Consider the following 576,716-nt stretch of genomic DNA (forward strand, 5'->3'; position numbering starts at 1 on the left):
GGTTAATGGCGCTGGCTGCTCTTCCAGAGGTCCTGAGTTCAATTCCCAGCAACCACATGGTGGTTCACAACTATTTGTAATAAGATATGGTGCCCTCTCTGGGCCTGCAGAGATACATGCAGGCAGAACACTATATACATAATTAATAAGTAAATCTTTAGAAAAAAGAAAAAATGTCCTTCTTAATTTTTTTCTTTTGGACAGGGTTTCTCTGTGTAGCCCTGGCTATCCTGGAACTTCCTCTGTAGAGCAGACTGTCCTGGAACTCAGAGATCTACCCGCCTCTGCCTCTGAGTGCTGGGTTTAAAGGCATGACATGCCCAGCTCAAAACTTCACTTTTAGTTTAACAGATGAGTAAATTTTGCAAAGGTCTAGCAGATACAACTATGAGACATTAGGCCACTGCTAACTAACTTGTGTGGTTCATGTAGCTTTCACCCTTACAAATGTTAAAAAATAGAAATAATAATATTTCATAACATTTGAATTTTTTTTGAGACAGGGACTCTTTATGAGCCACCAGACTTGGCTCATTTTTTAAAAAGATGCTTTTTTTTCAAATGTGAAAAATCATTTTTATTCAGCTATAAACACCATTTTCAAGCAAACGATAGTAAAATGATAAAAGGTTACATGTTTGTAAATACACAAATACCCAGTATTCCAAGATTCCTTATTGCCAATACATTATCATGGGTTTTAAAAACAATTCTGGCTAGGTAGTGGTGGCACAGACCTTTAATCTCAGCATTCAGGAGGCAGAGGCGGATATCTGTGAGTTTAAGCCAGCCTGGTCTACAAGAGCTAGTTCCAGGACAGGCTCCAAAGCTACAGAGAAACCCTGTCTCAAACAAAACAAAACACCCCCCCCACCCCATTCTGAAGGCTTTTATATTTAGTTCTTATTTTTCTGAGCGGAAAGAGATGAAGTGACGGTAAAAGACTGTTACCATCGCCAGTCACTGGAAGTGAAGGCAGCCACTGTCCTAACCAATGAGCTCTTTTACTGCCTGAGATTTGGCTGGACGTGAGAGCCACAGTTGCAGACATGGAACTATATGAGGGGATTCTACTGCCTTCCTTTCCCAAGTGCTTTTAGAAACCTGGAAACTTAAAGAATGTTCATCTTGGACACACACAATCTAAATATTACGAAGGGTGTTATTTTGAAAGATATCCACCTGTCCTTTGGTTAGATGATGAGAGACACATCTCTGGGTTTAAAATGTTTTACCTGATTGTTATTGTGGGGCATGCGCACGCAACCCTGCACACTTGGAGGACAGAGGACAACTTTGTGGAGTCTGGATTGAACTCAGGTAGCCATGCTTGCTTGGCAAGTGACTTTATCATATGTGCCATCTTGTTGACCCCTTCCCCTCCGACTTATTTTTTTATTTTTTTTATTTTTTTATTTTTATTTTTCGAGACAGGGTTTCTCCGTAGCTTTTGGTTCCTGTCCTGGAACTAGCTCTTGTAGACCAGGCTGGCCTCGAACTCACAGAGATCCGCCTGCCTCTGCCTCCCGAGTGCTGGGATTAAAGGCGTGCGCCACCACCGCCCGGCCGACTTATTTTTTTAAAGGGAAATGTCAAAAAAAGTAAAAAAAAAATTATAAATACATAATTATACATATAACATAAAAATAAATAAATAGGCAAGTACATGTATTTACTATAAAAAGACCTTTGTTGGAATCTTGAACTACTCTGTATTCATAGAGCATTTATTTATATTATTATTATTAATATTTGGTTTTGTTTCTTTAGAGACAGGGTTACTCTGTGTAACAGCCCAGACTATATTGGAACTCGCTTATGAACAGAGACAGAGAGAGAGAGAGAGAGAGAGAGAGAGAGAGAGAGGGAGGGAGGGAGGGAGAGAGAGGCAAACATATAATCTCAGTATCTTGCAGATGAGGAAACTAAAGTTTACAGAACTTGATTACTTTGACCCAGTTTACAAGCGGCAGTATGAGTTTATGGTTGAGCTGGAATTCCAGTTTCCACATTTTTTTCCCTCTGAACTTCCTCTTCCGCTTCCTGCTTTTCCAGCTTTCACTGGAGGCTTGGGCTCTAACTACCAGGAAACTGTCCTTCACCGTCCTCACTCTCCCCTCCCCACCCCTCCCCTCTCCACCCGGCCGGTCTCTTGCCCCGCCTAGCCCAGGGGTGAAGCCCCGGCCGGAGTTCAGGAAAGACTACATTTCCCAGAGTGCATCGCGGGACAGAGTCCTCCAACCAGAGCGCTCCAGCCGGCGCCATTTCTGTGGAGGGAGTGTTGGTGCGGCCTGGGAACATGGCGCTGTTCCCGGCCTTTGCGGACGTAAGTGAGGCCTCCGGTGGTGGGGCATCCAGGAAAGGTAAGCATCCAAAGAGAGTCGAACCAGACAACCGATGATATTAATGGCAGTTTTTCCGGGCCGGGGTCTTTGGCCGTTGTCTCGGATTTGTTTATCCATTTGTATCCCAGAGTTCTCCGCGGCGCTGCAAAGCCTTCTGGGTCTTGTCCGAAGTGTGGAGCCAAAGGCTCTTTCAGGCACTAAGGTGGTCAAGTTAGGGGAGGGTTAACCAAGACTATGGGGCTTATTATATTTTTGGACCTCATTCTCCTAGAAGCTGCAATGGTACAACCCCATTACACAGAGAAACCCACTTCAAACACTTGTAATTGTGGCTAGTGTAATTTTGGTTTCGTTTCCTAAACTGTAACCCTCAACAAAGTCTGAGACTGTTGGTTGTAGCACTCTTCCTTGTCAGCACAGGACCAAAATGTAGATATGTTCAGAGTGTACACAATGTGTGGACGGATAATGCAACGCGTTGCATGCATGGAGCAGAAACTACACACACAGTGTAAGGTTGAATGCTGCAAATGCCATAGATGAGCCACAGTTAACAACATCATAGAATGGAACGTTCCAAGGTTTTGTAAGCGTTGACTTTGGGATGGGTAGGATTCGGACAGATAAGAGTATTCAGGGACCTTCAAAGGCCTGTGGAAGAGAAGCATAATGCTTATTTAGATAAATGTAAACCCAACTAGCATAATGAAATTAACTGGTGTTTAGGTGCATAAAATATATTTAATACTGAAAGTGTCAGATCTAGTTTGAAGGGCTGCGCGAGGTGGCACACGCCTTTGATCCCAGCGTTTGGGAGGCAGGGGCAGGTGAATTTCTTTGCGTTCAAGGCCTGCTTAGTCTACATAGAGAGTTCCAGGACAGCTGGGATTATATATAGAGACCCTGTCTTAAAGACCAAAAACAACAAGAAAATTAATTGTATTGATACATCATATAGCTACAAGTCACTGTTTAGCTTTTTCAGATTTGTCTCAACTTTTTACAGCTGGTTTGCTTGTGAGGATCCAAAAGAAGTCAGAATCCTCATTGTATTTTTCTAGACAGGGCGTCAGTTTGTAGCCCTGGCTGGCCTGGAACTCACAGAGATCTGCCTCCTTAGCATTGGGATTAAGGGCCAGTGCTACCATGCCGGGCACACTGCATTTTTCTCGTGTAACCCTTAGTTCTCTTTCATTCAAAAACCATGCTCTCCTATTTGCTCAGGTGATTTATTTGTTGAGGAAACTGGTTACTTGTCCTGAGGATGTTTCCCACCAAATCTTCATGTAACATGCTTCTTTATCCCATTTCCTACAAACCAATGATTAGATCTCAAGAAATGAAGAAATTTAGGTATAATTTTTTGTTGAAGATAGCATGTTTGGAGTGCTGCACGGATGATATTAAGTCATTTTAGGAGGATCCAGTCTTTGATTTCAGTGCTATTAAGATTGCCCAGTGAATTCATATGTTCCCAACTCTTATCTCTTGGGAAGTTGCCCACCAATCAAACTTTTAAAGTTTTTTATTGGTCTGCGTGTATATCTGTGTACCATATTTATGCCCAGTGCTCTCAGAGGCCAGCTGAGGGCATCAGCTCCCCTGGACTGAAGTTACAGATGGCCATGTCTCCACGGGGGTGCTGGAAATTAAACCTGGGTCCTCTGAAGAGCAGCCAGTGCTCTTAACCACTGAGCTATCTCTCCAGCTTCTCCATCACACTTTTATCTGATGATTTTGTGGTAATGATGTTTTTATTTTCCTGTGACAGGGACTCTCTGCCGGACCCAGACTAGCCTCCAACTTGTAATCTTCTTAAATGAACAAAAGAAGGAACATAGGTTTTCCTGATTCTAGAACTTGCATTATGAACTGTATTTTTTTTATTGCAGTGCTGGGGGTATTGTAATTTAAACGTTATCTTTGCAGTTGCTGGGCTGCGTCACAGGGTAGGTCAACTCCCAGGAAAGCGTCTACTGTGGCCATCTTGAATGCCATTCTCAGCTCTGTTTGCTGATGCTTTTTGTATAAGTGAGTTTGTGCTCCCAGCTTCTTCACTGAAAAATGGGGGTTCTGAGCAAACGAAGGGCTTGGCTTATTCTTAAAAGAGCAAACATCTTAATATCCTTGCTAATGTATTTGTATCATCCGCCCTAGAAATGCTGTTTGAAAGGTCACCCTGGAGGGGTGGCCACTCACCTCTGGAGGCCACTCAGACAGACTAGAAGCCAGTGCTACTTTGCAGAAATGGATGTTGAACTTGGATATGTTATCCAGTTGCAATTGAAGACCTGTTCTTAAGGCTCAAGCTTATTCATGTCGGTTTGCTCCTCTACCCATGGTGGAACTGAGCGAAGACATTTCCAGTAGTGATGGAGAAGGAGGGTGCCATGGTAAACTCTCCTCAGAGGCATGTCAGTGTTGAGTGCTTGGTGATGGACCCTCACCTTGCTTCTGTCAGGTTGCCCTGAAGGGGTAGGGCCTGAGGGTCCCAGCAGCAGATAGGCAGGAGGCAGGAGTGGCTTCTGTGTGGGATAGTTCCCTCTCTTCCTTTCTTACCTGTGTGTATATGTGAGGTACGGTGCCAGGCAAGTTCTAACCCGAGATTTCTGTGCCGAGGCTTGTGTTTCTTTACATTTCTTCCCCTGCCATCCCTGTTAGAGTGTTGGTGGTGTGAAGGTCTGCCGGATGCTCTGAGAACATCTCTCCTGCACACCATTTGTTCCGTCTTTCCCACTTCCCTTTATGATGAAATCTGATTGCTGTGGAAATGTTCTGATCTCAGTGAGCAACAAGGACTATTTTTACCTAGCTCATGCCAGGAATGGGGCCCAAGGGAAAGGAACCAGTCTCAGAAAGGACACGGAGACAGGAGGAGAAAGAGTGAGTGAGCCGTTGGTTAGCAGTACTAGGTAGGACTTAGAGAGGACTTACTCCCTTCGAGCGCCATTTCCACGTAAATACATCCCTAGAGCCAGCCTGTTGAGATTTGAAAGATGGAAAGGCTGTACGCGCTTGTCCTGGTGTTGACGTACTGTGGACACTTCCATTAGTTTCTCCTCCTTCCTTTTCCCCTGTGCTTTTTAATATTTCCTTTCTTCTTTGGAATCTTCCTGTCCTCATTCCTCTCTTTCCTACAGATATTTGTTGAACACCTGCTGTATGCCAAGTATTTTCTTAGCTGCTGGAAACAAGGCAGTGAGTTAGGCAAAGCCCATCTTCCCAAGCTTGCATGCTGTCTCTTTTCATTACGTGCAGTTCCATGATTCCAGAGTATATAAAGAACCTGTGGAACTCAATACTAAGAGGACCCTATTTAAAAACGGGTAAAGGTTTGAATAGCTGTTTCTTCAGAGACGATCCATGAATGACCCATATGTGAGTGAAGAGGTATGGATGTTATTGTCATAAGGAAAGTGAAGACAAAGCCACAGTGAAACAATCCACCCGCTAGGCTAATGGTAATGGGAAACCAGCAGAAGTGTTGGTTAGATGCCTGGAAATGGGCTCCTTGCGCGCTGCTAATGGGGACCGGATGATGCAGTTATTTGGTAAAATACATAGTCTGGCAGTTCCTCGGAATGCTAACATGGTTTTATGATGTGGTCCAGCAATTGTATAAATATCCACTCAGGAAAAATGAAAGCACTCATGGAGAACTTGTACACATATGCTCTTAGAAGCATGATTGTAATAGCCACAGAAAAGAAATAACTCAAGTGTCTGCCGGCTGATGAATAGACACGAGTGAGCTACATCACCAGATGCCATGTATTTGGCAGTAAAAAGAACGACGTAATGATACACGGCTGTAGTTTGAATGAACCTTGCAAACCAGAAAGTGGAAAAAACCAGTTACAAAATGCCACGTCGCGCGTGAACTTATTCATATGAAACATGTACCACATAGGCAGATCAGTTGAGACAGAAGGTAGATACGTGATGATATAAGGAGGGAGCAAGGGGCATGGGCGGGGGGCAGTGAAGGAACAGGAGATGACACAGACTTTTCTGAGGGTTCTTCTATATGCCATCCGTGCTTTTTTCCTTCCTTCACAGTTAGGATTTAGAAAGCTAGAAGGGACTCTGTAGAGGTATAAATTAGGGAATGTAGGAACAGTTCATAAGAAGTTAGAGGGACACAGAGATGGCTATACTGGTGAAGGCGTCCAGAGTCCAATCTCCTGGCCCTACATGTTGGAAAGAACTGGCTCATAAACAAGCTGATCCTTCTACTAAATAAATAATACAATAAAGATTATTTTAAAGGAAGTGGGGATCTGGAGAGATGGCTCAGTGGTTAGGAGCACTGATTGCTTTCTCAGAAGATCCAGGTTCAATTCCCAGCACCCACATGGCAGCTCACAGTTGTCTATAACTCTAGCTCCAGAGGATTTGACATCCTCACACAGACATACATGCAGGCAAGACGCCAATGCACATAAAATAAATAAATCATTAAAAAAGAAGTTAGAAATTGTAGATAAGCCAGAGTTTTTAAACGTTTAATCATACTACTCAGATGTAATCATTATTAATATTTATACATTTTGGTACTAAAGTTTGACATTTTATGGGCTTTTGTTTGTTTGGTTTTTTTTTCTTTTTCTTTTTTTTTGAGACAGGGTTTCTTTGTAGCTCTGGCTGTTGCTGTTGTGGAACTCACTCTATAGACCAGGCTGGCCTCGGACTCAGAGATCCCACTATTAAAGGTGTGTGCCATCACGCCTGGCCCTTTTATTTTTATTTCCAAAGAATATTGTTGTAAGAAAAGGTTTGCTCTTGACTACACTAGTGTAGAACATGGAGTCTTTCTTGAGTGGTACCTTCTCTCTCCTGCTGGTAAGCGTGTGGACTTTTCCTGTTTTGGAAACAGGATCTTGCCATGTTGCAGAGCGGGGCTGCATGCTGTAGCTCAGGATGGACTTGAGCTCATGGCCCTTGTTTCTGCCTCCCACGTGATAGGTTCCAGGCATGTGCTGCCATGGATGGCTGGCTTTCTAACTTTTAGGAGTTTCCAAATGGAATTTGAGGGCTGGAGAGATGGTGCAGCAGGTTCGATTCCTGGGACTCATGGTGGAAAGCGAGCACTGGCTTTCCGAGACCAGCTGCGTTGACACGTTCAGACCCATTAGACGGTGGGTAGAGTGCATGAGCTCTTGCTATCTTTTAGGCCACGTTGGGTGTGTGGTTTTTGTTTAAGCCACAGCCCAATATTGCAAGAGCGTTTCAATCTTAAATATTTTAGAATGTGTTAAAGCGTGCCCTGTGAAATAAAAGTTTTATGGATTCCACTCTGTTCTGTGGACTGCCCAAGATTCTGGCTGATAATGGCTGTAACTATGGATGCAGTGATAGGATGGGTGGTTTCCTGGTCTAGAAGGCCTCTGGCACTAATGCCATTTATCTTTTCTCTCTCTTGCATGTGCAGAATTAGACTGGCTGAGCAACCCAAGCTTTTGTGTTGGGAATCTAACGTCTCTGAGCCAACGAACTGAAGAGGTCACAGCCCTTGCTGCTGAAGGGTCACCTCTGACAAGGTACTTGTTTAACAGGTGGATTTAGCCTTGTGAACTCCCGAGAAAACCCTGAGATGAAAGAGCTGATAAGAGTTCATCCTTTTGCTCAATGTCCAGGGGACCCGTGACCATCTTCCCTCACTTAACTCCTGTAAGTTCTGTGCCCCACCCCTGCCTTTGTATAGCAGTGACAAAAGTACATGACACAGTTAGTGCCTATAATTAGGCCGTGAGGGAAATGGCATCATTGTGACTCTCCAGTAACTTCATTGACCTCATTAGTGACCTTAAGAATATTGTTAATTTGGGTATTTCTTTAGTTTCATTTTCAACATTTAGATAAAAATAGCTGATATAAGGTAATAGAGGCTAAAGTCTCCTAAGCTCATTTGGGATCTAGATGACACACATCTTCCCTGGCTGTGAAGGAAGGCTTTGTGTATCATTGAACTGAGAAGTGGATGTTCACAGTTACAGACTAGATAGCCTCATTAGCATGGTGAAGACATCATTCATACTCCACATACACAGAAAGCCCCTGGAATGGTGGGTGATGACCAGGATGGAGTTTGTAATTGGTACAGCTCTGAGGAAGAAGAGCTGTTGTCACCTTTACAAAGAAGGACCACAGTTAAACCTTTTTTCCTCTAGGATGTCCACTGGGATAGTAACAATCCCTAGTAATGCTACCAGACAGTTTGCTAGAGGGACTGGTGGGTCACTTTTTCCGTGAAAGCACAGGTGTAGAGTGTTCGGATGGTGTCCTCACCTGTTTTGACTTTGGGTTCCGTCCTGAAGTCTCTAAGGTGAGTTTAACCCAGGAAGGTGTTGTGTAGTGTATGAGCTAGGGGTGAGCGTGTGTCAGCATTTGTGCTTTTATTTTACATTCTTTACTTATGTGTGATTTCCACCTACTTCTCTTTTGAAAGTCATCCCAAAGTTGATTTTTCCAACAGGAGTCCTCTGAGGTCAGAACTCTCCGGTGAGAGTGACACTAGCAGAACAGCCCCCCAGGTTAGCAGAAAAAAGAAGAAAGAGAAAAAGAAAAAGAGGAAACATCAGCACCGCAAGAAAACTAAGAGGATACACGAGCAGTCGAGCAGCGGTGGGTCTGAGTCAGACACAGATTCTGGGAAGGACAGGTCTTCAAGAAGCATCAAGGACAGTCAGAAGGAATCTGAGAAACCCAGGTGGGCGCTGCTTTCAGATACAGTGGTGTTTTAATTGCGATAGTTCTTTATTGATTATTGCCACAGTTAGACATTTGAATGATTCTTTAATCAGTTGATCAAAAGAGAGGCCTACTGTGGAGCAGAGACCAGCCTTGAACTCCTCATCTGACTGTTTCTCTCAAGTGGTGGGATTATTGGCAGGTGCCACCAGACCTGGCTTGATTCTGGGACGTGGCATATGTGCCATGCATTTGTGTACTGCCCGTGGAGTGGTAGGTTCCACCCTTAGAGAGGGGCAGAGAAGTTCTGCGTCCCTCGCCTGGGTGTGTTCAGTCATTCCTGTGTACACACATGTACTACTTCCTTTTTGGTTAAAGTTAACCCAGTTTTTAAATTACGACTTTTGTCCTTTCCTTTTTGTACTTCATGTGTCTCTGGAAGCTCTGTTGATGACTACAGTATTCCCTTCTGTCCGGCCTTTATTTCTCTCCATTCTCTTCTCTGCTTTCTACCTTGAGCAAGGTGTTCAAGTCCTACCTGGAACAGTGTGGGTGCTCAACATCGCTTTCCCTCTGCTTAGGTGAACATCCTGCTCCATCGAGATGGATATTAGGTGGTATGTGAAGGCACTTGGACCAGGTGCTGGCCTGTTTAGATAAAATACCCTAGCCAAGCAACTAAAGGAGGAACAGTTTATTCCTGCTCATAGTCTAGAGTGTAGCCCATGGTGGCAGGGAGGTCACGGCAACAAGAGCTGAGGTCAGGTTGCATCAGAAGGAAGAGGAAGATGCCTGCTGCTGCTCGGCTCTCTTGCTCCCTTTCCTTCGGTCCAGGAAACAGTGCAGTTCAGTTTTCAGGCGAATCTTCCCACCTCAGTGAATCTGGTCAAGAAAATGGCTGCCAGGTATTCCTAGAGGCTACCCAGATCATCTAGATGATTCTGTATAGTTGTCTGACTTGACAGTCAGTGTGAACTATCACACTCCCTGATTTATTACTTATTTAATCTTTTCTTCCTGTGTGTGTGTTTTAAACATTTATTTAACATTATTTTAATTTTATTTTATGTGCATTGGCATCTTGGCATCAGATCTCCTGGAACTGGAGTTACAGACAGGTGTGAACTGCCATGTGGGTGCTGGGAATTGAACCCGGGTCCTCTGGAAGAGCAGCCAATGCTCTCAACCACTGGGCCATCTCTCCAGCCCCTTCCTGTGTGTTTTATAAGAGAGAAATGACAGTTTTTTTCCTCAATGGCACACATTAAGAATGCAATGCCATTGAGATTTTTGCATCTCTTTGGGGATTGTTTACTTTTGTTGTGTACTTGGGAGCCCTGCTGATGTTAGAGAGCCAGGCTTCTTTTTATTTTATGTGTAGGAGTGTTTTGCGCCACCTGTGTGCCTGATACCTGTGGAGGTCAGAAGAGGGTGTTAGATCAGATGGTTGTGAGCTGCCCTGTGGGTGCTGGGAACCAAACCCAGGTCCTGTGCAAGAGCAGCCAGTGCTCTTACCCTTGAGCACTGTCCAGCCCGATTACTTTCTAATAGTCTTTACAATTTAATGTCTTTAGATTGAGCTACTGTGCTGTAGCTTCCAGAAACTTTCATTTCTCTCTCTTTTCTAGAGCTGAGGAAAAGCAGTTTTAACAGATTTCCTAAGACCATGCAGCTACCATGAGAACTTGAAGATGGTTAATTTCAGCCTTTGATGGACCATGTCCAAGAAAGTCTTTACAGCACGTTTGTTGTTGTAGTTGGTAATTTTTGAGACTTGGTTTCATGTAGCCCAGGCTGGCTTGAACTCTTGCTCCCATCTGCTAAGCCGAATCTCACAGGCGTGCACACCACAGCCAGCTTCAGATCCTGATAACATTGCTGTTGTTCTCGTGTGAGAAGGCCAGAGGTGCATACTGGGTTTCCTGTTTGATCGCTGTCCTCGTTATCCTTAGAGAGAGGTCTCGCACCGACCAGCTGGGCTGTCTAACCAGTGAGCTTCAGGGGCTCTCCTGTCTGTGTCCCAGCACTGGGGTTAGAGGAGTGTGCAGCTGTGACCAGTGTTTTTTGTGGGTGCTGGGGACCTGCAATTGGGTTTCATCTGTTTGCAGCAAGCATTTTACTCACTGGGCTATCTACCCATTTCCCTGGTACATTTCTTTTAGGTCATTTTATTGAATAATTTTATTAAGATAAAAGAATGTTCTAATCTAGGCTTTTGTATTCTTACCAACTTCTTTATTTTGGTTCTGGGAAAGCTGAGTTGGAAGAAGTGTTTGTTTCCATACAGTAAGGACTAAGATATTAGTGAGTTGTGAATGACTTTCCATGATGTCAGGAAAGTGGGTTCATGGAGGGTGGCACACCATGTGGGACTCTACTTCAGGGGATCAAGGGACAAATTCCCCAGAGGTGACAACCACTAATTGACCTTTGTTTCCTGACGTGGAGCCAGTGTCTTGTGCACAGCGGAAACCACACCCCTCATCCCTCTTCCAGCTCCAGTCTTCCCTAGGGAGAGACAAGAGCTTACTTCCTCCTCTGGGGCGGCTGTTCCCGCCCTTTGTGTGTCCTCTGTGGTTAACGTTCCTTCTTTTGTATATGTATTTGCTTGTTTCCAACAGGCTTGCCCTCCTTCTGTTGCCCCTTAGGGTTTGGTAGAGAAACCCCACAGCAGGCAGTTGTAATTTCCTTCACTATGTGTTTTAACCCAAGGCTTGGCATTCAACAGTTATTTAGTGAGTAGTTATTTTACGTCCCTAAATTACCGTTCCCTTATATTGCCTGCCTCGAAGGACCTAGGAGTCTCCAGAATCTTTAACTGTGCCTGGGCAGAGCTACAAAAGGTGGTGTTGCACGCCTTTAATTGCAGCACTCGGGAGGCAGAGGAGAGGCAGGTGGATCTCTGAGTTCGAGGCCAGACTGGGCTACAAGAGCTAGTTCCAGGATAGGCTCCAAAAGCTACAGTGAAACCCTGTCTCGAAAAACCAAAAAAATTAAAAAAAACCCTTGTAGCCTTATGAATTTATTTCTGCAGAGGAAAAAGGATGTTAGAGGCCAGAAAACCTTCCTTTCTGCTCTTCACTCCTCAGAGGTACTGCATTCATTTGTGTCAGTTCAAGAGACAATCAGGGTCTTATCTTACTGGGAGCTCTCACCGTTCTGCTCTTTCTGTAGGAGGCCCGGATGTACACAACGCTTAGATGAAGAATCTGAGACCATGCCAGAGCGATACTGGAGATGCAGCAAGTCATGGCATGTCTTAGTTAGGGTTTCTATTGCTGTGAAGAGACATCATGCCCACAGCAGCTCTTATAAAGAAGAGCTTATAGTTTGAGAGGTGTAATTCATTATCGTCATGGAGGGACATGGTGGCATGCAGGCAGACATGGTGCTGGAGAAGGGGCTAAGGGTTTACATCTTGATCTGCGGGCAACAGGAGGTGAACTGGGTGTTGTGGCTGGAGCATATATGGGACCTCAAAGTCCACCCCCACAGCGACACACTTTCTTCCACAAGGCCATACCTCCTAATAGTGTCACTCCCTATGGCCAAGCCTTCAAACACACAAGTCAGTGGGGGCCATTCCTATTAAAACCACCACTTGGCATTTTTAAAAAGTATTCACTTGTAATAAAATGTTCGAAGACTTTTTTTTTCTTAAATATTTATTTATTTATTATGGATATAATATTCTGTTTGCATATATGCCTGCTAGAAGAGGACACCAGACCTCATTACAGATGGTTGTGAGCCACCATGTGGTTGCTGGGAATCGAACTCGGGTCCTTTGGAAGAGCACGCAATGCTCTTAACCGCTGAGCCATCTTTCCAGCCCCCATAAATGACTCTTTTTTTTTTTTTTTTTGGTTTTTTGAGACAGGGTTTCTCTGTGGTTTTGGAGCCTGTCCTGGAACTAGCTCTTGTAGACCAGGCTGGTCTCGAACTCACAGAGATCCGCCTGCCTCTGCCTCCCAAGTGCTGGGATTAAAGGCGTGCGCCACCACCGCCCGCGAAGACTTTTAAAATAAGTTAGGTCAGGTAAGGGAAGTGCACTTTGTTGTAAAGTCTTGTCACCTTTGGCTAAGTGGTTGTGTCTTTTGCCTGAGTGCTCTAAAGTGTCTTAGAGCAGGAATAATTTTTCCCTAAGCCTTGTTTAGGAAATGCATTTGCAGTTGTCATGGTTTGAATGAGAATGGTCTCCACAGGCTTGTATTTCCTTTGTTTCCAGGTAGTGAAATTGTTTGGGAAGGATTAGAAGGTTTGACTTGTGTCACTGGGGGAGGGCTTTGAGTTTCAGAAACCCCACCACGACCAGTTCTCTTTCTCTGCCTCATGGTTGTTTTCTCAAGATGTGAAGTCTCAGCTACTGCCCCAATGCCATGCTCCCTGCCATGAGTCATGGACTCTAGCCTTCAGAAACTCTAAGCCCCCAACAGACTCTTTCTTTCATAAGTTGCCCTGGTCATGGTGTCTTTACAACAATAGGAAAGTATCTAAGACAATAGTTATAGGCATTCAAATATTTGTATACGTTTACTTGTTTATTTCCCAGGACTTTCTGCCTAGGACCAGTAAGCTGGACTTCTTTCTCTTTTTGTATTTTTTGTTTGTTTATTTTTGTTTTAACACAGCATTTTACCAAGTTGCCCAGCAGGCCTAGAGCTTATGATCCTTTTTCCTCAGCCTTATGAGTAGCTTGGACTGTAGAGGCCTGTGCTGCCAGATCTGGCTGAAATGAAATCTTTCAAAGGAATGCCTGTATCTTTGTGGTTGTAGGTGTGGCCTCATTTTTGAGCCCTTCCCATAGAGAAAGCCTCTTCTGCTCATTGCCGGTGTGGTTATGTGTGTACCTGGGTGCGTTTGATGTCATGAGGGTTTGGCAGCTTTAGCCTGCGTATAGTTTTAAATTTCCTCTCCCTTCTTTGTCTGATAGTCAGGGAAGTGATGCTGTTGGTGTTGCTGCTGCTGGACACCGGTCCATTTGGCTGGAAGACATTCAGACTCTGGCAGAAGTATTCATGACAGATAGGAAACCAGATCCTGCCAACTGGGAGTATAAATCTCTTTACCGAGGGGATATAGCAAGGTAAGTATTGTGTCCCTGGTCTGCTTGGTGGGTCTCGGTCTCGGTCTCTCTCTTCTTCTTCCTCCTCTTCTTTTTTCTATTAGAAGTAACATCTTCCTCCTTTGGCTCTTTCAGTACTGTCTGTCTTTCTCTCACGGATTGTTGTGTTTTACCCATTGTCGAGTTGTAAAGGCACATGTCCCTTCTGTATTTTAAAATGAATGCTTTAGCTGGAAGGTCATTTTGGGTTAATTTTATCCCTGGCACATAGCATAGTGCCTGGCCGAGTGGGTGTTCAATAAATGTTTGTTCAGAAATAAATCTAAAAATACCTTATAATAATTAACTTTGGTAGGGTATCCAGGAACTCTTTGGTCTGATCTATGTGCCATATGAGAAAGTGGCAAGATCATTTTTATTTATTTATTCAGGCCCACACACATGCCATTTAACAAATGACATTTGATGGTAATGCCTTTGTCACATTATTTCTAGCAGACACCAGCAGAGAGTCATAAAAGTAGGGGGTGGCATTTTGCTTCAGTAATGGTTAGAACTCTTTCTTGTAATCTGTCAAACATATTTGAAAAAAAAATATGCATTCCTTTAATCCCAGCTACTTGTGAGGCTAAGGCATGATTGTCAGTCTGAGGGGACTGCTGCCCCCAAAGAACAGCAACAGTGAAACAAAATTTGAATGTTTACTGACTCCCTGTAGACAGTTAGGACTTTGTAAGTCTTGGTACATAAAGAACGAAGGTGCCAGTTCCCAGGTCTTAAAGACCCAAGGTATTGACCCTGGGATTTGAACTCTGAGACCTTGGCATCTGTTTGCTGTCTGTTTTGAATACCTTCTAGCCCAGGCTGGGGAGATCTCAGCCTCCAGGGTGTGACTGTGTCTCAGGCTGGGTAGATCTCAGCCTCCAGGGTCTGACTGTGTCTCAGGCTGGGTAGATCTCAGCCTCCAGGGTGTGACTGTGTCTCCTGTGTACTTAGTCTCACTCAACTGAGGAGCCGCCCTGCCAGTGTCCTTCACTCTAATACTTAGGCTGTGCTTGTTTGCTCTTCTTCCTACCCCCTCCCCACCTATCTAGGTTATTTATTTGTGCTGGATTCATTTGAATTAATGTCATTCATTGAAATTCTTAAGTTTGTGTGGGTTCCAGCTTCTGAGGTCAAGGGGAGCCAGTAGGTGATTTGATAAGGATCTTATAGGAAACATACCTTCATTGGGGTAACGTTGCCTTAATTACATACTAAGTTCTACTCAACTCAAGATTCTCAGACAAGTGATGAATGAGATGTACTCTAATGTTGAACAGTATGGAAGTGTTAAATTATGCTTCACCTATACAGTTTGAAGGCAATAAAAACTATATTCTCGAGTCTGATAGATGACTCAGCAGGTAAAGGTCTTTGCCACCAAGTCTGACAACCTGAGTTAGAGGCTCAGGACCCACATGGTGGAAGGAGAGACCCACTTCCCACAAGTTGTCCACTGACCTCCATGGGTCACTGTGGCATGCACCTCCCTGCATATGTAATTAGGGACTGGAAAGATGACTCAGTGGTTAGGTCCTATGTTCAATTCCCGCAACCACATGGTGGCTCACAACCATTTGTAATGGAATCTGATGCCCTCTTCTGGTGTACAGATGTGCTTGCACACAGAACACTCATATATACAACACTTACATAAATAAATATAATTAAAAGTTGTAGTCTTGAAGGGACTGGAGAGTGGTTAAGAGTGCTGGCTGCTTTTCCAGAGGTCCCAGATTCAATTTCCAGCACCCATGAAAGAAAAGGAAAAAAAAAATATTCTTGAAGAGTAATTGTGTTGAAGTGTATGAAAGCAGTGGGGAAGGTTCAGAGCTATATGATAGCTTTTAAAAGGATGTGTACATACAGCCATATCCAGAAGTAGGTATCTCTAAACAGTGGGACTTTATTTTCCTTCACATCTCCATTACTTTGTTATTTATTTTTAGTTTTATTCTATGTGTAAGGGTGTTTTGTGTTCATGTGTATCTGTGCACCATGTGTGTGCAGTGCCCATGGAGGCTAGAAGAAGGTGTCAGATCCTCTGGGACTTGAACTACAGATGATTGTGAGCTATACCATGTGGGTGCTGGGAATCAAACTCAGGTCCTCTGGAAGAGTAGCCAGTGCTCTAAACCGCTGAGCTATGTTCAGTCCTCCTACCCCCCAGTTTGTCCTTTGGAACTGAAGAGTCTGTTCTCTCAGGATCTCGTCATGGCTGCCTGTGGCCATGAGCTTCTAGCTCTGCTGATCAAGTTGTTTTCTGCGTGGAATTCCATGGTAATTCTGCCTTCCTACAAACCTTTTCTTTTGGATAACACTGGGTTTTTCAGTCTAATTACTTTAATACTCAAGATTTGCTATCATGGTGTTCAGACCTTGGCAAGATTTAGGAGAACTCTTGTGTTTGAGAAAATATTTCCCTGAATTGGAATTCCCATCACTGGAGCAGGGATGGAGGGACAAGGCACACAGAAAAGGCAGTTGTTGGCAGTGGAGAAAGCAAAGAGGTGGGAAAGCCCAGGTTGACAAGGTGGTGGCATCTCTCCCCTATCCTTTTCTTTCTACGTGGCATTTTATTTTGCAGAATTTCACATACGTGGCAAAAGTAGGAAGGATTTTATACTAGTATACACCTTCAACATTCTGCCTCTGATACCCGCTCATGCTTGCCTCCTGACCCGCCTGTCCATCAACCCATCTAAGGTTTGGATACATTTCAAAATGAGCCACAGACAGTACACTGTCTCCTAAGTATGCATATTAGTAACTAGACTTCAGTAGCTTTTTAGGGCTTTTCTTTGGTCTAAATTTACGTGCGATTAATCTTTAGTCTTGCATATTGATGAGTACCTACACCTGTGTAACCGTGATCTCTGTGACTCCCACACAGCTCTTCGTGCTCCTCCAGGTAGCTCACACCCCATGGGTGGGTGAGCAGTGTTTGCTGCTGTCATGATTCTCATCTTCTGTTGGTCTTGTCTGTCTAGAATGTTGTAAGTGGGATTACACAGCATGTACGCTCCTGTGCCTGGCTTTTTTCACTCAGCATGGTGTTTCTGAAATCTAGCATGTGGCATTTGTCAGAAGTTTGTCTCATATATTATTCTATTTTATGATGTTACTGCTACTTGTTATGAGTTCTTCTGTTGATGGCACCTGGGTTCTTTCCATTTTTAGCTGCTGAGACTATTTGAGTACAAGTCTTTGTGTAGACATGTGGTTTATTTTCTTTTGGGCAAATACCTTGGAATAGAATTGCCAGGTCACGGGGTGTGTGTATTTAGTTTTTTTTTTTAAAGATTTATTTATTTATTATATATTATCTATACAGTGTTCTGTCTGCATATATGCCTACAGGCCAGAAGAGGGTGCCATATCTTAGTATAGAGGGTTGTGAGCCACCATGTGGTTGCTGGGAATTGAACTCAGGACCTCTGGAACAGCAGGCAGTGCTTTTAACCGCTGAGCCATCTCTCCAGCCCGTGTGTTTATTTTTTTAAGGTACTGCCATACCTTTCCCACCAGCAACAGATGAGAGCTGTGCTCACAGCACTTGATGCTGTCCATCGTGAAAGGTTCAGTCACCTGGGGTGTGTGCTGTACCCCAGCCTGGTTTATTTGGTCATTTCCAGGAGGGCTAGTGATAGTGAGTGTTCCATGCATGTTTTGCCTCTCTGTCTCCTTGTGTGAGATGTCGGTTCACGCTCTTGCCCTGTTTTTAGTTGGGTCATTTGCTGACAGTTGTACACAGGTTTTGTGAGTCTCTGTCTGCGTGTTCTGTAAAAACACTTTAGAGCCCAGCAACCTCTTTTCCTTTAGAGTAGAAAAGAACCAAATGCTATTTCCTTCGGCTCACTTAAAAAGAAAGAATCTTAAACTGTAGGCTGCCCTCCGAAGCCTGAAGCAGGGTATAGCATAGCACTGGGGAGGGGAACAGTTGACCTGACAGACAGGTGCTCCGATTCCTGGTGTTAGGACGCTCATTTAAGAATGGGTGTCCTGCCTTGCCTGTCACATAAGGCTGTGATAAGCAAGTGATATAATGTATGTGACAGACCCTTATAGAGCTTCAGAGAAACATATAGATCTAGAAGGCTTAGTCTTAAATCCTGAGAGGTCTTACCAGCGGGTTGAAGAACAAGGAGAACTCTTCATCTTTTCAAGGTGAATGCATAAGAATTAGGTCTCAGGATGTTCAGCTGTACACAGGGAACAGGCCACACATCTTTTCTCAGCTGCTTGTTTTCTTTCTCTAATCAGGTACAAGAGGAAAGGAGACTCCTGCCTGGGCATTAATCCTAAGAAACAGTGTATATCTTGGGAAGGGACTTCTGCAGTTAAGAAGCATGCACACAAGCACCTGGAGCGCTATTTTACCAAGAAGAGTGTGGGATTAATGCGCACTGAGGGGATTGCTGTGTGTGGTAACACCGAGCCTCCCTCCTCTGAGCCAGTCCCATTTATCCCAGTGAAGGATCCTGCTGATGTGGCTGCTCCTGTTGCAACATGGCTGAATCCTCTGGGGATTTATGATCAGTCAACTACACAGTGGTTACAAGGACAGGGTCCACTAGAGCAAGAACCAAAGCAGCCAGACTCACAGCGGGACAGGGAGAGCGCTGTTCTTAAGGCCAGAGTGGAGGAGTTCAACAGAAAAGTGCGGGAGAATCCTCGGGATACTCAGCTGTGGATGGCCTTTGTAGCTTTCCAGGTAAGTGCCACTGTCCTGGTTCTCTTCCTTTGAAATGGTGATTCTGGTTTGGAGCTGATCCATTTGCTCTGTAGCATCCATTCACCCATGCATGCATGCATGCATCCATCTGGTGGTACTGGGGAATTGAACCCAGGATCTTGCATATGCAAGCATTCTACCATTGACCACCCCCAAGCTCTTTTTTACTTTATTTTGAGCCAAGATCTAAGTTGCCCAGGCTGGCCTTGAACTTGCCATACTCCTGCCTCTGCAAAGTAGTTGGGATTATAGGTCTGCACCACTACACTTGGTCCTGTCCTGTAGTACTTTTTGAACTGCTCTGAAAAAGCCTGGGCCTGGCTTCTTGTTAGTTGTAGCCTTTTGACTTGAGCTTACTCAGAGTTCAGTGAACAAGCCCAATCCTCTGAGGAATACATGCAGCGTAGGGTAGGGATGCTGTGTTATCTGGGAGTGGAGTAAACTGAATAGGTTAGAATCTTTCTTTCTTTCTTTCTTTCTTTCTTTCTTTCTAACAGCCTTGTTTTCACCATGTCTCTTTATTGCTTTATATTTATCGACTTATTTATTTTTAAGGATTTATTTATTTATTTTGTTGACAGTGTTCTGTCTGTATGTCTGCTTCCAGGCCAGAAGAGGGCCCCAGATTTCATTACAGATGGTTGTGAGTCACTTTGGGGTTGCTGGGAATTGAACTCAGGACCTCTGGAAGAACAATCAGTGCTCTTAACCTCTGAGCCATCTCTCCAGCCCCCAGAATGTTTCTTTTTTTAGTGGGGGTTGGGGTGTGGAGTGTGGTTGGAGGGGCTGGGGATGAGCGTAGGGGTGAGTGGCTATAGGGTTGCTGCTGGGATGGCACCCAGGGCCACATAGATGAGCACTCTCACTGATTGGGATCTCAGCCCAGGAATGCAGTTTGGGGAGAAAGGCTGAGGACAAGGCAGCCCTGGAGTGCAGAGCACACAAGTGAGGTCACGGACTGGGAGGACAGGTCTGCTCGGGGTTCCTGACTTAGAGGCTGTGCCCCGTGCCCTAGTGTGCACAGCTGTGCCCCGTGCCCTAGTATGCACAGCTGTGTCCCGTGCCCTAGTATGCACAGCTGTGTCCCGTGCCCTAGTATGCACAGCTGTGTCCCGTGCCCTAGTATGCACAGCTGTGTCCCGTGCCCTAGTATGCACAGCTGTGTCTTGTCATTTGTTTTGTTTTTGAGTAGTTGGTAGATTATGGCTGTTTTATTGGTAAGATTGGTTCTGTCCTGTTCAGTGCCCTGCGCTAGTTATTGATGTATAAAACCATGTTGAGAACGACACGGAGGCTAAAGAGATAGCTCAGTGGTTAAGAGCTCTTGCTGCATAGTTATGAGGACCAGAATTCAGATCCAGTACCCATGTAGCAAGCAAGACATCTGTATATACCTGTTACTCATCTCTAAGGTTGTGTGTGTGTGTGTCCGTCTGTCTGTCTACAGAAAAAGAGGCTTGCTGGAGAGATCCTGCATCAGGAATAAGGCAGAGTGTGATAAAGGAGGACAGCTGACGTCCTCTCTGGTCAACAATTATACACAGGCACATGTACCTACACACAGGCACATATAGTAGTAATGTCTCAAAGCCCAGAATGACAAGGGCAGACAGCTCTGTCTGGAGATATAAAGGTAGAATACAGCAGGTGTCACAGGCACCAAGGAACTGTGTGTTTACTAAAAGGACTTGTCATAAGTAAGTGGTTTATCAATGGAATCTCACTGGTAGCCCAATGTGAAAGCAGGAACTCCCTGGGAGCCCTGAAGGCTGAGCACGGTCGAACTGAGGAGCACATGCGTGTAGTTTGTATTAGTAAGCCGTTGTCCTTGTTGTTTAGGATGAGGTCATGAGGAGCCCTGGCCTGTATGCTCTTGAGGACGGAGAGCAGGAGAAGCACAGGAAGTCTCTGAAGCTCCTCCTGGAGAAGAAGCTGGCCGTGCTAGAGCGGGCCATCGAGAGCAACCCAAGCAGTGTGGACCTGAAGCTCGCCAAGCTGCAGCTGTGTGCGGAGTTCTGGGAGCCCAGCGCGCTGGCCAAGGAGTGGCAGAAGCTCCTCTTTCTGCACCCCAACAACACAGACCTGTGGCAGCGCTACCTCTCCTTTTGCCAGAGTCAGTTTGGCACCTTCTCTGTGTCCAAACTCCACAGTCTGTACGGCAAGTGCTTGAGTACCTTGTCTGCTGTTAAGGATGGTAGCATCTTATCCCACCCGGTACTGCCGGGCACAGAGGAGGCCATGTTTGGTAAGGAGATAAAAAGAAGTGGTTGTGTGGGAGGATTTCGTTTTTGTTTGGCTTTATGCTTATTTTAGAAAGGTCTAAATTATCAGAGCAGATTTTTTTTTTCAAGCATTACCACTCTGGCTATGACAGGGTGGGTAGGTAGGATGCTAGAGCCTGCTCGGCTCACAGGGTGGGTGGTGGGGTGTCCGTCCGGCTCACAGGGTAGGTGGGTAGATGTTAGAGCTAGTGGAGTTAGAAAAAGATGGACTGGACACCTTTTGTATTTCTTCACCAAGTAAACTATTCCAGTCTTAGTTGCTTTGGCTGCCAGTGGTCATATCCGTTGAGACCCCAGTTACAGGGCATCTGGCAGGAAGGGACATGAATCCTTACTACGTACAAGTAAGTGACTGGGATTAAATGTTAATGTTTTTGGTGTGTCCCTTAAGGATCTTGGCAGCCGTGAGGTACAGCAGGCAGCATCTTATGCAGTAGGTGGAGAATGTCACTCTTCAGCTTGGGTTCTGGATTTATCCTTTATTGTGACATTGTGCAGATTCTGATCTGGGACAATGTGCACATTTCTGAACCTGTTTGAGCTTGTTCCTTATCGGGAACAGCAGGATAACATTTGCTTTACAAGACCATTGTGAACACTAAGTGAGATAATGCATGATGTACCTGCATATGACAAGCGCTTATTTCTTTGAAACCCCTGTTAGTAAGAATTAATTATCCTTGACATTTAGAGACACAGATGCATTGCTCTAGAAATAATGGACGTTCCCCACACCGACAGAGAGTCTTGTATTTGGGGCTAGAAGGTACAGTTCCATGCATACATGATCCCCTAGGTCTAATCCATAACACCAAGACTAAATAAATGACATGAAAGTGTCTCATTTGATATTGTTCATGATATGCTTCTATAGCTTAGTGCTACTTAGTAAATGGAATTACACCACCATTAATATGAGCTGAACGTTTCAAATGTGGAGTTGTGGTCTGTTCACTCTCGGTTGAAGAGATGGTGAATGAATGGTGAATAATGCCATCTAGTGATGGACCGAGTTCAGCTCCTTGCCTTCTCACAGAAATGGGTGCCATCCCCGTTTCTCTTGTAATAGTGAATTTGAGTATTGGATAGCTGACATTCAGGCCTACATTTTTAGCTTATTTTAGGATATATAGATGGCTATATTGTTAAAATTTGTGTTTTGTGTAGTTTTGTACAAAAAATAGAAAACGTACACTTTGATTACAGTACTGTTACTAATTTATTTGTTTATTAAAAACATTTAAGCTGGGCATAGTGGTGCACACCTGTAGTCAGCACTGTGGAGGAAGGGACAGGAGGAGCTCTTGAGTTTGGGGCCAGTGTGGTCAATGTAGTGAGTTCGAGGACAGCAAGGGCTACACAGAGAAACCCCGTCTCAAAAACCAAAAAGAAAAAAATTACAATTTTCAGATTTATTTTTTTGTGTGTGTCTGTGTGTATATGCACATGTGCACAGGTACCCGAGGAAAGCAGCATAGGGTGGTAGAGCCATTGGAAGTGCTTTATAGGTGGTTGTGGAAGTCATCTGACATGGGTGCTAGGAACTAAATTCAGGTCCTCTGGAAGAGCTGTCCCTCCAGTCTGTTTGTTCTTTTAAGTCAGGACCCTGAAGATATGGCAGCAGCTTGCAGGTGTTCAGTTGCGTTTTGGAAAATTCCATTTTCTTGCTGCCGTCAACAAAGACCTGTCCCCTTGTGTCTTCGCTTGCAGCACTATTTCTTCAGCAGTGCCACTTTCTGCGGCAGGCCGGCCACTCGGAGAAGGTCATCTCTTTGTTCCAGGCCATGGTTGACTTCACCTTCTTCAAGCCTGACAGTGTAAAAGAGCTGCCTACTAAAGCACAGGTACAGCACACACTGCCTCCCCAGAACTCCAGTGACAGCGCTGGGTCATGCTGGGTAGATCCTGGCCCCTTCCTCCCAGGTACAAGGTCACGGAGAGGGTGGCCGCCTTCCCCAGCAGTCTGTTTAAATGCAGCCTTGTGTCCACGGTTCTTAGCCGTGTGTGGAGCCACGAGTCATTTTCTCTGTCTGGTCTGGGTTGTGTTGCTGCCTCTTCATTGCCTCAAGTCTCCTCTGTACGGTAAATGAGGTCAGACCTGGGCATTCTGTCAGCAGTCCTCATCATGAAGGGGTTCATCTTTGAGGTGACAGGAGACGTTTTTCAGAGTTCACTTCATGTGGTAATGTAACACAGCCTAAGAACTATGCCGCTGTGAAAAACAACCACTTCTGTCTGTCCACTAAAGAAAACTCCATTTTCTGCTTCGGGAAGATGTCTGGGGGCAGATGGAGAGAACATCTGGATTCATGGTAGGCCTTTGGAAGAAGTTTTGAAAACTCAGGTCTCATGTGAACTGCCAGGGAAGACCATTTTTATCATGATGCTACATTTAGACAAACAAAATCAGGTTTAAAGAATTCCACCTGTTAATACTGGTGCAACTGCTATTTAACTAGCCTTCATATGAAGCAAGTTGATGTGCTGCAATGTTTTCATTCCATGCTGTGCTTCAGAAGTGGCTCTGGGGTGCTGTGGTGAGGATCTGAATCCTCCTGTCCTCACCCCTCTGTGATGAGAACAGTTTCTGGTGGAACAACACTGCCCACGCTAGCAGTGTTTCAAGGGCCCCTGCTGTGTTGTGTTAGCGCCCCAAGCCGTGTCTGCAGATGTTAGATCCCAGCAGCACAGTTCCCTAAGCATCTGCATGCAGCTCAGGGAGGCTACCTGTTCAGCAGTGTTACACATCTGCTGTCTCTTGGGAGATGACATCACCGTGACTGTAGCAGCCTAAGATGAAACAGGTAGAGGCTGTAACACCGGTCTGTTTCGGTGGAATAAACCAGCTCGTTATACACACATAGCATACTCTTAAAAAAATCAGCCTTTGTTTGAGTGTGTGGTTTATTTATTTGTTTGTGGCAGTACTAGGAATTGAACCCAGACCTTTACAATTGGTAGACATTGGGTTTTTGTTTGTTTTTAATATCACTGTCTCAAAAGTCAATCTGTAGTCTTCCCAGCCCATTTCCTGAGGGTGACTGGCACTCATTTGCTGTCCGTGGTGGTGTCAGCACACTCACCCTGCCCTGTGACCCTGAAGACATGCCCTGCGGCTGTCAGCCTATGATGTGCTCCCAGAAGCTCGCTTGCCCTCCAAAGGCTCCTTCAGAAAGTTTCCATTAGAGTAGGTTTTGCTGCCATGAAGTCCTGTTGCTGGTCGATAACAAGATCCCTAACAGGACCCGTCCCGCTCAGGGCTCCATTCCTCTGTTCTTGGGGTGATTGCCTGCCTGTAAGTTGCTGTGTATACTGCAGATCCCACGTCCAGAAGACAGCAGGGCCTGGCCTTCAAGTGCAGATGGCCTTGTCCCACAGGTACCTCCCTCCACACACCCATGCCTAAGGCATATACTGAGTTCCTGCTGTGTGCTGAGCTAGAGGTTAGGGTTCAGGATGATAGGAGCTGCCAGTGGTTAGACCATACCAGTGGGAGCCAGAACTGGGAAGCTTTCCTACTCAGCTGCAGACCCTTGTCACCAGACCTTGATGAGCTGTTCACAACCTGATCTTAGAAGTCACATATACCAGGGGTGGAGTAATGGGGTCTTGGAGGCTGCCTGCCAAAATAATTCCTTTTTCTGTTTTGGTGTGTGTATCATGAATTGACTGTAAACATCAGTCGTACGATGTTTTAGGGATCCTACGCTCCCCAGATAGCCAACCACCAGGGCTTATTTGGCCTGATGACTTGAGAGTTTTGCTTGTGGTTGGCCTAACTTCTGTATTTAAACTTAAACAGGTGGAATTCTTTGAACCCTTCTGGGACAGCGGAGAGCCCCGTGTTGGGGAGAAGGGCGCCCGAGGCTGGCGGGCGTGGATGCACCAGCAGGAGCGTGGTGGCTGGGTGCTTGTCAATCCAGGTGAGTGCTTCCAGGAAGTTAGGGGCACACCTTTCTTCTGGGGTAGGTTCCCCTTTATGACTATTTCTCTGTAGAATGTCAGCAGGACTTAACCAGAGCCCATGGACTCCCATCTCAGCGTGCAGCATTCGGGGCCTCTGAGTGTTCTACAGTTGCTGTCACCATTTTGTGTCCCTCCTGCCAGGTCCAGTTTCTCCATCCCACAGCGTCACTTGTTTTCGCTGTTCATTTCTTCCCAAGCATGCGTTGTGGTGTAGGTCAGCCACAGTCTGTGTACCCTTCCCTGAGAAGTCAAGGCTCTTGTGTTGGCTGACGAGTAGGACTGCCCTGAGCACAGACACCGAGGCCTTGTTGCTTGCCTTTGTGTGCATGCATGTGAACCTCAGTTCTCACCTTTCTGCAGCTGTGGTGGGAGCCTGGTAGCTTTATAAGATGCAGCCAAACTCTTGCTGGATGTGACCACTCGGTTTTCCTAAGCCCTTCTTTAATACCACATGTGCAGACTTAGGAAACAAAGTGAAATGCCATTGTTGGATACCCTAAATTAACAAACAGTTTCAAATCAAACTGCAGTTATAAGTCATAATTAAAGGTATAATGCCACTGGCTAAGAATCAGATCAGTTAACCAGTACAGTTATAAATTTTCATTTGTTCAAACTAATTACCTCTAGCTAGCTATTCTTTTTTTTTTTTTTTTTTTTTTTTTTTTTTGGTTTTTCGAGACAGGATTTCTCTGTAACTTTGGTGCCTGTCCTGGAACTAGCTCTTGTAGACCAGGTTGGCCTCGAACTCCCAGAGATCCACCTGCCTCTACCTCCCGAGTGCTGGGATTAAAGGCGTGCGCCACCACCGCCCGGCTAGCTAGCTATTCTTAAAGTGAATTAAAATGGAATGAAATTAAGAATCCAGTGAGTCACATGTAGGTGGTGGCAACATTAGGACAGATCATGGTTTTGTCATCTCAGCAAATTCTTTTGGGCAGTGATATTCTAGAACTTCATTCTCCATTCTTGGTCCCCCCCCCCCCCCCCCCAACGTGAACGCATTAAACACATCACCATCCGTTCTTTATCTACTTGTTTTTCCTGGGACCCTCCCTGCTTCACGGGAGTCCTTGAGCCAGGGAGGCAGCATGGTTGTTCTGTCTGTGTGCCACATGCCCAGTGTAGCTGGAACAGAAGACAGACGGGGGTGATATTGGCTGTACTTTCTGCTCCAGTGAAACAGATGTTTCCTTATCTAGATGAGGATGAGGAGGAGCCAGAAGAGGATGACCAGGAGATAAAAGATAAGACTCTGCCCAGGTGGCAGATCTGGCTTGCTGTTGAACGTTCTCGAGACCAGAGGCACTGGCGGCCCTGGCGTCCAGATAAGACCAAGAAGCAAACAGAAGAAGACTGTGAGGACCCCGAGAGACAGGCATGTACCCTTCACTACAGCAGAAAGCTCTCTGTCTCTGTCTCTGTCTGTTTGTCTGTCTGTCTGTCTGTCTGTCTCTGTCTCTCTCCAGTTATGCCTGGTAGCCAGAAGAGGGCATCAAGTACCCTGGCTTCTTATTCTCCACTATTTCTTTTGAGGCAGGGTCTCTCACTGTTTTGATGCCTGGAATTGATCCAATCTTCACAAGATACCAACTCATTGTTTGGCCTGTGATACAATGTGTGTGTATAGATTGAGACTTTCTCAGTGGATGAGGCTCTCGTGACCCTCTCTTGAGGGGGTGGGTTGCTCTTGCCCACTCCCTGCTTGTCACCTGAGCCTACAGGCTGTCCTGTGGCAGTGCTCAGGCAGTGAGAGCTAGTGGATGCTGAAGAGTGTCAGATGCTGGAGCCTGCAGGCCTCGGTGCTGACAGCGTTTGAGGCCAGGCTCAGAGTAGGGGTGGACCAGAAGCTGAGCAGCCTCTGCTGAAACCTCAGCAGGCCTGGTGCGGGGAGCAGAGAGCTTGGGAGTCCCCAGGCCCCTTTGTTGGTTGAAGCTCTGGGATGTTTAAAGGGAGGAGGATCATTGTTTGGTGTTTGAGGATTTCAGAGAGTTCACAGTTGAGTGGATTTCTGGAGCAGACTGTCTGAGCAACTTCCTGTCATTTTGCATCTTTTCTAAAAAAGCCCAAGGAGGAAAAGCTTTCTGGTCAGTTGGTGGTTCAGCTTGTCGAATCCTGGCCATCCACTTTTATTGTGCTTGGACCTAGTTTCCTCTACCGTGGGCAGGGTAGTGTCCTTGGCTGTGGGTTAAGTAATATATGAAGTCACGTGCAATTAGGCTGCTAATTGCTCTTTACAGTCCTTTGCTTCTGCTGCCCCCCCCCCCTCACCTGTACCTGTGCATTTGTCTCTGAGCAGTGTTCTCTTCTGAAGCAGATTTCTAGAGAGAAACAACAAAGAGTGAGTCTCCCACCCTAAACTCAAAGGTCTCTGTAAGGTTGTCTGCCAGTGCAGCTGCCAAGTTGTTTGCTTCTGAAGTGAACGTGGGTCTGGGTTTTCTGTGAGTCCAGCAGGTTGCTTTGGAAGCTATTGACTTTAGCCCATTGGTCTTTCCCTCCTTCCCAGCACTCCCTGGGTGTGCGCAAGTTCTCATGGCACCTTCAGGCTGCAGCTTGCTGTTGTCCAGCTGCTCACGTTGCCTGGGGAGGCCTCTTGAATTTTGTGTTTTGCAGAAAACTTAGCTGCTCAGGTTGGGTTAGTACTGTCTGAAAAGAGCCGTGAAGCCTGTGTCAGCTCTTGTGTCTCATTGGCTGTGTCTTGTCTTGCTTGCAGGTGCTGTTTGATGACATTGGGCAATCTCTGATCAGACTTTCCAGCCCAGGTCTTCATTTCCAACTCATTGAGGCCTTTCTGCAGTTCTTGGGCGTGCCTTCCGGTTTTCTTCCTCCAGCCTCCTGCCTTTACCTGGCCATGGACGAGAGCAGCGTCTTTGATAGTGAACTTTATGATGAAAAGCCCTTGACTTACTTCAACCCTTCATTTTCGGGCATTAGCTGTGTTGGCTACATGGAGCAGTTGGGCTGTCCTCGCTGGACCAAAGGTCACAGCCGAGAGGGCGAGGATTTTATCCGCAATGTCTTCCACCTTGTGCTGTCTTTGTTCTCAGGCAAGCAGAAGTCTCAACTCTGCCTCTCCTGGTTGCGGTATGAGGTTGCCAAGGTAACTGCAGCTGCCTCCTCCCTCATTTCATGTCAGTGTCTCAGGGGATCACTTCAGATGCATGCCCCTGGCGTCATTGTCAGTGGCTCATGCCGTCACCACAGATGTGAAGGCAGGCAGGCAGGCAGGCAGGCGGGCAGGCAGGAGACAGTCCAGTGCTTGGTCTGATGTTGGCGATTATCCAGGCACTTAATGCTAAGAACCAGCGTCAGCCTAAGCTGGGTTAGGGGATCTGGGGCTCAGCGCAGGAAAATAAGCTGCTTACCCGTGTGCTCTATAGCTGTCGGCCATGCAAGGTGAGGTCCCAGACTCTGCTCTGCCCTCTGCTGGCCAGTATTAATACTGCACTCTCAAGAATAATATGTTCTCAGTTCATTAAAAAAAATACATATGCTTTGGTAATTTCATACATGTATACAATGTATTTAGATCACATTTACAGAGTTCCCCCAGCTCTTCATGGAACCCCCACCCCCTTAATGTTTTAATATATAAGTCCTAAAACTATCTGCAGCTAACATACACCAGGTTGTATGAAAATTGTGTCTTTGAAAAGTTCTATTCACTGGATGACTGAGTCATGAAAAACATGGAAGAGAGATGTGGGGTCCCAGTATATTTCATCATTTTCAGCCCTCAGCGAACTCTTGCCTTGGACAAAAGAGCAATGTGGCCCACCTCTTGGAGATGAATATTTGGAGTGGGTTGGGCCTGTCTGTTGGGAATTCAAGTGAAAACTGGGTTGTGTGCATGCTGGCACCTGTGGCCACGGTAAACCCCAATTTCCTTTCTAGTTCAGAGAGCTGGTGTTAGCCAGATTTGACAGGAAGTGTGGGACTGCTGCCTTGGCAGTGCCCCCTCAGCCTGACGGGACAAAGGAAGTGCTTGGGGGACCTATTGTTGTTCTTTTCTTTTGCTATAGGTCATTTGGTGTCTACACACTAAAAAGAAGCGATTAAAGTCTCAGGGAAAGAACTGCAAAAAACTAGCCAAGAATCTCCTTAAAGAGCCAGAAAACCGCAACAACTTTTGCCTCTGGAAACAGTATGCACACCTGGAGTGGTTGCTTGGCAACATAGAGGATGCCAGAAAAGTGTTTGATACAGCACTCAGCATGGCGGGCAGCAGTGAGCTGAAGGACCGTGAACTCTGTGAACTCAGTCTGCTTTATGCCGAGCTGGAGATGGAACTGTCGCCTGACTCCCGAGGAGCGGCCACAGGCCGAGCTGTCCACGTGTTAACGCGACTGACCGAGAGCAGTCCCTATGGGCCCTACACTGGGCAGGTCATGGCCATTCAGGTTCTGAAAGCCCGAAAAGCTTATGAACGCGCTTTGCAGGACTGTCTGGGACAGACTTGTGCCTCAGACCCAGCTCCTGCAGAGTCCCTGGACTGCCTGGGGAGCTTGGTCAAATGCTTTATGCTTTTCCAGTATTTGACTGTTGGGATCGATGCTGCTGTGCAGATATATGGACAGGTGTTCGCCAAGCTGAAGGACTCTGTTCTCCCGGAAGGCCCTGGCCCGGAGGACAGTGCCAGGTCCCAGAGTTTGAGCAGTGTTCTCGAGGCCGTTACCCTGCTGCATAGCAGTCTGCTGCGATTCCACATGAACAGTAGTGTGTACCCTCTTGTTCCACTCCGAGAGACGCTCTCAGAGGCTCTAAAGCTGTACCCAGGCAACCAGGTTCTCTGGAGGGCATATGTACAGATTCAGAATAAGTCCCACAGTGCTAACAAGACCAGGAGATTCTTGGACGTAGTCACCAGGTCTGCCAAACACTTGGAGCCGTGGCTGTTTGCAATTGAAGCCGAGAAGATGAGGAAAAGACTGGTGGACTCTGTTCAGAGGTAATTATGCAGTCTCTGCTGGGCCTCGCAGGCCTTTAGGGATGGTTTCTGTTCCCAGCCCCTTGCCAGGTCTCAGGCCTGCAGACGCGGACAGGGCACAGGCCCTGCACATCTGCACGCTGCTCTAGATGTTTCCGCTAACAGACTGAAAAATGAGAGAGGCACTTAGGAAGTAACCGCTGGTGATCGTTCCTGCGCCAGGCCTAGACCTGACCCTTGTTTCTGGTGTACTGAGATGTAATAAGAGCACTGTGCTGTCAGCCATGGACTCTAGAGCTTAGACTCGTCACCTGGGTGACTTTGGGTAAGCGCTTTATCTCTTGGACAGTTTCCGCTTCTGTCAGATGAGAATCGTGGAAGAATTGACCTCATGGTCTTCTCAGGTCCAGTGCAGCAAGTGTGTGGCCTGAAGATGGTCCAGTGCTCTGAGCTTGTGGCTGCATTAATTGAGAATGGCTCCATGCTCCGTATGCCATCTTTGACATAGCTACAGGTCGTCCTGGAAACATGTGGATCAGGAGTCATGTTTCTGGAATATGTGCTGCTGCTTCACGTTGGGCATACATGTTAGGATTGCTCTTAAAGATACCTCATTTTGCTTGGGTTTTGTTTATTCCATTGATAGTTTCTTCACTCCCTCTGAGTCTTGTCTACTTTAAATTGAAAGACCTTTTTCTGTCCCCAAGGAGGACTTTGCATTCTGATTACAGGGTGGGTTTGTGTACGATTCCTGGGCAGGCTCAGCATAGTACGGGAACAGCTCTGGCCAGTGCCTGTGCTCCAGTCACACCTGGGGACAGTGCTTCCCTGAGAGACTAATGGATAGGTGGTGCTGACCTTTGTCATTGCTGGTCTGTCTTCCTGCTGTGGTGTTGGGAACAGAATTTGTCTTAGAATGACCTGAGTTCTTTCCTTGCAGGGTAGGTGGTAGAGAGGTCCACGCCACCATCCCAGAGACCGGCCTTACGCATCGGATCAGGAACTTGTTTGAAAATGCAATTCGGAGCGACAAGGGCAGCCAGTGCCCCCTTCTGTGGAGGATGTATTTGAATTTTTTGGTAAGAAAATATTTTTTGACACTCTTGTTTTGTCTGAATTTATGAGCAGAACAGATGCAGCTGTCTGTAGCCCCTGCCTGGAAAGGAGAGCCTGTTGTCACCTCTCACTTTGGCACTGGTTAATCTTTATTGAGCCCTGTTGAGTAGTGTCCTCTCCTTCAACATACCTGGAGAATGGAATTCAGGAGTAATTACTGGGCTTCTGTTTTCTCTGAATTGACTTCTTAAAAATTGCAACTTGGAAAATGTCCAGGGCTTTCATTTTAAAGAAGCTGATATTCTTGCCACTCGATCATAGAATTTGCTGGTCTTTATTTAATTTTGTTATTAAACGATAAGGTTCAGTCAAGAATATGAAGCTCTGAGTGGGACGTGGGGCTCCAGAACACAGGCCCTGGGTTCAGCCTCAGCACCACTGGAGAGGAAGGGGGAGGAAGACTATCTGGCCTAGCTCTTAGAAGTCACGTGGGTGCCTTTCCGAGGGACCCAGAGGACATGTTACCTAGGACAGCTTGGAGCATGCTGGGAAAATGGGCACATTCTTAGGTCGGAGCTATGCCAGTCCTCATCACCAGGGGTCACACCTTTGTCTTCATGAAGTCTTTTGTGTCTAGATGTGTTCCCATGGTATGTGCGTGTGTTCATATGTGTTGCATGTGGAGGCCAAATGTTAGCCGTGGGTGCCATTCCTCAGCTCTATTCACTCAGAGCTTCATATTCTTGACTGAACCTTATCGTTTAATAACAAAATTAAATAAAGACCAGCAAATTCTATGATCGAGTGGCAAGAATATCAGCTTCTTTAAAATGAAAAGCCCTGGACATTTTCCAAGTTGCAATTTTTAAGAAGTTGAAATAGGGTCTTTCACTTGGTTTAGAACTTGTCAGATAGACCAGGCTGGCTGGCCTGAGAGCCCTAGATCCCCGTCTCTGCCGCCCCAGGGCGGTTTAACAAGTCTATGCACCACACTCATTTTCTTTTTGTTTTTTTACACAATGTTCTAGGAATCACTTTACCAGCTGAACTGTGTCCCCAACACTTACAGTACTTCTTTAGAGCCAGAAGCCCAGGTTTATGGCTGACTTCCATGTGGAACAGAGGGTTATATGCAGAAATGGTATTTGTGGTGCGTCCTGATTTGACTGCCTGGCAGCCTGGCGCAGCTAGCAGGAGAATCTGATTTTAGACAGACCTCTCCCTGAGTTGCCTGTCTCTCTCAGTCTTTCCAAGCCAAGGAAGGAGCTTTAGAGTGAGCAGGGGGCACCTGTGCATTCGCCCGTTTCATGTCCCCAGTGTTCAGATGAACACAGGGAAAGGTCAGTTGACAGAATTTTTACTGAGACTGCAACGAGCCAGGTTTGCATGGGTTGTCTACAAAAAGCTGCTGTTGCCTTGAAAGGTCTGGCCCTTAAGGAATCTGTGTCTTTGATGAGGTTGTGTGAAGCAAGGACTGATTAGAGCAGTGGCATGGCCTGGCCGTTCCCGAGCTGGGTAGGCTCCTAGCACTCTGTTAATTAACTACAGGAAAAAGGACAAAAAAGCTCAATTACAAGTTGCGGTTAGCAGGCAGGCCGCCGGAGGGAGGGAGGCTTGTTTGTATACCGGGGCCTCTGGGTGGTGTGTAGACATGCAGTCTGTTAGTTTTCCCCTGCAGAAATATTGAGGACAACAAAGCCTACTGTTGCTTGAATCAGACAGCAGCTAAGTTTTCCTACGTAAGTTGTCAGATGGCAGCCTCAGTTTGAGGGACGTTCCAGCTGTTACTCTGTGCACATCAACACTTTGAGCCATGCTGCTGGTGTTGAGAAAGTGACAGTTTCGTCCATGACTCTGGTTGTGTTCCTACACAGCAGCGAAGGACATCTGAGTAGATAGCCAGTCAGCCATTATGTGACCAGCTGTGGCATTTCTGGGTTGTCCCCATTAGATTCTCTTTACCTTCCATGTAGTTCACTGTTCATCTCTTGTCTGCTCATCTCTTGTCTGCCCATAGGTCTTAGGCCATTTAGAAAGGCCTTCATTTTCAAGGCTGGTGGGAGAGGAAGACTGCATGGCTTTCCTCCTAGCACGAAGGATGAACCCTCCCGAGCCTCAGTCTCTCACCTCAGGAGGTCACACAGGCAGTACTAGAGAGAGGCGGCTCTTACATCTGGGGAGGGCGATTCCAGTTTATATGAGTGGCTTAAAAATGACATGAGCAAACAGATAGTAGTTAGATGCATGTGTTTTGAGGTAAGGGTCAAATTTCGCAAAAGCCTGAGGCTTTGTCTTTTTATTTTTTGAGAGCTGTTGTGTCCACCATCTGAAGGCACACATCAGCTTGGAAGGCATGAAAATGCCAAAGCAGGCGATTATTAAACTCTAGTTAGCTTCTGCAGAAGGTCCTGGCTTGCCTGGTGGTAGCTGTCCCTTGTGGAGAGAAGACCGCGTGTGAGTGCTGGTTCCTGGGCCAGAAGGTGAAGCCTCTGTGTAAGCTCTCCTTCCTCGGCACCAGAAGGACTCAGATACTCAGAGACGGGTAGTGTGCCAAGCCAGGTCCATCTATTTTTTCCCATCCAGAGTTTTTCTAAAGAGAAATTACCAACTGAGAAGTAGACTGAGCAAGGAAATGGGAGATGCACACTTCAAATCAGCCTCCCTAGGATGGGGATTCGGGATATTCACGGGGTAAAGAAACATGCTGCATGGGAAAGGTGATGCATTGTGCAGTGTGCAGTCAGACCTCACCGTTCTCGGGATGCTGTTCTCAATATGCGGAAGTGTGGCCTCCTGATGACCAAGGTCACACTAATAAGACAAATGAAGAGCCATGGCCATATCAAAAATGGCTTTCGAGCCCCTAAACAGTAACTTGGCAACACATCAGATGTGCTGTCTGTAGCTGCACTAGTAGGAGACTGATAACACAGTCAGCTGTGGGACTCACAGAACTGGTGACTTGAAACCAGCTGAAGTGAGAAGCACTGGTGTGGTGACAGGCCAGCTGCAGTTGGTGGCAGGTCATCATTAAAGCTGGGGTCCTGACCTCCCAGGTCTAGGAGATCGTTTGATAGCTGCATGTTGGAGAAGGGCTCTCCCATCCTCAAAAGATGTTTTTGAGCAGTAAAACATCCACATTTACAGTAGTAACCCCTTCCTTTAGTGAACGCCTGCTGCACGATTGTGTTCGCTAGTCAAGGCTGTGGCTTTGGAGCAGCTCCCTTCTTTGTTCACTGTACTTCCTTTGGTTTGCACGGAGGCTGTGAGTGCTCTGGGATGTTCTTGGTCTGCCTGTGGAGACATGGTTTCCTAGGTACAATACTGTGGGGTAACGGGGAGCTCTGGGAAGGCAGGGCTGACCCTAGCATGTTTCTATGAGCGAGGACTCAGTGGACATGAAGAAGGTAGGGTCAGAAGATGCGGGTAGCATCCAGGAGAAACTGTTCTAAGAGGGGCAGGTACATGCGAGGCCACGCCTTAGAGTGTGACATCATGGAAGGCAGGCACTCCTGACTCTGGGTCCTTCCACACCTGATCTGGGAAGGCAGCTTCCTGTGGTAACTTAGGAAGAAAATGCTAGAGAGAGTTCCTACGTGAGGCTAGCCTCCTTGTGCCTGGGCTTACTGGGGTCCAGGATTAGCTGTCCATGACTGAGAAAGTGCAGTAACAACATAATTTTCTTCTTCCAATAAAAGAAAAAAAACAAAGGCTTCCACTTAGTACACACACACACCCCAGTTCCAGGAGATCCAGTAGAGCAGCCCAGGTGAGAGCTGTAGAGAGGCCAACATCAAGCTACCTCTAAGGCAGAGTGGCCTCTAGGCTCTGACAGAAAGTTTTAATAAACAGTGGGCAAATATGCCTTTGAATATTCAGTCATTGTTTTACTTTAGTCTTCTTACTTAGTCCAGGCTGGTTTAGGATTTGTCATCCTCCTGCCTCAGCCTCCCTATGTGGATGTGCCATCATTCTTGTCTTGAAGGCCTTTCAGAGAAATGACATAAGTATTACCCAGGGGTCCTGGTTATTTCTCTCTGAAGGTAATTTTCACAAAATGGCAGATCATTTTCTGTGCTTATGAAGTCATCAGCCTCACCTCATGGACCTGTCTCATCCTAAGCACTGTCACCAACACCTAGACACAAGGCTTCAGAAGTTAGCAGTGTTGAACGATCCAACACAGCTGTGGCCTAGAGCATTCTCTGGCACCTGGGAGCCATCCCACGGGTTGTCAAGATGGTGTCAGCCCACACAGAACAGCTTTGGTATCTGAGGGCAGGTGCAGACTGCACTGTAGCCTCAGCCTCTCTGCCTCTACTACCCACCTTAAACCATCTCTCTCCCTAACTTAGGTTTCCTTAGGAAACAAGGAGAGAAGCAAAGGTGTGTTCTACAAGGCCCTCCAGAGCTGTCCCTGGGCAAAGGTAAGCTTTCAATTTAAACACAGGGCTGTCTTCAGCTTCCCAAGGACCTTCCTGCGGGCCCTGCCCAGAGGTGTTAGGGTGTGGCCTTGCAGGGCAATGCTGTAATCAAGGCTTTTCCTAGTGACACTGTCCTGAGATGGGGCTCCATGGGGTTAGCTGCTTTCCCAACATTCCCCTGCAGTGCCCAGATGCCCATGTCCTACTCAGATGACGAGGTGTTGGGAAACCAAACAGGGTGAACTGTAGTGCTGCCAACCCTGCTAGCCACGCACAGTGAGGGCTTCACTCTGTATCTGCTGCCATTTGTAGTTTCCTCTGGACATGCTGAGCGGGGCAGGGACTGGCTGGGACCCTCCTTTCTTTTGCTCCATGCTTACGGGCAGTGTTGGTCTTTCTCTGCTGCTAGGTGCTGTACATGGATGCCATGGAGTACTTCCCAGATGAGCTGCAGGAGATCCTGGATGTGATGACTGAGAAGGAGCTTCGTGTACGCCTGCCCCTGGAGGAGCTGGAGCTACTGCTGGAGGACTAGAGTCAACCTCCGCAGAAGGGAGCGAGCGAGGACAGTGGGGCCCAGGAGAGCCCCAGCTGTGCAAGGGCTTTCTCCACTGTTTGGGTGGGGTTTGGACTTACTGTTTTACATATTATATATGTGATCAACTATGTACAGATGGAGCCAGGCCAGTGATAAACCTTTTATGGTTGAGATGTGTGCAGCTTCTTATTCCTTCTGCTCAACCGTGTTCAGTCGACACTGACCTGACGCACCGCATGTGTTTATGATCCTGGGTTAGGCCTCTGACCCCACCAGCCACAGGCCTGGCTATTTGACGTTGAGACCTCCTCCTGCTTTCCCTGGGCTGGTAACCATCCAGCACAGTAGATGGTTAAGTGTTTCCTGTCTTGCTCTAGTGACCAGCAACGTTTACAAGGGCCTTTGGGTCTGCCTGGCACTGCTCAGAATTTGCCTTCCATCAGAATCCAGGTGCCCATGTGCTCAGCGGGCAGGGTACCACCACCCTCTGCAGGAAGCTAGAGCAGTCTGAACTATGAAACTATGACCACAGCTGCTTCTAGTTCACCTTTTTTTTTTTTTTTTTTAAAAAAAAAAACTGCGTGGAGAGCTCTGTAGCACAGCCTTTCCAGTGTCTTGGTCTTCCACACTCTCGCCAGGTGGCATCTTCAGTGCTAAATTTTGCTGTGTAGTGTCTCATGGACACCCCATCTCTACACAAATAAACATATCCACTCAGGGCTACCCATGTGCAGGTATCCTTTGGTAGACAGAACTCTTCACCCCCATGATAGCCACACCCTAAACCTGGAACCCATGGTTTAGGTTTTGGAACCCATGGAGGGTTCATCAAGGATGGTGTCAAATGCTTATAATCCAAGCGAAGGCAGAGGATCATTGAGAATTTAATGCCAACCCGGCCAACACAAGTTCAGGTCCAGCCTAGGCTCCAAGTTCTTAACAAAAATAAACAGAAGAATTTCAAATAGCTGGGCAGTGTAAGGTGCAGGCCTTTAATCCTAGCACTCAAGAGGCAGAGGCAGGTGGTTCTCTGAGTTCAAGGCCAGTCTGGTCTGGCTACACAAAGAAACCCTGTTTTGAAAACAAAATTAAGAATACCAAACAAAGTGGGTTATCTGAGCAGGCCCAGTATGGTCTGAAAGTCCAAGGGGATAGCCACAGGAAGATGGAGAGGCCTGGGGTACAGGACTAAGAGGCCTCTACAAGCTGCAAAAGGTCCTCGAGTGACAGCACATGCTGGCCTCTGCCAGCGGCTACAAGGAGCTGAATTCTTGGATCTCAAAGAAACTGGTTCACCGCTTGAGCTTCCAGGAGTGCAGTGGATACCAAGGTTATAGCTGAGTGGTCTTTTGACTGTAAACTGAGATAATTTGTGTAGTTTAAGGCATGGTGGCTTCAGAAAAGGAATATGTCTTCTCTGCACAGGCCACCTGCCACCTGATGGCTTTGAGGAACCGTCTATTAAGAAAGAATATGACGTGCTGAGGTTTCTGAACCTGGAACCAAGGCAGGCACCAATGGGCTAAGATTATTCACTGATTATTTCTTTTAGGGCTCCTCAGCCTCATGGGAACATGTATTGCCCACTGTAGAGCCCTGCAGTCCACAGAGCAAAGCGGTCTCTGAGAACACAGCCACATTAACATAGCCTTTACTAGTCCTGGCACTGGCTTTGGAGACATGAAGTGGGGGGCAGGGCTGTGGTTGCCAATAAGCTTCCCTAGTGCAGGATCCCCCTCTGCTGCAGGGAGCTACAGGTGTGCAGCCAGACAGCTGTGAAGCGTTGCTGATGCGGAAGACACAGCTTCAACCAAGGAAATGCCTCCCCTCCATCAGTCTGGACTACAAGCAAATCTGTTGGACATTTTCTTCCTTCCTTTCTTTTTTTGATTTTTGGAGACAGGGTTTCTCTGCTTAGCTTTGGAGTCTGTCCTGGAACTCACTCTGTAGACCAGGCTGGCCTCAAACTCACAGAGATCCGCCTGCCCCTGCCCCCCAAGTTCTGGGAGGACATTTGTGCCACCACCACCTGACATGGGCATTTTGTTCATAAACAATTTATGTGGGAGGGCCCAGCCCACAATGAGCAGTACCATCCCTAGGCAGGTGGTCCTGGGTCTAGAAGCAAGCAGACTGAGCCAGGGAGCAGCCTCCTCCAGGGCTTGTTTCAGGTCCTGTCTCCAGTTCCTGACTTGCCAGCTGGACTGTAAGCTTGAGATGAAATAAACTCCTGCCCCCACCCCCAGGTTGTTTTGGTCATGGTCTTCGGCACAGCAGTAGAAAGCAAACCAGACAACCCTTTATTGGGAGCAGAGAGCACAACACGATGACCGCACACGGAGACACCTGGTGGGCACCCTGCACAGCATCCTTCAAGACAGGCTGTCTACTAGCAAATTCACTGGGAAATGGATTCCTTGGGCAGCTTCCCATCCTCCTGGGGAGTACGGGGAACTCACTAACTTCCCTGAAGGAACTGTGGGTCACTAGAGATACAGCCCCTCAGGGGTGCCTTCTTGTTTTTTATAAAGAACGTTCTCTTTAGATTTTTTGAAGTCTTCATTTGTAACTTTCATTCTGCGTTCACGCAGGGCCATCAGGCCAGCTTCTGTACAGATTGCCTGAAAGAAAGAAGAGTATGAGTCAGGCATGGTGGGGCATGCAAGGTTAATCCCAGGTCAGTCTGATCTACAGTTCCAGGATAGCCAGGGCTACACAGAGAAACCCTGTCTCAAAAAACCAAACTAAACCAAGCCAAAAAAGAACAGTATGTTCAGCCTGAAACGCTTATTTTTATCTTTTGGAATTCAGAGACATATTTTGAAATAAAGTATAAGACAGACTAAACACAAGTTGCTCATTTGGGAACAGGTTATTTTTTTAAATGTCTCATGCATCATAATTTCTGAAAGAATCCAAGATGTATAAACTGGGGAGATTTTAAGGGAGTCTACTGGCCCAGGGACCTGGGGTTCTGAGCTGTAGCTCAGGTTCTGACAGCTGTTGTGGTTTGGTAAATTCTCGTAGCTTCACTTTCATTAAAGGTACTTCTGGGAGGTGGAGAAAGTGACACACCAAAGGCAGGGAGCAGCGTGTATGTCTATTACAGTTGGAACACAGTCCCATTAGCTATGCTGGTGAACAGTAATCATCCTAATGTGTTTTCTTGCCAAAAAGTCAAACAAGAGCCCTTGTAACGCATGCATTAAGACAATCCCGGGCACCGGGGAGATGGCTCGGGAGTTAAGAGTGCATGCCGTTCTTGCAGAGGACTGAGTTTGGTACCCACTCTGGGCCCATGACTGTCTCTAACTCCAGCTCCCCGTACTTGGATGCCCCTTTGTAGCCTCTGCAGGTACCTATGCTCCTAAGCACATTCCTCCCCCACATAACTAAAAATTTAAAACAACCCCCCCCATTCCTAAACAAGCAAACTAGCAAAGTGAGAATTCCACAATCCTGGCACTGAAAGCTGTTGTGGAAATGGCCATCAGATTATTTACTTTACATGGTTCAACCAAAAAGTGGCTGTGTATGAGGACGGGAAAGGTCAGCCATGTAAATTTAGGTGGTGGGCATGTAGGCATACACATGCCGGTGTCACAACTTTTCTGAATGCTTGAAAAATTTTAAGAAAAGTTCATGTAGTACAATTAAAAAGTATTTTTTAATGAAAAAAAAAAACCCACTAAACTAAGCTATTTACCCTACTTCTGCAGGACCGATGCAAATGCCCTCGGTGTAGGCACTGGCCCAGAAAAGCACCTGTGTGCCTCTTCTACCTGACCAAGGCACCCACAGAGGAGCCCACTCTGCCCCACATTCATTGCTCACAGGCCTTGACAGAACGACTGGGCAGCAGGAAAACCGCTATTAACTCATTTACAACAAAATCAACAGGTAAAATCAAGTAGTCCATCAATACAAGGTGGGAGTAAGAACACAATGTGAGGGACCCTCTGCAGCTCTGGGGTGACCTTTTCCAGCAAGCACTTCCCTGACAGGACTAAAGGAGAAGTCTCACTTAAAAGATCAGGTCACTCAGGCCTGGTACAGTGGGTGGTAAGCTTAATGTTAGTGACTGATCCTTGTGGGTTCACAGGGGCGGGGTCATTTACTTCATGGAGGAATGTATTAAATGGCTTTTAATAAAAAGCTCATCTTCCATTCGGATGCAGTATTAAATCCACAAATGGCTGTGATAGTAAAAGCTAGGCATCCACCCCTAGAGTTTGCAGTCTTTCCTAACAGGCCAATTCCCAGAAGCAAGCCCACCCAGGTACTCACCTTAATGTCGGCCCCAGACAGGTCATCCTTTGCCATGATCAAGTCATCCAAGGTTACGTCATCAGCCAGGGTCATCCTGCTTGTGTGAATCTGAAAGATCCGCTTCTTGGTCTTCTCGTCAGGCAGGGGGAACTCGATCTTCCTGTCAATGCGGCCTGCAGGTACAGAGCTTTCAGCCGCTTCCATCCAGACCCAGACTTGGCTCCCATCAGGCCTCAGCCCACCCCACAGGCGTCAGGCGATGATGTGGGAGTGATACCCCAACATTTACTCCTATGCTTCCTGAACAACTGCATCTGAATTAACCCCACCTGAACCCCCTGATTTGATACCTTCAGGAATAAACACAGGGACATCTCGAATGGCATTAGTGCCCTACCTTAGAAACATTACAAAAGCTAACAGCACACCTGGCTTCCAGGGCCCCCTGAATGTAAAGATAAGCCACGCCTAGTACTCTTTTCTTTAGGGATGAAAGCAAGTGCTTGGGGCGAGAAATTCTGAGTTTGGGAAGGAAAACGCGAACAGTGCAAACCTAGACTGCGAAGGGCCAAGCTGCAGAGCATCCCCCTCCTAGCCAGGATCTCCAGGAGACAGACTTGAACTCGTGTGTGTCCATGTGGAGAGGACAACTTTGGGCACCTATCACTTGTTTTCTGAGATTAGGGGCTCTCACTTGGAGCTTGCCAAAAGTAGCTTGCTAGGCAAGGAGGCTGGCCAGTGAGCCCACTATCTGTCTCCACCTCCCCAGTGTGGGGGTCACAGTTGTAAACCATCTACCTTTATATGTGGTTCTGCAGACCAAATCAGGCCCTCCTGCTGATCGGCAGGCATTTTTCTGATTAGGCCATCTCTCCAATCAAGGAGACGTGTTTTTCGTAAATTATGGTGTACCATGGTATAACACCCCTTACCCCCAAAGCACATTTCAATCACAAACCCATTAATTTTCCACAAGGGGAAAAAAAAAAAACAGCAAAATTTGACCTGGTCTGATAAGTGCTGGATCCAAAGTTTCTATTCGGTTTGTGGCCATGATGACTTTTACATCTCCCCTCGAATCAAATCCATCCAGCTGGTTCAGCAGCTCCAACATTGTTCGCTGAATTTCTCTCTCACCTCCAGAATTTGAATCATATCTTTGGAAAAAAGAGAATTAAAGACCCAGCCATTCTGTTACAAGAACAGGTACAGCGAACATACAGCATGGAACTCAATGTTCTTTTCTTGGCCCGAAGGCCACTCCCTATCACTCTGGCAAAACAGCATCAGCTCCCATGCTTTGGTCAGGACTTGCCTCTAAAGTTTACATCTAACAATGGCCACTGCAATGGATGAGTGGTTAATGCCTTCTAAAAGGGCTGGCGGGAGCCAGCACAGGCCCCTTTCTCCGCTGTTCTGTTCAATGTTGAAAGACTGAGGACAAACATGATCCCGTGAGCAGACACTGATGCTAGATCCTGGTTTTAGACTTAGACGTCACGGCATTTGCCTTTTTAACTCCCTCCCGCCCCCGGGGTGTTTTGATTGCAGCAGCACAGATGAAGACACTTTTCAACTATTACATATCACGTATCTGCACAGCAACTCTGTGCCTCAACTGCCACCATTTTTCCTGTCTCCCTGTTGGCCCAACCTACTAATGGAGGGCAGAGACTACCATCATTACAGCAAGTCCCTGGAATCTGGATGGCACTGGCTCCATCCAAGTGCTACGACACAATGGTTTCCAGACACTGTCTGGGTGGGTGTTTAGGCCCATGGAGGTCAGAGAGCGAAGTATACAGAGGCCATGCACAGCAAGGACTTGCTACACAGGAAGGCCTAGCACTGTTCATCTCAACAGTTCAAGGGCAAGTTTACCTTTTGGTCCCAATGGCATCAATTTCATCAATAAACACAATGGACGGTGCATGTTCTTCAGCAACTCGGAACAGCTCCCGGACGAGCTTGGGCCCGTCGCCTAGGTACTTCTGAATAAGCTCTGAGCCAACCACTCTCAAGAAAGTGGCTGAGGTTTGGTTAGCTACGGCTTTGGCCAGTAACGTTTTACCTATTTTAGAAAAAAGAGTAGAGCAAAAGAGAAAGCCATGTAAGTGCTGCTAAGAACCCTCACCCTAATGGACAGACACACACCCCAGCAGCTGTCTGGTGCTCTGCTCTCCCAATCTAACTCCATACTGGGACTACTTTGAACGCTCCTGAAAGTCATGATAATGTCAGCAAATACCTTTTACTTGGTTATTTTTTTTCACATTTAAACTGTGTGTGTTGTGTGTGTGTGTGGACCACATGTGGAGGGAGGACAGCTTTGCAGAGGCCATCCCTTCTTCCACCTTCACACGGGTTCTGATGACCACACTCAGGCTGCCAGGCTTGTGCAGCAGGAACCTTTATCACCGGGTGTTTCTGTGCCCTACTCGGTTATCTGTACACCACTAAAGCAGTGGCTCGCCATGGGTCACACACTGGCTGTCCTGCATAGCAGATGTTTACATTACAATTCTTAACAGTAGCAAAATTAAAGATATGACGTAGGAACAAAATAGTTTTATGGTTGGGGGTCATCACAACATGAGGAACTGCATTAAGAGTTGCAGCACTAGGAAAGCTGAGAGCCATGGCCCTAAACAATCACGATAATTACCTACAGAAGGAACAGCTCTGCACTAGCAATACAACAGTCTGTTTTTTTCTGAAAGGGAGCTTTTGCCTGGGTCCCTTCTAAGTTGTATATAAATTTTTTAAACACAACCAGACATGGTGGTAAAGGCCTAGAATCTGGCATTTGGGAGGTAGAGGCAGGAGGATTAGAAGTTGAATGTCATCCTGAGCCATACAGTGACTACAAAGCCAGCTTGGCCTTTATGAGGCCCTATGTCAAAATTAATAAACAAATAAACAAACAAAAAAAACTTGACCCATCTAACCCAGTATTAAAGACCAAATAAACTCTGATGAAACCATCAGTGATAAAATACTCTGGGAATCTTAGGCCTGACCCTGGGACACAAAGCAGCTTTCAGCACAGGCCACAGGAAGGCGGTACTGGGGGAGCTTGTGAGTGGCCAAAATACTAGAAGACCAGTCAGTGGAGCCCACAGATGTGAGGTCTGTGGTATGTCTTTCCCAAGGAGGGGGGAGGAGGGCAGGTCCTCCATGGATTTCAAATAGTGCTTCCAGTGTTTCTAGTCCCTGCTATTTTTCTTTCAGGACACACACACACAGACACACACAGACACACACAGACACACACAGACACACACAGACACATACACACACACACGAGTTCTCAACCTTGGTTGACCGTGTACACTGAATCCACTTTGGGAGCTCTAAGCAACGTGGATGCTGGTCCCAGCTCCCAAGACCAGTCACCAGAGTGCTCAGTTCAAGGTTTGTAGAGCTGTTAAGACCATGGCCTTTTGAAAGTGAGTGAGGAGGGCTGGCTGTTGGCTCAGATGCTGAGGCAGAATTGGTACCCTTAAGCTGCTGGACAATGACTGAGGGCCAGGCTTTGTGACATGTGGTGATGATGCTCTCCTTGGTCACGGGGAGAATGGCAGGTGAGAAGTCCTAGGAGAGCAAACAGGACAGTACAGACAGGGTAGGGCCTTTCGAGAGGATGAGATCTTAGTGTCCAGAAGCAGCCAAGGAAACCTGCCAGGTTACAGGGAATCACCAACATCCTCCAACCCCCTCCGGCCTGCCCACTCATGACCACAGTGTCCACATCTCACCATTACATGCTGGTGGGTCAGGGTTCAGCACTGCAGCTGCAGCCCTGCACCAGCTCAATGCTCTGTGGCCCTGGGCTCAACATCAGTCTCTCTGTAGCTACTTTGTCATGAGATGAAGCAGAGTGGTGTCTTGTAGCTTCAGGCTTCTGGGGAAGGGACTTCTCAGTCCCTTGGTAGTTGTTAACAAGGGTCAGTTAGAAATCAACGCCAGTTCTCTCAACAAATGACCACTCTTGCTCTAATGTGCAGAGTAACCAACTGCTAAGTATTGGTCTCCACAGCTTAGGACAACTGACTGCAATGAATTAAATGTGTATGCACGCTTATCATCATCCAACAAATACTTAGTAGTGCTGCATCAGTATACATAGACCTGATCCAAACACCCTGGAATAACTGAGCGCCATCTCCACTGCAGGTCTGATGTTTGGCCATGTTCCAATGTGTGCATGCCTTTGAGGCCGGGACGAGCACGGTCAATCAAGGCTGAGAACTTGTTTATGTTGTGTGTAAGGGGTGGTACTGGTTTGCTAGTCAGAACCTGTGGTATTCTGCATGCTAAGCAGAATGTTCCACCTCTCCCCCCACCCAGCCACAGAGTTAAACTAAGGAACTACGGTGTCGTCTATCTTGCCAGTGCTGCTGGAGATACAGTGATGTGTCTAGTGTCTAGCATGGCATACCTGTTCCTGGCGGACCATAAAGAATGACCCCCTTAGGGGGCTTTATTCCCATCTCCTCATAATACTCAGGATGGGTAAGAGGAAGCTCCACAGATTCCTAAAGAGAAGAAACATTTGGTAAAAATCAAAGTCTAACTGAAGTTATTAGCACGATTTGACATGAAAATATCTTGCTTTCCACGAAAATAAGTAGGGCTCCACTCTTCTGAAAGGAACGCACCTGACTGCCACTTGGGCTAGGCATGCTGAGGACATGCGTCTCATTGAAGGTTTTATTGCCTCCCTTTCTGAGCCATGCTGCTTCCATTTTTCTTTTCCAGAAGTTAGCCTTAAGCATTATTTAAGTCATTCCGGAGCAAAGTTAAGACTGAAGAAAGTTAAAACTCACCCTTTTCGATTAAACTACAGCTAGAACCTGGAAAGACATCCTGACGGCTGTTGCCACCTAGGGTATTACCTTATGTGCTCAGCTCAGCTATTTGAGAGGTCAGCAGTGGACATCTGTGAAGCCCTGACTGACTTCCCTAGGGAAAGCAAGCAGAGAGCTGGCCCACAGTCACGGGATAACCACCTCTCCCCAGGATTATGTCCTAGGTGCCAGTACCTGTGCGAGCCTGTGCAAGTACACACACCTCTATACAACAGCACACGTCAGCACACCTAGAACATCACACCCTCACACAAAACAACACTAAATATGCAAAGTGCTAAAATGCTGCAGGACTATCAGTTTCCTGTGATGTCAGTTCCTAACCATAAAGAACTCATAGATTCACAGCTGGAATGAGTCAATCAAGAAGAACAAATATGCAAAACAACTCCAAAGCATCCTAGACACGACAGCTATAAGAAACCAAGAAGTCTGGAAACCCAGAGCTGGTCCCTGCCATACCTTAATTTCCTGGATTTGGTTGTCCAGGCCCCCAATATCTGCATAGGTCTCCTGGGGGGCCTTTTCCACCTTCATCACTGTGACCAGGGGATCTGTGTCATCCATTAGCACCCCTATCACGGCATGCACCTGCAAAGGATCAAGGCATACCATGTGATCGGGAGGTCCCTTCACCCTGTTTATGACAAGCAGTAGCAGTCACACTATCTTTCTCTCCTGGTGATCTACTTCTGGGACAAAAAGCCAGGTCTAAGAGGAAGAACATACTCTTCTGGGTTTCCTTAAAGACCAGCAACTCACCTTGTGGTTGAGCAGGACTGAACAGCCTGGCTCCAGCAGATCCTTGTCCACAAATGACAGGATGCTGACGTAGTGTTCTGAGCCCACAGATGTGGACACAATGGCGTGATTATCATCAATGATCTCTTCCAAGGTTCCTACAGACATGGGAGTACCCCTGAGATCATCCACTTTCGATCTTTCCTCCTACACAGTAAACCAGGAAGAAAAAGCACATTAGCTCTCAGGGCAGACGATCCGTTTGTCTGCTAGTCACAAAGCAGCAGAGCTTGCTTCTTCATGGATTCGTTCCTGTTCTGTGGATGTGCATCTGTGCGCGCGCACATGGCCCCAGAGGGCTCTGGGTGGTTCTCTAGCCTCTGCTGCCTAGCTTGCTGCAGGGTGCCAGAACTACAGATGCCGCTTCTCCTGGACTTTTGCCTCTTCACAAGGGTAACCTGGTTTCCAGGGTGCACAGTCAGTGCTCTTACCTGCTGTGCCACCTCCCTGGCCCAGAGCCACTGATGTTTTTAAAAGCTAGCCAGTAAGAGGCCTGCCTGTTCAACTACGTGAATCCCGCCTGCTGCCCTCTAAATCGCACTCACGTGGTAAAGAAGACAGTCGTGGAAACTTCTTCACTCACCTCTTGCTTTTCTTCTAACGGTTTCATCTGCTCCTGATTTCTGATGAACTCTTCCTCCATGAGAAGATAGTCTTTTATTCTCTCTAACTTCAGCAGCTTCAGGCGGCACTGAGTGTGAGGTGTTACTGGAATTAAAACATAGGGCTTAATTTAAGGAACCTAAAAATTTACAGCCAAGGTTTACTTTATGCTCATCAGAAAGCCAGTAAGAACCTGAAATGCAGGGCTGGCAGCATGGCTCCGTGGTTAGAGTGCTTGCTGCTAAGCCTGACTCTGTCCCTTAGACTCACAGTGGAAGGACAGAACTGAGTCCTGTCAGCTGTGGTGTGACCTCCACACGCTCACAACTGTGTCTGAGTGTGCATGCATGCACACACACGTACACATACTCTGTGACAAAGGAGCTGAAAAGATGGCTAGCAGTTAGGAGCATTTGCTGCTTTTCCAGAGGACCTGGGCTCAGTTCTGAGTGTCCATATGGCAGCTCACACAGTGCTTGGCACACACACAGTGCACATATACATAGGCACGTAAAATACTCATACACACAAATCTTAAAAAAAGAAAAAAACTCAAACTAATAAAGAGTAAACTTAAGTTCAGACATGACCCAAATTTCGATATTGTAACACTTCATTTTACAGAATGAAAATGTTTCTGGGACTGGTTTTGTAATTTAAACTGTATTTAAATTGTGGGGTACAGTTAATCCCAGTCCCCAGGAAGCTAAGGCAAGGGGATGGTGAACCTAAGGACAGCCTGGACAGCACAACTGGGACCGTGTCTCACAACAGACAGGGCCATTAAAATAAAGGCTGTGGGTAAAGGTACTTGCCGTGAGGCGCAATGACCTCAGTTCCACCCCCAGAAAAGTGACAGGAGAGAACCAACTCCCATAAGTTGTCCTCTGACCTTTACACACACACTGCAGCATGTGCGTGTGCCCCCTGTAAAATAATGAAAATTAACAAAACAACAAATGATTTACATTTTTAATACCGCAGTGGGGCTGGCTATTTAAAGACAATGAATGGAATTTCTCTCTCTCTGTCTCTCTCTCTTTCTTTTTTTTTTTTTGAAAAAGGGTCTCTATGAAGCCCTGGCTGGTCTGGACCTCAGTGACTTATCTGCTTGCCTCTGCCTCCTGAGTGCTGGGATTAAAGGCGTGCGCCACAGTGCACTGTGAATGGGATCTCTTAGCATGAGACAAACTCATATAATATTGCATTTTAAGAAAAAAATAATACTTGTACATCAACGTAGTGGAAGGCTCCACATGAGCTAAGTAGAATGGGGTTAAATAGCCCACACTAATGCTTCAGTCTCCCAAGACTTCCTGCCTCCCCTTTACATTCCGTGCTACATGCAGAGTAGTTCCTGGGAGTTGGGAAGAGAGCAGGGGACAAGGTCCTTACCCAGTGGCAGTTTGCTGGCAGCATCTGGTCCCTTTGTTTTCTTCTTCTTTTTCCCCACTCTAGTTGGGACAGGAGGTTCATATTTCTTTTTCTTGTCCTTGAGTTTTTAGAAGAACAGGAAAGAGAAGCCACATGGAAATCATAAAATGCACATTTATTTCTGTATCATTACAATCTATCTGTAGGGGTAAAAATGTTCCCATCTTTTAGGATATTTAAAATAATTGTCCTTTTTATTAATACTTTTAAAAAAATAAATTATATTATTTTCCCCTTCTCTTTCATCCCTCCAATCCCTGTCACCCCTATACCTTACTGATGGCCTCTTTGATTACTGTGACATGTATGAACACAACCCGCTGACTCTGTAAAATCACTGTCTTTTAAAAAGCAGATCACACATTTCTGCACTCCAAGGTTTAGCTGCACTGAGCAAATGTGATCTCTTTAGAGAGATGGCAGAGACTCAGAAGTTTTCCAGAAGTAGAGAGAGGTCAGCACTGAGTTACTTGCCTCAAGTCTGAGTACGGTGAGGCCCTTCTCACACTCAGGCAATCAATCTACTGTTTTAAACCTTCCACGATGTTCACACTTTAGAAACCATTACCTCAGGCTAATACGCTTCTCAAAAACAGGAAGCAGCTGCTCCATCTGTATTCTGGGTTACTGAAATAACTACCACATCAGTTTGATTTTTAAAGTTTATGGCTCTAGAACTCACTGAGACCTAATGGCAGCTTCCACAGCGTGATCAGATCACGTAAGTATCTTCTTACTTACCTTGTCATCCTTCTTGCCACCCCCAGGACCATGGCCACCACTCTGACTCTGACCCTGTTTAGAAAAAACGAGAAGAAAGCAGAAATTCAGAATACAGTCACTTCATAAGAACACCCTACTGCTACTATGATTCTAAAACACAGCACTCCCATTGTGACACTTGGAAACCCATGTGCCTTGCAGCTCAGGTATGCCCTCAGTGTGGAGAGATTCTGCAAATAACACAACTCTCAGAACCGAGAACCATTCTATGATGTGGCTGTCACTAAGGAGTGGTTAGGGACCACTACTCTGAAGCAGGACATTCTCTAATATAAACTCCATCTCAGACTTCAGGAATGCTGTCACACATACTCCGCAGCCACTTATCTCTCCGGGAGACTTTCAACAGCAACTACCGTGCTCCGGTCACGACAGCCTTGCTCCTACACAAGTTTCTCTTCCCCGCCTGAAAAGCTCTCTCCTGAAGGCGTTACTTAACGTATGAAAAGCTCACTGGGATTTCTGATTTGAAAACTGCTTAACACAGGGAAATGATTCAAACTGAGGTACTTTACATGTCAGTGCACGCGTGGGTGCGTGTGTGCATGCCAGAGCACGCATGTGCATGCCAGAGTACACGTGTGGAAGCCAGAGCACACGTGTGGGAGCCAGAGCATGCATGTGGAAGCCAGAGCACGCGTGTGGGAGCCAGAGCACGCGTGTGGGAGCCAGAGCATGTGTGTGGGAGCCAGAGCACGTGTGTGGGAGCCAGAGCACACGTGTGGGAGCCAGAGCACACAGGTGGAAGCCAGAGCACACATGTGGAAGCCACAGCACACGTGTGGAAGCCAGAGCACACAGGTGGAAGCCAGAGCACACAGGTGGAAGCCACAGCACACGTGTGGAAGCCAGAGCACACGTGTGGAAGCCAGAGCACACGTGTGGAAGCCAGAGCACACAGGTGGAAGCCAGAGCACACGTGTGGAAGCCACAGCACACGTGTGGAAGCCAGAGCACACAGGTGGAAGCCACAGCACACAGGTGGAAGCCAGAGCACACATGTGGAAGCCAGAGCAAACAGGTGGAAGCCACAGCACACGTGTGGAAGCCAGAGAACACAGATGGAAGCCAGAGCACACATGTGGAAGCCAGAGCACACAGGTGGAAGTCAGAGGACTTGTGGGTCCCAGAGATAAAACTCCAGTTGTCAGGCCTGATGTCAAATGCCATCTCATCAGCCCAATGCTGGTGTTTTAAAGATGAGTAACAGCCGGGCGGTGGTGGCGCACACCTTTAATCCCAGCACTCGGGAGGCAGAGGCAGGCGGATCTCTGTGAGTTCGAGGCCAGCCTGGTCTACAAGAGCTAGTTCCAGAACAGGAACCAAAAACTATGGAGAAACCCTGTCTCAAAAAAAAAAAAAAAAAAAAAAGATGAGTAACAATGAAGTTACTGACCAGAGAAGCCATTCAGGCCCCAACCAACCCCAGGCAGGCATCACTAACTAATAAACTGGCAGTTTCATTATCAAGACACAGGGTTACTGAGTAGAATTAATGTCAAACATATCCCACCACACTCAAGGTTCTTAAATCTTTGTGTTTTACTCTGACTGTAGTTAAGGGCTGAAAAGAGACTCTGGAAGACAGTTCTGCTGAAATAGGATGTACAAGTCAGAGCCTTTAACATTTCCTTGCTTTCTAGGGAACTTTGCTCATGACTGGGCAACCAGCGCCTGGGAGGTGTCTATTACGGGCCCAACTTTGTGCTAGCTATTTTTCCTTCATGGCCATTAATTCAACACAATCCCAAGATAGGTCCAAGCCTGAAAGTGTTGTCTGTGGAATCTGAATTCTGGCCCCATCACTACAGACTGTGGCTGTGGTTAAGTCAGGTTTCTCCACTGAGCTTTGGTGTCCTTAAGTGGATGACACTAGCCCCTTCCCCCTACTGCTGAAGATAAATACAGCAAATATGCCCTTAGTACTTCTAGGAATTAAGTTCTAGCGATAGACTACTGGGTCAGGAGTCTAACTGCCACTGTGGCTTCACGGGTGTTGGTCCAAAGCCAACCTGGTTGCATTCCTCACACTTCTCTCTCTCCACCCCACCCCCATTCTCTTCCTGTTCATGCCAAGAGAGAGCTAGTACCCTTGAAAATAATCGGTTTGTTGGGGAATATTATTCTGAGGTATTTTGTTTATGTTGCATTTGTTTAACTCTGTGAAGCTGTGTTACTCTGCCTGTCTAAAACACCTGATGGTCTAATAAAGAGCTGAGTGGCCTTTAGTGAGGCAGGAAAGAGGAACAGGAGGGGCTGGCAGGCAGAGAGGATAAATATGAGGAGAAATTTGGGTGAGAGAGATCTGGGAAAGACAGAGAAAACAGGAGGACTTCAGGGGCCAGCCACCCAGCTACACAGCCAGCCACGGAGTAAGAAGAAAAGAAAAGGTATACAGGAATAGAGAAACATAAAAGTCCCGAGGCGAAAGACAGATGGGGTAATTTAAGTTAAGAAAAGCTGGAAAGCAAACTAACTAAAACAAAACAAAAAAATGCAAGCTAAGGCTGGGCAGACATTCGGAACCAAGAATAAGTGCCCGAGTGTGATTTATTTGGAGGCTGGGTGATGGGCCCCCCAAAAGCCCATAAAAGCAAAACCAACCGGCAGCAATCAGCTAATCTGCCAGTCCTCCTCAAAGCCACGAGTTGCTCTGTAATGTCCTTAGCTCAGCATGCCTAGCCTTTGTCTACCTGGCTACACCTAGCAGTCCCAGGCTCACCTCAAACCTTTCCAGTCCGGCTCCAATGGATGACATTTCCCTCACCTCTGGAACATCTTACATGTCTCTCAGTCTCAAAGAAGAGCTACACCTTTAATAAAGCTCAGCTAAATATGCTTGGCAGAGTTCTAAGCATTCTTGGATTATTATCTCATTTGATTTTAAGAAGATTTCTTAAAAGTGTGTGTTGGTGGGGGGGGGGGGGATCCCCGGCATACCAGAAGATGGTGTTAGATTTCCTGGAGCTGGGGTTACTGGCAGTTGTGAGCATCCTGGCACGGGTTCTGGGGACAGAACCTGGGTCCTCTGGAAGTGCAGCAAGTGCTCTTAACCCCTACCCCATATAAAGAGACTAAGGTCCAGAGAGGTTAAAGGACCTGAACACTGTCACAAAGCTTGTTAGATAGAAAGGCAGAAATCACTCTAGGGTGTTTCTTAACTGCTCTAGAAAAGACAGGACCTGTGTTCCACCAATGGCCATTTGAATGCACTTCAGTTTCCTCACTAAAACGGGGCTGTTTCAAAAAATAAGAACTACGGGAAAATGTCCGTCGCACGTTCAGAATTCTTTTCAGGACCTTTGTGTGTTCTGGCCTTTGCAGCTCAGGCTGACCTCAAGGCTGTCTCAAGTTCTCGGCATCTTCTGATCCTTCTGCCCGGCCCCTGCTTCGCTCAGATATTAGCACGAATTACTCCCCTATTCCCTCAATCTAGGCCTCTGCTCAGATTTCACACCCTCGGGGGTCCTTCGCTGACACCTAACAAAAACAGCCACTTCTCACAACACAGCCCACACCGCTGGCTGGCCTGGCCCTGCCCGATCCTGCTCCCCGACGTGTTTACTGTCTTCCTCCACTAGAATGGAAGCGCCATAGAGGCGGCGACGTTGTCAATCGTGCTCGCCCGTTACCCTCACCGCCTAGACCGGACTCCGGCTCGACAAACCAAACGGGAGAGCGCCGAGTCGTCGGCGGGTTAATTCGACGCTGGTTCCGGGGTTCAGTCAGTGTCACCCGGCGTCGGCCAGGCTGCCCCGCTCGGCTCCCAGAAGGTCCATCCCCGGGATTCCGCGGGGCGCCGTCCGTTCCGCCCGCGTCCACCGGGGAGCACGCAGCGCTCCGCCCCGCCCCACGTCCCTCCGTCCGTCGAGGGGCCCAAGCGTGGGCCCCGTCGTCTCGTCCTCCCGCCTTCGGTGCCCGCGACCACCGGCCGAATCCCTTAGTCACTCACCATCTTTCCCCAGTAGTCCGAGCCGCCACCGCCGGAAGTGTATCCACGAAAAACGACCCCGTCAGAAGCGGAAGTGACTAAGAAAAACTACGGAAACCTATAAGGACCAACTCCCTCGCAGGCGCAGTTGCGCGCGAAGGGCTCGTCCCAGTTTGCTACCGGGATTGGTTAAACGCTTGGGGGCTGAACTTAAAAATAGTTTACTTGAGGGAATTCTAAATAGCTACTGTTGGGCTATTGCCAGTAACTTAAGACGATGATCTTGGTTGTCTTTGGGCAATTTTGAAAATTCAAAAAAAATTATGCAAAAATTATAACCGGAAAGAAGTTTTAGCCCCAAGAACTGGAATGGTAAAGTTGATGTGTGCACAGCATTTAAGTTCTTCTTTAGTTTCTGGAATTTGCTAAATCTCCTGAAAATGCTAAAGTTATCTAAACTTGCGAGATCCGCCGCCTCCCCCCCCCCCCCACACACACACAAGTGATGATGACACTGGCAAATACTGTGTTAAGAATAGCTTTGAGGGGCTGGAGAGAGGGCTCAGCAGTGGTAAGCTGGGGACTCGGGTGGCAGCTGAGAACCCTCTGTAACTCCAGTGCTGTGGGATCTGTCGCCCCCTTCTGGCCTCATTATGCGCTGCAGACACATGGTGCTTGTAATAAATGCAAACACTTATAAATCTTTAAAGACATTAAAAAAAATTATTCATCTATCAGTATTGGGAACGTTTATTATTGATGTATCCATGGTGACATCATGAAAATATCAACTACCCTTTCTACAGAAATTTCCATTAACAGGTACCCAAGACCTTGCCTTGTGTAATTGCAGCCAAAAACAAAAGAGTATGTTCTAGAAGGAAAGTCTCTAAGCCACCAAGAGCATGAGCAGAGAACATTTGGAAAACTGAATTCTAGATCTAAGTCCTAAGAGACCAGGGTGTTTTATAATGAAAATTTTCAGAGAAGAAATACATTCTTCCCCTCCCCTGGCAACATAATGTTTTTAGTAATTGTTTGGGAATTTCATACATGAATCCTGATCCCATTTGGGTCCTATTCCTCCCAGGTCCACCCTCCCATCCTTGTCCCCCCCCCAACACACCTCATCTAATTTGTGTTGCCCGCATACTCACCGGAGCACGGTCAAACTCCCAGTGGCCAGCTCCTTAAAGGACACCGAGTCCTTCCCCACCACTGCCAGAAGCCATCAGCTGCAAAGAGCCACACTTCAGGGTCTTTATCACAGTTGTTAAGGACTCTCTTCCATAGCCTCATGTCTGGACTGGAGAAACTCGTTCTTGACACTGTCCCTGCACTGGCTGCAGAGAAGAAAGCAGGACATTGGGCCTGGAGAGGTGGCTCAAGGGTGAGGAACACCTGCCGTTCTTACGAGGTTAGTCCCAACACTCATAATGGGGTGGCTCACGGCTTCCCGTAACTCCAATTCCAGGGGATCCCATGCCCTCTTTGGACAACGAGGGGACCTGCAAGCATGTCGTACGTAAACTCACACATGCAAAGTAGATAAAAAAAAATTTAAAAAGAGAGTGAGGACACTGAAAATGGACAGAGTCCCAGTGAGACTGGGGAGGGACACCCACCCAGCTTGGGACCCTGGCCAGGTGTTAAGCGTTACTATTAATTGGTGCTATTAGTGTTAATGAAAAGCTCTTTAAGTTCTTAATGTAAGTGTTCCTTATGTTCCTTTTCCTAAAGGAGGAGAGAGTTTGGGGGAGAGAAAAATCTGACTCCCCAGTTAGCAGCCTTTGGACTCTGTCTTGGTGACCTGGCTGCTTTGACCAAAAGGACTGTTAGCCAAAGAGCCAGCATCTTGGGTGTTTTGAATACTCCACAGACACATTGAGAAAACGATACACAGTTACAGTTGATTGCCACGGTTGTTTCAAATGCTTTGTACCTGACTTTTTGCTATTACCTCTATGAACTCCAAATGACACTTCTACCTAGGCCAGTGGGGGCTCATTTTCCCTGATGGGCTGCTGTAAGAGGAACGTTAAAGAGGCAAGGTGATTGGTGCAAGCACGTCTTCATCAGCACACGAGGTGTATTCTGATGATCTAATCTCCTTCTCTGCCTATGCATACCGGCTATTCCAAACTTGTTCATTGAGTTGACTGGTCCACACTCCCCTGTGCTGCTGCCCAGGATGTTGTAACATTAGGCTCAATAAAAGTCTTCCTTTGAGTGGTCTTTTCTTGCCTGCTTTAGTGGTAAAGGAAGGAAGTTAAATGTGCCCTTGAGGGGCTGGAGACAAACTGGTAACCAAAGGAAGAAGCGGTAGAAACAGCAGAGTTGTGGTGAAGGCAAAGGCAGAAACCCCACAATGGCAGCCGCAGCTTAGATTGCGTCATTGACAGCTGAGCAATCGGTAGGTGGCCACGGAATAGTCTGACAACAGCCGGAGCCGGATGAAGAATGACAGGAGCAATGAGACGGCAGGGAGTGGAGAGCTGAGGCTGTGAAAGGCTTGCAGGGACAGTGAAGGGAGCTACAGCTACTACTGGCTGCTAGGGAAATTCCAGAGAGCTGTCACGTGCTCAGGGCCAAAAGTCTCAGAGACCCCAGCTTTAAGAGTGGCTGGTGTTAAGTACTAAGGGACCCTGGTTTCTGAGGTCTACGCCAGAACTGTACTAACATGGGGTGCTGTCAGCTGCTGAGCCCCAGTATGCAGGCTCACTTGGATGTTGCCACGGCAGCTGCAGCCAAAGGCTGTGGGGTTCCTGACGTCCCTGGGACAGGAGAACTATGATGCTGCTGGTAGAGCTAAGGAACTCATTATCCAAGAACTATAGCAGGATCTGAACACTAGAGGACACCACCTGCCGCCGCCGCCACCTGTCTGCTGGGACGCCCAGGGCTGCTACCTACTGCGGAGGACCAAGGGAAGCCAAAGCTGCCAGAGCTAGCAAATATTTAAAGCACTTCTTCTTGTCTATGTGTGATTTCTGTCTAGGTAGAACAAAAGGACCTAATCTGGACACGGGAATAGGTTACTCCACAAAATTACATAAATAATATATATATATAGTATAATAGATACACATATAGTATATACATATATGTCTATATAATTATATAAATAATATGCACACATTATATACATATAGTGTACTCTATATACATATGTGTGTATATACATACATACATACACATACACACATATAACATTTAAGAGGATATGGCCTCGTTAGCACACAGGAAAGAAATGTGGAGACCCCTTGCATCCCCTTACTTTGGTGATTAAAGTTGAAGTCATGAGTTAAAGATGAACTCGGCCAGGGCAATGACATGCACCTATAATCGAATCATAGAGGCCAGAGGATTGTGAGCTGGAGGCCAGTTGGAACCCCACTGAAAAATGGATAAACTAGGACTTTTTTTAAATAGGCAGACAGAGTTCTGTGAGTTGGAGGTCAGCCTGGTCTCCAAGTTTCAGGCTAGCCAGGGCTACATAGGCCTTGTCTCAGAGGGAAATAAGACGGCCAACAGGAAAGGCTAAGGAGCACTGGTCTGTATTGAGTGTGGTGTACAAGACAGGCCATTGCTGAGAGCAAGGCCAGCGCTGCCTGGGATGTCTAGGAATGTAACCATAATGTAACCGACAGGACAGGAGGGGTTGGTCCTAAGAGGCCAGCACACTCAAAGAACAGGCAGGTCATTGACGCTTCAGACTTGCCTTCTGTGGGACATGCACAGGCAGAAGTACCTCAGTCACACAGTGTCCTGCTTGTCTCTGCTGCCTCTTCCCATTCTCGACTTTCCACCTCCACAAGCATCAAGGGCTTTGTTAGCCGGGCGATGGTGGCGCACACCTTTAATCCCAGTACTTGGGAGGCAGAGGCAGGCAGATCTCTGTGAGTTTGAGGCAAGTCTGGTCTACAAAGGACAGCCAAGGCTACACAGAGAAACTGTCTTGAAAATCAAACAAGAGAAGAGCAAGATTTTACTTGTCTGTTATGTAGTAAACTTAACCTTTTTTGTTCTATTTCTTTTTCCTATTTCTTGGATCCTCTTGAGAGAGGTGGTGTGGACACTGATCCAGGCAAGGAGAAGCTGCAAACTTTAGAAGCTCAGATGGAGATGGGGAGAAGGGGAGAGGGTAGGGGTGGGGAGAAGGGGAGAGGGTGAGGGTGGGGAGAAGGGGAGAGGGTGAGGGTGGGGAGAAGGGGCGAGGGTAGGGGTGGGGAGAAGGGGAGAGGGTGAGGCTCACGAATAGTTGCATATGGTGGTTTGAATGAGAATGTCTTGGCTAAAGTCACCACATTGAGACCCAAACCAGAAGAAGCTGTCACTCCCCATGCCTGGGCATCTCAGTGGCCATCTTGTGGCTTCCCTCTGACCCAGGCCAGTGTACCACCTCTTCTGTGAATGTCATAGCTCAGCTCTCTTGGTCTCACCATGACATCCATGCATCAGCCTGTTTGTGAGCATTCCTGATACTCCAGGTTTTCCTGGGGGCAGGTGAGAATACATTAATGAGCAGGCAGAAAATTTTTTTTCCCTAATTGATTTTATAATAAACAAGCAAACAAATAAAATATATAGCATGCCATTTGATAATAAATTCAACAGAGAAAATGAATCAGGATGAAGAATGTATGGCCGTGGTTGGGTGGTCCTGACTTTAAATAGCAGGCGTTGATAGAAACCACTGGAATGTCTTTATCAAGGCTACTTTTTCTTCATCTGGGTCTCAAACCCAGAGCCTCATACATGAGAGAAAAGTGCTCTGCCTCACTTCGAGGCATGAATTGTGTATTTTGGAAAGCTACTCCAAAAGGTTTCAACATTTAACCATGTAGAAATGACTAACAGCGAAAGAAATGGGTGCTCTTGCATGCCTTCAAGCCTCACACAATGCATGCGTGTACTTTAACATCATACATTGTTACATTAATGCCCATAAGTTTTATGTTTTTAATTAAAAAATGTAAAAGTTTAGCCGGGCGGTGGTGGCTCACGCCTTTAATCCCAGCACTTGGGAGGCAGAGGCAGGCGGATCTCTGTGAGTTCGAGACCAGCCTGGTCTACAAGAGGTAGTTCCAGGACAGGCTCCAAAACCACAGAGAAACCCTGTCTCGAAAGACCAAAAAAAAAAAATGTAAAAGTTTGTGTGTGTGTGTGTGTGTTGTGGAATATTACTTTAACTCGTTAAAGATGTGTTACATTTGTTTTCGCTGCGTTTGTTAATGATACAAAGATGAGTTGCTTTGCCTGCCTAAGGCATCTGATTGGTCTAATAAAAACTGAACAATCAATAGCCAGCAGGAGAGGAACAGGCAGGGCTGGCGGGCAGAGAGAATAAGTAGTGGAGGAACCTAGGCTTGAGAGAGAAGAGAATGAGGGGGAAAGAAAGGGAGAAGCCCGAGGCCAGTCAGGCAGCCACCAGCCAGCTAGACACGGAAGAAGTAAGAAAAGTAGGGCTTAGAGAATGAAAGAAAGGTAAAAATCCCCAAGGTGAAATGTAGATGAAGAGAAACAGGGCAGATTAAGTTCTAAGAGCTGGTGGGACAAGCATAAGATAAGGTCGAAATTCATAATTAACATCAAGTCTCTGTGTCTTTATTTGGGAGCTGGTTAGTGGCCTGAAAGAAAGCCTGCTACATGTGTGCGTGTCTGTGGGTGTCCGCAGGTGCGCACATGCCGCAGCATGCATGTGGAAGTCCAAAGATGGCTTTCAGGACTTGGTTCTTGCCTTTCATCTTGTCAAGGCAAGGTCTCTCTTGTTTCTGCCACTGCACAGCATACAGCAGGCTAGCTGGCTGTACATACAGCAGGCTAGCTAGCCTGCACACGTACAGTGGATTCTTCTGTTCCTGTCTCCTATCTCAGTATAATAGGGCTGTGATTGCAGGCACGAGACACAGGGTTTGGAAGAGGTCCCGGGGCAATTTTAGTATTCATGGTGTGTGGATACCGTCAAAATTAATAAAGGTTCGGTTTGAAGAAGAGAAGCCACTTGGAAAAGATAAATAACAATTCATTCACAAGGATGGTGATCATACTGATGGTAAGAAATACAGATAGGTTGGGGGCAGGGTTCTTTTCTTTTCTCCACAGGAAAATATTCATCTTCAAAGAATTGAAGGAACTCTGAATATTTAATTACTGATGGATGGAAACTAGTTACGACCCACTAAGGATCAGCGATAAAACTAAACATATGCTGTAAGTATTAATATATATATATGTCTTATTAAATATTTCTTTATAAATATGTAGAACTGGTTTTGGAGTTGGACTATGGCTCAGTCCCTCTTCAATTCCAAGTGTGTTGATAAGAGATATCTCAGAGTTTCTGTCTCAGGTCAGGAGCCATGAAATGGGACAGAATAAGAATAATTATATACTTGAGCTCTGCTTATTCAGGCAGCAGGGGTTGCGCTCGTTCAGCCGCGGCTGTACTGCTGCAAACTCAACCAAGACAGGCAGGAAGGAGTTAGCATGCTCCAGCCTGAGTAAGTCTCGCAGGCCGGCTGGGTGGGGCGGGTGCGGGGCAGAGCCCGCAAACTGTAGCGCGCTGTGGCCCCAGTCACGTGTGTCCTGCGCTCTGTTGCCTCAGCTGTGCACTAAAAAACTGCGGGGCGCCTGGCAACTGGGCCGGGAGCGCGCTGTGTAGTTAGGACCCAGGCAGAGAGCAGCGAGATAGGGGGATGCAGCTCTCTCAAGCTAAAATTCAAGCCTGCGCCCCGGTCCACACAGGGGCGGAGACAAAGAGCCCGACGTTGGAGAGCCAAAATGTAACGGTGTAAATGAACGGCAGACAGAAATTATAATAAAATAGGAAAAGACTTACAGAACCGAGGTTCCCGCGGAGAACAGGAAAGCAGAAGGGAAGGGGGAGCACACCAGCAATATTTATTAGTAAAAAATATCCTCAGGGGACCCCGCCCTACAAGCAAGGTGATTGGCTGGGGCTTCCCCTACATCGGTGTCTGTTTTGGGTTAAAGAATTTTTATATTTTTATTGCATGCACTCCTTTAAATGTAATTTGGGTAAAATTACCTCAGACGATAATCTGGTATCCTAAGTAAACCCCAGCCTTACTGCTGTCCTTAGGTGTTCTGTGGGGGAATATGTTGTCCTGGTGTCTGACAGGTTCCTGCTGTTCAGATAATTACCAGCAGAGGGCGCGCTGCATCCAAAGACCATCTCAGGGAAACTATGCTTTATAATGAATGCCCTGTGTGCAAGCCTTTAATCCCAGCTGTTGGAAGGGAGACAGGTGGATCTCTGAGTTTGAGGCTAGCCAGGCCTACTAGTTCCAGGTCTAGATAGTTCCAGGCCAGCCAGAACCTCCACAAAGGAAACCCTGTCTCAACAACAACAATAACAACAACAGCAACAAGGGTTTTCTGGAATCTTCTCTGCTCTTGGGCTGCCAGGGGACCCAGGAGCTCTCTCTACTCTGGCCCGCTCTTTCTCCCTGTGGCCCCAAGCCCTTTCATTCAGAGGCCTCATGTGGTGGTTTGAATGGAAATGGCTCCTATAGATTCCTGTCACAAAGAGTGACACTATTAGCAGGTGTGGCCTTGTTGGAGTAGATCCGTCCTTTTTAGAGGAAGTGTGTCACCATGGAGGCGGGGGTTTGAGGTCTTATATGCTCAAGATGTGCCCAGTGTGGTACGTGGTTCACTTCCTGCTGCCTGCAGATCAAGATGTAGCACTCTCAGCTCCTTCTCCGGCAGCATTGTCTGCCTGCACACTGCCATGCGTCTTGCCATGATGGTAATGGACTAAACCTCTGAAACCGTAAGCCAGCCTGAGTAAATGGTTTCCTTTATAAGAGATGTGGTCGTGGTGTCTCTTCACAGCAATGAAACCCTGTTGCATGAATTCTAATTGGCCTTAATAAAAAAACCCAGAGTCAGATATTGGGGTAAATGCTGAAATATAAGAGAAGGGGCCAACCTCTAGAGAGACCTTTTGCCTCTATCAAATCCTCAGACCAAAGTGGACAAGATCCTGTCTCTATGAATCCTCAGACTAAATGGGTTGAACTCCTGTGTCCTCTGTCCTTATCTTTTTTTAAAAAAGATTTATTTATTTATTATGTATACAGCAAAGGAGAGGGCACCAGATCTCATTACAGATGGTTGTGAGTCACCATGTGGTTGCTGGGAATTGAACTCAGGATCTCTGGAAGAGCAGCCAGTGCTCTTAACCTCTGAGCCATCTCTCTAGCCCCCCTCTGTCCTTATATTCCTCTCACTGCCCAGCCATATCCCTTCCTGTCTTCACCCTTCACTTAAAGGTATGGGATCCCAAGTACTGTGATTAAAGGTGTGAGCCACTACTGCCTGGCTCTGTTTCTGTCTTAGACGGATCAATCTTGTGTAGCCCAGGGTGGTCTTGAACTTGTAGAGATCTGTCTGTCTGCCTTTGCTTCCCCAGTGCTGGGATTAAAAGTGTGTGCCATCACTGCCTGGCCTCTGTGGCTAACTAATGGCTTAGCTCTGCACTCTGATCTTCAGGCAAGCCTTATTTGTGAGATCACAAACAAAATATCACCACAGAACTCTAACTAGGACACCTGGTATTTGCCCCTCTTGTGCTCAGACCCTGTATTTTGGCTCTGCTTTCTGGAGTTGGCCCCCTTCCTTACCCTTTAGTCCTGGTCCAGGCTCTTCCTGGCTGGGACCACTAACGCTGAACAGGTCAAACTACCCCAGTTCTGTCATCACTGTATCCCCTCATCCTCATTGTCTCTGGAACCCCCAACTCGGGAATCTGGTGTGGCCTCTCTGTATGCTCATGGAAGGATGGGTATCTTGCTCCGTGTAGATAGTTCTGTGCACCCCAGGGCCTCTAACAGGCTAGGGGACGCATCAGAAGAGACAGTAGATTTCCATTCTCTCCACTCTGTTTGTGAAAATCCTTTATTTTCACACCAGCAGCCCCTTAGGTCCGCTAAAGTAAATTTAAATGTAGAGAAAAAAAGAAATGAAAGAACACAAGCCAGCCCTTGTTCTACCATGCTGAGATCACCGGAGTCAATTTGATGTGTTCCTTGAAGCGTTTTCCTTCCAGTTGTATAATAAACAATTATTGCAGCCCCACTGTATGGTGGCAGAACCCTCCCTCTGTTTTTCTTTTTTGGGACAGACCTCATTACACACCCGGGGTAGCCTTACACGCACAGTCTGACTGCCTCAGTGTAGAGAGACTGACAGGCACGCACTAACATCCGGTTGCCCTCTCTGGTGTGTTTTCTAGGTCAGAAGTCAACGCGTTTTGTGTTGTTTCTCGGTCGCTTTCCACCTTGCTTTTTTGAGACAGAGCTCCTTGACCTCGTAGCTCACTGATTGAGCCGGGCCGGCTGCTGGGAAGCCCCAGGGACCCTCCTGTCCTCAGCTACCCAGCACCGGGGTTACAGGTGCCGCTGCCATGCCTGGATTCTTTTTCGTGGATGCCAGAGTCCAAACCCAGGTCCCCATGCTTGTGCGGGAAGCACTTTACCCACCAACCCATCTCCTCGGCCTGGTTTTCTGCTTCTAACTGAAGTATCATATTACCGTAAATAGCTCCTCCATGCTATCAGCTATATTTTGAAAACCATTTATCGGCAACCCCATCTCACTGTATGAAAAGGGAAAGGAACTTGAAAGTTGTCAGAACCAAAACTGAATCCTTGTGCCATCTTTAACAGGAGGCACCTTAGGCATGGTGGCCTGATAGACAGTCGCCATGGCAAAGGAATCTGCTGGAGCCACAAGCCCGCCTGGAGGCCAGCTCAGCCTCACTCAAGGAATACTTGTGTAAGTGCAGCCGCCCAACACCTGTCTGCCCAGTCTTAGGCAGATGCCCCGTTATAATCCTATGACCAAGGGCCACTGCCTAAAATTGCCTGCTGTAAGATATTTCTCTCCTTTCCACCTTTAAGGCATACCCCCGTGGCAGCCTCTTTCATCCACCAGTGGGTTATTCGGGCATATGTGTTCCATTGCAATGCGTGGGGATTCCTGAAGATGCACCAGTATTCTTTAGAGACTTGCTTTTGGGCTTTAAAAAAGATTGACATTTAATACGTGTGTATCGGAAGCCTCCTTCTTGCCAAGCACTGTTGTAGGCATGGGAGAACCAAGCAACGTCACCACCTTATAGAACAGACCTTCCATCAGTAAGGAAACATTCCACAAAGTTCTATCTCCCTGTTGGGGTGGAGCCTGAGATCCCAAACCTCCGTTTCTTTAGTATTTTGGAATATTCACAACCAGAATCTGTGGATGCTGGCTGGAGATAGGAAGATGGCTGGATCTTGCTGGATAGTAGCCTAGCTCCAGCCAGGTTCAGTGAGAAACCTTGCCTTGGAGGAATCAGGTGGAGAACGAGACAGGCTAGCTAATGTTCTTCTCTCAGCTCTGTACACATACACACAGGTGTGAACACCCTTACACACGTGCTTATACCACACACACACACACACACACACACACACCAAAACACCCCAAAGGAAAGAGAAGGGTACACACAGAAACAGCAAGTAAATAGAAAGTTCTGGATTCTTTGCCCTATCTGCTGTTCCATGAGTGAGACTCAAGGAGAATCACCCTTGGTTACTTGGGTTCCCTTAAGAAAGGGGGTTGGTGTCTTGTTCCCCCGATATAGGTTTCCAGTACAGACCAGTGTGTGCCAGATGGCAGTGTACGAGAGCTGCTGGTGGGAACTCAAGTCAGGGACTCAGAGAGACGGAGAGCCTGCTCCCTGGCTCTCACTGCCCTGACCATATGTGACAATTCACGGTGACGGTGGGAGGAGATGACAGCTGCTGATTTGCTGTACACCTGTCACTTGTCAGGCACAAGTGGAAACCACCCAAAGCAGCTGCTGGAGATTTCTGTGGATCCCAACCAAGAGACTTTGCTGCAGCCCTAGCAGGGAGAGGCCTGAGAGGCTGACCCTGGAGGGAGTGGCTGGTAGGGATCACGAGAGGTCATTCACATGTCATAACGTCAGAGGACAGGCCGCGTGGAGGTCCCCAGTGGACCCTACAGACAGAACCTAATGGAATTTTTGAAGGAGCAGGCACATGGGCCAACTGAAGTCAGTCAAGAGAATGGGGGAACATTTCCCTCCACGACTTGGTTCCTAAGGAAAGGTCACCTATGTAGAGTGTGTGTCGGCAGGAGGGCTGGTCTTGCTCTCAAGACAGTCATGGGTGACCCTCTGAGAACATGACTTCTGCTTCTCCGACGGTCCCTCCGGCATCTATGGCTCCATTAGAACGCTGGGGCTTCAGAGGCTGCAGGGGCGGGGCAAGTGCAGGGGCGGGCCAGGGGCAGGGGCGGGGCAGGTGCAGGGCGGGACAGAGGGAAGGAAAAGGCTCCATCTCCGCCCCGTGGATTCTTGAGCCAGGGCTTGGGTCTGACCGGGGTAGGTATTTTGGTGCAGACTGGACTTCTGAAGCAGTCCCCCAAACATGTGACCATTCTTAGCACTGGAGATGGTCAGAAATCCTGCGAGGGAAAGTGTGTGGCTCAAGGTAGGGTGAAGGAAAGCTGAGGCTGTAGCTCAAAGCCACGTCAGCTTAGAACACTCCCGAACTATACTGAGCCTTGTCCATCACCCGCCCCTCAGTGCCCAAAACCTGTCCCTCAGTGCCCATCCACCCGCCCCTCAGTGCCCATCCACCCGTCCCTCCGTGCCCATCACCCGTCCCTTAGAGTTTATGGAGCATCTATTGGGCAGCCTCCGGACAGAGTGCTGAATGGCTAAGCTCCTGGGAACACATCCTTGTCCCTCAGTATTCCATGCTCTGGCCATGCCCCATGACTGTGCTTTGGTATAGGTGGCTCCTCAGCCTGGAACCTCCGGCTCTTCAGGGCAGGCTCGCTTCTGGGAATCCCTTTCGTTCTGTCAGGACACACTGATATGCTTCAGTCACTGGCTCAGGTGTCACGTCCTCTCAGGTATAGGATCCCTCAGTAAAAACAGCTATTGAAAGTCAGGGGTGGTGTTGCATGCATTAAGTGGAAGCAGGCAGATTTCTGCGCGTTCCAGGCTATCCTAGAGAGTTCTAGGACAGCCAGAGCTACATAGTGAGACCCTATCTCAGAAATGGATGGAATTATTAAGGATGACTCTGACATGGCCTGTGAGACCGTTGGGAGCACCTGGCTCCTACTCGTTGCTCTCAGAGCTTCACTCTGGAGACCCTGTCTTGTCTCTCAGATGCCATGAGGAAGAAATAGGAGAGAGCATATTAAAGGGATCCTGGGTCCGGGTGGCTCGGCACAAAGGTGTCTTAGGGTAGAGTTGTTTCTAGCCACAGCCAGATGGGTCATCATCACTTGACAAAACCTCCGATGAGTACCCTCTACTCCATGAGTACTTGTGGATTAACAGCTCCGGGGAATGATGAAGGTGGTAGTGATGGTGGTGATGATGGTGATGGTGGTGATGGTGGCGATGGTGGTGGTGATGGTGATGGTGGTGATGGTGGCGATGGTGGCGATGGTGGCAATGGTGGTGATGGTGGTGAGGTGGTGTTGATGGCGATGGTGGTGATGATGGTAATGGTGGTGATGATGGTGATGGTGGTGGTGATGGTGATGGTGGTGATGGTGGTGATGGTGGCGATGGTGATGATGGTGATGGTGGTGGTGATGGTGATGGTGGTGATGATGGTGATGGTGGTGGTGATGGTGGTGATGGTGATGGTGGTGATGATGGTGATGGTGGTGATGGTGGTGATGATGGTGATGGTGGTGATGATGGTGATGGTGGTGGTGATGGTGGTGATGGTGATGGTGGTGATGATGGTGATGGTGGTGATGATGGTGACGGTGGTGGTGATGGTGATGGTGGTGATGATGGTGATGGTGGTGGTGATGGTGATGGTGGTGATGATGGTGATGGTGGTGGTGATGGTGATGGTGGTGGTGATGGTGATGGTGGTGATGATGGTGACGGTGGTGGTGATGGTGATGGTGGTGATGATGGTGATGGTGGTGGTGATGGTGATGGTGGTGATGATGGTGATGGTGGTGATGATGGTGATGGTGGTGATGGTGGTGATGGTGGTGATGGTGATGGTGGTGATGATGGTGACGGTGGTGGTGATGGTGGTGATGATGATGATGATGGTGGTGGTGATGGTGGTGATGGTGATGGTGGTGATGATGGTGATGGTGGTGATGATGGTGATGGTGGTGATGGTGGCGATGATAGTGGTGATGATAATGATGGCAATGGTGGTGGTGATGATGGTGATAATGATGTAATCTGTATATGTATATATGCATTACATATCACACAAATCTAAATATTATTATATAGCTATTTATTTTTATTTTATGTGTTTGTCTGTATGAGGGTATTGGATTCCCTGGAACTGGAGTTACAGACAGTGTAAGCTGCTATGTGGGTGCTGGAAATTGAACCCAGGTCCTCTTGAAGAGCAGTTGGTGCTCTTAACCTCTGAGCCATCTCTCCAGCCCATATAATACATATCTAAATATGTAATAATTACCTCTCTATTTGCTTTACTCATAATTCTTGCTTTTTTGTCAAATTTGAGCAACCCTTGTTTCTTGCACCTATTTGGGGATTCCCATTTCCCTGCGTTTATTTGTAATAAATAATAATTTATATTATTATTCTTAAATATTTTTAAACATTTGATATTAATACATTAATATTATATTAATAATAATTAATTATAATAATCAATGTTATGTTAATGGTACTAAATAATTAATTAATATTTAATAAATATATATTTATTAAATAGTGTGTTGACAATTTCATACGTGTATGCAGTGTCTTGTTCATATCTACTGCACAGCATCTCTTCTCCATCCTGGAAACTTACCCCAATGTGTTGCTCTTGCACCATTATGCTCTCTTCATTTTATGAATTAAGCCATTGAGCTCAATTAGCACTTTACTCATGTACATGAGTGTGGGGCCGTTCACTAGAGCAGGGCAGTCTACCATGTGTGTACATGTGTGTCACAGTGCACATATGAAGGTCAGAGGGCAACCTTCTGGAGATGGTCCTCTCCTTCCACCGTGACTCAAGTCCTCAGGCAAATGCTCTCATCTGTTAAGACATCTTGCTGTCCTTTATGTTATAAATTAATTACTAAATTAGCTTACAGTTCAGTGAGTTTCCAAACGGCCTTCCATGTAAATCCTTAACTTTGGTTAGCCTTCTCCCAATCTCTTTCTCCCCCATTTTCTCATTCCCATCCCCACTAAAACCTTTATTATCCCTCTCTACTTTGAAATCACTATATATTTTACTATCCTCATTCCACCTCCTTTAAGGCCTCTTCCCTCCCCTCCTTTCATGGGCCATGTCTAGCTTCTTCACCTGCACAGACCTCTCCTCTTATCATAAGACTTTTCCATTCATGGCTTATGGAGACAGTTGGGGGTCCCATTCTCTTTCTGAGGCTGTGCTCCTTGTCTGTTCCCTGGAACATCTGTGAAGGAAATACAATGTGTTTCCCTGACAATGGGATAAGGCTCCAAAGGCTCTTGAGTACATCCTGGGATAGGAGCTAAGCAGCCACCATCTGAATGGCTCTGCCCTATCCCAACCCAGGCTGGGCTCTGCCTGAGCTTCGCCACACCAGGCCATTAGAAGCACCCACCAGCACATTCCTGTGTTCCCACTGACGGCCTCCAACCCTCGGAAGACATCAGCTGTGTGCTCAGGGAAGTCCTCGCGGGGGTAAGATTAGGTGCGATGTGTAAACAGGAGCGTTCCCCAAATGTCAAAACGTGCCACTCTGGTTGTCTTGGCAAAGACTTCTTGACAGATTAACCTCCCTGGGGAACCCCAGCAAGCAGCAAGTCCCTGCGGTATTTTAACAGCTGAAGCACCAGCTGCCTAACGGATTCCAGGCGGCGGGAATGGAGCCATCTATGGAATGCTGCTGGTGTGGTAGGCACAGGGAAGGCCCAAATTCAGGTGTGTCTGTAGGCTCTCCCTGGGGCAGAACAGTGGTGCCGAGGCCTGGCCCCACCCAAGTCGAGCAAATGCTATCTTCAGCTGAGCCTAGTCTGCCCTAGCCACTCCCCAGCCACAGACCCTTTCGTCAGCTTATTGCTGTTGTTTCCTTTGAGGCTTGAGACTCGTACTATATTCGGTGCTATTACATATTTATATGCAGCGGTACTATGGCAAGAACAAGCAGAAGGGCTGTAGCTCAGTGGGAGAGCCCTTCCCTGGCATGTGCGAGGCTCTGGGTTCAATCCCCAGCACTGCCAGAAAAGAAACAAATAAATAGATACAAACTTCCAGGGATTCCTTTCTTTGTATCCAGTCTTAAAGGGCTCTTAAGTCACTTGGAGTCATAACAAGGCGTGAGTCTCACAGCAGGACAGATGGTCCTTGGGACCCCCATGGGTCCTTACGGAGAGACCGAAGGGCTCGGAGGCTGGTATGTGCCTCTGGGTTTCACCTAGCTGTGGTAACACATTTATTGAGCCTTTATTGTGGGCACAGTACTCTGGTTCAAGAAGTGGAAAACTCAGTCCTGACATTGGGGGAGGATGGTCACTGCTGCCTCGGGGGCCTCTAGTGGTGGTGTGGACAAGAATGGCCTCTGTTTGAGGAATGGGTCCAAGGAGCCAGGCTCCGCGGTGAGCTTTCCACATAATGGTGTTACGGAAAGCCCGCCTGTAGCGGTACAGTTGGAAAAGAGAAAGCAAAAAACAAGGCTCGGAGAGGGTGCTGGGTGGGGAGGTGTAGGGAAGGGGCTCAGTCAGTACAGTGCTAGATATATAGGGAGGAGGACCCAAATCTCATACCCCTGAACCCACACAAACCAGAGCCAAGCTTGGCAGCACACACCTGAAATCCCTGCTGGGGAGGACCCTGAGGCTTGCTGGCTCCAAGCCAGTGAGAGACCCTGTCTCAAAAAATAAGATGGGTAGGGATTGAAGAAGAAACCCAAGCATGACCTCTGACCCTCACATCATGTGCACACACGTGTGCGGATCCTCATGTGCACCATACACCTGCAAATACAGGCAGTGCCCCCCCCCCCCCCAAATGAATGAAAGTCAGAACGTGACCTTATTTGAAAATAGGGGCATTATAGACTTTTTTTGTTCAGCTGGGTAGGTTAATATGGAATTATCATGGGGGCAAAGTGACCCCCTTATCCCAACAGGATGGGCATCTTTAAAAAGGGCTTCCGGTTTTCCAAGCTGAGGGAGACCGTGTTTCTATTGTCAATCACTCTGATGGGGATCATTTGTAAGAGAAGATTTAGGAAACAAAACCAGAGAGGCTAGGTAAGTTGCCCAGGTCACACAGCAAGAAAACAGGTCCCCTGGGATTCCCAAGCAGGTTCTGACCTCATTGCTCTAACTCATCCTTGAGAGATGAGTCGACAGTGAGCGAGCCAGTCGTGTTAGTGTGAGAGCAGGGGAGGAGTCAAAGTGGCGCTGGCCCTATTATCACCGTCGAGGTAATTAATTATCTGTCATTCCTGATATCTCCCTGCTCACTTCCCCGGGGTTGATGTGGAGATCAGAGAGATAATGAACGCCTTGTTCTCTTTCAAGGCCCAGACAACGGCAAATTATATTATCATTAACGGCATCACCAGAGCAATGGAAGAAAGAAAAATACAGCTAACATTTTTTTTTCACACCCTCTGCCGTGTGTTTATCAAAAGCAGTAACAGTTTGTCCTGATTGGGGCAGGGGGAGAAGAGGAAATCAGCCACTGTGATGTCCCTGGGACTGTGGTTAGGAAGAGGAGAGAGTGACCCTGAGCTGTCACTCTTCCTGCGGCCCCTCCTACTGCCGTGTGACTTTTATGGCCCCACCTTACTCCAGCGGGGTCCAGTCTGCACCAGCCGGTCCTCTGCCCTTCAGCGCCATCAGTGCACGTGGTTGTTGCCTTTGAGGGTTGGGGATGTAGCAAGAGTAAACTGTCACAAGTATGTAAGGACTCTCATTGGTATCCAGCTGTGCAGCTGATGCTGCCATCACCTGAAGCCACGACTCAGATGGGACTCAGGATAGTGGTTCCCTTGACTATCCAAAGGGACCTGAAGGAATGGTCACACGAGCGGCATCTCACGACTACGGGACCCTTGGGCCTCTCTGGGTCTGGGTTTCACCTGTAAAACTGGATGTCAACCTGTAGAAGAATGAAAATAGATCCATATCTATCACCATGCACAAAACTCAAGTCCAAATGGATTAAAGACCTCAATATCAGTCTGAACACACTAAACCTGATAGAAGAGAAAGTGGGAAGTACTCTACAACACATGGGCACAGGAGACCACTTCTTACATACAACCCCAGCAGCACAGACATTAAGGACCTCATTGAATAAATGGGACCTCCGGAGACTGAGAAGCTTCTGTAAAGTAAAGGACACTGTCGCTAAGACACAAAGGCAACCCACTAACTGGGAGAAGATCTTCACCAACCCCGCAACTGACAAAGGTCTGATCTCCAAAATATATAAAGAACTCAAGAAACTAGACTGTAAAAGGCTAACCAACCCAATTATAAAATGGGGCATTGAGCTGAACAGAGAATTCTCAACAGAAGAACTTCAAATGGCCAAAAGACACTTAAGGTCATGCTCAACTTCCTTAGCGATCAGGGAAATGCAAATCAAGACAACTTTAAGATACCATCTTACACCTGTCAGAATGGCGAAAATCAAAAACACCAATGATAGCCTTTGTTGGAGAGGTTGTGGAGAAAGGGGTACACTCATCCATTGCTGGTGGGAATGCAAACTTGTGCAACCACTTTGGAAAGCAGTGTGGCGGTTTCTCAGGAAATTTGGGATCAACTTACCCCTGGACCCCGCAATACCACTCTTGGGAATATACCCAAGAGAGGCCTTATCATACAACAAAAGTATATGCTCTACTATGTTCATAGCAGCATTGTTTGTCATAGCCAGAACCTGGAAACAACCTAGATGCCCTTCAATGGAAGAATGGATGAAGAAAGTATGGAATATATACATATTAGAGTATTATTCAGCAGTAAGAAACAAGGACTTCTTGAATTTTGCATACAAATGGATGGAAATAGAAAACACTATCCTGAGTGAGGTAAGCCAGACACAAAAAGAGGAACATGGGATGTACTCACTCATATTTGGTTTCTAACCATAAACCAAGGACATTGAGCCTATAATTAGTGATCCTAGAGAAGCTAAATAAGGAGAACCCAAAGAAAAACATATAGGCATCCTCCTGAATATTAACCTTCAGCAAGCGATGAAAGGAGACAGAGACAGAGACCCACATTGGAGCACAGGACTGAATTCTCAAGGTCCAAATCAGGAGCAGAAGGAGAGAGAGCACGAGCAAGGAACTCAGGACCATGAGGGGTGCACCCACACACTGAGACAATGGGGATGTTCTACTGGGAACTCACCAAGACCAGCTGGCCTGGGTCTGGAAAAGCCTGGGATAAAACCGGACTCTCTGAACATAACGGACAATGAGGACTACTGAGAACTCAAGAACAATGGCACTGGGTTTCTGATCCTACTGCACGTACTGGCTTTGTGGGAGCCTAGGCAGTTTGGATGCTCAACTTACTAGACCTGGATGGAGGTGGGGGGTTCCTTGGACTTCCCACAGGACAGGGAACCCTGATTGCTTTTCGGGCTGGGGGGGGACTTAATTAGGGGAGGGGGAGGGAAATGGGAGGCGGTGGCTGGGAAGAGACAGAAATCTTTAATAAATAAATAAATTAAAAAAAAAAGATGGGAATGAGAATAGGTTCCTTTGGAAGTTCCTTTCAGCCTAGGATGATGACACACCTTGTAATGCCAACATTCAGGTGGTCACGGGAAGATAACGAGGTCCGGGCCAGCCTGACCTGCACAGTGGGACTCTGTCTCAAGAAGCCAACAAGTCTGGTTGCTTTGAGCAGTAAAAGAAGGAACTGTGCAGCTGGGTACCTGGCATACAGGACACAAGAGCAGTGTTGGCCGCTTAGTGAGTGGATGGTTGCAGGCCCTTCGGTGGTTGAACACCAGCGTATAGGCATGGGCACATCTTCTTGGTTTTCAGTATGAAGGCTGAGAGTGAAAGAGGGCTGTTTGCAGATGTACCCAGATATTTGTTCGAGTCTTTACAGTGTCTAGGCTTCTTCTCCACTGCCTACTCTATGAGACAGGAAAAGTTCAACAACAGTTAGTTAAATGCTAGGCAGCATTGCATTAGATTCTCTACTCTGCCACCAGAGAAGGAGAGTGGCTGTAGGGAAGTTACCTAAGCCCTCCTGGCCTCTTTCCTCTCCTGCCAGATGCAGGTAACTCTACCTTCCTCCTGGGATGGTGGTGAGGGTAAATGCTGTAGTGTACGGACACGTGTAGTACTATGTCCCCATCACTAACCAACGGGGCAGACCAAGCCATCGTCTCCTTCATTTTAGTGATGCAAACAACCTCACACACCTGTATGCACCTGCTGGTCCATCTGTGGAAGGAAGAAGGGAAGTGAGCCCCACAGAGATGACGTTAGAATGTTTCTGGCAATGGAGCAGCTCATCGCCTCTCTGTCTTGCTCCCTTGCTTCTTCTCCAAGTGGTTAGCCTGCTGTTGCTATGGCAGCGCACCCCGGTGAGTCTGTTTAGAACAAGGAGAGGGTGATTTCGCTCACAGTCTTGGAGGTCTCAGTCGATGTGACTGGCTGACCTGCTGCTTGGGGGTCTGTGGTGTGGTCACACAGTGCATTATGGAGGAAGCACGGAGTAGAGGAAACTGCTTACGTCATAGTGGCCAGCAAACACTGAGGGGTGGGGTTCCAGTATCTCCTTTAAGAAGATGCCCCCAATGACCTAACTTCCTCCCACTAGGAACCTTTAAAGTCACCTGCCTGACACTAATATGACAGACCAGTTACCAAACCTGAAGAGGTTTTGGGGGACCCCTATGCAAACTGACGCTGTGACTCCTGGCCCTAAAGCTCATACTGAAGCGCAGGAACCTGAGGAAAACTTCGAAATAAAAGGGTGACTCTGTGACTCTGCTCCAGGCTCGGGGCCAAGCAATGTCTCTGCGTTGACAGTCTGCGTCTTATCTTACTCAGGAGGAAGCTGACAGGCCTCCCATGTAGATGTAAGGGGAGAGGTTGCTATGTCAGTGGGTAGGGCTAGGCCACCTCCGGAGGATTTAATGTTACATCTCATTTGGGATGAGAGGATTAGGAAGACAGAGGTGGGGATGGAGATGGAGAGACCAGAATGACTGAGCCAGGAAAAGTATGCACATGGGCCCAGGAAAAGCAGAATTCAGGGCTGATGCGGAGGTCAGACCCCTAGTGGGATTCTGCACCCCAGACCAGTAGAGCTCTTGATGCTGTGTGCTACTGAGACATCTGTTTAGGCTGTAGTAGGGACACTGTAAATTATAAAGTGGCTTTTTGTTAAAGACAATGATAATAATACAGCCAGATTACTGAAGTTTACAAAACCTGCCACCACAGTTATCAATGGGCAGAGACAGGAATCAAAACTTTATATTGTGTTTTATGCAGAGAACTGAGAGTCAGAGAAGACCTTGGATTAACATCTTGAAAACTTGCCTTTTATCTCACCTCCAGCCCAAAGGTTTTGTATGTATATATGGAGAGCATGCAGGGGTAGCAGGATGGGAGGGGTAAGAGGGAGGGCAAAGGTCATCAATTATTTTGGAGCTCAGGGCTCAGACAAGTGTGTGTGTGTGTGTGCAGTATGTGCATATGTGTATGTGTGGTATGTGCACATGTGTATGCATGTTTGCATGTATGTGTTTGTGTATGCATATGGAGGTCCAAGATGACATGGTGAGTCTTCCTCCACCACTCTCCACCTTATTCACGGAGGCAGGGTCTCTCAGTTGGATTCAGAGCCTGTTGATATGGTTAATCTGGCTAGACAGATTACTCAGGGGTGGGGGTAGGTCCTCTGTCACTGCCTTCAGAGCTCTGGAATTGCAGGCAGGCTGTTATGTCCACCTGGCACTTAAGGGAGTTCTAGGGAACATGGACTCCTGCTGTAGAAAAAGTAATAGATAATAAAAATTAGTCATATAAAGATACAGAGAGTCTGGATTATGTATATTATTGTGTTGTCTTTGAATCTTTTAACTGTAAAGGAGCTAAGTAACCAACATATATATTTTAAAGATATCTTGACTTTAGAATTTGGGTCTAAGGATATATTGCTTTGGAAAAAGAGGTTCTTCTTTTGTTTCCACAGAGGATGACAACCTGTGGATTGCTTCTAGACTAATATGGTTTGATGTATCAAGACATCCTGAAAGGTCTCTGTGAACATCCCCCCAAAATTACTTCTCCCCCAAAACAGCAGGATGCAGTTTGGAGAACTACACCTATATTCCCAAATATTGCTTATAAATGTTTATTTACACTTAAAGGGGGATATGCTATAGAGATTTGCATTGGTATGGACCTCAGTTTATTGAAACAACTTTAAGGTCAATTTTGTTATATATGTATTTCTCCTCTTGACTAGGGTATTTTGTTTGTACAGTTCATTTAAAAATGTAATATATAAAATTAAGAAATATAGGTTAATAGAGAGTCATCTATAATATTTAAGTTTGTAGTCATGTTAGTTAGGTTTTCTAGATGTACAGAGATGTATCTCAGATGGATAGGCATTCTTCAACCATTTCAAAGACTACAGAATATGGCATTTAAAATGTTTAAGAACTTAGGACTTTTCATGACAGTGAGACACATCTGCTCCTGGCAGCACCAATCTACTTCAAGAGGATGATGGGCATTGAAGAGCCTCCTTATGGAGTTCATTAACCATTTGGACAAGAAACTGCTCTTGCCTGGACTATTTGGTGGTATGCAGAGTGAACTGGACATTCAGGACCCATAGAGAAATGACTGCTGAACTTGCCTAATGGTGAGATGATCCTTCAGAGTTCCTACTTCATGAAAGATTCTGCTAGACATTCTGCAGGACATAGAAGAAAGTGATTGACAAACTGTTAATATAGGAAGAACTGTCTTTGAAATTTCCTACTTCATGGAAAAGTCTGCCAGAATCTACGGGCCTTTAGACTGAAGACGGATGCCCCAACAGTATAGAAGAACTTTGGGTGACTGTCCAGGCAGCAAGATGTCCCTGTCAATTATAGAGTTTTGGAAGTTGCTTACAATGTACTTCCTGTTTACTTAGGTAATATTATATCCTTCTGGAGTCTTTGATGAAGTTAAAGAATTTATAGTTATAATTATAGTTTTCCTTAGTTATGACAAAAGATAAAGTAGATATAAATATTGTATCTGTAATTCTTACTTGATACCTGTTTTGTTATGTGTAATTTTACTATGTTAAAGTTAAAACCTTCCTTTTCATTTAAACAGAAAAGGGGAGGTGATGTGGGAATTGCCTCTGTATGCTGTGAATACCATTGGTGAATAAAGAAACTGCCTTGGCCTGTTGATAGGGCAAAAGAACAGAGCTAGGTGGGGAAAACTAAACTGAATGCTGGGAGAAGGAAAGCGGAGTTTGAGAGAAGCCATGGAGCTGCCAGAGACAGACACACTGAAACTTTGCTGGTAGGCCATGACCTCGTAGTGATGCACAGATTAATGGAGATGGGTTAAACTAAGATGTAAGAGTTAGCAAATAAGAAGCTAGGGCTAATGGGCCAAGCAGTGATTTAAATAATATGGTTTCTGTGTGATTATTTCAGGGCTGAGCAGCCGGGAACTAACAAGAGGCCTCTAACAAGAGACTCCTGTCTCATTTTTGCACAGCATGTGCTTTAACACCGAACCATCTCCCTAGCTGAAGGTCAGACACTTCATGAATTGCTAAGTTTAGTAAGTGTCCATTGACATCAACTTTATACTCCTCCAGGGGCTTCTTGACTGGGAAAACTTAATGCAGAATAAATAAACCATTAACAGTGTGCATGTTCTAAGCTATTAATATAATGTTCCTGTAGATTTCTTTCTACAATATGGAGTATGAATGTGTCTTTGTAATTCAGAGTAGGAATCGCCTCCATCCATCCTGTCTTTTCCCTTAACAATAGTAGCAACTGCCTTCACGGAGCTGAGCGCTGTTGAGCCCATCTTCTTGCTCTTGTGTAATTCTCACAAAGCTGTGAGAGGTCAGTGTCTCCACGCCCATCTTACAGGTCTGAGGATCTAGAAGCACATTTGATGCAGCAGTGGTCACAGAGTAGGACTTGAACCTGGGCCTCCTGGCACTCAGGGAAGGGTGGCAGATGGGGGTGAGAATGTGGCAGGGTTATCTCCACACACCCTCCGTTTTCCTACCCGCTCTCCCTGGAGGTTCAGGCTGGGCTCCCATCAGTGCAATCTGGCAGGGATGCCAGGCTCCTCAGTAATGGTGGCTGGGGGCTGGCAAGGATTCAGCTGGTCTTGTATTTGAGTTTAGGACCAGTGTGCACATCACCTGCGCCTACTTTTCTCAGTCACTTGCAAGGGCTCCTGCCTGTTTTCTTTCCGCTGCTCTGAGATCTTTCTGTAGGTGGACTTGAGTTACTGTCGTGGCCATGTTCTAGGTCCTCTCTTGTATGTTTATCACAAAAATTAAGCAACGAACATATCCACTCATCCATCAAACTGTTCATTCTTCTGAACAGACATTCCATGTATAATTCCCTTCCTTCCCTCAAAGTACATATCCATGCACCAACACATTCTGTAAGTGTTTATGATGCTTACACTGTGTTAGGGACTCTGCAGAATGCCCACTCTCCCTGGGGCTCCCATTCCAGTGGGGGAGCTGCAATGGAGAGATAAATCCATTACACATAATATCAAGGTCAGTGAGGGCAGAGCCGGTCTGTTCTTCCCCAGCTCCATGCCCCCATTTCCTCTTCCCAGTGTCGGTAACAGCAGTAATAGCTGCCATTTACGATGGCTCGCTCTACGCCGGGCATTTTACCTGCATTAGATTTGTGTATCATAACAGCATATCAGCCCAGCATAACTGGGCTGTCATCATCCCCAAGTCACAACTGTGGAAAGGCTGAGTTAGTAGCCCAGGGTCACATGGCTAGTAAGAAGCCACATGCAGGGCAGGGCCAAGGACTGAGCTGTATGAGGCATCTCATGCAGGGGGATTACTTAGCCTTCTTATGTTGGCACTATAGCCTCACTTCCAAGACTGGAGAAGATGAAGCTCTGATACTAGCTGCCTCTTCCAAGCCCTCCTAGCTGGAAGGGGGAGTACAACTTGCTGCCTTTCTCAAAACCAATCTTCTGGCTGGAAGCTTTTCCCTTGATGGCCCAAGCCCACTGCCCAGAATACTACAAGCAGGTGGCTGTTGGCGGTTTGACTAGTGGGATTAGGTGCAACCGAGAAACCTTGAGACTGTGGCCACAGTCTGCCACCACCATGTGCCTTCTCCTTAACGCTATTTTCTGAAGAGGTTGGGAACCTGGAGACTCCCGTGATCACCCTCTTAATCGAGCCACAGGGCCAGCGTGGGGAGTTCCCAGGGGCACCTGCTCAGCTTAGCGGGAACCAAGTTTCTTCCTTGAAAGGCTTCCATAGCCTTCTCCTTCTCAGCACCGTGAGGATTGGAAGTTCCATTTTGGTGTGTGATGTTATCATCTTCCACTCACCTCCTCTGTGACATACTAGGACCCCAAGGATGAGGATGTCCAAGTTTGTTTATCACTATGTCCTGCCATGTGGCAGAAAGAAATAAGAAAGAGGATGCGTGATCCAGGCTGTGTGCTGCCGTTGGACCCCTCCCCTTGCTTCTGGATGGAGGGAGAATCAGGCTGCTGCTAGTGGTGGAGCACGGATTCTAATTGGTCTTAATAATGAAAACTCAGAGTCAGCTATCAGGGGGTGAAAGGTGAAGGGGCAGAGAAGCAGGGCGGCCAGCCACTGGAGTTCTTACCTCTACCAATGCTCAGACCAAGGGGGCAATCCTGCTTCTACTAATCCTCAAACTGCATGCTCAGACTGCACCTCAGACTGTTGCCTTAGTCTGTCTCCTCCCACCTTGTATTCCTCTCTCCCCCCAGCCATACACTCCAGTCTCCACCTCCTGAGTGCTAGGATTAAAGGTGTGTTATCCCAAGTGCTGGGATCACCTTTGTATGCACTCTGTTTCTCTTTTAGACTGGATCAATTTCGTGTAGCCCAGGGTGGCCTTGAACTTGACAGAGCTTCGTCTGCCTCTGTCTCCTGAGTCCTGGGATTAAAGGTGTGTGCCACCACTGTCTGGCTTCTAGTGGCTTAGCTCTGCACTCTGATCTTCCCATAAGCTTTATTTGTTAAAACACAAAGTATCACTACACAGTGGAATTTGTGACATGGTGGCAATGAGATAGGGGCATGTCCTCTGCTACTCTGAGCCTGATGGAATTTGCATGCTGGGAGTAGGGATTACCCGAGAAGCCACAGACTTCAGAGAGTTGTAATCCAAGTTCTGAAAGTCCAGTGGCGGTTCTAGAAATAGAATATACCCCTGATCCTGTGGTCATGTTCTCTTACCTGGCGTGGTTTGTAGGTGGTCCTGGTCACTGTGACAGGTGATTTAGCTCTGAATCACAGAGTTGCCCACCGTGAACCACAACTGGAAGATGTGGTCATGGGTCTCTAATCTCTCTTTACTCTGATCCTTCCTCCTCCATCATAACCCTCTGATTTCCGATCCTTTCTCTTGGTCAACCCTCTCGTTCCTGCTTTCTGCTGGTAGACTGTGTATTGGACCTCAGACTTCATCTCATTGCAGTTAGTCTGTCCAAACATTCCCCACCCCCTTTCTCATTTCCAAGGACGTTGTAGACAGCTTCCACTTGCAGACAACTTGACCACTCCCTGTAGCTGGCTAGTAACAGGGGCAGAGAGCCATGCTTGCTTAGAGATGGAAACTGGTGACCCTTGGGCTCACGATGGGAGGGGACAGTATTTGGCAGCTGAGTGTTGACGAGACACACACTTAGATGGATCTTCCTCGCAGCTGCCGAGGCAAAGAGATAAGTGGAACCATCACCAGACTCAGGCGGAACGTGACACCTACGTATAGGCGAAGACTGAAGAGGCTGCCTCTGTGACATTTGCTAGAAATGCAGATGAGATCCTCCTTCAGAAGTACTTGGCTGGGGTCCTGGGCTCCAGAGGTGCCGTATAGGAACCCTTGCTGGTCAAGTCTGTTACTCAGGCCTGTAACCTCCTATGGGGAGGCTGAAGTGGGAAGGTTGTGAGTTCAAGGCTTAACTGGGCTATCCAGTCAGTTCCAGGCCAACTGAACAATTTAGAAAGACTCTGTCTTCAAATGAAAATATAAAACAGCTTGGCGGGGGGTACAGGTCAGTGACCCGGAGCTTGCCCTTGGCTCAATCACTAGTAATGCGGAAATAAAAAAAAAAAAACCCAGACTTCGTCTAAGTCATGACTAGAAACATCCCCTGATTGAGGACAAGATGTTCTCCAAAACAGGAGCTGAGCACGCAGGAGATTTGAGTAAGGAAGTGTTGTATGGTGCCAGACTGCGGAGAACCTTCTAGAAATGTGGAAGTATGATTCAAATGCTCTGGGGTGTGTAACGTCGATTTACAGCTACCGTAACTTTTCTCCAGAACCATGACAGGGCCAATGTATCATCCTCTTTCCCAACAAGGGACGGGAGGAGCCTGCACAGCTGCTACTTTTGATTTGTGTGGTCACGTGACGGCGTCCTGCCACAAAGCCGCTCCGGCAAGAACGGCTGACTTTAGCTCACAGTTCCCGGTTACAGTCCATCACGGAGGGGAAAGTCATAGCAGCGGGGAGCTTGAGACAGCTGGTCACCTCACAGCCACAGCCAAGAGTACTGAGAGCATGAACGCACGTATGCTTCGTGCCAGGCCACTTTCCATTTGGAAACTAGAATCCTGAAGAAACAGTCCAATGGGTAAGCCAGTGAGGTGGACCCGGGCCCCATTCCTCCAGGCCACAGTGCTGATTCTGTACTCCTTGGAAGATGGCTACGCCGAGAGGATCTCACTCCTTTCTCTGCAAGGACGCGGGGCTTTTTAAAGGAGAAATTGATCCCAGCTTGTATTGTGCAAAAGAGGACAAGGAGGTGGAGTCTGAGACACCAGAATGTAGTAATTGTTTTTTTTTTCTGTTTGGGAGGGCTACCACCCAACTCCCAAATGAACATACAGAGACTTATTTATGAATGCCCAGTCTTAGCTTGCCTTGTTTCTAGCCAGCTTTTCTTAACTTAAATTATCCCATGTACCTTTCACCTCCGGGCTTTTACCTTTCTCTAGTCAATATACTCCTCTTCCCTTCTTATTCCGTGGCTGACTGTGTGGCTGGTTGGCCCCTTGTGTCCTCCTCTCCTCCTTCTCTTGCTCCCTCTCTTCTCTTTTCTTCTATTTATTCTCTCTGCATACCAGCCCCACCTATCCTCTCTCTCCTGTCTAGCTATTGGCTATTCAGCTCTTTATTAGACCAATCAGGTGTTTTAGACAGGCAAAGTAACACAGCTTCACAGAGCTAAGCAAATGCAACATAAAAGAATGCAATACATCTTTGCATCTAAACAAATATTCTACAGCACAAATGAATGTCACACATTTTAAACTAATATTCCATGATACCAGAAGGCTTGGGGATTTGCTGCCCAGGTCAGCAGCTGAGGACCACTGTGGACACCAAACTGAGCTATCTGTTGAGGGGACACACGGTTTAGCCTTGACTAAGATCTGTACTGTATGCTGTGTGTGAGTGTCTAGGGTCATTTTGTGGCTAGGTGTGATATCTCATCAGTGCAGTTCAAGCTACACACCTTCCTGAAACTCCTACGGTTTACCTTCCCTGGGTGGAGCGTCTCAGTGAAGGCGAGAAAGACACAGGACTTACCTTGGTGTCAGAGCTCAGGGCTCAGCAGAGGAGACAGAGCACTCACTGAAGAGGAAAGCACATGAGTGCTTTGTCCGCTAGACCATCTTGAGGGCCAGTGCTCTGTGGGCAGGGCTCACTGAACTCACAAGAGCTGATGTGCTCACAGTTCCAACTTATTATGGTGAAAGGAATGAGTAAAACCAGTAAACACCAAGGGAGGATATAGGTGAGGTACATACAGGAGATGCCCGATGCCAGCTTTCAGGGTCCTGTCCCAGAGGAGTCCCCATGAGACAATCTGTGCAAAGCTGGCCAGATGGACCTTGGCATTCAGAATTTTACATGCAGGTTGGTGACGGATAAGTTTTTCAGTTACTGTCCCCTTGGGGACTCTGGTGCATGCTGCATGGCCCCAGGCCTTCCCTCCTAGTTGTATTGGCAGCATGAAGTGTCTGGATGGCCCAAGACTCCTGGTACATGTGGACGCTCTTAGTAGGCAGGGCATAGCCAGGGTTTAGAGGCTATCTCCAGGGAGCTGCTTAAAAGCCAGAGCTTTCTTTGGAATGTGTCAGCCCTTCTTATTTTCACACCAGTGCTCACCCAGCCCTGGTGTCTGACTGGATGTGGGTTGCAAAGGGAAGGAGTCCAGAAGGATCATCTGGTGGATTCTGGATGGACTGGGATGGACATAGAGAAGGTGATGTTGAGTGGATGCTTGGCTCATGTAAGTTTACAAATGGTCTACTTTAGTTCCCCCTAAATCATAGGCATACAATTGTTTAAAAATTGTTTAAAATTGAACGATGGGGAGAAAATGACATAAATTTCCCAGTATCCCCCTTCTCTGACTTCTGTCCCGGGGCCATCTTGTTTATGGAATGAGTCAATGGTTATTCCAACATCCTTAAGCTCCCAGAGAGAATTCCAGATAGTATACATAGACTCTGCCCCCTGAAGGTAGCAGAGGCAATTCCTCATTTGTTATGTGTGGTGGGCCTTAAATATTACCAAGGACAGCAGCGTCTAGTTAGTAGGACAGGAGACACTCCATCCACAGTGGTCCTGTCCAAGGAGGGCCTAGAACTGTTGAAAAACATCCCGCCAGGGAAGCATGGACTCTTATAGGTTACCTCTTTCAGGGTAGTGACATCAGCAACCAGGGTGCTTCCTTCAAATGGGTTTTGTTTAATACAGTACTAGAACAGGGCGCTGAATGTAACTCATGGTATACTCCGCGGAGGGAGAAGTGAGGAAGAGAGTCAGGGGGTAGCAACAGAGGGTTTTGAGTGCCGCCCTCCCATCTGTGAAATATTTCAAGGTAAGTCACACCTGTTCTTGTATTTCCAGAACAATTCCAAACAATACATAGACATATTCTCACGCGTAGGAAGCAGCGCTTCGTTCTCCCTCCTGGTGTGTGGGCTGGACATAGTGATGTATTCCAAGGAACACAATATGGAAAGTGAGAAACACATTTCACAGTGGACAAACACAGGGACGCTGTCTTATCCAAGGGTCAAAGTTAACATCAGCTGTGGCGAAGTATATGGGCGTGGTGCCTCTATGGGCTTCTGTCAAACTCGTCGCCTCAACTTAATGACAAGAAAGCCTCAGACCGACCCAAACAAATGTCTTTGTTAGGCGTTCCCTTGCTGTGATAAAACAGTGTGACCAAAAGCAACTTAGAGGAAAGGGATTATTTCAGCTTATGGCTCTCAAGTCACATGAGGGAGTCAGGGCAGGAACTCAAGGCAGGAGCTGAGAGGCAAGAACTGAAGCAGAAGCCATGAAAGAGTGTTGCTTACTGGTTTGCTCCTCATGGCTTGCTCAACTTCCCTCCCTCCCTCCCTCCCTCCCTCCCTCCCTCCCTCCTTCCTTCCTTTCTTCCTTCCTTCTTTCCTTTTCCTTCCTACCTCCCTCTCTTCCTTCCATTCTTTTTTTTTTTTTGAGACAAATTAGCCCTGGCTGTCTTGGAACTCACTCTGTAGACCAAGCTGACCTCAAACTTTCTTGTACAATCTAGGACCACCTGCCCAGGCCTGACACCGTATCAACCACTAATTAAGGAAATGAAACCCAAAAGACCAACAGGGTTGGGGGCATTTTCTCAGTCGAGGTTCCCTCTTCCTAAAATGACTGCAGTTTGCATCAAGTTGATATAAAACCAGCCAGCACACTGAAGGACATTCCACAAGGACACCTGAAAAGCTGTCTTCAAACAGATGAGGCCCAGGAAAGCAAAGAAAGAGCGAGAACCATTACAGAGCAGAGAAGGAGACAGGAAGAAGAGATGCAGTGGGTAGCCAAGGGCAGATGCTGGAGCAGGGGGCAGGGAGGGAGGGAAAGGAAGGAAAGAGGAGGAGGAAAGAAATAGTTTAGAACATACCAACATACCTCTGATTTACAAGCACCAAGGAGAGAGAGAGAGAGAGAGAGAGAGAGAGAGAGAGAGAGAGAGAGGTTTAGTTACTAGCAATGGTTCATTAACAGCTCAGTGTTGCCTCTTTTGGGATGGGGAACTATGAGATGCAAGCACACGAGGAAGTAGGGCAAAGGTCTAAGGAACTCTGTGAAATGTTACAACATCTCTGGAGCTTTTCTGTGAATTTAAAATTATTCCAAAATAAGATAATTGTTTTAAATTTAAAATGCACTTGCTAGGTGACTTTATGGCCTCAGGAAGATTTGCGCTTCCCAAAGGGACTGTTTGGGGTTCCGTGCTTGTTTGGTTTGTTGACTGAACCTGGGCAGCTACTGGCTTCTTCCTAGGCCTTCATTTTTTTCTTTTCTAGTTTCTCCTGTAGTTTGTTCAATTATGGTGGATGATTATATTAAATGGTTAAGTGTGCAGAACTTTGACATCAGCCAGACCTTCCTGTGAGTGACTCTAACTCAAGGGGTTGGTTTTTGTCAAGTATTTTGTCACAGGGAGGAAGACAGAGAGAGAGAGAAATAGAGAGAGAGAGAGAGAGAGAGAGAGAGAGAGAGAGAGAGAGAACCTCTTTGTCTGGAGATCAGGAAACCCAAGCGCTTGAGAGAAGTAAGGAACTACGGAGCTTAAATTACTGAAGAAACTGGATAGTTAGGGTGGGATGTCAAGGTGATAACTCCAAAATAGGCAAGCTATGTGCCTTCCTCAACTGTGGTAAACTGGCAGGCGCAGGCTACTGAGGAGTTGGAATACAGTCAAACAACTGGACCAGAAAGAGACACCAGGCCTCCCTCCCATGAACCTGTCACTGAGCATGGCGAGCTACTTCCTGATGGTGAGATGCCCTCTCCTCTGCCCATCCACTACCATTCCCAGAATTATTTAAAAGAAGCGAACAGAGTGTTCTCTGAGGTGGGGCTTTCAAAATGGAACTGATTGAGGACACTCTGCTCAAACTATCTTTGAGAATCCCTGGGTAAGAGGCGATTTCAGTCGCTAAGAACAATTGCTTCCACACTCCAGCTCAGAGAATCCGTGCTTCAAAGTTTCAACAAGCAGCCGCCTGCCTGACAGGAGCTTCACGTTATATATATATATTGTCAGCACCCACACTGAGCAAGGACCCAGTTAAATAAACAAAATAAGAAGTGTTTGGGATCAAAGACAATAGACAGTTGTAACGTGATGTTCCCGCCCTCAAGAGCTCGATATTCCAGAAGGATCTTCGACTACAATGTATAATGACATTCTCATGGAAAGCAATTTTAAAAGAATTCTTCTCCTCTGTGAAGCTAATTAGAGATGTTTATTGGAGACAAAAGGCGTTAGGCCCTCTTTTTGCTGAAGGGGTTGAATACGAAATGGAAGTGAGCAGAACAGCTATGCTTCTCCACAGAGAGGGAGAACTACCTGTTCTCAGAATAATCCAGGAGGTCATGCAAGTGAGGAGGGAAGGGAAGAGAGGAAGAGAACACACACACATGCCCACATGCCCACACATACATACACACACACACACACACACACACACACACGCACACGCACACGCACACTCTCAAGGAAGACACTTAGGCGTCCATTAAAAGTCATCTTTTAGACCATTCAGACTCAGAGTCAGAGAGGATCACAAGACCCTAGACTGGCCATGCAGTAGAGTCAACAGAGTGTTGCCTCCTTGCTTAGTGTGTAAAGTCCTTGCCTTGTTCCCTGTTATCTCATGAAACAGGATGTGGAGGTACACACCTGTAATGCTAGTTAGTGCTCAGGAGATAGAGACAGGGGGTAGGGAGTTCAAAGTCATCCTCAACGACATCATGAGTTTAAGGTCAGCCTAAGTTACCTGAATCCCTGCTTACCCTCCCCGACTCCCCAGAAAAGGGCCACAGCCACTGCAGGAGATGGACAATATCTTGGAATTCATCTAGATCACTGGTTCTCAACCTTACCGATGTTGCGACCCTTTAATACAGTTCCTCATGTCGTGGTGACCCCTAGCCACAAAGCATTTTTGTTGCTATTTCATAACTGTAATTTTGCTGTTATGAATCATAACGAAGGTATCTGTGTTTCCCAATAGTCTTAGGTGACCCCTGTGAAAGGATTGTTTGACCCGCAAAGGGGTCTCGAGCCAAGGGTTGGAAATTGTTGATTTAGATCCTAATGGGCTAGGAATCCCTTCTTTTTTTTCTTCACTTTTTTATTACTTTATAAATAATACCATTCAAAATTTTCACTTCCTCCCCTCTTCCCACTTCCTTCCAACTCCCCCACTCACCCTCCTCCTCTCCCCCTCCAGTCCTAAGAGAGGGCAGGGTACCCTACCCTGTGGGAAGTCTAAGGCCTTCCCTCCTCCATCCAGGCTTAGGAAGGTATGCATCCAAATAGAATAGGATCCCCAAAAGCCACTACATGCAGTAGAGACTAATCCCAGTGCCATTATCATTGGCTTCTCAGTCTGCCCCAATTGTCAGCCACATTCAGAGGGTCCAGTTTGATCCTATGCTCGTTCAGTCCCAGTCCGGCTAAAATATGAATATGATATGTACTCACTCATTAGTGGATTCTAGCCATAAACAAAGGACATTGAGCCTATAGTTCACGATCCTGGAGAAGCTAAGTAATAAGGTGAACCCAAAGAAAAACATATATAGATCCTCCTGGAAATTGGAAGCAGACAAGATCGCCAGGCAAAAGGTGGGCACATGGGGGTAGGGTTGGGATGGGGGGAAGGGGAGAGGGAGAGAGAAAAGGGAGAAGGGGAGGGTTGGGGAGAGCTTGGGGGAGTGGGATGGTTGAGATGGAGGAAGGGTGGATATGGAAGTAGGGAAGAAAATGTCTTAATTAAGGGAGCCATTTTGGGGTTGTCAAGAGGCTTGGCTCTAGAGGGGTTCCCAGGTGTCCACAGGGATGTCCCCAGCTAGGACCCTGGGCAGTGGAGGAAAGGGTGCCTGAATGAGCCTTGTCCCATAGTCAGACTGATGACTGTCTTGAATATCACCATAGAACCTGCGTCTGGCGACAGATGGAGATAGAGACAGAGACCCTCATCAGAGCATTGATTGAGCTCCCAAGGTCCAGCTGAAGAGCAGAAGGAGGGAGAATATGAGCAAGGAAGTCAGGACCACGAAGGGTTGGTGCACCCACTGAGACAGTGTGCCTGAGCTAATGGGAGCTCACCAAATCCAGCTGGAGAGGGATTGAACGAGTATGGGCTCAAACTAGGAATCCCTTTTTTAAACCCTTCAAAGTCTCCTGCAGTCTTCCAAGGAGTCCCATATTGTGGGATAAGGGCTGAAGGATGTATGTAGTTCTCAAAGACTGGACTCTGTTTTATTCACCTTTTTGTTTCTATTGTCGAGGGCCACACCTTACAAGTGGCAGGTACTTAGTGACTGTTTGCTAAATGACTGGATGATTGGGTGGACACAGCTGCGCGTGGATCTCGCTCTACGCTGCTGGAAAACACTATGAAAGCCCACCAGCAAAACCAGGAATTTTCACTCGCGTCTTCTTTTAGTCTCATTGAGTTAAAGAACTAATTTAAAACACGTTTAAGTGTCTTGTTTTTGGAGCACTGGCTTCGAGACCAGTGGAGAGGGCTGGTCTGGTGGGCACAGTCGCACCTGGGAAGAGACCACTGCAGCATTGTCATAGGATTATAAGGGGACAGGACTTTGGCCACAGCACAGCTAATGCCTTTAATAGCAGAATCAAACTTTACCCTTTTGTGGAGACTGAGTACTCCTATGAGCCGAGATTTTCTTTTTTTTTTTCTTACATAAGAAAGCATTTAATTGGGTCTGGCTTACAGCTTTTGAGGTTTAGTCCATTATCATCATAGTGGGAAGCATGGCAGGAAGTTTGGCAGCATACAGACAGACTTGGTGCTGGAGAGAGAGCTGAGAGTTCTCTATCTGAATCTGCAGGCATCAGGAAGCAAGAAAAACACTGGGGGAGGACCAGGCTTGGGATTTTGGACCCTCCAAGTCTCCTCCCCGCCCCCCCGCCCCAGAGCCACACTTTCTATTAAAAACCCTTCTTAATCCTTTTAAATAATGCCACTCCCTGATGACTAAGCATTCAAATGAACCTATGTGGACCATTCATACCACATACAATGATAGTGTTCTCGAGCCGAGATTTTCTAGTCCTTCGACAGATTATGTTTTTTTTTTTAAATATTTATTTATTATATATACAATATTCTGTCTTGTGTATGTCTGCAGGCCAGAAGAGGGCACCAGACCTCATTACAGATGGTTGTGAGCCACCATGTGGTTGCTGGGAATTGAACTCAGAACCTTTGGAAGAGCAGGCAATGCTCTTAACCACTGAGCCATCTCTCCAGCCCCGACAGATTATGTTTTTATATCAATATCTACATATGTGTTTTGGGCTTTTTGAGACAGGTCTTGCTATGTAGACCAGGCTGACCTTGAACTTGCAGCAATCATCCTGCCTCTGCCACGCACACACTGCTGTGCTTGCTCAGCCATTGTATGATTCAAGGCCTTCAGCCCAGCTGCAGGGGCAACACAATTGCTGTTTTCCACTCTGAGACCTGAGCTTTTTTCTCGTTGCTGTGGTGAGGTACTCTGATAAAATCACCTTAGGGAGAGCTGCAGAGGGGACCCCTACTTCTGAAGACAGGATTTTCAGGTGCAGAAACTGGCCTACCCATATCTGAACCAACTAGAGTCCTTGTGACTGGAGCAGATGGTCAAATTACGTGTCCACTCTTGGGCAGTGTTGGAAATGGATCTGTCTTCAGTAAAGACCAGGCTATGATTCTTGTGCTGTTGGGTACCAGGCCTATGATGGCTGTTCTGGATGGTGTCCTGGTGGAACTGTAAAACTGTACCCATCTTCTCCTGAATGATGTCATTGCAACAAAGACGAGGTTGCCTTCAAAGCCCTGGATGTGACGGTCCACGCCAGGGAGGGAAGGCAAGGAGAGGAAAGACCAGCTGAAAGCGAATGGAAAATTTATTCGATTTTCTGCGCTACAGCACTGGTACACTTTAGTCTATTTTATTTTTAAATATTTCAAAATAGTAGAGAACTTCATAGAAGCAATTAAGACCCAACCATGTGTCTGCAACTCAGAATTAATGAAAATTAGGATCTTAGTGTTTGTTTTTCCCCATTAAAAAATCCCTCTACTAGATCTACAAAAGTGTTCCCCATAAGGAATGAATACTGCAGAGAAATTCAAAAGTTAAAATTACCTCAAATTCTTCAGCTCATTAAAAACATCGTTACTGTTTAGCAAACATAATTTCAAATATCATTTAAAGAGTCTGAATATAGCTTTATAAATAAGTGGGTGAATGAATGGATGCATAGCTGGGGAGACAAAAGCTATTACAAAACAGCATTAATCTATATATGACATTTTAAAACTTTAATTAACTTTAATTTTACTTCAGTTCAACAGGAGAAATAGCTGACAGGAAATAGAAGGCACTGAATTTCGAATTCATGTTTCTTCTCTGAAGAGACAAGATTTCTCAGAAGAGCCTCACGGCGTTAGAGAGTTAAAAGTTCCTCAGAGGCTAGCCACACGTGTGCATGTGGGGGGCACACCTGTGATCCCAGCTGAGGCAGGAGGATTGCTGCAAGTTTGAGGCCAGTCAGGGCTACCTAGCAGAATCCTGTCTCAAACAACAACAAAAACCCAACAGGCAGACAGACATAGCTAGAGATAGGTAGATGAGACAGATGATAGATATATGATAGAGTTTGAGGTTGTTGGTTTCTTAAATTTTTTTTTTTAAACTATGGAGATAACTCAGTATTTGCCTCTTAAGCATGAGGATCGGAGTTCAGATTCCAATCACTCAATTAAGAAGCCATGTCTGGTGGCACCAGCTTGTAATCCTGCCATGGCAAAATGTAAGGATACAGGCAGATTCCTGGAGCTCACTGGCCAGTCGGCCTAGCTAATTTGGTGAAGTTCCAGACCAAGAAGAGACTTTGTCTCAAACAAAAGGTGGAAGACCCCCTGAGGTCATTCTCTGACCACCACACACGCACACATACACGTGCATGTGAGCGCGCGCGCGCACACACACACACACACACACACACACACACACACACACACACACATTTTATTAGATGGTTTCCTGCCATATGCTGACTGACCTCAGGGTTAAAAGATAAGCCCACTGGCATCTTGTGTTTTCTTTCATCCTTTCTCCAAGACTTGAGTTTCCCCAGTATCTTTCATCTTTACATTTCCCATCTATGACGCTCATGTTCCTTCAGGTAACCATATATTCTCACGGTCATCTTAGCATGGGAGTCATTACCCTCAGCCACGCTTGTCCCTGTGACTTCATACCCGGGTCTTTGCTGGCTGGATTCTATAGCAGCAGAAATAGAAGTTCAATTACTTCTATTTCCTGCCAATCACTTCTCCTGTTAAAATGAAGTAAAGTTAAATTTAATACCTGTGTTCCTTGAGGGCTTTCAGAGTGCCAAACTTTTGCTTGCCACCATGTGTGGGTCCTGCTGTGTTTGAGTCTCCTGTTCCTAGGAAGCACTTTTGGTCCTCTGGGGGATGGCAGACATCACCTTAGCACCTCTTGGCATGTGGTGCTGTTGCGAAGCTAGAAGTCCATCCCCTTTCTGGGCAGTTTTGTTTTTCTATATATAAAATATGCCAAGCATTGGGTTCCCTTTCCTGAGCCTTAGTTTTCCCGTGTGTGAACTGTGTGTGTAAGCGGCTGCTCTTGTCAGTATTAAATGAGATCATTATTTAAAGACTTGGCACTGTGCCTGGATCAGAACTAATACTTAATAATTGTTAGCTACTGGTGGTGTTATAATGAGGGCGCTGAAGTTCAAGAATCCACACAGAATTCTTCTGAGCTGGGGCTCCAGAATATCCAGTGACTAGGGCTGGCAAGGGCCTTGGGCAATTAGGGGCAATAAAAAGATTATTAAGGCAAAGCAATTAAAGTGACTAGAGAGAGGGAAGGCATATAAAGAGTCTGAATTAAGGGTAATTAAAGACCTGAAATAAGAGAACTCAAGAAATAAGAACTTTATTTAAGGATAAAATAAAGGTAAATTCTCCAAAATGTCAAAAAGAGTGAAAAATATACTTCATTCTGAATCAAGAACAATAAAAAGGTAGTGTGTGCCAGGCTTGGAAGGCTAGCAGTGTGGGCAAGTGGGTTCTTGTCCCATCCTCACTGACTCCTTCAATCCATGGCATGTGGTCCAGGGTCACTCAGTGTCCACAGGGCTAGAACATTCTTTATGCTTTTGTTTGTTTGTTTGTTTTTTAGTACTAGCCAAGGCCATGCTTTTTGTGAAGAGCCTTCATTTTGGTTAAACAATGTCAGTCATTGAGACTAAAGTAATTTTGGGTCCCAGGATTAAAGTAACTTGCTTTCCTAATTTTTTTTTGTCATTCCCAACATTGCCAAACTCTTTTTATGAGGCTACAATTACCCTGATACCCAAACCACACAAAGACATTACTAAGAAAGAGAATTACAAACCAGTCTCATTCATGAACATTGATGTGAAAATGCTAAATAAAAAACTGGCAAATCGAATCGAAGAACACATCAGAAAAATCATCTACCATGACTAGGTAGGCTTCATCCCAGAGATTCAGGGGTGGTTCAAAATTCAAATATCTGTTAATGTAATCCACCATATAAACAAACTAAAAAAAAAACCCACATGGTCATCTCATTAGATGCTGAAAAAGTCTGTGAACAAAAGACTACATTCCTTCATGATAAAGGTCTTGGAGAGAGTAGGGATACAAGGAACATACCTAAACATAATAAAGTAATATACAGCAAGTCAACAGCAAACTAAATGGAGAGAAACTTAAAGTAATCCCACTGAAATTAGGAACAAGACAAGGTTGTCCACTCTCTCTATATCTATATAATATAGTTCTTGGGGTCCTAGCTAGAGCAATAAGACAACAAAAGGAGATCAAGGAGATACAAATTGGAAAAAAAAGAAGTCAAACTCTCACTATTTTCTGATGATATGATAATTTACATAAGTGACCCCAAAAATTCTATAAGGGAACTTCTACAACTCATAAACACTTTCAGTAATGTAGCAGGATACAAGATTAACTCAAAAAAATAAATCAGTAGCCCTCCTGTACACAGATAATAAATGGGCTGAGAAAGAAATCAGAGAAACATCACCCTTCACAATAGCCAAAAATAACATAAAATATCTTGGAGTAATTCTAACTAAACAAGTGGAAGACTTGCATGACAAGAATGCAAGCTGGCACAGCCCCTTTGAATGTCAATGTGGCAATTTCTCAGAAAATTAGGAAACAACCTTCTTCAAGACCCAGCAATACCACTTTTGGGTATATATCCAAAGGATGCTCAATTGTGCTACAAGGACATGTGCTCAGTTATGTTCATAGCAGCATTGTTTGTCATAGCCAGAACCTGAAAACAACCTAAATGCCTCTCGACCGAAGAATGGATAAAGAAGATGTGGTACATTCACACGATGGAGCATTACACAGTGGACAAAAATGACATCTTAAAATTTGTGGGCAAATGGATGGGTCTAAAAAACATCATTTTGAGTGAGGTAACCAAGACCCAGAAAGACAATTATCATATGTACTTGCTCATAAATGGCCTTTAGACATAAAGCAAAGAAAAACCAGCCTACAATTCACAATTCCAGAGAACCTAGACAGCAATGAGGACCCTAAGAGAGACTTACATGGATCTAATTTGCATGGGAAGTAGAAAAAGACAAGATCTCCTGAGTAAATTGGGAGCATGGAGACCAAGGGAAAGGGTAGAGGGGGAGGGGAGAGGAAGGGAGAGGAGCAGAGAAAATATATAGCTCAATAAAAACAATTAAAAAAAAACATTCTTGCCCTTCACACCTTATTGACACCCCCATAATGGCTGCCATAGAGCTCTCAGTCACCTGACATTCTGTAACTTACCATTTACCTTATTTTCCCAGCTACCTCTGGCAACAGCCAACCTTAGGCCAAAAAGAGAGTTTTTCTTTCTCCGTTTCTCTTTTCTGCTTTATAAACACCCCTGTCTGTAAGCAGCCCATGGACTCCGATCTGATGCCAGAGACCCCCCTCCCCAGGCCTCTTCCAGAATAAAGCCTTCTCCGCCATTGAGTCCTCACCCCCCTCTCTTCCTTTCTGCCAGCCTTGCAGTAAACGTTCTAACTTACTTGCTATGGTTTACCGTTTCCTTGTGAAGTTCATTCTGCTGTGTTTCTTCTTTGACTTTCTGTTTTATTGATTTTGTGTTCTTTTACCAGTTTACTCTGTGAAACAACCCTAATAAACTTTGGTCTATTTCTTCATCATCATTTCTACGTTAGGCTCTTGCCTCTTCTTACCCTGTGTGCCGGGTTCTTGTTTTTATCCCCAGGCTGTGATGTTCTTGTCTGGATGTTCCTCTCCACCTCCCTTATGCGGAGTTTTTTTCTTTGGGAGGATTTCTAGCAAGGAAGCCTTTGATCTGTCTTCCCATCACAATGGAGGTCAATTCCTTTGTTTTTAAGCGTCCGAGTCTGGTTGTGACGATTCTTGTCTACTTGCTATGGCATGAGTACATGTGATGTTCTCAGCCCGCTGTCTGGGACCCAGCTCTCTCTCTTCATTGACGTTTTCTCATGTGTCTCTCGCCAAGATATACCTCACTAGTTGGTTTGAGATGATGCCCTTAATTATCAGCCTGGCATCTTAAAAAGGACCCCATGGCTTATTTGGCATGAAGCTATTTCTTCTTTGCTTGTGTAAGAATAATTGGAAGAATCCTGGATCATTTTGCTTCATCTTGGATCTACGCTTATTCCTGAGGCTCTTGGTTACATACTAGACAGATGTTCAAAAACACTGCTAGGTTAGATGCAAGAGCCAAGATCCTTGGAAGTAGGATCATCTTTCTTCTTCTATCGCCCTGCCTTTGTCTACTGCCAAAAGCTTTTCACTTCCTGTGAACATCATCCCGACCGCAGGCAACCTCTTCCCTGACTGTCGCATGAGACTCTTGACCCCTTCCCTATCACTCTGGTACCTTTTCTGGAGCCTTCCCCCAGCCCTCAGTTATATGATGGCATTGCCCTTCCTGAAGCTGGCACTCACAGGACTTGTTCTGAACCCTCTGAGCAGCTCATATAGGCCGCACGTTGAGTTTCACTGAGTCTCAAGCAGAATTCACTCCCAGGAGGCTGTGGGGACTCAGTGGTGAGTGGCTTAATTGTACATGGAAAGCAGGACGGAGTGGTACCCAAGATCACACTGGTGGAGAGATTCAGGAGACACTCATGGTCCCCTGGGCTGGGGGATGGGGACACCTGAGGGGTTGGTGTCTCAGTGGTGATGCTCCCAGGCAAGCTGGCTGCATGAAGCTGGCTACTATGATGCTCCTGGTGTCTGTGTCAGCTTGTCCCATTAAATCGGGAGGCAGATCCTACGTCTTCTCTTTGTCCCCTCACTGTGTCCCACACAACCTGTGTTCTCAAAGGGTGTGCTTGGTGGGGAGAGGGGTGGGAGTGAGCACGGAGATTCTCTGGCTTCGCTCTAAGCCATTTTGCGCCAGAAGGTCTGGGGAACGCATGAACCCTCGTCTAGGAGGAAGTAACTCTTGGGGCTGGTTGAGAGCACTTGCTGCACAAGCACGAGGACCCGAGTTAGGATTTCCAGCACCCACATGCCTGCAAGCCCAGTTCTGCAGGGTGGCTGCGGTGACAGAGGCAGGAGGGCCACTGGGACTTGCTGGCTGAGAACCTAGCTCCAGGCTCAGTGAGAGACCCTGTCTCAAGTGAATAAGACAGCATGACAGAGGTCACCCCATATCCTTCTCTGGCTTCTGCACTTGTGTAAATAGGAACACTCCACACACTATCCCAGGACTTGTGTGCCTTTGTGTGTGTATGTGTGTGTGTGCACATGGGTGTGCATGCACATGTGCACATGTATATACATAGAACTCTTGGAGCCGGGCATGAAGCATGACAGTGCATACATTTACTCTCAACACTCAGGAGGCTGGGGCAGGAGGCTCATGAGTTCAAGATTAGCCTGGGCCACATAGCAAGACCCTATTACAGGAATAAAACAAAGCAAAACACTCCCAAGAACTGCTGAGCTGGGGGTCCGGCTGCACAGTTAGTGCAGAGGATCAGAAGGTGCCATCGTGAAGTATGTTACTTGGGCATGACCGCTATTTTGAGCTGAAGTCAACTGAGAAACGATAGATGGGGGAAGAGTTGATAATCTTCCCCCTTTCTGTCTGAAAGCAGAACATAAGTGTCCTGTTGTAAATCTACCAAGGAGAGAAGGGACAGTTATTACTGGAGACGACATTGACCGGAATCTACATACACAAGCATTGCTGCAATGACATCAACCATTCCCCTCTACATCAGTCTGTCCTCAGAGAGCATCCAACCCTCGTTCCCCTGTCTTGTCCTCTCCACCGTGTGTTCCCCTCTGCTACATCAGCTCTCAGGCTTAGCGACTTCCTTTAGGCTTTTCTCTTCTCCTCCATGAACACTCCATGTGGGGTAAAAAGTGCTAAGTAAGCTCATATCAGATACCAATGCCACGCTTTCTCTTTTGTCAGTCTCTCTGTGGTCAATTTAATTTGTAGGCCCCAGAGACCGAATAGAAGCAGACAGGAGAAAAAGTTGTTTTTCTTTCTTTAAATGTTTTTTTTTTCATACAGTATATTCGGATTACAGCTTCCTGTCCCCCAGCCCATCTCAAATCCTCCCCACCTCCATACTCACCCAAATCTACACCCCTTCCTTTTCTCTTTCATTAGAATACCAAGAGGCATTATTAATAATAATACAAAAATAAGCTAACACAACAGAACAAAACATACAAACAATGAAAAACATATAGGTGCTGAAATACACACATAGAAAACCCATACAAATAAAATAGGAAGCCCTAACATACAAGCAAAAAGATTTGGAAGGTTAAAAAAAGTGTAGACAAGGCATTTGAGGCAAAAAAAAAATCTGTAAAGCTGCACTGAGTTAGTTCTTGTGTTGGTGATTTACCTCTGGGCCTGGGGCCTGCCCTTAAGTGTGGTTTGCATTCGCAGTGAGCCTCTGTTGGAGAAAATGAACTTTTCCTTTGAGGGTTGACAGTTGGAGGGAGCTCTGGGATAGGGGTGGGGTCTTGTGTCTCATCCCCTCTCAGCACTGGGTTAGACCTGTGCAGCCCCTGGGCATGATATCACAGTCTCTGTGAGCTCACGTGTTTGTCAGTCCTGCCATGTTGGAAGGCCTTGTTTTCTTGGTGTCTTCCATCCCCACTGGCTCTTACAATTTCTTTGGCTCCTATTCCAGAGAGTTCCCTGAGCCCTGATGCCGACATCCCATTCAGAATTGAGTATTCTGAGGTCTCTCCCTCTCCGCACATTGTCTAGTTTTGGGTTTTGTGTTTGTTTTCTTATACTGCAGGAGGAAGCTTCTCTGATCGTGGCTGAGAAAGACACTGATCTATGAGTACGGCAGAATGTCATTAGGATTTATGTGTTGCTTTGTTCCTTTCGCAGAGTAGTAGTTGGTTTTCCCTTAGGTCTATGGTCTATCTAGTTTTAGAATTCTGGTCACCCAGACAGTGTTGGGAATGGGTTTCATCTCATAGAGTGGGCCTTAACTCTAATCATACAGTGCTTGGTTACTCCAGTCAGACAGAGCGTTGGTTACTCCAGTCAGAGAGTGGGTTGGTTACTTCAGTCATACAGTGGTTGGTTACTCCAGTCAGATAGAGCGTTGGTTACTCCAGTCAGAGAGTGGGTTGGTTACTCCAATCAGACGGTTGGTTACTTCAGTCAGGCAGTGGTTGGGTACTCCCTAAACTTTTGCGACACTATTGCACCAGTGTATCTTGCAGGTTGGTCACCATGGTAGACCACAGGGTTTGCAGCTGAGTTGATGTATACCTTTATCCTCTGATAGTATGCAGAGTACCTTCCAATATCATGATCACCAGCTAGTAGGGATGAAGGCTCTAGGTAGTTACCGGCTTGAGTTCTCTTTGTTCAATGAATCATGTTGGTGCTGTCTTCATCAATATGACCTTACCATCAATTTGTAGAGAGCAATCAATAGCTTTGGCAATAGCCTGGGTTATTTGGGGATTCCCATGGGAACCCTTTAACCAACAACCCAATTCAATATAACCCATTCCTGGTCATATCTGGAGGCTTCATTTGGTGATGAGAGATGCCCAGTTGGGAATCTGTCTCCTTCCTTGTTTGTTGACTTCAATTTGGATTTTTTTCATACATGCATATATTTTAAAGAGCTTTACTGTACTAGGTTTCTATATAGCCCCTACAATGACCCTTAGTTTTAGCTGTTTTTCCCTGTATTCTCTTCCTTTCCCACCTCCTCTCTCCTCTTCCCATCTGATACTACTCATCCATAACTCTCTATTCTATTTCTCCTTCCTAGGGAGATCTTTCCCTCCCAACTAGTCCTTTACTCCACACATTACACCTGTAGTAGTCATATGGACTTCCTTATTGAAGACTTAACAGCTAACATCCACATGAGTAAATTCATACCGTAGTTGTTTTTTGGGATCTGAGTTATTTCACTCAGGATGATTTTTTTATAGCTCCAACTATTTACCTGTGAATTTCATGATTTCAGGACTTTAAAAAAAACCATCTGAGTAATATTCCACTGTGTAAATAAATGTACCACATTTTCTTGATCCAGTCAGCTGATAATGGACATCTAAGCTATTTTCAATTTCTGGCTATTATGAATAGATCAGCAATACATGGATGAGCGAGAGTCTCTTTAGTAGGATGTAGAGAGTCCTTTGGTTATACGCCCAAGAATGGTATAGTTGGATGTTGTAGGAGGGCTGTTAGTTCGTTCCCACTGCCCAACCCTGAAGTAACCACTCAGAAACTATATTAATTAAAATGCTTCTTGGCTAATAGCTTAAGTGTATTGCTAGCTAGCTCTTACATCCAGAATTAACCCATTTCCATTATTTTATATTTTACCATGAGGTTCGTGGCCTACTAGCAAGGTTCCAGCTGGTAGCTCACGTCTTTCCCCTCTGGTGGTTACATGGCATCTTGAGACTCTGCCTTCTTTTTCCCAGCATTCAGTTTAGTCCTCCTCTCCCCCACCTAACTCTTCTCTGCCTTATCACAGGCCAAGGCAGCTTCTTTATTCATTAACCAATAAAAGCAATGCATATACAGAAGGACTTCCCACACCATCTGGATCTTGAGGTAGATTTGTTTCCAGCTTCCTGTGGAACTCCCACACTTATATCTACAATGCCTGTATAAGTTTGTACTCCCACCAGCAATGAATGGGGGTTTCCCTTACCCCCACGTCCTTGCCAGCATGAGCTGTCATTTGTTTTATTGATCTTGTCCATTCTGACTGAAATAAGATGAAATCTCAAAGTAGTTTTGATTTGCATTTCTCGGAATGGTTAAGGATGTTGAACATTTTTTTTAAGTGCTTCTCAGCCATTTGTAATTCCTCTTTTGAGAAGTCTATTTAGATCTGTACTCCATTTTTTAATTGGGTTATTTGTTTCCTTGAATTCTTTATATATTTTAGATATTAGTCCTTTATTGAATATGTAGTTGGTAAGCATATTTTTCCATTCTGTAGGTTGCCACTTTGTCTAAATGATGGTGTCCTTTGCCTTACAGATGATTTTCAGTTTCATAAAGTCCTAGTTATTAATAATTGCTCTTAGTGCCTGTGCTAACAGTGTTCTGTTCAGAAAGTCTTGCTGATAAGTTCAAAGCCATTCCTCACTTTCTTTTCTATCAGTCTATCTGACCTTATGCTGAGGTCCTCGATCTATTTGGAGCAGAGTTTTATGCAGGATAATGAATACAGATCTATTTGCCTTCTTTTGCATGCAGCCATTCAGTTTGAACAGCATTTGTTGAAGATTCTGTCTCTCGCCCAACCCAGTGTGTATTTCTGGCTTCTTTATCAAAAATCAGGTGTCTGTAGTATGTGAACTTGTGTCTGGATATTCAATTTAGTTTCATTGATCAATGTGTCTGCTTGTGTGCCAGTGCCATGCTGTTTTCATTACTGTAGCTCTGTAGTACAGTTTGAGGTCAGGGATGATGCTGGTCTAGCAGTTCTTTTATTATTCAAAATTGTTTAAGCTATACTGGGGTTTTTGTGTTTACATACGGAGTTAAACATTTTCCTTTCAATTTCTGTGAAGAATCATACTGAATTTTGATGGGGATTGCACTGAATCTATAGATTACTTTTGATAGAGTGACCAGAAAGCTTTTTTCTTCCCTTGTGGTGAAGCTGCTGTCCAGGTGCCAGGGGCTCGTTTCTTTCTGTCTGGCAGGACTGATGTCCGGAAGCACATTGCATGATGAAATAGGGCTTTTTATTTTCCCGTCCCTACACAGTTTTGTCTTAAAGTCCATTAAATACTGAGAAAGATAAGAAGCGTTGGCTTCTAGTCTGGGTCCCTTAGATCTTTTCCTCCAAGGGTGAACAAAAGACTGTTATTGATCCTTACATGGGCCAGCAGGAGAGAGATAAAACCAAGTTATAACTTTCAAAGAACTTGTGGATTAAAAAACAACAGGGCCCTAAGCTAGCAAAGAAGAATATTCTACCAGAAGTCTGAAACAGAAATGGATAAAGCACAACAAGGCTTGTTGATGAGTGAGCAGGTGGCCCAGGGCACGTAGAGTCAGGGCCCTGGCAGGCCGAAGTGGACCCTGTTACTGGTGGAAGTTGGTAAAGAGGTGAGAGAAAGTTCTAGAAGGCTAAAAGGGGGACTCAGAGACAGTGATACCTTTAGAATTTTGGTGGAGGCTGGTTCTCAGGGCTGGGTGTCATTCCACAGCTGCCTCCCTTCAGGTAGACATTTTCAGCAAGACTTAGACCCTTAGTCCACTTAGAGACAGTGGGATGGTATTGGCCTGTGAGAGGAGGAGTCTGGATTCCAGACCCCAGGGCACTAGCATGGGCCACATCACAGCTCTGTGCCAATGATATAATGGGACCATGTCTGCCTTCTTAACACATGGCTAATAAGGTAGGAATTATTTATTAATTAATTTACATCTCTCTCTCTCTCTCTCTCTCTCTCTCTCTCTCTCTCTGTGCGTGGGTGTGTGTGTTTCTCCCTCTCCCTCTCTTTGTATGGACACTTAGGAACTCTAGGCTAGCTTTAAAATATATACATGAGGCTGGCCTTGAAATCCTGCCCCTCCTGCCCCCAAACAAAACAGAACACTCCCAATAAATCCAAAACAATATCCCACATACAGTAAAAGTACATCCAAAAAAAAGCATCATTTACAAAATTAATTTTTTTTTTTTAACCAGTGGCTTCCCAATTTTAGCCCACCAAGGGCTCGCTGACACTGGAACTTGGAGTTCATTCCTGGAATCTGAGATCTGAGACTTTGCATCTGTAACAAGCCTTGGTCACTGATGCTGCCGCCTCTGGCCTGAGAAACCCGCCCCCCCCACCAGACTTGACTTCAAGCAGGTGGCCCCACCTGCAGAGGACACGAGTGTGAACTTGAGTCTCAGCTGTGAGCTCCAGTCACACCCCAGTCCAGGTGTGCCTGGCTGTGCCAGCTGCAGGAAGCCTTGTTTTGTTTCTCCTTAATTCTTTTACTTTGAGATAATTTTAGACTTATATGCAAGTTGTAAAAATAGCGCAGAGTGTTCCCGTATACTTGTTACCCAACTTCCCCTTATGGGAACGAACACGTTACATAACCACAGAACTCTCATTCAGACGAAGGCTTTAAGCATGGGGCAAAACTATTAACAAGGCCACGCCATTTATTGGACTTCATTCCTCTTCTAGTGTTCCCTTCATACTCCGTGATCCAGCCCAGGACCCTAAACTGCCCTAGTTCCAGGGCCAATACAAATGATATCATTATTCTGTCTCCTCTGCATCCTCCACACAGCTCATCGGTCTCCAGGACGCCGAGCCTGAAGAGTCCCGATCAGTTACCGCACAGGATGCTCTTCAGTATGGCTTCAGCTGATGTTCGCTCGTGGTCAGATGGTGGTGGCGGGTCACTGCGAACACAGGGCTCTGCTCCATGTGCTGTGTCAGATAACACAGATGCAACATGTCCCACAGTGAGGTTAGCTTTGTTCTCTTGAGCAACGTGGTGTCTGCCGGAATGTGCCTCTGTGATCATTTTTTTTCATAACTAACAAATTGTTATCATTTTCTGGAGTTGCTGGAGTTTGAACCTGGTCCTCACATGTGCTAGGTAAGCATTCTCTGATTGAATTATACTTCCGGCCCTAACTACCAAATACTTTAACAGCCACTCCTTGACACTGCAAATACACTATTTTTGCTTAAACTTTTACATCGTTAATTTTAATATTCATTGATGGATCTTGCCTGTGCTTATCATTAATCTTGTGTCTCACACACACACACACACAAACACACACACACAACATATACAAAGTGTAGGAAACAAAGCACAAAGAGAAAGTACAGAAAGAGCCAAAAGGAACACTATGTTCTCAAGAATTAGGGAAAAGACTACAGCACCGTTCTTATTAGGAACCATACAAACCAGAAGACAGCCATGTGGTCGTATCTGAAGGGATAAGTTATTTCCTAACACCTGGCAGCACAGACTTCTGTTGGTCAGGAGCGTTTCCAAAAGCAGGGCCGGAAGGCAAGGAGACGGTGTAGCAGGTAAAGGGCTGTGTGCAAGAGTGACGGCTGGAGTTTGGGTCACCAGCATGCACAGAAGTGCTGGGCAGGAATGTGGCCCACCTGACACCTAGTGCTTAGGAGGTAGAGAAAGGCCATCCTTGGAACAAGCTCACTAGCTGAGCTAACCACATCTGTGAGCTTTGGGTTCAAGTGAGAGACCCAGCTTCCATATATAGGTGGAGAGCAATTAGGACGATGTTAGACATTGACCTCTGGCCTCTATATGTACACACATCCACATGCATGGGAACACACACACTCACACAGACACTCACACACATGTACAGAGAGAGGAGGTGAAGCAAAGACTTTCATCAGACAGAACACAACTGAAAGAATTAATTCATTGCCATCAAAAGGAATGCTACAGAAACTTCCCAACCGTTTTAAAACAAAGCAAGATGGGAGGAGAAACATTTCTGTGTAGAAGAATTGTAGCTGATATCTGTGGGTAGAATTAGAGCAATAGAGAATCACCATCAGAACATGGAAGTAAATAATTTCCAGACATATTCTCAGAGTCCTGTCAACGCAAACCTCGGCTAACTGGCCCATAGAATGTATTTCAGAAAAGGCTAAAGAGAATTTGAAAATAAGGACCTCCTACTCCACAGTATGGTTATGAACGTCAAAATATTGCAAATATGAGTGAGTAAGCTTCAAGATATTAAAACTGTGTGTGTGTGTGTGTGTGTGAGAGAGAGAGAGAGAGAGAGAGAGAGAGAGAGAGAGAGAGAGAGAGAGAGATGCTGTTTCTAAAGCATTGTATTATATCAAATGGTCTGACTAGGTCAGCAGATACTGGAAAGCTCTCTGGACTAGACACAGGGATTTGGGGGTGGCGGCATGGGAGGTGGTAGACTAAGGTAATACCACTGAACAACAGAGGAAGCAGTCAGAGCCTTCCTGATGCTCTGACCCTCTAATACAGTTCCTCATGCTGGGGCAACCACCAGCGCAAAATCATTTTCACTGCTACTTTGTAACTGCAGTTTTGCTACTGCTGTGAATCATAATGTAAACATCTGTGCTTTCTGACGGTCTTAGGCGACCCCTAAGAAAGGGCCATTCGACCCCCAAAGGGGTTTCAACCTACAAGTCGAGAACTGCTGATTTAAATGCTATAGCAAGCAAGGGGTGCCAAGTGCTACAACCCTGCCCAGTCTTTCCTGGAGGAATGTTATATGCCTCCTCTCCTGAAAACAAGCAGGCCACTGCCCACACAGTTCCCGAGGATCCTGACGCCTTCCCCGGCCGGCACCTAATTGGATCCTCCCACCAGCTTGCAGAGGAAGCTAGCCTTCCTGGCATTACCACAGAGATGGGGCTCAGTGCAGTAAGAGGCTGGCTCACCCCCTCTCATACTGGGGTTCCACACCTGGTGTTCTCATAGGCAGAGCTGCTGCTCACACACTGGCCTGACCTCAGAAACAGTACTTTGTTATCTCTGTGTTATTCCAGATGCGGACACCAAGGGTACGGGCAGAGTGTGAGATGACGTTAAGGGCCTTCAGGTGTGGAATTCACGCAGAATCCCAAGGTGAGGGTCACTTCCTTCCCAACTCTCTTCTGGTCCCTTTGGCTTCATCGTGGAACAAGCCTGACGCAGGTGTGCCCTACCATCTCCTGATACGTTGTCTGTTGTCACTTAGAAAATGGGAAACGACAGAGGTTTTTCTTTTGGTGCACGTGTGTTTGTATGTGGGTGAGTGTGGCGTGGAGGTCAGAGGACCACTTGGAGCCAGTGTGGGTCTTGGGGATTGAACGCAGATTGTCAGGCTTGGCAGCAAGCCTTTACCCCCTGAGCCATCTCACTGGCCTTTTGTTTTGGGACAGGGTCTCACGTGGTCTCGGCTGGCCTGGAACTTACTACGTAGCCAAAGATGGCCTTGGGCTCTGGATCCTCTCGCCTCAGCAGGCACCACCGCAGCTACCTAGTCCCCCTTTTTTTTTTTAAACAGAGAAAATCCTTCAGGCTTCGAGCCTTTGCTAGGATACAGGATCTGGATAGAACTAAATAACACAGTCTGAGCTTTCCTTCATTTCCCCTCGTTTCTGGATTTCCTATTTATAGCAAGTGCTTACAGGCTTTCATTTGGTATGACAGTCTCTTTGAAAAACAGAATGAATTATAAGCAGAGTTGATGAGAACGCCAAGGCGACGGAAGCATGGGGTCCTGCCACGGTTCAGGCAAGCCACGTGGAATGACACTCACAAGAGACACAGGCAGGGATGCCGGGTCACATTCCTGGGCCACAGAGAACCCAGGACCCTCTAGACAAAGCCTGAGATCATCATGGTGGGGAGACCCTAAACCCCTGACACAGGATCCTGGGCCACTTGCAATGCCTTCTGGGAATAGCGTTTTTTCTCTTGGCCAAAGGCTTCTAGGGCGGCCTAACTCCTTGAGATCACAGGGTAACAGCCTGAGGGAAGAGTCAAGAAAATGGCCAAGGAGAGTGGAAGGCATTCTGGGTGGGAACAGAGGTGACCAGAGGAGAAAACTGTAAAGAAAACCATGGCTGTTGTCACCTGGAAAAGGTATTGTCCACAAGCTTGCTTCCTTCCTCTGTGTCCCTGCCACTCATCAGGAGCCTCGTGGACTCGCTCCCATGATTACTGGCTAAAATTCTCTTCTCTTCTCTTCTCTTCTCTTCTCTTCTCTTCTCTTCTCTCCTCTCCTCTCCTCTCCTCTCCTCTCCTCTCTTCCCCTCCCCTCTCCTCCCCTCCCCTCCCCTCCCCTCCCCTCCCCTACACTGTTTTTCTAACACTAATTTTCCAATATTCCCATGAGGGAACCCTCAGCCCAGACCCCGCCCCCCCCAAAAAAAAAACCAAAAAAAAAAAAAAAAACCAAGCTCATTCTCTGACACTCAGAGAGGAATTTTAGGAAGCCCAAGTTCAATTTTCATAAGCTTTATCTGACCTAGGCATGGCGGCTCACACCTGTAATCCTGGCATCTGAGAGGCTGCGACAGGAAGATCATTAGTTCACGGCCAGCTGGGACCACATAGAGAGAACCATCTCAACAAATAAGCAAACACAGCTGAAAAGCTTAAGCCGATGTTGGAGCCCATTTACGGGAATCCATGGGTTGTGAAAGAACATTACTGTAAGCATCCTCTTTCAAAGCAGACCCTCTTGGAAGATGAGACGTGGTTACAGTGGGCCTCCTGGTACACTGCCGTGGTTTCTAGGGACCAACGCAGAGAAGCAAAGACCAGCTCTATGCTTACTCTTGTACCACAAATACGGACACCAATAAACTGTTAAGAAGCAGCACCCAGTGGCTGGTGGAACAGAGCTCAGGGGCAGCTTGCTTTCTGGTGACAGCTACCTACCAGGATATTAAAGGGCGATACAGATACAAGCAGGAAGAAAGAGAAAAGGCCTCTCTGTAGTCAGGAAAACAATTCAAAGTTGGGAGGAAGAGGGGCCGAGGGACCCACTTTCATCACCAGGAGCTCCGAGTCCTCCACCCAACTGCAGCAGTTACGCCTGAGGCCCAGATGAGAAGCCATTCCCTGAGTTATCTACTGCTTCCTCTGTAAAGCCAAGGGGGTGAAACAATATGGCGCCCAGGGGTCCGCTCAGCTCCCAGGCTCGGCTCGCCCTTCCCTAGACAGTCCGGTTTTCAACTGTCTTTACTGGTCCACCTAATCGCTTCTGAAAGAGCAATGTGTACCCACTTTAATCTTGCAAAAAAAAAATGACCCCTGAAGCTCTTTACAGGTTCTCTCTTGCATTTATGAAGGTCAGCAACCTCCATTCCCAGGAGGGATACTCTCATGGCCTGAGAAGTTCACCTCACTGGCCTTGGTACAGCCCCAGAAGCCCTGCAATGTGTGAGACAAGAAAGCCACACTTCATTATGTGACCTAGGTTGTTGCTGCTCCAGCCCAGACTCCAAAATGAGGTTCGTATTTCCACTGTCCACAATGATTACCCATGGCCTCTTAGTTAACAAAATGAGAATTTATTAAAATTTCAGTTCTAATAAATAGTCAGTTGCCTCTACAACAGGCTCCAAGCCCTGGTGAGATGACAGTCTGTGTAGCCATTCAAAGAGGACATGTTAACTAAGCTCTGGGCTCTAGTTACACAGGGAGCTGCTCTCCTCCCTTGACTCACTGCTGTCACCCTGCTGCGCCTTAATGTCTCGAAGATGAATTAATTTTCTTATCGCATAAGATCCCAAAGATACATTAGCCAAACAGGAAACAAAACAAACCAAAGAAAACAATAAACCAAAGACTCCCAAACCGAGAAGCGGGTATAAAGAGAAGATTTGATGCTTTTCCCCATCTATGGAACCAACAACAAATATGCTTGGGAGGCCCAGATTGGGGCTGGTGAAGTGGTGAACTCAGCCATTCACAGTTTCATGCTAGAATTTAGGCTCTTCAGGGCTTTGCTTCCCAAGTGACGGCCCATCATGGGGAAATTAAAGCTGGAGGGAAACCCGTCTCCGGCAGACAATTAAAACTCTGGGGGATGGTGAGGACCTCAGCAATATAAAACTTGGAATTCAAGAGTAAAATAAGAGGCAGGCAAGGAGGCTCCAGTTCCTAACCTTGAGAGGTTGCTGTTGCCTGAGGCCAAGATCAGATTTCAAAAGCTGGACTTGAGAAGCGGATAGCAACAGCCAGGGACACAGCTGAGCTCACTGGGGGCGTGACAGTGTCTTGTCCTCCACCTGCCCCTGGGTCTCTTCATCTAGTAGCTACTCCTGGTTCCTACCTATCTCCGCTTGTCTCTGCCAACCTGTTATTCATTACTGCAAAGGCTCCCACACCCCCTGAGAACTCATCATCCCTGGAGGATGAATTGGACGGGTGGGGTCCACCATTGGCCATCTCGGACAACTGCTTCTGCAGGATAGCCAGTGAGACCTTGTTGGTGTCCTTCATGGAGATCATCTCCCCTGAGAGACGTCGCCCATCCGTGTCACTCTCCATCATCCCATCCGTTTCTATGGAGATGTTGCACCTGTTCCGGATGTTGCCGGGCATCACCATATTCCTCCTGGACCGCAGGAGTCCTCTCTGACACTGTGGGAAGTACCCACTATCCAGTTTCCTCAGGATCCAGTTCACAGTCTGTTTGATCAGGATGGAGATGACATTAAACAGGGAGTAGATACAGCAGACACCCATGAGGATGAAGAAGAAGTTGGCGAAGCGGTAGAGTCCCTGGCTCTCGTACTGAGCATTCTGGCTGCTGACCAGGTCCCCAAAGCCAATGGTACTGAAAGCGACAAAACAGAAGTAGAGAGAGTCAAAGTAGCTCCAGCCTTCCATGGTGGCGTACAGAGCCGAGGCTCCACAAGAGATGGCCACGGATGCCAAACATAGGATCAGCATGACATAGTACACAGAGGGCTTCCAGCCAGCCAGGCTGTCGGCTTCACGCTTCTCAGGGGCCTTCATGTTGTCCTGGGTCACTACCCCACGTCTCCGCAGCTGCTGCTGGTGACAGGATCTCATGACGTAGGCAATGACTGTGATCAGCCGCTCGAGGAAGAGGTTGAAGAAGAGGATGGTGCTTGCACATCCAATGAGACCGTAGAAGATCAGAAAGACCTTCCCTCCTATTGTGGCTGGTGTTGTCATCCCAAACCCTGACGAAGACAAAAAGCAGAGGAGACAAGAGTGAGCGAGCGGTTGGCTGAGAGTGGGGTTGGTGGATGGGCTTGCAGGCTGCTGAAGGGCTGGAAAAAATGGTGTTTTAAAATCTCTTAGCCCCAGCCTTTCTCGGAAAGCAGAGAACCCCCATCTCCACTGGAAGGTTGTTGTTCGGCCTAGAGCCGCCTGATTCAGGCCCATATGGTGCTATTGTGCAAGGCAGGAAAAGGCTCCTCTTCTCTGAGTGGATCCTGCCAGGAAAAAAAGGGTTAGAGACGAGGATATGACTAGATTTTAGCCTCCTGCCCTCCTTTTGTTGAATGTCCCTTGTACACGAAGGAACATGAGCAGCCACAATCAACTGACCTTGCTCAGAGATACAAAGACTCCTACAAAAATAAAGGCTTATGCAGACTCAAAAAATTCATACATTTTAATAACAGAACTGGGAAAAAAACAGAGCTCTTGTCTCCCTGGATCTCTGGTTCTGCAAGACAAATGGTATAGTGTGTGTTAAGTAAGGTGGTACAGGGTTAGACTTAGGGTTCCAGGAAGATTACACAGAAGGTCCTTGAAACCAAGGAGGCACTGTACAGGCAGACAGTACATACGAATAGTGATGGCAGTTCCTTTTCTCCTTTCTCTTGTTTGTATGTGCAAGTATGTAATAAGTGTGTGTGTGTGTGTGTGTGTGCACTTGCATGTGTGTTCATATGCATTTGGGGACCCGAAGTTGATGTTGGGTATCTTCCTAAACTGCATCCCACTTGACTTATTAAAGCAGGATCTTCGACAGAAACTGGAGCTCACTGATTGCTGTCAGGTTAGCCGGTCAGCTTGCCCTGGGGATGCCCAGTCTCCCCTCCTGAGTGCTGGGATACAGGCAGTTGCCATGCCTACCCGACCTTTTCATGAACTCTGAGGATCTAAACTCTGGTCCTCATACATTTTCCTTTATTTTCAAGTTCAGCTCTCTCATCGTCCTTTGCTTGTAAATCCCGAAAGCCCGTCACTTTTCTTGTTGCTATGGGTCAACCAGTGGCTGCCTGTCATAGGTTCCCCTGGGAAATGGTTAGATGAGATCTTTGGATGTGTGGGTTTTGGGGGTTATGAGCTCATGGTAATGAAGTCAAGGGACCACTTTTCCAAGGTACCTGATCTATGCATTCATAACTACTCAATTATCCAACTAAAGTCACAGTTCTCAGCATGCTTGGTTCTCAGCTATGTCTAATTGGGAAACTAAAGGCCTCAAGTCAAGATAATGAAAGAAAACATTGAGTTTTGCTTCTAGAAAAATAGGATATAGAGGAATAGATGGGATAAGAGTAAGGAAGAAATGAGGGGCAGGGAAAAATGGAATGGAGATTTTGAGGGCTAGGACCCTTAATGGTGGAGAAAAAAAATCAGAATATCATCTCTCCTTGCTTTAAAAACCCAAGCCCCCTCAGTCACCTTGCAGTGGAGGAGCTTATGTATCTCCATCATGGAAAGAAATGGTTAGGATATTCATTTGTATCCCAAGTTCAGATGAGGTGGTTAGAGCTGTAGAGACTTGAGTTTGAAGAGTTAAGTGCACCGAGTTTAACAAGTAGGTTTCAAACAATGTTGTGTTCTATTCAGTGCAAAAGAACACCACCGAGTCACCAGTGTGTCAGGGAATTAGCTCCCCATGGTTGGAGGAATTTGGCGCTACTCTGATGGCCTCAGTGGAGTCCCTGAACCAGGAGAGCTTGTGACTGCTCCCCGTGGAAGACAGAAAGCAGATGACTGAGCCCATGCAGTATGTGTTCATGTTCCTGTCATGATAGGAGTAGTTTATCATCCCAAATTCCCATGCTGATTTTCACCCACAAAGTGATGGTTTTTGAAGATGAACCTTTGTGAGGTAATTAGCCTATGGGGGTAGGACCTTCTGGGAGGGCATACGAGTCCTTGAAAATGATACCTTGGGGGCTGGAGATGTGACTTAGTTGGTAGGGTGCTTGTCTGATAAGCTAGGCATGGTAACAGGTTCCTGAAATCCAGCATGTAGGAGATGGAGCCAGGAGGGCCAAATATCTTAGATAAACACGGGAGTTCAAAGGCAGCCAGGTCTAGACAACAGCAACCACACAAAAGACAGCCCAGAGAACGTCATCCTTTCTGCCATGTGAGAACACAGCAAAGATTCTATGAGAGACTTGACTTTGAACTTTCAGAACTGTGAGCAATCTATTTCTCTGTTTTAGAAGCCAGCCTGGGGCATTTGTTACAGCACCCAGAATGAATTAAGACAAGCCATCTAAGATGACTCAGACAAGCTCCTTGTGAGTACCTTATGAGAAATAATGTCTATTACTTGCTTATGAGGTCAAGAGACATCTCAATTCTTCCGTTGAAGGGCATCTAGGTTGTTTCCAGGTTCTGGCTATTACAAACAATGCTGCCATGAACATAGTGGAGCATATACTTTTGTTGTATGATAAGGCCTCTCTTGGGTATATTCCCAAGAGTGGTATTGCTGGATCCAGGGGTAGGTTGATCCCGAATTTCCTGAGAAACCGAAACACTGCTTTCCAGAGTGGTTGCACAAGTTTGCATTCCCACCAGCAATGGGTGAGTGTACCCCTTTCTCCACAACCTCTCCAGCAAAGGCTATCATTGGTGTTTTTTATTTTAGCCATTCTGACAGGTGTAAGGTGGTATCTTAAAGTTGTCTTGATTTGCATTTCCCTGAGGGGTGCATCCACACACTAAGACAATGGGGATGTTCTATTGGGATCTCACCAAGGCCAGCTGGCCTAGGGCTGAAAAAGCATGGGATAAATCCGGACTAGCTGAACATAGCGGACAATGAGGAATACTGAGAATTCAAGAACAATTGCAGTGGGTTTTTGATCCTACTGCACGTACTGGCTTTGTGGGAGCCTAGGCAGTTTGGATGCTCACCTTACGAGACCTGGATAGAGGTGGGCAGTCCTTGGGCTTCCCACAGGTCAGGGAACCCTGATTGCTCTTCAAGCAGATGAGGGAGGGGGACTTGATCGGGGGAGGGGGAGGGAAATGGGAAGCGGTTGCGGGGAGGAGGCAGAAATCCTTAATAAATAAATAAATTTAAATAAAAATTAAAAAAAAGAGACATCTCAAAATATGATCCTGCTTACAAGGTCCCAATGACAAACCAGATTATGATCCCACTGAACTTCAACCCAGGGAATCAGAAAGTTGACTGAGCTTACCTAAAGCACACAGGGTGAGGGGTTGCTTACACCAGAGTGGAAAGTCTTCACCCAGCCTGGGTGATGGTCTTCCCATAGCCACATCAATGGAGTCCTCAGTTACCTTCCCCAGCCTGGCCACTGGAGCACCTCCTGAGACTCCAAGGCCATAAGCAACTAGGGCGGAATTGCACACAAGTGGCTGAGAGGAAGTAGCGGCATCTCAGACAAGGTCCACGGATCCACTCCACCTCTCCTTCTCTGGGGAAGTTAGCTGTCACCAAGCTTCATGTGCTGGTCTCCTGCAAGCAGGCACGGTTGATCTAGGGAAAATGGTGACCCTTGACCTCAGAAGAGCCCACATCAAGGCTAGGACAAATGAGCTATTCACAAGAGAAACCATGATGGGACAAGGAGTAAATGCAAGCAGAGTTCTCTCACCATAGGGGATCTGAAGCCTCACTCCAGGCAATGTGACCCCAGCACTTTTGGGAACAGTGCAGTGACACTGAGAAGCTGGGGGGATTGGTTTTCCCCCAATGAACAAGGCTTTTAGCAACTCAGGGACTTGTTCCAAGAATTGAATGTTTCTGGATTCCATCTGTTGATTTGGTTTTAGAGGAGTTCTTAATTAAGGAAGAAATCGTTATGACTTTTGGTCATCTGCTGGGCTTACTAGATCACAGCCATCGCTTCAATTAGTCAAAGTAACAGAAAATGGTAAGAGCGGCAGCACTGTGGACAGCTGAGCACTGAAGGCTTGGGAAATAGCGCTGCGGGTAAAGTGTAGGATCTGAGCTCAACCCCAGAACCCGTGTATTAAAGACCTGGGTGCGGCATGTGACTGTAATCCCAGCACCAGGGAGGAGGACACAGGGGGGTCCCTGAGGCATCCTTGTTGGGCCAGCTGGTCTACCTGGTGATTTCCAGGTCCATTAGAGACCCTGTTCAAAAACCAATAGTGGATAACCCCAAGGAACAACACCCAAGGTTGATTCGTATACACACACACACACACACACACGCGCGCGCACACACACACCACACACTCAGCAAGATGTTGTCATTATGTTCTTGAACTCTTAGCATCCCTGGTTCTTAGTGCAAGGGCCACACAAGGTTAGGCCCATTAACATTCTGTCACAGTGGGGAAAGGCTCACGAGGCCCATCCCTTCCCAAATAAATACAATTAATGGTTGCCGGGGAAGAAGAGACGTTTTCTTTACTGGTATAGCCACTGAGAAGTTGCCCATGCTCCTGTAAGAAACCCTGAATTCAGGGGTCACGCTGCCCTGTCCAGGTTTTACCTACTGGCCTGAGTTGTAGACTGTTTAATTATCTGGAAGAAAGTTTGTCAATGTTTACACTGACCTGAAATAATAAATGTCCATAAATGTTCAAACAAAAGAGTGACGTGCACCGTGAATAAGAGCCCTCAGGGGTCTTCTTGGCAGAGGACAGGCTTCCTGCCTTGCCACCAAGGCCTTCGTCATGCTAGGCTGGCTCCACACATGGCGTCACGGGTTTGCATGGAATAAGTATGTCCCAGGGCCTTTCCAGAGAGCTCTCTCTTGCTGTCACTCCTTGCTGGTGGTCTGTGTCCCCTCGCCCCCCCGCTATTGGTGCTGTCACCACCCTTTGCTGACACTAGACTTCTTACCAGTCCAGTGTGAAAACACTGAATCTTCTGGGCATTTAGTACCAGGGTGGGACTTCTGAGGTAACCAGCTCTGCGTGTTCTCGTCTCTTCAGTGTGTAAACGGCCAGTGTTGAATGACCCAGGCGGTATCCTGTAAGCCAATCTAATAACACATTGCAAGATATATTTATTCTGTCAGTCCGTCTCTCTGGAGAACCCTGACTACTTTGAACAACTTTGCTGAGGGCTCTTCTGCCCTGCAGCCTGTCACGGCAGACGTGATTATTGAGGGAGCAAGGGTAAGAGAGGGAGTGATTGTGTGGCAAGACAGGAAACAGAAGTGAGGATGGTGGCCATCTTGCTGTTTTGTTTGAGACAAGAGTTTCTCAGTGTAGCCTTGGTTGTCCTAGAACTTACTTTGTAGACCACGGTAGCCTTGAACTCAGAGATCTGCCTGCCTCTGCCTCCTGACTGCTGGGATTAAGACTGTGATCTTGTTTTTTTTTTTCTTAAATAGTAATTCTCTCATGAGAACTAACTAGGGTCTCATGAGAAGTAAATTAATTTCTTATGCAGGGCAACATATCCTATGGCTTTCCACTACAAATCTCCGCAGTACTAGGGACCAAGCCTTAACACACAAACCACTGGGGATACAGTCATGTAGAGCACCCTGTCTGCCAATCCACCTTCTACAGTGCAGACGCTCTGCAGGTGCAGATCCATTTCCATGTTGTAGCTATAGGAGGGGGGAAGGACGAAGAGAGAGACACAGACTGAGGTGGACACTGGTCTAAAGGGGGTTTCCGAATGAGTGTCTGCTTGTGGGCTGTACTCTAGGTTAAAGGTGACTTGTTTTAATGCAGGCCCTTCACTCGCCCTACATTTGGGCCTGAGTCCAGTTCCTCACTTAGACGATAAGGACAGCCTTGGGGCTGAAGAATTACTGAGACTTTTCCCTTCCAAAATAGAAAAGCTGGTTGACTTGGCCATGGGGCACTCGGAATCCCATAACTGAAGTTGATCATCGCAGTTGCAGCTACTCTGTGTAGCAGAGAAGAGGGGCTGACTCAAAGATTTTCCTCCTCTGTTCTGTTGGTTCAGAAGTACTGACCCTCTCCAACTCGCTGAGAGGAAGGCCTCTTGACTGTCATTTCAGCTCTTAAGGGTAAAACAGCGTCACGAGGAGGAGGCGCTACGATGACAGATTACATAGGCAGAGCCCTTAGCTGGAGTCAGACACTGTGTTCAGGGGTGGTGGCTGGGTTTCACATGAGAACTCCTTGCCCATCACAGTGAAGAACCCTGACAGGCTGAGTCCTACAACCTGCTCAGAGCCACCGCACTAGTTTGGTGTCACTCTGCACTCCCGTCCCAACCATCTGTAACCTAAGTACATCACGGCACAAATCTCGTTCTGGTCTTCCCTTCGATAAAATGAGGGTGGGGGACCTAGGTGAACTCTAAGACCTGTTGAGTTCAAATGGTTCGCGGTTTGGACCTGGCTCATTCTGTTGATTTGCTCAGCGCAGGAAGATGAGCTCTGGGCATCTGTTGGAGTCTCACCACACCCGCCAGGCAGATTGCTTGTCTACCTGAATACCAACTCTATCCATGACATCTCTCAAGTGAAAAAGGCATTGCAGACCGATTGAACGTGTTCCCCAGGGTCCTCAATGAGCCAGAGGGAAGCAGTGTCTCCCTCATCCCTCAAGCACTAACACCCCACAGTAAGCACTGCGGATGGAGATGTTACATGTCCTTCCTAAGGTTAAAGGTATTTTTGGAATTTGATATTCTTAAGGTTATGACTCCTCTTTATTTTAATAACAGCAAGCCACCTTTGACAAAGGACTGGGAATTCTTTTAATAGAGCAAGCCATTTCCCAGATAACTTCTTGATTTATGGACTAAAGACTTTAGCAGTGAATACAAGTAAGGCTTAAATTATTGCTATTCAAGTATAAAAGCTGATAACTTGGATGTGACAAATTGGGGTTCTCTAAATCAGAGACTCAGGTTACAAAAACTGGCCTCCTGGGAACCAGAACACACTCACTCCCAAGGAGGAATTTAAGATTTCATTTCCTTGAGAGAGACACAGAGACAGGGGATTCTGGTTATGTGTTTCATGCTTTCGCAGACCGTTTTCCTCCTCGCAAACATTTGCTGGGATGACAGCTGACATCGGCTCTGGTGGCAATATATTCCGTCATTATTTCTGCCTCCATCCTCATCTGAAGCGGGGCGGGGGGTGCAGTGGGGGGAGGATCATGTGATTTACTTATCTCAAGGCAGCATCCTGATTCTAGCGCTTCCTAACTTTTAAATCTTGAAAGTACTTCTTAAAAGCAAGTAGATATAATTATGTTCTCTCCTGAACTAAATTGCCCTCCCCCAGACTTGGAAGAAATGGTTCAATTAAATAGAATGTTACCACAGTGCCTGGCACATGAGGGAGGCTGCCTCTTCCTCAACTCCAGGGAGACGATCTGGCCAAGGCGTTGTTCTCTGGGCTGCTGGGTAAAGTCTCTGGAGCTCTGTCCGCCATTTTGAATTTTCTTCTGCACAGCATCATCATGGAAGGGTCCCCTAGACTGGTCCTTGGTACCCGCAAAAATGATCTCTGTTTCTGGATCCAGGATGGTCCTTACCCCACCCTGCTCAGAACCCCATCTTTCCTATCTAGCAGCCTCTTAAATACCTTCAGGGTACCCTCATGTCCTCAGAAACCTAGCTTGAAAGACAAAGACAATGCTACAGAATCTACGGAACCATGAAGCTCTCTGCCCTTCGTGGTTCAGCCTCCATGTGCCATCTTGTAACAAGAGCAAGGGTGGATTAGGGATACTGAGTGACACCATAGGGATGTGAGGTAGAGAATTTTGCACTTATGGAACAGGCATGCATGCATGCAGGACTTCATGAGGAACCTGAGTCCGCAGTTCCTGCGTGATCTCTTTTGCTAGCCTTCATGGAAGCTTAGTCTCCAGCAGTATATACACCCCCAGAGGATGGGCCTAAAACTCAGCTGGCAGCTACTGCAGCAGTGTGGCCACAGACTCTGCTGTTGGGCACACACTGGCTCATGCCATCATTGTGGGCTTCAATGTGGGTGGATACTCTGAGCCTAGCAGACATGGCATTGCCTACCAGAAACCCCAGGGCACTGGTTGGTGCATCCACGGCCTGGTGGTCCTTGGTTTTCAGGAGGACACAGTTCTTAGAGTGTGCCCAGAACCAGGGGGATGTTAAGTTCCTGAGGGGTTTCGATGAACTGTTGAAATAGTGCAGACATGAAAATGAGTTAGTCTAATCAAATTCAAGCAGAAGAAATGGAAAACCGTCACTGAGGACATTTTGACTGCAGAGAAGTTCACAGAGATGATATAAGCAGGGGTTCGACATTTTGACAGGATGTCATCATATATGGATGTGTTGTGCCACTTTAATAGATATTCCAGGACATGTATGACCCTAGGGCCATAGGTTGGACACATCTGGATAGAGTTTGGAGTGAGCATATGATTTGAGGCCTCTTTAGAGAAGTCAGTGTGTGATGTTCTTATTTTGTAAATTATTCAGAAGAACTATTTTCTTTTTTTTTTTTTAACTTGTGGGACAAGGTCTTACTTTATAGTTTTGGCTAGCCTGGAACTCACTAGGTAGACCTTGTTGGCCTTGAACTCACAGAGATTTTCTGCTTTTACCTTTGCCTCCCCAGTGCTGAAATTATAGCTGTGTGCCTTTACACCCAGATAAAGTGTTTTTTTTTTAAAGGATTTGAAACAAATGAATTATCATTACACTGCCGTCCAAATGCTTTTCCACGTTGTGGTAGTTAGAATGTAATTGGCCCCCATGAGCTCATAGGGAGGTATGGCTTTGTTGGAGTAGGTATAACCTTGTTGGAAGAAGTGTGTCACTGTGGAGGCAGGATCTGAGGTCTCATATATGCTCAAGTCACACCCAGGGTCTCAGTTCACTGCCTGTTGCCTGTGGATCAAAGATGTGGGATTCTTCGCTCCTCCTCCAGCCCCATGTCTGTCTGCATGCCTCCCTATTCCACCAGGATGATAATGGACTGAACCTCTGAACTGTAAGCCACCTAATTAAATGTTTTCCTTTAAAACAGTTGCTGTGGTCATGGTGTCTCCCCACAGCAATAGAAACCCTAATCAAGACACACAGTCTTCCTTATTTCCTTCAAACATGAAATTTCCTGTTGCCATTTTATGAGCAAGTGCACTATATGTTCTCGGAATGTGAGGCAGACTCACGTTCACTATGACGGTAGCTCTTGAACCAAAGTTCTTGTCAGAAAAAATTTCTTCCTTTTCCCCTCGCCTTTCCTCATTTTCTCGTTCCCCCTTTTATACCTTTCTCTCCATTTCTTCCCTCCACTTCTTCGAAGGAGCCTTTCGCGGTACACAAGACTCCTCATTTCTTTTAGACGTAACAAAATAAATCACTGCGCTGTACTAAACTGGTCTTCCAGGGAGCTGTGTTCAGGCTTTCTCTTTATAATGTTTAATTTTGGTAATATTAGTTTCAGAAAGTGGTTATAGCTTTCCTTTGCCCAAAGCCACAAGAGAAACTATTTTAATTAAAAAAAAACAAACCCACACTTATTTATTTTGTGTGTGCCTGTGTGCTCACAGGCGCCACAGTGTAGATAGGTAGATCAGAGAACAACTCTCTGGAGTTGTTTCTCTCCTTCGGCCATGGAGGCTCCAGGGATCTCAGTCAGGTCATCAGCCTTGGTGTCTATTGCCAGCCCACGAGAAACCTTTCTAAAAAGTATTATGGTGTTTGTGGTACAATTGGGATCAGCCTACATAACTTAGCTGCCAGAGGGGATGTTCAAAAGTATGATAATGCCGTGGTGTGTTAGTTACTTACAAAGAGAAAAAAGAAAAGGGTGCAGGGAGAGGGGGAGCCAGCACAAAAGAGGTATCTGTTAGGATTTATTTTAATACGAAGGGAACAAACAATGACTTCAGCCACTTCTGTGAACTCTGAGCTGGTAACATAAATGCCAGGGTTTCAAGTGAGTGACTTCAGAAGTCCAAATGTGAACCCTCTGGGGAGGAGAGATGGCACATTGTCATCCACCAAGGAATGGAAGGGATAAAATGCTGGGGGCGGCGGTGGTACCAGCCTCAGATGCAGACAAAGGACCCAGAAGACAATGGCTGAGAGCATCATCTGAGTGCACTGCCGTGGAGGCTCTCTGTAACCGACACAGAGGCATGTTCTTCCGATGACATCATTTCTAATTCTGCTGGCAGAATAGGCTCTACCACATAACTTCACCTAACGTGCCCTCTTCCCCATAAAAACCACTCTCTACCCCCACTTTTCTCCTAGCTGCATCTCGACTGTATCTTCAGCTCGGCAGGTCGCCTGTATTCTTTATCTCCACGCACCTATTCAACACACATTCGCCGCCAAAGGCCAAACCTCGCCTCGCCAGTGAAGATGCGGGCACTCGCTGTGCACGACTGGACTGACCTCTGGATTTCGCCTTTTCTGCCTCTGCATTCCCACTCCATTCCCTGTATTTTCCTTCATGTTTTGTTTCTTCTTTTGTGAGTTGTATATTTTCATCTTTAGTCCATTTCCTATGAAAACATTTATCCTTTTTATTGATTTATAGGAACCCTTCATATGTTAAGAAAGTTTAAGGTCTTCTTTTAAGAATATACTATTTTATTTATTCTTTGAGAATTTCAGACAAGCATTCAATGTATTTGGATCATATCTACCCCCACTCCTCCCAGGTCTACCCTGCCTTCCCATCCCTTTCAACTTAAATCCTGACTTTTATATGCATTGCAAATAATTTTTTCTATGTGTGTTTGCCTTTTATTCTCACATAAATGTTTTGTAGTTAGACAAAAGTTTGATTTCCACATAAAAGAATCAATTTGAGTTTTTGACTTGGAGGTCATGAAAAATCCTTCCTTGCCCTGGGAATATACTTAGGGTTCTAGTATTTTAAAAATATAATATTGGACTGAAGAGATGGCTCAGCGGTTAAGAGCACTGGATGCTCTTGTAGAGGACCCAGGTTCAAGTTCCAGAACTCCATGTCTGCTCACAGCAACCCGAAACTCCAGTTTCAGGGGATCTGATGCTCTCTTTTGGCCTCTGTAGGCATAGCGCTCATGTAGTATACACATGTACAGGCAAGACATTCACTTACAGAAAATAAAATTTAAAAATCTTTAAAAATAATAGAGATGTTAATTTAAAATTTCAGCAGTCTAATGTTTTAAAATAGTTTGCATCATTTTAATTAAAGCTTTTATTTGAGGTAATTGCAGATGGACACGTATCTGTATGAAGTAACAAAGAAGGCATTATTTCCCTTTTACCCAGTTTCCTCCAATGATAATTTTTTTTTTTTTGCAAAATGATAGTGCAATCACACCACTGGGACACTGGCATTATCCCGCCCTCGGTGTCACTCATATGCTCTTTAGTCAGACTTTGTTCTGCACAATTTTGACACAAATGTAGATCCCTCAGCGCCATTTAAAAAAATATTCCATTTTTGGCTAATTTCTTGAGATGTAGCTTTTTATTAAATGCAATTTTAAAAATTTGTTTTTGCATTCCATATTTTGTTTTACTCTTTAGTCTGGGGTTGGTACCCCAAGAATGAACAGTTACTTTTTTTTAATGCCAGTGAAACCCTCTCCTCTACCTCCTTCCCTGCTTCTCCTCCTTCTCCCCTCTTCCCTTTCCTTTGCCCATTTTCTCTATAGAGCTGCTCTTGCTTATTTCATGCTTAGTATTTATGCTAGGCTGTAGAGTCGTTTGGTTTAGTGCCAAAACAGTATCTGGGTTTTGACTGGGGTTGCCTTATATTTAGAGATGCATTTGTGGAGAAATGATATCCTTACCAAATTTGAGTTTTTCCACCAGGAAAATAGTGTCTCCCCTTCTCTCTCCACTTTTAGAACTCTTTGGGAGCCTTAGTGGAATTTTGTAATTTCTCCCTATGGGTTCTTTCCAGATCTTGTCACACTGATTCCTTCTGAAGATGCTGTGGATGGTGGGAGTGCTCTTCCCTGCCTATACATAGGTCTTTTGCTTGGCTATTTAATTACTGTTTTTTTTCTCATCATGGTAAAACATACATACCAGGAATTTTACTGTATTAAGTTTTAACAGTTCACAGTGCTATGAACCGTAGCCACTGTGTGTCTTTGGAACCTGTCCATCAACCCAAACACAACCTTGTACCCATGAATGGCTTGACTAGTAGCCTTGCTTCTGTCCTCACGACTCTGCCTGCTCTAGGAACCCGCCTAAGTGGAGTTATGCAACTTCCATCCTTTGTGTCCAACTGCTCTCCCTGAGCACTCTGCTTCCATGGTTTAGCCTGTTGCAGGAAGTCTCAGAAGCCCACTTCTCATTCTGGCTGAGTGAGAGTCTGCCCTGTGTGGGTTTGGCCCTCTGCTTCTCTACTCGTTCACCAATGGACACTCGGGTTCCCTGCTCCATCATGGTCTCTTTGCTCCTTTTGGTTTTTTGGAGAGCTTACTTCTGTGGATGTGGGCATGCAAATGTCTCCTTGAGTTTTTGTTTCTCATTGTTTTGGGAATATGATAGCAAAGGAATATTTCGTTCGTTTTATAGCCAACTGTTGGTAGCACATAGATGAAAGATGGTCTTAAATTTCTAATTACAAGAATTTTAATATCTGTTTCCAATTAAACAAAAGGAGTTTTTTCTTTTTGAGATAGGGTCCCCTGTAGCATAGACTGTCCTTTGGATTGTAGCTAAGGATGGAATGACCTTGAATTTCTAATCCTCCTGTCTCCACACACTGAGTGCTGGGATTACAGGCTCGCCTCACTGCACCCAGTTTTTATACAGCTCTGGGGAGGCAAGCTCTCTACATACTGAACCACATTCCCAGCCACTCAAGGCTCCTTAGTAAAGCCTTTTCTGTTTCCCTTTGGCTTTGATTGCCCATGCCAGTTATTCACAAACTATTGTCAGTTCCTAGCCTGCGAGAATAACACATCCTAGATGCTGGGACTACCTAGATTCCACTGCTCATGAGAAATCACTTTTCTCTTTGTGCTTTTGAGTCTTCCAGATGAGGTTTTGGTTTCCTTTTCTTTTCTCTTTTCAAAGAATGGCAAAAGGAAGGGTTTGGGAGGGGTGCAGCGGAAAGCCACATTCAACCCTGCAGAAGCTCAGCTTGGGACCACCTGAAGCAGGTGGGTTTATCTGAAGCGCTGCCTATTTCTGTCAATGTCTAGGTATTTAAGTGCCGGGTAATGAACTTAGAATATGTTTCCCTTCTGCTTTTCCCCCAAGAAAGGCCATTTCTCTTTCTAAATTGGGTATTCTTATGTTGCGCTGGACTGGAGCCTGGAGTATGCTTCCTGGACAATATATCTCTGCATTCTTTGTTACCTCCTTAAAAGCAGGGCATGTCCCTCAGCATCAATCCCAACCCCCGCAGATTCCCTGGAGTTTGGGTGGCTGTCTGGATTCATTTATCAGTCCTGTTCCTTACCCCCAAGGACACCCAGATATCATCAGGAGGATGGATAATTTCAACCTGGGCAGTTTGGAACATAATTTTAACCTTAAAATATTTACCTTCGCACATCTTAGTTTTGCCATCTATAAAGCAGGATGAGATTAGCATTCTTCACAGGACAGTAGTAAAGGTTTAATAATCCAGTATAAGTGAAATTCTAGGAGGGGATGAGATCTAAGAGCCAGGCTTTGCATGGATGTGTGCATGCGTGTTGTGTTTCTTTGTTTGTTTCTGTGGTCTTGGGGATGGGACCCAGGGCCTCTTACACACACATGCCAGACAGGAGCTCATCACTGAGCTATGCCCCAGCCTGAGTCAGCTGTGCTGAGGGAAGGTGCCCTGGACAACTGCCTGAGATGTCACACAGTCCTCACCCTGGAACCATGGTGACCTTGGAAACATTTCATATGTAATCACACCCATGCTGTGCCACGTCTAGAAAAGTGGGTGCCAGTTAGCAATAACAGACAGCACGGAAGTAAATGAATGTTGGACCGAACTGGCTGTGTTCACAGTCGGCAGGCTCCGGGGAAGAGAGGAGAATCGTGCCCATTCGGTAGAAAGACCATGGCTCTGCTGCATGGGGGCCCTGGAGAACCCGACACTTACTGAGCGTGGGACCAGTGACCCCCACTGTCCAATAGGAACAGCTCCCCTGCTCTGTGTCACAAAGCCTTCATTGTAGGATCTGCTCAGTGTGTTTGTCTTCCATGCGTGATGTGATAGCATTTCAGATAGGGAGAGCCCCTGACCAAGACCTTGCTCCGTCCTCATCTTCCAGCCCATGGCAAGCAAAAGGCCCACATGGAAAGGAAGGAGACAGGCATAGAAGGAAATTATCTTGTCCTTCCTGCAACCTGCTACCCACCCACTCTTGTCTCACTTGCTGGCTCTCCAGCCCCTCCAGAGAAGCAAACCCTTTAATCCCCCACAGTGTCCCTAGCTGGTACCAAATCCCTAGAGGGCAAAAGCCTGAAGTCATTGAGTATTGCATTTTCCCTACCAGTGTGGGAGGCATGCTTTTCTAGTTGCTGGGAGCCAAGAACAACAAACATTAAAAATGTCTGGCAACCACTCAAAAGCAGGACTGGACCCATCATTCTTTGATGTCCCCGACTCTCTGGCCCAGTGCCTGGCCTGCTGCTGGCCACAGTTTCCAGGTCAAGACTTAACTCAGATCGCACATGCTTCCTTTTGGAAAGATTCACTCACACTTTCTTCTCCATCAAGGACAGAGAATAAAACAAATAATCCCTGTTCTTCCACCTCTTTCTTAAAAGGTATCAGCCTGGAGGGCATGCCAGTCTCCAGGGCCAAACCATGTTAGGGTGACAGAAACCCCCCCAGCCCAGCTTTCATGCCGCTGTCACCCTGAGCCATGGTCACATCTGCTCTGGCTGTGACCACTTCTCTTCTGGTCCAGTCCATCTCAGGCCTGGGCATGGAACCAAACCTCAGGAGCAAGTTCTGCTGGGATAGGCCACCTATGACCACTCACGTTTGGACATTCATAGAAATGAATGCCAACAGATTCTCCTTCGTTATAGTGAGCTTGACTCCAAAGATGAGGTACCTGTAATGTTCTAGAAAAGGCCAGAACACAGGGCTGGGGAGAGTGTTCGGTTGGTAAAGTTCTTGCTGCTCAAGCACGAGAGCCTGACTTTGCTCCCTAGGACCCAACCGATGCGGTGGCGTGCATCTGTAATTCGAGCACTGGGCAGGCGGGATAAGTGGGTCTCTGGATCTTACTACTCTTGCCAAGTCAATGAGCTCCAGGTTCAGTGAAAGACTCTTTCTCAAAGAAATAGTTGGAGAGTAACAGAGGAAGATATATAACAACAACCTCTGGCTTCCACATTCATGCATACTCATGAACACATGCAGACAGACAGACAGTAGGCAAGCAAATATGGCAGGAAAAGGTCAGATTCACTTACTATTTTGGCTAAGTGGGCTATCACAATAGACACTAACACGCAATTGTCAGAGTATACCAAAAATGTGTTCATCACACACATTCTTCCAGATCATATTTTAAATACTCTTGATGATCCAGATGGTAGTTCAGATTCTTGCAACACATCAAAAATCATCAAAATGAGCACACATTATTTTGCAATAGCACTGATGGGAGTGTCTGATTGCATCAAGTTTCTCCCTGCCTGGATCCCAGTGAGTGTATCTGGCCCATCTATTTATACATAGAATAGACTCTGGTTTCGCCATCACACCCAGAATCAAAACATACACGCGAGATGGAGTGGGAGTAAGTATAGCAATGGTTTGGAGACCAAGCATCCCATTGCAAAGATGCCCTTGAGATGCAATGATAGCCAGAGTTTGGAGGATCCAGCTGGAGAAAGGGAAAAGGAAAGGGAGTGTCTGATAAGTGAGGCAGGAGACTGACAGGGTGAAAAGCATGGACCCACATCTTGCCTCTGTTGCCATGTAGAGACTGGCCTTGGACATGGACTTGAACCTCCCCGTGCTTTCACCTCTTCATCTGTAAACTGGGATGACAATAAAAATGCCTACTCCTGAGGATTTCTCAAAGAGGTGAAGGACATATTAGCAATTTCTGCTCTTCTTTCTTTTGGAGCCTCTGCTTGGATTCTCCAGACAGACAGAACCAATGGGGTGCAGATACAGTGGTTTCCTCGATACATGGGGGAATGGTCCTAGGGCTTTCTGCAGACACCCAAGTCTAAAGATGCTTGGGTGGAAGGAGTAGAGGACACTCCGAGTAGGTGAAGTACTGAGTGAATGTGTATTGTTGACATGGAGACAGCCATGACAGAGACCAAGGCCTTGGACCCATGGGAAACTGGCCAAAGCCTTCGTCTTCTGGTCCAAGTGTAAGTGTCCAGAGGATTAGACAGTGTGCACAAAGACTAGCTAGTGCAGCTTCCTTCTTCCAGATGTTCAGACCTGAGACTCTTACCCACAGAGACCTCCTACTGAGACTAGCTAGCCCCTCCCTCTGTGCTGTGCACGATAAACACACTGAGGCTTCCCATCGCTTGTGGGAGTAGGATCAGCTCTGCCAAAGTGCACACACCCCACCTGACCACAGCTTTTCTGTCTGTGTGTCCCTGTGTCTGTCTTTTCTTTATTCCGTTGCTGTCCCTAGAGTCAGGGTTCCAGTCTCAGCACCCAAGTCCCTTATATAAACGGCACAGTATTGGCTTATAACATATAGTTCTCCTATGAACTTTAACTCACCTTTAGATTGTTTATAATACTTGATATATAGATACTATGTAAATAGCTGTAATAGTATATCATTAGGGAACAATGGCAAGAGGAATACATCCAATACAACTATTTGTTTTGGAATATTTTTAATCCACAGTTGGCCAAGTCTGTGGCTGCAGAATCTAGGGATATGGAGGGCCAATTAAACAGACAGATGAGAAGGGATTTAGCAGAAAAGTAAGTGCAATGTGGAACTTGAAAGTCCCAGGACACTGACTGCAAACTTGGGGCCCTGGTGACATGGCATGGCTCAAGTCCCAAGGCTTTCAAACCAGGGGTGTTAACTGTATAATTCTCCATAAAAGGCAACAGGCCTGCACAACTGGAGAGGAGGGGAACAAGGGCGTAAATCCTGGAGTTCACAAACTAGGCAGCTTGGAGTTTGATGTCCTGGGACAGGAAAGCATGCGTCTCAGTTCCAGGGTGAGAAACCATTTCATCTTTCCTCTTCCTTCTCTTCTATCTAGGCTCCTAGCAGTTGGGATGAGGCCCACTGATGCTGAGGATGGATCTTCTCCACTCAGATCACCACTCAACCTGTCCATCTCCTCCAACGTGTCCTCACAGACATACCCATGACTCATCTTTCCCCAGTCCTTTAGGAACTCCCCAATCCAGTTAGAGTGCACCTAAAACCAAGCATCCCAGCTTCCCAAGTGCCTCCCTGAGTTCTTGAATACTTTAGTCCCAGTCTTTGAGCTCTCCAAGTTCACCCCCAGTGACACACTTCCTCCAGGAAAGCCACACCTCCTAAGCCTTCCCAAACAGCACCATCAGCTGGGGACCAAGCACTCACATGCCTGGAATTACAGGGGACATTTCTCTTTCAAACTGTCAGCTGATCAAGGCCTGGAATGTAAAATCCAAAATTATGCTGGGCCATGGTGGCACACGCCTTTAATCCCCGCACTCGGGAGGCAGAGACAGGTAGATCTCTGTGAGTTCGAGGCCAGCCTGGTCTATAGACTGACTTTCAGGAAAGTCAGAGTTTAAAAAAAAAACAAAAAAACAACAACAACAAAAAAAAACCCCTGTCTCAGAAAAAAAAATCTAAACTCAATGAAACTACTAGAAGAAAACATAGGGAAAATACGTTAGGAAATTGGTTTTGTCAAGAATTTTTGGATAAGACTCTCAGCCACTTCAGCCACTTCTCCAGCGCCATGTGTGCTGTTATGCTCCTGCCATGATGATTCTATGATTCTCTGGCAACCTCTGAAACTGTAAGCAAGCCCCCAACTAAATGCTTTCTTGTAAATTGGTGCCCTGGTCATGGTGTCTCTTCACAGCAGATGGAACACTGACTATGACACCAATCCCTGGGAAGCCAAACAAAACGATGAAACGCCTTCTCACCCCAGCTAACATGGTTATCGTCGATAAGACAAAAGAGAACACATTTGGAGAGGATGTGAGAAAGGTGGAGACTCTCATCACCACTGGTGGGCATGTGAACTGCTTTAGCAATTACAGAAGCCAGGGAATGCTCTCAACCAGAAGTCCCACCACTGAGAGTGTATCCAAAGGAAATGGGAGTTGTATGTTACAAAGACATATGCTTTTGCATGAACTGACCTAGAAGTCCATCAACAGATGACTAAGCAGAATAACGTGTAACATATACACAACAAAACAGCATTTAAACCATTCATTCCCAATCTTCCTAGTGACCCTTTAATACCGTTCCTCATATTGTAGTGACCACCTGCCCCCATAAAATTATTTTCATTGCCGCTCCATAACTGTATTTTTGCTACTGATATGAAGCATAATGTAAATATCTGATATGCAGGATATCTAATTTGCAACCCCTGTGAAAGGGTTGTTCAATCCCACAGGGGTCATGACCCCACAGGTTGAGAGCCACTGATTCAGAATGAAATTCTGCCATTGTCTGCAGCAGTGTGGAGCTGGAGAGTGTCCTGTTGAATTTCATAAGATCGGTACACAAAAGACAAAAGCTGCATACTCTCACTTATATGTATGAGCTGGAAAGCTGATCTCATAGAAACAAAAATAGAGTAGTGGTTTCCAGAGCTAGGAAAGGGGATGGAGACGGGGAAGGTAGGAGCGGGAAGGGAGAAGGGTTTTCAGTGTTCCAGAGCACAGCAGAGTAAGTGTGACTGATGGCGACCACCAGCTGTGTATTTTGAAATAACAACTACAGAGGTTTTGGAGTACTATCAGCATGAAGAAATATGAACGTCGGAGATGTCATATATGCCAATGACTCTGATCTGGTCACATCACACACACCACACGCTGAAATGTCACATTGTGCCTTAAGAAGCACGTACGATTGCTATGTGGCAATAAAAGTAAAAGCAGGCGAATGTTAGGAAACACAGGTTTCATTTTCACTTGGTCATCAAAGATGTGGCAATGAAAGCATTTCTATCTGTCAAATCGATGAGGACTTTTCCATTGCCAAATTAGCAATGTGTATTGACAAATAATATATTTCTAGAAAACAATTAGGCAATGTGTTTACACATTGATCAAGCATCTTAAATACAGTCATTCCCTTGATCACTTGGCGTTTGTTCTAGAAAAATGAGAAAGCTAGATAGTGATTTGAAAAATATAAGTAAAAGTCTGGGTGCGGTGGGACATGCATATAAATCGGGAGGGAGAGACAGGAGGATCCCTGGGGCTTTCTGGCCAGCTAGTCTAGCCAAATTGGTAAATTCTGGGTTCAATGAGAGAACCTGTCTCTAAAAACAAGACTGACAGCAACTGAGGAAGACGTTCAATGTCAACCTCTAGCCTCTGCATACATTTGTGCACAATACATATGTGCCCAGCACCAACACGCAACACATACATACACACACACACACACACACACACACACACACACACGGTGACTAAATACACAAGAATATTTTAAACAACTTATGAGCAACAAATTCAATAAGTTGTATAAAGTTTCTTTAAAAGAAGCAAACTAACAAACTTCACCAAGGAAACTGATACCACAGTGTCCTAGTTCTAAGGAAACTGGATTCGTTATTAAAAACCTTATAAGTCAGTCATGGTAGCACACCCCTTTAATTATAGCACTCAGGAGGAAGAGGCAAAAGGATTTCTGTTTGGTAGAGTCCTGCCTGATCTACACAGTGAGTTTCAGGTTAGCCAGGGCTGCCAAAAAATTATCAGAGCCGGGCGGTGGTGGCGCACGCCTTTAATCCCAGCACTCGGGAGGCAGAGGCAGGCGGATCACTGGGAGTTCGAGGTCAGCCTGGTCTACAGAGCTAGTTCTAGGACAGGAACCAAAAGCTACGGAGAAACCCTGTCTCGAAAAATCAAAAAAAAAATTATCAGAAACTCCAAAGCCAAATGGCTTTATTTATGAGTATTACTGAATAGTTTAGGGACTGGTAATAGAAATTCACACAAACTTGCAGAACACTGAAGAAGAAGGAATACTTTTCAGCTCATTCTATGATGTCATCCTTTCTCTGCCATAATAAGAAAACTGTATACCTATTTCTCAGCCCATACGCACAGGTGCTATGTGCGTGCAGGTGCCTGCAGAGACCAGAGTATACGCTTGATTCCCTGAAACTGGAGTTCAGGCAGTTGTGAATCAACATGTGGGTCATGAACCAAACCCAGGTCCCTTGTACCTTGTAAGCAAGTGCTCTTAACTACCACACCATCTCTCCAGCTCCCATCAACATGGTTTTAGCAAATCAAATCCCACAGCATGTAGAAAGGACAATACATCATTATGGAGTAGGGTTTATCCCTGAACTACTCAGTTGATTTAATATTTGAAAAATGAGCTTAATTTACTAGATCAACAGACTGGAAAACAAAACTACATCACTCTCTAGGTGCCAAGAAATTATTTGAGAAGATGTGGCATCTGCTTCATGGTGACAATGGTCAGAAAACTAGAACTATAAAGGCTCATCGCTGGAAAGCAAATATGAGAACTACAACAACTGAAGCTTCCCCATGATTATGAATGAGGATAGACTTTCTGACTCTTTTCTGTACAGCAGTGTTCTAACGGTCCTAGGACTGCAGACACGTCAAAGACACAGACAGCTCTGAAAGGAGAGGGATGTTTTATTCACCAAGAGATACAATTGATGAAAACACACCCCAGCAGCATCCAGAAAACTATTAAGAGCTAGTAGATAAGCTTAGCAAACAGGCAGTATTTGGCTGTGGACAATGAGAAAGTAGACAAAGGGACTGGATGTACAAATTGATAGTCAAGTGTTTGCCTCATATGTCCAAGACCCTGGGTTCCATCCCCAGCACTGTGAAAATAAAATAAACTAAGATCATTTGCAATGCTATAAAAGATATAAAATACTTGGGATAAATTCCCAAAAGGCATGCAAGACCTACACATTGAAAAATTGTATACCATGATCAAATGGAGAGAAATTTAAGATGATCTGAATTTGTGGAGGGCAGAATAATGTTCCTCAATCAGATTTACTATGTTTGTTATGACTTTTATCCTCTTGAGATTAATCTATTGGATTAATAAAATCCTAATTAAAATTCCAGTTGCATTTTTTGATAGCAATTGACAAGCCAGTTTTAGAGTCTTGCTATGCCTGATTTCAATACTTACAATGAGCTGCAAAGAAAACACATTTGCACTTTGTGTAAAAACATTTAGACTTCCTTTGATGATGAAGTGTAAGCTAAATAAACTCTTTCCTCCCCAACTTGCTTTTTGGTCATGGTGTTTCATCATGGCAATAGAAACCCTAACTAAGACGAAGACCCTAACTCAGAAGAGTCTAGAAGCAAATTCTCATGGACGTGGTCAGAGAAGTTTTTTTGATTGTTTTTAGCATAGGTGTCAAAGGGTGGCTATCCCAGCCAGTTTTTCACATCTATAACATAATACCCAAGACAATGTAACTCTGTCAAGAAAAGTTTGATTTTGTTCATCGTTTTGGAGTTCCAAGGACATGGCACTTCCACTGGCTCATCTCCAGTGAGGACATTTGGCCATGCCACATCAAGGTGACTCTCAATGAAAGGACCGCATGTGAAAGAAGAACATATATTTCAGAACCAGAAGTCAAAGAGAGAGGGACCATCGGGACCAGGCTCTTGCTTCTGTAACAGTCATTTCTGAGTAACCAACCGTACTCAATAGAAAATCTCTTATTCTCTCTCTCTCTCTCTCTCTCTCTCTCTCTCTCTCTCTCTCTCTGTGTGTGTGTGTCAGAGGACAACTTGTGGAAGTCAGTGTCTCCTTCCACCATGGATTCTGGGAATCAAGTTCAGCTTGCAAGCTTGTATATGGCAAGCATTTTCACACACCGAGTCATCTTATGGGTTTTCATGAGGAATTATCTTCTGGGGAAAGTGCCCTTCATAGACCTCAAGACCCCCCACTATGTCCCTCTCAACAACACCACCCTGGGAAGCAAGCATGAGCCTTCGAAAACATCCAACATCTAGAATAGATGCAGAACACATCACACTCAAACATGGTGTTTTGGTGAAGGCTTATTTTGAACTGAAGGTCCTTGAAGAGAAGATATGAGAAAAGCTGTCTTCTCTTCCCTTGACTGACTCAAGGGGATACACAGATGTCCACTGGGGATGCACCTCAAGATTCACAGTGGATGTGCAGAATCTGCCTAGTATCAAAGTGCTTTGGGCTCTATTGCCTCTTCTGTATGACCATGCTTGCACTCTAATATAATATAACGGTTATTTGAACATACATGGCAACAACAGAGTCCCTCTGATAACCAAGATGGATAGACACCAAGTGCATATGTAGGTGACATATATAGAACAGATAGACTACAACCCGACATTCATGTTCCCACGGGGTTGGGGTGGATGGTGTGCGATTTCAGCATGCCACATGATTTATTAAAAATATTTTCCATTCCCAATTAAATTACCTTGACTCCAAAGAGGAGTCAGCCCTCCAGCTGGCCCTATAAATTATCCTGACAAGAGGAAAATCCATGGGTGGGGGGAGGAAAACTAATATGAGCATCATGCTTATGTGTGAAGCACTGAGGTATGATCAGAACCTGGGAGCAGGGGAGAAAGAACAAAGGAAAAGGAGTTTAAGTTTCCAGGGTGCCAAATTATGGAACAGAAAAATACTTCACGAGAAAGGGTGAAAGGGGTTAGTACGGTTTATTCTGCGGATCCCTGTGGTGCTGTCTTTGGGCTAATATGGCGTTAATGTTGTCTCCCTTGAATGACTTCTGCCCTTCCTAGCAGAGAGAGGAAAGGGAACACTTACACACTTATACAAACATACAGTACTCTCTCCTTATCCATGGCTTCCTAGAATTTCAGTTTCTAACAGCTAATTAAATCCAAAAATACTGCATGGAAAGTTCTAGAAATAATTTTTCAGTTTTTAATTGTATGACATTTAAAAAAGTCGGGTAGGCAACTAGGCAGCGGTAGCACACACCTTTAATCCCAGCACTCTAGAGGCAGAGGCAGGTGGATCTCTGAATTCAAGGCCAGCCTGGTCTACAGGTGAGTTCCAGGACAGCCAGGGCTACACAGAGAAACCCCGTCTCAAAAATCAAAAGGAACAAAAATCTGGGCAGCCAGTACAAACACGTTATGCTTGCAACGACATAAATGAACCTGAAGATGACTCAGCTGGGTGAATGGAGCCAGTCGGTAAAGCACAGATGTATGGTCTAACCACACATAATTCTAGAAAGTGCAAATGATTCACACTGACCAGAGCAGGTGGGCGGTGACTGTGAGGGGGTAGGAGTGAGTCGGAGTCGCCCAGCTCTTTAGGACAGCTGGGGGAGGGTGGTGACGCCCACTAGTTAGTTAAATTGTTTAGGGAATGAGTTCACGGCCACACACAGGTGCATGTATTCACAGGTTCCGTGGCTGTCCATCTTCCATATGTGTGGTTCGTTGTGTGTTAAGTGTAAAGCTGCAGGGTGTCGCAGGGGGGCTTTCCACCCTCTGGACACACTGCTGAGCCATGAACAATGCCCCTTCCTTATACATGTTGATGGCAGCAAAAGGGCTCCTGGGACTGTGGTCAATTTTGAGACACTTCCTGGAGAAGAGGCAGGGACTGGTAGGGAAAGGTTGGGTGGACTGCTAGCAGAACCTGGCTCTCATGACTTTGCACAGGGGGAGCTCTGATGTCCAGAGGCCTCCTGTCTATGGGGACAGGTAGTGAGTAGTGAGGATACCCTTTGCTCTTTGTTGGTAAGGAACTTCAACAGGTCGGGTTAGGAATGACCTGCCTGATTCTTTCCCCAGAATGAGGGGTGGTGGCCATGTGCTGAAGCAGGTTCAAGTTCCACCAGTACACGATTGTATTAGTCAGGGTCCTCTAGAGGAACGGAACTTATAGAATGAACGCGTATGTATATGTACACACACACACACACACACACACACACACACACACACACACACAAGGGGATTTACTAGAATGGCTTACAGACTGTGTTCCAGCTAGTCCAGCAATGACTGTCTGCCAACAGAAGGCCCAAGAATCCAGTAGTTGTTCAGTCCACAAGGGTGAATGTTTCAGCTGGTCTTCAGTATACGCCGGAATCCTGAAGACATTGGCTCTAATGCTGGTGAAAGAGTGAACTTGCTAGTGAGAGCCAGGGCAGAGAGAGAGAGAGAGAGGGAGAGAGAGAAAGAGAGAGAGAGAGAGAGAGAGAGAGAGAGGTGTCCGTCTCCCAGTCCCTTTATCTAGGCTGCCAGCAGAAGGTGTGGTCCTAGGCACAGGTGGACCTTCCTACCTCAAAATCTGGATTAGAAGTGGGCCTTCCCACTTCAAATGATTAATAATAATTAATAATAATAAACCTCACAGGTATGCCCAGCCCTTTGGGTTTTAGTTAATTCCAGATGTTGTCAAGGTGACACACAAGAATGCCATCACAATGCTATTTTTAAATTGCTATGTTTCACTTAGCTGAAGAATACCAGAGCTTGGCCCAGAGGATCATAAAAGAAATCTTTCCCCCAGGGGAAGGGGGACTTTGATTTATTTCATGGATTGGAACCTAAAACCCACAGAAGTCATTGGTACACTGTCCTTGGCCCCCAAGGCGATAGGATTCATTAGCCAAAGACCCCTCAGAGGTACAAGAGGACCGAGCGGGAACCCTATGGGGTCCCAAGGGAATAACTTCAGGGAGGTGAGACAGCTGTTGTGATGATTGGGGCTGCATAAATGTGGTGACCCGTGTTTGGTCCCCAGGACCCACACAGAAGCTGGGTCCTATGGTGCACACTTGTATCTCAGTGTGGGGGATGACTGAGACTAGCTGGCTGGCCAAGCAGCCCAGCCTCATTGGTCATCTAGATCAACAAGAGAGAGGCTGTCTCAGAAAATGAGATGGTGACTCCTAAGAAAGAATAGCGAAGAGATTTGCCTCTGGTCTCTACATATGCATGCAATCACGAGCTCTCCCTCTCTGCACACACACTAGAACACAGCATTCATGTTCTTAGGGGGAGCGCTCTCCCACCCCCTCTCCTCTCCCCCCACCATATACTAGAACACAGCATTCATGTTTCCCAGGGGTTGGTGTGAATGGTGTGAGATTTTCTTATGTTACTCAGAATGTCATGCAGTTAAAAACCTATGGATTATTTCCATAACTTTCCATGCTCTAGAATTTGGGAGAAGGAATTGGGGTATTCATTCCTCATCTGGAAACCTAAACCCCAGAGAAGCCACTGGCGTACTCTCCTCAGCTCTCATCCAAACTTCTTGCTTCCAGACACACTGCATGGGATTTATTAGCTTCGGGCCGTCCAGGGGTGCCTCAGGCTCTCCTGGGGAGCCCTGGGGACTTTCCAAGGGGGTGACTTTAAAGTGAAGTGGGTTTCAGCTTGTTCTCACCAGGCACAGGTGTGACCCTCTACAGAAGGGGTCTGCCACAGAGGGAAGAGGCCACAACTCACAGCTGTGTTAGAGGACCCGAGGAACTACTTTGTGGTGTGTGTGAATGTGTTCAAGCTCATGATTCCTTACCAGGCCTTCCTGGACCCTAGTGCCATGTGCTATAGTTGCCTGCTTATCTTCATAAATGCCCCAAAGCCAAGGCTTGAGCCCACCCTCCTATCTTACGGGGTAACATCACTGGTCACCCCGAGAACACTTTCTGTGTCCTTGAAATCTCAAATCTTAAAGCGCTCCCACCTGCATGGCCACCCACAGACGAAGATTGGACTATGGCAGAGCCCAAGAAATCTTCTGCTTTTCCCTTTGGCCCCTGCAGGCTGCTTCCTCACAGGGCCCACAGGAAACGACTTTCATACTATGAAAATGATCATCACAGAATAGGAATCAGAACTTGTGCCGATACCGCGTAAAGTCTTCCAATGGCACCACTCCACTACGTAAAACTCCAGTCCCTTGTCACATCTTCCAGGCTTCCATGCTCTGGCTCTTCCTAGCTTCAGTCCTCAGCAGGAAACGGCCCCTAAGCGTAGAGTGTGGAGCAGTGTAGCCTGGGTTTCAGCTCTTACCTGTCAGCCTGGGACCTTTGCCCGAGGCACACACTATATACAACTGTCTGTGGCGTCTCTGCGTCGCCATTTCTGAGTTTCCCACCTTATCCTCAGAGGACGGATTTTCAGCTTCCTTCCCATGAACATCTGTGCTATGACATTTTCACATGCACTCTGGTCACCCGTGGTAAATAAGGAAGGGGGATTTGAAAGTCAAACACATTTTGCTGACACATCACTAGGCAGCGTAAGTGGGCAAAAATGAAATAAAAATATCCCACAGAAAACAAAAGGTTACAATCAATCCCCCTGGAAATACGAAATTGTCACATGGGCTTATATATGCAAAGGAAGCCTGGGGGAATGGACAGAATTTCTTAACAGCAGTTGCTCATAGGAAGTAGGATTTACATCAGGGCCTAACCCTTGATATGCGCCTAAATTGTTTGGCTACTTAAAAGATTTAAAAATTACACTTATTTACTCATCTGGCGTGTGTATGTGTGTGTGTGTGCGTGCGTGCGCGCGCGTGTGTGTGTGTGTGTGTGTGTGTGTGTGTGTAAGGAGCATTCCACTGAGAACTGTGTGGACTTTAGAGACAATTTACAGGAGCTGGTTTTCTCCTTTCACCATGGGAGAGATATAGAACTTGAGAACCCAAGTCATCAGGCTTGGCAGCAAGTGATTTTACTCCCTGAGCCATCTCGCTGGTCCTGTTTAGTTATTTTTACAGTGAGTACCTCCTGTCACTTTTGTAAACACATAATAACAGTAATAATAATAATAGTAATAATAAGCTATCTCCATCCTGGAAAAGGCAGCATGGAATAAAAAGCTGCATAAAAGATCAAATCAATTGTTCCAAATGGCAAGTTCTCGACTCTGCCGTTGATGCCCTGCTGTGGTGCAGGGAAGTCACCCCCAGCGGCTCAGGAAGAGATGCTGTCTGTCAACTATTAATAATCAGCACTGAATGTCGCCCACTCTGTCACTGCCGCTGCTCGGAGGCAGAACCAACCGACTGTTTGCCCTGGGAGCGGAGCCGCTTGCCAGGCTAACGGTGAAACCTACCTCTAATTATTCGAAGCCACAGGCTTTTGAAATGCACGGCCCTGTGTGTAAGCGGCTCATTACCACTGCGCCAAACCACAGAGCAGGAAAATGAATCCTGACGCTTGCGATTGTGATAAACACATGGCTGGGAGTCAATTATACTGTTCACATTTTTACAACTCATTTATTTCCTCCATCTTTCGGAACAACTTCCAAACTAGTGGGTTTTGTTCATCGGTTCCCAGTGTGTCATTTAAAAACAAGAACAGGAATACTGGCAGACAGAAAGCTGTTAAAGGGAAGAAAGAAAAGCTGCAATGCTCAGAGCGGACCTTGTTATCAGATGGTTAAGGAGTCAGGGCCCCAACGGTAGAAGGAAGAGAATCAGGGGCCTCCCAGGCAGGGGAGGAGTGCATGCGGCAGGGGGTGTTTGGCGTGGTTCTTTCTCTCCATCTGAGTCCAAATACACGAAGGAGAAATATGAATCAGAAGACCCCCTAGCCACGTGGGATCTGCAGGGCACTCTCCCTAGACTCTGTCCCCACTGCCTGTGGCACGGTAGGTGACCGTCTCTTTCCTCTTCCATTGTTCAACTTTGCCAGAGATTACACACAAAGGTGCTAGCAGAATGGGACCTCCTGAAACTGAGAAGCTTCTCTAAAGCAAAGGACACTGTCATTAAGACAAAACTGCAGCCTACTGAACGGGAGAAGATCTTCGCCAACCCCACATCAGACAAAGGTCTGATCTCCAAAATATATAAAGAACTCAAGACACTAGATGTTAAAATCCTAAATAACCCAATTTAAAAAAAAATGGTGTACTGAACTAAACAGAGAATTCTCAGCAGAAGAATTTCAAATGGCCAAAAGATACTTAAGGACATGTTCAACTTCTTTAGCTATCAGGGAAAACAACTCTGAGATACCATCTTACACCTGTCAGTATGGCTAAAATCAAAAACACCAATGACAGCCTATGCTGGAAAGGATGTGGAGTAAGGGGAACACTCATCCATTGCTGGTGGGAATGCAAACTTGTGCAACCACTTTGGAAATCAGTGTGGCGGTTTCTCAGAAAATTGGGATCCAGCAATACCAGCAATATACCCAAGAGATGCCCAATCATACTACAAAAGCATTTGTTCAGCTATGTTCATAGCAGCATTATTTGTAATAGCCAGAACCTGAAAACTACCTAGGTGCCCCTCAATAGAAGAATGGATAAAGAAGGTGTGGCACATATACACTTTAGAGTTCTACTCAGCAGTAAAAAGCAATGATATCTTGAGCTTTGCATGCAAATGGATGGAAATAGAAAACACTATCCATCGAAAAACCCAAAAAAAAAAAAAAAAGGAAAGAAAACACTATCCTGAGTGAGGTAACCCAGACCCAAAAAGATGAATATGGTATGTACTCTCTCATTAGTGGATTCCAGCCATAAACAAAGGACATTGAGCCTATAGTTCATGATCCTTGAGAAGCTAAATAATAAGGTGAACCCAAAGAAAAAAAATATATAGCTCCTCCTGAAAATTGGAAACAGAGAAGATTGCCAGGCAAAAGTGGGGAGCATGGGGGTGGGGGGTGGGGTGGGAGGAAGAGGAGAGGGAAACAACAAAACAAAACAAAACAAAGGTGCTGGCAGAAGTCACTTATTGAGAACGAATTAGTGATGGTCTGTCAAGGTTCAAAATGCAAAACCAGTGGAGGGCTTGAGCCACAGTCAGTCAGCTGCTCACTGTGGCGCCATGAGGACCAGAGAGCTCAGTCCCCAGAACCCATGGTATCATTTACTTGTAACCTCAGCTCCGAGGCAGCCCCAGACTGTGGATCCCGGGGTCTCACTGACCAGCCAGCCAGACCCACTTGTTGACTGCCTGAGGACTGACATCTAAGGTTGTCCTGTGGCCTCTACACATGCATGCACACACACACACAAGGCTGGGTCTGAGAGTCCCCTGGAAGGTGGGGGCAGCTAAAGGGAACCCCTTCCCCACCTCACCTTCTGCCATCTTAGCGTACTACCGTGTCTGTCCTGCTGGGACACAGAGTCAGAGGTAATCTGCTGGGCAAGGCTTGAATCAGAGCTGGAGAGCCCACCGAAGGAGGAGCTGTTGATCACATGGGCTGGGTTTATTGGAACAGTCACCCCCAGCACCAATTATTTTATTTTCAGTAAGACCTCAGATAGTTCAGGCTTTGCCAACCTCCTGCTAAACTTAAATCGCAGCAGACACACCCGCCTATCCCTGTTGATACACCCCCAGGGGCGTGGACAGAGAAAATATGGTACGTACGTTCAGCGGAGTTTCATTTAGTGAAAAGCAAAATGTTTTCTTCTGTAGAGAACCGGCTAGAACCGGAGATCGTCATGGGAACTAAGACAGACTCAGAAGGACAACATCACATTTCTTCTTTCATCTGCAGGACCCGGAGTATTAAAAAGCCGCAAAAGCAGGAGGGGAAGTATTGAGGAAGAGGAGGAGGATATCATGGAGGAGAGGAAGGCAGCAAGACCAGGTAATGAGAGGGGCAGATATGCCACAGTACATTTTGTGCCTGTGAGAGAGCATCACAAGAAGCCCGTGATATTTTTAGTTAATGTGCCAAGAAGAAGAATGTAGGGAGAATATGGACAGAGATGTAACAAGTCACCTGTATCTTCCTTTACGTGGGCTTTTGTTCTGCCTTCTCAGAGGTTCCTATCCTGAGTGCTCCCTCCTTACCTGCCCTCAGGGTCTCTCTGGAGACACCCTCCAGGCTGCCTGTCCTCAGACACCCTCCTCCCAGTAGCCACCTTTGCTCAGTGGCCCAGTCCCCATGCAAAGTAACCGACAGGGCAGTGGGTCTGTAAAATACACCAGGGATCACCTGCTGGTTGACTTCCTTCTGCAGCAAAGGAGGCTGAAGCAAACTCGGAGTACACGTGCAAAGTGGACAGACTTCCTGCAGGCTCCTCCCTCCCCTGTCCTCAGCTGCCCATCCTCATCCTGGTCACTTTGTGTGGCCCTTAGGCTAACCTCACCCTTGGATGACAGATACCATTTGTGGGTACCGTCTGAAGATCTAGTCACTGCACAGTTGCCTGGTATTGACACTTTATGCTAGGAATGTGTGCCTTGGTCATGGCATAATGAGGATAAAGCTGGCCTGGGACATGCTCTGGGGACTCTTAGCACCTGTGGATGGGCTCCTTCATGGAGTGGTGAAAATTGGTGCACATTCTTGGACGTTTTGTTTGTATTGCAGTTATCATGAAGACAGGGAGGTGGTGGGTGAACCAACGCTCCCGATGAATTGTTTTAGCTTCTCTCTCTCTCTCTCTCTCTCTCTCTCTCTCTCTCTCTCACACACACACACACACACACACACACACACACACGCACATGTGCAGAGATTCACATTGGGTGTCTTCCTTAATTACCCTTGACTTTATTTTTGAGCTAGGTTCTCTCATTGACCCTGGAACGCATAGACTCTGCCAGATTGGCTGGCTAGAGAGCTGCCTGTCTTTGTCTCCCTGTCACTTGGGGTTACAGGTACCGCCTGCCACACCTGTCTTTTTATAAAAATATTGGAGACCCAGATTTAGGCCTTTGCAGCAAGTGTTTTATTGACTGAGCCATCTCATCTTGACAGCCCCCATGAATATCCCTTTAATGCTGTGTGAAGAAGGCAAAGCCCTTGTGTTCAATCAGGCATCTGAAGTTACACACAGAGTCAAAAGCTTCCTCGGCTTAGGGAAGCCGGTCAGCATGACCCAGTGTTAAACAGTGTTGAATGGTTTGCTCCCACTTTCTCCACACAGAAGCACTTCCCTCCATAGCCACAGCAGGCCACACATCTATGGGTCCGTGGAAATCACCAGCCGTATGGGAGGTAGGTAGAATGTTCTCAAGTTCTGACATGGGGACACAGCCATCAGAGACAAGCAGAGAACAGTGGATGACCCAAGTCTTTGTGTTGGGAAAATCTGAAAAGTCGTTTATGGAACCCCTTTCCTCAGCTCTGGGACTGGGGGAGGCAGTGGTGAGCCTCAGCGACGTTTTGACGTCTTCCCTTTGACTCCCAGGGAGATGAATGCTGACCTCAGCTAAGGGAGTCTGCCATTGTCCAAGGAGATGCCGGCAGGCAGCTCGCTTCCCCTTTTTCTTTTGCCAAGGGGTTATCAGTGCAGGGAGGTTTATTTTTTATTCATAAAACCCACTTTATCCTTATCTTTGTTTCATTTTTGAATGAGTCCCAGTTGTAGGATTTAGCACAGAGTTGCATGTTTTTCATAGAAGACCCCAGTCAGCAGTGTGGAGGTGCCCCCCAAACGAGTCACTGTATCGATCCCTCTGCCGTTTAACCACACACCACATCAGGTTTCTAAAGATGACTTCATGAGGAAGTTTGGGGTCAAGGGTGTATCTTGGCTGTAGAATACTTGCCTGATAAGCGTAAAGTCTTGGATTTGATCCCCAGACCATGAAACAAAAATCAATGCAAGTTGAGGGGCTTCAGCAAGACTCACAGCGGTAACGGCCCCCATGGCATGGTAGCCATGTTCACAGCTCATCTTCCACTCGCCTGCTCCAGTTCAGGAGGGTAGCTCTATCTCGTGTTCTTCCCAGAAGTTTCTGCTTTTATGGTGCTTTCTGCAGCAGTGGGGATGGAACTAGGGCCTTTACATGTGCTAGGTAAGTGCTCTAGCATTATACATGTTCTTTGTCCCCTGTTTTGTTTTTGTTTGTTTGTTTTTGAGATGCGATTTGGCCATGCAGTTTGGGCTGGCTTTGAACTCACAACCCCTGCTTCCATCTCTAGACTACTGGCACAACAGACATCTATAACTTCTCCTTTGGTTTTGGTAGCACTTATTTACAACATTTAATAGGCATTGTTCACATTAGCATGCTTGCTTTAGAAAATGCAGAACGAAGAGGCATGAGCAGCCCAAGTGATGGCAGTTGGGTCTGCCGACACTCTCCCCATTCGTTAGGTGGGAGACAGAGGACAACAGGATAGCATGGGTGTTAGTTGAGAGTGTGAGAAAAGGCCTCAGCTTGGGGGTAAAACTAAGTAGGGCCAGCTGCTCTCAGTTGTGCTACTTTGGCATATTTCTTTTCAGGCTGTACAAGTGTCCCAAACATCATGTCATCTGCTCTGGCTCTTTCTTAAGGAGATGTTTAATCTTTCTTAAAATTCCTGTTGATGTCCAATTTCAGCTGGGTTCTGACAAATCTTCCCCAGGTTATGTCCCATAGTGAGATGAAAAAAACGGGCTGACCGAGGCTTAGGGAGAGTTAAAAATCATTATCTCTATGATAAGAAAATGATGTTTGTGTCTACTGCCTGGACAGGAAATCGCAGGTGTTTTCCCGCAGGCAATAATGAGCTCTCTTGAAACACACCCGTTCTTCCCCAGTCTCCCATTTTATCAAAGGCAGAAGCTTTACCAGACAGTGAGCTGAGGTGAGGAGGGCAGTCTGCAACCACAGCAAAGAGAGCACGGAGCTGTGACCTCATAGAGATTAGACTGGCACCTTGGCTTCATTAGTGGGCACTGCTCGTCAGCCAAGACCATCAACCCAGCTCCGCACACCACTATCCCACATGGGTCAGTTCCCTTGGAGGCTGTGTGTGTGTGTGTGTGTGTGTGTGTGTGCACGCTCGCATGCACGCTCACTCTTGCAAGTATAGATCAGTTCTCCACCAAGCGTAACAGCTATCTTCGTTGTTGGAGCAGTTGTGGCCACTTGCAAGAGCCCCCAAGATCAGGTTTATGGACTGATGACATTTCTTTATAGAAAGAGGAGGTGGGGAAGGCCACTGAACCCTCACCTGAGATTCTGACCGCTCCCTCCCACATCTCCCAGGCATCTATGTTTCTGGTAATGGCATGTGTCCTTGCTGGAGGAAAATGACAGTGTACAGAGACCGTGGGAGGTAGCAACACACAGGGTTACACTGAGCGGCACCGTGCACTGAGGAAAGCCTGACAGTGGGCCTTTTAAGCCCAGGGAAGCTCAGAACGGGGAATATGAAGGTTGTGAGAAAATCAGGGAAACCTGCAGAGGAGGCAGCTTTGAGCTGATTCTCAGAAAGAGCTAAGTTTGTCTCAGGGAAAAGGGAAACAGTTACCCAGTAGTGTGGAGTCCAACCTCAATGTACCTAGTTCATATCCCACCTCAATCGCTTGCTAGTTCTTAAATTTGCGGCAAGTTCCTTGACAGATCTATGCTATTTTGCTTTTGAGAAAAATCTTTTTTTTTTTTGAAAAAAATTTTTTTAGTGGGGTTTAATTCATGTGCCATTAGTGGTCACATTCGGGGTACACAAATTGGTGGCCTCCAGGCTTTCAGGGTTGTGCAAACCATTGCCATAAGCTCCACTGGAGGACACTTTTGTCACCCCTCAAAGTAAGCTCATCCCAAGAGAGAAAAGTGGGAAAATCAGGCAGAGTGGCATACACTTGTTTGTGGAGGAGGGCTTCGAGTTCAAGGCTGCTCTGGGCTATGTAGTTAAAACAGAAAACAGAGAGGAAGAGGGCGGGGCAATGGGGAGATAAATATGATCAAAGTAAATGGTGGTGATGAGAGTAGAGATTGGGAAGGACAAGTCGATGGGGAGGTTCAACCAGGACCGGGATACAGGAAAAGTCACGTGGAAACCTACCGTGTTGTAAGCTGATTTGACAGGAGTTTGAGTAGATGCAGCATGTTGATTGAGCGAGTGACTGACGCTGATTCCAGAAGTCATGGATTATTTAACAAAAATCCCAATATCATGAATGGGCTATCTCCCTAGGAACTGTTTGCCAAGGAGGCATCTTAGGCCCTAACCAACACAGCCCATGGCGCCCACTCCTAGCTGCCCAGTAGAACTATGTATTAAGCCCCCGCTGCTGAAGATACACCTTGTGTATTGGTTGCTAGACACAGAGAAGCTGAGCAAGAGCTGGGCTGAGAGTTTCCTCCCTGCTGGCTAGCTTCCATGGTGCCTGCAGCTGCTAAGCAGGCTGAGGGGGAGAAAACAATGGCCTCGGCCGTCTTATCCAGCTATGGAACCAGTGTGTCACATGACTGGGCTGCCAGGCGAGAACAAGACTTTCTGATAGGATTTGAGGCCCCTTCCACAGGAAAGGACTCCTGCCTGCTACTATAAACCTGGTTGAACCCTTATCTGGGAAGGTAATCGGCCCTAGAGTGTAACCTAAACCTGCTGGTTTGCTAAATGGACATGTCGCACTTGTCAAACTTTCTTCTAGATCTTTATGTTTGTGCCTATGGGTTAGCGCAGTCTTGGCTGGAGAAGCAAAGTTTGGCAGAGCATGGGAGAGGGTTAAAGAGGAGGGGAGAGCAGGAAGGGGAGCAGAGAAAAAGGTATAGCTCAATAAAATCAATAAAAAAAGATAATCCACAAAAAACATAACACATGCACATACACGTGCACGCACGCTCGCGTCACACACACACACACACACACACACACGGAGGCAGCAACAATGAGATGAATGTGAGCAAAGTTCCTCCTATGCTGTATGAAAAGTCATATAACAAACCCCCTACTTTATGCAATGTATATATATTCAAACATAAAGACACTTCATTCCCCGAGGAGTCACCCACTGAGGGCCTGAGCATGTGCCCAGCACTTCACATACTATGATGGAGGAAGGTCATTGGTTAAAAAATAAAGAAACTGCCTTGGCCCATTTTATTGGTTAGAACATAGGTGGGTGGAGTAAACAGAACAGAATGCTGGAAGGAAGAGGAAGTGAGCTCAGAGACGCCATGCTCCCCTCTCCTGGGCAGACGTGATAGCTCTGCTCTCTGAAGCAGACGCGATGGAGCAAGCCGCCAGGTCAGACATGCTGAATCTTTCCCAGTAAGCGCACCTAGTGGTGCTATGCAGATTATTAGAAATGGGTCAGGCAAAATATGAGAATTAGCCCGTAAGAGGCTAGAGCTAGTGGGCCAAGCAGTGTTTAAAAGAATACAGTTTCTGTGTAATTATTTCGGGGCATAAGCTAGCAGGCGGCCGGGATACTGGGGACGCAGCCCCGCCACTCATATCACAACAGAATGGCGCCCAGACATGTGGACAACTGAATCCACTGAAAGCCTGAGAAAGCTTGGGAAAGAGTAAAGCATGTTTTCTTGGTAGCAGCAATCTCTCGGGTCTGCTCTGCTTGCTAGAGGCAAGTAAGCACTCTCATCTAAGAGAGGCTTCCTGATTCAGCTTTAGCTGCAAAACCCTGCAGCTCTTAAGAGGTCCTGCCAGGAAACATGATAGCTCTCCTCTCTGGGGCAGATGCGAGGCCATGCTCTCCTCTCCAGGGCAGACGCAATGAAGCAAGCCGCCAGATCAGACATGCTGAATCTTTCCCGGTAAGTGCACCTTGGGGTGCTACACACATTATTAGAAATGGGCTAGTCCAGGTGAGAGAGTTAGCAGAGAAGAGGCTAGATAGAAATGGGCCAAGCAGTGTTTATATGAATACAGTTTGTGTGTTGTTATTTCGGGTAAAGCTAGCCAGTGGCAGGGAGCAGGGCGGCAGGAATGCAACCTGCAGCTCCCACAACAATACTATGTAAACCTCAATGGCCTCAGGGGTAAGCCAGAGTCATGCAAAACGACAGAGATAAGACAGTAGCAGTTCTTATCCAGGGGTTTTGCTACTGGGATCAGGATTCAGACTCAAGTCCACCTGAGATCCTTTCTGAGCACCCTACTTCACCTCTTCAAGTGTGGAGTAACCGTGCAGTCACCTGCACGGAAATCTGTCTCCTGCTGGAAAGTCTTCGCGTCATTCTGGCAGGAGACAACTCACGCCACGCGCCTCTTACCTGTCACCACAGACCAAATGTCAATCATACCTTCCCCAAGTCTTTGTCATTTCAAACTGAGGGGCTTTTCAAGTGAACAGTGGTATCACATGCTACAGAATCATGGCATCAAGACTGGGCATGTGTTCTTCCATTGAAGGGCATCTAGGTTGTTTCCAGGTTCTGGCTATTACAAATAATACTGCTATGAACATAGTTGAACAAATGCTTTTGTCATATGATAGGGCATCTCTTGGGTATATTCCCAAGAGTGGTATTGCTGGGTCCAGGGGTAGGTTGATCCTGAATTTCCTGAGAAACCGAAACACTGATTTCCACAGTGGTTGCACAAGATTGCATTCCCACCAGCAATGGATGAGGGTACCCCTTCCTCCACAGCCTCTCCAGCAAAGGCTATCCTTGGTGTTTTTGACTTTAGCCATTCTGACAGGTGTAAGATGATATCTCAAAGTTGTTTTGATTTGCATTTCCCTGATTGCTAAGGAAGTTGAGCACGACCTTAAGTGTCTTTTGGCCATTTGAACTTCTTCTGTTGAGAATTCTCTGTTCAGTTCAGTGCCCCATTTTTTAATTGGGTTAATTAGCATTTTAAAGTCTAGTTTCCTGAGTTCTCTATATATTTTGGAGATCAGACCTTTGTCTGTTGCAGGGTTGGTGAAGATCTTCTCCCAGTCAGTAGGTTGCCTTTGTGTCTTAGTGACCATGTCCTTTGCTTTACAGAAGCTTCTCAGTTTTAGTAGGTCCCATTTATTCAATGTTGCCCTTAATGTCTGTGCTTCTGGGGTTATACATAGGAAGCGATCTCCTGTGCCCATCTGTTGTAGGGTATTTCCCACTTTCTCTTCTATCATTTTCAGTGTGTTCGGGCTGATATTGAGGTCTTTAATCCATTTGGACTTGAGTTTTGTGCATGGTGATAGATATGGATCTATTTTCATTCTTCTACAGGTTGACATCCAGTTGTGCCAGCACCGTTTGTTGAAGATGCTTTCTTTCTTCCATTGTATACTTTTAGCTCCTTTATCAAAAATGAGGTGTTCATAGGTTTGTGGGTTAAAATCCGGGTCTTCTATATGATTCCATTGGTCGACTTCTCTGGTTTTTATGCCAGTACCACACTGTTTTCATTACTGTAGCTCTGTAATAGAGTTTGAAGTCAGGGATGGTAATGCCTCCAGAAGATCCTTTATTGTATAGGATTGATTTGGCTATCCTGGGTTTTTTGTTTTTCCATATAAAGTTGATTATTGTCCTCTCCAGATCTGTGAAGAATTTTGATGGGATCTTGATGGGGATTGCATTGAATCTATAAATTGCCTTTGGTAGAATTGCCATTTTTACTATGTTGATCCTCCCAATCCAAGAGCAAGGGAGGTCCATCCATTTTTTGGTATCCTCTTCAATTTCTTTCTTCAATGCCTTAAAGTTCTTGTCAAATAGATCTTTCACTTCCTTGGTTAGATTTACCCCAAGATATTTTATGCTGTTTGTGGCTATCGTGAATGGTGAAGCTTCTCTGATTTCCCTCTCTGCTTCCATATCTTTTGTGTATAAGAGGGCGACTGATTTTTTGGAGTTGATCTGTGACTGAAAAAGCATGGGATAAAACTGGACTCTCTGAACATGGCGAACAATGAGGGCTGATGAGACGCAAAGGACAATGGCACGGGGTTTTGATCCTGCTTAATGTGCTGGCTTTGTGGGAGCATAGCCAGTTTGGATGTTCACCTTCCTAGATATGGACGGAGGGGGGAGGACCTAGGACTTATCACAGAGCAGAAAACCCTGATGGCTCTTTGGACTGGAGAGGGAGGGGGAAAGGAGTGGGGGGAGGGGGAGAAGGGTGGGAGGAGGGGGAGAAGGGTGGGAGGAGGGGGAGAAGGGTGGGAGGAGGGGGAGGGAAATGGGAGGCTGGGAGGAGGTGGAAACTTGCTTTTTTTTTTTCTCCTTTTCTCAATAAAAAAAAAAAAAGACTGGGCATGTGATAGGTGCCAGATACGAATTGACAAAAATGGCTGTGGGTGGCTTCGGCTGTCAGGATCTATTTCATTCTATGACTGCTCGGAATGAGCCTCACGATGAAGCCATCTGCTTTCCCCGATGCTGGCAAGGGACATTCCACAGAAGTTCTATGACTTGCTCTGTTTATTTTCCCTGGGAAACCTGTCAGATCCAAGCCTTTCGTGTGTTAAGGAAACATGCCTAAAATATGTAACTCACTGACATCCATTAAGACAAGACAACCCTGTGTCTGTGTAGGAACCTGTTTCCCGCTGTCTGAGTCATAGTGAGTCTAGAACAGGCAGATGAGCAACACCAGGGCTTGGTCAATGTGTGTGGTTCTGACATTTGAAAATAAAATGTTACAGTTACATAGGAGACAACTGGGTGTCATCATTGTTATTAGTGTCTGTGTGTGTGTTTAAGCCAGAGGCCAGTATCTCATGTCTTCCTGTCTTCCTAGGTCTCCACCTTAATTTTTGGGGCAGAGCCCCTCCCTGAACCTGGAGTTTATGATGTGATAGGCTTTCTGACCACTGAGCTTCAGGGACCTGCCTGTCTGTCCGTCCCCAGTGCTGGGATTGCAAATATGTGCCACCATGCCTGACATTTAGGATAACGTTGGGGTCTGAACTCAGGTCCTTGTGTTCATACAAGAAGTGCTTTTCTGCTCTCTCCTCCAGACCGACAAGATGCCCAAAGGAAAGAAGGCCAAGGGGAGGAAAGTGGCTCCGGCCCCCGCCATCGTGAAGAAGCAAGAAGCTAAGAAGGTGGTAAATCCTTTGTTTGAGAAGAGGCCCAAGAACTTCGGCATTGGGCAGGACATCCAGCCCAAGAGAGATCTCACACGCTTCGTCAAATGGCCCCACTACATTAGGCTGCAGCGGCAGAGGGCCAACCTCTATGAGCAGCTCAAAGTTTCTCCTGCCATTAACCAGTTCACCCAGGCCCTGGACCAGCAAACAGCTACCCAGTTGCTTAAACTTGCCTACAAGTACAGGCCAGAGACCAAGCAGGAGAAGAAGCAAAGGCTGCTGGCCTGTGCTGAGAAGAAAGCTGCTGGGAAAGGGGATGTCCCAACTAAGAGACCACCTGTCCTTCGAGGGGACATCAATACAGTCACCACTTTGGTAGAGAACAAGAAGGCTCAGCTGGTGGTGATTGCCCACGACATAGACCCCATTGAGCTGGTGGTCTTCCTGCCTGCCCTGTGTTGGAAGATGGGGGTCCCCTACTGCATTATCAAGGGAACGGCCAGGCTGGGGCGACTGGTCCATAGGAAGACATGCACCACTGTTGTCTTCACACAGGTTAACTCAGAAGACAAGGGTGCTCTGGCCGAGCTGGTGGAAGCTATTAGGACCAATTACAACGACAGATATGATGAGATCTGCTGCCACTGGGGAGGCAATGTCCTGGGTCCTAAATCTGTGGCTCGAATTGCCAAGCTGGAAAAGGCAAAGGCCAAAGAACTCGCCACTAAACTAGGTTAAAAGTACTGCTGAGTTTTCTGTACGTAAATATAATTACAAACCTTCCAAAAAAGAGGTGCTTTTCTGAGCCATCTCCTCGGCCCTGGACATTATCTTATTACATGAAGCATGTACATCCCTACATCCCAGTTAGTCCACTCCTAGGTATTGATTCTGGGACCGTGGCTCTCAAAAGGCCCTGCTCCAGTAAAACTGCATCACCTGGAACTGTACTAGAAATTCACATCTTTTTTTAAAAAATTTATTTATTTATTAAGGATTTCTGCCTCCTCCCCGCCACTGCCTCCCATTTCCCTCCCCCTCCCCCGATCAAGTCCCCCTCCCTCATCAGCTCGAAGAGCACTCAGGGTTCCCTGACCTGTGAGAAGTCCAAGGACCGCCCACCTCCATCCAGGTCTAGTAAGGTAAGCGTCCAAACTGCCTAGGCTCCCCCAAAGCCAGTACGTGCAGTATGGGAATATACCCAAGAGAGGCCCTATCATAGAAACTCAAATCTTTAGCCTCATCCTATGCCTACAGAATCGGGTATAGAACACTGGGCTCCCTCCTGAGAATTCTGATAGGCGCTCACACTAAAGAGCCATCACACCAGAGCACACTTAAATGTGTGCACCAAGGAGACACTCTCTAAGAATGTTCACTGTAGTGTGAACATCACGAAAAAACCCAATGTTCTGAATTAAGGACAACCCGGCGAACTGTGAAATGTCCAATGACAATACATGACATGGACGCAGGAATAAATGAACACAGCATGGCTTGAACACAGTGTAAATGGATCGTAGAAGCACAGCACTAAGGCTGTGCAAGAAACCGGCCACTGACTAAGTTCAAATGCTTTCTGTGAATGTCAAAGCCCCAAATGAAACAATGCACTACTTACGGTTAGACACAAAAGAATATAGCTTCTTCTCTGCACCTCATGGAACCTTCTCTAAAATTGATCACATACTCGGTAACAAAGCAAACCTCCACAGATCCAAAAGAACTGGAGTAACCCCCTGTGTCTTATCGAACCACCATGGATTAAAGTTAGAATTTAACAACAATACTACTCTCAGAAAGCCTACAAACTCATGGAAATTGAACAGTGAACTATTGAACCACCCCTGGGTCAAGGAAGAAACAAAGCAAGAAATTAAAGACTTCCTAGAAATCAATAAAAATGAATGCACAATGTATCCAAACCTATAGGACACTATGAAAGCAGTGCTAAGAAAAAAGTTCATAGCACTAAGTGCCCACATAAAGAAAATGGAAAAAGCTCACATTAGTGACTTAAAAGCACACCTGAAGGCTCTAGAAAAAAAGAAGCAGACTCACCCAGGAGGCATAGAAGACAGGAAATAATCTAACTGAGGACTGAAATCAACAAAATCGAAACAAAGAAAACAATCCAAAGAATCAATGAAACAAAGAGCTGGTTCTTTAAGAAAATCAACAAGATAGACAAACCCTTATCCAAACTAATCAAAAGGCAGAGAGAGAACATCCAAATTAACAAAATCAGAAATGAAAATGGGGACTTAACAACAGACACTGAGGAAATTCAGAGAATCATTAGGTCATACTACAAAAATCTGTACTCCACAAAATTGGAAAACGTTAAAAAAATGGACAATTTTCTAGATAGATACCATATACCAAAATTAAATCAAGACCAGGTGAACAATTTAAATAGACCTATAACCTGCAAGGAAATAGAAGGTGTCATCAAAAACCTCCTAACCAAAAAAAAAAAAAAAAAAAAAAAAAAAAAAAAGCCCAGGGTCGGATGATTTTAATGCATAATTTTACTAGAATTTCCAAGAAGAACTAATACCTATGCTCCTCCTTAAAGTGTTCTACATAATAGAAACAGAAGAATCATTGCCAAATTCTTTTTATGAGGCTATAGTTACCCTGATACCAAAACCACACAGACTCAACCAAGAAAGAGAATTACAGACCAGTCTCACTCATGAACATGGATGCAAAAATACTCAATAAAATACTGGCAAACCAAATCTGAGAACACATAAAAAAATCATAAAACCATGATCAAGTAGGCTTCAACCCAGAGATGCAGGGCTGGTTCAATATATGAAAATCTATCAATGTAATCCATCATATAAATAAACTGAAAGAAAAACCCATAAAATCATTTTATTAGATGCTGAAAAAGCATTTGACAAAATCCAACACCCCTTCATGATAAAGGTCTTGGAGAGATCAGTGCTTCAAGGAACATATATAAATATAATAAAAGCAATATATAGCAAGCCGACAGCCAACACCAAATTAAATGGAGAGAAACTCAAAGTGATTCCACTAAAATCAGGAACAAGAAAAGGCTGTTCACTATCTCCATATCTCTTCAACATAGCTCTTGAGGTTTTTACTATAGCAATAAGACAACAAAAGGAGATCAAGGGGATTCAAATTGGAAAGGAAGAAGGCAAAATTTCATTATTTGCAGATGATATGATAATATATATGTGACCCCCAAAACTCTACCAGAGAACTCCTAAAGCTGAAAAATACCTTCAGTGATGAGGCAGGATACAAGATCAACTAAAAAAATCAGTAGCCCTCCTATATACAATTAATAAAGAAGCTGAGAGGGAAATCAGAGAAGCATCACCTTTCACAATAGTCACAAATAACATACAATATCTTGGGGTCACATTAACCAAAGCAGTGAAAGACCTATTTGACAAGAACTTTAAGTCTTTGAAGAAAGAAATTGAAGAAGATACCAGAAAATGAAAAGATCTCCCATGCTCTTGGGTAGGTGGAATTAACATAGTAAAAATGGCAATCCTACCAAAAGCAATCTATAGATTCAATGCAATCCCCATCAAAATTCCAACATAATTCTTCACAGACCTTGAAAAAACAATTATCAACTTCATATGGAAAAATAAAAAACCCAGGATAGCCAAAATAATCCTGTACAATAAAGGAACTTCCAGAGGCACCACCATCCCTCCCATCAAGCTCTATTGCAGAGCTACAGTAATGAAAACAGCTTGGTACTGCATAAAAACAGAGAGACTGACCAATGGAATCGAATCGAAGACCCGGATATAAATCCAAACATTTATGAACACCTGATTTTTGACAAAGAAGCTAAAATTATACAATGGAAAAAAGAAAATATCTTCAACAAATGGTGCTGGTATAACTGGATGTCAACATGTAGAAGAATGAAAATAGATCCATATCTATTGCCATGCACAAAACTCAGTTCCAAATGGATAAATCTGACCACATTGAACCTGATAGAAGAGAAAGTGGGAAGTAGCCTTCAATGCAGGGGCACAGGAGACCACTTCCTAAATATAACCCTAGTTGCACAGACACTGAGAGCAACAATAAATAAATGGGACCTCCTGAAACTGAGAAGCTTCTGTAAAGAAAAGGACACAATAAGACAAAAAGGCAGCCTACTGGATGGGAAAAGATATAAAGAACTAAAGAGATTAGACATCAAAATTCTAAATAACCCAATTAAAAATGGGATACAGAACCAAACAGAGAATTCTCAACAGAAGAATCTCAAATGGCCAAAAGATGCTTAAGGAAATGTTCAACATCCTTAGCCATCAGCGAAATACAAATCAAAACAACTCTGAGATACCATCTTACACCTGTCAGAACGGTTAAGATCAAAAACACCAATGATAGTTTATTCTGGAGAGGATGTGGAGTAAGAGAACACTTATCCATTGCTGGTGGGAATGCAAACTTGTACAACCACTTTGGAAATAAGTATGCCTATTTCTCAGAAAATTGGGAATCAACCTATCTCAGGATCCAGCAATACCACTCTTGGTCATATACCCGAAAGATGCTCAATCATATTACAAAGGCATTTTTCAATTATGTTCATAGCAGCATTATTTGAATAGCCAGAACCTGGAAACAACCTAGTTGCCCCTCAATCGAAGAATGGACAAAGAAAATGTGGCTCATTTACACATTAGAGTACTACTCAGCGGTAAAAACAAAAAACAAACAAAACAACAACAACAAAAAAACAATGACATCTTAAATTTTGCAAGCAAATGGATGGAATTTGAAAACACTATCCTGAATGAGGTAACCCAGACTCAAAAAGATGAATATGGTATGCACTTACTCATAAATGGATACTATCTATAAGCAAAGGATATTGAGCCTATAGTTCATGATCCTAGAGAACCTAAGTAATAAGGTTAACCCTAATAAAAACATATATAGATCCACCTGGAAAGTGGAAATAGACAAGATTGTCTGACAAATTGGGAGCATGGGAGTGGGGGAAGAAGGGAGGGTGGAGGGGGAGAAGGAGAGGAGAGGGGAAGAAGGAGAGGAGAGGGGGAGGTGATGGTCAAGATGGAGGGGGGACAGAGATGAGAGCAGGTAAGACATATCTTGATTGAGGGAGCCATTATAGGGTTAGAAAGAAACATGGCTCTAGAGAAATTCCCAGAAATCCACAAGGATGACCCCAGTTAAGACCCTAAGCAATAGAGGAGAGGGGGCCCGATCTTGACTTGCCTTGTAGTCAGACTGATGAATATCTTAAATATCTCCATAGAGACTTCATCCAGCAAGTGATGAAAACAGATGCAGTGACCCACGTCAAAACACTGAACTGAACTCCCAAAGTCAAGTTGAAGAGTGGGAAGAATGAGAATATGAGCAAATAGGTCAAGACAATGATGGGTACACCCACTGAAACAGGCTACCTGAGTTAATGGGAGCTCACCAACTCCAGCCAGACTGGGAAGGAACAAGCATAGGACCAAACCAGTTCCTCTGAGTGTGGTTGACAGTTGCATGGCTGGGGCAGACTGGGGGGGCCACTGGCAGTGGTACCAGAATTTATCCCTACTGCATGTACTGGCTTTTTGGGCTATTCTCTTTGGAGGGATGCCTTGCCCAGCCTAGATGTAGTGGATGGGGGTGGGGTGGGAGGGTATGTGGAGGGAGTGGGAACTTGGGTTGGTGTGTATGATGGGAAAGGATGGTTTGTTTTCTTTTTTAACTAATAAATAAATAAAATAAAAACAAAAAGACCCCCCCCAAAAAAAACATTCATACCTATGCTAGGCACAGTGATTCACACCTTTGATTCCAGCACTCAAGAAGCTAGGATGACTGGTGTTAGAGGCTAGCCTGGGCACTAAGCCATCCATGATTTCATAGTGAGGGCCTGTCTCATGTATATTGGTAAGTCCACCCTCATAAATTAATTCTTCCATCAGCTCAGCTGTGTGTGTTCACGCATGTGCCGGTACATGTTTGCACACCCTAATATTCAGAGATTTCACTTCTGCTACTCGGTTCTGAAGAGAAAATGCTTAATCCTGAAATAGCTTTATTGAGAAGTCCATTACTCATAACACTCTATGTGACAGTGGGGGCCAGCTCCAGTTTCAATGTTCCATCTGGAGAGTGGCAAAGAAATATGGTACACGCCTGTCTGTCACGGACTATGAGGGAGCTGATAATGTGAAAGATATTTGGAGATGGCGCTTCCATTAAAAAAGACACACACATACAGGTTAGAAGTGAAGGAGAGAGCGTGAGCGGGCAGGCTGAAAGGATTCCGATCATGTGATAGCAAAGCAAAGACGTGGGCAGTGAGTCAGTGGATGGAAGTCCCCCTTTCTCCTTTCACTTCTCCGACATTGGTTCTGAAATGAACACACACACACATTTATTATGTGGGGAAATAAAATACAACTAGTGGAAAATAACCAATGACAAACAGCAGAAACCGGGCCGAGGGCTCATTTTGCTGAGGGATCCAGCTTTCCCTCTACAATACATTAAGTGATCAGATGCCATTTAATGTGACCGTGGCATAGTGGCATCCTGCCCCAGGTTTCCTGGTGTGGGTGTGAAACACATCTTTAGGAAACATCGGTGTTAACGGGAGCAAAGGGCAGAAGCTGCCGAGTGTGGCTCCAGCAACTTGTCTCCTTCCCCTTTAACAAAACACTCGTCTTAATTGATTTAACAGAAACTTGGCCATGAAAGCCAATATTTACATAAGCCCACAGCTCTGATAACGGGCATATACCATCTGTATACTTTCCAGCACGCTCCACGCAGAAGTTCTTGCTCTGTAGTGAGCCAGGAGTCTAGGCATGAACTTGTTCTTTCTGCTCTCATTGTCAAGCTAGTGCTTCAAGCCCCGTTGAGAAAGGGCTGCAAAATTCCCACATTCAGTCCAGTAATCTACAGCTAGTGCCATCACCGTCTTCCTCCAACAACTGTAACAGCTTCCAAACCAGAGCTAGCCCGTCAGTAGGTCTCCATCACTGTCACAAAACACCCCAGGTAATCAGCTTATAAAGTCAGACGGTTTATTTCAGAGGTTCCAACCCATGATCAGTTGGCTCCATTGCTTTGGGTGTGTGGAAGCAGCTGGAGGAGCAAAGCCCCTTGCCTGATGGCCAGGGATCAAAAGAAACAGTTTGGAACCCCACAGTCCCCTTAGAGGTCATGCCTCTGAGGAGCCATGAGCCACCAACAGCTTCCGGGAATGAAGCTTTGAACACACAGGCTGTTGGGGGAGAGTCAAGATGCAAGCTTTAGCATTGTCCTTCCTTCCAAATACATCCTCCTCTTCTCATGGGAGGACCTCCCGCAGAAGAAACCAGGCACTTGTCCACTTAGAACAAAGCCTGCATTTCCCGCTCCCTCACAACAAGGGAGGACATGTGGATGGTGGGGGGTCATTTCTGGGTTACCTGGGCTCTCTTCCTCCCATGAAGGTTGTGGCTTCTAATTCTTTAATTAGTACCTCCTTTTAAATTTTGGATGAGCTTCGAGTTAGCACACACGATAATGGATGTAGTGCAACATTTTCACACACACACACACACACACACACACACACACACACACACACACTGCTGCATCCTCCGTCCTGTCTCTTCTCCATTCTCATTGGTTCCCTCATCCCTGAAAGCAGACTCCCTTCTGTTTTCATGTTCTGTGTATGTTTAGATTGTTCAGGAGAGAAAGCCTGCGATTTTTTTTTGTCTTTCTTTTCCCCTATTACCCTATTTTGTTCCCTGTTCCCTCATTCCTTTAAGCCACCTCTTTCCCTTTACAACCCCCTTGTATGTTTATCTTAAATGAATATTATTTGAAAATGGTGAATCCAAATGCATATCTATGGGCTGCAATGTGGTGCATACAGCTATTGTGGAAGGGTTCAACCAAGCCAACAGAGCTGCCCATCACCCCACTTAACATTTTTTGAGGCATACCATCTGAAATCTTACTGTCAGTTATTCTGAATTACATGCCATCACTTGCCACAGTCTCTGTGCATGCATGGCTCTCAAGAGGTTCTTCTTCTGTGGCTGACATTTGTCTCAGAGCAGGGACTCCCCATGTGGCTTCTCGTTTTTGCACTAGCAGGACATGCTTGAGCGTCAGTGGACAAGCCGTTGTATCTGATACTTTGTCTTCTCTAACAAATACAAAAGCAACATATTTTGGAGGGCAGGTAATGATTTGGAGGTTTAGACGCCCCAAACTCAGTTTTCCTGAGCTAAAGTTAAGGGGTCAGCAGGACTGATTCTTTTGGAGGTGCTGAAGAAGGACTCTTGGTCTTTTTGCATCTGTGGCTGGGGTGGTTTGAATGAGTGTGTCTCGTAGGCCCAGGCTGACAGTGCTGTTTGGGAAAGTTTAGGAGGTGTGACTTTGCTGGAGGAAGTGTGTCATGGAGGGTAGGCTTTGAGGTCTCAAAAGTTATGTACCATTTCAGTTTGTGCTCTTTGTTTCCTGCTTATGATTTGAGACGTGAGCTATCAGCTATTCTAGATGTTGGATCCCCCCTCCCACTACTAAATTTCCCTGCCACAATAGACTCATTCTTCTGGAACCCAAGTGCAAATAAACTTTCCTTCTATTAGTTGCCCTGGTCATGGTGTTGATGACGCCACTATTAAAGGAACTAATCTGGCTGCTTTCGTTATATCCCTTGGCTCATGACCCCTGTCTCCATCTTCAAGCTAGCAATGACCCATCTTCAGACCCGCCTCTCTGCTCCTGTCCTGACACCTCACCTCTGACTCTGACTCTTGGCTGATGTTCTTGTGATTGTCCCAGGCCCACAGGATAATCCAGGATTCTCTCCCCATTCCAGGGTCCTTAACTTGATTATTTCTGACAGCACCTTCTATTCCTGTTCACATGTGTTGCAGTTTGAAAGCAATTGACTTCCATTAGGAGCCAATCGGCACTGTTAGGAGGTGTGACTTTGTTGGAGTGGGTATGACTTTGTTAGAGGAAGTGTGTCGCTGTGGGGATGGGCTTTAAGGTTTCTTCTGTTTAGAGTACCATCCAAAATCTCAGTTGACTTCTTGTTGCCTGCAAGATGTAGGACTCTTAGCCACCACCACCCCTATCATGTCTGCCAGCATGCTGCCATGATCCCCGCCATGATGATAATGGACTGAATCTCTGAAACTATAAGCGAGCCACCCAATTCAATGTTTTCTTTGTAAGAGTTGCTGTGATCATGATGCCGCTTCACAGCAATAGAAATCGTCGCTCTGACATGTTTTAAGGACTAGGATGTAGACATATAAGGGGACATTATTCAGGATGTGCGACACTCAGAAGGTACTCAATGAATTGAGTGGCATCGTTAAACAAAGTCACTTTCCACCCTCAGTGGCCCATTTATCTAACAAGCCTTGTTAGGTGGAAAATAGGAATAAAACTTAACCAAAACCTAACTTCAAAAGAGTGGCCAGTTAATAATATATCAAGTAGAAAAGTTGCAAAACTCTTGCAGGGAATGTATTTCCAGTGAAATTTCATTTTTCAAGTAAGTATCCAGATATTCATATGATTTTGATCACTGCTATTGAGTGAGGAATTGCTCAATTAGAAAGAAGTCTTTTAGAAAAAAATAAGCCTTATAAGCATAGAAAAATTTTATGAAACATAAATTTTATCTTATACTTTTCTTCTAGTGTAATTGTACCAACAATAAAAAAGTATAAAGCACGCTGTGGCAGCATGAATTTCTGGAGAGATGGAAGGATATTCAGGCTCAAAAAGAAAATAAGACAATATAAAATTTATGTTAAAGTGTCTGTTCACATATTTTACAAGTGGTTCATAGATACCACATTGCTTTGCTAACAAAATTTTATTGGATTCAATTAAAAGAAAGGTGTTTGTACCTAAAAATCCATTCTACCAATTATTTTCATGCTAAGATTCTGGTTGGCAACTTAAAAAAAGGTATGTGTATGTGTGTGTGGGGGGAGGGGGTGAGTTTTCTAAAATTCATTAAAGAGTTACAAGAACCAAAAGCCTGGCAGTTACTGCTCACAAGTTGTGATGGCCCAGAGCTGCATTGCCGCAGGAGCACAGACCCCGGTGATGAAAAATTCTCTTCGGCCTTTGGACAGGCGCTCCCTCCAAATGGCCACTTCAGCTGCACTGAAAACAAGAAGAGCGACTGCCCAGCTGCCCCGATTTCACTTCTCGCTTGTTTTCTTCCCTCTTCTGCCCAGCCAGAGCAGCTTGTGTGCTGCTAATCAGAGCCATGAGCCTCACAAGGGTGACTGGTGGCAAGAGGAGGAATTTCAATGACACCAAATGCTAAGCCGTGAACAAAGTGCACAGGACTAAATAAAAAGCCTGCCAACTCTGCTGGTGGCACCAGAAAACCAAAGCCATATTTCCCTGGCTCATCTCCAGGCTTTTTTTTATGGAACTACTTTTATGGGCACAAGATAGATTCGATGATTATTCTGAGTGAAAAAAGGGGCTGGAACTCAGACTGAAACTCTTGGCAATGGTCTCTTGGCTATTTCCCTGGGATGACACATGTCCAAATAGCACACACACATCCACGTGAACAACAGCAGACAACTGAATTTAAAAATAGACGAAGGATATGATTAAAAAATTTCCCTCACAGAAGACGCACAGGCAGCCTACAAACGTTTGAGAAGACACGCAAAACCATCAATGACCAGGAAACCATGTTACAACCACAGTAAGGTATCATGCATACCTACTAGGATGGCTATGAATTTTATTTTATTTTATTTTATTTTTGGACATGGAAAGCCTTTATTCTGAACAAATGAAAAGACAGTTTGGATATAATTATCACTACATTTTCTTTTCAACATTTGGGCTTGAGGAGCTGGAGACAACCTCTGGTGCTAAGAAGCTGGGGGAGATGAATTTAAATTCTCAACCTGCCGATCAATTTGTCTTGAAACAAATTTCTAGAATTAGTATCACTTTTGTGTATTTTTTTTTGCAAATTTGTGGGAAAACCTCTACTTTTCAACAATAATATAGAAGAATATTAATATGGCAGTACTGTGATAATTTGTCAAGAAAGCAGTTAAAGTTTCTTTTTTTTTCCTTTTTTTTATTGAGAAAAGGAAAAAAAAGTATCCGCCTCCTCCCAGCCTCCCATTTCCCTCCCCCTCCTCCCACCCTTCTCCCCCTCCCCCAAACTCCTCTCCCCCTCCCTCTCCAGTCCATAGAGCAGTCAGGGTTCCCTGCCCTGTGGAAAGTCCAAGGTCCGCCCCCCTCCATCCATGTCTAGGAAGGTGAACATCCAAACTGGCTAGGCTCCCACAAAGCCAGAACATGAAGTAGGGTCAAAACCCAGTGCCATTGTCCTTGGCTTCTCATCAGCCCTCATTGTTTGCCATGTTCAAAAAGGAAAACAAGTGCTACCCGGGATGTGGAGAGATTGGAACCCTTGTGTGTTTCCAGATGCTGGTCTGTCAACTTGACACAACCGAGAAATCACCAGAGAGAGTCTCAGTGAGGGGCTGTCTAGATCAGGCTGGCCTGTGGGCATGTCTCCGAGGGTTTGTCTTGATTAGTTAACTGAGAGGCAAAGACACAGCCTGAAGGTGGATGGCCTCATTCCCCTGTTTAGGGCTCTGGGTTGTATACTAATAAAGAAAGCTATCTGAGTTCTAAGCAAGCATGCCTTCATTTTCTGTTCTTGACTGTGAGTATGGCCAGCAGCTTCTAAACTCCACCTTGATATCAATGGTGGACTATATTCTGGAATATAGTCTTGAATACTAGGTCTCTAGTTAGTGGTGCCGTTTGGGCAGTTTAGGAGGTGTGGTTTTGATGGAGGAAGTATGTTAGGGGTGGGCTTTGAGAGTTTAAAGATTCAAGTCCTTGTTTGCCTCTTTCTGTTTAGTGCTTGTGACTCCTGCTCCTGCCTCCATGCCTCTGATCTACCATCATGGACTCTTATCCCTCTGGAACTGTAAGCCCAGGTTTCTGGAAATTTTAGGAGGCTGGAAGAGGAAGAAGACTCCTCTGAGTGTTTTTTATTTTGATCTGAGAAGAAATTACAAGAAAACAGTGAAGAGTGTGAGCAACAGCGGCACAAATTCACCCAGTGGTGTACTTTGGATTGATACGTTTGGCTGTATATATGTCATATCTCAATAAAGATAGGTTCTGGAAGGCAGACATAGAAGAATGTGCTTGGACTCCTTCCAGTTAATGAAAAGAAAATCCCACGAAGAAAACAGCAAGCCTTTTGGAGCAAGCTAAACATTGCAGAGCGGGACCCTGCTCTTCAAACGATCTGCGCCATGACAGGGCATGACCACAGTAGTCCCTAATCCCGGCCCATCGAAAATCACCTGAAAAGCTTTTAACAAATGCCAATGCCTGGCACCACCCACAGAGATCCTAATTTAATTGGCCTGAGCACAGGAAAAAAACATTTCAGAGCTCCCCAAGTGATTTTTTTATTGGGATGAATAAACCATGGCCCACGAGCTAAGTCAGCCTGCTACCTATTTTTGTAAATCAAGTGTTTTGGGAACACAGCCATGCACATTCGTCTAAGTAAATCCCCAGCTGCTCTCGGCCATGATGGCATAGTGGAGCAGCTGAAACGGGGACCATATGGTGTGCAAATCTAGTGTTTACCAGTTGGCCCTTTACATGGAAAGCCACCCGACACCTGGGACTCTGCACCCGGGGAGTGTGTAAAACACACAAATGATTGTCCAGCGCCACCTGGACCCTCTGGCTCCAGCTCACCAGGAATGAGGTTCTAGCATGAGTTCTTTACAAGTTCCACACCAGCTTTTCTTGAGGGGTCCCCATTCTGAACTGGTGCTTTTATGCAATGGAGTGATAATGAATTACCCAAAGAAGCTCAGACTGTTGGTAGGGGCCTGGCTGTTCCAGAACAATCCAAGGAATTGTCTACAACTCAGATTCCTAGCAACCACCCTTCCTTCAGCAGGTTGGAGATTGTGGGTCTTTCGTCATGGCTGCTCTAGATCAAGAAACCCCCCCAAGAACAAACAGATGAAGCTCCCTTTGCATTGGGGAACATGGCCATGGAGGAGCTGAAGCGAGGCCAGTTCCGGCCTCAGTTAAAAACTACATGTGGATATGGAGGTGGCGGCCAGAGGTCAACCTTGAATGTTGTTCCTCGGGAAGCATCTTTCTTAGTTTTTGTGATAGGGTCTCTCACACATGGAGATCACCAGTTCAGTGAGGCTGGCTGGTCAGAGAGCCCCAGAGACCCTCCTGTCTCTGTCTCCCCAGTACTGGGATTATGAGAAGGTACCACCACACACAGCCATGTATGTGAACACTGGTTTTCAAACTCAGGTCCTCACGCTTGTAGGACGAGCAGTTTACTGGTGGAGCTCTCTCCCCAGCTACCAAGTCTTGGTATTTTGTAGAGATGATTCCAAGTGGACACCAGAGTTCACACTGGGATGGTAGAAGCCCAGTGACTTTGATGGATGTCAAGTGTAAGCACAAATGAGAGGTAGCTCTGCCCCAGGGCACATGTAGCTGCCACTTAAAAAGCTTTGTTCTGAACAGGCAAGAATATGCAGAACCATGAGGGCCATTTAGCACAAGAGAAAGTCAGGCTGAGAGGCTGCTCTGCAGTTGGAACTGAGACACCCAGTTAGTAGAGGGCCTCTCAGGATGGACATCACCATCTTGTTTCCAGAGAACCCAATAATCCTCTCTCTCAAGGTTGAGACATAAAGGAAATCCAGAGAAAAAGGAGCCTGTACCTCCTGGTGGAGAGATGGAGAAGTACAGGAACAAACCCATGCCGTGGACAGTGTGTGCTATACCCAACTACAGGTGCGTTAGAAAGGATGGGGACTGACTGCTGCCACTGAGGCAGAGATTGCTCATATTTTTCAAGGACTACCAGAAGTTAGAGCTATATTGATAATGGCTCCCAAACCTTGGTTGTATTCTAGGAACACCTAGAGAAGTTTCAGATTCCTGGAGACCATGCCAAATCATTTAAACCAGATTTTCCAAGATCCACAACAAGATTGTTGACATTCCTTTGACCATACCAACATGCAGTGGGGTCTATGTGCCTCAACTATACCCCTGGAGGTCAAGGTCTGCAAAGGAAAGCTGTCTGGGCAGGCTTATGAAGAGGTATGATCCTTTGAGAAACCATTGGGAATGACCTGACTCAACCAATGGATTCCATGGGGCAGGGAGACCAACTGCTAAGAGCAATGGATGTATTGCTTTTGTTTTTGATATAGGACATTTTGGACCTGCTGTATGTTAGGGAATGGTTTTCAATCTACAGAAAAGTTGCTCAGCTAGTACAGAACATTCCCAAGCAACCCTCAACCCACCTCCTCTAATATTAATATATCATGTTACCATGACACATGACACATTTGTTACAACTGAAACACAAAGCAAAACGTTAGATTTCACCCTCGTTAGTATCAATATCATGTTTTTTTTTTTTTGCTTCGGACCAACCTAAGATGATATATTGCATTTAGTCAAAATGTTAGCCATCATTTTTGAATGTTCAAATCCAATTTTTTCTGTCCTTGTGAATATGTATGTTCATCTGAATTTGACCAACATTGAAGAAGTTTTATTGAAAAAATATCCTCTTTGGGGAATACAAGCTGCTTGAATCAAAAAAAATTTTTTCCATTCTTTTCAGGTAATGTGTTTACATATTTTCTCATTGAAATAGAGTTCTTGGGTTGGGTCAGGCTGGGTAGAGCACTTGATTATTATGTGTGCGGCCCACCCTGGCTCTGGCTTTAATCCCTAGTTCCCTCACAAAAATGCTCCTTTATGCAGAGATTCTCTTACAACATAATACTACCTGATTCACCGTTTTTGTTTGTTCCCTTGCAGATGCTACTCATCATGAGGCTAGATCAGTGGTTCTCAACCTGTGGGTTTGTTCATCAGAAAACACATATTTCCAGTGGTCTTGGGAACTAAGAAACCACTCAGTAGCAAAACTACAGTCATGAAGTTACAACAGAAATAAAATTTATGGTTTGGGGTTCCTAAGACCATCAGAAATATGCGTTTTCTGATTTTAGCAACCCACAGGTTGAGAACCGCTGGCCTAGATGGTCTGAGTTTTCTTTGACATTTCTACAGCCCATATCCCTTTGAGCACCCTGGGAGACATGGATCTGACATCAGGAAGTTGGAATGTGGCCTAGAGACTCACTTAGGGCAGCACGACAAGGGTGGAGTCCAACAACAATTAGCTGGGTCCGCTCATCTGAGGACAGTGCAGTAGTATTTTTGCAAGCAAAAGTGTTCTCATGAGAAGCGACATGGAAGCCCACTGCCAGAACAGAAGAACAGCGGCTTTATTGCCGTGACTCAGCCATCTGAGGCACAGTGCCTCCGTGGTAAGGGAGAAGGACGTTTGCATCCAGAGGCAGAGAGACTCAACACCCCCAAATGACCTCTCCCAAAGATGGACCGGTCAAACTCTCTTTGCTTGGTCCTGAGACAACAAAAAAAGGCCGGTTCTCTGTGTCCCTCTTGTCCTCTCCCGCTGTCAGAGTATATGAAATCAATAGAAAAAGGACCCAGCTGGGAAAGAAAAAGTAATTGGGCTGAGTAGCCGGGAATAACTCCCTTCAGCCTTCCCTGGGCTAATTGACTAATTCTATTGAAGGCACAGAGAAGAGCGTTTCTTGGCTGTGTGGGTGTGAAATGTAGCATACACTCAGCAAAGAGAATAAATGAATAGGTGGCTTGAACATCTAAGTGCCCACCCTCCAATGAAGGCATAGATAAGCTCCGGGACTTCAGTTGAGTGATCCACTCCCCAGGTTTGGTGGAACACCACAGGATATCACCCGCGTTTTGAATGGAGCGCGTGGTGGCTTGAATAACAGCCCCCATAGGCTCATAGAGTGAATGTTTGGTCGCCAGGGAGTGGCATTATTAGGATGTCTGGCCTTGTTGGAGGAAGTGTATCACTGGGGGTGGGCTGTGAGGTTTCAAGGGCACGAGCCAGAGCTAGTGGTTCTCTTCTGCCTGCTGCCTGTGGATCTGGATGTAGAATTCTCAGCCCCTCCAGCAGCATGTCTGCCGGCATGCCACCATGTTTCTCTCCATTGCTAATAAAGACATGCTGCTGGAGGGACAAAGCCCTGTTATTCTCTCTTAATGTTCTATTGCTGTGAAGAGACACCAGGACCATAGCACCAATTAAATGCTCTCTTTATATGAGAGTTGCTATGGTCCTGGTGTCTCTTCACAGCAATAGAACACTAAGAGAGAATAACAGGGCTTTGTCCCTCGAACCTACTTAAGATTATGGGGGTTCCTGACTCTTGTGGGATTGACTGAGATAATGTTCAGGAAATTGATGCATCGGGCTCCTGATTTAGCACAGGAGACCCAGCCATGTACATTTTTGACAGAGACCCAGGAGATTCATAGCAGGTGGTTCTCAAAGAGACTGTACTAGAGAAAGACACAAATCCTTAGACACTTGGCGCAGAGACATTTGTGGAACTTCCTGTAACTCAGGGAGTGGTCCCAGATTAGCGGCAGTAACGTCACTTGAAATGTGGTGACGTAGTTGCTTACCCCCAGCTCCTTAATCTGACACATTTTATATGATTTCCCAGGTGGTTGTGCACACGCCTCTGGATTCACTAGAGACAGAGTTCTCAGTTGGGGACAGTACTTCCCCCACACGGCAGTCGGGAAATTTATCTGTCAGGTGGTGGGCAGTCTTAATGATTTGGCATTTAGTGGGTGGGAGCCAGGGATTTGAGATTTTCAGGACATTAAAGAATCAACGTACATTCTGAATGACTTCCAGAAATCTGGCTGGGTTTTCCAGCATCCAGAAAACCTGTCAGCGTTGAGCTGAGCCTACCTAATTCTTGGTTCACAAATAAACACTCCTTTAACATACATTGACATTTCCAGGAATGCAGCTGCCAGACCAGTCAACATTTCCTGGTGACTTTGTTTCCAGGGCTTCCATAGCTGAAGATTCACCCAATGTTTTAAAAAAGTATTTGGGGGAAATGTCTGTTCTGAGCATGGACAGATCTTTTTTTTCTCATCATCACTCTCTAAGCAACACAAGTTGATGGCCACAGGCCTGCCACGGCCGCTGGACATTGGAGATGATAGAAAGTATAAGAGAATGGTGTAGGTTGACTGTGATCACTGCAGCATTTCCTACAGGGGACTCTCCGGACATCCAGTGGACCCTGGAGAACATCTGTGTTTAAAGTGTGATCAAGTGTTGTGGACTAGAGGCTGGAGAAGTGGCTCAGCAGAAGAGAGTGTGCACTTCCCTTTCAGAGGACCCAAGTTGGACAACATCCACATCGGTTGGTCTCCAACTGCTGTGAATCAAGGGTCAGGGGATCCAGTGCCTCCGGCCTCTGCAGGCACTCACACTTGTAGGTATGTATATACCCTACACAAGCAGTTACATCATTAAAAATAAAGTCTTCTAAGAAAAGAGTTGTGCAACCAGCCAGGCAACGATTGCTGCAGTGGTGTGCATAGGACACACCCATCCTCACTTCCTGTAGGCACCAGCTCCTGATGGCTTCACTAAAGCCAGAGCTTAGCAGCCATGCATAAGATACGTGCTGTTTTAGTGTGAAATGCTTTATGTCACCTCTTCTATACAAGCAAGGCAAAATGCTGTCTTTTTGAAATGATATATACCAGTAGTTTATTTAATCTAAAGTTGTCACTCAGAATAGTAATATTTTATTCACCCTGTATATGATGGTTTATAAAGATTGTCAACATGATAGGACATAGACTCACCCAGGAGACAAGCTTCTGGGCATACACGTGAGGGATTACCAGATTAAGCTAACTTTTGGGAATGACTATGAGGGATTATCTTTTTAATTTTTTTTTATTTTTCTCTCATGTATTACATCCCAACCACGGTTTCCTCTCTCTTCATTCCTCCCCAGTCCCCTTGTCCCTCAGATCCACTCCTCCTCCATTTCCCTTCAAAAACAGAGTAGGCGTCCCAGGGCTATCAGTTGAATACAGCACAATAAGTTACACTAGGACTAGGTACACACCCGCATATTAAGACTGGATGGCGAACCAACAGGAGTAAGAGGGTCCCAAGAGCAGGCCAAAGAGTCAGGGACACCCCACTCCCACTGTTAGGAGTCCCACAAGAACACCAAGCTACACAACCATAACATACATGCAGAGGACCTAGCTCAGACCCACACAGGGTTGGAGGTTTTCGCTTCAGTCTCTGTGGGCTCCTAGGAGCCCTGCTTAGTTGATTTTGTGGGCTGTTTCTTTTACAGTGTCCTCAAATGCTCTGGCTCCTGCAATCCTCCCCCTCCCACCTCCATGAGAGATTATCTTAATTAGGTTAATTGAATAGGAGAAGTCCCGCCCTAAATATAAAGAGCACCACTCCTGGACTTGTGTCCAGGGTGACGTAAGAAAAAGACCAACTGAGCATCAACACTCGTTTCTCTCTTCTTCCTGATTATAGATGTGGCATGTGACCCACAGCTGCCAGCTCTTGCTACCGTGACGACATTCCCTCAACAGTGGACAGTGCCTCAAACTGTAATCTCACATAAACCCTTTGTCCCCTAAATTGCTTCTGTCAAGCATTTTGTCACAGCAAGGAGACAATAAGACACTTTATGAGACATTTTTCTACCTGTAGACAAGCTTGTTAGCTATGACAGGGATTGAGAAGAAATACTCAGAACCAATCAATGAAACTCAGGGGAGGTGTAGTGTCCAAAGCTGCAGGGGCAAGGGCAATGAAGACCTCCACAGATCCACCCCCAGCTGGTGCTTGGCCTCCCAACCCCCATGCTGCCAGTCCAGCCTGTTTTGCTCTCTGGAGAGTTCCTTGTTGCCACAGAAAACCTTCTTTGCTCTGCTCTTGCCAAGGCCTGGACAGTTAGACTGTGATTTGTTAAGTTACACAGCCCGACAGCAAAGCACAAAACCTTTGCTTGACTCTCTCATTATATTTAACTCGGGATCTTCTTGCAGATACAGAAATCGCAAAACAAACAGAGCCTTTGTTCCTGGCTCTCTGTGGACACAAATTACTGCTTGTCCTTGTCTAGAGTTGGATTTGAGGGACTTTACAGAAATGGCAAGAAAAACAATAATTCCCTTAGCTCTGGAATGAGTGGTTTTTGTATGTAACAAGGCAAAGCCTGGCTCTCTAACCTGCCAGGAGAGCAGATGCCCTCAGGGACAGCAATGCAGGGCCATGGGATGGGCGGTGACTAGTCCGCATCCTCCATGTCCCCACAAACTGTGTAAGCGCTTAGGTTGTTCAGATGTTGGTGGCTCTGCCACTTGTTGCATGTGGAAGGGTGCCCTGGTGCTGCTCCCCTCCACCGCTTTAGCACCCATAATTTCAGAGGGGGGACGCCAAATAACGGCGTGGCTGCTGGAGAGCATGGCTGCTGTAGAAAAGGGGTGTTCTTAGTCTTCACATGCAGGGTGGAGCCATTCCTGAAAGAGCCCAGAGCAGAAGTTCAAAGAGTCTGAAGTGAGAAGGAACGAGGAGAATTAGGCCAGAAGAGAGAATACTGCATGAGGAAAATGGTAACACTGGGAGCTCTAGGAGTGTGGGTAGACCCAGTTGTCCCTGGACTTATAAATAGCAGCACAGAACTGAAGCAGTTAGTCCAAAATTCAAGACAATGACATCTCACCAAGGAGGAACGCCCTAGCCATTCCTATCCTCTTTGCTCACTGGGTATTGGGTAGGGTGGAACTTCCCTTGGGTCTAACCTGGCCATCCTATGAAGACATGCAGGCTGGCAGAATATTACAGGATGTGTCAACCTTGTAAGCAATTCTAGAATTCAGATGATCATTTCCAAGAATGAACAAAGATCAAACTATCAAGCAAATACAGGAGTCCCCAAACATGGGAGCCTGTGTTGTAACACACAGGATGTGCCTTGCTGCCATCTGGTTGCTTGCTGTGCCAAGAGAGAGAAATCTTCAGAGGATTTGTGCTTTCAATAAGGTTTCCAGAAACTCTGAGTATAGCCTATAAAACAACACATTTTATACAATATTAAAATAATGAGTGTTATTGCAATATATAAAAAAGGGGCCCCATCGAGAAACCTTGGGAATGATTCATCCCTTGACACCAGAAAGAACACAAGGGATAAATAGTCAAAAGGCACGCAAAGAAGACAGTCAGCTTCTTGTTGAGATGTCCTTGAGGAGGAACAAGATTAGGTGACTGAGCCGGGAAAGGGAAATTGATGTGGAAAGAAAATTGGGCAGGTAAGTGAGGTTTTCAAGTTGTCAGGGAGAGACAAGACCAGAAGAGAGAAAGAAGTAAACTCTAGAGAGGCTGCTCCTAAGGAAAAAACCAGGACAGGTGCAGGAGGTTCTTCTGGAAAAGCACAACACCTTTGCTTGGCCCTCTGATTACACTTATACACTGTACCTCTTGGCTACACTCTGACATCTTGGTAAGGTCTTCCTTCAAGCTGGAAGACCAGAAGTCAGAGTGAACTCTGACCGGCAAGAGCCGCACCCATAGATGCCCTGGCCCGAGAGAGGAAAGAGGAACCCTTTCTTGCAGGGTGGGTCAAGTTTCTATGTATTTCTTCTCCCCTAGATATCTCCTTATTATCTTCCATACATAGGTCCTGGATTGAAAAAAAAAAAAACCCAGGCGACCGAGGATTCTGAACATTTAACAGAAACTCAGTTCCCTAAATCCAATGCCTCACATCTATGACTAAAGCTTCCCAATTCAGTGGGAAAACAGCAGACACTGAGAGTAAACAACGCCGTCCACATGGAAGCAAACACGAACGTGCTGATTTGGAAGATTCCTGGGGAGCTCCAGTTCCCAGGGGCCACGTCTAGATAAATAGAGAAATCTCACAGTCAGACTTGGGAGAGAATATGCATCCCAGGGACTGAGTTCAATAACCAGGACAGGGACGGGACAGGAGACAGCAGTCTAAGTGTGGCTGAGTTGGGAGGAGTGGAGACGATGGATCCTGATGTCTCATCACCCAGGCTTGCCGCATCCTGTCCTCTCCACTGGGAATTTATGCATGTGAAGGACTCTTCATTCTTCTAAGATTAAACTTTCATATCCACAACTGAAGACCCTCTAGTCCAGGAGTTCTCAACCTGTGGGTCGTGACCCTTCAGGGGTTGAACAATCCTTTCATAGGGGAAACATACTAGAGATACTGCCTATCACAGATTATATTACAACTCATAACAGCAGTAAAATAACAGTTATGGAGTAGCAACCAAAATAATTGTATGGTTGGGGGGATCACCCCAACATGAAGAACTGTGTTAAAGGTTGCAGCCTTAGGAAGGCTGAGAACCACTGGTCTAATCAATGAAGGAGCCATATGCTGGGCCTGGCATACAAGGAATTCTCTGTATGCCAGCTGCACTTGCAGCTGCTTCTGTACCGTTGATGACTATTTAAACCCTCGCCAGGATTACCACAGCGCCCACCTACTCCAAGTATCCATTTAAAAGATGATGTTCCTGGAGCAAGGACATTCACTTGTCAAAGAGCTGGCTTTTCCATGTGAGGACAAGTATCCTCATGGACACTGTGTGTGTGTGTGTGTGTGTGTGTGTGTGTGTGAGAGAGAGAGAGAGAGAGAGAGAGAGAGAGAGAGAGAGAGAGAGAGAGAGACTATATCCCTTTAAATCATAAGCAGGAACAAATCTTGACTTTGCTTCCAGCATGTGGATTCTGGGGATGGAACTTGGGTCATAGACTTAGCAGCAATCACCTTTATTAGCTGAACCCAGCCTTTAAGTTGCTTCTTGTTAGGTGTTTTGTCAGAGCAATGGAATAAGTAACTCAGACAAATGCTGGGACTTCTGACCGAAACTTTATAGAATTTCACAGTCATTTTGTCCCGGGACTAAAGAAGAAGCATGTTCGATATGCACTCAGATAGGATTCTGAATGCTGTTCCCATGTTCCTTTATTTCCTCCCAACAGGTACTCTGATGTGACTGTCACCAACTCCATATTACAGACGGAGAAACAGAGGTGCAGGGGGAGCAAAGCACCTTGCAAGGGCACGTCCCTCAATATGCCAGGGCTCACTTAGCTAAAAGAGCAAAGAGGTATCTATGGGGGTCAAATACCAAATTCTCAGCAGCAAACAGAATTTTGAAAGGGCAGTACCCCTTTAAATATTTTTCAAAATCATTTTCCTGCTTCACGTGGATACACCGGAGCTATAAAAATCATCATGACTCAACTGACAAAATTACTATTTTTCTTTGTGTTTTGCATTTTGAGGCCACCTACCTCATATCCTTGGGGCTGAATAGGTCTTTGAGGGTCTATTTGTTTAGATAGGCAATTGTCTTTCCAGAAGAAAGGCCAGCATGTCCACTCAGAGAATGGCTTGTTCAAAGGCAAGTATCATTTTGTGGTGTCAGCTTCCAATTTAGGTTTTATCAGAGCCAACTCTAATGTGATGAGACAATTGGACAATGACAAAAATGTTGGAATAGAAATTACTGGCGTGAATTTTGGAGTTTCTTGGGTGGCAAAGGGGATTCATTTCTTTGGAGCAGGCTTCCTACATGCAGGGTCATTCGGTCTTTCCGAATGGATCCAGTCCCTGGTTCTCTGTGTGGCCCAAAGTTGGCTTAGACCCAAAGGTAAAGGTTTTTACCGACCCTTAGATACTTCTTAACATACCCAATGCACGGTGACTTTAATATTGGGCTGGGAAGGGAAGAGAAACATGAGCCTTAGTTGCTGGTGGAACAGCAGTTGGAGAAAAATCCAGAGTGGCCTGGTTAGTCCTGCGAGGGATGGGAGCCTTACCATGTATATATGTCAAAAACTACACTTGGGGTGGGGGCTGTTGATACCATTAGCCTCCCCTGAAGGGGAAAATTACTCTTGTTTGTTTTTAGTTCTGTGACTTTGTCCTTGAAGTAGATGTTCAGAACCCCCACATATGAGCTGTTGCACGTGTGTGCCCCCTTCATACACACACATGCACATAATAATAAAAACAGCAAAATTAGAAATTTACAAGGAGAAATCATAGCATATTTTTGTGCAACATTTGAATAAGTTAACAAGGAAAACAAAGGACAAAGAATTAAGCATTTAAATAAGTGCGATATTTTCTGTGTGCTACCTAAAATTATGTGTATCCTCAGCATGGTATTTAGAGAACCCTGCAGTAGGTTCCAGATCCTCTGGGTTCATATTTCTTTTTTAAATTATAAAAATGTGTGTGTGTCTGCCTGTCTGTACGTGTGCCATGTGGGTGCAGAGAACCCGTGGAGGCCAGAAAGGTACATCAGGTCTCTTGGAAGTGGGTTTTCAGATAATTGAGTAATGCCATGTGGGTTCAGAGAACCACACTCAGGTCCTCTGGAAAAGTAGCAAGCTCCCTTAACTGCTAAACTATTTCCCCATCCCCTGAATTTGTATTTTTAAAAGTGTTTTGGAACGCTTAGGTTAGTTAGTGCAGGGAGCAGTTGAGAGGCTGTGAAGAAGGCCCAGAGAAAGCCCTAGAAGGTTGTCTCTGCGGCTACAGGCCACTGATGTGCCTGCTGGGTACTGAGAGAGCTGGAGTCTCGTGTGAGTCAGCTAGAATGCCTGGGTTTCAGAGTTGCCTCTCATCATTGGCCTTTGGACACTGTCTATGCTCTATGCTAGTGGATATGAGAGATAAGATACTGGATGTGAGAAAACATGGGGGCTTCCTATACTCCATTTCTACAGGGGTTTTCTAAAAGTCACTACTTTTTAAAGCTAACATACAAAGTGCTAGGTTTTATTTTAATATATTCAAGAAATCATTTTAAATAATAAATATATTTTTCAATGTTTTTGTTGATTCTGTCCTCTTGTGGTTTGCATAGGACTGTCCATCAGAGGCTCTGATATTTGAACCTTTGTCCCCAGATGGCGGCACTGTTTGGGGATGTTTGGAAGGTATAGTCTTGCTAGAGGAAGCATGTCTATCACTTGGAGATGGCTTCAAGAGCTAGAACATTGAGCCACTCCTAGCTTGCTCTCTCTGTTTCCTGCTTATACTGGAAGACGTGAGTTCTCGGCTATGCTTCCCTCGACTCTTCCATAAGTAATTAGTTTTATTACAGATAACAGAAAAGTAACCAATATACCCCTTCTCCCACACCCCCTACTCCCTGGCACTCTGCCACTCCCGGGAGTCTCCTTTCTGTTCTCACATCACACATGCTCTATTGCCTCCCACTTCCCGAATACCTCGTTGTTCCCTCTCGTGGTCCCTTACCCCCTTCCACAGCCTCTGCTCCCATTCAGAACCACACAGGTACACACACTGAAAGCTAAGGCCTGCGTATGAGAGAGAGCATGAGAGTCTGTCTGAGGCTAGGCCACCTTGCCTAACATAATGCCCTGCAGATCTATCCCCTTTTCTGCAAATTTCATTTTCCTTCACCGCCAAATAAGATTTTATCATGTATGCACACCACATTTTCATTATCTAGTACTTGTTGATGGACATCTAGACAGATTTCAGTTCTTAGCTGCTGTAAATGGCGTACCAATAAACACGGATGTGTAGGTATTTCTCTGGTAGAATATAGGGGGGGATTTTTTGTGGGATTGTTTTCTCTTCCCGTGTGGTATTCTGGTGTGTTGTAGGTAATGGACAGTCATATTCAGGATCATGAACCTTCCTGTTGCAACTCAATAGCACATGAAAATATTCTCCATTGGGGATGTAGATACTCATGGCTATTGATAAATGGTTGGTCTTTATTGGGAGAGAAGTGTCTGGGTATACAGAAAATAAGTGTTATACTAAGAGGTACAACATAGAAGATTCAGGGGTTTCGCCCTGTTTCCGCCCACAGTACTTAGTCTTGGTGGACATGAATTTTATGCTTGATCCCAGCCCCCAGGAGTCACTTGACTGTACAAGGCCAAACAACTGACACATATTTACACACTGGATCCTCCCAGGAATGTAGACTTGGGACCAAGAAATAATAGGCAGTTATTGTGAGTTGCTTCAACTGGGGAAATAAAGCTCAGTGCCTGAGTTAACACCAGCAGCCCAGAGTGAGGAGACGCGGAAAACCGAAGTCAAAATGAAGAGTTAAAAATGATGCAGGCATGAATCGAGAGCAAAGAAAAGAGGCTGAAAAAAAAAATGGCTGGCTATTTCTGCTGGTTTTCTACTCGGTTTAGGCTTCCCATGAGGCTCACATGTACTTTTCTGCCCCCCTCCCAGTTCCATGAATGACTCCGTGTCCTTAAAGTGAACTTCATGGATAATTTCAAGCCAATTAGAGTTTGCTCCTAAAACCTGCAAGCAGAGAGGCCCTGACAAAGGCAACACAGAAGGCGCCACCTTTTTCTGACAACACAATTCTTCCTGCATTCACCAGACAATGCTGTGTCACAAAGCCTTAGAGTTTGTGAGGCCAGCGAAGAGAATCTTGGTGTCTCACTAGCTGAATGAGTCTGGGAACCAGTCCTCCAATTTGGTGGAAGAAGCAATTCTTTCGGGACACTCACCCAAAAACATTTAAGACTAATAGGGTATTACTCTCCCTGCCCTCCCTCAGAAAACAGCCCAGCTAATTGGCAGGCCTGGTGTTCACTCTAAGCGAAGAGAAAAACACACTTGCCTAAGGAAGTTTTGGTCTTTTCTTTTCTTTTCTCTCTCTCTCTCTCTCTCTCTCTCTCTCTGTCTCTCTCTGTCTCTCTCTCTCTCTCTCTCTCTGTCTCTCTCTCTGTCTGTCTCTCTCTGTCTGTCTCTCTCTGTGTGTGTTACTATGTATGCAGGCACATGTGTGGGGGTATGTATGCATATAAAGGCCACAGAGTGATGTCAGGAATCATCTTCAATTGCTCTTTCTCCTTACTCATTGAGACAGGGTCTCTCAATCAAACCTAGAGCTCATTGATACTGTTAGTCTAACTAGCCAGCTTGCTTGGAGGATGCCTTGTCTCTACTTTCCTTGGCTAGAATTACAGGTAGACCATTATGTCCACCCAGCAGCATATACATATAAACATATACATACACACACACCCCCATACATATACATGGGTTCTGGGGAATCCTAACTCTGCCCCCACACTCATGCCAGGCAGATGCTTTAGCCACTTTGCCATCTCACCCTCTCCTTAGTACTTGTTTTAAATAGAGCTACCAAAGCCCTATTGAATACTGGCCAAACACTCCAATCAAATAGCCCAGACAGTTACCATTTCCGAAAGGTTCCCTAGGAGATCTTGAGATGTCCCCTTGGTCTGAGTGTAAGGGGACATCTGAGAAAAGGAAGGACTTTAGAGACCAGAGATCAGTGTGGGGACAAATAATGCTGACCATGGTTGCTCCCCTCTGGTAACAGGCACTGATCACGGTCCTTTCTGGCTCACACAAACATACTTTCCTGTGTACAATGAGCCCCAAACATCCCAAGGACTTTAAGATTGAAGATATGAGGTAACACACAATTCATTTATGTGCTGTCTCTAAAATGGGAAGGTTAAAGATGTATGAATTTCTAGACAAAACTGTAAACCCTCCCCCACAAAAGTCTTTGGTGATGAAGTATCTGGTCCTCAGGTGTTGGATACCCTATAGTGCCATGGAGCACAGACAATGGGAGGTAGGTGGGTGAGTCCCATCAGTTGATTTGAGATGAGACATTGGTTAAGAAGCAGGAAAAGGAAGCAAGGTAATCAACCTTCTCTACTCTGGTGTTTCCTCTGGTTCATGATAAGGCTAGAATCAGCTTTGTTCTTAAGAAAAGGGACCTCAGTCTTGTTTTGCCTGTTGTAGTCCAGCTGAGCAACCACTGTGATCCCATATTACTGATTTCTCTGGCTGTTGGAGGACAGGGTTCACTAGAGAAGCCATACTGTCACTGGTGGTAGGGAGACGTAGCCCAGCTCTTCCAGGACCACACACACCAATGGATTCTGCTCAAGCCCCTCATTCCTAGATCTTCTGTGAAAATATTTCAGCCCATTAATAGGACATTTAGAAATCTGACACCCTCTGGATCTTTCAATACTCATCAAGAATGATATTGATATTCATGGTCCAGTCCCTGCATGATGTTGGCATCTCTGGGTATTCGACATTTCAGGCTAGAGATCAGTCTTTGTCCCAGACACTTGAGTATTTTCCAAAATCAACATGGACATGGTCCAAGGAGACCTCTGAGATGCTATTTTTCTTCCACCACGATCTGTCATCTGCTCACTGTGCAGGACTTGATGCTTTCTTAATTACTGGCTGTTTCCTCTGAACTTGTCGCTTCTCACCATTTCCGGTTGGTGGGTCTTAATTTCCCTATAGGGAAATCTTCAGCCTGCCACAGAGTTCATGATTTTCTGGATGTGTCTCACTAATTAAATACTCTAAGTAGAAAAAGCACTTGTGCCTACTGATATGGATGACCAGAAGGAAACCAACAAGAATGGAATAAAATCTCCATGCATCTTATCAGGAGAGCCCTGGCTACCCTGTGATTAAAGTGGAAGCAATTAGAAACAATATTATGTGGGAGGCTGACTGGGCAAACCTTTCTTGAGTTTTTGATCCAATGCCCGGTGATGAGATTGCGTGTGTGTGTGTGTGTGTGTGTGTGTGTGTGTGTGTGTGTTTTATCAAACTTAGTGCTTAGACCAAGGGACAAGAAAGAAGTCAAGCACAGTGATGAATGGCAGGTGCCACTCAGCCATGGACCATGGGATGCAGCAAGCAGCCCAAAGGGAGCATCCACGGTCCCTCCTGAGTAGTTAACTTCTGCAAATTTGAGCCTGGTATGACTAGATTTCCCATTTTCTCAAGAGAAGTTGGAAGTCTGGTTTTTGATCTGGAATTGATTTCCTTAATATTTTAGCACATAGTCAACTTTCCCCAAACACTGAGGCTCCTGAGAGCTGGTGATGCTCATTGCACTCTATCTGCCTTTTGCCATCAGTGGCTTCAGCTTGGAATATTTACACCATAAGAACAGCTTGGATCAGCCACACTCACTTTTCCTTTGAGATAGTTGTTAAACATTTGCCATTATTTTTTAAAAAATAATCAGTGACCTAAATAATAACGCAAATTGTCTTTGGCTTAAGACCTGTTGGTTATAAATACTATTTTAAGCATGAAACAAGAAGTTGTGTTAAAAACCACAGAGAAGAACTGCACATTCCCAAATCAGGATTTGCAACAAAGGGCACCCGTGCCACTAAAGCCATAGGACAGGTGGTGACCAGAGGGATCCCACCCCTAACTGAGGATGAAGGGCAAGCCCCAAGGGCAGCTATTGGTCTCCTGCACTATAGAGTTCACATAGCCCTAGCACATGGAGTGGTGTCATAGCCCCACTTCTCTGAAGGCTGTGGCAACTCATACCCCAGTGGTGACCTCAAGACCTTGCAAGAGTCTGGAGTAACATCCGAGCCATCAGAAAAGGAGGGTACGTTAACGAAGTTGAGAAACAGGCACGTCCCACTGCCTTTCCAACTGTTACAGGCCATAAGTGTCCTTCAATAACCACACACAGTAGCCACAGTGGCGAGGCAGTTCCCCCTTCCTCTTCATACCCAGTCTAGCTTCATCCGGGTTTCAATTCCTATTTCGGTTACAAAGAGCTTTGGGCAACCAGGGCAGACCTATCCATCAGAATTGTTTGTTGTTTTTAAGCAAATGGGAGCCCAGGATGAACTGAGCCACCCTCCGAAGTCACAGTTCCCAAACTATGGGAGAAATAAGTGACACCTGATAGGTGCCTCATTGTGAAAACAGAAAGACAGGTCAAGCCTAGTAACCTCCATGAAGTGTGAAGTGGGGGTGAGCATGGGAGATGAAGTCTCTGACATGGCTGTAAAGTGGGTGGAATAGATCTGTGATTTCCACAGGTGACAAAATGACACACGCTAGAAGCTAGGCATAGGCTAGCGACTATAAAGAGCGGGATGATATTCCCGTCCAAATTCACACACACACCTTTAGCCCTGTCCTTAAATGAAGAGCCTGAGAGTAGCTGATCACAAAGTAGGGACTCAATAGATTCCAGATGAACCAAACAGAACTTTATATTTGACATGAGGTGGGAGCTGGTTATGGGAGACAAGAAGGGACAAACCCCCGTGAGGGTTAACCAGACACTTATATTCTAGTCAGGTATGGTGGCACCTGCCTATAATCCCAGCACTTGGGAGGCTAAGGCAGGAGATTATCTCAAATTTGAGGCTAGTCTGGGTTGTACTATAGCAAAGTTCTCTCTCAAATAATAATTCTTCCACAATATCAAATGCAAATCCAGTGACGGAAAATACAAAGAAGCAGGGTCCTGGTTTTATTTCCATTTCCTCCAGAACTTTCGCAGTCTCAGGGCCTGACTACCATGCTCTATGTATATGGGGTGAATGAGGTTTGAGCCACAGCACCACCACGTACTAGCTACGTGACTTGGGACAACTTATCTACCAAATGGGCTTCAGTTTTCCCACACAATGGGGGCAAAAATAGTCTTCAGTCACAGGAGAAAGGATTTATTTTGAACTTTTCAAGATAGGACTTCATGTAGCCTTGGCAAGTCTTAAAACTCTGTAGGTTGAGGATGACCTTGAACTTCTGAGCCTCCTGCTTCTACCTTCCAGGTCCTGGACTGACAAGCATATGCTACCAGGGTAATGTGATAGAAGGAATTGAGCCCAGGACTTTGTGCGGACTAGGTAAACCTACACTCAACCAGCTGAGCTACAACCTCAGCCCAAGGAAGAAAAACTATATAACTTGCTACAGCCCCAAGGAAGAGAAAGAATATAGCACATGTTGACTGCAAGAACAAGATTCTTTCAAGTTCATTATGAGAACAGTACCTCAGACTTCCCTTAGTTCTGCTGCAGCCTGCCGCAGAAGTTCCTCCTTCTAGTCCACTTCCATACTCTAGAGACTCAGGCTCTTGGTGTAGATCAATGATCCCCTTGGTAGCCCCTTTTCAGTCTTTCCTTCTAGCCAATCTTCAGTCCTTTGTGACTCTGCTGACCTGCAGAACTGTTCTCTCAGGGACCTACAGCTGCCACACTAGGCTGAGATTCAAGTAGGGAACCTTCATCTCTCTTCCTATCTCTCTTTCCAGTCTCTCCAGATTCACTCCCAGCCCTGTTGCAGCAAACCTGCCTGACACCTTCCTTCCAGTCTACCTCCATTCTCTTGGGATGAGGCCTCTTGGTGACCCAGGGCCCCTCAGTTATTCTTCACAGCCATTCTCAGCCTTTCCTTCCAAGCCTATTTCCATTCTTTTGTGACTCCCTGGTGAGCTACAGCTCATCTACAAGTGATGCCACACCCACAACTTAGCTGGAACTAGACCAACTCTCTACCAGGGATCTACCATATCTGGCCAGGAACAACAACCAAAGAATGGACCACCCACCCAACAAAGATGGGTTCAGATGTCTAGACAAAGAAACACTTCAAATGTTACCATTTGAAACACTTAGATCCCAGTGCAAAAAACAAAAAACAAAAAAAAAAACAAAAAAAAAAACAAACAAAACCAAACAAAACAAAACAAAAAAAACCAAACAAACAAAAAACAAAAAACATGAACAATTAAGATAATATGCCTTCTCTAGAAACTGGCAACCCTAGGCCCCAAGAAAGGCAGCTTGTGTACAAGATCAGGACTTCAAAATAGCAATTATGAATATATTTTAAAGATCTTAAAAAGTTTATAAATAGATATTTTAATAAAGACCTTGAAAACACAAATGGGAGAGTAAAATAAAAACAATTCTAGACACTAAAGCAGAATTTAACAAAGAAATAGAATCACTAAAGAAAATCCAAACTGAAATAAAACCAGAAATAAAAATCTCAGAATGTCAAACAAAAACCTCAGAGGTAAGCCTCACTAACAGATTAAAAGACATGATTGAGGGCTGGAGAGATGGCTCAGAGGTTAAGAGTATTGCCTACTCTTCCAAAGGTCCTGAGTTCAATTCCCAGCAACCACATGGTGGCTCACAACTATCTGTAATGGGGTCTGGTGCCCTCTTCTGGCCTGCAGGCATACACACAGACAGAATATTGTATACATAATAAATAAATATTTTAAAAAAAGACATGAAAGAGAGAATTTCAGATCTTGAAAACAAGGTAGAAGAAATGGATAGCTCAGACAAAGGAACTATAAAACCTACAAATTTAAGACATAAAACAAGCAGGAAATCTGGGACACTATGTAAAGACCAAAGCTATGAATGGTAGGGATATAAAAAAGAGAATACACTCAAGTCAAAGACACAAAAAATACTTTTAACAGAATAATAGAAAATTTCCCCAATCTAAAGAGAAAGAGATACTTATCAAGGTACAACACTAAATATAAAGAACAAAGAAAGGATATGAAGAACTGCAAGGGAAAAAGATGAAGTGACTTAAAAAGGCAGGTCCACCTGACTTTCAAGGGAGACTCTGAAAGCCAGAGGACTTGGATGAATGTCCGAAAAACTTTAAAAGACCACAGATGTCAGTCCAGACTACTAGTCCCAGAAAAAATTTTTGATTTTTCTAGACAAATAAGAGCCAGAGCAAGCCTGAGGCAGTGAACTCCATAGGAGCAAGACTGAGCCAACAACTTAGTCAGAGCAGGTATGAGGCAGTGAACTCCAAAAGACGATGACTGAGACAGCAACCTGTGCCTGAACAGGCCTGGGACAGTGAACTCTACGAGAGCAGGAGCAGATCCAGACCAGGGTTGTTTGCAAAAGCAGGACTGGACCAGAAACCTAGGCCAGAACAGGCCTGAGGCAGCGAGCTCCATGGGAGCAGGAGTGGATACAGACCAGAGACATTTACAGAAACAGATCTGAGCTGACAACATAGGCAAGAGCAGGCCTGAGACAGCAAAGTCCACAAGAGCAGAGCAAAGTCTGGGACTGCTAAGCAATCTCCAGGAACATGGAAAACCAACAGGGTAACTAGAACCGTGGCACTGACTGTATGATGAGGAACAACCATCTGAGCTTTGGATTTGCTGGTACCTAGAAGATTAATCACCAGAATCACAGACAGCCCCAACCACACCAGTTAGAGGAAAAGATGGGTAGACAAGGTAAGAACACACTCAACACCACAAAGAGCAACTCAACACCAGTGAAATCTGGAGACCATACAACAGCAAGACTTTAACAACCAAATATAGATGAAGCAGAAGAAAATGACCTAAAAATAACTCTAGGAGAATGTTTGAAACTTTTAAAGAGGAAATGAGAAATTCCCTCAAAGACATGGAGGAAAAGACAAACAAAAAATTAGAAGACATCAGCAAATCCCTTAAAGAAAACCAAGAAAAAGCAATCAAATATATAAAAGAAACTATTCAAGACTTGAAAACTGAAATAGAGACAATAAAGAAAACACGAGCTGAGGGAATTATAGAAACAGAAATCATGAGAAAAAGATCAGGACCCATAAACTTAAGCATGAATAGCAGAATACAAGAGCTGGAAGAGAGAATCTCAAGCGCTGAAAATACAATAGAGGAAATAGTCTCACCAGTCAAAGGAAACATTAAATCTAACAAAAGCTTAACCCAAAATATGGGACACCATGAAAAGACCAAACCTAAGAATAATAGGTATAGAAGAAGGTGAAGAAATTCAACTCAAAAGAACAGAAAATATATTTAACAAAATCATAAGAGAAAACTTTCCCAACCTAAAGAAAAATATGTCTATGAAGATACAAGAAGCTTACAGAACACCAAACAGACTGGATCAAAAAAAAAAAAAAGTCCCCTCGCCACATGATAATCAAAACATTAAACATACAGATAAAGAATATTAAGGGCTGCAAAGGAAAAATGCCAAATAACATATAAAGGTAGACCTATCAGAATTACACCTGACTTCTCAGTGGAGACAATGAAAGCCAGAAGGTCCTGGTGAAGTGTTATGCAGACATTAAGAGACCATGGATGCCATCCCAGACTACTATACCCAGCAAAACTTTCAATCACCATAGAAGGACAAAACAAGATGTTCCATAACAAAACCAGATTTAACCAATACCTAGCCACAAACCTAGCTCTACACAAAGTACTAGAAGGAAAACTCCAACCCAAGGAAGTTGACTACATCAACAAAAACACAGACAATAGATGATCTCACAGCAGCAAAGCCCAAAGAAGGGGAAAACACACAAAATAACATCACCAACAACAAAAACTAAATTAACAGGAGATAGCAATCACTGGTCATTAATATCCTTTAATATAAATGGACCCAACTCACCTATAAAAAGATACAGGCTAACAGATTGGATATGAAAACAGAATCTATCCTTCTTCTGCATACAAGAACATAACTCAACCTCAAAGACAGACATCACCTCAGAGTAAAGGGTTGGGAAAAAATTTCCAATTAAGTGGTCCTAAGAAACAAGCTGGTGTAGGTATTCAATATATCTAAAAATAGACTTCAAACTAAAATCAATCCAAAGAGACAAAGAAGGACATTTCATATTAGTCACAGGAAAAAAATCCATCAAGAAATTTCAATACTGAACATCTATGCCCCAAATATAAGGGAACCCTCATATGTAAAAGAAATACTTCTAAAGCCTAAATCATACATTAAACCCCATACACTAATAGTGGGAGACTTCAACACCCCACTCTCACCACAGGACAGGAAAAAAATTAACAGAGAAATAAGGGAACTAACAGATGTTATGACTCGAAAGGACTTAACAGACATATGTAGAACATTCAAACATAAAAGAATATACCTTCTTCTCAGCACCTCATGGATCCTTCTCAAAAGTTTATCACAAACTTGGTAACAAAACAAATAGAAAAAAATGGAATAATCCCATGGACCTTATCAGATCACCATGGCTTAAAGCTATAATTCGACAAAAACACTAATTCCAGAAAGCCCACAAACACATGAAAATTAAACAATGCTCACCTGAATCATCAATGGGTCAAGAAAGAAATAAATGGAGAAATTAAAGACTTCCTAAAATTCAATGACAATGACCACACAACATACCCAAAGTTATTGGACACAATGAAAGCAGTGTTAAGAGGAAAGTTCATAGCAATAAATGCCTACATAAAAAGGCTGGAAAAATTCCACACTAGTGAATTAACAGAACATTTGAAGGCTTTAGAACAAAAAGAAGCAAACTCACCCAAGAGAACTAGGTGGCAGGAAATAATCAAATTGAGACCTGGAATCAACAAAATAGAAACAAAGAAAACAATACAAAGAATCAATGAGACAAAGAGTTGGTTCTTCAAGAAAATCAACAAAATAGACAAACCTTTATCCAAACTAACCAAAAGGCAGAGAGAGAATATCCAAATTAACAAAATCACAAATGAAAAAGGGGGCATAACAACAGATATGGAAGAAATCCAGAGAACCATCAAGTCATATTTTGAAAACTTGTAATCCACAAAACTGGAAAACTTAAAGGTAATGGACAACTTTCTGGATAAATATCACTTACCAAAATTAAATCAAGACCAGATAAGCAAATTAAACAGACCTATAACTTCTGGAGAAATAGAAACAGTCATCAAAAGTCTCCCAACCAAAAAAAGCCCAGGACCAGATGGTTTCAGCTCAGAATTCTACAAGATTTTCAAAGAAGAACTAATACTAATACTCCTCAAATTATTCCACACAATAGAAACGGAAGGAACATTGCCAAACTCTTTTTATGAGGCTACAAGTATCCTGATACCCAAACCACATAAAGACATTAGTAAAAAAGAGAATTACAGGCCAATCTCACTCATGAACGTTGATGCACAAACACTAAATAAAATACTGGCAATAGAATCCAAGAACACATCAGAACTATCATCCACCATGATCAAGTTGCCTTCATCCCAGAGATGCAGGGATGGCTCAACATACGAAAATCTGTCAATGTAATCCACCATATAAACAAACTGAAAAATAAAATTCACATGATAATCTCATTAGAAGCTTAAAAAGCTTTCAATAAACTATAACATCCCTTCATGATAAAGGTCTTGGAGAGAGCAGGGATACAAGAAACATACCTAAACACAATAAAGCAAGCTAACAGCCAACATCAAACTAAATGGAGAGAAACTGCCAGTGATACCACTGAAATCAGGAACAAGACAAGGTTGTCCACTCTCTCCATGTCTATTCAATATAGTTCTTGAGGTCCTAGCTAGAGCAACAAGACAACAAAAGGAGATCAAAGGGATACAAATTGGAAAAGAAGAAGTCAAACTCTCACTATGACAGGATAGTATACATAAGAGACCCCAAAATTCTACCAAGGAACTTCTACAACTCATAAACACCTTCAGTAATGTAGCAGGATACAAGATTAACTCAAAAAAGTAGCCTTCCTTTACACAGATGTAAATGGGCTGAGAAAGAAATCAGAGAAATATCACCCTTTACAAGAGCCAAAAATAGCATAAAATATCTAGGAGTAACTCTAACCAAAAAAGTGGAAGACTTGCATGACAAGAACTTTAAATCTTTGAAGAAAGAAGTTAAAGAAGACAACAGAAAGTGGAAAGATCTCCCATGCTCTAGGATAGGTAGAATTAACATAGAAAAATGGCAGTCTTACCAAAAGGAATCTACAGATTCAATGCAATGCCCAGCAAAATTCTTCACAGACCTCGAAAGAACAGTACTCAACTTCATATGGAAAAACAAAAAACCCAGGATAGCCAAAACAATCCTGTACAATAAAAGAACTTCTGGAGGCATCACCATCCCTGACTTCAAACTCTACTACAGAGCTACAGTATTGAAAACAGCATGGTATTGGCATAAAAACAGACAGGAGGGCCAATGAAATCAAATTGAAGACCCAGATATTAACCCACACACCTTTGAACACCCAATTTTTGACAAAGAAGCAAAAAATATCAAATGGAAAAAAAGAAAGCATATTTAACAAATGGTGCTGGCATACCTGGATATCAACATGTAGAAGAATGAAAATAGATCCATATCTATCACCATGCACAAAACTCAAGTCCAAATGGATCAAAGACCTCAACATAAAGCCAGCCACACTGAACCTCATAGAAGAGAAAGTGGGAAGTACACTTGAATGCATTGGCACAGGGAACCACTTCCTAAATATAACCTCAGCAGCACAGACACTGAGAGAAACAATTAATAAATGGGACCTCCTGAAACTGGAAAGCTTCTGTAAAGCAAAGGACATGGTCAACAAGGCAAAATGACAGCCTACAGAATGGGAAAAGATCTTCACCAACCCCACATCAGACAGAGGTACAAGGAACCTATTCAAAATGTACAAAGAACTCAAGAAAATGGTTATCAAAAGAACACATAATCCAATAAAAAATGGAGTACAGACCTAAACAGAGAACTCTCAACAGAGGAATCTAAAACAGCTGAAAGACACTTAAGGAAATGTTCAACATCTTTAGTCATCAGAGAAATGCAAATCAAAACACTCTGAGATTCCATCTTATACCTGTAAGAATGGCCAATATCAAAAACACTGAGGACACCTTATGCTGGAGAGTTTGTGGGGTAAAGGGAACTCTCCTGCATTGCTGGTGGGAATGCAAGCTGGTACATCCCTTTTGATGTCAGTGTGGTGATTTCTCAGAAAATTAGGAAACCACCTTCCTCAAGACCTAGTAATACCACTTTGTGTATATATCCAAAGGATGTTCAACTGTGTGCTCAACTATGTTCATAGCAGCATTGTTTGTCATAGCCAGAACCTGGAAACAACTTAAATGCCCTTCAACCAAAGAATGGATAAGAAGAATATGGCACATATACAGTATGGAGTATTACACAGCAGAAAAAAATAATGACATCTTGATATTTTCAGGTGAATGGATGGAGCTAGAAAACATCATATTGAGTAGGGTAACCCAGACCCAGAAAGACAAATATCATATGTACTCATTCATAAGTGGTTTTTAAACATAAAGCAAAGAAAGCCAGCCTACAATTCATAATCCCAGAGAACCTAGACAACAATAAGGACCCTAAGAGAGACATATATGGATCTAATCTACATGGGAAGTAAAAAAAGACATGATCTCCTGAGTAAATTGGGAGCATGGAGATTATGGGAGAGGGTTGAAAGGGAGGAGAGCAGAGAAAAAATGTATAGCTAAATAAAATCAATAAAAAAGAAATTTCACATCATTGAAATGACAAATGAATAGTTTCTTAAGGGAGGCTCTAAGTTTTATTGCTCATTTCATTTAAAAGTAGCAAAGCAAAACAAAAATCCAAGTAAACAGAACAACAGAATTCATATCAAACTGTAACAGGTAGCTACGCTAGGCTTGCGTTTCTGATGGGATGTGGTGGGACAGTGACACAAATCCTGGCCCTAAATCCAAGGCACACTGACCCTTGGCTCAACTGCTTACTTGCTAGGTTACAACAAGCAACTTATTTAACCTCCCTCAGCCTCAATTTCTTCAGTGTCTGAACAGGAATAGTAATGAGGTTAATAAGACTTACTTCTATTTATATCTAGGAATTATATGGAAGTGATGTATGTATGCAATAAAAATAATTCTATGGGATTTTTTTTTTTGAAAAAAGAAAATAGGATGCATCTTTTTGCTGCATCAAAGGAACACATCTCACCAATAAGGACAGAAATCACTTCAGGGTAAAACAATGGAAAAAGATATTCCAAGCAAATGGAAACAAGAAGCAAGCAGGTATAGACATCTAATATCTAGAAAACTAGACTTCAAACTTAAACTAATCAGAAGATAGAGAAGGATACTACATACCCATTCAAAGAGAAATCCACCAAGAGGATATTCTAATTTTAAACATCTATGTACTAAACATAAGGGCATGTAACATCATAAAAGAAACACTACTACTAAATTACATATTTACCCTAATACAGTGAGAGTGAAGGATTTCAATACTACATGCTCGCTGACAGACAGGTCATCCGGACAAACACTAAGTGGAGAAAGGCTGGAGATAATGACGTAAGTCAAGGCCCAGACTGCCATGTACAGAACATCCCACTCCAACACTAAAGATATACTGCTTTTCTCCATTGAACTTCCTCCAAAACTGACACATAGTCAGACACAAAGCACATCTCAACAGATATTTTACAAATTTCAATAATGCTCTGTCTCCTGTCTGACCATCATGGATTTTTTAAAAACAAAAAACCTGAAAATCAACAAAAATAGCAGAAAATATACAAACTCACGGACACCGAACAGCTCACTAGTGAATGAAAATTCAGACAGAACTCAAGATGGAAATTTAAACATTTTTAGGATTGAATGAGAATGAAAACATAACATACCCAAATCTATTGAACACAGTGAAGAATGTACTAAGAGCAAGTTCATAGCCCTAAGTGCCTACATTACAGAACAAAACAGTACAAAACACCCCAAAACCTGGAGAAATTTCATACAAATAACTTAACAACACACTGGAGAGCTCTAGAAAACAAGAAGAAATGACACTGAAAAAGAGTAGATGGGAAGAATAAACTCAGAGCTGAAATCAATAAAGAGAAACAAATGAACAAACAATCAAAAAGCTATACAAAGCATCAATGAAATGAAGAGAGAGAAGCAACAAGATTGACAAATCAACCAAAAGACGTGGAAAGAATATCCAAACTGATAAAATTAGAGATGAAAAGGGGGGCATTAGGATAGAAACTGAGATATTTAAGATAGTCATAATGAAATATTTTAAAAATCTGTATGCCACCAAACTAAAAAACTTAAGAGAAATGGATGAATTTCTTGATATATATGATGCATCAAAGTTAAATTAGAATGAAATAAAAAAATTTAAACAAACCCATAGCCTCTAGTAAAATAGACACAGTAATTAAAAATAAACACAAACAAAAACTCCTCAGGGACAGATGGATTTAGTGAAAAATTCTACCAGATTTTAAAATAAGAACTAATGCCAATACTTCTCAAATTATCTACAAAATAGAAACTGAAGGAACATTTCCTAATTCTTTTTATGAAGCCACTATTACCCTGATACTAAAACCATACAAAGACCCACGAAAAAAAAGGAAAATTACAGACCAGTATTCCTTATGAACATAAATGCAAAAGTTCATAAAAATACTTGCAACTGAATTCATAAAAAAAGAGCTTGTACCATGATCAAATTGGCCTCATCCCAGAGATGCAAGGATGGTTTAACATATGCAAATCAATAAATACAACCCATGAATAAACAGACTGAAAGACAAAGAATATATGATCATCTCATTAGATGCAGAACAGACTTTGACAAAATCCAACATCCCTTCATGATAAAAGTTCTGGAGAGACTAGGGATATAAGGGGCACACCTCAACATAATATAGGCAACATACAAAAGTCCACAGCCAACCTCATTTTAAATGAAGAGAAATTCAAAGCATTTCTTCTAACATCAGGAACACAAGAATGTTCATTCTGTCTATACTTAATAAAGTACTTGAAGTCTTTGCTAGAACAATAAAACAATTGAGGGATATCAGGGAGATTCACACAGGAAAGGAAGAAGTCAAAGTCTCCTTATTTACAGACGATATGATTTTATACATAAAAGTGCCCAAAGATTCCACTAGGAAACATCTACAGCTGATAAACACCTTTAACCAAGTAGCAGAATTAACACACAAAATTGAAACACAAAAATTGGTAGCCTTCCTTTATAACAAATGACAAACATCCTGAGAAATAAATCAGGGAAACAGTGCCTTTCACAAGAGCCTAAAAACAACAGCAACTTAGGATTACTCTAACCAAGCAAATGATTTGTATAGTAAAAAATCTTGCTACTGAAGAAGTTGTAGAAGACACCAGAACAGAAGATGGAATGATTTCCCATGCTTGTGAATTGATAGTTTTTACTAAAGCAAACATGCCCATCCTACCAAAGGCAATCTACAGATTCAATACAATTCCCATCAAAATTTTTTACAAATTTGAAAAACAATAAACTTCATATGGAAACACAAAAATTATTCAGGATAATAAAAAAAATCTCTAATAACAAAAGAACTGCTACAGGTATCACCATTTCAAATTTCAAGTTGTATTAAAGAACTCTTATAATAGAACAGCATGGCATTGGCATAACATCATTCATAAAACTCAGCACTAGATAGACCAAGGACTTCAATGTAAGACCAGACACCCTGAATCCGATAGGAAAGAGAGTAGGGAGTAGACTAGAACTGATTGGCACACACAGGAAAAGGCTTTCTGAACAGGACACAGGTGGCACAGGCGCTAAAACCAACCATTAATAAATGTTATCTAATGAAGCTGAAAACTTCTGTGCCACAAGGGACACCACCATTTGAGTAAGCAGCAACCTAAAGAGCAGAAAAGGTCTTTACCAATTATTTATGTGATAGAGGGCTATTATCTAGTGATGTGGGATTCCCCTCTGTATGCTGTGAATACCATTGGTTAATAAAGAAACTGTCTTGGGACTGCACAGGGAACAGAGGTAGGCGGGGAAAACGAAACTGAATGCTGGGAGAAAGGAGGCAGAGTAAGAAAGAAGCCATGTAGCCCCACCAGAGACAGATGACAGAACTTTAGTGATAAGCCACAGCCACATGGTGATACACAGATTAATAGAAATGGGTTAAATTAATATGTTAGAGTTAGCCAATAAGAAGCTAGAGCTAAGGGGCCAAGCAGTTATTTAATTAATATAGCTTGTGTGATTATTTTGGGGCTAAGCATCAGGGAACTAACCAGTGGCCTCCTTACAACAATCTAGAATACATAAAGAACCAGTGGTGGTACAAACCTTTATTCCTAGCACTCAGGAGGCAAAGGTAGGTGGATCTACGTGAATCTGAGGCTAGCCTGGTCTACAAAGCAAGTCCGAGAATAGTCAGGACTATAAATAGAAACCCTGTCTCAAAAAAACTCCAAAAGCCAAAGAACAAAAAAACACAAAATAACAACAACCAAGTAAAATATATAAAGAACCAAAAAAAACCCAACAAATCAAAAATCACACACAAAAAACCTTGAACATCAAGAAAAAAAAATCCAGTTAAAAATAGTACATAGAACTATACAGAATTCTCAAAAGATGAAATGTAAATCACTGAGAAATACTAAAAAAAAAAGGTTCAATATCCTTAGTCATCAGGGAAATGTGAATTAAAACTACTTTGAGATTTATTCTTACTGCATCAGAATGGCCGAGACCAGTATAACAAATGGCAGCACAATGACGGGGACACAAGTTTGCTAGTGGGCATGCAAACTTGTGCAGTCACTATGGAAATCAGTGTGTTGCTTCCTCAAAGAGCTGAAAATAGATCTACCACAAGATCCTGCTAGAAAACGCTTAGACTTTAACCCCAAGGAATCTACATCTTACTACAGAGATACTTGATTATCTACATTCATTGCTGCTCTGTTCATAATAGCCAGAAACTGGAAACAACCTAGATGTCGTCAACTGATGAATGGATAATAAAAAGTGGTACATTTGCACAATGGAATATTGTTCAGCTATTAAGAAACATGGAATTATAAAGTTAGCGGATAAATGGATGGAGCTAGAAACAATCATCCTGAGTGAGGTAACCCAAATCCTAAAGACAAATACTGTGTGTTTTCTCTTATAGGTGGATTTTGGTATCTAAGCTCTAGATATGTGTATCTCAACCTGAATAACTGCAGAGCTTAGGGAGCTTGTGAGGGACCAGGGAGGAGGAAGGGATCATCCAAGGAAGGGGAGACAAGAGTATAGGGCTCAGGAGGACTGAATGGGGAGGGAGATGGGAGAGTGGAGTAAAGGAGGGAATATGGGGAGGGACAACTAATCCTAGAGGCCTTTTACAAAGCCATATGGAAACCTACGACTGTAGAAGCTTCCTAAAATATATACTTATATAAAAGGAACTTAAGAGGAGTCAATATAAAATGAGGGAGACAATGCCCCAACTAGACGTCCTACACCACCAAGTAAAACCTTCAGTACCAGGAATGGGTTATATCTTGTTGAGTTACAGCTAAAGGGGTCCCATGGACACCCCAAACATCACAGGTTATTGGTTAGTCTCAATCACCTGGAGTTAAGACCCCTTTGCTAAAGACACTGCCTGTTTAAGTCATCTGGTACCCAGCTGGAAGTTTCACCCCTATTGACAAGCATCCATGGTGCTAAGAGGTACTTTTCACACTACATAAGAAGAGTAATCATCAGTATCGCCCAGCTGTAAACCCTCTGACCTACAACAGAGTCCTGTCTGCAAAAATATGCAGCTACAATAATGGCACAAATGTTATGGGAATAACCAACCAGTCTCTTGTTAATCTAGGGCCCACTCCTTGAGGTAGAACCTATACATGCCAAAGTGGCCAAGAATCTGAGACTAGATAGGGCCTGGATCTAGGGGGAAAACCTATGATTATTATTCTGCTAAAGGAACATAGTAATAAAATAGATCACTCATCTCTTGTCAGAGAAGCTTCTTGTGGAAGATGGGAACTAACACAGAGACATATAACTGGACACACAGAGCCTGAGAGATTTTTTGGAGCACTCAGCCCTGAGTGGAATGTTTTCATCAAACTCTTCCCCTCAAGGCTCAGTGATCTATGCTGAAGAGGAGGTAGAAAGACTCTATGAACCAGGCATGGTGGATGACTAAGGAAACAGAATATTCCAGACACAACAGGGCTGACACACATATTGAACTCACAGACTGTGACAGCAGGCACAGACCTGCACAGGTTCAAACCGGACAAAGTCCTGGTACTGGGACAGGAAAGTGGACACAAAGTCCCACCTCTAACTAAGAATCTATCTGTGATGATACCTGTTGAGAAAGGAAAAAAAAAATCAGTGTTCTCCAATGGTGTGTCTGTGGGTATATCATCCACACTCTAGAGGCCAACCATGTCCAGGAGTGGTTTGTCAACATAAAACAACTCCATGTTTTGTCTTTTGTTATGTGTGTGTGTTGCACTTGCTATCTCTTTTCTTCTTTTTGTCTTATTGATATAAATATATGTTGCATTTATTTTTAAAGAAAAATTAAAGTTACAAAATGAGTAGCACCTGCATTTATATTTAGAATAATGTTGTGAGGAGAGCAGTGGGGCTGCGTCCCGCCACCCAGCTAGCTTTACACCCGAAATAATTACACGGAAACTGTATTCTTTTAAACACTGCCTGACCCATTAGTTCCAGCCTCTTATTGGCTAGCTCTTACATATTGATCTAACCCATTTCTAATATTCTGTGTAGCCCACGAGGTGGCTTACCAGGGAAGATCTTAACCTGCATCTGTCTGGAGTGGGAGAATCATGGCGACTCACTGACTCGGCTTCTTTCTCCCAGCATTCTGTTCTGTTTACTCCGCCTACCTAATTTTCTGTCCTATCTGGGCCAAGCAGTTTTCTTTATTAATTAACCAATGAAAGCAACAGATAAATACAAGTCCCACCCCCATCAGAATAACAATAAAATGTGACTTAGAGATCTATCACAGTGGCAAGTAATTAGAAATTCCTGGACATTCCTACTGTGACTGTGGAACTCACTTGACCTCAGGAAGACAGAACTATAGGAAAAACACTCTTCAACTCATGATCTACTATTATTATCTAGTATTATCCAGATACCAAGATAAGACACATGTATCACAAGAAAAGAAGTCTGTCTCTCTTAGGTTAGAGATGCAAAAATACTCTATAAAGCATTAGCAGACCAAATGTCCCATCATAGAGAAGTGCTTACACATCCTGAACAAGTGGTATTTATTGTGGGAACTCACAGGTGCTATATGGTTCAGAGGTTGCTAACGAGATACACAATATCCATGTCCTAAAGGGGGGACTCACAAGGTCTTCTCCACAGGGGCACAAAATAGTTCAACTACACACCAACTCCTTTTATGGTTTAAAGAAGAAGTAGAGTAGAAAGGCAGCCTGGCATCCTTTGGAAGGCTCTAGAACCTATAGAACATTGGTGAGAAACAGACTTTCCTCCCAAGAGCAAGATGAGGTAAGATGTCCTTTCTTGGCATTCCTGCCCTATGCCGTGCTCAAGACTCTAGTTAGTCAGGAAATTAAAGATGTAAAATTTTCAGACTGCAAAGAGATAATTAAAACTATATCTATCTAAAATTCTACAATCTCCACTCTAGGAAACCCCAAGGGAACCAATGAATTGTGAAAATAACAGGTACATGAACACAATGAGATTGCAGGAGTCACGGTCAAACTGGCGCAAAGTCAGTTCTGCTTCTACACATCTTCAGTAAAGACAGTCCAAAGAAAATAGGAAAGGATGTTAAGTAATGTGGGACTCCCCTCTGTATGTTCTGAATATGTTTTTATTACTATTGGTTATTAAAGAAGCTGTTTTGACCAACGGCTTAGCAGAGTAAAGCCAGGAGGGAAATCTAAACAGAGATATAGAAAAAGTAGGCAGAGTCAGGGAGATGCCATGTAGTTACTGAAGGAGAAAGATGCCAGCTGCCAACCAGAACCATACCAGTGGGCTGCTGCAGGAGCTCCTTCCGCTCCTTCAGCCAATAGCCTTTAAGATTTCAGCCTACTTGGGCATGGTCTCTTTTGCTTTAAAAAGCAGCGGTAGCCCTGCTCTCTCTCTTGCTTCCAACTCTGCTTCCCGCTACTAGACTCTGTTCCTGGTCACACAGAAGGCTGTTGTCTAGGATAGTGATCTGTAAGTTTCCCCCTTAAATAAATAACCCTTTTATTAATCATAATTTCAAACTTGTGTGGGATTATTTTGTGACTTATGTCTACAGTAGGCCACAGCCTCGTGATAATACACAGAAAAGGGTTAATTAAGATGTAATAGTTAGCTAGAAATATGCCTACACTATTGGCCAAACAGTGTTGTAATTAACAGAGTTTCTATGTGATTATTTTGGGTCTGGGTGGCTGGTAAATCAATGAGCAGTCTCCACCTACATTAAGGATAAAATACTTGCAAAGAAATTAACCAAGATAGTGTAAATCTCGCATCCTGAAAAAATATTAAACACTGTTTTGTTTTTTTTTTAAAAAGATCTAAAAAAGAGGGAGGCAGCTCACGGTAAGATTGGAAAGCTTCACATTGGTGAGTGGCAGGTAATATTCCCAAGCTGGCCTACAGACTCAACACAGATTTTCTCTGCAGAAAGGGACAAGGTGATCTCATCATTCTCATGGATGTTTAAGGAACCAAGAAAAGCTAAGAATACTCTTGAAACACAAGAATGATGTTGGAGGACTCACCCTTTCTGATTGCGTAATGTGCTGCAAAGCCTCCATCCCCAAGGCTGGCGTAGAGAGAGACTTACAAGTTGATAGAATGGCCTATGCAAGTATTAACACAGAATGGGCCAGTGACCTGAAGGCAGGAGCAACTGCAAATCGCTGGAAGAAAGCAGGCACAGTTCTCCATGACGTTTTAGACAATGACTGCTTAAGCAACACTAAAAGCATATATGACAAAAGGAAAAAGTAGGGGCTGCAAAAATTGCTCTGCTATTAAGGGCACTGACTGCTCTTCCAGAGAACCCAGGTCCAATTCCTAGCGCCCACTAATCATGCCAGTTCTGAGGGTATCCAGCTTCCCCTTCTGGACTCCACAGGTACTGCAATCAGGTGGTGCACAGACATTAAGAGCTGGCAAAAACCCTGCCCATACGCATAACAATAAAAATAATAAAGGAAATTTTTTAAAAGAAAGACACACACACACAAACGATATAGGTGACCATTGAAGCACAAAATGTTTCTTAACATTGCTTGTCATTACAGAATGCCAATCAAATCTACAGTAAGATTCCATCTCAATCCTCTATGTGGTCATGAAGAAGACGAACATTGGGAGTCTTGGTCATGCAGAGGATGAAGACAGACGTGCTGCCAGACTGGTGGCCTCCTGGAACTCTTGTCCAGATATGGACCTTGGTACTTCTTGTGTTAAAGAGCATATTTCAGTGTGTCTCTGTCATTGCTGTCGGCAGCAGGCAAACCCGTGCTGCCGGAAACTGTTTTCCTTGTCATTTTCTCTCCTTTGTGGTGACAAGCGAAAAGAAACAGCACCGCAGGCAATGGAAGGCAGCCGTTCCACCTGAAGCTGAGGTGTCTGTGCAGGTGGAAGCACAGGAGAGGCACTGGGCTCAGGCGCAAAAGCAGCAGATACGTGTGCGGCTGTTGTCTCTTTCTCTCACCGCACTCGGTGAGAAATGGGGCATTATTTCCAGACTGCACAGGAAAAGTTACTTTCATGAGGGTTCATTTTCTTGCCTCCACTTTCCATTTGAAAGCAGAAGCAAAGCTTGAAACAGACTCAAGTGATGCTGAGTAAAAGCCCAGCGAAGCCCACAGGTGTGGAGGCACAGGAAAGGAACCAGAGGCAAGATGGAGTTGTGGAGAAAGAAAAGTTCTTCCTGGGATGGGAGGGGGTGCCTGCAGTCCCAGCACTTGGGAGACCAAGGCAGGATGTGAGTTTGAGGCTAGCTTGGAGCACATACTAATTTCCAAGAGACTGGACTACAGAGTAAGTTTCTGTCTCAAAAACTAAGAAAGGAAGGAAAGAAGGGAGAGTGGGAAGGAAAGAGGAAGAGAGGAAGAGAGGAAGAAAGGAAGGAAGGAAGGAAGGAAAAGAGAAAAGATTAAGGAAGGAAAGGAAAGAGAGAAGGAAGGGATGAAGGAAATAAAGTAGGAAGGAAGGAAGGAAGGAAGGAAGGAAGGAAGGAAGGAAGGAAGGAAAGTCCTAGTTGGACCTGATGGCAAAGAACTATAATCCCAGCTACTCATGAGGCTAATGTAGGAAGACCTCAAGCTGAAGGCAGCTTAGGCTACAGAGTTAGTTCAGGTGCCGCCTGAGCAACTTTGCAAGACTATGCCTCACAATACAGGAAAAGAAAGGACTGGTGTCATGCCCCACCTCGTCCAGCAAGGATGACGCGCGACACACCGGAGCTCTTCTCACTGCAGTTTATTCCAGGACTTTATTCACTTTCTCTCTCCTCCTCTCTCCCCAGGCAAACCTCTCCCAGCCCTTAAGTAGGCATGGGCTGCCAATCCCGGATTGCCAGGTGGGCATTGCCCATAGGTCCACGCATATACAAGTAGCTGATAATCATTGCATGATCATAGCATAGGTCAGGCCTTCGCCGTCTCAGGAGTTGATTATACATCTCCATCAGGTATGGCACCATGCAGCTAGCTACAGTTCCCCCTTTTTGTTTTGTAAAGCAACAGGTAAGAGTAGAGGTCTGATCTCTGTTAAAAATGAAACATGTACTAGTGTTTGTCCAGGTGTCATCCACTCAGAGAACAAACACTAGACCTGTCCGGTGCCTTTTTACAGAGGTGGGAGCTAGACACCAACCCACATGCAATCAGACTTGCTCTTCTTGAGGTTGATGTATGCTTACCTCAAGTGCAGTGCATAAGCCTCACATCCTGTGCTCGCTTACATCTCTTTTAAGGTAGATAGCCAAACTTGGGGAGACTGTCCTGCTTCAATGGCCGTGAAGGCCTGAATGATCATAACTGCATTGCGATGCTGTGAAACCCTTATGTGACAAATGCACCACAGGCATACCAGGGAGGCAAGCACCATTAGCCTGTTAGGGCTCCTATCCCGCCCACTCCTTCAGATGATCCATGGAGTGATCCAGGAGGATAGTCCTTCTGCCAGGCTGGTATCCATGCGTGTGGAGTTCACAGTCACCGTCGCCACCCGCAGCTTTTCCAGTTGTTGTTCGAATTCACCAGACCAATTACCTAAAAGACAGCTAGACAGTTCTTTAAATTTTTCATATCACACACAGCCCCAGATACTTCCATTCACAGCCAAGCTGAGCCAATTGCTACAGCCACAGCTGTGCTTGCGGCAGCAGCAAGGGCAGTCAGAACTGGTAGCAGAGGGGCCAGCACAGAGGAGAGGAAGGGGAGGCCATCTTGCTTTCCCCTCCCTGGCTTTCCTCTGCCTGCTCCTGTCATTAGGAGTGGCTTTGCCATGACCCCAGGAGCAGTCAGAAACCACTGTTCCTTCAGCAGTCCCCTAAATAACATACCCCAGCTGCCATACCCCCGTGGCACATTCATTCTTGTCAGCTGAGTGCATGGAAGACACCTTCTCCGTCGCGCACCTCTTTGGCTTCCCTAGCAGCTCAGCTGATCCTGCTTCTGCTAAGTGACCATATGCTGCATTCTCATAGGTTGTCTGATCTTACACAGGATTTAAAGATAAATGCCCATGACAACAGGTGTTTAGAGTGCCAGCAGTAGGGTCCCCAATCACCACTGGACTCAACCTCCCATTTGGGCTATGGTATTCTACCAACCCTTTGGCTAAAACGGAACACACAGGTACCTGCTCCTATAATAGGGCAGTCTCTTGATTTAAAATCGCTCTGCTGCAGACTCTTCAGGGCGTGCAGAGCCTGAAACTGCCATTGTCTTTTCCTTGCCCCATGGCTACGCTGCATTCTTGGGCAGCCCTGTGAGGTCTGTGCTCCAGCACTTGTTGTTGTGTTTGCTGATACTCCTGGCACTGCTGTGGCATCTGCCAGGCTAGGCACCGACTGCTGAGGCAATGTGCCTTCCACCACAGCCACCTAGCAAAGCTCTGCTCCAGCTGCCTTCTCCAAACTGGTGCATGGAGTGGCGAGGAACTCAGGAAAGCAGGCTGCTCTGCAACCACTGAAGGGTGGAGCAGAATTCAGGAGAAAGCAGGCTTGTTGCTCTGAAGGGACCCCGCTTAAATTATCTTATAGGGAATTTGGGCGTTGTCAATCTCTCTGGCTACTTGAGCGGGGATGTTGCATTCTTTTTTTTTTTTTATTTATTAAGGTATTTACTACAATCTACTGCCATTTTCCGGTCGCACTCAGACTCAGGTAGCAGCAACAGGGGAGAGGAGGAGACTCCACTTCCCCAACGAGCTGGAAGGTGGAGGCGTGGCAGGGCGGCCCTGGGCTGGGACAGAAGTTCAGGCCAACAGTTCTTCTAGCATGCTGACCCTCAGCGCAGCTTGGCCTTGGAGCCGCAGCTGCTCACACTCCACTGCAAACTCAGGAGGTCTCGGTAATTCACACCACATGAATATACCTCCCTTCCTTAGCGTACCTTGTTCAGTGGCAAAATTCAGATCTCTACCAGGCTTATCCCAGGATGACACATTAAGATTGCCAGAGACAGCAAACCAAGGTGCAATTGTGTCACCTTCAGTCAAAAACCTCTCCAAAGCGCTCTGTAACAGCTCGTTAAGAGCCAGAAAAATCAGGTGTGATGTTGAAGCACCCATTCTAAAATCCTATTCTTCCTTTTATTTTCATTTTAAATTGTCCACTTTGGTCGTGGCTCTCACTTTAAACTGTCCCCTTTGGTCGTGGCCCTCACTTTAAACCGTCCACTTTGGTTGTGGCTCTGCTTTCCTGCTCTACCTTTTCTACAGGTGAGAGCATAAAACCCGCATTTATTGCTATTCCTCAATCTTACCGGTGTACCCCCTGACTGCAGCGAGTTCTGGGCTCCACGAAGACAGGTTTGGAGGTTTCCCGTACGCTTGTCCCCATACGGGCCACCAACTGCCACGGCTCTACCTCGACCAGCAAGGAAGAAGCAACCACCGGAGCTCTTCTCACTGCAGTTTATTCCAGGACTTTATTCACTTTCTCGCTCTCCCTCTCTCTTCCCCTCTCTCCCCGGGAAAACCTCTCCCAGCCCTTAAGTAGGCCTGGGCTGCCAATCCCGGATTGCCAGGTGGGCACTGCCCATAGGTCCACGCATATACAAGCAGCTGATAATCATTGCATGATCATAGCATAGGTCAGGCCTTAGCCATCTCAGGAGTTGATTATACATCTCCATCAGGTGTGACTCCACGCAGCTCGCTACAGACTGGGAATACAGCTCAGTGAACGGAAGGAGGAGGAAGAGGAGGTTGGGAGAAGGAAACAGAGGGGTAATGGGGAGGAGGGTCCTCAAGAGCAGCAGGAGAAGGTCAGACAAGGGTGGACGCTCAGCTATTAGAGACGAGGATACCTGGAAGGTTTGGGAATGCTTTTCCTGAAGAACGCGAGCCAGTGACTGGGAGGTTGGAAGCTGGGGGTAGTGGTGTTGGACCCAAGGTCAAAGGGTTCTATGTGGTCCAGAAAAGACATCTCAGCTTTATTTACAACCATGAAGAATGGTGGTAGAGGGAGCTTCTGGCCTCAGGTAGTTGAGTTCTGTCTTGATCATACTTAAAATGACCAAAAGAACTACTCCTCTACCAGAGTAGGAAATCAACACTGAAAGAACAAAACCCCCAAAAAAACCAAAACCAAAAACAAACAATCAAAAAAAAAATAATAAACCAGGGATGGAGAGAATGAAGGGGGGCAGCAGAGAGGAGACCAAATATTAAATGTGCAAACTTTTCATACACATGGAAAAAGTTAAAAATAACAGTACGAAAACACGCTAAGTGGTTACTTAAATCAAAACCACTGATGACCCCACTAGAGCAATGGTCCACGGGTCCACAAGCAGTTCTCCTATGACGCAGTACTTCAGCTCCATGGGCAGATGGTTAAGACGGCCATTAGCACATAAAGCACGAAGAGGGGAACAAAGTTAACCCTGATGAAGGTAAGCAAAGTCATCAAATGATAGAGTTACAAAAATTTTTGATGACTTTGTGTGCCCTGAAACACAGTAAAATATTGTCTTTGGTGTGATTACGGGAATTAAAGCCTGATTTGGCGGCGGGGGGTGGGGGGGTCAATCTTCCTTCCAGCTCCAGAAATCTGTGACACAGTGGAAAACTGGCTCAAATATATACAGGCTCCATGACACAAAGAAACATTCAAAGAAGAAAACAGAGAATTGTACAACATGCACATTCTCAGATCGTTATGTGATAATTTTAGCAATAAATCAAAGCATAATTATAGTGCCAACCTCACAGAAACTTTAAAAAGCAATCTTTCTGAATAACATTTGAAATGAGTTAAACAGCTACATAGAGAATGGGAGAGAATATTTATCTTAGCCATGGAAAGGATGTGAATTAGGAAAAATACCCTGTCAATCAAATTAGTATTTTTTCTACACCCCCCCCAAATCAAGACAGTAAGAAGGTAGTTGAATAAGATAAACATTCATCCAATTGATTTATACTTTCTCTCTCTCTCTCTCTCTCTCTCTCTCACACACACACACACACACACACACACACACACTCACACACACATGAGAGAGAGAGAGAGAGAGAGAGAGAGAGAGAGAGAGAGAGAGCAGCTTCCTGTCATCCCATCACAATGGAAGAGAGCCCTAAGCCCTGAGGAACGACCTTAGCATAGCATAGAGTACTCCATGAACTCCTCAGAACAGTTTGAAAACCACTTCAGCGGTCACTGGGTTGGCTCAGCATCACTGTGTTATTCAGCAGCTGCTTAATCCAAGACACAGAAAACCTAGGTACCAAGGTACCAATGTGCTAAGAGCTAACAGGAAAGGTCAGTGACTTTGGGATCTAGTGAGGATAGTGTACAGACATGGTCAACCATCATGGGCACCGGGAAGATGTTTAGTTGGCAAGGACTGTGAAACATGATGCCCGAAAGTGCCAGTCTTCATCTACGTGGTAGGTTTCACTCAAACCTTGCCTTGTACCAACGGACACTGGTGAATCATAAACCTTCCTGAAGTCTGCCAGGCAGACTGTCTGTATTATTTTAGGGCCTCTAAAAACCACCACAACTGAGGAAAAGGGGTGCAGTGTCTAACTGGGGGCCAATTATTCCTACAAAAAAGGGCCTCAAAGGAAGAAAAGGCATAGGGGACAGTTCTAAGGGTTAGCTTGCCATCTCACCTCCAGCTGAGTAACGTTCAACCCAACAGAGAAGCTCACTGAGCCTCGGCACCTCCCCCCCACCCTCACTTCACAGGAGCATGTAGCCAGTACTACGGGATTTCTGTAAGAGTTGAACACACAGAGAGATACATGCTGTGTTCAGCCCTCAGAGGACAGTTAAGTGACCCCCACATTCATGGATACACATGTAAGTCTCAAGAAGGCGCGTGGGACATCACATTAAAGGAAAGAAAAGAAGAGAATGGTGTGTGTTCTGGGATGAAAAGGCGTGGGGGCCAGAAGAGCTGAGAGAAGGCATCTCCCTACCTTGGGAAGAAGTGTGCGTGCAAACAGGAAATATGCCACCCTCCAAGGTGACCGAGAATCCTGTGTGAACTCGGCTACAGTAACCTGCAACATCAAGAGGCTGCAAAAGCATGCAACACTTCCTGTCTTCCCATCCCAAGGGCAGGAAGCCCAGAATGCTCTCTCCTTTGACCAAAGTTCATCTGGGGCCTGCAAGTCCTCACAGCTGTCTGGTCAGCATGGTAGCATCTGGATGTTATCCTGAGATTGCCTGTGGTAGGGCTGCTCTCTGCAGGGCCCAGGTGCCCCCTAAAGCCCTGTACCCCAAGTTATACTCATTTCCACTTGTGGTCTGATCTCTGGTCCACTAAACGCCAGTGGCCTCCATCCCCCAAGGAGAGGTGATCAGTAAAAGAGAAGCAGATGTGGTCAGATATCAAGACCAAGAACCCCAGAGTTTTATTAGGTATCTAAAGCCACGCCCCTCTGGATAAGTGCGGTGGATACAATGGGAGGGCATTGAAGAAGCAGTATTAGAAAAACAAATGCCTGGCAATTCAGAAGGAAACAGGGCTGGGGTGAGGAATGGGGAAGGGGAAAACAGTGGTGGTGGGGAGGGGAGACCAGAGTGCCAGGGGAAATAGATGTGTCCTTCTGACAGGGGCTTCTTGTCATTAGCTGGACTGGGTGCTGGCAGTGTCCTCCCCACAGACTGAAGAGGTCACACACCAATCATTGTCTTTCTCTCTATGGTTTCAAGGGGCAGGGCTGATGCCAGTCACCTCGCAAGACTCTCCTGTATTTTGGAGACTCCAGGTAATGGGTTTCATGAGAATAAGTTAAAAGAACCATGAGAGTCACGTCAATTTTAATAACAGAGCAAAAAGAGACAGCAAGAGGGGACCAGCAAGGACAGAATGGCGGTAAACTCATGTCTGGGAAGATTGTAGGAATAAGAAGCCCTAGAGCCACAGGGAGAAAAGAGGGGCATTTCCTTTGTTATAACAGGGCGGTTTTACCTTAAAGAGTCAAGGAAACATTGAATTTAGTTTTCCATTGCTTTGGCTATTAGACCAGTCTTTTTTGAAAGGAGCATTACACAGGACCTCAAGAATCATTTGGGTTACAGTCACATCAAATCCACTACTTCATAGAGAAAAACGTAGAAAGGAAGAGATAACAGACTACAATTCAGAAAAAGAAGAAAAATCCCCGGATTTCTGAACTTAAAGAAGTCATTCTGATACAACCAGCACAGGCGAACACAGGAAAGAACTGGAATGAGGGTAATGAGACCGAGAACTATGTCCTGGACAGAACTCTAATGCCATAGCCCTGAACATTTCCAGGTAGGAAACGAGTAGCTGATGAGATCCCAGGCTTCTGCGAATGGCCAGTCTGAGCGTCCCTGGGAAATCTTAGGCAGTGTGTCTCAGAGGAAAGAGCTGCTTGCTCTCCCTTGTGTGAGCACAGACTCTCACTGGCTGCTCCCAGCTCCTGTTCCCCACAACCACGGCTCCTCAGCTAGAACTCTAAGGTGCCCTGCCATTGTTCCCACAGAAAAGCATCTTACAGTGCAGCAGAACTGCTGTGCCTGGAAACGGACAGCTGAACCCCCCTCACGGGATCTGGGTGGGAAATGATGTTCTAAGCCCAGGCAGGAGGAAGAAAACACTCAGAAAAAGCCCCAAACGTGGAACTACAGAAATGAAAATCGTTCCTCTTTCTAAGCGTCAAACAGTGGACCTCCGGGGAAGAAGGCAGAATGACATGGACTTATAAGCTGGGCAGGTTAGCATAAGGCGCTTGAGTACAGCTGTTATGTGCTGGTCAGGTGGGTCCTTTCTGCCTTGCCATTTGGTGGGACAGTTGAACTTATGCGTTCCTGGCTACTCTCGGGATGTCTTTCTGGGCTAATTAGGTCTATAGCTCGAGGCTTCAGCGTAAGGGCTTTTTTTCCCCTAGCAGAATGTGTAATGACATCTCAAGGTGGCTTGCCTGTCATCCGTGTCACGGGCAAGCTACTACTCTAGAAAGTGCAGGGACCCTGGCTGCTGAGAATCCATCATGTAGCTGCTGCCCTGAGCTCCCGCAGTGACTTCTGTGCTCCTCCTTTCCTCTTCCAGCCTTTCAGAGTCCCGCTTCCCACACACGCCTCTTTCCCCGGGACTTCTGCATTATTTTCTCCCAGTCGCTCGTTACTCAACTAGACTTCAATAGTGAGCAGCCTTGGGAGTGTGCCACACAAATCCATTCCCACCTCATTCTGCAGGACTATAACGGTATCACTTGCCAGTAGCCTGCCACACCGTTCTCAGAATTCCCAGCGGCTCAGCCGCCTCCTGGTAAAATGCTAACTTCTTACTTGCTCCTGCTCCATCTCCTCAGTCACCCGGCCTCCCTAGCAGTCCTTCCTCTAGTTCAAGCTCAGCCAGCTTGGGGACTTCTGGATGCAAGCCGCCTATGTTCTAGAATGCACTGGATACCCCTTTAGTCCCTAAACTCCATTCCTAGAAACGCTAGAGCCAAGGTCACTTTCCTCTTGGTTCTTTGAGTTCCCAATTTGGAATTCGGAGCGTCTCTCTGTAAGTTTGAAATCGTGGGCTTTCCTTTAAGTAGTGGCTTGTGCATAGTTAACACTCCCGAAACGTTCCGAGCTCTCTAGCTCTGTGTAGCGCTACCCTCCACCCCCGAATTCATGAACTCAGCCCTGTCTCCTAAACCAGACTGGCTGTCTCAATTTGAGGGCCGTGCTTCCTCAATTTAAGAACTATTCAAATCCTCGGGGACTGGTTAACAAACAGCGGCTGGTTCTGGTCTGTCCAGAGGTCTGGAGTAATTTTATAACTTCCCAGGTGACGTTGGGATCCATTTTCACCTGTTGATCAGCCTCAGAGGGTTCATTTGGTGCAATACCGGGCACCTGGGGGAGAACCCCCAAGGCTGAGATGCTCGGTCAGAAAGTAGAGTCATCGAGTGACCAGTCGGCTCACTTACCTATGGTGGACACCACAGTGCCCACGAAGTAGAAGGCTCCCGTGAAGTCCCAGCGAGGGCGCACGCTGTCCATGCGGATGCCCGCCCTGGTGGCTTCCTCATAGTGACGGAGGAAGCCTCGCAGCTCCTCGCGGCTTAGGTTGTGGCCGCGGCTGAAGTTGGCCAGGCGCTCTTCCCAGCGCTGCTTGGCCTGCAGCTCGTGTGCCAGCTCCAGCGCCGAGAAGACAGCGGCGCCGCCCAGCAGGTAGAGCACGATGAGCCCTGCTAGCAGCAGGAAGCGCGCGTTGTCCTCATTCAGGTGGCCCGGGCCACAGCCACAACTGCGGCCGGCCATGGCACTGAAAGACAACCCCGCGAGGGCCACCGCCCGCGGACTCGTGCCCACGCCCTGGGAGGATCCCGCTTTACCGGCCCTTAGCCCGCTCCGCGTGCCGGCTCTCCCATGCCCGCAGCGCGCTCCCCCAAGCAGCGTGGATCTCCAGGCTGCTGCTCTTGACTGTCCCTGTGGCACCAGATCCGCACGTCTGCCTGGACTCGTGGTTTCGAATCCGCTTTGTCCCCACCGCCTCCCAGTCCGCCCTGGAGTTCTCCTTAAGGCCGAAGATCAGAGCGTTGGGGCGCAGAGTCTGCTTTGGCTCGGTAAGAGGGTGCGGGCGCCCGGGATTCACCCGGCCTCCTGATCCTGCTCAGATTGGGGAGGGGGCGTGGCGCTCCTTCAAGGCAAACTCCAGAGAACTTGAACTCGTCTTGAAGAAAAGGCCGTGGGCTCAGACAGAATCGGTGGGTAAGCTGAGCATCAAGGTCCGGGTTCCTTGGACCATCGCTTTCCAAGCTCTGTCCGCTGTCTTCCGTGCCTCTTCAGATGCATCTGCGGTGCGTATTAGTGACTGTCCCGCCGATCTTCTATCCTCCCGATGCACCAGGACTTAGGGGCTGGGACCGGTTTGGGCCAAGAGCGGACGGAGGGACAGGGCGGAGAGGTAGATCTGCCACCGACTTGGATGTCGCCCGGGCACACAGGCTCCGCGGCAGCACGAGGGCGGACCGCTGTGGGGAGGAGAGCAGAGGGGGAGGTTGGAACAGTGAAGGAAGTTAGGAGCATCCTCCCAGGCAACCTTCCTAATCAGAGCGCCCTCGGCCTCTAGGCCCTTCACAGGGCGTTCTCTGTCTCCACGTGCAGGCCCTGCCAGCCCATCTTTCAGAGAACCGGCCAAGGACAGCGACCAGAAGGGTTCCATCTCTTCTACTCGGCCTTGACTCACTTGGCTCTGTAGTTCTTGCGCAGTCAAGAGCTCAGCTCCGAGAGCTCCTATCTACCGCATGCAAGACACCAAGCAGCAAGGCTCTCCGGCGAACCGCTGGGGAACCCACCCAGAGACCCCAACTTGCAACGGGCGCAGGAGACGCCACTGCGTTCGGGTCCCCCTCCAAACGCACCTGTTCTGTGGGTTCAAAATGATCCCTGGCTCCCCTTCTCAAGCGGCCCTGCCCTGCCCAGTGGGTCTGGGAGCAGAGGTCCGTGCCCAGTGCTGCCTTCTCTGTGGGGCGTGCTAACATTGCAACAGGTGTAGCCCTGCCGCTGTCATCCGCGGCGACTCCACCCCGTGTTCGCCTCTCGGCTCCAGGGCCAGTCTCTTGCCGCGCTCGCCAGCTTTGAAGGCCAACCTCGGAGCAGCGATGATGCTCGCACCCCGGTGAACAGATCCCTGGAGTGGTTGCTTCACGAGCAAGGTCGAGAGCCTCAATGGTCTGCGTGGGTCCGTCAGAGGCCAGAAGAGGGCGCTGCGTGCCCTTTAGACTCACCTGGTCCCCAGCAGGTTATTCATTAGCACACTGATATCCGCACAGGGGAGCGGATATATCTGTGTGAAGGAATGGATTCACAGCCACCCGCGATCTAAATAGAGTTTCTCCGCCTATGGAGAGAGTGGTCCCAGGAGACCCACCCACGATACTCGCCAGAAACAGAACTAGAAAGACTTGCAGTTCTGTTGAGTAGATGCAAATGATTTTGATGAAGTAACTCCGGCGATTGATTCATTTTGCATGTCTCCTGGGGAGGAAGAACTTTAGAGGCGACTGAGCACACACCCAGGGTGAGTATCCCAATTACCTTTGATAGTTCAGGAAACATTTCAAGTACATCAAAATTGAATGATTTCCACAATGATACCACATACCATCACCTAGATTTATTAGTGACTGTTCACTAGACTTGATAGTAAACCTCTGTCCCTTTTAAGCCATCAATCCATTTGGTTAGGGTGTGTTTTGAAAGGTTGTAGACACTCACACACTTTTACCCCATCTTCACCCAGTGCTGGTCATTGTTATGAGTTCCATACTTAGATTTTTGCTTTTGTGGTAAAATTTGCATCCAGTAACATGCAAATGTACCATTTGAAGAGTTCTGACAAATATGTACATCTTTGGGGGCCAAAACACAGTCTACCTCGTTCATCTTCTAAGTGCCATCAAAGCTCCCACAAATATCTTTCCAGCACATCCTCACCCACATTCCCGTGGAGGTAACCACGGGTCTGATTTTTCTTTTTCTACCATGGATTATTTCTTCTTTATAGAACTTGGTTTTACCTATCTGGGTCTTCGGACTCACGGGAACCACAATCATGTTTCTTGTGTAGAGTGTGTTTCTGAAGCATATCCATGTTATAGGTCCCAGTTATCATTTTATTGGATATGCCAAAATTTTATTCATGCTTTGTGACAGAAACAAGGAAAGTGAGAAAATTTCATTATCATAAATAAAACTGTTAGGAAACATGAATTCAATTACAAAATAAAACTGTTATCAACGTTCTTGTCAACGGTTTGTGGATGCTTCTCATCTTTGGGGCGTTTGCAGTGAAGTGCCAAGCCATAGATGCGTTTAGCTCTGTGAGAAACTGCTCTCCTAACAATGCAGTGCCCATATCCCTAGCATAAACTTATCTCATTGAGGTTTTGTGTTTTTTGGATACCTAGCATACTGGACATTTATATCCCTTTGTAAATGGTTGGAAGAGTTTGCCCACTTTAAAAAAAAATGGTCTTGGGGCTGGGAAGATGGTCGGTTTGTAAAGTGCTCATCACACAGGCGACTAGAGTTCAGATCTCCAACACACACAGAGAAAGATGAACATGGTGGCTGATATCTGAAATCCCAGCATTTCTGGGCAGGTGGGGACAGGTGACTCTGACTAGTCACTCAGTCTTCCCAGCCAGATCAGTGAGCTCCAGGTTCAGTTAAAGTCCCTGCCTCAAAACAACAACAACAACAACAAAAAAAAAAAACCATAGAGAGCAACTCAGACACCCAGTGTTGAACTCTGGCTTCCACATGCACACATGTGTACATACATACAACACACGTGCATGCACATATACAAAAATTGATTCCTATTTTTGAGGTGTAGTGTTTTATATATCTAGAATAGTAGTCCTTTCTTAGACATGTATTTTGAATATTATTTTTTCATCTCTGGCATGCCCATTTGATTTTGAAAACGTTTTCTGACAAGAGATTTTAGTTTTGGTAAAGTCCCGTTCTCCAGCCTGCAAGGTTTGATACTCCTTCGTGCATTAAGGGATTATTGCTGCTTCGAAGGTTAGTGTTCTATCTCTCTCCCCCAGTTTGCATAGCTGCTCTGTGCAGTGTAGATCCAGCTTGTTTCTTTACTGTGCAAGTCAGACTTAAGGTTCATCTCGTTCAAAAGGATATCCACCTTTTTCTACGCCACTTCTTGAGAAGGAAAGCAGGAATGCATTTACTTCAGGAATTTTTTATTTTGTTCATTACTCATTTATTCAGCCATTATGCCAGTAAAAAGCATTCAAATTGTTTTATAGGTCTTGAAGTCAAGAAATGCAAGGTTTCCAACTTAGCTCCTTTTCACTATTTCTTAGCAGGTAATAAGCTGTTTCCATTTTAAAAATCAAAGAACTATGGTTCTTGAGACAGATATTTTTAACACAGACAGAAAAAAGTCTATGTTGTCTTGATCGGGACTATGTCAACCTGGTTTGGGAAGAAGCAGTATTCCGATGATTCATGAATGAGGGCTATCTCTGCACATATATAGATCTCCCTAGTTGTTACAGTACAGAGATCTTGCATATCCTTTTTGGATTTATCCTAAAGCATTATTTTTGTCCTTGTTGTACTGAACATAGAAATTCAAATGTTTCATCTTTTCATGTTTGCTGTTGCATTCTATAAGCTTGCTGTGTTCACTCATTAGTTGTGCCGGTCCTTTAGGAGTTTCTATGTACTGAAGTGGAGGTTTGCTTTCTTAAGTTTAAAAAAAAAATTCTTATTGCAATATCTAAGAAATAAAAGACACAGAAGAGCTGGGAGCAGGTTATTCTTGCTAAGATTTAAGAGTGAATCCTTCAGTTTATTACAGATACTGTGAGTTGTGGGGTTGGCATATCCCTCCCTCTACCTCCAAGAAAGGGTTTCTCTATATGGCCCTGGCTGTCCTGGAAGACCAGGCTGGCCTCGAATTCAGAGATCCTCCTGCCTTTGCCTCCTGAGTCCTGGATTAAAGGTGTGCACCACCACTGCCTGGCCATAGTTACTTTTTGAGGGTGGAGACATTTCTCTTTATTTCTAGGTTTTTTTTTTTTTTAGTTTTTAAATGAAGCAGAGATGACTGTTGAATTTTGTCAATGTCTTTTGTGTTATTTATAATAATCTTACAGTTCTTCTTTGTTCTGTTAGTATGTTGTATTCAATCAATTTATTTTTGGTTAAGGATAAACTTTAAAAAGGACGAACATTTATAGTATGGCATTTTTGAGATGAATTCTACTTGGTTTTGTACTGCATATTTATTTTCCTACTTCTTCTTGGGTTTTTTTTTTCCTCCCCTAGCTACTTATTGCATGTGGCAAGATTTTAGGCCTTTATATTTTAAAAAAGGATTTTAATATTCATAGTGCATATAATATGTTTGGGTCAAATCAATACCCATTCCCTTCCTCCCCCCCAATTTCTCCCCTATTGCTCCACCACCTTTTCCTCCCAACTTCATGTGTTCTTAAACACACACACACACAGAGGCGGACAGACAGACAGAGACAGAATACCATGCTTATATGTGAATGGCACGGGACCATGTACTAGAGAATGAGTAGCCTCAGGGACTCCATCCTGAAGAAAACCAACTTTTCTTCCCTTTAGCAATTGTCAATAGCTCCTCGGAGAGGGGTGGAACTTTATGAGCCCCCTTTCATCCACGCTGGGATTTTGGCTGGCTTGGTCTTGTGCACGTGGTCCCAGGTGAGTCACCATGTTTGGCAAATGCTGTTTTGCCACAGACATCTTTTCCCTCTGGCTCTTAAAACCATCGTGCCCCTCTTCTGGGATGGACTCATTTTCACTAACATTTCTTCTACTCCAAAGCTGTGAGTTTTCCTGTTCAATGCTACTTACACTATAAAAATTGTAGAGGAAGTTATATTCATAATCTCTTGCAGGCCGGGCGGTGGTGGCGCACGCCTTTAATCCCAGCACTCGGGAGGCAGAGGCAGGCGGATCTCTGTGAGTTCGAGGCCAGCCTGGTCTACAAGAGCTAGTTCCAGGACAGGAACCAAAAGCTACGGAGAAACCCTGTCTCGAAAAAAAAAAAAAAAATCCACAAAGAATCATAATCTCTTGCAAAAATATTTTTCTTCTTTGGCTTGTGAATCATATACAAATATTTGCTTGATTTTCATCTTTTTTTTTATTTCACATGTAGTTAGAAACTTTTTAAGAGATCTCGTCAGATGGAGTGAACACTAGTCAAATGCTCTGGCAAGCTCAAGCCTTCTGCAGCTGTAGGTACGCAGGGCTCTGACTACGTGAACCTGGTAAAAGCATCTGCAAGTGCTTTTTAGCTCTTTTTTGTTGTTGTTCTAGCTAATTCTATGGACTGGTGAAGCAGGGGTATTTAAAGCCACCAGCTACCCTTTGTTGTCTCAAGCACTTTGAAGCTATAAGGAAACACATCTCATTTGCTCGCTAAAGCCTCTTCACGTAGTGGCGTTTGTTTTGTGTGAAATGTCTGGTGTATACCATCTGCTTTGCAAAGGCCTTTATGTGATACCAATCCACTCACGACAGCCCTCTTATGCCTGGCATTTGCATAATATCATTTCCCATCCGTCTGCTTTTAGCCTGTCTTTCTTTACATATTTAGGTCCTCACCTCTACTTCTCCCCCTTCCCTAGCCATCAGCTCACTGCTGCCTCTTGTTCCACGCTGACCCTCAGGAGCTTCTAAAGCTGAGCCTGGAGACAAGACTTCCAGGAACAAAGCCCCCACTTTGGGGATGGATCCACTGCAGCAGCGGGGACTCTCAAATCTCTATTTTCCAGAAGCAAGCACAGGTCAGTAGTCTGGTCAGTGCTGTGGAAGAGTGCTGGTTTCCAGGGGGCGCAGGGTTCCTTCTCTTTGCTGGTCGTGAAGTTCTAAGGGCTCCAAAAGTTGCCTGGTCCAGGCTTGCTTACAATGAACAGGAACAGAATCTTCACAACTTTGATGAGTTCTTGTCACACCCAGGATACCAGTCGATCCGCTTTTATAACTATCCAGCTGTTAGCCTTACTTTACAGATGAGCGTAAGATGCAGGCATTAGGGGACTTGCCTAAGCTCTCACAGCTGGAAGGGACAAAGCTAGACAACTCTAATGAGTCTCCAGGGCCTTGAAGCTGTCACCTCCAGGTGTCAACTCTCAAGCCTTAGCCAGGGTGACTGTCAATTCAGGGTGGGTGAATCAGAGAACCTAGAAAGGAATACATTTTATATGGGAATCCCGAAAACACTCAGGCATATAAACGAAAACCAATACAAGTTTTTTTTTTTTTTTTTTTTTTTTTTTTACACCATCTCATCCAAAAGTTCTGGCTGTGACCCACTGACTTGATTAAACTAACAGGGATTTCATGATTCAAAGTGGGCTGCAACCCCCAGTTTGAAAAATTAGTTCTAGAATGTCCAGATTATACAGGGCTCATCTATTTACACAGTCCCCCCACCCCTGAAAATTTGGACTTTTGAATACATCTGTAAGCTCGTGTACACTCTTCAAAGCAGACATAAAAAGGCCTCCAGGGCGGTGTCAGTACGTCTCCCAGCTGGATGTCTTGCTTGGAATAGACCGACCGTGCTTTCCACTGCTCCGCAGTCTCTCAGGCCCTTTCCCTCTCTACCAGGGCCACCCCGGCGTCTGCATTACACACACCTACAATTTACTGAATGTCCTGGTGGCTCAAGGTTGGTCCATTGGGGCACCCGGGCCTCCCTCTGGCTAGAGCTGTGTGGGAAGCAGTTTCCTTTCTCTGGAAAGGCTAGCTGAAGGCAGATGGGATTCTGGGGGAATTTCAGCCTCCGGGAGGAGAGAGCATTTGTGAGGATGGTGGTCAGGTTCTAGAGCAGAGCCAAGGCCTGGACACATCTTCATCGCATTGCTGATGCCCTGGCTTCAGCACCCTCAGCCTTCCTCAACGCTTCGACTAATTAACCCCATTTCTGTAACTACGGAAGGACCCTGCCTCAGGCAGCCCTTCATTAAAATACTGAAAAAAGGTTACAGAATGGCGGGTGATTACAAGGCCTCCTAAATTACAGCAAAATCAATTATCTGAGCACAATCAGCATTCAGTTGTTATGATAATTTCTAAACCCAAGACCAGACAGCCATGCAAGGCACATACCATGACATCATCTGTGTCCTTGGGCATAGAAAGGGACGTGTGCTGGCTTGGCCAGGACTGATCCAACACCAGAGATGAGGCACAGCTCTTGTCCACTAGCTAGCTGGGTGACCTTGAATGTTAGGTGTTTCTCTCCAGTGCTGAAGAGACTCTCCCATGCCACAGTGTGGAGAGATGAATACAGTCACCTATGACCAAACTGACCCCCAGCAAATGCCTTTGCGGCCATCTTATCCCGAGCATTTTCTCACTTGTGAGTATTGGAAAAGCAGTTTGGCCCAAATGCCTCCTTAATAAACAGCAAAAGAGCTCTATGAAAACCTTGCTACAGGGTGAACGGGAGACACTGCCCCTAGCAATGTGTGTTATGCCAGACCAGTTTCAATGGGGCGTCTCCCTGTCTAAAGAGAAGAGCTGCTTTCATGCATTGCTTGGATTCTGCTTTGAGACAGACTGCTTCGAACTCTGCAAAACTTAGGATCCGGGTTATTCAGACTTAGAAAGCTTTCACCGCCATTTGCATGTCACTGACTTTGCTAGTACCCCAAGACCTAATTTCCTGGGCTGCCTCTTGCTCTCTCTCCAGCATCTGACATCTGATCCAATTTTTCCTACCTTGTACTTTGGTCTAGAAGGTCGGGAGAAGCAGCAGGCGTCAGTCAGAGAATATAACAGAACAAACTCAACAGTGCAGTTTTCAGCCCTCTGCACTCTAACCCAAGCGGAGCCCTGCTCGGCAGGAAGCTGGGCTGCCTTAAATTATTCAGCGACTCAGGCCTGCATACTAATGTGGCATTTAGTGTTTGGGTTTATGTGCTGCTAGCTGGTTCTGCTATGCCAACCATAATTTGTTATTACAGCGGATGAAGGCACACGGTTTTGTATCTGTAGTTACATCACAGGTATACAAAGCCTGTTCCTGGCTGGAGCATGGGACACCCACCACAGTTGCTACATGGGACCTACAATGTCTGGGTTCGAATCCCAGCTATGTGGTTTTGGATGAATAATCTGATTAGTTTTTCCGCCTACAAATGAGACTCAGAGAGCCTCTTTGATAGGATCATTAGGAAGATTAGACATGACACAGACAACAGTTCCTAGAAGTCAGCTCAGTGGATGGCAATGCTCAGGGGACCAGTGGGCATGCCTGGGCTCTAGGATGACAACCTGAGCCACGCTGGGTCACTACAGGCATTTCCCAGGAGCAAACGGCTTGTGTGTGACTCTTACGTGAGTCATAATGTACTAGTTGACAGAAACATAAAAAGAAACGGTAGTCAAGTAAGCTTCCTGTGAGTCACAGGAAGGCCTTGTCTGAAAGGAAAAACAGGCAGTTCGTAATATTCTCGCACCTGAGATTATTACTTGAAACAAGCAAGCTACCACGATAATTTCCAAACACTTCAGTATGAGTGGATCTGACCTATGCATAACATGCTCTTATTATATAATCGATAAAAATCTAGATTCATCCTCATAGTACGGTTAGGCTATATTATTCCTGTCAGTGAGCTTTTATGTAGACTTATATCATTTTGTAATTCCTATCAATCCATCAATATAATGCTGACCTATAAATATAAATAAGAGTGCTTATGTAAACCTTCATTTTGAGGTATTCTTCCATCAAAGGCGTGTGTTCTCAAGTTCTTTCTTGAATTCTTCAGAAAGGGATGGTGGCGGTAATTCTTTGGTGATGAAAGAAAGTCAAATGCCCTCCTGAAATGACTTAAAAAAACCATTTAGAGAGATGTTCCTGGGAAGAGAAGCTGACTGTTCTTGCAGAGGACTGGCGTTCAGCTCCCAGCAGGCATGTCAGGCAGCTCCCAGCCACCTGAAACTCTACCTCCAAGGGCTCCAATGTCCTCTTCCGACTTACACAGACACATAAGAATAAAACATCACAAAAACACCTACATCATTCAGAAACGGTTTCATAGTAAGGGTGTTTTTAGTCTAGAAACCCAACTTCTGGCGAATAAAAAAGACATGACAAAATCGGCCCCAGATTCTTATTCTAAGCACACCAAGTCTTGTGTAGAAACCATGTTTACTTGAAAGCCATACAACATTAAATTTCTGTTCAGATCTAACATCTACTGCTGAACAGGAAGCTAGAGCTTGCCCTGTGTGGCAGGCACGGTGTGGTGCAGGATGGATGAGCTTCCAAGGGGCAGAACTGAGTCTCGGGTCCACTGCCTCATGAGGGGCATCCCGCTGCTGACTTCCTTCAAGCCCAGGCTCCTCATCTGTGGCACGGGGGCTGACGGGTAAAAGTGAGTAAGCACTGGAGATAGAGGGAACCTCAGGAAGCACGACCTGTTTCTGTCACGTGGAAAAACACAGCCTCCCAAGCTGTGGTTTCTTGCTCCTTCACATGTGGGAAACTCCTCTGAGCAGTCTGTGCTGGCGGTTACAGAGAAGCAGAAGCTGGCTGTTTCTCATTGTGCGGGGGGCCTCGGCAGGTAGAACAACGTCACTGTATGGTACTTCTGAGAGGTCTCAAAGAGTGAGAGGAGGAGGGAACAATAGGCAGAAGGGGCCCTATACTCCACACAGGTAGAAAGGGCTTCTTCGGCTGGGGCAGTCGAGGCAGACCCTGTGAATAACAAGGCACAATCTCCTCAGGAACCTTACTTAGCAGCAAGGTCTGTGGTCCATCTTTGTAGCACTTTGAGTAAATTAGCTACTTCCATTAATAATAATAGTAATAATAATAATAATAATAAGAAGAAGAAGAAGCCCATATAGTAAAGGTGACCACGTGTTCTGTTGTTCTCGGGGCATTACTTAGGAAGTAATGTGTGCTAGCATCTGTGTCTAGAAAACACGCAGCGCCAATGCTACCTGGCTGGCCGGGCTCAGACTTGCTCTTTGCAGAGCCTGTGTCTGTGAGTGGCACAGGTCTGCAGACACTTGGAGAGCAAATCTCTTGGGTACAGATGGTCTCCAATGTTACCACTGTGGTTTCTCCCAGGCCACTCTATAGAGCCTCTATTGGGTGGTTCTTCAGGGTTCCACTGGTCTAGAACAGTGTGACCAGAGGACCTATCTATGGCAAGCAGACAAAGCAAGTCAGGGACTTGAGGATCACCATAATGCTTAGCTACAGGCATGGCAGAAAAGCCTCACACCTTTTTCAGCCTGTGCATGCTGTGCACTTGTGATCCCAAGCGTCATGTCTGCCTTCCAGGTGCTGGTGCGGACTCCCTGCAGCAGAACTATCATCGCTTTAGTCTTGCAGCTGGAGGGTCAATGGACAGGGATCTTAGGTATCTTGGAGCAGGGCTGGCGAATGCTGTAGTGGTTTTCCTAGCTTTCTTCCATAGCAGGTTGTTTCCTGGGATCCAGGAAGATTGAAAATTGTCAAAGTGGGGAGAACAAATGCTTCTGTTCTTTCCCTGAGCAGGTGAAGGAAGAGCATCTCTGGCCATGGATGGTGGAAACACCCAACACGAAGTCAAGCTGGCACCATCACTGAACCCCGAGCTCACCATCCGGGCTAGGCTGTCCAGCCAGCGAAACTCAGGGATCCCATCACCCACACTGGGTTCCGAGTGCACAGCCACCATGACTGCTTTTTTTTTTTTTTTAAATATTTATTTATTTACTATGTATACAATATTCTGTCTGCGTGTATGCCTGCAGGCCAGAAGAGGGCAGCAGACCTCATTACAGATGGTTGTGAGCCACCATGTGGTTGCTGGGAATTGAACTCAGGACCTTTGGAAGAGCAGGCAATGCTCTTAACCTCTGAGCCATCTCTCCAGCCCCACCATGCCTGCTTTCTGCATGCTTGCTGGGGATTGGTCATTTCACTCCAGGCACACACACATTTTAAACACTATGAAGTTTAATATCTCCATCCCAAGAACATACAAAAGTGAATTAAGAAAATAACGCTTCTCTTTCTTAGTGAGAATGTTGACAATGACTATCAGACACATAACCAAAACTGACTTTTGCAAAGGGTTTTGTATGGGTGCGAATAAGAAGATTTTAAGGCAGGTGAACATTTGGTACAAACAAGAACATTCAATGTTTTACACTCAGACTTCACAGCACCTTGTCTCAAGAAGGCACCCACATGTTGCCATGTGTATCGGGTGCTTTGACATAGGGAATGTTCCAAATCCACGGCCGATCTGGGGAGAGAGCACATCACAGGACGTTTGTTTGGACAGTACCACAAAATCCTATCTGCTGGGATCAAAGCATTTGGTGCTCACATCTCCAAGTTGTGAAGAAAATTTTCTGACTCAGTCCCTGATGATGTCACCTGCAGACAATGGCTTTGGGAAAGGCTCATGTTAGAATTGAAGGTCAGATGAGCAGACCAGGGGGACAGACCAGGAGAAAGCTGGATGAAGCCGTGTGGCATGCACGCTCTAGCACCTGGCACGTAACAAAGACGTAATGTACAGCAGTTACCTGCCCCACTTTCTTTACCTGTGCACGCCACGTGCAGAGGCCAAGGTTAACTTTGGACATCTTCATTGTTCCTTCCACCTCATTTTCTGAGACAAGGTCTTATGGAATTCAGCTCACTAATGGGTGAGGAGGACTAGCCAGAAACCCCAGGGATCCCGCCCTCACACTGCGGATACAGGTACAAGCCACTATGTTCATTTTTTATGAAGTGTCCACAGCAAACACTTCACCCACTGAACCATCTCTTTGTCCCTTTCTTCTTTTGGGATGCTGAAGAAAGGGCAGCAGCAGCTGGTACATGTCTGCTCTCAGCTGGTCATTTAACCAAGCTCTTGGGTGACACACATAGATGCATAGATGACTGAAGACCAATGTCACAGAAACAACAGGGCTGGATTTGTACTCTGGCAAGAATGCCTGTGCAGGCTCCTAGCACAATGAGGAGGCTCACTAAATGGAGCTCCTCTTGACATACGTACACACGCAAGCGCACACGCGCGTGCACGCACACACACACGCACACACACGCACGTGCGCGCATGCGCACACACACACGTGCACACACACACGCGTGCACACACGCACACACACACCTGAGGTTGACACTGGAAGTCTTCCACAGTCATTCACCATCTTATTCACCGAGGCAGGCTCTCTCAGTTGAACCCGGAGCTTGTCAATATAGCTATCTGACTGGCCAGCTTACTGTGGCAATCCCACCACCTTCTGACCACCAGAATTACAAGTGGGTCACCATGTCCATCTGAGTTTTGAGGGTTCTGGGGGTCCTCGTACTTGTATGCCCAGTGCTTTAACCACTGATAAGCCAGTCTCATTGATGTTCTAAACTAAAACTGAGACCCTCAACAAACCACTCTTACAATATAATGCTATGGCTAGAGTCAAACCATTTCAAAAGAACCAGGAGACGGGCAGGGTATAGATGCATCCCATCTTAAAAGCAAGCCCCCATCACTGTCTCGGGAAGTAATACAAACCTATGGACTTTTAGGGCCACAATGTGTATTGTAAACAGATTGACACCATCCTAAGGACTGCCAGCAGGGACCCAGCACTGCAAACCTGACTTTGGGAACCTTCCCCCCTTCTCAACAGAAGTGATGGCAGCTCAGAGGACAGTCTGTCTGTGCTGAGTCTTCTCGAGCAAGCACTCCAAGAGCCACACACTGAAGGATCTGAAGGAGTTCTGAAGATGGCAACAAGTTATCCTAATGTCCTTGTTGTCTTTGGCATTGAAAGCCCAGCACCAAACCTCCTCTTGCTAGTTCACCAAGCTTGTTGGAGTGTGGCAACCCCAGGATCTGGAGGGCAATGGCCTTGGACCTGACGTCCACTCTATCTGCACTGTTCTCTCACTGGAAACAGGAGACATCACCTCCTGTGCCGATAACCACATCTCTTCCACATGCTCTGGGGTGACAGTGGCCCTGCTTCATCCCCATGAGTACTTGGTAGTGAGGTCTGGCATGATACAGACTTGCTAACTCACCAACTAACTAACTCCCTTCCCTCAGCATCAGGAAACAGTATAGGTAAGGACCTGGGGAGCTCCCTGTTGGTGCAGAACTCGGCATCTTTGGGTAGATCATTTCCTGTGCTGGCTGACAGGTCTGCTACCATCTGCAGAGACAGTAAACAGCCACAGGGAGAAGAGGGTAGCCAGGACATTACTGTATCTTTGTACCTGTGACTACCAGAATTCCACACTGATACTCACTGACTAAGGAAACCTGTTTTAAACAAAACTCTAAAATCCTCTAAAAACCTCTCAGAAGATATGCTGTGTAACCTACTCACACGTGCATTTGGAACAGGTTCTTAAGTGCCAGGGGCTTTACTAGGTGTCGCAGACAGAAAGGAGGTGAGCCAGATGTGTGAGCCCCATGGGGGAACTTACTCCCAAAGTGGAAGACAGTAAAGCAGGTGGTTGTACGTAGTTGTCACTGTGTCTATGGTTGGTTCCCTAGCCTGGTTGGTAAGAGCCTCCCTTGACAGCCTGTTAGAGTAAGATCCTTGCAGGCCCCAGCCCAGAAAGCTCACCTTGGAGGGTCTGTACTGGGGACCAGCAATGTGGAGTTGGATTAAATTCCAAAGCTAACCTCAAGCCAGTGGGAGCTTAGGGTCTTTTTTTTTCTTTCCCCCCTGGACTATAATGGAAACAGCAGAGGGACATAGCGGGTCTTCATGCAGGGGATACAGAACTGCTTGTGGTTAGAGGAGAGACCAGGAAGATGAATAAGAAGGCAGGTCTGGAGGTGAGGAACGAGGAAGCCTATGCTTCTGCAAAGTGTAAATGCCACGAAACACCCATCACTGTGGATCGGTCCCCTGTTAATGGAGACTAAAAGCAGGATAAACGAACACAGCATGTAACCTGGGCTTTCCATTCCGCTCTGAGAAGTGTGAATGTGTTCTGCCCAGGAAAAGCCTAGACTCCATCTGCAATGCCGACCCTGATAATGACACTGTGCTTGTGGAAGAGAACGCCCTTATCTCCAGGAACTGTACACTGAAATATTTAGGGAAAAGATACATGTCTTCAGATTTCAAACTGTGAAAAAGGATGCAAGCGGAAGAAAATACCGACTTGCTGATCTCCGGGGGGAGGCACAAGGGAAGTCTTGTACTGTACTCTTTTTGTTCTTTTCTGGGAATCCTTAAGGACGTCAAAAACTTGAAAGAAGAATACTACATATGGATAACCTTGATACCTTTTAAATAGAGAGGGCTAGGAGGGCACAGGTGTGATGGCGGAAAGGGGGAGTGGAGGGCAGAGGTGTGATGGCGGAAAGGGGGAGTGGAGGGCAGAGGTGTGATGGCGGAAAGGGGAGGTGGAGGGCACAGGTGTGATGGCGGAAAGGGGACGTGGAGGGCAGAGGTGTGATGGAGGAAAGGGGGAGTGGAGGGCACAGGTGTGATGGCGGAAAGGGGGAATGGAGGGCAGAGGTGTGATGGCGGAAAGGGGAGGTGGAGGGCACAGGTGTGATGGAGGAAAGGGGACGTGGAGGGCAGAGGTGTGATGGAGGAAAGGGACGTGGGGGGCACGGGTGTGATGGAGGAAAGGGACGTGGGGGGCACGGGTGTGATGGAGGAAAGGGGACGTGGAGGGCAGAGGTGTGATGGAGGAAAGGGGGAGTGGAGGGCAGAGGTGTGATGGAGGAAAGGGACGTGGGGGGCACGGGTGTGATGGAGGAAAGGGACGTGGGGGGCACGGGTGTGATGGAGGAAAGGGACGTGGAGGGCAGAGGTGTGATGGAGGAAAGGGACGTGGGGGGCACGGGTGTGATGGAGGAAAGGGACGTGGAGGGCAGAGGTGTGATGGAGGAAAGTGACGTGGAGGGCAGAGGTGTGATGGAGGAAAGGGATGTGGAGGGCAGAGGTGTGATGGCGGAAAGGGACGTGGAGGGCAGAGGTGTGATGGAGGAAAGTGACGTGGAGGGCACAGGTGTGATGGAGGAAAGTGACGTGGAGGGCACAGGTGTGATGGAGGAAAGGGACGTGGATGGCAGGGCAAGGGGAGAGCGAGGAAGGAGGGATAATTATCCAAGGGTGTTTGACAAAGCCGTAAGGAGACATATTATTTTATAAGCTTACTTAAAATTACAAGCATGTGTGCATAATACAGTTTATATACAGCACACACACATAGACATGGATGGACACATACACGCACACACACAGTTTAAATGGAGTTACCTGGCACAGGGTGATAACGTTCCCTCCAGGAACCACAGGCTATCTGACAACCCCAGTGCCAGGCAAGGGACACCATCCATTGAGTTGTCGTCAGAGGGGTCCAGGAGGTCTCCAAAACAATATGGGCAATGACTGATGACAACGAGGCAATGGCAAGGGAGTGAGGAGGGAGGGGAATTGGTTTCTCCAGGGATAAGCCCTCCTAACAGATTTCCTAATCCTTAAACATCATGTACATCCAGACAACGCTAACTCGACTCAGTAGTGAGCGAGTGTGTGTAACTAATAATTACAGAAGAGGTCATGAACTTAGAGGGGTTGTGGGAGAGGGGCAGGAAGATCGAGGGGTGGAAATGGTTTCAATAAGTTTTCTTATATATGAATTTCTCAAAAAAGCGACTATTACAATGAGTGTCTTAGAAGCTTTGCATGCTTACCTACCTACTCCTTAAATGCAACATGAGCCTCCCCTTACCACTATGCTTCTCTTTCTTCTTTTTCTTTGTTCCTTCCAGTGCTGAGGACCCAGCCCCAGGGGCTCATACACACACCCTAACATGGAACTGAGGACCCAGCCCCAGGGGCTCATACACACACCCTAACATGGAACTGAGGACCCAGCCCCAGGGGCTCATACATACACCCTAACATGGAACTGAGGACCCAGCCGCAGGGGCTCACACACACACCCTAACGTGGAACTGAGGACCCAGCCGCAGGGGCTCATACACACACCCTAACATCAAACTGAGGCACATCTCTGGCTTTCAGCACTATTAGGTCAAAGCAAGACAGGCTTTTCTCCAACTTTCTCACACTTTGCTCTTTCATATATGATTGATACAAAGAATATCACAGCAGAGATGGTACGGTAACCGTTTTGCGTTCTCTTCAGACTCAAGGTCAGCAATGGGATAGACGGCACTGCCATGTTTTAAGGGGCTGGTGATTTGTTCCCAAGGAGACTAAGGGTTCCCTTTACACACATCCTTGCCAGCACTTTGTATGTTACACTGCTGGTGGGAATGTAAACTAGCCCAGATAAAGAAGTGTCTCACAAACCCACAAAGAGATCTACCGTATGACCCAGCTACACTGCTCCTGGCTGGTTTCCCCGAAGGACCCCACCACACATCGCAGAGACTGCTGTACACCAGGACACTGCAGCATTCAGAGTGGCTCAGTTACAGAACCAACCAGGTGTCTACCCACAGAGGAATGGGTACAGAGAATGTCTCTCTCTCTCTCTCTGTCTCATACACACACACACACACACACACACACACACACACACACACACACACTAGAAACATTTCAGCCACTAACACAAATGAGGTTATGCTGGCTGCAGGAAAAGGGAATTATGTCAAGAGAATCAAGCCAGTCTCAGAAAGACAAATACGCTTTCTTTCATTTGGCTCCTAGATTTTTATATATACATATCACACCCTTTATACCAGGGAGAAAAGAAGCAGTCTGGGGACACAAAAGGAACTAATGGGAGTTGGGGGGATTAGAAGGGGGAAGGAATAGGAGAAGTTCAACAAAAATGTACAATTGTATAAAGATTAAAAAACCTACAGAGCTGGGTGTGTGGCTCAGTAGCAGAGAACTTGCCCCACACATGCTAGCCCTGAGTTCCAACCCTGGCACGGGAAGGAGGGAATAATTTTACAAACACCATTTCTATTATTAAAATGCATTTTTCTAAACACACTTTTCAAACGAGTAAGCTAAATGTGATGAGGGTGAGGACTCATCTGCCCTTTCAGCCAAAGTTCAAGTAGTGGTGCTCACACACAGTAGGTCTGTTGTTATGTAACCGTAGAGAACTGCCAACGGCCACCCAAAGCAAGGAACCCCGGAACTCGAGTGTTAACTTTTGTCATTTTCTCTGATCATTTCCTTTGTTCCAAGATAATATCTGGCCAAGTTTTCACAGTGGGATGCTCCTACACTAAGTAAGCTCTTTGTGTGAACCTCTGATTTTTAAAAAAATGGCATCAGACATTGTGTGTGTTGCCATGGTTCAAAAATCACTTTTAAACATGAAGTGCTTTTGAAATGGTCTTAACAACCCATTTTCCCTTGCCTCAGTGAAACACCTCTGTACGGGTCACGGCTATAGAACAGTGGCTGGATTCGAAAGGTAATATCTGAATTACCAGCATTATTCTACACACTGCCGAAGGAATGCAGGAGATAAAATAATACTGATAAAACACAATGTTCCAATTTCTTTTAAAGTATCTTTCAAAGAAAAAGCCTAAGAAACAAAAATTCAACAAATTACTGTATAAAGCGGTCTACTCACTGGTCATGATGGAGACCTAACTTCCTGCAGTCTAGGATAATGCCTACCACGGACAAACTTGTGAGTTGTTAGGAGTTGTTCCTAACAGAGGGGAAGGGACTGCATGGCATTTTCTGGCTCATGATCTCTCCCATTCTTGTTTTCCTGCTCCTCTGGAGACAAGGACTACTGGATGGGGCTGGAATCCAGCCACGGCTGGGGAAGGCAGGGCTCAGAGTCAGACTCTAGCAGGCAAGACCCAAAGCCACTGTCCTAGGCCATTCTTCTCTAGAACTCAATGACTTAAGAGAAAAGAGAGTGGAGATGAAGAAAAGAGAGAGGAAAGATGGAAATGTAGCATGAAAGCCGCTGTTCAGGAAGGACAGGGGTGGGGGTCACAGTAGTTCACTGTCCAGTGTGCACGGGACTAGACTAACCTTGCAATAAAGACGGTTACAATAAACCCAGCCAATGTCTATTGACTGTTGGCTGAACTAGGGACCGTGCTAAGCACTGGACAGACTTCATCTTGGTTAGTTTTCTCAATAGCCCCGCAAGAGACACTGGCATTCCCCATTTTGCCTTTAGACACAGATCTAAAAGTCAACTGCCCAAGGCCACCTAGTAAGCTGGGCAGTTGGCACATAAGTAAGTTATTCTGAATCATGCCCTCCCCTTTTAAGTTTTATTTCGGTGGAGGCTAAGGTGGTCACACTCTGTAAAATCCTGGTTAAAAGCTATGTAACCTTGCTGTTAGGATGAATGTGGATGACAAACTCTGCACGCTCAACAGACGAGTCATCCTCGTAACTGTAAACAGCTAGAGAGAGGCAATGCCACCTGCAGGCTGCAGGACAGCATGCTGGCAGCAGGACACAGGTCTTTGTCTGCATATGTCGACACAATCCTGAGAAAGGGGTCCACTAGATGGGGAGTTTCGGTTTACCAAGAAAGTCCCAAAGGGAGATAGAGGGCGGAGAATTTGCCAGACCCAGCTGGCAGTGCTGTGGGAAGACAGGCTGCCTGGACGCCATCGAGGAACTGAAGACTGAGGACTACTGATGGAGTGATGTCATTAAAACCTTCCCTGCTCAGACTTCGCACATCTGCACATTCCTGGCCGCTCTCGGAGACATCTGTTTCCCAGAGGATCTAAGCTATGACTGGATAGTAAGCACTTGCATTTGAAGTTAGAAACTGTACATCTCTACCACCCTGGGCCCACCACAAAGACTAATATTCCTGGGGTGACAACAGCTGCTCAGCAGCCTATAATGGATGCTCAGCAGCCTGGGATGACGCCTGCCTGGAGGAAGATGTCTGACCCCATAGACCAGTGGTTCTCAACCTTTCTAATGCTGTGACCCTTTTAATTCCTCACGCTGTGGTGACCCCAACCATAAAAATCATTTCACTGCTACTTCATAACTGTAATTTTGTCACTGTTATGAATCGTAATGTACATATCTGATATGCAGGGTATCGAGGGAGTCATGACCCACAGGTTGAGAACTGCTGCTGTAGACAGTCCTATGGCTTTTCTACTGGGAAGTATACCTAGTCATAACCTCTAGGAAAGTTAAGAGTCCAGTGCGGCAGGTTTCAAAGTGTGGCCTAGTGACCTCTCTTGGGGGTGTGCCTGTGAATCAAATTTACTTCACAGTGACATAATACCATCATGCTATCCTCACTTTTATGTTAGTGTGTAGAGCTACATACGCAGTGACATCACAACAGACCAAGTGACAGCAGCGGAGAGGGCTCAGCAGTCAGCTGTTAAGCTGCACACTAAAGATGCTTTTGAAAACATGAGATGATCTCACCCCCCCCCCCGCCAAGTTTTTCCTTGGTTTTGGAGCTGGCCATGAAACATAACACAAGGGCTTATTATTTTAAAACTAATAAATCAACACCTATTTAAACACTTTCTAGTTTTGCGGTGTAGAGCAGGATGGCCTTGAACTCACAGAGATCCGCCTGCCTCTGCCTTCCGAATGCTGGGATTAAAGGCGTGCGCCACTACCATTTTCCAGTTTTGTTTCCATTATAGTGAACACACGTGCAAGCACGCGCGCGTGCACGCGCGTGCGCGCACACACACACACACACACACACGAAGCTCACATAAAGCTCTTTAGGATTCTTGATAACTGAGTGCAAACGGGTTCTCAGAGTGAGCAGCTTAAGAACCACATGGCCCGAGTGGCCCCAGAGAGGGAAGTAAGAATCCTCTCAGGTCTGAACTTCCAGAGGTTCCCAGGAGCCAGGCTCACACGGAGACCAGGGGCACCTCCTGGCTTACTTTCTGCCAGTGTGGCACACTGGCCTGTGTCCCTTCATCCGCATCTCACCTTTACTCCCATAGAGCTCCGGGGGCAGGTCATAGGGCACAGGAAAGGAGGTCATTGGCTCACAGCTGCTGGAGAAGAATTTCTGCTTCACATTGAAGGTGTCCAGGCCCTGCAGGCACACAGAGCGAGGATATGACTGAATCTTTTTTTTCTATATCAGCTAGAAGATCCTAAGAAGTAATTTCTCTTTATGATACCCACAAGGATATTAAGTGATTTCAGAGCTATTTTCAACACTGGCTAGGCAAGAATGCTCTATAACCCTTCCCCCTAAATTATTTTCTCTGCATGTAAGAATGAAGTTAAAAACCTGTGAGTTTAACAAGGCACACAGGAAACAAGAGAAACAGTAATGGGTGTGGGCCAGTTTCTACCAAGTACCACATATAGTTGGCAGGGGGTTTACAGGACTCCCTGGATGAAAACATCCCAGAATACTTTCAATATTGTAAGCGGAGACTGCTTGTTCATTTCCCTGCCGCCCTGACCCAAATAATCATGCAGAAACTATATTAATTACAACACTGATTGGCCAACGGCTCGAGTGTCTTCTTAGGTAGCTCTTATATCTTAAATTAACACATTTCCACTAATCTATGTATCACCATGAGGCTGTGGCCTACTGGTAAGGTTCTGACATTTTTCTCCTACAAAGCATCTCTTTGACTCCACCTACTCTCTCTCTCTCTGTTCTGATTTCTGCCTGGCTTTACTCTGCTAAGCTATTGGCCGAAACAGCTTTATTCATCAACCAATAAAAGCAACACATATGCAGAAGGACTTCCCACATCCCAATACTGCTATAGTAATAGATTGCCTGCTCTGGAGGAAGAAGTAGAAGCACAGGAATATAAAAGAAAAAGTTTATTCCATCTAATAGCGCACAGTTTATCATGAGGTGAGTCAGGGCAGGAAATCAGGTCAGGGACTTAGAGGCAGGAACTGAAGTAGAGGCCATGAGTAGGAGGCTGCTCACTGGCTTGTTTCCGTGGCTTCTTAGCCTGTTTCCTTATACACCCCAGGACCACCTGCCTAGGGTTTGTAGCACCCACAGCGGGCTGGGCCCTACATCAGCAATCATTAGTTAGGAAAACGCCCCACAGACTTGGCTTTAGGCCAAACTGGTGGAGGCATTTTCTCAGTTGAGGTTCCCTCTTCCCAGACGACTCTAGCCTGTGTCAGGCTGACGTCAACCAACCTGTGCAGCGTTTCAACCTTCAGTCCCTAGAACAAGTCCTGCGGCACAGTGGGCATTCAAGAAACACTGAGCTGCAGGCACGAGATTAGAGTGCTTGCCCTGCCTGCTTTATTGGCTTCTGCAGAACAGCAGCTGTGGTAACACACGGGAAAGTGTCTCGTGCACATTAAGAACCGCAGAAGAGAGCTGGAGATGCAGCTCAGTGGGAGAGAAGCTTCCTCACATGTCCAATGCCCTGGGTTCGATCATCAGCACCGCCGGAACAGAAGCCATGAGGGCCTGCAGGCAGGTACGAGGTTATAGCAGTGGCAGAGATGCTGATAGTGGAAGGCAGTGTGCGACACAGACCCGGCAGAGATGCTACACAGAAAAGGAAGAGTGACTCACTTCTGTGGCAGGCTAACGAGAGGCTTTGTAGAAAATACTGTTTGAGGTGGGTTTTGACAAACAACCATGGCAAGGAAGAGTATCAGGGGAGACAGCAATACATTCAAGCGTGGGTTGGAAGAGCTCAGAGATGGCACATTTCAGGTGCTGAGTGCGTGCGTGTGTGTGTGTGTGTGTGTGTGTGTGTAGGAACACTTCTCTACATGAGGGGAGATGTGGACATCTGTGCTTTGTCCCTGTTAAGCCAGGTATGTTATGTTGTTATTAGTGACTCAGGCATGAGTCAGCCTGGAGGTGTTGGGGGAGATGGAGATGTCTTGTTGCTGGCAGCCCTCGTGTCCATCAGCTGGAGATGTCTGAACACTGAAGATACGGCTTGAGCTCTTGACTTCAAGCCCTGCCGAGAAGCAAAGTGCTCACCATCTATGCTCAACCTTGTTCCTTATTCTTGTTTGAGTTGACTGCCCATCGCTCACACCCAATAGTCCCTCGGGGGTCCAGCTGAAGTCTGACTTTCTCATCAGCAGACAGTAAGGAGCTGCTGAGGCTTTAAAGGAGATGCCTCATTGGTGGGGTAGCTGGAACGGCTTAGGTAATGGACTGGAGATTGCTCAGCCAGGCGATCATGGGTTCTCCCGACAGAAACAGGAGGTGGACTTGGTGATGGGAGACACAGTATTAGAACTCCATGAGAACGATGCAGGGAATAGGAACGAGTGAGTCTAACTGTGACAGCTGGTGTGCTCCGTGACAGTGACCAGCTTGCATAGCTGTCCACAGCCCGTCTTTGGAATTTGTGGTCCTATGCTCTTTCCACTACCCAAAGACTCGATCTTATATTTGCCACCAAGAACCAGAAAAACGGAAACTCTTGCAAGTGTGAGAGCTATATCTCCTAGACTCACCATCATCTTTGTCAGCCACAAAGCCGTGGGAGAGTCTTTATGGCCTCGACCCAGTTTGGATGCCCTATGCGCTCCAAGCCTGGCTTGCCTCTTCCAAAGTCTGACCTCAGACATAAGAACGTTTGAACCATCCATGTCTGACAAGAACCAATATGCTTTTTGCTTGAATGCCATCTCGGATTCAAATTCTAGGGTATTAAGAAAAAAGTACCACTTTTCCCTTCAATCTGCATGTCAAATTATTTGAGGCTGTCTTCTAATTATCATTATTTATATATCACAGTGGTATTGCTTGGCATTTTACAAAACAGAGGAAGGCACCCTCCCAGGCGCAGATACTTAAGACAGCTAAGACAATGCATCTGTGAAACACCAGGTGAGAGGGTGGACATGAATCACATATGACAAATTGCGGGCTCCCCCACCCCCTCAGCCGGGAGTGAAAGCACTAGTTACTGCTGGGATCATTTAGGCTCGGCGGTTTGACTCAGTCAGAAAGAAGTCCGCTCAGCTCACAGTCGCAGATGGGGCTTACTGTGTTAGCGGCACGTGCTTGTAGAGCAACCTTGTGTGCAAAACTATGTGATACACTGTTTTGTTTGTTTCCTTAAGACAGGATCTCACTGTGTAGTCCTGCCTGACAGAAGTTTTTATATAGACAAGGTTGGCCTTGAACGCACAGAGAGCCAAGGTACTGGGTTTTCCTGGGATAGCAGCTGAGTTTGCCAGGAGCAAGTCTACTTTATCAGGTAGGCTAATTGGTTAAGGAAGGAAATCACAGAGAGGGAGTGGCCTTTCCTACCCCAATCCCCAGATGCTTGCAGCTAGGGCTTGGGGAAAGCTCACAGAGTGGGCATACCAACAGGGCTTCGGTAGCTAAAGGGCTGTCTGTGAAAGCAGCTTGGGGCGAAGAGGATCCATGCAACATCAGAGGGTTGGCATCAAGACGGTGATCTGGCTGAAAGCCCTGGAGAGTTCTTTTCTTGGTTATCGGGCATTTCTACAATGCATTGCTCCAGTCTGTTTCCTTCCTCATTCTTTCAGCGGGACTGACTGGTATGGCAGGATTTAAGAGGATCTGAGAAATGCGACGTGGAGCACGTGCCCAGCCGTGGCCTCCTGGGAAACTGTGGGGGCCCAAGCTCTGTGGACAGAGCCACGTGGGCAGGGCCAGTGTGTGGAGAGACAAAGAGGAGGGCGCAAGCACAGTGCTTGTAAATTTATCTTCCAGCCCAACAACCACAGTCTTGGTGGCATCTACCAGACTGACGGTGAGATTGTCTGAGAAGGGATCATTTGCTTGTGCCATGTTTGAGAACAGCAGCAGCAACAACAACAATAATTTAACCAAATCAGAGAAGGGAGAAAGCAGCCTTGACGATCAAAGTTAAGACTTTCTGATTTGATTCTTCTTCTTCTTCTTCTTTTTTTTTTTTCCAATTCTTACTACAGAAAAGTGGGAACCTATTGCCTCAGAAGCAAATGAACCTGGGGCTCAGAAGAGGCTAGGATGGTTTTCTGTTCAGCTAAGGGCAAAACATGTTATCTTCATCTAGAACAGTGGTTCTCAACCTTCTTAATGTTGTGACCCTTTAATATTAATTCCTCATGTTGGGGCGACCCCCAACCATAAAATCATTTCATTGCTATTTCGTAACTATAATTTTGCTACAGCTATGAATTGCAATGTAAATATTTGATATGTGACTTCTGTGAAAGGGTAATTTGACATCCCCAAAAGGGATTATGACCCTCAAGTTGAGAACACATGTTCTAGATCAATTCTAAAGGTACCAGTGGGGCTGGAGAGATGGTTCAGTGGTTAGGAGCACTGACTGCTCTTCCAGAGGACCTGTACCCTGTCACATGTGTTTTAAATAAACGCTGATTGGCCAGTAACCAGGCAGGAAGTGGAGGCAGGGAAACAAGAATTCTGGGAAGAGGGAAGTTTCAGTCTGCAGTCGTCACCCAGACACAGAGGATGCAGGATGTGACTGCCTCGCTGAAAAATGTACCAAGCCACGTGGCTAACACACACAAGAATTATGGGCCAATATAAGCTGTAAGAGTTAATAAGAAGCCTGAGCTAATAGACCAATCAGCTTATAATTAATGCAGACCTCTGTGTGATTTCTTTGGGACTGAATGACTGCAGGACTGGGTAGGACAGAAACCTCTGTCAACACCACATGGCAGCTCACAACTGTAGCTCTAGTTCCAGGGCATCTGGCTCCCTCACACAGGTGTACATGCAGGCAAAATACCAACGCACATAAAATAAAAATAAATAAATTTAAAGCTGCCAATGGTATTTTTACTGCACATAAGGCATGCTGGCCCTCCACCCACTATAGTTTTGGGGTCCTAGGAGTGCTAAGTCGTATGGTCAGTTACTAATTACTGGATGGCAGGTCTTGTCACAGCTGTGGGAAAGTGGAGAACCCCTAGCAACAATCTCTGCTTGTTGGACGCCATACACTCCTGTTTGTAATGCTGGTCTCAAGTCAGCAAGCAGGCTACAGGGACTGCAATGGCTCACTGGGGAAGGACAAAAGTAGCACCTCTGGGTGCTGATGACTCAGAAACCTGGGGGCATGGATACGGAGCTTTGCCCAGGAGCACAAAGGACACTGTTGGGGAGGGCAGATCTGGCTGGCGTCCAGTCAGCAGGCTGACTAAAGGACTCTGGATGAGATAAATCTCCAGCAATCATAGGATGAACTGCATTGAGGTGTGTCTCACTAGCACCAAATCGGGGACACTAAGATGTAGCTTCTGACCTCATTTCACAACAAGCTGTGGTCTTGTTGGTGAACATTGTAAAGTTAGTATCAACACAAACATCCTTAGGACATTTATTAAATGAATACACAGGGATTGATACTGTATTGTCCTTTGTAGTGATAATTGTTATTGTTGAAGTTGCACACACATATACTTAGGGAAGTGTGTGCATGCATGCAAACTTCAACGAGATGCTCCAAGTGAGCTCATCCACAGTTCGAACTGCTTACCAAGATTGTGGTGACCGAAGTATACACAGTGTCCCTACACTAAGCTTAGTCTCCACAGACGCTGTGGTGTATGCTTCTGTTCTAGCTGCTCAGAGAAGAGTACAAACTCCAGAAGCCCAAGGTATCAGCATCAACTAATGACCACCTTCCCAGAGTCTCCACATGCCCACGGAGGAGCAGCTCTCAGTCTAGCAAGGGAGAGTGGGATATGCAGGGAGCCCAGGCTCCAGGAAGCAGTGGGATGCAGAGAAAAGAGCATCTACAGGGGACAGCCGCAAAAGGTAGTGTTGGAGACATGAAGCTGCCTTCTGATATGGATTAAGCTTGGCTAGAAGGAAGAGCCTAGTAAGATTCATGGGTTCTGCATGGTAGAAACAAGTGCCAGGAGGGGCTGGAGAGAGAGAGCTCAGAAGTTAAGGGCACTTGCTGCTCTTCCAGAGGACCCCAGTTTGATTTCTAACAACCGCAGGAAGGCTTACAACCGTCTGCAATTCCAGTTCCAGGGGAACTGGCACCCTCTTCTGGCCTCCATGGGCACCAGGCAAACACATGGTACACAGATAGATATTCAGGCAAACACTCATACACATAAAATAACCAAATAACTAAATGAATAGAAGTGCCAGAAGGAGAGGGAAGTGTGGTTTGGGCAGCTGCTAAGGAGGCAGCGCCAGCAGGCTGGTGGTCGGTGGAGACCGTCTGGCGGCAGGATGGGGTGACGCCTGCAGACGGGCTCCGGGAGGGCAGCAGACTGATGTAAACTGCTGGCGCCCTGTGGCCACAGTGGCTGCAGGATGACCAGAGGTGACAATATAAGCAGCACTGAGTAGTTAGGAACGACAGGAGCCAGTGATTAAAAGCTATGGGGAGAAAGGGTTGCCATGGGCATTTCTCATGCTTCAAAGCAGGCAAGTGGGGCGACCAGTAACAGTAAGTCATTAGCAATTAGACCGTCTGGCTAGTGTCCTTTAAATGATTAAGCTGATTTTGATGACATTTGCAAATGCCACATATCCTCAAGTACCTTCTGAATAATATAAGTGATAATCCATAATTTAAAAATTACGCTTTCTAAGATTCAATTGGCTTGTGACACAGATTGTCTTTCCACTGTCCAGGTGGGACACAGTCCCTCCCAGCAAGTCCTGCCCTGCAACCCTAGATCAGGATTCCAGGCCCTAGCTCCCATGCTCACCTCGCAGCCCCAGCACACAGAAAACAGTAGTTTTCCTTGACTATAATATATTTCTCTGTAAGCTTCTGCCCGAAACTGGGCTGAGCACTTGCTTCTCAAGGACCACACGGAGGAAACTCCTCACAGCTTTCTCAGGTCCCCAGCAGAGCTCCCGCCCGCCAGGACTCCTATCTGGAAACATTCCAGAGCATGCTTCTTATCCCATGCTGTGGAGTTGGTGTCTGTGTATCTCGATGTACCCTTGAGGTTCCTGAGAACGAGGGCCATAGCCGCTCTCACTCTTTCCCCAGGGCCCACCATAGGGGAGGCCTCGGGTGCTTGTGGACCTGAGCTGGCGTTGATGAGGTCATTCCTGGGGCATGGAATGTTCAGCTCCAAGCCTGCAGTGGGCTTCGAGGAGGGAACTGAGCACTTCCGTGGCATACCTCTCTTTCAAAGATGGGCGAATTTCCTGAGTCTGTGTGCTTGCTGGCTTCCCTCAGTCAACACCACAGGCAGCACTTCTGCTGCCTTTTCAGAATCTTCCCTTTACAGCAGGCCACACAGGACCCGGATACAGGCTCTTCCTCTATTAAGAAGCCAAACACCACATCCCATAGACTGACGAGGCCTGGGGCAGCTAACTGTCGGGTGAGGCGCTCTGGAAATCCATTTCTGGCTTTAAATTCACAGTACCCTTCTCTGGAGACAGGCCCATGACTGGAGGATGCACCAAAAGAGCCCAGATGAGAAAGGCAGACAGAAGCCCGAGAAGCAGAAAGTCTTGCAGAGTGGTCTTCACTGAGTAGGAGTCCACTGGCGGCAGCAGCCAGAGAGAAGGGCCCCTCCCTTCTGACAAGTCTGAATTATAAGTCACTCCTTTTATTCCACGGTTTTCTTCGGCATCTTTTTTGATTCCTCCCTTTTGTAGGATTAACCTTATTTCTATAAAACACAACACTATAGCCCGAATTTCTGCTTACTCAGCTACATGCTACCCTCATGGTCTGGCCCTCAGCTCATACCTGGGATATGTATCTTACTGACCAGGGTGTCTGACTGAGCTTGAGCTCCCTGGGAATGAAGGTCAAATGCTTCTGTGTATTTCTGGCAATGCTGACCTTTAACATGTGCCCAGCCTTTTATGATTCACTGAAGGGTACATGAAACTAACTGGATGAGCTGATGCTGGGACAGGGATGTTCTTACCTAGATGGAAGCCAGTCCCCATCACCACAGCAAATATCTGAGCACTGAAGTCGAGTACCACAAACTTTCCATTGCCCAGACACGTGACAGAAGTAAAAGGGCACAGACTGCAGGCAGAAGACAGCAACCTCAGGGCTAGACCCTACGATAGCCGTGGGACCTCAGGGACATCACCTCTTTGTCCTTTCTGAGGCTCTGATGCTGGAATCCAGCTGTTCCAGGGGTGTTTACTCAGGAGGAAAGAGTAGCCAAAACCTTATGACAGCAGTTTAGGATGGCAGTAGCTTAGAGTGGCCCTTGAAGCTCCTGGTGTGGAAAAAGACTAGTAAAGACTGGTAAGCGTAGGAGAGAGGGGGCAAGAGCTGCTCTCCGGGGGTAAGGGGTGGGGGAGAAAGAGAGGGTCCTGCTGGACGTGCTAAGAAAGAGGTGCTTTGTAGCACGCTGTGAGAGTGTGCATCCATTACAGCTCATGTGCTGACTGACGTCTATGGCCAAGCTCATGGTGCCCCCTTAGTTAAACCTAGTCTTGCCAGAGCAGTTCACAAGGGACCTATCCTAAAACTACAACAAGCAGTAAGAAAGGAAGTGGAGAGTGGAATTAGCCACTTCCCTGTGCAGACAACCCTGACCATATGCCACGATCAAGAGTGTGTCCACTGTGTGTGTGTGTGTGTGTGTGTGTGTGCGCGCGCGTGTGCACGCATATGTGTGTATGCAGGTCCTGGGGCCTCAGGAAATGAGTCTCTGAAAGTATGAATCTACTGAGTAGTGAAACATACGGCTCAGGCCACCTGGTCCCCACAGGCACAGCAGAGACTTCATCTGGCGTTTGGCTGTAGAAGCTGTTAGCCATTTCAAAGCTGCCGTGGAGCTGATGTACTGGACATCTTGAGAGACTGCTTCCAACATGGAGCATTTCTGGGTGCTCCCTGCCATGTGTCCTCAGCTAAACCCAGAACTCTTTCCTCCCAGCTTTGCTACTGCCAATTCCTTTCCAGGTGTGTCTTCCAACCTCTCCCCATACTCTAAACCCTCATCATTCCCCCCCCCCCCCCACTGTCCCTTCACCCCCCACCCCCATAGTCCATGCTTGGCTGGGCTACTCCTTTGGTAACTAACTTATCCTTTCTGAGGGCCCATATTTCATGTAAGATAATTTACAGGCAGGCTCACTGGCCACTAGGCAGCTGTAATCCTGCTAAACATGCAAGACAGCCACCTAACAAAGTCCAGGATGTATTGCTCCTCCTCCTTTGTTAAAATGTAGATCACCTGGGGAGAGGTGTTTTCCAAAGCTGGTGAATTAAGTTGCAGGTGCTTCCCTAGCTCCGCATCCACCTTGGTTTACCTGGGGGTTAAAAGGTGTTTTGGAGAATAAACGCGGGTAGTTCTTCAGGATGGAGGAAGCCTGAGATGCCCTTCCATCATGATTGTGTGAACTGTGTCTCGTTATTTTCTCGCGCCTCCGTACAGGTCAGAATGGGGAAAGATAGTTTCTATGTTGGGCCCTACAGGCTCCGACACCTTTCCATCATGCTTACAGTAGTTATTTGAACGTGGTTATTAACCTCGCCTTTCAACCTCTATTCATGTAGGTAACCCATGTTAAAAGCATGGGTTTTGGATTAGAACCCTGACCCTGCGACCAGACAATGCTGGGCTCACAGTGTGACCAGAGGGAGAGAACACACAGAAGACACATTCATAACACGCGTGACCAAGGAGGAGGTGACGTGTGACTCACAAATGCCGCCGGAAGGAAGAGGACGCCGAGCTCATAGGAACGGATCATCAGCTGGGTGCCATTCTTCTCCAGTGCTCCCCAGGCGGCTTTGGACAGATTCGCGCTGTGGAGACAAGGACAGAGAAGGGGCTGTCTCAGAGTGGCATCTCTGTGCGGGTCAGCTGTACACAGCTGCGAGAGCATGTCAAAAAATTTATAGCTGCAATCATGTGGATTCAGTTTTGAACAAAACTGTGATATTGAAAGGGAAATTTAAGCCCCACTGTGCTGCAATTCTCAGGATTTATCTAATTGCTAATTCACCCTCATTTGAACACCCCAAGGGCAGTTATTAAAATGATCATCTTCCTTAGAAGTATTTTTCCATGTCCAAACTCCCTTTCTTTTTATAACCCTGGTATTGCTGTATCTTCTAGTTGTGTTGTACATAAAAGCAGCACTTAAGAAAAATCTGTGGGGCTGAAGACACGACTTCGTGGCTAGGTGTGTGAGTCAGTGAGGATCTGCAGGAGGACAAGAGTTCAGTTTCCAGCACCCATGTAGGTCTCAAGTGCCTGTAACCCCAGGATCCAGCGCCCTCTGCTGGCCTCCAAGATCACTGCACCCGTGTGCACAAACCCATACACAGACACAGACACATAACTAAGAATAATGAATCATAAAAACCAAAAACCTTTGAAATGTTAATAGTATCACATACAAGTAGCTACTTTCTGTCTTTTTGGGGGAGGGACAATGAAAGCTAATTGCTACTTTTGCTTTGAAGAAAGCAGCTCTGGGGCCACCAGCCTGGTGTTTATAGTCGGAAGATGGCTCATTTAGAATCGTGTTTAATATAGGCAAAGAGCTGTGGGTACGGCTTTTCAAAAAAAATTCCAGCACAGCAGGAGGAAGGAGACCTGGAATAGACAAAAAAGAGGCGCCAAGATCACTTTGGTTCTCATTTATACACGGATGCCAAAAAGCTGAAATCACAGAAGTGGAGAGGAGCACAGCAGTGTGTGTGTGTGTGTGTGTGTGTCTGTCATAGGCGGCGGGGCTTAGGGAGAGCAGAGGAAGGCCACACAACTGGTGTCAAAGTGGGTCCTAGTGTGCTACACTCAGTGACCAGAGCTGGAAATAGCTCCTTATACATTTATTTAGATAGGAAGGCAGGCAGGCAGGCTTTCTTGTGGCTCACAGTTTGAGGGTTCAGTCTGCTATGGCTTGGCAGTGACAATGGGTATAGCCATGGCTGCAGGACCAGATGGCAGCTGGATACTGTGTCAAGAGTTCAGAGGCAGAGAGGGATGAATGCTGAACCATGGGAGAGTGTGGACCACATTCAAGGTGAATCTTCCATGTTCAGCGAAACCTTCTGGAAACATCTTTACAGACGTGCCCAGAGACTTGCCTTCCAAATAGTTCTAAGTCTTGACAATCCAAATTGCACAATGTAATGTGTGTATGTGTGTGTAATCTGAGGCTAGCAGGACATAGGTGCTATGAAGAGGGGACGAGCTGGGGAGAAGGGATGGAGGAGAGAGGGTAAAACAGAAGGAAGAAGAAATGACACTAAATATATTTGAAAAAGCTGGAGGGAAACCATTTCTTTTATAAGATATGTAATCTCACACAAAAGGATGCTCCCTAGAGGGTCCATGATAATCCCCCCAAAATATAGACTATTGCTGCCTTTGGTTACCTCCCAGAAATTAAAACTCTATCGCTGAAGACTACACACTTAAGTCGGAGGAGGAGGAGGACTCAATCTGGTTCTGGTCTGGAAGCCTTCTCCTTGAGGACCGGTGCTTACAGTGTCAGAAGGTGCTGTGCAAGCTCCAAGTGAAAAGCTGTCAATCAATGGCCCTGCCCAGCTGTAGACCCTGAGAGCTTTGCACAAGCTTTAAACAGGGCTAAATGATATGAACTGAAGAAACATGGAGTCAGAGAAGGGAATGATTTTTATTTTGAATTACCAATGTACATTGCATACAGTATTCCCATAGATGTATGCAACTTTAGGAAAACTGCTGTTAATAAGAGTAAACCTACTGCATAGTCTTAAAAAAAATTTACTAGTTTGCCCAAATTCTATTTCTCTTTAAAGATGACTATTAGGAGCTGGGTGTGATGGTGCATGTGTGCAGTCACAGAATCCGAGGCGGAGGTGGGAAGATCAGGAGTCCAAGGCCAGCTTGGACTACATAAGACCCCGCCTCAAAGAACATTTACAGACCTCCCTGCCTTCCCAAGCAGTTGGACTACACTGGGGAGAGGGAGCCTTTCTATGATGTACAAGGACACAGAGAAACATGATGGAGGTAGAAGGAGAGGTACCACTTTAGGGGAAGAGTTTTTTGAAAGACAGCTAGGATTTATGTTTCCCACCTGTCAGTGTGATTACTGGCATCTTCCATGTGCTAAGGCAAATGTCTAATGGTGAAATCAACCAGCAGGCTGAGGTGGAATCTGTCTTCTCAAAGGTCTCCACTTTCTGGGTAACCCCTTGCATGTCAGCAACACGATACCCAAGCCAAATGTGCCCTGGGAAAGACTTCTCGTTCCTCCCGCATTAACTGTGTTCCCTCACAGTCTGTGAGTTGAGGGCTCAGCCATAGCAGAGACCATGATAAACAGAGACCATGGGGATGCTCTCACAGATGGCTCCCTCCTACCCTGCTTTTGCACTTGCCTCCTAACAGAATTCCAAGTCTCTGCAGCCTTCAGAATCCTACCCCGAACACCGGGAGACTTGAAAGACACACGTAGGTTGTCTGGGTGACAAATCAACATTTCTTGAAATGTCATCTTTAATAATTTCTTACATTATGAGTAATGCTTTGAATCACTGGCACCCAGGGCAGCCAGGAAGACTGGGAACGTATTTCCAAACTCTCATGCTGTCTGCTCTAGGTGTGGGTGGCACAGAAGCCACCAGTGTCTTCTACAGGGCAAAGTGATACCCTGAGGTTCATGCAAAGTTCTTGTGTTCCTGGAACCCCGAAGGTGTTTCAGCTGTTCTTTTCCATTCAGACCCAGTGTCCACTGCCTTCATCAGTCCCGCTTTCTCCTGCCTCCCTCTGGACCGAGCAGCTCTCTCTTGTCTGTGCAAGCTGCAATTCCTTGCTTTTGCTATACCTGAAGTGCTGCTTGAGTATTAAAAAGGGAAGGGTTACTTCATTCTTTGAGGGATGGAATTCTATAGGGTAGGATTTAGATGAAATTGGGGACATTCAGGGTGGTGGGATACAGGATATATTAAGTTTAACTGTCCACCAGAAACTGCCCAAACTACGAATGAAATAATAGTTTAAAAAAAAAAAGCAGTTTTTGAGGGACAGAGGTGTATCACTTAAAGCTCAATTAGGGCTATAGAGTTGGAAGATTGTGTCTAACAGAGATGTATTGCATTTCCCCCCCAGGAATCTGACGTTTGCAATTGTGGCAGCTGGTAAACATAGCTTCGTGAGACTGTTCATCTTTGCCCTGACACTGGAGCTGGGAGTCTGCACAGAGCAGGTGAAAGGCAGACAAAGCGAGAGCCATGAGCTACAACCATGAGCATGAATAGCCATGAACAAAGAAACTCAGGTCGGATTTTGTGGCCTCCAGCCTCGGTGAGTGTCTTAAGAAGGCAGACCATATATCCCAGAACTAAATAAACACGTGTAGTTAGGCCCAGGGTCATAGGAGCTTTGGAGGACGTAAGCAGGGAACCATATTCGATGGTGCTTCATGCCAACACAGTGACACGGTAACAGACCGTGTGTTATGGAAATGACACTTGTCTCTCATTCACCTTCTAAACACTCCAAAGATTTTCTCCTGGGTTTATCCTAATCGGAAACATACAGGGTCAGGAATTCTGAAAAACAGCATTCTGACAAGCGAGGGTGACTCTATTTACCAAGTGTTAATGGCTTTGTTTGCATTACTCCATTGAAATCCTAGCTCCCAATTTGAGAGTCTCAGGAACTGATACATGTATAGCCCTCACGAGACAACAGTGACTCTCTAAGAGACCCCAGGAACTGCCTTGGCCTCTTTCCACCAAGTATGCGGAGAAATTAGCTATCTGAAACCTCGGAGAAGACCTGATCTCATCGTTAAGCATTACTTGACATTCCAGTCTCCGGAACTGGAATTGGAGAAATACATTCTGTTGTTTAGAAGCCACACATGGTACTTACACAGTGGCCTGAGCTGAACAACACCCATTGTTAAGGTGACCAAGGGCAGCATCTACAAATAGCATGGCTAGTGACAATTATTCTATCACATCTTCTCAGGTGCGGCTGCTCACTATAGGCTTGATCTCCGTCCACAATATGAAAAATTTGCATCAACTCTTTCAGAATAAATTTATACCATCTACCGTAAAAATTCTAATGGATTCTCAGGAGACTGTAGGTAAGGCACATATGGATTACATAATGTCAGGTGCCTGAAGAGCAAAGGAAGGCAGACGTTGAGAAAAGAACCCCATTGCCAAAGCAGATTGTTTATCCCTACTTCCCTACTAACAGTGACTCCCTAAGCACTTCCTATTCTCTTTTGCTTTAGGCTCTTGTTTCTAGAGGGGACATGTGTGGGGCAGGGTGGTCTTTCAGAACAAAATACTTTCCCAGATGAGATTCTCCAAGCCACCCTCTGCACGTCTACCTGGGGGCTGCCCTGTCACCCCAAAGAGAAAAATTTCTAGTTTCCGCTGGGTGCCTCCTATCAAGTACACTTATTTGAAAGACCATAGTATTCTGTTGCTAACAGCTACTCAAGAGAAAGGAGACCATGAAGATGGCCTCATGGTCATACCTTGCTCCATGGGTCTTTCAGGATCTAAACACTGGTGATGGAGGTAGCAGTCACAGCCAGCGCTGGCTGGAGCATTATTACTGACCTGGTCCATTGCTGAGTTTTTGTTAAAGGTGATATGTCCTCCAGGACGACTGCTATTACAGGGACACATGTTGGCTGATGAAAAACGTTTCTTTGCTTCCTAACCACTCAACAGTCTAGGCAGCAGCAGTTGCGCAGAGAGAAGACACGGTTTACAGACCGAAGCTGGGGCCACCGCACCTCTGGAGTGTCAGACGTAGGGGATTGATATCGGTACAGACAAATGTCACAGTGTTAACAGTGAATGTTGAGGATCATACCGAGCAGCTGCAGTGAGGAGAGAGAGACAGACCACAGCCACTGCTGCCGTCCCCTGTTCCTGAATGCCTCCAGGATCATGCCTTCTGCAAACACACACAGGGGTAGGTGGTGCCTTTCCTCTGCATTGGCTCTAGCTTCTCTGTACTGCCCTTGGGCTCTGTTTCTTTCTATGGACTGCAATAACATGTCACAAAAGAGGAAAAACAGTCCTACTGTAAAAGAAAAGGAAATCTCATGCTATAAATGATTCATGTTGTATTTCGGTACACATAAAAAACTAGCACTCTGAGATTGTCAGATCCCTCTAAAGCATCTTTCCCTACACAGATTACCACTCAAACTATACAATAGTACCCTTTCCCTGGGCCACTGAGAACACTAGGTATCTATCTAGGACAATTCTGCATTCTAATAGACACAATACATCTTTAACTATGATTGCTCTGATTAGAAGTGGTGTTCGGCATTCCTAATCATATCTATGCTTAATTCTCTGAAATTGTGTTTTAAAATTATGCCTTTCTTCTTTTGACTACTTTAATTTGAAGTTTCTTTTACAACGAAGCCATTTCCTGGGCTGATGATGTTATTTCGGAGGCAATGGAAACTTCTGGAGGTGAGGTCTCACTGGAAGAAGTTGGCCATTAGGAGCAGGTCCTTGTTTCCTCTGTCTCTTTCTCTGCCTGGTCCTCCCCGCACTCCGTGGTAGGAAGCCACCTGTTCTGCCCCACCATGGTCCTGGAGCCATGGAGTGGACCACCTGTTATAGTGAACCAAAACACGTTCCCGCCTGTGAGCTGCTTTTCTCAGATGCCTGTCACAGCGACAGAAGGTCCGGCTAATGCATGTAGTGCGCTTTTGTTTATTACTGCTCTAACATGGCATAAGGTCCATGCCTTCAAATAACATATTTACTATCCTGCTCCTGGTGGTGAGGAGTTCGAAACAGTCATGCTGGACTACGATCTAGGTAGTGGTAGGGTCTTTAACCGCACTCACCCCCGGAGGTTCTATAAAAGAATTCTGACATTTCCCTTAGTGTTGAGGAGGTCTGTCTGTCTGTCTGTCACCCCCCCCCCCCTTTTTTTTAAAGACAGGGTTTTACTATGTAGTACTGGATGGCCTAGAACTCACAGAGATCCTCCTGCCTCTACCTTCTAAGTATTAGGATTAAGGCCTATACCAGCATGCCTGGCCTCCCCCAGTATTTAAAGGCTGGTTGCCTCTCTGTTCCTCCATCTTTAAGGCCAGTTCCCTTCTGTCCAGGCTCATTTGTCCAGGCCCAAATATCTCAGACACTAAGGACTTATCGGCTTCATGGACTGATACTTTCCTAAAGTAGCCTATAACGTTTCAATAACACGTTCAGATCCTTTGCCTAGAACAGAGCTCCAAATGGCTGTACCTGCCTCAGGCTTTTCATCCCATAATGATTTCCTATGGTTCTCAGAAAGCATCCTTTCAACCAAAACCTCAAACAAATACCACAGCCTGGCATCTAAGACACCCAAGAAAGGATGGGTCTATGCTCTTCAGTCTTATTTCCTGTCCGCCTTCCACGACTGCTTCTGACTGTATGACGCTCTCACCCCCACAGATCCACAAGCATCCTTCCTTTGTCCAGGATATCTTCCACTCTGTCTACTCCTTAGAAGCTAGAGCCCGCTCCTCCCCCATAAGCCCTTTGTCTTTCAGATGCTGCTGGCTGCTACTCCAGGCCCCACTCTTTTTCTAACACTGAGTCCTGAAGATGTCAGGCAGGCGAGAAACATCTGCTTTATTCAACAACGGCAGTTGGTTAATATGGCTCAGGAGATGCGACTGGTTAGGATTTGTGGCCAGAAAACAAACACTGCAGTTATAGCATGATGACATTTGAAGTTAAAAGGTGCAGGGAGAGACTGCTAGGAGGAATGCGCAGAACACAGAGGAAGACAGGACTGGCACACTCAGAACCCGGGTCATGTGTGTCCTGACCACACTAGTGCTATCTATCCTATCCGTCATCAGCTTAACTAACAGCAAATACAGTGACATCTGTCTCTTAACACACAAGTGTGTAAAGTCCCTAGCACATGAATAGTGCTTCATAGATACTTGCTCTTACAAACATCACTGCTTTGCCCATGATTCACTAACTACAGATGCTACAGAAGGCAGATCTTCTCGGGCTTCCTAGTCAGACAGTTTTGGTACAGCTAGGTCTAAACATCATTTACCAGACTGCATCACCAATGTCACAACCACAGCATGAGTTCCCACGGTAGAAACACAACCAAGTTCTAAGGCAGGACACACATGTAAGTCCCCCGTGGTTACTACGGAAGGTGAGAAGGCGCCAGAAACATAATAGCACGGTGAAGACGCGATCAAATTTGCACATGTTGAACAATCTTATGAGATTAGCTGCTAATGAGGAGCTGCGGGGCAGCCGTGCTTTGAAAGTACTATTGCCTATTTGATGGAGAACAAGGAAATTCCAGCAGGAAAGGAAGAATGAAGACCACTGTTTCCAGACAGACAGTCTGAGCAGAGTCCTGCAGGAACACTGCACTCAGCCTGGGCCTTTGCAAGTCTATATTCTCACAAATTGCCAAGCAGATTCTCATCAATCTATCTGATCCCCGGTCACAGGCAAACCATGATCCCCTAGCAAAGTCTCCCATATACATAGTGAAGTCCAAGTGGAGGCTCTGGCATGCCACAGCACATCCTTGTCCTTAAGTGGACTCACCTGTCCTTGATCCCACAGATGCAATTTTAAGGATTTCAGATGCCATCATATCAGCATCAAGGATTTGAAATGAAAAGAATTATGGTCAAAATTCCTCCTAGCCGAGGATATAGCTCAGTGAGAGAACGCTTGCCTTGCAATGCTTGCCTTGTAAGTGTGGACCCTAGATTTAACTCAGTTAACCAACCAAGCTAAAAATGAAAGATCAAATTAATAAAATAAAACCAAAAACAAAACCCACAATTGGGGCTGAAGAGATGGCTCAGTGGGTCAAGGCACTTGCCAAGGAGCCTGACAAGCTGAGTTTGACCCCGGGGTCAACACGTTAGAAGGAGAGAACTGACTCCCCTGGGTCATCCAAGGAGCCTGACGAGCTGAGTTTGACCCCGGGATCAACACGTTAGAAGGAGAGAACTGACTCCCCTGGATCATCCTTTGGCCGCACATGTGCGCACATAAGTAAGTGTAATAAAGACAATGTAACTGACCTCTCTAGAATATCATGGCCTCCTTTTAAAAACTGCTTTTCAAATTCCAGTCAGAGCTGGTATTATGGCATCACGTCCAAGAATTTTAATGGGCCCTGGTTCATGACCAACGTGCTAACCAAATGTTTCCTAGTATTTTGTCTTCCGCTGAAGTGGCCCTTCGTTTTGGTGGACCTCTTGTGGTGGAAAAGCCACAAATATGAGAAGCTGTAACGAGCTATGCGGATTCAACACCATCTGCTCACTGGTGAAGATGGTGGATGGGTGGCATGGCCTGGGCAGAGGAGACTGGGAACGGGAAAGCAGACCCAGAGGGAAGCCTGGGAACCCTTTCACCCCTCTGCAGAAGACGAAATGGTAGCAGGACGGGTCCTAAGAAATGAAATGTTTTAACCATACTTTTCAAAGTTCTTTCTAGGAAAATTCTTTGCTCGAAGGAAACATTTCAACAAACGAAAGACTAGCATATCCAGGAAGTGCTTGGGCTCCCCTCCTCCTGTCCTTGGGAAGGAGTTTTCTGAACTTACAGGACTTCAAGGAAGAGTGAGCAGAAGAGATGGAGCCCAACCCTTGGTTGGACAGAGGGAAACAGGCAGAGAGAACAGGAGGGATTCTTTCTCTTGGCGGCTGATGGTAGGTGTTTATTTAGCCAGGAAAGACCAACAGAACCAATGTATGGTCAGCACTAGGCTAATTTACCTCACAGGGCTAATGTCCTTTGATGGCCCTGAGTTTACAAAGCCTGACACCTTTGTGTCATTTCCTTGGTCCCACAGTGGCACAGCCTGCTGGGACCCTTTCTTATACCTTTGGAGCTTTACAATGAATAGCACCAAGAATTATTGTTCTACAGGGAATACTAGGTTACCACTGATACCCACTGAGACAGCTGGAGGAACAGCCTTCTTGGGGCTTGTTACCAGCTCACAGAGCCTGACATCTGTAACTGCCACGGAGCTGTGCCCACCTCAAGGGCAATGCGTTCCTTCCTTCCTGCTCTCAGCCTGTTACCATTCTGACCGTCCATCCTGGTCTGGCTGAATGACTTCCTCTTTTCCCGCTCTCCACGGTCGGTCACATATGGTCCCGTGCTTACCAGGCTGTATCAGTGTCTCACGAGAACTTCCTGCCGCCATGTTTTATTCTCCTTAGTCTATCCACAGACAGACTCCAGACAGGATGTAGAGGAAACAAAGACAGACCCAAGATCCAGTTGGACCATTTATATGATGAGGAGCTTAAACCTTGCACCTTTTTCTATAGCCACAGAGAGCTATGACATCACCTGGGCCACTTAGATCTCACAGAACTGACAGTTTTATTGATCATGAATGGTATGCAGTTTCAATAGACCGGAACACCCGGCATTCTCGGTGATACTAACAGAGCCTGGCTCCCTCGCCCCAAAGCCTTCAGCGACTCATAACCGGAAGGTCTAAAAATCTCTCACCAGACCCCAAAGCTGACCACAGCTTCCTAGCTGCTTTCCCTCAGCATAGATACAGTCTATGCCAGCTCACGGTTCTCTCCCCTCCTCACATGGCCCAGGACCCTTGGGTTCATGACTTCCTCCACCTAAAGCGTTCCGAGGTCCGTTACTAGTCACATTCAGGTCACTAATTTACAGAGAAACCTACTGCCCTTCAGGTTTTGGGTGTGCTGTCTCTGTTCTGTGCCAGGCTTTGCTGGGGTATGAGGCCAAGAACTTCAGAGTTCTCTTGAAACACTTCAGCACGCTCACTCAATGCCCATTTCCCAGTCACATCCTGGAAGCTGACAGAATTTCCTGGGTATCCAAGTTCCTTGGCTTCTACCCATCCAGTCTGTTCATACCAAAGTCAGCCACCCCATGCAAAAGCGAATGCCACCTACGGCCTGAGTCATCCGGCTGGCTCTCCTGTCCAACACTGCGTCCTGTCCTGTGACTGCTCTGTCTCTTATTCATCTCCTCTGCCGTTTGCGAGCACACTTTCCGAACCTCCTCCGGCTGGCACGCTGGGGGTGTGGGCCTTGGGATGGGATATTGATGGCTGATCTGTGACTACTGATGATCAGATCAGGCTGGAGGGGGTTTCAGGGTATGTGCTTATGCTACAGCATTTAGGGGCCTCCATGGAGTACTGACTGACAGCAGCAGGGAGGATGCTTAGGGGAGAGGGCGACCAGTCCCACAGGGAAAAGCTGCATGCATCTTCAGGAAGTGGTATCTTTTGTTGAAGAGAAAGGATTTGGTAAGTAGTACAATTTGGCAAGAGTGCTCCAAACGTCAGTGTGCTAAGGATTTGGGAGGTTGGTGTCACATGGGATCTTCAGGTCACTGGATGCAGGCCCTTGGGGGAGATTCTCTTCTTCCTTGCTTTGCTTCCTGGACATGACAGAAGTGGTTTGGCTGCTCTAAGCACTCACTATTCTCCTGTGCTATTTTACCACAGGCCCAAAGACTTCACTGCACTGCCGTCTGCTGGCTCACTTAGCAAAGGCCATTAGCTACAGCCATGGTGGAAACATTTGGGGGGCAGGCATGATACTGGAGACAGAACCTAAGGCCACACACACATACGGCACAGAACTATATCCTCAGCCTTCTTCTCAGTTTTCATTTTGGGATAGGATTTCACTAAGTTGCCCAGATTATCCTTGAACCTGTGATCTTCCTGCTTCAGCCTCCTGAGTAGCTGGGATGAGAGGCCTCTATCTAGCTGGGCCAGAAATGAAAATCAAGCTAGGCAGGAAGCCAGGAAACACTGGACAGTGGGCCTGGAGAGAGGTCAGTGGGGTCTGGTCCAGGAGCAGTGCCTACCAGCCGGGAGGAAAACTGGGCCCCTGTGGCTCACCAAGCAAGGGGCTGTGGGAGCCTATGGGCTGTGCTCGCCCCAGTGCCTCCGTCAGCAGTGCCATTCTCAAAGCAGAGGTCAAAGGGATGGCACTGACTAAATCCCAAGTCCCTGGGTGCAGGGGCCAACACCTATACTAATAAATCCATAACCAAAGCATACGTACAAACTAATTACAATGCACCAAACACACTGGATCATTTGGCACATACCATTTCAGTTCTCTGTGCTTTCTTACACAGCCCTAGAATGAGGATAAGACTAGTACCCAGCTCCTAGAGGAGGGGTGCTTATCCAGCACATAGTAAACACTACACAAGGTATGGCTAATACATGTATGGTTCTCCTCTGGAGGCCAGTCCGTGGACGGGGACTACATACAGCATCTCTTCTCAAGCCACAGGCACACCTCATGACTGTGAGAGCCAGCACACAAACGGCTTCCCACTAGGGACAATGTTTCTGGAGGCTGGTTCACATGGGCATGAACAAAGAAATTCTATCTTTGCTCGGCTTGTACCAAAATGCAAGAAAGCGAAGGTGGTCAGTGGCCTCAGATCATCTCTACAGTACAAAAGAAATCATTTACAGACTGTAGGGGAGGACAGATAGCATTATTTGTAACAAAGTGTACAAGGCGTACCAGAGAATCCTGGTTATCTCGGGGGCGCCAGGCAACCAGGTCTACTAAATAACATCTCCAAGTATTCTTTTGTGTGATCCGATTTGATTTCCTCCAAAAATTACAGACAAAGGAAGGGGAAAACCCCTGCTGTTTCACACTCAGAGGAGCAGACAGCAGGGAGGCAGAATTACAGAGTGATACAGCAATGCAGAGGAGGGAAATGTCTTTTATATTCCTCCAAAAAGCCAACAGCGATTTTGTAGTCAAGCACTTGTCTCTCTTTCTCTGAGTGGCAGCACCAGCATTTCTGCTCATCTCTATCAGTGCCTGTCCGTTGCTAGGCAACCATAACAGTGCTCCAGCTAGTGTTAGTAACCATCTTATTTCTTGCCTCCCACAATGCATAGCTTCCATAATTGTTCTCAACGGGTTTGCCAGCTACATCTAGGCCCAATCTTCTTAGTCAAAGCTCTGTCCTAAAGCTCGGTTTCTTGCTTACTTGATGCTGCAATAAAAATCTGACAATTGTATTTGTAGTCATGTACTGGAAATTTCCGTATCAACAGGATGCTCATCAAACAAGGGATAATTTCATGGTAGAATCAAAATAGATGGAAAGAAAAACCTTATTAAAACCATAAAGAACTTGCCATAGAAGCAAACAACCAGACACAGGAGAAAATAGGCAACCTCGTGTCAAACTAGCTGAACTGCCAGCTGTAAGTTCCTGAAACACAGGCATCTGGTTAGAAGTACTTGTTTTTTGTTTCTTTTCTTTTCTTTCTTTTTTTTTTTTTTTTGAGACAGGGTTTCTCTGCGTAGCCTTGTCTTGGAATTCACTCTGTAGACCAGGCTGGACTCGATTCCGAGATCTGCTTGCCTCTCCCTCCTGGATGCTTGCATTAAAGGCATTCAGGAAGTGCTCACCTTCAATTGGGATAATTCTCATCAATTATCCAATCATCCTCAGATTGATTTTTTTAAAAATGTAATCTACAGACAAGTCTTTAAAAAAAAGAAGTATTTGTATGTGTGAGCATGCGCACATACATACTCATGTGTATGCCAAGCGTGTGCAAAAGTCCAAGGGAGGCTCAGTGGTGGTGGTGTACACCTTTAATCCCAGCACTCCAGAGGCAGAGACAGGCGGATCTCTGTGAGTTCAAACCTGGCCTACAGAGTAAGTTCCAGGGCAGGCATGAAAGCTACAGAGAAACCCTGTCTTAGAAAAAAAAAAGAAAAGAAAAAAAGAAAGAAACCCACAGGAGGCCAGAAGAGGGTGTTGGGTCCCCTGGAACTGGAGCTCCTGGTAACTGGGAGCCACCTGAGTAGGCTGGAACCTGAGCTCTGGTACTCTGCAAGGGCAACAAGCAGTCTTTACCGCTGAGCTCTCTCCAGCCCCCACAGAGGAGTCTCTCAGCCACATACTGTATGTCAGTGTGTGATATACACAAACCAGATAAAGGTTTTAGACACTGATTCCATGAATCGAAAGAGCCTAATTGATTAGTGTTAAATACATCATATGGCTTAACGGGGCAAGATTCTCATATTCTATCATTAGCTTCAGAACATTCCATTAAATCAGACGAAAAACCCACATTATGAATGTTTTTTTTTCAAACTTTAAATGACAAGGCTAGTAAACGACACTCCGAGTTGGGACTGGGATCTTGTTTCGGGTTATCTCTTCAAATAATATGGTGAGTTAGCATCCCATCCTAAGGGCACTGGGCTTGGACAGGATCTTGGAGTTGTTAAAGCTACTAAACACTTGGGCCAACCAATGGTGATGGTTTCAAGCTGAAGAATGTAGTGGCTAGGGCGCAGGAACAGGAATGCAGGGCAATCTACGTACTGCCCACCCCCTTTCTTTCTTTCTTTCTTTTTTTTTTTTACTGTGTACGTATATTACCAACTTGAAAAAGGACAGTTTTTAAAGGGTTTTTGTTCAACACTGGCATTTCAGTAAACAGAGACATCCTGCATGAGATGGGCCCATAATAATAGACCAGAGCCCTCAAACCCCTATTGTCTAATGCTAGGATAGTCATGAAAGTTGACAGTGATGCTGGTGTAAATGAACCCAATACATTGCCAGCTATATAGTTTCTAGTACACACAATGATATACTGTAGATAATAACTGACAACAGTAACAAGTGACTATGTTACTGGTACACACACACACACACACACACACACACACACACAAATACTATACTATACAATTTACCCATGGAGCATACTGCTCTTTAAAAACAGGAATATGCTGTGTTAAGCCACAGTAGCCTGGGCATGGTGGTACATGCTCTTACTCCTAGCTATTCAAAGGTTGAGATGAGAACACTGAAAAGTCAAGTCCAGCTTGGATAACTTAGTGAGGCCCTATCTCAAACTAAAATACATTTTTAAAAAGGAGCCAGGGAGATGGCTTAACAGTAAAGAGCACTGGCTGTTTCTAGAGAACCCTGGCTGGAACTAGTATCCTCAGGGCAACTCACAATCCTCTAATTCCAGTTCCGGAAAATCTGATGCCCTCATCTGGTCTACAGAGGTACTACATGCATGTGGCACACAAACTTACATCTAGGCATAAAATAATTTACATAAAATAATATATTTTAAAGGGAAGGGAATGTGTAGCTTGATTTAAAAATCCCTTTGTTTTATAGAAAACAAAATCCTCAAGGCCAGGAAGTCAATGTCCTCACAGGCGGTTGGGAGCTAACTCATAATAATGGGCAGTAAATATCACACACAAAGCACACCTCTAAGGGGATAGATTTTTGTGTATTAGAAACTCAGATCTTTTAGTTCCTGTTAATCTTTTATAAGACTATCATTTTTTATCAATTCTATACACCTCAATAAATACTCTGAATAAATACCAATCATGCACTGTTGAGAAACACACCATTTTTGTATAAGCTCAAGTTGAGTACATTAAAACCCTATCTTATTCTAAAGTCCTGAACAAAGTCCTCCCCCCCCCAAAAAAAACCAAAAGTTTTAGTTTTAATTGTGTGTGCGTGGTGGGAGTGAGTTATGGGCACTTTAAGTGCAATTACCCACAGAGTCCAGAAGAGGGCATTTGATTCCCTGAAGCTAGAGTTACAGGTGGTTATGAACCATCCAATGTGGATGCTGAGAACCAAACTTGGGTCTTCTGCCAAGAGCTAGCTACATGCTGTCAGCCACCAAGTCATCTCTGCAACCTCGAATAAACCTTCTAAAAGTAAAAAAGGATAAGATTCACTGTGGCTGTGCTGTGGAACAATCTTTGTACACTGTAAATATGTATTACTTTCATTGGTTAATAAGGAGCTGACCTGTCTCTAGCTGGGCAGAAAGAGACTGGGTGGAGAGTCAGACTGGGAGGATGCTGGGAAGAAGAGCGGAGTCTGAGAAGTCGCCAGCCAGACTCGGAAGACACAACAGGAAAGTACACAAATGAGGGAAGCAAGCCTCGGGGCAGCACATGGATGGATAGACATAGGTTAATTTAAGTTATAAGAGCTAGCTAAAAACAAGCCTAAGCCATTGGATGAGCATTTATGGTAAATACTAGGTCTGTGTTTATCTGGAACTGGCTGGCGGGACAGAAAGATCTGCCTACAGGCCCATGACTAATAAAGGCTCAGGAACTCTAGATTTCCCTGGCAATTCTGCCCCTAAAACAGAAAAAGACCTACCTAGGTCCACACCATGCTATACGCAGTGGCTCAGAATATGGGTGATGGAGCCCACTGCTTGGCCTTCTGTGTACCCTGCTTAACTTCTCTGTGCTTACTGACTGTCAGGCTGTAAGGGATACAAACTAACTTAAATAAACAAGCAACGCAAGCTGACTTGTGAGAAAAGCCTTTTCTTGATTCATTTAATCTGACAGCAAAGCCTGATCTTCTTACTCACTGAGCAGCAAACATGAAGGGCATTGGCCAGTCTGAGCACAGTGAGCATGGCTCTGGCAGGCCTTGTCCTTCTCCTCCACTCCCTCAGCCTTGCTAAAACCATTAGAGGACATTCCTGAAGCTAGTCACCAAGGTCTGTTTCCTTATTGGCCACTTCTTCCTCCTGAGGCTGACTACCAAAGTCCAGCAATCAGAAGCCCCCTTTGATTCTCCTAATTAACACGCCCAATTAGAATTAAACACCTCATCCCAACATGCGGTTTCCCCCTCTACCTTCATAAACAGCCATTTGTCTATGTGCCATGTCTGTCTCCCCTCTATCCAGAGGCAGTACTTTATACCTCTGGGACAAATAACCCTTCTCCCCTTTCCTTGTCCCTTCCCCTTCTCCCTTGTTCCCTATCTCCTTGACCACCACATCCTAGCCTGTTCTAACACAGAACTCTCCGTTTCCTCCTCTTAAAAATGACACCTGCAAGGTCATTTGCTGTTGTTTTCTGCCTGAGTCAGAAAGAACCATTTTAACTTTTCCTCCCACATAACAAAGGATCTCTCTGTGAAAAAAGGTGTTCGGGTGGGATCTGTATCTGATCTGGAGTCCAGAAGGAAGCCTACATAGTTGGGGGGGGGGGTCTCCTTCAAAAGTTGCCACTTCCAAAAAACAATTCCCATGGGACACTGGGCCAGATACCGTCAGGACAATTAAGGGACCGCATGTGAACTATGATCTTCCTGAGCTTCATATGAAGGTCAGCGCATATAAACCACGGTTCTGCTTTGCCTTTCTCTGTTGTACTCGTCCCCATTTGACTGTGCGCACAACCTGCTTGCTTTTATCTAACTCCCACCACCAGAACCAGGCCAATGGTTGTTTATCACTATATTCCCAGCACTTAGCAAAGTGCTGGTATTTAGTAAGTGCTCAATATAGCAACAGATACACGGAATAACTGCTAAGAATGATGTCCAGATGAATAGATAATTAGTCCTTTTAATGTAGAAGGAAGATTATTACACATGGCCAGTGACCCTTCAACCAGAACAGATGGTTTACTTGGCAATGGAACATATTAAAAACCTCACCTCTAGCTTGATACTGGGTCTTACCTTAATGCCCAGGCTGGCCTTGATCTCAGTGATCCTCCTGCTTCAGGCCCAGAGGACTGAATTAGAAGTATGTGCCAGTGTGCCTGGCAGTGAGAAGTCCTCTTGATGTGTATTTCCTGGGTGTTCCTCAGAACTAGGCAGCAGCCTGCTCTGTTTGCTCCCAGAAAAGTCACGAAGACTTACAGTATCAGTGATGAGCATGAGGGGAAACTAAGAAACCAAACTAAAACCTTGCCCAAAATAACTACAATAAAAACCTCAAACCTCTGTGGAGAACAGTCCCGCTTGGAGGCCTCACCACAATAAGCTTGAAATTTGGGCCATTTCTGTGTGCGCTCAGGGTGAGCCCAGGACCTCACGTGTGCTCTACAAGAACTTTTCCAGTGAGCTAAGCCAGTGATCAAATTCGCCATCCTCCTGCGGCTGTCTCCTCATTTCTGCAGTGTCTACCCTGATGTCAACAACGAACCCCATCTACCTCCCAGCCAAATTCCGGGGGTCACTGCGGAAGCTTTGCTCCTCTTCTACTGTACATCAAGTCTAGAAAGATCTTCCGTCATTACCACCACAACTCTGCCTTCATTAAGAAATAAGAAATCTGTACTGAGCATCTCCTGCATGCCAGGCTCCCTGCCAGGTGCTGGGCTATGCTGAACAAGAGAGATATGGGCTTGGTCTCAGAGTCTACAGGGAGAGCCAGTAATCCCATAAACAACTGTACAGGTCCAGGAGACTACAGACTCCAACCGGCTGAGGAAGCCATGCTTAAGCCAAGCACCGAATGACTGCAAGTTCAGGCTCTACTAGGGAATCGGAATATACCTGTGCACAAGAGTCAGGAAAACATCCCAGGATCAAACACACACGTGACACAGCCGGTTTCATCAACCTTTCATTTAACCGTAAATTCCAAGGAACAAGAAGCTTAGCTTTCCTCCATTCCCCCTGCACCATGCAGGCAATGCGTGTTTGCTGAGTGGTGGGGGGAGTTGCTTCAACTCTACACACAGCCTTACTTGTCTAGGTGGGGCCCATGCTATCTCACAAAACTCTGAGATGACCACAAGAGACCAGTGAGGCCACTTAGTGGGGGTCAGTTCTCTCTCCTGCCCCTTCCCTCACACACCTGCAGAGCAGAAACACAGTTGTTCCTTCCGTGCTGGCTAGGGCTTGCCATTTTGATAGTGACCACCCAGGTGACCAAGGGGCTAGACCAGGGATCTGAGTTACTCCAGTTCTGGCCATCATCGTGAATTTACAGACTGAGTGGCTACTGTAAAGGGGGATTACCAGTCTGACGAACAGCAGCTGCTGGCTTACATGCTTACAGTGAGATATTTATCGTAAGCACTGTTACCTATAGCCATGGCTGCTGCTCACTCTGGCTCCCTTAGGGAAGTGTCCTCTGCTGAGTCGCCGGTGGCAAGTGCTTGCAGAACTTGTCTCTTCACCAGACGGCCTGTGTACTCCCGTGCCTTGCCTTTGTGTTTCAGGAAATGTGTCTGGCGAGGCTCAGTCACTCACAGATTCTAAGAGGTGGAGCTAAAGTCTGGGCTTGGTTCTGCTTAGCTCTACACTGTGTGTATCCGACCACTTCAAGTCGCTCCCTTGACGGAGGTCTTGAAGTACAGTCTACAGAGTCTTCCCCATCCTGGGGAGTTTGTCCTTCCCCACCAACAACACGGGCCCTGTGGCTGCCAACCTCTGCTGTCCACGTTTCTCCCTCCCACTCTCCGTGCAGCAGCCTGACCTAGCTTTCAACACACTTAGCAGATGATGCCACTGCCATTCAGGGCCCCTGTTATCTGGATCAGCTCTGCATATCAGCACAGGAAGAGCTCGACCTTCCACACTTTCTCCAGCCTGAGAGCTGTTTTTGAGCTGCCCTTTGCCCAGTGAGCTCTTCCCTTGGGCTGCAGCATTCTCCTTCATCAGCATCAGCTTAAACACTGCCTCCTAGGGCCAGCTTCTCTGATTCCTTAAGTCACGCTCCAAACATCTCTGCATTTGCTATAGGCCTGATCTGATCGATCTCTCTCTCATATACTACTGGCCTTGCCTACCCTATTATACCTTAAATGAAAACTCATACTAGAGTAAGTACTTTGTTTTTTGCCTTCCCTGAAATCTGATGATCATGAGATCTTGATGGGCACATGATTCATCCTCTCCACAAGCAGGTAGTGGAAATATAGAAAGAACAGGGCATTACTTAGTGCCTTTTATGAACAACAAGGACCATGCTTTATTTGACTATCAACCAAAGCCACTCACATAGATCCTATGAGCAGAGCTCACTGGACTTCCTGAATGCAGAAATGATGTGGTGTGTCTTACCACCAACTGGAATACATGCTGAGCAGGGCTTGATCGCCCCCTTTAATCCCAGCATCCAGGAGAGAGAGGTAAGTGTCTAGCACTGCTCACACATGCAAGCACACACACACACACGTACTCACACACGCACATGAGCACTGAGCCAGGCCTGGTGGCTCATGCATGCAATCCCAGCACTAGGGAGGATGAAGCAGGAGGATTACCATGGGTTTAAGGTGAGCCTGAGCTACATTATGAGAACTTTCTCCATAAAATAACCACATAAAAGAAAAGAAAGACATGTATACTGTGAAATATTAAAGAGGATGACTTGGCCTCTCCACAGATTTAGGAGTTACTGAAGGTGGGGATACCCTTATAAGGGTAGAAAGCTGCTTAATGATGGCCAGCTATTAGGAGGGAGATCAGACATTCTTTAATGAAAAACAATCTAATGTGTGTGAGCATTCTGCCTGCATGTCTGCTCACTGTGCACAGCCACTGCCACCACACACTGCGGACATGTTCTATTCCAGGTACCCGGTTCTGACACCTCATTTACTGCTCACTCTAGTCCCACTGTAGCCATTACCTCTTCCCTTTTACAGACGAGGAAACAAACACAGATTAAATAAAGTGCCCAAGTTCATATAGCTACCAAATGACAGAAAAGCATCCTGAACGCTTATTTTTAGAGCTCAAAAGTATGTTTTCTCATTATGCTCTGAGGCTGCGAAAGCCTTTAGGATGCCCCTCTGTCATTGTGTTTATCAACCATCTCTTTGAGTCAGTATTTCTTACCTGAGCCAGGCACAAATGTTAGCCACAAAAAGTGACAATGTTTATTTGTTTAGAAGTATGTACTTGGTACCATTTCAGTCTTAAAGCATCGATCCCACTCAGTGACAGTGTAATTAGTTGTGATTGGCACCAATTAGGTTACTGAATCCCAGAGATGCCCAGTGCTTGGGTTCTGACTAGGAGCGAGGCACTAATGTTCTAGTCACAGCTCTGTTTTCCAAAGGGCAAAGCAATTTATCTTTTTTTAAAAAAAAAGAAACAAAAATGTCAGTGAGTAGGGAGTTCCTTTTGGGGTGATTAAAATATTCTAAAATTAGATTATGGTGATGGTTGTACAATTCTGTGAACATGTTAAGACTGTTAAATTGTAGACTTTAATGCACAGATTTTATGGTATATGAATTCTATCATAATAAAGATGTTTTTCAAATGGCACATGAGAGATTTGATTGCTCAAGTTTTAATTATCTAAAGAGACACTAATAGAAGAAAAATAGAATCATTTCAACATTTTGGTTTTTTTCTGTATTTACCCTAAATGTCAGTTTGCTTAATCACTATTATTATTATTACAGCATATAAAAGGAAGTCAATCCGAAGTTTATGCAAATCTTATAGACATCAGATAGACGTGTAAAACCAGGCGACAGTCACACATTCAATAAGACATTAGTCACAGGCCTCCTTTAAGGTTCAGTGACAGAAGCAGCTGAGAACGAACGACACTTCACAGAACACTTTCCAGGACTCCACTCAATTTCAGAGCAGAAATTACAAGACCTCCCGTGAGACATTTAAGGTCCCTTTACCTTGTAACAAGAAACCAAGCCAGTTTACTGAAGTCTGATGAAGGCCTCATGTATGTCTTAATATGTGGCATGGCGTTGCTCCGGCCAGATGTCTCTGCTGACCACTTGCTAGTGACAGGAGAGACGTAAACCACTATTAGAAAATAATTCAAGACAGACAAAATTCTTATATACTAGCGAGCTGCACAAAAAGCAACATCCTATCTAAGGAGACAGTAGGAGCATGGTCCATGACTTGTGGTGGCTGATGGAACTGTTTAGATGACAGAAGAACATATAATCATTCTGAAAAGTAAGGATGTCAAAAAAGGAAATTTAGCATGAGTCACAAAACATGAAACCCCTGGACATGGAGTTTCTTGTCCTTTCACGTGCTAACTAGCACACATGCATGCATGCACACGTGTAGACACCAGCATGCACATGTGCACTACACTGGTTTCACTGTGCTTTTCTGCACATGTGTACACAGGTCTCTGGCTGTGAGCTCTTGGCAGCAGGAAGCCTATAGTGCCCTATAAGGCAAACTACTGAGTAGTGGCTCCCACAGAGGCTACCCAAAGGAACAAAGTGAGTGAAATACAATATATAGCAGGGAAGAGCTAAAAAGGCAGGAGGATCACTCACAAATGCTTCAGTTTGGCTTTGAGTATAATTCCCACGTTTCCAACATTTGAGGACTAAGGTTCCAAGGCATCATGGCCTTCTTCAAGAGGCCGTGATTCTGGCTTGGAAGAGGATAATCCCTCAAGCTAACAGGCAGTTTGCCAGCAAAGAATCAGGACTATGAAGGCCCCCATTTTCTTCATCAGAGGGAACCTAGGAGTTTGAAACTGAAAGGAGCCTGCTCTGGAAGGACAACTCTCCATTTGGGGAGAACACGACAGAAATGAAGCTGGTCAATAGGAATGTCAGCAGAAAGCTATGGAAATGGACTCCCACCCCCATTTCTGGCTGCCCAGCTGCAAAAGGCCCTACTAAAGTGAATAAGACATTGGGTTTGGTCTAGAACATTCGGGCAGGCAAGTTCTGTAGCTGGAAAAGGAGAAGGATAAGCCTTTCCTTCCCTTCCCATCCATCACCTATTTCACCAAACACCGTCTTTCTCCTGGAGACAGAGGCAGGGACTCCACCCTCAGCCAGCGTGGCCCACGGCCTACATATATAGTTGAGAAGGTTATACTTCATGCTTCAGCAAAGTGAACGAGACGCTGCTTATGTAAACCATAAACTACAGGATCTCTTATTTATCTTTTTCTTTGCCTGCCAATATTTAAATAGAAACCTCACAGAGATATAAATTTTACCCTGGTATTAAAAACCTATTCCAAAAGTTTTCAAAACCTTGTTTTAAATTATTTCTATCACTAACATATGTAGATGAAAGAATAGCCGTGTTATATAAGGTGCTTTTTAAAAGAACAGACCAACAACACTCTTGGTCCTGACGAAGCGAGAGCAGCACTGAGAACCAACTACTTACTGAAAGTAGGAATGCAGCCAATTCTGTTTTTCAGCTGTCTGGATGCTATAGGGAAGGGAGCCCCCAGCTTTTAAAAGAAGGAAAAGAAAACAAATAAAAATAATGAAATATAATTTGAGGCATCTTCATTAAGAAGAAGATCTCTCTAAACAGTGAGAAGGTAACTGACAAACCACCTTCCATTATTTCATCTCAGGTCATAGTTCACTGAGAGAAAATGTCCACGCTTCCACCAGACACGTCACCTCTGTCTGTGTTTCTGTCTTTGTGCTCACACAGGCCAGGCAAGGCCCTGCTACTGAGCTACATCCCCAGCGCTCTTTGCGGTCTCACAAAGTTGCCTAGGCTCGCCTGGATCTCACTCTGTAGGCCAGGTTGGCCTTGAATTTGTGATCCTGCCTCGCCTCCAGAGTGGCTGGGATCAAAGGTCTATACTACCAGAACTCAAATTAGGGACATTTTCTTTATGGCTTCTCTTCTCTGGAAGGGGAGACACATAAACAGCTTACTGTCCGAGAAGAAAAGGTTAGCTACACATACTGAAAGTATTCGAAAAGACCACAGGGAGAACCCGAGCCTGCTTTACAACCATAGGGAGGTATGAAACAGCACTAGGTTTTTGTCCTCGGTAGGACATCTGGGAAGGTAGTGATTGACAAGTCCAGTGCTGCCTGCACAGCCTTTACACTGCCATTTCCAAACAGGCAGGCAGGGAGGTTCTCAGAACTGGAAGATACAAAAAATCCACTGTAGATTCACCAGAGATTTTTCCAAACACACTGCAGGATTTCCCCACAGTAATCTATGTGCCAAGAGGGCCTTAGACAATCCCAGGGTTCAATAAGGTATGTCCTTTCTCCTACTGCAAATAGCTAAAAACATATTCCACTGCAGAATCACTTATAAAATTGCTTCATTGAGAATGCCACGTTCTCCCCCATTAAAGCTGCACTTCAAATAGACCTAGGCTATTAGAAGCACAGAAAGAAAAACTACCCATGTCTCTGAGTCAAAGTGAAGTAATTTTATTTTGTCATTAAAAAGAAACAAATGACAAATATACCCTGAACCTTCTTAAGATTCTTTTGGCAAGGTCACATTTAATTTCATAAGCAATAAATGGGCAAAATTGCTTTTAATTTAGTACATTCTGCTACCAGCCAGTCATGAATGCCAATCAGGCTTAGTTTCTTTTCAGAGGCATACTCTCTGGGGCTTTTGTTAATAACCTGATGGCATTATAGAGGCTGCTTCTGTTTAAAAGTTCAGTGCTTAGTAGTGGAAAAAGAGAAGAATGAAGTTGAGAGATTCTTTTCCCCCTAAGAAAATAAGACTAGGCGTTTGCAGGTGAGGCCCCTGAAAAATGACATATCAACGAAGTTATACAAAAGGTAATAATAATCACTAGCTCTAGGCCTGAAATGTATCTATATCTTGGAAAGTAAATTTGGAAGGGCTATGTGGAACCTCTGACACGGGCAGAGGGAAGGATGCTAGCCAAGCTGTCAAGGCAGCAGGGAGTGCAGGGGAGCTCAGTTTGGCTGGATGCTTGTCTGGACAATCAACACGTTGGATTACTTCTAAATAAGCATTAGTAAAACCGAGGGAAAGCATCTGCGGGGGAGTCACTCTGACAGCGATGCAGCAAGCCTAAACTGCCCTGCTCTGGAACACGCTGGGCTCAACAACACCTGTCTTATTAGCTTTATCTGGATAAGGGAAAACCATTTCCACATTGCTAACCAACTCTGATGAAAAATAAACAAAACAAAACATGCCCCAAGGCACTTCAGAATATACAGAGAAACCACAACCGAGTTACCAGGATATCCTTCTAAGCTGGTCCGCACGTTTTCCACAGAAGGATAGATCTAAAAATAAACAAGAAAAGAGAAAAACAATGAAACATGGGCATGAATCAGGTTGAAAGAAAGGAATGTTGATAGTTCTTTTTTAAAAATTAGAAAGAAATTATATCTTAAATTAAAAGAAAATCCCCATCTTACTAGAAAACTAAACAGGTAATAACTAATCTACAGGAAGCATGTATCTAACTGATGAAAAATTATATTTTAATTTAAATGTTTTTCTCTCTGAAATGACAAATTAATATTGAATTGAATGTAAAATTAATCATTAATTCACAGGTCTCTACACAACGAACAGAGCATATAATTCTTCTGCAGTGGTAAACCTGGCATTTCTCTCCTTGGCTCGACAAGTTGAAAGAAGAATGAGGAAAGCACAGTGAGTCCGTGTCTACACCGAGGCTCCTGAACACGGCAGAAGCCCTCGCCCTGGATGGCACCAGGCCCACAGATGGTGCTCCCTCCCCACCCCACAGATTAACACACTGTGATAAGGAAGGCTGCTTCTCAGTTCTTTTGGACCACAGAGGGCTCACCAGATGAAGAGGAGCTGCACTTTTCCCTGGAGTTCCGCCATCTTCTCTCAGTGCCAGCAAGCTCTCTTTAAACTCTGAGCACAGCCACTTGGACTCATCAGGCCCCAGAGAACCAATGCTTGAAAACTGACCCACGATGGGCCAGCACTCGTCTTTGGGTACAGATGGGGCATGCGCTCGCAGAACCTGCTCCACAATAAAAACGAGTGCAACAGTCACAGCAGGAGCAATAGGAACTGAAGTGCCCTAAACACACGGACCGTGTTTACAAAGAAACCCTGAAGACATTAGCAGTCAGCAGCATGCTCACAGATGCTTTCTTCTTTGGGAACTATGTTTAAATACTAAAAGGATGTGTCCCCTCCACACCCCACTATGCTGTGGTAGTCTGAATACAATTGGCCCCCAAATCTTATCGGGACTGTTAGGGGGTGTGGCTTTGTTGGAGAGGGTAGCCTTGTTGGCAAAAGTATGTCACTGTGCGGGCGGGCTTTGAGGTTTCCTATGCTCAGGATACCACCCAGTGTGTTAATCAACGTCCTGTTGCCTGCAAGATGTAGGACTCTGCACACTGCCATGCTCCCCACCATGATGATAATGGACTGAACCTCTGAAACTACAAGCAAGCCACCACAAGTAAATGTTTTACTTTAAAAGAGTTGCCCTGGCCATGTCTTCACAGCAATAGGAACCCTAACTAAGACATATACGGACAGGAAGTCTTTACAATTCTTTGATTTGCATTAAAAACAAAAGCAGAACAAACATTTTCAAAGACCCATCTTAGCAGAAATATGAAGATAAACACACTCTGAAATCACAGTTGTCTAATATACCTGAACTGAACCGACATGACTAACCACTGTCCATTCCGGCCTGCTCCCTTTCTAGCTCTCTCGCCCAAGCACTGTGCTCCAGGGTTGGGGTGCAGCTGCGCAGTGGCAGGCTTAGCCTAGCATATGCAAGAGCCTAAGGGGTGTAGGGGTGGGAGCAGAGACAAATCCTTGGCCTCCAGTGTGGCTGCCTAATATGAAAGGGATATTTACACATGGGTATGAACCACCTACAGCACAGCAGATGGCTGGTCTGCATTTCCTGCCTTGACACTTATGCAAACCTGAAGGAATAAATGAACAAGTATTTAGAAATTTTATCCACTTAAACATGTACTCCCTAGAGGCGCAGACAGCAAGAAGAATGTGGACAGCTCCTGCCCCAGTGGAACTCATATTCTGATTGATGTTTTGTTGAATTTAATATGTATTACCTTTTTGTATTACCTTCCTTTCCATAGCTCAGGCAGTAATATTTACACACACACACACACGCGCGCGCTCACACACACACACACACACACACACACGCACACACGCGCGCTCACACACACACACACCCCTCTCAGTTTCCATGTACTGCAGCATGCTGTGAGAAACAGAACTGAACTGACAGCTCTCAGACCCAGTATCCATCAGGGCTCAGCTCCTGAAAAACTTCAATGCTAAGGAGAGCACTGTTAGACTCCCTCCCGTCTCAGCACATACATTCTGATTTGCCTGCTTGCTCTGGAACTAAGCTTTGGCACAGCATGGGCTGTGAGGAGAAGTGTCTTGAACATTGCCGATGCTGCTCAACCTGCAGGATTTGTGAGCACACAAGTGCATTCTGTTACCTAGGCTGGACACCAAGTGCCAGTCCCCAAGCCCCCTGCTTACAGGACACTCTGTTTTACACCTGCTACTCGACACAGTTCTGTCCATTCCACAGCCGACAAGAGGCAGGCTGAGAAAGAAGTTAAGACCACAAGGCTTGTATATCACTGGCTGGGATTTGAACCACCATCATAAATGAAAAGGGAGAAAGAATACACATTATATTATTTTAAATGTTAAAACAGGAAAAGTTTTATTACCTTCCTAAGCCTAAAATGTCCCCAGTTATCTTTGTGACTTCCTTGAAAGCGTCCAGGGGTTGAACCGACAAGGTAAACACTAAATAAAGTAAAATACAATAAAGTAAGGTGCAAGTTGTGCTATAATACCACAAACCCACAGAAAACACATAAGAACTAACATAATGGAAGCGTCCAAGGGGCCAGTTCACTCTAGGGCCATGCCTCCTCAGTGGGAACCGCTGCTCTGAAGGTCCTTCTTGGCTAAACCAAGAAATGCTACCAGTACCCAAGCGGGAGGCATAGACCCACTGCCACCTTAATGCCGTGAACCAGAGCCATGGAGTGATCAGATCTGTTCTCATCCCCTCAGCCTCCCATGCAGCACAGTCAAATACTCCTTCCCCTGGGCCCCGGCCTTCCAGACCTTTATGGCTTGCAACTTCAGCTTCCCATACTGGTAAGGGGACACATACTTGGTTTCAGAGAGATCGTGCTCCTGGATGGCGTCTATCCACTCCTGGAGAGGGGGAAGATTGTACGCCCTCAAATAACTGATGAGGTCAGCTTTAAAGTGGGTGCTTGACTCTCCGGATGTGTGCTTTGCCGGGTCAACTCGTGGGTACAAAGGGCTCAACCATATTCTAGAATGGAAAGAAAATAACCTTTAATTAACATCCAGGAGCTTTCACTGTAACAATGCCGCTGTGATGATTATACACCCAAAGAGGTGAATCCCTGCCACTGTCTTTACATGAAGACTAAGGGATGTCTGGCAGGAGGAAACAGATTGGATCACATTGATCCAATGACTCCCCTCACAGAATTATTTCTGGATGTTATCTCTTGATGTAAAACCAGGTCCTTATCAGTGTAGCTCTTTAGTCAAACTAAGAATCAAAAGCTATCCATACCAAGAAAAATGTATATGCAAGATTATTTTCAGTAAGAATTTTTTTTTAAAAAATATAATGTACATTCTATAGTGGTTTGAGATATTTTCATGTCCTATACATGCTGTGTCTGGAATGAGTATATAACACATTTAACATTAGCTTCAAACTGTTAAGCATTTAACAGTGGTAAGACGACTTTCATCTCAGAAATAATCATAAAGCCAAAAGATACAACACAATATGATATAAGAAGATTACAAAAAACAGTACGGCTTTGCGCCTCTAGAATTAGATGTTCTTCAATGCAAAACCAGATTAAGAGTTCTGCCCTCAAAAGGAGGAGCCCTAAGAGGCAACGAACGGTTAGGTCAGCCCCCAGACCATATTTGTTGTCACTATCTTTCCCTTTTGTGGCCACTGCCCCTGTAGTTCTACCCACCAAGCCCAACAAAAATGGCCCAATTCCTCTTCTATGCAGCTGCTCCCCGAGGAAGCAGGTGGGCTACCAGCTACCGGGATGCGCGGCAGGCTGGACGAGAACCCCTCGCTGTGGGTCTGAAATCCATGCCTTCTCAGCAGAGGGGCATTTCACTCATTCCCTGCTTACCTTGGGGGAAATTAGTACAGGAAGGGCAGGGCTGCCTAAGGCTGGCGCCCACATCTGGACCACATCTGCTCCTCATTGGCTTTGCCATTGCGGGCAGGGTCTATGACTTCTCTGGGTGTAAAGTGACCAGCTAGACTAGACAGACGTGTGAGGTAGCCCCCCATCAATGCCGCTGAGCCTAAGAGCAAGAGGTTCGCTAACAGACAAGTTCCAGATAGGACCGGGACAGGAGGTAACTTTCTAAACTAGGACACTGAGAAAGGAAGCGTTCTTAATACTTTGCGAGGTGACACGAGAACAGTACATTGGGTCAAGAACTCGGAATTTTCATCATTTGCTTTATATGTGCATGTGCCTGAGTACGGGTGTAGGTACCACATGCATGCAGATGCTCACAGAAGCCAGAAGAGGACATTGGATCCCTTGAAACGGGGGTTACAGGCAGTTGTGAGCTGCCTGATACGGCTGCTAGGAATCAACTTGAATCTCCTGCAAGGGCAGCAAGTGTTCTTAATTGTGGAGCCAATTCTTGAACCCAGTAAACAATGTGAGTTCTGAGACCTGAACAGGTGTTCAAGCAATAGCTGAGGACAGCTGGAACTTCTGCATCGTAGGGACCAAGCTCGGCCAGAGCAGACCATTGACCAGGGAAGACTGCACATGGAAGGTGCCTTACAGGTTTTGCTTTTCTAAAAGATTTTATTTTCATGAGCGTTTGTGTATGTGCACCATGTGTGTGCAGTGCCTACAAAGGTCCCAGGGAGTCGGATCCCCTGGAACAGGAGAAAGAATCCAGATGGCTGTGAGCCATCACATGGGAGCTGGGAACCAAACCTAGGTCCTCTGCAAGAAGAGTGGATGGCAATTTCTAGCCGCCTCTTGAGCTTTGCTGTTGTTTCTTAATTGCAACAGGAAATGCAAAGTATCAGAGAGAATCCAGAGCAGGCAAAGCAGAGGGCGACAGGGTCCTGTACTAGGGTGGCTGGTGGAGGCACGCCAGAGGACAGTTCACTTCTTCTTGCTTTGAGTCTGACCTATGTGAACTATAAACCTACTTTTAGGAACACTAGAAACTCTGAGGCCACACTGAGGTCACAGCAGGCCCAGAGGACGTGCTGGAAGGCTCCGTATTTCAGCTCATCCCATGGGCTCTTTGAGGCTTAGGAAAGCTCGTCAGAGGGAAGACTTTCCAAAGTAGCTGTAGCCCAGGCTAGGCAGCAACACTGCAGATGTGAGCGGGGGGGGGGGGGGGGGGGGGGGGCGAGCAGCCGAGCACTCTGGGGTCCTGAAATGAAGCTAGACAAACGCCCGCTGTAGTGATGAGGCCAGCAGGTCTGCTTTTCATCTCGCCCGGCTCCCGCACGGCTAGCTTTGCCCCGGAAATAACAACACACAAATAGTATTCATTTAAACACTGCCTGGCCCATTCGTTACGGCCTCTTACTGGCTAATTCTCACATCTTGCTTAACCCATTTCTAATAATCTGTGTAGCACCACGAAGCGGTGGCTTACTGGGAAAGATTCAGCATGTCTGACCTGGTGGCTGACTCCATGGTGTCTGGACAACTATGCTTTCTTTCTCCCAGCATTCTGTTCTGCCTACTCCACCTATCTAAATCCTGCCCTATCAAAAAGCCAAGGCAGTTTCTTTATTAACTAATGAGAGTAACACATAATCACAGACCATGTAAGACCAGGCACGGTAACTCACACACATAATCCCAGTGATCCTGCAGCAAGATGGTAGGTGGGGACAGAAGAATCCCCAGAAACTTGGGCCAGCTAGCCTGGTGTACATAGCAGCAAGAGACCCAGTCTCAAACAAGGCTGACGTTGAGGACTGACACTCTAGGTTATCATCTGACCTCCACATGTGCATGGTGGCACACATGTGTCCCTACTCACACACAAACATGCACACAGGGATCAAACAGAACAAAACTCACTTCTCTACACTGCCTTCCCATACCAGTAGATGGTCCCAGTCCCACATACAGGGTAGCACTAAGTGGACTTAGTAGGCTTAAAAAAATAAAAAGAGCATGCGAAGTTGAGAGGGAAAAGTGGCTGGAGTACACATGGGAGGAACTAAGGGGTAGAATTAAGTTTAAAAAATTATATGCAGCCGGGCGGTGGTGGCGCACGCCTTTAATCCCAGCACTCGGGAGGCAGAGGCAGGAGGATCTCTGTGAGTTCGAGGCCAGCCTGGTCAACAAGGGCTAGTTCCAGGACAGGAACCAAAAGCTACGGAGAAACCCTGTCTTGAAAAAAAAAATTATATGCATGTGAGAAATTCTCAAACTAAAAAAGAGACTATAATAAATAAACTTCACAAACCACGTGCATGTTAATGTTCCTGTACACAGTGACGGTCACAGACGATTCTGCGCCAAGTTGTTAACACTAGCAACCTCAAGAGAGAGGGCGGAGGCCAGGGAGCAGTAGAGGACTGAGGGGATGGGGTGTGGCTCAGGTAGAGCATGTACAGTGCCCTGCAAAAGAAAATCCCATGGCTGTTGCTGGAATGCCCTTTCTACGCACATGCCTATCACTTGCACAGGTAGAAAAGCAGAAAGTAAAAGGAATGCAAATAGCATTTGCCTTTGCCCTTTCCCAGCATAAAGGCCTGCCATGCAGTGCAGGGCCCTACTGACCCTTGGGTTTTCTGGTGCCAGTCTTCCCGGATGAGGTTGGAGGTATGAATGACAACTCGGAGGCCTTCTTCGTAGAGCAAGAGCATCATTTTCCTTCAAAAAGGGGAGGTGAACAAAAGCATGAACAGAATTTTCCAAATAAACAGGTTTCTAACGAGAATGCAAGAAACAGCTGGAGGAATTCTTAACCTTTTATATTACCCAAAATTTTAATTATTATAAACCCCCTTCTATAGAAAGCCACCCTCTAAAAATGACCAGAATATCTGGGGGTCATGAACTCACATCCCTTCACCAGTCCCTTAGAGTCCGCGGTTATCATTTCATTACGGTGGACCACAGGGCCATGCCCTGTGCAGGAGGACATCCTACAAGCAAGGTAGGAACAGAACCCCCTGCTGTGTAACAGCCTAGCCTGCTTGCAACAACTGGCGCATACATGGCACAGGTTTAAAGTATCTGTCCAAGAGTCTGTTGCAGCCTGTGGCTGTGTGCACACATGCAGTGTACTGAGAATGTAAAATGTATCTCTTACTAATGTTGCAGCTGGAAGATCGCGAGATGCCCTGTCCTCATCAGACATGTGTTCCATTCGCCATACTTGTCACCATTGTGTGCCTGGGCTTGAAGCAAGTCTCTTTCCTCCTCCATGAACTCAAGGGAGACTGGACTGAGCCCTCTCTTTCTAGTGGGGCATCTTGCATCACTAACATATTTTTCTTAACTTTCCTTCCAGTGAGAGAGGACAGGAGATATCCACAAGAGCTCTCAATGTGAAGTCTAAAGACTGGAGCCTGTTCTTTAGAAGCCACAGGAGCTTTAGTGAACCAGTCAGTATCCTGAGCCTCCTCTTTTCATGTGGATTATGAAGGATCAACCCTGACTTGGGACAGATGACGATGAAATCAAAGTCCACAATGTAAAGGTTAAATAAACACTTGGGCATTCACTCCTGTTCGGTGCCCTGCTTTATTTTGTAAGTAAGTGTTGGGTGACTTTTATCTCCAGAGTGTCCAGTTATTAAGGGACTTCAGTCTTCTCTCCAGAACTACAGTCTCATTCTCAAGGCTGTAATGCTTCTCTTGGCTTTTTTTTATGGTTTCTTCTGAGGCCAAATGCTATTTTTTACTAGCTTATATATCTCAGTAGACACATGTGACAACAACGAGGCTCTGTCTCCCCAAATGAGCCACTCCGCGAGTTGAAGCTATACTGGAGGAGGTATATAAAGGTGAAGGGAACCAGGGCATGGTGGCACATGCCTGTAACTCTAGCAGCTTGGGAAGCTGTGGCAGGATTGTGCCTGTGAGTTCAGGGCTAGGCTGGTAGGTTTCAGGGGACCTTGTGTGACTGTGCTCTGCTATGACTAAGGTCCTCTTGAAAAAGATAACTAAATAAGAGGAAAGGCAGGACCAGAAGAGAGAATGAGACATTTAGTTCTTAGCAAAAGGAGGAAGTAATTCAAGTGGGCAAACAATAAATTAATGCAAGGCTCAAGAAATGACAGCTGCTGAGCTATCTGCTCTGTAGTTATGAAATGCAGTCCCTGAAATCTGGACAAATTGACACACACAGTTGCCACATTAGCAGCTGATTATAATTAAGGATAAGCTAGCTAGGGTCTCATGATAGAAGCTTTACAAATATTTTCATTAATCAAGGCATCAATTACGAGGAAATCATGTATCAATGTCAGTGAATCCTATCAAACAGAATTAAGAATTAATTTAAGGGGAGACATATTAATCTTTTCATAGATAATATTATGTGTGTTAGTAAGGTCATAGTTAAAACTATAGGGAGATAAGGAATGAAGTCTCCCCAAAAAGGTGGACCCACAGTACTGTTCCTAAGTAGTGGGGTAGCAAAAGGGCTGCTTCCTAAATGGGAAGGTGTGCTATGCAGAAGGGAGAATATGCATGCCAGGCACCTCCATTCCAGGCACTGTTTTAGGATGCTCTAGCATGTGTCAAGACAATGCCAAGAAGAAGCAATTCTCATTTTACAACTGCAGAATCTGCGGCTGGAGGAAACAGTATTCTCTAGGTCACCAAGTGAGCCTGTAGAAGATGGTTGAACTCACCCACACCCGTAAACCAGGGCACTGTGTGTAGGGCACACAGCCAGAGGTGAGACGGTGAACATTTTATGCTACTAGAAAATGAAGGGGAGAAGAGGTCTTGGTGAGAAGATGGCCAGCTGGAGAAGTTGGCGGGAAGAAATATGCCCCAGCAGGCTGTGGCTGGGCCCTGCTTAGATGAGGACATGGTCTATTCAGTTGCTTTGGCTTTGTTCCTCAACTCTGGGAAACCAAAAAGCTTTCCCATTCTAAAGTACCAAGTAACACACTGTGCCTGGGATTGCTGTACGCCCTATGTGCTCTGCACAGGGTACCCATGGCCTGGTCAACGCATGCTTGCTCAGGCGTGTGTCATCCCAGGAACTGCGCCACAGCCACTGTTGTTAGCTCCAGGCTGTGAAGACAGTGTCTACTTCATCGCCACAAGCTGGGGCTTTCTCTGTTTCTACCTCACATGCTCTGGTTTGTGCTCTCACCAAAGATGAAAAGCTGCAAGGACAAAATGGCATCCTCCAGACTTGACACTCAAAAACATTATAGATATTGATGAATAATTTTTGTCACTTTCTGGTGAGACGGGGATCTCATGTAGACTGATCCCTTGTCTCAGCCTCCCAAAAGGTAGGATTACAGGCATATGTGTGCTATCTTCCCTGGATTGATGAGCAATTCTTAAAATAACAAACAATTCAGATCTCTAGACACGAGTCCAGCCTTTTTAAGATACTGACATTTCAGCAGATGTAAACCATGGATACTCCCTAGCTCGGAATGGTCCTACTCCAGTAACTTCTCCAAATCGAGAACTGCTGGATTACAAAATGCACATGTATGAGCTGCTCTGAGGAGCAAGGGATGAATGAGGCAGAGTAGATACAAAGTCAGTTGTAGCAGCGAGCAAACAAAGAACAAATTAAAAACTAAAGTTAAAAGTGAGTTCAATTCCTATTTTCATCCCCAAGGAAAATCAACTCATTTATTCTAAGCCCGAGTTTTCTGGTCTATGATATTAAAAGATCAATAACTAATACCAGACTATTCAATATAACTCATTCTCGCTAGATCACAGAACTTTTGAGAAGCAGGGATGCCGTAAGCACTGACTGTGTACACAGAATCATCTGTGATCACAAGGACCATGCTTGTAATTCTGTGCTTCTGAGCAGCCACACCCGATGTCCTGAGTGAAAGGCAGAGACCCCTGAGTCACAGATTCACGCTTCTATGCTGAATCTTGGGATCAGCTCGCAAAGCTCCTTGCTCATATCCTGCGACCAATTAAAATCACACCTTCCCCCATTTCGTCAAAGTTGCTTACGTGTGGTGTGTTCCAAATGCAATATCCAACTTTGCCTAGGACAGAAAGAAACAATTTATTTTAAAAGTCTCACTTAATATTTACTATTCCTATTCCTAGCTACTGGAAATTAAAGAGAAGGGAACCAAGACAACTTAAAAAAAAACAAAACTGTTTTACTGCCCTCTGTTGGACAAACAAAAGACAGCTTTTTTGTTTATTTTTGCTTGTTTTTTTTAATCTTGATCTTTTTTTTAAATTTATTTATTTATTAAAGATTTCTGCCTCCTCCCCGCCACCGCCTCCCATTCCCCCCTTCCCCATCAAGTCCCCCTCCCTCGTCAGCCCAAAGAGCAATTAGGGTTCCCTGCCCTGTGGGAAGTCCAAGGACCACCCACCTCCGTCCAGGTCTAGTAAGGTGAGCATCCAAACTGCCTAGGCTCCCACAAAGCCAGTATGTGCAGTAGGATCAAAAACCCATTGTCATTCGTGATCCTAGAGAAGCTAAATAAGAAGGTGAACCCAAAGAAAAACATATAGGCACCCTCCTGAATATTAACCTTCATCAGGCGATGAAAGGAGACAGAGACAGAGACCCACATTGGAGCACCAGACTGAAATCTCAAGGTCCAAATCAGGAGCAGATGGAGAGCGAGCACGAGCAAGGAACTCAGGACCGCGAGGGGTGCACCCACACACTGAGACAATGGGGATGTTCTATCGGGAACTCACCAAGGCCAGCTGGCCCGGGTCTGAAAAAACTTGGGATAAAACTGGACTCGCTGAACATAGCGGACAATGAGGACTACTGCTTGTTTTGTTTTTGTGGCGTTTTGAGACAGGGTTTTTTTCTATGTAGCCTTGGCTGTAGATCAGGTTGGCCTGGGCTCAGAGACCCACCTGCCTCTGCTATGCTGGGATTGAAGGCATGCACCACCATCTGCACCCAATAAGGCTTATTTAAAACACTTTTTTTTGTTATCCCACACGATTTAATACATACTGCATTTTTAACTACAGTAATTATGAGTGACAAGCCTAATTTCTTTAGCTGCCAAAAACCTAATAAAGTAATTGTGATTCTAAACAAAATTTTAAATGAGATATTTTTCTTCTATTGAAAAATTAAGGTGAATAGTTTTAAGGATACATTTAATTTTAAATGAGATTTTTTTCTATTGAAAAATTAAGGTGAATAGTTTTAAGGATATATTTAAAACAGCATTGAATGTGAAGACAACACAAAGACATCATGATGCTAAATTAAAAGAGAACGTTTCATACAAACTAGCACAAGCTGGAAGTAAGTGATGCCAAACCCACCTTGTGCTCCGGAATGACATCTTTACAAGTAGGTGTAGGCATGTTGAAAATAAACATTTATCTACCATCTTATCTACCATCTTGCACAACAAGACGTCGGTCAACAGAATACGCCAGAAAGAACAGGTTATAGGATACACAAGCAGCTGAGTGATCAGTTTAGGAATACACTACCTGGGCTCGAATCCTGCCTCATATTTGCCTGACTTTGGGAAAAACTTTCTCTGCTTTGCTTTTTCCTCTTTAAAACAGGCTATTGCTGTGAGACTCGTAGTTGCTGGGAGAGGATGGGAAAGGACACACAAGTGCTCAGGAAAGAGGCATGCTTGCTGTAAGCAAGACAAACATATGAACTTTCAGGGAGCCCTCCCCACCACGTGACAGAAGGACAGGGCTGGCTGCTAGGGACAGAAATGGAAGACTGTTATATGCAAGCAGGTTCAACACAGTTTGCAGGTGCTCCCGAAGGTCTGTGCAGCTTGGGGGACATGGGTAGACCAGCGTGCGTCTGTGCTTTTTGGCCAGAGAAGAAAGCTATAGACTGTACTTCATGTCTTTACAATAACAGAATCACTTTATCAGCTGATTTTTAACTGAGAAGAAGCAGTGGTTAAGAGAACTGGCTTCTAAATTTAGTTTGGTCACACGTTCCATGCTTTCAGGCACAAACAACGGACTGAAAGTCACTTCAATAGATGCTCTTTAATGCGGGCTTTTCTGGGCTAATGCATCAACTCTTTCAAATGCTGTAATGAATGCCATTAGCAACCCATTTTATACACGGACAAATTAGATTTAAAGAAATGGAAAGCGACAAGGCCAGAATGAGCATCGTGGAATGAACGTTCATGCCATGCCCATCCTCCAACTCACGTGTCAAAGCCAAAGCCCAAGTGGGGCAGGGTTAGTGAGGGGGACTTGATGGTGGTAAGTAAAATCAAATGAAGTCATGGGAAGGGAGGAGGGGAGCCAATACAGTCAGTGTCCTCGTAGATACCAGAGAGCTAGTCCGCCCCCACCTCTCCCTGCCGTGTGAGGACACCATGAGAATACAGCCGTCCACAAGGCAGGAGGAACCTTTATCAGGAGCCGGAGTGACCTGCACTAGGACTCAAATTCTCAGCTTCCTAGATATCCGTTATTTAAGCTGCCCAATATCAAAATAAAAGTGTTTTCCATCCAGGAATGTTGTACAGTTGCCCAGGCATAGAGCCGAGAGGCGGAACTCAGGCAAAGTGACCCTTCTCTACCACCGTCACCTCAATTTCCAGCCCCTTGCACTAAATCTCTGCCCAATTGATTCCTTGATGAATGTTATTACCAGAAAAATTCAAGATGGAGAGGCACTTCAGTATGTCAGGACAGGGCCATGATTCTCGGGTCTCCCTCTAGACTCTGAGCAGAGGCGTTTCTAGTAGGGTTTCTTACACAGGCTTGTGAGAGGTGTGTCTCTGCGCCCTCTAGTGGCCATCCTAAACCTGGTGTGAGGTAGAGGCTGTCTGAAGATTGCATCAGGGCCTTCAGGGTTCCTGTGTCAGTTCACTTTTAGTTTACTTTCCACCTCTTCTGTCGGTGGAAATCAAGGCAAACAACAGAATTTTAGGCAACTTCTAAACAAAGGCATAAAGATATCTCTGTGCATAAGATGAGTCACACACACTTTTTGTGGGAGAAGATTTTCTTAGTGATACTGAGGTTAGAACCCAGGGCCTTGTGGACGCTAGGCAAGCGCTCTAGCACTGAGCCACAGCCACAGTCCAGAAGACACGTTTTGAAGCCATAGTGACATGATGTGAAGTGGGTTAAATCAGAGAAAAACGCTGTGGGGTGTTATAAAGTGACCTAATGTCTTCTGTTTAAAACAGAATCATCGGCGTCATTTAGAGCTGGAAGAAGCGTAATCAAATGTGAGCTAAAACTCTCCCATTGTGAGAGAGAAAAGAGACCTAGAAGGAAAATTACAAGGAAAGGGACCCAGATATCATGTCTCTACTTTCAGAGAAAAAACCCTGGTGTGTACACACACATGTGTGCAGGAAGCGTGTTTTATCCAGTGAGCCGTCTCCTCAGTCCAAGATCAGAAACGTTGCGCCCACTTTACTGCAGTGAGGACAAGGAGAGAAAACTGTAGCCGTGGCTCACTGTGGTTCCTCGGGGATGGTGGTAACCATGCTGACAGAGGCAGGAAATGGTGGATGTTCTTCCTGCTACTTCACAGTTACCATTTCCACAGAAACGAACGCTTTCCGACAAAAATCCCCTGAACTCCTCTTCTTCCCATTTTTGCCTGCTTGTTCAAAATAACACATGGAATAAATAGGTCCTTCTAGAGGCAGTGTATAAAGTAACCGCTGTAACAAAAGCCCAAGGCTTATCACCATACTGCAGGCTGACTACTGGAGCACAGGGCAAAATTATGGAAGAGTCAGAGAAACTGGACAACGGCTTCTGTTGTCCCATCTTCCTCTCTGCTTTGGTTCCAGTATGTGACCACTCGATGTCCCTTCACTGCGCTGGGATCTTGTGCCATGTGGGGCTCCCTTCAGTTTTCTAACAGGCTGTTAATCTATGGGTCTCTCCATTTCTCTGGCTGATGTGAAAAGAACTTAAAGCATCAGTGGTGGCTAACGGAAGGCAGAAGTGTCACAGAAGCAGTTATCAGCTGCATTCAAAGAGATCCAGAGCCACTGGCTGCATCTGGGAGACGGGTCACATGCTGAAATCCAGGTTACAAGAAGCACAAGACAAACTAAGCACAACCAAGCGCTAGCTGACCTGAGCAAGAGAAGCATGCTGTACTAAACACGGACAACAGAAGAGGGAGCTCAGCCCTGAGACAGACTACGGGAAGAGGATAGCTGACCTCAAATGTAGAAATCTCTGCACGAAGCCAGGCAGTGGTGGCACACATCTTTAATCCTAGCACTCAGGAGGCAAAGACAGGCAGATCTCTGTAAGTTCAAGGCCAGCCTGATCTACAAGAGCTAGTTCCAGGACAGGCACCAAAGCTACAGAGAAACCCTGTCTTGAAAAACCAAAAAAAAAAAAAAAAAAAAAAAAAAAAAAAGTCTATGCACCAGCCAGGAAGACATACATTATTCTGTGTGGTTCCAGAGAGGGCAGGAAATCTGGACCAACATGTAGCATCACTAGGAGACTTCAAGTCAAGCTAAAGAAAAAGGCCTTTCTGACCATGGGAGTCCCTGCTAGTGAAGGGAGTCACTTCAGGAGTGTTTAAGTCGGAATCAGACAAAGATTTGTTGGTAACGCTAAGGTGGGAGAGGGTTTGCTGCCCACAGTGGGAGGATGGACTCAATTAACTCAGCCTGAGGTCAAGCAAGAGCAGCTTACCTGGCAGAGGGAAATGTTTGCATAGGGCTTTGCCTGGGCTTCCAAGTCTGCCTTGGCTTCTCTCTTATCTCCGTGCACAAGCAGGATCGGTTTCTTCCTGAAAAGAGAGGAAATGTTTAAAATGCATTGTTCACAAAGCTGGCTTCTTGCTTCATTGAGGAACAAAAGCTGCCTAGTCCCTGCCGTTTGTTTCAGACCTTTGTGGCTAACATCAGGTGACTGCCAGTGCTCATGCATGATTCCCAAGCCTGGCCAACTGTAATACAGGCAAGTTACAGCTCTGCAAAATTCTTGAGTATTAGTCTTCCTTGGTTCAAAAGAGCACAGAGAAGGTTCTGTGCTTTTGTTTCGGATGGTGCCTACCAAAGACACGGACTGGCGAGATGGGTCAGAGGGCAAAGGTGCTGCCGACAAGGCTGCTGACCTCAGCTTGATGCCCTGGAACCCACATGGTGGAAAGAACCAACTTCTACAACTTGTCCTCTAATCACAGTGTATTTTGTCATGTGAATATCCACACATATACATGCTCACACACACAAAATACATAAATAAACAAATGAGAGTTAGTAAAAAAAATTTCCTGTATAGTGATGTTGATGTCTCCTTTCCTCCTTGTCATAAACCAATAATGTTTTATATTTCTCCCTGCACCTATTCACCAAGCATTTATTACATGCTCTATGTACCATGCAAGATCCAGGACTCAAAAGTGAACAGTCCCAAGCCCCCCAGCAAGGTGCAAACTTGCTAACCAGTAATTATAGCAAATTCTAAAGACTATAAAATGTTCTTTAGGAACACATTAAAAAGGCTTTTTCTGTCTAATTATTTTGAGACAGGGTCTTGAAATGTAGTGCAGGCTGGCCTTAACGTGATGTGCTACCCAAACTAGCCTCAAATTGTGTAATCCTCTTCTCTAGCCTCCCCAGGGCTGGAATACAGATACAAACCACCATGCCTGGCTTTAAAAGGGCTTTTAAGAGACATTTCATCTTCTTTAGCTAATCCTTAGAAATCAATGTATCTTTACAAGTCCTCCCCAAACGAGAAAAATAGTTTTCTCCAAACAAGCACCCAAGCAAAGTAAACAACTGCAGTCACGCTTATGTTATACTGCAGAAGGCAAGACAGGGTACGCCCATTCAGAGGTGTTGACTGACAGCCACAGGGTATGCCCATTCAGATGTGCTAAAAAGGGTACGCTATAGACTCCTGAAAAAGGTCAACATTGGACACAGCGAGATGAAGTGTGTGGTTCAGGGACTGCTGTCAAGAGGCAAGCACCAAATTACTCCCACATAGCCAGTCTCTCTTTTCTGAGCGAAACACTGATTTCAAGGTGGACTCAGTTAGAAGACTACATATCCAGCCCTAGACATGGCTTGTGTCACGTGACTGAGTTCAGTTCCACAAAACAGAAGCTACTCGGGAGCAGCCAGAACTGTGCAGAATGGCACACATGGAATACAAGCTCCCTCTTTTTATCCTCCTCTCTGCTACCTGGAAAACAGACAAGTGGACTGGATCTTAGGTTGTCATCCTGGACCAGGTGACTAGAGACTGAAGCCAAACCCCAGGAGGGAAGGACAGAATGACAGAAAATGGGTAGTTAAGTCACAGAAAAAACCCTGGCACTCTCTATCTACACCACAGACAACCACCATTTGGAGTTTACACTGCAAAGAATTTATTTTATCTTATTTTTTTAATTTAAGCTACTGTTTTCTGTTAATATGCAATCACAGCAAATGTTCTTTTCTCCAACCAAACACAAGCCCTTGAGTGGCGAAGCTGATGGAGAAATTTCCACGTTTTACACTAACGCCAGAGGTTTCCACAATGATGTGTTAAATGCACCAAGGTCTTGAAGATGACATTTTTTCTTTCTTGTTGTGTCTTCCTCCATCCTACTTACTGCTAGGGGATTCTGCACAAATCTGTGTTACAGACACAAATGGCTGTGTGTCACGTGCAGGGCCACATTTGCTTGGTCTGTATTGCTTCACAGGAGGCTGAAGAATTGCCAGAGGCAGCAATGAAAACCTAGCAGCACTGGGTAAGAGATGGTCACGGTCCCCTTTCTTAACTCCACATACAGTCCTGGAAGAATCATTTGGGTTGGCACAAAAAGACCGTTAGAAAGAACAGCTGTGATGTGCTGAGCTAAGCGTGGCATGTGGGCAATGTCTGGGCACACGAACATATCTAGATACCACACAGAGACAACTGTTTCTTTCACATTAACATTGCCCATGAAGTCCTGTTACTTGAGTTGGAATTTGTCCTTTTCTACTTCTGGAAAGAGCAAAGTGGAAAATTCTAAGTCTATGAAAAGAATGTGTGTGATGAAATACGTAAAAAGCATTTTCAAGCAGAGGCAGTAATTCATTTGATAAGTGTAAACATGAAGACCGGAGTTGGATTTCCAGAACCTGTGTAAAAGATGCCATGATGTGGGATTCCCCTTTATATGCTGTGAATATGTTTTATTACCACTGGTTAATAAAGAAGCTATTTTGGCCTGTGGCAGGGCAAAATAAAACAAGGCAGGAAAACTAAACTGAATGCTGGGAGGAAGAAGGTGGAGACACCATGTAACTGCCTAAGGAGACAGACGCCAGAACCTTACTGATAAACCATGAGCCTTGTGGCAATACATAGAATAACAGAATGGGTTAATTTAAGATGTAATAGTCAGTTAATAAGAAGCCTAAGCTAACATGTCAAGCAGTGTTGCAATTAATATAGCTTCTGTGTGATTATTTTGGGTCTGGGCAGCTGGGAAATGAACAAGCAGTCCCCACCTACAATGCCAGGCATAGTGGTGCACACACTTGTAATCTATAGCTGGGGAGGTGGATATATAGATAGGTCTCTGGGGCTGGACCAGAAAAAAAAACAAACAAAAAAACCTGTCTCAAAAAACAGACTAAAATATAAAAGAAGAGAGGAGGAGGTAACTCCTGAAGATTAATACTGAAGCCTACACACACACTCTCTTTCTCTCTCCCTCTCCCTCCAAAAGTTAAATGAATAAAATGCTGTTCTCACAAAATAAATGTTTTCTGTTCGTCACGATGTCAAGTGAAATATGGGGAGATGGGTATCTAGTCTGAGAGCTGCAAGGCTCGCATCCCGATACACTCTGGCATCAAGGGACTCACCTGAATTCTGGTGGGTACTGCTTTATGAGCCAGTCCACGTCAAAGCAGTAGTTAAACTAGATGGGGCAAAAAAGAAGAGTGAGGCACAGGTATGTTTGTAAGAACTGTTGTCAAACAGTTTCTAAAGCAACCACATGCTACAGTGTTCATAGATCTGGACAGTTATGCTGCAATATTTAAGAGTAACCCCAAATTTCACCTTGAAGAACACTTGGTTAAAGGGATCTGCATAAATGGAGCCAAATGCCCAAAATAGGTTCTACGGATATTATCTGCACGTACTTCGGCAACATTTCTATTTGTCCTACATTATTTCTATAGTCCAGGGCTCACCAAGTTCCCCTGAGGTGTCAGAGACAAAGATCCCAGGGCTTTTAGGAAGGCCATTTCCTCCTAGCACAACTTATCAGTTAACCTGGTACACTCTAACTTGCTCGTAACTAGTACCCACTGAGCACAACTCAATAAGCGTTTTATTTATGAGGAAGCTTCCTCTTTATGCCTGGCCAATCCTGGGTCCAGGACCTCAAGTCTAGCTGAGAGAGAATGCACGGACAGAGCTCATTTGGTTCTATCTAGAGATCAGGACCACGTCATACGGGAAGGTGGCACCTCTGCTTGCTTCAGAAATAAGACCTTGAGCCTTTGGACCATTAGGATGACTTGTCAGCACCAAGGGACCAGCTCAGTGAGGCAAGAGCCCTGAACATGCAGAAGTAGTCACAAATTCTACTGACTTCTTTTTGGTCAGTACAGAACACCCATTTTTCTGAAGCAACTCAAATTTGACTTGGTCTTCACCATGTCACCCCAGGGGGCTGTACCAGCAAACCATGAGGGAGGAGATATTTCTCTAACTCTTCCAGGTAGGAATATGATGTGACTTTTTGGACAGTCCTTGTGGCTGGGTCAAGAGACAGGTATTTTCCTTTGAGTGGCCTCTGTGCTCTATGCTGATGGGGCTTAAGTGAGAAATGCCACGCACGGATTCCACAACATGGATTCCAGGCTCTCGGCAGACGCCAGCTTAGGGGACACTGTACAGGACGGAGAAGCCCATCTCCTGTCACATAGCTCTCCTCACTCAAAGAAAAGACACTTTACCATAAACTCACCTGAGCTGAAGAGACAAGTGTTCCAAACAGAGGGGATAAAATATCTACAAAGACAAAACAAATGTATTCTCAGATAAAAACCTTCTATACAACGACCACGTTCAGCAGCCAGTGACAATCAAGAAAAAGAGTAAACTGAAAAGCTAATACAAGGCTAGGTTGCAATATTCCAAAAAACTCACAAAAATATTTTATATGACTTAATATTTATTACATTTGAGAAAGTAGAATGTAAAAGTAAAATCTAAAACTTAAGTCCTGGATGACTGCCTAATTTTGGGCTCTATTGATGATTCCTAGTCTTCTTCCTGGACCTCTGACTCTTTACCTCCCTCTGTACCAGCTACGCCCACAATGCTGCTCCCTTGTAGTCAGAGAGTACTCGCTTCCCAAAACAGGACACTCACATTCTTGGGACTCTAGGTCACCTCTGGGGAACATTCCCACGTGGTTCCCCTCAGAACTGACTCTGGACAGATTAGGAAGGGTGCTGTTCACTAACTGCACCATGATCACCACCATCTTGCACCTGCATAAGACTTCTGAGGGGACAGACACCATTCTCAGCATTGAATAAATGAACTCAATCCTCCCAGGAGTTTTGAGGTCAAGTGTTACTCTTCCTTTGTGGAAAAGGAGCATCTCAGAAGGATGCTGTGTGTGACCACCCAGCTGCAAGGGTCAGAGAGCTAAGGTTTGATCCAGGATGTCTGGTTCTAGGTTGCTGGTACCTACTGAGTGTCTTCTGTGAAGGAAGTGAACTAGTTCACTTATTTGACAGTCACTGGGTGCTTCCTGTACTCTAGACTTTGGGCCAGATGTGGGGGGTACAAAGAGTTTGAAAGAACAAAATGACTAGCAAGAAAGCTCCTCCTTATTTCAAGACCAGCAGAGTTAGGAGATAAGTTGTAAAACCGTCTTCCAGCTCACCCCCCCCCCATCTGCACCTCTAGCTTTTTAAACTTTGCCCATTTCCAGGATCCACTTGAAGGCCCCTGTCCTCCATGAGATTTAAGGGAACCTATAATTATGGCTAGTGTTAGCAGGATACATCAAACAGAATGGATTTAGATACAAAAAGAACTGGATTCAAGTGTAGTTCTACCATTTAGCAGCTCTGTGACCTTGGGTAAGTGATTTAACTCTTCTGAACTGCAGGTCTGTCACATGTCCAGGGACATCTGATCATCTTACTAGGCTGCTCTGACAATTAGAATATATGTAAAGCCCTCGTGATGGCATCTCCCCCTCCTTAAATGTTGCTGCTGAGAGCAAGTTGTTACTATTGTATTACATAGAGCAGTCTTTCCATACTACCCTACTGTTTCCTATGTCAGGCTCTCCCAGACAAAGCACAAAAACCACTGGCAACTATCTTATATATCTCAGGGTACCCACAGAAGAGATGCTCAAAAATTTGTAGAGCTGGACTTACTACTATAAAATTAAGCCCACCAACATGTACACACCATACAGGAGAATACAGGGTACTGGCATGCATTTGATAAGAAAATCTACATTGAGAATAAACAATCTATGCCGTGAGCATGAGCCAGGAGAAACATTAATGTGACAGGAGGCTTATTGCGTCCATCTGCCATACGAATACGGGAGGTGCTCACATCACGTATCTACTCATCCCACACTGTCTCACCCGTAGCTCGGATGAGTGGCCAAGGGGGAGGTCCTGTGCCCTGTGAGTCCACACCTTCCGCTGTTCCTCCATGGAATGCAGAAAACCACTAGCGACCATTCTCTGCCTCATACCTGAAGCATCCACCTGCACACGACAGGACTCATTTCTGCTTCTTTGTCCTAGGAACCCAAACCAACTTTCAAGGCTCTCAAACACCAGCAGGCATTGTGAGTCCCTGGAGGCTTAGAGAAAGCACGGGTGGCAGGCCCAGACCCCCGAGAGTTTGACTTGATGAATCTAAGATAGAGCTGAGAACTGGCATTCCCAAGGTCCAGGTGATTCTGATGCTGCTGGCCCAGGGACCATATGGAACCACCACGAAGCTTGTGACACTTAGTAGCGCCACCAGTCAAGTTTAGTCTTCACTTGAAAGATAAACAATTCTAAGCACTGTGCCTAGCATTACCAGGGGCTGAGCTATGGGGGCCTTGAGAAGAACCCTGTCTGCACTCAGGGTGAACACCCCTCCCCGCCAGTAGTTAAGATGGGTTCTTAGAGGCCATTCTCAGCTGTGCTTCCTTGCTTTACCAAGAGGGAAATGGCTCACCAGTTCCTGAGAGCCTTCATCCTTACCCTTGATGTGGAGGGCTTTGGAGTTGTACTTTGCCTTAATCCCTGAGACTCTGGTGAGGTAAAATTGGAAGGGGTTCCTTGTATCCAGCATGTCCCAGATGTCCTGGCCTTCCCCTGAGGTCTCGTACTCATCATCTGCCCTCTGGGGACCATGGCTGGCAGGAGGGCTGTGATGGACAACTTGCTGGGCGGTAGGCATGTTGGGCGAGGAGGAACGTTTTTTCTCTTGGACCACCATGTCCTTAGGCTGGTCGTGCTGTGTCTCTAGCTGCTGCTCGTCATCGCTACTGGACAGACACCAGCCGAGACCTTCTGTGGCCTCACTCTTCTGCCTTTTGGGGGGCAATGTTGAGTCCGCATTGCTGAACTTCACAGGTGAAAGCTTTCTCTTGTGTGCAACCTTGCGGGCCTCTGAGCAGGTGTACACAGGCCCCTGCACCGCTCCCTGCCTATGGACAGACGATGTTGACGGCTTGTCAGGTCTGGGCTTTTCATCCTCACTTTCATCACTACTGGATATTGTCCACCTCCCATAGCTGCTTTCCTGGGTCATTATACTTCTGAAAAGGAATGATGGAAACATTATTTTCTATTCAATAGTCAACTGGCAATGTAACTTTGCTGCTCTCAAATTCCCGGTCAGATGAGAGACACGCAGGACTTCTGTCCCGAGGCTGAGCTTCTTTTTCTAGCACCCGGATCTCTTACGTGGGGCTGACAGACTAACGGGCGCATTCTGGGCACCTTCTTCCTGCTGTCTGTCTAGCTAGACCTTGGTCTTAGAAACCCTGGGAAGGGAGTTAAGGTTAAGGCCATCTTAAGAAACTTTTAAGAATAATTCTGACCATGCTTATTTCTCATTTTACTTCGTTTTTTTTTTGGGGGGGGCGGCGCTAAACTTAGGGCTTTGTGCTTGCTAGGCAAGCTCACCATTAATTTAAAACAATTACTCTACTTGCTATTGTGTATAGGAACAGCTATCTGTTTGGGGGAGTGGTACGGTGTGTTGTGATGCGGAGGTCAGAGAACAACTTGCAGGAGTCTGTTCTCTCCTGCCACACGGAACCCAGGAATCAGATTCAGGTCATCAGGCTTGGTGGCAAGCACCTTTACCCACTGAACCAATCCACTGGCTCAAATATAAATATGCATTTATTGGGAGAAGGCAGTGCAAATGGAGGTCAGCAAACAACTTCATCTCTCTCCATGTAGGTCCCAAGGATTGAACATACCAAGTCAAGCCTGGCAGCCAGCACCTTTGCGTACTGTGCCAGCTCGCTGGCCCACATTCCAATTTTTAAAGTAAAAGTGGAATTTACACATTTATCTTCATGTGTGTACAGGTACACACAGACTTCCATTTCCAAAGCCAGGGGCCTACATTAGCTTAGGCGAGTCTCCACGAGGAATGCCAAGTGACCACTTCTGCGTGTACAGCTTATACACACTGAGGACCAGCTTACTTCAGATCGTTATCTTACTGGCCGGGCTGTGACTGAAATGACTGTAACCTGCAGGCCGGGACTTGAACTGAAGCCAAACACTTTCAGTTTCCAAACCGCACAGTTGGTCTAATTTATACCCTCTTGCTCTCAGAAGAGCAAAATATAGGATAGATGGACTTTTGGTGTTGGCTACAAAATGCATTCGAGCTACACAGCAAAGAGCTAAGTGGGCTTTCCTGCAGTTCCCTCATGTGATGCCAGAACTCAGAGAAAACTAAATAAATGTTCAGAAATACGTGCTCCTGGGGCCTGGGCATCTGCAAGGCTTGTTTCACAGCTGAAGAGGATGCCTCATGGGTAGGGTAACAAAGACAAAAAGGAAGCAGTACTCCAAGGAACTTGACTTGTAACCCTTACCCACCCAAAACCAAAACCAACCAACCAACCAAACAAACAAGCCAACCAACCAACCTACCCACCTCTCCCAAACAAAACAACAAAAAGAAACATCCAACAAAGTCTCAGAAGTAGAAAAGCGTGCTCTTTTGGCAGGTTTTCAAGTGACATACATGCACATTTCAAGCTAAACAAACAAACCAAAAATAGTTTTAAAGTATCCATCACGTTTCCCAATTTCTCCCTTACCCAGCTTCAATCAATCCCAGTTGATTCACACAAGGTTTCTTCTGGAGTTACACTTTCCCAGGAGCTCTTACACAGAGAACATAAGACATCCTTCATAGCTCACGGGTACACTTACCTCCAGCTGTCCTGGACAGCACAAACGGCCAAAGTGTGGGGGCTGCAGAACGGGTGGGGTGTCTGCCCCTGCAGTAACAGATGGCTCACATGTGTTCTGAACTCGAATCTGCTTTCTAAAAGCTTTGCTAGTTTCTATGAGAATGAACCCAGCTCATTTCTAGAGACTGTGAGCACCCAGGTTAGGGTTTTTCCTAAACAGTTTCTGATCTATGCGGGTTAAGAAACTAGCTGTGGCAGGTGTACTGTGCCCAGGGCGATAAAAGTATCTCACACCCCTTATTCTAGACCCTAGAGGTCGGTGGACAGAACCCCTTAAGCAGACTGATTTGCTTTGAAGGGACTATATAATCCTATGAATTTAAAAGGACCACATAAAGAACCCTGGGTGAGAGTTCTAGCTTCCTTGAACTCTAAGACAGTGTAGCAAGTGAAAGGAATTTGCTCTGGTCACTCCCAGACCAAGTTCGCAGCACAAAGGAGATTTCATTTGTCCTTGAGGGACAAAGTACTGCCTCTGGCTAGAGAGGAGACAGACCGTGGCCCACAGATAAATGATGGTTTATAAAGGGAGAAAAGGAAAGCCCTTGTAAAGATGAGTTAGTTTGTTTTGATTGGGCATATTAATTAAGGTAACCAAAAGGGGGCTTTTGATTACTGGACTTCAATACTTTGATAGCTGGACCTTGGTGGTCAGGTGCAGGAGGTGGAAGTGGCAAATAAAGGAACAGACCTTGGTGGCTAGCTTTAGGAATGTAAGCTAAGGGCTTTGCAAAACAGAGAATGGGGGGAAGGGGAATGCCTGCCAGAGACAAGTTTGCCCTGCTAGGGCCTGCTAGGTCCCTTCAGCAAGGAATTTAGTAAGAGAATCTTCAATTAAGAGTTCTCAGGATGGATGTGGTAGCTCAACCCTATAGTCTCAAATCTGAGGCAAAAGGATCTTGAATGTGTGGCTAGCTTGGGCAATGTAGCAACTGTGAGGCTAGCAAGAGCTACACAGAAAGACTGTTTCAAAACTAAGTCAACAGAATTCTTTTAAAAAAAAATATGTGAATGCCTGTGTCTACAATGAGTGTAGGTTCCCTCAGGCAGCTGGAAGAGGGCCTGGGATCCCTCTAGAGTCAGTTATAAGGTTATAGGTGGTTGTAAATTACCCTGACATGGATGCTGGGAACCGAGGTCAGGTCTCTAAGGAGCAGTATGTACTCTTGACTGCTGAGTCATTCCTCTAGTAACCCTCCTGCCCCCTTTTAATCTGAGTGGGTTGTCAGATGCATCTATTTCAGTTGCAGAGACTGGAGATTGCAAGGACAGTCATAGCCGATAGCCAAGGGGGTCAGCAGCTAGCCAGTTTAGCCTTCCTGGTGAGTATCAAGCCAGTGAAACCAACCAGCCAAAAACCACAAACATGAGCCACCTGTGTCTGCCGCTTCATTAACAACAGCAAGACACCCATTCGTAGGTGAACGGCTAACGAGAGTGTGGCACACATACTCACTGAAATTTTATTCAGCTGTAAAGAAAAATAAAATTATGAAAATTTCAGGGCAATGGACTGTAGTGATATTTCATTTGTATTTTAATAAATAAAGCTTGCCTGAAGACCAGAATGCAAAACAGCCATAGAGGCTAGGCAGTGGTGGTGCACACCTTTAATCCCAGCACTAGAGAGGAATATAGGGCGGATGAGACAGAAACTCACTCTCTTTCAGTCTGAAGATTTCACAGAGGTAAGAGCTGTCTAGCAGCTTGGCTGCTTTGATTTTCTGATCTTCAGGTTGAACCCCAATATCCTTCTCTGGGTTTCTATTATGCGTGCTACAATGGATAGATCTGGTAAATATTATATTAAATGAGGTGACTCAAACTCCGAAAAATAAAAAGCACGTGTTCTCTCATATGAATATAGGTTTGTGTGTGTGTGTGTATAAATGGATGCAAATGTCAGTGGAACCTAAAAACCTAGAAAGGATATGAAGAGATGGTAAAAGATGCTGAGGGAACATGGGAGGGTGCAAAACCACACAGGCCACCTGAAATCAAAGAGGAGACAGGGACAGGGAAGGATGGGGCGGGCAGATCTACTAAAAACACACTTCCTAAATGACATGATACTTTGTACACTAATTTAAATTTCTTAATTAAAATTCAAAAACCCCAAACAAATAAAGGCAGCCTGGATAATGAGGTTGTCTTTTGGCCTCCACATGCACAATGCACCACCCACAGACACATGAATACATACAATAACACACACACACACACATACAACTAAAAACAAAACAGACCCTTCAAAGTGCTCAGGAGGAGCTGCAGACTCCATCCCCAGATTGCTCAAAATAAAACCATGAAGGAAATTAAGTACCGGGACTTTCTCTCTCCATTTATTCTCCATTTAAAGCAAAGAGCAGGTCTCGGACCCCCCTGAATCTCGTCCAGATCTGCTGTGAACACCACTCTTCCTGCTCCTGCTTCTTCAGTGCTGGGATTAAAGGTGTGCACCACCAAACCCAGTCTTCCCCCGCCCCCCGTCTCCAATATATGAAATATTTCACCAATTTGTGTCACCCTGGCACAGAGGCCATGCTGATCTATCATTCACATGTCGGCTGCTGCAAGGGCACAGTTTGCAAAGACATGCTCATCAACTCTGCCCCAGGTGGATCAATAAATCGGAACCCTGAGCACTCTGAGGAAAGCATCTCTACTGACACCAAACTCTTCAGACAATTTCTCAAGTGTTACCTCATTTTTTAGAACCACATGGAGGGGGGCATCCCTACCAATAACATAGAACAAGTTGGTAAAATGAAACAAACAAACAAATCTTTGAAAAGACATTTCTCAAAAACCAAATCCCTTTGTGTGGTCCACATACCGTTGAAGTTTGGAGATTGCCGACATTCAAAACTTGGCTGAAGGGCTGATTACTAGGAAGACAAATAGACTCTATGACATACTAATGAAATTGTACCTTGTCATTCTGACCACCAGGTCACCAACCTCATTACCAAAACAAGGTCTGCTGAAGAGAGGCTGCCGGGATGCAAATGTCAAGATCATGCAGGAAATGACTTCTAATTTGGAGGACTGGATCTGGTCAGCATCACATTTTACCGCTGGATCAGCTCCCTTTTGAAACCTCTCAAAAGGCTCTCAAGGCCCAGCCTGACAAGGACAGACTACTAACGACTTTCTTCCAGTGGTTTAGCAGGCAGTGCTCAGTACAACAGAAGTCCAAAGTCGCAGCTGCAGTAGGTGATGTCAAAAGAATGAGAACTAGAATATAGGTTCACCCCCTGCCCCCACCCAAGTACCAGCCCGGTTGTTTCCTGCAGTGGGGGCACCTGGGACCTGGCACTCACTGACCACACTGATAGCACCTCCCTTTCCACTCCACTTCAGTCTCTCCTTCAGTCACCGAGGGAGAGAGCTGTAGCGGGGAAAAGATGCTTTGCATTTTGCTTCTGAACTACAGTGGTGGGCCCTGGACTCTTCTACACACACCTGTAACCCCTGTTTCCCTGTCAGCAGAAAGAAGCTTGGGTTTCCATGACAGCTACAACGGCCAAAGACAGTATTTACACAGGAGTGGATTCAAATAAATATCAGGCAAATAACAGCATATGTGTAAAGAGAATAAATAAGAACTAGGAGCCCAGTTGAGGCAATGAAATTTGGCAAACATTGCACCAAGATAAAAAACAAAATCATGAAATCCTTTCACTGGACAGCGAATCAGAATGTCTTTGGAGGTTTTTATTAGGGCCTTGAAAAAAATGCCCATGGATGGGCTGGAGATGTGGCTCAGCAGTCAAGAGCACTGGCTGCTCTTCCACAAGTCTTGAGTTCAATTCCCAGCAACCACATGGTGGCTCACAACCATCCCTAAGGAGATCTGGTGCCCTCCTCTTGTCAGTAGGCATACATACAGACAGAACACTGAATACATAATAAATAAATAAATCTTTAAAAAAATGTCCATGGAGGGTTAGAGATTTGGCTCAGTGGGTAAGAGGGTTTGCAATCCACATTATCCCATCCCAACCACCCACCTAAAAGCCCAGCGTGATTCCTATACCTGTAACCCCAACATTGTGGTAAAGACAAGCCGGTATCCAGCCAGAATTCAATGGCCAGGGTAGAAATTGTCAACTTCCTTTCAGTGAGAGACCCTGACTCAACACAATAGAGAAGAGAGCAATAGAGGGAGACACTCCACAACTGCATACCCATTCACACACACACACACACACACACACACACACACACACACATGTTGATGCAGTAAAGCATCCATTTAGAACTTTGTTTCCTCTACCCACAGCTAAGCAGACCCAGCGGGGTATTTCTGCTTCATTTACACTGATCCACAGACCTTTGAGACCTCTGCACCAAACCCCCACAAAAGACGGTCCTTCCCCTGACCCCAGTAGTTAGGAGAATTAAGAACCGAGAATGAAGAGTTAACAACGTACAGCTTCTATCTAGGCAAGTTTAATTTTGGGTCGAAAGGCACAAATTAACACATAAGAAGTCTAAAAGTCAAGATGATTAGATGCTCATTACATTTTACACGGATAACCTTTCTTTGGAATCATTTCTGGAGCAGCATATGAGACCCGGGAGCGAAAAGGATTCAGCAGGCTAAAGGACAGGTGAACAGCATTACAGATAGACGGAACCCGACTTGCAATGGCCAGGAGGTGGTAACAGGGTTCTAACTGTAACATAGGATTGGCCCAGAAAGAAGGGGGTGGGAGAAGTGAGGTAGGTTAAAAGGCGAATTTTATTCTAAAAACAATGGAACACCCACTCCGTGTTTTAATTAACCGGAGTGCCTTGGCCCGTTTAACCTTTTAAAATGAGTATATCCGGTACATCTCTTTGAACACGTGGCAATAAAGACGCTTCTTCTGCAGGAGCTGGGGGTACTGGGTGCTTAAGAAGATGGCCATGGAGAAGTCGGTAATTTGAGGGTACGCTAAGCAAATCGTGAAGCTGTCAACTTTCCCGGGCGCTCAGCTCTGCCCACAATTCCAAGGGTGCAGTCTCATTTCACCCTTAAGACAATCCCTATTTCACGGCCGTCCCCCGACGTGGAAACTGAGGGCAGAGCGGCTCAGAGCCTACCCCGTGGGGTGCCCCTCGCCTTTGCAGAGCGCCCCAGGGGGCAAGGGCTGCAGGATCCCGGGCTCGGGGAGGAGGGAACCGTGCCCAAGAACCGCGGCCTCACGGTCCGCCCAAGCCTTGCGGGCCTTCTAACTACCACCTCGGATTGCAGCGGCCAGCGCGCCGCCATCAGGAGGGCGGGCGCAGAGTTACCGCCGCCGCCAGAGACCGCCCCGAGCCGGCGCCCGCAGCCGCAGACACCTACCTGACCCGCCAGTCCTCCGCCGCCGAGACCCCGCCCCCGTCGGCGCGCCCGCGCATGCGCGTGATTCAAACCTGCCGGCGCCGCGGCCCTGCCAGCGGGCTGATTCCACTTCCGGATGCTCACCGCTGGGTCCTAAAGCCCGCCGCATTTGCTGCAGACCTAGAAAAGGGATGCATGGGCGCCTTGGGAAACCTAGTTTCCCCCCACCCTCTCTACGCTGGTTTCCTGTTGACTACTTAAGAAAGGAGAAACAGAAAGCTGCCCGCTAGCTTCTCGCCTAGTTAATTAGCAAACTACACCGGGCTCTCTCTCTGGGACTGCTCTCAGGCAGCCTCTGGCTCCCAGGGCTGAGACAGCGGCATGCTTTTGCAGATAGGTGGGCTGAAGTAAAAGGCAGCTGCTGCAGACTTTAACATCTACTGCGGGATGAAAAGTTAAACGAGTTCCCATAAAATACAAAATCTCGAATGACTCTCCTTTGAAACGGGCGTGTTCCCGTCGATCTCACCGATCTGCCACAAGGGTTGATACGTCTAGTATAAGCCGGTCTGGGAAGCGCAGGTCTAGTGCATTCATTATTCCTCATCTTGTATAAAGACGTCTACTGTGGGATTTTTGTTTTATTCCTTGAGTCAGTTTCGTTGCTTCCCGGGGGGTTGACTAATTCTGTGTAAACACTCTAACGGGTCATTTCGTTTAATTGTCCTAGTCAGTGTTAAGTGCTGGGGTTACCAAGAGGGCGAAAATAAACATAGTAGCTGTCCTGAGAACGCCGTGCAGTGGTTTGGCTTAAAAATGAATCCTGGAGTTAATTTGTGTGTGTGTGTGTGTGTGTGTGTGTGTGTGCCTTCTTCACATTCTTCTTTTGTCTCCTACAAAGTCTAGAAAAGACATGGGTCAAACTAATCAAAGGGAGTTTATCGCAAGTTTGGTAGAAAACCTGAAAGCAATCAAATCACGTCAAAAAAAAAAAAAAAAAAAAAAAAAACCTAAAGTCACCAGGTCTCCCTCAGCGGCGTTCAAGGAGTCAAGAAAGCCGAGAAGGGGCGGGACTAAGAGCCGGGGGCGTGCCTTGGGGCCCCTCCCTGTTGTTAAACTGCCCCTTTGACCAATGACACTACGAAATCAACGCCAGTGGCTCGGAGGCTGGCCAATGGGAGGAAACATTGGAGTTGCGCGGGCGAAGTTGAGGCCCAGCGGAGGTGGGCGTGGCCGCGGTGGGAAGTTAGCGGTCCCTCTGAAGAAGTTGGAGGTGCCGGGTTGCCTGGGCGGCGTCGGTTTCGGTGTCCGTGGCGATGTTCTCGTCAGAGGCAGGCGCCAGGCCGCGGGCATGCGAAGCCAGTGCCTCGGAACGCAGGAAATGGGTGGAAGTAGGTTCAGGAACGCGACCCGAGTTCGGATTCAGCTTGACCAGGGCCACTTCGGTCACTGCTCCTGGGCCTCCCTTAGCGAGGCCTTGAAAAGAACTGTGCTTAAAACCAAGTTACAGCGGCAGGACTCTGATCATTTCCCTGCCCGCCACACCCCTATCTGCATTAGCCTCTCTCTTCCACTTTGCATCACCTTCCGAATCCCAGGACTGACCTTTTGTGTGGTTTATTTCAATGACTTAGATGAGTTGATTTGTCAGTCTAGAGATCCAGCCGCTTAAACTTTGGGGGGGTGGGGGCCAGAGAGACGAGCTTAACTCAGCGTTTCTATTGCTTGAGAATGAAAACTAGGGTAATTAAACCGCATTTTAAAAGCCCCACAACCAGCTTGGGTTCTACATGTCTGTGTTTCTGGCTTCTGATTAATTGTAGGTGTCTAATATTCCTTAGGTATTTAAAGCTTGTGATGAAGACAACAAAGGCTACTTGAGTCGAGAGGACTTTAAGATTGCGATTGTAATGCTGTTTGGATACAAACCCTCCAAGGTTAGAACTTAAGTTTCTCCTCCCTTCTGCTGCTGCTCTCTCGTCTTCTTGCCTCTCTTTCTCCCGTCTTTGGATGGGATAGATAATACTATAGAAATGTGTTATAAAAAATAGGCCGGGGGGGGGCGGTGCTGGAGAGATGGCTCAGTGGTTAAGAGCATTGCCTGCTCTTCCAAAAGTCCTGAGTTCGATTCCCGGCAACCACATGGTGGCTCACAACCATCTGTAATGAGGTCTAGTGCCCTCTTCTGGCCTGAAGGCATACACGCAGACAGAATATTGTATACATAATGAATAAATAAATACATTAAAAAAAAAAAGAAAGAAAATAGGCCGGGACTTCTTTCTGATATCTATAGAGCAAATTTATAAGCTGATTTTTAAGCCATTTCTAAAATGTCACCCTCCCCGACAAAGGCCTAACTCAGGCACGAATTAAATATCTATACCAGTGAAGCCAACAAAACATCCCCTAAAATTTCTAGAAATATAGAATGTTAGAGAGAATATGCTAGGCGGCGGGGTGGTGTTGTAATAGGAAGAATTTGCCTACAGCTGATATGTATAATAGAATTTCTGGGTGGCTTTCTTTAATTGATAAAAGTAATACATTCATAGAGTGCACAAAATCCCTTCTCTTTCCACTAGACTAGGGTTCCACTTACCATGAGATAGTCAGTTTCTTCTGTATTGTTCTACATACATGTGTAGTCATAGTCTTCTGAAAATATTAGTTGCATACTCTTATTTTAACATTCATTTAACGTGTCACATTAGCAACAACTCCAAAACACACACCATTATGACCTTATATTTTTTAAGGTCATAATGTATAGTATTCTCTTTAGTCCATTTTCCTTTGCTTGTTGTTTGAATTAATTTCAGTTCCTGCAAGCATTGTTGCATTGTTGACTTGAGCATCCTTTTATGTCTAAACACATACACAGGTTATGTCCTTGTGGATACACACACACACACACACACACACACACACACACACATATTCTCATGAGCCTCTCCCCTTTCCCTTGCAGAGTGTTAACAGACCCAGTCATGTACAGGGGTATCACAGGTGTTGTCAATTCAAGAGTGCAGAAGCCATGTCTTGCCCAGAAATCAGCATTGCAGTCTGGTTCTTACTTCTTTCTACACTGCTTTTTCCACAGTGGAGGCTACATTTGAAACATTGTGGCTGTTACTTTCTCATAAGCACTGCACGCTTCTCAGTCATTAGACCACAGCTGAACCCCAATGAACCTTCTATTTCAGTAGATAGTTTCCTGCTTACCCTGTCTTTGTGCTGTTCTGCTTGCCTGTTAGAAGCAGTCTAGAGAGGGATCCATTTCCGTTAAGCTGCTGAACTGGAACTAAGCAGAGTTAAGACACTGTCCAAATTCAAAAGAGTAAACTACAACCATCAAGCAGAAGCAGCACTCGTCCGCCTAGAATGCCCTCCACTTTCCCAGATCTGACAGCTAGGGCTCCCCTGCTCCTCGAGTCAGTGTAGGCTGGGACTCTGTGATATCCCATTCCTGTACCCTTCCGTGTGCTTGAGTGCAGCACAGCGCATATATTCTGACCTCCTCCCGCCACACACACACACACACACACACACACACACACACACACACACACGTAAGTTTTGCAAACAGCTTGCAGGATCCAAAAGGTCAGAGATGCTCAGCTCCTGAGAGGCCAGTTAAGAGTTCAGAGTGCTAGCCTGGACTGGCTCTGAAATTGCAGCAGCCCTGCTAACCTGCAATCATTTCACACTGGAGCCCCAAGGCAGATGACCTGAAAAGGCTGAATGTTTTAAAGCACTGTACTTAGCCCCGACTCACCTGGAAAGATAGCTTATTTCCTTTTGCTTTTTATGGCCCTCGAGTCTGTTTTAACTGTTGACTGGGTGAAGGATTAAATGACAGGTACAGCAGTGTGGTCATGTACATACACTTGACGAAATTTGACAGCTTTTACTTTGCATACTGGAATGAGTTAAAAATATTGTAAGTTAAAAACTTACATTGTTTGTGTGGATGGTGTATGTGGGGTAGTTTGTGGAGGTCAGAGAACAACTTAGGGGAGTCTGTTCTTTCCTTCGACTATGTGAGTCCCAGGGGTAACTCAGGTTACCAGGCATAATAGAAAGTTCTTTTTTATGCTGAGACACCTTACTGGCCCTCACATGTTATTTTTAGGGAAATGACATATATAGCTGGTTACAGGTCAGTCAGCAATCAAGCAAGATCATAGCAAAGCACCTAAACACCTGCCAGTCATGTATACAATAAACTTTTTCAGCAAGGAAATATTCAATTACTTTTGTTTTATATACATTGGTATTTTGCTTACATGTATGTCTGTATGAGGGTGTCAGATCCCCTGGAACTAGAATTACAGACAGTTGAGCTGCCATGTGGGTACTGGGAATTGAACCCAGGTCCTCTGGAAGAGCAGCCCAGGCTCTTAACCACTGAGCAATCCTTCCAGTTCCCAATGTATACCTTCTTGTATTTTAAATTTTATATGAGATTAAGTGCTAGAGTTGAATTCTTAATGCTGTTTGATTAAATAAAATACAGCCAATTAAATGAGGTATATAAAAAAATTTCTAACACAGAGAATGTGATTTTGAAGAATTAACTGTGAACTGTTATTTTAGACAACCATCACACTACAATAGCATTTCATAAAGGACTTATATAGTAAGTAATTTATACATTGATGCTCTCAGAATGAGTTTATTAAGTCTGTTTAATCAGAGGAGTACCTGGTAGTTGCTGGGAATGTAAAGATGAATAGACACAGTTTCTCCTTTGAAGCAGTTTTGTTTTTTTTATAGAGCTTAGAAAGCAGATAGTCATCAAGATAGATATTTTATAAATAGGAAGGAGGGCCAAGGTCGGGGGCAGCTACAATGGGTGTCATTTAGACTAGAGAATCTCGACTAATGTTCTACGAAGCATCTAGGAGCCCTTTGTGGCAGTGAGATAAACTATGCCCTGGGATAGAATATGCTAGAAAGAGTGGTAGCATTGCCAAGCAGGAGTGAATTCAGATGGAAGTGGGTTCAGAGGAGTCAGTTGGGTTGATGTGTTCCCCGTACATTTGTTAGATACTCTGTGGGGTTTTGAGGTTTTACCTCTTAAATATGGGAACTGCATTTGGGTAGAGAGATGGGGCCAGAGATAGGTTTGGAGCTATAAGTTTATAAGCTGCAGCTCAAATTATAAGACTGAATAGCATTCTGGAGGAAGTTTCTGCAGGGTGTAAATGGCATCATTCCAACGAAAGAGCTTTGGGGACGCCTGCATTTAGAGATAGTCAGGGAATTCATGACAAAGATGGAGTAGGAACCCCTGGGAAGGGACACGAGGAAGCCAGGGAAATGCGGAGACTCAAGGTTATGGAAGATGCAAGACAGGCACCAGAAAAAAAAAATGTCAGTTACCATCAAGGCTTGGTTTCATTAGTGTTTACAAATAAAGCCCCTGTCAGCAATGGGAGGGAAATGCTTCTGTGTTAACATTTACTTAAAGCAGGCCCCAGAACTTCACATATAGTGTGTTCTCAAGTGGTTTGTGTTGCTTAGGCAAAAACAAGCAGAAGGCTGGACTAGACCAGACTGTTGACTGTGGTACCCACTCAATTTTAAAATGTCTTCTTTGTAATTTATGCTCTTCTTGTTTCTGCACTGATCATGTTTTATTGTTTTATTATAGTACCTTCTTTTATTGGTAGGGTTTTACTGTGTAGCTCATGCAGGCATCAGTCTCTCCCATCCTGCCACAGTCTCAGTGCTGGAAACTACCACACCTGGCTTGGGGTACTTTCAGTCTCCGGAAAATGGAAGAATAAAGCCATTGTAACAATTTCTTTTTTTTTTTAATAAAACAGAAAGATTATATTTTAGGTTGTAATATATATGACAGCCAAATTGATTTCATATATTTGAGCTATTGGCCAATGGAGTGACGTTTCGGGGGGCATTATGGTAGATTAGTATCTCTTGTGGATGTTAATGAACAAGAAAAATGACCATCATAATGTCGAGTGAGGTTATTGTCTACTCGTAAAATTGGTTTCACATAAAATACGTGTCTTCCCATACCCTGGGAACTCAGAACTAGTACTTTGAAACATCTGATAAAATTTCACATCCTCTCAATCTTTCCTCTTTTCTAGATAGAAGCGGACTCTCTGATGTCTTCAGTAAATCCCAACACTTCTGGTAATGTGAAAGTTGGTATTTTTAGTAGACATTCACAGAACTAAAATTAAGAACAATGTAATTAAGACAGATTGTGCATTGTATTTAAACACGTCTTTGCTTCTTATTATTCAAAAGAAAAGCTTTAGATTTTAAGAAAATTTTTTAATTTAATGCACAAAGCACAAAGTCATGTGTTTCATTCTAGTGGGTATTTCCAGGCATACTCTGTCCTCCTCCTCATCTTTCCCCACCCCTCTTTTTGGTCCCCTCTGCACTGCACAGCCCCATCCGCTTTTATGTAACATGTGTTCTTTAACTCTCTTTTTTCTTCTTCTCCTCGGTGCTTGAGATTTCTTCATTCCTTCTCATCTCCCCTTTCCGATTCTATGCCCTGTGCGTAGCCCCCACCCCCACATTAATAGCCCAATTCCCATATTTGAGAGTATTTGTTGTTTTGAGTTTGGCATATTTCACTTAGCATGCAGGTCTATTCATTCCTGCAAATGCCACGATTTCATTTTTCTGTCTGGCTAAATAAAATTCCATTGTGTGTTAAATTTTCTTTATGAATTTATCTTATGATGGACTTCTAGGCTGGTTCCATTTCTTAAGTATGAGTAGTGCAGCAGTAATTGTGGATGTGTATGCATCTCTGGGAGGACCCAGGAGCTACATAGCCCAGTCATATGGTAATTCTAGTTTTGGGTTTTAAGAAATCTATACTTCTTTCTGTGGTGGCTGCACCAGTTTGCATTCTCACCAGCGGCGACAAAGGGTTCCTCTTTCCCCACATCCTTGCTACCATTGTGCTTTTTTATGTCTTCCTTTTAGTTATTGGTGTAGATTCATCATGCATTATGCTGGGTTTCGACGATATTTACTGTCTTTCCAGTCCTTTCCTGCAGCTCTGCTTCTGACAGCCTCACCTTAATCTCCTTCCTTTTCTCGGTGTTCTTTTTGCCTTTATGCTGTGTGCAAGTATGCACTTGTCCTCTCTCTGTGTCTCTCTCCCTCCCCTTCCCTCCCCGCCTCCTCTCCTTCTTCTTCTTCTTCTTCTTCTTCTTCTTCTTCTTCTTCTTCTTCTTCTTCTCTCTCTCTCTCTCTCTCTCTCTCTCTCTGTGTGTGTTGGGAGTTTATATATCTATAAAGAATTCTAGGTTCTTCAAATAAGAGAAAATCAGTCTTCCTATGTCTGACTTATTTCATGTAATGGATGGTCTCTAGTTGTGCCCATTTTCCAGCAAACAACATAATTTTATCCTTTTCAAAGCAGAATAAAACTGTATTGTAGAAGTTGAGCATCAAGTCCTGCATCGAGACATTTGTTTATCATTTTAAGGAAGCATTTTTCATGACTTTTGCCCATTGTCCTAAATTTGTGTGACTGTGTGTAGTCTTTTATTTCTTGACTTTCAAAAGCTCTTAAGACTTTGTGGAAGGATTGCGTATTTACCAGTAATATATGCTACAGATATTTTTCTTTTCTTTTCTTTTTTTTTTAAATATTTATTTATTTATTATGTATACAACATTCTGTCTGTATGCCTGAAGGCCAGTTGAGGGCGCCAGACGTCCCTACAGATGGTTGTGAGCCACCATGTGGTTGCCGGGAATTGAACTCAGGACCTTTGGAAGAGCAGGCAATGCTCTTAACCACTGAGCCATCTCTCCAGCCCCTATTTTTCTTTTCTTTATCCATTCTTTTCTTGATGAACGCATAGGACAGTGGCATAACTATGTTATTGTAAATAGTACTGCAAGAAGCATTATGCTTGGTGTAATATATATATATATATATATATATATATATATATATATAGTTTATTAGAATGATTTACTGGCTGTGGTCCAGCTAGTCCAACAATGGCTAAGTCTAAGATTCTAGAAGCTGCTCAGTCCACAGGGCAGGATGTCTCAGCTGGTTTTCAGTAGATACTGGAATCCTGAAGAAGTAGTCACTAATGCCAGTGAAGGAATGGACTTGCTAGCAAGGGAGGGCAAGCAGGCAAAGAGGAAAAGCTTCCTTATTCCATGTTCTTCTATAGACTTCTATAGCAGAAGGTGTGGCCCAGATTAGAGGTGTGTCTTCCTGCCTCAATACCAGATTAAAGGCATGTGTACCCTCCTTAAGATCTGGATTAGAAGTGGATCCTCCTACTTTCAGCTAAGCAGAACTCCCTCACAAGTGTGCCCTTCAGTTTTTTTTTTTTTAATTTTAGTTAACTCCAGATATAGTCAAGTTGACAACCAAGAGTAGCCATCATGTGTAGGGATGTTACCTTAGAGTCCTTTAGGTATAAACCTCTACTCTTATTCAGCATGATCCTTTAAATCTTAGAGGACTAACACAAGACAAAGAACTAGAAGGGATACAAGTAAGAAAGAAGTCCACTTATGATAATTTGTAGATGATAAGAGGCCTTACAGACTCCATCAGAAAACCCTTAAAAATGACAATATTCAGTAGGATCTAAAATCAAAAAACAAGAATCAGAAGCTTTTCTATATATAAATAATGAATGTTCAGAAAGAACTCAAGAAAGCAATCTTATTCACATTAGCTTCAAAACCAAACCCAGACAAAACAAAACAAAAAGCCCCAACCAAATATCCAGGGGTAAATTGGACCAAGATCACAAAATATCTCTGCAGTACAAATTCTAAAACCCTGAAGAAATTGAAGATGAAGCTAAAAGGCAGAAACATCTGACATACTCATGGGTTGGCAGAATCAACAGTGAAAAGGGGGTAGTAGCAATGGCAATAACACATTCAGTGCAGACCCATTTAAGTATCTCCACTGGACTGGAGGTACAGCTCAGTAGTTAAGACCACTAAGTGTTCAGGGCACCAGACATGATCTGTGTGCTGTTTCAAGAGTAGAATACTGTCTTCAGAAGCAGCTACAACTGATGGAGATGGAAAGGCCCAGTCCAGAGATACAGCAATAGTCAATTTAAAAAATCACCCCTTAAACGCAAAGTGGGAGTGAAGAATCCCAGGCAGCATTGTGAGTGCTAAGACTTTAGTTACTTCAGGTATGGATGTGAGCAAGCAGTAACAAATGTAATGATTTGACGGGACTCCGTGTTAATGTGGTTCAGCAATGACTGTGCTGGGGAACTGTTTGGGAAATAGGTTAATTGTTAATAGTGCTTGATTCTTTTAAAGCTAAAGTATTAGCAATAAGTGGTAAAATGAGAGTTGGAGAAGGGGGAATGAATAAAGCAGGAGTAGAGGGAAAGTGTTAACCCATGGTCTAGAGCTGGAAGAATGTCAGTGTATGAGTAGAAGCGTGAGGAATAGCAGGAACTATAGACTAGGTACAGGCAGAGAAGGGGTGTTCAGGAAAGCTATATGATGAGCCTTGCAAGTTATGTTCAGACAAGGTGTAAGCCAAAACGGAGCAAGTATGATGGTTTTAATTATCAACTTGACACCGTCTAGAACCTCCAGGGAAGAGACTCTCATTGAGGGACTGCTTAAATCAGATTAGCATGTGGGCATGTCTGAGAGCATTGTCTTGTCTGTACTGAGGTGAGAAGACCTGAGGTGTAAGTGGAGAGTGAGCTGAGCCCAGGGAACCCAGGCTTTCGTTCTCTCCATTCTTGACTGTGGCTGCTGCTTCAAGTTCTTGCCTTTTCCCAGAGTGATGGAGCATGACCTGGATTCGCAAGCTGAATTAACCCCTTTTCCCTTAGCGTTCTGTCTGTCAGCACATTTTTTTTTTTGATCACAGCAACAGAAAGGAAACTAGAATAAGTGAAGTAGAAAAATATCAATAAAACTAGAAGTAAAAGAGAGAAATTGCAGGAGGTGCTTTAACCTCAGCTAGTATGTCTTCCAACTTGGATGGATGTGGTTTCTTTCTCCTCCTCGCTTGAATATTTTCTCATGGTAGTCTCTGCTGGTATGGGGAGGGCTGCTAACTTCAGTTGTTCACATGGTTTAAGTCATTGTGTGCGACTCATGTTCCTTCCAGAATTCCCTGGTCTGAGCCCCACACCCCTCACTGCCAGTTACTGACTCATCTCTGGTGTTTTGGGATGTTGGGACTAATAAGTCCTGGCCTTCAGCTGCTCTTCCCTGCTAGAACCTTCTAAGTGAAGTTACTAGAAGCTATGCCTAGCTTAGAGGATGGGATTTTCACCTGTTGGCCATTGACTGCAGTGTATTTAAGCCTCCATGGTGCTATTAAAGAAGGGCTTTTTGGTACCAGTGATTGAAGGTCTGTCTGTCTCTGCGTGAGTATTCTCAACCTCCAGCCCCCTTTCCCGAAGCTCGCGAACTGGGTCTAGCGCATAGAACGTAGACTGGGAGCACGGCATTGGGACTCACACTTTCTGTGTGGGGTTCTGAAGTTCTTTTCATTTTTATATAGTTAATTTACAAGCATGATGAGTTTTTTTTTTAAAGATTTATAATTATATGTACAGTGTTTTGCCTGCATGGTCACCTTCACACCAGATGAGGGCGCCAGATCTCATTACAGGTGGTTGTGAGCCACCCTGTGGCTGCTGGGAATTGAACTCAGGACCTCTAGAAGAGCAGCCAGTGCTCTTAACCACTGAGCCATCTCTCCAGCCCGCATGATGAGTTTCTAGTAGAAAATTTTAAGCTATTCAAAAGCACGAAAACAAAAATGTCACTTATAATTTAATATGATTTCGTTTTACTGTGTGTATGTGTGTGTGTGTGTGTGTGTGTGTGTGTGTGTGTGTGTATGTGTGTGTGTTGACACAGTTACTTGTCCTGTTATTGCGCTAAAATGCCTGACAAAAGCAAGTTATGGAGGCACGGGTTTATCTTGGCCCGTAGTTCCAGGGTGCTACAGCCCTTCATAGCAGAAAGTCATGGTGGAAGGAGTTTGAGGTGGCTGCTCACATTTCCTCCACTGCCAGAAATATCAACGAATATTTACACTCCACTTCCTCTCCCCTTTGTTTATCTCAAGCCCAAGCAAAGGAGTGTTACCTCCCACATTTAGGGTGGGCCTTCCACCTCAGTTAAGCTGAGATGCTCCATCACAGACAAGCTGAGTTTCTGTGGTGACTCTGAGTTAACAATGCAGATTAACTGTCACAGACCACTCTTGTTTCTAGCCAACACTGGCTACCTAGTTTTGATCTCCTGTCTCAGCCTCATGCATGCTGGGAACATAGGCATACGCCACCCCACCATGTCTGGCTTTGATGCTGTTTTCTGAGCTGAGCAGCTGGAGGACAAAGAGTATTGCTGGAATAGGAGGAATGGAAATGACTGTTTGAGGCTGGGGAGAATGGGAGTTCTTTTTTTAGGATGTTGAATTTCAGAAGTCTCAGTCCATATGTCAGCTCAATTAAGTGCATATGGAACTCAGGGTGTTGTAACAAAAGCGGCGGGGCTGCGTCCCCGGCACCCGGCCGCCTGCACGGCTAGCTTTACCCGAAATAATTACACGGAAACTGTATTCTTTTAAACACTGCCTGGCCAATTAGTTTCAGTTTCTTATTGGCTAGCTCTTACATATTAATCTAATCCATTTCTATTAATCTGTGTAGTCCACGAGCTGGCTTCCTAGGAATGATCTTAACCTGTGTCTGCCTGGAGTGGGAGAATCATGGCGACTCCTTCACTCAGCTTCTTTCTCCCAGCATTCTGTTCAGTCTACTCCGCCTACCTAATTTTCTGTCCTATTAAAGGGCCAAAGCAGTTTCTTTATTAACCAATGAAATCAACAGATTGATATATGACACTCCCGCATCATCAGGGGAGTTCTGGGGTGAAGAAATAAAATTGGGAATATTAGCGTGTAGATGATTTTTTTAAAAAAAAATCATGCATGGGATGAAACTATGTGGACAGAGATAAGTGGATAACTTAGGAACTGTAATTAATAGAGTTGGGTAAAGGATGTGGAAAGGGTAAAGGAGACTTGGGAATGACAGAAGGAAAACCATAAATGTTGTTTGAAAAGCCAGAGGAAGTAGAGAGTGGCCAGCGTTACTAAATGCTGCTCACAGGCCAGGTAGCAGAGTGAGGAGTAGCCACTGGAGCTGGCAGCCTGGAAGTATGTGTGACTCTGGCAAGCAGATTAGAGCGTGTGGTGCAGTCACCAGCCTGCTAAAGCAGCGTGGAGATACAAGTGTAAAAGTGAAGCAACAAATTTATGGTGTGCGCAGATGCATTCAGCAAGTCTGGAGTGGCCTTGGGTGAGGGGATGCTTCGTTTGTTGGGTTTTTGTTTTGTTTTGTTTTGTTTGTTGTTGTTTTTGAGACAGGATTTCTTTGTAGCTTTGGACCTGTCCTGGAACTAGCTCTAGTAGACCAGACTGGCCTTGAACTCACAGAGATCCACCTGCTTCTGCCTCCTGAGTGCTGGAATTAAAAGTGTGTGCCATCACTGCTTGGCTCTTGTTTTGTTGTTGTTGTTTTGGTTTTGTTGTTGTTGTTGTTTTGTTTTGTTGTTGTTGTTGTTGTTTTTTCCTTAAGATGGAAGAACCTCTTTCTGTGCTTAACAAAATGGTCTGATGAAGGAGAAAGGATTGGGGGAGGCAGATCGAGCCAACTAGTGAGAAGGCAAACACTGTTTTGTTTGAGGAGCTAGGATCCAGATCACGATGGGTTGATTTTTCAAAACTGTGCCTTTCTTTGGGAAATAATTTAAAACGTACAAAAGCTACAAAACAAAAGTAGTAAGAAAACAGCTTTATGTCCTTTATCCAAATTCATTTATTGCTAATAGCTTCCATTTGCCTTATCTGTTCTCTTATACTATATCTTTCTCCCCCAATACATTGCTTTTTATCTAAGTTACCATCTATATTCTATTTTACCAGTTGATCTAGTAATGTCCTTAATAGCTTCTCCCCCTTTTACTACAGAACTGGTTTTTGGTGTAACATTTTGGTAACTTCGCTGAACAGAGAGTTCTCCTCACTTTTTGGTTTATTTCTAAACAGTCCACTTTAATTATAGAGCACAGTTAAGAGGATGAAAATCTATAGAACTGATATAGATGGGGAGGAAACTAGCTAAGGTAAAGTACAGTAAACGAGGAGAAGGAATGACGCAGGATGAGCATGGGCGTTCCAGAGTCCATCAAGAATACTAAACAGTATTGAACATCTACATCACCATTCAAAACTCTGAGTACATGAAAGGAAAGACAGATGAGACGGAGGAGAGAAACAGTAAGTCCTCAATGGTGGTTGGCGTTTCTTCATTCCTGTGGATGATAGAGCAGGTAGACTCCAGTCAGTGAGGCTAAAGAAGACCCGCAGCACCATCAACCTCCAGCTTTACCCAGTTGTCGTCTGGAGAGTTCTCCCATCAGGAACTGCCAGGCAAGTTCCTCCCAAGTCTTCACAGCACATGCATACAGCAGATTACATCTTACAGTATATTTACTCTTTGTGGTTGAATTATAATCAATAGCAGGGCCTGTCCAGGAAAAGTTCCAGCTATTTGGAAACTAAGCGGCATGCTTATAAATAACTCATAAGTCAAATAAAATCAAAGGGAAGAGTTAGAAAATATTTTTACTTTAAGGAAACATTTCACATCTTTATGAGATGTATTGGAAATAGTACTTAGGAAGTAGTGCTAAATTTCTGTCTTATGAAAAAGAAAACCAGCCTCAAATTGGTGACCTCACCTTTGACTTTTAACTACAAAAGGAACAGCTAGTCTGGCTATATGTGCATGTATTTATACATATAATGCAGATGAGGCCCCAAGTAAATGGAAGGAAGAAATGACAAAGATTAAAGTGGAAATCAGTGAGACTGTGAAGAGAAAGACAAAGGAATTAAGAGCTGACTTATTTATTCTATTAGTGAATCAATAAAACCGTAAAGCACGTAGGTGGGGCATCCGAATCACCAGTCTCATGAATGACAGTGACAGATCCCATAGTTATTTAAAGGATAATTAGGATATACAAGGTTATATCAACAGTTTAGCAGCTTAGATGAAAACACTAGATTTCCTGAAAGACAACCTGCTAGAAAGCCCAGAAGAAGGAGATAATGGGAGCAGTTCTGTTAAAGAAACTGAATTCTGAGTAAAAACCCTTCCTGTAAAGAAAGGTCTAGGTAGGCCTGGATGGTTCCAGTGCTGAAGTCTACGAAATATCAAAGAAAGAATATTAAGTAGTAGAATTTACAGTCTATGCTCGCTTTCTTCCAAACATTTATTAAATCATAATCTTGTTTCTCTGGGCATGTGCTGTATTTTTCCTCTCTACTTTTGCACACTGTGAAATTTTACATTTGAAATTTTAGAAAATGTGAAGAAAAGCAAGTAAATCTTTTCTGTACACATTTGTAGTAGCTAATGAGTAATACTCAATAGTCTTACTCAGGCTCTTGTATTTGTTTGCAATTGCAGGTCTTATTGCTGCAAATCTTGTGTAAGTATCAGTTCCACAGACACCATTCCTGATGTCTCCATCAGGACTACTGAAAACTCTTCACACATTGACCTTTCCACTGACCAAGTCGAAACCTTCTTTACTGTTAGTGATACTAGGGGTTACTTAGATGCCTCATATAAAGTATGGATTTTAGAACAATATTTTCAGAAGAACAGATGTTTTACCTAATCCCTAACTTAATATAGTTTTCCCAGGCTTTTAATTTCCTGTTGAAATTTTCACACTTTCAAAATATTTAAAATACTGTTTCTTTGATGCTCCAGTTAGTTGTAATATCTTGGTGAAACTTTTCCTGCATTTTTTTCCTCTTAAGGTTTCTGTGTTTATAATCCAGTCTACAAAGAGTTTTGTCTTTTGGCAGGAGGCCTTCCTGCTTCTTTAGTGCTGATTGGTTTCTTTGTCCCAAGAGTCCCCTGATAGGCAATAGTCCCAATAGCCAATGGACTATTCTGCCTGGACAAGGGTCTTCCCCTTGCTCATTATTTTTTGTGCTTTATCTCTGTCCTTTGACTTTTCCTCTGTGTGAAGTCTGACTGTGGCTGAAGACACCGTAACAGTCATCCTTTTTCCATAGCTCTCTGTCTTTATATGTTTTCTGATCTGAACTAAGGCTCTAACTCCATGAAGAATTTTTAGTTGTTGTTGGATTGTACTTTAGTTGTTGTTTGTCCTTCTTTGAGATAGAGTTCCATGCAGCACAAGCTGTTCTGAAGCTCTCTAAGGAGCTGACAATGTCCCCATCTCCCCAGTTCTGGAATGTTAGGCATTGTCTACCATACCTGGTTTAATGCAGAGTTGAGATTTGAACTTAGGGCCTCCTGCATGCTTGGCAAGCACTTTGCCAATTGAGCTAGAGCCCCACACTGAAGAAGTTCTTTCCTTTACTGAAGGGATGAACTGGGATAATAGCTTGATTTTCTTCATTTCTCTGAGGTATACAGAGAAGTGTGGGTTCTAAAAGACGGACTTCCCAGTTCTTTACTGTGCCGTGAGTTCGGCACAAATGTCAATTTTCAGGGTAACTTTCTCTATGCTCAGTATTTTCTTAGGGCTCCTCCTAGTAAATTCTCTCTCACATTTAGTAAACATGACTACATGAAAAAGTGTTTCCATTTAAGTTGAATTCATAGGGTTTCACCCCAGTGCAAAAAGTGGGGTGGTATTGAAGCATGAATTCTGGCGTAAGGTTTCCTTCCTTCGTTCCAGAAGCATTTCCTTTTGTGTGTGTGTGCTCTGCAGTGAAGCTAATGGCTGCTTCATGCCATGCTGCCTCTACTTCCCTCTTCTTTTCGTTTGCTTAGGTCTCATGTCAGAGAGGTTGACTTGTGGTAGAAGATAATTTTTGTCATGAAGTCACCATCCTTGCTAACTTTCTAGTGGTTGCATGCTGACTTCATTCAGAGTGCTTGTCAGTTGCAGCAGTTGGGGAGCTTCTTGGGACAGCGTTAATGTGCAGGCACAAGTATTCCACAGTCAGTACATTGGCACGGTGTCTGCTGTGCCTGATTTCTGTGTGTAATGAAGACTGCCTTATTCTGACCCATTTTCTCAGATTCATTATGGCCAAAGGGTTGCTTCACCTTGAGTTTTCCAGAACTGAAAACAGACTTAGGGGTCTCTAACTTTGATAATAGGCTTGGGGACTTACTCCAGTATGTGTATCCTTGCATTTGCTATCAAAGAATGGCTCTCACAACCATTTCTCAACCAAAGCATTAGGATGCTTCTTTCCATAATTTAGTGTTAAAGAATATTTCAAAAGGTCACTAAGTAAATTAGATATCAGAGAAATTCAGGGGGTTGCAGCGGAAGGATTAGTTTGGAAGGTTGAGATCAAATGTAGGTGCTTTGTGTCTTGTTCCAAAATTGACTGTGAAGACCTGCTTTCGTCTCCAAGCTTCTAGCATTTTCCCTTCTCCCAGTCTTGAGATCAATATCAAATTATCTTTCTCAGAGCATCTCTTTCTTCGGGATTAAAGGAATAGATTTATAACTAGGGCACAATTCTCCCTCCCCATGCAGCTTTAGCTCGTGTTTACTTGACTGCTGTGACTCCAGGCCACAGACATCTAAGAGAAACAGTTAAATAGCTATTCTGCCAGAAGTAACCATCCAACTCCGCTGCTAACATGAATTCATTCTATTAGAACTGCCAATCCTAAACCAATTTCACACCATCAACTCTTTTTCTTCCCCGTAGATCACAAGGGTCACATTTGCCACCTGGCATTTCTCTTGAAAGAAGTGGATTATGGAGAGATTTAATGTCTTCAAGTATGTTGTCTCTCTCCATAGTGTGTTTTTCACGTTTATTTTATTTTCATGTTTATGAGTGTTTTTTTTCTGCATGTATGTTTGTGCCTGGTGGTAGTGAGCCACCATGTGGATGAGAGCTGAACCTGTATCCTGCAAGGACAGCAAGGGCTGTTAACCTCTTAACTCTCTCCAGAATCTCTCCATAGTGATTTTACATTGAAGGAGTTAAGTGTCGGCCCTTTAGCTTTCTGAAATAGCTTTTGTACCTATTTTGATAATCCTTTCCTCAAAGTTCTTCTGGGTATTTGTGATTGGGAATTCTCTTTCTGCTACCCAAAGGATTTTTTTTTTTAAAGACAGAATCTCATGAGGCCCAGACTAGCTTCAGTCTTTCTACATAATCAAGGATGACCCTGAACTCATGCCTGCACCTTCCAAGTATTGACATTACAGACCTTTATCACCATACATGGCTCCACAGCTGTTCTTCAAGTCAAGGCCATAGCAGGTGTCTATGCAGGGTTCTTTGACACTAGAGCTTCCTAGATGAGGTCTAGACACATGTTCTAGATTCACCTTGACTCACTTGTTCCTAAATAAGGGCAGTGTTCTGAAGATGCACCTCACTCCAGTTTGGGACAGTACCTGGGTGCCCAGGTCTTGACTTACAAGGACTTGTAGTCCTCTTAGAAGATGGGTCGTGTCTGTTAGAAGTCTCTTATGAAAATGAAGAAAAACGCAAAGTTGAATCAACGCTGTTAGTAATAAGGTATAGGATAGCTGGAACAAAAGTACTTTCTGGGAGAATCTGGGGGTATTCCCAAATGAGTAGCGAAGAGGTAGTATGGATTTTTACTTCTGTCACCCAATGGGCAAGTGGGTTTGAATATCAACCAACTAGAGTAGCCAAGACAAAGGACTTGAGAAAAAAAAGTCAAGCCATCTAGTTAAAGAAGTGACAGATGACTAACGAGATGGATGTCAGTATACAGGCTTCCTTACTCAGAAGGTTTTGCTCACAGCTTGTCTTACATTATTGAAAGAAACTGGAACTAGAAGAAGCCTAGAAACACTCACCTGTGCCCTGTTTTAAGATGAGGAGACTGGTACAGAAAAGAGGTAAGAGAACATACAGCTGGCATTTGTACAAGTCTTTAGAGAAGACTTTTGCATGTGTTACATTATTTATTATTTTATAGACAATAATTACAGGTGTCATTTCTTGACAATATATGCAGATCTGTAACGAGCACATTGTGGTAGCTATTTAATCAACTTTATGATTTTATCAATTACTCCCTCCCTTTGAGACATTAAAAATATGAAGTTTAGAGTAGTTAAATCGTTTGCCTAGAATGCTACAACTGACTAGGAACTTGCTGTCATGGCCACCTGATAAACTCTTCCCTTGATTTTCAATAGTGCCATGGGTCATGTTTATGGTCACAGCAGGACCAGGGCTGATATTCACTCCCCTAAGGAACAGGATAGTTGAAATAAGGAATGTTGTCAGGTTACAAATGGCAAATCAGCAGGTTCGATATCAGCAGTCACAGTTTCAGACTTCCTTCTGAATCCTAGCATCCAGAGCAAATAGAGAAACAAGCAGGTACAGTAGTCAGTGCCCACACAGGAAACACCTTCTAGACAGCCAGTCCCTGGCCTGGGGCATTTCTTCCATGCTCTCTTATGGGAAGAGGCTACTGAGTGGATATCCAAGCCCACAGACAGTTCAGTACATACAGTAGTGACTTTTGCAGCTGTCCCTTAAGTTTTCTTTAGGGTAGGTTCATGTTTAATGCCAGGACATGTCAGCATGGCTCTATGAAAGTCAAAGACCTTGTGCTCTGAATATGAGACTCCCAGATGATCTGCCACCATTGTAGGGTGAACCATAGGGCATTGTTTGAATAGCAGCATGTAAATTTAACGGTGCTTTTGCTTGCTCACTGTATGCTGAACAAGCACTACAGATAAGAACCTAGTGAGCATGCTCAGTGGAGTCTTCACACAGTTATCTTCATTTTTATCGCAATGCTGGTGGGAAGAGCCCAGATAAAGTACCTCAGAATTTTGATTTTGTTTGAAGGCTACATTGCAAATTTTTTTTGTTTACTTATATCATAGCCTCTTTAAAAATAATCTTTTACTTTCATACTTACACAAGCAAAGTCTTTCCTGGAAGTTAATTTTAACCTTCAGATTTGAATGATGGGAAAATCAAAGGGATTGATTCATCATCATGGTAATTATGGACTATTTGACTCAGTCATGCTATCCAGTGTAAGTTCAATTGAAAAATAATTTGTAGATGATTAGGTTAATGGTCAGTTGGCTTGTGTGCCTTGTCTATTACTGTCTTGTCTGATTTGTTAGCTGAGTAAATATATTTTTCTAAATTTAAATTTCCATTTCTAGTCTTTTAGGTCCTGTACTTGTGTGTATCTTGAGTTATCAGACTCCTGTTTGAGAACAAATGTCAAGAGATAGCAGGAGTGAAGCCTTCCACATCTTATTGAACTTTGTAGTTCTTTCTCTGTGTAGGAAGCCACATATAGACTGGAGTTGCTGCATCTTGAAATCATAATCTGAAGACCAGATGTGTTGCCCGCATATAGACATCCATAAGTTTATTTCATTCTCCCTTTAGAGAATGGGAAATATCTTCCTTGTAGGGACAGGAAAGAATTAGGAGACAGACCCTGACCTAAGGGAAGTTCTGGAAAGATTATTGCCTTTTCTTCTGTGACTGAATGTTGTGCTAATACTGTAGACACCTGAGAAGAAGGGAACTTCCTTCCTGGAAGCAGACATTGAAGATGGGGAGGATTTGGGTAACGGGTGGAGTCAAGAGGAGGCTGCAGAAAATGAATGTAGAGTTGCCAGCAGCTCTCCTCGAGCTCCTGTGGATCCTAACTCAGCCTAGATTCAGACTTCCCCATCCACCCCACTCCCATAGAAGCCCCGAGTATCTTAGTGACTTTGCTGGGGTGTTGGTCACTGCTACTCTGCAGCTGGGCTGTGGAGAAGGCCCCCTCCCTCACACCTCTCGTCGATTCTTTCCCCCATGGCGTTTATTCTCAGGTCTCTGTTTTTCTTCTTGTAGCAATGCTGTCCCAAAACTGTCCTCTTAGATCTGGACACCCTGATCTGCCATGTCTCAAGCTATTTAGAAAGCATCCTTCCCAAATCAGAATTGGTTGGAGTCCTGCCACCTCCTGCCCCACAAGGAATATAGCACATGGGTGGAAATGACCCCCATTCTGCCCGTTCACTGGCCTCATGCAGCTGAGAGCCGGGAAGGAGGTTAAGGGCCAGTTCTCTGAGAAGGCTGAGACTTTAAATTGCCGAATGAGGCAGGACTTGGCACTCTTAGCACCGAGCACCTTTGATGCTTTATGGTCAGGAGACCATAATGAAAATGTAACGACTCCTGTCTGTTCATAGGAATAAGATCTCTAAGCTGCTGTAACACGTCTCCTCCGCCCAGGGATAGAGGAAAGCTTGATTTCTTCTAACAGTATAGATCCCATTCTCTTTATCCTGCTTTGCTGCAGGCGGTTGGAAGAGAATATCAGTCGTCTGGTTTTCCTTATCCCTTGCTCTGACAACTGAGCATGTGGGTGTCACTTTTGTCTTCGTCCTTACAGTCTTTTTATACAGACACAGTGCACCGCCCCACAGTGCATGGCTTCCAAATAATCTGAATTTTATTCCTCAAACTAGAAAAGCCTTACATTATGCTACTTCTTCCTTTGAAGGCCTTGGTTTTAGGCATTTCAGTTCTTGGGAAATTAATATTTGGTCTAGTGAGCATGAACTTTGCCTTCTTCGCCAGTCCTAGGACCAGCCTCTCAGCCAAATCACCTGGCATTTTTATTGTTTTTTCCTTCACTCTCCCTGGGTTTATTGCAGTTTCTAATTTGAGCTCCCTATGATAGCCAGACACCAGACTGCTTCATTCTCAAGAGGATTTCTCTGCGTGCACTGACCCTGAAGCTTAGAACTGTGACCCACAAAAAGATATACATAATGGAACTTTCAAAGAAAAAAATTTGATAGTTTTATTCGATTTTTGAATACATTCACTCCTGTGGTGAAGGCTGATTACCCTCGTAGGAAACAGCTTTTCAAAAAGTAGGGAAAAACTCACCTTCGTGGTCTCTTGCTATATGGGTATCTGTATCACACATATTAAGTAGTCCAGGAATCATCATCACAGAACATGAAAAGCATTCATTTCGCCTAGGATAGGTTACAAGGCGGAAGGACATATTTTCCAGATGTGTAGAAAATGCCTAGACTTACAGAATCAGGAAGGATTTGTAGAAAGTGTTGAACTTCACGATGTTCTTCAAAGGCTGTGTGTCTTCACGGCTGGGTCACTAACCCGTGATGATCCTTTGTGGTGGTGGGGCCTTTAGGGAGCAGGGGCCAGCCAGGAAACTAGGTGTGCCCTTGAAGGGGCTATCGGGGCTCTCTTTCTTTCTAGATATCTGATACCATCAAAAGGACAGTTTCTCCCACCATGCACTCCAACCATGATAATAGTAGCTAGGGGTCGTTGACTGGACTCTCTGAAACCAGAGGCAAGAATAAACCTCTGTTTCCTTTGGATTATCTGTCTTATATTTGCCAGCACGGCAGGAAGCTAACAGTTCCTAAACTGTGAGCCTCAGTTTGGCGTCTTGTGAGGCCACCACCCCCAGTGACACTGCCACACAAGGAAATGTGGGAACTGTCTTGTCATTAGAAAAGATCTTGCTAACAGAAAAAAAAAAGTCTACAAAACACCATTAGAATCCAGGTTTTGTACACCTCTGTAGACCTGTTGGAGAGCACAAACAGCCAGACCCTGCAATTCTTGATGTCACCAGTGTCGTGACCCTGATTTGTAACTCCGGTGGTGTGTGTGTAGATAACTGTAAGTGGAACAGTGTACACGGAGAACTCGATATTGTGTCTGAATTTAGAATTTTCTAGAACATACTCTCTTTCTTTGTGGTGGTGGGGGCACAGATAATGCATTTGGTATGAAATCTGACATAAATGGAGTTATTGAGAGTCTTTTTGAAGTGGTAATTTTCGGTTTGAATATTGCGACAGCAGGTGGAGCTAGTAGTAGGAATTCTATTCCTGGGCCATTTAAAAGGCAGCAAGATCTACAAGCCTTACATCACTGTGTCTGCTGCAAAGCTTTAGAATAGTAAATTATTAAGTGTTAGCTTTGGAAAGCGATTGTAGTATTGCAGCAAGAAAGCTGTACTAAATGAAAACTTAGTCTTCAGAAAAGAGGCTTGGTTGAGATGTGTGTGGCCCTGGGAAGCAACCCGAGAGCGTGCTGTGGACCATGTGTTTACAGACCTCCCACTGTTTAAAATAGGAGGTATATGACTGTGGGGAAAACAGTATGAAAAGACATGATTATTCAGAATAGTGTTATTTGTGTTATTAGATTTTCATTTTAAGTGGTAGTAAACATACAATTTAAATACTTTTTCCTATTAAAAACCAAAGAACATTTGCTCTTTATACTATACAGTTGTGAAATGATGACATATATACTTTATAACTCCAAATATGGCTGTGTTATCTGAATATGTAATTAAAGAAGACCACAGCATTCATATGCTCTCTTTCCTTATGAATCACACAGTGACCTATGCAGCTATACTCTGCCCCTCATTTCTCTGAGTGAGCTGCAGTGATCAGAGCAGACCTTTGGCATGAATGTATTTCTTTTCTCTCTGAATCCTATTTTTTTTTCTTAAAGTGATAGTTTATTTTACTGGCCATGTAATTTAAAAAAAAGACTCACTTTTTGCCATTACTCTCTGGAGTTAAAGATGGTTCAAAACATATATCTTGATGTTTCTTTTTTTTTTTGCTGAGAATTAGAAATGATATCTCCATAATTATTCTTATTTATTCAGTACATGTTACTTACCTGGCAAGCATGTAATGAATGCCTGTTGCACACAGGTTTCATGCTGAACACTGGGAATGAATTTTTAAATAGCACATGATCTTTTTTCCCTACCATCTCTCAGCTAAACATGTGGTCAGGCCACTGCCATAGAGCCCAAGCAATTCCTTTAGTGTGTTGTGACCTCTGGACTGCTGGTTGCAGCAAAGGGACTCAGCTGAGCAACATCAGAGAACCTTTAAAGTGAAGGCGATACTTCAGTAGCATCTGGAAGGAGATGTGTGATAAGAATTCACTAGGAGAAGTAAAGAAAAAGGTGCTTTCAGGCAGTGTGTTCGCACGTGCGAAGAGCCTGTGGATGCAAGAGGCACCAGGATGCTTGTTAGAGGGGCCGCTTCTTGACCTGGGATAGGATGTTGATGGGTCTTACAGGATTCACGAAGAACCTGTGGGTGCAGGAAGCACCAGGATGCTTGTTAGAGGGGCTGGACCATGGGCTGAGGTAGGACGCTGATAGATCTTATAGAATGCGCACCGCCCGTGAATAAATTATTCAGGAGTTTCAGCAACTCTGGGTGTGATTTAATTTATTAGCTTTTGGAGTTCATGAAACTAAAGTTATGGATATGATCTTTGGGAACATGCATGGCTAGACTTAATTTCAACCTCAGCTAGCATTTTAAAATATGTTCTCTGGTCACAGGGTGATTAGATGGGAATGGAGCCGCATCAATCTCTGTCCTTAGCAACTACATGGAAAAATGCTGCATATGCTAATTCAGTGCAGCACAGTCTACCCTCTGCATCCAAAGTTGCTACACTGCCACCAACTACAATGGAAAGTATTTGAAATAAAATTCCTCTGAACTGAACACCTGTGTACTTTTTCTTCATCATTGTTGCCCAAACAATGCAGTCCAATTACATAGTGATTATGTTAGTTACATAAGCAACTGCAAGTGATCTGGAGATGACTTGAAGTTTATAGGAGAGTTGTGTAGGATTATACTCAAACACTACATCATTTTGTATAAGGGAGTTTTGCATCCTCCAGTTTTGATGTCTTCTGGGAGAATCCTGGAATGTGCATCCTCCTTGGACACCAGTGGATCTGGATGGCTGTATTTATTGAATATCTGCTGGACAATGTAGCTGGGAGATAATGCCTGCTCCCTTAAGAGTAAGGCTTCCTGGGTTATTTTTCCTCTTAGCTCTCTTCAAAGTGTCATACAGTAAACACATCTAAACCACAGCACTTTATCTGTCCCCTGGTCCTGCTTTTCCCCTGGGCCTTTCATCCCTTTAACTGACACCTCACACCACTGGGTACTCAATACAGAACCTCTGTGTTATATTTGGCCTTTCACCTGTCACATCTAACTCATCATCAAGTTGTGCCATTGCAGTTCTAAAGCATGGCCTTCCACCCCTGTCCCTTTCATTGCTCGTTCCCATAATTGCTTTTACTCCCAATCCTTTTTTACAAAAACAAGAACATGAAATGCCTTTCCAAAGTCTAAATCAGATCATATCAATTCTCAATGAAAACCTTCTACTGACTTCCTATTGCAACTTCAGTAACGCCCAGCTATTTCCTGCAGTCCCCAAGGACTGAGAGTTCAGGCCCTGTGTCCCTCGCCAACTCTGTGTATTATTTCTTCCTCTCTTTTTGAAGCCATTCTAGTTGCATGGTCTTTCGTTCATTTCCTACCCCATGGCCTTGGCATATGCTGTTCCCCTGCCTGGATTGCTCCTCTTCTCATTCTGTAGCCACTGTTGTATTTCCATGGTTTGGGTCTTCGCTTAAATATCTCCTCCACTAAGAGCCTCCTCCTCGAGTCTATGCCACAAAGACTCCTGGGTCCCCTTGTACAACCTTTCACCCTCTTCCCCATCATTGCACATGCCACAGTTTTCAGGGGTGTGTGCACTTGCAGTCAAATTGCATAATGGCCACCTCCCATAGTACTCTGTTTCCTTGGGAACTGAAATCATGTTCTTTTGCACCTTCTACCTCCAGCATTTATTATAGTGGCTGGCACATGGTGGGTCTTTAAAAATTGTAAAATAATCATTTAAAAACATAAAACTACATGATTTTTAAAGCTTATAAATCATTAATCTCAAATAAAAAAGAAAAATTAAACTTATTTATCTATTTTAATGTGTATTGGTGTTTTTGCCTTGGGATTGGATTCTCTGGAGTTACAGACAGTTGTGAGCTTCCATGTGGGTGTTGGGTATTGAACCTGGATTCTCTGGAAGAGCAGTCTGTGCTTTTAGCCACTGAGCCATCTCTCCAGCCCCAAGAAAATTGTTTTAGCATTGCAAACTCTTGAAGCTGTTTTGGGAAAGGCATATGGTTCAATGTTATTAGTTATGCCGCCCAAACGATAGAGTTACACATACTTATTATATAGTTTGGGGCTGTTTTTAAAACAAAATGATAACTTTTTAATGGAAATCCTACATTATGCAAATGAACTGCCCTTTCTATATATTTCAGACTCAGTTCACTAAAATGTCTAAATTCTTGGCTCCGCTCCTTAAACCTGCTACAAAGATCACATTAGAATTCTTTTTAATAGACACTGTAAGCACAGTACCCAACCTCATAACATCACGCTGGGTTCTTTTATTATGAGAGTCGCAGGGAGCTGAGCCCGAGGCTGCTGAACACGTTGTGGGCTGTATCCAGGCTGGGGATGGTGCCAGCTCTATTGTTTATGTAATATTCTCTCCACCTTTATCTGTGGCATACAATTGGTGTTGACTTTTGAGAAACTACTTCTCTGACCCTATCTCTCAGTTGGGGGAAAAAACCTGCTGAAATGACATCTGGCTAGGGGAGAAAAGGTATTAGAGCAGTGTACTGAAAGGCAAATTATGCGAGTTTCTTTAATAAGCCATTTTGTGCCTGCCTTTTGGACCCATCAGAGGGTCCATGACTTTTTCAAGGTCATGGCTCCTCATCCCTGAGAAGCTCAGTGAACCTGCGTGTCTCTGGTTTTTACCATTGGTTACTAGGGTTGTACTTGCTTAGTGTGTAGCACAACATAATGTCTTTCTGACTGCATTTATGAGTAAATGCCCTTTGTGAAAGATAAAACTGAAATGTTTTGTGATATTTATCACTGTTCGTGTCTGGCTTATTTCTTCCTGAAGAGGAATGTACTCATCTTTGGCAAACTGTTTTTCTCCCCTACAACTCCTAGGCATATCACTTGAGGGGTTTCTGCATGTCGTACAGAGAAAGAAGGAAGCACAGCTCTATCGGAATGAGATAAGGCACATCTTCACGGCTTTCGACGTGCACTGTAAGTGTCGGCAAAGTGCTTTCCTGGAAGAGTTGCTGCTGAGGAATCGGGAATGGGGATGTATCCCCTGTGGTGCAGTAAACATGGGCCATCCCTACCACACTCTGACTGTGGCCACAGCTGTTGGTGGGGATCTTTTCCTAAGTAAGGATGCTCAGTTTCTGGCCCTACATGAAATATTTACCATTATTAACTGGATTTGTGTGCTTGCCTATTGTACCTGTATTGTAGTGGGTGATAACCAAAGGACTGGCCATATGGGGGTCCAAGCCACAAGCCTGCCATGGGCATATGGGAGACACTTTGCAACTCTCACTTTGACCCATACCTGACTGAAAGAATCATTTTCCATGCTAGATGTGACTTCCAAGATTCACACACTGGCTACGGTTGTAATTTCCTCTACATATTAATATATAATAGGTCTCATGCCAAGCTGGAAAGCAATGAATTTGGAGCCTGAAATGTTTTGGCCGATCACAGAGACGCGAAGCCCAGTGCATTGTTACAGTCCTGTCTGAGTAACTCTTTTCCTAGGACTTAGAGACCCAGAAAGTGCAAAGCTGCCAGTGGCCTTTCAGTTTATGTAGGACTGCACCAAAGGGCAGGCAGGGTATCACTACCTTATTCTGAAATTCTTCCAGGGAGATGTATTCACTGGATGTATAATGACCTATGTAAGATAACTGTAAATTACTGCTTTTTTTTAAATTTTAATAATATGTTAAATTTTAACTTCCCATAACAACTGACTGAAGTCATAGTTCACAGGGTTTATAGGAGTAAGTGAATGCTTAATATTTTGTTTTCATCTAGATCGTGGATTCTTAACTCTAGAAGATTTCAAAAGGGCGTTTAGTCGAGTGGCTCCCAAGCTACCGGCGAGGTCAGTGCTGGAGGTGTTCAGGTACGGTGCTAAGGTTGCTGCATCCATCCGTTTACCCTTGTATTTACCACCTGCTGACAGGTATTTTCACTTTAACAGAGAACCCTCATTTATGCTGACTTTTCACTTTTGGACATTTCTTCTTACAACATAGTTTTATGGTCCAGGAGAAAAATAAGTAGTTAGCTGTGAGTCTAGCTACTTCCTTGGCAGGGGCCTGTAAGGAAAGGGGAAGGAGAACCATGTGAGTTGGTACTTGACACAGTCTGCGTTGGTCAGCAAGGCACAGTGGCGGCCTCTCATTCATTTGCTCCCCAAGCTGCCGCTGTCAGTTCGGTTGCGGTCTACACCTTAAGTGCATCTCTTCAAAACGAGCAGTGTGTGTTGGGAGCCTGCAGATTGTAATGTTAGTGGCACTAGCTTCAGCGCGTGCAGACCTGAGAGAGGGGCCCAGCTGCCTCGCTTGAGCCCATCGTCCACTGTCACCAGGTATGTTAAATAGTTTAGTCACTAACAACATCCAGGAAAACACAAATACTGAAAGATCATAAGAGATATTCCTGCATTTCTTTCCAAAAATGTCGGCAAGCCTAGCCTGAATGGTAGTGTCATAGTTACGGTGGACCTGGGTTCCCCATCTTGTTCCTCTGGTGCCTTTAACTCCTGGCTGCTACTTGCCCTGGGGTAGCTGTTGAAACTTCAGCCACATTATCTGGATGGCAGCAGTTGAGAGGACAGGACAGAAGCCCTGACTCTTCTTCTGAGGGTCTATACCAACCCTACACTCCAGTGACCAACACTTAGGTTCAAGACTGCTTGTACCTACAGGGGAGGGCCAGGGGCTTTGCACAATCTTGTGCCTACTTCATAGAGGTTCTGATACTGAAGAAGAAAGAGAGGGAATGGATATTGGGGGACATCTGGCAGATATTCCCTTTTGGGAGAAAAGTAATTGAATGGAATCTGGCCTGAAGCCAGCCCTGCTCAATAGAAATTATCAAGCAGGTTATTTGAATAAGGATTGTGCGCATTATCATTAACAGTGACATATATGAAATTCATCTGCTGCCTCGCTCACAGGCAAGCCATTGAGAGGCTATTGAAGAGGAACATGTACCCTGATGCATACAAAGTGAATGCAGAGAATGTAGGTGATTTTGTAAAAGCAGGTTCTTAAAGTATATTAGCATCTGTTTAGGTGCTTTGTGATGAGGGGAACAGTGAATATCAATGTATTTCTACCTTACAGTGGTAGATTTTGAGAGGGATTAAATATATATATGCTGTCCAAATTTGCTACCTTTAAATGCTTGTTACATGGTTATAGTGGATGCTACCTTGTAGAGAATTGAAGAAAAATAGATTTTTTTTTTCCTGGTACTGAGCCTTAAACCCAGGCCTCTTGTGTGCTACACAGGTGCCCTATCCCTGAGTTATAAGCCCAGCTCCCTGTTTGTTTTTATTATAGGCAGGCCTCACGGGTTGCCCATGCTGGCCTGAAACTCATTCTGGGTGTAGCCCAGGCAAGTTCTTAAATTTGTGTTATCCTGCCTCAGCCACCCGAGTAGCTGGGATTGCATGTCTGAACCACCAGGCCAGGCTTGGGAAAAATATTTTATTATATTGAGACAGAGACAATGTTTAACCATGAGCCAAAAAGTTAACAGCTTCCAGTTCAAACTCTGCTCTACCACCTTGTAGAGAGCATTTTTGCAAACATGTTTGTAAATAAGACTTTATTTTACAAAATCATGTGTGTTGCTTATTAAACCTCTTTATACCTGTGTTTTGGTAAGTTGAAAAATAAAATGTCCTGACCTGGCTAGAGAACATCCTGCAGTTTTTATAGTTTTAATTTTTTCAAGTGTAACAGTAGGTATGGCTTGCATGCTTCCGGAGCAGCTGTTGGTAATGACTGGCTGCTGGGGAAAGGGTCAGTGTCTGCCTTCAGGAGTGTGGCACTGGTAATTCATCCACAGCCATCTCATGCACATTCTGAGACTCAGTGGGTCATTAAAAACAAGTCATGAGAGTAAGAAGGGGATGTGCTGGGAAGCAGAAGGATTCCAGAGGGAATGAGAGGGGGATAAAGGAGGGGGTGGGGAGTGGATGTAGTCAGAATACCTCATATACATGTACAAAATTGTCAGAGAATAAACTAAAGTTTATTTTTGTAAAACCAAAACCTTAATACATTTTCAAAACCTACATGTGATATCAGAGAAGGTAGATATATATTTCTGGATTTCAGTCACCAGTAGCAAAACAATATTAATTTAACAAATTCAAAACTGGCTAACCTTTTCATTATCAGTAGATGGAACTACAAGCTGAAGGTGTCAGGGCCATGATCACCTGGTCTCACTTAGAGCTGTATAATTTAATGAGGTATCCATGACAGCTCTTAGAGCCAAGTCTTGAAACAAATTGAACTTTAAATTACTTAGTCAGAAAGGATTAAGTGAAGATGTTCCAAAATAATAAAGTAAATTAAATCACATTATTATTAAATGCTATGAATAATTTCTAGTGATAGCATAGATATTTGCCATTAATAATAAAATCTGCATATTAAATTACTTAGCTATTTTCTATTAATTTTTTATGATAACATAATAATACAGTAGCACATGCTGTAAATGCATATACTTCTATTGTAGATTTTGTGCTATCAAATTGTGTGCTATTTACTAGTGTTGTATGCCCAAAGCTATTTGGAGACCACCATAGTATACAGCCAAAGCAAGGCATTCCAGCTGGTTGAGCCTGACTTGTTGAAGTCCATTATATTGGTCTGGAAAATGACTCAGCAGTTACGGTGGTTTGCTGTTCTTGCAGAGGCAGCACACACACTGGGTGATGCACAGACACCTGTAGCTTCAGCTCCAGAGGATCTGCCACTGTCCTGATTCCAAGGGAGCCTCAACACATGTGTATATACACATAAAAGTGAATTATTTTAAAAATTAGTTTATTATAAACACCATTATCTATAAACTAAAAATAAAAGAATATGAATATAAATAATTACTGGATTCAAAGGGGAAAGAAAAATATTTCCTCTCTGTGCAGATTGAAATAGACCAAAGAAATAGAAATGTCTGAGACACCGTAAACAAAAGCATCCCCGTGTCAGTGCTCCAAATGGTTTTCCGGCACAGAAAAATGAAAATGAGCTGCTTGGGCTCTTGACAATGTACAATGCTGTGACATTTCCAAGGGAGAAGCTGGAGGAATTTCAACAGGATAAGAGTTCCTTGTGGTTTGAATGACTTGATGGGCGGGAATCAATCTTTCAATATAATGGCTACCCGGTCCTTCTGGAGAAATTTCTAGAGACCAAGAGTAGCCATTTTCAGAAGTGGCTGCCCTTCTCATACTCTCATTCTGTAAACCAAATCAGACTACAGTATAAAGCCACATAAGCAAATAACAGAAGCCAAACCTCCTTGGACATGATGCAGCAGAGCGTTACTTTGGTTTCTAACTTGATAAGAACACTGGCATGTTCATGGGAAATTCAGAGTGCTGCAAGAACAAAACAGGGTTTTTATAATGTTGGTGAATATTTGGCCATTCTGTTGATTGTAGCATAAGTAAAAAGCCATGTAGATTTCAATAGATACGTTTATTTCTAAAATTCATATTCTGGTTATTCTGTAGCTATTACCTCTTCCTTTACAGTCTTGTTAGTCCTACAGTTAGATGGATTCAAAGCTCATCTCTAAGTCATGTCCTGTAGCTTTTGCTTTTAAGGATCGCAAGAACCATATTTCCTCTTGCCTTTTATATTCAGAAATACTTACCCGGAACATTGTAACTGAATAAAATTTTATAATGGGTCAATGCTAAAATTTTTATAGTCAACTTCCTTTTCTTTGAAACGCTAGTTTATTCTTATGATGGAAGTCCCTTTTAAAGTTTTTTGTTTTAATTTTTAATCTTTTGTAGTTATGTGTGTCTATGTGAGGGTTTGTGCTGTGAGTGAAGTTGTCTACAGAGGCCAGAAGAGGCATTAGGCTCCCAGGAGCTGGAGTTTCACACAGTTGCGAACTGCCTGACATTGGTGCAGAGTACTGAATTCAGGTCCTTTGCAAGAGCTGTGTGTGTTCTTGACAGCTGAGTCTTCTCACTGTGTCTCCTCGTACGTTTCCTGTGATGTCTGTTTTCATCTGTGACCTGGCCATTGTGACCTTTTATTTTCTCATTAGTTTTCTTCTTCTCTTTCTTTGTTGCGCTGTATCTGTTGTCCTCTTTGTGACTCTGCTGTACTGTTACTTTATAATATCTCCTCGATGCCGTTTATGTATATCTTCAGTCTTGTTATAGAGATATGATTGCTTTACCGGGGCAACAGTAATTAGAGATTTTATTGTTAGGCAGGATATGTGACACTCACCTATAATCTCAGCATTTGGGAGGCCAACACAGGAGGTTCAAGAGTTCAACGCTTGCCTCAACCAGATAATGAGTCCTGGCCTAGCCTGGATGACCCTGTTTCAAAACAAATAGAAATGTGTGTGTGGAGGGTGGGGAATTGCTTTCAATATTTGAAACTTGGCAACTTTTCTTTCCTCTTGGTGCTGGTGGTTATGCTTTGTGTATTTTTGCATTAAAGTCACCAAGGCTGCATCCAAGATAATGCTGTATTCAGAAGTTCTCAGTTAATTCTTTTCTTGCACACAGTAAAAAGTGACAAGAGTTGTGATGAGTTGACTAGCATCGTGTGTTACTGTGGAGTCAAAGTCACTTCCCAGACTGCTTCAGACACTTGGGGATCAAAACAAGCATCACATTTCCTCTTAAACACTAATCGAAACTACTGGAAACTTCACAGTACTGTCTTCTTTATGTTCAAAAAGATCTTTAGTGAGTCTACTGAGTACAGTTAAAACTCTTTAACCTAGCTCTTCAGCATCTGGCCCCCTTTCCAACATCTGGTTCCTTTCCAGGCTTGGCTTTCACTTGTCTTGAATTTCTGTTTTCCTGGCATGCTGTTTGTGCTGTTGATTGTGTGGTGTGCATTCTCAGCTCATTCTCCTTCCCTTGCCTGGCATGGACTTGCCCTGACCTGGCCTGCCACGATTTGAACTATCTTCCGCAGCACTGCTCAGTAGACCCTGTTTATCCCTGCATTGGACAGTTGTGTCTCCTTTCTTAAACTTGGATAGAATTTATTGTTATATGTTAATCAGTATGCGCTAAATAAACATGCGGTGTTTATGATTATCCCCATAAAGTACTTCAAGCTCCTTGAGTTTATGGATTTATCTCCCATCATTTTGATCACTGACATGTTGCCTTGTGGTTAATAAATGATTGTTGGTCTATTTGTCACAATTTGAAACATCCAGTGCTGGCAAAAATTCTCATTTCTAGTTTTCTTCATGGCTTATTTCCCACAATTTAGGGAAGAGTACTTTAAGCTTAAGGCTGGATCCTGATGGCCATATGTAGGCTTGTTTTCAACCTTCTCTTCCTGCATGTGATTTTTATGAATTAATCTCTTGACTGCTTCTAACCTCAGTTGTCATCAGGGAGTGGCCTTTTTCCTTGTGTGTGTGTGTATGTTTACTTCTCCATCTTATTGTAAGTGCTGGTATTTGTTGGTTTTTGTACATTCCCACCACCTGCCAACTGGTAAAGAGCTCCAGCAAGCCTCCTCTGCTTCCCAGCTATTAAATGAAAAGTGTGTGTTCAAAAGGCCTGAGTGCACAGCCGCACGGCAACAGACCAGTGTGCAGTGGAAACACTGAGCCACCAAAGTGCCCTCCAGCCATGCATGGAGACATTCAAGTTATAAATGATATTTTTGATGTCAGAATCCCCTTCATATTACTTGGAGGAAGTTCAAAGTACATAGACCATCTAACTCTTTGGAGGGGGTATTAAAATTGTTTGTAAATAAGAACATCATGTCTCATTAAATACTACATGATCAATGTCTGAGTGTTGGTAGGAGGCTGAAGTTTAGGAATGCAATTTTCAAAGGGGGTGATGCATATTCTCTTGACAAAAAAAAATTACCTATGCCTCGTGTCGCAGCTGTAATAGATGGAAGGATCGTCCTGAGCTGGGGTAAAATGGGCCAACAGATGTCTCTGTTTTTTGGATTTTTTTTTTCAGAGTCAGCGGGCCTGAAGGACAGTGATTTAAGATGACGTTTGTTTCTTCAGAGCATTTGCATCCCTTGAACTGTTATTCCTCACTGTGTTCTTTGGCTGCCCCCGTGCCCTTCAGGGAGCAGCCAGTTTGTTGTGCATCGTTTTCTTGAGCCAACTCTAGTAGAATTGCTTCCCCGGTTTTACTTTGTATATCAGAATGTGACTCAAGTATAGTCACATGACCTGGATAAGATCGGAGTTCTTATAGTCAGTGCCTACTCTGGTGAGTGTGGTTGTTTATCTGTAATTATTTGCATGGTTCTGTATAGGAAAATGTTAAAGACTTGAAATCATTTCTCATTATTCATAGCCATACACAGACAGAAGTCACTAGCTATATCTCTGTGTCCTGCCCAAACAGGTAGTTTTCTGAAATACCATGCCATTTCCCAGAAAAAAATATGATTATTATATATCAATCAGAATTGAAAAGTACAAAACCCATCTACATAAATAATTCTATGCTAGTCATTTTTATTGCTAGCTTTTTTCAGAGGCCCCATTGACATAAATCATTTCTTTCTACTTGAAGAACGTCATTCTGCCAGTACAAAGTTTAGAACTGGTCACTCAGAATTTAAAGTTCAGGGACTAGAGGAGAAAATGAATGGAGACGAGTGATGGCTTCATCACACAGGGTTGACTTGGAGTCTGTTATTTTCATTTCTTTAGCTTACCTAACTAATTTCCCATCATCAAAGATACATGATTTGATTTAGGATTCCTAGATTCTGTATTTTTCTTATGTTAAAAACAATACAGACACAAATTTCAATCATCTTTTAAGGCCCAGAGAGTAAGTATTTCCAGTCTTGAAAGCTGGTTTTTACCCTGTACTCTGCCCATATGTTTTCCATCCCCTAAGAGGGAAATTGTCTGAACTTCCTGCTTTAAGCTGCTAGCCCTGCATGAACATCTTTGTCTTTGTGCTCTTGCATAGTCATTTGTATACATACATTCTTCCCTGCATCAGAACATGTGCTTAGCACGAGCCGGCATGGTAGAATATTTATCACCACACTCCACATGGCTCACTGCTCAGTTGTTTACAACAATTGGCTATGTTGGAAATGAGCGGCCAGTGCAGAGAATGAGGGTCTCACTGCACTTTGTTGTTGCTTGCTTGCTTGCTTTATTTCTCAAGTGCAAGGCTGGTGCCGTAGAAGGGCCATGGAGGTCAGTGAAGCCTCTGGTTAGGGATCAGCAGACATGAGTTCTAGTCCCAGCTCTCCCACTGACCAGTCTTACCACCAATCTCTGAACCTTTTCATTTGGACTCTCTTTGTTTCCACAGTAAGGGGGGCTGCCAGGCTTCTTCCAACTTAGAAATGCACTGTGGAGTTATTTATCATGGGGAGTAGCGTGGCAGACTTTTATTTTCTCTGTGTACCACAGATATCCTGAAGCCTCCACAGTATGAATACAGATGTGGTCTGTCAGTGTAACAAAGGCTGTTCTCAAGAGGAAATTACTCGACTTGACAGCCGTCCAATCCTAGGTTTAGTTTGGAGATGTCACTGTAGCAAGTATTTTGGCCACTGTCTCTAGCTCCTCATCTACATATGTTGCTGACTAGTACAACTGTCATGTAAGAAACTACTTATGTATGTCATATAACTGTCTGTAATTCAACTGTCATATCAGTGACTGCTGCCATGGTTTCTTTCTGTGACCAAATGTTGCTAACCTGTTCAGTCATCCTTGGTGTTATTAATAGCCACACATCATGAATGTCTTCATGCCTCTTTCCTTTAAAGCAAAAGGAATCAATTATTTGTTTTTTCCCTTTGTAATAGATAGTGAACTTTAGGGTGTGAATTTTAATCATACTGTATGTTGTTTTTATCAGATAAAAAGGCATGCATTTGTGAAAGGAACTTTATATTTTATGAGATATTTAAAACGTTATTTTGCTTATGTTTTTTTTCAAGGTAGAGTCTTATTCTGCAGCCCAGATTGGTCTGTCACATGCTATGTAGGCCGAGCTGAACTTGAACTTGAAGCCATTTTTCTCTCTCTGCCTCAAAATTGTGTTTTAATATTATGGAAAATGGGTTCAGAATATTAAGAAATATGTCAAAATTGTTATCCTAAAATCGGATTGAAGGTTTCCAGGACTAGATTTTTATCTCTTACATGGAAGCCTATGTGTTTGCTCCCTGAAGTTTTGACATCTTGTCTACCTTCCTCTTACCCAGCCATTCTTTTCCATTAAACTACATTGAATAACTATATCCTTATTTTGCAGTGAGCTCTAGAGACAGGTATTAATGCAGGGACTTATTGGCAATGCTAATCTCAGCCCCACTGAATTCCCTGTATTTACTTTAATATGATCCCTTCATGATTGATATTCATATTAAACTTTGAAAATCACTGTCTACCTTTCTAGTTAAATTTAGACTAATGAGAGTAAATTATCATTACATTTTAGTGTTACTTTCTTACTTCAATAGCTTCTCATTGCTTCTCATAGAAAAATCTAGATTCTTTAGCTTAACATGCAAGCCTGACAGACAAACAGAAACTCGAATGCCTTTTTGGACGTTCTTGTACATTCCCCAGGTTAAACACCATTCTAATCCTCTCACCATGTTGATCCTATCTCATCTGTCTTCCCACATTTTTACTCATGCCAGGTTCACTGCTCTTCTCTCCTGTATCCCTACCTGCTTGTCTAAGTATATCCCTTGCTGCTCGAGCCCACAAAACACCCTTCATGTTCTCTAGAACTGCTGAGGCATGATGCCGCGTTAGCATAATCAGTAACTGTAACTGCTGTTGCCTGAAGGTTTGCTCTGTGCCAGTGACTGTGGAAGCTCACGGGCTGTACTGTCTATGCCCACTTTACAAATGAGGAAATGGCTTGGAGAGGTCAAAGCATTTGCTCCAGACCACCAGATAGTTAGTAATGGAACCGAGATTCGGACTCAGACAGGCTAACTCTGCAACTTATACTCTCAAGTCAATCACTTCTTCTTTTTTTTTTTTTCCAGCACTATCAGCATCCTGCAGGCAGGGCTATGCTTTTGTATCTCCACAACACGAGAAAGGCAGGCATGTTGCCCAAAAAGTATTCTTGATAAACCGGTTGCATAATTATGTAGCTCTTTCCTGTTCCTGTGAATTGGTTTGGTTTGGTTTTGATTGTTGAGATATCGTTTGATTATCTGCAATATAAACAAAAGGTACTGTTTACAGAAATACACACAAAGGAAGCTGAAACAGCATTTTATCAAGCGAAAACCTGCAAGCACTCAAGTTCAGGTTGCTTTGATAGGAAAGTGTGTGTTACACCTCTTTCCTGGGGAATTATAGCACAACACCAAAATATCTGCCAAGTACACTGTAAAAAAATATGTAAATCTGGTGAATGGAGGTATATTTTTGACTGGGTTGAATATGCTAACCTAACTGTTTATTTTCTGTCTTTATAAGGCAGGGTTGTGCTTTGATTCATTAGATTTTTTTACTCAGTTGCAGTGAGTTCAATGATGTGGCTTCTAATTTCTACCTTGCTTGCGTTCTCTGTCCTTTTCCCCTTCTTGTTTGAAACCAGCTGCTGGAGAAAATCAGAACTAGTAATTAAATCCTCTCTAGACTTGAAGTGAAGCCCTGCCTTGCATGCTCTTTCCCTTGGCTTCTGCCTGTGTGACCCTTGAGCCTACTGATGGCTCTTTGAAGATTTGAGTAACTCAGGCCCCAAGACAACCTCCTGAGACACAGAGCAGTTACATTGTAATCTCGCTACCTTTACTGTCTCCCCCATCTTGTCTCCTCATCACTCACTTTTGTCCTCCTCACCTGAGGAACCTAGAATTGTACAGCCTCAGAACAGGTTTCTGGTGGCCAGACATGCATCCTCTTGCTTCCCCTCATCCCTTTGTCTCCCCATCTCTTTCTTCTCAGCAGCTAGCAATCCCCAGGACTGTTATTACTTTCTCTTCCCTATGTTCACCTAGGTCTACCTTTGGTTCTGATCTCAGCTGCATGTTCTAAGCTATTGAGTGGGCACTGGTATACCTACCTACTTGGTTTTTGCCAGTCTGCAGGCTGAGTTTGCTGTCCACTTGCCTTCATTCTCTCCCAAGACACAGCACCCATCCTGTTGTCAGTTAATTTGTGTGTGTGTGTCTCATCCAGTGTGAACTCTGCTACCATCTTCCTGGATCATTTTGCACACACAACCCCCCAGGCTTGCCTTGACCCCTGTGTGAACCCATGCAGGGGTCACATTCACATTCATATACAGATTATAATCTTTATTTCACCAAAGTCTAGTATGGATTAGCCAACGCCTTCTTCTGCACTTAGTTAACTGATCTGGGCCTTGGTAGTTGGAACACTTTCTTTACCCAACCATGGCCTGATGTTGGAACCTTAGGTCATGCCATATCCCATTGCTACCCAGAAGAACTTGAATTCAGCTGTCTTCAATTCCCTGCTACAGGAATTTTTGCAAATTGTTGACCCCTCATGTTCCTGTGACCATACTCTTCTGCCAAGACACCGTATGCTTGGTGTAATACTGTATGCCAAGTCAACCCTCTGTAATGGCTTATTCTCTGATGGTTATAGTTCTTTCCCACTACGCCACACAGAGGTAGTCCTGACTTCAGCCTTGTGGAGAGCATCTCAGATTCTGTTTAAGTTCCATGGCTATCTCCTGTTCACCTTTAGTCTTCCGTGTTCACCTCTAGTCTTCCATGTTCACCTCCAGTCTTCCGTGTTCACCTCCAGTCTTCCGTGTTCACCAGCAGTATTCCGTGTTGACCTCCAGTCTTCCGTGTTCACCTTCAGTCTTCCGTGTTCACCAACAGTATTCCGTGTTCACCTCCAATATTTTCTGTGTTCCCTTCCAGTCTTCTGTGTTCCCCTCCAGTCTTCCGTGTTCCCCTCCAGTCTTCCGTGTTCACCAACAGTATTCCGTGTTCACCTCCAGTATTTTCTGTGTTCCCTTCCAGTCTTCTGTGTTCACCTCCAGTCTTCCGTGTTCACCTCCAGTCTTCCGTGTTCACCTCTAGTCTTCCGTGTTCACCTCTAGTCTTCCGTGTTCACCTTCAGTCTTCCGTGTTCACCTCCAGTCTTCTGTGTTCACCTCCAATCTTCCATGTTCACCTCCAGTCTTCTGTGTTCACCTCCAGTCTTCTGTGTTCACCTCCAGTCTTCTGTGTTCACCTCCAGTCTTCCGTGTTCCCCTCCAGTCTTCTGTGTTCACCTCCAGTCTTCCGTGTTCCCCTCCAGTCTTCCGTGTTCACCTCCAGTCTTCCCTGTTCATCTCCAGTCTTCTGTGTTCACCTCCAGTCTTCTGTGTTCACCTCCAGTCTTCCGTGTTCACCTCCAGTCTTCCGTGTTCATCTCCAATCTTCCGTGTTCACCTCTAGTCTTCCATACTCACCAACAGTCTTTTCTGTGTTCACTTCAAGTCTTTTCTGTTGTTTTTTTTTTTAAGGGAAAAGGACAACTACAATCTCTTTAGTTTTCACCAATTCTCTTCTGTGCTGACCTCATTCCCCACCCATTCTAAAGGGAGATGTGTTTCTTCAGCAACCATTCTCTCTATTGTTATAACTTCTTTCCCTGCTACAGATCCACCTAGTTCCCCCAGCCTGGAAAACTGCTTTCCCCTTCTCTTTTCCTTTTCTCTGTCCTTTCTGGGTTTATTGTCATCTTCCTATGGCATTTAGCCTAGAAGCCCTGTGTTGTTTCTTCCTCTTCTCTAGATTTCTTTCTTTCTTCCTTCCTTTCCTTTCTCTCTTTCTTTCTTTCTTTCTTTCTTTCTTTCTTTCTTTCTTTCTCCTGTTCTGGAACTAGATTTGTAGACCTGGCTTGTCTCGAACTCACAGAAATCCGCCTGCCTTTGCCTCCTGAATTAATGGCATGAGCCATCACTGTCCAGCTTCTCCAGCTTTTTTACATCATGGGCAGTGACATGGTTCTCTTTCATTCTGCACCATCTCTATATTAACTTCTGAGTCCTCATGACATCTTTCACATCAACTGTAAAATCTGCCTGTTTTCTGGACTCCTTTCTTGCTAGTTCAAGCCAAGTCCTAGTTACTTCTCAATTACTTTATATGGTCAAAGAAAATAAAAGTCATAAGAAACTAATAAACAATCCAGAAATTTAATTTTATATAGCATATTACTATTCTAATTATGGTCAAGTACTTTTGTTATATCTCAAAATTTATTTCTTGATTTAGGAATACAATTCTGATAATAATTGGGGACTAGATTTAACTCAGTTAAAATATCAACATTAATAGACATATTAATACACAAGGGGAAATCTCATGAGGTCCACGCCTAGACAAAGAGCTTCAGGCAACTAATGACTACTGAGAGAGGGATAATTAGTCTCTCCCAGGGATGAGCCCCAGAATTGGTTATGTAATACAGAATGGTCAGCCTGAATCATACACACACACACACAAGACTAAATAGATTCAGCAGGTTTTATTTGTGTATTTGTGTGTGTGTGTAAGTGTGTGTAACAATTAAAATCAAGAAGAGGCTATCAATTTGAAGGAGAGCATGGGAAGGGTTGGAGGGGGAAAAGGGAAAAGGAAAAATAATATTTTAATTAAAAATTTTTTAAACATTTAAAAATCTATGGTCCAATGTTCGCTGCAGTCTTATTCACAATAGCCAAGATATGAGACAACCTACATGCCCACCAGTGGATAGATGGATAAAAATGATTATGGTGTGTAACCATACATACCTCTCTTTATGCCATATAGGCACACACACACACACAAAGTAAAATGCTGTTCCTTAAGATAAAAGGAAGTCTGCATGTGCCACAGTTTGCAGAATTTTATATTAAAGGAAATGACTGGCAAAGAAGGACAGATATTACATGGTATTACTCCTGTGGACTCTAAAAATCATCCGATTGATAGAAATGGTAGAACAGTGGCTGCCAGAGTCCAGTAGTGGGGAGGGGTTACTGCTTAAAAGGACAACTGTAAAAGTACTTTTACAGTGACTATATCCTAGTGAGCTATATGATAACTGTAATTAAAGGTACTGTATTTTTTTTTACCATAGTTCCTGAATACTCTTAGTATATACAAACACAAAGCAACTATGTCAGAAGATGAGTCTATTTACTAGCTTGATTGTAGAAATTGTTACACAAGGAATACATCAATACAGCATATTATATGCTGTAAATATACAATTTTTGTGATTATATGTCAGAAAAAAGTCTATCAGTGCAAACTAAAGTATTGTTCCAGGGACATACCACAGGATATATAGAAACATAAACAAAACTTACAAAATGCTTTTCTTTTTAAAAAAAGATTTTTAAAACTGTAATGACTTTTTTAAATTTTATGTATGTGGGTGTATTGCCTGCATGTGTCTGTGCAGCACATGTGTGACTGGCTGGGGGGGGGCAGGAGAGGGAGTTGGTACAGTACTTTTGTATCTTCAGTATCTTACTTAAGATGCCTGCTCTCTGAGATGACATAGCAGCACCCACTGAAGAAGAGGGAAGGGCAGAGGAAGCAGCTCACTCATGCTCCCTCAAGGAATTTATCTGGTCTCGCTGGAGAGAGCATCTAGTGAATATGTAACTAAATGAATAAATGAAGTAAACAAACAAAAAAAAAACAAAAAGAGTAAGTCTACTTGTTCAGGGTTCGCATGACAAAATCACCTGTTAAGTTGGAGAGAGCAGCTATTGGCCTTTAATTTTATATTTTCCTATTACCAATTGTCTTATTCATTTATTTCCCTTGATTGTGTGTGGAGGGAGAGTATCATATGTGTGATGTGTGTGTGTGTGTGTGTGTGTGTGTGTGTGTGTGTGAAATGTGGAGTGCATAAATGTGAGTATGTGTTTGTGTGATGTATGTAGGGAATAAGAACGTGAGTGTGTGTGTATGTGTTGCAAGAATGTGAGTGTGTATGTGTGATGTGGGTGTGTGTGTGTGTGAATGTGGGTGTGAGGGGCAGTGAATGAATGTGTGTGCAGAGAAGGATGTCAGATTTCTTTCTTTATTAGTCTCCATTTCATTCTCTTTAGAAAGGCTCTCTTTTGAAACTAGAAAGTTCTCTGTTTTGGCTAGTCTGGCTGGCTGTCAATCTCCCAGGATCCACTTTTTTCCACCCACAAATGCTGGGGTTATGGGCACTTGTAGCCATGCTCAGCTTTTTGACATGGGTGTCGGGTCCCATGCTTGCACAAGCAAGTGCTCCTACCCAGCTCCCACTCGTCGTCTTTCCTGGGCTTTCAATTGTCACTTTCTAGAGAGGGACTCAGCACACATTTGCAGCCTCTGTTTTCCTGTCTGCCCATTGTCTAGTAGAGAAGTCTCCAGTGACTATATTGTCATGTTGCTGTTGTTGCTCATGCTCCAGGCTACAATTTGTCCTTACCACAGATGACTAGATGCGCTTTTTATAGAAGACCAGTGCCCACAGATCTGTTGGTTTTGGGGATAAGCTGGACTTAACTTCTTTGGGGATGGTTGTTTCATAGGTTGATTTATAATGTAGAGATCATATCTTCACCCAAGGGCTCACCTTGACTCTCTATGTTTGACACCCATAGCCAGGCACGTTCCCTTAACTAGGAAGGCAAGATCAATGGTGGCAATATTCACATGCGAAATCAAGAATCTTGGACAATTTCAAAAAAATATTTTAACGTGAATTACGTCCTCAGTCGCTGTTACTTCTAGCTAAACTGATGTCTGCTGTAAAGACTGTAGACTAACGTGATATGTGGTTCTATCAAACTTTTCCTTTTTTAGTTTCTAATTTTTATTGCAGCCTTAAGTCTTTGTTTTTGAGTCTGAGTTTATAGTGGAATAAATCAAATTAGCTCTATTAGGTAGATTTGGTTTACTCTAATGACTGCACCTAGCCAAGATATGCCTCCCTATGTGAAAAAAAAACATTGTGAGTAATCTTTAATTTGGCTGACAAAAGAGGCATTTTTAATGTTATTTGATGAGTGAAGTAAATTAGTTTATCATAAATTAAATGTGAAATAAATGTATGATCTGTTCTCAAGGAACAAAACAAATTGAATGCTTAGCACATGTGTAGTAGATGTAGTAGATCTCTTTGTCCAGTTGGTGGTGCTAAGTACTCTTGATTGAAAACACACACACACATACACACACACACACACACACACACACACGCAGGAGAAGCAGTTAAACCTGGAGCTTTTCTTAATAAATGTTATTTTATTAGGTTTTGAAAATTTAGCATAAAATGTATATGCTCAAATTATGTATTTCTAGGGTTAATAAATGGACCAAATTTCTTGGATGGCCAGCAGAGTACATTTGTAGTAAATTTCTGTGTGGATATAATTGGCCTATGTTAATGCCCACGCATGGGAAATTACAGGGTTTTGTAACATCTAACTCCATCCTGCTATAGCCTTTTGAGCCTGCTCATCTGGAGGAGAGGGGTGTGGCCAGTAATGGATGCTAGAGAAGTGGAGTGGTATTCCTGGTCATGTGTGTGAGCCAAATTTAGATTTACAAATGCTGACTCGTGCTGTTACTACCAGGGCTTTTTTTCTTCTATGGATATATTCCTGTGACAGCAGGCACATTGCTTTTTGGGGGGTGAGGTTTGTTTAACCCTTTAAGCCCTTGCTTAAAGCTCTGATGAGGTCCAAATAGAGCAATAGCATGCCACACAGGCTGACCCTGCTTTGAATTTCCTGCCTGGTCCTGTACTGTCTGCCAGTTCCTCAGTTTCTTTACAGCCTGCCTTCCCCAGAGGTGGCATAAACATTCCCTGAGATCAAGAGCATACGGGCCGGGAGCACCTTTGCTGTTGTCCACTTTAATGTGGCTGGATGCAGAGACCCAATTCCTCTGATATCACTAGCAAACCCAGAGGACTTAGCAAGGGTCAGAAAGCCTTCCTCATGTTAGGGACCGCTCATGCTCCACACTGAGAAGTGATTTATTTTAATGTCAAAAAGTTTCATAAAACTGTTAGAGAAATTTACCCCCTAAACACTAACATGGTTTTATCTTGATTCCAGACATTTTTCTGTCCACCACAGGGATGTCTGTATGTCTATGTGAAGCTGTTTATGGTTGGAGAAGGAAGTGCCCATTTATTACAAGGGACAGCTGAGGGGTCACTAAGACTTTGTTCATCTACCCAGTTATTTGTTCCACAGAATTTTATTGAGCATTGCTGGGCCTTGGTCTTACAAAGATAAACTCCAGAAGAACCTGAACACATCTAAGTTTGCGGGCTTAAAGAAACAGGGTGCATGACTGGTGGGGTAGTTCAGTGGTAGAGTGCTTGCCTGGCAGGCGCAAAGCCTTGGGTTCAAACCTCAGTCACCACAAAAGACGTAAAGAAGCTGCAAGATGCTTCCACCATGTGGAGATCAATAGGTAGTCCTGTTGCCTAGATTGAAATATTTATTATAAATTTATAAAAATAGGTTATAAGATTATTTGTCTTTTAATTGAATTAATAGTTATAGTAAATTTTCTGTGTTTTGGTTTGGAAAGTTGAAACAAATCGAATGATAATCATGAAACACCACCAGCTTGGCGCTTTTGCCAATAGAGACATTAAAAACACAAGAGTTAGGCATGCTCTTTTGAGGACCAGCTCAACTAATGTCTTTGTTGTGATAGATTGAGATCTTTGAGATTTGGCCTTTGCGGCACCTTGGAGTTGGATGGTGGAGATGCTAAGAATCACATACACCATCTTACTTCACAGCTCAGAACATGGAGGCTGAACTGACATTTACGTCTACCCAAGGTCAAACAGACTTGCATCCTAACTGGGATCAACTGACTTCCAGTTCCACAACACTGTGCTATTTTTCTATCCTGACTTTCACACGTAAGCCATTTTCTGTGTAAATAAAAACAACTGTGTATTGTTCCACCTCAGTAAACTTCTATAACTAAAATATGCAGTGCATTCCTGCAATTACCACAATGCAAACTCAGACTGCTCCTGAGGCAGGTAATTAGGGAGCTCCTATGTTGGAGAAGTCCAGCTAGGGGAAGCAGGGCACACCAGTCTCCGCATGTGCAGTTCTCAGCCAGAGCCAGGGAGCGACGGGCTGTCCCCATGAAGCAGACAGGCTTTCATTTGCTGGCTTTCATTTGCTTCTTGTTCTTGCTAGATGAATGGCATCATATGCCGCAGGTATATTAGTAATTTCTGAGTTTGTTCCCCACTAAAAATGACCTCATTGCTTTCTGCTGCTTTTCCGTAATTATACAGTAACAGGAAAATAAACCCACTCTGAGTACAGTCCGAAGCAGAAATCTTATGTTCTTTATGCAAGTTTGATTTATAGACGTGAACTGCAGAGCGGAGTAACTAGGAAACATTCATCTTCCCGTTGCTAGTTGCCATGGAAATGGAGTACACAGAGTAGTGTCATTTCAGTCCTGGTGATGTCTGCAGTAGTTTATTCCTTTGTTGTTCTCGTTTCTTAAGCAACTGCCTAGCGTTCTTCCATCATTACAATTAATCATGCATACAAGTTTTTATCTTTCATCGCACATAGAAAGTACTAAAAAATGCATGACAGAAATAGGGAGAATTTAAATATTCGTGTGGCTTTAAACATGCATTTGTAATTTCCCCTCTCAGTCCCATTGGAAAAATAGGTCATGTAAAAAAGAAAAGCTTGTATTAATGTACAGACATTTCAATAAGGAGAGCAGCGCAAACCTTTGAGGAAGAAGCCAGGGGAAGCTGAAGGGATGTCACATTCTGGGGCCCCCAGAATGCCCATCTAAATAAGTTCACATTTTGAGTAACGTTCCTCTCCCCATAAGAAGCTCCCGCAGAACAGATAAGCAGCTTCTGTCTCTAGTCTCTTGAGTTGTCTGAACAGCCTCACTGTTTGCTAGGTAGATACGGCAGACCTGAAAGAGTAGGGGTCTTTTCTTTAAGGGCTCATAAAGTTCAAGAATCCATCATAATGCAAGTAAAAAATTCTCATTCTTCTCTTTTTCATTTTTGCATGAGACAGGGTCTCATTATATAGCTCAGGCTAGCCCGAGGTTCCTAAGATCTTCCTCCTTCCACTACTCAGTAAGTCCTGAGAGTACGGTTGTGTCACCGTGCCCAGACTTCCTAATTCTTTCATATAAAATAAATTTACCCTAGTTGTATCTCATATAGTTCAGGGTAGATACTGTGCCTACTAATAAACGTGTGTTGGTTATCCTCTGCCTTTTGTTGGGGCTTTGGACATTTTGTTGCTTGAAAGAATCTGAGGTCACTAGGTCTAAATCCCTGGCCCATTGGGTTTTAGCTATGAGATCTTTGAAAAAGAACCTCAACTTGCCTTGGTTCCCCATGCACAGAGTGAGCAGCTGTAAAACTAAGTAATACATTGTTGGAGATAATTCATGCAAAGGACTCAGCTCTTGGCTAGCATAGGATAAGTGCTCAGTTGGCAGGGACTGTTGTGTTGGTGGTGTGGCTACTATTGCTATGACTCCCAACAGCCAAAGCCTGAGGAGTAAGACTCAGTCAGTCTGCTTCAGCTCTACCCCAAAGATACAGACCTGTTCTCAGACTGACTCTTTATTCAACAGCCAGCAATTGCCATGACTCCTCAGCTAAGGATGGAACTTCCTGACCATCATGCATCCCTCTTCATGCTAAAATCTTGCCTAGCTGGACTTTGCACAGTCATGATGTGGATTTGATTCTCTTTTTTAAAAAGTTGCGATTTTATGTGTATGGTTTTGCCTGTGTGTAACCTGTAATCTGTGAACCATGCGTGTAGAGTCGAGAAGAGGGCCTCCGATCCCCTGGAACTAGAACTGCAGGCAGTTGTAACTACTGTGTGGATGCTGGGAAACAAATCCAGGTCCTCTGCAAGGACAGCCAGAGTCTTCACTACTGAGTTGTGTCTCAGCCTCATGGATTTGATCCTTTTAAGGCGCTGCAGGTAGACAACACTGGAGCAGTAGCTTGCCCTCGTGGGTCCTAGGGAAGGTTCTAGCGCTGTCTGTGGTGTCGGAAATAGCTTTGCTGCCCTCTCTCGCTACACCACCCCCTTTCCAGCAGCAGCGGAAGACTCACTGCTTCATCTTTTCTGAGCTGGTGGCAGAGTATTCTTTGTTGAAACTCACGCTCCTTGGCAGCCCTCCAGGGCACACGGCAATTCCTATTTATTTGATTTAGCTTTTGTTTGGTTTGGCTTGTATTTTGTCTGTTTTGCTTTGTGGAATTCTTTTCTCCCCAAATTTTCGTGTTTAAACCCCTTGGACTTCATTTCCATTTATTTTACCAGCTTGCTTCATAGTATTGCTAAAAAGCTGTTTGCTTTAAGCTATAACAAAATAAGAAGTCTTGGATTAATTTGTCTCCCCCCACCCAAGTCTGATCTAGATGTAGCTTTGTGGATGATTAAAACAAAATAGCCTGTACTTTAGTTTGTCCTTACTTTTTAATATTATGCTTCTGGTTTTGTTGAGAGAGGTCTTTTGTTCTCCCTCCCTCCCTCCCTCCTTTCCTCCCTCCCTCCTTTCCTCCCTCCCTCCTTTCCTCCCTCCCTCCCTCCCTCCCCAAGAGGGTCTCGTGTATGTAGTCTCATGTATATAGTCCTGGCTGTCGTAGAACTCCAAGAGCTCTGCCTGCCTGTGTCTCCTGAGATCTGGATTAAAGGAGAGTGCTGGCCCCCTGCTTTTCCCTGCCTTTTTTGGTAGGCAATGCCAATTCTAAGCAGAGGTAGTCAGAATTCTCTGCAGCCTTTGTTTCCCCTGCTCTGTCAACCTACTTACTTTGTCTTCGTATCCCAGATACTTCACAACTGGTCCCACAAGGTAAGAATGAGCCCAACTTGGATGTCTCCTGATAGTTTGAGATGTTTTAAGTAACTCCGGTACTTTACAGACATCTGTTATTTTGTGGCTACACAAGTCAGTGGCTAAAATTTAAACCTCTGGAGGCATTTCCAAATGCTCCTAAGAGCCTCATTGTCTGTGTGTTCTTCACTCAGTGATGTGGCCAGCATGTACTTGGTCTTCTGTGAGAGGTCTTCGCCACCAGCTTCTCTACCTCAGGCTTTTATTTTCCTTTGTTTTGGAAACAAGTTTTTTTTTTTTTTTTTTTCATCTCCTTGGCTGTAGGCACTGGGACTATATGAAAGGAAACAGGGCAGATACTGGCCTGCCCTCCGGAGACTTTCAGTTGAGGAGACAGAGATGGTTAGTGTATGGGGTATGTAATCCTGAAAGGGGACTGCAAGCCACTGAGCCAAAAGGTGGAGAATGAAGACTGGTTGCAGAGGTGCCAACAAGCCAGGGTTCTGTACCCCCACCCCGCAGTGCTTTCTTCTTTGACGAAACTTTTAGATGTATGGTTCCACCCACCACTGTCTCATCTCCAAGAATCTCCTGCAAGATCATCTAATAAATTATACACCTTCCTTCAGGAGATATTCCTGCTCTGGAAAATAGCTTCTTCTTCTTCCTCCTCCTCCTCCTCCTCCTCCTCCTCCTCTTCTTCTCCTCCTCTCAATAGAAGAATCTTGGAGAAATTCTACTCTTTGGGGGCTCAATGTTTTAATAGTCCAGTAGCCAAAGAGAGGAGTGCAAATGTCTTGTCATAATATACTCCTTCCTCGCAGGCAGGTCAATTTCAGGAGATGAAAGCAAGGCTAGCTTCAGAGGAAGTTCTGGTCAGTGTGAAACCGCAGGGTGGTGGAATTACCTGATTTGGAGGTGGGTGGACATGCGTTCTGAGCAGAGGTCAGCAGGATAGCATGTATAAATACCAGGATTTTGTATACACTTGTTTCTGCTTGTATCGATGAGATGAAAGATAAACGTAGAGCAAGCAGACTAGACAGGTAGGTAGGGCCAGACCGTGAAGGGCATTCTAAAAGTTGTCAAGACATTGACCTTATCTGAGGACACTAGGAAGCCATATGCAAGTCCTAAGTGGTGAGATAAGGTGATCAGACTAGAGATGGCCACGGTCTCTCTCTCTGTGTGTGTGTGTGTGTGTGTGTGTGTGTGTGTGTGTGTGTAGAATGTTTTCAGACATGGTGACCACAGCTTGCTCCGGTGGATCTCAGGGAACCCCTTTCTGGATTCACCCTTTGTTTTTACTTGCAATGTTTGTCCACTTCTGGCATTTTTTTTTTATTAGATTGAGACCTTGTTCCAAACTTTAGCTCCCCTTGCTTAGTTCCTTGTCTTGAAGATGAGAACTCTCCCTGGCCAAGCTATGGGCTTGCTTTAAAATGAAGATATTGCCGAGAGCACCCACTGGATCTTCATTTAACCATCCCTTGCCTTGCCTTCCAGCTTAGATCCACTAGGATTTTGGTGCCAGCCTAGATCTAGGCAGAGTTCAATAATCTCTTTTGACTTTGACATTCAGTACAGTTAACACGGTTGGCTTCTCCTGCTTAGGCCTGAATCTGGTGGAATTTCCTAGTCCCCTTCTTTCTGCTACATTTGGAAATATTCCAGATACTTTACTGTCCATCTGTATTGCACGTCCACATAGAACAAGCTTGAGAAGGTGAACTGAGTTCAACCAGTTTGTAGATTTTAGGCAAGTTAGGTAACCTCTCCATGCTTCAGTTTCCTCATCTATAAAATGTAATACTGAGGGAGTCATTGGAAAAGTGTGAGTGAATTGCATCTATAAACACAACACCTAGTCTACAGTAGACATTCACTGAGCCTTGTTTCCATCAACGTGTCTAGACTGTATCCTAGAGCAGCTGCCAGAGGATGTAGAGGAAAGTCCAAAGACTGGTCATAGTCAAATGAGTATTCATCTTGAAAGATCCACTCCTTCTCTCCAGGCTGAATAATGGAGAGGTGCTGGTAATATCACACTTTGCCCAGCTGGAGGACTTTTGCTGTAGAAGCTACTGAAAAATAATAATAATAAATACTGGCATATATCAATTGCTTACTATAAACCAATTCCTGTTCAAAATACTTTATTTGTATCAATTCATTTTGTCCTTACAATAGAGCATGTGAGGTGGTACTGTGACTACTTCTGTTTTACATGTGGGGAAACTTAGGTATGGAGAGGCTGAGTAGCCTGGCTAGGATCTCATTTGCTGCTGGAGTGTCTTGGGCCCAACAGCAAGGGAAGGGCTTCACCACCTTCCCCAGGTATAACCTTGAAAAGGGATTTTGAATCTCTTTTATCAATCAGCTCTATTACAGTCCACAGATTTAAGGGCCTTTTCCAGTTCAATTTCAATAGAATAAAGATCTTGACAGCATATAAATTTTCCTAGCAAAAACTAGAGCTATATAATCTATAGCCATATCCCTTTTCACAGACTAAGGTTATGAATCTATGAGCTGAATTGTACATTCTTTCTATAAAACTCCCCAATTTCTGACAATTTGGTCATAAAATCTTTTGATAAAAATATCAAAACCCTCCTATCACAGATAAAATATAACTATTGATGGAAAAAAAACTATCAGATTTGTCATGATCTGTTTAAACCTCATAAGGGGAAACATTTATGTCTTAAATAATTGAAGTCCACATTTCTCAGAATCCATCTACTGATAATCAACCTTTGTTAGCCCTTCAAACAAATCACAGAATCAACTGCCTTGAGTTTCCTGTAACTTTATTCTCCATGATGAGATATGTGCAGGGCTTTTGGTCAAGTCTCAAAAGCTAGGGCCCCATAAATTCAGGGAACTGACATAGGCAGGTCTGTCACCCCACCTACAACTTTCTGTCACTTCTGAAGGACTTCTAGGTTTAAACAGCTGAACCTTAGTTTAGTGTCTCTGCCCTTTATTTACATTATAAAGAATAGTATAATTGGCCGTAGTCATGCTTTGTGGATGTTGTGAGTTCAGTTTCAGACCAAATACTATCATAAAGCAAGTAGCAAGTTTGCTAGCACATGGGGTAGCTGGCCTCCTCCTGTACCACTGTCATCTGTTGGGCGTGTGGTACCTTGTGTCTCTAAGAACAGCACATAGATCCTTAATTTAAACGTATTTGATTACTTGGTCTGAGTCTTCAACAAGTCCTGATTGTTTTGCTGTCATTGATGTCAATGGCTATCAACGGATCAGGGTAGTGGTACCTGGAATTTGGGTGGCTATAGCGATTCCTTACAATAAGAGAACTATGATGCTTACTATGTGAACTGTCTCTTCCTTACACGGACAGTTTCTTTGTTTGGTAGTATTCTACCCATAGAAGAACTTCCCTCAGAGGTGAAGTCAGTCCTCTCAAACCTGGCTGCTGCTTATTGCCTAAGATTCTGAGATAGTCTGAATCCTGTGATGTTGACAGAGGTTTCTGTCCTGCCCAGTTCCCTCAGTTATTAAGACCCAAAGAAATCATACAGAGGTCTACATTAATTATAAACTGATTGGCCTAGTATCTCAGGCTTCTTATTAACTCTTATAACTTACATTAGCCCATAATTCCTGTCTATGTTAGCCACATGGCTCGGTACCTTTTTCAGCAAGGCTGAAATCTTGCTTGCCCTGTGTCTGGCTTCCTCTCCGTCTGGGTGACGACTGCAGACTGAAACTTCCCTCTTCCCAGAATTCTCATTGCCCCGCCTCTACTTCCTGCCTGGCTACTGGCCATCAGCGTTTATTTAAAATACAGGTGACAGGGTGGGACTGTTGTTCCACAGTGCTGTGATGTCAGCTTAGCAGTATTCACAGCATCTATGACAGCAGATGCCATCTCCAGAAACCCCCTTTTTCTTAATTAAATTGTTTTCATTTATTTTACATACCAACCACAGTTTTCCTTTCTTCCTCTCCTCCCATTCTCACTCCTCTCTCACCTCCCTTCTTCTTCCTTTCCTATACACTCCTTCAAAGTTGTCTCCATGGGTGGCAGATCCCCCATGGGTGTGAACAAGGCATGACACATCAAGTTGAGGCAGGACCAAGCTCCTCGCCCTGCATCAAGCTCGGCCAAGATAATCTAACATAGGGAACAGGTTCCCAACGAGCCAGCTAAGCTTGCTGGGACAGGTGATGATCTCACTGCTAGGAACCTCATGGTTAGACCAAGCTACACAGCTGTCACACACATGCAGAGGTCCTAGGTCGGTTCCATGCTGGCTCCCAGAGTCTATGAACTCCCATGAGCTCAGGTCAGCTGTCTCTGGAAACCACTTTTTTTGTTCACACATGAAACTCAAAGTTTTATCATAAGGTTGCAAAAGTTATTCATTCATATCTTTAGGCTCTGCCTCAAATTCTAGCTCCTTCTCTTTCCACCACAACTACAGTTCCTTCTTCTGCTGAAGTCTTGAACCCCTCAGCACCGTCCATGAGGCTTGAAAGCCACTCCTTCCAAACTCCAGTATTGGTATTTGCCATCTTTCCAGGATTTACGGACATTTTCAATAACATCTAGGATGGCAAGTCTTTTCCAGAGGATTTTCAGTTTGAGTCGTATAAGTCCATCAGAGGAATCACTACCTGGGGGCAGCTGTAATCTCTGTTTCTTAAATAATAAGACTTGAAAATTAAAGTTGTCCCTGACCTCAGGGTCTGCATAGTGGATGGTGTATTAGCACTTGTGACAACATTAATCTATTGTACCTCTCTATCAGAGTTCTAGGGTGATCAAGTACATTATCAAAGGGCAGCAATATTTTGAAATCTTCTTTCCTAAGCAGTAGGTCTCAACAGTAAGCTATCGACTAAGCATGTTGTAAACAGGCGCTGCTACCCAGCCACCGCTACTCCACATATGGCGCCCAGGCGGAGCAGAATTACTGTAGTTCTTTTTTTTTCTTCTCCCCGAGAAATGGTTTCTCTGTATAGTCCTGATTGTCCTGCAACTCACTTTGTAGACCAGGCTACCCTTGAACTCACAGAGATCCATCTGCCTCTGCCTCCCAAGTGCAGGGATTAAAGGTGTGCGCCATGACCGCCTGGCTGAATTACTGTAGTTCTGAAGGGCCTGGGACTTTGCAAACAGCAAATGAGCATCTACACTGGGAATCTGTTATTCAGTGCATTGCCTTCGTCATGAGCTCTGTTGCGCGGACTGGATGCTTTGCTGCAGCGTCACATCAGCACCTGCTGTGACACCTGTGCTTTCATACAGAGATGGCCACTAAAAGACCCCTCCCTCAAACCTTTCTTCTGCCGCTGTCTCGCTTCTCTCGGCCTTCACAGAATCAAGGTGGTCAAGCATTGCTCTGGATTCAATTTTGGCTTGAGGGAGTACTGAGGCAGGTTTGCTCCACTGTCCAGGCCTGCTTTCTCTGTATCAGCAGCAAAGCTGTCTTGCTTTCTTACCATCCGTATCTTTACCGAAGTTGCACTTTTAATGCCTTTCAAGAGCCTCCCCTTTGTAGTCACAGCTTGGCTAACTAGCTCAAGAGGCTGCTGTCTTCTGGCCGGGGTTGGCTTTTGACATATCCTTCATCACTAACCTTAAGCATTTCTAGCTTTTGATTTAAAGTGAGGAGCAAGACCCATTTCCTATTTCTTAGATGCTATTGTAGGGTTATTAATCTGCCTCATCCCATTATTGCCATGTCTCAAGACATGAGGAGAAGGACAGAGATGGAGGAACAGCTTGTCAGTGGAGCAGTCAGAACACACAACATTAAGTCGCCATCCTTTATAAGTGTAGTTGGTGGTACTCCAAAACAATTTTAATAGCACTTCCAAAGATGAAAGGTCCTAAATCAACATAACAGGTATAAAAATAATAACAAAGTTTGAAATATTATGACAATTACCAAACCACGACATTGAGTACTTGCTGTTGGGAAAATAGCACCAGTAAGTAGACTTGCTGCATTCAAGATTGCCACATTCAATTTGCAAAACACACAATATAGTAAACCACTGTCCATGCAAGAATGAGGGCGAGGGTTCAGATCCCCAGAACCCACTTGGATGTCTGGTAACCATGGAAGCCAGCCTGTAACTCTAGACTTGGAAGTTAATTCCAGAGCAAGCTAGCTAGCAAGACTGTCATATAGGCAAGCTTTGATTGATGAAGAAACCCTGTCACAATGAAGAGAGATGGGGGAATGATGGAGGATGATTACCAGCAACAACCTTAGCCTTTCACATGCATGCATGCCCACACATCTGCCCACACATCTGCCCCCCCCACACACACACACGATAATGGAAACAAAAAATACAGTAAGTCTGAAGCACATAAGTAAAGTGAAACTCAATAAAGCAAGAAAGGTTGCATAATCTAATGGCAAGAAATATAACAAAACCCTAATGATTTGTTTTCATCAATTTCAGCACTTTAAGAAGTCTTTATTAAGCACCTACTATGTACACTGTGAAAATTTGTTTTACTGCCTAGAATTATGAACAATTGCAGTGTTAAATTCTAAGACTTCCTTGGGGTTTACTTTTATTCAATCTTCCTTTTTTCTTCCTTCCTTCTTCCTTCTTCCTTCCTTCTTTGTTCTTTTGTGTATGTGTGCTTTGAGACAGGGTTTCTCTTTGTAACAGCCCTAGCTTCCCTAGAACTCACTCTGTAGACCAGGCTGCCCAAAACTCACAGAGATCTACCTGCCTCTGCCTCCTAAATGCTGGGATTAAAGATGCGCCCCACCACCACCCAGTTCAGCCTCTTTCTTTATAATATCCATTTATTGGCTACAGTTTTACCATAAAGTTTTGTGTTCTTTAGTCTTACTTTCTGATTTTCTACACAAGCAAAGCCCCCCCCATCTCAAACATAATTCTTAACATGTTGCAAATTAAACTGTGCACAATAATTCTCTTTTAATTTTTCAATGTCCAGAAGTCCATGCGAGGTAATGCTTCTTAGGAAAAAAAGGAATCATAGCCATGAAATGTTCAATTCTAATACAGATGGGTCAGCTGACATGCTAGTTTTAATGAGTTGCAATAATGAATTTGTCATAAAATCTGAGCCTTCCCCAGGTTATAAATTTCCCAGACTCAAATACTGTAGAAAATTTATAAGGTCTGCCATTACAATAGACTATTTCCAATTATCTCAGTTGTATTGAGCTAAAAGTAAACCTGATAAAGGCATATCATGTAGTCACAAGGCAAAATGATGGAAAAAGAATTATTAGGCTATTTGTCAAATGATAAACCCAGTAAAGATGTTGACAAAAGTTGCCTGCCATTTTTTAAGGCTTTAATGAATGCCAGGCTTTGTCATTATTTCATTTAATTCTCATGATAGTCTAGTGGATTGTACACTATTTCTGTTTTATAAGTAAGAAAACTGAGCTTATAATGGGATATTCAATCTAAAAAAGAAAGGGGGAAGTAAAGTTGAAGGCATGGAGGATTTGGAAGGTGGGTATCTTAGGGTTTCTATTGCTGTGAAGAGACACCATGACCACTGCAACTCTTATAAAGGAAAACATTTCATTGTGCCTGGCTTACAGTGCAGAGGTTTAGTCCATTATCAGGGAAAGAAGCATGGCTGTGCACAGGCAGACATGGTGCTGGAGAAGGAGCTGAGAGTTTTACATCTGGATCTGCAGGCAGCAGGAAGAGAGAATGAGCCTGTTGGGCCTGACTTGGTGAGCTTCTGATACTTCAACGCCCACCCCCAGTGGCACACTTCCTCCAACAAGGCCACACCTACTCTAACAAGGCCACATGCCCTAATTCTTTCAAATAATGCCACTCTAGGTAAATCTATGGGAGCCATTTTCATTCAAACTCCCTGGCATTTATAGGCTTGTAGCCATATGACAATGTAAAAAGCATTCAGGCCAACTTCAAAGGTCTCCAGATTCTATCTCGATATCTACACTGTTTAAAAGTTCAAAGTCTAAAATCTCTTCTGAGGTTCATGGCAATCTCTTAACTGTAATCCTCTATAAGATCAAAATTAAAAAGCAGATTATATACTTTCAACATCCATTGGTACAGAATATATATACATTACCAGTCCAAAAGGGAGGAAGGGGATCATAGTGAGCAAATACTGGACCAATGCAAGACCAAAAACCAGCTGAATAAACTCCAAACTCTGCATCTCCATGTCTGATGCCAAAGTGCTCTTCAGATCTCCAACTCATTTCAGCTTTGTTGACTACAACACACTTCTTTCTCATTGGCTGGTCCTTTCCCCATAAGCAGCTTTCTTTGGTGGGTATCCGATGACTCTGGTATCTCCAACATCTTGGGGTCTTCAAGCAATCCAGGCTTCTCACAGCTTCACACAATGGCCTCTCTAGGCCTCCATGCAGGCACACCCCTGACACATACCTGGCCTCAGCGACTTTCCTTAGTCATGGGGTGCAGGGGAGACTCCATAAGCTTTTTCTTGTATCCTTGACTCTGAAGCCAGAACTATGTGACTGGAGCTGCCACATTCTGCTGTTTTCTGGGACTGGAGCACGACCCACTCATTCAACTACATTTTCAACAGCCTTTGTTTTTGATGGTTTCCTCCACTGCCTGAGCTTGGCTGTCCTGTAACTGGATCTGTAGACTAGGCTGGCCTTAAACTCAGCGATCTGCCTGCCTTTGCCTTCTGAGTGCTGGGATTAAAGGTCTGTGCTACCACACAAGACCAAAACTTTCTCTAATTCCTTTTCACAAACTGGAAGCTTAGCTGGGTGGGGTCTTACCCTGAGGTCACCACTCCCTTTATTCCATTTAGCGTCAGGGTGTCCTCTAAACTTTTTATCTTCGTGAGCACTGGACTTGACTTCTTATACTTCCTGGTGCTCTTTTTCTTCTCAAACTGTACATTTTGTATTTTTCCTTGCTTATTTTGCTTCCTTCTGTTATAGCTCTGCATGAGTGGGGTCATGAATAACCACACAACACAATTAATACTCGACTGTCTGGAAATTTTCTCTGCCAAAGCTGTTTGTCCATAACTCTTCAATTTAGTCTCAGGAAGAATTTTTTGGACAAGGGCAAAAGGCAGCCACATTCTTTGCCAAAAAAAACCCCACAAGAATAGTCTGTAGGTCATGTGCTAATATTCATCTCTTAAATTTCCTGAGCCAGGCCCACACAGTTAAAAACACCCTCAGCACCACTGTCTTCTGGGTTTCTACTAGTATGGCCCATTAAACCCCAGTTAAAGTATTCAACTTCTTTCCTAATCCAAAGTCTCAAAGTCCATATTTCTCCAAAAAAAAGCACATCCAGGCCTATCACAGCAATACCAATACCTGTTACTAACTTCTGTCTTAGAATTTTCATTGCTGTGAAGAGACACCACGACTATGGCAACTCTTATAAAGGAAAACGTTTAATTGGGGGTTTTCCTATAGGTTTCAGAGGTTTATTTCTTTGTCATCATGGTGGGAAGCAGGAAAACATGTTATTGGCAAGTTAGCTGAGAGTTTTACAGTTTTACATCCAGATCCACAGCGCTAGCAAGACAGAGACACTGGGCCTGGCTTGAGCTTCTGAAACCTCAAAGCCCACCCTCAGTGACACATTTCCTTCAACGGAGCTACACCTACTCTAACAAGGCCACGTGTCTTAATCTTTTCAAATAATGCCACTCCCTATAAACCTACAGGGTAGGTGGGGGTGTGCATCTTCATTCAAGCCACCACAGTGGGTATGATCAAAATACTTGGTGTGCATGTATAAAATTGCCAAAGAATAAATATTATAAAGAAATAAATTAAGAAACAGAAATTGATTTTTTTTTAAATGTGTAATTTGTGCTGGGCCTTTGGGTCTTCTTTTCTAAATAATATTTTAGCGCATAAACGTCTGGCTAAGCAAATTCGTCATGTTTACTTTAAAAAAAATAGTAATACCAAAAAGAAAAAAGTAAAACTGAACTCAGAGAAGTTAGTGTTCCTCAGTCACACACTTTTGGGCTGTCTTCCTCCTGTCAGTTTACACTAACCATAAGCCATTTGCCTGGTATTTCTGTGTTACTCTTTGTGGATCCCATCTGTCTCTCAGTGGTAGACAGAGTTGGATAGATCTCCCCCCACCATCTGTAGCATTGTCAGCTGCCTTGACCGTGTGTCGTCATGCCTCCACATGCCTGTGTGAGGTGGGAATTTTAATGCTAGCTGTCTTCATCTCATAGTTTGAGCTACTTGGGTTAGGAAATGCCAGGGATCCACCAGTCATCCTTCTGAGACCCGTTTTCACAAGAAAGAACTGCATACCTCCATAGGCTGCAGCAGTAGCTTATTGCCCGTCAGTGACTCTTCCATCCTGGTCCAGATCCCACTTTGCAGTGACATCTCTCCTTCCGTGGAGAGGTAGAATGGAACCTCCACTCCCTGGAAGCTACTTGGACCAAGAACTATAACAAAAAGTAACATGTCATTAAATCCAGCAGTGTTTGGGGGAAGCCCCCACAGCCACCCCACTGAGGATCCCATCTGAAGTTAGGCTGTTTGCCCCATCTGCCGTTGAGTGTTAGCCCACTGTGTGCATGTAGTGGATATTCTTTGAGATGCTACTTTAACCAAGATTGTAATGCAATTCAAATTTCTATACTTCCAAAAGTCATCTCGAAGATCAAGAAGAAATTCTGACTTTGAGTGACACCGTACAAGAGCTGCAGCCCTGGAGCTCCCTGCACCATTTACAGGCAGCTCAGCTGGTCAGAATGTCTCTTCCCTCCAGCGACTGTTACTGCTTAGAGAGACTTGGGGCAGAGCTTTGTGAGTCTTCTTTCAGGGGCTTCCTCAGATTTCATGTTTGGTCTATTGCCTGAGTTTTGTAAGCTTCATTTGCTGTTTGAGTCTTAAGTGACCTCCCTCCACAACTGTGAGGACCTGAGTTCAAATCCCTAAGACCTGCATAGAAGCTGAATGTGAGGCACAGTCATCCGTGGTCCAGTGCTCCTCCAGGGAGCTATGGGATGGAGACACAGCATCCCTCAGAGGCTCATGGCCCAGCCAGCTTGGCATAGATAGGGGGAGGACAACAGAGAGCCTGTCGCTAACAAGATGACACTCATGGACCAACACCCAATTTTGCCCTCTGATTTCTTCAAGTACTTGGTGATATACATGTGCCCAAATATTCCCTCTCTGTCTCTGACTTTCTGTATCTCTCTCTCCAACACACACAAAATAAATAAATAAAAATAAAAACATATACAGAAAAAATAAATTATTTTTATTTAACAGTAAAAAATTTCTGATTATTTTCATACCCTACTATCAGACAGTCTTGTTCTCATCTCATAATTTCTTGGGCATAATCTAAAGCTAACATTGATTTTTTTTTAATTTATTTTTTAAAACAATTTTTTTTTCTCATTTTAAGTACCAATTCCAGTTCCCATTCCCTCCCCTTCTCCTGCTTCCCTCTACCTTCCCCCAACTCTACCCACCCCATCTACTCCTCAGAGAGGGTAAGGCTTCCCAAGGGGAGTCAACAAGGTCTATCACATTACCCTGAGGCAGGACCTAGGTCCTTCCCACTATGTTTAAGCTGAGCAAGGTTTCCCTCCAAGGAGAATGGGTTCCAAACAGCCAGTTCAAGCACTAGGGATAAATCCTGGTCCCACTGCTGGTGGCTCCACAGACTGCCCTAGCCACACAACTGTCACTCACATTCAGAGGGCCTAACCTGGTCCTATGCAGGTTCCCCTGCTGACAGACCTGAGTCTGTGAGCTCCCACTAGCTCAGGTCAGCTGTTTCAGTGGATGTCCCCATCATGGTCTTGACTGGTTTGCTCATATTATTGCTCCTCCCTCTCTTTGACTGGACTTTGGGAGCTCAGCCCAGTGCTAGCTGTGGATCTCTGCTTCTGCTTCCATCAGCTGCTACGTGATTGCAGATATTTCACAGTTTCGTTTTCAGAGCCTTGCACTCTTGTGTACTTGGTGTATGAGCACCCAGGCTTCCCTCCACCCTCCCCTGGCCACCACCTCCCTCCTACCATTATGTGGGAAGAAGCTCTGTGTTTGCTAAATGGCAAAACAGCCTTTACTTGACGGTGTACACTACAGTTCTGCACTGAGCCTTTATCCCAGGAACATTTTCTTTCATGGAAAATGATCATTTCTTCCAGGAGTATATAATTTTTTCAAGTACATGAAGTTTTAAAAATGAAACCACATATCACACAAAACGATCTTTGGTTTTATAAGAGTGGGATTTTTTTTTTATAGTCTGTGACTGTTCATTATCTTAAAACCTATTAGTTATAACAGGTAAGCCTGAAGAATGAGGAGGTTTAAATTTAACCTAGACAAAATATCTCACTATAGTTAGGTTTTGAAACTGTGCCAGTAAATTTGTATTTGAATGAATCTTGAGCTCATGTTTGAAGGAAAAGCTTTCCACTTTAACTGAGTACAGCCGTTATTCAAATTCCAGTAGACATGTGTAAGAGCCAGATTCCACATAACATAGTTGTGGCATTTTGGTGGTGGTGGGTGGGGCTTTTGATTCCTAATGGCTGGCCTAATGTGCAGTGTTTTCTTCTTCCAGCTGAGGGAAGGAAACTCATTTTCTAAGAATTTCATTCAACAATATGCTCACACTATGCTTCACTTATTGCTATCTCTCCTGCAACAGGAGTGCCAGGGATCTATCAGATAGATGGTTGCTATCATTGCTAAAAAGTACAAGCTAACTTGGGTAGAAAAGAATGTAATAGCTTTAGTAATAGACTATAATTACAGTAATGCCTAGCGTAAAAACAGTGGAAGGAATTACTTTTAATTTTTAATGGGTCAGATCAGCATGATTAAAATATACAGACTAAATGGCAGCATTCACCTCAGGTGTTCTTGGCGACGTCTGGTCTCTCAGGTCTAATCTAAGTATTTAAAGTCATCTAGTCACAGGTGTTCTGCTTTGCTCCATTTCTCTTTTAGAAATTTGAAGATGATTCAGCAGAAGAAGGCATTTGTTTTAGTCTTAGAAGCCTTGAGACGAAGAGGTTTTAAGTCGCGCCAATGTAGACTCACAAATTCCCTCAGGAAATGGTTCCTGAGCACTGTGGTGTGCCGGGTGCCTTTCTGGGTGCCCTTGGATAGCATCCAAACAAACAAGGCCCCTCGGCTCCAGGAGTTCCTAGTTTCCCTGGGACAAGACAAGTGTCAGCTAAGTACGGTGACAGTTTCAGGTAGAGCTGAAACAAAAAAGTGATGGGGTGAGGAGATGGTTTTAGATCTGGATGTTAGAGAAGGCCTCTGTGGAAAGTGACAGTTAACTGAGCCCTAAATGACAGAAAAGCACCTGCCGTTTCAAGAAGAGCCATTCTGGGAGAGGAAACGCAGTTGCAGAGGCTCGGAAGTGGGCTGTGCTTGACAGGACGGAGAGAGGAAAGAAAGCCAGAGTGGTTAGATTGAGCTGTGGCCAGGTCCAAGTGGAATCTCTAAGGTAGACGTGGCTAGACGATGTGTTATTCATGCCTGGGTTAACATGTTAAAAGTCATACATTGTGTTGCACTGTGCTGTGTCATTGTCCAACATATATTGTACATTTCTGTTGTGTTTTATCTTCACATTTCTCTACTTTACAAAGACAGCCAAAGAAGGAACATTGGCATCCTCAGGTGTGCAGGGTGTCTGCCGTTCCTAGGACAGCCACATGGATAGGTTGCAGTGCCCTTAGCTGAATCCCCAACACCTTCCAGTGCTCTTTCTGAATATCTCTTAAAGCACTAAAAAGATGTCTCAGTTGACATCATACTTGCCAAAAGCATGAAGGCCTTAGGTCGGATCCACAGTACCCACGTAAATACTCAGGTATGGCGATCTATACCTGTAATCCCAGCCCTGGGGAGGATGATCGTTGGAGCTCGCTGGCCAGCCTGGTCTAACCAGATGAGTGAACTCCAGGTTCTGTGATATTCCCCAGCTCAGAACATTAGGCAGGAGTGTTTGGAGAAGCACCTGGTGTGGACCCCTGGCCTCCACATGCATGTGCATACATAATCAGCCACATCTACAAGTTTATACGCGCAAACACACACATCTGTTTAAGTTCAGTTCAACACATACCCTCTGGGTCCATACTAGCCATGAGAAGCCGATGAATTCCCTAGGCTGCTGTAGACAAAGGCAGCTACGGACTTGGGTTCTGGAACTCTAATTAGGGATAACAGGGGAATGAAAAGGACAGAGACACATCCTGGAGAGCTGTGATCAGGTTGGGGTCTGCTACCGCCAGCAAGCAGAACTGTCAGTGTATTTATTGTGCACAGGGGAAGGGGTTATCTGGTTCCAGTAGGAGGTCTCTGTAAGTGAGCAGTCTCAGGTTGTAAACATCTGGGACCAGAAAGCTGCAGTTGCTAGTCTTTGCACACATTGATCTCTTATTCCCACTGGGGCTCCCAAAGAAAGCTTTACTGTACCTTTGAACCTCACCCGGGGAAAGCTTTGCCACCACCCCCATGGGTGTTCTCAATGTGGTTGTGCCCATGTCAACAGCACACATTCACTCAGGGCTTCTCTTCTCTATAGGTAGCAGAAAATGTGATAGGCGTTTGTGTAAAGCAGCTTTCCTTGATTCTATCTGGAATTTCAATCACAGAGTACCTACCTTTTGTGCCAGCTAATTTATCCCTAGATTGTAAATCACAACACGATACTAAGGGCCAGATGCTTAATCCAGATGTCAGTAATTCATATTAGCATAATCTTCATCTCTTCCTCTGAGTGTAGAACATGGAGAAATAGTTAAGTCCTGCGCATGCATCAGGTCAAAAATTGAATTATTTGATTATTCCTTTTGGGGGGAAAGAATAGGAGAAGTTTTTTTACATTAATAATTTAACAAAATGTGTGAAAGTCTAAAAATACATATTCTTTTAAATGGACTGTTATGATTCTTGTGACTCAAGGATTTTTACACAAAGAATCAGGAAATAATAGACTGTTTCCTTTGGTATGTCTTCAAACCATACAAGTAGAGTCAAAATATAGTCACCTGAAGTTTCCCTGAACTTATCTTTCCTGTGACTTGTAAGTCATTGAGCCACGTTACCAAGAACAGACATTGAATCTTCCTATAGAGGTAATTAACCGAGACTTTCATGCTGAAACAGAAACAACACAGTAGTTTAGATTTTATTATGGCAGATCTACGGTCAGGTGTCTAATCTTGCTGATAGTAATTCCACCACTTCTGGCTGTGCTGTTGTCTTTCTAATTCCCTGGCTCTTTGATTTGGTAGATTGTCCTCCTGTCTAGAATGAAATTGTATGAACTGGTCCCCACATTTAGTATCTCTTTCCAGGCGTGGCCAATCCCAGCTTTCCAGACAGTTCTAGGAAAGAGCTGACAAAGCCTGACTCTGGCAGGGCAGGGTACTTTGAGCAGCTCTCAGAGCCTTTCCACCGTGCTAACTATTTATCACACTGACCATGTGGCTTGCAAGTACACATGAACGATTTCAGTCACAGAAGAGCCCATATAGTCCTCTTGGGTTTAGAAACATAACACCCATTTCTTCTGTGGCCGAGGCTCCCTGGGTAGCCCTGCCAGATTGCATTTCCATTCCTCTGTCTCAGAGCCGAGCCATACTTTGAACTTCTTACAGTCACCTGTGTGTACCCTTATGTCCTTATGTTTTATGACAAAATGTATGCATCTTAAATAATTTGTGGTGTTGTGTCGCTTAGTTTTAACGTAGTAAGTATACATTGATTTTTCTCTTATATTTTTAGGACTTGAATCTGCATCGACACATGCATCTTTCTCTTATTCCTTCTGATTAATAGTGTTTGTTATATTGGGAATCAAGAGGGCACAATAACCAGCAGCTACTTTTACCATTATCCTCCATCAAATAAGAAATAGACTCCAAGTGCAGGCGAGTACTAGATGAAACCTCCACTTTGTTTGAGAGAGGGCTGGGTTTGTAAAAGTACACCTCCAATTGAGAGTCCCTCTGCAGTTGCAGTAGCTGGCTGTGTTTATCCGGGGCTCCCTACAGGAAGGCCTGCTCTGCTGGCCCTGTCTGTGCCTCTGCCTGCTCCAAGGCAATGCTTCTAGGGAAAAGGAAGGGAGGCCAATTAAGCAAGTCCCTTGGAGGAGTGAGTAAAGAGGCGAAGAGGTAGGCAGAAATGTCTCCAGAAGACATCCTTCTACACAGGCATATAAAAACAAGGGAAGGAAAGTTTGCCCGCTGTACCATAATTTATATTTTTCCTTCTATCAGAGGACTTGTTTCTTGCTACAAGCCTTGCTGCAGTAACTGTCCTGATAAGTTTCTCCTTGTCCTCACAGGATAGAGAATCTGTGGGTTGTATACTTGGGAGTGGAAGGCAGAGTCATAGCTTGTGCACATGGGTGTCCGATTTGTTCCCAAGTGTCTGTGCCAGTGCACATTCCCATCAACAATGCAGTTGGCACCCTCCTCCCATCCTCACCAGCACGTGTTACTGAATGTTCTTACCACTCTCATGTTTGTGAAGGTACTTTCCTATTGTAATATTGTAATTTTGATTTCCTTTCCTACAAGTAAAATTCATCATGTCTCCTAACTCTTATGCCTGGCCTCAAGTCACTATTATTGCCCAGGATGACCTTGGGGTCCTGATCCTCTTGCCTCCCGTGGACTGAGATTATGACATGGACTACCACAGCCAGCACAGGTATATTTTATATTGGTTTCTAGAGATTCTCAGTGGGTTCTGGGTGGTGTTTTCTTAATTTATGAGAGTCATAGCTTATCAGTTATTGGTGACCTGACTCACATTTTGAGGGAAGGAGAATACCTTTTGATATTTATCTAGTGTATGTATTTTTCTAAATATATTAGATAGAACCTGGGGAAAAGAGAGGAAGCACAAGACTATTTGACATGTTCAGACTCCAGGATTACCTGAAGTGTGTGTAGTGCCTCTTGAATGTACCAATGGAATCCACCTCAGGATTTTCTGCACGTTGAAGCACTTACATTATCTTTGAACAATTACTGATCATTTCCCTTACATTAGCCCATTTGAGCAATGCTTCTGCAGGCTTGACATCAAGTTCCTATGCATTTCCATTATAGGATTTAAGTCTTGGCACTTAAGTGATAATTTCTGTCTTAATATTGTTGCATGAAAAGACTGATTCAGAGAATACTTTCAACCAAAAAGCAAATCTGTCTACTTTTTGGGTACCATACAACATACCTTTTCCCAGTTAACCAATCCTGTGGCAGTATTGTGCTGTGACTTGTCGGGATATGGATTGACCAATACAGGTTCATGAAATGTTCTTCAGTGTGGGGTTGTTAAAGTGGTGGGACTGCTAAGACATGGGGCCTAATGAAAGCTGATCAAACTGTGGAGGCATCACTTTCATGAATGAATTGATGCTGTTCTTTTAAATTGGATTGGGTCTCACAGATGTGAATTCATTCTTGAAGGAGCAGGTTGTTTTAAAGCAAGGCCATCTGACAGGCTGGTTCTTCTGTAGCTATTTCCCTTCCTGATTTGTCACGATATAACGCAGCAGACATCCCTCACTAGGATGTCAGTGCTGTTTGAACCCCATGCACACTTGAATCACCAACCAGATAACCCTCTTAATAAGTTCCCCAGCCAACATATTTTGTTACAGCAACTCTAAGTGAAGTAGGGCATGCTGTATGGACACTTCAGTCCCTCCTCAGAGCTTGTAGCATTATCATCTCTAAGTCCATGTCAGTCCAGAACTGCCTAAGCTGGTGCTTGTAGGAGGAGATTGTACCACAATTGTACTGCTTCTTAAGGCTTTCTTTCAGGTTCATAGACCTCCACCAATAAAAAGACCCTTAAAGAACTATATATACCTCTTATTTTATATGTGTGAGATTAAATGGTCCATTGGAGATCACATGTATTCTAGTTTGCTTGTGACAAAGACTATGACCAAAAAATACTTGGGAAGAAAGGGCTTATTTGGCATCCTGACTACAGTCCATGTACCAAAAAACACCGCCACCACCACCACACACACACACACACACACACACACACACACACACACACAGAGAGAGAGAGAGAGAGAGAGAGAGAGAGAGAGAGAGAGAGAGAGAGAGAGGAATGATACTGGCTGATCTGCTCTCCATGGCTTGCTCAGTTTGTTTTCTTATAGCACCCATGACCAGAGTAGATGACGCTTTCACATCAACCATTAATCAAGAAAATATCCCCATATATACCCACAGGCAATCTGATGGAGGAAATTCTTCAGTTGAGAACCCTCTTCCCAGATGTGTCTAGGTTTGTGTCAAGTTGGCAGAAACTAACTACAAGACTAGGACTAGGATTAGGCCTAGGACACAATGTTGCTCAGCCTCAGCAATACAATGTGTTTTTCACTGTAATAGATTGCAGAAGCTAGCTTAATTCTGTCTCCTTGGAGTTGGGGTAAATTACTGCACTTAGGTTATTTTTTACTGGAAGCATTGAGTGCATTTAGCTTTTGGTTTATGGAATGATTTTGTTCTTAGTACTAACACAACTGTTTATGATACTTTCCTAAATTAGCATTATGGAAATAATGTATACTGCTTTCCTTCTTTACATTCGACTGTATTTACATGCTAGTCTTTCCAACAGGTTGTATAAATAAGTTAAATGTTATGATAAATTATTCCAAAGTGGCACACTAACAGTTTGCATAAATTAAAACTATGGTGCAACACTTTGAATCAGATTGCAACTAAATGTAAATTTGTAAATGTGTATGGTTAATTTTTAAATATAATGTTCCACGCATGGCTGTTTGTATTTAAGTTAGTGAAGTTAACAATAAAATTAGCATCTTTAACCCGGGAACTAAAATAAGAAGACCATTAACTCACATACACCCACACACTCCTCCATCCACTCTCCTACCTCCCTGCATAGAAACCGCTCTCCTGAACTGAATATTTGCTATCCTGTGAGGGCAACCATGTCTACATGATTGTAATATATACCTGTATATGTTCCTAATGGTTAACCTTCCTGGTTTTAAAACTTGATAAAAAAGAAATCAAATGTATGTAGTCTTGTCAGAAGCCTTTTTTTCTAGTTGATGTTCCCAGTATTTATATTTGTTTTATATATAATTTAACCATTTTTATATGTATATAGCACCTCAACATATAAATGTATCCCCATTTGTCTTATCTTGTGTTAATAGGTGTTTAGTATTTTCTTCCAATTTGGTTTGCTTTGTGCAAGAACCAGTGATACTATATGAATATATCATCTTGGTACATGCCTGCAAACATCACTCTTAGATGTATACTTAGGAGTAAAATTGTTGTATTATGAGTTATGTAAATGCTTACTTAGGTAATGCCAGAGTGTTACAACGGCAAATGCCATTTTTAGTTATTGACATACAGTGGGTACAGCAACCAGTAGCTCTAAAGATTCCGCTGACCCACATTCTCTCTAACTGTTACTGTCATCAGAACTCCCTGTTAATGTCTGGCCTCAGGTGGATTTGATGTGCTTTCCCTGAGCACTGGCATTCTATATCGAGTCTCCTCATACTTGCCCATCTCTTCTGGGGAGGAACCTAGCCGTAGCTCTTACTCATTGGCTTTCTGTGGATATGAACATGTTACTTACATACATCTGTGCTGCTGATTGTTTTAACTTAACAGATACCTTCTCCTAGTTCCTGCCTTATTTTTTCACTTTCTTCAGATATCCTTTGAGACATAAGTAAAAGTATGGCTGAGGCTGAATGTAGGAATCCATCCCATGGTTGGAGTGATTTGTCTTGGTAGAGGTCAGGGAGATGTTACCTTTATCTTTAATAAAATTTAAAATTTTACACTTAACTCTTCTAGGATTATTTTTTGATTATGGGATGATGCGTAGGAATCTGACTTTATGTTTTCTCATATGAATGACCAATATTTTTAGTTGTTTTTTTTTTTTTTTGAGAAAGCAGGCAGTCTGTCTTTTGTCTGCTATCTGGTCATTTTGCCTCTGTTCCATGTTTTCTATTCTGTTCCATTTGTCATTAGTGTCACTGTCCCAGTAGAATTTTCTTGTCAACATGGCAAGTCTCCATCCTTAGTTTTCTTCTTAATCAGTTGGCTGGTTGCCTCCTTCCAGCTCTTTGCATTTCCACATGAACACTAGATAGCTTGTTAGGAACTCAGAGGACAAGGGAGCCCCTCAGTCCTAGCACTGGGCAGGGACAGAACTTGTTAGGGACTCAGAGGACAAGGGAGCCTCTCAGTCCTAGCACTGGGCAGGGACAGAACTTGTTAGGGACTCAGAGGACAAGGGAGCCCCCTCAGTCCTAGCACTGGGCAGGGACAGAACTTATTAGGGACTCAGAGGACAAGGGAGCCCCTCAGTCCTAGCACTGGGCAGGGACAGAACCTGAGACTTCGTTCACTGTGATCACTGTTGCATTGCTACTCACTGTTTCGAGAGTCGACATCCTAGTGATGCTGTCTTCCTCTCTCACCCATTGCCATGGTGTTCATGTAAGCTAGTGTTGTAAATCCCTCTGAGATGCTCCTAGAGTGGGCCCCGCCCTCCCCAAGCTCTGTCACCTTTGCAGGCCCTGTGGCTTCTCCATCATTTTCTCTATCCTCCAGGCCATACTCTCCTCTTTTACACCCAGTCATTGCAGCAAGCTACTTGGGAGGATCCCTTATTATTACACACCACATACGGGAAATTGAGGTACGGAAAGGCTAATTGACACGCTGAAAGTCAAACAATTAGCAAGCAGCAGAGGCAGGATTTTAACCCAAGGAACCTAGGGATTGAGTAACTCCATATTCAAGACAGAATCCTCAGCCCCCACCCCTGCACATCTTTTTTTTTAATTAATTAATTTATTTATTTAAGATTTCTGTCTCTTCCCTGCCACCGCCTCCCATTTCCCTCCCCCTCCCCCAATAAAGTCCCCCTCCCTCATCAGCACAAAGAGCAATCAGGGTTCCCTGCCCTGTGGGAAGTCCAAGGACCACCCACCTCCAAAAAAGCCTGGGATAAAACCAGACTCGCTGAACATAGCGGACAATGAGGACTACTGAGAACCCAAGAACAATGGCAATGGGTTTTTGATCCTACTGCACATACTGGCTTTGTGGGAGCCTAGGCAGTTTGGATGCTCACCTGCACATCTTTTGTTGGTTTTAATTCCTACATGTTATATCTTAGTTGTTGTAAAATGGTAGCATTTAGAAATTAATGCTTTTAAAATTACTTGTAATTTTACATAAAAGTAAAATTGATTTTGTATATTGATTTCTTATCTAACAGCCTTGCTATTTTATCTGTAGTTAGCTAAAATTATTTCTGCAAAGATAATGTCAGTATAAATAGTAACCATTTTCTTTTTTAAAAATATTATTTTATTTTATGTATGTGGAATTTTGTCTGTGTGGATGTCTGTGCACCACATGCCATTAGTGCCCTTGGAGACCAGAGGAAGGAGTCATATCCTGGAACTGGAGTTACAGAGTATTGCAAGCTGCCATGTGGGTTCCGGAATGGAACCTGGGTCCTCTGGAAGAGCAGCCAGTGCTCTTTACTGCTGAGCCACCTCTCCAGCTCCAGTAGTAACTTTTTGTTCTTCATTCCCATTCCTATGTTTTAGATTTCTTTTTCTTGACTTATTGCACAGTCCAGACCAGTGTGGTTCTTAACCTGTGGGAGTCACATATCAGATATCCTGCATATAGGATATTTACATTATGATTAGTAATGGTAGCAAAATTGCATTTATTGCATAGCAACCACAGTGTGAGGAACTGTATTAAAGGGTTGCAACATTAGGAAGGTTGAGAATCACTGGTCCAAACCTAACAGTGAGAGTAGTGTCTTGTTTTAAAATGTGGGGAAAGATTTAAACATCTTGTCACTTAATTTTATCATAGCTAGGTATATCAAAGAAATTGTTCTCTGCGGCCAGAAGATATCGTGTCTTTACTTAGGAGTAAAGACAATTTCTACCAAGTCTGACTTGAGTTCAATCCCCAGGACCCATTTGGGAGAAGAGAACCAATCTGACCTCCACACACATGTGGTGCCACAAGCACACATGTACAATGAGTTTGAAATGCTATGAAGAATTTAATGTTTTCTAAAACAGCAGTATATTGTGCATTTTAAAAGCAAACCATTTCTGGTTTTATGTGCTTACAATTCAAAAATTATATAATTTTCAAGGTAATATTTTAAATTAAAATAAAAGTTTCATAAAATAAAAGAAATTCACTTTATATTATTTTATATATAATATATATAAAAAGTTATAGAATTTTCAAGATAACATTTTAAATTAAAATAAAGTTTCATAAAATAAAGGGAATTCACTTTATGTGAGGCTATTATAGTCCTTTTACCAAAACAGACAAGAACAATGAAAGAACAAAAAAGAAAGAAAAATATCGCTCCATCTTCTTGACTGAAATGACATGCACATGCGTGCACACGCACACAACATTCACACAAGTAGCCTAAGCACACAGTAACAGAATAAATATTACCAAATATGAAAAGTTAATAGTGTGACCAACTAGGTTCCTACAAAACATAAAAGGTGAGTTGATATTAATGAATTGATGTTAATAATTGAGATTAAAGAAAAGATATTTCAACAGCTATAGAAAAGCATATGATAAAATTTAATGCCTTCTCTTGCTAGACTAGCTGAAACCTTTTTTTAATTTTTGGATCATTTTAATAAGATAAATGACAATACAGATTTTTTTTTTATTTTTTATGTGTATCTGCCTGTCTCTGTGTGTGTGTGTGTGTGTGTGTGTGTGTGTGTGTGTGTGTGTGGCCTCGGCTGAATTTAAACTTGGTGTCCTCTGCCCCTGCATTCTAAGCACTGAGACTATAGGTCTGCTGCACCATCAGACTGTGCAGTGTTTTAAGAATTAAAAGTACAATGGTTTTTACTAAAGTCACATTTTATGGTTTCTTCATCCTTAAGGCATTTGAAGATATTTGTTTTTATTTTTATTTTATTTTTTTTTTTTTTGCTATTTGTTTTTAAACATGGAAATTCTACTTGAAGTCTACTTTGGTCTATTTTTTCTGACTTTTGCTCATGGCGACCTGTCTCCCTGTAGACTTTATTCTACAGTTACCACTCCCTAGCCTGGAGCAGTCACTTATGGTGACTCCCAAGGGCCCAGGGTAAAGGATTTCCCCCTCAGGGTTACCATTTTTCACACGACCAGCAGGAACACTGTCAGAACGGTACCCTGCTGAAGCAGGCGCACAGACCCAGTGTTGGTCCTCTTAGGTCTGCTTAGATCCTGAGGACCTGTCTCACAAGGTCACCCAACACTTGCCTCTTCTGAGGGAAACCATCTTGGTTTATGGTTTTCCTGTTTTTCTTAGCAACAGGAAAACTTTCATGTAACCCTTTAGGGTTCAGTTTAATGTGGGAAATACTGTCCTACAAAATAGGCCATCTAGACAAGCCCTGGATCTGAGCTATTGGCTAGATGAAAGCTCAGACACATGCTACAGGCCAGTGCACACATGCCACAGGCCAGGGCTTCCAGTACAGAAGTGGGCTAGCATCAACGTGCTAACCCCTTTGCACTCTGTCTGCTCTGAGAATTTGGCCTAGTCATGCCCACTGTCTTTTTGACTTCTAGGGGTTTTGAATTGGCTTTTGATTGAGTGTCTTAGCCTGAAATTTTTGTTTGTTTAGTGAAATAATTTATCTGAATATCCAAAACTAGAAAGTCACACAATTATTAATTTTTCATTCACACTTTTTTCCTTCCAAAAATTCTAATTTTCAAATATTGATTTATTTGGGTAGACTAATATTTTCCAATTTTTAATATGTCTAATTGTCACTTAATATTTAAGAGATGTAGAAAATATATAAAATCAATAAAGTTGAGTAATTCTGACTTTTACTTGAGTTGTACTTTTTTATTGCTATTTGAAGGATCTGAAGAAAAACAAATAGTTTTAGCCACTTAGTATGCTTATGCTGCATATTATTTAGAAGATATAAGCTAAATATTAATCTTTATAAAATAAAAGCAGAATCCCAGGAAATAATGATATAATTTAGTGAATGTGTTATTGAACTACAGCTTCATTGCTTTTTCTTATAAACAACATGTGCCATCATGGAATGTTTGTGTCATCAAGTTATTATACATAAGAACCTCCTTGTGTAACTTAGGTAACACTTTACATAACTACAGTTGTATCCAATGCAAAGTAGCCGATTGTCTGTGTCCAAATGGATTGATGGGTTCCCCAAACCACCACTGCTTGATGATTTATTGGGAGGACTCCCAGGACCCAGCACATGATTGTCCTCATGATTTACTGCAGTCCAAGGATACCACCCATGGTCAGCAGAGGGAAGGGCTCATGGGGTAGAGGCCGCTTAGTTACTTAGCATCAAGTTATGACAACATGCTGGGATGTTGCTAAGAGCAGCCCACTGGAGACTCAGTGCCCAGGGTTTGTATTATGGGCCACCTTGAAGGAATTGTAAGTATAGCGTGCACCACCATTCTAGCCTCCCAGAAGGAAAGCAAGTTCAGCACAGACAGGAAAGAGCATGGTGACCCACTCTTGTGAGTGAGTGGTGGAAAACCTCCCGAAAAGCCAAATTCTCAGATGCCATTCAAAGTCTTGTGAGCAGGGTGCTATGAGGGCCTAGAGATGCCCTTGTACACATGGATGAGGGCTAAACTTTTGTTAAGTGAAGATAGATTTTCTTCATACAATATAGTCTGAGTATGATTCCCATCCCCATCTCCTCCCAGATTTTCTCCCTTCCCCATCCACCCAAATCCTTTCTTTTTTCTTTCATAGAAAACAAATAGGTATCTAAAATATAATAGTAATAATAATAATAATAAATAAAAACTAGAAAGAGGGTTAAAGTTTTCAATGCATGTACGACATGCTCAAGCCCTTTACTAGTCTTCAAGACAGCGAGTTCACACATGAAATCAGCCCCAGAAGACACTAGAAAACTCAGCCAAGGTTTGACAACTAACAAAAAGTAAAACAGGATTAAAACTCAGTCTGCCTTCAGAATCCATTATTTTATCAAATGTTTTATTGGTTTTGTAAAGAATTATTTTCATGTTGTCTTACCTCGTGGATAATATGCTTTATACATTTGTACAAAAAATGATTAGAGAAAATTGACTTCCTTCAGCCTCTTTTAATCTTCGGTGTTGTTTCATGGCTATTAATTTTCAGATTTGGAAAATCATCCTCATTATCCTATGCAAACCCTGCCTGATCTCAGAGGCTTTCCTCAGCCTTGGTGTTTCTAGGTTAGAGTCAGCATTTGTTTTCCTGCAGAACAGTTGTCTGCTCTGCACTTCCTTTTGGTTTTTCTTGAAATGTAGCCATTATAACTGCACCTAGAAGGTCTCCTGGCAGCATGGTTTATCACAAGGAGATAAGATCTGCTATCTCTATATATTTAGGCTACTGAAATAAAAAAGTGTCATAAACTTGGATAAGGCTGTAGCTCGGTTGATAGAATGCCTGCTCTGCATGCATAAAGCCCTGAGTTTGAGCCTCAGCACCATGTAAGGTGGGCACGGTGACTCATTGCCATACTCCCACCACTCAGGAGATGGAAACAGGAAGATCAGGAGTTCAAGGTCATCCTTGGCCACACAGTGAATACGAGGCAATGATGGTATATATGAGACCAGGTCTCAAAAATAACCTCCCCACCAACATTTGCCATAAAGTGAGTGGTATAGCAACAACAGAGGTTGCTATCTCACCCTTGGAAGGCTGTAGATCAGAGCAAAAGTCTGCAATTCCTGGACCTACAGAAGGACAACCTTTCTGCATAGGTCCCGAATGTGTCCTTACTTGGATGAAGGTGAGAACTCTGCTGTCTGCAGCTCCTTCTGGGCACTCAGATGCCCATTGACCTGCTGGCTTCTCAAAGGTCTGCCTTCATTCAGTACTGTGGCTCTAGTGGTCTGCTTTCAACGTAAGACTTTCTGAGAGAGAGAAACATTTAGTCCCCAGCTGGAGCATTTTCTGTTTCATTTCCTTCCTTGTAATCCTAATCGTTGCATTGGTTAAGTCATCTACCCCACTGTATAGGATGGTGACCTCAGGGAGTATAGTGTTTCTGTGCTCCCACAGCATCTGGGATGTAACTTCTAAGGAGGAGCTCGCCTGCTCTGTGAGTGTGGGTCTTTTTTCCCCATTGAAATGAAAGGATCCACTAGGTAGTGTGTCCATTCCCAAGAAAATACATTACAGCTTCAAGAAAAGTTGGAGCTTTAACACATGTGCTGAAATATGATACAGATGTTTAATGTCTTGTCGTAATAATATTTTGCCGTTCATAGTCACCTGCTTTTTTGATCCCTGCCTGTTTGCTTTCTTTATTCCCTAACACCTGTTCCCATGGATATATTTACAGTCTGTTGTCTTTCCTAAATGGTTGATACATACGTTAGGAAAGACTGATTTTTTTTTTCTGATGTCTTTCAGCAAATTCCTTAAGGATTCCTTGCTATTGTATTGTTTCCTTTCTTTGTTCTTTCACTTCAGTAAAATACCTTGGTACCAATTTTCCTTAGCTACCCCATAGTATGTGACGTTAAGTAGAAAAAGTTGCTTCTCTTTTTTAACTTTTAAAAACTAATTCTCAGATGTCAGACTAGCACAAGGTAGTGAATGTCCCCTATCTGTGTAGGCTTTGAGAGCTTGGGTACATATTGTGTACTTGTGATGTACATATTGGGTGCATCTAGGTGAGACACTTGCTGCCTTTTATTTCCTTCAGATTTCTACACATATCACCTTCCTCATCCAGTGTCTTCACCCTGACTCCCGCCCCCGCCCCCGCAGTTCTCTGCTGCAGTTTTCTGTCATTGGCAACACTTAGCGAATCCTACAGAGACTCTTTGTTGTCTGCCTCTCGTTGTTGACTATAAAGATGCATGAGAGGAGCAGACTTGCCTGCCTTCTAGTGATGGCCTCTGAGTGCCCGGGTTAGCAAAAATGCATGGCCGTTTAGTCATTGTTGAGTTAATGCACTAAGTTGCAGAAAAAGAGGCCGCTGACGTTAGAAAGAAGATTTGATGTTTATTCATTTGTGTGGAGATTTTCCTCAGATTGAGACTAGAAGGGAGTAAACGTACCTTCACTTTGCCTCCAGTCAACTAACTAAAAAGTTAACCGTGGGTCTACTCAATTTCTAGGCTTACACTTTCTGATTCTTTAGATGTTCTACCTGTTGTATATTGCTGTAAATGATCAAAACTGCAGCAAATCACAGGTCCTGCTAAATTTCAGTAGACCTGGGTCTTTCATTTCTGCTGTAAATCCTTTAAACAGAAAAACGCCCATTGTGACACTGCACTCTGCCTTCCACCTTAGTCTGGCATTTACTGCATTAACACCACAGTCTTAGGGAAATAAAACAGTACACACAAGTTTATAAATCCTTCTTTTTCTTTTTGACTGCTTTTTCCCTTTGTACAGAAAACGTTTGGTTCATATTGTCATATTTATCAATCGCGTGAATGTTTTAGTTTTCCTGAACTAGTATTTATTCATAAAGCCCATTGTTGTCCTTGGAGTGTGTCCCTGGGTGACGTATGTGGTAGTGCTTTGTATATCACGAAGCTTGGCTTTTCTCCCTCAGCATTGCATTTTGAGGTTCTTCCCTCCGTGTGCATGTCGCCCTTATAGTCCGTTTCTTTTTTCTGCTATACACAGCGTCACTGGAAGGTAATTCCAAATTTATTCAGTCTCCTGGGGAGGTGGATTCAGTCATTCGACAGAGTGCTCCTGATGCAGTAATATTTCCTTCAGCTTGCATGGTATTTCACAGTCTTCCACCTCGGGACACTTCACAGACAGTTGAGATTATTTATAAAAGCACATTTATGTGGTAGGCAGATTGCTCTTAGCTGAAGGGACCCAGCCTGTCTGCATGACTGTTAGTCTGCCTGACTCAGATACTGGAGTGGAGAGAGTCCAGCCATACTGTAAGCCAGCACTGGCTCAGGTCTGGACGCTGTGCCTGGGAATAGTGGTCTTTGTATTCCCTGGGAAGGAGTTTTATACACTCTGTACTTCCACAGGTGTTTTTACATGAATAACTAAAACTTTTCAAAGTAGGTTTAAATATACTTTCAGTATAGTATAAATACTGACCTTTAAAATGAAATATCAAGTTGTATGTTTATCTAGTAGAATCCAAACACCGTAGTGATTTAATACTCATTTTCTTGAGAAATAGGGGAAAGCTGTAAGAACAATGCTTAAACAATATGAAATTTTGCATTCTTAGTTGAACTCGCATTCTACCATAATTTTTAAAGCAATTTTAGGCTTTTAGCGCCTTTGTTTTGGAACTAAGTTTATGAGGTATAATCTGCATGTGATGGGGGACTCCACTAGCAGGTGTCAAATACTGTGTGGGTTTGAGAGATGTATCCAGCTGTGTAACCAGGGTCACTATGTGGAGTGTTCTGTCCCTCTGCGCCTCCACCTGCTCTCCCAGCTTCTGGCATCACTGCTCAGTGTTGTCCCTAGGCGGTAGCCCTTCCCGAATGTCCTGAGTCACATGACACAGTAGTCATCCTTTGAATCAGGCTTCTGCTAGTGCATGTGGGCTTCATCTCTATGGACATGTGGGTACTTCCTTCCCGTTACTGAGCAGTGTTTGTTGCGAGATGGATAGACAATCACAGTTTTCACAATAACTAGCTGATGAACATTCAAATCATTATCAGTTTGGGTTAGTTGTAAATAAGGCGCTATCAATAACTTGTTCAGGTTTTTGCGTGGATATTCATTTTCATTTCTATTGCGTTGAGTGAGGTATGTGTTTAAAATATATCAGAAACTGGCAAACCACTTCTTATTTTAATTGAATGCATACAATTGTATGTACTATGTAGCATTTGATATAAGTGTTTTGGAATGGATGTACATTGCCCAATTGCTGAATTGATCTAATCAATAAACACACCTCACACACTTCCATTTTGTGTACATTTGTGTTGTGACCTTCGGGCCTTCTTTCCTGGTCACCTCCTCTGCAGTGACTGTCCCACTGTACTCCCAGTAACACTCCATGATCACCGTGCTGAGCTCAGTGCTGGCCCATGGTGGTTCGGTAGTGCTGGGTTTTCAGTTCTCTAATAGGCAGGTGGTGATAGCTCCTGTACTGTTCAGTGTGTGCTCCGTAAACGACTTCAGAGTTCAACAGTTGACTTTGTCCTGGCCCACATCTGTATTTATTTAAGTCTTGCCTGTACGTGATTTTTTTTTTTTTTTAGTCCTGAATTACAAAAAATTTTCATGTAAACCAGATAGGATACCTAATCTATTGTTTGTTTCATTTTTTAGTACTTTCTTTTATTTTTTTTTACTTTATTTTAAAGACAAAGGGACTTTTACAATGAAATCCAACTCAGTGTTTTTTAAATGATTAGTACTTTTTTTAGTCTCATGTTAGAAGTCTTTACCTAACATAAACATGATGGCTTTTAACCTTACATATCAGCTTGGCTAGGCCATGTGGTCTCAATTTTTGGTTAAAAACTGGTGTAGACCTTGTTGCGAAGATATTTTAAAGACATTATTAACACTTAAATCAGTAGACTCTGGTGACACAGAGTGCCTTCCGGAATGGGGTGATGTGGGGCTCCTCTCATGGGGGTGACGTGGGTCCTCTCATGGGGGTGACGTGGGTCCTCTCATGGGGGTGATGTGGGTCCTCTCATGGGGGTGACGTGGGTCCTCTCATGGGGGTGATGTGGGTCCTCTCATGGGGGTGACGTGGGACTCCTCATGGGGGTGACATGGGGCTCCTCTCATGGGGTGACATGGGGCTCCTCTCATGGGGGTGAAATTGGGCTCCTCTAACTGTTGGATGCTTTAAGAGAAAAGCCATCTCTCAAGAAGAAGGACTTCTGCCTCCACACTGTCTCCAGGTTGGAGCCCGCAGCACCAGCTCTTTTATGGACTCTGTTATAATTAATTGATGTGTTAACACCATATTCTTTTTTTTTTTTTTTTTTGGTTTTTTCGAGACAGGGTTTCTCTGTGGTTTTGGAGCCTGTCCTGGAACTAGCTCTTGTAGACCAGGCTGGTCTCGAACTCATTAATACCATATTCTTAATCACACAAGTAGATCTTGATATCTTATAACTTAGCAGCATTTTAACCCATTATACTTTTTTATTGTCAGTTTCCACCAAAAAAAAATGGAACTCAAAACAAAATTTTCTGTGGTTTTGTTGAATTTATATTTAACCACTATAATACACCAACTTAAATTTTGAGTATTCCTGATGACGAGGTTTGTGCTTCTACTTAAAAGGTTTTCTTTATTGTTCTTGCTGTTTTGTTGTTTTAATGTAAGTTTTTTTGCATGGTTTGTCACACAACTATATACTAATGTTTATATTGTTATGATGTTTATATCCCTGGTATGTATGTGCTCATGGGGAGAGGATCCCTTTCATCCCTGGAGGCCGCATCATCATTACCTAATCACTTCCCAAAGGCCTTGCTCCAGATGCTCTCACACAGCCTGGGAGTATCCACATAGAGATGGAGGAGACATTTAGTGCATAATGCTAAATTGGTTTACCAATTCTAATTTTATCTTAGTAATTGTGACGGTTTGTGATTTTTAGGCATATAGTGATGTCCTCTTTAAACAGTAGCTTTTGTCTTCACCAGTCCTCACGTCATTGAGCTGCTTTTCTCGGTGCACTGGCTAGAGCCTCCTATGCCGGGATTAGTAGATGTGCTTCAGACATCTTGTTTCTTTTCTGTCTTGGCAGGGGAAGAGCAGCCACTATTTCAGATTGATGTGATGTTTATAGTTGTGGTCTGTGCTTTGTTTCGTTTCTTCTGGGAAGGGAGGGGCAGATAGATAATCTTCATCAGATTAAGGGAGCCCCTTCTGCTCATGCTGGTACTGATGGTGGTGGGACGCCCCTTCTGCTCATGCTGGTACTGATGGTGGTGGGACGCCCCTTCTGCTCATGCTGGTGCTGATGGGATAGGATGCCTCTTCTGCTCTTGCTAGTGCTGGTGTCATGGGTGCCCCTTCTGCTCATGCTGGTGATTATGTCATGGATGCCCCTTCTGATCATGTTGGTGCTTGATGTCATGGATGCCCCTTCTGATCATGTTGGTGCTGATGCCATGGACACCCCTTCTGATCATGCTGGTGCTGATGGGATAGGAACGCCCCTTCTGCTCATGCTGGTGATGATGTCATGGACGCCCCTTCTGATCATGCTGGTGATGATGTCATGGACGCCCTTTCTGCTCATGCTGGTGCTGATGGGATGGGACGCTCCTTCTGCTCATGCTGGGATGATCATATGGTTCCCCCTTTTATTGCTGTGGTGAATGTAGTAGGTGTTAATGTCAAGAATAGAAAAGGTATTGCACCATTAACCAATGTAAAGCTCAGAAAATTTGTAATTGTTTAATGGGTTTTTGCTAAGGGGATTGCTTATAGTAGAATACACAGTGTAACCCTCTTGAATGTCTCTGTTAATATGTAACAGGTACTCAGTAGGAATAAATCAGGGCTTGGAGAAGTAGTTTTAAAGTGACAGATAGTTTGGAAAATAAGCATGTTTCTTTCTGTGTGTCTCTCTCCCTTCCCCCGTGTGTATAGTGTAGTGTAGTTTATGTACATGCAGGTGGAGGTCAGAGGTCAATTCTTACATGTCTTCCTCAATTATTCACTACCTTGTTTTTGAGGCAGGGTCCCTTTCCTGAGCCCGAGCTCTCTGTTTCCTAGAATGTCTAGCTAGTGACCCCCTGAGCTCCCAGCACCCCCAGGACCCACTTCTCTCCCCAACCTGACTCTGCTTTGACATGCATGCTGCATGTAGATCCAGGTGCTCATGCTTGCTCAGCAGAGGCTTCGCCAATTAAACCATCCTTCTCCACTCTTCCCTTGACAAAGGTTAATGAAAAATGTTTCTCTCGTGTCTGAACAGATTTTGAGGAAATTGTAAAACGTTTGTGTGATAGGAGCTCCTTTTATTCAAAGGTGTTCTGAGCTGCGCCCTGATTTCATTAAGGCAACTATTGAACATTTTCCTCCACCTCCTCGCAGTCACGTGTTAGATGTAACTGAGCCTGAGAGAGGTGAGGATGAGACCATTTACCACCTGTCTCATTCCGAAGAAGAGTGGAAAGGCACAGAGGCCGCATTCCGAGCCACTCTGGTATTTCCCATCAGCCCACTTTTTAAGGTGATATGGATGGATGCATAGTTGGGTGGGCAGATGGATGGGTCAGTGGAGAAAGCACACATCACCCCTGATGAGCCACCACAAAAGATCTCTTACTGTAGTCTCTTTGACTGCTTGCTTTCGTGGTTCTTTCTCTCAGAGCCATGCATTCTTTCAAGGTTACCACATAAAAATTACCATCATCTTGGAGTGTTTTGTCTCATCTCATGTGTCTTGTCTGGGTAGCATTTTGTTTGTTTGTTTTAGACCTTACAGATCTTTTGCTTCTATATTGTGGTTTCTGGTTTTGTGCTTTTCTGGGATTTCTGTGTGTGCAACTGTGCCTATATGTGTATCTTGTGCTTTTAGTTTAGTTCTTTTTTTTAAAAAAAATTCTATTCTGGTTTGTTTGTTTTCTTATTTTTTTTCTAGATGCCTGTTTGTTCTGTAATGAAGAAGAGAAAAGGGGTGTGGATTTGGGTGGGTGGAGAGCTTGAAGGATCTGGAAGGAGTTGTGGGGAGTGGAAATTAACCAGAATATATTGTGTGGTAAAAATTGTTTCCAATTAGAAAAAAGTCACCATCTGGGGCTAGAAAGATGACTCAGCAGTTAAGAGCACTGGCTGCTCTTCCAGAAAACCCAGGCTTGATTCCCAGCACCCACTCTCTAGCTCACAACTGTCTGTTACTCTGGCTCCAGGGGATCTGATGCCCTCTTCTGGCCTGGGGTCACTTCATGTGTGCACTACACAAACACAAATGAAGACAAAACATCCATATACATAAAATAAAAATAAAGGTTAAAAAAAATCACTACCTTCCTCAGCATCGGTGAATGCAGAACATCTCACCATGTGCCCCCCCTAGACTCTTCTCCCTTAACAGAAAAACAAACAAAACAAGACAGTAAAGTGGGGGTTGCTTCAACCTGTCAGTGAGCAGTTTATAGTACACTACTTCGTGAACGCCATGTTTTTATTGTTCCACGGGCACCCAGAAATTTGTTAGACACCCAGGAAACATATACATACAAAATGAATCTGGGAAAAGAAATGTGCATTTCTCTGTAGAGTTGAAGAAAGGTGTGAGAGGGGTTGTGAGGTCAAGAGACCAGTGTGGGCCTCACAAGTGTGTTCTTAAACGCACGGGTTCTTTTAGAACATAAATACGAGTTAAAGTTCTGGTGACTGGCTGTTTTTTAGAATCTTATGTTTGGTTGCTGATCCTTTTAAAAAACAAAACTCAGAAATCTATTTCAAATGTTTCAAGTTGAAATAATTTGCTTTCTGGTTTTGAGAAACTATCAGCTTATGGGGGTGTTTGAATGGGGTATGTTCTTGTGTTTCTTGGGATTCTTTGTTGTGTTTGGTTTTGCGTATCTCTTAATGTCCTCATTTCATATTTTCTGATGTGATGAAATACCATGACTAGGAGCAATTAGGGAAGAAAGGGTTTATTTCACTTTAAGATCCCAAGTTCTAGCCTGCCACTTTAGGAAAACCACAGCAGGAACTTAAGCCGCTAGTCACATCACATCCACAGTCAAGAGCAGAGAGGAATGAATGGACTGATGGCCCTGTGTTCTTGTGCTGAACTATGCTTCTTCTGTCTAAATATCAAGGTCCTTGCTTAGGGAATGGTGCTGCCCACCATGGGCTAGATCGTCCCATGTTAACCAACAATCAAGACAACCTTCCACAGACATGCCCCTTTATTAATCTGATAAAAACAGGTACTGAAATGACATTATCTTTCTCCCAGGTCATTCTAAGTTGTGGCAAGTTGATATTTAAAAGTATCCATCACATTCAGAGTGTATGTTTCCTTTGGCTTCTAGATTTTGCACCTTTAATTACTGTGATATTTGTATTTGTATGTTTTTTAATTTCATAACCATTATTATAAAATACTTGAATAAAATAAAAGGATAACCCTCCCAAAAGCAGTGATGTGTAGTGACTTTATACAGGACTCTGGTGGAGACCACAGGAAAGAATGGTGTGTGTGCTGTGGGGTCTATGGAGACACTGGCAATAGTTCTCATGGACCGTGGGACTGACCTTGAACAAATGTCATGAAAGGCATTACATACTCAGAAGAAGGTACCTATGGGCCAAGGAGCAAGAGAGGTTCTGGAATAGTTCCTTCCCTTCCCCGTGAATAAAATCTATTTTGCCTGTTTGCAAAGGGGGTAAGTGAGGTGTGGATGCTCCAGCCATGTGTAGCTTGCTGTGGAAGCAGTCAAGTAAGGATCAAACCCAGGTGTCTAACTCGAGAACTTCCCTCACTGCCGTGCTCCACTGTCCTGCAAGCCACGCCAGCTTTCTTTTTAATGAACTGCCTATGGGAAGAGATAGACCTACTCCAAAGACTGAGCTCTCACCAGCTGATCTTCCCCTGCACTGAAGAGTTTGTGAGCGTGGTAGCTGGCCCGTTTGTACCATTTGTTTTCTACTTAAGTAATTCATTTTTTCCATTTTGGTATTTAGTTTTCATTATTTTCCAACTAATTAAAAACCACCTCCAATTGGAATCAATTAGGATCGGTTTGAAAGATGATTTAAAATACTTTAATGAGCATCAGTTCATTTGTCTTCCTTTGTCTGGCCATGCAGTCCAGTTCTCAGGAGAAAGGACTCCACCGTAGGCAGTTCCAGCAGCTGGATGGAAACACCATGGACTGGTGCGATAGAAGCTGAGGTCTCACAGTTCTGGAAGCAGGAAGTTGAAGGTCAGGGCACTGGAGATCCAGTCTGGTGAGGGCCTACAGTTTTGGTTCTTGTTGTTTGCTAACATGGCAAAGCAGCTCCCTGGGCCTCAGTTACAAGGCCACCAATACTGTCACAGAGACTGTCTGCATGAAGCCTCATCTCCTAATTCCATCACCACCACATGGGTGTTTAGATTTCAAATATGAATGAAGGGTGCATGAATATTTGAAACAGCAGATTCTTATAATAAGGAAGGTTTACATGCAACATTAAAAATAAATGAAAATATATTAAATAAATTTATATTGAGCTAAAGTTTAATAGTCTAAATCGGAGAAGAAGATATACTATTAGCACTGACAGCTGTGCACGTAGCTGACATTTCTGATAGAACAATTTTGTCTTACGGAGTTTAGACAGAATGAATTTTGCCTGGAGTTTTCTGTGAGTCTGTAACATCTTGTGTTATAATAGGAAAGAAAGCGCCACTTTCTCTCTGTATAACTAGAAAAAAATCCAGGACCTTAGAAGGTTATTGCAGAGTGATAGAAGCTGTCAGAGTCCTAAAGCTTAGATCCTTCTGCTCCTTTCTTCTTGGAAATCTTTTTCTCCACTGATAAAAAATGGAAACAAAAGTCTTTGTGCACCTGCTGTGCTAGTTAGCTTACAAATGAATTCACTTTGACAAAAGCCAAACATGACCTCGGTATTCTTCAGAAATATTTATCTGGACATATATGAAAGACAACAACAGCCTATGTTTGTGAGCCATTGAGCTGTTTGGGTTCTGATAAGGCTGACTTCTTGGGACACTTTGGAATGACTTATCATAGTTTAACAAGTTAAATGCCTTGTGACAGTGAAAAGTACCCACACTGTAGCTCGTTGAAGCATTTTAATTGACCAAAGAATGCTGTTTTATAGGAGGCTACCATAGTTGGTGTTGCTACATAAATAAGAGGCATCAGGAGGAGAGTGAGCCCTGAGCTATGCAAGGAGCCGACATCTGGATCAGCAAGTGATCAAAGGAAATGAATAGGAAGTAGCCTAAGGTCACAGCAAGGGGTCTCTGTCTAATGTGTTTAGATATAATTGAATGAAGACACAGAAAAGAGGCCAAAGAGAAAGTGGTCATGTGATATGAATCTGTTCACCAGAGCTTAACAAAAACAGTAAAGAATAGAAGAATTTGGGTTAAATACAATAGCTCCTCATCCAGGACCAAAAGATGGAAGAGTATGTTTTAGCTAAAACAAGGTCAAAAAAAGCCAGAAATTGCAGTTTAGGTCAGTTCAAATCTGGGCAAAGAAGAAGAAAGAAATAATGCCCAAACGACGATGTTGGAAATGGAGAATGTATATCGCAATGTTGTGCACATTGCTTAGCAACAAAAAAAAAAAAACCTTTTAAAAAAATGAAAAGGGAAGTACAAAAGACAAAGGAGGAAGAGACACATGCTTGTAAAGCCATCTGATGTCATGTAAAAACAAGAAAAGCCAGGATGGAAGATGAATTGAGATCACAGAGGAGTTAAGATAAATGATGACATTTATTATTGCCACCTAGGCAGTTTCCTTTAAGAGTTAGACACTGAATTGTAATCACCATTAAAATTACTACCCAAAGTAAAGTTATTGATTGGTATGTAAAATATACTTCATCTTCTTTTCATAAAGCGGTAGAAATATACTTATATAGTTATGTGATCTGATGTTTTTAAATACATGTGTATTTCAATACAATATATGAAAAATGTTGAAATTACTAAAAAATGGTTTAGGGTGACATTTGGTGTTGATTTTTATCCCATATTTTGGATAGGAATTGTTGCTTTGCCTAATTTTAAATATTTGGACAGTGGTTAGTACTCAACCTGCTTGTAAAGTTCAAAAGTACCTTTATATAAATAAAAGCTTCTAAAGGCCAGTAGATGCATTTAAAAATAAGTAAATTAATTCATCCCATATGCATCAGTTAAGACAGAATGCATTTCCAATGTACAAACTTAGATTTGACCTTGTAAAAACTGAAAGCAGTACAAACCCCACATTCCACTGCTACCACAGGGTTCCTCTAATAAAAGGATTGCTGTCTTAAACATTCCTCAGAACCATCTTTTTGTATGCTCTGTTTGCAGAGTAGAATGTTTCTTGGTAAATGTTTTAAAATACTAGAGGCCCAACTCCCACTTGTTTCGGGAATTGAGCAGCATTCTATAGTGGTAGAGAAGAGGCATAGACTCAGTGACGAATACAGGAACAGTTTGGTGACAGTGGTAATAATCAGACCCTCCATGCCGACTCTTTAGGCTTAAATGTCATTACTGCCTGGAGAGATGTCTTAGTGGTCAAGCACTGGCTGTGCAAGTGAGAGGATCTGAGTTCAAATCCCCAGGATCCACATAAAGCCAGAAATGGTTAACACAGGTATCTGTTCCTAAGGAGGAGAGAGCAGAAGGTAGGAGCATCTCTAGAATCTGAGCTGTCTTCAGCCCCTGCTGAAAGGGGAGTACATGCTATCTATCGCCCCTGCAAACCTCAGCTCTGGATACCCTGTATTGTCTTTACCTCAGGTCTTTTCTTTTATAACATTGGCTCCCAGCCTGTGGTCTATGACCCCTTAGGGGTTACCTACGGCCCCTATGGGAAAATATCGACATTTACATTATTATTCATAACAGTAGCAAAATTCCAGTTATGAAGTAACAAGGAAAATAATATGCTTGGGGGTCACCACAGCATGGGGCACTTTAGTCAAGGGTCTCAGCGTGAGGAAGGTTAGAACCACTGCTCTACAGCATTCATGATATCACTGTCTACCATTTATCAGCTCTGGGAACCTTTAGAAATTAGCTTCTTCTCTTGACCACTGGTAACCACTTGGTCACTGAGCTGCGTCTGATATCTCTCTCCCTCTCTCTCCCTCTCTCTCTCTCTCTCTCTCTCTCCCCCCCCCCCCCCACGATACACTGGCTCACAGACTGCGTGGTTTGAGCATTAGTGTTGATTTTCTCAGAGATCTTGAGTCTAGAAGTCTGAGATAAAGTGTCAGTCAGGGTTACTCCTCTGAAGCCACTGCCCTTGCCTTGTAGATGACCCTCTTCTCTGTGTGTCTTCATGTGATTCTTGTGATCTTCCCTCTGGATGTGTCTGTGTCCTAACTCTAGGTCTGACTCCTTCCACCATGGCTCGTATGGTGGGAAGATAGAAGGGATTCTCAAAAGTTGTCATCTGACCTCCACTCTGCAATGTACCCCGCCCCTCACACACACACACACAGTGTTAAAGAGAAAAAAATTATTCTTTGTTTTGCCATCAGGTCAGCCAGAGCCCATCCCATCTCACTGAGTGCTTCTTCCCACACCAAGAACTTGTCCATGGTTCTCCTTACAGCCTGCTGCATGGCCACGCCCTACCTCCGGGGCTCTTAGTCTCTGCTCTCTCACGCTAGACGCGTAGTATCAGTGCAACTTTCCCCAGCTTGCCTTAAGGGAAAAGAATGAGTGCAAATTGTCATAAGTGTGTGCAAATTGTGAGCACTGGTACATTCGTACTGACATGGGAAATCCGAGGGAGCAGGGGGAAAGGTATAAATTGCAGGATAATATCCAGGGGAGGTCAGCCTGTTAGTAATGCAGGGAATATGATGGACGTAAAGAAAGGGTCTGAATTACAGGGTAATGGAAGGGGAGGCCAGTGCATTAGCAACATAGGGAAACTGGCCATATAGGGAAAGGTGCAAACTGTAGGATAATGTAAAGTAGGGGCTTCATTGTCCCGAGCCTCCCACACACCGGGAAGGCTCGCTTGCCCTACGGACACTGGCTACAACTGTCAGTGTTTCTGTAGTTTTCTCACAGCCAGGCTTTGTCTTTTACAACTGTTAATTAAATTTCAAACTATTGTTACAGGAAAAAGTTACTGCGCTTGCTTAAAGGAACTCTAAGGCAGGAAGATTCCCTGAACCACTCTTACCACTTGCACTATGAGCCTCGTGTGTGGGATGATCAGCAGGAATCTGCTGGGGAAACCTGTGTTGCACACAGGTAGACATTCCTCTCACAGCCTCTGGAAAGATGGCCGCTATTTCCTTGTTGAAGAAAGAATTTTAAATAGTCATGCTATTTTTAAAATGAATCCTTTTAAGCATAACGTACTAGGGGACTAGGCTTCACGGGGCTCTTTTGTGTGGCTGCTGTGGGCATCAGGCACTGACTGCACATGGGATTTCTTCTCAGTGATGGATATATATATATATATATATATATATATATATATATATATATACAGCCTTGGGACATAGAGGTGGTATTCACCTCTCCCAAAGGTGCTGTTGTTTCTCTCTCAAAGATTCATGCGTTGGAGACTTAGTCCCTAGAAAAATGATATCAAAAGGTGAGTTAAGCATAAGAACTCACGGAGTCTGAACCAACAACCAGGCAAACTGCATGGGACTGACCTTGGCTCTATACGTGACAGTTTTGTAGCTTGATCGACTTGTGGGACTCCTAGCAGTAGGAGCAGGGGCTGTCCCTAATTCTCTGGCTGCCTTCTGAGATCCTATCCCTCATATTGAATTGCCTTGCCCAGACTTAATACAAGGGGAGTTGCTTAATCTTCCCACAGCTTGATAAGTCATGCTTTGTCAATACCCTTGGGAGACCTGCCCCCTTCTGAACAGAAACAGAGGAGCAGTGGATTGAGGGGTAGGGGTGGAGGAGAAGGGAGGGAATGGGAGGAGAGAAGGGAGGGGAAACTGGTCGAGTTATAAAATAAATAAATAAAAATTTTAAAGAAAGATGGTTTAGCACTTAAGAACACTGGCTGCCCTTCCAAAGAACCTAGGTTCAATTCCCAACATCCACTTGGTACTCACAGGGTTTGTAACTCCAGTTCCAAGGAATCCAGTACCTTCTTCTGGACTCCACAGGCACCAAGCACGCACAGAGATACTTGCAGGTGGAACAGTCATATAACACATAAAATTAAATGAATTTTTTAAAAAAGGTGAGCCTCGTGTGAGATGGGTGCCAGCCCTGCCCTCCAGTCTGATTCGCTGGCTACCTCATGCATCTCTCCCTTCCATTCATGCGTCTGCCATTACTCCGACTGGTGCAGTCAGCGGAGCTCTCTTGCCAGAGTCAGTAGCCTCCACAAATAAGAGTAAGTTAATTTATTTATAATATTAATTAATAATAAATACATGACTTCACAATAATGTTTACTAGTATCATTCGGTATATATATGCATGGTAGGGGTGGGGCACCTCCCACAGCACCCACGTGAAGGTCAGAGGACAGGTTTAAGGAGTTGCTTCTTTCCTTCCACCTCTTCCTGACTTTCTGGTACCGAACTTAGGTCACCAGGTCTGCGCTGCAAATGCTTCAACTCACTGAACCACTGACTTAAACCTATTTTTTAAAAAATAAGTTATGGGGCCCACAATATTTTGTTATAGTGACATAAAGCATAATAGTAATGTACTGATTACTTAAAAGTCTCTAGGTTCTCTAGAACCTTCTAGCCAGAAGGGTATTTTTATTATTTTTTTAATTAATTAATTTATTTATTAACGATTTCTACCTCTTCCCCGCCACCGCCTCCCATTTCCCTCCCCCTCCCCCAATCAAGTCCCCCTTCCTCATCAGCCCGAAGAGCAATCAGGGTTCCCTGCCCTGTGGGAAGTCCAAGGACCACCCACCTCCTTCCAGGTCTAGTTAAGTGAGCCTCCAAACTGCCTAGGCTCCCACAAAGCCAGTATGTACAGTAGGATCAAAACCCAGTGCCATTGTTCTTGAGTTCTCAGTAGTCCTCATTGTCCGCTATGTTCAGCAAGTCCGGTTTTATCCCATGCTTTTTCAGACACAGGCCAGCTGGCCTTGGTGAGTTCCCGATAGAACATCCCCATTGTCTCAGTGTGTGGGTGCACCCCTCGCGGTTCTGAGTTCCTTGCTCGTGCTCTCGCTCCTTCTGCTCCTGATTTGTACCTTGGGATTTCTGTCCGGTGCTCCAATGTGGGTCTCTGTCTCCTTTCATCTCCTGATGAAGGTTAATATCCAGGAGGATGACTATATGTTTTTCTTTGGGTTCACCTTCTTATTTAGCTTCTCTAGGATCACGAATTATAGGCTCAATGTCCTTTATTTATGGCTAGAAACCAATTATGAGTGAGTACATCCCATGTTCCTCTTTTTGGGTCTTAGCCAGAAGGTTCTTCTGTGATGCTGCTCTTTACATGTGGAGTCATTTATCTGGATCCATCTGTGGCATGGATTCTAATTGGTCTTAATAATAAAATCCCAGAGTCAGCTATCAGGGGGTGAAGGCTAAAGGATCAGAGAAGCAGAGTGTCCAGTCACTTACCGCTCCAATGCTCAGACCAAAGGGGAGATCCTGTCCTCAGACTGCTTCTTCAGACTGCATCCTCAGACTGATAACTGCAACCTCAGATTGACTGTTGCTCAGACTACTTGCTCAGACTGTTCCCCCAACTGACTGCTTCAGACTGCACTGAGCTCCTGTCTCCTCCCGCCTTATATTCCTCTCTCGGCCCAGCGATATCATTCCTGTCTCCACCTCCTAAGTATTGGGATTAAACATGTGTGATCCCAAGTGCTAGGATCACCTTTGTGTGACCTCTGTTTCTCTTTTAGACTGGATCAATTTCATGTAGCCCAGGGTGGCCTTGAACTAACAGAGATCCATCTGCCTCTGTCTCCTGAGTCCTGGGATTAAAGGTGTATGCCACCACTGTCTGACCTTGATGGCTAACAAGTGGCTTAGGTCTGCACTCTATTCTTCAGGCAAGCTTTATTTGTTAGATCACAAACAAAATATCATTACACCATCTGCATCACTGCATGGAATTCAGAGCTAATGAGAACCTACAAGTCATTTTTCTGAGCCCATCTGCATTACCACATAGAATTCAGGGCCAACGAGAACCCACATAAATGTGTTCACACTCATGTTGCTTTGCTCAATAGCATGGCCCTCTGTAGCTGACCTCTGCTGGTCCTGGTCCTCTGCTCCCATGTGTGAGCCTGTGGTATATGGTGTCCTGCAAGGAGACTGAGTTCTCAGGTCCTTCAAATCCTTGTACGTTTTTTTTTTTTTCAAAAGAAACAAGGCTTTCTTGAAGAAAAATAAGGAAAGCAGGGTCCTTAATAGGACTTAACAAAAGTTCATGGAATTAGCAAACACGTTGACTACACTAATGTCTAATTAGGCCATATGGGTCTCCTATGTATGCTCCTTGTGAATGTAGATGAAGGGGGGGCAGTGGATGCAGTATATTTACTGACAGTTGTTGGCCTGTGCTGTTTCCTTCTCTTCTTCCTGCCCTCCATCCTTTTCTCTTGGCTTCTCAGCTACCCTGAGGTAGGCAGCCTCCTCTCCCCACACTCTAGCCATGATGCACTGGCTACCCCAGACCCACAGCGGGGCTACCCCAAGCAATGGACTAAGATGTCTTGAGCTGCAAGCCAGTCTGAATCTGCCCCTTGTAGGTCAGTTATCACAGGTATTTGGGCACAGTGCGGGGACACTGACTCCCAGACTTATCTGCTATCTAATCTGGAAGAGAAAGGCTCTTCAAAACTCTTGAGGATTTGGAGCTTCTTGTGGCCCTTGAGAATGATTACAGCTTGATGACAGCTTAGCTTAAAAGAAGGCCTGTGGACTTGCTGTGCCGTGGCTGGTTGATACTGATGGGAAGCCTGCCCTTTTCTAAAGAGAGATGGAAGGGGAGAAAACGGGAGGGCGGAGGTGCAGGATGGGGGGGCAGAGGTGTGATCTGGGAGAAGAGGGAGGGGAAACTGCATTGGGATGTAAAACAACAACAACAACAACAAAAAATCAAATTAATTAATGAATTAAAAAAGAAGGTCTTCCGGAACTTTCCACCATCATTACTGTGGGGGTTTCTATTGCTGTGCAGAGACACCGCAACTACGGCAACTCTTATAAAGGAAAACATTTAACTGGGGCCAGCTCACAGGTTCAGAGGTTTAATCCATTATCATCATGGTGGGACATGGCAGCAGACATGGTGCTGGAGGAGGAGCTGAGAGTTCTACATCTTGATGCTCAGACCAAAAAAAAAAAAAAAAAAAAAAGATACTGCCACACTGAGTGTGACTTGAGCATCTAAGACCTCAAAGTTCACCATACATCCTAATAGTGCCACTCCCTATGGGCCTATAGGGGCCATTTTTGTTCAGACCACTACAGGAGGTGTGATGGCTTGTTGCTCTGCAAGCCCTGCAAGTAAGACACTAGGCACGTCATTGTCATATATAATACTAGCTAAGCTGTTTTCCATGCATTATCTACTCATGCCGTTCCCACCACCTCCATGCTATTACCACCCCCTCCCATGCTACTGCTACCCCTCCTGCTGCTACCATCCCCCTATGCTGCTACCACCACTCCACGCTGTTACCACCACCCCCTTGTGCCTTTAAGAAGCAGGGACTGACTCGGAGAGTGATGGAGTGACTTTTCATGGTCTCTTGGACAGCACGCAGACTCAGATTCTAAAATTCATGCTTTTAACCATGCCAGGCCCAGGCCATTTAGCCTTTTAATTCTAGTAGGATAAATGCAAGCTTGTAGAATTGTCTTTCTTTAGCTTCATGGAAATCAGGGTACCACACAGTCGTGATCAGAAGTTACAGAGTAAAAAGGACAGGAGGGAGACCACTCTTGAAGTCACTTAGATCTTGTCTCTTGAAGACTGTCTCCCAGCGAGATGGAATCTCTGTGTCTGATGGGTCATACTCCTCAACAAGTGAGGAGGGAACAGGATATCAGAGATAACTTAATGTCTCCAGTCATAGTTATATTTCTTTAGCATATGATTGGAGTGAGACCTGATGTACTCACTCATATTTATTTCTGTAAGAAGCAGGCAGGGTCTGTCCAGGGCTTTGGTCTCTGAGAGGCTCATGAAGGGTATGAATGCCATTTTTCTCCTGGTTTATAATTGGTCCCTATGAGGGAAGTCAATTACTTCATGTGAAATGGGCTTCAAAGGGATGAAGAGTATTTAGCCCTAGCTTGCAGTTTTGTCTTTATTTGACTACAGAAAAAAAAATAAACTACAGAAAAAATTTAACCTGGGCTCCAGAGCACTCAGAATAAGGGAATGCAGTGAAAAGCAGCAGGACCCCCCCCCCCATGCCCAGGCTGGCAGTGCACTCAGTGCTGGGGAGAACTGGGGCCACCACTGTTGAAGAGAGTGGCTTCCAGAGGATCATCTGCTGCTGTAGCTGCAAGGACGTTTGATCTTGCTGTAACTTGTTTGAACTTGTAAATGATGTGGCACACTTACTTATGGGCTGGTTCAAATGTCTGCCATTTGGTAGAAACAGAGGAAGTATAATCTCTAATGAAGGATAGATTGCTTTCCAGGTGTTTGGGAGGTTGACTCTAAAATCTGAAGGCAGCACCCAACAATGCCATAAATGGTATCTTAACTTCCCAGGCTAGCACACAAGGCAACGTTAAACTTTTGTGTGCCTCACTTCTAAGCTATGGCTTCTATTAGTGTTAAAGTAAAGAGAGAAAGGGAGGGGTACTTTTCTCGTTCTGTCTGGACCAAGATCAGCCTTTGGAGGGGAATGGGGAGTCCTTCTCCAGATGTTTCTAGTATCTTTGGGGGAATGGGGAGTCCTCCTCCAGATGTTTCTAGTATCTTTGCAGAGCATTACTGCAAAGTTACTGGCCATTCTTCCCCTTTCTCCAACCTGTCAAGGCTGTCTTTCCTCAGTGTAGCTGCTCTCAGTGTTAGTATTTGGATTTATCTTTCATCCTACCACATAAATAAATAGTTCCTCAGTCCTACCAGACACATGTGCATTCCCGAAATAAAATTCTTAATCACAGCAAGAGTGAAATCAAAGAAGGGAAACTGAACACAGATTCCCCTGGTCCCAGCACTCAGGCAACAGAGACAAGAGGATCACAAGTTTGAAGCCAGCTTGGGCTAGATAGTGAGACCCCCATCTCAAAGAAAACAGGCCAGGCAAGGGAAGTCCTCTTAGAGCCATGGAGTAACTGTTGGCCAAAAGCACTGCCTGTGAGCCTGCTCCCTTGAGAGTCCTCAGCCAGCTCTGTCTTTGTGCTCTTTATAAACCTGTATGTTCCAGAAGAGGCCATGAGTCAGCATCGTACCAGCACCACACTGGCAGCAGTCCGGCTCCTGATGGGAGCCCAGTCTCCAGGAGATTGGGTATTGCTCTGAGCTCTGTGTAAGTCAGAGAGAAACAACGGTGAATGCTGTCTGTTGAAGGCACAAACTGGCCTCAAGGAGAAAGCCGAGGCAAGGCACCAAGTGGAACAGAAATCTAGGGATCATTCAGCAATTCAAGCCCCATAAATTGGTGATAAAAGCAAGTAGAGCCGATCCCCACTTCACAGCCTGGGTGGGAAATTGACTGGGAATAAGTAGGGTCACTAAAACGAATCATTACAAACCTCTCTACTCTGCCAGCCCTCACAAAAACATCCAGTGTCACGATGAGCAAACCAGGAGGGCTGTGATTGGTGTACCTTCGCTGAGGGAACCATAGTTCCACACTGAACTGGGCCTGGTGGGGTCTTCTCAAGACACATGAATCCTATGAGACCCTGGGGCAGAACCACCTTTCCTCTGCCTTCAGGGAATTGCTAATAAGGCTTGAAGAAGAGACCTGTATATACAGGTGGGATACCTAGAGAAGACAGACCACTGTCCAGAAGTCCTCATAGGCCACTACAAGGGTTTATCCCCAAAGCTGGGATTTGAATTTACGAATCTTATACTGGAGAGAGACAGATTCGACCATGTTGCCCTACTGGAGTAACTGGGGTGATGGAGGAAGGTCATTGGCTAATAAAGGCACTGCCCTGGCCCATTTTATTGGTTAGAGGATAGGTGGGAGGAGTAGGCAGAACAGGATGCTGGGAGGAAGAGGAAGTGAGCTCAGTCTCGACAGCTCTCCTCTCAGGAGCAGACGCCTGAGAGAGACGCCATGCCCCGCTCCCGGGATGAAGCTCCGACCCAGGATGGACATAGGCTAGAATCTTCCCGGTAAGACCGGTTCTCACAGATTATTAGAGATGGGTTGATCAGGATAACAGAATTAGCCACTAAGGGCTAGGGCTAAAGGGCCAAGCGGTGTCTAAAAGAATACAGTGTCTGTGTAATTATTTCGGGGCATAAGCTAGCCGAGCAGGCGGCTGGGGTGCCAGGGACGCAGCCCCGCCACCCTTATTACTTCATATGGCGCCCACGTGGACAACTGCTTCCACATAAAGCCTGAGACAGCTTGGGAAGTAATTCTAGAACAAAATGAAAGCATTGTGCCTGGTTTCTTGGTAGCAGCAATTTCTCGGTTCTACTCTGCTTGCTAGAGGCAAGCAAGCGCCTCATCTAAGAGAGGCTTCCTGACTCAGCTTTAGCTGCAAAGCCTGCAGCTCATTAAGAGGTCCTGCCACGAAACACTTAAACGGTGTTGACGAAAAGCTGAACACATGCTTTTCAGTTTTCAGCCGCAGCAGGAAAAAAGCTGCGCCGTTTAAAAATGCCAGCTTTCTGGGCTGTCCTGCCAGGACAAACTCTGACTCTTTTACGCAGGCGGTTTGTGCGGTTTCCAAGCACAGGCTGCTGAAGCTCGCTTGCTGGCTACAGCCAGTACCTCAGCCATGAGGCTGGAAAGCTAAGGAATGGGCTGGATCCAGCCGGCAAAGCCACACCTTTAATCCTACTGATATTGCTTGGTAAATTAAAGACTCGTGTGGTCAGAAAACGAGAGATATACAGTAAAGAGAGATTCAAAGACAGAAAATTTCTAAATGATTTACAGCGTGTTAAAAATATATGCAGACTAAAAGTCAAAATTCTTAAAGTAAAAAACAAAAAAAAAAAGGAAGAGAGTTGTTGTGTGTGGTAGCACACGCCTTTAATCCCAGTGCCTAGAAGGCAGAGACAAACAGATCTCTGTGAGTTCAAGGTGTAGTAGTGTACACCTGTAATCCCGAATGCCTGGGAAGCAGAGACAGGCGGATCTCTGAGAGTTCAAAGACAGCCTGGTCTACAGAGTTACTTCAGGTCAAAGATACAGAGAACCTGTCTCAAAAAGCAAAGAGTTAAAAGTAAAAATAAACAAAATAGAGGTTAAAACACAGCTGCACAAAGATGGAAAATACACAGAGAATTTTGATACTGTATGCTATTATGCTCTCTTTGAATTGTTTAAATGCTGAGGAAGGAGAAACAGATGCTAAAAGATATTTATTTATAAATACTGCTGAACTAATCCAACATAGATATTATGAATTTGGATCTAAGGATATGATACTTTGGAAAGGAGTTTCTTATTTTGTTTTCACAGAGGATGAGACGCTGTTCATTTCTTCTACTCCGATTTGGTATGATGGACCACGCCCTCCTGAAGGATTGTTGTGAACATCTTCAGAAAATTGCTTCGCTCAACTGCCAACTGAGATGAAACTAACACACAGGTTATACCATGAAAGACCTAATTAACGACGCCCCCATTCAGCAGGAAGCAGTTTGGAGAGAAATAACTGCGCCCATATTCCCAAAAAATGTTTATAAATGTTCTTTTACATTTAAAGGGGGATATGATATAGGTATGAATAATTTGCTTTAGTATAGATTTTGCTTTATTGATAGAGATTTACGGTCAATTCTGTTATATGTATATGTATTTCTGATATTGATTAAGGTGTTGTGATTGTGTAGTTCATTATTAATATGTACTGTATAATTAGGAAATATAGGTTGTTAATGGATAATCATTGATAATAGTAAAGCTTGTAGTCATGTTAGTTAGATTTTCTAGGTATATAGAGATATATTTTAGATAGGCATTATTCATATGTTTCAAAGATTATAGAATATGGCATTTTAAATGTTTTAATAACTTAGGACTTTTCATGACAATGAGACACTCTGCTCCTGGCAGCACCAATCTACTTCAAGAGGATGATGGTCATCGAAGAGGCTCGTTATGGAGATTGATAGCCATTTGGGGAAGAAACTGCTCTTGCCTGGACTATTGCATAAACTGGACACAGAGAACCCGCAAAGAGAGGACTACTGAACTTGCCTAAGGTGAGATGATCTTTCGGGGTTCTTGATTCATGAAAGAGTCTGCGAGACATTCTGCAGGACACAACAGATAGTAACTGAACTGACTTTGAATTTTCCTGCTTTATGGAAATGTCTGCTGGATACCATGGGCCTGAAGGCTGAAGATGGATGCCCCAATGGTACAGAGGAACTTTGGGTGGCTGTCCAGGTAGCGAGATGTCTTTGTCAATTCTAGAGTTTTAAAAGTTGCTTTTTTCTTGTTTGCTTAGGTAGTATTGTATCTTTCTAGAGTCTTTGATGGAGTTAAGAATAGTTAGTTATAGTTATAATTTTCCTTAGTTATGATAAAGATTATTGTAACTTTTACTTGATAACTGTTTTGTTATATGTAATTTTCCTATGTTAAAGCCTTTTTTTTTTGTTTAAACCGAAAAAGGGGAAATGATGGAGGAAGGTCATTGGCTAATAAAGGCACTGCCCTGGCCCATTTTATTGGTTAGAGGATAGGTGGGAGGAGTAGGCAGAACAGGACGCTGGGAGGAAGAGGAAGTGAGCTCAGTCTCGACAGCTCTCCTCTCAGGAGCAGACGCCTGAGAGAGACGCCATGCCCCGCTCCCGGGATGAAGCTCCGACCCAGGATGGACATAGGCTAGAATCTTCCCGGTAAGACCGGTTCTCACAGATTATTAGAGATGGGTTGATCAGGATAACAGAATTAGCCACTAAGGGCTAGGGCTAAAGGGCCAAGCGGTGTCTAAAAGAATACAGTGTCTGTGTAATTATTTCGGGGCATAAGCTAGCCGAGCAGGCGGCTGGGGTGCCAGGGACGCAGGCCCGCCACCCTTATTACTTCACTGGGGTTTAGAGCGGGAAATCTCTTCGTGAGGGTGATTAAGATCTGAAGGAGGCAGTGTCATTTGGGGTGTGCCCCACTTCAGATAGATTTCTGGTCATCACTGACACCGTGAGTGAACTTCTATGATTAAAAACTCCATCTCCTTTAAAAACCAATGCCTTCTAACAGCCTGTCAAGATTGCAGCCTCAGTAACATTTTGAAAAGCCTTCCTTTTCAAATGAAGCACCCCTTCCCTTTCTTCATGCCTTGGTCTCCAGTCAGAATACTAGATGGCTCATCTGTCATTCTCTAACACCACCCAATTTCAAGGAAGGCTCTGTCCAGTATGACCTACATAAACCTGATGTAATTTTGAGCCAGTCTGTCACCTTTCTGAATATAACATGTGGCCAATTTAACCTTCCTTGCCTTAAGTGAGGAAAGGAGTTCGTTGACTCTGTCTTCTGAGCCATCTGGAGGCAGGACTAGCTTTGGCTGTAATACCACGGGGCTTCTTTCTTTCAGCCTTAGCCTCAGTGTGTGTCAGCTGTGGTTTTGGCCTAACTCTTCTGAGGCTGTCACAGTGCCTGCCGTAGCTCTGGGCCTCCACTTGAAACCTCACCAACCCAAGCTAAGAGTGTTGCTCAGCTTGAGGGCCAGAAGTTCTGGGTTCTCTATAATATGAGTCACCCCCAAGTCAATGCTTAGGACTGGGGTGCCTGACCATCTGGACAGTGGTCCCCAGTATGGCACATGGCATCTTTGCTGAGTGGCAGAGATTGGCCCTGGAGCTTTGGGTAGAGTCTACCTCCAGAATCACAGAAATCCTGGAGGCAAGACTAGGGCAAGGCCCCGGGGTTCTAAGGCTTCTCCAGACACTGCTGGTGGCAGCAGACTTCAGAGTCTCAGCCATGTGACTCCTTGTCTACAGCTAAAGGAAATGAGCATCAGCTGGCGCGGCCCAAGTTCCAGCCACTTGGGAGGCTCGGGTAATAAGATCAGAAGTTCAAGGTCAGCCATGACTGGTGAGTGGGTTCAAGGTCAGCCTGGACAGATTAGAGACATTCTGTCTCAAAGTCAAAGAAGACTGGGTATATGGCTCAGCAGTGGAGTGCTAGTCTAGTCTGAATAAAGCATTAAATTCTGACCTAGTTCCAGGCAGAGAGGGAACTTGTTGTTTTGGGATGAACAGTGGGACCACTTAGCCATCTCCAAAACGTGGTCCCTACTGTCGGTCTTGGCCTTGACATTCTTCGATATTTTTCTTCTGGCGGTCTCCTGTGTCATGGGGAGGACTGTGGAAGCTGGGAGTCCAGGACACTTAAGATTGTCTAGGTGGAAGGAGGGCAGGATGCAAGGACAGAAACTCTCTACACATTATTTGGAGCTAGTAATTAACAAACTGTTTGTCACTGTATGTATGGAGTAATCTTTGAAACTAACAGGTTAGCAGGCTTTCTTTTACACTGACTTGTTGGGTTTTCATCCCCTTAAGCACATTTTGGATCAAGCCCACAGCTTTCCATCTGTGTTGTCCCTTCCCTTTGTCATTTCCTGTCTTTGGCTCTTCCTTTCTCCTCCAAGCCTGTGCAGTTCTTCTGGACAGGACTCACTTAATCTCCAGATCTTTAGACACGTGGAGAAGGTCCACAGAGGCTCACAGAGGAATGGAAGCACTTCCCAGTTCAAAAGAAAGCCATGAGAGAGAATTAGATACAGGTGCCCATGGGCACAGTTAAGTTTCACATGCAAGATTGCACAGTATCTGTCGGGCGGTGGTGGCGCACGCCTTTAATCCCAGCACTCGGGAGGCAGAGGCAGGTGAATCTTTGTGAGTTCGAGGCCAGCCTGATCTACAAGAGCTAGTTCCAGGACAGGCACCAAAGCTACAGAGAAACCCTGTCTCAAAATAAATAAATAAAAAAATTGAACAGTATTTCAGATAGCAACTCCCTGCTAACTTTACCTACCTAGCCAACCTTGGTGTGGAAAAGAAAGACTGATAATCCAGGAGAGTGCTCTCAAACAGCAGCTGCTGCCTGAGACAGGCAGGCTGTCTGTGACACCCTAGCACAGTCCCAAGATGCAGAATTGCAAACCCTAAAAGATTTGTGCTCGTTCCTTTTCTGTGTAATTAAGTTCTTCCCAGAACCACTTTCATATTGTAGATTCCACGGGTGTATTTCCACAAGTCCACATCACCACAATTTGATCATGATTACTAGCTTTTCAAAGGCTCCCTTCATTTCCCAGCAGGCAGCTTCCTGTCAGGATTCATTTCCCATTTAGAAAATACCTCTCTGACCCACAGTTTTCTGGACACAATTCATCCTTCACATATTTGAGCCTTCCCATTGTCATCAATCCTTAGCTCCTCAGATGCCAAAAAAAAACCTGTTTATATTCAGAGCGATAAGATCTATCCAAACCACTGAAGGACAGAAAACTAACAAGAATATTCAAGCGATTTCATTCTGTGATTTTTCTAATTCAAGGAAAAATGCTTTTAGTATCCGTTTCTGTTATTACTGTTGGAGAAATCAAAGTAATAACTATTGCAGTGGAAATGAGATGTGCATTCCATTTTCCCCGCGCTCTCTATATAGTTAAAATTAAACTTGGGCAGAGCAGCCGGATAATTCAGTTCTATTTGGCAGATGTTCATGGAGATCCTCCTGCCAGTCCTCCATCATCGCAGCCTCTGTTAGAGATGGTGTGGTCCAGACAAGACTTCAAGGAGTCACTGTGTAAAGGGAGCAGACCAGGAAGGCATTAACCAAGAGTGACCCATGTTGAATCTTGGAGTATTAACTTGGCTTGTAAAATGTCATTCCAGGCAGGAGTAGCTGCGGTTAGACTCTGAGCAACCAGGAAGGTCTCCACCAGGTTTCAGGCTGCAGGATGTAGCAGGGAATGAAGAGACTGGTCCATGGATGAGGTCTTGTTGCCAGGGTAAGGTTAAAAACATGTGACAGGAAGGATCCAGTCTTAGACTTGTTAACGCAGAAGAGTCAGAAATTCTCTGAGGTTGATGGAAAACAATGTGATGAGAGCTGTCAGGAATGGTATCCTAGACTAGCCAGAGAGTCTGGCTGCCATGTTAGTGTAAATGCGTGGGTAGAAAGAGAAGGATAAGAGGCAGTGCCTTTAGATGATGCCAGTGTGAGGAGGGAGGTAGACAAAGTATTGCCATAGGAGTGCCATGAACCTCCAAGTTTACAGAAATATTGAAGATGGTATTCCAGAATGACAGGGATAATTAAAAAAATTATGACATCTGAATTTAGTGTTGCATAAGAGATGGACAAAATGTTGACCTTTGAGGAATTTCGGAGCAGTGTAAGCCATGGGCAGATGGGAGAATGTGGTATTGTAGGACTGTAACACTAAATCCCCAGTCACCTCAATAAGCCCTGCTAAAGGAAATTCACTCCTAGATTGACTAGCATTATGTAACAAAATGCCAGTGTATTATTAATACCTGTAGGTTTAAAATGTACTTATTTCTATCCTGCAGCCCCGAAACATTATTTTTACAAACCATTTGGAAATAATATTTTGATGTTCTCTGATTTCACTCTTTCAAAATTTCACTTATCCCTCTCTGGGATTTATTTCTAGGTCATTGATTCAGATTCCAAAGCTGGTGTTTTCTGCAAGCTGATTTTATGCCTACTAGAGTTTAAACTCAAACATTTTCCAGCAGTAGCAAGTGAAATAGCTTCAAAGCTATTTTTCATTTTTCACCTCTACCTCACTTTTTCTCGGTTGATTATATCTTTTCAAAAAGCCTCAGACTGATGGTGCCTGAGTAGTAGCCTGTACTAACAACATTGCTTTTTAGAGTTGATTGAGAAATATGCTCTGGCCTTGTCCTCCTTCTTGGAGACATCTTTTAATCCTAAGAGGAGCCATCCAAGGGAGAAAAAAAAAATGTACATTAGAGCAAGATGCTCAGGACCTTGGTTCTCTCCCCTTCTTTATTGCACGGCCTTGTGGGAGGTCAACCCGAGAGTCTGAGCTGAGAAGATTGCATGAGGGGTCAGCTGGGTCTATCTCAAATACATCCCAAAGCTCAGACTCCATAACTCCATCCTTCATTCTCTTGTTTACTGATAAAGCCTGTCATATCACAAGGCTCCATGGTTAGAGTTGCAATTCGGGTGTCTTTCACATGGCGCCTCTCCCTTTTCCCTAGAGGGGGCGGAGTAACTATGCAGCCAGAACAGCCTCGCCTCTCTCTACCTTCAGCTGACTCTCATCCTTTGAACCTCATTACCTTATTTTGGATGTGGAGTGGTATCCTCTTCAGCACCCAGCTCTTCCCTGGGGGCCAGGTAAACATTCAGATGGAGTCCTTATTACCAGCTATGTTGTTGTCCGACTTGGTGGGTCTTCATGCCAACTGAGCAGCAGGCTCATGGAAAGCCAAGACCCACCCCACCTCCCTTGATATCTGAATTTCTAGAACAGGTCTTTCCATATTTATTTTAAATGTACCCACAGGCCATGCTTATGTGAGAAGCTTTGGCTACCCTCTAAACAACCCCAAATGCAGTTTCTGTCATCTTATTCTTAGCCTCTAGGCCATTTCTGGCAGAAATTAGATATACTTGAAGTGTTTATAAATAAATGAATATAACTTTTGAGCAAAACAATAAATAATAAATGAGAATAAAATGCCCTTTTATTTGAAGATATAACACCTCAGACTTGAAAGACAAATCCATTTTATCCATATAAAATTTTATTTACATAAATGAAATAAGTTAAATAAACTAGTACATATAAACCATAAAACTAGTTCTGGTTAAACTTAAAACTCATCGTTGCTTAATAATTATGGCTAGCACTGCCTTAAGATTTTACCTAACTGTTACAGTTTTTCAGCTGTTACTTGCTTTTGTTATTGCCATCTTGCTGTTGGCCATATTTTAAACTGTTTCTTAAGAAATCACAAGCCACTGTGTTGTTTCCCTCCTATAATTCTAGTATTATCCTGAAGGTGGGGGAGGGAAAGAGGACTGAGCATCACCTCTGTGTGATCTGCACATTACACTTTTGTGCTACGAGGACAGAATTAGGAGAACTGCTTTTAATTGAGAAAATCATGCTCCCCACAATACAAAAATCTTAGCCTTGACATCATCCTGGCCTGCTTCTTGTCTATTGCTGAGTAACAAGACACCCTGACACTTACCATAAATAAATAAATAGAATTTTCATGTATTTTTGGTCTCTGGGGAAAAGGGCCCTGAGAGCACTAAGCTGGGCCGTCCTGGCGTATGCACGCACGCATGCATGCATGCACGTGAGGCTGCCCTTTAAGACACTGGGCATTTAAGGGGTTCCCGGACGCTAGGCTGCTGGCTCCCACAATAGCTCATTCAGGTAATTAAGTTGATTGATTACCATGTGACCTCCTCAGTGGGTTGCTTGAGCGTCTTCAAGATCTTCAAGACCCAGTGAGTGACTCCAGAAAAGCAAGTGATCCAGGAGAGGTGGAAGCTGGAAGAAAGCTCCCAAGTGTGTGTCCGGTCCGCCCTCCTCCTGCCCCCACCCCATTTGAGAGATGGTGATTAGGCTCCACCTTAAAGAGTTTGAAGAGGTTGAGCTGCTACCCCCTCAGTGTTGACTACCACCTCAGTGTCCACCACCACCTCACTGTCCACCACCTCAGTGTCCATCACCTCAGTGTCCACCACCACCTCAGTGTCCACCACCTCAGTGTCCACCACCACCTCACTGTCCACCACCTCAGCGTCCACCACCTCAGTGTCCACCACCTCAGTGTCCACCACCTCAGTGTCCACCACCACCTCAGTGTCCACCACCTCAGCGTCCACCACCTCAGTGTCCACCACCTCACTGTCCACCACCTCAGTGTCCACCACCACCTCACTGTCCACCACCTCAGCGTCCACCACCTCAGTGTCCACCACCTCAGTGTCCACCACCACCTCAGTGTCCACCACCTCAGTGTCCACCACCACCTCAGTGTCCACTACCTCAGTGTCCACCACCTCAGTGTCCACCACCTCAGTGTCCACCACCACCTCACTGTCCACCACCTCAGTGTCCACCACCACCTCAGTGTCCACCACCTCAGAGTCCACCACCACCTCACTGTCCACCACCTCAGTGTCCACCACCTCAGTGTCCACCACCTCAGTGTCCACCACCACCTCAGTGTCCACCACCTCAGTGTCCACCACCACCTCAGTGTCCACCACCACCTCAGTGTCCACCACCTCAGTGTCCACCACCTCAGTGTCCACCACCACCTCAGTGTCCACCACCTCAGTGTCCACCACCTCAGTGTCCACCACCACCTCAGTGTCCACCACCACCTCACTGTCCACCACCTCAGTGTCCACCACCACCTCAGTGTCCACCACCTCAGTGTCCACCACCACCTCACTGTCCACCACCTCAGTGTCCACCACCTCAGCGTCCACCACCACCTCAGTGTCCACCACCACCTCAGTGTCCACCACCTCAGTGTCCACCACCACCTCACTGTCCACCACCTCAGTGTCCACCACCTCAGTGTCCACCACCACCTCAGTGTCCACCACCACCTCAGTGTCCACCACCACCTCAGTGTCCACCACCTCAGTGTCCACCACCTCAGTGTCCACCACCTCAATGTCCACCACCACCAATTGAGCTGCTTGGGCTAAGGCGGGATCTGAAAGTATGAATGTACTGAGTCACTGCCTTGGTTTCTTTCCATGAAAAGAAGGCTAATGGGGGCTGGATTGATGGCTCAGTAATTAAGAGCACTGGCTGCTCCTCCAGAGGACCCAGGTTCAATTCCCAGCACCTACACGGAAGCTCACAGCTGTCTGTAACTCCAGTTCCAGGGGATCTGAAAGCTTCACACCAATGCACATAGAATAAAATTAAGTATATTAAAAAAGAAGATGTGATCTTAAAAAAAAAAAAGGAAGGCATATGGCCGAGTTCCTTGTTTTCACTTTGTTCCATCTTGTTTACAAAAAATATAAAAAGTATAAAATTTTTTTAAATGTTATTTTTCTTCTTGTTTACAAAAAAATTAAGTGTAAAATTTATAAAAATATGTTATTTTTCTGCCTGCATTCCAGAGTACAAACTTTTTCTATCCAGAAAAAAAAAATGCAATTCAGGACTTACCTTCCTGAGAAGCCTTATTGGAGATGAGAGGGAAAACTTGAGAAACTTGCCTACTTCTAGATGAGGCTACAGCCGGGACTGTGTGGCATTCATGTACAATTCCTAGAGCAGCTGCCCAGAAGATGGAACCTTTAAAGTTCTCACCATTCCTAACACTGTGACCCTTTAACACAGTTCTTCATGCTGTGGTACGACCCCAACCATAAAATTATTTTGTTGCTGCATCATAACTGTAATTTTGCTACTGTTATGAACCATAATGTAAATATCTGATGTGCAGAATATCTGATATGGGCCCCTGTGAAAGGGCCATTCAATCCTCCCAAAGGAATTATCACCCATGGGTTTAGAACTGCTGATCTAGTGAGACTGGAGCTTCCTGCGAAGTGGAACCAGGAGATTTTGTTGTAAAATATGAACTTTTAGGAACACATGAGAAAAACAAGATCACTAATAGCTATGAGCCTACATAGGAAGGAATACACACACACACACACACACACACACACACACACACAAACAGACACAATACCAATCTGGAGGCAAGTTTTTTAGGTGAGCCAAAAAGCAGGCATTGAGTTTTCACATTTTTTTTTTCCTCATTCTAAACTGGTTCAGTTGACTCTTCTCTGTTGCCTACAGTCTAGTCAGCCTGTTCTACTGTGTGAGTGTGGTCATAGCCCAGATCTTGGCATTTGGTATAGTTTTTACCTTTGTCTGCCAGTTAAGTCTCTGCTTCATGGTATGTGTCTCTCCTTTATGGTGTACATGCGTGTGTGTGTGTGTGTGTGTGTGTGTGTGTGTGTGTGTTATTTAAAGCAAAAAACAAAACAAAACAAAAAACAATGGGCCTGTGTTTTCAGCTACAGAAGAATTTCTGGTATTATCTGATGGTCTTCATTCTCTAAAAAGCATGCTAAAAATTTCTCACACAGAAAATGCTAAGGAAAAACCCTACTGTTCAGCATCTGTCTCTTTGCTGATAGATGTAGGCCCGAGTGTAGTATTAGCAGAGGAAGTAGAAGCTTAATAAATAACAGTGGTCCTTACGACCAGACTGCCGATACCACAGTCACCTCAGAGAGGTCCTGTTACACACAAAGCTCATGTTGTAAGATCAGAGCTACTCAAAGGAGGCCTCATGTCCTAATCCACTGGACTGTGGTGACAGGAAGTGTGGTGGAAAGACATGGAGGAGATGAGTGAGCTTCTAGACCTATGGCTGGTGAGTTCATGGTGTGGGACATTGGTCTGTATTCTGTCAATTATATCTTAAATAAATGCCGATTGACTGGTAGCCAGGCAGGAAGTATAGGTGGGACAACAAGACAGGAAGTAGAGGCTGGTTAATGAGAACAGGAGAATTCTGGGAAGAAGGAAGTCCTAGTCTGCAGTTCTGACCCGGCCACAGAGCAAGCAAGACGTAATTGCCTCACCTAAAAAGGTACCAAGCCACGTGGCTAACATAGACAAGAATAATGGGCTAATATAAGTTATAAGAGTTAATAAGAAGAGCGAATGGGCCAATCAGTTTATAGTTAATGTAGACCTCTGTGTGATTTCTTTGGGACTTAACGACTGCAGGAACTTGGCAGGCAGAAAACTCAGACAACAAGTTCATGGCGCCCATTCAGTGTGACAGGAGATATCAAATTGAGGTGTGTTTTTAAGTATGTAGAGCATGAGTGGAGAAGCCAGGGAAGGTATTCTTTCTAGAAATAGATGCTGAGGTCAGAAGTTTCCAAAAAAGAAGAGCTTTATCTCTAGGAGATAACTGGATCCCAGGCCTGTGCCTTCCCAAAAGGTTTATGTTTTGAGGCTTATACCACAGCTGGTAGATCCAGCCATTGGGAGGTCACTGGATGGCAGAATCTCTGATTTAATGAATGAATTATTCATTGCTGAGCTCAGAATTTAATGGACTTTTGGAAGATAGTGCCTGGTTTAAGGAATAGGTCACTGTGGCTGCGACTTTGAAGGGTAACTTGTCTGTGTTCTTCCTTCTGATTGCTGGCCACCATGAGCTGAGCAATTTGCACCACCATGCCTTCCCTTCCATGATGCTGTTCCCCACTCTGACCTAGAAGTGGAACCAGCCAGCCATGGGCTGTAACTCTGAGCCAGAAATAAGTATTTTTCTTCCTTTTTGTGTGTATGTCAGGTATTTATTACACTAATGAAAAGCCTGACTAGCACAGCCTGTGTCTGATGAGGTCAGTTCACAGCTTGTTGGTAGAGAGAGGGCTGGATGATGTAGGGCCAGGATGCTCTGTTGGGATTCTCTCCTGCTGTTTTTTATCTCCAAGAGCTGGATGAAAAGAAAGCAGTGGTCCTAATAATGGGGTGGGGGGAAGGAAGCTACTATGTAGTCTGTAGTCCTGTAGGATGGGGGCCTTTCTCTCTGTGGCTCCTTCAGGTTCTTCCATGGAAGTTGATTCTATTTGCCTAATGATTTGGCAGTCTTGATACTTGCTTTTAAAAAGTGTTATAGACATCTCTTTTAGATAACTATTCATCTTTAATAGATAATCACAAATGTGTCCTTTATTTTCTAGGGAAAATACCTCTAATAAAGCTGTGCCTTGACATTTACATATGTGTTGCCACAGATGGTTGTCGTGAAACCTCTCTGATTAGTCCTTGCTGTCTGATCTGAATTGCTCTAAATGGGGTCTCTCTCTGCTACCCATATCCTGATATGTAACAGTTAGCTTTTATTAGGTTGTTGGTTTTTTGTAGCTTACTCTTTTGTGCTCATTTGAGAGCATAATTAAGATGTCTGACTTCAGTTGTTCCTTACAAATATTGTCCCACGCCTCTGTCTTTAATTAGCTGAAATAATTCTTGTATAAACAAATAACAGTTGCAGACTACACTGCTTGCACTCATTTCTTCTGAGAATTTAAGTGCATCTCTGGTTTGTTGGGTTCATCTTTTGAGAGAAAAACTAGACGTGACATATTTTGTCATGTCGTATGATGCCATTAGAAAACAAAGACTCACTTCTGTATTTTCATTCTCATTACACCTTTTGTTTAAATTCACTTTAGAATCCAATGTGGCAGGAGGACAAGTTTTGGAGTCACATTGATTGAAAATCTCAGCCTGCCTCCTTCTTCATGGTGTGACTTCAGATAAACTGTCTAAATCCTTTTCCTTCCCCAAGGTCCCTGCATAATAAAATGAAGATGACAGGATGGGAGCAATAGCTCCTGTCTGTCGTCTCAACTGCTCAGAAGGCTGGAAGTAGATTGCTTGAGCCCAAGAGCTTGAGATGAACCTGTGCAATGTAGCTAGACTTCATGTTTTTAAGAAGATAATGGTAACATTTGCCTCATGGTAGTGTGGGCATTATGCAAATTATATGATTAACATATAGCATATGTTGATTATATTACATGGTAGCTTAGTAGGTGCTCATTAAATGCTAATAATTTTATGCTAGAAGAAACTTTTTTAACCAATTCATTAGATTAAAAGAAGCTTGCCCAATTGTACAGAAGGTACCCATAGCATATTGAATACTTGCAACTGGTTTATTTTTAAAAAATATTTATTATTTGGTGTGTGTGTCCATAGAAGTCAGAAGAGAGTATTGAATGGTTCTCCTTGAACTGGAGCTATAGGCAGCTGTGAGCTGCCATGTGGGTGCTGAGAACCAAACCTTGGTCCTTTGGAAGATCAGCCAGTGCTCTTAACCACTGAGCCATCTTTCCAGCCCTATGATTGGTTTCTTACATCATTTATACATGATAAATAATAAACATATTGATCTTGAACTGGTTTACAGAGACAAGGGCTTTGGCACAGATCAAAATACCAGAGAATAAATGTCTAATTTGTTTTAAGTTTCCAATTAATTACTTAACCTTGCTCAAGTGTTCAGCCTGGGGGGGGGGGGTACTGATAGATGGAGCGGGACCCATTTCCAGTTGTTCTCCTATTGCTCGGATATTGCATGTCAACTACCCTCCAAGGAAGAGGGCTTAACTATCGGGAGCAAAGCCGCAGCCTTTGGCTAAGGAGGACCTCAACTGTAAACCAGCAGCAGATAATTTTTCCAGCTGCTGGGGGACCTGAGGGACACAGCACAAACTCTATAACTACGTGACAACTTTTGGTGTATTTCCCCCTTATTAACAGACTTTTAAAAACTGACGGTTGACTTATGGTCCAGATAGCTTCTGACAGAGCATCATCAGTGTTTACGCACAGTCTTCTAAAGGTACCATTGCGTTTAATCTTTGCATACAACAGTTGGCCCCCACTTGTGATACTTAAGACTGTCTTACCTGTCGTACAACTTAATTAGCCACTAAATGTGGCTATGTGTCTGGAGCCCACGTAATAGATGGCATTTGCCTACTCTAAATACTTCCCAGTATCTATTTGGAGAATCATGGGAATAACCTCTGTGTTTTGCTTCTTTAACTGCCAAAAACCTTTGGAAATATATTTTGGTAAACTCTCCACTTTTGTGCTAAAGGTCCTCTTTTTCTTGTGCCCTATGCCTGTAGCTCTTTGTCTGTAGGTTCTTCACTCACTCTTCTGCCACAAGTTACTACTGCTTACCCTTAAACCTCTTAGACTGGCCTTTGCCTTATTTTCATAGCTCTTGGTCCTGATGCCCAGGCTCTCCACAGCCGATCTCCAGGACACCCAAATTTCATCTTTAGGTCCATTCCAAGTCTTAAAACAAGAGCCCTGCTTATATAGTTGCATTTCTTCATTGTGAAATGCAAATGCATTTTTATTTCTATCAGATTGTTTTGCATTAGATTTTAAATGCTAAAGAGAACCCTGAATCCTTTTGCAAGTCTGTCCATAACTACGACACTACAGTAACCACAGTTGTTCTAGTGTGTTTTTTCTGGAACATTTTAGCATGTGGTGACCTTTTGGTAGGAATGTTATTGCCTCATTTATACCTAGTCCTTCATTTAGCCAAGTTCTGTTGTTTCCTTGGTTTCAAATTTTATCTCTTTATGTGAACTTGGAACTGAAGCCTTTCATTTGACTTGTGATCTTACACTTTCTGGAAGCTTATACATTCAATCATGGAACAAATAAAGCAGCTGGAAGAAACATTTCCTGAATAAAACCCAAGTGGGACATTTGAGTGTGAGCCAAGATTTCAGCAGCCATACAGGGAGGTGTAAAAGGCTGCCTCTATCATAGGGCCGACAAATCATTCCTGGCCAAAGAGGCATGTCCTTCAGGCAAGGATCAGAGAGTAGAGACTTTTGCACATTTTATTGTCAGAGCACCAGATAAAGTGTTCACTGTGCCCTTCTAGGTCTCTACTCCAAGTTTATCTCCATTCTGTAACTGCAGGTTATAGCATGGTGGCTCAGCAGACTACGCAACAGATTGACATCCTGAGGTCATTCAAGCCAAAGCTGGGTCTCCCACTAAGCTGTTCTGAGGGCTTAGACGAGAAGCTAGGGAGCCTTGCACTTGCTAAGGCCTGTTTTTTTAATCCCCAATTAAGAGTTATGATGCGAATTCAGTTTAAGAATACCCAAGACAGCTACCTAATAATAACAGAGTCCTGTCCCGTGAAACCTTTTTTTTTTTAAATCAATGTCCAGTGATAAGACAGGAAAGATTGCTTATTCTAGCCAATTTATGTTGTTATTTGTATTTACACATTTAAAGTACAGTTTAGAGTGGAGCTGGATGTTTTAAAACATCGTGTCTTGGGTCTCTAATGATTTGTCGCTCCATTGACACCCTACTAGCAGTTGTCTGGAATGATGCTATTTAAAATGAAGGTGCCTAAGAGACAGCTAGAGGGTTTTAAAATTATCCTTCCTGGGCCCCATCTCTGGGAGCATTACTTTTGTAGGTATTGTGGTGGGGCCTGAAAACTAAGTCTTAAGTGATGATGCTACTGGTTGCAAAACACAATAGATAGCACAGTCTGAGACTCTTAGAACATAAGAAATCATGTCCACCAGGGAGGCAGGCTTAATGTTAATCTCACCAATCAACTAGCTGGGATCTTTGCTCTACCAAGATCAAAATGATGAGTAGGCAGGGAGAAGCCATTCAAGGACTGGGTTTTGGCAGCCTTTCTGTTCCTTTGTGCTGTTTGATAGCAGCAGGACCCACCTAATGTTCCAGTGTTGTGCAGGCCTTGGGTATTGGCAGCCTGGCCTCTACAAGAGTTCCTCTGGGGTAGGTCTGGGACGTTGTGGTCCTTTGCCCTTTGGCAGCAGTGGGTATAGTTTCCAGGCAGGCCTCAGTGTTCCTCATTTCTATTCTGTAGGTCTAGGAGTCAGGAGTCTTCACCTCTTGGCTACAACTCGCATTGCAGCTTCTCAGCAGCCCTAGGTATTGAGATTTCTCCGCCCCTAATACCAAGCACTAATACAGCTCCCTCCCTTGGCTCAGATTTCTGAGATCCTTGGCCCTCAAGGCTCAACCGCTCTCCTGAACTCTTCTGACAACCAGGGACAGAAGTTTCTCTGACTTTCTTTTAGATCCACCCTCAGTCTCAGCTCTCCCTCCTCTGAACTCCTGCTGTCCCACTCCACCGTACCTCCCCTAGCCACTCTGTTGAACTCTTCAGCTGCCTCTTCCCTAGCTCTCCAGCAGCTGGCCTCCTAGCCCTGTTTACAGCCCAGCCTACAGGCTCCTTGACTGCTGCTGCTGCTATCTGCACTGCCTCTCAACCAGCTCAGCCTCATAGTGAACTTATATAGCCTGAGAAGGGGCATCAAATCAGTCACAGCACACTTCGTAAATATAAACCATAGCCCTGCCTTTGTAACACTAGCCACGGTACTTCCTCTACTAAGCCACCAACAGAAGTGCTCCCTTTTTGGCCTAGATAGGCATGATTTCAGGTCATCTACAGCCCAGTGGTTTATGACCCCCATATGGGGATCACATGACTGAGCACGAGGGCTGTGAAAATGTTGGCAATAGTGAAATGATTCTGAGTGTGCAATGACCAGAAATTAACTCAAAAATCAGATGTGTAATGAGTCTAAGGTGTTCCTGACAGTGCTTGCTCATGTCACATTGCACGACTTCATAGCAGCCCTGGTTCTGAACTCACAACGTGTGTACTTGGCACTGCGTCTGCTATCATGCCATGCCAGCCAACAAATGCCACCTGAAACATTTCAGTTCAGATCCACAACCACTGTATATTGTGAACTGCAATGTTCTTACTGTGCATACAAAGTTTTCTGCTTGTATAGAAATATAATAATTTAATTATGGAAAACATAGACTTCTAATATTTTCTGGCTGGTCTTTTCTCAGCATGTATCAAATTAATGTACCTTTGGATTGTACTGTAAGAATGTTTGACATTAAAATTACTATTTGAGTTGCTTGAATTTCATTAAAAAAATCATTGAATGATTATGATTAGGACAGAATTTCCAACAATTTTTTAATGATTGTAAAAGTACTTTTTTATTTTGCAATATATATTTATGCAAAGGTATTCTTGGCATTGATGATAATAAGATCAAAATGTCAGCCAACTCTGAAAAATATTGAAGATGAAGATGCCATGTATTCTATAGTATTAAATATTCAGCCACGTTTTAATTCTTTTTAAACATTTTATTGATTTATCTTATGTGTTTTATGAAGCTTTGCCTCTGTGTATGTCTGTGCACCATGTACATGCAGGGCCCATGAAGACCAAAAGAGAGGGTAGTCGATCCTCCATGTCCAGACTTACAGGTTGTTGTGAGCCACCTTGTAAGTACTTAGAATCAAACCTAGGTCTTCTGGAAGAACAGCCAGTACTCTTAACTGCTAAACAATCCCTCCAGCCTTTTTTCAATTATTTATATACAAATAAATATATACATTCCTCTTACTAGTGTGCAAATTTGCTTTCATCGTTAATAATAACATTCAAGGGATACCAAATAATTGCTTATATCTTCTCTTTATGATTTATTGTCAGTAATATTTGATTTGTATATCTATGGTATACACCCTATGCCTAAAGTTGTGTAAAAAATTTCTATAATGGAAAGGGGTTGTGGACCCAGGGCAGCCTGGCCACAGATGGGGCCCAGGCCACACAGCTGCCATAGCAGGCAGCACCGGGTTCCAGGAAAAGCCTAAGCTTGTGCCACCCAGGAACAGACCATCAAAACATCAAAAATTCCTAGCATTTCAACCATTGTAGATAGGACCATCTGCCAGCATACACCCATTGCTTTTCAACAGGACACCCCTAGACAAATGTCAGCCAATCAGGGGTCCCAAACCTTAGAAATCCCTCACCCCTACTTTTGCTGCTATAAAAACCCAGCCCCAACTGAGCTCGGTTCTCTTTGATCTCTTCAATATGTTGGACACATGGAGATATCGAGTTTGCTAACTTGTCTAATATAAAGGTTCTTTGCTTTTCTATATATGACTCGATCTTCTGGTTGGTTTTAGGGGGACTCCATGATCTAGGCATTACAGGGTTGTGGATGCAAAAGTTTAAGAAGCCCTGATCTTGACTTAATTGAGACTGATGAAAACAAAAAGTCTGAAACAAACTAGTTGAAAAAGCCCTGTGTTGGCTTTTTTGAGAAATGAGCAGAATCAGCCTTAATCCTTCTATGGTTTTTTCAGTGTCCTTGGAACATTTAAAATAGCTGGTATTGTCAGGAGGGTAGTTCAGCTGGCTATTTGAGAGTCCGTGTGTGTGTGTGTGTGTGTGTGTGTGTGTGTGTGTGTGTGTGTGTATGCATATTCTTATGGAAGTATATGTGTGCTCATGCATGTTTATACATGTGTATACAAGCCAGAGGACAGCCCCAGGTATCATTTCTTAGGAGCGGTCTGTTTTTTGAGACAGGGTCTTATTGGTCTGGAGCTCACTGATTAGGATAGACTAGCTGGCCAGGAGTTTCAAGAATATTCCTGTCTCTATCTCCATGGGTCCCAGGGATTGAACTCTAGTCGTCATGGCTTAAGCACTCTACTGAATAATCTGCTTCCTGGGCTCCAGGTGACATTTGTTTTATTCAGAGCAGCCAGGACACCACAATCCCCCAATATCCTTTCTTGTTTACAAGAAGGTGAACATCAGTAGGAGTGCTTGCATGAAGAATTTAGAGAACTCATCTCTAACACTCATTTGAACAGACATTGACCATGCTTTAACACTGGTCCCATGTGCCCAACTGGTGGGGCTCCCTCCTCTGGCTCATTACTATGGCACAATGTGATGCTGTGATCACACCATAGTACTGTGAGTGTGCATGCACATGTATATGTCATAAGATATCTCAGAGAGCACAGCATGGGAAACCCCAACAGGAGACTCCTGCAGGGTCCCCGAATTGATGGCAGAGAAAGGAAAGAACTAGTGGTATTAGAAAGAAGGGAGCCTGTGGCAGGAGAGTCTCTGGGAACCGAATAAGGAATTATGATAAGTAAAGGCCCTGCATATTCTAAGGGATGTGATCATTCTCCTGACCCTGGTGACAAAGAGAATGGAAAGGGAATTACTCACAAGGTAGCTGAAGGAGAGTCAGTACTCACATAATATTTTGCCAAATATAATGTAGTCTGCCAAATAATCTGATTGAAGTAACACTAGTTGAAAATTATGGTGGAGAGGTTGTGGGGTAAAGGGAACACTCCTGCATTGCTGGTGTGAGTGCGAGCTAGTACAGCCCCTTTGGATATCTGTATGATGATTTCTCAGAAAATTAGGAAACAACCTTCCTCGAGACCCAGAAATATCACTTTTGTGTATATATCCAAAGGATGCTCAACCATGCCACAAGGACATGTGCTCAACTATATTCATAGCAGCATTGTTTGTTATAGCCAGAACCTGGAAACAACCTAAATGTCCCTTGACTGATGAGTGGATAAGGAAAATCTGGAACATTTACACAATGGAGTACTACACAGCAGAAAAAAAATAACATCTTGAACTTTCTGGCAAAAGGATGGAGCTAGAAAACATCATATTGAGTGAGGTAACCCAGACCCAGAAAGACAATTACCATATGTACTCACTCATAAGTGGCTTTTAAACATAAAGCAAAGGAAGCCAGCCTACAAATCACAATGCCAGAGAACCTAGACAACAATGAAGACCCTGAGAGAGATATACATGGATCTAACCTACATGGGAAATAGAAAAAGACAAGATCATCTGAGTAAATTGGGAGCATGGGGACCATGGGAGAGGGTTGAAGGGGAGGGGAGAGGCAGAGAGGGGAGCAGAGAAAAATGTAGAGCTAAAAATCAATTCTTACCCTTTGGGATACCTCTTTTACCTAGCCTTATAATCATCTGTACTGTCCAGGTTGTATCCTTGTCTGTACTCTGCCTGTTCAACAGATCCTTTAGTGTGGTCCCAATACATCCATGACTTGAGCCACTCAGTGAATTCAAATGAATCCTATCAGCTCCAATGTCTTTGCTGAGTGAAGAATTGCCCTGAGTACATATAGGAAAAGAAAGAAGACTTGGAATTCATTTATGTTCCAGACTGTTAATTATTGTTAATATCTTTATATCACGATGGTTTATCATTGTAATCAACTTTGGACTAGGATGACTAGCTGACTATTCACTGGGAGCAAAAGAGAACCTGAAAAATAATGACACAGGGGGCTGGAGAGATGGCTCAGTGGTTAAGAGCACTGGCTGCTCTTCCAGAGGTCCTGAGTTCAATTCCCAGCAACCACATGGTGGTTCACAACCATCTGTAATGAGATCTGGCGCCCTCCTCTGGCGTGCTGGCATATATGGAGGCAGAATGTTGCACATATAATAAATAAATAAATCTTTTTAAAAAAATAATGACACAGGTAATATTTCAGAAGTAACTCATCATGTGTTGTACAAAAATGACTAGAACTGAAGAAACCAGACACCTCTTGGGTTAATCTCTTGATTCTCTTTCTTAGTAATGTCTTTCTGTGTTTTGGGTATCAGGATACTTGTAGCCTCATAAAAAGAGTTTGGCAGTGTTTCTTCTGTTTCTATTGTGTGGAATAGAATACAATTTGAGGAGTATTGGTATTAGTTCTTTGAAAATCTTGTACAATTCTGAGCTGAAACCATCTGGTTCTGGGCTTTTCTTGGTTGGGAGACTTTTGATGACTGTTTCTATTTCTTTAGCAATTATAGGTCTATTTAATTTGCTTATCTGGTCTTGTTTTAATTTTGGTAAGTGATATTTATCCAGAAAGTTGTCCATTTCCTTTAAGTTTTCCAATTTTGTGGAGTACAGGTTTTCAAAATATAACTTAATGATTCTCTGGATTTCCTCTGAGTCTGTTGTTATGTCCCCCTTTTCATTTCTGATTTTGTTAATTTGGATAGTCTCTTTCTGCCTTTTGATTAGTTTGGATAAAGGTTTGTCTATTTTGTTGATTTTCTCGAAGAACTAACTCTTTGTCTCATTGATTTTTTTGTATTGTTTTCTTTATTTCTATTTTGTTGATTTCAACTCTCAATTTGATTATTTCCTACCGTCTAGTTCTCTTGGGTGAGTTTGCTTCTTTTTGTTCTAAAGTTTTCATATATTCTGTTAATTCACTAGTGTAGGATTTTTTTCAGCTTCTTTATGTAGGCATTTAGTGCTATGAAGTTTCCTTTTAACACTGCTTTCATTGTGTCCCATAAATTTGTATATGTTGTATGGTCATTTTCATTGAATTTTAGGAAGTCTTTAATTTCTCCATTTATTTCTTTCTTGACCCATTGATGATTCAGGTGAGCATTGTTTAATTTCCATGTGTTTGTAGGCTTTCTGGAATTAGTATTGCTGTTGAATTCTAGTTTAAAGCCATGGTGATCTGATAAGGTACATTAGGTTATCCCAACTTTTTTGTTTCTGTTTAGGTATGTCTTGTTACTGAGTATGTGGTCAATTTTTGAGAAGTTTCCATGAGGTTCTGAAAAGAAGGTATATTCTTTTATGTTTGGATGGAATATTCTATAGATATCTGTTAAGTCCGTTTGAGTAATAACATCTGTTAGTTCCCTTATTTCTCTGTTAATTTTTTGTCTGAGTGACCTGTCCAGTGGTGAGAGTGGAGTGTTGAAGTCTCCCACTATTAGTGTGTGGGGTTTAATGTATGATTTAAGCTTTAGAAATGTTTCTCTTACATATAGGTGCCTTTGTATTAGGGGCATGGATGTTCAGTATTGAGATTTCCTCTTGATGGATTTTTCCTGTGACTAATATGAAATGTCTTCTTCATCTCTTTTTATTGATTTTTGTTTGAAATCTATTTTGTTAGATATTAGGATAGCTACTCCGGCTTGTTTCGTAGGTCCATTTGATTGGAAATTTTTTTCCCAACCCTTTACTCTGAGGTGATGTCTGTCTTTGAGGTTGAGGTGTGTTTTTTGTATGCAGGAGAAGGGTGGATTCTGTTTTTGTGTCTAATCTGTGTGTCTTTTTATAGGTGAGTTAAGTCCATTTATATTAAGGGATATTAATGACCAGTGATTGCTATCTCCTGTTAATTTAGTTTTCGTTGTTGGTGATGTGAATTTGTGTGTTTCCCCCTTCTTTGGGATTTGCTGCTGTGAGATCATCAACTGTCTGTGTTTTTGTTGATGTAGCCAACTTCCTTGGGTTGGAGCTTTTCTTCTAGTACTTTGTGTAGTGCTGGGTTTTGTGGCTAGGTATTGGTTAAATCTGGTTTTGTCATGGAATATCTTGTCCTTCTATGGTGATTGAAAGTTTTGCTGGATATTATAGACTGGGCTGGCATCTGTGGTCTCTTAATGTCTGCATAACACTTCACCAGGACCTTCTGGCTTTCATTGTCTCCATTGAGAAGTCAGGTGTAATTCTGATAGGTCTACCTTTATATGTTACTTGACCCTTTTCCTTCACAGCTCTTAATATTCTTTCTTTATTCTGTATGTTTAATGTTTTGATTATTATGTGGTGAGGGGACATTTTTTCTTTTTAATTCAGTCTATTTTGTGTTTTGTAAGCTTCTTGTATCTTCATAGGTATATCCTTCTTTAGGTTGGGAAATTTTTCTTCTATGATTTTGTTAAATATATTTTCTGTGCTTTTGAGTTGAATTTCTTCTTATTCTATACCTATTATTCTTATGTTTGGTATTTTCATGGTACCCCATATTTCCTGGATATTTTGTGTTAAGTTTTTGTTAGATTTAATGTTTTCTTTGACTGATGAGTCTATTTCTTCTATTGTATCTTCACCTTTTGAGATTCTCTCTTCCATCCCATGTATTCTGATGTTTATTCTTGCATTTGTGGTTCCTGATCATTTTCTCATGATTTCTGTTTCTATGATTCCCTGGGCTTCTATTTTCTTTATTGTCTCTGTTTGCATTTTGAAATCTTGAATAGTTTCATATGTTTGATTGCTTTTTCTTGGTTTTCTTTATGGGATTTTTTTATATTTTTCAATTTTTTGTTTGTCTTTTCCTCCATTTTTTTTGAGGAAATTTCTCATTTCTTATTTAAGGGCCTCAAACATTCTCCTGAAGTTATTTTTAGGTCATTTTCTTCTGCTTCATCTATACTTGGTCGTTCAAGTCTTGCTATTGTAGGGTCGCTAGATTTTACTGGTGTCGTGTTGCTCATTGTGGCATTGCGTGTGTTCTTACCGTGTCTACCCATCTTTTCCTCTAATTGCTGTAGTTGGGGCCGTCTGTGACTCTGGTGATTAATCTTCCAGGTGCCAGTAGGTCTAAGGTTCTTATGGTTGCTCCTCGTGGTGCAGTCAGTGCCACGGTTCCAGTTACTCAATTGGTCACTCCATGTTCCTGGAGGTCACTCAACACTCCTGGAATTTGCTCCACTACCATGGGTTTTGCTGACTCAGGCCTGCTCTGGCATAGATTGCTAGCTCAGACCTGTTTCTGTAAATGTCCCTGGTCTGGATCTGTTCCTGTGGAAGTATGTGGCTTGAATTTGGTCCCTCAAAGGTCTCTGGCTCCAATATATTCTCTCAGAGGTCTCAGTCTCGGATGCGCCTGGACCCGCAGAGGTCCTGACTCATGCCTAACCCCTTGGAAGTCTCATACTCATACCTGGACCTGCAGAGGTCTCCGGTTCCTGCCTACTCCCTCAGAGGTCCCGGACTCATGCCTAAACCCTCAGAGGTCTCTGGTTCCTGCCTACATCCTCATAGGTCCCAGACTCATGCCTGAACCTACAGAGGTCTCTGGCTCCAGGCCACTCCCTCAGTGGTTGCTCCCCTGTACCTGCTCCTGTGGAGTTTGTTGTCTCAGGTTTGCTCCGGCCAAGGTCACAGGCTTAGTCCTGTTTCCATAAATGTCTTTGGCCTGGATCTGCTCCCTTTCCCACAGAGCTCACCTTTTTAGGCCCTTTCTGGCCTAGGTTGCTGACTCCATCCCACTCACTCGTGTGGAGTTCACTGTCTTAAGACTACTCCAGCATAGGTCGCTAGCTAGGCCAGTCCTACTTCCACTAATGTCCATGGTCTGGATCTGCTCCTGCTCCCATGGTGTTCACTGGCCCAGGCCTGCTCTGGCCCAGGTCACTGGCTCAGTCCTACTTTTGTGGAGTTCGCTGCCTCAGGTCTGCTCTGGCCTAGGTTGCTCATGAAAGACTTCTTGAATTTGATGATGTGAAAAGCATTAGTAGGCTTAAGAGAAACAGTTTGGATAAAATAATGGAGGCAGAGGTCAGATTGATTGAACTAAGGAAAATTGATAAGGAAGTAGAAATTAACTGGTGTGAGCTGTTATATAAAAGGAGAGAAGTAGCTTGAAATCTGGGGAGATATTTAAGGAATATATATATAGTGTGTGTGTATTGGACAAAATAGTTAAAGCTGATGGTACAGGAATGACTGAAGGAACCAAGTCCTTAAGGAGGGAGGAGGGGTGGGATCAAAGCCTGGTAGAATGAGAACCATCTGGCTCTCGGGTTGTGTGGAGGCCAGGCAGCAAAGAACTGCAGGACTGAGGTTGTACCCTTCCCTCCCCTGAGCTCACTCCATAGAGTGTAACCCCAGCACACCCAAGACTTCAACTACTCAGCATGACAACTTAGTAGGACTAAAGCCAAAGCACTCTAGGCTCTAGATATGTAGAAGATAGATAAACCAGGAGGCCATTCACAGACTGAGAGGGTGCAGAGTGGGCAGGGTGCCGGGGGTCTCAAGGGGGTTGAGGGAAGTTGTGACTAAGTGAATAGGGTTGTGGGAGTAGGAAGTTGCTGGAGTTTCCACATTAAATAGTTCAGACACAGAGAATCCTGGGTACTTGGCAAAAGCCTTGGTGCCGCGACTGAAGGTCTGGTTTTGAAGCAGATTAGAAGTGAAAATTATCATCACCAGGCCGACAAGGGATTCAAAGCATAGAACTGGTGCTGAGACCTCACACAGACATCTTTTTTACTTTGCTTCTAACAAGACTAGATCTATTTTATAACAGCTGGTTAATAATTTATGTCTGAAGAGTTCTCTGCCAATTATTTCAGAAACATCCTTGCCTAATGACTTGTGTCTGCTCGCTTCCCATGTATGCATGTGTAGCCGGAAGTCAACTTTGGGTGCCATTCCACAGGTGCTGTGTACCTTGCCTATTGAGACAGGACCTCTTACTGTTCTAGAGTTCACCAATTAGGCCAGGCTGGCTTGATGAGCTCCAGAGATGTGCCTGTCTGTCTCCCCATCATTGATATTACAAACTTGTGCCACGATACCTGGCTTTCAGGTTTTTTAGTTAGTATCTCAAAAATCTATTCTTCTTTATTTATTTTTTTCTTTTTTGAGACAGGTCTTACGATGTAGCCCTGGCTGGCCTAGAACTTGCTATGTAGACCAGGCTGTCCTGGAGCTGACCGAGACCCACAGACTCTGCCTCTTGAGTGCTGGGATTAAAGGTGTGAGCCACTTTGCTGTCCTGATTACCTTTCCCACATGATTCTTTTTTTGAGATTGGTGGAGGAAACATATAAAAGGTTCATTTCTTCACCTTCCTTGGGCTGGACAGCTTACATCTAGAGAAGTATGTTAGTCATAGTTGCTGCCACTTGTTAAGACTTGCCACCTCTCAGCCACTGTGTTAAGTATTTTATATAGATTAGTCCCATTTCCTGTCTCTGTTTTATAGATGAGAAGTCTGAAGATTTGAGACATCAGGTCCCTTGCCCAAGGTCACTCAGCCTTTAAGTGATGGAACCAATATTGAAATCCATGCAGCATGCCTCTAGAACACAAGATGCTAACTGTGAAAAACTGCCTCATGTCAGAGACCAGTGTGTTCGTGTTAGTTAGCAAAAGAGTAGCTTCTCTCCCGATCCCTTGCCCAGAGACTTACCACTAAAACGGGGCTTCCATCTTCCCATTGCTCACCATTGGCCTGCACCTCCCAAGCAGAGTCCAAGTGATCCCGAGCACGCTGTCACTTTTTACGGTGCTATGTTCCCAGGACAGTGCCCTTCTTCCTAAAAGTGAGCACTGCACTGTTCTTGAAACAGAGCTGAGGAAGGCACACAGGCATTTTATTCCTTCCCTGGCCCTTGGGCCTTATGAGGTCAGTCACACACAGCCCTATGGTGGAGCTTTCAGGCCCTTGTGTGGGGAGGTGGGCTGATGGGCAAATCTTCATTCTAGATGTCCAGGAAAGTAGTGTACGATTTGTGCGTAAGGGAAAAGCAGCATTTCTTTTGAATGGTAAAAATGAGTTACCCAGTAAGGAGCTTGAAAATCATGTTACTTTGGTTCTAAATTATTTGCTGGAAGCTGTTTTCAGGAAGCGATGTTCTTCACTTACCTTGTGCTTGCCCCGCTCCACCTCCCGTCATTAAACAGCAGCATGTGAGCTGAGGTTCCATTCCTGGTGGCCTGCTGCATACGCAGAAGATGCTCAGAAAGGAAACAGATGTGCAGAGATTTAACAAATGCATGGTGGGAATTTCGTTCTGTTTATGGACCAAATGAAAACTAATTTTTAGCCTTTTCTGTAACAGTGAAAGACTGTTGCACCTTTTCTTGCAAGATTAAGACAACAAAACAGTTGTGGCTATGCCATATGTTATATATTCCTGAACAGTATCCATTTATATCAAGTCCCTAGCCTTTAGCCCTCCTTCTTCACTGCCTGCTCCCAACACCCCCATACCCCCACACAATGCAGGATGCTGATAGGAAGCTCACCTGACAAGTTACCTTGCAGTGGCCAATCAAAATACTGGAAAGAGTTTACCTTACTCTTGAGAAAGAGGTGGCTTGAGGCCACAGGGCTGACAGCCAAGCACAGGTCCCAAAAGTAACTTAAATGGAGCCAGGAAGTTGTTTTCTGACCACATTTTTTGTTGAGGCCTAGGTGTTAGCACCTAGGTTGAGCCAAAACCAAGTATTGGGTGAGGGAGGGAGAGGAGAATTGAATGCAAATGGGGCCCGGGAATCGGGCATGGGTTTCAATCTAGAAGGCTTGTGTGTCCAGCAGTGTTATCACAGACACCCAAGCTCAGTTGTATTGGCCTTGTATCCATTCATCTCCCTAGAACTTCTCTATGTGGTCTCCTGGAGCCCCAACAGGATGTGAGATCAGAGCTGTCTGCACAGTCTAGGGCGCTGTCCGCCTTGCTCCCCCTGTTGACATTTGCACTGTTGACGCAAGTGCGGCAGCAGGTGCGTGAACGCCTGAGAAGCAGCACCGGGCATCATGGACCGTCACATTCTCACCGTCTTTGCTGGCGGTTTGTTTCACATAAAATGTGCTGATGAAGCAACACAAATTATTTTATTAAATCTCAGTCCTCACTGCACATCTTTCCAATATTCTGGAAAATGTCCATGAGCCATTTCCATCCATACAAAACCTGATCGTTTGTAGAGTGGGCTGTGTGAGTTCGGAGCTGGCCACTATTTTAATGGGACATTGGTTTTATTTGAAAGAATGACTGACAGACAAACTACTGTTATTCTGAGTGTGGTATTTGGTCGGCATTTTCTCAAAAATGATTGAAGCAGACCTGTCATTTCAACAAAAACAACTGGCGGTGTTTGTTACCAATGACGGAATTTGAGCCTTCAAGTGAAAATGAGAATTTGGGAACTTTGTGCACACCCTTGAGAGTTTGACAGTTTCTCCATAGACTTTTGTGATGAGTTCACTGCTGCTATTAACAGATAGGATTTTTATATTGTATAATGGAATGTGTTAACATTTCCAAGAGCTATATGTCAGTAAATTAATATTTTTGATGGCCAATGTTGCATGCTTAGATGAAGGAGTCATTGAGAGCCTTAGATATACCAGTGCGTTTTACTGCACTAAAAACATTGATTAATTCATTCTGATCAAAATGCTACATTGTGGCTGGCTTTTAAGAAAATAGCACTAATTGAGTTATAGTGTACTATAAACCTGTGTGTGTGTCTGTGTGTATATGCATGTGTGCACATGGGGTGAACATGTCTGTGCACACATGTTCAGATGACAAAGAAGGATGTCAGGTATGCTGCTCTATCACTCTCCACCTTATTCCTTTGAGACAGGATCTTTCAGTGACCACGGAGCAAGCCCCAGTGATCTTCCTGTCTCCACACCCTCCCTCCACCACTGGTGTGCTTGGCCATGCTCAGCTATTTACTTGGGTGCTAGGGATCTTGAACTCATATTTTATGCTTGCATGGCAAACATTTCATCCACTCGGCCACCTGCTCAGTTCTAGTGTACAGTAATTTTAGAAGGAATGACTTTGGTTAGCTGACATGACTGTTGCAATTGTTCCTCTCTTTTTCACCTCCCTAACAGTGGGAAGCCAAACTTTCCTTTATATCCCAAATCATACCATGCGGTTATTGACCAATAGTAACAGTGTCCAGAAGGGAGGAGGTCAGTGATGGAGGGAGCTGTTGAGTCAATACAATGAAGATCCAGAAGAAGGCAATTGTTGAATCAGTAATTGTCTCCACATAGTGGAGTGGAGTGATCAGATCCAACAGCTGAAAGAGTGGCGCAGGGAGAGGGGGGAAATGACAAGAGAGAGTCAGCAAAGAGAGATAAGGAGGCTGGTTTGAGAGACCTATAGTTCTGTAGAAAGGACCAGTAGGAGAGAGAGAGAGAGAGAGAGAGAGAGAGAGAGAGAGAGAGAGAGAGAGAGAGAGGGATAGAATGGGAACCTTAGAGTAAGTTGTCCCAGAAAAGTCAGATAAGAGGGAACTTGGGGGAGGAGAAGGAGGCCATGCCTTCAACCAAGTTCTAGTCAAGGAAGACATGAGGAGAAAGTAGTTTTAGCAGAAGTTGAGGTATACTAGAGTTTAACTAGAAAAGAAAGCATCTTGTTAGTGAGATGACTCAGCCAGGAAAACTTTCGCTAAGACAGCCTGTTGACCCAAGTTTGATCCCTGGAACCCACATCCAGAAGGTTGTCCTCTGACCTGTGATTCATCAGAGGGACCAAACACCATGGTGTACGGGGAGACACTGGTATGTATATAGAACTGTATCTTTAGATATAGATGATATAATTACAATGATCCAATCTCTTTACAGAATGATGCGTTTCCATTATGAACTAAAATTCATCCTCAACAACAGTAATTCTTTTTTTTTTCTTTTAACAAAAGCATCATTTTCTGACCAGTGAAAATTATCCTTAAGTGTTTCTATTGTTTCCTTTTCTGTTCAGCAGGTTAAGTCTTCTGTTATGCTACCCCCATTAAGTTTTCTATGTAGAAAAATCTATTCATTATGAACACATTTATTGCTTCATTGACTTGCCTGTTTAAAATGCAAAGAACTACAAATTAAATGTAGTGCTTTTCCATTTTAAAAAAAGGCAGAGGAATGAGCACTATCTTCTTGAGTATTTGTCTCACACAGCTGACAGTCCACACGCAAAGGCTAGCAGATTCAGTCTCTGCTTGTTTGACACTTGTTCCTCAGCGGTCAATATTGGAAGGGATGTCTCTTGAGATTCAGCATGCTGTGTTCTGCAGTTCCAGAACAGAGGCAACAAGGCAAACACAATGGATTGCTTTAGGGAAGCAGATAACTGTCCTCCAAAATCTATTACTGTGAGGGTAAATTAAACAGGTAATAAAACAAGTTCTTGTAAAATTCTCAAGTAGCTTTGTTGCAAGGCTAATCCATTAGGGAATTCTGGATTTGAATTCATAGCCTTTAATAAATACTTACTGTATCTAAGACTTTGGCATTTGTTTCAGACACATCCTTTAATGCTATGTAAGTATTTCCCTAGATACCTAACTCAGATCAGTTTTAATATTCCTGTGGTGACTACATACAGGTGTAGACCACAGTACAGTACATTGTGCTAATGATTAAAGGAGGAGTAAATAGGTAGTGGGTCAACCTACAGGTGGTGGGTCAACCTACAGGTGCTGAGTCAGCCTACAGGTGCTGAGTCAGCCTACAGGTGCTGAGTCAGCCTACAGGTGCTGGGTCAGCCTACAGGTGCTGGGTCAGCCTACAGGTGGTGGGTTAGCCTACAGGTGCTGGGTCGGCCTACAGGTGTTGGGTCATGGATCTAAGCTAGTAGTAGATGTGACTTTGCCTTTTGAGGCCCTGTAAGCTACCTTGGAATCTCACATTTTTCTCCTCATTCCAGTCTCTTAGCTCTTGTCTTTACTCTTCCCTTTATGATATCAAGGAGGACTCTGTTCCATTTCTTTTTTTTAATGTATCATTTTTACTAACTAGTTGAGAATGTCACGCATGCATACAATGTATTTTGATGTATTTACCCCCTACTCCTCCCTCCAACTTCTCTCAGATCTACTTTGAACTCTATTTCTTGACATATATATGATAGATTCTTCTAGACACTTTGAGACTTGTCCTCAGTGCAACAAATGCCGTCAGGCTCATAGCTGTATTGTCTCTGTTCAAACAAACAACAAGAAAGCAGAAACCTGTGCATTCTCTGGTTATCTGTTCCTCATTCCACTTTGGTGGGATAAGCACTGTTCTCTCAGGGATCTCACCTCTGGAATCCCTGTTCTATGTTAAAGTAACTCTTCTACACCTAGACCTGGATAGCAGAATGTTGCCCCCGCCGTCTTGCTTCAGTTGGATTGGGCATGTCCCTGAAAGCTTTTCCCAGCTGGACTCATGAGAAAACCAGGCTCAGCAAGCACAATGGTGTTGAGCACTGTCATCTCCGTACCCCACCACTCTCGTAGACTCTGCTCCTAGATCTTTCTCCATCTGTAAGATCTGGCCCTTTATTCTCTTGTCATCCTCTGAACTCCTGGTCATCTGTCTTACTTACTGCCTCCTTCAAAACTATCTGCCTTCACCAAAGCTTCCTGCTATTCTGGATTTTCAGTTCTTAATCTTTCTCAATTCTAGTAATTTTTACCTTTTCTTCTTATAATCTGTTCTCTTAAACTACAAGCCATTCTTAGGAAATGTGTCGTCTGGGAATTACTGTGTTCACATAATTCTTCCCAATGAGTCAGGACCTCTAATACAATATTGAGGACTAGGCATGGTGATGGCTATCTGCACTGGTTAGGTTTTGTTTGTTTGTTTGTTTTTGTTTTAGTTTTGTTCTTGTCAACTAGACACAAGCTAGAGTCATCTGAGAAGATGGAACCTCAGTTGAGAAAATGCCTCCATCAGACTGGCCTGAAGGCAAGTCTGGGGTATCTTCTTGATTAATGATTTATGAGCGAGGATCTAACCCTTGCTATGGGTATGGTCATTCTTGGATAGGTGCTCTAGGTTGTTTATGAAAGCATGCTGAGCAAACCATCTTTTCTTGCTTACTTGTAGTAGTAAAAAAGCTAACATGGTAACATGAAGAAAACAAGTGGCTTTTCTTGTATTTTGTCTGTGTGTAGTGTATCTTGAGATATTTCCTCAGTTCTGTTTTCCAGATCATTAAACCTCCTTTCAGCACTGTCAGGCCTACAGATTCTGTTTTTTTCATTTCAAGATTATAATTGGTTCCTTTTCATTTTTACCTTTTGATAAACTTTTGGCTTTATATTTTTGTTGATGGCTAAAGACCCCTCATTTGTGACCTGGGAGATTGTTATAGTCTTTTCAGAAGTGTTCTATGCATGTCCTCAGATATGAATGATGGTCCCATTTATTAGACTGTGTTCATGTCTAATCATGCTGCATATATTTTCTAATTTTTTTTATTGAAAAAAAATTTCCGCCTCTTCCCAGCCTCCCATTTCCCTCCCTCTCCTCCCACTCCTCTCCCTCTCCCCCCACTCCCCTCCCCCTCCTTCTCCAGTCTGAAGAGCAGTCAGGGTTCCCTGCCCTGTGGAAAGTCCAAAGTCCTCCCCCCTCCATCCTGGTCTAGGAAGGTGAACATCCAAACTGGCTAGGCTCCCACAAAGCCAGAACATGAAGTAGGATCAAAACCCAGTGCTATTGTCCTTGGCTTCTCAGCAGCCCTCATTGTCCACCATATTCAGAGAGTCCGGTTTTATCCCATGCTTTTTCAGTCACAGTCCAGCTGGGCTTGGTGAGCTCCCAATAGATCAGCCCCACTGTCTCCATGGATGGGTGCACCCCTTGTGGTCCTGACTTCCTTGCTCATGTTCTCCCTCCTTCTGCTCCTCATTGGGACATTGGGAGCTCAGTCCGGTGCTCAACCTCCTTAGCGATCAGGGAAATGCAAATCAAAACAACTTTGAGATATCATCTTACACCTGTCAGAATGGCTAAAATCAAAAACACCAATGATAGCCTTTGCTGGAGAGGTTGTGGAGGAAGGGGTACCCTCATCCATTGCTGGTGGGAATGCAAACTTGTGCAACCACTTTGGAGAGCAGTATGGCGGTTTCTCAGGAAATTCGGGATCAACCTACCCCTGGACCCAGCAATGCCACTCTTGGGAATATACCCAAGAGATGCCCGATCATATGACAAGGCCATTTGTTCAGCTATGTTCATAGCAGCATTATTTGTAATAGCCAGAACCTGGAAACAACCTAGATGTCCTTCAATGGAAGAATGAATGAAGAAAGTGTGGAATATATACACATTAGAGTACTACTCAGTGGTAAAAAACAATATTTTCTAATTTTTTCATCAAAAATTTAACCTCACTGTGGATTTTTGCTCCATAAGAATTCTTCTTGAACATTTAAGGAAATGCTCAACATCCTTAGTCATCATAGAAATGCAAATCAAAACAACTCTGAGATTCTGTCTTACACCTATCAGAATGGCCAAGATCAAAAACACTGATGACAGCTTGTGCTGGAAAGGTTGTGCTGCATTTCTGGTGAGAGTGCAATCTGGTACAGCCTCTTTGGAAATCAGTATGGCAATTTCTCAGAAAATTAGAAAACAACCTTCCTCAAGACCCAGCAATACCACTTTTGTGTATATACCCTAAGGATGTTCAATAATACCACAAGGGCATGTGCTAAATTATGTTCATAGCAGCATTATTTGTAATAGCCAGAACCTGGACACAACCTAAATGCCCCTCGACCGAAGAATAGATAAAGAGGATGTGGTACATTTACATAACAGTGTACTACACTGAGGGAAAAAAATAATGACATCTTGAAATTTGCGGGCAAATGGATGGATCTAGAAAACAACATATTGAGTAAGGTAACACAGACCTAGAAAGACAAATATAATATGTACTCACTTCATATTATATTTGTTATTATACTCACTTGTAAGTGGGTTTTAGACATAAAGCAAAGGAAAACCAGCCTACAATTCACAACCCTAGAGAACCTAGGCAGCAAAGAAGACCATAAGAGAGGCATACATGAATCTAATCTACATGGGAAGTAGAAAAAGACAGGATCTCCTGAGCAAATTGGGAGGTTGGGGATAATGGGAGAGGGTAGATGGGGAGAGGAGATAAAGGGAGTGGAATGGAGAAAAATAATTAACTCAATAAAAATAATTTAAAAAAAGAATTCTCCTTGAAGAGTTTGCGTGTTGTCTCAGGAATTTCTTAGCTTTGAAATAAGTCATAAGTTAAAAAGCATCTGGCGTCGGGCATGGTGGTGTACACCTTTAATCCCACTCAGGATTTACTTGGAAATCAGAAAGAGAAGGATCTCTCTGAGCTTGAGGCCAGCCTGGTCTACATAGGAAGTTCCAAGCTATCCAGAGCTAAATAGTAAAATCATGCCTCAACAACACCTGCCCATACATTTAAAAAAATGGAACTGAAAAGATTGCTCAGCATCTATGAGCACATACTATTCTTCAGAGGGTTCAAGTTTGGTTCCCAGTCACCTGTAATTCTAGTTTCAGAGACTCTGATACCTTTTTCTGGCCCCCATGAGCACCCACATGCATATGACATATACACACAGAGACACACACACACATATATGTAAATATAAATCTTCAAAAAGAAAGGCTTGGCAACCTTATTATGGAGAAATACTTTCTGTTCACATAAATATACAAGACATTTCATCTTCATTTCTTTTGAAATTTTATGGTATTAATTATTGTTACTTAAATTACTGCTACTGTGTGTGTGAGAGAGAGAGACAGAGAGAGAATTTAATGTGTGCAAGTGCAGATGCCCCTCAGAAAGAGTAAGTACAGGCAGTAAAAGAATGGATGCAGAGCTGTTTAAGAAGGTAATTCTGGAGTTCCAAGGTTCAGAATGTCCCCAAAAGGTAGGCTGTACAAGATGTAGATGACCATAGGCCCTGATCCTAGACTTTTTGCTCTATAGAGAGGGGTACTGTAGCCAAAGTACTAGAGTGAATTCAAAAATGCAAGCCCAAGGCCTAGTTCCCATAAACTAATGCTTATCCTATAATACTTATCTTCAGCTTCATGAATTTTACCACAGCCTCCAGTCCTTTGTCCCTGCTCTGCTTTACTTGGCTGTAAACCTCTATGGGGTTCCCTTTTTCTGTATAGACCTGTGCTAGGATCATCATACTTATAGCAATAACCTCAGCTTCCTGGCATTGGACGCTTCCATCACTGTAGCAGCCTGGCTCCCCATCTTCTTGCTTTTGACTTCTGGTCCCCATTTTCTTACTGTACAATTGGTTTCTGAGTGCCTGCAGTATAAATAGTGTAAAACACATCATCCCAGCTGGATCTGCGTATTGCCAGGCCTCATTCTGTATTCTCTCAGGCAGCATTTTCCCCGAAACACTCTCAAACCTTGGCCACTGTTCTCAGGCTCCTGTGGTACTGTCTTCTCTCCTGCTCCCAGCAAATGACCTTGCCTACATGGAAAGAGCCAGTGTCTTTCACTGCCTGCTTCCCCCTCTTGGGTTACCCCATGGATGTACTGTCTGTTGCTCAGTATGGTCGAGAGTGATGGAGGTTTTCAGCAGCACTGACCACTGACCCGCCACATCCCTCCAGTCACCATGGCAACAGTCTTCCACACTGACTCCCAGTCTCAGACAAATCTTCCCTCCATAGCTTTGTTCTGCCCCTTTCTGCCACCTCTGGACCTAACCACGTCAATTATCTTCTTTGTCTAAAGCTGAGCATCTAAGCACAGTCACTCCACTACTTAGATCCAAATCCCTTTCAATCCACTCTGATCATATTGCTTTTCTGGTAAACTCTGCGGAAACCACTCTGGCCTGGTTTGACTGTGACTTCTTTCTGCTAAAGCCAATGGGCTCTTCAGCCCTTCTCTCTCATCCTCCCCATTGTTGAGCCTGCTATCTGAATGTGGTTGGTACCCTTGACACCTCTGCCCTTCCTGCTCTCCTGGCCTGCCTGCACATTCTCCTTCCTCTCAGTGTTGTTTTCTCGCAGTTCTACCCTAGGCTGCTTCTCGTCTTACTCATTAAATTCCCAGTGCCTTGCCCGTGGACGGCACTCAATCAATATCAAATTAAGCATGCAAATCCAGCTGTCGGTTTCCAGTTCAAGCAATGGACTCCGAAGTCTTTAAAAGTTTAAGGAAGAAGGAGCCAACTTTTTTGAGGGCTACACATTTCCCATTACACGTGATAAATTGCTTGTTGCAACTGGAGCCCACTGGGGGTGGGAGCCGTAAGAGCTTATTTGAGAACTAATGTTGCTCTGTGTTAGCCACAGAACCAGTGTAGCCATCTTATGAGAAATACAATAGAGAGATTACTTAGCAGCTGTCTCCCTACACCCTCGTTTCATTTCACTCCATAGTTCTTGGCAGAGAATCTGGAAAAGGAAAACATAATAATAATTAAACCACACTGTTCCCCTAGACTAAATGATGTCTGCTGTTCCGAGAAACAAATCTTAAGAGGCAGCGTGTGCTCCATGACTGTTGAAAATAGAACATTCTCAAAGGTTTTTCTCCTGGAGGTTTCTGATTAAGTATCATGGCCTTTCCCCTTTCACATCACATAGTAAAGCCCCCTTTAGCTCCATGTAACCACACGGTGAATGGCAGCACCAAGCCCCAGCTAGGTCAGATTTTAAAGCCCACTTTGGGGAAAAGAAAAAGAATTCAAAAGAGAACTATTTAAGGCTCTTTCCATTGAGATAAAAAGGTGCCCCTCGTGGTCCATTCATTTGTTTAGTCCCCTCGTCCTCCCAACAAGCCATGCCATCACTTTAGAGTAGATACTGTTTGCTGTGCGGATAGACTCCTGCCCAAAGAGCAACAAAAATTACATGTTACTTTATTTAGTCTTTACCTGCTAAAGTTTCTTTTCCTAACCTTCAAACTCTGTCAATCAAAAGTCCCCACTTTACTCAGTCATGGGTTTCAATGAGCATTGTTGTGATCACATCTGTCCCCGACACAGCCACCTTACCAGCTGTTTTCATCCGGTTGCCTTTAGGAGCCACTGCACACTCAAGCGGAGTCTGGAAGGCTCATCACAGTCGAGTCAAGCCAAGCCCCACCGCTACCCATCTGTAACCCATCTGTAGCATTCCTGTTTTTAACAACAGAACTTAAGAGTCATCTTACAGCCACGTTTGCTTTTACTAGTGACCAGTAAAATGGACATGAAGGGCAAACACACGACATATGTAGATTGCATGAAGAAAAGTCTCCTTATCTTAACTTTCTTTTGTGACCTGTGCACCCTAGACAGTCTATGGAGAGTCAGCCCCAATGCCCTAGCTGGCTGAGATTGTCAACATGACAGACAGATGGGGAATTAGCGAGTAGACAAACCTCTGGGCACACCTTGAGCTGTTGTTTAGATTATCTTAGCTTTTGTGTGCATCTGTGAGGCATTGTCATGACTAGATTACGTAAAGTGGGAAGGCTCACCCTAATAGTGGGCTGTGCTGGTCCCTGGGCTTTGGTCTAGCAAGAAAGCAGGCTGAATACAAGAACTGGTCTGTCTACTTCCCCACTGGATGAAATGTGAGCATCTGCCAAGCACCCACCGTGATGGGCTATACCCTCCTACTGTGAGCAATATAAGCCCTCCCTCCCTTAAGTTGCGTTTGTCAGGGTATATCACAGCAACAGAGCCTAAGCCAGAATGAGTATTCAGTACAGTGGGGGCTGTGAAAGTCACTACTGACAGCCAAGCATGGTGTTGCATACCTGTAATCCCAACACTGGAGAGATTTAGGCAGGAGGATCATGAGTCTGAGGTCAACCTGGGCAACATAGCAAGTTCAAGGCCAGCCCAGATACACAGTGAAGGCCTTCCCGAAAGGAAAAAAAAGTCATAACAATGAGTTTCTGGGTTTCCTGAAAGCTTCCATGTTTAAAGTTTTAAAAACATTGAATTAGCCAAACACAACCTGGCTAGAGATGCAGTGCTGCCCTGAGACTTAGTCTCCAGGGTATGCCTGACTTTGCCTTGTTTCCTTTTCTGTGCACCCTATACCCTCTCCTCTCCTCATTGCCAATTCCCCATAACACACACACACACACACACACACACACACACACACACACACACGCTGCAAAGCTTCAGTAAAAACTGCTGCTTCATTTTAGAGAAACACATTATCAAACACACTAGTTCTTGAGAGTTTGTATATAAACCCAATATCATTTCAAAGGCTTAAAAAGTTCTCCATCTTTGTCAGGGTTTGCAGGGTACTTGCAATGCGGGTTCTTTGTTTAAAACTTCTAGCAAATAGCATGAAGATGCTGCTATTTCCAGTATGTCTTCGTCTCAGGCCACTCCCTATGCTCCAGATCCATGCACACACACCACATAAGTGTGCAGAACTCAACTTACCCATGAGTGCTCTGCTCTTTATCAGCAAGTGGTGCCACCATCCACCACTGTGCAAGCTCAAAACTGCCCTAAGCTCTTCCTTGTCACCTGTTTCCTTTATTCTCCCTGCTGTGGCTTGGATCTGGAATGCCCACACCTCAAGCCCATGTATAAAAGGCTTATTCCCCAGCTTAAGACTTTTGGGGGATGAGGAAAACACTAAGAACTCAAGACTAGTGGGAAGACTTAGGTCATGGAAGGTGTGTCTTCAGAAGATGCTGCAGGGCTCTGGCCTCTCTTCTGTTCCTTCCTTCCATTGCACTGACAAAGACAGTAGCGTTGCTAACTTGCTGCTCACCGTGATGGGCTGCATTGCTACAGATGCAGAAGCAGAGGTGTGGCAGAATGGGCATGGTGGAAATCATCCTGAGAACCAAGAGTCAAAGAATTCGTGTGGTTTCCTCAGCACTGTGGTCCCTGACATGCTGGGTTCAGTTTATAGCTGTAATGGATGTTGATATCCTAAAATCAGTGTTTAATAATTTATGGAGACATTTGTGGTGGCCACAAAGCAGTATAACCATCAAAAAAAACATGCGCTATTTACTTACAAACATTAAGTTTAAAACCACAAAATATTTCTGAGAAGAAAGAAGATTGGGTTAGAAAACTGATAGCAGCAGATGTTTTATATCCCACGAATAAACACGAAGGCTTTGCATGCGTCTTTCTGTGCACCATTCCAGCCTGCCAAGACTGGGGTCCACGCACAGTAGAGACATTAAAAGACTCTGCTGAAGGCATTAACAGCAGAGGAGGGAGCTTGAGGCCTCGTCTCCACGGCCTCCATCACTCAACATATTCTCGGGCCAGATAATGAAGCGGAAGACTGACTCGGAGAGCAGTTAAAGCTGGCAGTGTCTTTTTCCTTCCAACGTGATAACTCCACTCATGTCCCTGTTCGTGTGCCATCCGGCCGGGATGAGAAGGTAGAGCTTTCAGTTTAGTGACAAACATCACCATGAAGGATGCTGCTGTCAGCCGTGCATTTGGAGTTGAAGCACTGTGTGGGAGGCAGTTCTGGCTGTGCAGAAAACATGCCGGAGCAGTCACCCAGAGGAGCTCAGACTAGGATATAAGTCAGCACGCTGTCTCTCGTAAGGAAGTCCCTCTAGGATAAAGAACATTAGCAGAAGTAAACAGTGGGCTTAGTGTTCTCCCGAAGACTGAGAGTTAGGTAAAGGCTCATGTGTTCAGTTCTAGATTATTCTCTGGTGTCGTATGCTCCGACGGCAGCAGATCATAAACAGCTGTTGTTGAATGCTGAGGTCTGATGAGAATCAGGGAGCAGAGTGTTGAAGACATTGCAAGTTCAGAACAGTTCTCAGTGTTTCTGCCTAAGGAGACGACAGTGTGGGGGCTAGAGGTGCCACACAATGCCAGAGCCTTGGCTTGTGTGTGCAGAGCCCTAGTTCAAGCCCCTGTTGCTTCACAAGTTAAAAAGTAAAAGCCTTTCTGAAAATGGTGTGGCCCCAATTTCTTGGCTATACAAACTGGGCAAGCAGGATTGCTTGGTGTCTTAGGATTATAATTGCTGTGAAGAGACACCATGACCACAGCAACTTGTAAAGGCAAACAGTTAATTGTGGTGACCTGCTTGCAGCTTAGGGGTTTAGTTCATTATCATCATGGTGGGGAAAAAGGCAGACATGGTGCTGGAAAAGGAGCTGAGAGTTCTTACATCCTGACTCATAGATGAGAGGAAGTGAACTGAGACTCTGGGTGACACAATTCCTCCAGAAAGGCCATACCTACTCCAACAAAACCACACCTCCTAATAGTGCTGTTCCCTTTGGGGGTCATTTGATAGCTAGTAATTATTAAAATATTGTTATGCATATATATATATATATATATATATATATATATAGAGAGAGAGAGAGAGAGAGAGAGAGAGAGAATACGTGCGCACATGCACATAACATTGAGCATATGTGGAGGTCAGAGGACAGCTTTTGGGACTCCTTTCTTTGCACCGTATGGGTCCTAGGGATTGACCTCTGGTGATCAGACTTGGTGACAAGCACCCCTACCCCAAGCCATGTCACCGTGATGGCCTTTATACTGCCATGTAATGAAGAAGAGCGGCAGACTTTTTCAAGGGCAGTTGAGATGGAAGGACAAGCATAAGTGGATGCTTGTAAGGACCGTTCATACTGCTTTTTCTGATGCATACTCTAAAACCTGCCAATCACCAGTGGTGCTTGGGATGATCTGATACAGCCAGTCCTGAACACTTTAGGTTTGAGAAAGCTCCCCAAATTCCTCTTTCATTAAATGAAGCTTTTAACATCCAAGGGCATTCGGAATGCATTATTTTCTTGGGAAGGTAATTTACCCTAACTGTTAACTTGTAGGGTGGATTGCTGGGTTCGGATCCTGCTGAGGTCTTAGACTCAGGAAGTGCACTTGTTCTATTTTAGGTAATTAAAAAAAAACTGACTGAAATTGCTCTAAAATCCTTTTGGCTCTAAACTCCCTTGTGTTCTGTGAGACTCATTTATTTCATATTGTTATTAAAGCAAAGCATGGAAACCATTTAGATATGTACTATCCCTCACGAGGAATCTTATTGGCAGTCTTAGCTAGACTCAGTAAATCATTGAGCAGAAAGCAAGTCAATTTGTCATATTAAAAACTTTAAATCTTACTGTGTTTGTTCAAAGCCATATAGACATTTAATATGAGGACTGGCTTTTCAAAACCCTTTTAAGATGGAAATACCTGGAAAGTATAATAAAAAGTCCATATATTATTGCCTAAGTGGGCAAAATAATATGTAGTTCCATATTTATATTTTCCCTACATTATTAAAGTATTTGTTTATTCCCCTTACCACATTTAAGGCAATACAATTCCCTGGTTATTAAACTAATACTATAAAATCACAACTCTTAATGTACTCTTCATCTTCACTTCATTTTTTTCTTAGTGGTTCATTTATATTATTTTTTTTTTTTTTTGCAGTATGAGCAATGGATTGGAAATGTCTAGAAAGGGATCCTCTTCCACAGTGTTTAAAGAGCGTTGCCTCATAGCACTCAGTGTCAACTGAGGCTTTTCCTCAAACACATCTGTCTTCCAAGGATCTGACATGATCCAATAACTTCGTTTCAAACAGGAAAATAGTCAGTGAGCCTGAAGCAGCCTCAGTCAAGAAATCTGAATGTTCATGTGCATCCCCTGATAAAATGAGCCCCACGTAAGACTTTTAACATACATCTTCCTCTTGTACCTAGTTTTAGAAGTTCACCATTGCAAATTTTTCTTTGAAAGCACGTCACAAGGGCTGGTTATACACCAAAGATCACAAATAGACACCTCAAGTTGAAATTTATTTCTTTAGAAGAGTGGTCTCATTTAGCCCAGGCCAGCCCCTAGCTGAATATGGCCTCAGATTAGTGATTCTTCAGCTCCTACCATCTGAGTTCTGGGATTACAGGTGCACACTACCATTTCCAGTTTACGAAATGCTAGGCATCAAACCTAGGTAGGGCCTTGTGCATACTGGGCGACCACCCTATCAATGGAGCTACATCCTCAGGTCCTTGAGTGGAAGTTTTTTTTTTTTTTAAAAAAAAAAAAAAGCAAAAAACACTGTTGTATTATACACATAGCTCTGAACTGGCTTAAATTCCTTTTGCTTTGCTATACCAAGACAGTGGAGACTGGGATGCCATGGAAGAACATTTTGTTTGGGCTTGTGGTTTGGAACTTGTAAAGGGCAATCTTGGGCAGCCCAGATCTGTCAGGGTACTCAGGCAGTGTGAATGTAACCAGAACTGCAAGTTACATGCCTCCGGCTAGAGAGCTGGTCAAACTTCTTTGACTTCAGAGGTCACAGGAAGCCTCTACTGCTGTTTTGTAATTAAGCTACCTTTTGAATCTTATGTTTATGCCATAGACTAGCACAGCTCTCAGGCATAACTGGAGAAGCCTTGGGGACCCATAACTGACCAGTATACTGGGAATAAGTGACAGATTGAGCACTCAGCTCCAAAAGAGACATCTGTGTCACCCCTTCCAAGGTCCAAGAAACTATGCAGGAGAGGGACTCAAAGGACTGTGGAAACCAAAACTGGGGAGGAGTGTGGTAGGAGCACCATCTTCAGGGCAGGAAGTGACTGGTGTAATCATGAACACATAGCAGCTATGATTGCCTGCACGGGGCCTGAAGAAGGAGGGAGGGAGAGAAGACAGAGGATGGGAGGGAGGGAGGGAGGGAGGGAGGGAGGGAGGGAGGGAGGGAGGAGAGATGGACGAACGGATGGACAGACAGAAGAAGAAGAGGATATGAAGTAGGAAAGGGCCCACTGGAAAGAAGTAGACTGGTGGGAATGAGAAGGGAAAAGGTCCTTGGGGCTGGGGTGGATGTTATCACACTGCATTAAGTGTATGATATTGTCAATTAAAGAATAATAATACCATGATAACGAGAACTGCACTCTCTATTTGGGAAACATACCACATCCAAGCCACAGAAGTGGCTTTTGGCAAAACAAATAAACAAACAAATTCTCGTTTCAATTCACACGTGAAGATGTACTCTGGAAACAAGTCCGCATGTCAGAAAGCAGCTCCAGTTCTCACATGAGCATTTAATGACAGTTTGTGCCAAGAGTCTGTTTGGTGGCTTCAGGAAACAAGGGCATGGAGAAAGCAGCTAGGTGGGTTATTGTCACCTTTCAGCTCCAGACCGCCTTGTACTCCATGAGTCGGGGGCATGTTCTCAGAAACACATCTCTCCTCTGCTAGAGCCTTCTCGTTAGGTTCCCTCTCCCTGAGGTGCAGCTCCAGGAAATGGGAGGAGGGAGACACAGTTGACCCTTCCAGTCCTCTTGCCCTTCTCTGAGGGTCCCCACGATTCAGCCATCCTTCTCTCCACTCCTCTGCCGATGGCTTCTAGTTTCTCATTTTTCTCCAGTATGTTGTATTCCTTTGATGATAAACAGCTCCAGCTTCCAACCCTTTGCCCAAAGCTCAGCTCCAGCCTCCCAGGATCCCTTGCAGTCTTACGTGTCCTGGTAGCCTCATTCACTTCCCTTTGTTTTTTCGGTCCTAAAGATGATGGAGGCTTCATGAATTAAGTTACTACTTTCTTGAAAAACTAACTGCAGAATTCACTCTTTGCCTTTTTATCCCCCTGATGCCTATCTATCTAGCCCATTTCTTACATAAAATTTCTTCTCTTAAATTAGCTGTGATTCCCAGCTGATAAAATCAGTGGCACCATGGGGGTCCCAGGTGGTCTGGGAACGGTGTCCCAAATGCCACGCTCAGCAGCCGCTCGCCCGCCCAAGATGGAATGTTAGTAATCTGTGTCACGCAGTGACATCATGATTAATCACACCATCCCCTGTGGTTGATCGTGATGAAGTGCCTGGAGCAAGTAACTCGCTGGACCAGGTGGCTGCTGCAGTTAACTGTTGCAATAGTAATAGTGATGTCCAAGAGAAGGGCATGAGATGGCTCGTTCTAACTCTGTTCACATACTACAGAAAAACTATGATAAGCTCAAATCTGAGCACACAGTAGAGGTCGGATGTGACAAGTCTCAAATGTCACCACTCTTCATCTTCACTGCTCCCATCCTCTTCTCTCACATGCAAGACAGGGTTTCTCTGTGGCTTTGGAGCCTGTCCTGGAGCTAGCTCTTGTAGACCAGGCTGGCCTTGAACTCACAGAGATCTGCCTGCTCTCACATGTAATTTTATAACAGTTTCCCAGGTCCAGTTTGCCCAGCTTATAATCCATTTTTATACAGTGACCAAAGAACCTTAAAGCCAGCACCTGTGCCCCAAACCTCCAGTGAGGGCCTACTGCATTTCCAGTAAAATTAACACCTTTGACCTTGTCTCAAGTGGTTTCCCTCCTCTCTATAGCCTAGTCTGTCTAGCTGTCTCTGCCCTGGGGACTTGCTTTCTCTTCTGTGTTTGACTGCTTCTTGCCATTCATATATATACACATGCATATATATGTATATATTATCTGTATACTTACTTGTCTATCTTTACTGAACTGTACTCTGTTAAGACGCATGTCTTTCTCTTAGCTACTGTATTTTTAGGCCCCTGTACCATTTCCTGTCTCCTTAGTTCATGATTGGCATCATATTTGGCTTCAGCTAACAACCTGATGCAGACCTGTGTCACGTGAGAAGAGAGACTCAACTGAAGGACTGCCCAGATCAGACTGGCCCATGGCGGTGTTTGGGGAGTGTTTTCTTAGCTGCTGATTGGTGTAGGAGGGTCTATCCCACTGTGGGCCGTGCCACCCCTAGGCAGATGGGCCTGGGCTCTAGGCAGAGTTTCTCCATGGTCTCTGCCTCAAGGCCCTGACTTGAATGCCTTCCTTCCCAAGATGCTTTTGGTCAGACCATTTATCACAGCAACAGGAAAACAAACTATAGCAATCAGTAATATTGAATGAATAATCCTGGGAAATAATTTTTCTTTCATTAGCTTTGAGTTTCAATAATGAGCACTTTAACCATGCAGAAGGTAAAATACATAGACACCTGGCCAACCTCTTTTAACATATTTTGACATTTTACCCTACTTAAGTCATATTGCACTTTCTTAAGAAATAAAATATAAAATAGAATTTTCCACTTCACCTAAGTTCAGAATTATTAGTATAAATTATATACTTTCCTTTCTAGTGTTTTAATAAGTTTTAAAAATTTATTTTATTATTTTATGTACATGAGTATTTTGTCTGGATGGATGGATATGTACTATGCATAGGCCTGGTGCCTGCGGAGTTCAGAAGAGGACCCCAGATCCCCTCAGATGGAGTTACAGATGGTTGTGAGCCACCATGTGGGTGCTGGAAATCAAACCCTGGTCATCTGCAATAGCAGCAAGTGCTCTTAACCTCGGAAGCAATTTTTTGGCCTCCTCCTGACATTTTTAATGACTCTAGGATCTGTCTGGTCTTCCTGCCTCCACCTTCTGGGCCTGTCCCACCACTCCTGTCTTGTATGGTGCTGGGTTGAACACAGGACTGCATGCATGCTAGGCAGGCACTCTGCAGCCGAGCTGCATCTCCAGCCCCTGAGTTGCTTTCAGTCTTAGTACAGATGTGTTATTCTCTCCCCTGGTGTAGCTAGTGATTTATCAATTTCTCTGATCCTTTAGGATGACCGTCATCCTGTTTCATTTACTTTCTCTGTTAGTTTTCTACTTTCTATTTCATTGATTTGTCTATTATTCCTTTGTACTTATTTTTATTTACTAGTTCACATGCTATTTTTGTCTTCTAATGGCTGTTTTACCCATTGACTTTAATATTTTCATTTTTCTCTATTTCTTTCAGAACTATTCAATCTGTTAGTCAGCTTTTCATCAGTTGACAAGGGTACCTTAAGAAAAAAAATTGGCTTAAGGGAGGAAAGCTATGTATTTGTCTCACAGTTTGAGCCTTCCATCCGTGGCCATGTGGTCATGAAGAATCAGAACAGCATGTCAGGGAGCATGGCAAACCAAACGCTTTAACCTCAGCATGGAGAGGAAGCAGGGTGAGGTTCATGAGACAGGACGCACCATTCCCAAGCATGCTCCTCCCCCAGCTGCTTCTCCAGGTGGCTCACCTCCTGGTTCCTGCCACCTCAGAGCCATCCAGTTGCAAGCATAGAGCAATCCATAGCTGACATCAGAGCCTGATGATGCCGCCACTCCCCCAAAGCCTGGCCATAAATGTTGCTGCACTGAGCCCCAGGCCTTCTTCAGCTCCTGAGTCTTTGAGGGACATTTCAGACCCAAGTGCTGTTTTACCCACATGCCACAGATTTTCGTATATTGTATTTTCATTGTCATTTATTTCAGGAGACTTTATACTTCTCTACGTGTTTCTTCTTTGACCCAGGTTGCTGTGAAGTACCTTGTGGAGGGCCAAGGGTGTTATTTGCCTCGCATGTACAGAACCGGGGTTCAGCCCCTTCCCATATCTGCAATACATTTGCAGTGTTTTCTGGGTTATAAATAGCAAGTCTAAATGCCCACTTCATACAAGTGTATTTTTCTTCTAATTTTGAGAACTCTTATGTTAAAATTTTTGGCTCTGATTTCTATTTTTATTTTGTGATGTAAAAATAAGTGAAGTTTCTGTTTCTGAACATTGTTTAGGTAGCATATTATACATAATAGCACATGTCTGTAATCCCAGCTCTCGAAGACTTGAGGCAAGAGGATGGTGAATTCAAGGCCATCCTGGGCTGCATAAACTCAACAGTTCTTTTCACACTAAGGGTTTCATGTATTAAACCTTTATATTACTCATGGATCTGTTTCTAAATTCTCTGCTTTGTCCCATCTATAGAGTTTTGAAGCCTCCACATGCTTTTCATGTGGGTTGCTTTGTGACTCATTCTGGCATCTTCTATGACAAGTTCTTTCTTGTTCTCTGCATTAATCGCTGATATGGATTCCAGAGTTTTCTATGTAATAAAATATGATGTTAAGTTACTTAAATTTTTAAATATGGAAATTAACTTGAAAAAAATATGTTGTTTGCAATATTTTATTTTTCCATAAAAATAGAGTGTCGTTTATCTTGGGCTCATGCTCGGTTACCAAGTGGATAGTCAATAGAAATGTGTTAATGGACTTATAGTTCATCCTCTAGCTTCAAAACGAAAATTTCAACAGTTCTTACAGAAACACATTTTTTTAGGGGTCCCTAAAATTCTATGTAGATCAGTGTTTCTAGGCAGCCACTTTTATAATATGTCTTGTATTTCTGAACTCTGGGGTCCCTAAAATTCTATGTAGATCAGTGTTTCTAGGCAGCCACTTTTATAATATGTCTTGTATTTCTGAACTCTGGGGTCCCTAAAATTCTATGTAGATCAGTGTTTCTAGGCAGCCACATGGGGCCGCATTTCACAGCCAACACCATCAATGATCTTTGCTTGTGCTGACTTTTCTTAGTTCCTGCTGATCACAATGGCAAGATTTCCTAACAGTTTGTCAGAGAAAGCTCGGGATAAGAGTATCTTCCATCCCAGACACTTAGGAGGCCGAAGCAGGAAAATCAAAAGTTCATGTCCTTCCTGGACTTCAAAACAAGTTCAAGGTCAGCAAGAGCTGTGGTACTCCTCTCCTCCCATCCCCTTCCCCCAGTTTTTCTTCCCCCCCCCCCCATCCACTTCTCCTCCATGTCTATTCAGAAGTGGTAAGGCCTCCCATAGAAGTCAATAAAACATGGCATATCAAGTTGAGGCAGGACCAAGCGCCTCCCCATTGCATCAAGACTGGGCAAGGCATCCCACCATAGGGAATATGTTCCAAAGAGCCAGTCCATGCATCAGGGACAGGTCCTGGTCCCTCTGCTAGGGGGCTAAGCTACACAGCTGTTACCCAGATGCAGAGGGCCTAGGTCAGTCCCATGCTGGCTCCCTAGCTGTAGGCCCAGAGAGTCTATGAGCTCCCCACAAGCTCAGGTCAGATGTTTCTGTGGGCTTCCCCATCATAACCTTGATGCCCTTTGCTCATATAATTCCTCCTTCCTCTTCAACTGGACTCCTGGAGCTCACCTGAGTGCTGGGCTATTGATCTCAGCATTTGTTTCCATTAGTTACTGGATTAAAGGTCTATGATGGTAGTCATCAATCTTATTACAGGGGACGGTCAGTTCAGGCACCCTCTCCACTATTGCTAGGAGTCTTACTTGTGGTCATCCTTGTGTGTTCCTGGGAGTATCCCTGGCACCAAGTTTCTTCCTAACCTCTTAATGGCTCTCACTATAAAAAATCTCTTTCATTACTTTCCCCTTCTATCCTACCCCCAATTTGACCATCCTGAACCCTCATATTCCCATCCCCCATCCCTTCCTCTCTACCCCATACCTCCAGTTTACCCAAGACATCTCATCTATTTCCACTTCCCAGGGAGAGCCATATGTCCCTCTTAGGGTCCTCTTTATTACCTAGTTTCTCTGGGGCTGTGGATTGCATGCTGGTTATCCTTTGCTTTACATCTAATATCCACTTATGAGTGAGTACATAATATGTTTGTCTTTCTGGGTCTGAGTTACCTCACTCAGGATGATTTTTTCTAGTTCCATCCATTTGCTTGCAAATTTCATGATGTCATTGTTTTTTTTTTTCTACCGAGGAATATCCCACTGTGTAAATGTACCACATTTTCTTTATCTGTCTTTCAGTTGAGGGGCATCTAGGTTGTTCCCAGGTTCTGGCAATTATGAATAATGCTGCTATGAGCATAGTTGAACAAGTGTCCTTTTGGAATGACTGAGCATCCTTTGGGTATATGCCTAAGAGTAGTATTGCTGGGTCTTGAGGTGATTGATTCCCATTTTTCTGAGAAACTACCATACATCAGTGTCTGTACAAGAGGAGTGGTTCTCTTACTCCACATCCTCTCCAACATAGGCTGTCATTATCAATTTTGATCTTAGCCATTCTGACAGGTTTAAGATGGTATCTAGAGTTGTTTTGATTTGTATTTCCCTGACGGCTAAGAACGTTGAACAGTTCTTTAAGTGTATTGTAGCTATTTGAGAGTCTTCTGTTGAAAATTCTCTATTTAAATCTGTACCCCTTTTTAAAATGGGATTATTTGGTATTCTGATGTCTAGTTTCTTGAGTTCTTTATATATTTTGGATATCAGACCTCTGTAGATGGGAGTTACTGAAGTTCATTTCCCATTCTGAAGGCTGTCGTTTGTCTTATTGACAGTGTCCTTTGCCTTACAGAAGCTTTCAGTTTCAGGAGGTCCCATTTATTAAATGTTGCTCTCAGTGTCTGTGGTACTGGAGTTATATTTAGGAAGTTGTCTCCAGTGCCAAGGCATTAAAGGCTTCCCACTTTCTCTTCTATCAGTTTCAGTATGATTGGACTGATATTGAGGTCTTTGATCCACTTGGATATTATTGACCAGTTGATGTGGGATTCCCTGTTGTAAGGACACTTGTTAGTTCCCAGCTGCTCAGCCCCAAAATAATCGCACAGAAATTATATTATTTAAATCACTGCTTGGCCCATTAGCTTTAGCTTCTTATTGGCTAACACTTACATTTTAATTTAACCCATCTCTATTAATCTGTGCATCATCACAAGGTCATAGCCTACCAGCAAAGCTTCAGCATGTCTGTCTCCAGCAGTGGCTCCATGGCTTCTCCCTGACTCTACCTCCTTTCTCCCAGCGTTCAGTTAAGTTTTCCCTGCATAGCTCTGTTCCCTAATAGCTCTGCTATTGGCCCAAAGCAGTCCCTTTATTAACCAATGATATCCAAAGCACACAGAGAGGAATCCCACATCACTTCCCCCTTTCAGTTTAAATAAAAAGGAAGGTTTTTAACTTTAACATAGTAAAAAAACATAGTTAAATTACATATAACCAAACAGGTTTCAAGCAAGAATTACAGTTACAATATTTATATCTACTTTATCTTTTATCATAACTAAGGAAAACTTCACTATAAATACATATTCTTCAACCCCATCAAAGACTCCGGAAGGATATAATAATACCTAAGTAAACTGGAAGTGCATTGTGAGCAACTTCCAAAGCTCTAGAATTTACAGAGACATCTTGTTGCCTGGTCAGTCACCCAAAGTTCTGTACCATTGGGCTGTGTATCCATCTTCAGCCCACAGGCCCATAGTTTCTAGCAGACGTTTCCATGAAGCAAAGAATTTCAAAGACAGTTCTGCCTATATTGGCAGTTTGTCAGTCACTTTCTTCTGTATCCTGCAGAATTTCTAGCAGACTCTTTCATGAAGCAGAAGTCTGAAGGACTGTCTCACCTTCCTTAGGCAATTTCAGCAGTCATCTCTCTGTGGGTCCTGCATATCCAGTTCACACAGCATACCATAAAGCAGTCCAGGCAAGAGCAGTTTCTTGCCCAAATGGCTAGCAAACTCCATAAGGAGTCTCTTTGTTGCCCATCTTCCTCTTGAAGTAAATGGTGATGCCAGGAACAGATGTCATTGTCATGAAAAGTCTTAAGTTCTTAAAATATTTTAAATGCCACATTCTGTAGTTTTTGAAAGGTTTGAAGAATGCCTATCCATCTGATATACATCCCTGTACATCTAGAAAAATCTAACTAATATGACTACAAGCTTCACTATTATAGATGTGATGGAGGAAGGTCATTGGTTAAGTAATAAAGAAACTGCTTGGCCTCATAGGTTAAAACATAGGTGGGAGGAGTAAACAGAACAGAATGCTGGGAGGAAGAGGAAGTGAGCTCAGAGGCCATGCTCCCCTCTCCCGGGAAGACGCCATGAAGCAAGCTGCCAGGTCAGACATGCTGAATCTTTCCCGGTAAGACTGATGCTACACAGATTATTAGAGATGTGTTGATCGGGATATGAGAATTAGCCTGTAAGGGCTAGATATAATGGGCCAAGGAGTGTTTAAAAGAATACAGTTTGTGTGTTGTTATTTCGGGTAAAGCTAGCCGGTGGCGGGAGCTGGGTGGCGGAATGCAACCCGCAGCTCCCACTACATAGATGACTCTTTTAACATTTATTTCTTAATTATACATTACATTTTTAAATGAGCTGCACAAACAATACTTTAATCAAGAGCAGAAATATGAATATAATAATTTGACCTAAAATTTATATTAATAGTTCTTCTCCAAACTTTTTCCTGCTGTTTATTGGATGAAGTAATTTTTTGAGGGGTGTTCAAAGCAACTTTTCAGGAGTCTTGGTGCATCAAACCACATTAGTCTATAATGAATCCACAGGTTCTCACCCTCTGTGGAAACAAAAGAAGAACTTCTTTTAGACTCAAATTCTGAAGTCAAGATACCTTTAACATATATATGTTGGTTACTTAGCTTCTTCACAGTCAAAAAAAATCAACGAAAACACAATAATATACATAATCCAGACTCTCCATGTATATTTCATCTTTATGTGGCTTATTTTTACTCTATTACTTTTTAATATTTACTTTATTATCTTTACTCCTTTAATCTATTACTGTCTGTACTCTGTCCCTTTAAAGACTTTGTTTTATTTTTTATAAATCATTTACTTTCTTTTATAGCTCTCTATACTCTTTTTTTTTTCTCTGTCCCAAGCCTATGTATAATTTTTAAACACACTGTGTCTCATTTAGAGGTCTTTTATGTATGATTCTGTTCTGTTGTGTATTCTTTACTATCCAGGAGTACTTCTTTAAATATGAAGCACTTCTTAAAAACTTAAGGTGCAGCATTACTAGGGTATATACAGCTCTACCTGCTTGCTCTACACAGTCCAACATGGTGGAAGTTTGCTCACTACCTCTGCAAGCTGTGCACATTGCCCCAGTTCCAAGTATGCAGCGGCTCTATGTTGAGCCATTAAGCAGTTTGTAACATGCTGCTTACAAACCTTTGTAAATGCTCAGCTTCCTGAAAGAGCCTGAGGTCATGCTGGCAGCACAGTCCAGGAAGCTGACATTTCAAAACAGCATGGCTTTTTTTTTTTCTACTACCACTGAATCAGGAAAACCTCTCTTAAAGGAGCTGCGGCAAACAGCAAGAAGCTGTGTTAAACTCTGGATTTTTGTATTTAGAATTCCTTTTCAAGCCCTCTCAGGTTTATTTTATTGTTGCTTTGTTTTTATTCATGACAGGGATTCTCTGTAGCTTTGGAGCCTGTCCTGGAACTCGCTCTTGTAGACCAGGCTAACCTCGAGCTCCTGAGTGCTAGGATTAAAGGTGTGTGCTACCACCACCTGGTGACTGCCCTCTCAGGTTTTAAATGGATTTTAGTCAACCATGTTGGCACCAATTTGTTGAAGGGGGCTGTTCATTTGTCCCCTGCTCCTCAGCCCTGAAATAATCACACAAAAACTATATTATTTAAATCACTGTTTGGTCCATTAGCTCTAGCTTCTTATTGGCTAACTCTTAAGTCTTAATTTAACCCATTTCTAATTCCCCTCTATATACTGTGAATACCATTGGTTAATAAAGAAGCTGCTTTGGGGTTATTGCAGTGCAGAATAGGACAAGTCAGGAATTCCAAGCAGATAGAGTAGGAGAGATTAGTCAGAGTCAAAGAGACATCATGTAGCTATCACAGGAGACAGGCGCCTGACAGAAACTTACCAGTAGATCACAACCACATAGTGATACACTGATTAATAGAAATGGATTAATTTAAGATATAAGAGCTAGCTAGAAATATGTATAAGCTAATAAATAGGCCAAGCAGTATTTAATTAATACAGTTTCTATGTGATTATTTTGGGTCTGGGTAGTCAGAAAATGAGCACGCATTCTCCACCTGCCTACAACCAGTGATTGTTAATTCCTGTTAGTTTTTGGGTTTGGTGGTGGTGGTAGTGATAGTGTATGTGTTTCCCTTCTTTGGGTTTTGCTGTTTTCAGATTATCTCCTGTGTTTTCATGGATGTGCCTGAGTTCCTTGGGTTAGATTTTTCCTTCTAGTACTTTCTATAGTGCTAGATTTGGGGACAGGTATTGCTTATGAAATATCTTGATTTCGCCATCTATGGTGATTAAAACTTTTGCTGGGTATAGTATGGGCTGGCATCCATGCTCTCTTTTGTCTGTAAAATGTCTATCCAGGACCTTCTCTGACTTTTAGAGTCTCCATTGAGAAGTGGGTATAATTCTGATAGATCTGCCTTTATATATTACTTGGCTTTTTTTCTTTTGCAGCTCTTAAAATTCTTCCTTTATTCTGTATGCTTAGTGTTTTGATTATTATGTGGTGAGAGGACTTTGTTTCTGGTAGAGCCTATTTGGTGTTCTGTAAGCTTCTTGTGCCTTAAGGGGAAGTTTTCTCCTATGATTTTGTTGAATATGTTTTTTGTGCCTTTGATCTGGAATTTTTCTTCTTCTTATCTCTATTATTCTTATGTTTTGTCTTTTCATGGTTTCCCAGATTTTCCTGGATATTTTGTGTTAGGAATTCATTGGATTTAACATTTTTATTTGATTAATAAATCTATTCCCTCTATTGTATCTTTAATACCTAAGCTTCTCTCTTCTATCTCTTGTATTCTGTTGGTGATGCTTGCATGTGTAGTTTCTGTTCACTTACCCAGATTTTCCATTTCCAAAATTCTCTTGGTTTGTGTTTTCTTTCTTGTTTCTGTTTCAATTTGCAAGTCTTGAGCCATTTCCTTCACCTTCTTGTGGTTTATTTTTTATTTTCTTTACTTTCTTTAATAGATTTATTGATTTCTTCCATTTTTGTTTGACTTTTCCTCAATTTTTTATGAGAATTTTTCATTTTCTCTTTAAGAGCCACTATCATCTTCATAAAGTAATTTTTAAGTTTGTTTTCTTGCATTTCAGCTGCATTGGAATGTTCAGACTTTGCTGTTGTAGTACTACTGGGTTCTGGTGGTGCTGTATTTCTTTTTTGGTTGTTGAATATATTCTTTTTTTTATGTTTTAAATTTATTTATTTATTAAGGATTTCTGCCTCGTCCCCACAACCGCTTCCCATTTCCCTCCCCCGATCAAGTCCCCCCCCCATCTGCTCGAAGAGCAATCAGGGTTCCCTGACCTGTGGGAAGCCCAAGGACTGCCCACCTCTATCCAGGTCTCGTAAGGTGAGCATTCAAACTGCCTAGGCTCCCACAAAGCCAGTACGTGCAGTAGGATCAAAAACCCACTGCAATTGTTCTTGAATTCTCAGTATTCCTCATTGTCCGCTATGTTCAGCTAGTCCGGATTTATCCCATGCTTTTTCAGACCTAGGCCAGCTGGCCTTGGTGAGATCCCAATAGAACATCCCCATTGTCTTAGTGTGTGGGTGCACCCCTCGTGGTCCTGAGTTCCTTGCTCGTGCTCCGTCTCCTTCTGCTCCTGATTTGGACCTTGAGATTTCTGTCCGGTGCTCCCGTGTGGGTCTCTGTCTCTGTCTCCTTTCATCGCCTGATGAAGGTTAATATTCATGAGGATGCCTATGTGTTTGTCTTTGGATTCACCTTATTTAGCTTCTCTAGGAACATGAATTATAGGCTCAATGTCCTTTATTTATGGCTAGAAACCAAATATGAGTGAGTACATCCCATGTTCCTCTTTTTGGGTCTGGCTTACCTCACTCAGGATAGTGTTTTCTATTTCCATCCATTTGTATGCAAAATTCAAGAAGTCCTTGTTTTTTACTGCTGAGTAATACTCTAATATGTATATATTCCATACTTTCTTCATCCATTCTTCCGTTGAAGGGCATCTAGGTTGTTTCCAGGTTCTGGCTATTACAAACAATGCTGCCATGAACATAGTTGAGCATATACTTTTGTTGTATGATAGGGCCTCTCTTGGGTATATTCCCAAGAGTGGTATTGCTGGATCCAGGGGTAGGTTGATCCCGAATTTCCTGAGAAACCGAAACACTGCTTTCCAGAGTGGTTGCACAAGTTTGCATTCCCACCAGCAATGGGTGAGTGTACCCCTTTCTCCACAACCTCTCCAGCAAAGGCTATCATTGGTGTTTTTTATTTTAGCCATTCTGACAGGTGTAAGGTGGTATCTTAAAGTTGTCTTGATTTGCATTTCCCTGATCGCTAAGGAAGTTGAGCATGACCTTAAGTGTCTTTTGGCCATTTGAAGTTCTTCTGTTGAGAATTCTCTGTTCAGATCAGTGCCCCATTTTATAATTGGGTTGATTAGCCTTTTACGGTCTAGTTTCTTGAGTTCTTTATATATTTTGGAGATCAAACCTTTGTCAGTTGCAGGGTTGGTGAAGATCTTCTCCCAGTCAGTGGGTTGTCTTTTTGTCTTAGTGACAGTGTCCTTTGCTTTACAGAAGCTTCTCAGCCTCAGGAAGTCCCATTTATTCAATGATGCCCTTAGTGTCTGTGCTGCTGGGGTTATACATAGGAAGTGGTCTCCTGTGCCCATGTGCTGTAGAGTACTTCCCACTTTCTCTTCTATCAGGTTCAGTGTGTTCGGACTGATATTGAGGTCTTTAATCCATTTGGATTTGAGTTTTGTGCATGGTGATAGATATGGATCTATTTTCATTCTTCTACAGATTGACATCCAGTTTTGCCAGCACCATTTGTTGAAGATGCTCTCTTTTTTCCATTGTATACTTTTAGCTCCTTTCTCGAAGATCAGGTGTTCATAGGTTTGTGGGTTAATGTCAGGGTCTTCTATTCGATTCCATTGGTCGACTTCTCTGTTTTTATGCCAATACCAAGCTGTTTTCAATACTGTAGCTCTGTAATAGAGTTTGAAGTCAGGGATGGTAATGCCTCCAGACAAACCTTTATTGTATAAGATTGTTTTGACTATCCTGGGTTTTTTGTTTTTCCATATAAAGTTGATTATTGTCTTCTCCAGATCTGTGAAGAATTTTGATGGGATTTTGATGGGGATTGCATTGAATCTATAGATTGCTTTTGGTAGAATTGCCATTTTTACTATGTTGGTCCTCCCAATCCAAGAGCAAGGGAGGTCTTTCCATTTTCTGGTGTCTTCTTCAATTTCTTTCTTCAAAGACTTATAGTTCTTGTCAAGTAGATCTTTCACTTCCTTGGTCAGGGTTACCCCAAGGTATTTTATGCTATTTGTGGCTATCGTGAAAGGTGATGCTTCTCTGATTTCCCTCTCTGCTTCCTTATCCTTGGTGTATAGGAAGGCAACTGATTTTTTGGAGTTGATCTTGTATCCTGCCACGTTACTAAAGTTGTTTATCAGCTGTAGGAGTTCTTTGGTAGAATTTTTGGGGTCGCTTATGTACACTATCATATCATCTGCAAATAACGAAAGCTTAACTTCTTCCTTTCCAATACGAATCCCCTTGATCTCCTTATGTTGTCTTATTGCTATTGCTAGAATTTCAAGCACTATATTGAAGAGGTATGGCGAGAGTGGACATCCTTGTCGTGTTCCTGATTTTAGTGGGATGGCTTTGAGTTTTTCTCCGTTTAATTTAATGTTAGCTGTTGGCTTGCTGTAAATAGCTTTTATTATATTTAGGTAGGACCCTTGTATCCCTATTCTCTCCAAGACCTTTATCATAAAGGGGTGTTGAATTTTGTCGAATGCTTTTTCAGCATCTAGTGAAATGATCATATGGTTTTTTTCTTTCAGTTTATTTATATGGTGGATTACATTGATAGATTTGCGTATGTTGAACCAGCCCTGCATCTCTGGGATGAAGCCTACTTGATCATAATGGATAATTTTTCTTATGTGTTCTTGGATTCGGTTTGCCAGTATTTTATTGAAAATTTTTGCGTCGATGTTCATGAGTGAGATCCGTCTGTAATTCTCTTTCTTGGTTGGGTCTTTTTGTGGTTTTGGTATCAGGGTAACTGTAGCTTCATAAAAGGAATTTGGCAATGACTCTTCTGATTCTATATTGTGAAATACATTAAGGAGTATAGGTATTAGTTCTTCTTGGAAGTTCTGGTAGAATTCTGCATTGAAACCATCTGGTCCTGGGCTTTTTTTCGAAGGGAGATTTTTGATAACCATTTCTAATTCTTCGCGAGAAACTGGTCTATTTAGATCATTCACCTGGTCTTGGTTTAGCTTTGGTATATGATACTTATTTAAAAAAATGTCCATTTCTTTTGTATTTTCCAGTTTTGTGGCATACAGGCTTTTGTAGTAAGATCTAATGATTCTCTGAATTTCCTCTGTTTCTGTGGTTATGTCCCCCTTTTCATTTCTGATCTTATTTATTTGCGTGTTCTCTCTCTGTCGTTTAATTAGTTTGGATAGGGGTTTGTCGATCTTGTTGATTTTCTCCAAGAACCAGCTTTTTGTTTCATTGATTCTTTGGACTGTTTTCTGTGTTTCTATTTTGTTGATTTCAGCCCTCAGTTTTATTATTTCCAGTCTTCTACTTCTCCTGGGCGCATCTGCTTCTTTTTTTTCTAGAGCTTTCAGGTGTGTTTTTAAGTCCCCAATGTATGCATTCTCCGTTTTCTTTAAGTGGGCACTTAGTGCTATGAACTTTCCTCTTAGCACTGCTTTCATTGTGTCCCATAGGTTTGAGTATGTTGTCCCTTTATTTTCATTAAATTCAAGGAAGACTTTAATTTCTTTCTTGATTTCTTCCTTGACCCAGGTGTGGTTCAGTAGTTGACTGTTCAGTTTCCATGAGTTTGTCGGTTTTTTGGGGGCAGCGTGGTTGTTGCCTTCTAACTTTAATCCGTGATAATCTGATAAGACACAGGTGGACACTGATATTTTTTTTGTATCTGTGGAGGTTTCCTTTGTTTCCGAGTATGTGGTCAATTTTTGAGAAGGTTCCATGAGCTGCAGAGAAGAAGGTATATTCTTTCCTATTTGGGTGGAATGTTCTATAGATGTCTGTTAAGTCCATTTGCTTCATTACCTCCAATAATTCTCTTAATTCTCTATTAGGTTTCTGTCTGATTGACCTGTCCCTTGGAGAGAGAGGTGTGTTTGAAGTCTCCTACTACTAGTGTGTGTGGTTTGATGTCTGCCTTGAGTTCTAGTAATATTTCTTTTACATAAGTAGGTGCTTTTATATTGGGGGCGTATATATTCAGGATTGAGACGTCCTCCTGATGAATTGTTCCTGTTATGAGTATAAAGTGACCGTCTCGGTCTCTTCTGATTGATTTTAGTTTGAAGTCAGTTTTGTTAGAAATTAGTATGGCCACACCTGCTTTTTTCTTAGGACCATTTGCTTGAAACACCTTTTCCCAACCCTTTACTCTGAGTAGGTGCCTGTCTTTGTGGTTGAGATGTGTTTCTTGCAAACAGCAGAATGTTGGATCCTGTTTTCGTATCCAATCTTTTAGCCTGTGCCTTTTTATAGGTGAATTGAGCCCATTAATATTAGGTGATATTAATGACCAGTGGTTGTTTACTCCGGTTATTCTTATTGCTTTTGGTAGTAGAGATTGTGTGTCTCCTTTCTTTGAGATGTGCTCGTGAAGGGTCATTAGATGCCTGGGTTATTGTAGGCAGTGTTGGCAGTGTTGGATTCCTTGGGTTGCGATTTTCCTTCTATTACTTTCTGTAGGGCTGGATTTGTGGCTACGTATTGTTTAAATTTGTTCTTATCCTGGAATGTCTTGTTTTCTCCGTTGATAGTGAACGATAACTTGGCTGGGTATAGTAGTTTGGGTTTGCATCCATGGTCTCTTAGCTTCTGCAGAACCTCTATCCAGGACCTTCTGGCTTTCATAGTTTCCATCGAGAAGTCAGGTGTAAGTCTGATCGGTTTACCTTTATAAGTTACTTGCCCTTTTTCTTTTGCAGCTCTTAATATTCTTTCTTTAACCTGTATATTTTGTGTTTTGATTATTATATGGCGAGGAGATGTTTTTCTTTGATCCAGTCTGTTTGGTGTTCTGTATGCTTCTTGAATATTTAAATGAATATCTTTCTTTAAGTTGGGAAAGTTTTCTTCCATAATTTTGTTGAAAATATTTTCTGGGCCTTTGAGCTGTGACTCTTCTCCTTCTTCTATTCCTATTATTCTTAGGTTTGGTTTTTTTATTGTGTCCCATAGTTCCTGAATGTTTTGTGTTGAGAATTTGTTGGCTTTGCTGTTTTCTTTGATCTGTCGTTTATTTTCTCTATGGTGTCCTCAGCATTTTAGAGTCTTTCTTCTAGCTCTTGTATTCTATTGATTTTGCTTGTTTCTGTAGACTCTGCTCGTTGGCCTAGATTTTCCATATCCAGCTGGTCTTCAGTTTGTATTTTCTTCTTTGCCTTCATTTCAGTTTTCAATTCTTGAACTGTTTCCATTACCTGTTTGATGGTTTTTTCTTGGTTTCCCAGGGTATCATGTACGTATTTACTCATTTCTTCAAACTTTTTGTTATACTTCTCATCCATTTCTATAAGGGCACTTTTTACATGTTGTTTAAGGGACTCTATTATCTTCATAAAGCTGATTTTTTCCACTTCTTCTGTGTTAGGTTGTTCAAATACTTCTGTTGTAAGATCATTGGGTTCTGATGTTTTCATGTTGTTTTTCGGATTATTGGGTGAGTTCTTGCCTTGGCGCCTGCCCATCTCCTCCTATTGATCCTATCCAATGGGTCCTTTAGAAACCGGATCAGGTTTCCCTGCTGGCCAAGGGCTCCGCTTACAAAATGCCCTCACTCTCTTTCGTGGTTCCTGCTGCAGGCCAAGAACCCTCTCACCCCTCCGAAGGATCTTCAGGACAGGACCAGGCTCCCCTTGTGCCAGTGACCTGGCCAACCAAAGGCCTACCTCTTTGATTCAATTGTAGTAGGGCGATCTGCTCTCCTTATTGCACGCCTGTCCCCGCCTCTGTGCATCTGGAGCCGCTGCCGCCGCCCCGCCTCTGTGCATCTGGCGCCGCCGCCGCTCCGCCTCTGTGCCTGTTGAATATATTCTTACACGAGCATTTACACATCTATTCTTCCAATTGGCATGCCTTGTGCCAGTGTCTGTTCTTCCATGTAATGTGGTTTGCACCTGTGCCTATGTAGTCTACTGGAGTTGCAAAGGAGGACTGACCATAGAGAGGGTGTTCAGGTGCTTTCTTGCCAGCTTCTGGGGACTGCACCAGAGCAGTGGAGTTTCACAAGACGAACTTTGCTGGTTCTGGGATGGGAGAGGGAAAGAGCGCATGGTGTGCCCTGGAGTTTAGTTAGGGTCTGGACTTTGGGGCAGTCCAACTGAGGGGCGGATCATTCATCTGTTTTTCCAGCTGGTGTGGTTTACCCTGATGTAGGTGTTGCTTTCTATGTGTTGCTTTCATTGGTTAATTAATAAAGAAACTGCCTTGGCCCTGATAGGACAGAAAATTAGGTAGGCAGAGTAGACAGAACAGAATGCTGGGAGAAAGAAGCCGAGTCAGGCAGTTACCATGATTCTCCCACCTGACACAGACGCAGGTTAAGATCTTTCCTGGTAAGCCACATCTCATGGGGCTACACAGATTATTAAAAATTGGTTAATCGAGATGTGAGAGTTAGCCAATAAGAGGCTAGAGCTAATGGGCCAAGCAGTGTTTAAAAGAATACAGTTTCCATGTAATTATTTCGGGTAAAGCTAGCCGTGTGGAGCCAGGTGGCCGGAAGCGGCCCACCGCTCCTACTACAGAGTGGCGGAGCTGGGCGGGAACGCAGCCCACCACTCCATACAACCTTACCTTTGTCCCTATGTAGTCTGCTGGGGTTGCGGGAAAAGGTTGGCCATAGGGAGAATGTTCAGGTTGTGGGATTGGGTGGCAGAGTGGGTCTTGGAGGGACAGAGTCCAGTGGGTGGCAGGTGTAGCAGGTGCAGCCTGGAGCAGTTCTCTCACCTGCTTGCCAGCTGGTGGGGACTCCACATGTGGCTTTTTAACATGGGTGCTAAAATCTGAACTCAAGCTTTCAGCAATCACTTTACCTGCTGGGCCATCTCTCCAGCCCAGAACTTCCTTTGAATCCTTTTAACATGGCAAGAATTATTGCAAGCACTCATGAAGCATACTAGGAGCAAACTACTTCACGTGAAGACCGTGTTTCTTCTTTGGTTACTTTCCACTTTGACACACACTTTTTTATCTTTTGTCCCAAACTTTAAAAGATTTCCCATTGGAGTAGATGGTCATACCCATGGCCCCGAGCTCTTGCAGACTTTATGTTCTCTCCTATCCGCTCCATCTCAAACCTGCTCATTCTCCTTTTGCCTTTGTTCTGCCTTTTCTTGGATTCTGTTTTTCTAATTAAACCACCAAATCAGTCAGAACTGTAATCTTCAGAAGGTTGCAAGAACATAGTTCATTTCCTCACCCTTGCTCCCAACTCTGATTTATAGCTATCTGTGTAGTATTAATTAAGACAGATTTCATAATGAAATTCCTCTCATTATGATATCAGCGCTCCTTGTAAACTCGAGTCTTGCTAAGGGCTCTTTTCTTAAGCACGATCCTGCATCTGCGAGGGAAAAACATAATTAAGACCTCTAATGGAAAGTTTTCAAATGCACACTTGCTACGTAGTTTTCAAGCACTGTTTTGAAATGTTTTGTGCTTTCTTTTCCCTCCCCCGGGTTATGAGGATGCTTCCCTGTGCTGTTCTGTGGTGCTCTGGGGAGGACATGTCATGTGATGTAGGGACTGCCAAGTTCAGGGCCAAGATCATTGTGACTCACTCAGCCCAGAATTCTGTGTGGCTATGGAAAAAGCTCTGGGATGGTTGCTCAATAAAATGACCCTACCTCCAGATTTGCACTCTGTCCCCACTTCAGCTCAGAATGGGGGTGTGAGGGCCCTCCTTCATTTCTAGCACCACAGGCAGACATGTTCACAGCTGTCAAATGGCCAGCACTATTCTACAGTGTGGCTTGTCTTTCTATGTAAAGTGGGACCAAGATGGATTTTTGACGTGGGTCTTAAGATCTCTGAAAGGTCATAATTAATATCTGGGAAGAATGCTGGGATCTGGTTTCCTGTCCTAGTGGGGAAAGAAGCTTTGTGCTTCTGAGACCAGCTTCCTTTATAAACTGCAGAGTGGGCTGGGCTATTCTCTAAGGTCCCTTGAAGAAAATGATGGTGAATCTTTGTCCCGGGAGAGGGCAGGAATTTGAAGCCGAATAGGCACATTAGGAGGGGCCTTTCTCCCCGTATAGCAGACCTTGGGGTGCTAGCAGGTGTGAAGCCCTGGCACAGCCTCCTTTTGGGTAGTAGGAGGTGGGCACAAGGCAGCACCAGAGACAGTCTTATCTCAGGGCATTTGTGCCCTCCCCTCTTGTTAGTAAGGACTCCCGGTGAGTCATGTAGTCAGGCCACGCGGTCTTTGGAGGAAACTGGTGCAGAAGGATGAACACAGACCACGTTCCTTCCCTGTCAAATGTTCCTGTCACAGTTGTGTCCGGAGAGTCTGTCTGTCCTTCCATCCCATCTTTATAAACTTGTATCATGTAAGGCCACTGAGTGCTAACTGCGTTCCCTTTGCAGTCCATCGCTCTCAGGATGTCACCTGTAGACACTCGGCTGTCCCCTGGAGACACTGAGCTCACAAAATGTGTGTGTATGCCATGGTAACAAATGCTCCTTGGGGAATATTCTGGAACTAGGGAAGAGCCTGAAGAAGAAAAAAAAATCTTCTTGCCCAACCGAAGGTGATGATTGTTCACATTCTGGTTCTTTCTTCTTTTTCGTGTCCAAGTTCTCTATTGTTAAATACGCTAGAGTTCTGGTCACTGCGCCTTTCAATCCTATGTCGGCTTTGCTCTACAAATAGCCCTGCAATAAACATATGTTTCTATATTTTCTGATTGTTTTCACAGAAGTTTCTTGGTGTTGACATACAGCATTAGAAAGCTGGGCTTACTTTCTCACGGGTCTGGTTCTGACGCTTTTTGCTCAGTGCCCTGACTGATGGATCCCACTGCCCTAGACACACAGTGTGTTCCTCTCACCATGCTCTTACCAATCGTCAGCCCAATGGGAAAACATTATTTTAATTTTGTGTTTTATTTTACTAATTATGGGTGATATTAAAAGTCTCCGCATGCCTACCAGCTCCTTCCTTTCCCTTTTCTCTAAATTCTCTATTCGCATCTTCTGCCCATTTATCTCCCTTAGTAGAATGTTTACATTTATATTTTTAAATTTTTATTCGTTGAGAACTTCATACAATATGTCTTGATTGTATTCACGCCCTCCCAGATCCACACTCCACCGCACCCCCCACTTTGCATTCCTTTTTATTTTATTTTAGAGAGACTCTCTTACAGTGGATATCATGATCCTCCGCCACTGACAGTCTTTCCAACCCCGAGCCTTAACTGCGACACTGTAGTCAGATGTCCTCTGCATTCTGAGCAGCCAAAGACCTCTGGAGTAGTCTCTGTACAAAAGGAAGCTTTTTTGGTGAGGGGTGAGAACTCTACGTATCTCTAGATAGAAGGAAAAGTATTAAGAATGCGGGTAGAGATTATACCGGTAGGAAAGGGGCAAGAATAGGTTCTCCTCTAGGTTCCCTGGCTCACCAGCCACACTAATTTACAGCCCTAGGCATAGCCTTCCCTCTCTGAGTGGGGTTTAAGTCCAGTTAGGGGCTCTTGCTTATCCCCAGTTTATACGTGCTGCTATTGCACCTTTAGGACTATCTCTTCGTGCCGGTCATTGTAGTTTATAGCTGTTACAGCTGAGTAGGGCTACCAGTTTTGCTGGTAGTTTGCTGGGAGGTTGCACAGCTCCTTCCAGTGCTATGAGGCCTAGTCCTCAGAACCAGCTCAGATTCACACCAGTTCTTCCAAGTCACACAGCCCAAGTCTGTGGTGTTGCCAACCACAGGCTCTTGCCTTCTTGTCTGGAAGGCAACAAGAACAACAACAGTAGCCTAAACTGTTAGGGACCCCTTGGGCTTCCCTGTCCAACTTTAAAGGAGGTTTCCCACGGCACTGGGCAGCCTATATTTGTGAGGAAAAAGCAGTGTGTGTGTGTGTACACATATGTGTATTGTATGTAATTTTAAGTAAAAATAAAATAATACAATTCCCTGTGGCTTTTTGAACGTCCTTAGTGTTATTTATCCCTCTTCCTTCCCTCTTCCTTCTTCGTGCCCTTCTGCCTCTCTCCCCGAGTAAGTCTCTGCCACTGTTTTTTCCCACTTCCCACATCCCAGCAACAGTGCCTTACTGTCCCTTCGGTCCCCTCTTCCTGCTTCTGTTTTTATTACAACTAGTTTTCTAGTTTATTGTTTTCATCTCATTTTTACAATGGCTTCTTGATGTGCAGACACTTTACCTTTTGATTTTATTACACTGCTGTTCATTTTATTTTTGTGTACGTATGGGAGACAGACATACTTGTGCTATCGTATGTAAGTGGAAGTCAGTAGTTAACTTGCAGGAATTGATTCTCTCCTTTCACCGTGTGCGTCCCAGGAATGGAACCCAGGTAGTCAGGCTCGGCACCAAGCCACACCGTCTCACCAGGCCCATTTTAACTTTCTGTTTGTCCAAATCTGTACTCTTTTCCTTCACAGTTCATTCTGTCACATTCATACTAAGAAAGGTTTCCCTGCCTAAAGACTAGGTTGAAATCCACTTCCCTTTTCTTGGTGGGTATGAATTTTAAAGCTGTTTAGCACTTTCATGTATTTGAAATTTATCTTGGTCATAGTGTGGGGTGAAGTGTGTGTGTGTGTGTGTGTGTGTGTGTGTGTGTGTGTGTGTCCTATGTGCTATATTGAGTTGGCTTTGTTTTTTATCTCTGTGTTTTGGTTTTGGGTTGTTGTCCAAAGCAGGGCCAGCCTGTGTTTTGCATTCAGTTCTTCTGCAGGCGCGTGAACCTGCCCAGGCTTTTTTGCCCCTTGCACCTTATTCCTGCTCCAGAAACACACACCTTCCCAGCCCATTTCTTAGGACATATTCTAAAACCTAATTCTTTATTGTTTTCAAGTTGCCTTTGGCTCTGCTTACCTGCTTGTTTGTTTTCCAGATGAATGGTAGAATCACTTTTTTGTGAAGTTCCGAGCTCCTTTGGGGTTTTGATGAAAATTACATTCAGCCTACAAATTACCTGGGAAGATGCTGGCGTCTTTCCAGGGTTCAGTCCTCCCATCCAGGTACACATGCTGCACGTCCCTCCACATTCTCAAATACCCTTTTATGTGTCTCCACGGAATTCTGTAGTTTTCTTTCTGCAGGTTCAACACGTTTCTTATTAAGGCATTCCCAGATTCTTTTATTTTGAATTCTTTAAAAAAAAATGGAACCTTTTCTTCTTTTGTACAGATCACTATTTTTAATATCACTTTGTCCTCGGTGTTTGCCAAGTCCTGGCAGGTATGAAACAGAAAAGCATTTCTTTTTTTCCCAGCTCATATGTGCTGAGCTTTAAAACGAACCAAGCTCAAATGTTTTTTTTTTCTTTTTATAGATAATAAACTGAGGTCATGAAAGGTAAAGTGATGTTTAAGGATAATCTAACATGTTAGGTGATTGACTATAGGTGAATATTCCCAAATGTCTGTAATCTTTGCATCAGTGTCTTGACAAACGTAAAATTACCCAGAACTATATCCATTTGCTTCCTTGTGTTAGTTTGCTGTGTGGTTATAATAAATTACCTCAGACTTGAAGGCTTGGAACAATGCTAATTGTCATGTTGTGAATGAGTGATGGCACCGGTAGACCCCCAAGCCGCTGTCACTCAGCCGGTTCCACAGGCTCCACTTCACCACATATTTCTGACTTGCCTTGACTTTCTGTCCACAACAAGCGCAAGCTCTTTGTCCTGTTCCGAGTTCCATTCCTAATACTCTGACCTCCAGTGACACATCACACTTCCCAGGATTGCAACAAGGTGGGGAAGGGCAGAGAGATACAGCCGTGTAGAATGTCAGATCCTGGCAGAGGTGTTCAGATGAACTGTTTGGAGAACATGAAGTGGGCAGTGTTAGCCAGAGCACACTGAGTCTGAATCTGGGGTCTGCTGAGGTTTTACTGTTGGTCATCTCCTGAGCAAAAGCCATGGCTCGTACACCAGAGTGGCCTATGACAAAGGAAGAGTTAAGTGTTCCACACTGTGGGCTGATGTGAATACATCCTGTGTGTCTTTGGTCTGGTTTGTTAAGTTATTGAAGTTCAATGTGTCCAACATATGGTGTTAATAGTGTCTCATTTTACCATGTTCTGCTGTGTGTTGTGGGGATTTGGTCCAATAGTCAATTGTATGGAATGGCTTGGCCCAATGGACATAGTCTTCTCTGAAGATATATGACCTATAAAACCAGGGGGGAAGGGTCACACACTCTGTTGGACTGTGGAGGGCTTACTGAAGCCACGGCTTGGTGACCAGAAACGAAGAGGCAGTAACACCTGGAAATCAGCAGGGTTGTCGCTGATTTCATTTCTGTATCGTGTGTGTACTGTATTAAATAAACCTGACTTTATCCCAGACCTCCTTTTGAGCATTAGCTATGTGTCTTGATAACTGTGGAAAAGTCCAGGCATTAACTCACTCCCAATGTCTGGGGGTTGTTATTTGTACAAAGTACGGAGTCCTTCCATCTTGACAATGTTATCCAGGATGGACTTACTCAAGGCAAGGCCCAGCCTGCTCTGTACCCTCCTCTGATAGTTCTCTGTCTGTAAGGGTTGTCTGCACTAGGTTAACTGAGATCAGAAGGCCTGCCCGGAATGTAACATTCACTGTTCTGTAGGGTCCAGAGGAGAAAGGGAGCTGAGCAGCAGCATTCATCTCTCTGCATCTCGACTGTGGGTACCATCTGACCAGCTGCCTCAGGCTCCTGGCACCACGCCTGTCCCACTCCCCTCAAACCCTGAGCCCTAATAACCATTCTTTGAATGGCCACTGTAAGGGTTAGCCGTGGCAACATGCATGGAAGGTTATGTTTTTATCCCATCTACATAGACTGCATAGACTCTCCTATGCATCCATTCATGTGGTCAACACATATTCAATTAAACAGCACTGTGGACCAGATGCTGAGACCAGACACTGGGCTGAGTCCTGGGCACAGCACAGTGAGCAAGGCTTCTGTGCTCCTGCCCATTGCATGTTCCATAGGCGTCAGGGAAGAGCACTACCAACCACAGAGATGGGCCAGCACTCATGGACTGCCGCTTATGGAAGAAGCCTGGGTTTCTTTGTCTGCATATCATAGGATGAACAAACCGCTCTGCAGAGCACGTTCCTAATGATTCTGGCACTAATAATATGAAGTGGGGAAACAGAGAGGCATTTCCATTTCCTGTATTCCTTCGGTTTTGAAGATTTCCTGAAACCCTCCCAGTCTTCCTCACCGTATGGCTAGTTAACACATTGTCTCGAGAAGGAAAATGTCTGGAGACAGGGCACACTAGGAGGCAGGTGACTTCTAGGACCTACCCAATTCAGACTCTTCCCTAAACATTTGGAGGGTCCCCTGCCTCCTTGTCTAGAAAGCAAGCAAGTGGGTTTTTCTCCCACAGTCTCCTGGTTTTGTTTTCTGATACCCTCATACTCAATGGCTGTGCCTCTGTGCTTGAGCATAATGTAAATACTTAATTTGTTTAATAAATATCCTGAAATGGCCTCTTGGAGTTGTTACTAGAAGGGCACGAACCTTTTAAGTCACTTAGCCAGCACAGATCAACACTTAATGTCCTTAATGATGAGCGTGATCTTTTTTAGTGGCTGAAACGCTCCGTAATCAATGATGTGGCCCTGCCTGGAGGCAGGAGAAACTAGATAATGGGCAGAAAATGTCATGCTGGATCAGGCCAGTAATTTGAATCCCTGAAATCGGTATTAGTGTGGCAATTTATGGGAGAGCAGTTTCTTCCCAAGGCTAGGAAGAGCCCCCCAACATCTCTAATGTCCCTTCGTGATTTACACATTATTGAAACCCCTGGTGAGCCGGTGTCTGTTCTCAGCCCAAAGCCTCAGAGAGCCATCTCCTCCTCTCTCTCTAAGGCAAGTGCTCTGCCAGCCTCAGCAGGAAACTCAGTGCTAGGCTGCAGGGGAGAGGCCTGTCTAGATGGGGTGCAGGGAAGTCATCTGCATCTGTGGGACTGCCCTCCCTGTAGTTCCTTCTCTCCCCCACAACACTGACTTTGAGAATTACTGCAGGAGTAGAAAACATGCCTGTGCCTGGGATCTCAGCATTTAGGAGGTTACAGGGAAAAGAGCCTGCGTTCAAGACCAACCTGGTGTCAAGATAAACAGAGGGCTAGTGCCACGGCTTGGGGGGGGGGGGGGGGCACTAGCTTAGCAGTTCCTGGCCCTAGTTCAACCGGAGGGGAGGAGGAGCTTCTCTAGCTATTCAGTACAGAAGCATGTCCAGGGACCAGTCTTTGAATGTCCCCTCTTGCGCTTTGAGCAGGCCCCCTCGATTTTGTCATGGAATGTGTTGGACCATATCACATTCCCTATGTGTCATCATTTTCTAAATGCCTGTCATGCCTTCTGAACTCTTGCCTCTCTGGATCGAAGTCATGTTCAAACCTGTGGTCCCCCCATTTGATGTGACTTCTTGGTGACCGGGAGCCTTCATTAATAGAATACTTGTGATAATTTGAGGGAATTATTTCATTATGAAATATGATTCCGTTTCATGTTGTTTATTTTTGTCGGCAGGCCCAGGATTTCTAAGTGCTAGGAGCATGCTATAAATGAAACATAAATAATGCATTATAATTATGCGAAACTAAAGCCAGACCTCCTACCAGCCCACTGATGTACATCCTTGAGAAATGGGCCGAAGTGGAAATCTACTTTCCCAAGTGGATTATTTAAAACTAAAGATTTTTATATTCTCCTTTACTTAGTGGGGGGGGGAGCAGATAAAACCTAATTTCTCATAGTTTTACAATAAATCTATCATCAAGCTATATGGAGCAAATCACTTGGACTCCTGGCGAGTCTTTGCTGACCCTGGATCAGAGTGCCTTTCAGAATCTGACCAAGCCACAGTCCCTGGGGTTGACGATGTCCTAGACCCTTTGAAACATGCTATTCTAGTCATGTCCCATTGCCGGGTCTGCTGGTTGCTGGGATTCTGGGGGCTGGAAATGCAGCCCCACTCCCATACTGTAGAGAGGAAAGGAGGATTTTGCTGGCAAGGAGGCTGGCATGAGCCTCCCACTATGCAGCCGGTTCCCCAAGCTTCTGCCCTTACAGCCATTTTCATCCTGCTGCCTCCAAGTGTCTCATGTGATCTTTGCTAAATCTATGTATCATATTTCAGAATTTGCTTAGTGCTTGCTGATTCAGAATGATTAGACTGTTTTAATTACTGAGGACTCATATTTTTGGTCCAACATCATTTTTTTAGATGAATTTTAGATTTGATTCATTGAATTTCTTTTAAAAAGAACAAGTAAACAAATTTCTACTATTCTTCTGTTGCATCTTATTAAAAATATATTCTACTCCAAAACATCCGTATCAGGGAAAATAAACATTGTTTGACAATTAGGTCTTTTTCTGACTCCAAGGCAAGCCTACCACCAAACAGCAGCCAACAGTGTTATTAGCAGGGCACCTACAAATGGCTCAGTGTTTGCAGTTCACATTTCAACTTCAGCTCTATGGGTTGCATTAGCAGAATCAAGCTCATTAAGCCGCATTCTCTGAGCCCGTCTCTGCGAGCCCCTGAACCCACTCACACTTGGCACTCTCGTCTGGCACTGTGTAATCTTTCCTGCATTACACTTGAAAGTTCAGCTCATTCCGAAACCTCCAGTCAAGGATGTGAACTTGTTGCTTTCAGGGAGGCCGCATCTGTGCACTGAGCCATTACGCCATCTGTTAAAGTGGTCAGAGTTCATTTGATTGCCTCCTTTGTGGACAGACTTGTACTGTAAGAGCGTGTGTTATTGAAAACATAATTTTCCTCATCATTATGCTTTCTTCCTAGCCAGATCACAACCTGCTAGAAATCTATTGAACGTGGAGTGAAAAGCTCTCCAGAATAGCTGTTCTTAAGAGATTAAATGATTGCCATCTCTGTCCCATTTCTTTTATCTCATAATCAAGTTCAAGATGACACTGGATATCTCAGCCGAAGTGATTATTTGAAATAGCAATGCCTCTATCCCCTTCGTACTTCCTGCTGTTGAATGCCGGTCTTTTCTCTTTTCATTTGCATTTTTGTTTGTGTTTGGTTCCTTGGGGCCATGGCCAGGGTCAAAGACTCTAGCTCCTGTTTTTAAATGACTAACTGAAGTCGGACTGCTTTTTAAATTTTCTGTATTCAAAGACACTCGTTGTACAACAGAGCTCATCACGTTTTAGAGCTAACTCAGACTTTATCGTCTAGTGCAGTTGTTCAGATTGACAAGTGAACAGCTAGGAATTTGAACTGCTAAGAGATTTTCCAATGGACACAAAGCCTTCCCCACAGTTACAAAGTCCTGGGGCAGCCCAGCTGAGACTGAAGCTCCTATCTGGGCAGTTTCTACTGTAGCACTGAGAACAGAGAGAGCTAGTGACCCATAAGTACAAGACGCCTTTTTTTTTTTTTTTTTAATGATTAGTTCAAGATGTTGTGTCTACTCTTCTCCCCATCCTTAGGGCTGCCTGGTCTCTGCTGTTTTTTTCCATCACAGTTTCTCTTCCAGATAACTGAACTGAAAGAACAAGATAGCATCAATGTTTGTTAGTGACTCTGCTAAAACAGTTGCTACAGAAGAAATATCAGACTGCCAGACGTGGGAGTTGGGACCACAGATTGATTGCATTTATCCCCCGGCCTACAAGCGGTCAATAATTAGACATCTAAACTTACATTCTTTTCTCCTTTTAAAATGTCTAACTTTCTGATTCCTTATTCTTAAAACATCGTAACGGGGAGAAAGTGAGTCTTTTAGGATAAATCACTCTCCCAACCGTGCTTGTATTTCCCTTTTCTCTTTGCTTGGGCTGGTCTACTCTGTCATTCTCTAGGATGCAGAGCTGCATATTAAGAACAATACTTAGGGTCTGGGGAAATGGCTCATTAAGTAAGAATACTTGGGCAATCATGAGGTCCTGAGTTCAAGTCCCCAGAACCTACGTAAAAAGCCAGGGATAATCTCAGCACTGTGGGGGTGGAGATGCAGAGGGAAAAGAACCAGTGGGGCTTGCTGTCTGCCAGCCTAGTTCCAGGTTCATCAAGAGACTCAGTACTCAAGAGAATAAAGTAGAGAGTGATAGAACAAAATAGATCCAATGTCCCCCTCTCATCTCTGTGCCCAGACACGCACATGTGTGTGCATACTACACACACACACACACACACACACATTGCAGACAGACACCACAGAAGATAAAGTCTGCATACAGCTGAGTAGATAGTCTAGTTAGTAGACTGCCTATTTAGTATGCACAATGCCCTGAGTTCCATGGCCATCAGTACCATGAAAAAGTCCAGGCCTGGTAGCCCATGACTATAGTTCCAGAACTTGGGAAGCAGATACAGGAAACTAAGAGGTTCAAGGTCATCCTTGGCTGCACACTGAATTGAAGGCCAGCCTGGACTATATAAGACTCTGTCTCTAAATAGATTCATAAACAGAAATTTTAATAGGGGCAACCAGAAAGTTGGTTCTTTAAATTATAGAACTAAAGAAAATAGTCAAGAATCTTGTGACAACATCTGAGGAGAAATTGGAATGAGAAGCTAGTTTCCCCACAAATTATGGTAGCCCTCTTATCCTTGGGTTTACTTTCCTTAGATACAATTATTCAGAACCTCAGCCCAGAAATATTAAGTGGAAACTCGAGAAATAAATACTTCACAGGCTTTATATGGCACATGCCTCTACCAACGTGGCATCTTACCCGTGGCACGGAGTCGCTTTCTTGTCTAGCTGCCTGTAGTTGCTCACTATCCTCGTTTGTGGGCCTTCTTTGCTTTCGTTCACACCTGTCCCCACCTCTTAGCTCATAGAAGGCAGTAACTGTGTTGAATACATGAATTTGTGGAGCAAATTAACAGTGGCCCCATCGTGTGGTAGTCCTAGTGGTAGCAGATTCATCATGATGTATGGTTATCAATGTGCTATTGTGCTGTTTATTGCTGTTGTTAATTCTCTGACAGTGTCTAATCAGACGTGGCCACAGATACTCATATGTAGCAAAAACATGGTAGACAGAGGAGCTAGATGCTGTCTATGGTTTCAGGCATCCACTGGGCACCTGAGAAAATATCCACTCCAAACAAAGGGGAGGGTACTGTGTATTTCTTGTCTTGTCTACCTGGGTTTAGAAAGGATTGAAAGCAGGATAGTGGGCACATTAGCGGGGTTTCTCTTGCAAATGGCAAGGAGCCTTTTACAAAAGGCCTGAAATACCAGGGGATTTATTCAGTCAGTGACTAAGAATCTTCACACAGGACAAGCTTCAGGTAGGTTTTGATAAAACTCTAGCACCCTTAGCTCTTCTGAGCCCTCCCATCCATGTAGATAGCTCTCTTTCTGGCTGTTAATCACCACTGAGGTGCCTGTGCACAAACCATCAGATCTGTGTGCCACCAGATGCCAGGGCCGTGTGGAGACGCACGCCCGTATAAAAGGAAAATGCTGTCCTAAGACCGGACCACCCTTTCACATCCCAGATGTCCAATCTGGAAGAACCTCTTCAGCTTGCAGACTCTCCAGATGTTATCACATGTGGATCAACTCTTTATCAATCACTGGTGGCAGGGAAGGAATGCCAGATATCAGCTGACCTAAGCCAATCAATTCTTGACAAGCACTGTGCTAAGGGGGAGGTAAGATTACTATGATTGACTTAGGCCAGTCCATCCTATGTCTAGAACTTGAGTTTGGGATCTGTCCCTCTTTGGTAATAGCTGTTATCTAGCATAGTGGGTAGCTTGGATATGGGTAACTAATGGCAACCACGTTATTATCCCTAACTGTACTTGGTGCTACCGAGGCCCAGGGCTCCGTGGCTTCTGAAAGTCTTTATCCTTGGCCTAGTCTGGGCACCTTTTATCATTCATAGCTCATCTAACAGACCCGTGTAAGCCTGTTCAGTCACTCACCTGTGCCTCTACCTTCCCAGTCATCCTGTAAGGACCTTGTATTCAGATGTGTGTTGTCTGTACAATGAAGGGCTACTTAAAGGCTTAATATCGCTACTTGTTGTTGACAGACTAAATATTATTGAACAAATATGCATGCAAGAGTGGCGAGCAGTCTGCTGTACGGTTTCCTAGAACTGTCATTTCAATTGTCCACAACTTCAGACTTCATCTGTCTTTGTAAGGCATATTTAATCTGGTCTAAAAAGCATTTTGAAAATAGCTGAAGATGAATCTGTTGCGAGCCCTGAGATCCCTTTCAACTAAATGAGACTGAAGTGACGTGCTCTGGCTGACGGCAATTTAAATGCGCCGTTCAAATGGACTGCATCTCCCACAAGAAGCCTTCTGCTGTCTGAGCCTGGATTCCTGCTGAAAACATAGCCTGCCAGGAAGATTCGAGTGCCCATTAGTGTGAAACAGAATGAGAGGGGAACCGACACCAGGGTCTGTTATTGAGTTCAGTACCACAGTGAGCGACACTGGAACTGCACAAACCGAAGGAAAGACCTCAGAGTTAAAGCACTTTATCTACCATAGGGCCATAAAGCCTTCTCTTCCTGTGTCTTATGCTTGTGTGTGCACATGTGCACACATGCCAGCTGTCTGCGCAGTCCCAGGGAAACGACTAGATACTGACAGGGCATGACCGAGGCAGTGTCCCCCAACAGTGTGAGTAAAATGGGCTCAGGGTACAAGGTGAGCACAGAGGGGTCAAATGTGTGGTGAAGAGAAGCCCAGGAAAGACCAGAAATCACCCCATTTCTCATTCATCTTCCCTTCGCATCTGAGTGACTTTCCTTAACGTGTGTCTTTAAAAGGTAAAATTAATAAACACATTACCAGCGCAATTGCTGCAGAGCCCTGCAGGACTCTCATCAACAAAGAGTCGAGCTCGCCAGTGGAGAGAAGCGGCAGGGTCCTCACAAGAGAAGGCTGCTGTGGGGGAAGCTGTCATTACTGCATCCTCAATTGGCGGGTCCTCTCTTCCCCAGCGGGGGCTCCTTGCTTGGTGGATAATTTTTACTCTTCCTGTTCTGTCAATATGACAGTTTTGTCCCTAATAGAATGGCAGTTTTGACTTTCATTGAAATTATTCCATATAGAACCAAAAAGAAAGAAATGCGCTCTCTCCCCCATTTCCTCTTTTCCAAAAGTGCCCTCCATAAAAAACTTTTCTCATTTAAATTTTTGCTTCCATGCTGAATTTCTCATTCATGTTTCAAGGAAATCAAATACGGTGTCAGCTTTCAAAGGCCGTGCTTGATGGTGGCAGTGACTCCCATAATTACCGACTGTCAGTGTTTGCTGGGAACACAGGGATGTCTGGCAGCCCTGCTTCCACCAGCAGGAGCCCCTCAGTGCGGGTCTGCACTGGGCTGCTTTTCATCTGAAGCCTAGCAGTGGCCAGACACAGGATCCAGCCATTGTCTGCCTCCTCCACTCAGAAAGCACGTGCCTCAGGTGACACTCAGAGTACTTGTTGAAGAAAGGTCTTTAAGACACTTGCTTTTTTAACCTCTGTGTGTATGTGTGTGTGTGCCTGTATGTATGATGTATATTGTATGTGTATGTGTGTATGTAGTATGTGTGTGCCTGTGAGCACATGTATGCTGTAGTACATACGTGTAGGTCAGAGGACCGCGTCCAGTGTGTGTCTTCACTTCACCTTGTTTGAGAGAGGCTTTCCTTTCTGTTGCTGTTCATCAGTGCGTGTACCAGGTGAGCTGGCCTGCAAGTTTCCAGGGATTCTCTTAGCTGGCTATACATGGGTTCTGGGGATTCAAACTCAGGTCCCTGTGCTCCTGTGTCAAGGGTTTTATCCACCGGGCCGCCCCCCAACCAAAGCCATTATTTTAGTACATGTTGATTTAGCAGTGGTTGCCTCAAAACTATGGTTCCTTTAGCTCAGTAGTTCTCAGTCACGGAGGACTTGGTCTTTCCTCCTTCCACCATCACCCCAGGAACACTTGCAGTTTGGGGAGTCATTTTTAACTGTGGATCCTGCTAAGCACCCACACTGGACAGTCATGCTCTACTGTAATAAAACTTTGTCTGCTGAGGTCTAGCTGCTAAGGGTTTGCACACTAGGATACTCAGACTAAAGAGAGAATATGTAATACTAAGGAACACTCTAGTTCTTTCCCCTTTAGTGTATGCAGGCATGCGCATGGAAGCTGGAAGTCTTAGATGTCAGTCCTCACCTTCTACCTTGTTTGAGACAGGATCTTTTTGCTATTTGCTGCCGACCCACGAGATCCCTGTGGCTCTCCTGACTCTGCTTCCATTTCCCTGTAAGAACACCGTGATTACAGATGTGTGCTGCTGTGTCTGGCGTCATGCGGGTCCTGGGAATCTGAACTCTGGCCTTCATGCTTGCACAGCAGGTGGTTCCCCACTGAACCATCTCCTCAACTCCCTTAAATAATACTTTAAGGTGGAATTGGTCATCACTCCATCATCGTTATCCTCTAGCTTCCACTCAAATGAATATAGATATTTATAGAGTTGCAATTGTAACAAAGATACTAGCTTGCACTCTTGTTCACCCTTTGAAATGTCATTTTCATAGTCTTTATGTCATTTTTAATAAAGAACATTGCATTATTTTAATGTAGTACCATCTATAAGCCTTTCTGTCTTGGTTTCATTTTTCTTTTTCCCTTAAGTAGCTTTGGAAACACCAGTATTCCCGTCTGAAATCTGCCTTTGGAAACCTGCCAAGAGCTACTCTGAAATGATTTTACAACAAAAACAACTTTTCAAGAAACAAGTGTTTTCAGGGCATTCTAAGAAGTTGTGTTAGAAATGTTTTGTATAAGAAACAGCTACTACTTTAGAGAAATACCCACTATTTACATATTTTTTTATTAAAGTAAGAACTCTTGGGGTTTGGTAGACAGCTCAGTTAATTGGGTGCTAACCTTACAAGCACGAGGACCTGAGTTCGATCCCTGGAACCCACATAAAAATTTTCAAAACAAAACCTAACTGGGTATGATGACACATGTTTGTAATGCAGGCACCGGGGAGAAGGAGACAGGTGGGTCCTTGCTGCCTGGATAGTCAGCTAGCCTAGCTCAAGTGTCAGTTTCCAGGTCAGTGAGCCCCTCTGCCTCAAAGAGAAAGGTGGGCGGCACCTGAGAAACAACACCCAAGGCTATCCGCTGGACTCCACATGCACCTGCTCACACATGTACACTCACACATGTGTGAATACACACACACACACACACACACACACACACACAAACAGCCTTATGTGTCCCCTCAGAAATCAGTAGGCAAAACTGTGGCCTGTCTTGTGAGAAATCACAGTGGGAAACCCTGACTCCCCAAGGCTCAGACCTCATAGCCTCTAGTTATGAGGAAGTAGGAAAGAACTAGTTCTGGTTACCAAAGTCCACAGAGCATCACCACGAGACAGCTTTGATTAACCAATTAGGATGTGCACGGGAGAAAAGAGTGAGTCTCATGTTCATGAAAGTAACTGCACAGCACTTCCTACTGTAATACAGTGTATGGAAGAATGTTTGCTTTAGAAAAGTGAAAACCTTGGAGTTCAGCGGGTGGTCTATCCAGTCCTCCTGAAGGTCTTCCTGCACTCCTGACTCTAGAGAAGGCTGCACAGAACCCCATCCCATACCCTGTAGGAACCTAAACACTTCTCAGGATTCCTGCAAATTTCCAGAGAGCATCTGGCCCTCAGCTCTCCCATCTGGGAATTAGTTGAGTTGATGGACCACATTACCACAGCCCATTTGCCTTCCTCCTCCCTTCTGCTTCTGCTCAGACAGCTCTCTCCTTGGTCCTCTCAGCCCCTGGCTCCAGACTCAAGCTCCTCATAGTGTGTGCCTCTATCACAGCCTTGGATGGTGGTATGGAAGAGGTTATACTAAACACCATAGATGCTCCTTGTGAACAAAGCAGCTCACTGGAGCGCTTTTAAACACTGCTCCATACCCTTGTGTGGTGTGCACCCTTTGTCCTGCACCTCTCTTCCTGCACCCCTCTTTCTGTACCCCTCTTCCTGCACCCCTCTTCCTGCACCCCTCTTCCTGTACCTCTCTTCCTGCACCCCTCTCCCTGAACCCCTCTTCCTGCACCCCTCTTCCTGAACCCCTCTTCCTGCACCCCTCTTCCTGCACCTCTATTCCTGCAATCTCTTCCTGCACCCCTCTTTCTGCACCCCTCTTCCTGCACCCCTCTTCCTGCACCTCTATTCCTGCAATCTCTTCCAGCACCCCTCTTCCATGCTTCTTCCTGCACCTCTATTCCTGCAACTATCTTCCTACACCCCTCTTCCTGCATCCCTCTTCCTGCATCCCTCTTCCTGCATCCCTCTTCCTGCATCCCTCTTCCTGCATCCCTCTTCCTGCATCCCTCTTCCTGCATCCCTCTTCCTGCATCCCTCTTCCTGCATCCCTCTTCCTGCACCCCTCTTCCTGCACCCCTCTTCCTGCATCCCTCTTCCTGCATCCCTCTTCCTGCATCCCTCTTCCTGCATCCCTCTTCCTGCATCCCTCTTCCTGCATCCCTCTTCCTGCATCCCTCTTCCTGCATCCCTCTTCCTGCATCCCTCTTCCTGCATCCCTCTTCCTGCATCCCTCTTCCTGCACCCCTCTTCCTGTACACCTCTTGCTGCACCCCTCTCCCTGTTCCTCTCTTCCTGCACCTCTCTTTCTGCACCCCTCTTCCTCCTCCTCTCTTTCTGCACCCCTCTTCCTGCACCCCTCTTCCTGCACCCCTCTTCCTGCTCCTCTCTTCCTGCTCCTCTCTTCCTGCACACCTCTTCCTGCACCCCTCTTCCTGCTCCTCTCTCCCTGCACCCCTCTTCCTGTTCCTCTATTCCTGCACCTCTCTTTTCTTGCTTCTCATTTTTCTCTCCCAAAAGGTCCTCAATTGTTCATCAGAAGCCATACAGAGCAGCCAGCTCTCTGGAGTCCCTGCTGCCAAAAGCAATTCCAGGCAGGTCTCTATTATGCATCTTAAAAACAAATCAAAAGGACCTTTAATGTCATTGGACTTACATTTTTAGAAAACACTTGTTATTGTTAATAGCAACTTATTTTCCTCTCATGCATCTCTGTAAGCTCAATTCCTTTCAACAGTCCATTCTAAGCCTCGAGCTTAGATAGGTGACAACATCTCTGTCTGTGTGTCAAACCAGAGAGCAGTTTTCTCACTGGCTTCACCATGGCAAAGTAGACTTGCGCATGTCCAGGGTTCAGCTTTGGTACAGTGCCCAACCTTTTGATACTGTGACATAGCATTGTCATTTACGAAGGTCATCCTTGAGGCCAACATAATCAAGTCTCTCTCTCTCTCTCTCTCTCTCTCTCTCTCTCTCTCTCTCTCTCTCACACACACACACACACACACACACACACACACACACACACAATCTGTCCGTCTGTTTGTCTGTCTCTCTCTCTAAGCAAGTCTTATGATTTTATGTTGAGCCACATTCACAGCTGCCCTTGGCTGCATGTGAGCCTTGGGTTGGATACATCTACCTGTCCTGCCTGGTGTTCCAGGGATTCCTTTATCCGTCACCATGCTCAGCAGCCTCGTTTTCCGAAGCCCATCTCCCCTGTGTTTCTTCCCATGCTCACCCCGTGTTTGCCGAATGCGGCTGAGCACAGAGACCATAATGGACTCACTTGTGAATCTCTGGGTGGTATTTGGAGGTGGCTTTCCCCCCGTGTTTTATTTCACTGGCTGCTCTTGCAACTGTTGACAGGAATAAGACAGTCTCTTTATTCGATCCCAACACCTCCTGGGAGGCAATACATTGTCCATAATATTGTCACCGGTTTCCTCGGCTCCATTTCCTCCACAAATTCATCTATTCAGTACAGAGTCATTGCCTGCTATGAGCTAAGAGGTGGGGACAGCTGTGGGCAAAGGCTCTTGCACTCCTGGAGATTGTTTCTAGTAGAAGTGAGAGGTACTGAGATACTTTGGGGCTGAGCATCTTCAGGTGACACTAAAGCAGTGTGTTCCAGTTTCAGAACCAGGGTTGAAGGCTTTCTTTCCCGCAAACCTAATGCCAGTCCTCCCCTCTCCACATCTCCAGCTCTCCCCACCAGCCCGCCTGTTCCTGCCACACTGTGACTGAGTGTGGGTATTCCAGTCTTCCACAGAATACTTGTGTTGGTACTAAAAAACTGTATGTCATGGCTTTTAAACTTTGAACCCTTAAACTTCGGTTTCCTCTTTGCTCAAGTTGAAAGGACCAGACCGTTCATGTGTTTGAAACGTGAGCAAGTATCAGCTAGTGTACTGTGTCTCGTTCTAAACATAAACAGAAGATATCAGATGTCCCTCTCTAAGCCATGTGGATGGACTTTCCCCTTTCACATCTGTGGTGACAGTGGACCCACCTCCTGTGTGGCAAAGACAAGAATAATTCAACGTTAATATAATAACAACAGGTTGTTTACAGGAGAAAAATGGGCAGAGAGATTTGCTTTCTACAGCCTTCTAGTGTCCCAATAAATGAGTGAAAACACACTCAAAATATCACCAGAAGCAGTTGATCCTGCTAGTTCTCTCCTGCGTTATTCGCCCTATGAGATTTTAGTTCAGACATACCAGCTCAGAATAGAAAGGGAAAGAAGGCTGTTTCTCTAATCAAATACTTAGGCAATGTGAAGAATCTCCAATTATCTAATTTTATTGAAGGGATGGTTTATATCCCGTAGCCAGTGATGTGCAATCCTGTGATTGTTTTAAATCCCTTAGAAGAGATCTGACATTATGCTCTGCATGCTGTACAGCATGAAATCACCATGTATATTTCACCAAGAGATATAACAAGAAGAATAGCCTCCGCGGTACGCAGTCATTTTATCCCAATACGCTGCAACATGGTTTTCGCTCTGGGGCAGAGAAGCAGGATTTTTTTTTTCTCTACTTCAAAAGAAAGAAAAATTATCATCACTCTATCCAGAACCATTATAGACTTCAGAGACTTTGGCATGAAATATTCAGAAAGTTTATTTTAGAATTCAATATTTTAAAAGCCTGCTTTAAAACTATTACAGTGATTAGTGGCTTTCTTGCTTAGGCCAGTCTTTCTTTTAAAAGCCCTGTGTTGTGGTTGATACCATTGTTTTCTGTAGAATGTCATTTGCATCAACCGCTCATGCTCCGAAGAAGCCGTACCCTGCCTTGTTTCAGGATGTCCCCAAGGGGACCTGGGACCATGCTCATGCGTTCCCCTTGCAGATGTGCTCTTCAGTAGACTCCTCTTTTCCTGCTGGCTGTGTTTTGTGTTTTGGGTGTGCCTTACCTTAACCACCTAGAAAGTGTGTCTCTCTCTGCTGCCGTTCAGGGAGCAGAACCACGTCTCAGAGGTTCTGAGGACAGAGGACACCCTCTCAAAGGCTTCCCACACCCTTAATCAAGGGCTCACATCTCCGTCACTCCTCATAGGAATTTGAAAAGCTTAATATGCGTGTTGTGAGGATTTAACAGGGATCCCACAAATGCTAGTGAAGCCAGGAAGGAACCACAGAATTGTGCTTAGCTATGCAGGAACTGCCTGTGTGGTGTTGATTATATAGGGTGGCATTGGTAGGAGATGGTGGAGTCCTGACTTCAGAGTTTCACGGGCCTCGTTTGAGTTGGATTTTAGCTGCTGTTTATCAGTGTGATCTGTAGAAAACTTTCAGCCTCCTTAAGGCTCAGTAGCTGTGTATGTAACCCCAGAATTGGTGTTACGATTCTGCAGTCTTGGGGTATAAAAACAGAGGTAGGCAAGACATCAAACTTTGTCACCATCACGGTTTGCTGCTAAAACAGTTTTCTCTTATTTATTCATGTCACATTTTTGTTACAGTGTATATGTATGTGTATATATTATGTATATAAATTTCATATGTAAGAGATCACTAGAACAATCATTTTTTCCTACTTTTGTTTGAGACAGGTTCTCATATAGCCCACGCTAACCTCAAACTCACTATGTAGATGAAGAAGACCCTGATCTTTTGATCCTCCTGCCTCCACCTCCCTAGTGATGGGATTATAGGTGTTGCACTTCTGTTCCCAGTTTTCTGCAGAGCAAGGGTGAAACTCAGGGCTCTGCACGTGCTCGTCAAACTCTGTCGCCCCAGCTGTAGCTTATCCCTCCCTTTCTTGAGTAACTTATGCATTTAGATCCATCCCCCAGAAGCATTCCGTTGTGCTTCTGTGGATTTTCATAAATACACCATCTTTCCTCCATACTTTAGGTGTTAGCTGTGCTGGAGAGGGAAGCACAGGCATCAGCCTGGGTCTTCTGATAGCGTTGGCTCCTCCCTCATGCTGACATGTAGAGAAGGGAAGATTCCAGAATGCTCTTGATACGGAGATGCTGACAGGAATAATGTGTGAATTACTTTCCATCTCATTTTCCAGGGAAGCAGATCAAGACTCAGACGGTCACGTCAGCTTCCGAGACTTTGAGTATGCCATGAACTATGGACAGGCAAAATGAAGCCGGATGCTTGTGGACTACCTTGGGCAATGCTGGACAGACCAGTGAATTGTAAACTAGGTGAAGGTCACTCAGACCTCACTCTTTTGCCGTGCTGTCTGCTTATGAGTAAACTCTTCATCGCAGTTTTTGAATGCTGATATTGGACCTAGAAGTAGGAATCTCTTTCCATGTGTCTAAGAGCCCTGAGTCAGGCTGCTGTTGCTGGCCATCCACCCAATGGTTTTTATCCTTTCCACTCCTGTGAGCTCTCCATTCTCCATACTGTGAATTCCACTCCTTGCCTACTTGGGTCCCTAGCTCTTATCAGCTCAGGGGAGGGTTAGCTTTGATCTGCTAGTGGTGTCATTGTTCTTCATTTGCTCAACTTTGGTTGAATGTCAAGCTTACTGCCATCCAAGCAATGCGCAGACACTAGGAGAACAAAGGCTTCTCTTATATAAAGTCCCTGGAGCACAAATCAGTGGCGGAGCACTCACTGGGTGTACAGAACACAGGAATCGGCTCAGACCAGGCAGCCAGCCATTCTTTATACAGAGCAAACCAGAATGCATTTGGGGTCTTAATGGACAAAGGGGTGTGATTTGGGGGTTCCTTTGAATAACCTGAACCTGGGCTTCCTGCTTTGGAGACACTCGCCTAAGCTGGCCAACAGCCCTCTGCTGCATTCTGGTTCAAGGAAGTTTGGCTGTGCACTTGAAGTTCAACCATCCCAAAGTTAGGAGTCTCCACACTCTACCACATCCCTGAGATCCAGTGACTACTTTCCTGGAGCAAATTGAGACACTGAGCAGATAGCATAGCATCTATTAAAAATAATTCTTAAATACTGATCTTGCCATTGTAAGTGTTCAGATTTCACAACATTAACATTTGTAAAAGAAATTAATGTAATTTGTTTTTAAAGTGCTAAACATTAAAAGATAAAGTAAAATTATAAATTTGTGTAGCAAGCATTAAACAAGCTCATGCTCATATAAATTATTAGCAGATAGCCTTAAGAGAAATAAAGATTTAGCTGTGATAAACCAGAGAAACCTAAAAATATGGGATGACTAAATGTGATTTGTTCCCCTAGATGGGCCCCTAGGAACATACAGTAGAGCTGAGTGGAGCTCGGGCTTTCTCTGCTGCTTCTAACAGTGTAGAGACTAGGTGAGGGGCAAACAGGAGCACCACCATTTCCATGATTCTTCTGTAAATCTAAAATGATCCCAAAACGGAGTTTGTTAAAAATTAAAGGCTTGTTCAAACATTCAGAAACTAAATGAAGAAGCAATGAAAATCTTTTCTCAATACGAATGAAATATTACTTCAAAGACAGAAATGGTTGCTAGTATCATTGAGATGTGTGTATGATTTTGTTCACAGTGTTCCAGTTTGACTTTGCTCAGCAAGTGTTCCCATCACAGTAGACAGACTGAGTCATTGATCCTAGTCTCAAAGCATAAAGGAGAGATTTTAGATTTCTTAATTATAAAATAAACAAACAAAAAAACCACTAATAGTATTTATTGACAGAGCCATTCTTTCAGTAATGGCCAGAGTCCCCAAAACTTCTGTTTGGCACTCCTATCTGTCATCTGTCTGTCCTGAGAAAGATGACAAGGGAAAAGAAGGAGTCACTTCCATGGATGTAGGAAGCAGGAGGTGAGTCTGGGAATGTCTACTGAGCAACTCCCATGACTCTAGATTAGCCAAGACATTTTATCTCAATGACAGAAAACTACCCAATGAGAATTTACTTTGAAAATGGAAAAAGAAAAGAAATCACTGAATTAACTTTCTGAGACCTAAGAGAAGGAGGTAGGGGTGCGGCTAGGCCTCAGGACCTACATTAGCACCTCCAGATTTCCCCCTTCTCCCTGTAGTTACCAACAGCATTTCACCATCCTCACAAAGAACTGGTCCATGATCCATCCAGATCCAAGCTCTGAGCATCTACAGATAGGCTCTGGTTGACCACACTCAACTCTGGTTCGTCCAGAGGGTATGGGCAAGTCCCCTGTGGGTACTCAAGTGCATGTGGCCAGGGCTGGCCATAGAGGAAGATAATGACCTAGGCAGCCTTTCTGGTCAGGACCTCTTCTAAGAGGATCCACATCCCTGAGTTTGCTACTCAGGAGCATCGAGGCTCTCTGAGGAAAGAACAAACAAAGGGTGACAGACAAGCTGCCCTTACCTCTCGCTTTTAGGATTCATCCTCTTCCTTGTTTGGGAGGAGCTTTCCCCATCCTCTCACTTCCAGATCCCAGCCCCGACACTACTGCCTGTGCAGTGTGACCTTGGTGGTCTGATCCCAGCTGGGTGACCTAACGTAGGCATCTGTTCAAGCTGACAAACTCAGTCTCAGCTCTTGGAGGACATCGAGACTATAACTGCAGTTATGTTCCTCTGTGTGCCTGAGCAAGGGACATGACTCAAGAGTGGGGAGCAGCCATGTGTTCAGTCACGTGGCCTGGAAAATCCAAGCAGCTGGTTTGCAGTGAGCAGAGAGGGGCTTAAAAATAGACAGCAGAGGGAGCAGTAAGAGAGGAGCAGCCCTGCGGTGCTTGGTTTCTGGTTAGAGCTTATGTGCAAGACTCAGTCACAGCCCTTGGGTCCTGTGAGGTAACTGCATCCTTCCAATAAATCTTTCCGCTCAAGCCAGCTGGAGTGACTTTCTGTTATTTGAAACCCAGTGAGCCTTCACTTTTGTGAGCTTCCAGCCAAGGACAGAGTCCTGAGTGACATTAGCATTTGTAGGGCAGCAAAAACAAAAAGCAGCAATTGAAGGTGGGATGGATAGTCCCGTCATTCCCATTCCAGCTTTCCTTTGAGCCCCTCACTGGCCCAGCGCCAGGTTTCCCTGCTACTGCAGCTTTCAGAGCAGTTGCCCAGGAACCATGACAGCACCAGTTCCTCTCAGACCTCAGCTCAGGTCCCTTCTCTTGGGTCTGAGGTAGTGGCACAGCCTTTGGACAGGTTCATTGTGGTATTTCTGTACTGTTTTTTCCAGTTGCCTGTCCCAGAACCAGTCTATAAGGGAGAGGATTTTCCCAAGTCCTTAGCTGGCCAATCGTTCTTCATCAACATTCCCCGAGGATGATTTCATCCACTGCCAGGAGCCCAGTTATCGCCTTGATTGATACGACTCCATAAACAAGGCTTTATCTTTGATCGTGACCTCTGCTCAACTCCAAGCCTGGTTTCCCTCCCTTGTCAGACGTTCCCCATCTCGGTGCAGACTCGCTGAACTAAAATCAGATGCATTGTTCCCCCAATTTTCAAAATTGTTCTCCTAGCCTGTGTTTTCTATTTCTGTTGATGACAGCCTCCCTGCCCATCCCCCACTCAAGCTGTCATCCAAGCCAGCTGCCTCCGAGTCTCCCCTTCTCCCCATCTTGCTTGGCTCTGACAGTCAGTCACCAGATCCTTTGGAGCATGTCCTTGTAAATTCTTCCTGATTTTTTTTTCCATTCCATCCTGATCTTTCTGCCCAGGTCCTTAATCCTGGCCAGTTCTTCCATCCAATGACGTGTTCTTTTGTTTCTTCATATAAAGATGAGCGCAAGGTACACAAATACTGCTGTCAAGGAATTTTCGTCTGGCATGTCAGGGACATTCCTAAAGCACAAACAAAATGACTTTTGTCTATTCAGGCTCTCTGTTCTGTTGGACAGTGCCTAACCCTGTTGAAAATGCCCACTCAAAGCCTTCTATATTGGGTAGCACTTTATGTTTTCAGTATTGCTGTCCATGACTTCCCCTGCCATGTCACCCAGCAATCACAGAGACACAAGCACAGTCCCTCACCTAAAAATACAAAAATTGCAGCAAATCTTTACTCAAAGTAGAACAGTAATAATCTCAGGATTAATAACTGATGAGATAATAAGAAAGTGAAACAATGAAAAAATAAAACTTAGGGCCTTGGAAGATAGCTCGGTGTGTGCCCACAAGCATGAGGACCCAAGTTCAATCCCCGGAACGTACCCTAGAAAGCCAAGTGTGCTGGTATATAATCCCAGCACCAAAGAGACAGGATGATCTCCAGAGCTTACTGGCCAGCCAACCTAGCCTAACCACTGAACTCAAGGAAAGATAGAGCCTGTCTCAGAAAACAATGGATGTTTCCTGAGGAACAAGACTAGAGGTTGACCTCGGGCTTCTATGGCCCCCACACATACCTAAATGAACACACGTTCACAAATGCACTTATATGTACCCCCCAAAAAGTAAGAAAGAAAAGAAAACAGCCCAGGTATGGTGGCACAAGTCTTTAATGCAACATTTGGGAAGAAAAGCAGAATTGCTTTAGTCAACATACTAAATTCCAGGCCAGTCTGGGTTACTTAGGGAGATTCTGTCTCAATAAATAAATTTTATTTTTAAAAAACATTGAAAAGTTGAGTGTGGTGGTCCATACTTGTAATCTCAACACTTGAGAGGTACAGTCAGGAGGACCACGGGTTCAAGACCAGTTACATAGCTGAGCTAAAGCTAAACAAGGCTACATGAGACCCTGTTTAAAAAAAAAAAAAGGAAAAATAAACACTAACTATTGGTTCACCTACATCCTAACAAACATTTTTTTCTTTAGTTGTCTTTTTATAAGAGACTAATGCTGGGTATTTTATTTTATTACTAAAATTGTTGAAATAAATAACAGCCCCCCTCCCCACTGCTCCCTTTAGTAAATGAGGAAGCAGTCTCAGGAAGCAGCTCAGACCAAGTTATAGGGGTACGTGGAGAGAGTAAAGGTAAGGTAAGTATTCCAGCTGATCAGCTTACAACAGACAAGCTATCTCACTTGGCCGTAACAGAAGCCCATAGTCTATAGAAACACTTCGTTTGCAACCCAAATGAGGTGACCCAGGTTCATTCAGTCCATTCAAGGGTTTCACATGGAAGGTGTTCAGAATAAGTTCCCATCTTATGTACCACCAAAGAAGTAGCCAGAGTTACAATCGATTAATAACCAAACTCAGCTATAGAGACCAAAGATGGAAGGTACTCTAGACCCTGGAGCCATTATTCAAAAAGGAAAGTTCTAGAAATGCTCTGTACAACAGAAGCATTTTCGCATGGGTATGCATTCTCGCTAAGCAACACTTCTCTGGCGTATAAAGTATAAATAATACATATCCCCAGTCATTGTACTTGGTATTCATAGTATAATTCATACATCTAAGATTAATAGAAATGAGCTTTGTTACTTTTCTTGACTTCTAACTTTTGAAAAATTTGACAATATGGAATTAGACAATCTCTTGATGCACACACGCAGATTGAAATTCAGAGCTTAGTGAAAGTGATCAGTGAGTAGAATGCTTTCCATGAAAGCGTGAAGCCCTGAGTTCAGTCCCTAGGACCCGTGTGAAAAGCCAGTGTGGCGATGTGTACCTGTAACCTCAACACTGTGGAGAGGGAGTCAAGAACATCCCAGGGCTTGCTGGCCAGCTACTCCAGCAAGGTCGGTTGTGAGCACTGGGTTCAGTAAGAGATACTACCTCAAAAAATAAGTTGCGGAGCAATTGAGAAAGCACCTGATGTCTACCTCTGGCCTCTACACACACACACACACACACACACACACACACACACACACCTGCACATACATGTAACCACACATATGGACATGAACACATGCACAAAATAAATAAGGAAAAATGATACTTTCTTTTAAAAGAAATCCATTGTCGTTAAGTAGCTCATAGTGACTTTTCTTTTGTAAAACAAATTTAGCTTGGGTTGGCTATGAGGATTGAAAATAGCCCATAAACAATCTAACACAATAAAATATAGTATCTAATCTGAATTCTCTTGTTAAATTGATGAAGTAGTTAGAAACATGAATAAAAGAGAACATTGTTCTAACTTCGGAGAAAAGTACAGATTAGTCTATATGAAAACATGGGCTAAAATTGAAATACAGCTCCTACTTTATGATTTACCAATTCTTAAAGACTCATCTGAGAGCAAAACAGTTAAGCTTTCTAAAATATATCACTTCAAAAGAAGCCATTCCAATAATATTGAATTTATAGAAAAAAAATGACCAAGGGACTGGAAATATATTAAACATATTGTCATAGCAACAGTCATTGGGAGGCAGAAGTTGGGTTTGGGCATCTTTCTTATTTTGAATAAGAAAGGCAAGCTTGATTTCAAATGACTTTTCTAAGGTCAGATGTCTTAGAGATGGTACTTGAGTCAATTTTTTTAACAAGCTTTCCCTATTGCCACTGACTGGTATTGGACTCCTCCCTTCCTCTCTCTCTTTCTTTCCCTCCCTTCCTCCCTCTCTCCTTCCCTCCCTCCCTTTCTCTTCCTTCCTGTTCTCTCTATCACAGCCATAAATAGAATTGCATTCATTGGGCCACTTAAGATTCAGCTTGACCATGTCTTAGCTAATACCCAGACATATATCAGCAGAATTTCTTCTTTGTACCAACAGAAAACGGGACTCTTTATGCTTTTCATCACATGGAAACCTCTTGACCATTATCTCTGCAAAAGTTTCTTTCACTGCCCAGTCTTAAAGACAGTGTCCTATCAGACTCCAGTTGCACAAGCTCTATGTGAGTGGCTTATCTAACATGTCTCTTGTTCTCTATTCTCTCCTCTTCTTGTGCATGTTCTTTCCCCCCTTCTCTCTCTATTTTAGTTGATTACTATCTAGTCCATTCAACGCCAAGAGTGAATGCAAAATGTTATAGCCCTTTTGGAAGACAGTCTCAGAAAGCTGAACATGGGCTTATCACATGACCCAGAGATCAAGCTCCCAGATAGTTTACCAGCTGATTTGAGAATCCATGCCCATACAGAATATTTATAGCAGCTTTATTCATAATTCTTAAAAAAAAAAAACAGAAATAACCAAGATGGGCCTTCTAAGAACTGAGTGGGTAGTCTGTAAGTACCTGTACCAATCTCTTCAAAACTGTCAAGGTCATCCAAAGTAAGGAAGCCTGAGAAAACTCCAGCGTTGTCTAAGAAACCCCTAGAGCTGCATAAGAAGCCATGGTGACCAAATATGACAGGCTGAATGGAATTCTGGGACAGAAAGTGGCCATGAGATGAAAACACAGGGAAGCTGAACAAAGTATGGGCTTTAGTTAGTCAGAATGTACCTGTCAGGGTTCACTGATTGCAGCAAGCGCCTGTTCCAAAGCCAGAAGCACAGTGTCAGGGACACAGGAACTGCCCATACTGTCTTCGTAGTTTTTCTGTAAGTATAAAGCTGTTCTCAAAGTAAGTAAATTTGTTAACAGCTCAGATCTTGATATGTGGTAGGCGTCAGATCCCTTGCTACTATTTAACTTTACAGTAAGAATATTAATAAAGTATGTAAAGGTGGTATATAACAACTCAAAATAACATTAAAGGATATATTAGCAAAACCAATCAAAATTGGCAGGGGCTGATGAGATGGCTCAGTAGGCAAAAGCACTTGCCATACAAAATGGAAGGAAAGAACTGAGTCTCCAAAAGTTGTCTTCTGACCTCTACATGAGTACCATAACACACATGCACATATGCACACGAACACACACCCACCCCTACACCCTACCTCATACACATACGTGATAATAATAATAAAACGTTAGACAACCAGTATGGCAATTTTATAGGCCTCTGTGTGGGACTTGCTAAGGCCAAACTTGTGGGCTCAGATCTTTGGTGTAGAGAAGTATGTTCTCAGCCTGTTGTGTGATTTCGATTGGTCTCTGACAAAGAAGAGACTGTGTGTATTTTAAAGTACCTACTTCGGATTACAGTTGCAGATTACTGAAGAAACAGAAAGTCCCCGCCACTCTATCTTATACTTCCAACATACATTTCAAGGACAGTGTTGAGAAAGCCATAAGGAGCAAGACACCCATATGACATAATTCCTAGATAGCCTTGGGGGCAGGTCAGAAAGGCACATTCACAATAGACCACCCCAGCTTATCACTGTTCTGCCTGCGTACCTAGTAACACCTTAGCTTGTGCCAGAGTTACAGCCTCGAAACCCAGCATAGCCATGGAAGATAGCTATAGAACAAGTTGTCTTTCATAGAAAGTGGGGGGTGAGATGGGGGGGGGGTATGGGTGTGTGGTGTAAATGTGTTGTTTTTTTTTTCCTATGCAGGCATACATGCACTTGTGTGTGTTTGCAAGTCAGAGATCAGTTGGGTGTCTTCCCCAGTCTCTCTTCACCTTAGTTTCTGAGTCAGGGCTCTAGCTGCACCTGAAGCTTGCCTGTTCCGCTAGACTGACTGCCAGTGAGCCCCAGGCCTTTCGTCTCTTCCTTCTGAGCACTGGGATCGCAAGCATGCACCAGTCCAGCTTGTTCATGGATGCTGGGGATGGAGCTTATGTCCTTGTACTGCAAGCAAAGTAATCAGTATTGGCAGATTGCTCAGCCACAAACGGGGCATCTGTCTCACAGCCCATCCCCAGAGGCTCAGGGACCATCATAGAGCAAGGGGCAGAAAGACGGTAAGGGCGGGGATACAGGAGGATGCGAATGGAATAGTGGCTTCTGGACTTGTTAGGCCTAGCCTTGCTCATAAACCCAGAGCACCAGCCCTGCTCCTACACCCTCCAGCCAGCATTTCCACATGGAGGGGCTTACAGCACCCATTCATAACTGAGGAGCTATTGACATTTGATGACTTTAGAGAAAGCCCCTTTTGTGTCCACCATACTCCAGTGAGTGACTCCACCCCTATGAGTATATGGGTAGAGTATACTAGACTCAATGGGTTATATCTTTGTTTAAAAAGATGTGAACTTGGGAAGGGGTAGGAGATGAAGACGGGATCTGAGGGGAGTTGGGTGGAAGAGTTGGGGTCGATATGATCAAAACACATATTGTATGTATGTATGAAATTCTCAAAGAAATAATAAAATATATTCAAAACATAAATATCAGTTCCTTATTGTATAGCTATATACCATGACTATCATTTCAAGTGTCCAGTTGGAGCCGCTGTGGCTCGTAGCTTCCATATGGAACCGTGTAGAAAAGAACATCATAATCGTTGCTGCAAGCTTTGTCCACCACCCTATCCTGGACAGTTCCATAGCATGCGGACAGCTAATCTTTCATCTGGCTGCTCTGGGATCCTCTGCCCATCCTGGTTCAGTCATCCCCCACAGCTCTTTTCCCAGTATGATGAACCATGCAAATGTTACCCCATCCCAAGACACTGTGTGAGCTCCTTAGAAGGGGACTGAGAGGGGTGACCACCTGCAGCAGACTTCCCGGTTGCTCTTCTTCCTCTCAATCTGCTACAACAGACCCCTGAGCCTGGCTCTTTCACACAGAATGGAGACTTACTTGCAATAGATCTAAAGGTGTGGAGTCCAAGGTCAGAGACTGGCTTTATTGCTGTGTTGTTTCATCTGAGTGGGCAAGAGGAGGAGAGCGAATGATCAAGTCTGCTCACGAGCCCACTTTCCTTTCCATTAGTCTGCTCGTGAGAACAGAGCCATCATGGACCGCTCACCTCTTAAAGGGTGTCACAGTGGCACTTAACTTTCAACATTAATTCTGCAGGTAACAGGCGTTAAAGTCATAGCACCCTTCCAGGCTCCATGACCACACCTCCTCTCATAAGACAACTTCCTAACTGCTTTAGAGGGCAGTCACTGCCTCAGAACTTCAGCATTCTCTTTGTCTTGTGTGATTGGTACACTGCCCTGTCTGTCAGCTGAAGGCCGGGAAGTATACACCTGTACCACAGCTGATCTAGGCACGAGCCTTGGGGTACAGATGACGCGGAGGGAAACTGTTGGTAGGCTATGTCATTTGGAGCTCAGAACTGGTCCCAATTTCTTGTGTTCTTCAGCAAGACCACCCCTTTCCTTGTGCCTCAGTTTCCTCTTCTTCCTCAATTCAAGGAAGAAGACTGACTCTCGGCTTTTTGTCTGACTCCCTTCAAACTGCTATAACAAAATGGCTGTACTGTGGGTTTAAATAGCATCCATTTCTTAAAGTTATGGGAGACTAGAGAGTGTAAAATCAGTGTTCCTTCAGATGCGGTATCTTGGGAAGGCTTGCTCTTCAGCTCATAGGTGAATTTCTAACTATGTCTTTGTAGAAGGGGCAAGAGAGCTAGCTCATGGGTCTGCGTGGGGACTAGCCAGCCCCATTTGTGAGGGCTCCACTCCAGTAATCTCAGCACCACCAAATGGTAAACATTAGACATCATAATGGACTAAGCCTCTGAAACTGTAAGCAAACTCCAAATTAAATGCTTTCTTTTAGGAGTTGCCTTGGTCATGGTGTCTCTTCATAGCAATAGAACAGTGACCAAGACATTGGCCAAAGATAATAAATGGCATTTTAACTTAGGAATTCATAGAATTTTAAAATGAGCAAATCTATTATGGCACTCCGAAAATGGGAGTAAAATATACAGAGCTTGTAGGACTTACCTGAAGCGCCAGGACCCAGGAATGGGGGGGACGGGATGATGACTCAACCTTGAGCACTGGCCAGTTCGCTGCCTACAGGATCGTCCAGTCCATGTTTTAATGATTTGGATGCAGTATTCCTGACGTGGGCTATGGCGTAACTGAGCTCGCAGAACCACATACTTGACACTCCCTCACTTTCTTCTACTCCCACCCTACCCACAAAGAAACCTGGAACAATTCTGCTTCAAATGCTGCTCACAGGGACAGGGTCCAGGCGCATTTACCTTTGCCCTCCAATAATGAAGTTACATCACTGCCAATCTAAAGAGCCGCTGCTTTGAAAATCAAAACGTACAAAAGAATTCTTTTTACTTTAATTCGAAATTGATTTTTTTCCCAGCTCTTCTATGTTTCTTTCATGATATCACGGGTGTCGTCGTTGTTTAATATAGCTCACTGGAGTCATAACAATATACCAGGCTTTTACACACAAGGATTCTTAAAGCGGCAGCAGATTATTAATGCTATGTTAATAAGGAACCAATCATGAGATGTTACACAGAGTTCTTATTCCATACATTATTAATGAAGGCCTATTGTGTTTTGGTGGGTCTGACGCTGCGATGCGGTTGCCGAAGAGATTGGAAAATGCTTTTGCCTTCTCAGCAGAAAGCCTCCAGATCAGGGTGCGTGAGGAGAAAATATTTGCAACAGGTAACAAAAACAGCCGTGAGGCCTTGTGAGGGAAGAGGCGGTAAACATATTTTAATCTGAAGTACCAGGAATAGCAATGTTCTCGCTATAAAGAGAAAAACCAATCTTGCTAGTCGCTGCTTTGGAATAAAAAAAGGAAGAGGTCCCGGCATCCTTCCCGGCTGACTTCTGGGATGCGGTGAATTAGCACATGCATTGAAGCCACTAGCATGGATGTTAAAGTCCCATGCTCTCTTCAGCCCTTCCCAGACTCTGTTGCATTTTACTCTGGGGGCCTCGGGAAGAAGATGCACAAACAATGTCTCTGGAGAAGGAATAGGGCTGTTACTGGCAAGAAGCAGGCTGACCCTGAGCCCACCCCACTAGTGGAGACCCCTGGCCTTTCCCGGACTGAGCTTGGGGAAACACTAAAGTCTCTGGCTGATCCTGGAGAGCTTTGACTACTTCTTGTATTGAAGATAGGGACCTCTCTGGGGTGAAGGTTTCCTAGGAAGATGTCGGTCATGACAGATGGGACATGGGAATAATGGTGTGGACATGCCTCTCTGTAACACCAAGCCTCTCAAGCAGAGTTGGCTATAGTCACACATTGATCTAAAAGGTCACTTTGTTCTTCATAAGGTAAGTGCCACCAGGGAAATGGGGCCTGTGAACAGTCAAGTCCCTTTCCTATCCACCCTCTGACATGCGTCCCCCAACCCAGTGGCCAGCTTGTACTACCCTCAGTGACAGAGTGTCTCTCTGAACCGCCATAGGAAGCTGGCCGCCTCTGTCCTCAGCCATTGTCCTTTCAAAGAGCCTGGGTGTCATGTTTCCCCCCTCGGGGTGCCAGTCCAACCTGTAGGATAGGCAAGAGGTCCAGGAAGAAGAGTCTTGCAACCCAGGGGTACCCAGCTCCAACACGGATATGTCACCTGGGCTCCAGGAGCCAGAGACCTGAGAAACTTAAAAAGTGCAACACCATTTTCTCATCTCTTTTCATTCAGAAGATGGAAGAAATGATACTGAGTTGAATTAGCCAGAAACGATACAATGTAGCCTTAACCTAAGCCAGAGTTCAACAGAGCCGTTGATTCAAATGCCAACGTTATCTCCAGCCTTAGTTTTCAGGGATTCTTTGTTTGTTTGTCTCTGCAGCAGCAGTCAGGAGGGTGACTCAAAGCTGATTCATTCCAGGGTTTTTCTTTTGGAAATGAACATGCTGGCACGGCTTTAATTGGGTTTTAGTTGTTGTCTGAATTCTCACGGCGATGGCTCCACTCTGTCTTTGGGGAATGCGGAGGGACCTGGCATCTGGTGTTTGAGGATTCTGGGGAGTTACACCATATTTATGTGTAATAACTATACAGTAAATAAACAGAATGAATAATTAAGTGAACAATGAGCTCCTCGGAAAGGAGGCGTCCTCTGAAGACTGCAGCAGGAACCCTCCCAGGTCCTCCGGCTCCCTTCCGGGACGCGCGTCTCCAGCGCTCTCGCTATGTCTGCACCCACGGTAACCAGCAAGGACGTCTTCCAGCCTGACATCAAGAACACGGTTAATCAGATGAAGACAGTTCTCCTGCTTGTGTTCTCTTCCAACTGCAGTAATGTTGGATTTATAGGTCTAGGAATAACTTTTTGTCTTAGCCCTAGAGATACATACTTGACTCTTTAAAAATAAAATCTGTGAGATTAAATTTCAGCGAATAGCATTTCTCTGAGGAACTAGAAACTTGGACTTCTAGACATTTGTAGTGTTTAGTGAATGACACAAATTCCCACGGATGCCTGCACCAGCCAGTACAGAGTGCCCTAGCTTCTGGATGCAACTCAGGCCTACAGTGAGTATTCTCAGAGGGAAAACCCGTAAGTGCTACTTGCTCATCCGTTTCCTCAAATGGTTTTACCTGTCTGCATATCCACTGGAGGGATATTTACAGAGCGCCAACTTCCTTGGTATCAGGCACTCATACCACACTCTGGGGACACCTGGCTGGGTGAAACCGGTTCCAGACAGCTGCTGCCCTCTCACGGCTCACCTTCTCAGGGATCTAGCTGCTAGAATGAAGGAGACTGTGATGGCCACGGGCTTCTGTGGAGGAGAGAGTCTTAGGTGAGGCACCTGGCACTGCCTCACACAGTTAAGATGTATTTCCTACAGGAAAGCAGGAAAGCAGGAAACCCATGTTAGAAGGGCAGCGGTCTTCTCTTCCTCTGGAGCTCTTCTGTTGACTTGCAGGGGGTCCTCTTCCTAAAGTGTCAGCAGACGTGTGCGCATCTACAGTGTGGTGGCGCAGGAGCGTGCTGCAGAGAGCCCGAGGGCGGGAGAGAAAAGAGCAGGCTTGCAAGATCTGTGCCAGCAACTGATCAACTAGAGCATGGCACTGAGACACAAGAGTTAGAGATGGATTGGCTATGAGAGCTAGGGATGTATTTAATGTGTGTTGGGCACTGGTTGAGAAAGGAAATGACAAATTATTTGGATTTTTGGCTTCTGTAACTGAGCAAATGAAGGCCTAGTCAGTGAGCCAACCACAGCAGCACTGACTCGTGTGTGACTTGATCACTTTGGAAGTTACTAAAGTCGCTACCTTGCTACAGTTAAAATGTCATGACTTGGGGGCTAGAGAGATGGATCAGCAGTGAAGACCACTGACTACTCTTCCAGAGGATCCAGGTTCAATCCCAGTACCTATATAGTAGCTTGCAATCTTCTAACTCCAGTTCCAGGGAATCCAATGCCCTCCTCTGGCCTTCTTGGGCACTACACACATGGTACACAGGCTTACACATAGGCAAACATCTGTAGAGAGAAAATAAAAATAAATCAGTATAAAATACATAAGTTATAATTGTTGAAATTCCATCCTTGCAACTAGAATATAAAAGTGATGAAAGTTAAGACTACAGCAGACTACAGTATAATATACCTGTGGCTCTGGAGCCAGACTTGCTGGATTCAAATCTTGATTTCCCGACTTGAAAGAGTTGTCATTTTGGACATGTGTTTAGTCTTTCTATACCTCAATTGCCTTGCATATAACACTTGAATTATAGCAATGTTTCATAGACTTTGGAGACTATTGAATTAGCATAACATAAAACAGTGTAAGGCATATAATACGTGTAAGGCTCACAGTAGCTATGATTTCTGTTTATCACTGTGCCTCTGATGACTACTTGAGAGAAGATGATCACGTGAACAGATTCACGATGAATGAATGGATTGAAGAAACAGGAGCAGAAGTAAAAGTAATGGGAAATGAAATGGAATCTCCATGCAGCTTTCCAGAGTGAATACGGTGGAATGGAAAGAAAACCCACCCAAATAGGTGTATGAAAAAAAAGGCTTGGACCATATAGTTCATGTCAATGAGTCCCTTTAAAATCATCATCTGTATGGTTTCTTTCAGGCAGAACATGTGAAAATATTCAGAAAGACTTCAATGATTATCCAAGTTACTTGTTTCTCAACTTCAATAGAGAAAACTGTAAGCTCACAACTACCCACCATCCCCTCCTCAATCACACAGACAAGACACCCTCCAGCCCAGCTCCTGGGAAGAAAGATGCAATCAAAAACAATAAGTTTGATCCAATTTAAACAATAAGTTCATTCAATCATTCTGTGTGCCCCTCCCCACCAAAACACATGAAACTTCTACTGTGTGAGGGACGGACAGTGGGTGGTTACAAAGCCAATTAAAATGCCGTCACTGTCATCAAGGACCTTAAGAATCTAAATCCGATGAATACTTATGATAGGTCTGCATCATCAACACAAAACAGAGAGGCTAAGTCTAGGCCACCATCTACGTCTCCATTCCACCCCTGGCCCTGCCTACTGTCAATGGCAGACAGAAGCTGCCAGTCCTGCTAGAGATATCTCCATGGCTGCCACTCTGCTTATGAAAGCAACTCGCGTTGGCATTTCCGTTTTGCCCAAAGGATTTTTTCCCCTTGTAAATTATTACAGAATTCCAGGCCATTCCATTGGAGGGAATGCTCCGTGTCATTGTTCTAACAAGTCCCCATGTCTTCGTTCAGTTTGGAAACTGAAAGTCGGACGACTATTTTTAGCTTGGTCATGTGAGATTGTTTCCTGACGATGAGAAGTTTTTCCTTCAGACTAGTTAACGTGAATTTTATGCCCACTTATGTCACATGCTCCGATTCAATTTATTTTAAAGTGGATTCTTTGGGGAAAACAGTAAAGCTAATTTGAATTGATCCTTCAGAGATTTCGTTTTAAATGAAGTGCTATAAAAATTGGCAGACAAAGTGAAAAACTGAAATTGAATTTTCTTCTTTGGCTACACACTGGATTCAGGAATCTTGCTTTTTGACACTGCCAGGGGTTTTTGATATGATGTTTTATGCAATTTTCATAACATTTGTCTTAAACTCCACTGCCTTTGGTTGGGTTGTTCAGCTGCAAAATGCGTTCCTGATGTTTCTTTGTTAAAAAAAAAAAACAAAAACAAAAAACCGCAGTCCTTGCCTGAGGGATAATTTTTGCTTTGCTGCACACTTTTGACCATCCACGATGATACCTGTCAGATGGCTGAGCTAGAACAGACGTTCTAGTTCTGGAGAGAATAGACTCTGCCCATGGCGAGACTGGCTGGGGTCATGTGCAGCAAGCCCCGTATCTGACTCCCCCTCTATTTTGCCCCATTTGTCCCGCGCATCTCTGTTGGACGTACAGCAGAAAGTGTAGAAATGAAGGCAAGATGGCCGATGGCTAATTTCCTGTCCCTCACACACCCCAAGAAATGGAGGTTGTTCTTCAGGACACCAGACTCCTGGCTAATCTGAAACAGCTGGCGCCAGTAGGCACTGGTGCCTGGACTGGGTCCGTCTGATTCCACAGGTGATTTACATCCCGTCATCAACAATCTAATGGAAAATACATAGAAACCACATGGCTACAATTTCATTTAGGGACGCACTTTTTCTTTGATGTGTTTTTCAGGGGGAGTTTTCTTCCACACTCACCTTTTCCTCTGGATTCTCTATACAGCAACTGTCTTTGTTCATTTTCTATCACTGTGACAGAATAGCCCAGATGGGGAGAGTCATAAACTACAGCAGTTTATTTGGCTCTCTTGAGAAGTGCAAGATCGAGGAGACTGCATCTGGTGTAGGCCTTCTTTCTGAATTATGGCATGGCTGGGAAGGGACGGGGGAGGGGGAAACAAATATCCTTTGATCAGAGCCCACTCCTCTGATAATAATCTACCACGATAACAGCGTTGATTTATTCACAAGGGCAGAACACTCATGACCTAACTACCTATTAAAGGTGTCTCTCTACTGTCATGCAATTACACTTCAGTGTGGATTTTGGAAGGGGCAGTCAAGTCATGGCAGCAGCCTTCATTCCCAGCTGCTAGGCTGAGAGCAGACTCTCCCAAGGGAAGGCTCCACTCAAGGGAAGTCGTCACTCAGCTTGGCTCTGCTGCGGCTGCGCATCACACCAAACTCTTGGTGTGCTTCCTAGAAATGCAATCTTAAAGGAAGCCAAGAATGACTGTTTACGTTTATTCTGTTTATAAAGAAAGTAATTGTCCAGCATGGTGGTACATACTTCAAGAAGCAGAGGCAGGAGGATGTCACAGCTAATTCCAGGCCAGCCAAAGCTACATAATGAGACCACTCGTATTTCAAAAAATACCAAAACCAGAAACAAAACCAAAAACTCAGGACAAACATGATAAAAACAAAACAAAAACCAACACAAATGATATGATATGGATATGCCTGTCATTTGGTTTTGGTAAAAGGCCATCTTATCCACAAGGCACACAATATTCATGGTATTCAAGCTCCCAGAGGCTTCAGTGAGTGCAATAATGAACACAATAATCCAACTTAGATAATATTTATTTTGATACCAACAGTTATAAATTGCAATTTAAAAATTTTTAGTGTTAGGAAAGTCCATGAAGGTAAAGTATCTTGGCCCACAGAAGTCATAATTCCTCCTGAGCTGATCCACTGTGGGTCACGTGGAGTAAGGTTGGATTAGGCTGCTGCAGTCATGGAAGCTGAAGAAAAGCCTTCACAAGGCTGCTCTGCCCAGCCATGTGAAGATGCAGGAAGCCAGACAGCAAGGAAGCAGAGGAAAAACACTGTCTGAACCACAAGCAGTTTTGTTCCCTTCCAAGAGTGTCGATTCTTGGAGCCATCTTGTCGACCTGGAGCCCTATTGGATTGAATTTGGGTTCATGGAGATTTGGATGAGGCTGCTCCTCGTGTCTCATGAGTTGATGAGTTGATGATTCACAGATACTGCTGAGTATCTTGTCTTGCACAGGAAAACCCACCACACACGCAGATTCATCCGGCCCAAAGAACCAATAGTGCTGAAGATAAGAAACCCTCAATGAACCAGGGAGCTCATGGAACCTATTATCCCCCATTATCCCCTGCCATTCATAGGGATGCTGCAGGTTAACCTTGGCCATGTAAACACTGCCTCTTTTTGCTTTTATTGTACAGTTAGAACTATAAAATTTGTTTTGAGCTTTATAACTTTGTAGCATTTTAGATAAGGTTGTGTTTGCACTTGTATAGAGTGAAATGACTATGTTGAACGAACCTAGGGTTAGAATGCGAATTGAAAAAACCAAAGAAATCCTCGTGTGGTAAATAGCTGTAGACTGGGAGGCCAGCTGGGAGGCCACACCTGTCCCCCAACATCTCCATCGTCTGGGATGGAGGTGATCGAAAGAAGAACTGGCGCCCTTTGCTGTGGAGCTACACCTGCTCCTGGGAAGATCTGAGAGAGGGTACTGGGCAGATGCCAAGGAGTGGTAGGCCTGGGTGCTACCCATGCAATCAGGGGAGCCAGTGGATTGGCCGCAGTGCCCAAGGGCAGTAACGTGCTGTTCACACCCTGTGCAGAGAGTTAAGGCCACTTCTTCATTTCTGTCTTCTATCTCAAGCTAATCTCTCCTTGTGATCAATCCTACCTTAGAGCCTGGCAGAGAAAGGGATTCTAAAAAAAAAAATCACAATTTCACCTTGGCTAGGTGACTTGGAATAGGCTATCTCTCTGAACCATGAGTAACTCTGATCCATACAGGTTTTCTACCCATGAAGTAGAATTTTCTTTACCTCCCTACCAGCCTTGCATGTATTTCAGTTGTATCTGGCTTTTACTTTTTTGGGGATAAGTGACCCCAAAAGGCCCAGATGTCACCAGTCTGTAGCCTTGCTGGGAGATCATGGAGCCTTTAATATGTGGAGCCTACAGAAGTTAGGTCATTGGATGCATCATGTCCTTAAAGGAGATACCGGACCCCTTCTCTCTCCTGACAGCCACAAGAGAGCAGCTTCTGCCACATGCTCCCAGCATGATGTTCTTCCTCACCACAGATCTAGAGGCAACAGGGCAAGCAGCTATGGACTGAGATTCTGAAATCGTAAACCAAAATGTCCTTCCCCCTTTACAACTTGACTAGGCCAGGTATTGTCTCGCAATGATGGAATGGTGGCCAATACAATATTTTAATATTTCAAGCTAGAAACACCTAGTGTGACTCAGGCTACCTAGTGTGCATCCAGGGTGTACAGCTAGCTGCCCGGATAGACCGCATACAAGCCTGGCCTGCTGTGCATTAGATATGCTGTGTCACTGACTGTCTCCCACACACACGAGTACGAGCCAGGATGGCAGCTCCAGTACTACTCCTCATGCCCACTCCTCAGCTTTCTACCAACCGAAACCCAAACATGAGGCATCCGAGCTTTGACACACAATGACAACAGCGGAGTCCCAAGCCTGAAAGATCTTAGCAGTGTTTCCATAAGAAACCTTCCCAGGGTGCACTTTTTTCTTAAGGATTTCCCATGGGAGCTTAGTGATCCCTGAGGTTGAGATGATGAAAACCAATCATCAGAAAACAGAATGGATTCGCTAACACGATTGAGAGGACTGGGGTAAGAACTGCAGGTGTAGCTGAACTGAAGGATGTGTCAGTGGCTTCTCTATCTCTCGGGCCACAGGCAGACAATAGCTTCTGATTCCCCATGGTCCCGGTGGGGCTGTAGGTTTAACCCAGGACCAAATGGGAAGGTACCTGGACCATCAGTGGCCATTCTGATCTATCTAGGAAGTAACCAATTCTACGGGAGGACATTAAAAAAAGATGGAGAAGCCAGGAAGGTTGAATCAGGGTTCAGAGGTAGGAAAACAGCTCTCAACTGGGAAAGCTACGGAAACATTTCACATGGAGGTGGGATTTGAGCTCAGGCAATGTAGGAAGCAGAGTATAAGAACAACTAAAGAAGAAAACATTTGAGTTTCATTCTTGACTCTTTTGGAGGCTGCAGCAGGCTCAGCAGCCCAGGAGATGTAAAGATCATGCAGTTTTTCTTCCCAGTGCCATTGCTCCAGGATGACAAGTGTTTCTCTGGGCACCAAATCCTTCATGAGAATGACAGATGCAGAGAGATGTGACCAAGAGGACCAAAATCTCCAACTGGGCAAGAAAGACCCATGGCATTTCTCCCCTACCTGAAAGGCTGGCGAGAGTGAATGGCAGTTCCTCTAATCAGTCCAGAAAGGCCTGTTACATAAGTAAATGATTCAAATAGGAAGTGACATACCTTAGCAAGCGTGCGATACTCCTTTTCATTTTTATGTTCCTGGAATTGTTTCTTTCAGGGTGGGGGTAGGGCAGCTTGTAATTTTAATATGTTTCCATTAATCCTGAAGTTGTCTAGTGTTGAATTTTAGGGCTGCATTTTTTATGAGCATTCAAAATGTCTCATGATTTTGCAGCCAGTCAGACTCCTAGAGCCTGAAGCTCACAATCCAGGACAGAGACTTTCTGTAGGACAGTGTCCCTTTGGCCAGCCAGGGGGCTATTGGCCAGGCCTAGGAGGATGGCTGCTGCCTTGGCCTTTGGAAGTGGTGGAGGTAATGGTGGAAACCATGCTGTTTCTGCTGCTGCTGCTGCTGCTGCTGCTGCTGCTGATGATGATGATGATGATGATGAAGATGATGATGGTGATGATGATGATGACAATGATGACTACAATGATCATAGCACCTACTTGTCTCACAGGCAACATAGATAAGACAGAAAACACACCTTGTTCTAAGGAGTCAATACACTTACCTAAAGACTTAAGGTTTGGGCTTACGGGCTGTGATTTAGCAATGGAGCACTTGCCTATAATGCATGTAGCCCGGGATTTAAACCCTAGCCCTCCCCCTAAACCAGTGTGTATGTAGTGTGCGTGAGTGTGTGTATGTGTGTGTAGTGTGCGTGTGTGTATGTGTGTATAGTATGCGTGAGTGTGTGTGTGTATGTGTGTGTAGTGTGCCTGAGTGTATGTGTGTGTGTAGTGTGCATGAGTGTGTGTGTGTGTGTGTGTGTGTGTGTATGTGTGTGTGTGTTGCTTGATTACTGGAAGAGCATTTGGGACTTCCTTTTTTTTCTCATTGTCTATTTGGAGCACAGAGCTTTTTCTTAACCTGCAAGCAGCCCATCGAAGCAAGTGGGGTGAGATAAACCCACGTTTGCTTTAAGCAGAGTGTCTGCACTCCGTTGTTCTTAGGGCTCATGGGACGACATTCAGTCCACCCTGTGTCACCGGTTCTCTGGGGAATCGGGACAGATCACATCCCACTATGACCACAGTGAATCATGCTGTGGGGGTCCTGACTTCTGCTCCTGCTCTTCTCAACTGGGTTGACTTAAACTGGCAGAGAAGCTCACGTGGTACATGATCCATTTCAGTTCAAATTCCTGTCCATCAGTAGGTAGGACTTGTGACCTACAGGGTCTCTTCTGGGAAGAATATACATTGACCCCGCCGCTACTGGACCTGGCAACATAACCTGGCCAATGAGATGTGAGCTGAAGAGACGTAGCTGAGTGGAGGCTACAGAAAGCCTCTCTCACTCTTGCTCATTCCTTTCTATCTGCTACAAGAATGCCATTTCCCGGGGCTGGAGAGATGGCTCAGTGGTTAAGAGCATTGCCCGCTCTTCCAAAGGTTCTGAGTTCAATTCCCAGCAACCACATGGTGGCTCACAACCATCTGTAATGAGGTCTGGTGCCCTCTTCTGGCCTGAAGACATACACACAGACAGAATATTGTATACATAATAAATAAATAAATAAATATTTTTTTTAAAAAAAAAAAAGAATGCCATTTCCCGAAGGCTCTCACCCTCGACTGTCACCTGGGAGTGAGAAATATGTACTGGTTTGTTTGCCACTGAGAAGTTCAGCTCATCTGTTACAACTGACTGATACAAATGGTTGCTAATTGTCATGAACAGGTGAAAAATGGCCCAACTCTAGCATATGTGGATGTTGATTGAGTTGGTAAGAAGTCAAAAGAGGGGTATAAGGGGAGGGTTAGAAGGAGGAAAAGGAGGCAGGAAATGATCTAATTATATTTTAATTTCAAAATTAAAAAATAAAAACAGAAACAAGTCCTAAATATAAGAAAATTATGTTCTTCAGTCAGATTGTACCAACAGTAATAAAACCCCAGTTTAGGTTAGGAAATGTCCCTACCAGATTGACCTGTGGGCAAACTTGTGGTCGATATTCTTGTTTAATGAATGATTGATGTAAGGAAAACCTAGCTTACTGTGGGCAGTGCTACCCATGGACTGATGGTCTTGGGAGCTATAAGACCATCAGTTCAGCAAGTCATGGAGAAAATCAGTATGTATCATTCCTCCATGGCCTCTGCATCAGTTCCTATCTCTAGATTCCTGCCTTCATTTTTTGCCCTGACTTCTCTGGATGATGGACCATAGCTATAAGGAGAATATACCTGTTCCTTCTCAAGTTGCTGTTGGCCATGTTGGCCATGGTGTTTATCACAGCCGCATAAACAATAAGGTAAGAAGTTTTATCTAAGGATGTTTATAGCAGTATGACTCATAATTGAAGAACTCAGAAGCAATGGAAATGTCCAGAAAGTAGGGATCTTTTAAATAAATAAAGCCATTTAAATGTGATATACAAATATACAGTGGACATGAAGAGATTTAGTCACATTAGGTGAAAAACAGCTTACATTAACAACTGAACTGTCATTTGTACTTGTTGGGAGAGGGAAAATCAGTTTTCTCCAATGGAGTAGCACTGGGTATATCAGCTCCAGGGGAGGCCTCATTTCCAGGAGTAGTTGGTCAACATATAATGAACTCCACAGATTTTGGTGTGCTTATTTGGTTACAGTTTGGTTTTGTTGTCATTATTAGTGTTTCTGGGTTTTTTGGGGGGTGTTGTTTTACTTTTTTCTTGGTTTGGGAAGTTTTGTTGTTGTAATGGGTTTTTGTTTTCTGAGAAAGAACAAAGTTGGGTATGTAGGGAGGGTAAAGGGATCTGGAAGGACTTGGGGAGGGGAAGAATATGATAAAATAAATTTAAAGTTGTTTTCAATAATAAATAATAAATATATAATTACAAGTTACATATATATGTACACACACATATACATATATATATATATATATATATATAGAGAGAGAGAGAGAGAGAGAGAGAGAGAGAGAGAGAGAACTTACAACATATCTTTGTCCAATACTACAACCACCAGCCACAGGAGAACTCAACATATGGTTAGGCCAAATTGAGATGTGCCTAAATGACAGCCTAACTTAGCAAAGACAAAGAAATGTGAAGTGTCTCATTAATAATCTTCATTGATTGCAAGGTAGAAATGATACTTTAGACATGTTAAAATGAATGTCCCCTGCTCCTTTATGCTTTTAAAAATGTGGATAAGTGAATAATTAAAATTTCATCTATGGCACTAATTTATTTTGGGCTTTGTGGCAACATAGGATCTCTGACAATTACTCAATGGCTTTGTAAGGCAAAGACAACCAACCACAGTCTGTAGATAAATGGAACATGTTACAGGGGTGGGGGTAGGGTTGCAGAGTGGGGGTGGGACTAACCTGCACTTAGTAGGATGATTACTGCTTTTGGTACGCCAAAATATCTGCAGACATTGTTAAATGCCCTCCTGGGAACACAACTGCTCTGACTGATAACCATTGCTATTAGCTTATATAATTTTACTTCCATAAAAAGCAGAGGGAGGGAGGGAGGGAGGGAGGGAAGAATATTCTGGAAGGAAGAATACCAAGATTGAGGATAGCATGTTCTTTTTGCCATGTCTTTATTTTTCTACATTTTTCTGGATTAAGTACATGTTACATATTAATCATTTATTTTCACACAAAGAATCATGTAAGGAAAAAGTCAATGGACAGAGATAAACAGAGATAACAGAAGACAGCTGCCCAGGGACAAGTACACTTGTTCAAAGCCCGTGTCACCCATGATGGTGTGTCACAAGAAGATACTATTGGTGGGTGGTTAAACTCTCAGAGTGAATGGGTTTGGAACCTTGCATCTGCTGTTCCGTAATAGACAGGCTCATGCCTAGTATTGCTCTCAGTACTCATCAAAAGCAACAGACTTTAAAAGATTTCTTTTATTTTTGAGATTATACTACAATTACATCCTTCCCCTCCCCTTTACTTCCCCTAAACTCCTCAATATGCCCTTCATTGCTCTCTTTAAAATCCATGGCCCTTTTTTCATTCATTTCTGGTTTACCCATAAGTCCTTCTACCCACGTGTGAAGTAATAAGGGTGGCGGCGGGGCTGCGTCCCCAACACCCCAGCCACCTGCCCGGCTAGCTTATGCCCCGAAATAACAACACACAAACTGTATTCATTTAAACACTGCTTGGCCCATTCTCTTCTAGGCTAATTCTCACATATTAATTTAGCCCATTTCTAATCATCTGTGTGTAGCACCCCAAGGTGCGCTTACCGGGGAGATTCTAGCCTAGTCCATCCTGGGTCGGAGCTTCATCCCGGGAGCGGGGCATGGCGTCTCTCTCTGAGGCGTCTGCTCCCGAGAGAGCTGTGGAGTCTCTGAGCTCACTTCCTCTTCCTCCCAGCGTTCTGTTCTGTTTACTCCTCCCACCTATCCTCTAACCAATAAAATGGGCCAGGGCAGTTCCTTTATTAGCCAATGACCTTCCTCTATCACATGTGGTAGGAACTTTTGGGACTGACACACCTTCAGTGGGTAGAAGAAATGAGGGAACAAGGAGTGACACAAAATTTCAAAGCAAACAAGGTGAAAATTGTCTTCACACAACTTCACACAAAAGCCCACAAAGGATTCTAGCAATTAAGAAGCAATAATAGCAACAATAATAGTATATTATAATTATATTCAACATATAATTACATGCAATGCATAATTATCAATATAGTCATATTAATGATAAATAATTATTTTTGTAAGTATCACTGGCCTGTCCTTATCATGTGCTGGTCAGTATGCTAGGGACTTTGTATGATTTAACCCTGCAAAGTTTCTGAAAGGTAAGGAGCATGTGAGGGACAGTTTTGTAGCTGTGGGAGCCCAGGATGAGGAGTTGTGAGCTATGTGCTGTATCGGTCCACTCTTCAATGTTGTGACAAAATACCTAAGAAAAACGACCCACAGGAGCAAAGGCTTAGTTGGCTCACGGTTTGAAGGTACTCAGTCCTAGGTAGGAAAACTCTATTCCTCTCAGACTGTGGGATGGCAGAGCATTATGGTGGGGGGAGGCTAAATTTCTCACCCCATGCTTGTAGGGAAGGAGAGAGAGCAAGACAGACGGACTTCGACTCCCTCACACTAGAGTGTACTTTCTAAATGATGGTTCGGCTATGACTGGTCAACCCGCCGATGAATTCAGCAGCTTCTTTGCGGTCTAGTCACTTCTCAAGGGCGCTACCAGCTTCAGACCATGGCTCTAACATGGGAGCGTTCTGGGAACATTTTCTTCTCAACCACAAACACTTGCTTAAAAAAGAGAACTAAGCCCAGGGTCCACACTGACTTGGGAGCTTAAACACTTCTCAAAGCTAGTGGTCTACACTAGGAAAGAACACATTTTCAAATAGGATTCAAGTTTTTGTTTCAAATAAATCAAAAAAAGATAGCACCTACTACTTGGTATTTGGGAATTAGTCCTTGTGGGGAGGGAAGAAAAGATTTTGCTCACCTTCCTCATTGGTGGGACACTGATAAACATGTCAAATTCAGATGTAGTTTGAGCGCATTTAGGGGCAGGTAGGGAGAACTACTGCAAAAGCAGTCAGGAAGTAATCCTAAAAGCCCTTAGGTCTGGCATCATGACTCATCTACTGGCTGTGTCTGAGAGATTGAGGGAATTATGGCTGGAGGGGTGCAGGAGCAGAATGAGGGGCGTGGGAAGGGAGGGGAGAAGACTTCTGAGAGGAGACCTAAGCAGTCTGAGACATCATGGATAAGGTATGTTGAGGGGAGACTGAGTTAGATGTCTAGCTCCTAGCATGGAGACACAGGTTTCCAAGTAGCAGCCCCTCAGAATGACTTGGGGACAGTGTCCTAATATTCTGGGAAAGCAGTCGGGCAGCGGTGGTGTATGCCTTTAATCCCAGCACTTAGGGAGGCAGAGGCAAGCAGATCTCTGTGAGTTCAAGGCCAGCCTGGTCTACAGAGTGAGTTCCACAACAGCCAGAGATACACAGAGAAACCCTGTCTCAAAAAACAAACAAATAAAAAGTTCTTGGAAAGCTCAATATTATTTTCTTTTATTTATTTATTAAAGATTTCTGCCTCCTCCCCTCCACCGCCTCCCATATCCCTCCCCCAATCAAGTCCCCCCGTTTCTAGCCATAAATAAAGGACATTGAGCCTATAATTTGTGATCCTAGAGAAGCTAAATAAGAAGGTGAACCCAAAGAAAGACATATAGTCATCCTCCTGGAGATTAACTTTCATCGGGCGATGAAAGCAGACAGAGACAGAGACTCAATGTTATTTTCTTATCTGTCAATGGAGAACAGTTTTGCCCTTTCCTCAATTTCAAGGTCAAGGTAGCTCCCTAAAGAATGGGATCTGCAGAGACACATGAGAATTTCCTGGCCTCTGTTCCCTTTGCTAAGATTTTCTTTATATCTCAACAAGATGGACCAGGGTGGGACTCATCTGACCCCAAACCCACGGGTTGCTCACTTTTCTGCTGTTATGATAAACATCATAACCAAAACCAGCTTATGGAAGAAACAGGTTATTCTGGCCTCAGCTCCAAAGGGAGAGCCATAATGGCTAGAAAGCTTGCCACTAGGCAGTCAGAGAAGGAAGTTAGCTGGTCACATTTTATGCACACAGGAGGCACAGAGAGAGGGAACAGGAAGTGATGCAAGGCTATAAACTCCCAAAGCCCACCCCTGCTGATGAACTTCCTCCAGCAAGGCTGCACATCCTAGAGCCTCCACAGTCTCCCCAAACAGCATCACCCACTGAGGATCTAGTTTTTAAATACATGAACCAATGGGAGACATTTCTTATTTAAACCACCATAGCCACCTACCTCCGTCTTTTCTTGCACAGTATAGGGAATAACTTGGTTAAGGGTATAATTCAGCAAACACAAAGTGGGCGAGAGGATAAGGGGGATAATGCACGCTTCACCATGGATATATGTTAGGTTCTTTTGTGGAGTTTTAAATATGTATCCTTGCCTGTGCTCTGCCATGTACCTGTTGAATCTGTAGTGCAGGTTTTGCTATTAAAAGGTCAAATCCCTAGAAGTGTTTATGGGACAGTGGGATTGGCAGTTGTGGGCCTTGCTGCCCCATGTCTGTCATTCCTTACAGCATGGAAGCGGGTTTTTCTCTAGGTGCCCACACCTCCTCCACTGTCACAGGCCTTAGGGAGTGGCCAGGCCATCACTGCTCATTCTTGTGCTCAGTCGTGGCATGCAGCACCGTCAGCCCACATCCTGATGATCCATCCCGGTGAGCCCTGGGCGTATGTCCTGTGGACCTTATGGGCCTTGCCCTTCTGTGGTCTGCACTGCACGTGTTCCTCTTGATAATTCCTCCTTTTCACATGCCCCCTCCTTTGCTTGTGTGTCACCCCACCCCCCACTTCCCACACTCTATGCCCTCCTCTTCACTGAGCCATCTCGGCCTGTTCCATGGGACCCTTTCTCTGTTCTCCTGAGGGCTTCTTGGCCACAACCCTCTTCACTGAGGCTGGCTTCCATGTCTGTAGCTCCATCTCACATCCCTCTTCTGAGCCCCAAAGCCCAATATCCCATTGATGACTGGACAGTTCTGCCCTGTTACCCAAGTAGAGGGAGTCTTCTCTTGCCCCGGCCCTTTATCCCATCTCCCTTGCTTTATTGAATGGCAATAGTCGCACATTCCTGCTCAGTCACTCAGTCACACAGTTTAGAAGGCCAGGAATCTGTCACTACCATTTCCCTCCTTCCTCCAACAGCCACTCCGTCACAGTCAGGCCACTCTCTGACAACTTATTGTCAGATGTCCTCAATCATCTCCCCCAGGATCGCTGTAACGGTCTCCTGCAGTCTTCCTGGCTTAACCATGTCCTGTTTCAATACATGCTTTGACCAAAGGGGTCATTTTGATGCACAGATATGACCACATCAACCTACTGCTTCCAACCCTCACGCCCTTCCCATGGACTCCCATGTCTAAACTTAGAAAGGTTCAACAGGCCATAACTCAGCCTTCCCTGCCTCTCCAGTTTCAGCACCTGCTACAGCCAACAGATGTCCTGTGAGTCTCTCCACATTGCCCCCACCAGCCTGCATCCTCCTGCCTTCCTGTCGACTGCCTGCCATTCACAATTCAAACTCATGCTCAGAGTTTACCCTCGCCAGTCCCCCTCCTCCTTCTCAGTGCCTACTCCGGAACCTAGAAAACAACGAGCGTCCGTGGCGTGGGTGAATCAATAGTGCCACAAAGTGTGGAGCAGGGTTTACCACTACCATGTGAAGAAAATGCAAAAGAGAATTTCAACTCATTTCTAGCTCTCAAATGCATGGACTTTAAGGGGAGGCTTCCCCTGGGGAGTTGCACGGAGGCCTCTTATCTATTTCAAACAGAGTGTTCTTATTTCACCTGTATGTGATATTGTCCTGAAGATCTTGTTTAAGTAGGGTGTTTTGTGGCTAGGAAATATTTGAGAACTAATAATCTAAAGTGTTCAAATGACTAAGGTGAGTACGATACCTGAACAGACCTCCCAGAACAACGCAAGTCTCCATTTGTCTTCTCTTTGACAAATTAGGGGACCTCCCCTCCACCACCACCGATTTTCCTATCCAAGCAGCAAGCTTGTTTGTTAGTTTGGGGTTTTTACTTGCTTGTTCCCCACCCCACTTGCCTGCATTTTTCTTTTAAAAAATTATTACTTCGGGTGAGTAATAAAACCCAGGGTGAGAAGAAGTTAAGAGATGCTGAGGAAATTGATCATATAGCCTCTCCATGAGCACATGTCCCATCCGCTAGAGAAGGCTGACTGTGGCCTCTCCGTGAGCACCCTGTCCCCATCCTCTAGATGAGAATGATTCTGTGACCTCTCCATGAGCACCCTGTCCCCTCTCCACAAACACCTGTCCCCATCCTCTAGAGAAGGCTGACTGTGGCCTCTCTGCGAGCACCCTGTCCCCATCCTGTAGAGAATGACTCAGCAGCTGGCTTCAGCACGTGATTCCAGACATTTTTATATAGAGGCTACTTCTGGAGACAAAGAAGAAGTCAGTGCAGAGACCTCAGAAGACTCCAGACTCTGCTATCTAGTGACTGTCAGGGAAAATGTCTTAAGGACAACTCTTCCAATATCAAAACCAGGTCTTGGCAGACACCCCCAGAATTTTCTGGCTCCTTTCTAAATATCCATTAAGGTCAACTTGCTTACTTACCTGGCAGTATATTTCTCTCCTAATACATCGAACTTATTCACCTCAGAAAACACATTACTTAAAATGAGATGGTCTTGGGAGGGGAAGGGGGACACTGAATTTTTTTTAATGACTGAAGTGAGTATTCAATATTTCAGTAAATATTGGGCCAATTTGCCTTCACACAGAAAAGAGAAGAAAAAAAACGACTACCGTTTTCCATCATAGAAATGAAGATCTAAATGAGAAAAAAATGTTCTAAAGCTATTAGAGAAAATGATAAGACAACACCTTTGTGAATTTTTGGGGGGAAAAGACATTTGCTTTAAGACAGCATTAAAAAAAGCAAACTATTAATAGAGCCGTGTCTGATTATACCTAATTAAAACCCTTTGTTAAATGAACAAGATTAAGAGACAAGCTGTAGCCCCGGCAAAGGTATTCACAGAATGTCTAGCAGGCAGGATTATTACCAAGCAAGTATGGAATCGCTACAGATCAGGTAGGAAAAAGCTCTTTAACACAAAAGAAAAATAGGCAAAGGCTGTGAACCAAAAATTTATAGAAAGCAAATATGAATAGATAAATGTATTCAAATATTTGACTTCATACATAATTAGGGAAGTGCAGTTAAAACAATAAGGGCTTTTTGTTTCCAATCATACCGGCAGAAATTTTTAAGTTTGAAAATATCCAATGTTGGCAAGGTTATGAGGAAATTGCTACTTCATTCCCTGCTTTTGAGGATGGGACTCGGTGTGGAGATGTTCGGGAACATTTGGCAGCATCTTGTAAATTTGAAAATGTGCGTCCCAATGACACAGCAGTTTCTTGTGTGTGTATTACCCCAGGGCTTGTCTCCCACACTGCACAGCATCCCGATGACACAGCAGTTTCTTGTGTATTACCCCAAGGCTCGTCTTCCACACTGCACAGCGTCCCAATGACACAGCAGTTTCTTGTGTGAGTATTACCCCAAGGCTCGTCTTCCACACTGCACAGCGTCCCAATGACACAGCAGTTTCTTGTGTGTGTGTTACCCCAAGGCTCGTCTTCCACACTGCACAGCGTCCCAATGACACAGCAGTTTCTTGTGTGTGTATTACCCCAGGGACCGTCTCCCACACTGCACAGCGTCCCAATGACACAGCAGTTTCTTATGTGTGTGTTACCCCAGGGACCGTCTCCCACACTGCACAGCATCCCAATGGCACAGCAGTTTCTTGTGTGAGTATTACCCCAAGGCTCGTCTCCCACACTGCACAGCGTCCCAATGACACAGCAGTTTCTTGTGTGAGTATTACCCCAGGGCTCATCCACACGTGTACAGATGCATTTGTATGCCTGGTTCTCGTCGAAATGCTCACTAACACTCTGGTATTTGACGTCTGTGGCATGAATAGCTGCCTATGGTAGTTTTCTGGGGCTCACTGTAACAAGTTGCCATGACCTAAGAGGCTTAAAGAACAGGAGTCACTCACTCTCCTCACCATTCTGGAGTCTAGAATCCTAGGCCAAGGGTTAGCAGGGTGGATTCTTCTGAGGCCATGGGGGCTTGTCAATGGCCACCCTGTGCCTTCACGAGTCTTTCTCTGTGCCTGCTATGTCTCATTCTTATACATATGCCAGCTAGCTTTGGGCCTATCCTGGTAACCTTTTAACCAAACCACCTCTTAAAACAACAACAACAACAAAACCCTATCTCCAAATTGTGAGGTATTAGGGCAGTGGTTCTCAACCTGTGGGACCCAAAGCCTTCGGTAAACCTCTATCTCCAAAATTATTTACATTACAATTCATAAGAGTAGCAAAATTACAGTTGTGAAGTTGCAATGAAAATAATTTTATAGTTGGGCATCACCACAAGATGAGGAACTGTATTGAAGGGTCACAGCACTGGGAAGGTTGAGAACCACTGTACTGGGGTTAAGGCTTACATATGCAAATTTGGTGGGGGCCGCTTATCTCCTAACACTCCTCTTCAAGTGAGTAGACTCCATGAGAAACCATGGTCTCCATCTTGGAAAGCAAAGCCGTGTTGGGTGGGCATGACACACAAAGGTTCATACCCAGCTTCTCAACCTGGTTATAACCCCATATGGCATCGTGCCACTAAAGATGGAGACAGGGTCAGAAAAAAATATAATGGTAAAAAGTGTGTGAGTGTAAAATGACTAAAAATTAATTTAAAATAGAACATAGTGAGTCTGAAGTGTTTGCTTATATGGGATCACGGGATGTCATTGCAGCTTCTGTTCTGGATGCACAAGTGTGCACACTTTGTATTGTGAATACCATCCTGCCACACACCAGCCAACACTGCCAGAAACACTTTAGCTCAGACTTGAGGCTACTGTGTGTGATAAATTGTAACATTTATACTGTAAGACAAAGGTTTCTACTCTTATTGAAACATAATGGTTTAATCATGGAAAACAAAGACATTTAAAACAAAGACATCATGCCATAGAGCATAAGTATCAAGTTGATAGATTTTTTGGATTGCATTAGAATGTTTGATTTTTAAAAATCTCTAAATGAGTTACTGACTTGAGTTTCACTAAAAGTCGTTGGATGGACTTGTGTTTGAATGAGACCAGAATCTCTAGTCACTTTGCAATGGTACTGGTTAGAGTTCTGCCATTTTGAGCTGGATGTTTATGAAAAATAGCATTCTCAGCATGATGATTATAAAATCAAAATATCACTTCTCCCTGAAAAATCCTGAAAGTCCTCTTTGACATGTAGTATCAGATATTCAGCCAAGATTTAAATTCTTTGTGTGAAAATAAACAGAAATGTCTATCTCATTAGTGTATAAACTTGATTTTACCATTAATAAATGGTAAAAATCATACATATATAAACTATTATTTCCTAATATTTTATTATTTTTATCTCTGTGTGTATGTGATATGAGGTGCCTGCAGAGGTAAGAAGGGGAACTTGGGTCCTGTGGAGCTGGAGGTACAAGCAGATGTGAGCCACCCAAAGTGAGTGTTGGGGACCAAACTTGGGTCCTCTGAAAGAACAGCAGGCATTTGGAACCTCTGAGCTATCTCCTCAGCTCCCCAGGGGATTTATTTTAGAGATAAATTTTAAAATAAATTTCTCTATGATTCATATGCAGTAAATGTTTGGTTGCACACCTATGTCTCATCCTGGTGTGCCAAGGGTCCCACACAATTTTCTTATACAAAAAGGGGCTGTAAGTGAAAAACCTTCCTGCCATGTGATATCACTTACTGCGAATGGGCATGAAGCACACATTCAGACCCACATGGATATTTTATATATGTATGAAAACATAAATGTTCTAGAAGGATCAGTTAAAACTGGTTAGCACATGCCTCTTTGTAAGCTAGGTCAACACGACTAACTTAGTTTTATTTATTTTTAAAAATATTGAAGATCTAGCGTTGTATATATGAGTGGTTTTACTTGACTAGAATGTCTGAAGCCCAAGGTTCCATCCTCAGTACTCAATATTAAAATATTGGAAATGGCACCTCCTGGAACTTTCTCCAAAACTGACCACATACTTGGACACAAAGAGAGTCTCAATATGTATGAAAAAAAATGAAAAATCTTTTCCCTTTTTTAAGAAAATAATTATCTTACTATAGTTTATTTTTATTTTATTTATCTATATTTTTCTTCTCTCCTTTACCCTATAGGTCTTTTGTGTATATTATGGCTTCCAGTTTACTATTTGTATTGGGTTCCTGAGTGTGTGTGCGAACAAGTAGATCTCCGTTTCTTGTGCCTTCTCTTGGGCTCTTTTCCTTCTGTTTGTTTGGTTTGTCCTATTCCAATTTGTTAGTTTTTGTTTTGGCTTATTATGTTTTATTATATCTTATCATCAACTCTGAGAAGCCTAAGGGAAGAAATAGAGGAATAGAAGGAGAGGAAACCATAAGCAGAATATATTATGGGAGAAAAAAATCTATTTTCAATAAAAGGAAAAAAATACTTGAAACAAGTATAGTGAGATATAAATGGTTTCTCGGTAACAGTAATAGTCTTTGTTTTTTCTATATATCTCTGATTTTGAAAGAAGTTTAAAGAGTTTAAAGGACGGCCAACTCATCCATATGTAAGGAAACTTTACATTTTTGTTAAAGCATAAAAGAACTGCAGAGGATCTCATTTCATCTTGACCTTGCTACAATGATACCACTTCTGGCTGAACTTTGGGTTTGTGCAGCTATAGGATGCTCATTGGGATCAACCCCATGAGCATTTTTTGAGATGAGATCTTACCATGTAGCCATGGCTGCCCTAGAATCAATATGTAGATCGGCTGCCTCTGCTTCCCAGTGCCTTGACCTGGGAACACTTTTGCATTTGTTGTAAATAAGCAGTCGGTGTCTGTTTCTACTACTCATACCCTTTCTTCCATGCCAGCACTAGTTTCTTTTGGAGATATTTTTATGAGCTTCCTAGAATCCTTTTAGAAGAAGAGGAAGTATAAATACATGAAGGGACATAGCACCCAATGAAATCAACATTTTTCTGCAAGCACATAGCAGGACCCTATGTTAGAAGGCTAAAAACAACTTGTTGTGACCACTAGTGTGTGGGTCCTCTGTCAGGGTCAACACAGCTGTCACTTGAATTTTAATTCTCATAACCTCAGAAGACAGGTTATATAGAATCTAAGTTACTCTTTCAAAGTTATATAGATCAAGCTGAACTAACTTCAAGCTAGCATAAAGCATTGGAGGAAGAAAATACTTGGGAAGCCATTGGCTTTTATAACTATGCGGGGAAGGAAAGGGCAAAGTTATAGGGATTTAGCTCAGAATCCACTTTCAGTGCAGCAATGTCATGGATAAATATTCTCCATTTCAGTTTAGAAATATGGAGAGCAAAGCCCGGGAGAATTAAACATGTACATCTGTAGCCAACAGGATTGATTCCTCTGGAGCCTCTTGCCCTCGGCTTGTAGATGGCCACTTTCTCTTGTGTCTTTCATGTGGCCTTTCTCTACCCATGGCTGTGTCTCAGTTTTCTCTTCCAATAAGAGCCCTATCTGCATTTAGAGCCCATCCTAGAGACCCCATTCTCACCTCTTCAAACATCCCATTTCCAAAATCAGCTACATTCTAAGGCATGGGAAGGTTAGGTTTATAATATAACCATCATGGGTAAGATCCTCTGTGCTCAGCCTGCTCCTGAGGACCTTGCCTGTTTTTATGAGTCTTCTATGGACAAGAAAGGTCAAACCCCAAACAAATCCCAAATCGGTCCCTAGCTATGGTTCTCAAGCTTCCTAACGATGTTCGTTTGTGGTGGTGACCCCCAACCATACCATTATTTATAGCTGCAATTTTCCTTCTGTTATGAATCATAACACAGACATCTGATATGCAGAATATCTGATATGTGACCCCAAAGACGTTGTGACCTCAACTCTAGAGGAGGGAGAAGGAGAAAAACTACCTTTCCACCGTGAAGAATTCTTCATAAGCTAGTCTTCTTTTCAGGGGACTCAGGTTTCACCTTGTTTTATCCCACTGAGAATGCCTTCACTCAGAGCTTAGAATCCAGCTGGTTTCTTTATGGCGCCATTGGAGGCTCGCGGTATCCAGGTGAGAGCCTCCTGGGCTTCCTCCCAAATTTGACTCCAGCCTTGGAAAGGAGAAGCCAGTGTCAGCTTGAAGTGGTGATTCTCTTAAAATTATTTGCTGCAGCGATCTCTCTGCAGGGAAGAGGTCTTCTCCAAACTAAAAGGATTGGCTTCCCACATCCTTGGGATACAAATCTTACTGAGAAGCCATCTATCTTGTTCAACATTCTGACAATTCGGAGTGTCTGCGGAGGGTTTGAAGCTCCTTGAAAATGGTTTATGGTCTAGACGGTTTTGAAATCATTCAGCAGAGGGAAAAAATCTTGCCTCCACAACTTAAAAAAAAATCTCTTTCAGAAGGAACATGTGGCCAGGGACACTGCTGTTCTGCGTTTTTATTGACTTTCTCTCTTGGCACGTATTGAGTCTCATGGCTTTAATTATCACTTATATACAGATGATATTCAAATTTACACATTTCCAGCCCTTTCAGATGATGTCACCCCTTGCCTTAGCCCAAATTTGGCTCCCATCTTGTCTTGGATGAGCCACAGTTTTCGCTGATTGAATATGGATGAGATGGAGGCTTTGCCGTGGTTGTAAATAAACCCCGAAAGCATGGGAGTTCATTTACCCCATTGATATAGCCTGGGCCGCCAGCGAAGGGCAGGGCTGCTCAATGACTGAATTATCCCCCACCATTCCACTCAGCCAAGGAATTAATCTCCACAAAACATCCAAAGACATTTGACAGTGGCCATCATTCCCATTTTTGGCCAGAATTCTGTATATCTCGTGGTTGAAACTCTGTCATGGTCCTTGACAGACTCCCAGTAAGCCCATGTTTACGGTGCACTCGGAGTATGACTGCCCTTTGACCTTGCGTGTCCTTGCGTCGTGTCCACAGTGCCAGAACACATCATCCTTCAGGCAACTGTGCTAGTTTTCTCTGCACTGAAACGTGGTGTGTTGAATGCTTGGCCGGGTTCTCTGCCTTCACAATAAGCTCGCTTTTCAAATGGCTTAGAACGACATTGTCTCCCTCTGAAGAGGCCGTTTCTAGTCTGTGCCACCGCTCGGTCGGAGATGTGTTCCGCGTGGCTCCTCCACACAGACAGAACATGTGACCTTGCGCAACAACGTGTATCTGAAAACCCTGGGGTGACCTCATCCCAGGCGTTAGTCCACGACAGCCTGGGCCTTAATAAGCAACAAGCCCTCCACAAATACTCACTGGGCTAAAGCCAGAGAGAATGAATTTGTAATCCTTTGACCCACTTGTGGGTTTTGCTGCTGTTGTTATTTATATATTTTTTTATCTACCTCTCAGATTATTATGTAACTGTGTTTGTGTAATTATTATTTCAAGCAGAACATATTGGAAAGCTCCATTAACATAACTGAGGGGTATAAAATGGAGTGTTTGGAGCTGTCAATTAGCCGATTTGTCTTGTGTTGCTTTTCTTCATTATTTCCGAGCAGCTAACGGTTCATTCAGCACATTTTAATTAAAAACAAACATATGTAGGCCTGCTAAGACCTCCAGTGTCTAGTGGTGTAGTCAGACAGGGACGGCGAGCGTGTCTAGCCGCGGCCATCTGATATCTTCCATCCATCTCGGTCGTAATCCTCCAGATCTAATTATGGGGGGGGGGGCGGCTGCGCTCAGTTAGGCTTTTCTTGATTTTTACAGAGATGTAGTTTTTCAGCCCATTATGATGGAGAAAATCGGCTGCCGCGGGGTCCTTTCCAAGTCGAAGTCTCGGGAGCTTTCTTCCAGTTATTTTCCGCCCAGCCCCGCCCATTGGTCCTAGCCTTGTTCTCCCCCCGTAGGGGATGTTCCAGGGATGTTCCGAGAAGCACCATGGCACCTTTCTTATCGTGACTTGAAGGTGTGAGCACTGAGTTCTTAGAAACCACAAGACCTGCTCAGGTGACCCAGCATCAGGGTCTGCCCTGCAGCCCTGTGCACTCAGAAGCTGGATCCCAGCAGGGTCAGGAGAGGGGCGTGTCTTGGTGTCTTACCAAGGACAGGGAGGAGAATGAGCTCCTTTAACTAGTTATAACTATTTAATAACTAATTCACACGGAAGGGCCCTGTAGTAACTGAAGAGGGGTCTGGAGGCAGACCACCGGGCATCATGCCCACAACAGTGAGCCGCCTGATTTAACAGTGTGCCAGGTGGACTTAAGGGCAGGCTGCAGAATCTCCATGTTAGGTTAGAGAAAGAGGAAGAAGATGAGATATCTCGCAGGTCCAAGCTCTGTCCTAACATCCAAGGCCTTCTACAATCTGACTCCGGGTTTGTCTCCAAACTCCTCTCTTGGTAGCTACGGTGGGAACAGCTCAGCCAGCAACAACAAAGCCACCTGCTTCTTTCTCAGTTTAGACCTAGTTAACTTAAGAAATTTGAAAGAAAATGAAAGAAAAATGGGAAACTTTTCACATAAACACCCATGAGTAATTTCAGAGTATTCCTCCCAGCCCCCGCTCCTGAACCAGTCCCTCAGCTGAGTACAAAGGCTTCCAGTGGGGCCGGACGCATGGCTTGGTTGGGAGAGTACTTGCAGGGAGCTGAGTTTATCCCCAGCAGCTATATAAAAAGCAGGTCACAGGGCACAGGCCCGGGCTCATTGTCTAGTCTCGCTGACTCAGCAGGCTCCAAGTACAGTAAGCGACCCCGCCTCAAAAGTGTAAAGTGGAGAACAGTTGAGGAAGGCACCAACATCCCTTGGCTTCTACGGGCATGCACCTACAGTGCATGTGCAGCCGTCACCCACACCAGCATAGATACATACACACAGAATTGTACCACAGTGTCTTGTGCACGATACACAACGCCCCCTTGCCTTCTGGCTGGCTACACTGTGGTCAAGTCCCTGGGCGGTCGGAAGCTGTGTGTGACGGCAGGGACTCCAGCAGCCTCAGTTCCTGAATGGTATGGAGGATGTTGTTGCCTTGTAAACAGGATTGTTCTGTCACTAAATTTCCCACGCAGTTAGGCTTTGACCTTTGGGATTTGCTTGCTAGAGAAACTGAGTCTTTAGATCCATTATACTGTCTACCTTAGCCAATACGGTCAGCTGCTATAAAGAACTGGGAAAAGCTGCCGGTCTCTGACTGGACACAACCTACTACCCTCATAAAGACCAGGATGGCACACATCAGAAGTATGAATTCCTGCACCACTCTACAAGATTTTAAGCTGATTCTACAACTTAGTGACTATGTAATCTCAAACGAATGTTATCAGGAAGGATATATTTATTTATATACTTCTACATATATATATTTATATATTTCTCTATATAAATTACATATAGCATATATAAATTAAATAACTGAGCCTTACAAATACATTAAGTAAATAATATGCATATGTTTTAAGTTTTATATATTTGCAAATATATAAAACATATAAATTTCAAGGGAGAGTTTTTATTTTATTTTGTTAAGATGGTTCAGTTGGATCCCTGGGACCCATATGGGAGCAGGATAGAACTGGCTGCCACCAGCTGTTCTCTGACCTCCACAAGCATGCCATGGCATGCATGTACACACACACAATATTTAAAGAATTGGGTCACCCAATTGTTGGGCTTGGTAAGTCTAAAATCTGATTGGCCAGGGCAGGGTTGGGAGGCTGAAGGCCCAGAAAGCAGTTGCAGCTGAAGCTGGAAGTCAGGCTTCCGAGGAGCTGGGAAGAGCCAGTGCTGCTGAGCAAGTTCTGGAGTGTCTGAGGGAACCCCCTCTTCTTCAGGGGCGAGGTGACCCTCTTGTTCTAGTCAAGCACTAACTGCAAGAAGCCCACCCACTCCATGGAAAGTCGTCTGCTTCTCTCAAAAACATACTCATTTATGTATACTTTTTCCTTTCTGTGGAGGGAGGGGGCAGGGTCTTGCTTTGGTTGGCCAGGTACTAACTAGATAGCTGGTGCTACCTTTGTACTCAAAGCAGTCCTCCTACCTCAGTCCCCTAAGTGCCGGAAATCCAGGAACCACAAATCTTCTTTGTAAAAAGCAGCCCAGGGGCCTGGGAATACAATGCAGTGGGTGAGTGTGAGGCCCTGACTTCATATCCTGGTATCCACATCAAAAGCGGGGTGTGGCTGCATGTACCTATCATTGTAGCGTTGAGTGGGGCCGATGACAAAAGGATCGCTGGGCTTGCTGGCTATTAGCATAGCTCCAGGTTCACTGAGAGACCCTGTCTAAAGGTAAGACAGGGGGAAGTATAGAGCAGGGAACTCGGAATTCTCCTCAGGCCTCAGCACATGCACGTCAATGTGAACAATCACACACACACACACACACACACACACACACACACACACACACACCTTTTCAGGAGCATCCAAATGTTCAAAAACATCCTCAGAAATATCTGAGAGTTGGGCCTACCAAGCTGACATCACATGACGTCAGTGCCCATCATATGAAGTTATTCCGTCCCCTAGCACGTTGGTCCTGACCCTTAAAGATGGAGAAAATACGAGAACATGTCAAGCAGATAAGTTTATGTGTATAGGGCAAAGTCAGCACATAACTGCCAATATTTATTCTTTATTATTATTATCACAGGATTGGCTCTATGTTTGGCCCTTGTGAAAGTGCTATGGACAAGTTCAATCAGGACCACGAGGAATAATGGCTGTTTGGTTTGGAATGCCACTAATCTGATGTAAAACCTCATACATTAGAATTCTAAATGCAGCAAATGGAGACCCATGTACCAGTGCTTGCAGACCACGCTGGCCAACACTCCATCAGTTTGTGGCTATTTTTGCCTTGTTATTCCGTGAATAAATTTTAATATATTCCATTTTCCCCATAAACTGTTTATTTACTGCTCACATTAATGCGATATGGCAAAACCATTTACATGACTGGAGTCCTCTGCAACTGACGAGAGCATTTCTTTTGCTTTGCTTTCTCTCCATTCCTCGTGATAAAAATCATTTCGCTGTACATGTTTTTGAATTAACTGGCACTTCTCGGGAATATAACCTCAGCGTAAATCAAGCGGCTGACGTAGAGTCGAGTGATTAAGAACCTGGCCAGCTCCTTAGCTGCTTGAGGATCTGCTACCATTATGAATGACACAGTAACAACCTGGACCAGAAAGTTCACGCACAACTGCTTACTTCAGAAGAAACAGATGGTTGGCAATGCCTTTCACCAGAGAAAGACAACAGCGCCTAAGACAGGAATTTGGTGTGTGTGTGTGTGGGGGGGGGTGTTGTATAAGACCACACCAGATACCATCTTGTATTTGGTTTCAGAACTGTCTTTGGTGGTAGCAGGACAACTGTATTTGGCATGGCTTTGGATTATGCAAAGAAAACCAAGCCCAAGCACAGACTTGCAAGATGTGGGCCATCTGAGAAGAAAAAGAGGGCAAGAAGTCAGCGGATCTGTAAAGTGGGACACATGGCTGAGGAGGGAGCTGCGAAATTGCTGTTCCGGTTTTGTTTCTGTGGCTATGATAAAAATGTTCTGACCAAAAGCAGCTAAAGGAAGGAAATGGTTAATTTCAACTCACTGTTCCGTATGGCATCCCATCCTTGAGAGATGGCACTCATCACCGAGGCAGGAACTCAAGGCAGAAGGCAGAAGGCAGGCCTGCATGCTCTCCCCCATAGCACCACTTCTAATGAAGGAACTCACCTCACAGCCAAAGAAGGACAGCAGACACCGTTGAGGTTGGCTGCTTGCTACTTGGTCCACAGCTGGCTTATACTCAACTCATGCCTTTATGTAGTTCAGGACCACTTGCCTAGGGAGTGGTACCGCCCACGGTGAGTTGAGCCCTCGTGCATTACTACGCAGTCAAGACAATCCCCATGAGTATTGATTTTTGAGGGGCAAGAAGTTCATTTCTTTATTGACTTTTGTCTTGAGTTCCCAAAACACCAGCATAACAGAATAGAAATTACAGTTTATTTGGGGACAATCTTTAGTTTTGTTTCATTCTTTTTTAACATAATTTCTATATAGGAGTATGCATCTTGTCTTCAATGTCCTTTTCTCATGGAATTATCCTTATTTCCATTTGATATTTTATTACTGAAATTTTCATTCAGTCTTGTTTTGCTTTGCTTTGCTTTTCTGTGTGTGTATGCATTCAGATGTGTGTCTGTGTATTCAGATGTGTGTATATGTATGTATGTATATATGTATGTTTTCAGAGGTTCATGTATATATAAGCGTGTGTGTTTTCATGTATATATATATATATACCATATATATTATATCTATAGGCTCAGTTTTGTGTATGTGTTCAGGTGTTATGTGTTCTGGTGTGTGTGTATGATTATGTGTTCAGATGTGTGTGTGTGTTCAGGTATGTAGAAGCATGGCAGACAGTGCTGTTGAGGAAGTTTTAAATTGTGGGTGCCTGGCTCAAAAGGTTTCACAGGAGAACATTAATATGTGGCCTAGAGATCTTGTTCTTGTGATATTTTGGCAAAGAATGTAGCTGTTTTTCACCCTTGTCCAAAAATTCTGCTCGAGGCTAAATTGAAGAGCTATGGATTAAGAGCTTTGATAGAAGCCTGTAACTTCATGTGGTAGCTTGAATGTAATTGGCCCCCAGAAACTCATTAGGCGTGGCGCTATTTGAAGGTGTGGCTTGTTGGAATAGGTATGGCCTTTTTGGAGGCAGGCTTTGAGGTCTCATCTGATCAAGACACACCCAATGTCTCAGTTCACTTCCAGTTCCCTGCACATTAAAGAGGTAAATTCTCAGCACCACATCTGCCTGCATGTTGCTGTGTCCCGTCATGATGATAATGGACTGAACCTCTGAACTCTAAGCCACCCCAATTAAATGTTTTCCTTTATAAAAGTTGACAAAATCATGGTGTCTCTTCATAGCAATAGAAACCCTAACTAAGACACGCCAGTTCCAAGGAATCCCAACATGTTTCTGGGTATTTATAAGCACCTATATACGCATGGCAAACTTACATACATACATATATACATACACATTAAAACAAAGTTTGTTGAATTTGATTTCTATTGCTATGGTTTGGATATATTAGAGAGTGTCCCTCAAGTTCACATACTGAATACTTAGTCTTTAGTGTGGGAGTGTTGAGAGGTGGTTTGGATGTGTAATAGGCCTGACCTAGTGGGGAGAACCTTAAGCTCTGGGACACATTCCCTCAGAAGCTTCTGTGACTCAAAGTAAGTTTTGGGTGAGCATTTGTTATATAGCATTGGTTGTGACCTCTGATTACTCTCCGGTCTCCTATGTGGTCTCTGTCTCCCCATGACCCCTCTTTTCATTAGATCCTCACGAGAGGCCACTTAGTGTGTGGGAGACATCAGGCTCAAAATCCTTGAACTAAATAAAGCTCCTTTCTATCTCAAATTCAGCCATCTTGGGTTTTTCATTATAGTAATGAAAAATGGACTAATACGTAGACAGCAAAAATGAACCTTCAAAAATGGACAACAATGCCACATTCATCCAGAAATTTCTGCTGGAAGAATGTTTTCTTAAAGAGAAATGACAGCAGGTTGAAACCTGGATCTACACAAAGGAAGGATAACACTGGAAATGATGAGTTAAAATATAAAATTATTAAAATACTTACTAAACTAAACTTTTTATTTAGTAAGGTGGAGACAGGAGGATCAGAAAGTCAAAGCCATCCTTGGCTACATAGCAGATCAGAGGACCTCTTGGGCTACATGATACCCCGTCTCAAGAAAACAGACAAGCAAAACTATTTAATGAATCATTGTTTATTTATAGAAAAGATAATTGTGTATTATGAGTGTGTTATATATGAAGAAATAAAAAGTATAACAATTGCATAAAGGGTTCATGAGGAGCAAGGAAAAGACACTATTATAAAATTAAGTTATGACTAGAGATACAGCTCAGTCGGTGGAGTGCTTGCCCAACACACATTGGCCCTAGGCTCGATCCCAGCACCACAACAACCCTAGGCTCGATCCCAGCACCACAACAACCCTAGGCTCAATCCCAGCACCACCACAACCCTAGGCTTGATCCCAGCACCACAGAAACCAGGTGCATTATTGGCTACACGGTGAGTTTGAGGCCAGCCTGGGCTGCACGAGACTCTGCTTCAAAAAAAAAAAAGAAGGACCCAGGAGATGTCCTATGATCTCTACATATGTGTATGCACACACATGCGCACACATACATGCACATGTGTGCATACATACACACCAGAAAAAAAAAGAAAAGTGAAGGAAGGTAATAACAGACGACCAAGTAGAAAACAAAAGAGTAAGATGGTAGACTCCAGTCCCACCATGCCACCACGGCAGTAACCACACATTATAAAACACTTTCATTAAGCGCCAGAGAGATTGTCTGGATAAGAAAGCAAGATTCAACTAGATCTTGTTGACAAGAAATTCAATATAATGAGCAGGTTAAAATGAGGAAATGGAGAAGGAGTGTCCTAATATTAATAATGATAAGAAAATTGAAGAGGCTGGTTTATACCAAAGGGTACTTTTTAACCAAGACTAGCAGCAGGGATGGTGAGAATCAATTCCCAGTGATGAAAGGATTGAGTTGTTAAAAGAGAAAGGAGAGAGAGAGAGAGAGAGAGAGAGAGAGAGAGAGAGAGAGGCTCTGACCAGGGGATCAGAGAAGCTGACTGCAGAGCTCCACCTCTCCCCACCTCTCCCCACCTCCTCTCCTCCAGATTCAGTGCCCCAGTCTCATCTCCAGCACTGTGGTGGACCATCCCTCTCTGCCCCTCCCTCTAGTGCATCACTCAGATCTCCCCTCCAATCTTCCTTCCCCTCACGCATGCTGTACCGCAGCTCTCAAGCCCACCGGGCATTCCCTGGTAACCCGCAGACACTCCAGCCGGGGAAGCAGGTAGGCAAACTGCAGACCTTTCCCTCTCCCTTGCCAAACCGAATCCCCAGGCTCATCACAGCTCTGCCGCAGACCACCAGTTGTGGCCTCTCCTCACTCTCCGCTCCCTCTCCCAGGGAACTAAGCAAATACTTTCTTCCAACCTGTGGACCCCTTCGGCATCACTCCCAGCCTTTCCCTATTCTTAATATATATAAGTATCTCCCAGTACTTAGAAACATATTTTACCTAGAACCCCAGTGACCATTCCAAGCAAGATCCCAAAAGAATTCCCTACCAGGCAACATACAACCACTACACCCTCCTAAGAACTGGACAGGGCAGCAGAAACTGAGCAACAAAGCAGACAGTCAACAAAGAGAAGACTGGACATCAGCACCTAGAACTACAGTATTCACAAACCCAGCACAGAAACAAGATCAACAACAGCCAGGACAATGTGTTCACTAGAGCCCAGCAGGCCCTGGGAATTGTAACATGACTGATACACAAGACAAAGACTTTAAAATAGCCTCTGTGAATATGATACACATCCCTAAGAAAGAAATTAATAAACCCCTTTAAAAACCTATGGAAACATTAATAAACAACGAAAGGAAATGAATGAAACAGTTCGAGACCTGAACGTAGAAATAGAATCAATAAAGAAAACCCAAAGTGATGTAAATCTGGAAATGAAAAAAATTAAAAATTAGAACAGAAACTTTAGTAGCAACTCTCACTAACAGAATATGAGAGATGTAAGAAAGAATCTCAGGCATTGAAGACATGATAGACGACATGGATATCTCAATCAGTGAAAATGTTAATTTTTTAAAATCATGGCACATAACATCCAGAAAATCTGGACCACTCTGAAAAGATCAAATCTAAGAATAATAGGAATAGAGGAAGTAGGAGAAACCTAAGTCAAAGGCACAGAAAATATTTTCAAAAAATTTATAAAAGAAAATTTCCCTTACCTAAAGAAGGAGATGCCTATGAAGGTACAAAAAGCTTACAGAACACCATATGGGATGTACCAAAAAAGAAATTCCATCCAGATCATAATAGTGAAAACACCAAACATACAGAACAAATTTAGATTAAAATCTGCCAGGGGAAAAGCAACATAAAAAGCAAAACTATTATTATTAGGATCATCCATCAAGGAGACCCTAAATGCCAGAGGACCTGGATGTTCTACAGAATCTACAAGACTGCAGATGCCATTCCAGACTACTATAACAGGCAAAAATTCAATCACAATAGATGGAGAAAATAAGGCATTCCATACTAAAATTCAAAATTCAATCACAATAGATGGAGAAAATAAGGCATTCCATACTAAAATAAAATGTAAGCAGTATCAATCTCCAAATCCAACCTACAGAAGGTTTGGGAAGGTAAACTCCAACCCAAAGAAATTACTCCCACACAAGAAAATAGTAGGAACAAATAATCCTAGACCAGCAATTCAAAATAAAAGAAAACATACACACACACACCACCAACAACAACTCCTCCTCCTCCTCCTCCTCCTCCTACTATTACTACTACTACTACTACTACTACTACTACTACTACTACTACTACTACTACATAACAGGGATCAACAAACACAGCTCATCGATATCTCTCAATATCAACAATCTCAATTCCTCAACAAAAAGACACAGATGAGCAGAATGGATGCAAAAACAGGGTCCATCCTTCTGTTGCACCCAAGAAAGACACCTTAACATTAAGGACAGACATCAGCTAAGGATAAAAGGATGGGAAATATACTCCAAGAAAACAGACCTAAGAAACAAGACATTTTAAGATCTGACAAAATAGACTTCAAACCAAAATGAATCAGAAGAGATAGAGTACACTATATACCCTCCAAAGGAAAAGATCCATCACTCTGCAGTTCTTAACATCTATACACCAAATCCAAGGACACCCAAGCTTATAAAAGAAACACTACAGCAGCTCAGATTACATGCTGACCCTCACGAAATGACTTTAATACTCAACTCTCTTCAACAGACAAGTCATCTAGAAAAAAAGTCAAACAGAGGAATGCTGGAGCTAACTGACATTAAAAACTGAATAAACCTAACAGATATTTACAGAACATTTTACCCAAAACCGGAATATACCTTCTTTCCAGCACCTCATGGAACTCTCTCCAAAATTGACCATATATTTAGACACAAAGCAAGTCTCAACAGACACAAAGAAATTGAAAAATTACCCTGCATTCTATCTGGCCACCATGGATTAAAACTGGATATCAGAAACAAAAGAAAGCTTACAAATCATGGAAACTGAACAATTCACTACTGAATATAAACTGGGTCAGGAAAGAAAGACTTTCTAGAATTGAATGAAAATGAATACACATCGTATCCAAACTTAGGGGGCACAATGAAAGCTGTGCTAAGAGGCAAGTTCACAGTACTAAGTGCCCACACACACACACAAAAAAAAAAAAAAAAAAAACTAGAGAAATCAAATACTAGCAACCTAACAGCACATCTGAAAGCTCTAGAACAAAAAGAAGAAATCACACCCAAGAGGAGATGATGGCAGGAAAAGTCAAAATGAGGGCTGAAGTCAATAAAATACAAACAAACAATATAGAAATCAAACAGATTTGGTTCTTGAGAAAAAACAGTAAGATTGACAAGTTCCTATCCAAATTAAATAAAATACACAGAGATAATGTATAAGTTAAAATGAGGGATGAAAAGGGAATATAACAACAGAGAATCATGACAACATGCTTTAAAAACCTGTAAATCACCAATTTGGAAAATCTAAAAGAAATGGCTAATTTCCTTGAAGCATGCCATTTGCCAAAGTTAAATCAAGATCAGATAACCATATAAACAGACCTATAAGCCCTAGTGAAATAGAAGCAGTCACTGAAAGTCTCCCAATCAAAACAAAACAAAAAAATCCAGGGCCAGATGGTTTTAGCACAGAATTCTACCAGACTCTCAAAGAAGAGTTAATGCCAATACTCCTCAAATTATCACATCAAATAGAAACAGAAGAAACATGACCAGTTTGTTTTATGAGGCCACAGTTACCCTGATACCCAAACCCATAAAGACTCAACAAAGAAAGAGAATTACAGACTAATTTATTTTATGAACATAGATGCAAAAGTTCTTAACAAAATACTCGCAGTCCAAATCTAAGAACACATCAAAAGATCATCCAGCATGATCACATAGGCTTCTTCCCAGACATGCAGACATGTTTCAATATTTATCTATATTTTCTTCTCTCTTTTTACTCTTCAGGTCCTTTGTGTACACATTGTGCCTTCCAGCTCAGTGTTGATAGGATTCCCGAGTGTGTGAAACGGTGGATCTCTCTCTCTACAGCTATGTCTGTTCCTCTGCCTTTCTTGGCTCTTGTTTTGTCCTCTTCTGATGTGTTAGATTTTTTAGCTTTGTGTGGGTGTGTGTCTATTTCTGTGTATACACATATACATACATATAGCATATACATACACATATATAGTAGATAGATAGATAGATAGATAGATAGATAGATAGATAGATAGATATAAAGCAGGGGAGGAGACACCAGTCCTAAATGTGTGCACCTAGTCACTCGCTTTCAGCACACATGAAGTAAACGTTGAAAGAGCTGGGAAAGAGCAGTTTAAGTCCGCAGCTGCAGGTGAGCATCCCTCCCTGAGCTTTGCAAATAGTACTTGGAAAACTGTTTATCCACATACAAAAAAAAAAAAAAGTTGGATCCTTCTGTTTCTTATATGTAAAAGTCACTCAAAATCAAAAGCAAGCTAATCAAAAGAGCTGAAACTATAAATGTCCTAGAAGAACATAAGGAAGAAGCCCTCATGATGTTTTATTTGGTCATAACTTCTTGGCTGTGGCAGCAAAAGCATAGGCAAGCAAAGAAAACTGGACTATATCAGAATGTAAGACCTCTGCCAAGCATGGTGGCCCACTTCTGTATTGTACTGCCGACATTTGAGAAGTGAAGACAGGAGAATCAGAAGCTGAAGCCAGCCTTGTCTTAGAAGAAGAATATGGGCTGGAGAGGTGGCGCCACAGTTAAGAGTTTCAGCTCTTGCCGAGGACTCGGGTTCTATTGCCAGCACCTGCATGGCACTAACAATCATCTCTCCTCCAGTTCCAGGGGATCTGACTCCCTATCCTGTTCTCAGAGGGCACGAAGCATACATGCAGGCCAAACACTCACGCACAATATGAATACATCTAATAATTTGATATAATAATTAATTAATTAATTAAAGCTCTGGAAATGAACACTACACGATGAAAAAGCAACTCTTGGGACAAGAGAAAATATGGCGAGATATCTGTGAATGGTTACTCTTCAACAACTCAATAAAACACTAAAGAGTTCATAAAAAGAACAAAAGGCGACAGAGGTGGTTCAGCAGTGACAAGCGGTTACTGCCTTTATGGAGGCCTAAGTTCCGTTCCCAACACAGGTGGATCATAGCAGCCTATAACTTCAGCTCCATGGGAGGTCTGATACCCCCTTACGGTCTCCACGGGTACTGTACTTATGTGTGTGCGCGCACACACCCACGCGCACGCACACACAGTGGGTGGATGGGTACTGCTCATATCTTCAATGATCTAAAGACCGCTAGGTCCCATTTCCCAAAGGTTCCACAACTTTCCACCAGGGCACTGTAGGGACCAAGCCTCTGACTACAGTAGGATTTGGGGAAGACTCAGCCCTTGAAAAAACTATCATCTAGGTTTCTGTCAACAGACGAATGGCAATGGAAAGGCTTACTATACACAGCAGAGTGCTGTTTGGCGTAGAAAGGAAGGAATTGTTTGACGACCATGGAAGCCTGTAGGCTGTAGAACAGGTCAGTCATAGACTATCTAATGCTGTCCAATTCCTTCGCTATCAGCTTCTTAGACCCACCAAATCCACAGACAGGGAGAACAAAATGGTGGTTGTCATTATGGGTGGTTTTTATAGGCATGGTGTTCTAAGTGGAGACAATGGAAAACTTATGGAAATGGTTGGTGGCAAAAATATATATTCGGTACCATTCATATATATGCTTAAACCTGATTACAGTAGCAAATTCTATGTCATCTTTTACCACAGTGGAAAAATGGGGGTGGAGGAGGAAGAGAAAGAGAAAGGGGTTTAAAGGGGAAAGGCTCAGAGTGTCTCGGAAGTAAGTTAAACTTATTGCTTCTCCTCCCCCCCACCCCACCCCTCTCCGCTCCACACCAGGAGAATCTTACATTGCAGTTTGGTCCAGTTCCCTGGTTTCCCTCTTAGAAAACTCCATGGGAATCTCTGGCCAAGTGGGCCTGTGTATCTGACTCTGGCATGTGAACCAGATTTCTCCACTTCCCTGTTTAATACAGGGGTAGGAGCTTCGCTGAAGTGCTTAAACAGGAAGCAGAAATTACCAACACTGCTATTTTCTCTCACCAGCCTTAAGATTGGAGCTAAAGCCACCATTATCCTTCTCCTTCCAGTCTCTAAAAATACTCATCTCCCTAGTGAAGGGAACTTTGCTTCTGCAAGTGCAGGCAGGACCCAGGGCCCCGGGAGCTTTCTGTAAGAAGGGATATTGTCTCTCCCACCCCAGAATCTCTGGTTTATCTACCATTGCTGCTGCCTGGAATTCAGCTGTTATGCCTGAACTGACTCTTGTCTACGGGTTTCCTTTTCAAACACAAAATAAAGAATCAGTTTATCCGATGATGAACAGAAATAATTATCGGTGACATTTTACCTTGGTTCCAATGCGAAGCTGGTGCCTCTGTAGCAGCCTCATGTGGAGCAACAAAACCCTGGCTTTGAAGCCAGGCCTGTTGGCACGTCTTATGAACCCAGTGCTGGGGAGGCAGACAGGCAGATCCCTGGAGCTCACTGTCCAGCTAAGCTGACCTTCTTGGTGATTTCTAGTCCAGTGAGGACTCTGTCTCAAAGTAACTAGGTGAATGGCAATTGAGGAAGGAGCCTTGAGGTTGTCCTCAGGCCTCCGCATTCAAGTCCTCACATATGCACGTGATCAGCACATATACATAGGCATTCACACAAACTCACTGGCATGTCTGGGCACACAAAGAACTCCGGTGTTGGCATAAGTAGCAGATAACAATTGAGTATGTTTTCATGTGTTGACTTATTTAATTCTCTCGGTAACCCTCTAAGTCAGGTTTGAATGATTATTCCCATCTTAGAGATTTGGAGACTCCGGTACACAGAGGCAAGGTAGCTGTGCACAGATCTCTACTTCTTTTTATCAACAGCTACTTTCATCATGTTCTGAGATACAAACTAGAGGGACGCTTGCTCCGCATGGCTCGGTCATTCAAATCATTCTGCAGCAAGCTGTGCCAGATCAGCTGCTGCTGGCTGAAGCAAGGGTGGGATGGTGGTGTGACAAAGAGGGTCAAGAGGCTCGGGCTGCAGGCACAGCTATATCCAAGAGACAAAATGCTGTGTCCCTTCCACTTACACACACACACACACACACACACACATACACACACACACACCCTAGAGTTGGCTTACATCTCTGCTAACATGGTTAGCTGAGTAGCATGAGGCTTATAACTCAAAGTCTAATATCTGGAAAGAGAGGGCTCCCTCCACTAAGTCCCATACGAGTCCTGGCACTGAATTCTTAGTGCCTGTCTTGGATCAATCACTGTGGTCAAATGGACATACCACGGACTGACTTAGGCTGTGCTGTTTGTTCCTCTTTGTGCTTGGGGCTAGGAACGGGTCAGCTCCACCTTCTCTATGTGAGCCGAGAGCATGGAAAGGAAAATTGAGGTGCTCTTACCTGAATGAGGGGGTAACGTTCTGGGAAGACACATTAGATAACAGATATCCCTTCAGTGTGGAGGGTGAAGTGTCTCTGAATTGTTGGGTTGGACGTCTATGAACCAGGTCCCCATATCTCAAACCTTGCTGACCAAAGCCCTCTTACAGATTTTAACAGCTTCAAATTCACTGCTCCTAGACCACTGGAGAAATGGAGCCGTTGGTGCTAGCCTTCTGGAGAGTTGCCATAGGGTTACTTTAATTTGATATTCACTTCATTAACGAAACACTAACCGCATGGAAGGACTTTGCAACAAGGGTCACAGTCAAGGTCACAGCCCTGGCTCAGGCTCCAGTGAGAGGGGCTTACCGCCCACATTAATGTAGCCTTGCTTGCCTGGGTCCATCACAAGCACCTTTTGCATATAATGCTGGATTTTTATGTAATACCAAGATAGAACTTCGGATAGTGGCAGTCAGTCAGTACACGTTTGCCAATATATCCCATAACAGAGAAACCCCCCCTCTGGTACCATTATTAATTTTACTCTATTGTTTATCTGCTACCGGAATAATCAGTTTGTGAGTGATGGAATCTACCAGCTGCATTTCCAAGGACAGTGACATCAGTGCTCCTCGCTGTGGGGCTTAGGAATGAAAGTTCTTCTCCTGCTGCTCGTCATTTGCATGGTCTTAGCAATACCTGGGAACAGGAAGCCACACAGCGGTCTTTTTTTCTTTTTCCCACTTGTAATTTTGCTACCTTTGATCTGGAATTGTAATCTTATTTGGTTAAATTATTGCTAGTAAGGTGTTCAAAGACTTTCAAGTGTCTCTGCTTTTTAACATTAGCATCTTTTTGGTGTGTTTTTCTATAATTATTCTAAAAGTAATATAATGGCCATGAAAGCAGAGGAGGGAAAAAAATCATATTTTCTCTTCTTGAATTGATTTCATATTCGCAGCTTTCCCCAAAGTACCTCTCTAGTTATTAGACTCATTTGAATGTAGTTTATGAGGTGCCCGACTGTTCTCAATCATTCAATGTCTTACTGTCCATCTAGGGAAAGAGTGGCTTCATTTGATTTAAACACAGGACCTCAATATGTGTGTGCCTCTGCTTCTCAAAGAGCCCACTGTAGTCTTGAGAGCTGAGCTATAGGTTATCATTCCAAGTGTGAGAGTCATTTCGATCTAGTAATTTGTAATCGGATACTTACCGAGCACCTATTGCGCGTCAAGACCTTGATTTGTAGAGGGGAAACGAGATATTGACGATAGAAAGAAATAGGTCCATATTACCAGGTGCTGTGAACAGACATAAAGCCGAGTATGGCGTGGGGTCAAGGCTGAGATGCCGTCTCGGAATAACAGACTGTGTGGCTTAGCCACAGGAACCTATTGCCTCAAAGGTCTGGAGACTGCAAGTCCAAGATGGAAGTGTCTGCTTTGGTTCCTTCAAAGGCCCAGCTCCTTCTAATACAGTTGCCTTCTCATTGTGGGCTCACTTGACCGTGCCTTTGTGTGTGTGCATGCATGTGTGTGTGTGTGCACGCGTGTGCATGTGTGTGCCCCAATTCTAATGCACTCTAATGAATAACCTCTCTAAATAACCTATCTCCAAATATAGCCACATTGTAAGGTGCAGGGGTTAAGACCTCTACACGAGAACTGCGAGAGCCTCAGTCCAGCTTCTAATGGGAGATCAGAGGACCTTTTTGAGGAAAGGGACATTAGCAGAGTCCTTCTAGATAAGGGAATGGTCGGGCTGGGGTTAATCAGCTGGGGAACGAAGTTCACTGCAGCAGGTAGGGGTGGGGCAGAGACAAGCAGGAGTGGACAAGGATGCCACACGGGTCCCACCTGGGGATGAACCTCATCAGCACTGTGAAGGCTGCCCTTCCGAACGCTACTGGAAGTCACTGTACTGTTTCCAGCCTAACAGAGACGTGGATCTCACATATAATTCTCATTTTTAAAATCACAACAGATTTTTTTTTCTGCAGACTCCCAAGAATTCCTGAATTGGCTGAGATCCTAGCCAATGATCTTAATGAGGTTTCAGCAAACTGAGAAATTGATGCAGACCCTACAGGTCACTCTGTTGGTTTTGGGGGGACATCCTTTCCTGTAGGGGGTATGTGTAAAGATCTCAATCAAAAAGTATCTGGAATGCCAGGTGGCCACTAAAACCTACTGTACTATATGTAGCCAGTGATGCTTGGTTTACAAGCAGAGGAATGCATAGTTTCATTTGTATATTGAGAAGTCTCTCCTTTTCTTCCTTGAAGAAAAGCCTTGGTTCTGATGATCTGGAATCTTATCTGTAAGAATGAAATTAAGTTGACAGTACTTGGGACAATGTGAGTTGAGGCAAATCCACGATTCTTTCCATCTTTGGCAAATGCCGTCTTGGGGTAATGAGAGAACAGGCAGCAATCACTCTGGCTATTCTGAGAAACATGTTTCAAAAATAGCAATCAGTCAAGCTTTCGTCTTACCTGATTTTGAAATACAAAGTCTGTTTTGATGAAGGAGGAAATGCTGGCTAGACAGCAAATTCAAGTAGACATCACTGGGACGTCATCAGAACCAGCTCTAAGATCTGCACAAGGCCTCTCACAAACCTCACCTCCAGACTCCATTCCCAACTAGCCAGAAAGGCTCACCTCCAGGAGGCCTGTGTGTGCGCGTGCATGTGTGTATGTGTGTGTACATGCATGTGTGTGTGTGTGTGTTACTGGAGACTGAACTTAGGACACACTAACCAAGCTCTCCAACACGGGGCTATATTCCCAGCCCCATACATATATGTGAAACAGGGTCTCATGCAACCCAAGCTGGCCTTGGACTTGATCTGTTACTAAAGATGTCCTTGAATTTCTGATTCCCTTGCCACTACTCCTCAATTGCTAGGATTACATACTGGTTTATACTATGCTGGGGACTGAACCCGGGCGTTGTATATACCAGGCAAACACTCTACCAGCTGAGTTATATAACCAGTCCCCCACTAATATGTTTTCAGATCAAAATTATTTTGTCCTGTTTTACAGAGTATTTATGCTGTGTTCAGACAAAAGATTTATACCCAACAGATAACACTTCACTGAGAGACTTATGGGCATTTTTTTGGAAACCGTATGCAAGCTGTCAACCTTCTCCCTTTATTTCGACTCAATTTTGTAATTGAGAGCTTCCTTCTAAGGTCTGCAAAATGTTTCATTATACAGAAGGCTATTATAGAGAGAGGGAGGAGAGAGGGAAGGTGTGGAGAGAGAGACAGAGACAGACAGAGTTCAACTGAACTATCATGATCGCCATGAAGGATTGAACCCTCTGCCACCATTAATCTAAAAAAATATTGTTTCCCCTTTAAAAATTTTCTAATCAGAGTTAGTCAGACTTTAAGGGTGACCCCTCACAGTTCACAAATAACAGTAAGCTATTTTAAACTTTATTTTTAAGAGACAGTTAAGTGTTTTCTTGAATAGGAAAATAGTCCATTGAAAATGAAGTTCAACTAGTATTTGCCATGGAGATCACTTCAACATCATTAGAAAAACTTTAATATAAGTATTAAAAGCTCCCCTTGCCCACGAGAGGAATATACAAGTGCCCACAATATTTACCTGCCCAGACAAATAACTAGAATTGTTATTTATCTGAATAGCACGTGCTCATACCTACATACCAGATAAATAACTCTAATATGGGTGGACAAAGTCATAAGAAAACCAAATAATCAGATGTGGATTTTACAAATCCACATATCTCGAGTGTGTTTAGAATCTTTCCTGAAAATGGTTCCCAGAATCCTGGAGAAATCAGACGTCTGAGAAAGGACAGAACACAGTGTAAGGCAGAGAGCCTCGGTGAGATCCTCGGGCAGCCTGAGACTACCCTTGGTGGCTGTATCCAAAGGACAGTGCGCTATTGGAGCTATGTGGTGACATCTGCTTTAAAAAGCAAAGCTGGAGATCATCAGGGATGACCCAGTCCCCAGCGGAATGTGTCTTTTTGCATTCAGAAAACCTCATTTCTAGTCTTCCAATGAAAGCCTTGCTGGGAAGGGGTGGCAAGTGTGATTATGTGATTAGATTAGCCAGCTTCTACTGTGTTTTCCCTTTAAGCTAAAGCACTTTTACAGCTGAGCTGCAGCGCTCTGAAAATGCCTACATAACAAGGTCCAGACTGGGGTTGAATCCCAAATGGTGAACGGCCAACAGCATTTAGACACAGTTACTTCTGCAACCACAGCAAGCGAAGCTCCAAAGAGGCACTGTTGAAACCCGGACTCAGGGAGAAAGCCACGGCTGGAAAGCTTGGCTCAGAAGAGGTTGTCTTTCTCCAGGGTGGTAGTCGGTCTTTCTCTGCGGGAGACTAGCACGGACTCTGACCTCCTCTTAAAGATGATACTGCATCACATTACCGTATCGGTGATTAAATTTTACAGAGTCCGTGCCTGGAACAGTGTCAAGGAGTCTCACTTCCCCGGCTGGCCAGCTGGGACTTGCTGTATACCTGAGTAAACAGAAGGCTTCCTAATAAACTGCCTTGCTTAGACGTCTGGAGTACCAAAATCCTTGAACTCGAGAAAACTCCAAGATCTCAGAGAGACAGGAAAAGGGATTGAGTTGCAAACAATAGAGCTAGGGAAAAAAAAAAAAAACTCAAATGAACCCCAGGGCAGGTAGCTAAAGAAATCTGGGAAATTACATTTCAGGTGCCAATTTGGACTCTTGTTTGCAAAGGTACCTGGACCTGTGAATGGGGTGAAGCTCGCACAAAATCTATTTGCCTGGCTTGAATCAAAGCCTTCTGTGCCTTTCATTTCCCTGTGAGGGATGAATTCGACAGATTTGTTCTAGCTCTGTTCTGAGCACAGTGGACAAATGAAAACCCATGATCTCAGGCCTCTGGCTTGGCGTGGTGAAACGGAACACACATCACACATGTGTCAGGAGCCAATTTCCTCCTAAAATCATTACAGGAACCATCACCCTGGGGAGTCTGCAGAGAACCCCACACCCTTAATTGTGTTAGGAATAGTTCTATTGACAGAGCCTACCCCACACCCAAATTGGCTGTTAATGAGAGCTATCTGTTAGCGGAACCCACCCCACATTCCAAACTATCTAGGGATCTAGGTGTGTCAACTCGCGACTTCTTGGCCTACAGTGACCTGACCGAAGACAACCTCCTGCCTATGTGACCAACTCGGACCATGTGACCAACGTGAACCACGCGGCAAGAGCCCAGGCCCCTGTGCCCACCCCCCAACTCTTTACCCTATATAAAGCTGTACCCCATCTCTAATAAACGGAGGCTTTGACAAACTTAGCATGGCCTTCTTCTTGTCTCCTAGCTCATGTCTTCCAGGTAGTGCCTCTCCGTGACCCTGGAATAACTGATTGCAGGGTGGGTTTCAACCCCTAGACTGAGTAGCCCACCCAAAGACAATCAACACACATGCACACACACACACACACCAGCAGCAGCAGCAGGAAGGAGAACAAGGTGCTGGGATTATCAGGAAAGGTTTTAATGAAGTAGGTAGAGTTGGTGGCTTACAACCTGAGAAGGAAAGTCATAGTTTCTTTTGCTTGGTTACTAAAGAGAGTCAGTAAGAAGGGGTTGGCGGGGGGGGGGGGGGGGGATCATGTGTAGAGCATTCTTGAGCTACCACACCAAGAACACAGACTCTAGACAGATGACTGGAACCTTCTGGTGAGAAGGTTGACAATAGCCGTGCTTGGGAAGAGCACAAAAGATGACATTTAACTTGTAATCTCTGGGGCTACAAAGGTGATTCAGAGGTTGAGAACACATACTGCTCTTGCAGGAGATCAGAGTTTGAGTCCCAGCTCCCCCACTGGAAAACTAGTAACCACATTTAACTACAGCTCTAGGGAGACCTGATTCCTCCGGCCTAGGAGGGCAGATGCTCTCGCATGCATGTACCCCCACCCCCACAGATACGCACACAGCGACGTAATTAAAGTCAATCTTTTTTCTTCCTTTTTTAAATTGATTTTTATTGAGCTCTACATTTTTCTCTGCTCCCCTCCCTGCCTCTCCTCTCCTCCCTAAGGTCCCAATGCTCCCAACTTACTCAGGAGATCTTTTCTTTTTCCACTTCCTGTGTAGATTAGATCTATTTATGTCTCTCTTAGTGTCCTCATTGTTGTGTAGGTTCTCTGGGATTGTGGTTTGTAGGCTGGTTTTCTTTGCTTTATGTTTAAAAACCACCTATGAGTGAGTACATGTGATAATTGTCTTTCTGTGTCTGGGTTACCTCACTCAAAATGACATTTTCTAGTTCCATCCATTTTCCTGCAAAATTCAAGATGTTTTTATTTTTTTCTGCTGTGTAGTACTCCATTGTGTAAATGTAGCACATTTTCCTTATCCATTCTTTGATCGAGAGGCATTTAGGTTGTTTCCAGGTTCTGGCTATGACAAACAATGCTGCTATGAACATAGTTGAGCACATGTCCTTGTGGCACGATTGAACATCCTTTGGATATATACCCAAAAGTGGTATGACTGGGTCTTGAGGAAGGTTGTTTCCTATTTTTCTGAAAAACTGTCACACTGACATCCAAAGGGATTGTACCAGCTTGCATTTCCACCAGCAACACAGAAGTGTTCCCTTTTCCCCACAATCTCTTCAGCATAAGTTGTCATCAGTGTTTTTGATCTTGGCCATTCTTACAGATTCTTAGATTCTTAGATGGAATCTCAGAGTTGTTTTGATTTGCATTTCTCTGATGACTAAGGATGTTGAACATTTCCTTAAGTGTCTTTCACCCATTTTAGATTCCTCTGTTGAGAGTTCCCTGTTTAGGTCTGTACCCCATTTTTTTAATTGGATTATGTGTTCTTTTGGTGACCAATCTTTAAGTCAATCTTAAAAAGAAATTTCTTACTATGTACCAGTTATCATACCTGATCATTATCAGGTGGGCTTTAACAAGATGGTGTGTACATTTGGACTTCAAATATGGACTTTAGGCTGTGGAGATGGCTCATTAGTTAAAAGGCTTGCCACACAAGCAAGAAAACCAGAGTTAGGGGGTCTCCAGATTCCACTTAAATCATGGCATCCCACCTGTAATTCCAGCCTTAGAAAGCTGAGATGGAATCCCCAGAGCACACTGTCTAGCAAGACTCTCTGTGTCTGAGAGCTCTGAGTTTGATTGAGAGGCCTTGCCTCAAATTAATAAAAAGAAAGAGGGGCAAGGAAGATACCTAGCATCAGCCTACAGCATCTCCCAGAGACATGTGCCCACACACACGTGCACTCACACATACAAGCTCCACACACACACAAACATAAGAAAAAAAGGAAAATATATAGACTTTTAAAACGAGTCTAAAATATCAGTTCTTACCAATGAAGAGACGCTCTATGCATTTTCCTGCATCAGATTTTCCCAGAATGGGACCTGTAGGTGTGGACACTTGAGCAAGGAGTTCTTAAGGACGTGCCCTGGGGAAATCAGTGTGAATGGGAGAGGAAGAGGAAGACAAAACCCCCAATCACGAGAGCCTTTTCTGGCCAAAACTCTGGGGAGTCTTGTTTGGAGCCCATGTGGCACCTCAGGCTTTATCTCACTTTTGGGGAGCGCTGGGTTTTCATATTTTCGGACCACTTAGTTATTGAACATAAATCCCCAGGGAGAACAAAGATTCCCAGGAGCTTCGGGCTTCAGTGTCCTGTGACCAGTCACAGGCATCAACCACTGGGAGTGAACTGAAGCCAAGAAGGGGCGGGCACTCAGGAGTAGAAAAAGGACTTGGCAGGGGCAGCAGAGTTCTGATGCTGTAACAAGAGAAGCTTGTGTACTCGGACGAGGAGATGTCGGACCTACAAAGCGCTTGCCTTTGAAGCATGGGGAATTGAGTTACAGCACTAGAATCCATGTTGAAAAAGCTGGGTGTGGTGGTGTATACCTGTGATTCCAGCACTGGGGAGGCAGGGAGAGGCAGAACCCTGGGGCTTACTGGTCATCTAGCCTAGCCGGCCTGGTGAGTTCCAGACCAGTGAGGAAGTCTGTTGAGTCACACTATTGACTATCTACCTAAAATACCTATAATACACATAAGATACAAACTCTGTCTGTCTCTCTCTCTCTCTCTCTCTCTCTCTCTCTCTCTCACACACACACACACACACACACACACGTTTTTAAATGAAATTTTCCCATTTGGGCTGACAATATTCCCTTCAAGAGCCATAGACCACCTAATAAAACCTCCAACGCTAGGCATGGGAAGCTCTCTTTTGAAATGTTGGCCAGGGTTATCCATGGGACTCCTAAAACATAATGGGATATTGCTATTGCCCATGCTTGCCCCCTAGATATGGAAGGTAAGTTCCTATTGATGAAGAAGCCATGCATTTTAGACATTCCCTGTAAGTGGAGCTGACCTGAATGTTTCTTCCATAAGGATTTCCATGGTACCAGAAGGTACCATACATGGATCCAAAGAGGGAAGCAGCCAACAGTTCTACCCAGAACCATGGCCAGGATGGCACCACTCTAAGGGTGCAGCAGTGGCGTGTATAGCTTGGTGGTGCAAATGGTTCTCTAATTGACCTTAAAACCCACTCAACAAGATGGAAACCATGCCTGGTACTGGAAACCTAGAGCTAGTGAAGTCATGGATCTCCGAGGTGAATGTTAGGTGTTTCTCTTAAGTTGAACCTCTCTGCTGACATGAATAATTCCAATCAGACCAAATTAAACCAAATAAAATATGCCCATGTTTAATGCAATGCCCCCGGTGGCCCCAGAAAAGCATGGAGAGGCAAAGAGAGAGAGGGGAGACCATGTAAAACCCAGAGACCATGTGTTCATTCTCTGGGGGGCAGTTTAAATAGCCGGTGGGAGTGGTCTTGACCTTTCCTAGGGAGGGGTCTCCATTTGGAGGGCTTTCTTGACCCTCCCTGGGAAGGGGTCTTATGCCAGGAGCTGGAGTAAAACCCCCAGGCAAACAATCCAGACTTTTTATATAAAGGGATGTTAGGGAGCTGGGGTGATGCTTCTGACCAAACAGTGAACCTACAATTATCCCTTTACTAAGCCAGCATAATCCCTAACTGCTTTCTATATATTTGTCTTACAACCACAGACAAGTGTAGTCCTTACCCCGCATCAAGGAAACTTCCTCTTTGCAACAGATGGAGACCACTGCAGAAAACCACAACCAAACAAAATGCAGTTTTGGAACCCAGTCCCAAATGTATGCTGTTCTCATTGGTTGATAATACAAGCTGCTTTGGCCTATAGCAAGGCAGAATATAGAGCTAGGTGGGAAAACCAAACTGATTACAGGGAGAACGAAAGGCAGAGTCAAGAGAGACACGAGCCAGCTGCCCAAGTACACAGATGAACAAAAATGGGTTAACTTAAATGTAAGAACTATTTAATAATAAGCCTGAGCTACAGGCCAAGCATTCTGTAGTTAATATTAAGCCTCTGAGTGATTATGTAGAAGCAACTGCAAAATGGGGCAGGACCAGTGGACACATCTGAGGCTCACAAGGCACCAACCTTAGACAAAGCATGAGAAACTAAGGAATGAGTAGGAGAAGCAGTCTTCTCCGAAGAAGAGCACACCAGCCCTGAAAACATACACGTGCAAGTCACCTTATCCAGACTAAGCAGGCTGCATTTGGGTGTTACGTGTGTGCACGCCCGCCCGCATGTGGCCACAAGGAGTGAAAAAAAGAGGACAGGACTTTGAAGGAGAGCGAGGAAGAGGAATATGGGAGAGGTTAGAAGGAGGAAAGAGGGCTGGAGAGATGGCTCAGAGGTTAAGAGCATTGCCTGCTCTTCCAAAGATCCTGAGTTCAATCCCCAGCAACCACATGGTGGCTCACAACCATCTGTAATGAGGTCTGGTGCCCTCTTCTGGCCTGCAGACATATACACAGACAGAATATTGTATACATAATAAATAAATATTAAAAAAAAAGAAGGAGGAAAGAGAAGGGAGAAATGATGCAGTCTCAATGAATCTAAATAATGTTTTTAAGAAGGGGTAACTCCCGAGTAATAATAACATCTCTTTCCCCCCACCACATACCCACAGAGCCTGAAGGTAGGATAAGAAACAGGCATCTCAGACACAAGTCTAATATTCTGAGGACAGACTCTTGGAGTTGCTGCCGAGTTATAGGCCAGCGCAGCTCACCCAGGCTGCCCTCTGCGGTGGTGAGAGAACATGCACTCGGTAATAATGCTACACCTCGGCTGGGCCTCCCAGTGCCAGGGGGACAGCTTCTGGGTAATCTAGGTCTTACTGAGTGCAATGAGGAAAGTGGATGGGACCCTGCTTTACCCCAAAGCAGCCAGCGAGCCTCTTTACCCCACCTGCGTCTGCACCCCTTTTCGGTTTGACTGATAAACCACACAGAGGGGTTTTTGTTGTTGTTGTTGTTGTTGTTGTTTTGTTTTGTTTTTGGAGACAGGGTTTCTCTGTAGCTTTGGAGCCTGTCCTGGAACTAGCTCTTGTAGACCAGGCTGGCCTCGAACTCCCAGAGATCCGCCTGCCTCTGCCTCCCGAGTGCTGGGATTAAAGGAGTGCGCCACTCACCTCCCGGCTTACCCAGAGGGTTTTAATTAGAATTTGGGGAGCCCTGGAAAGTTTTAGGAGGCGATGAAACTTCATTTTGACCTTGAACACCAATAGAACTCAAGAGACCTAGAAGAGAGAAGCGAGGGCCTTGGGGCAGATGGGAACAAAGGGACTTTGAAAGGCCCAGAGGTAAAACGCGGGTACCTACTTCTCCGACACCGCAGAAGCCTGGCTGAGGAGAAGTGAAGAATCATAGCCCAAACAGCTGGCTGTTGGTCACCCTGACTCTCAAAACTGGGTCATGGTCTTCAGCGTCACCCCCATGCTGTTCCCATTGGGGCTTTCTGTGTCTTCCCAAGTTCCTTATTCAGCCTTGCTCTCCATCACGCTGCCTCGTGCTCCGAACCATCCTCCTAATGAGTACGTGCCAGGTCCGGGGAGCTGACAAACTTTCAGTACAAAGAAACAAATAATACAAGCAGGGCGAAGAGCCGAACAAAATAAAGATGGTAGGGGGTGTTTCTGAGTGAACGGCACCGTGGACGGGCACATTTCAGAGACATTTTGGAAAGGGGAACCTGATGTGTTAATTAGGAGTCTGTTTCCAAAATGAGACTGCGCAGGGGAAGGTAATAAAAGAAACAGAAGGGCAGTGGAGGGGACCGTGCGAGCCCGAGTGGAGTGCTCCGTAGCAGAGAGGAGGGGTTATTCTCTATTGTTTTATGTGTGTCTGTGGTCTGTTGGCTCCCTAAGACAGGGGACTGCCCCTTTTGTGTTTTGTAAAGCGCCGTGAATAAAGAGCTTCGGGTATAAATAACACTGTGGTTTCTGCACCCAACAGGAAATACAGCAGCCCTACCAGCTCCAGCCGCTGGTGGGGTTTGGCTTTTCAGGGCAGCTTCAAGGGAACTGTATCATGTTGAGAAGGGACCAGCACGGTGGGTTAAAAACAAGAGGAAGTGGCCAAAGGTGAGAGGTGCAGAGCAGCCGCTAAGAAGAAAGGGGACTTGCGGAGGGGGGGGGGGGGGGGGGGGGGGGCAGCAAAAGCAGTTCCTCAGCTTTAGATGGTCAGGCTTGGGGGACTCCAGACACAGCCTGGCTCCACTCTGCCACTTGCTGGAGCCGTGGTCAGGTCTTCCACTGGGTACCGGTGGACTGAGAAAAGACAGCCTCTCTTCCAAGACTGCAGTCAGATTAATTTTCCAAAAGCGCAGCTTTGAACATGGCTTTCTGCTGTTTCGAACTGGCAACGGCCTCCAGCTGCCTGGCAAAGCGGTTGCTGTGGGGTTGGTGGAGATGGGGACTCTGCAGAGCTTCAAGTGAGTCTGCAATGAACCTTCTCAACCATACTTCCATCCTCATGGAGGAAGGGCGCTACCGGTTGCTGTGTTGCTGGGCTTCTCAGAATGTCCACAGAAGTCACTTGGGACAGAGTTCTCTGTGGGTGCCGATTTTCCAGACTGTTAAGGAGCCAGTTGAGTGGAAAGCTCTCCTCTTTCTGACTGTGCTGTGTTGATCATATTTCTTAATTTTTGTAGGATGCAGATGCCTACCTGTAACACAGAGCATTGTGGTATCTGCTGTATCTTGACCAGTAGTTGGTGCCTGGTTATTTTTAATCTTATATTATGATATCACTGTCATCAGCACTTAAATCTAGGAAAGAAAAGACATTAACTTGAGAATAAGATTACTGAATGCCAGAAGTTGCTCTGGAGTCTAGTGTGGAGGAACACACACACACACACACACACACACACCACTCCATGGAGGCTTCTGCCCTGTCAAATGGGTCATGCATAGGGAGTAAGGGCCTTAAAGCTTCGAGAGTACTTGTCATGTCTAGCTGTCTTCTCCTAGACTGTCTGGACCCAACATTGGGCACCTATCGAGCTCAGGCCAGCTGGCAATGGTGGATAAATCTTCCCAGTTCAGCCAGTGGTCAGCGTGGTGATTTTCAGGAGAATTTGTGCTCTCATGAGGCCACTGGCAGTAGCATAGGAACAGGGGCCTCCCTCCACACTGCCACCCAGCAATCTGAATTCTTTTCAGAACTCTCTCTCTCTCTCTCTCTCTCTGTCTGTCTCAAGCTGTAATTTAAAAAAAAAAAGATTATTTTTAACTTATGTATATGGTTGTTGTGTCTGCATGTATTTTTGTGCACCACATGCCTGCAGTGCCTAGGGAGGCCAGAAGAGGGCATGAGGGCCCCTAAGACTAGAGTTACAGATGATTGTTCACTACATTGTGGATGCTGGGACTCAAACCCTGGTCCTCTGAAGAGCAGCCAGTGCTCTGAACTCCTGAGCCATTTCTCCAGCTCAGAAGCTGAGATTCATGACTTTGCTGCAAGAAGTAGCTTCAGAATGTGTTGTTACCAGGACAATTGAGGTTCCCTTTTGGGTTCTTAGTCTTAATAAAAGAATTGAGAAAGGGACTCCAAAGGAATCTCATGGTCAATTTTATTAGAGTTTGGAAGAAAAACAACAGAGCAGGCAATCTGTAGATCTTGGTAGCTGCAGGGAGAAGAAAAGAAGAAGGAGAAGAAGCAGAGGAGGAGGAGGAGGAAGAGGAGGAGGCCTCTTTGAATCAGGGTCCAAGAGAGAAAGTTGGGCAGCGATGGAGGTCATCAGCAAGCAGCTGCAAGGCCGAGGGTGGGGCTTCAGAGAGCAAGTGAAGCACACAAAACCCAAAGATGAACGGCACCACTGGTGAGACCGTAATAGAGATCCACTCAGAGCTGTCTGCCAGAAGAGATGGTGGTGTTCAGACTGGAGTTTTGGGTCACACCCTCAGTTACAGTTTCCCAGGAGATGTGGTCATTTAGTGAAAGGAGAGATCACGGGAAGTCAGCACTCTCTTCTGGCAGTCCCAGCCTCCAGTCAGGACAGAACCAAGAACATTTCCAGGACTAGAATTAGAGTTACTCTGCCAAGCACGGTGGTTCACTGAATATGCATTTAGAGGTTGGCCAAGAAACAGCCAGTGGGACTCTGGTGTACCAGGGATCCATGCACAAGACTTTACAGCAACCGCCTGTAGTAATGGAAAACTTCCACCTTGTAAAGGCAATGTCTTGAGTATCAGCTCTACCTCTGTGTGGCAGTGAATGAAACCGGTGCCTTTTGGGGTGTCCCTCTTTATAGCTTCCAACATGAAGAGGTTCTGCTAGACGATCTGTAAGGTGCCTTCTGGGTCTCACTCCTGAATTTAGTAAATGTATGAACTAAGCAATAACGAAAGGCCCTGAATGCTTGTATCTCTCCCGGGCTCACGTGTTGAAACTGAATCACCACTGTGATGGCAGCACAAGAGCTAGGAGTCATAAGAGCCAGTGGGTGACGTAGTTGTCCTTATGACAGAATCCCCAGAAACCTGCCTTGTCCTTTCTGCCTTGAGAGAACACAATGAGAAAGATGGCATCTACGAGGTAGGAAGAGGGCCCGTGTCAGACACTGAGCTTCTGGTACCCTGAGAAGTGTAAGAGCTCGTAGACTCCCAATGCAGTAATTGCTTCTATGAGCAAAAGATTTTAACTAGGATATGGTGTGATCTGCTTGTGTGTCATAGGCAAGATGGCAGCAGAAGAGGGGAGAACAGCAAAGGCAAGGCCGTGAGAATGAGCTGAAGGGACTGGAGACATCTCTCCAGCTGAGTGCCTGTTGCACCTGCAGAGGACCTGAGTTCCTTTCCCAACAGCTCACAGCACCCTCTTCTGGCCTCTGTGGGCACCTGCATAGACATATGTTTATAAACAAACACATACAGAGAGACACATAGATAAAAAATAAAATAAATATTAAAAACAAAGAGAAAAAATAAAGTTGAGCTATATCATATCTTCTTAGAGGGAAAAAAATGTACAGCCTAATGTCTGAGTTCACTTTCATTAAAGGATGACTGCCTGGTCATTTATTAGTGGGATTCCACCATATAAACATGGTCTTTTAAAAAGCCAGGATGAGACCACATACCTTTAATCCTAATACTACAAAGGCAGAGGCAGGAAGATCTCCATGAGTTTGAGGCCAGCCTGGTCTATTTAGGGTTTTCAGATCAGTGCTATATATTGAGAACCTGTCTCAAAAGAAAAAAAAAAAAGCCAGGACAGGGTCAACAAGGTAGCTCAGTGGGAAAAACACTTGGTGTGCAAACCTGATAACCCGAGTTCAACCCCAGAACCCAAGGGAGGAGAGAACTGACCGAGTCTGCAATGGCGTTCCTTGGCCTCCGCAAATCATACAGCACACGTGTGCATCTGCACACTCGTGCCCAGACATGCACATATTCTACGCACAATAAAATTATTCTAAACTTCCAAAAAAAAAAACTTGCCATAAGAGCCATTAACAAATCAAACCAGTATTCTGACTCTAGTTCCCCAAATATGACCAGAATGAGGAGACAAGCTTCGGTCCCTTACTCTGAACGGAGAAGGGAGCTGTGATATAGCTGAAGGTACTTGGTACTTGGGACCGGAAGAAGCCATCCTTCATTCCGTGTACTTGTAACGGGGCGAGCCTAATGAAGGACCATGCTCCAACGTCTGAAACCAAATTCCCTCAATGTCTGGTGTCAAGCAACTTGTTATTTTAAGTGGTTTAGACAGGCATTTGCATACACAAGAGAGCACCTTCCTTGACGAAAGCCCATTTTATAGCCCCACTTATCCCTGGAGGTGATAAACAGTGGCAGATGCAGCATTGTGTGTGTCGAGGGTTCTCAGTGTGGGCACCTATATACAGACCAATAAGAAAAGACACACTTGTTAGGGATAATGGCTGCCCTTCCTCTCCACTTACCTCTTATGAATTATTTCAGCTCTCAACTCGAAATCAAGAAAAGCGTATCATATTTCCTAACTCAGGCTATCAGTACCAGGAGAGCTAATATTCATGGCAACTTTGCCGATATGCTGGAGCCAAGGCACTGCTCTGCTGCAGTAATAGAAGATTCTATTTGCGCTCTTTTGTCCCACACCTGTTAAAGACATTTCGTCCGTCTATCCATCCATCCAGTCGGTCAGTCAGTAAAGGATTTTTGTTTGTTTGTTTGTTTGTTCGGTGGGGGAAGTGAATGGCTGGCTATGTGGTGTAGGTACCTGTGTGTATCTGAGTATGATCACCCATGAGCTCACGGAGGTCAAAAGAGGACCATCAGGGGTCTTCCTCTAAAATTCCCCCATCTCATTTCCTTGAGAGGGGGGTTTCTTGCTGAACCTGGAGCGAGACTGGCAGCGAGTGAACTCCAGCTATCCTGATTCTGTCCACCACAACACTGGGCTTACAGGTGCATACGCTGTGCCTGACTTTTTACATGAGTGCTTGAAGTCTGAACTTGGGTATTGTAAGCGAGGGCCCTTATATACTGCGCCATCTCTCCAGCCCTCGGCCAACATTTTAAGGCTCCATCCATGCCTGTGTTTTGAATATCAACAGTGGGATTTAGTGTGAAGTAAGTATAATCTTATTCTTTAATGACTCACAAGTAGCTGAAAAGTTGGACCTTTCTTTTTTTTTCAAGACAGGGTTTTTATGTGTAGCCCTAGCTGTCCTGGAACTTACTTTGCAGACCAGACTGGCCTCGAACTCACAGATGTGTGCCACCAACCCCCACTGAAAACTTGAATTTCTCAATGATGATTAAAACAAAAAATCTCATTTGCATTGCGTTGATCTCCATCTCTTCTCAGTTCTAAGGGACAGCAGAAACTCTGAGGCCGAAATGTGCAGGCCTTAAATACCAGCTGGGCCATGCCAAGTGTCAACCCTTGGCAAGTTATCTTTGACTACAAGAAGCCTCAAGTTTCTTGTCGAGTTAAAATCCCAAACGAACCCACCTCATGTCACTGTCGTGAATAGTAAGGTAAAGTGTGTGAAGGGCTCCATTGCTTTTTATTTTTCTTGTCATAAATGCCCTAATTGTTAAGCTTAGGGATCGTGTTTTTCTATGCTGACATGGGCAGGGCGACACTCCCAGTGATAGAGAGATTCACAGGTAGATATTATAGTCCGCAAGGTGGATAGGAGCTGAATATAGATAAACTATAAGCAAACGGATGCTCTCCAGTCTGTAGTTCAACTGTAGGAAGTCTGCCAGCTACCTATGGCCACATAGCATGGCCACTCATAGGTTGGGCCAGTATGCATCTGTTACTGGCAGTTGATGTGGATTAGGGATCCGAGTGTGGTTAGCTACTACCTGTGCCTTGGGTTGCTCACAGACTATAGCTGTAGTGTTTTTGATATGGTAGCCAAAGAGACTACAACATTTATTTTTGTTTCCTATCCTGCTTCTCCGATCTCCTCAGCCAGGCTTGTCTAGCTTGCTTGGTATATTATAGGAACACAAAAACTCTATTTAAAATAGAGTCTGTCTCGGGGGCCCCGCCCACAAGAGATAATGCCACGTGTCACTAGGAATCTGACTTTAAAGAAAGGATTCAAGATTTTGCTTATTTGCTATCAAAGCAATAATAGGATCCATCCTGGTGGCATTTTGTAGCTTTTTAAAAAAAATAATTAGAGTTATGTCTTATCTTTATTTTATATAAAAGTTTCACATAATAATCTAATTTTCCTAAATGTAAAAACATATATGGGAATATTTCATTAGTACTATAAGATGAACCATGAGCAAAGGAGTTTTTGCACGCACTACTGGCATTCTTTATCTGTCTCATCAGTTACTAAAACTTTCACATTTGGAAGGCTGTCTTAGTTGGGACAGGAGAGATGGCTCTGCAGTTAAGAGCACTCACTGCTCTCTAAGAGAACAGGAGTTCAGTCCCCAGCACCCACATCAGGGCGCCCACAACTGCCTGTTACTCCAGTTGCAGGGGATGTGATGTCCTCTTCTGGCCTCTGTGGGCACTGCATGCATGTGGTACATGCGCCCTCATTCAGGCATTCACACATATGCATACATATAAAGAATAAATACATTTTAAGTATGTCTTAGGGTACAGATGGATAGGGACGCTGGCGTTTGAGAATACAGAAGAAAGAGCGAATACAAAGACTGTCACTGGGCAGAGGTGCAGGCCCAGAGCACCACATATCCTGCATCAAGGTCTGTCATCTCCCAGCTATACACCCTCGCCTGATCACTGCTGTCGCTCACAGGAAACGCAGGGCAAGCTGATGAGAATGCATCTCGGGATTTGCGCAGAAATCAGTTTGCTCACTATTTTGGTGCAAACTGAAAATGGATGACTTCCAGATTGCGACTCCCCTGGTAGGTATTACGGAGACCAATGAAAAGAAATCATTTCAACAGAGCTTCGGGCGTGGCCCAACCACCCACTTTGTAAGGAGAAGGGAGTGGCCCAGGTAAGACAACAGAGAGACTTGGGGATAGGGGTGGGTGAGGGCACTGATCTGTCCTGGGACCAGAAGGAAGATGGAGAAAGGAGATGCATATGGGAAAATACCCGTAGGAGTGAGCACAACAGGACTGGTAGACACTGCACGTTAATCCCTGCCCAAGAGCGTTCACCACACAAAGGCGCTCAGCAGTTGGTAGGATGGCTCTGCTGAGAAGGGCTGGCCTTCCTCAGTGACTCCTCACACAACTCAGGAGTAGCAGCTACAGTGATAGAAACGGAGACAGTGCCTAGACACACAACATGAGCTTCTTCTTGCCACACCGATTTAGATACTATCCTGCTGAATACCAGTGCCCAAACTACTAGCAGAAACTGACTGTAATCTGTAGTGTAGTGCCACACCTTGACAGAAAACATAAACTTAGTGGCAAGTTGATTATATAGGACCCCATTCATTCCAGAAAGGGGTGCATTTTTCTGACTGGACTGAACCAACTCTACATTTAGATAGGCCTTTTCTCCTACAGCATCTTGATAAGGTCCCTGATAACAGGCCTCAGCGTTTCTAACAGATATAGAATCTTGTCACTTTTAGCCCATTTTTCCTGAGTTGTGTGAGTGGCACGAGACTCTGAGATCCACTGTTCATACAATATACCATACTACTTGGCAGCTTCTACACTAATAGATTGTGGCCACAATCTATTACCATGTATGGAGGTACAGATGCTAAGTTAGAAATGATACCCAATGAGAGTGGTCATATGGAAAAGTGTGGAGTTATAGCTAGAGAAAGCCTATAATCCTATAAGAAGAACTTAGTGGGACATTCTAGTAAGAACTTGGAAGACCAGAATGCTGAGATCAATGCAGATAGCATAAGCCTGGCTCATGAGGTTTCAGAGGGTAACAAGGACTCTTTAGGAACTGAACTAGAGGTGACTAATTTTACATTCTGGCAAAGAACCCAGCTGCACTCTACCCGTGACCTGAAAGCTCAAAAGAAACTGAATTCAAAAGCAGTGGAAGAAGAAAGTTTAAGGACCTTTTCCTCTGCTGCCGCCAAGGTGCTCGGTCCTTCTGAGGAAGCTAAGGCCGCGTTGGGGTGAGGCCCTCACTTCATCCGGCGACTAGCACCGTGCCGGCAGTCCGCAACATGGCCTCCATCTCTGAGCTCCCCTGCATCTACTCCGCCCTCATCCTCCACGACGACAAGGTGACGGTCACGGAGGATAAGATCAATGCCCTCATTAAAGCAGCTGGTGTCAATGTTGAACCTTTCTGGCCTGGCTTGTTTGCAAAGGCCCTGGCCAATGTCAACATTGGGAGCCTCATCTGCAATGTAGGGGCTGGTGGGCCTGCTCCAGCAGCCGGAGCCGCACCAGCAGGCGGTCCTGCCCCCTCCACCGCTGCTGCCCCAGCTGAGGAGAAGAAAGTGGAAGCAAAGAAGGAAGAATCCGAGGAGTCTGATGACGACATGGGCTTTGGTCTTTTTGACTAGGCTCTTTGATACCATGGCTAATAAAAGGATGAATCTGGAAAAAAAAAAAAAAGAAGAAGAAAGTTTAAGACAGCATAGCATCAGGCTGTAACATGACTACTGGTCACAGCATTTATCCATATTTTCAAGGACAGAAAGCAGCCAAATAGGTCAGATATAAAATGTGCCATTTGGTGAGGAAGGGAGTATGAACAGGTTTAAAGGGACAGTCAAGGAGGCCTCAAAGAAAGTAGACATAATTGTTTAAGAGAAACCCTCAGGGTAGAAGATAATAGGAAGAGGACCCTAAGGACAAGATCCCATAGAAAGAGCCAACCTTTGGCAAAGCAGACTTATTTGAAAAGAAAGAATGTGGAATGAGAATGTACTAACGTGGCTTCCTGTTTGAAACAACTGCCTAAGGAGACATTTTCCAAGGTCAACTTCCAAGGTGCTGTAGGCAACTTTAACTGTGGTAGAAGGGGGCTAAGCTATAGTTATTGGGGTCTAGAGGCTTGTACCAAGGTTCCAGAGAGCTGTTAAGGCCAGGTAATATATGTCAGGCTTGGATTTTCTACAAAGAAGCCCCTAGAGACCACTGTATAAGTTGTGAAGGTGAAGCCTAAGTTGCTATGGAGATGCTACCCTGCTGGAGATGTCAGGACAGTTGTATGTCTGCCCAGAAAGGTTGCAGGCGTGGAATGTAACTGGCCTGAGATGTTGGGCTGTCTGTATGTGATGCAGACAGTACAACTGGAGGAATGGCCTGGTCACACTCATTAGAACCCAGATAATGATGCCAAGAGTCCCCGATGCTGGACATGGAGCTGCAGGATTTGATGTTTTCTCTGTTGGTTTTCAGTCTTGCTTTAGGCCGATCTTTGCTTACTGTGCCCTCCTTCCTTCTTTCTGGAATGTGAATGTTTGTTTGACATTCTATGTCAAAAGAATGGAACTTTTAAAAAAGTTTTTTTCATTTTTATTTTGTAGGAACTCATAGTTAAGATTGTTTTGTGTCTAAGAAAGAGACTCTGGCTTTTTTTTTTTTAAGGGTCTCACTATGTAACCCTGGCTGGCCTAAAAATTACTATGTAGACCAGGCTGGCCTGGCCTAGAACTCATACCGATTTACCTGCCTTTGTCTCCAAAGTACAGGGATTAAAGGAAGATCAGCACTCTAGGCCAAGAGGAGGAAAGTGTTAATACTATAGGGACTCTGAAGGTGGAATTACTGCATTTTGCATTTTGAGATGGTCATGACCCTACAGGAGCTAGGGATGGGATATTATGGGCTATATTATCAATGTGTTTGGGTGTTGACAGGGTTGTAATTGTGATATTTAATCTTCATTGTCAGCCTGATCGTATTTAGACTCACGTAGTAGGTACATCTCTAGGCTTGTCTGCGAGTGTACTTCCAGGGAGATTTAACTGAACAAGACACATCCTGAATGTACATGGCACCATCACAGGGCCTAGAATCTCAGACAGAATAAAAAGGAGGAAGGTGGGCTTCTCTCTCTGCTCCCTGACTACAAAGGCAATGCGGCTGCCACGGCATGCGCCTACTGCTCTGCCATCCCCACCATGACTTGTCAAACCCCACGTCTCAGGAAACCCTTCCTCCTTTATGTAAACAGAGGTGGAGCTTTCATGTCTTGAACTAACTTCAAACTGTTCGGTTCATAGTTCCGGTTTCTTACTAACTAGCTCTTACACTTAAATTAATCCATTTCTACTAATCTCTGTAGTGCCACGCAACCGTGGCTTTTACCAGTGTGCTGGCATGTGTCCTGGGCAGCTGCCTGAACCTCTCTCAACTCCGCCCTTCCTCATCTGAGTCCTCTGTTGGATTGTTCCACCGAACCCTATCCTGCCTGGCTATTATTAACCAATGGAAACAACACATATTTACAGTGTACAGAAGCATCCCATGGCACTTTTAATTGCTTTTGTGAGGTATTTTGTCATGGCAAGGAGAACAATACAGAGCCTTATCCTTCAGGATATAGTCTATGCCTTAAACCATTAGCTCTTATGTGGTGTTCCCACTGAGTTGGATACATGGGCCCTGTAGTTCTAAGGCAGTGGGCTTGAAGATTCTAGTTGACAGGGGGGCTATGGGAAAAGCCAGTTAAGAACTGCAGCTCAGGTGCCATTTTGCACTCCATGAAAGCAAGGAGAATAGCTACCACACAGGCAGGGAATAACTGACCCTGATGAGGAGGAGTCAGGACTACTGGCACATGATGGGGTGGAAGGCATGTTTATGCTCAGCTAAACCACCGGAGTGGCACTAGCTGCCTCCATTCCCAGGCTGAACTGAAAAATAAGCCAGTTCTAGCAACCACTCTGTCATGCAGACAAGGCTGCAAAGAGCTGATTTCTCAAGGAATCAGTGTGGGCTCACTCGGTCAACTGAGCTACCTAGCCTACTGCAAGGGCTTATAGATGGAGATAGTAATAGGTTAGATGGTAAATATCAGCTACTGCTTTAGTAGTAACTAATTTGGTAGTAATAGACTAGGTGGTAGACTAGAGAGATGGTAGATATTGGTTATTGTTTTGGACTAGCTGTAGCATCAATGGTTTATCTCACAAGATCTGTCACCAGTTAGAACCTTGAAGAAGCGGTGGCCATGTGGAGTAGACTTACCACGAGGAGCATGTGGGGCGGGGTAGATTGTAATGGGTGCTGTTGGTAGTCTGTCCCCATACTGCCAGGTCCCCCACCTCACCGTGCATGCTTTACTTTTCGTGGCTCAGACTTCCAACTTTTGATCGAGAGCTTCCTTTCTTTATTTAATGAGAGTCCCTTCATCCTGGCCCAGCCAAGATCCCAAGATATCTATGCTCCCAACCTTCTCCAGGTAGGATGCAGCCAAAGAGCTGCAGGGATGGAGGTGGGACTGGGGGTGGTAAAACTAACAATGTTTGTGCACCAAGGGATACCCTTGCTGTGAAATTTATGCTTTGGATCAAGCTGCGGCTGGATCTTCACTTTAATAAATAGCTTGCAGACACATCCATGGCGACCCAACAGTCAAGTCCCTAGCAAATAAATTAATTAATTAATTAACTTCGCGGACAGACATGGTTTAGTAGAAAACAATTTTTATATCTTACATAATGTCTACCTCAGCATGGGATAACTACAGCAAGTCAGTGTTGGGTTTCAATTTTCTTTCTTTCCTAAGAATTCAGATTTTCTTGTGGTTCCAGTAGTATTTTACAGACAGGGACATCTGTAAATTATCAGCGATGCATCACAGTCTAAACCGCTGTCCAAAGGTATTTTAGACAGTTCTGATTTCAAGTTCTCGATCCCCTTGTCAGACTTTGTTCGAGGCAGCGTGTGCCAGTTGGTGTAGGGTATGCACGCATGGACAGCAGAGGAAATGGGGTCTAGCCAAGAAGCAGCCTGCGGAGGAAATCTGAGCAATATAAAGGGGCAGAGACCTTGACGTGAAGCAAGATTGAACCTCATGAGTATCCTTGCTCATCCCACCCAGCTGTTGGACCTTGGCTTCCTTTATGTTAAAATGAGTTAACTAGCCTCTATAGCACAGGATTTCCCCTGCCCCCTTTGAGTTTTCAAGACAGGGTTTCTCTGTGTAACAGCCCTAACTGTCCTGGAACTCACTCTTGTAGGCCAGGCCGGCCTTGAACTCAGAGATCCGTCTACCTCTGCCTCTCTAGTGTTGAGATTAGAGTGCACCACCACCGCCCGCTCTATATCACAGGATTTAAAAACCTGAGATGATGTGTAGAGAGTGCGCAAGGCTCCTGGTTGATGTCAAGACATGGATCCTTCTAGACCAGAAAGAACAGAGGGTTGAGGAGCCTTCTAGGGACTTTAAGGGACTTCTAGATCAAACGAAGACAGGGGAGGTAGGAGGCTAGAGAAACAATGGCGAAGTGTTTCCTCCCTAGGCACGGGCCACAGTGCTCGTGGGTCAAGAGGAGACTGGACCTCGCATAGACAGCGAGCGGGGTACCCCCCAATGAGAGAAGGAGCCCTGAGACCCTGGGCCACCACGAGGCCGCCCAGCCTTCCCCCAACCTCTTCTCTCCGCCAGGCTGAAGTAGGTGGAGGGTGGAAGCCCGGAGACCGCGCCGCGGAGGCGGACGCCCGCTGCCGGTCTCCTAGCAACTCCAGCCCCGCCCCGCCGGGCCTGGGGCGCCGGCGCCTGAAAGCGGACGGGCAGGCCGCGGTTGCCATGGCAGCGCAGCCGCCGCGCCTGAAGCTGGCGGCGTCTACGGGAAGCGCGGGCCCTGAGCCCCGCGTGGGCGGTCCGGCGGCGTCCCCAGCTCGCCGTGACCGGTGCAGCCACCGAACAGCCCTCGGGCATAGCCGGATCTTGCTAGTCTTGGCCCCTTCTTGCGTCCTCGGGGGGCGGGACATGGCTGGGAGACTTTGCAGTTCGTGGGGACCGAGTTGGTCGTCCCGGCAAGGTCTAAACTAGGCAGACATGTGCACGCGTGCTCCCTCACACGCACACACCAGAGGCCTGAAGTCGTGCTTCTTTTCCGCCTAAATCTAAGAAAGAGGATATGGAGAAAACGGAGAGGCTTCCTAATACTGTCTTCTAAAACAACGTTGAGACATGCTGCATTTCTTAAGGGCTGTTTTAAATCGAAAATGTCCGTGTCTGGAAGCGCGTGCTGGATTCTGAATCCGAACTGGCAGTCTATAGTGGGCTTCACCTGGAGGATCCGGTTGCAGGGTTTTAAATTTAATACGTTTACACCATCCCCACCCCCGGCTAGGGCAATGGTCTCACTAGGCGAGAAGAAACGTCTCGCAAATACAAAGCTCATTCTCTGGCGTGAAAGTATTTTTAACTGAGGCGGAGCCTGTCACGTGTTTGTGATTTTAATCAAATTGACAAGCGCTCCGAACAGGGAAAGCTTGCTGTCTAATTCGAAGACAACATTAGGGACATAGCGAAGCACACTCTCTGGTCTTGTTTGAATCAGAGCTTTTCGCATCTAATGTTCTGCATATATTTTCCTCGATCCACTGCGACTAGAAAATTTAAATCAAACCCTATTTCTTATATTCATTTTTATGGTAAATGTCTCTGGGCTGAGATTATGCATATTCTCGATCAACAAGAAACCGGAGCAGCAATCACCATGAATTGAGCACCTTGCTGATTGAGCAACACTTGAACCTGGAGGCACGAACAGCCATAATCTGAGTGAAAATCCTTGGCGGTGGATTTCAAAAGCGTATTTACAGCTAACCTTTTCCACTCCAGAGGATCGTTCAGTTGCTACCTTCTTATCCTTCGCTTTGTCAAAGGAATCTCTTTTAAAATTACTTTCATATACTTGTTAGTTCGTGGTTGGAGAGATGACCATATAAAGTATTTCTAGGGAGGCAGATGGAAGGACTCAACAGGTCAGGTGCTGGCGGAGCACTTAGTAGGACCCCAGGAACCGTGTAAAGGTGGGAGGAGAGGAGTACATCCTGGCACACCAGTACCCACACACAATGGTGAAGCCGGCTGGCAGACATGGTGCAGCGTGCCTGTAATCGCAGCACTGGAGAGGTAGAGGCAGGAAGACCACTGCAGGCTGGAGGTCAGTCTGGTCTACACAGTGAGACAACATCTTAAAACAAAACAAAACAAATAAAAACAAAAAGAGCAAATGCGTTAAAGAATAACCTCTCCGTGGGTCTCACTTTGTGTGTGTCATGCAGCCTAGGCTGGCTTTGAACTCCCGATTTTCCTTCTTACTCCACAGGAATGCACCAAGTCTAACTATGAATCTCTGGAGACATACACAGCTATTCTCTTGGTCATTTCCTTCTCTCAGTATCAAAATCAGAACCTTATCATTTACGTGGTGGAGAGGAGAGGCTAAATTCTGAAAGTGAAATCAAGTATCTGAAAATAAAAACCTCGTGTTTGTCGAGTAGTGGAGAAGAAAAACAACCTATAATACTATAGGTACTTAAATTTTTCATGGAAAGGGCCAATCTCTGAATCAGCTTCGAATTTGCTAGTTTGAATGTGATGATCACAGAAGTGACAGTGAATTTTATCATCAAGTTGGTGCTTATGGATTGTTTCGTATTTGGTAATTCTCACTGTCTCTCTGGTATCCATTCATTTTCCTACAGTTCTTCTTCACAAAGGTTATTCATTAGTATAAGCCCAGACCAACTCGAAGGCAGGCTATTGAAAAGGGTCCACAAGCGTTTGGCGAATAGAGTTGCCCAGATCAGTTCTTCAACGGCCGTTTCTGCCCCTCCCTCCCCACCAAAGCTGTGATGAGTTAGACCAACCATTAGTTCAAGCGAGCCGCCAGGATTTATGCATGTCCTACTTTATTAATAATACCGGAACTCAGAGGACCTCAGCAGATTTTCCACATAATTTCCTGAAGTGGAGACTATCTCCTCCCAGCTGTTGCAGTTCGGTTTCCAGGATTGCCGGGGGTTTTGCCTTATCATAAATGGTTATTGTTTCCTCGGGAACCTGCTATTTATCAAACACTAGATCCATTTCCAGGCTCACCTTTCCTCTTTTCCAATCACCAGTGACCATCCGTGCTAAGTATCTTATCCTTATTGCAGCCTACCTGCCTCTTATCTAATCCCGTTTTCAACTAGCTGGACGTGTTATCTACCCCGCTTTCATCTTTTAGCAGCTTATCCTAATATGAACTGGTTAATCTTTCTCCATTTTCCAGATTTCCCTACTTTGATGCATTTGCCTATATACCTTTATCCTTTTTTCTTTATGCTTCCCGCTCCATTTCTTTCTCCTTTTTTCTTCATTTCTTATATAGTGCAATGCCATAAAGCAAAATGCTTATCTTGTCGCCTCAGAAATGCTTGTGTTCCCACGCCATGTGCAGTATTCTCGATTGCAGCAAAATGCAGATGTTTCTGTCTCTAGAAGACTCTCCCATCCTGTAGCATTCCCTCTTGTCAGATGCAAAGCCACGCAGAGGTCTCAACATACCCCGTGCCCTTTGAAGAGGCGTTTAGTGTGTTAATCAATTAGACTCTGGACTCAGACATGATTTCAACACTATCTGTGTGCATTTGTATTTCCTGACCTCTTTCTCTGCTGTGACAAAGATACCTGGCACAGATAACTTGAAAGAAGGAATGAGGTTCATGGTCCGAGAGCTTTGGTCCATGGTCAGCAGCTCCATTGCTTTTGAATTCATGGTGAAGCAGAGTAGAATAGTGGCTGGGCAGGGGTGGAACAAAGCTGCAGGAAAGAGACAAAAGAAATGACCTAGCCTCAATGACCCACTTCCTCTATCCCGGTCCCATCCTCTGATGCCATCAGATTTCACTCCAATGGATTAACTCACTGACTTAAGTCACAACCTTGCTCATCTAGTCACCGTCTGTCCTTAGTCCCGCCTCTGAACACTGAAGCGTTGACAACCAGGCTCTTCACACTTAAGCCTTTCAGGGCTACGTCACCTCTTAGCTGCAACACTTCTTTAGACCTCGGGCTGCTCATCTGCAAATGATGCTTAGCTCATTAGCTTTGGGGACTTGAAAAGATTAAATGAGACTGACTTGGTGAAGTCAATGTGTCAGCAATGACTATCATCAACCTCATCATTAAAACACCTAAAATGTTGTTGCCAGTTGGTGGTGCATTCCTGAAAGCCAAGCATTTGGGAGGCTGAGGCTGGAGGATCCCTATGAGTTTGAGCCCCACCCCCATGGACACATAGTGAGAATATATCTCAAAATAAAAAACCAAACCACTGTCCTCGTTATTCCCAGCTGAACTCACCTGAGTTAGTGCTAGACTGTCCACAGAGAAACAGAATTTTGACCAGACATAAGGCAGACACTTTGAGTAAAAGGTTTGGGGGGGGGGGCGCAGGGAGTACAAGCAGAGAGGGAAAGCCCAAGCCACAGAGCAGTGCTCACGGGCTCTGCACACAGGTATCTTTGAAGGTTGGAGCACGGTGTGGTACTGAGGTGCCTGAGACGGAAAGTGTGGACTGAGAACAACAGCTCGTCATAGACTAACGGTCATGTACTTAGCTCTAGCAGAATGGGAGGAGACCTGGAAAGAAGAGTTCTCTGAATACACATGAGACTATGAGCCTGCCATACAGGGAAAAGATGGGAAAGTGGAGAACCCTGATGACACCTGAGGATCAGACCGGAACGCAGTCTTGGGGGTGGGGGTTCCCTGCCAGGGTTTAGAATCCACTCTAAGGAGCTGAAGCAAAAAAAAAAAAAAAAAAAAAAAAAAAGAGTGTGAGCGAGTGATTAGTGAGTAGTGAGTACGTGCTTATTTGGGTTGAGAAAATGAGAAAATGCTCTGAGCTGAGCTGCAGAAATAACTGTCCGAACTACAGTCGCCACAGTCACCACAGAAGTCCCCAGCTACAGTGCACAGGAGTCCCTGCCTACAGTCCACACGGGTCCCCATCTGCTTGTGCAGCAGGAAAACTGGTTTTACAGCTGCTAGCTCGGAATCCACACCTTGACAGTCACAGTCAGAAATTGGACCCGGTTAGGACACCGCTGACCTCAGGGAGCATCATGGACAGGGAATCTCTGTGCCAGGACCAGCTTCAGAATCATGGCATCCTTATGAAATCTCACCAGCAAAACAGATGACCCATCCCTATTTGATGGTCGGTGATTACACACTGGGGCCTCTGTTAAGCTGGTGGAAGAAATGTTCGATGCTCTCGGAGCAAGCCTGCCAACAGAAACGGCAGAAGTCAAGCTGGAAGCAAGCAAGCAACCTGAGAAACTGATTTCTATTTAGAACTTTGCTTCAAGGAACTCTGAAAAATGAGTTTGTGCTGTTCCTCTCTGCAACCGATGAACACATAGGAAGAGGGGGTTGGGACGACTCCTAGGCACTCTGTCCACTAGAGACCAGTCCTTAGCTACTGAATGTCTGTATACACTGTCCCCTAAATTGACACTTCTGACAAATCATGAAAAAAAAATGTCCAGTCCTCACTGCCTCACAATTGCAATGTCAGCTTTTCAGGGTGACCAACACATTCTTGTACCCATCTCAAGGCAATGCTTTTTCCTCCCCTTTAACCTTGTCACCTCATGTCTTACAACCTGTAGACCAGAGGTTCTCAACTTGTGGGTCGAAACCCCTTTGGGGATCACGTATGAGATATCCTGCATATCAGATATTTATATTGCAATTCATCGCAGTGGCAAAATTAGAGTTAGGAAGTAGCAGCAAAATAATTTTGTGTGGGGGTCACCACAGCATGAAAAACTGTAGTAAAGAGTCGCAGCATTAGGAAGTTTGAGGACCACTGCTGTAGACCGAAGGACAGTCAATCACAACCAACAATCCCTTTATAAAGGACAATGGGGACGGATGAAAAGGAAATCTGCTAATATATGTAAGAAATACGTATAGAACAAGGCCAAATAAAAGTGCTACCACATCCTTCATCTTTTCTATCTGTCCCAAGTCCCAGTTGGTATGTATGACTTCCTTCCTGTGTTGCCTAGTCCATGCATCCTGTGATTCCAATTTGCCAGGGGCCCAGACTTCTTTTTTCCCAGTGGCATCAACCTAAGCTTTTGTTACCGAGGGCTCCAAGTTCTAGGGTTGCCGAAGCTGTCTCTAACCTTTGCCCCTGCATTTTGCAGTAGCAAGTGGAAGTTCAGAGGATGCACTGGCCCTTGGCAATTGTTGTCCATTTTCAAGAGGCTCCACACACATCCCAGTCTCAATTCTAACACATAGAGCCAAGTGTTCCCCCTGATAAAACCATGTCTGTTGAGTCCAGCAACCCCGAAGTCAACCCAAACCCCAAAGTTGACATCATTTAGATTTAAGCATTGTGATGGTTGAAATGAGGATGGTCCCTGTGAATACTTGGTCCCCAGTTGGCAGAACTGTTGGGGAAGAGTTAGGTAGTGTGACATTGATGGGGGAGGTGTGTTGATGGCAGGCTTGAGGTTTCAAAAGACTCAGTACCATACCGAATTCTCCTTCTACTTCCTACTTCCAGATCAAGATGTGAGCTCTTGGGTGTTCCTGCCGCTAAGCCTTTGCTCTTCCACCAAACTGTCTGGCACCATAAAGTCCAACTGAACGCTTCCTCTTGGAAGCTGTCTCAGCCATGGTGTCTTGTCACCACAACAGAGCAGTAACTAATCCAAGCATCAAATCGTTTAAGAAGATCAATTGTGTGACTTGCATGTTTGATGTGAAGAAGGATTCTTCATGTTTTCAACTTTTTTTTTTTGCTTGAGAATGTAGCATTTTATTTAAACAGGCCAGTTTTATTGTTCTAAATAAGAATTATAATTGATTCAGGTTCATGATTTCTAAATGGCAACCTTCCCACATGTGTGCAAAATATTAGAACATTTAAGCCTGCTTAAAGTAGCGTACTTATAAAATTATGTAGTTATAAGTCAAATATCTCTGTAGTTACAAGATGCAACAAGGCTTTAGTAGATTTACAAGAATAATACAAATGCTTGGAAACTTTTTGGTTAAGATAGGCATGAGTTAATGCTAAAAAGAAATCTAATACACCAAATACATAAATTTACTTTAAAATATTTAACGGAGTTTTAACTGAGTTTATAAAAAAGCCTCCTCCCAAGTGACTATCAAAATTTACTTACTTTGTAAAGAATAAAATGTGTAAGTTGAAGCTGAGATAAAAGTTGGTGAACCTTCTCTATGAACAGCGAGATAGTAACTATCTTGGGCTTTGTGGGCTCTGTTGCAGCTACTCTGTTCTGTTTTAACAGCACAAAACAACCATACACAAAACCTAAATAAGTAAATGTGGCTGTGTTCCAATAAAACTTTATTTATATAAGCGAACAGCCAGACTCAGCCTACATGCTAGAGTTTGCCAGTCTCAAGTCTAAAAGACTGAAAAATTTTAAACTTACATTTACAATTTATAGCTTTGCTATGTCAAATGTTAACTATAAAAAATACAAACATAATGGGCTGGAGAGATGGCTCGGTGGTTAAGAGCATTGACTGCTCTTCCAGAGATCCTGAGTTCAATTCCCAGCAACCACATGGTGGCTCACAACCACTGGTAATAAGATCTGGTGCCAACTTCTGTCTGCAGGGACACATGCAGGCAGACCATTGTATACATAATAAATAAATAAATCTTAAAAAAATACAAACATAACCTTTTCAGTAACCCTCAAAGATATCTAAAAACCCAAATTTAAAGGTGCTATATAATTTTGGAGACAATGACGTGAATATCATAGACGTGCTTTTGAATTTTGAGACTTGGTTTCCATGTCTTTCTCACTTTCTCAAGTAGCTACGCTATTGGCGGAAAATATTTAACTTCTGATCATTGTAAAGCAAAATCAATAACTGAAGCTATGCATAGATCCTTAAAATATTCAAACGAGACAGTCTGTAAGATTGTACATTGAAAGTCTCTTGAAAAACAGAGGGCTGCTGTCCCAACCAAAATAAAAATACATCTGCACAAAGTCCAGCCACAGAACTGACGAGGGTTTGGAGTAAGTTTTTACCATTCTTAGCCCTCGAATATTTGATGTCTTGGTAGTCACTCATCTATAATGTCCTGCCAATTAGATTTTGAACTAATGTAATACTCCAAAATCTGTGTTGTTAATGTGCAAATTTAGCTTAGGCATCTTATAACTTTAATAGGTTTAAGATCTTTACCTGGAAAATCGAACTTGTAAGATTTCTTTTTGCTATAGTTTGCAGAATTATTGTAAGATTAGGGGCAGAAATGAAGACAACAAGGAAGTTGATAGACGAAGCAACGTGACAAAAAACACACTTTTAGGAAAGTGTGGAAAGTCTGTACAGTCTAGTTAGATCCCAAATGAAAGTTAAAGACAGTAGTGATGGACACCCTGCCTTGTATCTGTAGACCTGCCTTGGACTGTATATCCCAAACCTCACACAATGTACATCGAGGAGGGTCCCACAGTGACCCACAGCTCGGAATGCAGCCTCTGGTCTTCTCCAAGACCAGAGGGGACAGTTTGGAGCCATATCTTAGGAAAAATGATCACATTCTCCTTTGGGCTCTACATTTTTCTCATCTGTGCTATAATTCCTCTGCAGGCTTCCCGGGATATGTGGAGAGAAGGCAGAAAACAAATCAGAGTTCACGTTCTCTTCTCAGTGTTTGTCCATTGAGGGTTTGCCTCTTTAGTTTACTGCTTTATTTTATTTAGTCTAATCAGCCCTCTGTAAGAAACACTGTGGAGGAAGCGTGTCTAAGGTATACGTTTTCACGCTGCCATCGAAAAGCACTGATAGAAATTAAATATGGAAATCCCAACATGCTGAGGTAAATTACAACTACAAAAATGTAATTTCCGTTCGGATCCTTTTCAACCTGGAGGGTTGAGAATGGCTGGTTAGACACAAATATTTATATAGTTGTGATAGTATCAGAAAAACAAACTTATTTCCATTCTTCCTGTTCCTCTTAATCTTGTTACAGAGTTTACAACAGAAACCACTGAACTCTGGGTTCTCTTCCATTGAAGAAGCGGTGATGTTACACATGCTTGTATGATGAGCATGGAGTTACACATGCTTGTATGACTAGGGTGCCATCATATGGAGTTCTTTCCTTCCTGATCCATGCATTATTTTCCAGCTCTAAAGAATAGATGCGTGCATGTGTTTTATTGCAAAATTAGCATTACACCTATATACTGGTGACCTGCTTTTTCACTTATATGGATTCTCCCCCACCAAGAAGACTGCGTGCTCCATTGCAGGATGACACTTAACAGCCATAGCATATTTCATCAGCGCAGTGAACCATCACTTATTCACCTGTCTGATTGTCGGGAATCTGTGTTTGTGATGTTTTATATAAATGTTATTTTGGTGACAGAATAAACGGACATGAGTTTCTGAACCTGAAATTGCAGAGACAACACATGGGGGTATTTGTAAAATGTCTTAATGACCATGCTGGTACCATTTACTGGACTCCATGCAGCTGACCATTCCATCCCTGGGCTGCTTGTTCGGCTCTCCCTCCCAAGCCAAGCAGATGCCATCTTCAGGAGTTCAGCTGTGCCTGTGTACAGACACTTGTCCCAACTGTTCTTGTTGACTCCGACGACAATTCCTTCATAGAAAGAGGAGGTGGGATGGGTCACCTGAATAGCCAGCCACCCCTGCCCCCAATTGTACGCAATTCTGACCTAATTGCATGTGGCCTCATGTCTCTGTGATGCGACAGGGTATATAGACCATATATATGGCGTAACTACTGGAAGGGTCTCTTCTATGTGTTTATGGGGAAGCCGCCATCCACGCTGGAGGGAGGACCTTCCGCACAGCTGCTCTGACATCACCCGCCCTCTCCTGTAGGTGGCCACATCCCACTCAGGAAGTCAGCTCAGGACACTTATTGCTTCAGTTTCCCAGGATCAAACTTTGGTTTGTCATTAGGGCCATATGAGGAGGCGGTGGATAGTGTCCCTCTGACGTGCCCATGAGAAAATTCTTGAAACAGTACTTTATAAACATACTTCCATTTAAACCTCACAAGTTAGCAAGTTCTATTAATATCAGCATTTATTAGAGGAAACTGAAGCTTGTGCCTAGACATTAGCTAATAGCTGACCTAAGTTTATCTGACTTTAAGGCACACACACATGTACATACACACACACATGCGTGTGCACGCGCGCGCGCACGCACACACACACTGTGCCTGTGCATGCAGGATTTGAAGTTAGTTCTCTCTTTCTACCCTTAAGTCTTCCTTTCTACCCTTATGTCTTCCAGGACCCAAACTCCGGGTTGTGTGGCAAGTACTTTTACCCAATGAGCCATCTCGCTTGCCTAAGATGGATAATTTTTGTTGTTTGTTTGTTTTTGTTTTTAGAGACAGAGTTGCTCTGTAGCTTTGGAGCCTGTCCTGGAACTAGCTCTTATAGACCAGGCTGGCCTCGAACTCACAGAGATCTGCTTGCCTCTGCCTCTCAAGTGCTGGGATTAAACGCGTGAGCCACCACAGCCCGGTTTAAGACTTATATTTTTAATCCCTAGGCTCTATTGTCATTCCTGTTGAACTATCTTTAAAAACCAAACCAAAACCAATCTTCCCATCCAGAGTTCTCCCTGCTGCTGTGGGAGCTCCTTCCACTCCTTCAGCCAATAGCTGGTGCAGGAAAATTGTCTGAATTCTGTCAATCATGTTTTAAATAAACACTGATTGGCCAAACAGGAAGTATAGGTGGGTAAACCAGACAGGAAATAGAACAGGAGAATGCTGGGAAGGAGGAAGCCTATTCCTCACCAGTCTTTCCCAGACCACCAAAGAAGCAGGATGTGAACATCCTACCCCGCTGGGTACCGAGCCAAATGGCTAAGGTAGATAAGAACAATGGGTTAATATAAGTTACAAGAGCTAATAAGAAGCCTGAGCTAATGGGCCAAATCAGTTTATAACCTAATGCAGACTCTCTGTGTGATTTTTCTTTGGGGCTTGCCAGCTGTGGGGTACCGGGCGGGACAGAAACCCCAACAAGCAGACCCTCATGTTACACCCTGCAATACAGATGTGTGTTGTTTCCCTGTACTATTGGGTGTTGCTTGATTATCCATGGGGTTGAGCAGATTTTTCCCTCATTGTTGGCCATTGGTACTTCTTTCGTGGATTCTCTATTCCTGTCTCTTGCATCGAATTTGTATCTGAAATGTTTCCTTTCGAGATGGAGTCAGATGATCTGAATTCTAATCACAGCCCTGTCCCTAATTATCTATGCCAGGGCAGGGAAGAAAAAAACATTGCTAAGGATTCTGCGTCTTCGGTTCCTTTTATGGAAAATGAGACGGTTAAATTAAATCATCCCATCTCTATGATTCTGTCACTCCAGTCTGCTCGTTCTCAACCCTTGTCACTGGCAAAGGTCACCTGTGCACCTGTCTTCCTTTAAGAATTTAAATAGAGGGGCTGGGAGAGGCTTGAGTCAGTCATGTGTCTACCAAACAAACATGAGGACCGTCTCCCCCAGGTGTCTCATTCTTTCTGGAAAGGTTTCATGCCTTCCTTCCTCGGGTTTTGCTCCTACTAAGATCACTTCTCAAGCTCATCTTTCTTCCTGGGTTCCAAAGGTCAAGGTTCTCCAGAATTACCCATGGCACACTGTTCTTTCAATCTGATCAGGAGAAAAATCCTGAGGATTTGGCAGCCTCATCCCACCCCTACCTCAAAAACAGACTCGGCCACCCATCCCAGTACACTCACTGGAAAGAACTCGTGAAAAGCAGAAACATCTCTTAAATATCACCATTTTTGGGAAGCAGAAGAAATAGAAGGGTCCAGTGACACCCCCTCCATCTTTGGGGTGCCGACAAGGACTTTCTTCTGTACGGTTTTATGTCCCTGGCATCCGGGGTGGCTGCAACTTTAAGTCACTGGTTTTATCTCTATGCATCCTGTCTTGGAGAGGTTAGATAGATATGGCATAAGTGCCCGTCATCCTAACTTGTAGACAATGGCAAAGGAGACAGGAAATGGAGGCAGGGATGCCCAGCTTTTATGCTACTTCCAGTTAGATTGTGGGCCCAGCAAGGGGCGGTACTATTTCAGCAAAAGCATCATCTAAGTGCTTGTTTCAACATAGCATTCCAGGTGTTCACTGGTTCATCTGAATCAATTAACAAAGTGTCAGGGACATTATTGGGTCTCAGCAGCCTTTGGTCCAGGGAATACATAAGTCATACTGCTGAACCTTTAGTGGGTGTTTGTGGTAGCTGCTTTTCTCTGATACTCCTACCACACTTTTTTTTGTTTGTTTATTGTTATTATTGTTGTTGGTGGTGGTTTTCCTAAGCCCTGTCAGTAATCACTTTCCTATGAATTCTGAGGAGACGAAATTACTTATATTAAATAATTTATTAAAGAATAAGAGGTTAAAGTCAAGTGTAGTGACTCTCACACATAATCATAGCATTTAGGAGTCCAGGACAGGAGGATCATGGAGAGTTCAAGGCCAATCTGGGTTACCTAGTGAATTCCAGGACAACCTGGACTACAAAGTAAGACCCTATCTTTAGCTGGGCGGTGGTGGCTCATGCCTTTAATCCCAGCACTCTGGAGACAGAAACAGGCAGATCTCTGTGAGTTCAAGGCCAGCCTGGTCTACAAAAGCTAGTTCCAGGACAGGCTCCAAAGCTACAGAGAAACCCTGTCTGTGGGGGGAAAAAGACCCTGTCTTCAAAAATTCCAAACATTAGAGACAAGATTTGGGGGTAGTTCAATTAGTGGGGTGCTTTCCTGGTGTGCATGAAGCCCCAGTTTCCAATGCTGCATAAAGCCAGGTGTATTATTGAATGCATCTGACTGCAGAACTCTTGCAATTCCAGCACTCAGAAGCTGGCTGCTGGGGGATTAGAAGTTCAAAGTCATCTTTGGTTACGTAGTGTGATGGAAGACAACTTGGGCTACATGTCTCAAAAAAAAATGGGGCACAAGGATATCTATACACGAGAAATAAAACGTCATCAGGAAGAAGAACAGACCACGATTCAGACAAGTTTCTCTTTGTGCCTTCTTGTGGATGCTCTTTGCTGACATCCTGACCCTTGGGCTTCTCTCCCTAATTCCAGAGGTACCTTCGGCTGGTGGGCTAATCCCCGCAATCAGGTTTGAGGATGAGTGATGCCCATGATGGCTTCTGTATCCCCACACGTCCCCCATGTGACCTCTAAGAGCACCTGAGCACTGTAATGTCTCTAAGCAGATGCCATCACTGAAATCAAAACAGAGCAGACAGATTTGGAAAATGGACTTCCTGGGAAGATGGCAGGAGGCCAGAGCCAAGCAAGTGAGGCAGCGATGGCACAGGAAGAGGAAGGCTTCGGGCTTATTGAAAATTGAGATGTCTTTGGGGGCAGAAAAATCAATACAGGCTATGAATCTTTTAGTACGGGCTGACGGCAAAAAGCATCACAATGGGGCTGTTGGTTTGGTTTTTTTTTTTTTTTTAAGGTTTTAAAAATAATTATCCATGTACATTAGCTGGTGTTTCTTTAAAGAAAAACATAACCTGCATAAGAACTATATTTCAGAACGATCTTAAATACAGAAGTTGCCTCACACAGTAAATCCATGCCTGGCCACTCCCTAAAGTGCTGTCTGTGTTTAGCGTCCATTCCCAGAGCCTGAGACTCAAGGCTCTTTCTCATTAAGATCAATTCTGGTTCTCACTAACAGCAAATGCCTAGTCAGAGGGACAAAAATATCCCTAGCCTGCCCTCCACAACCGTGATGTGAACTTCTGTTACTGGGAAACAGGTTCCTCTTTGGGGGAGTTCTTGATCTCATTAATAAAAGAAGTTTAAAACAGACTCAGAAGAAAGTTATAGTTTATAGTTGTTGTTATTGCTTTAGACTTTGAGAGAGAAACAACAGTTGCGGTAGCTGAAAATTCTGGCAGCTGCCAGGAGGAGGGGAGATAGGGAAAAAAATCATGCCTTTTACGTTAGCCATGGAGGTTGTGAAAAAGTGCCGAGTGTTGGGAAAGCGTGTTTAGAGCATGCCCAGACTTTGAGTTCAGAGATCACCTGACTACAAGATCTTCAGTCCCAGGAGAAAGGACTGCACAGGAGCACATAGAGATAGGGAGGAAAGCAACCCCAAGGAGGGAGGTGAGCTAGTGAGCCGAGGAAAGAGCCCCCAATGCACCCAGACAAGTGGTATCTGGCCTTTTATAGGCTCTTCACAGTCCCCAGCTCTAGTTTATATTTTCAGGGCCAAGTTCACCCTTGCGCATGCTCTGTTAGATGAATTCAGATAGGGAAGGACTTCCAATCTCCCTCCGCGCCACTGGCTTCTTTCAGACTTGATGTTTTAATTCAGTTCTGTCTTGCTTTCTCAGGGGGGAGGTATCAGCATGCACTTGGCCCCCTGCACCACCCACCCACCATAGGGTATCAGGATGACAGATCCAAGAACGGGCTAGCCCACCAAGTCTAACCTGGAGAACCAGTGAATTTACCGAGCTTGTCTACGGAGCATGGTGATGGTGATGGATTCTTGAAAGCATGGGGGTGACCCCAAAGCTCTGTCTCTCCAGCATAGATACCCAGATGGAATCCCTTCCGTCAGCTTCCCACATATACTCTAGCTCCTCCAAAGACCGCGAGGGCTCGTGCAGAAGTTCTTACGGCTGCCACCGAGGTGCAGGTCAACATGTATGAGGCCTCCTATAGGAGTCCCGTCCTTCTTCCTTCTATGAGGGAATGTCAGCTCCATCTCCATGGGGTAACAACTACTCAGAGAAAGACAGTAAGGATTATGCGTATTGGGCAGTGTTCTGCAACCCTCTTCATGTCCAGAAACTCATCGCTCAGGCTGGCCTCAAACTTGAATCCTCCTGCCTCTGCTGGGATTACGAGCACATGACACCACACCCTACCCAACTAATGTTTTTAAGAATACCATCAGAGCACGGGCATTATTGAATCGGTCTAGGCAAACACATTTTTACATAGCCATTGCCGCCTTCTCTTGCTGTTCCTACTAGGTCTTCAGTGTTAGTGACCTTCCAAAGCTACGTGCCACTAGGCATTTCCTCCAAGCAGGACAAGACCATCCCCACCCTAAAACAGAGTTGCTGTGGTGACCTCCAGTGGTCACCAGTCTTGGCAAGGAAATAAACAGAACAACGCGGTTGGTAGCTCGGCCTAATGATGATGGCGGTGCAGCTAATAACACTCCTTGTGCGAGGAGCAGAGAGGGTCACCGAAGCCCATCTGGGATTCCAGTGACCCCTCCGTCCTGCCCCACCTAGACATGGGGGGTGCTAGAGTACAGGTTGAGTCAGCTGGGACATCTTCAGAAGTTCCTGGGGTACGGAAAACTGTGGTGTGCTTCGGAGCATGGCGCAAGCTTTCTCGGCTCTTGGCAGTCAGTCTCGGAAAACTTGATGACCACCAAAGTGGCCTGAGCCGGTGCCTTTCCAGTTCTGATCTCAAGAATTCAAAGGATGAAATTCATAGACAAGAAGGGGAGTTTGGGGGAGTTTATTTGGGAGCATGAGTGGGTGAGGGGAGAATTCCTACGTGTCAGGAGAGGGTCCCAAGAAATAGAGTACCATTGAGTTGCTAGTCTAGGACTTTTTTTTTTTTTTTTTTTTGATTTTTCGAGACAGGGTTTCTCCGTAGCTTTTGGTTCCTGTCCTGGAACTAGCTCTTGTAGACCAGGCTGGCCTCGAACTCACAGAGATCCGCCTGCCTCTGCCTCCTGAGTGCTGGGATTAAAGGCGTGCGCCACCACCGCCCGGCCTAGTCTAGGACTTTTTAAAAGAGCTATGACAGAAACTGGGGTGAGTCGTGGGTTGGGGGACAAACTTGTACCCCCTCAGTTTTGGTCACATCCTCAGGTATAGCTGTCAGGCCAACAAACCAGGAACCAGAGCTCTCTTCTGGCATTCCTGGCCTCAGCAAAAACATTTTCAAAACTGCTGCCTTGGGGTCCCTGTGCTACCCAAGCAGTTTCTGTCTCCTGTTCTCATTGTTTGTGTCCCTAAACAAGGAACTGGACAGAGACATGATAATGTTTACCAAATCACGAGAATCAGGAAAGTGATTCTCGCTCCGGAAAGAGGAAATGAGTCGAGCTGAGAAAGAGTTAGACTCAAGCTCAACGGGTCATACCTTAGAAAGGATGGGAGCTTTTGTCACACTTCAAGGGCTTTGAGGGCCATCTGCATTGGGCAGCCTATCTTACCCATGCTCGGTCTGTCACATGTGGTAGGACAGACAACTTCATGCATCCCGTCTCTCATTAGCATTTTACGTCTCCACCCAGAGGGGTGGGCTTTGGTATTACAATGAGCCACAAGACGCCATCAGATGCCCTGTGCCAGTACAAGTGGCTCTGAGCAGTTCCGTTTTGTCACAGCTAGTGCTGGGACTGAAGGTTCCAGCCTCCCTCTTTGCTGACAAGTTTCCTGAAGTGAGTGGAGCCCCCTGGACCTCTCCCTCTGCCCTCCTCTCCTGTATCAGATGGAGACTGGGATTCTTCAGTGGGCTTCCCTGAGAGCTGACAATGCAAATGATGGGAATTTTCAGGGATGCAACTGCTTTAAGTCACTCATGTTTTCCTGTAAGTGACCCCAACAAACTTGTTGGTCCACGCACACGGAATTAGGTAGAATTTTCTTGGGCCTCTTGGTGCCCTTGTCATCTGGTTTGGTTCATTATGCTTTCCCAGGAACACACGTGAAAGAAGGATCTTTAAATGATTAACATATTCATAGAAGACGGAAGAGAATATGCTAACCTCATGCTCGACCATTGAGCTACACTCCCATCCCCATGGTCTAGATTGGGAAAGTAAAGCTCACAGACAGACCCAGGGCCCATTCATGATACAGAAAGACATAATTCAAAGCTGGATGTGGTAGCACACATTTTTGTTTGTAGGATTAGGAACTCAAAAGTCATCTTTGGCTACCCAGCAAGCTCCAGAGCCACCCTGGCTTATATGACTCTGCTTCCTGCTTTAAAAGGTGGCAGGTGGGGGTCGCGGGTAAGACTACCAAGACGACTGGACCTCTTCACTTTTACCCAGAATCCTCCCTGACTTTTCGAGTCCTACTTAATCCTAAAACCAAGCTCAAGCAACAGGTCTCTGACACCTGGGACACCCCCCGGAGCTCCTACAGCCACCTCTATTCTTCCCCTACACCCTTCCCTCCTTCACAGCTCTTGACAGCCAGTCTGGTGTCATTGCCATCTCCACCCCCAGTTCCTGGCATGCAGCACACCTAGCCAGTCTGTGAAATGAACAACCGAAGGGAGGAAAATCAAATATGCAAAGTAAAAGGTGTGTTTCCCAGAAACTCACCCCAGAAAAGAGTTCGAGGAAATAGATCGAAATAGAAACCTCTGCTGTGTTTAAACGTCTGTCTCCGCGTATTCACACGAGCTCGCGTGGAAGCAAACAGGTCAGTGTAACAGCAGAAAAGGCTGGAGTGCCAAGAGCACTGGCTGACATGCCGGCTTAGGGACGTAGAGACCAAATGTTCTTCTTCCTAGAAGTGTTTCCTCCTCCGTTCCCTCTTCCAGAACTCAGGATATACACTTTCTCGCAAAGCCAGTTGTTGGAGGTTGTTATTGCGTTTCTAGGAACTCTTCAGTTGAGCTGAAAAAACAAACCGTTTCAGCTGCGAGGTAGAGACACGCATGCCTGTTTCAAAGGGTCTGGGTTTTGGTCCCTTAAACCTCAGTACATTATGAGCCTGTTTAATGGAGAGCTTGTATGTTTGCGGGTAAATACAATCTATAATGGTTGGGTACCTTCCCCCTCATGATAACTGTGATTCCTCCAGAATGTGGAGCTGATTTCCTGACACCCCAGGCAGGTGTTTTTGAGAATTCTTTGTCTCCTGCATAATACATATCAAATTCTTTAAAGTAACAGGTATTCACCTGCCTTATCCAAGCAGGATATGGCACCGCCCCTACCCCACGTTGGCCCGACCATGCACTTCAAATGCAAATTCTCTCAAGCTTTTGAACCGAGACTAGAGGTTAGAGAACACACTGGTTGATTGAATCTCTTCTTTCAAAATCCAAAAGAGGGGCTGGGCAGATGGCTCAGTCAGTAAAACATTGGTGCACAAGCGCGTGGACCTGAATTCAGACCTGCAGCAGCCATGTGAAAGCCCAACTTGTCCAAACATGCCTTCATCCCCAGGACTGGGACAACACAGACAGAGAAGGTGGAGTCTTGGGGCTTGGTGGAGCTTGCTGGATGGCTGGTATAACTGAGTCTGTGAGCTTCAGGCTCAGTGAGAGACATGATCTCAAAAAATAAGGGGAAATAGCTGGCATTGACCTCCGGCCTCCATGAATACAGACTCTGTCTCTCAGTCTCTCTGTTTCTGTCCCCCCCACACACATACATACACACAGGGGTACAAACACATCACACACACATATACAAACATCCAAAGTGATAGCAAAATCTGATCAACAATGGGAAGGGCTATGACTTCTCTCTATACGCTAAACAGTGTATTAGCAGGTATCTGGTGGGCTAAGGGGTGTTGCGTGTGTCTTGTGGTCTACGGATGCACAACAATGCACTAGTATCCCCATCCACCTCCCTCAGTGTGTGCCCACAGCATCCTCAGCAGACATTTGACAGGGTGAACACCAAGCCCACTGTTTAGAACATTGCTGGTCATGGCTCTCACTGCCTCATGTTGTCTGCACCACGTTCCTGGAAGTGTAAGTACGTCCACAGGAGATGCGCTGCCCCTCTCATGTCTGTGTTGAAATACACCGATGTGTCAAGAGCTTTCGGAGTACCTTACCTATGGTTTCTCAGACCTCAGTTCTCAAAATCTAGTCTTTCAGCGGAAGCTTTATAAACTTTCATTAATATACTCTCATAGTGTCTTCCTTCTTTTTGTTGTTCATAATTTAAGGCAAACCCCAGGAGGCGCTGAAGCTGTGGGTTCTGTCCTCCAGGACATTGGGACAATGGAGTTGCTGATGCTTTAGCTGCTAGGTGTGTGTGTGTGTGTGTGTATGTGTTGGTTGCCTTCCTCAACCTAAGGTTTTGAGACACTGTTTAGGCGAGACTTGCTGACCAGCAAACCATAGTGATCTCCTGTCTCAGCCTCCCCAGTGCTGGGGCACAGGCACATGACACCACATCTGGCCTATTCACGTGGGTACTGGGGGTCCACCCAGGTCCTCATCCTTGCACAGCCACCATCTTAGCGAGCTGAGCATCTCCTCAGCCTGCTGTTGGATGTTTCTTGCCCAGTGTATGCAGGTCACGCTGACAGATTTCCAAAGCCGGCATGCGGCTCTCGCTGTTATCCTATCCCATCTCCAGTCAGCTTCCTCTCTATCCAGCTGCCTTGAGCACATCCCCACCAGAGCCTTTGCAGCCCTACGCCCATGTCTGTAGTGACAGACACCGTTAGAAGCTTATTAAGTACCATCTGCTTTCAGGAATTTTGGTACATTTTAACTGTATTGCCCAATGTGTTGGTGACCTTCAGTGGGCCTTTCAGCCATTTCCTGACAACAATGGAAGGAAGGAAGGAAGGAAGGAAGGAAGGAAGGAAGGAAGGAAGGAAAGGAGGGAGTAAAAAAAGATCTATAGCTACCTCATGGTATTGGCATAATACTAATACATGTGTGTTTTATGGATTATTTCTTCCTCCTTATGCAATTTCCTCTGTCCTCCACCTGTCAAAATCCTACACAGCCAGGGAAAACACCTTTCTCAGAAACCTTCCCAGATCTCAAAGGTCAACTTCCCTTGGGTCCCCAAAGCTCCTACTTATGTTTTATAACCTAGGTTTTTTTTTTCTCAAAGCATGCACACATGGAATTTTCACAGCCACAAAATCGTCATAACTGGCTTCTGTCCAGCCCTGACACATTATAAGGACATCTGCACGTGGCTTCCTTTGCCCAGCTGCTTCTTAAGCCTGGGAAACATTTCATGACCCGTCAGCCGCCTTCAGTGTTAACTGAGGCGCTCGACACTACTTTCTCTTCCTGCGCAGCACTTAACCAACGGAATTATCATTTATGCAAATAATTGGTTTGCCCAAGCAGAACGAAGCCACTTGAGTCTGACTGGTTGATCACCGTGTCCCAGCACTTACAGCAGAGCCTGGTACTTAGATGATGCCCAGAAAACACAGGCATAAAGGAACACCAGGCCTGGGAAGAGACCCGGGTTTGCTCATTTGTCTTAAGCCCTGTGCTCTGCTGTCTCTTACCTCCCTCCTGCTGTCTAGCTACCCAGGATGCCCTCCGACTGCTGATATCCACTAAGAGAAGCCTTTCAAAGGAGCGCCTTATTTTCTGAAGCTGCTGGGGTGCCATTGAGGATCACAATGGCCAACAGTATCCCCCTCATTTGTCTTCTCTGATCTGCCCAGTTACCTAACCACCATATGGGCTCCAAAATTAGCCCTACTTGGAAACAAACGACGTGACCTTGGGTGCTGGCTGTGCCATAGACAATCTACTGGTGGGAGGATTTTGTCCGTTGGGACTTTTCCCTTAAGACTCAGAGGTATGGCTGGAGGCCATTCTATCCTCAGCCTGTCTCTCTACTCTGAGGTTGGACAGTCTTAGTCTTGCCACTGTCTCCTCTTAAGCTTGCATTTCCCAGAAGACACCTGGACTTGGAGCAGGCAGACAGTACTGGCCCTCCCGGCCTTCTGACACCTATCCCTCCTGTGTCATCTTCCAATCACAGGATCCTAACACTCGATTCTTTCTGTACTTTTGGACAATGTACCTTTTTCTACATCCCTAGATTTCATGCTTTTTTTTTAAAGAATGTTTTTTTTTTCTTTCTCTTTCCCTCTCCCCCACCCCGGCTCAGGTCTTGCACATCACAATTGTTTAATATTTGTTGTCTGGCTTCAGTAGAGAAATGGTTATCAAGCAGGAAAATTTTTTGCACAGACCCAAGGGTCTGATTGACCCTTGGGAGGAGACATGGGAAGGGGTGAGTGAGGATCAGAGGCAGCCCCCTTTTTCCTGACCGTTTCTCAGGGTGTTTTTCTCATTCCCTTTATTATTGGGGATGAAAAGGAAGGAAGGAGGTGGTGGGGCTGTGCCTTAGAGGGCTTCTGCAAAAATCGATACTTTCTGTTTACAGATTATTTCCTTTCCGTTTTTGTAGAGTTCTTACAAAGGAAAAAAGGAAGTAAAGAGAGCAATAACCCGAGACTCGCAGCTGGGGAGAAGTCAATGTGAATTAAGTGAATTTGTTGACCAGATTTTTGGACTAGCTAGCAGTGCTCTGTGTTCCCCAATATCAGGTTCTTTTTTCACTTTACTCATGTGAACCCACCTGTCTTATTAAACAAAGCAAACAAGCAAACAACCAAATGTCATCCTACTTGTCTGAAGTGGTAGCTATTTTTGAGTTGTGCCGTGTGTTTGCGTGCCGTCACGTGGCCCTAGTAGATGTAGTTTACCACCATTATGCAATAAAGTCTTTCACTTCTTCAGAAACACGGAGTCTATTTTTGCAGTTCCCACTCCCTGTGCTGAATGTAGAAGCCCCAGAAGGAGCGTGTTAAAGTAAGGGTTTCTGCACCGGGCACACTCCCTCCCAGGGCTGCACAGTGCACTTCCTTCTGCACGGGCCTGCAGGTGGCATGGGTGCTGGAAGGTTCTTTAACTTATGCTTGGCTTGGCTCTCCTAATTAGAACATGCTCTTTGCCTCCTTGACCCACGGGACATCAAAGAAGGGCACCTTGGAGGCTCGATGGTTTGAATTCCTGTGTAATAGGAAAACATCCATTTCTCCCTCCTCTTTTTCTGTCCTTCGTTTCCTGAGGGTGAAAACCAAACTTACTTTTCTTCCACTGGCTGCAATGGTCTTTCTCAACAAGGCATGTACATATGTGTGCGTGTGCATGTACATGTTTGTGGGGTGAGGGCACACATGGATATGTATGTATACATATGGAGGCCAGAGGTTGGCATCAGGTGTATCAATCAGGTGTCTTCTTTAGCCACTGTTTGCCTTAATTTCTGACCCAGATCTGTCAGTGAGCCTGAAGTTTCATCAATTAAAGTAGACAGGCTGGAGTGGGCCCCAGCTTCATCGTGTCTCTGCTGCCCCAGCATTGGTATTATATTATATTATATTATATTATACTATATTATTATAGGTGCATGATGCCACACCCAGCTTCCTACATGGATTCTTGGAACCCAGACCCTGGTCTTCATGCATGTACAAAAGCACTTCACTGAGATATTTCTCCAACCTTTCATTGAGATGTTTTTGATTGATGACAGATTCAGAAACCGAGCCTATTTCTGGAAAAAAAAAAAGACAATTTTTTGACAAGTGTTTCTACGTTACTACATTGTGTTTCTTTAAACCTCCTTAATAAATCTGAAGGCCTGAGATTAAAATAATGAAGACACAGTCTTTCTAAGGCTTCCACCATCCTTCTGACTTACATGGGGTCTTAAATCTTAGTCTATGCCTTATGAGTCTCCATCTAGAACAAAGAGAGTGCTGGATTTCCAAGTAGGTTGTGACCTGACATAAATTCCTAAGCACGGTACTGTTCTTTGTCTCCCCAAGGTTAGAAAGAAGACATCGATTTTGGGCACAGAAGTGTACGCCTGACCATGACCCCTGGCTGTGACCCTTTGTGGACAGCCGCAATACCATCTCCGTGTTAAAATCCTGTTTCGCAGTTTCAAATGTCTGGGTGTGGACTTCTGCACCCTACAGCATGTTAGCCACTGGCTAGGCATTTTCTGAGCATTCTGGCAATTCTCAAAGAGGAGGCTGCAATACAAATTGTGTCTCTTGACGTCTGCTAAACTAGCTTTGTTTGTCTGTGGTCATTTCCAGGCTCTTTCCGTCCCCTGGTGCCTGTCCAGAATGTGCCACGTACGTCGCTTAAAAGATTTTAATAGCTGCAACCCATGTATTAATGAGAAACAGGTTAAACTGAGTTTAATTGTTAATGACATATCCATTTTGACGGTGATCAATATAAGCACATTAGTGTATCATTTCCGTTTCCTTCTTCATGCTCTGTCTTGGAGATCCGGCATCTAGTCTTCTCTTGTGGCAACATCTCAGTTCAGGCCAGTTGCACTTCAGGAGCTGTGTGCAGGGAGCACCTACCTCATTGGCAGCGTCCACACAGAGCATGTCGGTCACTGTGGGAAACTTCTGTTGGACAGCACACATGTAGCCCTGTCCTGAGGACTGTTATCTAGAACTGTGACCTTGTGAGGAAGGCATCGCCTATCATCCTCACTTTCCAGAGAGCCTCAGGACAGTGTCTTTCCAGGTGGTAGAATAACATAAAATCTCATTTCTCACTGTTTGGACCTGCTTCTCCCCAGGGCTCAAACTGCACTGAAGCCCAGGAAAGTGGGCTCGCAGCCACTGCCCCTACCATGCCAGGGCCCAGCTGCCCCTAGAGCACATTGATTGCCCCCATTGCTCCCTTGCGATGCCATTAAAGGGATCAATTCTTTATGTCCCTGAACCTCTTCTAAAAGGGATTGGCTTCGCATCAGTCCTCAAAGGTATGCAAAGGTATGGTGGGCTGAGAGACAGGCAGCAATCCAGAATGAAGCTCTCATGGCAACATTTGCTCAAGTCTGGGGTGAGAACACTCGCACCTTGGCCAGTGTGAAGTCTCCTAACACAGAGGTTAGAAGAGAGTCCGCAGTCTCTTAGGAGATGGCGCCAACTCATTGCTAGAGCAAAACAAGGAAGTACAGGTGAACTTCACTTTTCCATTTCCAGGAATGGATGGACTATGTTGTCCAATATCCTTCAAATGCACAGGAGAAAAATCTGGAGGTCTAGGTATATTCCGTAACAACGTCATGATAGACATAGACAAATTTAGTAAGAAAGCTCACAGTTATGCTTAAAGGCAATATAAATGATAATAAACATATTATTCTTGCATTCTACATCAATAATTAAAAAGACAAAGCTAATCAATATTATCCTGTTTAAATATAACTGAAAATGAGATCAGCTTTTATTACCACATCTTCTTCTGGTCAGTTGACGAGTGCACCACTGCTAGAGAGAGAGAGAGAGAGAGAGAGAGAGAGAGAGAGAAGGAGGGAGGGGGAAAGGAAGGAGGAGGGAGGGAGGAATATCTACTATACAAATGGCTTGAAATACATCTGAATTTCTCATTGGCCCATGTGTAGTGTAGGTCATCGCAAATGTGAAACAGAGTGTAGATGGTAAGTTATGAGGTTTACCCTACCACGAGATCTTGGGTAAACTTCTATAACTACATTTAGAAAGGGCACCGTACCAATCTTATACTACATGCTGGCCACTGACAGGCCAGACAAGATGGGTTCAATAATTCAATAGTGGAAAGTGTGTTATAGGAACAACCAACTGCTTCTGATTGGATCTGGTACCAGACAGGAAAGAATTCATGTCTGGCACCATAATCGTGGTCAAAATGGAGGTTGGGGGCCCTAGCGGGGAAGTTGCTACTCTTAATTTGCTAAATGGGGCTGATATATTCCACAAACTGCTGTGTTTGTACACATAGATTAGTGTTCTTTTCCTTTTTCTTTCTTTAGTTTTTCAAGACAGGGTTTCACTGTGTAGTCCTGGCTGTAGACCAAGCTGGCCTCGAACTCACAGAGATCCACCTGCCTCTGCCTCCCTAGTACTGCCATTAAAGGCGTGCGCCACCACTGCCCAGCTACTTGTGTTTGTTTTAAGGCATAGCGCTGTACAAGCATACTGTGGCGTTACCTGGCACACGTGCTCTTCCTGCATCTTATACATCGTCTATAACAGATGTCTTAGAAGCGTAGGGCAAGGTGACCTCCGTGGGTGCCACGGCGCTGTCATTATCTCAGCCAGGTTAGTGCTCCCTGTGGAAATTTCAGGATTGATACACCTTGCCGTGATACTTGTCAATCAAGATGAGTGAAACTAATGGATCATCTAGCCAGACTGATTCGTGGGTCTCTCATGACAGACCAACTTGGCTCGAGACTTCTATTCTGAAATTGTACTCGCTCCCGGAACGTGCTTCTTCGTCAGGTGGCGGGGAAGATCTGATCAAAAATTTAAATGAACGCATTCTGCATATAATATTTTGTCTCTTACGACTAAGTGTGGTAAATAGGTTGAAATCTGCATATAAATCAGTTGTATTTGTCTAGTTGTCTCTCCGGGGTTGCTGGGAAGGTGCTTTGGGTTCTATGTGAAATTTTGAAGAGATTGCTGAGCCTAAAAGAGGATATGGAATTATTTTATTATTTTTTTTTTACAGAAACAAGTTCAAGCATTAGAGAGTAGGTCTTTCTTAATGTGGTTTAAATAATTTCAACCAGATGAAGCGTTGTCAATAATTTGCATTTAAAACATAATTAATTATGTTCGGAGGCTTGCTATTATACCAGGAACTTAAGATACCATACGTATGGATAAGAGGGAATTCCTCAATTGTCTTTTTTAATCCACTCGAAAGCCTGCACATCTATTTCCACCCGAGGAAAGAAAAACATTGTGCTGCGCTAAAGTAATGCCAGTCTTTGCTAGGATTAGAGTCTGTGGATGGTTTGTGGGATTTATGATTTCTCTTCTCAAATGAAAACCAGATGGGCTAAACCAACAACAACAACAGTGGGGGGGGGGGGACGGTAAGAAAAGCCACATCCAGTAGTTAAATTTGCTGTTACACCTTCTCTTATTTAATGAGATAGGTGAGATAGTCAGAAACTTGATTTGCAAGATAATGTAACTCCCTGGCCCGGATCTAACCCAATAAAAGTTCTCACTCTATTTTGTTCTGGAATAATTAGGTAACAATATGATAATCAGGTAGGTCTTTTATTAGAAACAGAAAAGTCTTGCCCCTCCTCCTCCCTGCCAGAAAAAACGTCCCTGAACCGTTCATACTCTTGCTCATTTCAGCGTAGCCATACTGACTTTAAGTATACACTTAAGCAGAAACAAAGTTCGCGTCTGCCCTTTCCCATAAGCATATTAGCAATCTCTGCGCAATCACTGATTATACATCTTAGTCATATTTGGTATTTTAGCACAAACACAAGGAATTAATTTACATCTTCCGATCTAGAGACTAGATACAGTTATGTTAATCACGCAGTGTTTTAGGAACACGATATAAAAGAACTCCATGGAGGCCATTCTCCTGGAGTCTGAGATTCACTGTCTGACGGCATTCCTGGGGGCTGAGGTAGGCTTTGCGCTCAGCTCTCTGCAAGTGTTTTGTCCCCCCTCTCCAAAGGCAGAGGCAGGGACGAACCACATGTCCAGGTTTGCAGGGGCCGAAGTGGTTCAGAGTGAGGTTTGGATATAGACCCCGACACAGCGTTCCCTGGAGTGCCTGGGCGAGTTGCCGGGGACCCGAGCATGATGTCGAGTTTATGAAGCTTATGGAGCCAAGGACTTAGGACCTTAAGAATAAAGAATTGGGAGACGTCGTGGACACTGGCCAAACTCTTTCATTACAGATAAGGAAACAGTGACCCAAAGAACTAAGTGCCTTATCTTCCGTGTGTAGGGAAGATAAGAATCTAGATAAAAATGATGAATTGGCCATTTAAAGTGCTGATAGTGTTATTTAATTATGATAGTGTTTTCTAGCTGGATATAAACAAACCAGTACTTAGGTCTGGTTCTTTTCTCAAATGGGGTAAGAAAATGCATAGGAGTCAGTGAGCATCGTAGCCATGGCTACAATGGGGATTAGGAATGTAATTCTCGTTAATTTCATTCAACACATACTAATCTAGGGTCTGTGAGCTAGCTATAGAGATAAGTGCTGGGGGAACGGTGACACCTGGAAAAGATGGAGTCCTTGACCTCAGGGCCATTATTAGGTTGTGGAAGAGACCATAAATGCATGATCACCACAATGAGAGGACTGTCAGGTACTAGTCACATAAGAGGGCACCGGTTGGGAGGGCCATCCGAGTTGGACATTGGGGAAATGCCAGGAGGAAAAAGATCACGATAAAAGGAAGTTCCTGAGCCAAGCCCCACCCTCTGCTAGCATCTGGAACTATGTACATGGTTGTAACAGAGTCCTTCAACTCTCTCTACCTTCTTCCCTGCTCTTTCCCATCCATGGAAGGCTTCCTGGCAGAGGGATGCATTGATGGGCAGCCTCCTCATGGCTTCCATTTGGCTTCAGCCAATGAGAACCCAAGGAAGAGAGATGGAGGGGAAGACATGGTGGGTCCACATCCTTGTAAACTGATTTCAGTTAGCTGGTTGTGGTCTAGGTCCCCTCTCTACCCAGATCTCTCCTCTACATCCTTACAATGGCTTCCTCCCTTGGGTGATCACAGCTCACTGTCCTTGCTGTTCCCTGTTCTCTCGCCACTTTTTGTGCCCAGATGCTTTAAATTAGGCCTTCTTTGAATTATCCCAATTTCTTGTGCAAGGATCCCCAAAGAGAAAGACACTATAATGAGTGGGGTTGATGAGAATGGAGAGGCGGGTGGAGAGAGACGCGGGAAGGGGTTGAAAAATCTAGACTACAATAATCAGATCCAAGAGAATCTTGTAGGCATGGAAGGATTTGGGTCTTATTCTTCATGGACTAGAGGGGCATGTCAGGAGGGAAGTGACAAGATCTGATTTAGGCTTTTCAAGGATCACTCTGGCTGGTTGGAGGAGAGACTGTGAGAAACAAGGGTAAGCACCACGTCTTAGCTCTGACGTGAGACTGGAAGGTTCCCAGAGGGAGGAAAGAGCAAGAAAAGGGTTCGGGGATGACCGACACTGGATCTGAAAGACGGTGACGAGATTAACCCTGAGGGATGCTGATGTGGCAATGAAGAGATCTTCAGATGTAGCGAAGAGTGAGAGCTGTGTGGGGAAGTGGTCTCTTTGTGGGGACATTACCGGTGGGAATGATGCTGTATGGGAAGAAACCCCCAGGCTGGACAGCATTGCTTTGCTGTTGAAATGCCAAGGGCTAAAATGTCATTTCTAGAATAAATGTGAAGATAGCAAGTCACTGCAAAGTCCACCTTTGCAGACCGTCGGATTAGTTGTTGTCATGGAGTAGACGTGGAAAGGTTTTCTCAAGAATACCTTACCACCAGCATGTTCTTGGACTTCAAAAAAATGTAAGACCCTGCTTCGACATTTCTTCCTAGGACTGTTTCCCCTCCTTGTAAGAGTTCTCTTTAGATAATCACATCCCCTTTCTTCCTAGTTCACAATGCAATGATCTCAATGAAGCCTCTAGGTCTTTTGAGATACAGTATTGTTTTGTGATTCCCATTACCATAAAATATGTCCCATTAAGACGATGTACACTCTAAACAGGAGCCAATGAACCTGGAGTTTTGCAGGATAACTCAGACCTTACAGGTGATATTAACTTAAGTTAGAAAAGGGGGAAAAATCAGGTTCATTGCACCCCAGAGATCAGTCTTTCCCCTCTCAGTGCATAAAAGCAATGCATTGCTCAGTTACTCTCATCCCGTCATTAGCATGGCTGTTGAGCATGTGTGTGTATATAATTAAGTACCCCCCTGTGGCTATTAAAGGACTCCAAGTTTCCACAGGGTGTGTGTTTGGATCTTGAGTCATGAGACCATGAAAGAATCCCAGTATGTTTAACCTCTGTGGTGTGCCAGATGTAAGTGTGTGGCATCTGCTCATGGACCATTCAAAGCAAAGGTGGAGCAGATATGGACTCTGGCCAAAAGCAGCCCACTACCTGTTTTGTAAATAAAGTTTTATTGGCACACAGCCACGGCCATTTATTCTCAGAGTGTCTATGGCTGTGTTAGCCCTGGAACAAGAGCTGAGTAGTGGCAGCAGAGATTGTAGACAGGCCACAGTGTCTGACATATTCATTGTCTTGCTCTTTGTAGAAAGTACTCCGCTACCTCTTGATACATTTGTTCCATGATGTAGACCATGTACATGATTATACAGTGAATAAAAATGACATTAAATTCATCAAAGATTGTTTCAAGGCACAATAACCACATTACACAGAATGCCGGGGCTCTTGGAGTCACTTGACCTACTTAGGAATGTAATTCTTTCCCTTTTATACCCTACACCTGGTATCTTAAGCTCTTACTATTATTTAATTTCTTCAAGAAGTAAAATAAATAAATAAATCCAATAGCCACAAGTTCTATAAGCCCTCCTGAAACACAATGTCTCCTGTTCCCCTTCTGCCTCTGCGGCAGCTGTTAACTATCAAATACTATTTCTAGAACCATGCTGACATCAGTCGATGATCATACACAAAGCTGTTTGGCATGATACACACTGTGCAAGTCGAGGCTGTTAAAATGAAACAGCTCTGTTCAAATTAACTCTATTCACATCACAGGGAAAATATCTCTGTGCGCCAAATCAATTCCTCCCTATAGCAGCGGGGGAGAAAAAAAAAACGTTTCCCACCCTCGACAAAAAGGTGATTCAGACACAGGAGGGAAAAAAAGATCATGGAGAAGGGGGGAAAAACACATCAAAATTAAAATGATAAAACAAAAATCTGCTTGACAGCAGAAGCGCTTCCGAACGGATGGAACTGGACTAAAAACTGAGCCTGCCACAGATGTAACTGACTAGGAAGTCTGCATTCGGGGCTCGGTTTTGTTATTAGTGCTAATATGCCTTTATTTTTGCTCTGTTGTTCTGATGGCAAGAGGATAAATGCCCATAAAATACCTCCACCCAGTGGAAGCCCTGATGGTGGTTAGTATGCAAACACGCAGTGTTTACATGGAAGGACAATCTACAGCGAGAGGCCATTTCAGATCCAGGTACAGCTTTGAAATTGAATTTCTTAAAACCACATTGCGTGGAACATAAAAACATAACACAAAACGAAACCAAAACCACAGTTCCTTTGTGAAATTTAAAATTCTAAGGATGTAATTTTTCAAGCTGATAAGTATTTTCCCTACATGATTTTTAAGTGGTACTTCTTTAAAATGAACAATTACCTCTCTGCTTCCTTTATAATCAGTGGATGAAGTTTATATTCAGGGCAACCACATCCTGAATAAGGTGGGTTTTTGTTGTTGTTGTTGTTATTTGTTTTTCTGTCTGCTCACACTACCCTGAAATCAGTCCTTAAAGTCTCCTTCCCAGAGCCCAAGTCACAGTGGGAGAGAGACACAGTCAAAAAGGAAGATGAGTTATAGATAGTGTCCCAGAGTATCTGACCATCCCCATTTCCGAAGCTGAGGATGGAAGCCCTGTAATTGTTTGCCATCCCAGGGGCCAAGTCTGGAGTCAGGAGTTCAAGTCAGCAAGTCAGTTGGTTCCTCTAGGCAGCAATTGGGTTTTGCAGGAAGCTAGCATAAGGCTAGAAACTCCAGCCAGCCAGTAACAGCAGGACCTACAAAACAGGACTATCGTCTTTATGGGCTAATATCTTCTTCTGTTTGTTCTGTGTGCATGCGTGTGTGCACGTAGGTTTGAACGCACATATGCACAAGCATGTGGAAAACAGATTCCTCCTTTTGGGGACAGGATCCCTCACTGGCCTGGAATTGGCTAAGGCTGGCTGGCCAGGGAGTCCCAGGGATCCACGGGTTTCCATCTTCCACCTCCCCAGTGCGCCTCCATGTCTGGCCATTTTTTTTTTTTTAACACAAGCTCTGGGAATTGAACTCAAGTCCTTGCGCTTGTAAGGCCAACACTTACTGAATGATTCCCACCACTGCTTTGTTCTCCCTTCTAAGGGTCTTGTTCATATTCCACCATGGCCATGGGCAAAACGATACTCACAGTTTCCTTGGGAGGGAAGCTATTGTACGTAAGCCACGATCCACATTGAAGCCTGCCTTCAATTACAAGAAAAATCTCACAGACCTTAAGGTAAATCAATTATTTAAATAGCAACAGCTCCTGCGATCTGGAGCTTGTATTTATTTCAAAGACTCCCTCCACTAGCATTCTCTTTTTTTTTTTCTTTCTTTTTTCCTTCTTTCTTTCCTTTCTTTATTCCTTCCATTCTTCCTCCCTCTCTTTCTTTCTTTCTTTCTTTCTTTCTTTCTTTCTTTCCTTCTGTCTTCTTTTCTTTCTTTCTTACCAGTGTTGTCTATAGCAGACAAAATGCTAAGGTAATCCCCAAGATCCCCATTCCTGTGCATGTTTGCCCCATATCCCCCTTGAGTATGAGTAGAGTCGGTCAATGAACTTGGATTTGGCTAACCCATGAGTCAGCTTTGAAAGGAGTTTATCCTGGGTAATAGTTAATGAGTAATCAAACCAAATATGGCTCATGTAGGATCCCAAATAAAATGGCAGACTATATGTAATGTGCTTATGTAAACAAATACCTCTTTTCAGTTGTACCTATCTAGGAGATGAGGATAAACAAACAATGCCAAGCTCAGGGCAGAAAGTCCACTTACAATTTTGTACTACATCTATCTATCTATCTATCTATCTATCTATCTATCTATCTACTATCTTGCAAGTGTATGTATGTATGTATTATGTACGTATGTGTTCATAAGAGCATGCACACATGAAACTCACATATTTGACATAGTACATGTGTGGAGGCCAGAGGACACCTTGCGGGAACTGGTACACACATTCTACCACACGGGTCATGGAGACTGAATTCAGGTCATCAGGTTTGGTGACAGGCGTCTTCACTCGCCGAGTCATCTCACAGTCCAAAACCTCACTTTTCACCTGCGGTCACATCTGATGATTTTATGCACAGTCTTTTTTTCTCCTTACCTCTTGGATTCTGTGCAGAATCTAAAAATAATTTAAAGCCCTTCTACATTTTGTTACCATAACCCGGTAGATTGTTCTCTATGGGGTTTCTGAGTGATGTTTGTGGAAAGTGTTTAGAAAAGCTTTCTAACATGCTGATGTCCTTGTTTCGATGCTGAACCTCCGGGGTGGATGTGGAACCATCTTCAGTCTCCACTGAACCATACACAGTTTCTGAGACAAAAACAAGATTTTGGTTTATTGTCTATCTTATTAGTCCTAGTTTCCAAAGATGACTTTGCATGTGTCTTTACCTTCATACTAAGTGTATGTGTGTGGTGTGGTGTGGTGTGTGACTTTTAATCAAGATCATGAATAGCTGCTGGCAGTTAACAGATTGCTTTTTTTTGCTACGAGCATCATCTTGAACTCTGAGTCACTGGCAACAACAGAATCCTAGGGGTGTAAGCCAGCAGATGCATGCAGGGTTTCTGTCTTAGAGCCAGTGTCAATAAAAAGTCATTCATTGCTATTTATGCTGAGCCTAAGGCATGCAGAAATGCCGATTCATCATCGACAATGATCTAGAGCAGGGGACACTAACATGGATGACTATATGGGTGTCTTCACAGGGCACACAGGCAGTGGGTCAGGCAGCCCGTGGCACACAAATGGCTTGCATAAACTCAGATACACACTCTGGGATCACACGAAGTCAGTGGGAATGCGAAAAACAGATGGCTGGATTTTGTCTGGAGGGCACTCTGGGAAATGGGGGTGATGCTTCAACTTAAGACAATAGATAAGTGGTGGATGGTGGGCAAACCAGGAAGGCAACAAAACTTAAAAAAATCATCAGGATCCAGACCCTGAAGGACCTGCATTGTTATATTGAGAAATCTGGAGATTGGGAGAGGTGGTTTAGCAATTACAAATAATAGTTTTTCTTTCAGAAGATTGGAATTTGGTTCCCAGCACCCAGGTCAAGCAGCTCACAACTGCTTGTAACTCCAATTCTAGAAGTTCTGCTGCCCTTTTCTGGCCTCAGAAGGCACTGCACTCATGTGTACATACACATGCACACACAAACACATAATAAAAATAAAATCTTAAAAAAGAAACCTAAGCTTTTTGTTTGAAGGCAGTGGTTTTCAAAGTTGGGCCCCTGGATTATCACAACCCCATGCAACATTGTTAGAAATGTAAATTGTGGGTCCTCACCCCTGGGTTCAGTGAGGCAGCATCCTGGGCCTCAGAACCTGTGGGCATCAGATTTTTCCACTGCTGTGACAACAACAGAAACTATTTCTAGGAGGAAATATACACAGTTTCAGGGATTCCATTGTTTTCTAGGCTTGTCATAAGAAAGATGAGGAAGATAGAATTGCTCATGTCACAGAAGTGGCCAGAAACCAGATCTGTCTTTGCAGAGCACACCCCAGTGACCTGCTTCCTCCAATGAGACCCCATCTCCGAGTTTTCTGCCACCCCCTGACAAGACCATCACACCATGAATCACGTGGGTGCGGGGAACTGAACACAGGTCCTCTGGAAGAGCAGCAAGCACTGAGCCATTTCTCCAGCCCTAACTTCTAGCTTCTCAGCCACTTTTTCTCAAAAGATTTGCCTTCCATTCTATAGAGGATTCCATTAAGCTTGGATATATTACGAGAGGATCCTCATCCTTGAAAACGTTCAAGACCATTGAGCTTGGAACTCCTGCTGCTTGGTTATCCTGACCGTTACTGCTGGTGGTGCAGGGGGCTCAGGGCTGTCGCTGACCCTCATCCAGATGTGGCCGTGTTAACATTGTTCTGGCCCCCTGACCCTTTCCTCTCTTGGAGGGGTTGAGGCTGTGTTTGTTCAGTTCCTGTTAGCGCCGTACATACGACCAGGGTACAGCTGCGAACAGTGTCAATGCTCCCATCAGGGTTTTAGAGTCTTCCTTAAAAACCCAGGTCTCCCAAAGGTATGATTAGCAGAAAGATTAATTTATTTTACCACCTAATTATAATTTCTTTTACAAAGAAGAGATCTCTTTATTAAAACAGATAACAAACATTAAGAGCAAAGAAGATAGCCCCACAGAGCAAATTACTAAAGAAAACATATACCTAGCTCTCTTAGCTACATTTCTTCTCCACCCTAGGGCTCAGTGATCATTGTTCGGTCTCTCTTCTATTCTTGAAGCTCGCTAGGTAGTTTCCATTTGGAATCTTTCTTCTTCCAGCCCAGGCCTCTGGCTGCCTTTTGGCAAGTGCTGTATTTTCTTCATGTCTGGTTTTCAGATCCTAGGATCAATTGCGCTCGCCTGCCTGGCAGCATTTGTGGGAGAAGGGCTCTCCGGTGCAGGTGGCACCTCTGCTCTCCTAAGGCATGGCTCATCTGGTCCTTCCCTTGTTTTGCTTAAAATCAAAAACCCATCTTGATCCTCCTTCGATGGGAGGTCTCTTTGTGTGTGTGTGTGTGTGTGTGTGTGTGTGTTTCTTTTGGTTTTTTGTTCTTCGAGACAGGGTTTCTCTGTAGCCTTGGAGCCGGTCCTGGAACTAGCTCTTGTAGACCAGGCTGGTCTCAAACTCACAGAGATCCACCTGCCTCTGCCTCCTGAGTACTGGAATTAAAACCATGCGCCACTGCCACCCGGCGATGGGAGGCCTCTTACAAGGGGAACCCACCCCTGGCTGATCTGCTTCATCTACCAGAAGCCTTCCTTGTCCTCAAGTTTTGATTGCAGCATTTTTTCTTCAAGGTAACAGTGACTGGGAAAAAAAGTTATAAATATATAAAACGGGTTTCTATTAGTAGAAGTGTGACATGGTACTATATTGTATTATGTTGATGTTAGACTGTTCTAGGAAGACAGAACCAACAGCATATTGCATACACACACATGTGTGCACGCATGTGCACACACATACACACACACACACACACACACACACTCCCATTGTATATAAAAGAAACAAGATGACCTTTTCTCCCAAAGACAAAACAGAGTCCTTGGGTACTATCTACCTTTCTTCTTGCTCTGCTGTGACGTAAAGGACCTTGGCTGTTCTTACCTGCTTTCCTGGTAGGCTGACCCAATTTCTGTCCCTGAACGATCCAGGCTATTACTAGTACGGCCTGAATGGGGTCACTATAGTTTTCTACTGACTTTAATCACAGGTTTGACGTGAAGATACCCAATGGATCTCCCATACGCTGACAAAGCTCTTGCATGCCTCTGTTGTTGAGAAGCAGCCATTGTCCTCTTAGTGGCCAGCATCCCAGCCAGCGTAGAGCCTCCATTTGGTTTGGTTGATTCGGGAGCAGAGGAATCCAAAGCAGTCAGGAAGAATCTTACTGGGCTCATCACTGCGCCTCCTAGAGAGGCACTCCTCCCTTTGGCACAAAGACTAGAAACCAGCAGGTCATGGCAGAGCAAAAAAGGAAAGCAGGTTTTTAGTGGGCTTCTCTAGGGACACCAGGGATTGGTATCACTCGCCATTTCCATGCTTCAAAGAGCAGCAAGTGTCGGGTGTGGATTCAGGGACATACTGTGTCCTGAGAAACCTTACCCAGTCCTGCCAGACATTTACCTGATGTGGAAAGTGAGTGTTCAAAAGGCCATTCCAGATCCAGGATGGTTGGTCAATGCCTATAATCCCAGCATTGGAGAGGTGAAAGAAGGAGGATAGGGAATTTAGGACAAGCCTTCTCTACACAGTGAAGTTGAGGCCACACTGGGCTATCTGAGATCTGGTCTGAAAAGACTAAGAACAAAAGCCAATCCCCTGTTCTATAAAGCCAGCTAGTGCAGGATGGTGGAAAACGGGATGAGACCAGCGAATTCTAAAACATTTCGTTCGCTGTAGTGTGAGTTCCTCCATCAGAAACAGTGTTGCATGAAAGACTAACATGGTAAGTGATGATTCTGCAGTTTGGGCAAAGGCATTGCGTGCAAGGAAGTCACACCTGTATCCAGACTAACTTCCTGTTCTGATAAAGAGGCAGTCCTCTGCCACTTCTATGGTAGTAGCCAAATGTACCCAACTTGGCAGCAGGTGTCTGTCTGATCCCCCTGGGGATGGTACCACATAGAGAATTCAGCATAGATCTCTACTGTTAGAAGATTGGGCACTTGGTAGAACCTGTGGCCAGACCAACTCTGAGGATGCAAGTCCTTGTCAATGAGCCTGTGTATGACTTCCATGCCTGCCACTGCAATCACTTAGTTTATGGTCCCATTGGCGATGACATCAGTAGCTATGGAAACTGAGTGATACCCACACAGTGGCCACCCTTTTCCTTTTGATTTTTAAACTCTTCTACCAAACTCATTCTTTAATGAGAACTCACACTCCCTAGCTCCCATCTCTTTCCCTCTCTATTTCTCCCCCCCTTCCTCCTCTAACTCAGGTTGGCCTCAAAATTGTTACATACCCAAGAATAAATTTGAACTCAGGATCCTCCTGCCTCTAGCTCTTAAATACTGTCCTGAATACTGGAATTCCATAGAGGCATGTACCTCCATGCTTGCCTTATGCCATACTGAGGATCAAACCCAGGATTTTTTTTGCATGCTAGGCAAGTGTCCTTCCAACTGAGCTACACCTCAGTCCTACCTCTCATTTTCTCCCTATGCAGAGAAGTTCATCCACATACCCCTTCCCCAACTGTTTTGCAACCAACTTTCCAGCCATATTCTTCCCAAGTCCCTGACCTGCCAGCCAACTGCTGGCTATAGCCTGTGAGCCAGTAGATAACTGCCTATCTAGCTGTTTTCCTCCACAGCGCAGGTAAACAACAGTGCTCAGCGTGGAGATGGCTGAGAGATTTCTCTTCAGCACTGCCCTTCCGGGAGGCTCCAGAAGTGACTGGAGCTCTGTAGCCGTCCAGTTCTAGCTGGTCTTCCTCTAAATGTGCATCGTGCAGTGCCGTCAAGAACCGGGCCCACAGCACTCCAGGACTGCAGGCTCCAGGCCGGGGGGGGGGGGGGGGGGGGGGGGGGGGGGGGGGGGGGGGGGACGGACAAGATGTTCTCCCTCAAGAAGTGGAACGCGGTAGCCATGTGGAGCTGGGACGGTTGAGTGCGACACCTGAGCCATCTGCAGGGTCCAGGTGATGGATGGCTGCCTTAGATGTCAAGCTGAAAACAAACAAGAGGGCTGTGTTGTGGTCTGGGGAGAATGTAATCATTCCTTTCACAACTGCTGCATGCCCCTGTGGGGGAAATAGAACAATCGCTGCCTTCTCTGCCAGCAGGACTGGGTGGTCCAAAGAATCGGCAAGTGAGAGGTGGTAGAAGACTCTGGTGAGGTTGGCGACCCTGGATGATCTTGCTGTCAAGTTACTGGACAAAGACTAGACACTCCAGTGGATTAAGTCTTCAGATAGAAAGAGTGGTGTGCAGTCTTGAGATTCATCCAGGGCATGGTTTAGCATGTTTAATTTTGAGAAAATCTGTACAATTAAGATAATTTATCAAAATGGCCTTTCCTAAAAAAAAAAAAAAAAGAAGAAGAAGAAGAAGACGAAGAAGAAGAAGAAGAAGAAGAAGAAGAAGAAGAAGAAGAAGAAGAAGAAGAACTAGGCCCAGGTTTTCTCTTCCTCCCCTCACCAGAGAGTCTATATATGTGTTTATTTACTGGAGAAAGAGGTGGTAGGGGAAGAGAGTAAACCAGAGAAGAGCTGCGGCTGCCTCTGGACCCCACAGGCAGTCAGAGGGGTCGTTCTCTAGCAGAGCTTAGTGTCCCTCTGTTAAGGCTTTGGGCTTACTTATAATCTCATTTACTCACTGACTTCTAATTGAAGTGTTAATCTAACATAAAACAACAACAACAAAAAAGCCTTCACAGAAATATATAGAATAATGTGTGAATAAATATCTGGATACTATGGTGCAGCCATGTTGACCCATAAAATTAGTCATCACAGCGTTCTGTGCTAATAGGGAGAAATCTATCCTTCCCTCCACCCCTCCTTCCGTTTATCCTTCCTTCTTTCTCTCTTCTTTCTACACATATTTCCAGAGATCCCTGTAGATTCCCAGCCCGAGAAGGCTATTGATGAAGTTGAGCGGTCTCCTTGGTAACCATCTCTAACTCAGAGCAGAATACAAACTGCTGTCTGAAGCCGACTGTCTTCCTTAAAGGGTTCATCGTTCCTGTGCAATTTAAACCTTAACTTAAGAGAACAAAATTTTGCTACCTCTTAACCAAAATAATGATGATGATGATAATAATAATAATAATAATAATTTAATGAAGCGATTAATGACAGGTGCTGAAGTGTAGCTGTCGGGGCTCTCATTTAGATGGTGCTGATTTAGAATTTGTCATGATGTGGCCAGAAATCAGCTCAGAGATTACTTTGTTACGACAAGGTTTGTCATGGAAATAAATGGTTTGAAAAATATTCACAGGAAAAGATTAAGCTCACTTTAGAAAATAAACTATTTTCAAGATATTTAGATAGCTGACTATATAATGAACGAAACATGTCAGGGTCTACTACATCTAAGAATAGATGTTGGGAGCTGGAGAATTGGCTCAGCAGATAAGAGCAATTGTTACTCTTGCTGAGGACCTGGGTTCGGTTCCCAGTATCTACATGGCAGCTTACAACTGTCCTTAAGTCTAGTTTCATGAGACTGGATGCCCTCTTCTGACCTTGCATCTGACACATCCGTACATGCAAACAAAACACTCATGCCCACACAATAAAATAAATACATTTAAAACATAGATTTGCTGAAGCGGGCCCAAGGACCAGATGTGGTGGTTTGCATCTATAACCCGAGAGCAGGGGAGGTTGAGGAAGGAGGGTGGAGTCCAAGGTCAGCCTGAGTTATATAGCAAGACCCTAGTAAAAACAAACGAGCTAAAGAGGGGCTGGAAAGATGACTCAGAAGTTAAGATCATACACTGCTTTTGTAAAGGATCCAAGTTCATTTCCCAGCACCCTTGTTGGGTGGCTCACAGTCACCTATAACTCTAGTTCGGGGGTGGGGGATCCATCACCTCTGACCTCCACAGGCTCTGATTATACATACATAACCACAGAGAGACCCACACACATATACATAATTAACAATAATAAAAACGAATCTTTAGAACCGCAAAGCCACAAAGAGTTCTTATTAGTCAAAATAAACTGGAAAATATCTAGTCTGAGTTATTGTATTGCATGTAAACTAGGTTACAGGACCACAATTCAATCGAGTACTCTGAGAGCTGAGGAAAGTCCCATCCCTGTGGCATTGTTCACTCAGGATCACACATGGCTCTGCTGCCAGGCTTGTACAGGTCGGATTTTCCTGTCCTGGAGCACAGACACGCACGGTGCCTCCACAGCCCCCAAAGAGTCCTGCTTCACCCTCTTGCCCATTGATTTCTAGTTTTGTTTTGTTTTCTCTGATGTGTCTCTAACTATTGTCAACTAATAGTCAAGAGCCCTCTTGTTACTCTTTGCCTGAAATCCAGTCCCGTCTTCTCCCGGGTATCCTTCCAAGTCAACAAGACAAAATCATTGACCAGGACACAAAACAAGTGTCAAGTAAAGAAGCCAGGGGTCAAGGAGATGCTCGTGGGTACAGCACTGGCTCCCTAAGCATGGGGACCTGAGCTCGGGCAAAGCTAAACATAGCAACATGCACCTGTCATGCTAAAGTGTTTCTACAGCCGAGATAGTGGCGCACGCCTTTAATCCCAGCACACAGGAGGCAGAGGCAGACGGATCTCTGTGAATTTGAGGCCAGCATGGTCTACAGAGCAAGTTCCAGGACAGGCTTCAAAACTACACAGAGAAACCCTGTCTCAGAAAAACAACAACAGCAACAAAAGTATTCCTCTAGTGAGATGGGTGGTAGAGACTGAAGAAGCCTCAAAATCTTGGGGGCCACCTCTCCTGGTAGAAGCCATGGCGGACAATGGAGAAGGTGAGTACTGACACCCAAGGCTGTCCTCTGACCGCCACACAGGAGCCGTAGCACCCGCATGTCTGCACTCACCCATGAATGCCCACTTCCCATACACACACACACACACACACACACACTATACCCCTACACATAGAATCGAAAAGAGAAAAGAGAGATGCCATCAGACACCATAAACAACACACTGTAGAAGCCACTTAACACAGCAGAGAGCTGATCGATTGGATGAGAGTGTGTGTTTTAGTGCCGTGACGCTCATTAGAGGAAAGCAACAACACTCTGTCATGTGCGCTCATTGGCCGACAGCACGTGATTTTGGAGCATCGACTTCTCAGACACGGGGCGGATTGAAATGGATTGCTATAAACAGAGACTTTTCCCCCTCACAATATGAATATTTAATACCTTCAGACACGGGGCGTTTTATTGCATATTGGTGCTTTGCAGGGGCTACAGTATGAAGCTGAAGACTTATTTTGATTAAAACTTAGCATTTTTAATGGTCTTCATGATTTCTTATTTGGCATGTCTCCTAATTGCTGAATTGCTCCTAATTCAGCAAGCTTTCCGAACAAGAGCTGATGGTCTGTGTAGCTTTCTACCTTATGGAGGGTTACTGTGAACTTAGAAATTCCTAGTGGGAGGGGCTGATGGGATTGGTCAGGGGTAGAGCAACTCGCAAAGACTGGTGGCCTGAGTTTGGTCCCCAGGACGCTCATGGAGGTAGAAGGGGAGAACAGACTCTATAGGTTGTCCTCTGACCTCCACACATCGGTACATGCGTGTGCACACACTCACATACATACACACACCAATAATAAAATATTTTTTAAAAGAAATACTTAGAGGCTGGCTACGTGGCTGTCAGACATTGTAAATCAAGTTTTACAGGATCACAGCAAAACCCTTGGTTCTTGGCTTCACAACATAGTGTTAGCTGTGATAAAGACCATTTACTGCCCAAAGCTTGAAGTCTTTTCTTTCTTATCCCAGCTGGGGAGAAGATGTGGCCCTCCTCTACCTTCACCATAGACACTTAAAACATTTCTGCTCTTCTAAATCCAACAAGGATTCTGACTCACGGTGTAAATGAGCGTCAGTTACTCAGCTCCGACTCTGATTCTTCATAAATAAACAACACCACCATCCATTGGACTGTTTCAGGGTAAAAACAGGCCACGCTAACCTATGTAAACGCAGTATAGGCCACGTTCTCTCTCTTGCTAGCAAGGCCTTTTTTACTATGGAACCACATGGGCCTGAAACTTTTTTAGTGCTCCTACCTCGGCACTCCTAGTGCTGGCAGTAACACAGCCGTGTCTCCATCGCCAGAGCCACTTATGCGATTTAAAATTGTCTACTAGCCGCAATTTTTTTAAGAAGGTAAGATGAACGATCGGTAATGTATCTTTTTTAACCCACTATATCCCAAAATAAAATTATTTCCACATATGATCAGTCAATCAATAAGCAATGATATATTTTACATTCTTTTTCATAGGCCCTCAGAGCCAAGCCTGTTTTGCAATTGCACCCAAGAGTATTCGACACTCACAGTACACCTTCATTCATCCAACCTGCACTGCAAGTGTTCAGCAGCCTCTTGCAGCAGCGGCTTACCTATTATACAGCATACGGCTAAAGGCAACAGATAGCTAATAACCTTTGACATTCTTAATTTGCTTTTTATTTCTAGAGAGGAAACTATTACTCAACTCTAAAAGCTATGTAGAACACACAAAGGATGGTAAGAAAGATATCCAGTTCTGAAGGAGCTTAACTTGCTTAAGTATTTACCTACTTAGGTTCAGTCACGTGTCATTTAACAATGGAGATGTGTTGGGGAAAGAACCGTTGTGTATAGTCCCACAACCGTATCGAACCCCCATTGTACAAAAATGGTCTATCACTTACCAAAACATCATTCTGTCACTTCTGACTCCATTTATGTCACAGTTAGCTAAGTGTCAAAAGGTACAGTGGAGGTAGATACTAAGAACTGCCCGCTAGACTTGGTACAGGATCATCCAGTCCCAGACCATGAGGACAACCCTGAACTCATAACATGAATACATCGCTTCAAAAACACAGTGAACACATTTGTGTCTTTCTCGATATCATAACTTATTGAATAACCGTAAATTCTTAGGTGCAGCACTTCCCTTAGTAGTGATTTGCTGGGTGATTTGCTTTTCCTTTTCCTTCATTGCCAGGCAAGACAAATACAGGTCCTTTTATTCCAGTACTAGCCACTAATACCAAGTCTTAGACCCCGCATTATATATCACACTGTAAATCTATATATGAATGATATCTGTTGGTTGCAAAAAAAGTTAAAAAGGTCACAGCAGGGTTCAAAGACTTTCCAAAGGGTCTATCTGCCAGCAGCAGCAGGGGGAAGCGGAGAGAAATACAAAAGGAATCTCTATAGGGGGCTGAATTTACTCTGCAAGAATGAAGACCTGTGTTTGAATCCCCCCACCAGTGTAAAAAACAAACAAAAGAAACAAGGAAAAGGAAACAAAACGGGTTTGGTTGTCCATTGCTATTACCCCAACTTTGAAGGACAAGGGACAGGGGGCTCCTGGGAACCCACCAGCAGGCCACCTAACTGAAACACTGAGCTGCAGGTTCAGGGAGAGACCCTGTCTTAATGAAACAAGGTAGAGAAATATAGATGAAGACCCGCAATGCCCCCACCTTTGGCCTCTGTGTGCATGTGGAAGCCCTGTAGGAGTCAAATAACTAACATTACTGGAGGTCAGTTGAAGGTGCTGCTGCAAAGCCGGGTGTGGTGGCATAAGCCTTTAATCCCAGCACTTGGGGGCAGAGGCAGGCAGATCTCTGTGAGTTCAAGGCCAACCTGGTCTACAAAGTAAATTCCAGGACAAGTCAGGGCTCTATCACACAGAGAAACCCTATATTGGAAAAAACAGGTCAAGAAAGAAAGGAAGGACAAAAGGGAGGAAGGAAAGAAGAAAGGAAGGAAGGAAGGAAGGAAGGACAGAAAGAAGAAAGAAGGAAGGAAGGACAGGAAGGAAGGAAAGAAGAAAGGAAGGAAGGAAGGAAGGAAGAAAGGAAAAGAAAGTATTGCTAAAGACTCAAGCCATCAGGTCACAGGCTCGAGGAGAGCACTGCAGCGAGATGGGGAACTGTGGAGGCTATAGAGTTGAAGAACAGCAGCAATTCCAATAGACCCTGTCAATAGTGAGGACGAAACTGAGTTGAAGTTCCTGGCACCCTTGGCAGTCTCTGCCTGTTAGTCCTTTGATGCTTACTCTGGGCGGTCAAAAGACAGGTCTATAGGGCCAACTCTACCACAACGCCAGGGGTCTTCTTTCTTTTGCATTTTTCCCTCAGTTCTTAGCTTGGCTTTCCTGATATGAATATAAGACACCCATGTGCTCCCAGACACAACTTACTCTGACAGATGTATGAGGGGGCCCCTTACCTTAGACCAGTGGTTCTCCATCTTCCTGATGCTGTGACCCTTTAATACAGTTCCTCACATTGTGAACCCCAACCATAAAGTTATTTTTGTTGCTACTTCATCCCTCTAATTTTGCTAATGTTACAATTCACATATAAATATCTGATGTGTGACCCCGAGGGGGTGGTGGCCCACAAGTTGAGAACCATCTGCCTTGGAAATAACTTATCAGTCTGTGTCTCGTGAGTAGTGACAGGCAGATGGGGCTGTCCACACACCCACCAAGGGGCACAGTCATTTTACCCTGAACTCAAAATGGAATCAAATGCTACTTGTGGAATGGAGTCCTTTAGGGTAAGGAACAGTATTAGAAAACACTGCTTGGCACAACATGGAGCAAACACCTCCAAGTAAATAAACACATATAAAAATAAAAATTTTCATCTTTTATTAATGAGACCAAGAGCCCACAAAGAAGAACTGTGGTTTCCCAGTTACTTTATTGTTTCATTTAAAACAAAACAAAACAAAAACACGTTCTTTGAGCTAAGAGGCATACATAAAACAGTTCATATATTTTTACTTAATTTTAATACTTCACTTATTATTGTATTTGCTTAAACTTTAAATAATGTTATAAATAACACTCTTTGAACAATGTAACTTTAAAAGTCACACACACACACACATCATTGTATAAACATCTGTGACTTTCTTGAGAAGCCCACCTTTGTAGACAGAAGTTTCTGTCCTGCCTGGTCCTGTAGCCATTCAGGCCCGAATAAACACAGAGGCTAATATTAATTACAAATGGTTTGACTTTTAGCTCAGGCTTATTATTAACTAGCTCTTACAACTTAAATTAACCCATAATTCTTGTCTATGTTTAGCCACGTGGCTTGGGACCTTTTCTCAGTAGAGCATTCTCTTTATTCTTCCTCTAGCTTCCTTGGATACCTACTGTCCACCCATTATTCCTCTGTCTCTCTGTCTTTCTCTGTCTCTGTCTGTCTCTGCCTCTCTCCAAAGCAAGCAGTATTTCTTATTTCTATGTAATAAGCTCACTAACTTTGCTTCACTCTGACCCTTTCTAAACTATGTTCTGTTATGTTTTCAAGGATCTGACTTTACCTGGGAGTAGGCACCCAAATGGGGAACTGTACCAGTTACTAGTTCCAGTGCTGGGCTACATCTCCACACTACCCTGGGCAGAGCCTTCCTAGAGAATTAGCTTTAGAAATTTTCTAAACTCACATTTGTGCTCAACAGGAAGAAACATGGTAGTCAGTCAGTGATGTCTGCCATGGGCAAGAGAGGGGTGGTAGAAATGTGGATGCCATGAAACTATTACCCCAACATCCTGCATGCAGTTCCTTCTTATTTCCTTTCTCTTTCCTTCCTCCCTCCTTCCTTCCCTCTCTCCTTCCCTTCCTTGTTTATTAGAAAGATTACCTACCTCTGTCCAATGCCTAGTTGTAAAATGTACAATATTTTTCTTTTATATTTGGAGAAAACAAAGTATATATGAATTTAATTTTTGGCACAGGGATGACGTGATATTTTCCCCTGGTCTGACATGGTCACCAGTCATCATGGACCAGAGATAACCTGACCCCACCCTTCATGTTTATTGCAACAAAATAAGCAGACCTCTAGAGTGACAGCAAAGTCTACGGTGAGATGTAATGTAGCTCCTGTGAGAGAGAGAGAGAGAGAGAGAGAGAGAGAGAGAGAGAGAGAGAGAACAGAGGTCACAGGATCTGCTTCTTGGGTTTCAGCCACTACCATCTCTTGCTCCATAGTTGCCATGATTGTGGGAGGGGCTAGAAGGCTAAATAAAAGTTCAGGACTCTGTGTTGCAACTTCCACAAGGCTGGGATGGGCCTTTGTAGTGACACAGCTGTTTTGAGACACCTGGGCTCCAGTAAATCACCTCTCATCCATTGCCTTAGTTTGTTTTCCCATTGTTGTGAGGGAAAAAAAAAAAAAAAAAAAACCTCAGACAAGAGCAATTAAGGAAACAAGATGATTCTAGTTCATGGTTCCAGGTTATAGTCCATCATGGTGGGAATTCAAGCTGTCGGGAGTTTAAAGTAGCTGGTCACGTCACATCCACAGCCAAGGAGAGCAATGAGCACATGCATGCTAGTGTTCAGCTCATTTCTCCATTCTTAGTCCTTCCAGAATCCTCTGCCTAGGGAATGGTGCCACTTTCCACCCCAATTGTTGCATTCAAGATAATCCCTCACTGACATCCTCAGAGACCAGTCTTCCAAGTGATTCTAGATTCTGTCAAGGTGAATATTAACACTAGGTAATTATCACACTTATGTTCATATAAATAAGCCAAATAAATTCATTACATATATCAGCAAGTAGGACCTGGGTGGAATTTTTTTTCCTCCCTCTGTCTGTTGTTGATGCCCTATCTTGGGTGAGTAGATTTTTGGTCATGTCTCTCCACAAAAAGTAACAGGGGAGATCATTTACCACTTGGCCACTTGGTGGGTGGACAGCATGAACACTGGGGAAAGGGAGTGGGGGACAGGAGCTTTCTTGCCCTGGAGGGGTACCAGCTCTAGGCAGGGAATAGGGTTCCAGAAAACTCACAACCACCAAAGCCACCCCAGCCAATGGATTCTGGGATTTTTGTCTTGTGAACTTGAAGAACGAATTTCACAATCAGTGGGAGGGTGAGACTTTGGAGTTTGTTGAATATTTATAGAGGAGCATTATAGAGAAGCGAGCAGAGGTCCTGCGTGGCAAGAGCAGGCCCCAAGGAGAAAAGCGATACTGAAAGCCCCAGTCTAGGAGTTATAAGGATTTTCTGGGTTGAGGCATGAGGGTGGTAAGCTGGTCAGTCCAGCGCCCACTCATGGGGTGTTCATGGACCCCAGTTTCAGTCACCCTCACATATGTTTCTCTGGCTCCTTACTATATACAAAACAGATAACAGGGTTGGAGAGGTGTCTCAGGGGTTAAAAACACTTATTACTCTTCCAAAGGATCCAAGTTTGATTCCCAGCACCCAAATCGGGCAGCTCACACCATCTGTGACTCCAGCATCTAGGGATCAAATACCCTCTTACTTTTTACAGACACCTGCACACATGTGGCACAGTCTGTCTGTCTGTCTGTCTGTCTGTCTCTCTCTCTCTCTTTCTCTCACACACACACACACAAATAAAAAATCTTTTAAAATGAACAACAACAAATAAGCAGACAAAAAACACAAAAAATAAAAATAAGAGTATAAATCAGAGTACCTAAATATTTCTGT

General features: G+C 44.4%; 6 protein-coding genes across 8 annotated transcripts; 3 read left to right on the forward strand and 3 right to left on the reverse strand.

Annotated features, from left to right (window-relative positions):
* Nucleotides 1-2,262: 2,262 nt before the first annotated feature.
* Nrde2 (NRDE-2, necessary for RNA interference, domain containing) lies at nucleotides 2,263-36,284 on the forward strand. Its single transcript, XM_041633482.1, has 14 exons — nucleotides 2,263-2,363; nucleotides 7,777-7,885; nucleotides 8,821-9,054; nucleotides 13,969-14,121; nucleotides 18,406-18,856; nucleotides 20,717-21,122; nucleotides 22,870-23,003; nucleotides 24,962-25,082; nucleotides 26,328-26,503; nucleotides 27,839-28,225; nucleotides 29,148-30,073; nucleotides 30,993-31,131; nucleotides 35,464-35,535; nucleotides 35,942-36,284. The coding sequence occupies exons 1-14, from the start codon at nucleotides 2,300-2,302 to the stop codon at nucleotides 36,065-36,067; spliced, it is 3,498 nt and encodes a 1,165-aa protein (XP_041489416.1). The 5' UTR covers nucleotides 2,263-2,299; the 3' UTR covers nucleotides 36,068-36,284.
* A 2,063-nt stretch (nucleotides 36,285-38,347) lies between these two features.
* Nucleotides 38,348-52,854, reverse strand: Psmc1 (proteasome 26S subunit, ATPase 1). The gene is made up of 11 exons (XM_041633480.1): nucleotides 52,784-52,854; nucleotides 48,790-48,843; nucleotides 48,010-48,106; nucleotides 46,595-46,719; nucleotides 45,973-46,158; nucleotides 45,673-45,801; nucleotides 44,781-44,877; nucleotides 42,221-42,410; nucleotides 41,345-41,496; nucleotides 40,358-40,512; nucleotides 38,348-38,691 (listed from the first exon to the last, which is right to left on the reverse strand). The coding sequence occupies exons 1-11, from the start codon at nucleotides 52,784-52,786 to the stop codon at nucleotides 38,557-38,559; spliced, it is 1,323 nt and encodes a 440-aa protein (XP_041489414.1). The 5' UTR covers nucleotides 52,787-52,854; the 3' UTR covers nucleotides 38,348-38,556.
* A 51,948-nt stretch (nucleotides 52,855-104,802) lies between these two features.
* Kcnk13 (potassium two pore domain channel subfamily K member 13) lies at nucleotides 104,803-202,123 on the reverse strand. The gene is made up of 3 exons (XM_041633272.1): nucleotides 201,834-202,123; nucleotides 200,397-201,443; nucleotides 104,803-106,402 (listed from the first exon to the last, which is right to left on the reverse strand). Exons 2-3 carry the CDS (start codon nucleotides 200,728-200,730, stop codon nucleotides 105,519-105,521), a joined length of 1,218 nt encoding a protein of 405 aa, XP_041489206.1. The 5' UTR covers nucleotides 200,731-201,443; nucleotides 201,834-202,123; the 3' UTR covers nucleotides 104,803-105,518.
* Nucleotides 202,124-211,907: 9,784 nt separating this feature from the next.
* Nucleotides 211,908-283,435, reverse strand: Tdp1 (tyrosyl-DNA phosphodiesterase 1). Of its 3 annotated transcripts, none has more exons than XM_041633043.1 (16): nucleotides 283,407-283,435; nucleotides 275,826-276,385; nucleotides 273,557-273,600; nucleotides 272,442-272,497; nucleotides 269,275-269,371; nucleotides 264,622-264,656; nucleotides 261,224-261,316; nucleotides 257,542-257,709; nucleotides 257,087-257,165; nucleotides 255,178-255,363; nucleotides 254,596-254,644; nucleotides 252,774-252,840; nucleotides 251,291-251,398; nucleotides 230,525-230,627; nucleotides 220,894-221,002; nucleotides 211,908-212,246 (listed from the first exon to the last, which is right to left on the reverse strand). In XM_041633043.1, the coding sequence occupies exons 2-16, from the start codon at nucleotides 276,376-276,378 to the stop codon at nucleotides 212,173-212,175; spliced, it is 1,821 nt and encodes a 606-aa protein (XP_041488977.1). In that variant the 5' UTR covers nucleotides 276,379-276,385; nucleotides 283,407-283,435; the 3' UTR covers nucleotides 211,908-212,172. The 3 variants fall into 3 exon arrangements, with proteins under 3 accessions (XP_041488977.1, XP_041488976.1, XP_041488978.1); XM_041633042.1 differs by lacking the exon at nucleotides 283,407-283,435 and adding an exon at nucleotides 280,908-280,961; XM_041633044.1 differs by lacking the exons at nucleotides 251,291-251,398; nucleotides 283,407-283,435 and adding an exon at nucleotides 280,908-280,961.
* Nucleotides 283,436-284,640: 1,205 nt separating this feature from the next.
* Nucleotides 284,641-458,702, forward strand: Efcab11 (EF-hand calcium binding domain 11). Its single transcript, XM_041633383.1, has 6 exons — nucleotides 284,641-284,776; nucleotides 285,227-285,322; nucleotides 289,508-289,553; nucleotides 309,348-309,449; nucleotides 310,266-310,356; nucleotides 457,307-458,702. Exons 1-6 carry the CDS (start codon nucleotides 284,702-284,704, stop codon nucleotides 457,383-457,385), a joined length of 489 nt encoding a protein of 162 aa, XP_041489317.1. The 5' UTR covers nucleotides 284,641-284,701; the 3' UTR covers nucleotides 457,386-458,702.
* Nucleotides 458,703-526,472: 67,770 nt separating this feature from the next.
* On the forward strand, nucleotides 526,473-526,890 carry LOC121434443 (60S acidic ribosomal protein P1-like). Its single transcript, XM_041633396.1, has one exon. The coding sequence runs from the start codon at nucleotides 526,544-526,546 to the stop codon at nucleotides 526,886-526,888; it is 345 nt and encodes a 114-aa protein (XP_041489330.1). The 5' UTR covers nucleotides 526,473-526,543; the 3' UTR covers nucleotides 526,889-526,890.
* The last annotated feature ends 49,826 nt before the right edge of the window (nucleotides 526,891-576,716 follow it).

Source organism: Microtus oregoni, unplaced genomic scaffold (assembly GCF_018167655.1).
Source record: "Microtus oregoni isolate MIOR12 unplaced genomic scaffold, Mior012 000043F_ref0000047, whole genome shotgun sequence".
Classification (NCBI taxonomy): Eukaryota; Metazoa; Chordata; class Mammalia; order Rodentia; family Cricetidae; genus Microtus; species Microtus oregoni.

Bases quoted from the DNA above. Each gene is read 5' to 3' on its own strand.
- Nrde2 (XM_041633482.1), top strand. From the start codon at position 2,300: ATGGCGCTGTTCCCGGCCTTTGCGGACGTAAGTGAGGCCTCCGGTGGT. The intron at 14,122-18,405 runs GTAAGTATTGTG...TTCTCTAATCAG, and splicing joins TACCGAGGGGATATAGCAAG to GTACAAGAGGAAAGGAGACT. The intron at 31,132-35,463 runs GTAAGAAAATAT...TCCCTAACTTAG, and splicing joins GGATGTATTTGAATTTTTTG to GTTTCCTTAGGAAACAAGGA.
- Psmc1 (XM_041633480.1), bottom strand. The intron at 45,802-45,972 runs GTGAGTTGCTGG...GATCCTTTGCAG, and splicing joins CAGTCCTGCTCAACCACAAG to GTGCATGCCGTGATAGGGGT. The intron at 41,497-42,220 runs GTAAACTTGCCC...TTTTTTCCAAAG, and splicing joins GATGCCATTGGGACCAAAAG to ATATGATTCAAATTCTGGAG.
- Kcnk13 (XM_041633272.1), bottom strand. From the start codon at position 200,730: ATGGCCGGCCGCAGTTGTGGCTGTGGCCCGGGCCACCTGAATGAGGAC. The intron at 106,403-200,396 runs GTAAGTGAGCCG...TGTCTTCGTCAG, and splicing joins CACTGTGGTGTCCACCATAG to GGTTTGGGATGACAACACCA.
- Tdp1 (XM_041633042.1), bottom strand. From the start codon at position 280,933: ATGTCGGCAATCTCCAAACTTCAACG. The intron at 221,003-230,524 runs GTGAGTCACACG...GTGTGCCTGCAG, and splicing joins TCTTCCTTCCGGCGGCATTT to GGCCTGGACACCTTCAATGT. The intron at 212,247-220,893 runs GTGAGATGCGGA...CTCTCTCCCCAG, and splicing joins GGAGCTCTATGGGAGTAAAG to ATCGGCCGTGGATTTGGAAC.
- Efcab11 (XM_041633383.1), top strand. From the start codon at position 284,702: ATGTTCTCGTCAGAGGCAGGCGCCAGGCCGCGGGCATGCGAAGCCAGT. The intron at 289,554-309,347 runs GTAATGTGAAAG...TACAACTCCTAG, and splicing joins AGTAAATCCCAACACTTCTG to GCATATCACTTGAGGGGTTT. The intron at 309,450-310,265 runs GTAAGTGTCGGC...GTTTTCATCTAG, and splicing joins CACGGCTTTCGACGTGCACT to ATCGTGGATTCTTAACTCTA.
- LOC121434443 (XM_041633396.1), top strand. From the start codon at position 526,544: ATGGCCTCCATCTCTGAGCTCCCCTGCATCTACTCCGCCCTCATCCTC.